The sequence below is a fragment of the Furipterus horrens genome, unplaced genomic scaffold (genome assembly GCF_987537825.1).
Source record: "Furipterus horrens unplaced genomic scaffold, mFurHor1.1.pri manual_scaffold_1, whole genome shotgun sequence".
Classification (NCBI taxonomy): domain Eukaryota; kingdom Metazoa; phylum Chordata; class Mammalia; order Chiroptera; family Furipteridae; genus Furipterus; species Furipterus horrens.
This window is the reverse complement of record NW_028327171.1, coordinates 203,361,778-203,830,836: the sequence shown is the minus strand read 5'-3', so window position 1 is coordinate 203,830,836 and position 469,059 is coordinate 203,361,778. Positions and strand designations below refer to the sequence as shown.

General features: G+C 48.5%; 4 protein-coding genes, 1 non-coding gene and 3 pseudogenes across 17 annotated transcripts; 3 read left to right on the top strand and 5 right to left on the bottom strand.

Moving 5' to 3' along the window:
- The first annotated feature begins 4,525 nt into the window (after nt 1-4,525).
- On the top strand, nt 4,526-8,318 carry LOC150022643 (C-X-C chemokine receptor type 2-like). The gene has a single exon (XM_090268896.1). It carries the CDS (start codon nt 4,555-4,557, stop codon nt 5,629-5,631), a length of 1,077 nt encoding a protein of 358 aa, XP_090125022.1. The 5' UTR covers nt 4,526-4,554; the 3' UTR covers nt 5,632-8,318.
- Nucleotides 8,319-10,933: 2,615 nt separating this feature from the next.
- LOC150022642 (Y-box-binding protein 1 pseudogene) lies at nt 10,934-12,099 on the bottom strand (annotated as a pseudogene).
- A 10,141-nt stretch (nt 12,100-22,240) lies between these two features.
- Nucleotides 22,241-22,649, top strand: LOC150022641 (large ribosomal subunit protein eL32 pseudogene; annotated as a pseudogene).
- Nucleotides 22,650-30,306: 7,657 nt separating this feature from the next.
- CXCR2 (C-X-C motif chemokine receptor 2) lies at nt 30,307-41,996 on the bottom strand. 3 transcript variants are annotated; one of them, XM_090283671.1, is made up of 3 exons: nt 41,905-41,996; nt 41,377-41,460; nt 30,307-32,173 (listed from the first exon to the last, which is right to left on the bottom strand). In XM_090283671.1, the coding sequence occupies exon 3, from the start codon at nt 32,162-32,164 to the stop codon at nt 31,079-31,081; it is 1,086 nt and encodes a 361-aa protein (XP_090139797.1). In that variant the 5' UTR covers nt 32,165-32,173; nt 41,377-41,460; nt 41,905-41,996; the 3' UTR covers nt 30,307-31,078. The 3 variants fall into 3 exon arrangements, with proteins under 3 accessions (XP_090139797.1, XP_090139787.1, XP_090139778.1); XM_090283661.1 differs by lacking the exon at nt 41,905-41,996 and adding an exon at nt 41,545-41,689; XM_090283652.1 differs by lacking the exons at nt 41,377-41,460; nt 41,905-41,996 and adding exons at nt 38,695-38,826; nt 39,639-39,886.
- A 4,446-nt stretch (nt 41,997-46,442) lies between these two features.
- RUFY4 (RUN and FYVE domain containing 4) lies at nt 46,443-63,615 on the bottom strand. The gene is made up of 12 exons (XM_090268872.1): nt 63,496-63,615; nt 62,225-62,379; nt 61,998-62,101; nt 60,648-60,773; nt 60,227-60,333; nt 59,785-59,928; nt 59,262-59,331; nt 57,453-58,103; nt 56,638-56,744; nt 52,905-53,051; nt 47,778-47,888; nt 46,443-47,238 (listed from the first exon to the last, which is right to left on the bottom strand). Exons 2-12 carry the CDS (start codon nt 62,274-62,276, stop codon nt 47,136-47,138), a joined length of 1,722 nt encoding a protein of 573 aa, XP_090124998.1. The 5' UTR covers nt 62,277-62,379; nt 63,496-63,615; the 3' UTR covers nt 46,443-47,135.
- A 1,190-nt stretch (nt 63,616-64,805) lies between these two features.
- On the top strand, nt 64,806-280,419 carry TNS1 (tensin 1). Of its 11 annotated transcripts, XM_090283637.1 has the most exons (36): nt 64,806-64,961; nt 107,735-107,849; nt 119,503-119,540; nt 173,237-173,278; nt 185,693-185,734; nt 186,525-186,575; nt 192,329-192,378; nt 194,488-194,668; nt 196,878-196,928; nt 198,035-198,157; nt 198,578-198,642; nt 200,242-200,325; nt 203,897-204,009; nt 204,409-204,469; nt 204,699-204,774; nt 205,382-205,511; nt 207,044-207,109; nt 208,200-208,316; nt 235,516-237,120; nt 243,222-243,305; nt 248,365-248,561; nt 249,510-249,585; nt 252,969-253,061; nt 253,639-253,662; nt 254,170-254,208; nt 260,698-260,896; nt 264,234-265,375; nt 268,057-268,143; nt 268,867-268,998; nt 269,359-269,451; nt 270,166-270,243; nt 272,053-272,124; nt 272,383-272,551; nt 273,233-273,301; nt 273,749-273,781; nt 276,738-280,419. In XM_090283637.1, exons 1-36 carry the CDS (start codon nt 64,806-64,808, stop codon nt 276,880-276,882), a joined length of 5,898 nt encoding a protein of 1,965 aa, XP_090139763.1. In that variant the 3' UTR covers nt 276,883-280,419. The 11 variants fall into 11 exon arrangements, with proteins under 11 accessions (XP_090139763.1, XP_090139678.1, XP_090139713.1 ...); XM_090283552.1 differs by lacking the exons at nt 64,806-64,961; nt 107,735-107,849; nt 119,503-119,540; ... (1 more) ...; nt 185,693-185,734; nt 186,525-186,575 and adding an exon at nt 187,508-187,661; XM_090283620.1 differs by lacking the exons at nt 64,806-64,961; nt 107,735-107,849; nt 119,503-119,540; ... (1 more) ...; nt 185,693-185,734; nt 186,525-186,575 and adding an exon at nt 191,099-191,161.
- On the bottom strand, nt 146,666-146,795 carry LOC150022638 (small nucleolar RNA SNORA19). The gene has a single exon (XR_016513703.1). It is a non-coding gene; the product is annotated as a small nucleolar RNA SNORA19 (small nucleolar RNA).
- Nucleotides 280,420-355,286: 74,867 nt separating the features above from the next.
- Nucleotides 355,287-357,334, bottom strand: LOC150022636 (potassium-transporting ATPase alpha chain 2 pseudogene; annotated as a pseudogene).
- Between the last annotated feature and the right edge of the window lie 111,725 nt (nt 357,335-469,059).

The window sequence follows — 469,059 nt, the reverse complement described above, 5'->3', positions numbered from 1 at the left end:
CTCATGTGACTCAAAAGCACAGAGAGAAGATGACTTCTGATAATTGTTTGTTCAGGACTCTGGCTCTGTTTCCCCATGATGCTTTCAGCTCTGCCTTCCTCTTTTATCCTCAGACTGGTTTGTCATTTATGGTGGTAAAATGGTATCCAGCAGCAACAAGATTACATCCTTGCTTTTCCTATTGTCATTATACAACCAACCTGAACTTGGCTCTGAGTGGATCATCTTATGTCATATGCTTGTCCTTGAACCTGTCATGTGGTGGTGCAGATAATCCCTGGGGGTGGGGTGAATCCTCTTCACCCCCTCCCTTGCCTCCACTTTTGGTCTTGCATAGAAGCTGCCATTTAAAAGATATCTTTCTTAAAGATTTTATTTATTTATTTTTAGAGAGAGGGGAAGGGAGGTAGAAAGAGGGGGAGAGAAACATTGATTGATTACCTCTCGCATGCCCCCAACTGGGGGTGTGGGCTGGCCCCAGTTTGCAGGATGACACCCCACCCAGTGAGTCACACCAGCCAGGCTGAAGCTGCTGTTTTTAAAACAGAGTGCCAAGAAGAGTCCTCCTGTTGGGGAAAAGCCTCAAAATTCTAAATTCAGGATCAATTCCGAAGAACTGACATGTAGCCTTATTCAAATTCACAAGAGCTTTAACTGGAGAAACTTACATACACAGGCAAAATAGTTGCTTGCTCCCAGCGGTGGGGGCTGGGGGAAAATATCCACACCCCTCCCAGGACAGGGTCTCTCTCTCTCTTTTTTTTCAGGGTCTCTTTTTTAAATAGGGGATTAATAGTAAAACCATATGGTGGATAGTCACATAGACCATCAGAAAGGACAAGGCATTTCTAAGTTAGCAGATAACACCAGGCAGTTATCCACACTCTGCACATTTATTAACTTCTTTCCTGGAGGCATTCCGGCTTCTGCTAGTCAGCCAAGCCTGAGGCTGCAGAGACTTAAACAGTCACAGAAGATTAAACAGAGTCCAACATTTCCCAGATGCCTTTACTGCTGGAACCATATCGCATCTCTGACTTCCCCTACACCCGGGGTCCCCGACTGGGGACCACACAGCAGGAGGTAAGCGGCGGGCCAGCAAGAGAAGCTTCATCTGTATTTACAGCCACTCCCCATCGCTCACATTACCGCCTGAGCTCCTCCAGTTTCTGGTGCCAAAAATGTTGGGGACTGCTGCCCCACACTCCCACATTCTGCCAGCAGATTGGCATTCACGCTGCCCAAGGCATGACAATCTTTGTGGCACTGGACGTTCTGCACAGAGTGAAAAAATGCTTTCCATTAGGAACATTATAGATCCATTTGTGAGGGAGCATTAGGAAGTGGGAAGTGAGGTATGGAAGACAGTTTGGGCGGGCGGACCGACTTGCTGGAACATTTTCAAGTGGGTAAAACATTATCCCGTGCTCATGTGTATGAGACTTTCCCCCTCCTCAGTGAAATGCTCTTTCCTACCATGAAGGGAAAGATTCTTTTCAACTCTTGACCTCCAGATTGTTGTCATCCCACTGGAGGCCTAAGCTACTGCTGCTTCTCCTCAGAGGGGCTGCTTCCCCTTTACTATTGAGGCTTGAGGGTGGACCAGACCCTTCCTCATACCTCAGTCATTAGTGTAAACAGACTGGAATGCTGAACCCACTTGACTGAGGGCCTAGGAAAAGCATGAGGGAATTATACACAAGAGGGGCTTAAATATAGATACTAGTTATGTTGCTCTCGCCCTGGTCTTTCTCAGTGGGTCCCTTGCAAGGACTGCCATTGCAGTGACTCCTGTCACCTTGTGGCAGACACTCTCTTTTGCTGTGGCTGCACCTGGCAGTTCATTCACTACCTGCAGCATTTCGCAGTCCAGGCCCCAGACAGTCTGTTTTCTCCTCTGTCCAGTCATTAGTTTCTGTCTCAGGAGCTACCTTTTCCCTGGATGATTAATAGAAAGAATGTTCATTCCCTTCGGGGACTTTCCATCTTCAAGTCCCTTCTAGTCTAGGCATCAGATCACAATAGTCCCACAGCAGTAAAAGCAAAGCATGGGTAGCCCCAGGCAATGGTCTCCTACACCTCCCGCTACTGTTTATAAATGATAACAGAATGCAGGAGAGCATGACTTAGTTTAAAAAATATGCTTGCCAGGGGAAGAACTGTAGGCACCAGTGGCAGGATAAAATTGGCATTAACAAGTATGAGCATAATTTGCACTCAAACAGATTGGCTCTGAATTTAAACAATAGAGGATGAGCCCTGACTGGTGTGGCTCATTTGGTTGGGTGGCATCTGGCAAAACGAAAGGTCACAGGTTCAATTCTGATCGGGGCACAAGCCTGGATTGCAGGTTTGGTCCCCGGTCAGGGCATGTATGAGAGGCAACCAATCAGTGTTTCTCTCTCACATTGATGTTTCTCTCCCTCTCTTTCTCCCTCCTTTCCCCTCTCTCTAAAAGTAAATAAATAAAATCTTAAAAAAAAAACACAATAGAAGGTGATTGGACAGACAGACCAGCTTACCTTAGGTGGGACTGTGTGTCTGTAGTGGCAGACACTCTATCATGGTGGTGATCCATGATCCAAAAATCACAGGAGATACATCTAGTGTCATTTATTGCACAACCATTAATTGAGCACTTACTGTTTTCCTGGCAGAGGACCGAAAGCTGACTCTCTAGAAGTCCACAGTCTAGTGGGGAAGGCTGACTGGTAAACGCAGCATTGCAGTACCAGGGTGCATGTTATAATGGAGAAGTGATTGATGTAGCAGAGGGGCAAAGCCAGGGGACAGACATAAGCTACTGGGGCCAGCTGAGGCAGATTCCCAGAGGAGCCATCTTTCAGTGTGGAGAGAGGAGCAGAAGCACGTGCACCCTACCCCTCCATTCACTAGTTGCCCCAGCTCCGATGATCCCCCTGTTGTCCAGCCAGACTCCAGGTGGCTCCTGCTCCCAGCATCAGGGCAATTGTTGGCAGTAGTTGTGCAAACAAAGGAATGGCTGAAAGGGGGATAATTCTCCCTCCAGATCTCCAGCGACATCTCCACCAGCCCCTAGGCCACGCCAAGGTAGTGTACAATATACGTAAAAGTTGTGTTCTTTTTGTGCAAACACAGCCGAAGTACAGTCCTTCATCTTCTTCCCACCAGATGACCCCGAATTCCTCCTAAGTGGAGGACTCCTGCAAGCCTTCCTCTGAAGGGAAGTAGACTCCCTCTGAAGTCTCTACTGTAAAAAGTCAAGTCCTTTCCCCTTTCTTTGTGTCAGGCAAGTTGGAAGGTTTCCAAGGTGGTCTGCTAGGGAATACAAGCAATAAACAAAGGGTAATAAATACTAGAAAAAGAAGAGAGTGAAAATAGTCATTCATAGAGTGGAGAATTCAGATAATTACTTTTAACCCCATTTTCATGCCTGGTACCCCTGTTTGGCCATATGGACCCAGTGAATGTCTGACGGGGCTATGTACCCTCGACTCAGTCTGTTTTCCAGAAGTAGACGTGGGCAGGACTCCAAGAGGAGGCTGTGATGTGGCTTCACTATTTCCCGTTATTCATCAAGTTCCCTCTAACTGTTTCCCTTTATTCATCAAGTTCACGCTAATGGTTAAGTCAGTCTGCTCTCCGAGCTTCAGGCTCTTACAGTTGGTGCCTCAGGTAGGATGCCACCTCTGGTGGCCAGGACTTTCTTTGGGGTGGGGAGATGTGGTTTGACTGTATTTTAGAAAATGCCTCCATTTCTCTGGGACCTGAAGATTTCTGCCCAGTTGGCTTTTTGCTCCCTCCCTTGTGACCATGAGTTCAATTCTGACCTCGTATGTGGCTGGTGGCTGTCATTGGTAACAAGGAGGCTACAGCCTTCTCACCTCCTCCTTTGCAAGGAAGAGGCTTACACCTCCCCAATTTTATGTTTACTGCTTTGCCCCAAGACTTTGTCTTCTGGGAAACTGCAATACTGGCAGGAGAGAATGTACTAAAAGGTGTGGGTCTGAATGAACTTGTAGGAACTCAGGCCTGGAAAGAGCTCAGGGGTCATCTGTTCTGCCTCCCTCAATATTCAGAGGAGAAAACTGAAATCCAGAGAGGTAAAAGGACCTCCCTCAGGGTCACACACCTTATTCATGATAGAATCAGGACTGCATATAAGGTATCCTTATTTCCAGTCTGGGTTTTCAGACTGTTCTCCGACTATTCCAGGGTGTTTGGGGAACCTCCTTAGCAGCTGTCTAGGTAGAGGGATCAGGATGCCTTCCTTCCCCAGCAGGTGAGGTTTATTTGTTTTACATTTTGGGCTTCTGGTAAGATTTTACTTCAACAAAGTGTTTCATAGTTTAAAATGATATTTGAAAACTGCTGAATGTTCTGCAGATACTTAGGAGGTGATTTCGGGGACCAAGATGGGGGCTACTCTCAAAAGCTTACACTTCCTTTGGACAGAGAACTAAACATTTATTGCTTCTTTAGGGAGAAGGCTTGAAATATACTTTAATGCTTCATTGTTATCATTTCTTTTTCTTGGTAGATTTTAAGAAGGTTAAACAGGATCAGGAATAGGACATGAATACAAAATACATGGTGATGGAGGATTACTTCTGGAACTTTGACAATTACAGTAACGACAATTACAGTGACACTTACCCGTCCATTGACCCTGACGCAGTCCCATGCCCACCACAATCTCTGGATACCAACAAGTATGCTTTGGTTGTCATCTATGCCTTGGTCTTCCTGCTGAGCCTGCTGGGAAACTCCCTGGTGATGCTGGTCATCTTACACAGCCGGGTCAGCCGCTCTGTCACTGACGTCTACCTGCTGAACCTGGCCCTGGCCGACCTGCTCTTCGCCCTCACCTTGCCTGTCTGGGCTGCCTCCAAGGTCCAGGGCTGGATCTACGGCACACCCCTGTGCAAGGTGGTCTCGCTCCTGAAGGAACTCAACTTCTACAGTGGTATTCTACTACTGGCCTGTATCAGTGTGGACCGTTACCTGGCCATTGTTCATGCCACACGGACACTGACTCAGAAGCGGCACTGGGTCAAGTTCATATGCTTAGGCATCTGGACCCTATCTCTGATCCTGTCCCTGCCTGTCTTTGTCTTCCGCAAGACTGTCAACCAAGATGATACCAGCCCAACGTGCTACGAGGACCGGGGTGCCAATACAACCAAATTGCGCTTGGTGATGCGGGTCCTGCCCCAGACCTTTGGCTTCCTCGTGCCGCTGCTGGTCATGCTGTTCTGCTATGGATTCACCCTGCGCACACTGTTTCAGGCCCACATGGGGCAGAAGCACCGGGCCATGCGGGTCATCTTTGCTGTCGTGCTCATCTTCCTGCTCTGCTGGCTGCCCTACAACCTGGTTCTGGTGGCAGACACCTTCATGAGGCTCCATGTTATCAAGGAGAGCTGCAATCGCCGGAGCGACATTGATCAGGCCCTGGATGCCACCGAGATTCTGGGATTCCTCCATAGCTGCCTCAATCCCCTCATCTACGTCTTCATTGGCCAGAAGTTCCGCCATCGACTTCTCAGGATCATGGCCACCTATGGCCTGATCAGCAAGGAATTCCTGGCCAGAGAAGGCAAACCTTCCTTTGTTAGCTCTTCTTCAAGGAACACTTCTACTACCCTCTAAGGCCCCCACCCCTGATGCAGCCCCATAGGGCTTCTCCCCTCCCGTCACCACCCAACATTCATATCTACTGGCTATTCACAGCCTCTGTGTCAGGACAGCCCCTCATTGTGGTCACAGGAAGGTGCTGAGGCCACAACCTTACCAGGCCCCATTGTATGGTTGAGAAAGCCCGCCCTGTAGCCTCACCTCTTATGTAATTCCCATGTCGACTGCTAGAGCTCTGTCCATCCTTCCACTGAGCCCATAGCACTTTGTCCTCTGAGACATTTCAAAGACATGCTTTTAAGTGAGTTCAAAAAGTTCCCACCCTTGGGAGCTGTTAGTGGCAAACATTATAGTTGCTTCCCCAACTCTCCCTTTCCTTGCTTGCTAGCAAAGTCTACTTCCCTCGAGAGAGGCCAAAAATGATAGATACTCACTTCCGTGACTCCTTTAAGCTAGGAGTGGCCGTATGTTCCATCTCTGACTATGAAGACTTACAGGCAAGAATGTGCTGGAAAACCAATCTCCTAGGGAAGAAAAAGTCTTGTTTGTAGCGTTTGTCAAGTTCTGTGTTACAAATGCTCCCATCATGGCAATTTCAAGGGCAGTGGTGTTTAGCAATCAGCTCACAAAATTCTAGGAAATGTAATAATCTGCTTTCAGCAAAACATTGCTTAAGAGGAAGTCTGCTCAAGCCAGGGGACTCCTGGGAAACATCCCTGATTAAAAAAGAGAGACACACCATCTTGGATCTTGCATTTGAATATGATTATAGTATATGATATGTGGTATAGTATATGTGAGGCAACATTTTTGTGACTATGAGGCAAAAAGCTTAATACACTTAGGCTGATGGATCCAAAGGATTAAAAAAAAAGAAAACTGAGAATAAAGAGCCCAGATATAAACCTAAGCATACATGGTCAAATGATTTTCAGCAATGGTGCCAAGACTATTCAATGGGGAAAGGATAGTCTTTCAACAAATGATGCTGAGAAAACTAGAAACCCACATTCATAAAAATGAAGTTGATCTTTTACCTTATACCATCTATAAATATTAACCCAAAATGGATTGAAGGCCTAAATGTGAGAGCTAAAATTATTAAACTCTTAGAAGAAAACATAAGGGAAAATCTTTATTTGGTTTGAAGCTGGGGATGGAGTGAGTTTCAGGAATGGGATTTAGCTTAAGGTTGGGATTGCAATCAGAGGTTGAGGCTAGACTCAGAGATGTGGGGTGGTGGTGGGGTGCCAGGGATGGCATAACAGCTTGGGGTAAGATGAAGGGTCAGAGTATAGGGAGAGATCCAAAAGCGGGAAAGGCTGGCAATGATGTGAGTGAGATTTAGGAGGTTCCAGATGGTGTAGGGACCAGCTATGGGGGGAGGCTAAGGAGTAGGACGAATGTGGAGGTGTGGTGAGTCTCAGGGAGGGGTGTTAGAAATAGAGTGAATGGCTGGGATAGGTTAGTGGCTATGACATTAGCCACCACTATTTAGTCCACTTAGTGGCTGGAACAAAAAGTCATCATCTTCTCTGGAGCATTTTCTGAGATGTGGCCCGGAAGGAGGTGCTTCTGCCTGCCCAGCTTGAGACTCTCTAAATAGGTTGGTGAGGAAGGATTTAGGGGCTCAAGTCCTAAGAGATAGATCTGATTAAGGAGAATCCAGGGAGGAAAGCTGGGAACTGGGCTGTGGACCTCATTTTCCTCCCCTCCCCTCCCCTAATCCCTTCCCCATCTCTCCTACTGTGTACCCCAAAGTTCATATTCCTCCACGCCAAAGACAACTTTATCAGGGGCTTCAGTAAGTTAATAAGGATCCAGATTGGGTCTGGGGAAATACAAATGACTAATACATATCTGAAAAAATGCTTGGCCTCATTAGTAACTTGGGATCTGGGAATCAAACAGCAATAAGATAACTTGGAAGTGTTTTAACCGGAGAAGGATGCAGTCAGAACTGTCTTTAAACAAGTGCACCATTGTTCAGTTAGATTTGTTCATGCAGTGTATAATTCTCTGGGTACAGCTCAGTGATTTTGTAAACGATTTGGATTTTGGATCTGTAAGAATGCCAGGATGTTGGTACTGAAATAACATGGTTATTGAAATATCAAAGACTGGTATTTTGATCACTAGAGAGGGTAAGGGTTAGATATCTGGTGAAAGCCAGGGAGAGAGTTCACCTCAGAGAACAGCTAAGTATCCAGGATGGTGCTGACATCAGGGATGGGGTGCATCTTAGAAGAGGAGTGGGGGGTCAGAGATGGCAGAGAGTTAGGGACAGTGTATAGATGTAGCTGTGGACAAAACTAACTTCATCTCTGTGTCCCAGATTTCTCCCATCTTTAAGTTTTAATGTTGTGACCTTTAACCAACCTTACCGCCATTAGCAAACACGATTATCTGGGTTTGTTAAACTTACACAATGTAGCCTTAAGAGTGGGAATGGCATGATAACTGAGATAAATATAAATATTGAAATGGTGATAGTATCTATGGTAAACAATCATTTATCACAAAACCACCAGGAGGTATGATTCCTACGGCATTCTTTGTCCCTTTTTCTTGTCAATCATTAGTACCTAAGTTACACTATATAAAAGTACTGTATTAGGGGTCTCTTTGTAGAGAATAATCTGTGCAGATTGCTGGGTTGTCTGTCTACTCTAACCCTACATTGCTTAAGTAAATTGCTCTATAATAAATTGTTATACTTTAAGAGTTGCCTGCATCATTTTTCAGTCTTAAGATAACTTTTTGTTACAGTGGCCATTAACCTCTGCCTCACCATCAAACAAAGAGGACTGGGGTTAAGGACGGGCTGAACATCAATGATAGGGTTGCTGGGAACGGGGTGGGATATGAATGTATGTTTTGCACAATGCTTGCTGATTTTAAAAACTGAAAATTGGTTTTATAGGCTTGGTTGAACTATTCCAGTCTCCAAGTAATTATATTGAAATATACTGTTTTCCCTTATATTAGCTCCTTTCTGATTAACCTCAGTCCCCTAACCATCCCTTGTCCCCCTATCTGTGGCCCATTCATACTAGCTCCAGCAAAATAATGATAATCTGTATTTTATTCAATAGAAGTTTAGTATCTCTTCTTTCCCAGCAACTTGCATTTAAAAAAAATTATTTATTTACTTTTATTTTTTCTTTCTTCCTTTTTTTCCCCTTCAATCTGTGGTTGCCTCTTGAGCGCCCCCAACTGGGGACCTGGCCTGCAACCCGGGCATGTGCCCTGACTGGGAATCGAACCTGCAACCCTTTGGTTGGCAGGCAGGTGCTCAATCCACTAAGCCACACCAGACAGGGCTTATTTATTTATTTTTAGAGAGAGGGGAAGGGAAGGGAAGGAGAAGGAGAGGGAGAGAAAGATCAATGTGTAAGAGAAACATTGGTTGCCTCTCACATACCCCCACCTGGGGACTCAGCCCGCAACCCAAGCATGTGCCCTGACCAGGAATCAAACTGGTGATCTTTTGGATCACAGGCTGGTGCTCAGTCCACTGAGCCACACCAGCCATGGCAAAGCTTGCATTTGAAGTAGGGTCTTCCAGAGGCTGAAAAATCTCACAGGTGCAGATGAAGTAAAATTACCATCTTCTCTTTGGTCTAAGGGTTTTCCCAAAGATGACCACTAACCAAGAAATTGTAAAGGAATGCAGCCTTTTGCTGTCTCCACACAGATTGGAGGGGCCAAAGTTCTCTTAGTTTGACCCAGAAAGCTACAAGGAGTTAACAGCTGAACTCTCACAACCAATGCGTTTATTCATCCTAGCATTATTTTTAAAAAATTTCATTTTTTAAATTTATCGACTTTTAGAGAGAGAGACACATCAGTTTGTTGTTCCACTTATTTATGCATTCATTGATTGTTACTTGTGTGCGCTCTGACTGGGGATATAACCCATAACCTAGGCGTGTCAGGGCGATGCTCTAACCAACTGAGCTACCCAACCAGGGCCCATACCGGTATCCTGTTTTTAAATTCAAGATCCTTCTTCCAACCTGGACGGTAGAAATGAATTAAAAAATAAACAGAATATGTTAACTCAGACTTTCTAAAATTAGTCTTTCTTTTTTGTCAAAGTATTTCAGGTACCTTGTTTAGTTTTTATAAATATAGCTTATAATAAAAACCAGCAGCATCCCTCCTGCCCCACTCCCTACATGCAAAAACAACAACTTTCAGCTCTCATAGCTGTTTTATCTGATAGTGGTCTACGCGTTTCTAAATATCATGCTTATATTGCTAGCTTTTGATTTCCTCCCACCCCCCAGCCTTCGATACCATCTACTGACTTTCTCTTTTGGCTTCTGAGGATATAACACTCTCCAGACCTTCTCCTGCTTTTACCCCCCTGTCCAGCAAACCTGAGTACTGCCCACCCCCCGCCCCCGCTCCATTCCCCCAGAACATAGATACTATACGTTTTGGTTAAAACAGTATTCAATGTTTTTGTTTATAATAGTTATGTAAAAAATTATTCACAATTTGGTACAATGTTTACATTTCCTTTTTTTGGTACAAGTTTTGTTTAACAATAGAATTTTTCCATTTACTTTTCATTATTTCAGTCCCAAATGTCTTCCTTAGTACATTCAGATTCTTCACATAATTTAAAAATGTTTTTCTTTTCTTGAGACCTCTCTTCTTCATAGTCCTGTTACAATCTGGATAGATTACTCTCCCAGCTCGCCCCCTTTTTTTTGTTCTAAATTGCTTTAACTGTATTTCCAGATACATTTTAAAATTTGCTTGCCAATTTTTACAGAATATCCTACTGAGATTTTGTGTTGGATTATGTTGACCTTGTGGATCAATTTGGATAAAATTAACATCTCAACAATATCTAGTCTTCCAATTAACGAACATAGTTCTTCAATTATTTATATATTTTCTAATTTATCTTGGAAATGTTTTATAGTTTCCAGTACATAGATTTTTTTTTTGTTTTTGTTTTTTACAATTATTTAAGACCTTTATTAACAGGTGCTTGCAGTTTGTTGACTTTTTTGAAAAAATCAAGTTGTAAACTTTTATTACAAATTAAAAATGAGGTTCTTAAAAATCTCAACTTGACCAGATATGAAACAATTTAAAAACCTTTAAAGGTGTATTGAGAAAAACCAGGCTTATTTTTTTAAAGAAACACGTTTGTCATTACCAAAAAGAGACGTCTTTAAATAAAAATAATAAAAACCCCATGCTGCATAGATAATGCAGATAGTTCTAGTCATCTGGTCAACGGGCAAAAAGCAAGCACTTAAGGTCTTCAGCTCCAATCTTTTGTTCATTTCTTATTGCTGGAATTTCATATTCATTTCTTCTTGTTAGATGACTAAACCGGATGATGGTAGAGATGGTAAGCCGGCATTTACTCAGCCCCGCCCTGCTCAGCCTCGGGAGCTGACGAATTCTCAGCTGGTGGATCGGCTGCTTTTGTCTCTTTGCCATCTTGTGGTTTAGGGTTCTCTGGGCGTCTGCGTCGGTAATTGAAGTTGCGGCGTACCGACGTTGAGGTGGCTGCTGACCTTGGGTCTCATCTCCTTGATTTTCTTTATCTTCTTCATTGCCGTCCTCTCTAGGCTGTCTTTGGCGAGGAGGGCCCCTGCGAAATCGTGGTCTGTAGCCCCGATACATATTCTGTCTCACTGGTCTACCTTGTTCTCCCGCACCCTGGTTGTCAGCACCCTCCATCACTTCTCCCTGCACAGGAGGGTTGGAATATTGTGGTCGACGCCCGTAGGGTCTCCGCATGTAGTAAGGTGGTAACCGTCGCCTGCGATAGGGCCGGCGCTGTTGGGCCTGGCCTTCAGGAGCGCTCTCCGATCCCTCCTTCTTTTCCCCACTCTCACTATTCTGGTAATTCTGCTGGTAATTGCGTGGAGGACCCCTGCGACGTGGATAGCGTCTATAATGGTTACGGTCTGCTGCATATTTACTGCCTTGCACTGGAACTCCACCAGGGCCTGTAACATTTGCTGCCTCCGCACCCTTTTCTCCTTCAACAACATCACACTCCACAGTCTCTCCATCTCCTACACTGCGAAGGTACTTCCCGGGGTTATTCTTCTTTATGGCAGTCTGGTGTACGAATACATCTTCCTTGGTGTCATTCCTGTTGATGAAACCATATCCGTTTCTTACATTGAACCATTTTACTGTTCCCAAAACCTTCGTTGCGATGACCTTCTTGTCCCCGCCGGCGGGCGCCGCCGATGTGAGGCCGCCCGGGCCGCCGCTCCCTGCGCCGCTGCCCGTGGTGCCGGGCTTGGTGTCGGCAGCGCTGAGGGTGGGGGCGGCAGGCGGCTGCTGGGTCTCGGCCTCGCTGCTCATGGTTGCGGTGATGGTGACTGGGGCCGGCTGCTGCAGCTGCGGCTCCTCCCGGGGTGTGATGGTAACTAGGCCGGCGGCGGCGGTGGGGCTGCTCAGGGCTCTCTGGGGTCCGCTCTCCGCTCCCGCTACCGATCGAACTCTCCAGTACATAGATTTTGTACCTATGTTGTTAATCCTCCACTTTTTATACAAAATTATTCTGGATATAAAAAACCACACTTTAAAGTCACATTCGGGTTGCTCTATTATCTTTAGTTCCTAAAGTGTAAATTTATCCCTAATTATTTATTTTATGGTTATTTGGATGCTGTTATAAATGGTAATTAAAAATTTTATTTTCCAGTTTTTTTCTCTTACTAGTATATAGACATACAATTGAATTGTCTAGTGTGACCTCGTATTAAGGGACCTTAGTAAATTCAATTATTAGTTCTAGTAGTTTCATTTTTAAAGATTCTTTTGGATTTTATATAGACACAATCAAGACATCTGAGACCAAAGGCAGTTGATTCCTTCCTTTTCTTTATGCCTCTTAATTATTTTTCTTGCCGTATTTCACTGGCTAGGACCTTCAGTACCAGGCTGAATAGAAGTTGTGAGGGTGGACATTCTTACACTGTTCTGATTCTTAGGGGTAAATGATTCAATCTATTAAATATGATGTAAGCTAAAGATTTTTTATAGAAGTGCTTTATCAGGTTAAGAAAGTTCCTTTCATGAATGAGTGTTAAGTCTTCCTCTTTCTTTAAGGGCCTGGGCTCCAGAGCCAGACTACTACTGCTTACAGGCTTTGTGACAAAGGACAGATTACTTAACCTCTTTTTACTACTTTGTAAAATGCGGGTGATAATAATGCTTTACTAATTCCTATGAGGATTAAATTAAATGAGCACCCCCCCACAAGACATTTAAAAGAATGCCTAGCATACAATAGGTACTATATAAATGTTAGCTATCATTCTTTTAATTTATCCCCTTATTTTGCTGGATTACTGGATTTTGCTGAGGAGCTATATATAGGAGATAACATTTTGGAAAACTTGAATTTCTGAAAAAGCCTTTACAGTACTCTCATACTTGATTGGTATTTTGACTGAGTACTGAATTGTAGGTTGGAGTTTACTTTCCTTCAGAATTTTGTAGGCTCTTCTTAATTTCTTCTTGCTTCTAGGGCTGCTGGACTTTTGATGTTATACTAATTCTTGATCTATTGTATGTAACTGAATTTTCTCTTAGAAGCTTTTAGGATATTCTCTTTATCTTTTAAGTTTTAGAATGCATAATAACCTGCCTTTTCTTCTTCTTCTTCTTTCATTCATTTTCCTGGGCACTTGGTGAAGCCTTTTAATCTGGAAACTCTGGTACTGTGAAATTTTCTTGTATTATTTATTTGCTACATTTCTTCCCTTTGTTTTCTCTATTCTCTTTTTCTAGGATTCCTCTTATTTGGGCATTGAATGTCCAAATCGAGTCTCTAATATTCTTATCACTTTCTATTTATTTTTCAATATTTTTATCTTCCCATTTCCATGAAGTTATCCTTAATTTTATCTCCTAGACCTTTAATTGGAATTTAAAATTTCTGTTGTCATATTTTAAATTTCCAATGGGCTTTTTTTCATTCCTTAATATCCCTTTTTATAGCCCCTCTTTCTTGTCTCATGGAGGCAACATTTCCTCTTATCTTTCTGAAGATATTATGATATTTTCTGGAGATTTCTTTAGCTCTCTTCGTTGTCTCTGTTTTTTCTTCTGGTCTGATAACTCAATTACCACTTTATATCTACTTTCTGACTTTCATTAAAAATATCTCTTTTATTTTGTTCTCCCATTTCTTTCTTTTTGTATCGTGTGAAGTTATGCCTTAAACATATGTTGTACCATTTTCAGTGGATTTTGAGAGGGGTCCAAGGTGAAAACATTCTTCCAATCCTCCATTTTTGATACAAAATTATCCTGGATTGAAAAACAAACAAACTTTCTTTAAAGTCACAGATTGCTCTATTATCTTTAGTTCCTAACATGTGAGTTTTCCCATTTGTTATGTCAGCTGGCTATTGATTGTAGGCGTTGTTAGTTCTCTGCAATATTTGATTGTGAGCTCATCTATTGAAAAGTATTTTTTTCATGGGAGTTCTGCATGTGTCCTGGATTAGGAAGGGGCAGTGTCTTGGCTGTCCTTGTTGGGCCCTACTGAGTCACATGGTGCAGAACATTTTTTGTTATTGTCATTGTTATTTCCGGTCCTGGATTTCCACCCCATTCCAAAAGGTGGATTTGGGTCCTCACCACTTGCTACTCAGGCTTGGGATTTTGAACTGCTGCGCAGACAGCCCTCTTTCTCCTTTTTCCCTTATAGTCTAGGGCAGGCAGCTCACTTTTAGGGTCATGTCTCAAAGCTGAAGGTGTTTTTCTATCCCCAGTCAATGGTGGGCCAGCTATTTCCTAGTGCCTGGCTTTTTGCAAAGAATCCCGTTCCAGTTCTCTGTTGTGCATGGGGTCTGTAGACCCACTGGTGTTGCCATCCCCATCCTAGGCCAGTTCTAGTATCCTCTTGAGTTCTTGTGGCCTCAACACCTACTCCGGTAAACATGATAAGTTTACTTTTTAATTCTGGCCCTTAGAAATCTTGATCTCTCATTTTTATCTTTCTCTTTGCTTTTTACCTCAGATATTTATTTAAAAATTAAAAATATATGTTATCTAACATTTTTATGTCTGGTGTGTATGCGTGTTGTTGCTCCCTGTGCCTCCTCAGTCCACCATCAGTATGTCAGTCACAATTCAAATAAAATAAGAACAATTTCCCTTCCTGTTCCTTGTTTCCTTTCCTTAAAGATAAGCACTGTTAAAACTTTCTCCCAGTGAATTTTAAATGTCAACCTGGAGGACACGTTGACCAGATTTCTAGTTAACTGACAGTGTGTCTGTGTATGTTGTATATACATGGATGCATGCATATGTGTGTGTTGGAAGTGGGTGGCCCCATGTTATCTCAGAATGAACACCCCCTTAAATTTATTGGGGCAAAAACATTATACAAGTTTCAAGTGTACAATTCTTTAATACATCATCTGTCTATCGGATTGTGTGCTCATCACCAAAGTCTAGTCTCCCTCCATCACCATCTATTTGACTCCCTTTATTCTCTTCACTGTCCCCCACTCCTGTTCCCATCTGGTAATCTTCATACAGTTAGAAACTCCTTATTTTATCCAGGTTCATATCAATGGTGTGGGAGAAGTAACTTCTAGAAGGTGAGTGGGAAGGTACCTCTGAAGAAATTCAGTCACTTCTGAAATGAGAAGAAATCTTATTGCCCAACAGAAACCTATGAGACCACATCCGTACCTTCCTTGGTTCCTAAATTGTAAACAACAAAGCTGTCTTCCTGAAAGAGCTGGCTTGGCTCCAACTTTGTTGGGGTTGGGGAGGGAGGGAGACTGAGCAAGTAAGCCCTAAGGGCGCTGCAGTGCAGGGCTCCCCTCTTTGCCAGCATCCTTGTATACTCCTCTTGGCTGGGTTCCTGATGATGCTCAGCAGGTACTGTCCCCTGTTCATATTCCCCAAGGCATTTTAGAAAACATATGTTAATAAGACTCACATAACCAGTTAAGTGATTATGTATCAAATGCCTACTATGTCTCCAACCCGTGCTAGACCCTTAGAACAAGAGCAGGTATTATAGAAATGAAACTCAGGGGACCAAGGAAACTTGTGAATTGTGGATATGTGAGGAATTCATGAAATTTCCTGTAGCATCAGGGTGACTGGTACAAAGAGATCTATCTGGGGGTCCCAGTACACCACAAGCTGAATCTGAAGATTTAGAAAAATGCTTCTAATTAAATAAAAGAGAAAGAAAAGAAATCTATGTAACCTTAAATGTTCACTTCAGTTTTCTGAATCTCAGTTTCCTCTTCCACGAAATGAGGTTTCATTAGGCAAGCTCCAGTTCTAAGAGGAGATGCTCTAAATTTAAGAATCAACTAAGATGTACAAATAGGGCTATAGGTCTGTGTGAACTTAATATAAAATTCTATCTTTGCTCAGATCATGATTATTAGTAATTAGGTGCTCTAAAGGAGGCCACTTCTTAGTATGTGCTTTTCAGACAGTTACCGACCAGGTCTAACATGAGGAGTTTCTGAGAGGTCTCCCTCCTTCCCCTCTTTCCTCTCCTTCCTCCCTTCCCACCCTCCAATCCCTTTCTACTTCATCTGTCAGCAGTTTAGTTCTTTGAGGATAAGCAGGACCCTTGGAAAAGGGCCAAATACACTGGAGTGAGGGTAATACTTTTCTTTCAGTCAATCTCCTTTTGAGTCTTGAAGGTCATGCGCAAACTTGCAGGCCACAGTCCAACACATCAGCTTAACCTCTCACTCACAGATGTGCCTGCTGATAATTGGAGACCTACTATGTGCCAGGCACTGTGAAAAGCACTTTTTTACATGAATTATTTCATTTAATGCTCACCAAGACGTTATGATGGGACTTATTCTTCTCCCCATTCTATAGAAGAGGAATATAAGGCCAAGGAGATTAGCACCTTGCCCAAGGTAGCATAGCAACAAGCAAGTGGCAAAGCTGGAGCTTAAATCAAGGACTAGGTACTTTCAGAGTCTGAGCTCTCAACTGCTCATGATATGTGGAGAAGCGCTGAGGTGGTGTAAGAGCCATGGGGACTTTGAGTCAGGCTAGGTCTTGATCTATCCTGACTTGTATGACCTTGAGCAGTCTATCCTGACTTGTATGACCTTGAGCAAGTAACTTCTCGGAAACCTGTTCTCTTTGAAAGGATGATAACATCATAAGTTCTTCAAAGTTCAAGGTAATGTGTGCCAGGCTCTTGGAATTGACTAGGGCCTTGATAAATTTCAGACACTATTATCAGAGCAGAGAGTCTTGGAAAGGTGAGTCAATTGAGGAACTGGCAAGTAACCCCAAATGTCCTAGGTTTAATGGCAATGTTTCCTGAATGACGTCACAGCATCAAGGAGCTAACAGGAGACTTGGGGTACACCACATTCAAAGGCCTCAGAGGTGCTCTGAGGTGAAAAGACAGCTTGGAAATGGGATCAATGGTCTTCCTCAGTGTTTCTGCAACACCCATTTTTTTCTCCTCTTCTTGATCATTTCCATCAGCACACAAGCTCTCATCTTATAATAACCTTCCCTGGATCCCACATCCCCTTCAGTAATGGTCCTATATCTTTGCTCCCCTTTGCAGTTAAGGTCTGAAGCTTATTGCTCAAAGGAAGGGAGATAAGTGCCATTTAGCAGAGTCTCAGCTGGAACCTGACATTGGCCCACTTGGGGGTTCAAGTCAAGGCAAGAGAATGAGAGATCAAGGTCCTCCAGGGAACCAATTCATCCCTACGGGGAAAGAGTAAAGGTCTGACTCAGAGCTGGAGGCAATGGGAGTAGGCACTGTGGTTAAGACCAGCCTGAGTGTTAGGGAGATGGGGCTGGGAGTGAAAAGGAAAAAAGCTGGGAGATTTAGGCAATGCAAGTGACAGACACCTGTTCCATTTCAGGTGGCTGGGCTGGAATCTACAGGGGATGAGGGCCAGCTTGGCAAGACAGCCCAGGAGCTTCAGGGTGGCAGGTGGGAAGAAGAAGGTCCCTGAGAGGTTTCCTGAGGTGTTGAACCCCAGCGTCCTCACTGAGTGTACATATACTGGTTGTAACCAAAGAAGGGGTTCAACAAGAAAAGCAGTGGTCAGATAGCCCTCCCACCAGGAGTGAAGGAGAACGTTAGTTCCCTACTTGACCCACCTCCTCCTCCTGCTTTACTTTTAATATTTTTATTGTATTTTTCCCCATTACCATTTAGTTCCCTTATACCCATCTGCCCCCACAATCACCACACTGTTGACCCTGTCCATGAGTCCTCTCTCCTTCTGAAAGATCTATTTTCTCTGGGCTCCTGTTCTCCACCTGCGTCTTTGCCTTCTTTGCAGTCTCTTTGGAAGGCCCCTCTTCCTCTTTCAGCCCCTTCAATGCTGACATTCTTCTGGACCCTGTTCTCTCCCCTTTTCTGCCCTTTCCCTATTATACACTTGCCCTGGGTAATGTTATCTACTCCTGGGACTTTAATGATCTGCCATCTCTGTGAGAATGATCTCTAAAAGTGTGTGTCTAGCCTATCCATTTTCCCTGGACTTCCAGAGCTAGATTTTCCAATGCACATTGACACACGTACTCATACCCTCACCATAGATCTAAAATTAAAGCTAGTGTTTTCTCCCCCAAACCTGCTTCCTTTTAACCATTTGTTCAAGCTATGGGTTGAAAATTCTTTTTGATTCTTTCTCTTGTTTTCACTGCCTACCAGCCGGTAGCCAAGTACTGTTGGTTTGCCCTTAAAGGTCTCTTAAACTCACCCCCTCCTCTCCACCTTCATTGCCATTACTTTGCCCAGACCCTCACCATTTCTGCTATAACCTCCTAATTAGACTCCTGCTGTGAGCCTCCACCATTTAGGGAGCAATCTGATGGCATTTTTCATCTTCTTAAAGCTCCTAATATCTAATACCTGTGGTATAAATTTCCAACATTTTAGCACAAGACTCAAGGTCTTCTGAAGTTTGGCCTTGTCTGTGGGCCCAGTCCTATCTCATCGCAATATCTGGAATGACCTTATTTTGACCACACTGGATTCCTTTAGTTTCTTCTAATACATCATGTTGTCTGTCTTAGTCTAGATTTCTTTGGTTGTAAATAACAGAAATCTGCTTTAAAGAGGTCAAAGTCTAAAGGGAATTTAGTGGAAGGATCCAGGGGTGGACTCCAACAGTCATGAAATTCCAAGAGGGACTTGGATCAAGAGCAGGAAGGTGGTTTCTTTTTTGGGCTCTCTCTCTTTGTGGGCCACAGATTATTTTTTTAAAAAAAGATTTTATTTATTTATTTTTAGAGAGAGGGAAAATGAGGGAGAGAAACATCAATATGAGAGAGAAACATTGACTGGTTGTATCTTGTAAGTGGCCCAACTGGGGGTCAAACCTGCAACCCAGGCATGTGTCCTAAAGGGAATCGAACTGGTGAGCTTTTGTTATGCAGGATGATGCCCAACCAACTGAGCCACACCGTCAGAGCAATAGCTAGCATTTATTGAGATCTTACCATGCTCTTTACTGGATTTAGTACTTTATATGTATTAACTAACAAACCTAATTCTTAAAACTACCCTATGCAGCTGGTTCTATAATCAGCCCATTTTACAAAGGAGGAAACTGAGGCATAAGAGTTAACCAGAGTTGGGATGTGCATGCAGAGATCTAGCCCCAGGGCCTACACCCTCAACCACTCCGCTAACCCACTTCACTTACTGTTTGGTGTCTTTCTTCCAATACTTATCTGTTAATGGCTGCTATTTAAATTACACCTTGCTTAACCAACATTTTGCAGAGTTTTTCTTTTAACACATTTTTAAATGTTTTTAGGTAAAAAAACCTTTTTGTGACCTATGAAAACCCTGTTTAGAATTTCACTTTCCTCATTTCCTCACTAACATTGGTACAATAAAGTTTTTTTTAACCTTTTCTAATTTGCTGGATAAAAAAATATATCTCAAAGATGAATAAGTCCTAGAGATCTGCTCAACAACATAGTGCCTATAATTAAGAACATGGTATTATGCACTTAGAGTATTTGTGAAGAGGGTAGATCTCATCTTAAGTGTTCTTATAACAAAAAGCAAAATCCAAAAAAAAACAAAAACACAAGGGGACACAGGAAACTATTGGAGGTGATGGGTATGTTTATTATCTCGATTATTGTGATGGTATCATGGACGCATTCATATGTCCAAACTCATCACACTGTATCCATTGAACACCTACGGTTATTTTTGTTAGGTCAGTTACACCTCAACAAAGCTGTTAAAAATGTAAAACAATCAAACACAACCTCTGTATGGTTGTATGGCTTCTTGGCATTAAAATCTCTTGCCCGACGCTCCTGCCATGTCCATGTTCCCCACTAAACCAGCTCCAAATGTTTACCTGCTTCGTGTGATGGATGGGAATACGTGAATAAGTGAAGGAGTAACTTTAGGGCTGCCCTCTGGGTTTCTATTTTTGGGTTTTCTTTCCCCCTGAATTTTTATCTACAGGGACTGGGAGAAAAAGGTCATGGGCACAATCTTACGAGTCCTGCCGTCCATCCTATGGGTCAGTTCAGCAACTTGAGAGGAGGCTGCCTGGTATAGGGATGAGGACAATGAGTGCAGAAACTGGAGACCAGAGTCCAGCACTTCTCTGGGCCTCAAGTCACTTGCCTGTCAAAAGGGGAGATCAGTCTAAAAGTAGATCTTTTGAGCTCTCTTCTACCCAGATCGTCTAGATTTAGGTAAAGCAGTTCAGGGCCACCACTCACAGATGGGCAGGCTTGATACTGTACAGTTTAAGGGAGTACCATTTGCATAGAGTACAATGTGACTAACACACTTATAAGTATATGTCCTAAGCTGAATGACCAGAATTGTTTCTTAAACAGGTTTCTGTGCAACCCTGATTCTGGTCCCTTGAGCCTTTCAGAAGCTCCCTGGGGGTCATGCTCATGCATTTTTGGCCATTGAGTTGGACCCTTGGGCAAGGTGACATTAGGCAGTGGGCAGCAGAAGTGTCCAAGTGTCAGAGGTGTCCGAAGTGCCATAGCCAGCTGTACAGTCTAGTGTATTAAACCCCTTAGCACAATGCCGAACATCTGAGGAAGTCCTCTGGAAATGCCAGTTGGTATGATTACTGTAGTGAAATAAAGACTGCCTCGTGGAAATCAAGAGTTTGACCTAACCTCTGGGGCAGCTTGATATAGACCCAGCTTTGATAGGAAGCTGTTGTTTATGTCTAGGGGAACATGTCTGACACCAGCCTTTGCAAGCCTCTGTTGGGAAATCAGTGGTGTGTCTGTCTTCTCCGGGAAGGTGCCTTGTGCCTGCCTGTGAAGATGCTGGGGGAGGGGCCTTGAGTTCGGATAGTGATCTCTGCTGCTTCCCACTTCCCCTTGCCACCCCAACTTGCGTTCCACCTTGGGCACTTGGACACCTTGGGTCAGGAGTTGGGGGATTCTTAGAGATGAAAGGCATGCCCGTATATGAAGAGAGAGAGGAAATAGAATAGATACCGGTAAGGGAAAGAATCACCCTTACGAACAATGCTAATTCTAAGCGGGCATTTCTCATCTCCAGTTTGTGCCACACCAGTCAGGGCTGGGTCAGTGGTTTTTAAACTTGAGTCTTGATCAGACGCATCTGGGGCTCCAGATTCCCAGGACCCACACTCAGCTATTCAGACTCAGTAGGGGTGGGACCCTCACCTTAATGTAAACTGGAAGCGTGAGTTGGAGACCTTGCATTAATTCTTCCAGATCCACACTCTGACTTTCTCTGCTGTGCCCTATGCTGTAGGATGCTGACCGACGTGGACGGCCTCTGTGGATTCTCCTGTCCTCTGGTTTCTGACTTCAGCCAGTGAGAACCCTGGCAGGAGGTTGGGGGTGGACAGAATCTTCAAATCAGGGCATTTATGTTCCCAGCTCTGTCCCTCACAGTTGCTGAGGTTGGCTCCTGTCAGGCAGCCCTCATCACACAGCTCTCTCTCTGGGCTCCCATAGTGGTTCTCTTATCGTACTCCTTAGGTGTGGCTCCCAACGGTTACTGGCCTTGGGGTACTGCACGGTTGCTCATTACTTTCCCCAACTTTTCCTACATGTTTGTTAAAGGTCCCTTTCTTCAATTATCATGAATTTGATGAAACTCTCTCCTTGCCCAGCTCCAGTATGCTATCTGGTTCCTTCCAGGACCCTGACCCATTTAGGGGAGGTCCATAAAGCTGCATTTTAAGCAAGGAGCTCATCATTCAACATGGAGTACTCTGCCATCTTTGATGCTTCCTAGTTCTTTTTTGGCTCTTTAGTGCTTAACTTATTTGAGACTAAGGTGATGTTTTGCAAAAGAAATTTTACCAGGAAATGAGGTTAAAAAAATATAAAGGCATAGAAATGGGCATAGTGGCAAAGCCCAACCTCCCTTCTCTCAGGACATCTATGTCTGTACTGGCCTCGAAGGCCCTATCCACAAACCATCAGGCCTTAGTTTCCTCATTTTTGGAAAAATGCTGCCCCAACCTAATAGAAACAATGCAAAACTGTACAAATTAATCATGACTGTTACTCTATCCTTCAATTCTTCTCTTTAACAATAACTCCTTTTTTTTCTTTCCCCCTTGGCGCTGCCTATGGAGGTGACAGCCATCTCTTACTTGGCATGATGGCTACCCTCAGACCCCTTGTGAAGCCCAAGATCATCAAAAAGAGGACTAAGAAGTTCATCCGGTACCAGTTGGGCAGATGTGTCAAAATTAAATGTTAACAAGTAGAAACCCAGAGGCATTGACAATAGAGTGTGTAGAAGATTCAAGAGCCAGATCTCTCTCCTCAATGCTGGTTACAGGAGCAACAAGAAAACAAAGTCCATGCTGCCTAGTGGCTTCCTGAAGTTCCTGGTCCACAACGTCAAAAAGTTTGAAGTGCTGCTCATGTGCAGTAAGTCTTACTGTGCTGAGACTGCAGACAACATCTCCTCCAAGAACTGCCAAGCCATTGCGGACAGAGCAGCCCAGCTCGCCATCAGAGTTGCCAACCCCAATGCCAGACTGTGCAGTGGAGAAAATGAATAGACAGCTCATATACACATTGTATTTGTGTTAATAAGACCATAAAATTAGGGACTTCCGGCCAAGATGGAGGCTTAGACGGACACGCTAGGTCTCCCTCTACAACTATACAGGAATACAACTACTTCAAAACAAAGGATAACTAGAAATTCCAGAAAATAAAACTACACGGAAGTCCAACATATGAAGTTATAAACCAACGGTGCCATTTGGGCAGGTAAGAGTTAAAGTGGGCAGTGCTGTTTGCGGTCGCACCCGGAGCGGCGGGCGGCGAGGAGTCCCGGTGGCCAAGCCCCTGGCGGTGCGCGACCCCGGCGAGGAGTCCCGGTGGCCAAGTCCCTGGCGGTGCGCGACCCCGGCGAGGAGTCCCGGTGGCCAAGTCCCTGGCGGTGCGCGACCCCGGCGAGGAGTCCCGGTGGCCAAGTCCCTGGCGGTGCGCGACTCCGGAGCTGGGGAGAGCGGCCGCCGCATCGCCTTGAACAGTGAGGCCCAGGGGGGCGGGAGGACGGATCCCGGTCTCCTAGCTGAATAACTGTGTGAATCCATCTTGGACCCCCGCCCCCACAGAAAGCACCACAGGGCTGCAAAATAGGTCGCGGACAAGCAGGCGCCGGTCGCTAATTTGTGACGCGTACGCAAGCACTGCCCCCACAGCCAGCCCAAGAAAACAAAAAGCATCTGTCAAAATGAGGCAGGCAACTTTAGAAATACCGGTAACACAACTCACCAGGCAGCAGATAGAGAACCTGACAGATGAACAGATAAGAAACCTGTCAGAGGCTCAGTTCTGGGCCATTGTTATCAGGTGGCTTACAGAATTCACAAAAGAGCAGGAAAAAGATATGAAAGAAGCGAAAAACTTTCATAACGAAAGGAACAAAACCGCATACGAGATAGAAGGAAAGGAAATAAAATCCAGAGTTCATTTCAACAAACTGGAATATGGAGAAGGAACAAGCAGTCAACCAATGCAGAGAGAGGAAATGGCAAGCAACAATGAGAGGATCAGAAACCTCTGGGACAGCTATAAAAGGCCCAACATAAGAATCATTGGTTTGCCAGAGAATGAGGAAGATGAACTAGAACTTGAAAAATTGAGTGAAAATATAATAAAGGAGAACTTCCCAGACTTGGGAAAGGGAATAGACCTGCAGGTCCAGGAAGCAAGGAGAGTTCCCAAGAGACTGGACCCAGGGAGAACCACTCCAAGACACATTATAATCAAAATGTCAAAAATTAAAGATAAAGAGAGAATCTTAAAAGCAGCAAGAGAGAAGAAAAGAATTATGTACAAAGGGGTCCCAATTAGACTATCAGCTGACTTCTCAAGGGAAACCCTACAAGCAAGAAGAGACTGGCAAGAAATATTCAAAGTAATGAAAATCCAAAACCTACAACCACGAATACTCTATCCAGCGAAATTGTCATTCAGAATAGAAGGACAGAGAAAGTGTTTCCAGGACAAAATAAAACTGAAAGAGTTCATTAGATCCAAACCACTGTTATATGAGATGTTAAAGGGACTGGTTTAAAAAAAAAAACAAAAACAGAAGCTAGGGAGATGAAACAAAGGCAAACTAAATAGGCAACGAGAGGGAAAGAGGAACTGTGGGTACGGGAAGCATATTGGGGGGAGGTCAACAGGGAGGGGGAATGGGGAAAGGGAGGGAGATGATATAGGAATTGGGGATCAAGGTAGGAGGGAATGGAATAGACGGAGAGAGGTTGGGAGGAACTGTATGCACAACTAATGGACATAATCTAAAAGGGGGGGACAACTGGAGGGAGGGGGGCCACCGGGTGGAGGGGAGCAGAGGGAAGGGAAATTGGCACAAATGTAATAATTTAATCAATAAAACACATTAAATCATTTAAAAAAAAAAAAAAAAAAAAAAAGACCATAAAATTATGCCAACCTCCCTCCCAAACCAATACCTCCTTTTAACAGCTTGCTGTACGTCTTCTCAGATATTTTCCTGAACATCTATAACTCCATATATATTATGTTTATTACACAAATGGATAAACCATTTACTACACATGTTGTTCTACTTTCCTTGTCACTCAACATTATTTCTTGAAGATCTTTCCATGTACATTCCTATAATGACCTGATTCTTTTTTAAGATTCTTTTTTTAACAGCTTTATTGAGGTATGATTTACCTACTATAAAGTCATCTGTTTTAAGTATACCATCTAATGACTTTTAGTAAATTTACAGAATTGTTCAACTATTGTCACAATTCAGATTTAGAATATTTCTCTGGCCCCCAAAGAACCCTTATTCTTTGTTTGTAATCACTCCCTGATTCCACCCCAACCCCAGGTAATCACTCATCTGTTTTCTGACGCCACAGATTTGTCATTTCTGGGCATTTTATGTCAATTGAATCATACAGTATGTGGTCTTCTACTCTGGCTCTTTCCACTTAACATCTGTGTACTGCATGTGTGGGGGCACCTTTGTAGTTTATCTAACCATTTCCCTATTGATGAATATTTAGGTTGTTTCTAAGCTTTGAGTTCTATAAATAATGCTGCTATGATTATTCTGTACACATTTGTCTGCCTATGTGGGTTATTCCCATAGGATGGCTTTCTAGAAGTATGATTCCTGGATCAGAGGGTGTGTGCACCAAAACAGACATGATCAAATTGTCTTCTCTGAAGGACGTACCTATTTACTCTCCTACCAGTAATGGATGATAATTTTGTCTTCTAACCTGATGAATTCTGACCCCAAAACTATAGAATGAAGAAGGCTTCGCTTGATTCCCTGCAATAGTTCCTCGACTGTAGCCATCCCTTCAGTCTTCTGATAATTTTTTTTCATATTTTTTCCTTTAATGATGAAAGTATTTTAAAAAATATTTTTTTTATTTATTTTTAGAGAGAGGAGAAGGGAGGGAGAAAGAGAAACATCAATGTGTGGTTGCCTCTTGCGCACCCCCAGTTGGGGGCCTGGATCGCAACGCAGGAGTGTGCCCTGACCAGGAATCAAACTGGCTTTGGTACACAGGCTGGAGCTCAATCCACTGAGCCACACCAGCCAGGGGCAAAAGCATCTTTATTGTGACTAGTACACACATTGCAGGTTGTGGGAAACTCATGTTTACAGCTTGCAGAACTGATAATACAACAAATCCCAGGTATCTGTGACCTAGGTAAAGAAAGTGAATATTATCAGTACCCTCAAAAGCCCCAATGTTCTCCTCCCTGAAGACAAAAGCCTTAAATGAACATTATCCAAATTTTTGTGGCAACCATTCCTTTTTTTTAGAGCCAGCCTTTATATTTGTGTAAATGGTTTGTTCTGAGTCAATGTATTGTAGTTAAGCTGGAACTCTTTTCCCGCAAACTCCCTTCCTTGCGTAGTTCCACGTTAGCATCGGCCAGAAGAGACATTTATGTGAGATTTGGTAGGCGGAAGAGGAGCTGAAGCTGCATTCTTTTATGCTCTGGAAGGTCCGTGCAAGGCACCAGCCGCTGTTGCATACGGCTGCTTCTCTGCTGGCTCCTCTTGGTGGTGCGGGGCAGCAGAGCCTCCTGTTTCTGAGCCAAGAGTGTGCTCGCCTTTGTGATGTGAGGCCCCAGCTTCTACAGCAGGCCATCCACATGTTGAACTTGGAGGCCGTGAGAGACCAGCACAGGTTTGTCCGTCTTCACAATCCCTGCTTGTCCTATCTCTTCTCCACTTCATGTGCACCTTTCCTTCTCATCTGTCTGCCCTGCCACTTCCAGGGGCCAGCACCAGAAGCAAAGACAGCGGCCTGACGTAAACTATTCAGCCAGCTTCCGCAGCTGTGTACCGTCCGGTCGCTATAGCAACTCCCTCCTCCCCGTGGTCCTGGTTTTCTTACTGGACCCTGTCTGATAGAGCAGGAGTCCTCGATAGAGGATTTAGTTTCGCCTGAACTTTGTGTTGGGCTCTCATTGTCTCTAATTGTCCTGCTTGCCAATCGGGAATAGAATGACCCTATGTGAGCCTGCTCCATGTCTGTGCCCCTGACCTCAGCTGTTCCTTACCTCTATCAGATAATTGAGACCCCAGCAACCCCATCACAGAGGAGTCTTGGCACCAAAGAAGTAAGTAGGCTTACTTCCCCATATGCATCTGTTTGTCTGGTGCCTGAAATGTCACCTTTAGAAAAGCAAAATGTCTAAAAAATGAACTGAACTAGGAATTTTTTTCCAGCTCTGCTGCTATCCAGCCATAAAATTTTGGTCAAGTTGCTTTGCCTGGGCTGCAGTTTCCTCATTTATGTATTGACATGGGTTGCCTAGGGGATTTCTAGGTCTCTCTGACTCTGCTATTGCATGTGGTGATGTGGTGTGGTGCTCCATGTGGGTCCACATGCAAACTTGGGGTACTTTTTCATATCACCCACAAGAGACTGGAGAGTGTTCTGATTTCATGAACAAAGGGAGCCCGTCTTGTAGACACTAGGGAGGGGTTTTGATGGAGGAAGATGTCATAAACTAAGGGGGCAGAGAAAAAAAGACAGATGACCTTAGTGTAAGTAGAGGAACACGCCTCTGGAAGAAAGAGGGGCCTGCTCAGACTGACCAGGAAGATCTAGGCAGAAAGGTGCTGGGCCCTGGCACAGGGGTTCAGGCCTGGAAACATTGGAGGGAAGAAAGAAATCAATGACTCAAAGGCAGGCCCTGGCTTTGCCCTGTCCCAGTGCTGGCTTGATTGGTAGATTTATTTGTGCCAAGTTTGTGAGAGGCAGGGAGGGAGAGGGAGAGGGAGGGAAATATTAACAGAGCTCACTTAAGTGCAACTCTGTCTCTGCCTCATTGTTTCTGGGCTTCTTTTATTCTCTTATTTTCCCCGGAGAGCTAGGTTTCCTTGTTGGAGGCGGAAAGAGGAGAGCCCTGGAACCAGAGCGAAGCTCGATTTGGCCTCCTCCCACTGACAGTCATCTCAGGGAGCTGTCTGGTCTGTCTGCCTTGCCCAGCCAGAACCCCACTGGTCCCTCTGGCAACTTAGGTGTTTGGTAAATACACGTTCCCCTGTCTTTTTCTCCCGCTGAATCAGAAGCTGTTCTGAAGGCTCAGCCAGAGCAGTGTAGTCACGCTTGATCCAGAGCTTAGCACAGTGTCTGGCACAGAATGAGCTCCGAACAAGGGATTATTGTTGTTGAATTAATCCTGTTCGCTGAATGCAAAAGGAAAAGCACTTTGATGAACTAGGAGTGGTAGTTACCTGCTCCCTGTGTGCTCCAGTTCAGAGGTTTGCTCTGCTTGCCCGGAGAGGCCTATTTTCATAGCCATGGTGACTCTCTTCTTGACTTAGTGGTCAGGTAGTTTTTACCGTGAAGGAGAGTAGAACCTGGTAAAAGTCTGGTGACCATAAAGTTTGGCCCTTTTGCTTTTTTATTTCCTTAGCAGACTGCTCAGAGCCAGGGTAAGGCCTTGTCTGGTTTAACTGCTGCTATATCCCAAAACCCTGGGACAGCAGGCACTCAATAACTGCTGAAGGAATGAGTCAAGTCCTTTGTTTGTCTGGGTGACATATTAGAAATCATTTCCCCATTCTGGGGTTCCCTTTTGTCAAACCCTGAATGGTGTGTGTGTGTGTGTGTATGTGTGTTGGGTGGGAAACAGGAGAGTGAAGTGAAACAAAGTGGGAGTTGCTGGTTGAGCTCAGGAAAGCTCTCTGATTTCCTGCTCCCATCCCAATTCAGCTGATGGGGTGGACTTACTAGACCCTCCTGAGTCCCACTCTTGATGTTCTTGACTACTGGTTTGCCCAAGGACAGGAGAAGGTCCAGATGATCCTGGTTCCCATTTCCTTCCATAATAAGTGTTCAGCAGCAGTGAGCTTGGGCTGGGGAGGAGGGAGGTAGAAAGGCCAGCCTCCATCTCTATTTCAGTCCTTTTCTCTAAGTACCCAATACACGGCAAAGGGATTTCTTTATTGCAGCAATTTTCAGCCTTTTTCATCTAATGACACACATAAAGTAATTACTAAAATTCTGTGGCACACCAAGAATATTAAAAACATTATATATTCTGCTGATCTGACAAAAAAAATGGGTATCATTTTGATTCATTCACACCAGAGGACTATTGTTGTTCTGCAGGTTGTCACTTTTGTATTTGACAATCTAAGGGGAAAAAAAGTCAGTGCCCCTGACTAGATAGTCAGGTATTGCATATTTAAAAAATTCTTGCAGGACAGTGGTTGAAAATTGCTGATTTATTGTAAAGACTCCCATTAGAGATCTCTGCTCACCCTTGCCTGGCCTCTCTGTAGCAGTTTAGATGCTCTTTGTTTGTTTGTTTGTTTGTAAGTAATAAATACCCAATTAAAAGTGGTTTGTGCAAAAAAAAGATATGTATTTAATTATCTCACTTAACAGGAAGTTATAGATAGGTCATTCCAGGGTTTGCTTTTTTTGTAGCTAGGTTATTTTTTAAAACAAAACTGTGTTACAAAATTTACCATTTTAGCATTTAATGTACAGTTTAATAGCATTAAGTACATTCACATTGTTGTACAACTATCACCTCTATTTATCTCCAGAATCTTTTCATCATCCCCAGCTGAATTCTTCATCCTTTAAACAATAACCCCTCAGTACCCCCTCTCTCTGCCCCCTAGTACTCACTATTTTACTTTCTGTCTGTTCTAAGTACTTCATGTAAGTGGAATCATACAGTATTTGTGTCTGACTGATTTCTCTTAGCATATTTTCTAGGTGTGTATTCATGTTGTAGCATATATTAGAAATTCATTCTTTTTTAAGAGTGAATAACATTCCATTGTATATATATACCACATTTTGTTTATCCAGTCATCCATTGATGGACATTTGGGTTGTTTCTACCTTTTGGCTATTGCTGGAATAATGCTGCTATGAGTGTTAGTGTACGAATATCCATTTGAGTCTTTGCTTTCAGTCCTTTTGGCTATAACCCAGAATTGGAATTGCTGGATCATATAGTAATTTTAGGTTTAATTTTTTTCAAGGGACCACCATACTGTTTCCCACAGTGGCTGCACAATCTTACATTCTCACCAGCATTGCACAAACATTCCACTGTCTCCATATCCTCACCAACACTTGTTATTTTGTTTGTATGTATTCTTTGGAGGCACATCTGTTCTCTAAATACTTTGCCCATTATTGAATGAGGCCTTTTTTTCCCTGTGTTGAGTTGTAGGAATTCTTTATATATTCTGGATATTAATCCCTTATAAGATATATGATTTGCAAATATTTTCTCCCATTCTGTAGTTTGCCTTTTTACTCTGTTGAGAATGTTCTTTGATGTACAAAAGTTTTTAACTTCGATGAAGACCAATTTATCTATTTTTTCTCTTGTTGCCTGTGTTTTTGGTGTCATATCAAGACATCATTGTCAAATCCAGTATCATGAAGCTTTTATCATTTTGTTTTTTTTCTAAGAGTTATATAATTTCTGTACTTATGATTAGGTCTTCAATCTGTTTTGAGTTAATTTTTGTATATGATATAAGTAAGAGACCAGTTTTATTCTTGTGCTTGCTTAGGTTTATTTCTGGGCTCTTCATTTTTAAGTTCTTTTTATCTCCTGATTCCATCAGTCTAAGTGTGTTAGGTTTTTTGACTCATTGTCACAAAATTGCTGCCTCAGTACCACCTATCATACCATATTCAAATAATCCATATTCAAACACAAGACCCAAGGATGTGGAGTGTCTCTCTCTTTTTAAATCAGGAATATTTCCCAGAGTCCCCTGGCCCCAGCAGGCTTCCTCTTAAGCAGTGTTTTTGCTGAAGCCAGTTTGTACCCGCTTGTGAAAACAGATTATTACATTTTCTAGAATTTTGTGGGCTGGTTGCTAAACACCACTACCCTTGAAATTGCCATGGTGGGAGCATTTATAACACAGAACTTGGCAAATGCTACAAACAGAACCTTTTCCCCCCTAGGATTTGGCCTACCAGCACACGCTTGCCTGTAAGTCTGTAGACGGAACTGGATGATATGGCCACTCCTAGCTTAAAGGAGTCACGGAAGTGAGTATCTATCATTTTTGGCCTCTCTCGAGGGAAGCAGACTTTGCTAGCAAGCAAGGAAACAGAGAGTTGAGGAAGCAACTATGGTGTTTGCCACTAATGGCTTCCAAGGGTGGGAACTTTTTGAACTCACTTAAAAGCATGTCTTTGAAATGTCTCAGAGGACAGAGTGCTATGGGCTCAGTGGAAGAATGGACAGAGCTCTAGCAGTCGACATGGGAATTACATAAGAGGTGAGGCTACAGGGTGGGCTTTCTCAACCATACAATGGGGCCTGGTAAGATTGCGGCCTCAGCACCTTCCTGTGACCACAATGAGGGGCTGTCCTGACACAGAGACTGTGAATAGCCAGTAGATATGAATGTTGGGTGGTGATGGGAGGGGAGAAGCCCTATGGGGCTGCATCAGGGGTGGGGGCCTTAGAGGGTAGTAGAAGTGTTCCTTGAAGAAGAGCTAACAAAGGAAGGTTTGCCTTCCCTGGCCAGGAATTCCTTGCTGATCAGGCCATAGGTGGCCATGATCCTGAGGAGTCCATGGCGAAACTTCTGGCCAATGAAGACGTAGATGAGGGGATTGAGGCAGCTATGGAGGAATCCAAGAATCTCAGTGGCATCCAGGGCCTGATCAATGTCGTTCCGGCGATTGCAGCTCTCCTTGATAACCTGGAGCCTCATGAGGGTGTCTGCCATCACAACCAGGTTGTGGGGCAGCCAGCAGAGCAGGAAGACGAGCACGACAGCAAAGATGACCCGCATGGCCCGGTGCTTCTGCCCCATGTGGGCCTGAAACAGTGTGCGCAGGGTGAGTCCATAGCAGAACAGCATGATCAGCAGCGGCACTAGGAAGCCAAAGGTCTGGGGCAGGACCCGCATCACCAAGCGCAATTTGGTTGTATTGGCACCTATATCCTCATAGCACGTTGGGCTGTAATCACTTATGGAGACAGTCTTGCGGAAGACAAAGACAGGCAGGGACAGGATCAGAGATAGGGTCCAGATGCCTAAGCATATGAACTTGACCCAGTGCCGCTTCTGAGTCAGTGTCCGTGTGGCATGAACAATGGCCAAGTAACGGTCCACACTGATACAGGCCAGTAGTAGAATACCACTGTAGAAGTTGAGTTCCTTCAGGAGCGAGACCACCTTGCACAGGGGTGTGCCATAGATCCAGCCCTGGACCTTGGAGGCAGCCCAGACAGGCAAGGTGAGGGCGAAGAGCAGGTCGGCCAGGGCCAGGTTCAGCAGGTAGACGTCAGTGACAGAGCGGCTGACCCGGCTGTGTAAGATGACCAGCATCACCAGGGAGTTTCCCAGCAGGCTCAGCAGGAAGACCAAGGCATAGATGACAACCAAAGCATACTTGTTGGTATCCAGAGATTGTGGCCGGCATGGGACTGCGTCAGGGTCAATGGATGGGTAAGTGTCACTGTAATTGTCATTACTGTAATTGTCGTAGTACCAGAAATCATCCCCAATGAACATGTGTTTCATATATGAGTCCTCCATATTTGTGGCCTGGTGAAGAGAGATGAATGTTACTGCACAATTGAGTCTCTCCCGATTCCAGCCCTCTGCCTTGGATAGGATTCTTTGCATCAGCTTGTATATTACATGGAAGTAACTTTCACTTCAGGGAATACTAGGGCCTCTAACTCTAAAGTTATGAGGCACATTTAGTGATAAATTGTATATTTCATGAAAAGAATATAGTTCCATTCATAGTCAGAGAGGTTCCTGGCACTTTCCATGACATTGCCATCACTCACATCACTGTGGAAACTTTCCTTTGGGTTATCTCTACCAAACCCGTTGTCTTGGATACCTCAGTGGTGAGCATCCCTGACTGTTGGGGCTGAGTTTCATGTCAGAAACATGAGGTGTTGTTCAGCGCTCAATGTGGGGATTAAGCAGGCAATCCAATTGAGTTGGGCCCTAAAAAAAGATCAAGGCTTGACTAAAGCTGAGAGATTAATTTCTTTGTTTAACTCTCTGTAAGTTATTTTAAAAGAAGTGTTCTTGAAAAACTGAGCAATAGCAACATAGTTTCAGCATGCTCAAGCTAGAAGAAAATTTAATCAGTTAGGATGTCCCAGCATTGTTTTTCAGAAGGCAGAAAGCCTTCTCTGAGAGTATTTGTGTAATTTGAAAAACTATATTGAAAGTCATAAGCAGGTGGTTGACTGATTCTCCAGCTAGGTGGGTGGGAGGATAACAGATTATCTTGGAAGCTCTGGGCAGTCATATGCTGCCATGAAGGAGCCAGGGAAAGCCAAGATGCTTCCAGAATAAGGAGAAGGGAGAGCAGGAACAGAGAAGGCAGGTGGAGACATACTGTCCTTGTTTTGGTGGCTTCCCAGTCCTGGTGGGAACCCTTCTTGTCCTGCCAGTGCACGCCTTCATCCATTCCTGACTGCCCAGCACACCCAGGTCAACCCATTTCTGTTGATTCTGTCCTTGTTATGGGATTAGTAGAGAGCTTGCTTCTGGGGGAAGTTGCAGCCACTCTAAAATACTATCCCAGTTTTCAAAGAGGAAGTAGGCTAAAGTAAACCAGCTACTAAATTAACTTCCTTTTGAACCACAAGGTATGTTGCCATTGTGCCCTTTCTTTATCATAAGGTATGAACATCCTGTGACCCATATGCAAGTCTGTAATTCACCTCCAACACAGTGTTAGAGGAAAATATAAACATACAAACTAAAAGTCTCCAGAATTACTGAGTACTCACTAGGATGCTCATAATACAACGATGGACAATGACAATGTTGAAGAGGATGCGGAGAAATTGGACTCCTCATACCTTGCTGATGGGAATGTAAAATGGTGCAGTTGCTGTGGAAAACAGTGTGGTAGTTGTTCAAAAAGTTAAACATAAAATTAGCAAATGACCCAGCAATTCTGCTCTTAGATATATACCCTAGAGAAATAAAAACATTCACCTACACAAAAGTGTATACGTGAATTTTCATAAGAGCATAATAACCAAAAAGTAGAAACAACTTAACTGTCCATCAGCTAATAAATAGGTAAATAAATTGTGGTATATACATACAATGGAATATTATTCCACCATAAAAAAGAAGTACTGATAAACATTACAACATGAATAAATCTTGGAAACATTATTCTAAGTGAAAAAAGCCGGGCACAAAAGGCTTTATACTATATGATTCCATGTATGTGAAACATCCAGAATAGGTAAATCAGTAGAGACAGAAAGTACATTAGTGGTTGCCAGAGGCTGGGTGGGGGCTGGTGGTGGGGAGCCGACAGAATGTTAATAAGCACAGAATTTCTTTCTGGAATGATAAAAGTGTTCTGGAATTAGATAGTGGTGATGGTTGTATTACTTTGTGCATATACCAAAAATTACTGAGTTGTACACTGTAAACGGGTGACTTTTATGGTGTGTGAGTTATAGCTCAATTTAAAAAGAAAGATTAACCTGCCCTAGCCAGCTGGCTCAGTTGAGCATCATCCCAATACCCCAAGGTTGTGGGTTCAATCCCTGGTCAGGGCACATACAAGAAACAACTGGTGAATGCATAAATACGTGACAACAAAGTGATTCCTCTCTCTTTCTCAAATCAATAAATAAAAAAATTAACTAAAGGTGTATAAAGCCTTGCAAAACCAAATCAAATATTAAAACAACATCATTAACAACAAAACTGCTAAGAAGATTTTTGCTTTAGCAGAAAAAATCTGTTACTGTCAATCATATATGTAGCAAAGAGGAAAGCTGAGTAGTGTCAAGAGAAATTCAAAAAATAATGCCCCTTTCCCCTAAAGTGATGGAATTCTTAGTCTTCACCTTCCTGAGAAGCTATTACTTCCTCCCTGAAGTGATGAGGGCCAGATAAATTGCCTTCTCAGCACATGGAGACTACAGATAGAGCAGATTTGATCAATCTCTGAATGCAGAAAGATGTGATGATAAGGAAGGAGCCCTTTCTGGCCAGGAAGATGGACTGATATTGGGAGAGGCAGATAGTATAGCTAGCTTGGCCAGTGTTGCTGGTAAAACCTGCAAGAAATCACTGATTCTAGTCCTGTCGTCAAGAGCAAGTTTGCTCAAAGGCCCAGGGTTATGCCAACGAACTCATGAGGTCAAGGGTGGCATACCTCTGTGAGCAGATGATCAGAGATGTGCTTAAGGGGACACATGACCTAAAAGACCCACCTTTGAAAGAGGATGTTGATCATTGATGGGTGCAGAGAGCTTGTGCCTGCAGAGAGGAGGACCCCACATCTATGTGCATCAGCTGTGGGAAGATGGGACTGGGGCAGTTGCAGAAACTTCCCTATGAGAAGAGGCAGCAGCAGGAAGACATTCTTCACAGATAAGCCCTCATTCTAGACAATCCAGTGCTGAACTGTGCTGGGACCAAGTTTTAGGTACATGGGTGAGCTCCACTCCCATGCACGTCAGGACAGAAATAGAGAACTCAGAAAAGAGAACCAGGCCACCAGGCCAGGCCAATGACCTCCAGCCACTGGCTGGGATGAGGGTGTCATGGGGGTGGTAGGGAGAATGTTCTGTTGTTTGTTTTTAACCAGTCTGTAGAGTTGTTGATTTGGCAGTTAAAGGGGGACCCTAAGGAAAGGAAGGTAGGAAGGTGACACTCTGAGATCTACTTTGTGACTCACAGGTACATGGTATCCCTTGATTGTTACAAATAGATACGATTAAACTCTAGTTTACCAGTGAGAAGACAGGGCCAGGGAGGCTCAGAAACCATCCTGTGGTCGCAGAGCCTAGAAGTGTTGCAGCCAAAATTTCAACTAGTGTGAATGGGTCCAGAGGTTATTTTCAGTCTGCAAACCTGCTCCTTTAAAAATCACCCCTCTGAGCTTTAGGTTTAGAGGAGGCCATCCCAAGTTCAGGTTTATCTGACACCAGCTCTCTCCACCATGACCCCAAAGTGCTACCTCAATGAAATCAAAATCCCATACCTGAAGTGCACCCATTGGGAAGTCGGTGCCACGTCTGCCCTTGACCCCAAGGTCAGTACCCTGGGTCTGACCCCAAAAAAGTTTGGTGATGACATCATCAAGGCAAAAGGTGATTGGAAGGCTCTGAGAATAACAGTGAAACTGACCATTCAGAACAGGCAAGCTCAGTTTAGGGTGAGACCTCTACCTCTGTCCTTACCATCAAAGCCCTCTAGAAATCACCAAGAGACAGAAGGAAGCCGAAAAACATTAAGCACAATGGAAATATCACTTTTGATGAGATTGTCAACATTGCCTGACAGATATGGCACCGATCTTTAGCTGGAGAGTTCTCTGGAACCATTAAAGAGATCCTGGGGACTTCCGGCCAAGATGGAGGCCTAGACTGACATGCTCTGTCTCCCTCCACAACTAAGAAGGAATACAGCTACTGCAAAACCAGAAATAACCAGAAGTTCCAGAAAATAAGGCTACATTGAAGTCCAACGTATGAAGTTATAAAGAAGTGGTGCTCATCCGGACGGGTAGGAAGGGTGAAGCCGAAGCGGAGAGGTCAAGCTGTGCTGGCAGCAGCGGTGGCTGCAGCGACAGCAGCAGAACAGCGGTAAGCACAGACGCCCATATTTAAAGGGAGGTGAGAAGTGCCTGGGGAGCACCCCTGGCTGCAGACCAGACCCGTCAGCTTGTGTCCAATGCCGGGGAAGGCAGACCCCCATTGCCTTGGACTGTGAGGGCCAGAGGGCCTGGGGACTGAGGAGGTTCCTGTTCTCTCAGCAGAGAGTGAATGGCAGGAATCCATCTTGGACCCCCACCCCCATACAAAGTGGCACAGTGTGGTGAGACGGGTCACCTGGTAGTGACGGGTGCATGGGGTTCTGCCCCTATAGTGTAGGAGGTGTGACAGCCCCCACCCCCCGAAGCAAAGGTAAACACAAAACTGTCAGGATGGCACAGATCATGATAGAGATCCCCGTGTCGCAGCTGACCAGACAGCAAATATCTAATCTAACGAAGCAGCAGATAGAAAATCTTTCTGAGGCACAGTTCAGAGCCTTTGATGATATGAATGATTATAGACCTAATAGCAAATATTAAACAAGACTAGGGAAGGAATGAAGGCTTGTCCTGCTGAAATGAATGAAAACACATGCAAAACTAGTGGTGAGGGGAAGAAAACCAGGGATCAAATCAACAAATCGGAACATAGGGAAGGAACAGTCAACCAGTGCAGAAAGAGGAAACAAAAAGTGAGGAAAATGAGGAGCGGCTCAGAAACCTGTGGGACAGCTAGAAGTGGGCCAACATCTGAATCATAGGGTTGCTAGAAGGTGAAGAAGAAGAACTAGAAATTGAAAAATTATGTAAAAAAATAATGAAGCAGAACTTTCCTAACTTGGGGAAAGAAATAGACTTACTGGTCCAGGAAGCACAGAGAGTTCCAAAAAAACTGGACCCAGGGAGAACCACACCAAGACACATTATAATCAAAATGTCAAAAATTAAGGATAAAGAGAGAATCTTAAAAGCAGCAAGACAGAAGAAGAGAATTACATACAAAGGGGTCCCAATAAGATTATCAGCTGATCTCTCAAAAGAAACTCTGCAGGCAAGAAGGGACTGGCAAGAAATATTCAAAATAATGAAAAGCAAAAACCTACAAGCACGATTACTGTATCCAGTGAAGCTGTCATTCAGAATAGAAGGGCAGAGAAAGTGCTTCCAGGACAAAATAAACTGAAGGAGTTCATCAGATCCAAACCACTGTTATATGAAATGTTAAAGGGACTTGTTTAGGACAAAGAGGATCAAAACTATGGACATTAAAATGAAAACTGTATCACAACAACCAACAACAGAAGCTAGGGAATCAAAACAAAGGCAAACTAAGTAGGCAATGAGAGTGGGAAAAGAATTATAGGCATGGAGAGCATATTGGGGGGAGGTCAGCAAGGAGGGGGAAGGAGGGAAGGGAAGGGAGATGGTACAGGAATTAAGAAGCATAGTAGGAGGGAGAGGAGTAGACAGGAAGATGTTGAGAAGAACTATATGCACAACCAATGGGCATGGACTAAGAGGCGGGGGCAACTGGAGGGAGCAGGGTCACTGGGTGGAGGGGAACAAAGGGAAAAGAAATTGGGACGTCTGTAACAGCATAATCAATAAAGCATATTAAAAAAAAGAGAGAGAGATCCTGGGGACTGCCCAGTCTGTGACCTGCCATGTTGATGACTATTACCCTTATATGTAATAGATGAACATCAGCAGTGGTATGGTGGAATGCCCAGCTGGTTAAGAACTACAACTGAAAAAAAATCACAACTCATATATTAAATATATTTGTAAGCTTAATTTTTGAGATCTCATTAAGTCACTCCCATTGTTTGATGTGTTATGGATTGCTTTCTTGACTATTCCTTAGGTTCAGAAGGAAAGAAACAGCCCTTCCAGGAATGATAAACCAAATTCTCTTCAGCTGGCTGGCCCTTACTGACCAGCCAGTCATGTTCTCAGTGACCCAGCAGGAGATTCCCTCATTTAGCGAAATTGCCAGACCCCTAACGACCCACAGTAGTTCAGAAAAAACATGGATGAGATGATTCTAGTTTATTTCATGAAAATGCTATAGGATTCCAAACATTTAAGGCAGTCTTTTTAACAACAACAACAATAAAAACAACAAAATAGTCATTTTAATACAGTTCCAGTATTTTTTTCTCTCTGTAAATATCATTCACACATATTTGCATTTAATGTATCGGAGGAGGCACTCCACAGTGTCTGTTTCTTTCTCACACCTAATTTTGGCCAAAACGTGGAGATCTTGGCTGAGTTGGGAAGGGAAGCGGGTGGGCATTGAGTTGCCCTGAGTGGCTTTTGGAGAGAGAGATAGGGGAGAGGAGCTGAAGTACTCCCTTTGAAGATAGGAAGGTGTAAAGAGAAAGAATGAAGAGACCTAGGGGTATGAGTGAGACCCACCAAGGGTAGGGAAAGATGCCTGGAATAAATGGAGGCTGCTGTCAAGGGAGACCAAGAACAGGGATATTCTGATGGCGAAAGGGGTGAGTGTCCCGAGACTTACCAGGACTCTGGGCCTTTCACCTGTAGGGCACCTCCAGGAGAGCAGACGTGCCTGACTGCAAGGGCTGCGGTGATGAGAACCCAGTGGAGGAAGTGAGTGGTGGATTAGATTGCTCAATGTTGGGTGGAGTCCCTGAGAATGCAGGATGCTCTTGATAACTTGATTAATTAATTCCCAGGTCAGCTCTTTGATCACTGGACATTTTAGGGACTGGTCGGGGTCATGCTGGGAAAGGACCTGTGGCATTTTCTAGCCAATCTTTCTCTTTCACAGATAAGGAAACAGACCCACACAAAGGAAATGGTTTGCCCAGGACTGCACAGATTTCTTTCATCTTTGCTCTGATCTCAGCAGCCCCTGTCCTGTCTGGTTCACTCCACACTCTAGCTGCCTCCGGCTTCCCGGGGCTTACTATCCAACAGCACTACCTCTCTTGAACATCTCTCACCCCTGAAAGGGGAATAGCTCATTAAGACAAGGGAGATAGAACTTTTAAGCTCCTGGATAGTCTGCTAACTTTCTTTTCTTGGACCTAATGCTTCTGGTCTCCACCCCACCCACCCCAGGAATCCTTACAGCACTACATATTCCTTCTTTATGCCATCCCCCAAATGGGGGCCCCATTCAACCTCTCCTGGTCTTTCACCTCACTCCCAGACATCTGCTTTGACCACGAGACGCTTTTAGGGCATTGCCCTTTTTTCTTGGCTTGTGCCCTTGGCATTGGGTCTGTCGTAGCTACCACCTTTGGAGCCATGACCATCTAATTTGGAAAGAAAGCTTTCAGGTCCAAGTCAGAGTCCCAGCCAAGTCCTATCCCATTTTTGTAAACAGTGTCAAGTGACGAGAGAACATATTTTGTCACTCCTTCCTAAGCCCCCACCTAGCAGCCTCTATCTCTAACCTCTGGCCCAGTGAGTGCTCAGCGCCTGAGGCCAACTTACCTAAACTGCCTGTGGGAAGGGAAGAACCTCTGAGTCCAACTGTTAAGCAAAGTTCTTTGTTACCTCTTTCCTTCTCCTGCTGAAGAAGAATGCACTTTCTCCTGGCCAGGGGATGCTACCACCAAAGGACCCAAGGCCCATTACACACGGAGAGAGACAAATGCAGTGAAGGCTAAGAACTCTGCCCGCTGAGCAGCTCCAGGCAAGTGACCTTTCCTTTCTGCGTCTCAGTTTACTCATCTGTAAAATGAGCCCGAGGGTGAAATGAGAGATTAACCGAAAAGCACTTGAGACACCTAGAAAGCCCAATGTTTTCATTCATTGTCGTGATCGTTATTACTGAACTGGTTTTTCAACGAATAGCATGCTGCCTCTCCCCACATCCCCAAGCAGGAGAAAGCAGTGGATCTGCCTATGAGGGGCTAGCTTCCGGAAAAAGTGCCTTTCAGAATCTGTATGATTTACTCCTCACAACAAAATGCACTTTCTGGATGAGGAAACTAAAACTCTAGGAGTTAAGCAACTTACCTAGAATGACGCAGATGAACTGGGTGTGAAGCAGTTTTAAGACTTTTTTTTTTGTTTTTACCTGACCTCAAATCTTGTATTCTGTTCACTATAATGAGGGGCTGGATATCAGCCTGAGGTTTCTGAACTCTGTTAGCTATTGCTCTGTCCCAGACAACTGAATACAAAAGGTGTAGAAAAGAGAGCCCAGATTTGACATTTCTCATCTGGCCCACTTGATTTCCATTAGGCTGTTTCCTTTCCACTGAGCTCACCACATGCATGTTGATGGTGAGGTGAATAAAGAACCAGCTTCTACTCCTGGTTCTGCTGTTAATGATCAGCTTGGACAAGTCACTGGCCCCTGAGCCTTGATGTGGTTCATTGGAAAAATGAGGCGATTGTGATGCAGCAACTCAAGAGTTGAAAATTTTTAGCTTCTAGTTCTGGTTAATAGGCTTGGTAATTAATGCACGGAGAAAGCTATTATTCCAGGAACTGGAATTTATGACTAGACCTGCCCTGATTCCAGGACACCCACAGCAGTTCAACCTTTGTGCTGTAGGGGGACTGCAAGCCATCAAAATGATATCTGAGCCATTGTGCTCCAGGGAGAGAATGTCCACCACCCAGGACACAGAGAAAGAATCACCGGTCAGCAAATGAAAGGATGTTAGGAAAATTGCCAGACTGCAACTTTTATCGGATTAACGTTTTTCCCTGAATTCCAACCACAATCACCTACTTTTCCCTGAATTCCAAACCTCTTACCTACACTTTCCTTCTCCTTATAAAAAAGGTCGGCTTGAGATGGGATGTAAGACGGTCTTTAGGGTACATAACCCGCCATCTTCTCAGATCACTGGCCATCTATATAAAGCGCCCACAAAGATTCAATCCTTGTCTCTACCAATTGGTTTTCATAGTGACAGGCAGCACGAATGCTGACGTTTCCCGGTTTCACTTGCTCCAGATTTGTACTGTCCAATACGATAGCTACTAGCCATATGCGGCTCGTGGCTATAGCATTGGATAGAGCAGATATAGAATATTTCTGTTATTGCAGAAAGTTCTTTTGCACAGTGCTATCCAGGTGATGAAGACAGTTCTCTTTAGCTCTAAGAGTCCGCAGTTCATCACCTCAGTTGTTAGGGGACTCAGACTGAAATTTCCAAGTCCCTGCCATCAGAAATATGTCCCCAGCAGTTCTAAGACTGAACAGCTCACTTACCTGCTGCTGCTGCTACCGCTGCTGTTGTTATTGAAGTGGCCTCTGATACTTCCCCTGTGACTCAGGACTTGGTAGCAGTCAGGGCTGTTGGACAGGAAAAAAGTGAACCAGACTTTAAAGGGAAACTTCTGAGACAGAGTTGCCAAAGGGGAAATCCAAGAGACCCACCAGGGGAGGTGTTCCCAGAGAGGAGTAATGAGGTCTGTCCTAGGAATCTGACTCTAGGCCAAGGTAATTCGTATCAGCTCTGGCAATTTTCACGTCTTCCTGTCTAATGGCTTCTGGAGGAGACTGCTAGTCTGAAGGTGGAGGTTTTCCTAGTCCATCTCTGTCTCTGAGGGTTTTGAACCCTCACTTCCTTCTTTAAAAGGAAGATGCAGGCAACTCCAGCTCCCAGCTAACAGACTTGGCTAAATTCACGTGTGCACTTTCTTCCTTCCTTCTAGGGTCAGCATGACAAGTGTCTCTCCCTCCTCTTTTTTGGTGAATGCCTGCACCTGACCGTGGGACCCAGTGCCTCTCACATACGTGAGGATCCCGCCTCCTGGCCCTTCGTCCTTCAACCACCTTCTTTCCCTTCAGCCCCTGAGCTTGCTTATGTCCTCTCCTTCCTGTGTTCTAGGTTCCGTTTAGCTACCACTCCCCTATGCCCTCCTTTTTAATAGGCAAACTTCTTGACCAAGCAGCTGTGTCTACTTCACCAGCTCTTGTTCACTGCTCACCCCGCTGCAACTGGTTTCCTTCTTACTGTTCCGCTGAAACAGCTTTTTGCCAGGGTTACCAGTGACCTCTGGTTTACTAAATCCAATAAACCCTTTTCTTAAAACTGCTTTAATGTTATAAAAATACAGTAGGCATATTGTCATGAATACACGTGAAGCAAAAGCCTATAAAATAAAACTTGAAAAATTCCCTTCTATTCCTCTGTCCACTTATACTTGTCTTTCCCCAGACTTCCCGCACATATACACATATGTTTTCTTTCTTTCCTTCCTTAATAAAAATAGACCGTATTTAACTAGTTCTAATTTCAGCACCTTAACAATGTATCATGGACCTACTCCACATCAGTATATAGAGAGCCATCTCACTTTTTAAAAATCGAATTTATTGGGGTGACACTGATTTGTGAAGCCATACAGGTTTCAAGTGTGCAATAAAACATCGTCTGCACACTGACCCGCGTGCCCGTTTCCCCAAGCAAAGTCTCTTTCCGTTTCCATTTTTCCCTGTTTGCCCATCTCCACCCACCCCTCACCCCTCTTTCCCTCTAGCTATTACCACACCGTTGTCAGTGACTATGCATTATGTGTGTATGTTTTTTGGCCAATGCCTTCATCTTCTCTCATCCAGTCCACCCTCACCCCTCCCCTCTGACAGCTGTCAGTCTGTCCCATGTGTCCATGCCTCTGTTTCTATTTTGTTCATCAGTTTATTTTGTTTATTAGATTCCACATATAAATGAGATCATATGGTATTTGTCTTGCTCTGACTGGCTTATTTCACTTTATCTCATTCTTTTTAATTGGTCCATGGTATGTATGTACCATGATTTATTTGATGGTTACCTTATAGACAGACAGTTAGGTTCTTGCTATGAGCTTCTTTGGATGTAGGTCTTTGGAATGTGTCTGAGTGTTCCTGTAGCTTAAGTATAATTTTGTAAGGTCATATCTGCGCATGTTTAAATCTGATAAACAAGACTATAGCACCCTTCAATAAGATTGTGCCAGTTTATTCTACCACCATCAGTTTATGAAAGGACCCGATACCCTCTCTATTCATACTATCCCTTATTTGTCAATTATAGTAAACTATATATTTTCTCCCAGCCTGCTGTATGCTAAAACTTTTATTATGGTGCAATGGTTATGGTCCAAGCTTTACCTTGTTCAGATCTCTGCATCACTTAATCCCACTGACCCCATACTCTTCCCTTTCCTGACCCTCTCTTGGTCTCGTTTGTTGCTTTATTATCAATTCATTGATGAAATCGGATGTTCCCAGGGCTCTGCCTTAGTCCTCTTCTCTACCTGTTCTCCCCAGGCTAGCCCACCTCCTTCCTCGACTTTGATGACCACCCAATTTACCAGGGACTCCCACACCTATAGTTCCCAGCTTCTCTTCTAACTGCTCTCTTAAGCTCAGACTCTTACATGCACTCACCTCGTGAAGTCTCCCCTGAGGTTCCACAGGGGCTGCAAGCTCATGCCTGCCTCTCCTCCAGAATGCCCTGCCATCCATGTGGCATGCCCCCCCCCTTAGCATCTCTTAGCTACCTCCTCCTCACCACCTTCCCCGACAGCATCAGGCAACACTTCATTCTCTCTCGCAGAAGCTACTGCAATCGCCAGCTGATAGCTGTGGATTTCAGAGCTGGGGGCTGTCTGAGTTAGGATCCCAGCGATGGCACTTACTGGTTGTAGACTTTGGGCAAGTTACTGAATCTCATTAGGTCTCAGTTTCATCAACTGTAATGTTATGGGGACAGTGAGGACACCTACTGTCATGTGTAAGGCGCTTAGAACGGTGCTTGGCAGTGTCGGCTGCTGCTGCTGTCACTACCACTGTTCCCCTAAGTGCTCTCGGCCTCACATCTTCCCTCCACTCCGCTGCCAGGGTGATCTCCCTACAGGGTAAATTTGACCATGTTCTTTTCCTCTTACGACCCCTTAAGGATCCCCATTACCCTCAATGTCAGACTCCTGACTTGTGTACCTGGTGCCTGACCCCTGAGTACTTCTCCACTTCATTTCAGGCCACACCCCCTTGAACTCTTAACTTCAGCCACAGGGAACCATGTGCACTTCCCCCAGGAACTGTTCTGGGTCCTCTTCAGGGCCTGGCATGCATTTCCTTCCCCTTGGCATGCTCTTTCCCACCCTCTCAGTCTGGCCAACCCTCCCATTTCCTTTCAAATTCAGCCCAGTGGTCACCTCTATGGACTGCTGCCCGGTGCTTTCTGCACCCCTGGGCTTCCTTTATCGTGCCTAGTTACAGCGTTTTGTAATTATCCGTTTGGCTGTTTCCTATTTTCCACTGTGAGGTTTGTGGAAGCAGGTATTGGGTATATATATAATCTCTGTAACTCCAAGCCAATCAGTGTTTGGCATATCCTAGGCGTATAATACAATTTTCTTGAGCAATGAATGGGTTGACAACATGGGGAAACTGACGTATGTTGGAACACCTGAGTGATCTCTAATTAAAGGAATAATTGCTGCCCAAATTTCCCAGCCTGTGAGCACGACAAAGTCACGTCAATAGCAGAAAGCCAAATTGCACCGGCTCAGACCTGTGTGCTTGCACAGGGCTTCATCCCTCTGGAAAGTGCTCCCCAGGAACCCAGAGGAGTATATTAGGGGCATCTCCCACATGCTTCTCTGAGTGTTGCTGTGCTAGATACGGGCCCTGGAGTCCCCGCTGAAGCTCTCGCACCCTTGCAGTATCACATTCTGGGGCCGTTTTCTGCCGGAGTGTCCCCAAGGTGTAACCAGCTTTTCCAGTGTCTCTGTGGAGCTCTGTGCTCTCCATTGGACTTGGTGGGGACTCTTTGGGGAGTAGTGTTGAGCTGGAAGTTGGTTCCCACCATTGTTCTTCCCCCTCTCCCAGCCAGGGGGACTTCTTCCCCATTCTTGGCTGCTGGCTTCCTTCCGAGGAGTTCTTGTCCAGGGGCACCTTGCTTCCTCTTTGAACGTGGGCTTCTGTTAGGACCCCCCTTCCCTATCAGCTTAACAGGCAGGTCTCAATGCCGTGCTGGAGCTCTGACTGAATATGAGGTCTTCAGCTATGGTAAGAACCCGGACCTAATAAAAGTATCAGCAAGTCTGACCTCCAGAAAGTGACAGCTGCCCTTTAGGGTTAGGGTGATTCTTTTGCCCTGATTGCTCTCGGAGTCCCAGCTCTGCCACCCCCTCCACCCCCGCTCCCTCTATTTCCTCCCCTCAGCCTCCCCCCACCCTGACCATGTTGCTAATTCTGCTAAGGAGAAGTTCTCATCAACTCTCCAGGGCAGGAACTGCTGTTGCAAAACTCTTGCTCCACGAGATGGTAATGGGATGCAACTCTAGGTGGCTCTGACCCCAAGAGGCGGTCCAGAGGCTCCGGTCAGAGCCACAGAGTTGCCCAACCACTGCAGGGGTGTTGGTAGTTAGTTGTGCGAGGCAGGAGGCACGGAACAGCATGTACACCTGCTTGGGGCCACAGAATCTGCCATAGAACCTAGGTAAGGCAGCAAATTGCCTTGTTATAGGGTAGGGCCCATGCTTCTTCAGAAACAGTATTTTCAGAAACACCACAGTTGGGTGCCCAGTGAATGATACAATTTGTGTAAGACTTTTTGGGCACTCAGAGGATATAAACTGGTACCACAGAGCGACGTGAATCCTCATCAACTGTCTTTATTAAAGTCTAGCTGAGTGAACACTGCACAGAGAGTCACCTAGACTCAGGCCCTCTCACTAGCTTCTCACAATTTGAGACCATCAATTCATCATAGTGGTTGAAAGGGATGGATGGAGAGGCCCAAGTTCCATGTCTTTGCGCCCTCTCCTGACCACCAAGCCAGATGCTCTGGGAAGCAACTGGGACTCTCACACGCTGCTGGCAGGAGGGTACAACATCCAATGACTCAGCAGTTTCTTAAACATATACCTGCGACAGGACCTGACCACTTCATTCTTAGGTATTAACCCAAGAGAAATATAGGCATATGTCTACACAAAGATTTGTACACAGATGATTATAGAAAACTGATTTGTGACAGCTTGAAATTAGAAACCACCCAAATGCCACCACACAGGTGAATGTGTGAACCAATTGTGGTATATCCATACAGTGGAACATTACTCAACAGTAAAAAGGAACTATGGGTATGTACAACAACATGGATGAATCTCTATGCTGAGTCAAAGAAGGCAGATGGTATGATTCCATTCATATAAAATTCTATATATGTAATTTATATAAACATATATATGTGTGTATGTGCGTGTGTATGTATATATACATATACATACATACATATATATATATATATATATATACACACACACACACACACAATTCTAGAAAATGCAAACTGGTCTCTACTGACAGGAAGCAGGTAAGTGGTTACTTGGGGATGAGGAAAGGCGAGAGGGAGGGAGGGATTTCCAAGGGCATGGGGAAACTTTGGGGTTGATGAATGTGTTCATTATTTTGAATATGGTGATGGTTTCATGGGTGTAAATTAAAGTTAAAAGTCATCCAATTATACAATTTATGTGAACTGTACTATATGTTAATAGAACCTCAGGAAAGTGGTTAAAAACAAAACAGAACAAAAACAGATCCTGAAGCAGACTCCAGACAGGAAGCTCCTGAGGACCACAAGACAGTGCAGTGTCATGAAGGGTGGCCTGGGTGAGAGGTGGTGTGGAGGAGAAAGTCAGGACCACTGGGTCTTCTTCAGAGTCAAGGACTTTCTGAGCCGAAAAGGACATTAGAGAGGGTGGTGCCTGACTTCCTCATGTTACAGAAAAAGCCTGGAGAGTTGAGGGCTTGGAAAATATCCCCCAGCTCATTGGTGGCAGATAGAGAGCTTGAATGTGTCTCCTGCCTGCCAGCCTGGTTCCTTCCACTCTCCACACCATGGCCTGGCCCTCAAGTGCTGTCTGACTTAAGTCACCTAGTTCTAGAAGGTAGTGCTGGTCAGATTGGAGGTCCTGGGAGGGCTGAGGGGAGGTGGGGAGGGCTGGGCAGTCCTGGGTGGATCTCGATCAGATGACTTGGGCTTCTCCTTTCTGGGCACAGGGTGGGCAGCAGCGTTCTTGCTTCTTGTAATCCACGGAGCAGGCATGGCAAACCAGGCCTCCACACAGCCTGGGAGCAAAGGTGGAAAGAGCGGGGAGCATATGGGTGTGTACGGAGGAGGGGGTCATAGGGTTTGAACATCTTTGAACCTACCTGTCTGTTTCTCATCTCCCAGCAGAACATCCCTGGGTCTGTCCCAGGAGGCCTCCCCTTTCCAAAGGGTGTCCCAATGCCCCACTTCTCTAGGGTCCTCTAATCCCATCTCCTGATGGCCCACTTTTCTTGCTCCTGTTGCTTGTCCTGCCACTGTGTTCCCAGAGGGAGGTGAGGGCAGCAGCTTTCTCTGTATAGGAAATCTCTTCCCAGACAAGAAGCCCATTAATCAGTCTATTCTTGGAAGATTTATACTGTCCCATCTTCCAGACACCATTCCTGTCTGACCTTTCCCCATTGTTCTCATTCATGTCTCTGCTAAGTGCTAGGTAATATGAGTGGCCAGCTTTAAGTAGCCTTTCATAAATATCCAGTTCCTGTGTCTCTCCCTTCCCTAGAGTGGGCAGGGGGCTGCAGTCTGTCCCAGAGGAAGGGTTCTGTATCCTACCCATTACCTGCATGGGTACCGCCGAGACAGCCGGCCAAAGAGCTTACTGCAGCCGATACAGCATCCAGGGGCCACAGAAGAGAGATGCTGGACCTTCTGCCACAAGTTATCCTTCTCTCTGATGGGCAGACGGAGGGGGTGGGGAAGGAGAGAGAACACACAGATAGGAAGACACAGTTGGAAATGACACAGATGGAGAGACAGAGATGAACAGAAAGAGGAACACAAAAACAAAGCATAAGGGAGAGAGAGTGATCGAGGGAGTCACACAGAGGTACAGACACCCACAGAGACAAAAAGAAAGACAGAGAAACAGTGGGGCAGAACAACAGAGGCAGAAATGGGGAAGGAGACAGAAAGGGACAGAGAGAGACAGTCACTCAGAGAGAAAGGAAGTCAGGGAGTTAGGGAGACAGACACACAGAGAAGCAGAGAGGTAAATGCATTTGAGAAAGACACAGGGAGGAAGATGCAGAGACGGACAGGGACAGACAGAGAGGCAGAGACAAATCGAGAGCGAGATGGAAAGATAAAGAGACAGCGATGATGAAAGAGAGAGAGAAAAATAAAGAGACAGCGAGAGACACTCACTGAGAGATCAGTGAGACTAGCCTTTCCGGGAAGACTGGATGGATGGTGACCAGTCCCCCTTGCCCAACGTAACCTTAGCCCACAGTTGAAGAACCTGTTCATAGCCCGCCTCCTCTAAGGTGCGCTCCTGCTGGTAGAGCCCCTGGGGCTTTCTTGCTCCCATAGCATAGAATGCCTGTTATCTTTTATTTGACACTCAGTACAAACTGCCTTGAACTTATGTATGTTTATGCCCCTCTAAAACTTATCTTCACTTTATTTTTTAAAGAATGTGTTAGAAAGGTGGGTTGCTTTAACATTTTGTCAAAATGACATATACCCATGATATAAAAATCGGAATAGTATAGAAGGTTTTAGATCAAAAGGTAATGGGCACTTTCCCATTCTCAGTGGCAAACCACTTCTTGTATCTTTTAGCTTTTTCTCCTGGTGGTACTTCCCTATTTTAGTGTAAGAGACTCTGGGTCCTCGGAATGGATGAAGAAACTACTCAGAAACTCACCATCTGAGGAAGGAAGGGAGGGGTTTTTTTCTGAGGAAAATTGCCCCTGTTTCTTTATTAGCCAAGGTTTTTATCTATTTTCCACATGCGGAGATGCATAAGGAAAACATGCAGCCCTTCCTCAAATGGTAGGGAGTGAAAGGGAAATGCAGATCAATACAGGGTTGAAACGTCCAGGTATTTTACACAAGGTCAAAAACAGTTCCTCTTACTTAATTGTTCTGTTCTTAACATTTTACCGTAGACAAGGATTTGAGGCTATTCAGAGAAAAACAGAGCAGGTTCCCTTTTCCTTAAAAGCCACTTTGTATTTCTACTCTATCTTTAAAATCCCCTGGAGGGTGGGATTCAGAGCAAGCATGAAAGATAAGAAACCTGCTGGTTAAGACCCAAGTTCCTGTTTTTTTGAGCAGTGTCCACACAGCGGTCGTCAAAGTCTTTCAAACCACGCCTGCCTGTCTCCCACATTTAAATAACATGCTCATATCTCTCCTCGATTTGTCAAGAGAGAGCATCTTCTATAGAGCTCCTAACCTTGATGTCAAAGGATGTAGCTTATTTATGGCCATTTCCACTAAGTCCTCCTCCTTCCTCCCAATGTAGTTATATCCCTATTTCTGGTTCCTTTATTGGTTGCTACTGGACTTTTACAGAATATTCTCATACATTTATTTTTCACTCATTCTATTAACTATAGATAGTGTCTTCTGACTGCTATTCTGTAAGACAATGATGCCAGCATCCCTTTTTTTCTTCTACCTCCTAGCTTGTCATCTATTCCTGCAATGTCCACCTGTCACTATGTAAATTTATATGTAACTTAATTAAAGTTAAATAAAATGAAAACTTTAGTTCCTCATTCACACCAATCACATGCGAAGTACTCAACCACTATATGTGACTAGTAGCTACCATACCAGACAGGACAAATATAGAACATTTCCATCTTCATAGAAAGTTCTATTGGATTCTGTTCTATACTTATTATTGTTTAGGTGATAATGTTTATGTTTGTTGTATAATTATAATTGCTTTCTGTGCTTTGGCTTTAGATTGAGTCTAACATTGAAAAAAATCAGTGACTAGTATTTACATTATTAGACAATATGTAAGCATGTTGCTTCAAGCAGAGAGAACTGAGTTCTATAACAGTTCCATCCTTGGAATTTTTTGTTTTTCTAGGACTTTCTAATTGCCTTTTCCAGTATTTTATCTTTTTAATTAAGTTTATTGGGATGGCATTGGTTAATACAATTATACAGGTTTCAAGTGTACAATTCTATGATACATCATCTGCATTCTGCGTTGTGTGTCTTAATCGCCTTTCTTTGCTCCTTGCATGAGTTGCTTTTAACATAGCCTAATTATTTCCACCCATCCCAATTCTTCATCATATCAGGTATTTTATTGATTCTCTTCCTCTCCAGAGACTTTCCTCCTAGGCCCACAATACTTCTGCCCCCACCTGGACTGACTGCTTCCTGGCCTTGCTGCTTGTCATCTTGGGAATTCCTTTTTGTTCTTTCCTGGGCTAGAGCTACTGTCTCCTGTATTCCACATGTTCTCCTTTCTTGGTTTACTTCCTTGTTTTTCTGGGACACATCCTTAATTAGCTTCTTAAGAAAGGCTATGTGGGAGGTGAATTTTCTGTGATCTGTCTGAAAAATATCTTTTCCTTTATCACCTTGACTACTTGCTTCATAGTTTGGCTGGACACAGAATTCTAAGGCAAAACTCAGTTTTTCTCAGAATTTGAACATATTACACCATTGATTCTTAACACTTGTTGTTTTCTACTTTTTTTATAAGTGATCTGTCTTTTAAGATATTCTTCTTATCTTTGTTATTCTGAAATTTCACAATGATGTACCTAGATGTGGGTTTCCCTCCTTTCATTTATTGTGCCGGTCCCTCAGTAAAATCTTTAAATTGAATGTGTCCCTTAGAGCTGGGAATGTCTCTCATATTTGTATCTATCTTTTCCATTTTATTCTCTCTCTCTCTCTCTTTGGAAATCCTGTCATTGGAGAAGATATTGAAACTCTTGGATTGATTCTTATGTCTCTTAATTATTTCACTCATGTCTTCCATCCCTTGTGTTTTTTATTCTACTTTCTGAGAGACTGCCTCATCTTTCTCTTCCAACCCTAGTGAATTTAGAAAATTTTAATTTCTGAGAACACTTATTTTCTTTTGGTGGTCCCTTTCCACAGCATCTTCTTTCTTGGGAGATGGATCTTTCTTTGTTTGTCTCCCCTTTATATTCTAGACTGTCCTCAAACACCTACAAAAATTTGGTTGCCATTTCATGCTTAAGAGGAGGCAATCAATGTGCTGGAGCTCCAAGTAGTGGACAGTGGCTGTTGACTCGTGGCTTCCCTTTAGGAGGGATTGGGCTGGGAGCTATCTGCCACACCAGACTCAAATGCCAGAGCACGTTGCTTTCTTATTTGGGGCATCTATCTTTTTCCATATAAGGACCTTTTAATTATTTGCTTGGGAGATAAGCCCCTCAACTGTTGAATGTTCTGCCGTTGAGGAAGCAGGCAGAAAGCAAGGGGTGCACATTGCTCTTTCTAGTGACTCTTACGAGTAATTTTCCTGGTTTCTGCCTTGCATCTCACTTCTGCCGTATATGTGTTCCTGGTGTATCTGGGCCCTGACGTTCTAACTTGGGCTGCAATCTGGTATCCACTTCTCCATCCATTTCCTGGCTTCTGGAAATTAGCTGAAATCTCTCATCTATGGTTGGCTCCTCCACCTTCCTCTCTGTTGTAAGATTTATTCTTTTACAGTCATTTTAGTGAGATCTGCGGATGGAGAATAGATACTGTGTGATCAGTCTAGCATCTTGATGCAGAAGTCAACCTCCAGGGCCTTCTTTTTCTTTTTTTTGCTTTTTGCTTAGGGTCATATCTTCAAAATGCTTTCTCAAGGGACATTATATTATGTAATTTGGGACCTTGGGATGAATTTCTTTAGCACTAGGAAAAACATTTGTCTCTCTACTCATGACCTGGTATATTTCCTTTGAATGGACAGTGAACTTCAGGTAACTTGCTCTGCTTCCCTTTTTGATTTTGCTGCCAAGATGCTCAGAGCTAAGTTTTAACCCTAACCCTAATTCTAACCCTTTGGGAGTATATATTTTTTGTCTACTATGAAATCTTCTATTTTTCTTTAACAATCATATATCTATATCCATTTATCTATCTTTTTTGTTATCAACCTTAAATTCTTTTGTGAGATACATAACTAATTTTTAATATCTCTCTTCCTCCCACTTGACAGTGCCTTGGAGGAGATCACTCCTTAAGTTTTTTGTTTGTTCTTTTCAGGTTGGTCTCTCCCTTTTCTCATCTTTAATATCACTTGGGTTTTGTGCTAGAGGATTTAGTCTTAGATGATCCTGCCAATTCTAATGGAACCTGAGGGCAATGGTCTTTTATTTCCTGAACTGGGTAAAGGATAACATATCTGTGAATTATCTCCCCACTAGACTGAAGAGCAGAAACCAGGTTTTACATATGTCCTCCATTCCTCAGTGGGCTTTGGAGTTTGGAATTGATCCTGGTGAGCTCAGCCTCTGGAACCTCGGACAGCTGACTGAGGACAAGCCCACAGGCCCAGCAATCTGAGGAAGTCCTGTAGGCAGGCAGGTGTAGGACATGCGGTTATCTCTTGGTTACCCTGTCCTTTCTTCCAATCCTTTCTCAATCCATGGGTTCCTTTCCCTTCTCCTGACTTCAGTAGGTGTGTATGTATCTGGGATTGGGTTAGGGTGGGGGCATGCCTTAGGGTCAGAGGGCTCTATGCAATTTTTATGCTGTGTCCTTGGTGGCCAAGTGAACCTCTCTGATCCTCAGTGTGTAAACTGGGAATAACAGCAGTGGGTGGCTAAAAAAAGGGAAATGAGTTAGTGTATATAAAAGATCCAGAATCCTGGTTGATAGTAGTTAGCAGAGCAGAATTTTCATGCCCCAGCCTCTACTCCCCATACCATTTCCCCTTCTGCACCTCAGCCCTTGGCCCCCCACTTACTGAATCAGTTCCAGCACACGCCTCTTCATGGCATGGACCAGGTCTCGCTGCCCTCTGAGCTCCTCTTCATACACGGTGTCCCTCCTTTCAGCCTCCTGTTGCTTCTGCTCCAGCTCTGCCTGCAGCTGGGCCCTCTCTTCCTGACACCTGGGCGAAAGAGGCAGACTCCATTCTGAGGAGGAAAGCTCAGCTTTTGACTGAGCTAGGCTGGGCCTCTGCTGAGGGAGAGCCCCTGAGGAGGGCTGGTGGTACCCTCTGTAGCTGATGTCCACACCCACACACACACCACAGTATACGTATACTCCTCACACATACATACTCACCATACACCGAATACACTTACAACACAGCATATACACATTCATAGCACATCACACACACCACATGCCACATACACATTCACAACACACCACACACACCCAATACACACTGCACATACAGCACATACCACACACACACCACAGGTGCACAACACTTACCACATACTACATACCACGCAACACACATGAGTATACCATCCACCACATACACTTAATATACACACCACACACCCTCATACCCCACCACATGCACGTTACACACCACACACACTCATGACACACCACACATACTCTATACCACAGACACTTAAAAAACACCACATACACCAACACACTCTCAACACAACACATGCACATCCTACAAATGCCATACCACATACCGAACTGAGCACTGTGCCGACTGACACCTACCTATAGGCTGACTCTTCACCAACGGTTCAGAGAAATGAATACAGGACCTAGGCCTGTGTATTCCTTTAGAGATGAGCCAACATTTCCATTTGTTGTCTTTTTAGAAATATTTCTACTTTAAAACGTAAACTTCTTGAAAGGTATGTTCACAGTCACGGCAGCTCTCTGGGAGAAGGTGGGTGTTTGAGAACCCAGGCTGGATGGGAGCGCCCAGCTAAAAATAATTGTGGTTGTTTGGGGATGGGGGGTGGGGTAAGTCGTGTAGGATCTGGAGTGATTTTTTGGCTTTAAAATATTTTGAAAAATTGTGTTACATTGTCTTTTCAATTAAAAAAAGGAATATTAAGCATATGGCATATTTCACCTTTTGGGCTTGGAACCTCTTCAGCTCTATTCTTGCCTCTTCTTTTTGTCTTTGGTGGCTTCCTAGAAAATTCCAAGAAATCTACTGGACTGTAAAGAAAAAGGTCTCAGCCTCTTACTCCATCAGTTAGAAAGGAGGGTGTCATGACGGCGGTGCATGTCCCATGACCTCTGATGTGTGTGCATGTATGTGCCCACGACCCTGGACCAGAGTGTGTTTGGGGAGAAGAAGAAGCTTGCAAGAGGCTTGACAATGAATTGCATTATTAATTTTTTAAACGCTGCCATGTAGCCTGCTGTGGGGAAGAAAGCTGGGTGGGCCATGACGTCAAGCCAACAACAGAAAGCCACTTGAACTCCAAAAAAGCCAGTCCCTGCGGCCATAAGAAAGAGTGTTTTTGTGCTCAGCTGCTGGATCAGGGCCATGTTTGGACTTCCAATGACCATTCTAGTCTTCAGCTGCCTCATTTCTTAGCTGCTGATTTCATTTTCCTAAAATAATTTACTTGCCCAGTGACCCCAGGGCCTCCGTTGTGGCCAGTGCAGGCCTTAATGTGACCACTGTGGTTAATATGTGTCTTTGAGGTGGGAGGGAATAATATTAAACACCTACTGTGTACCAGCAATAGAGCAATGCCTATGGCTCCCGGTGGAACTTACAGGGTGTTCAGGGCAGTGGTCAAAACAAATGATAGACCAGGAAAATAATTAAGCTAAATATACAATAGAGATAAAGGAGGCCCTGAGACAGCGACTTGAGAGGGCGCTCAGGGACGGATTCTTAAACAAGGTGCCATTGAAGCAGGTACAGCTAGAGAAGGGCACATGCTAAGGTCTCCAAGCTGGAAAGAACTTGGCTTGTTTGAGGAACTGAAAGAAGGCTGGGGAAGCTGGAATACCATGAATGGCAGGGGTAGGAGAGCCGGGAGATGAGGTGGGAGGTAGGCAAGGCCTGTCCTGTCCCCTTGGTGGCCCCAAGAGAAGTGGACTTTCATCTCAGTGCAATGGGAAGACCCTGAAGCATTTAAAGCAGAGGATAACAGACACTCTAGTTCAGGAGGGGACATGGAAAGAATCAAAGTCTAGAGTCAGACATTGAGCTTAGTGCTTTAATAGCCTGTTTCATTTCATTTTTGCAAATTTATGGGACAGGTACTATGATCATCATATTACAGGAAAGAAAATGGAGCTTCAGAGAAGGAGTAACACTTGCCTCAGTTTCCTCACCTACAACAGGAGGGCTCTTAGAGAACCTATTTCATAAGGCTGTTATAAGGAAGCATCTAGAACAGTTACAGGGACGTAGTAAATGCTCAATAAGTGCTAGTTATGACCACACTGATGCCGGGCTCAGCTGAGTGCCTGGAGGGAAGAATCCCTGGGGGCATTTTTATGTTAGTTTCTGGATGCCTGACCTCTCTTGGTGTGTTAAGCAGACCATCAGTAGACTGTCCTATGATTCAGCCTGAATCGCCGCTACTCAGGCTCCTCTGGGGGCTGGGCTGGTGCCCCCAGACCCTGGGGCAGGGCTCAGCCATGTGGGAGAGATAGAGGCAGACAGGCAGGCTGAAGTGCACAGGCTCCAAGGGATGGAGACACAGAAAGACTGAGTCAGACAAAGGAAGACCTTGGCGTGGCAGAGATATTTTAAAAATAAATTGTGAAAGAGGAACTGAGGCACCAAGAGACTGAGGAGGAAACGTAGACCAAACAGTGTGCTCTAAGGGTTAATGAGACGATGGGAAATGAAGATGCCGACTGAGAGATGCTGAGGGGAGAGACAGACAGACTGAAATACAGACACTCGAAATGTTGACTGAGGAGGAGAGTTTCGGCCCACTGGTTCTGGAGTCAGCTGCCAGGGCTGGACCTCAGCTCTTCTTCTCAGGGGGATGTTTGCCAGGCCAGTCCCCAGACTGGGATCTCTGCCCTCCTTCATATTTCCTGTCCCTTCCTCCTCTCCTTCCCTCTGCAGAGCCTCAGGCATAGGCTCTGGAAGACCATGGAGCTGGCCCAGCACCCCAGGTAGCTGCTAATGAAGTAGGAGGGACAACTGGGCAGTTTCTTTGGGCCTTAGTTTCCTCACTTATAAATATAAAATGGGGGTTCTTAGAGAACCTATCTCATAAGGCTGCTGTGATGAAGCACCTAGAACAATGGCAGGGATGTGGTAAATATAGTTATGATTATGATTATCCAGAGGGTGAAAGAGGGTTTGAACAACCAGGAACAGAGGAACAGAGGGAGTGTGGTGGGGCAAGCACTCAGAGTGGATTGCAAAGAGAGAGGAGTGGCCCAGGAGAGGCAGCAGAAAGGGGCCAAGGTGAGTATGGAGGGAAAGGGAGGGAGAAGGGGTGGGTACAGGTCTCTTCTGTTTCTTCTACACAGGAAGGCCACTGACGGAGGGGGTGAGCGAGGGGGAGGGGAAGGGATGGGAGGGGAACGTGGGAGCCCTTGAGAGCAGGAACTGTGGCCTGTATGCCTCAGATTCCCAAATTGTGCCCTGTACTGGGCTCGGTGCACAGGAGGAGCTCAGAAGATGCTTGCTCACTGAATGGCAGTAGGAGCCAGGGAGCACTGCCTACCCCTCCAGCCTCCTGGCTCTCGTGCCCATGGGTGCTGGTGGTTGCCAAGGTTACCTGATGAGCTGCTCCTGCAGTGCCTTCAGCTCCCTCTCCTGCTCTTTCCGCAGCTGCTCCTGGTGCTGGGCCTGCTCCTCAGTCTTCTGGACCCTGTGTCTGAGGCTCTGGGGAGAGGAGGGGAGAAGGAAGGGAAAGAGAGGATGAAGAAGGAGGGCAGAGACCCCAGCCCAGGGAATGACTTGATAAACACCCCCAAGAGACCTCAGGCCATGTGAGACACCCTTGGGTGGAGGGCAGAACTGGGGCCAGCGCTGGGAGCTCTGATGCCTGGCTCTGCCCCTGGGAGAGCCTGGAGGTACCATGTCTTCATTCACTGAGGGGTAGACCTTACAAAGGTCAAGGTCTTGGAAAACTCTGGCTGGGGAGCAGGCTGAAGGAAGGCTTAAAAACAACTTGGGGGGACCTCTAGGAGATGCACCAAAAGCAAGAGCAAATAGGTGAGATCTGCAACAGTAGAATTTACATATTGGCTGGAAACTTGTCCATAATGAGGGCCATGAAACTGAGAACTGGTAACTGCCCTGAAGAACTGTTGGAAAGGGGTCTCAAATGCAAATGGATATAAGGACTAGGCAAGTAGTATCGGTGAATAAAGTGGGCCTGGTGTGAGGCAATAGGTAGAGGTGGGGACTGTGGTGAACTGAAGAACGCATGGCTTTCAAAAGGCATCCTCAAATAATAATAATCTTGTGTGGGCCAATAAATATTGATCTGTGGGTGGGAATGGTCCCCAGGCTACCACTGAAGACCTCCAACTGTGGGCCAGTTCAGACTGGGGAGAACAGACAGGCACAAAGCTCAGCTGCTCTCACCTTGACCACATCCTGCAAGGCCACGTCTGCTTGCTCCTCCATCCTGGTCACACTGGTCATTCCTGTTTGCTCTTGTGGCTTCTCTGTGACAGCGGAGCCTTCCCTTGTTCCCAGGCTCTGAAGGATGCTGCGCTCTCCCAGAATGTTAGGCTCCTTGCACTCTTGTCTGTTCCTTGACACTGTGTCTTCATTTGTCCCTCTGGAGCTGGAGATCAGCGGCCTCTGGACATGACCCCACTCTGCTTCCCCTTCACGAGTCCGCTCTGTTGTACTCGGACCCTCTGCACTCAGCAGAACCCCTCTGCCCTGGCCCTCTACCACTACTACCTCCTTCAGAGCCCGTTTGGCCCCCTCCCCCCGCCCCTGGATGCTGAGTGTTGAGTTCTCTAGGCAGATGCTTGTCCTTGGGGCTCCCATCTCCTGGTCTTGCTGCAGCTCCACCCCCTCTGGTTCCCTCATGCTGTGGGGGGCCCTGAGGCTCCTGGGATCTTCTTTCTTCTCTTCCAAAAAGGGAGTAAGATGCCTGTGTCGCGGGGGTGTGAGGAGTGCAGCCAACTGGTCTCCTCCTGGTGCCTCTCGCAGACAGCTGGCTTGGCTGGTGTGTGGTTCCTCTGGCTGGACTCCTTTGGGGTTGCCATTTACAGCTGAGATCTGCAGAGAAACCCCCAAACCAATTATCCTACCTCTCGGCATCAATTCACCAAGCCGGTGCATGGGAAAGGCCATAGCCTTAATGCAACAGGCTTGCTAAATATGCAAATTCCCAGGCCCTCCCACTGGACATGCTGATTCAGCAGATCTGGGGAGGGCCCAGGAATCTGAATGTTACTACTGGGTGATGTAATCTGAGGCTCCAGCTTTGATCTGGTCAGGGAGGAGCAGCGCTTCTCAATGCCCTTTCCTCCCTCACCTCTAGCCTGTGCCCTTCTCCCTCCTTCACTTCTATCTTCTGCATGGACATGGTTTCCCCTAAGTTCTTCCCATCACTCTCCTCTGATCCTTCCCTGTGAACCTTCCCTGTGAACTTGACTTCTCTGTATTTTCTCAACTGCAAAATGGGGATAATAATACCTGCCTTGTAAGGTTCTGATGAAAGCCTAGACTGACCGACACGCTGCTAATAGTCACTCTTTCAAGAAGCTTTCTCTGGGCCCCACGTTCCCCTGTGCATGTCTGCATCACTACGCTCCACATGTCATGGTGAAATGTGTTCCTTTAGGGTCTGTCTCCTTGAACAGCCCTGGAACTCCTTCAGGTCAGAGACTCAGTCCTCATAGTAGCTGCACCGAGCACCCGGAAGCTGGTGGGGGTGGGGTAAAGTGAGCTCACGGACTGATGATAACTGGCAGCTACCTTGGTCTGTCTCCATGCGTCCTCATAACTGCGAGGCATGATGAATAACTTACCCGAGGACCATGGTTAGTAAGGGGTGGAGCTGGGATTTGAACCAGGTGATCTGGCTCTTCAATCTCTCCCTGAACTGAACTGAGACATTTGCAAATTGTCCAGAAGAGGTTATTTCCCTGGTCTGCTTCCTACAAGCTTCTGGTCACCCTCTCCAGCACCTCCTCCTCCCACGGTCCCCACTGACTCCTGCAGATGGTGTCAGCGGTCCCTTCTTCTTCCTGATATCCCCACCACCTTAGGAATATGAGCCTTCGCTTCTGAGGGCCCCCTGTCCCCAGGTCCACACATTGGCCTCTCTCTGTGCCTGCCCAGTTGGTGCAGGGCTCAGTTACTGCTCAACCTGGGGCTCCCATCCGAGATGGAGAAGAGACTACTCAGAGTGAAGGTCAGGCAGAGCAGCACCTCCTTTGGGGAGTCTTTGTTTTTTCTGCGTCTTCTTCCTTGGGTCCGGCTGGAATTGGAGCAGCGGGACCTGAAAGTGAAAGGGGCAGGGGAACCCTGGGCCTCTCTCCAGATACGGTCTTGGTTCTTGGATGCAGGATATCCTGACTTTCCAACCGCCCATTCATTCTGCCGCCGTGACCACCTTTCTGCCCTCCCACCCTCACGCATGCATCCCCCTCTCCATCCATCCCCGCATCCCACCCTCCATGTATCCTCCCCCTATCCATCCATCCTTCTAACACTCTACCCCAGCCATTCAACAACTCTTTAGAGTGTGTGTTCTTCGCATCATCGTGGGACATCAAGAGATAATGCTGGGAAAACAGCAGGCTAGGGAAGTGGAGATTTAGGGGCTCAGGGAGCATGAAAAGAGGGAGAAATGGGTGGCATAAGAGACCGAGGGCTAGGGGCTAGCTTGGGATGGGCGGCAGCACTGGCAGCAGGTATAAAAAGAGGCTTCCCTTCATGGGTACGCACTCACTCTGAGAACATGGGCCATGCTCCATCCAGGTCGGGCTGTTGCAGGTCCAAGTCGAAGGCCACCCCATTGAGAGTGTAGAGAGAGTCCAGGATGTCCTCCTGGAGTTCAGGGCACACCAGAGGGCTCCGGGGGCCATACCATTCCCTGTGTCCACAGTGATCAGCACCCTTGGCCTTTGACCCCGGAGCTATTGCCACCTCTGATCTCCCTGCTGCTCACCATAATGGGACAATCCCCCAAGCAGGGTCGTGGCCCTTGGAGAGCGAGAGGCCTAAGTATCATGATGATACCAGGACTGGGGTTCTAACCTCCCCTTTGCTTTCTCCCTTGACTTTCCCCTCATCTCTCTCATTTTAGTCCTCCTTGATTTTAAACCACCTTTCACTTGGGAGGGGCAGTGGGCTCAGGTGGTAGGAGTAGCAGCAAGTCCCAGTGGCCCCACCTGGTGAGCTCTGGGCTCAGGAGGCAGAGCTGCAGGCACTCGGCCAGCTGTCCGTGGGCCAGGCAGAAGCGGATGAAGGCACGGCCTTTCCCCAGAGGGGTCTTCAACTGCAGAGTGCACAGGGGACAAAGTGGGGGTGGTGTGAGGATAGGGGGAGCTCAGCCAGCCCAGAGAGGGAAAAGGTGGTTGATGGGACTTGAGGCTCTGGGAGGGAAGGGCATGGCTGGAGGGGTGTTGAGGACAGCACTAATGAGAGTGGAGGACCAGGTGAGGGCATCTATGGTCAGTGGAGCTGGGATGGGTGAGAAAAGGGTCTTGGGAAGGCCTGTGTTCCCTGGCCCCTGAGTGATCCCCATCAAGGGTCTGGTGGCAGGACCCCAACATGCTGGGGCCAGTCTACCTGCCACTTGGCACTGGCTACCTTGTCCTGTGAGTGAACAAAGCGGGCCGGCTCCGTGTTTCCCCGCTGCCGCCACAGGGCAGTACAAACAAAGTCCCAGTAATCCTTCTGAGGCCTCAGGAAGCTCTTCCGCTGTTTCTGGTCAAACTGGGAGCAAGATGAGGGACAGGAATCATAGACAGGTTTCCTCCCAGAACTCACCCTATGTTTCCAGCATGCTGAGCAGATGTGTGGTAGAGGAGAAAGGGCTTATTCAGACAGATCTGGCTTCAGGTCCTGGCCCTGTCCTTACTGGCTGTGTGACCAGGAGCAAGCTGCTTGACCTCTCTGAGCCTTCAGTGTCCTCATTCATTCCAGAAATACTTACTGAGCACTTACTATGTGCCAGGCCTGTTCTAAGTCCAGGGGATACAACAATGAACAAACTGAATAAGTAAAAATACATACTGTATTAGATAGTGCTGGCTGCTAAGGAGAAATAAATAAAGCAGGAAAAAGGAATAGAAGCTTTCTGGTGTGCGTATGCATGTGTGTATGTGGTGTGTATGTGATGGTGTGTGTGTGGTGTGCATGATGTGTGTGTGTTAAGAATTTAGAGTAGAGTGGCTAGAGAATTCCTTAATGAGGAGGTACTATTCAGGTTGAAATCTGAAGGAAATGAGAAAGTGCCATCTAAATTTCTGGGGGAAGAGCCTTCCAGACAGAGGGAATAGTAAGTGCAAAGGCCCTGAGGTGGGTGCATTCCCGGTGTGCTTTAGAGGATCAAGAAGGCCAGTGTGACTGGAGAACAGACTGGCAGGAGAGTCACATATGCACACCACAAACTCCTGCCACACATACACAAACCTCACACACACACCCAACACCCCACCCACACCACAGACACACACACATGCACACTCACACCACACACATGTACACATAAGGAGAAGTAGGAAGGGAGTGGGTGTATAAGTGGGGGATGGGCAGGTCATGAATCACTTCTGGGCGTTAGAATGAGAATTGAGTACGGGGGAGGGGGCATGTAAAGACTTAGCCTGGCACATATGATGACTGGGGCTCTAACCAGCAGCAAGGAGGGCCAGCCCTAGGACATTTGTGCTTCTGAGCAGGGTGGCTGCCCCCGGCCCCTCCCCACCCTGCCCGAGCGCTGCTCACTGCACCTTCTAGGCTGCAATGCCAGCCTCATGAGTGAGGTTAGACATCAGGGAAGCCTTGCTGACTGAGGGGGAGGAAGTGGTTCATGGTAGTAAAGGAATTCCGGGTGGTGGTTCTTCCCTAAGTATCTGGGAAAGCCCTCTTGGTTATCAGGGCCTGGAGAGAAAGGGGGGAGAAGAGGGGAGGGATGGGGAGGAGGGGGCAGAGCCCCACCTGCAGCAGCTGCTCCAGGCAGCCGCAGAGTCTGTGCAGCTCAGCGCTGGCGTCTGTCACCCGATGCCTGCCCCCATAGCCCTGGAGGATGGCAGAGACAGCAGCTGTGAGGAAGATGATGGACATCAGACATCAGGGAGTGAGGCCTCTGAGGGAGAGTCTCCTAAGACCACTCACTTCTTCCCCAGGTCAGTTCCGTTCCAGAAAGTCTCTCCGGACATACTCACCTTTCAGGTCCCCGATGACCTTGAGGGCAGCCCCCTCTTCTGCCATGAACATTTGAAAATAATATGATTCCTTGTGGCTCTGGAAGTTCAGCCCAGGAAGCAGCCTCTGGGTTCAGCTGTCCAGTCCTCTCCTTACACAAAGGAAGAACCAGAGCCTAGAGAGGGAATGTGATGTCTCTATGGTCACAGTGAGTTAACTGGCAGGACCCCCACCCCCCCAGTTCTTTCTTGTAGGCCAGTGTGGGAAGATGAGGGCGTGGCCCCACTTATGGAGCAGTTCCTGGGTGCCTGATATCTCTGTCTCATTCAGTTCCCACAATGACCCTAGGAGGTTATCAACTCCATTTTATACAGGGTGAAGAAGGGGGCGGGATCAGAGAGGGTAACTCTTTTACCCAACGTCACAAAGCTCTGAGTTGTGAAACTAGAATTTGAACTCTCAGCCCTGATTGATGTGAGTGACCTTGTTTGTGCTCATGCCATGAGCATGCTGGGCTGAGGGAATGTCACTTCACTTCCCCATGGGGAGCTTTGCCAGAGCAGTCATCCTCCTTGAGACACATTCTCATCCTTTCCTGGTTCTCAGCTGAGTGGAAAATGTGCATTCTTTGAGGAGAGGGAGGCAGAAGTAAGGCGAAGCCCTGGGGCTGGGACTGGGGTGTGGGGAGCAGGGCACCTGGTTTTAACCCTGCAGCTCTCTCCCAGGTGAATCTTAGCTTGTCCCTTCCCCCAGTGGGTCCTGGGGCTCAGAGAGGAATATTGTGGCCCCTGAGGGCCAGTGGGTTTTTTCCTGAGAGCCTGGAGTGAAGACTGACTGGACTTGGGGTAGGAAATCAGTCCCTGCCTCCCAGGCTGTGGTTGCTGGAACTTGGGGGTAGGTGGGAGTGAAGAAACAATGGGGCACAGACAGAAGAGGGGGGGCAGGAGCAGAAAAACGAAAGTAAGGAGGAAGAGTGGGTGGTGGACAGTGTTCAGGGAACACTGAGCTGGGAGTCAAGGGATCTGGGTCTCCATCCTGCCCCTGTAACTCACCGGGTGACCTTGGGCACATCATTCACCTTTCTTGGGCTTCAGTTCTCCCATATGTAGACCAAGCATTTGAACTTAGGGTCTCTGAAGTCCCTCGCAACCCAGACGGTTTATGAAATCCATGAACACGTATATGCATCTTGTCCTGTCCCTCATATGCATCAAAATTCCTCTGCTCCTCTCTCCTGGCATCATTCCCCTTCTCCAGCCTCCCCCAGACCCAGGAGTCTCTCTCTACTCACCAGAAAGGCCTGGCTGGTTGGGGCACAGAGAGTGGGCACTGCAGCCTGAGCCTGCCACTTGTGCCAGTCCCTGGCAGCCTTCTCAGCCCTTTGCTGCCTGGGAGGTGACTCAGGCCCAGCCCAGCACCCTGGAGGGGAAACGCTGCTCAGCGTGGGAGGAGGAAAAGACTCAGGGCAGAAGTGGCGGAGGCAGGGTCAAGGGCACTAGGGCAGAATGGCTGAGATGAGGATGACTAGTTGTTCAAACAGGGACTCCACCAGGGGCGGGTAACAGCAATTGGTGCTGTTCGTTTCCTTCCCATTCTCATCACGGCCACTTGCTCTTGTTTTTCTTCCTTATTACCACCAGGTGGCACAAAGAGGCTGGGATGCCGCCACATTTGATACTCTTGCCAGTTTTGACTGTCACTTGGTTGGAGTGTGATGCAGGTGGGGAGGGAAGGACAAGAGTCCCACCACGTGTCTCTCCTCTCCTCCCTACGTCAGTCTTCTGAAAGGGTCCCCATGAGTGCCGGTCACCATTGCCATTCTCTCAGTCCTGGTACTTGTCCCTAAAAGGAGGGAAGTGACTATCGGTGAGATGCTGTATCCGGGAACGGGCCAGGTGCGTTGCCCAGGTGAGCAGCGGCCCTTCCACCCTGGATGTGCTCTGTCTCCTTGAGGCTGAGGTCTTTGCACCGCCTGGCCCTCGTTTTTCTTAGCAGGGGTGCCCCAAGGGCTCGTGCTAGGGGCAGAGAACAGAGGAGCGGGCACCTGGGAGGACTACTGTTTCAAAAACCCCAGGAAGCGCACCTGAACCCTGGCGCTCGCCTGGCTCTGCTCTCCTGCGCCGCTCCCAGCCTGTCTCTTCCTCTCTTGGACTTGGTCTCCCGGTGCCGAGACTCTGTCCCCGCTCTCGGTCCCGCGCGTCGCTGTTCCTCTGTCTCTCCCTCTTTATCTATGTCCTTATCCGCTTCCTGTCTCTTCCGTCGCGCCGTCAGTCTCTTTCTCGACACCCTCCCACCCCGCCCCGTACTCAGCGGGTCCGCCGCCCCCGTCCCCGGGACACCGCCGCCGCCCCTCCCCGCGCCCCCCTCCCTCGGGTCTCCCTCTGTCACTGGCTGCTCCGGGCGTCCGTGTCACCGCCCCTCGTCCAGCCCCGCACTCCTCCGCTTCCTGGCGGTGCCGCCAGAGAAGGCTCCGGGAGGGGACGGGCTGGGGGCGTCGCCGCCCCCTCCCGACGTCGGAGGCTCCCTGGGCTGGGGGGCGGGCCAGCTCCCGGGGCGCCCGCGTCCCCGCCCCCCGCCCTGGCCCGCCGGGCGCCAGGCCGGATGGGCTGCACGGTGAGCTTGGTGTGCTGCGAGGCGCTGGAACCCGGGCCCCTCTGTGGCCCCCCGCCCCCGGGGAGTCCTCCGGTCCCAGCGCGGGCCCAGTGCTGGGAGCCCGGGGCTTTGGTCCCCGGTGAGAGCCGGCGGCTCCTGCATCAGGTAGGGCGCTGCCGGGATGAGTGAGGGGATCGGGTTGTGGTCAGAGCCCAGCTCACCTGAGACAGATAAGCAGTCAAGCCAGGAAAGTGCCCCTAAGTGGTCGGGAGGTGGGCAGCAAGGGCAGGCTGCCCCAGGGGCAAAGGTTGGACTAGGACCAGGTTAAGGCACAGAGAGTTAGGTTGAGATCTCACCTGGGTCTCTTGTGCCCTTGGCAGAAGGGTGAGGTAGCACCTGGCCTTAAAAGGACAACTAGTTTAGGTGAGGTTTAGGAGCCATCCAAGAGGGGCAGGGCTGGGCGGGCTAGGGAAAGGCACTGGAAGTGTTAATTGCCCCTGAGCTGGTTCGGGAGTTGACTGTGTGTCTCTCTTGGGAGCTGTGGCTGTTGTCCCTGATCAGGGCTCTGTAGCCAGGAGGGAGGGGGCCTTCTGAGGCAGGGAGAGCTCCACCAGAGCAAGACTGACCTGAGGATGGTAGGGGCAGCTGGACCCTCACTCTTGCATTGTCTACTCTGGGTAAGCCTTGGAGCCTTGCAAGCAGGAGACTGATCCAGAGAGGTGGGGAAAACTGATGTAGGGAGGCATGCGTTCTGGATGAGGCATCTGTCTGGGAAACACCAGGTCTGGTACAGGTGTGGATACTGGGTTCCTCCCAGGAGGAGGAGGAGGAGGAGGAGGAGGAAGAGAAGGAGATATTTGGGGTCCCTAGGGACTGTATAACCTTGCTCCAAGTCTCCTGGCATAATCCCGGTTTCCTCTCTGTTCGAGGCTGTGAAGGCTGCAACCTTTGAAGATTTGCTTGCTGTGCAGGGTTTGGATTATACGTCTCCACTTGGGTACACAGCATTTGGGCTACTCAAAATGTACCTGTGGCTACATCCTACTTCCCTTCTCTTCTTTCACTGGGGCAGCCAGTGAAGCCAGGTGTGCGTGTCCCGAAGTGACCCCTCTGCTCTCACAGTACTGGATGCCCCTCAGGGCATGGTTTGTGGCCTATTCATGGTTATATTCCACAGTGCCAGGCATAGGGTTGTACTTATAAATGGAACTCCCCATCCTTCCTAAGCTTTAGTCTGGGTCATCACCGCGGTGACAGACCATGGTGAGCGACAAGTCTAGGGCTTGGTTGTTGCATATGAACCCTTGCAGTGGCTGTTGGCTCAGGTGTGATTTTGAGGAAAGCCTGAGCCTAGCTTAGGGCCCAGGGGTAGGATGAGGCCTGGGGGTGTTGGCCTGACTTCCCAGACTGCTGCTTCTCAGTCCTGGCACAGGGGCACAGGGCTCATCAAGGGAGGGTGGTGTGGCAGAATCCCTGGACTTTCGGGCCCCTCTAGAGGGCATCCAAGCTCCTCCTCTTCTGGCCCTTCCCTGAACTTTTCATGGGGAAGTGAATTCACAGTCCCCCTCCCTTATCTCTATCTTAGACCCTTCTTGACTTGCCATTCTCTGCAGGTGGGTCTCCCCGAGTCCCTGTCTCCCTCCCTCCTCCACTCCTCATGCAGCCAGCTGTGGTGTAGGTGCCAGGTGGGCCACCTGGGGGACAGACTGTCTGCTGAGATGGAGGAAGGAGCCAGGGCACTGGTGGTGGGTGATTATGGAGAGGGGAGGAGGAGGGGGAGGGGAGTGTGTGACAGCCACAGGGACAGGGGTGGGGACGAGTGTCTGTCTGCATTCGGATGAGCTTGTTTCTGAGCTGCCTCCTGAGAGAGCCTGGCTCTTGCCCATGACTCACTCCTTTCTTTATCCGCAGGGACACACTCCCTGTCCCAGTGCCAGCCTGTGCCCACTGTCTCCTGGCTCTGGATCCAGACCAGGGTGGGGGGCTGTTGCGGTTGCTCTGTTCCTCGCCAGGCTTTCCATTCATATTGCAACTCTCAGGACACTTCAGTGGCCCAGGCTGTCTGTCACCTCACCAGAGGAGGCGTTGTACCAAGTTCTTGTGGTGGATAAACATCTCTTGGGCTCTTAGCCCCCCTTGGAAGTCAGGGCTTAGAAGCTGCTCAGGCATCTGGCTCCCTGCCAGGGCACTCCCACTGACAGCCCTGCCATCAGCATGCCACCATTCCTGCCCCCCACCATCCCCTGCTCCCCCTCACCCCTCCCCTATTCCACAGGCTGAGCTCCTCCCCTTGGGTCACAGGCTGTGCTCAGATCACCTGTCCCTATACCAGCCTCTCCCTTCTTCTCTCCCCTCTGGGCAGCCCCCTCCCTGCCAGGCCATACTACCCTCTTCCCCTTGCATGCTGTCCCCAGGCTTCCCCCTCTGCACAGACCACACTGCCCTCCTTCCTGTTTTGTCCCCTCAGGCCCCATTGCCTACACCACTCCCCTCCCCTGCCCTGAATTTGTGGCCCGATCCTCCTCTTTGCTTGGAGGAGGGCTGTCCCCCTCATCTCCCAGGCCTCTGAGTTCCAGCTGTGGATTATTGGAGCTTGGAGGTGTGGACCTGCACCCTCAGGTGGCCTCCTCAGGGTCCCATGACTGCCTTACATGCTGAGCCGTCCTCTGGCAGCACATGCCAGCCTGCCAGCCTCAGGAGAAGGGAGGGTGGGGCTGGGCATTCTGCCTGAACATTCCCGCCAAACCTTCTCTGACCTGGGCGCCAAGGGGCCTGGAGGGCATCTCCAGGTGCCAGCCTCGCCTCCTCACTCTCTGCCATGTCCAAGTACAAGTGGGTGCTTGTCAGATGGTGGCGGGAGTAGAGGGGAGGAGTCTCCCGGCTGCTTCTGCCTCTTCTCTCCGAAATCCAGTCCCTGGGGTCAGTTCATCTGGCCTCTGCCCAGTAGCCTGGAGACCTGTTGAGTTTAGGAGATCCCCAGGAGGCTGGGTTCTGCAACCTCCCCTGCATGCTTGTTATGGGTCCTACCCACCTGATGGGAGCTCTGGGGTCTAATCTAATGGCCTCTGTTATGGTTGAATTACTTCCTCTTTCTCTCTCTACTTATATATACTTATAGACCCCCCATAGCTGAATAAGATCTTGGTTAGTGGTTTGGAACCTTGTGAGGTCACAGGTCCATTTGAGAATCTGAGGAAAGCTATGGTTGCTCTTGCTAGGGAAATGTGTGTGGATGTGTGCACATGCATGCACAGCCACTGTACAAACACACAATATCACCTGTCCCCTCAAGCCACCCATGGTCTTGATCCATCCAACCCCTTCATGTCACAGTGGAGCACACTGGGGCCCAGAGGAGGGAAATAACTTGTCTAAGGCCACACAACAAGTGAGTGACAGAGCCAGGACCACAAGTCAGGTGTCCTGACTCCAGACATTTGGGAGTTTTGTTTCTAGTGACAACTTTTCTTTTCCCAAAGGCTACCTGTAAGACAGATGGGCCTGGCCATTCACTTAGTCAACAAGCATTTTTTGTTTTTTGAGTTTTTGTGTATTTTTTTAACCTTAGTTTTGAATAGGATTTATTTCATTGTAAGTTTATGTACTTAAGAATTTTAATTTTTGTTGAGATATAATTGACATATAACATTGTATAAGTTTAAGGTGCAGAACATGTCAATTCGATATATTTATATATTGCAATACGATTACCAGAGTGGTGTGAGCTAACACTTTTATCACAACACAGTATCCTTTCTTTTTGTGGTGGGAACAAGTAAGATCTAGTCTCTTAGTCAGCAAGCATTCCTGGGCACCTGCGCTGGGCCAGGCACTGAGCTAGGAACCGGGGTTAGAGCAGGGAAGCAGACAGCCCTGTTCTTGCCTTCAGAGGAGCTGTCAGTCCAGTGGGAGGGAGAAAACAGAGTGCCAACAAGTGATTGCACAAATGAAGACATTATTGGAAACAGTGTTACAGAGGGGAAGTAATAGATGCTGTGGGAGATGTCAGATGGATGGGAATTAGATTGGGAGGTGGAGGAAGTAGCATTTAGGCAAGGAACTGAAGTACAAGTCGAAGTTAGTGAGGACCAGCATTCAGGTGGTGGGAACAGCACACTTGAAGGTCTTGAGATGGCGAACAGCTGGGAGCTCTTATGGAACTTTAGGAAGGCTCCCTCTGGCTGTTCCTGGCTCCTCAGAAGCCCTGACATCCATGTGGTGTGTGCATGGACTGGAAGGGTGAGAGGCAAAGCAGGGAGGCCCAGGGGAGGTGGTCACTGTCATCTGGGTAGTGATGATGTGGGTTTGGGTGAGGGAGGTGGTGTGCTGTGGGGAGGGCTTGGTGCAGGGTGAGGCCAAGACTGATTTGGGGGCAGAATGGACAGGACTTGGAGGTGGAGTGAGAAGGAGGGGGAGAGAGAAGGAAAGCTGAAAGTGATTGCCTACATCTTGCAAAGATGGTAGCTGATGAGGCTTCATCAGGCCTCCTTCCAATTGAGTTTACTGAAATGTTTCATAAATACGGAAAAGTTCATAAACTCAATATATCCATCTTCCCAATTACCCAGCACTCAGTCAAGAAATAGAGCATTGCCCACATCCAGAAGTCCCCCTTCCTGTCCTCTTCCAGTCACTAATTCCCCTCTGAGACTTATTCACTGTCCCTCTTTCTGCCAGCATAGATTTGGCTGTTATATAGAACTGCTTATCAGTGGAGCACCTTGTATTCATTAGTTTGTGCCTGACTTCCCTTTGCCCGACATAATGATTGTGAGTTTCATCCGTACTCTTGTGTGTGGTTGCGGATTCTTCCTTTTTATTGCTGGATAGTGGTCCACCATGTGAAGATATGCAATTTATTTGTCAGTGCTGCCACTGACATTTGGGTTCTTTCCAGTTGGAGGCTATTGCGAGTAGCGCTGCTACGAGCATCTTTGTGTGTGTCTTTGATGGGCCTGTGTTCTCATTTCTGTTGTGTAGATTCATCCCCCTATTTTGATAGGCGTCTCTGGAAGGCCCAAGCATTTCAAGAATCACAGGCAGCTTGAATCACGGAGCGCTTCAGAGATCTTGGCAACAGGGACGAGAGACATCTGGGGAAAGGGAGAAGGGTCTCTAACACCCTAATATTTCCTTTCATAGTGACTTCCCATCTTGCTTGCCCCTCTAATGTGGGGCTCATGCGCAGGAGGGGAATAAGGAAGAAATTCTAGAGGCCAAGTTGGAGTGGGGTGGGTGGGGTCAGCTGACCACCTCTCTCAGCCTTACCTGCTCTCTGGGGGCAGGCCTGGGTCCCTGGTGGGTCAGAAGGGTGTGAGACTGGAGATAGGGCCATGCCCTCTAGTCCTTCTTTTTCCTGGAAGGCAGGAAGCCAGCCGCTGCCTCTTTGTTTGAAGTATGAACTTGCCAAGGGCCCCTGGCAGCAGAGTAAAGTGTGGTGCCAAGGGCAGGCAAGCTAAGGCAGCCCCCGGAGGGGCAGCAGCATGTGAGTGGGAGCAGAGGCTGCCATCTGCAGAGAAACTGAGTGGTGGGGAGCAAAGGTGACCCAGGTGATGCTGAGGTTCCCAGTCCCTTTGCAGACCGACCCAGCTCTGACCCCTAACTTGACTCCTTTCCACTCAGAGACCCCAGCCATGGTCCTTCTGACCAGTCCCTCTATTTTGCAGCCTGCGTAGCTCTAGAGTCTGGAGCAGGATGCTGGGTTTCCAATCCACTCCAGGGAGAGAAGGTGAAGGGGCCTCAGCTTTAGACTTCCTTGCTGGCCAAGGATAAGAGAGTGTTAGGGTGCTTCTGGTGCTAGGTATTCACAAGTCTGTCTCCCCAGTAGATCTGTGAGGCAGTATTTCCAGGACAGAGCCAAGCTTCAGTGAATTTGGTATCCCAGGTACTTAGCAAAGGATATGCAGCATATAGATGCTCAGTCGGGGTTACCCAATGGATGAAGGGACGAGTGATGAGAGTGGGGCAGATAGAGACCTCGGAGGAGGAGCGGGAACACACGTGGAGGCAGGCAAAAGGTGAGGACGATCTCCTGCAGGCCTTGGGCTGAGCCCCACTGGTACCCAGTGGGGGGACACAGGTGTGGGAATGGCAGCTGGAACGAGACAACCTGGGTCAAGCTCAAGCATGGTTGGAGGGCAAATAGGAATGTCTGCAGGGATGGAGGAGGTCAGTTGACAGAGGCCTGTTTCCAGTTGGAGGGGAGTGGGAAGGGAGTTAAGACCCTGGTGATTGGGGCTGGCAGTGGGAAGGGAGATAAGACCCTGGTGATTGGGGCTGGCAGTGGGCAGCAGTCATGAGGGGCCCTGCAGGGTTGTCTTCTGGAGTCAACACAAGCTTTTGCCTCTGCTCCACTCTTCCTGGCATTTCCTGCCAACACCTCTTTTTCGGGAACTTCTGACTGTTTCCATCAAACTGCATTTCACCCCACTCCTCCTGCCACAGCTGAAACCACAGTTGTCAAGAATGGTCCTTAGAGCAGTGGTTCTCAACCTTCCTGATGCCACGACCCTTTAATACAGTTCCTCATGTTGTGGTGACCCCCAACCATAACTAAAGCATAGTGATTAATCATAAAAACAATATGTAATTATACATGTGTTTTCCGATGGTCTTAGGCGACCCCTGTGAAAGGGCTGTTCGATCCCCAAAGGGGTCGTGACCCACAGGTTGAGAACCACTGCCTCAGAGCCTTCTGGCAAAGGGGCCCAGGTGTCCTGTGGGCCCTGGTGTGTGGATGTGTTGATTCTGCTCCTAGTAGAAGCTTCTCGATTCTCATTTGTCTGCTCACCTCTAACCCCATTGACCTTTCTCTCCACCTGTTTCTCCATCCAGCCACCACCTGCTCTTTCATATCCACCCTTCACCCTCGTTTCCATTACCTTTCCTCTCTCCTGCCCACCCTCTGCCATGTCCCCGTGCACACACGCTTGGTTTTTCAGTAAGTCCTCACCCTCTGATGTGACATCCAAACACACCAACCTGAGACAATGTGCTAGAAGGCCTGTACAATCTGTCTTCTGGTTCTAGAGCAGGACTGCTCTGCCTGGAGCAATCTGGAAAGCCTTCCTGGAGGGGCTGATATTTTGAACTGGGTCCTACAGTGTGAGTAGGAGTTCCCTGAGATTGGGGGGAGGCAAGGCCATTTTAGTCAGACCCAGGGATGTGAAAATGTGTGGTCCTAAGGGAGCTGTTGGGTAGGGTGGGAGGGGAGAGGCCTGTCAGAATCCAGAAAAGGTGGGTCCAGATGGGAGAGGCCTTGAATGCCAAGCTAAAGAGTTTGTACTTTCGACTTATGTGGGCCATAGAGAGTCACTGGGAAGGTCAACCCATAGGGAGGAGTCTGCATTTTAAACTGTCCTGGGCACAGGGTGGAGGATGAATGATGGGTGGGTGTGGGGTGACTTGAGCCTACTGCTGGGTCTTTCTCATGTGGCTGGACCAAATGTGTATGTGTGTATGTGTGTGTCTAGGGGTGCCCCCTGGAAGCTGGTTCTCCTTCCCTTGTCCCTGGCTTTACTTCCGCCAACCCCTTCATCCCCTAAATAGCAGTCCCAAGAACTTGGGCCTGGCAGGCCAGGAGTTAAGCCGAGAGCTCACCTGGGGGAGGTGCGCTGGCTCTCTGCCATGTCCCTTTGGCTCAGTTTCACCTGCTGCCCAGCCTAGACATCACTTCCATGGAAGCTGGGCAGGGGACAGGCCTGGCTTTGTTGGGACCCTGAGACCGGGCTATATCTGTTGGCCCTGCCCTGGAAAGGTTGGATGATGGGGAATGGAGGGGGCGGGTCGGGATCAAGATTCCTGGGACCTGGTGCTGGCTGCAGAGGTCCTTGGCTGGCACCTCTGGCACACCCTAGTCACATGCCCGAGGGGGATATATTGGAGGTGGTTGGCCAAGGATGGCAAGAAGTGGGTGGGGTCGGAAAGTGCTCTAGGGCCACGTTCTCCTTCCCCTTCTGCTTATTTGGTCCAATAGCTCAGCCTGTCCCTGCCCCAGGGACGGGAGGTGCTCAAGCTTGTAGGATCAGGATTCTTTGGGGGCCGAAACTGGCTTTCCTTCTGGCCTCCTCTGTGTCTCATTTCCTCCTCGTTCTCTCTTTAAATCTCTCTCATGCTCTATCTCAGTTTCTTTCTGTGAGTCTGTGTTGCCCACTCCTCAGGAGTTTTGAATCCCCTTTCTACCCTCTTTTTTCCCCCAAAAGGTGGGAGGCAGGGATGGGTGGTATCTCTCTTGCAGAGGAGGCAGTGTGCAGTAGTGGTTATGCCAGTAGCCAGGCTTTGCCACTTCAGGGCTGTGCATTGCTGAGCATATTACATAACCTTTCTGTGCCTTGGTATCCTTGGCTTCCCTTAAAAGCACTCAGAACAGTGTGGGGCCTATTGATAGCATTTAATAAAGGGTAGCTATTGTTGCCATTGTTATTGAGTGATTGTATTAGTCTGAGTCCTCTGAGAAACAGGATGGGATTAAATATGTAAAGATTTTATTAGGGAAAATGTCTGAGTGGAAGAAAGGAGCCAGGAAAGGCTGGGGGAGCCTTGAGACTGCGAAGTAAGTGTTACCCCGAGTGAACAGGGGACAAAGGGGACGCGGGTTAGACAGCAGTGCCCCAGCTCTCTGATCAGTCTGAGGAGAGTTCAGCAAAGGGAGGCCATGAGCCAAAATTGGCCGAAAAGTCGGTGTCTCCCAGGACGGGGTCTGCCTTAGAATCACTCAGGCACTTTGCCAATGGCGAGGAGCAGCCTGGGAGGCAGGGCCCCAGCAAACACAGCAATGAATTTGAAAGTGCTCAGCTGGAACCTTTGTCAGTCCTGTTCCCTTCTGCAGGGGGCCTGTGAGGTGCATTCTTGTGGCTGGTGCAGGGCCTTGGGACGTGGAGGAGGAGGACAGGGCCTGCCATCCTGGGGTCTGAGCAGGGTTGAGGGGTGCAGGGGGTGGTGACCCAAGTATCTGGAAGGAGGCAGCAGCCTGGGCCCCAGGCTGTCATGCTCCCTTCCAGGCCAGGTCTCCTCCCTCAGGGCCTGGCTTTAGGCTAGGTCCCGGCTGCTGAGTTCATGTCTTTTGCCCTCTTCCTGATAGATTGGTGGTCTTGCTTGGGGCAGAGGGCGCTGGGCTCTGGCCTCTAGCACTGCTCTCTGTTCCCCTCCTCATCTTTCCTTCCTGCTTGGGGTGCATCAGTGCTGTGGGGCAAACTGAGGCACAAAACACTGGGCTAGTGAGAGTCCAGGGTGGGGGCACTCCCTGCACTCTACTGCTCTCCACTTCCCCCCTGGACAGAGCCATTCACTTCGAAGTTCATCCTGCGGGAGGACAGGCAGCCTCACACCACCTCTGACACTAACCTTGGGTGTTCTCTGGGGCTGGCCAGAGTATGGGGCACGAGTGTGGGGAGCAGAAGCCAAGCTGGGGCACCATTAGGGAAATGAAGTTGGAGCAGAGCAAGTATTTCTGGTCACTGAGCTGAGGCCTCGTGTGGAAGGTCAGACCAGGCCCAACCTGGCCAGACGGTCCCCCCTCCACTGCCCCCATCAGCTCCCCACCACTGTAGGGCAAGCTGACTGCAGTGAGATGTATGAGCCACCCAGACTGGCCTCTTGAACCCCAGTCACTCAATATGCTAAGCAGGGCTAATTTATTCCCTTGTTTCTTAGTGGAATTATAGCAATGCCGCAGGGGGTGAGTGTGGTGGAGGTAATACTGGAGGGGGAGAGGTTCTCTGTGGATCTCCCTCATTCTGCTGCAAGACCCATGGGCTATCTGTCTGACTCAGCACGGCCCCTCCCAGGGCTTCAGCTCAGAGAGGAAGCAGGGACATGGGGACAGGCATCTGGACGAGTCCTTGCTTACTGCGTCCTGGCTGGGTGTCCTGGGCAAACTGGTAGTGTCTCTGAGCCTCAGTTTCCTCATCTGTAAAACGGAGAGAATAGAGCCCACCTCCCAGGCTACTGCGAAGAGCCAGCCTCACGGTATCTGCCAAGCTCTGGGACACCGTGGGCAGGCATCAGCATGAGCTGTTTGCACTCTGTTCTCATTGGCACCTCCTTCCCTTCTTTCGCCACCATCTGCAGTCAGGAGTCCTGAATCCTGAGGTCACCTGGGGATGGATGTTCCGAGAGCTTTGCTCTGAGGTTCAGGGATTGGGGGTGAGGAGTGGGGACAGAGGAGCTTATGGCACCATGACAACAAAATAAGGGAGGATTTATGGTAGAAAATAGGACCCAGGGGTTGAGCTGATGTGGTCATAAATCTGGGCTCTGGCACTGAATAACTTTGTGAGCCTCAGTTTCCTTATTTGGAAATGGGAATGATAGCACCCACCTTGCAAGGTTAGCAAGGGAATTAAGTTGGCTAACATACGTAAAGTTCCTAGCGCACAGTAGGCCCCCAATAAACATCAGTGTCCTTCTCCCCCTGGAAGGGACTTTTGAAGTCATCTGGTTGACACGTCCCTTGCTGGCTTGGCCAAGGGCTTCACTTCTGAGCCCCTCTCAGAAGGCAGGGGTAGGGATCGGGGAGAGCCCTGGGTTGGGGGTCTGTGGCTTGGAAGGTAGGCCAGAGGTCACTTAGCAGTAATGACAGTAAATGTCCTAAAAACAGCCTCACACGATGCTTACAATGGCCCTGATGTGAAGTGATGTGGTGTGAGCAGGCATTGTCACCCTATTTCACAGACGGAAGGGTGACTTGTCCACAGTTTCACCACTGTTAGTGCAGAGTGGGACGTGAGCCAGGTCTGAGGATTCCTCACTCAGTGCACTTGGCCTCTGCCCTGAGTCCTGCCTGCTGTCCTTCCCCTGAGCAGGACAGTGCCCTCCTCTCAACAGTACCACAGAGGAGAGGTTCCTCTGGTTATCAACAGTCCCTTGGGAGCAAGAAGTCATTGCCTCGCTTGACTATTCAGTTCTGCCTGGACCACCCTCCCCCACCCAGGCCTAGCCTTTGGCCCTGAAGGCACCCACCCTTCTAGTCAGAACCGAGGCAGTGTGGGGAATGGATAAGGGACCATATGTGGCAGTCACGCTCTTTGGGGATGGGGTGGGATCAGGCCTATTACCTCCTTGTACAGGCCAAGCACAAAAGTCCAGCTTCCTCTCTCTAAATTACCTCCAGCAGGTTGGCACTTCTGACTGCCTCCTCCAGGAAGCCACTTCTGGCCCTGCCTTTCTCCCGACCATCTGAGCACGAGTCCCATCCCCCAGCCCCTGCTTCCCCTTCCTTCTAGCTCTGCAGGGGCCTCTGTGGCTGTGAGAACAGCCCCCATCTTGCTTCCCAGACCCACTGACTAAGCATTCTAGCTCTGGGGTCTCCCCTCTCCCCTCCCCTCCTCCCTCCATTTATCTCCCCCTCTGGGAGCCAGAGGCCCTTTGTGAAGCTCTTTGTGTGGAGTTGAGCTCCCAAGGCCAGGCAGACGGACAAAGGGACAACCCTCGCCCTTCCCCATTGTCCATCTCTTCCCAGGAGGCAGAGTGTGTGCATGCATGTGTGCATATGTGTGCATGCGTGCATGTGTTCATGTCCCAGCTTGGAGTGCTTTCTATGTAACTTAGGGCAGGGAGAAATCTTGAAGGGATTCAGGGACGCAGAGCAGCCCTGGCACCGGACCTGGTGGGAGAAAGGAGAAAGGGTGCCTTTGATGAGGAGGAAGTAGGGCCTGAGACTATGTGCAGGATGGGAGGTGGAGGTAGAGGGGCAAATCACGGACTCTCTGGCCCCAGGAGTGGGTGTTGTTATCCCTCACCATCTCTACCTTCTGATTCTCTCCATCATTCCATCTCTTTGTTTTTCTCTCTCTTTCCTCTCCCTCCTTTGCCCCTTCCCTCTTTTCTTTTTTAAACAATTAAAAAATATATTTATTTATTTTTAGAGAGAGGGGAGGGGAGGGAGAAAGACAGGGAGAGAAACATTGAGGTGAGAGAGGAACATCAATCAGTTGCCTTCTCGAACACACCCCAACTGGGGACTAAACCCGCAACCCAGGCATGTGCCCCGACAGGGAATCAAACTGATGACCCTTCGCTCTGCAGGACCAAAGCTCAACCAACTGAGTCACACCGGTCAGGGTGTCCCTTCCCTCGTTTTCCATTTCCCTTCTTCATGACCATTCCTTGTCCTCACCCTGTCACCCACCTTCCTTGACACTGCCCCTTTCACTGAGGAGGGACCGGAGAGGCACCTCTCCCTGGCCCTCGATGGCAGTTCCAGGAGGCCCCATCACCCACTGCTGTACCAGTACTCCAGCCTTTTCTTGACTTCTGCTCCCGACTCAGTCCTCCTGGGCCTTGTTCTTTCTGCCTCTCCCTCAGTGCGGGGTCCCTCCTCCCAGGGATGCTATTTCCTAAGCCTCAGCTGTGCTCCCCCTTTGCCTGGGCCAGCTTCATGACCCCACAGTCTAGAATAACACTGAGTGGCTGGCTGCCCACTGGGGCTTGGCTAAAAATAGACCCATGCTTGGTGTGCCTTCAGGGTAGTCTGAGGCTGAAGCGGGGTCCAGCCCACAGGTCCCTCATGGTCTGCTTGGGGGACATATTCTTCAGGGGCCCAGGGGCCTCCCCACCACCCAGCTGTAGCCAGAGGCCCAGTTGGAGGGTCTGGGAGGGACTTTCTGGCGCTGGTGGCTGACGCGTGGGCAGAGAGAGGCGAGCTGAGTGCCAGGATCAACCTAGGATTCCTAGCTGGTAAGTGATGGTTTTGTTGCATGCAGGCTAAGTAAGATAGGAGTTCTCTCCCAGCTCTGCACTTCTTTGGCTTTAGACTCGGAGCAATGACTCAACCTCCTCTAGCATCAGCTTTTCTACTGGGTAAGATGGGACTTTCTGTCTCTTGGGGCTACTGTAAGGCACCTCTCTGCTGAGTCAGTGGTTGACAGGGCTCCGGGGGGATCATCTATAAACCCTCCAACCCCTGGACCCCCTCTGTCTCTTCCTGGCCCCTTGGATCTGTGCCTGTGTCTGGGTCTCTGTTTCCTCTCTGGTCTCCATATTGCACCCACCATGGCCTCCGGGGTCCTAAGGGGAGGAGAGGAGAGCCTGGCCTTCTGCCAGTGAGTGCGGAGTGGGTGAAGGGGCAGGCGTGGGCTGGGTGCCTAGCATGGGCCTCAGGCTGGGCTCCGCGCTTCCAAGTTCGCAAGAGCTTTGTGTATTCTCTGAATTTTCTCTGTCTTCTTTAATCTCCTCCTGTTCTCGCTTCAGGAGAGCCCTTGCCTCTCTGAGCTCTCTGAGAATATTAATACTTGTTTATCTTGAACTTCCCTTCTCCCTACATTCCACCTACTTTCTCTCTTCTGGTCTCTGTTGCTTCTCTGCCTTCAGCTGCCTGGGAGCCCTGGTTTCGGCTTCTATTTCTAGTGGACATGAAAGGGTGGGTTCTTTGCTTGAGGGTGGGAGTGGATCCATGGAGGGTCTGGCTCTAGGTAGTCTGGCTGGACTGGGCATTGAGAAACTGTTCAGTGTCTTTGGGTCTCTCCTCTTGGGCTTGTCAGATCCCAGAGATCTGCACCCCGAGCCGGCTGCAGGAAAAGCGGGGTGGGGGCAGGTACTGGCCTGGCCGCCTTCTACTCAGGAAACACTCACTTAACCCCCCTTTCCTATCAATACTCACGCCCTCAACTGTGCCCATGGCCCCATCCAAGGCCTGCCGTTTCACCCTCTCTGGAAGATAAACCTCCTGTCTTCTGCTGGGGGTCAGGATAGGGTCTGCAAATCTAACCACTTCTTTTTTGCTCTACCAATCTTCCTGATTTAGGTTCACATTCACCCCCACCCCCAAAAGGTATTTGAGCCTTTGGAAGGTTTTGTGCTGAAGACTCTGGCCCCTTCTCAGTTTTTCCTGCAGCCAGCCAAGGGTTCAGCTTTCTAGGGCTCACAGTTCCCATTCAGCCATCTGCTCTCCAGCTCCCAGAATTTTGACACTGTTGTCAGGGGTGATAATCAAAATATTTAACAAGAGCTCCCAGGGACTGAGCTGGGAGGTTGGAGCGTGTCCTGAGGCCCCTTCTGGGCCTTTCAGGTCCAGGGGAGAGAGACTAAAGCGTAGGGAGGGTAGGTGTGCTATAGCTCTTTACCCCCTGGAAAAGCAGTATTTCACTGCCTGGCCACTGCAGTGGTTGTACTGTGCTGAATATCATTCCTAATTTCAACAATAACAACAACCAAATCTTTACTGTTGTTTTAGAGGGGTTTCAAGAGGGAGCAAAAGTCATTGGGCGTGTTCAGTTGGCCAATGTAATTGGAAGTACCCGCTTCATTTCTCTGGGCTCAGGCCTCTCTCACCTGCAGACGAGCAGGACGGGCAGGCAGTGCGGCTGCGGCTGGTGAGGAGGGCTGGAGGATGCAGCCTTTTCGGGGGCCCGCACGCAGGGGCTACTCCACCTCTTCCTCCTACAGCAGTGGTCCGCAACCTTCCTGATGCTGCGACCCTTTAATACAGTTCCACATGTTGTGGTGACCCCCAACCATAAAATTATTTTCATTGCTACTTCATAACTGTAATTTTGCTACTGTTATGAATCGTCATGTAAATATCTGATATGCAGGATGTATTTTCATTGTTACAAATTGAACATAATTAAAGCATAGTGATGAATCACAAACACAATATGTTTATATATGTGTTTTCCAATAGTCTTCGGCGACCCCTGTGAAAGGGTTGTTCGACCCCCAAAATGGTTGCGACCCACAGGTTGAGAACCGCTGTCCTAGATCAACTGTCTTGGGGCTATCCATGGGATGGTGAGATGTGAAGCCAGCTTGAAAACAGCAGGTCAGACAGTAGGAAGCACTTCCCAGCCAGCCAGGGCTGTGAAGCCAGAGAACAGGATGATCTAGGGAGGCTGTGGGGTCTCCCTTCTGGAAGAATATTAAGGCTTGGCTGGACTCAGGTTGACCTGGGCAGAGGGTGCCGGCCCTGTCCTCATGATTGCTGATTAATTGATTCCCCTTTTACCACCTTCCTTCCTCTTTTCATTAACAGAAAGCTGCTCTCCATGGAAGGCAGGGCTCCCCTTCCTTGGGGCTAAGGGACAGAGATATGAGGAGCTCTGGGGGGTCTAGAAAGAGACCCAAGGATGGGAGAGGCCCCATGAGGCCCGTTCCCTGGGGTCCAAAACTGCAGGGAGAGAGGAACGTCCTCCAGGGAGATGAGGGGCTTGAGGAGGAGGGGGGCGGGTATGTGGTTCTTATCTCCATGGCAGCCCCCATACTGACATCTTAGAGTCGAGCTTGACATAGACAAATAATTTTTTGTCAACCGTCATTTGCATATTCTTCTGCACCAGGTTTACATGTCATCTGGGGTCCAAAATGGCCAGAAAGTTCCTTTAGCATCAACTTCTCTCCTTTTGGGAGTACTCAGCTCTACCAGCTTTTATTCTTTTCTGTCCTGTCCTGTGCACCACCCCCCCTCCCCCATCTACAGGATCCCAGGCCTGAACTGTATCCTACAAGACACCCACCTTGTCTTGTGGGGGCATGTATTCATGTGTATGTTGTATACAATTCTCCCTTTCCAGGCCTGCTTTTGCTTCCTTCCTTTGGCCCCTTAAACAAAACATGCTACTCTTCTAACCGATTCCCAATCCTTTCTTACAAACTTTCTGGAACAATAATGGTGTTTTACCAGCCTTTTTAAAAAGAGGGCTCCATTCTGTTTTCCAAGTTGCTTCACAGCTCCCTCTACCCCACCCCATCCTTTGCCTGTGCACCCTTCACTCCATCACCCAACCCCCACCAGAGACAGAAAGCTTAAGGAAGGGGACAGTCTGATGCTGGACTGAATCAGGTCTGGTTGAGGAAGGGGAAGGGGTTTCGGAGGAGTAAGGAATAGGTGTTGAGATGGGAAGTAGTCCTCTACCCAAGGGATCTAAGATGACCACGGATGGTGGGAATAGGCTTTGATTTCTGTAAGGGAATCCATACAGAAGTTGCTGAGCCGAGTGAGGCTGGGGTTTTGGGGACCAGGGGAGCAGGGCTAGCTGATTTTCCTGCTAAGGTGAACAGGGGTTTCTAATGCTGAGGTTTTATGTTGAGTCATAGAAAGGGGAAGACTCAGATTTCACTTCAGGTTCAGAGGAGAGTGGAGAATAGTAGGGTGAAAACAAGGATGTCTCTGGCAGTGTGGTGCCTCACTGGAAGTTCTGCCTGTTGTCTAACTCAAGTACTTTCTGCTTCAGTCCTGACTCATTTCCTCATGTTTGTGTTTAGTGTTGGGTGGAGCTCATAATTCACTGATATGTTTTCTGATTTCTCTGCTGAAGAGACATCCCTCAGTTCCTCTCTCTTCTTGCATTTGAGCCTCTTCTGGGTTCCTGTGCCCCCACTCTACCTTTCCTCTGGCCTGCTTTCAACATCTCCTAACAATGCTGTTTTGGCTTCATCCTGCTGGACTCCTGGCTCCTCTTCCTCGGGTGTCCATTCCCCGGATGGCAGGGTGAACTGTGTGTTCCAGACAGGGTGCTCTTGCCGAGAGTTCTGGCGGGCAGTGTCTGTCTGGTGGGGGAGGGGTGGGCAGTGTGCAGCCAACAGATCCAGAAAGGGTTGGGGGCAGATGAACTTGCTTTTAAGTCACCCCAGGGTGCCCTTCCTGGCACCATGTTCAGAGATATTTGCCCAGCAGCTCCTGAGGGTGCCTTAATGAGTCAGGTCTGGTGCCAGGCGTTTTCACATTTAATTTAATCTGTACGACTAACCCCATGAGGTTAGGATCCTTGTCTCCATCTTACAGAGGAAACAGACTCAGAATAGGAAAATGATTTCTTCAAGGTCACACAGTTGTTGTCAGGGCCAGGATTCGGACCCCAGTCTCTGCTGGCTTTGTCCTGGCTTCGTCTCTGGGAGGTGAGAGTGGGTACAATGGAGGTGACATGTCATACATTTTCTCCCGGTATGCTCTCAGCTGCACTGGGAGGGGAGAAAGGCAAATACAGTACCCATTTCCCAGATGGCACTGGGACTCCCAGAGGGCTGTACCCCGTGCCTAGTCGGAAGTGTTACCTCCTGCCCTGGGGTCTGAGGCCTCACCCCTCATGGCTTCATGGTGGGGCTGGGCGGGGGCTGGGCTGCCCAAGGAAGGCTGCGTCAGAAACTTCCTTCTCTCCGGTCTGCCTGGGGCTGGGCCTGCCTTGCTCTGCCCTGATGCTACCAGATAGAGTGAGAATAGAAAGGGCCAGAAGCCAGGCTCAGGTGGATCACAGAGGGAGTCTGGGACCCTTTGGAGGGGGAACAAGAAGCCACATTGTCCGCAGGCCCCAAGAGAGCCTCTAGCCTTGATTTGAGGGGCTGCAGGAATATTACCCACATCTGATGTAGGGTATGACCAGGGCACATGGAGGTGCCAGCTCTCCTGGCTTCTGGGAAGTGGTGAGGAACTCACATTTAAGGGTCTTGAGGTCCCCAGAAGCTTGTTCTGGGCCTGGCCCCTGGACCAGCTGTGACCTTCTCCTGGTCAGGAATCAAGTTCCCCAAGAGCCTAGGCCCAGATCTAGTTCCTGACCAAAGGGGCTGCCCTTGGGCCCTGGAGGGAGTGTCTGGGAGGGAGTGCTTCTGAAGCTTGGGGATGCAGCCATGCCTCATTTTCCCTGGCTGGTTGGTGGCACCCTGTGCTTTCTCTCTGTCACTTTTTCCTCTCCCCACTACCCAAGGCTAGCCCTTCACTGCCTTTCTCTGGGAGTTGGTCAGAGTCGTCCACTTGCTCCAGCTCCTTGTCCTCCCCCTCCCCCACTATCCTTCTGGTTTGCTTCCTCTTTCTCTCCCTCACACCTGGTTTCTCTCTCTTTCCTCCTGAGTCTTTGGAGGGTCTTGGGCTGAGTGGGAAGCTGGAGAGTCCTGGGGTCCCATTTCTTGAACTCTCTCCCATTTCCTCACTCTGCAGAGACAACAGTCGTGAGTGGGCACAGGAAAGGGCCAATTAGATGACTTGGCTGGAGAGGGGGGAGTGGTGCCAGTGAGTATGATAGAGGGAAAGCTATCTGGTTGAGAATAGGGGCAGGTGGGATCTGCTCATTTGTCTGTATCTGCCTCCCATGGCCTTTGTGTCCCGATGTCTCTAGCTGTCTGCCAGTCACGGTCACTATCTTTGACTTTCTGTGTCATCTTAGTTCCTAGAACTGGGGTTTTTGACCCAGCTCCTCTCTTTCTGAGCCTCCCACACCCAACTGCCCTCTCTGTCCAGTTCAGGGGCAGACCAGTTAGTGGGCTGGTTTCCCAGGAAGGGGAGGGGAATGGGTGAGGGCAGGGGGATCGTAATTGTGCTAGCTAGTTCTGATGCAATTGGGCTTCCCAGAGGGGGCCCTCCCAGGCCCCCGCCCCCTCCTCCTCCTCCCTCCCTCTCCTCCTGCACTCTCCATTCATCTCACTCTCTCTCCCTGTTCCATCAGAATCAATTAGACAGTCCCTGCTTTAATCTCATTGCAGGAGCCTGTGCTCAGACCTAGCAGCCTAGCTCCTGGGTCTGCAGTCTCCCTGCTGGGCCCTGCATTCACCACCTCAGCGGAAGGGGGACCGTCAAGATGACCTCAGGGCCCTTGTTCTTAGTTCTCCACCCTCAGATACTCTCCCTGCCCTGGGAGGGAGCCCAGGCCTCAGGCTTTCCAATGGATCAATACCCACCATCATTCCAGGTCCGTCGCCACCCCTCCCCCATTCAACGTTTGTCATGTCAGCTGCTGGGTGGTGATGGACGTCATTTGGAAAGGGGCCCAGAGGACCCAGGATTTTCAGCCTGCAGAACAGAGAGGGGTGGGGGTGGGGATGGGATGAGAGCTTGAATAATGAGCTGCCAGTGTCTAAGACATTTATTGTACAGCAGAGAGTGACCAAGCTCTCCTTCCCAGGCAAGGCAGGTCAAGAAGAAATGGCTTGGAATTTGAGAGGAGGGATAGGTATCCAGAGGAACTTGCTGTCCGTCAGGGTCAGAGTCCTGGGTTAGTGATGGTGAAGGGGAGAAAGAGAACTTACAGACTCACCTCTTTGGGATACCTGTAAGAGGAGAAACATTTCCTGTCCTTCATCTCCCCACCTCCACTTCTCTCCCTCCTCTCCCCCTCCTTTTGCAAGGTTGTGTGATGGAAAAGCAATGAACCAGGAATGGTATGTGGGGGAGGACTTTGATCCAGTTCTGGCACTGCTGCTTTCTAGCTGTGTGACCCCTGGCAAGCTGCTTTACCTCTCTTGGCCTCAATATCCTCATGCCTCATGTGTACATCACATGTGTTGGGGTGGGGAGCAGGGGAAGGCATTGGGTCTCTTTCAGGTTTAACTGGGACCAGTGCTGGACATTGGGGAGCTCCTTTAGAACAGGGAGATGAGGCCCCTCCTCAGGGTGAGTGGAATAGAGATGCATAAAGACTTCGCCAAGGACCCTGAAAATGATATTTCCTACTGGCCCCCTATTCAGGGTTGTGGAGGGATCCACTGGACATGGAAGCAGGAATGGCCTCCCTTGTTTTCTTTCCTTTTCCTTCTTTCTTTCCTTCCTTCCTTCCTCCCTTCCTTTCTTCCTTCCTTCCTTCCTTCCTTTTTTTATTCATTCAGTCAACCAGCCCATTCACCAAGTAACTCATGTTACTGGACCATGGGCAGAGCACCATGCCTGGTGATGAGGGTGTGATGGTGAGTGACTGACAAGGCCCCCTGGGAGCTGGCACTCTGGTGGCGAAGGGGATGAAACAATGAGGAAGTGAGCAAATCTATCAACAAGAGATTGTGAAGTGCTATGAAGAGATGCACCAGCTGGTGTCACACACAGTCTGGTCTTTAATGGGGTGGTCAGAGGAAGTGAGAACCTAGGAGGTGACATTGGAACCTGCCTAAAATGGGAACCCAGCTCTGCACGGACTCCTGTTCTGTTGCATGGAGGGAAAGTCTGGGGGCTGCGTGCGTGTTCTAGCTATACACTAGCAGGGCCTTTGTATATGGTTGGGTTTAACTCTGCGTGAGACTGATGGAGGTGCTGGGGTCTTGGGGAATCCAACCTGGGACATGAGACTGGAGTGAGAGCCCCCCGGGGGCACAGGAGGCTGTGGCTGGGAGATCGTGAAACTCTAACTCTGGCTGTGAGAAAGCGCCAGGAGAGCCGGCAGGCCTGCCAGAGCTGGCCCCATCAGATGGCAGAGAAAGGCTTGGAAGTCCCCCGGGGAGCGGCCTCTGCGCATCTCTCTCTGGGTGTGAAAGCAGGACCGGAGCCTCCGATCAGATGCCCAAGCCATTCTCCCCTAACAGGAGCTTCCTTTGTCCCCTGAAGACAAAACCAGCCGGGCATGGTGGGCCTGAGGGCCCAGGACAGAGGAGGCTCTGTGCCTACCTGAGCCAGGTGGGCCCTCCTCCTGTGGCCTGTCCCCAGGGGGCTGATGGTTGTGACCTTCTCTCTTGTTTCCCTGACACCTTCGTTGGCTGCCTCTGGGAAGTTTCCTCTTCTTCTTTTTCTCCCGGGAAAAGAGGACCCTCCAGCCCCTACCCAGGGAAAACTTGGGGAGAAAAGCCCAGAGCAGTCCTCTCTCTACGAACATGGCCACCATCCCACCTGGCTCTAGGCTCTGGAATCTCCGCCCTGGCCTGCACTCAGTATCTGGGTCTCTGGGCTGTGTAAACAAGAGTGGGGTGTGGAAAAGAAACTCTTCCTCCTTTAAGCCCTGGCCAGGCCCGCAGCACAGCTGACTTCCAGCCTGGAGTCTAGCTGAGGGGGAGAGGCAGAAGAAGGAAGAGCTGCATTGCATGCGGTGGCAGAGCTAGGAGATAGTCCTGGGGTCCAAGGGAGCCTGGACAAGGCAGAGAGACAGGGAGTCCCAAGAGGGTGGGTTAACCCTCCAGGGATGGTGCTCATCTTTTTAAAAGCTTCACTGGAAAGGAGAGGTGAGGAGCTGGGGGCTATTACTGGGCACCTACATGGGGGCTGGAGAGCGGTTGGGGTCTGATAGGAGGCCCTTTTGATGGACCCTGCCCAGGCTCATCCTGATCCCTCACTCACTCCATGTTTTGGCCTCTAATATGTGGTCCCCTTTTGTCTGAACATCACATCTGGTCCACTCTATGGAGCCTTGCATCTCTCCTTCATGCTTGGGGGCCTAGGGGGAGAGATGGAGGCGTGGGGGGAGACTTCCCGAGCACCTATCAGGTGCCAGATGCAGTTTCTGCTGCTTTGAGTCCTCTGAGGGAGGAAGGGCTTGAGATTGAGAGGCAACCTTTTGAGATGGGACTCCTCCCTACCCCCAGAAAACATACAAGTTTGGGTGAAAGAGGAAGCCAAGGGCACCTTGCGAAAACCTTCCAGCAGGTTCTGGGGATCCTCAGGATTCTGACGTCCTGTAGTGATGAGAACAGAACGGAGGATTTGTAGGACATTCTTCTGTGTCCTCTCAAGGTTGTGCACATGGAGGGCAGCATTACATTGACCTTCAGGAGCTGAGACACCTGGTGTGAAGCTCTGTGGGGAGTGGTGGGGCCACAGGTTGGGCGGGAGAGCTGGGGGGAAGTTCCAGGCAGTGACAGACCTGACTTCATGTCCCCATCAGTTGCTGAGTCTCTTCTTCCTCTCTGGAGGTCCCTGGCTTAAGGACACCTCCTGCTGGGCAGTGGATGGAAATGAAGGGCTCTCTGTCCTTCTGAGCCCTTTCTGTCAGGATCTGCTCATTGGGAAGGGCTGGATCTAGCCATCTGTTTCTTCTTTTCCTTCCCCCATTTCCTCTTTCCTTCTTTCTATGTTTGATGAGGGCCTTTCATGCCCTAAGTGCTGCAAAGACTTTAAGAATCCTCTTAAGAAAGTCACCTTGTCCTGCTCTTCGCCCAGGTCAGGTCACACTCCAGCCAATCCTATCTGAGGAACCTCCTCCTATTTAAAAAAAATCAACAAGTGATCCCTTTCCATTAAACTTCATTCCACGTGCTGTGGATTAAGTCCCATCTTCTCAGCCTCACATCTGAATCCATTTCCTCTGGTGCCAGGACGGGGAAGCTGTGGCGATGGCAAGACACCCTCTTCAGGCCTGGAGTAGACTTCAGCAGTGCCTGGCACTTTGCTGGAGATCATGGGCATGAACAAAGGCAGGGCCTGCTAGGGGTGGGCTCACCTGAGCCACCCACAAACCACAATGTAAGCAATGAGGCTCTAGACTCTAAACTCCATTGCATTTACTTTTCCACTTACCTGATGCATCCTTCCCCCTGCTCTTCCCCTCCATGCACCCCACCCCCACTTTATCCAGAGCCTTCATGGTGTGTGTGTTTGTGTGTGTGTGTGTGTGTGTGTGTGTGTGTGTGAGAGAGAGAGAGAGAGAGAGAGAGAGAGAGAGAGAGAGAGAGAGAGAGAGAAACAGAGAGACAAAGGGAGAGAGAGAGAGAGAGCCACCGTCCTTCAGGGACTGTTAGGGGCCGAGGACCCCAATGTCTGTCATTCCCCTTTCTCTAGCTATGCACTAGCAGAGACCTCTTCCCTTTCCCTTATTGTGTTTCTGCCCAATCTCCCCCAAAGCGCTGTACCGCACTGCATTGCCTCATGGTGGGGAGCTGAAGTGAGGCCAGGGTAGAGCAGGGCTTGGGTCAGGGGTCAGCGAGCTGAGAAATCTCAGCTCCTCGGGCTGCATGTTGGGAAGGAGCCCCTGGGTAGAGACCCTGCGATGCTGTCTTTATTTTCCATTCTCTCTAGAGGAAGGGGTCAGGGAGACAGTGTTGCCAGGAAAAATGACCCTGAGATGGTGCCCAGGGAAGCCCAGGACTGGGAGTGCAGCTGCTGGGGGATGTGGGGGTTGTGGGGGAGGGGTCCCGGCTGATGCTCTGGTTGCCTGTTGCTGCAGAAGAGGCCCTGGCAGCTCCCCCACCCCTTTTCTCTCTGGGCTTGACTGGCTGGCTGCCCTCCCAGTTTCTCTGCAGCAACAGAACCAGGGACAAAGCTCATGGCTGCCTCTCCACCTCTCCGTGGTATGTCTGTGGGTCTCCTGCTTGTCTCTCTCTGTGTCTCTGTTGCTCTCTCCCTCAAGTCAGAGTCCAGCTCCTCCTCCGCACCTCTGTTCTTCCCTCTCCTTAGTTCCAGGGTCACAGCATGGTAACCCTAAACAATATTCCTGAGAGGCCCCATCCTCCGTTCACATCATCTGAACATAGCAGAGGCAAGAAGGGTTCCCACCTCCAGTGGCGGACAAGGGGCAGGACAGAATGGGAACGCTGTCAGTGAGGTGCCGTGAACCTGAGGGGGAGCTAGCTGTGGCTGGAGGTGACCTGTCCTGCTCTCCATTATCCCAGCTGGTTCAGCCTCTGAGGCAGGGTCCCTTCCAACCTGCAGGGTTTTTTTGTGATGCTCAGAACCCCCTAGCTCTGGAAGTTGGCTGGAGAGAGATCCAGGCAGAGGAGTTGGGGTGTGACTGGGGTCAGAGGTTGGCGGTGAGTTGGGACAGCTGGCCCAGGTTGTGTTACAGTGTCCCCAGGTGTACCCCTGGGTCCATGGATGATTTTGTTTTTGTTGTAGAAGCTAGGGACTTCCATTTAGGTTAATCACATTATGCTCTGGGGAGCAATATGGGAATTGGAATGAGATCTGGAGGGACTCCACACACACACACACACACACACACACACACACACACGCACAGTCACTGCAGCTTGGAGCACAATGCTGCTGCCACCGCTGCCCAGGCTCGCAGGGTTGCTGCTGCTGCTGAGCCTTCCCGCAGGTGGATGCCTGGCACCTGGCACCGCCTCTGCCCTGATCCAAACAGCCTCTCCCGTGTGGCTCCTGAGCCTCCGAGCCTCCGAAGTTCCCCGGGTGCCTGTGTCCGCCCCGCAGCCCGCCCGGGGAAGCAGGCAGGCCGGAGGCTGTCACGCTGAGGGGAGGAGAGAGGGAGCAGCAGAGGAAGTCCCCGAGGGTGGAAGCACCTCCCGCGGGGGCTTCCGGGGAGATGGAGGCACTTCGGGGGCGCACTGCTGGGCCCCAGCTGCGCTCCTCCCGCTAGAGGGGGCGGGACACTCAGGCTGCTCCTGCCGGGCTGAGGATCTGGATCACCCGGGGCAGGGCTTTCTTCCATCTCCTCACCCGGGCACCGCGACTCCTCTCCCGGAGCAGCTGGTTTCTCCGTGCCCCAGACCCTTCCCGCCCCAGGCACCCGCCCATCCTCGAGGTCAGCATGACTCGGCTGAGCTGGTGCTTCTCCTGTGTGATCCGCTGGGGCAAGTACCTCTTCTCCTGCCTCCTGCCCCTGCGCTTCTGCCTCCGCAGCCAGGTAAGCCCTGTCTGCCTCACCTGGCACCCGCCCCACCCAGCCCCAGTCGGCACGCCCCTCCCTTGGTCTGCCGACCGTTGTCAGCTTGGCTGTCAACAGTTTGGGGACTCCTGGAGCGCTCCCACGGGTCCACAAGGGGGAGTGGCCGCCCTCTCCCAGCGCACAGCCCTGGCTTGGGGTCAGAAGTCTGAAGGATAACACCAGAGACTGCGGGAGGGTGGTGGAGATTTGCGTACAGGGGAACAGTTTCTGGGGGTTGTTAAGCATCCCTTCCAAGTTACTGTGACACGGGAGCGTGAGTTCCTGGAAATGTCTCTTTTTCCCCCACGGAGGACCCGGCGTGGAGGCTTGGCAGTAACAGTGAGATGGAAATGGGCCTGAGGGGCTGGTGGATGTTAGGAGGGATGTCCCGTCTATTCAGGAGGATGGAGGGACCGGGGAACTAGAGGGGGGAAAACGGGGGCTGGGGCACCAGGGTGGGACAGCCGCTGGGCTAGTTGGGGGGGAGGGTTCGGGTGGGACTTGCAGTGCTGGGCGGTAGGGTGTTCTGGTTGAGCACCTTCCTTTCTGGGATCCTCCCAGAGAAGATCTTTGACAGTGCCTTCAGTGTGTGTGTGTGTGTGTGTGTGTGTGTGTGTGTGTGTGTGTGTGTTGGAGGGGTGGGGTCAGAGGTCGGGGCACAGCTGGCCCAAAGTATAAGGAACTGGAAAAAATGCACAAAACCTTAAACTCTCCCCTGAAGGGCAGAGAGAATCCCCAAGAGCATGACCTCGAGCTCCTAGAGGCCTCCTGGACTGGGGGTCCTGCAACAGGGGCCTGGCTTTCTGATCCCTTTTCCTCTCCTTTGGGGAACCAGAGGGGCCCTTGTTTCATTGGGAGCATTACGAGTACCAGCTGTAGAGCAAGTCTGCCTGGTGTCAAATTTTGGCTCAACCATGTACTAGCTGTGGATCTTGGACAAGTTCCTTAATCTGCCTGTACCTTAGTTTTCTCTGGTGTGGAGTGAGGATTAAAAAAATACCAACCTCCTTGGGTTGTTGTGAGGATGACATGCATTTAAAGTGCTTACCGAAGTGCCTACTTTATAGTAAAGAGTTCAATAAAAATCAATGATATTGTCTTTCTTATTATTGTGCCTTTTCCATGGGGATCATCCTCCCTATAGACCTCAGGAAGGCCAGATCTGGGGTGCTGGGAAGGGAGGGATTTCTCCCAGTCTTCATTCTTCTCACCATGTGGATAAGAAGGACCCTTCCACCCCATAAGAAGCTTGTATGTTAAACTCCTCCTCCCAGGTGATGCTTCTGGGCCTCAGTTCCCCTCTTTGCCACTCCGCAGTGGGGAAAGGTGCCAGCAGGCTTCTGCCCCAGTTGCCCAAGGTGTACTTTGAAATCTTCTAGCCACATGCATCATCCCCCAGGATTGGCTGGGAGGCAGGCACTGCAGCCGTGGACCACAGGGATGCAGCCCCATCCATATTCCAGTGGGCGCTGAGTTCAGATGCTGTGGGGTCCAGGTTTTCAGGTTTGAGACAAGGCAGCCGGGAGTGGGCCATGGCCAGCCAGGCCAAGGGCAGGGGTACCCAGGGCTGCTTAGGAATTCCCCCTCCTCATTTGGAGGGGTAGAGGATGACCTAACCTTCTTGGGGGCCAGGGTTTGAGCTGGGGACTGGGGTTGAGGGACTGGATGAGAAGCTGCAGCTGCCTCCTTCCTGCCTTTGAAGGGCCTGAGTCAGGCAGGAAATTAGAGCTGGGGAAGCGATCAAGATCATGGAGCCGGACTCTGGAAAGGATTTCATAAAAAAATTGTTGGGATTTGGCCCAGACACTTTCTCTACCCAGCGTGCTGGTAGGGTGGAGGTAGGAGAACTGGATGTCAGTGATAGTCCTTCCTGTGTCAACAGGGGAAACGGAGGCTCAGATTGGACCTGGCTGAAAACTCGCCTTACCTCTCAGGGAACATCCACACTGAGGAACAATGACCTCAGTCCGACACTGGTGATGGGCATGGATGGGGGCAAGGGGCAGGGCCTCCCCTACCTACAGGGTGCCTTGGTGGGCTTTAGGGTGAGCGCCCCTTGCTTTGGGCTGATGCTTCATGCCAGGCTTGGTGAGTGGAGCCTGGACGGGACTTCAGCCTCCACTCCTATCTGTACCCTTGTGCAGTGAACATCCTGTGCCGTGGTACATGGAGGCTCTGCTAGGGCTCTGAGCACCCCAGAACTAGAAGGCTGAGTGTACGTGGGGGGAGGGGGCAGAGTGAAGTAACCTGGCTTACCTGAGAGGAGGCTCTCTGGGCAGCAGGATCCAGCCCCAGTCCTCACTCAGGTCCCGGCCCCAGATCTTGTCAGGACTACAGTTTTTCGCATTTTGTTGGCTTTTCTAGGGTTACTAGGGAGCCAGTTGGTCCCATTCTGACCCATGTGGCAGCACTGTCTTTTGTGTCCCTCTGTGTTTTCCCTCCACACCCACACCCTGACCCAAGCCAGACCTGGGCCTGAGCAGCTGACTCCTTCCTGAGGCCACAATGCCAGCAATTGGATAAGGAAAGGGAGGAGAGCTAACACATCACCACCACATGGGACCATAGGTCCTAGGTCTTGGGTGACTGTATTGCTGCAGAAGCAGCAGAAAAATCCTTGGTCCCTGCGAGATGTGGAATCAGGTGCCCTGGGTCAGCTGTGTGACTCGGAGTAAGTTGCTATACCTTTCTGTGCCTCAGTTTCCGCATGGGAGCTGGTAGGAGGCTTACATGCAATGCCACTGTAAGTGTTTGGCTAGCTTTTTTCTTGGGGCAGGGGTCAGAGTGGCAGAGTCTGAGGGGGCAAAAGGGTAGTTGCCGAGGGCTTTGGTGTCGGATTCCTATATCCCATGCTTTTGGTATCTGCACTTGGATGTTGGAGAGGAGTCCTGGCACCAGCCCTGCTCTCCCTTATTTGATGGGAGGCCCCTGGGGCCGGCTGGGACGAAGGCTTTGGTGTGTGCAGCCCAGTGGGAAGGGCCGTGGGGCTGCAGGACTGGATGGACAAAGCTGAGGGTGTGACTGTGGTCTTACAGTGGCTGCCCAGCAGGGCCTTAGGAAAAAATCTAGAGTCACGAGGGAGCCAGTTGGTTTCATCCTGACCCCTGCGGCAGCACTGTCCTTGCTGAACCTCTGTGTGTTCCCTCCTACCTTCATCCTCTGCCCTAGCTGGTCCTGGGCCTGGGCAGCTGACCCCTTCTGGGACTCTTCCTGACCAGCTCTTTGACCTCAGGCAGCCTCGTCTTTGTCATCTGTGAGGTGAGGGGGCTGCATTAGGCAAAACCCTCCCGGTAGGCATGTTTAATTTGGTAGGTAAAATGGTTTAAGAAAAGAAAAAGCCAACGTTTTAAAATTTGCATTTTTCTCATTCTATAGCAAAGATATTATATGATAATATAGATGTGGGACTTCTCTTAAAAGATCTGATGCTGTGGGCTCCTGTGGCTGATGGCGCAGTGGCTGTCCCCGAGGAGTGGGCATACCCTTTAGCTGGGTCTGCCCTCTGCAGGTCCCTAAGGACCCCTTGTCTGCTTCTCTCATTTAACTGCTGTTGGGCCCCTGAAGGCTCTGACTGTGACCCCCCTAGTCAGCCTGACTGTAACTAGTATCTGAGCTTGATTCTGTGACCAGTGGTGACAAAGGAAAGGCTCGATGCCACAATAAGAGATGGGCTAGACAACAGGAAGAACTTTCTGGTGGGCAGGTGTCAAATGATAGGAAAAATGAATGGGAGGGAACTGGCTCTTGGCTTTGGAATTTGTGGCATCACAGAAGGTGGAGCTGGAAGGGATCTTAGAGACCTGCAGCTTGATCATTTTGCAGGTAAGAAAACAGGCCAAGAGAGAGTGGTGCCAAGCTAAGGCTCCTAAGGCCACCCCCTTCATTCCTGCCCTCCTCATTCACCCTTCCCTCTGCCTCAGCTCAGCCGGCCTCTGGGCCCAGGGCCAGCCCCGGAGTCTGCAGTCCTGACTGTTTCTTCAGCTGGCTGCTGAGCCAGGGGATAGAGGGCGGTGGGTGGTGAGTGGGAAGTGCCCTGTGTGCAGAGGGGAGAGTGGAATTAAACACGAACCTGCTGCAGCAATGGCCAGGGCAGTGGGTGGTGTGGCATAGAGTAGTGGTGGGTTCTGAGGCTTTGGGGATATCAGCCCAGAATACCCAGCCAGCTCACCAGCATGTACCCGCTGTCTGCTGTGTGCGAAACCCTGGTTCAGGCAGGGGTGTGTGCCCGGGGATGAGCCTCTGGAGAGTGCAGCCCGAGAGATCTTGGGGGTTGGGGGTAGGAAGTAGAGGGTAGAGGGTCGGGGGAGAGATGGTACTGAAAATGAGTGCATATTACAGGCATGTGCAAAGGTGTGTAGGCTACGTAGGCCCAAGGTCCTTTCAAGGGGGCCAGAGGGGAAGAGAAGGAAGGTTTGGGGAGGGGATAGTAGATGGTAAGAATAGGAAAATGCATTAGGACCTGTTGATTAACAGACTGACCCATTCCTTTTTCAACCATATCAACCTGCTGTATGGCAGGCTCTGGGGATGCAAAACACAGGACATGTCCTTGCCCAAGAAACTCTTTCCATGTATGGGTAGGGGAGGGATCCCCAGGCTGTGAAGGATGAATAATGGGTAATGAGCCTGAAGCAGGGTCATTATATATAGTCAGAGACATCTCAGGTGGCAGAGTTGAACATTCAGCAGGGAAGATAGTGGTTGGGTAGAGGAGGGACTTCCTGACAATGATTAGTTAAGATTCAGGAGAGACCTCCATAGTCTTGGAAAAGAGGGATGGAGGCATTCTGGGGTCAGGATTCCTCTAAGAGGACCCCCAGCACTGGGGTCTCCACTGTCATTTTCACTTCCAGTTGAGAGAACTGGGGAGGGAGCTGACCTGGGAGTTGCAGGGCCCCCTTGGGCTGTGTGGGAGGCCAGAAAAGTTCGTGTCACTGTGACTTGGTCTTCGTTCTTGTTTGCCAGCCTTCCTGGGAAGCTGCAAGGTGGTTTCTCAGAATTCCCACGATAGATGCGGGGAGGAAGCTGGCAGGACTCGGGGGGTGGTGGGCCCGGGGTTCTCAGAGAGGCCACCTGAAAACCACTCCTCCTGGCTTGCCCTATGCTTCTGTGGAACACTGGTCCATTTCAGTGTTGGCTAAACTGTCATTTGAGCCCAGCAGGCTTGGGAGGGAGTGCTGAGGGGCACTGTGATTCTGGCAAGGGAAGCAGGGCAGAACCTTTGGCAGCCCCCTGGCTCTGCAGAAAGACGTGGAGGGATGGGAGAAGAGACCCCGATTCCTCACCCTGTCTCCTTTATCAGAACAAAGACACTTAACTCTGGCACCTGGGCCAGGAAGGACCGGAATGAGAGCCATGCTTCAGTGTCCTCCCGGCTTCTCAGCATGTCACTAAGCAAGAGCGTGCCTGTCCCTTGAGCTGTGCACAGCCTGTATGACCGCAGGTCCCAGCCTTTCCCCAGATGAAGTGTGAATGTTTCCCTCTCATTCTGGGGTTTCCCAGGTAGATTTCTTGGCTGGACTATGGGCTGGGAGCCAGTGCACCTGGCTGGGCAGGCCTACCTGAGTGGAGAGGCCAGTAGCAGAGACCCAACCCTGGGTTTGCACTGTGTGGTGCTGACAGAGAGTGACAAGGGCCTGCTTCTGGGTGAGTGGGGGAGAGAGGCAGGGGATCTATACCCCATTGTACATGTGGCCCAGGGCACGTACAGCACACTCATGTGTCTGTTGGGAGCTCAAACAGAAGGACTTTCTGGCCAAGCTACTCAGTCCAAGAAAACGGTCTCAGAGTGCCTACTCTGGGTGGGGCCCTGTCTTCGGCCTTTTGTGTGTTTATGTGAGTTGGACCGTGTGGCCTGGTGTGTGTGTCTGCAGAAGGGGGTGGGGCTGAGTCCTCTTGCCCTCCCCTGGAAAGCTCCAAAACACAGAGCTGGTGATTCACCAGCCCCACCCCACCCTTACTTGGTCCAGCCTGGCCAGAACTCCAAGGGGAAAGTTTTTTGAGATGTGTGCACGGGGCTCGAGACAATGAAGGCCTGGGCAGGTCTTGCTACAGTTCCCTGCAGGGCTTCCTGGGAACACATTTGGGTTCTGCACCCCTTTCCTTCCCACCCTCTGGACCCCAACTGTTGCCCCTGGGCTAAAGGAGGGGGTAGTTGGGAGGGGAGGACTGGCGGGCAGGGCAGGGGGACACTATGGGGAGAAGTAGGCGGTACAATGGTGGGAGGTGAAAACTGGGCCCCGGGAGGGGGAGACGGGAGGTGGAGGAGGAAGTGGGGAAATGCAAACCAAATGTTGGCCCAGGGTACAGTCAAGAAAAACAGACTCTCGCGGGAGCCTGGAGCGGGGCTCCCTTTAGGAAGGGCAGGAAGGGCTGGGACAGATGTTTGGTGAAAAGAAAGAAAGAAGGAAAAAAAGTGGGAAAAAAATTGGAACGAAATGCACAGCTTGGGGGCTGGGCCATTCTCCTGCAGTCTCAGGCCTGGTTTCTCTTGTGTTAAGGCCCGTAGCCGAGTGTGCAAATGGGTGTGTGTTCCAAAGGCAGGAGGGCCTGTGAGTGTACTTGGAGATGGGACAGTGCCAAGGAACCCCAGGGTACGCAGAGCGTGCTGTCCCGCATCTGTCTGTCCATTCATCAGTGGTTTGGAGTGGAGGGGTCTGCAGTGAAGAGAGTGGACTCCAGGCCTGCCAGCACCGATCAGAAGGCAGGAGAAGCTTTGGGGGCTCACAGGGGTGGTGTGTCTGGGAGTGGGGTGTGCAGGGTCGGGGGGTGGCTTGGTGGTGGTGGGGGCCTGTCTCCAGTAGTTGCCCCTTTGCCCTATCTTCTTCACACCCCCTGCAAAGCAGGGCTTCTGGCCCCTCACCGCCACCAGTGGAGCCTGGGAGGAGGGAGGAGACGGGAGGCTGGGACAAGGGGGTGGAGTGGGGGAGAGGAGGAGGAGAAGGAGGGAGGGTGAGCTGGAGGCAGGCAGGGCCAGAGGCCCACAGATGCTGGCTACGCTGGAGCAGCAGCCTGGGACTCAGAGCTTTCTGCTGCCTGCTCAAGGGACTGAGAGCTCAAGAGGGTCGTTTGCAGACCCCGGATGTGGCCTGAGCTCAGGATCCACCGAAGATGACGTGGATCTGTCTGTCCTGCATGCTCTGGGTAGGTCTGGCTGCTTCAGCTAGGATGTTGCAGCCCCCTTTACCCCCTTATCCTTAGGCTGAGAGGGACTGGTGGTGTAGGTGGGGGCCTCTCTGCCTCTGATGGACTGAAGGACAAACACCCTCGCGCAGACCCTCAGCCTCTGTCCTTCCCCATCAACAGCGCCCAGGCCCTGGTTCTACCGTCAGTACCCCCCACCCCCACCCCCACCCCACTGGCCTCACCCCCAGCTGAGTCCAGGAGCTGTAAGGAGAAGGAAGCCACTGGGAAGTTTGTTTCTTTTTGGAGGCTCCTGCTCCTACCCCCACTTGGACACTGGGGTGAAAGTTCTTCACCCCCTTAGTTGCTCAGCCCTAGAGTTTGAGGAGGGGGCAGTGGTAGAGGCCTGAGGAACAGGGAGATATTGACTTAGAAAATGAAAAAACACCGTGGTGGGGGAGAGTTCTGCCCTGATCCCATCGCTTTTATCCCTTCTAGACCCAATTTCAGCTTCTGCCTGCTGCCATCCCTTCTTCATGCCCTCCGACCTCCCACCCTGGAGGAAGCCATTGCCTCTTCATTTCCCCTTCTTGTTCCCAGATTCAGGGAGGTATGAGTTGAGGCGAGGGTGCCTGAGTGGTGGGCAGGCAGGGTCTGGGGGCCCCATGGTGAGGGTTAAAAGTCTTGAGGCCAGTTTGGGTACAGGGGGGCTGGGAGAGAGTTGACTGCTGCAGGAAGGGTGGGGGCAGGGACTGGAGACCCCTTCCTCAGGGGTCTCCGTGGCTGTCTTGGCAAAGGCATGCACAAGGGTCAGGAGGGCGAGGAAGTCATCCCTGGCCGAGGGTAATGTTGGTCTCTGAGAGCTTGATGGCTGGTCTGGGGGAGGAGGCTTCAGGCCTGGAATCCAGATGTGGCCTTTCCTGCCCCATTCTGTGCTCCCACCAGTCCTCGGGAGAGCCCTTTCTTAGCCCAGGCTGAGGACAGTGGTGGGAGATCACATTTGGGCAGTCAGGTGTGCTTTGGGCAGGGAAGGGAGGGGCGGGGGAAGAGCTGGACTGAGCGGGTTTGAGTGGAGTGTGAGACTCAGGTGTGGCGATGGGTCTGAACCGTAGCTTGAAAGTGCCTGCAGCGTTCTGCGCAGAGGGTGCATCCGTGGTTTGCTGGGCTGGTGTTCCCATCTGTAAGAGGGATCCTTGACCAAGTCCGTCTCTCCAGACCCTTCAGGCTTCCTCCAACAGGCTCTGGAAGGCCTGCGGACTGTGCTGGGGACGGAGGTGCGCAGTGAGGAAGCCCTACAGTGGGTAGGATGGCAGTTAGACTTTCAGGGTGATTGCCGCTGTGGATGCAGAAAGGGCCGCATTGGCTGAGGGGCGGTGGGAGAAGTATTTCACCCTGGGGAGCCTCGTTTTGCCACAGGTGGAATGAGGACAATGAAGGGGCATTGCCGGGAGGTATGCATGAGTGCCCCATGATGTGACTGCCCTCCCTAAGAGCTGGGAGAGGGTGCTGGGGACTCAGGGCAGGCGTGGGTGCTGCCACTTTGAGCTTCTCTAAGCCCCTCCGCTCGCTCTTTTTCCTACCCTCTCTCCTAGGGCCATCGCGGCCCCTTTCCTTCCCCAGCTCTGTGGGACAGCCTAGCGGGGCACTTTTCTTCTGGGGATGGGAAGAGGCTGGAGGGAGTGGGCTGACAGAGGAGTTGTGCCTGGATGCCCATCGCCAGGGTGGGCCAGAGTTTGGGGGAGTGTGGACTGGACATATCTGGGGTACAGTCCTGGCCAGGTCAAGGGTTCTTGTCCTCTCCTCCAGCTGCCCAAGGCAGTTGGACCGGTCACCTTCCTCCCTCCTGGGTGGGCCTTGGTGGGGTGTGTGTTTGTGGCAGGGAGTAAACAGATGGCACCAGTTATGGAAAGGGGGCACGGAGGCCCCTGGAGACTTTGTCAAAGGGCTGTTTCTGCCTGGAGAGGCACCTGGTGGTAGGACGAGAGTGGACTTGGTCACCCAGCAGAGTTAGGCTCAGTCTAGTTCTGTCATGTACCAGATGGGAAGTCTTGGGTAAAACCCTTCTTTTCTTGAATATTTTCTTGAATATTTCTGTAGCACACGGTTTTAACAAGCTCTAGGAATAAAAAGCACATTATTAGCCGAGGCGCGTAGGGATATATTATGCATAACTTGATTTTCTCAGCAATTGCTCGCATTTGCTATTATGTATTCAAGTATGGGTTATTTAGAAAATAATTACATGCCTTTTAATCAAGGCTTTATGGTGTTTGTGCTGATGGAGTCAGAGCTGCAGGCTCTTCCTTCCAGAGGAGCTTGCTCTGGTCTCGGGAACTGGGAACGGGCTTATTCGGGCAGGGCTGAAAGAGCCACAGGACTAAGCATAGCCCTGGCCCTGCCCTGAGTGAACTGTGTGGCCTCAGACTGGTCAGTTGACTTTTCTGGACCTTACAGAAGCTTGGGTGTTATTTTGGGAGGCCACTTCCAGCTGCAGACAATGAAGTGCTCTCTTTCCTGGAGCTGGTGTCCTTTCCAGGGTTAAGCACACATTTTTGTCAGAAGGGTCCACGTGAGACCCCAGACTCCTGGGGTGCAGTTGCTGCCACGTTGACCCCAGTCTGACCCCTTGGCCCTGAACTCACTCTTTCTGGAGTTTTATTTGCCTGTGAGGGCTGTGTCCATCTGGGCCCTCCTGACCATAGTGTGGGGAGCTAGGCTGGGCTGCATGTCACTCACCAGGGTCTGGCATAAAACCCTCCTTTTGCAAAGTTTTACAAAGTGACACTCGAGGCACAAAGTCAGGAAGAAATGGCACACTGTGTTTCAGCAGTGTTCAGAGGAGATAGAGCGTGTTGGCTGAGAGTGGGGTGCCTGGGTGTCATCCTGGCCTTGCCATGTGGTAGCTGTGTGACCTTAGGCAAGTAGTTGACATCTCTGCGCCTCACTTGCCCCACCTTCCTATAGGGATGTTAGGTTTCAAGTGAGCCCATGCACACACGCTTTTAGAAGTGTCTCACACAGTATGAGCTTGAGAAGTGATAGCTTTTAGTATATGATGCACATTTTTTAAGGCTGTACAGTAAATTAGAGTCAGAACCAGGATCCTGGTCTCCTGCTTCTCCACCTAGGGCTGTCCATTCTGGGAATACTTCAGGGCAGAGCATGCTGGGCTGGTGCGAATGGGGTCATGAGAGTGGTCTGAGGGCCCAGGAAAGGCAGGCCTTCTGCAGGCAGCATGCACAGTGGTCCGGCCCAGACTCTTCAGTGAGCCTGCCTCAGCCCAAATCCCGGCTCTGCTACTTTGTAGCTGTGTGTATGTAAAGTTATTTACCCTTTCTGTTCCTTGCCTGTTACAGTTTCATTGGAACCTCTGAGACAGGAAGAGACGATTAGCTCCAGTTTCCAGCCATGGGGAAGGCGACCCCTGCCCAAGGCCACATGGCCGCTGGGTTCCTGGAAAGAGAGAGGGTATGGGCTGGGAGCATTGGAGCTCTGAGCTGAGGGGATTGCTGGGGGACCCAGGGGTACCATTCCTGGGGAAGGACTGTGATAAAGAAACCGTCCAGTCATCGAGCTATCTGCACACCCACCCACGGACTGGTCCCTCCACCTCACAAGTGATTATGGGGTGCCGACCTTCTTCAAGAAGCTTGCAGTTACTGAGCTGATAGTTGGGATGAGATGGATGTTACCGAGAGGGAACCTGTGGGGGCCCTTAAGGGGGGGACCTAATCTGGATTGGGGAAGAGAATAGGTATCAGGAAAGACCTCTTGGAGATGAACTTTAAACTAGACCCAAAGGTGAAAGCTGAGAACTCAAAATCCAAGTGCAGGAAGTGAAAATAACTGAGGATGGATAAGATGGGCTGAGCTGGCCAGAAGATGGCCTTTGGACAGAGGGACACTGATGATATGACTGTCAGGTCTTCTTGCGATGGCCACCGACAGGCAGCAGTTGATGCACTGTGGGAAGTAGCAGCGGTGCAGTGGGTAATGATGTGGGACCCTACCTCAGACAGACCTGGATGTGAACCTTAGCTCCATCCTGCCTTGCCTGTGTGTGTCTGTCCCAGCACAAGTTCCTCAGCCTCATGGCAGGGTATCGTGAGGAGCCAGTGAGGGATCCGTGCCAGCCTCTCACCATGGCGCCCAGCCCATTAATGAGGCTCATACTATCCCCTCTCTGAGACCTCCCACTCCAGGAGATGATTTCACTTTTGGGCACAAAAAGGGACTTGGGACTTGTTGCTCAGAAATGTTGGGACGTGGTTTATGAAAAAGCCAAGGGGGCAGGGTGGAGAGAGACAGCGAGAGCAGGCTGATGGAGAGAGATCCTTCAGCTCAGGAACAGTCACTAGATGGAATCCCGGGCTCCCCGAGTTTCCATGTGCTCCTCTGTCACATGGGGAGGGACTCAGTGCCGCCCTCTGCCCTCTGCCCTCTGCCCTCCCGTGGAGGTCCAGGGCTCCTCAGAGAGACTCAAAGAGCTTTCTCTTCAGTCAGGCGATGCCAGCACCTGGTGTCTGTAGGTAGTGAAGTGGGTGACCTTGTGTTATCTTCCCTGAGGGTAGGTCAGTGGGAGCGGGGTGTCATTACACTGGGGGACAGGTGGCAACAACGCCATTGGATTCGTTCCTTCATACTTGTTTCAGGAGCATGCTATTCTGGGTCACAGGGGACATGGAGCAGAAGTACATGGAGGCAGGCTGCCCCATGGCTAGTCCAGGGTGCACACAGAGAATGACAACACGAAGCACGGGCCACGCTGGCTATGTGTCAGGCGCTGCTTTTCAGGCATCGCCTTCTCTGGTCCTCACAACAGCCATGGGGTATTAGCCCATTGAATAGGTTGGTAAAGTGAGGCAGACAGGGCTTAAGCAACTTGCCCGGGGCCACCTAGCCATGTGCGGGGAGCAGGAGGGAGTCACTTGCATCAAGTGCTGTGGTGGAGCACCAAGAAGGCATCACTGAGGACAGGCAGGGATGCCTGGGGACTCAAAGCCTGAGTCATGAGGAAGTGACCAGACCCGTGCAAACTGAGGGGCATTCTGCAAAACAGCCTGGGCTCTACAAAAACATCAGTGTCATAAAAGAAAAATCAAAAGGTGGAGGCCTCTGGATTAAAGCAGATGAAAGAAACCCAGCAACCGAAGTAATACAGGATCTTGATTGGGTCCCAAGTCCAAAATAAGACCAAAACAAAGACCCAACTATAATGGGTTCTATTGGGGCCAAAGGAGAAATTAGAATATGAACTGAATGCTAGATAATAGTATGGTCCTGGTGTTGAATTTCCTTAAGTGTGATGGTTATATTGGGGTTAGGCAGGGCACAGAGATAGAGAGCTGGCAAAAGTGGTAAAATGTTAACAGTCGGTGACTCTAGCAAAAGGCATATGTGAATTCATCTTTTCAGAAGCTTTTAACGTTTTGAAACAAATAGAAAAAGAAGACAGCGATGGGGATATTGATTCTGGCAGTGGTGGTGGTGAGGGGGTGGTCCTGGGAAGAGCTCCCTGAGGGGATGAGGTTTGGATGAGACCCTGGAGGATACCTAGAAGCTTACAAGCTAAGGGGGTATGGGGGGGTGGGGGGTGGGGAGGAAGGGCATTGTGGGAAGCGGGAACAGCACATCAGAGGCTCAGAGGTGGGTGCAGGTTAGGGAGTTGGGGAGTGAGATGTGGGGATTGACACTTCAAGGTCAGCTGGGTATGGCCCAAGGCTGCTTTCCCTGCTGGCTCCCGGGAATTCGGGGAGGCATGGGAGCATTTTGGGGTGAGCAGTAGTGCCAGTAACCTCAGAGAGCTGTGCTCCATAGAGGCTGCGTAGAGGCTGTGTGGGGAAGAGAGCGGCCCAGCGTCGGCGGGTCCTGGAGGCTGTCGCCGCAGTCCTAGGCAGAACTGACAAGGCCTCCAATAGGGCAAAGGCTATGGGGTTAAAAAGCACAGGAAGGCCAAGAGAATGCTTAGGAAACAAAATTCACAGAGTCTGGCAACTGGTTGGATTGGAGGGTGGAGGGCAGGGAGGGGTTGAGAGTGATTCAGAGTTTTCCACCCCAAGTGACCAAGAACACGGGCAGGACACAGGACATTAGCTGGCTAGGGGATTGTGGGAAGGGGGTGACCGGGTAAGGAACTTTGGTGTGTATGTGAAAGTAATGTGGTGTTTGGGGGTAGCTTGCATTTGAGGTGCTCAGGGGACCCCCAGAGGCCAGCTTACAGCTCCATTGGGAGTACAAGTCTTCTCCATAGAAATAATGGCTGATGCCAACCAGGTCCTGGCGTCCCACCCCAAGGTCATGAGACAGAGACGAGACACGGAGGACTGGAAGGCCAGGAGGCAGGGTGAGGGGCAGAGCTGACCTGCCAGGTCTGTCCTAGGCCTGTGTTTTAATGACTCTTTCACAAGGCTCACTGGCTCACAGATTTCTGGCTTCTTGCCACATCATCCAGGGATCTTCATGTTGGGCACAGGGAGCCTAGTGGGGGCAGGGCCGGTGAAGTTCCTTGGAGAGGATGCAGGATCTCGTGAGCAGAAGGACCAATAGGGTTATCATTGTCTCCACCCCACCCCCAACCAGCTCTGCCCCCAGGGGGCAGGGAGGAACCAACAGCCCTTCCCACCCCAGGGCTGAGGATTCCTGCCAAGGCGGTCCCAGCCAGATGTGCCCCACCCCTCTGGCTGGGATGTGCCTCCTGCGCCAGGCAGGCAGGCAGGCAGGCGGGCGGGCTTGGCTGAGTGAAGGCTGGGAGGGAGAGGTTCCCCCTGAGGGCTAGGAAAGCCCTCTGATGCTGAGTGGGCCTGTCACAGAGCCAGGGCTCTGGACTTAGGGGATGGGGCAGGATCACTTCTGGGTTGAGATCACTTTCCTTGTCCCGGCGCTGGCTCCGGAGGGTGGTGAGCATTGAAGACTACCTGGCAGCTTCTTCTGTGGCAGTGCCATCTCTGTCCCGGCATCTCCCCAAATCCGTTAGGAGTTAATCCAGAAAGAAGGGTCTGGGGAGTGCTTGGCCTTGGGGAGTGCTTGGCCTTGGCGTGGCTGTCTGCTACTTGTCAGGAAAATGGCAGTCATTGGTATAACAAGCAGTGGAGCTCTGCACTTTCTGGGCTCATTCACACCCTCTGCCTATACCTGCAGAGTAGCCCTGGGTGAGGGCAGGATAGGTACCAGACCCCTGTGTTCCTTTTTCATCAAAATTTTACCATTGGACTGTGGGGAAATTCTTCTTCCCCCCTAGAATCCTCACAGCTTCTGCTCGCTGGGCTTTGTTTGGCCTTCAAGGGTCACTTCTGGTGCTCTCTTAGAATGACAGTCCCTTCAGGTATTTGAAGATAAGAGGCTCAATCAGCCTAGATTTTCTCCTCCTACATCCTAGAACCCTGCAGACCTGTGTGGGCGACCCTACCAACAAGATCACCAGCCACCCCTTTTGAAACCCAGGGAAGCGAAAACTGGACATAGTCAAGGTTACAGCCTGGGGCCACTTGCTTGGGGGTGGCCGAGCTGGTCTTTCTGCCACCAGGCTCTCATGGAAGGATAGTATCTCGATAGACATTCAGCTCTCTGTAAGCACCAGCATGTCCTGCCCTCAGCTCCCCCTGTCCCTCCATCTCAGACTGGCCCACTGTTCCCCCTACTCTGTCTACCCCCCTAATTTTCATTTGGGGACTTTGAAGCCTAGAGAAGGCCACTGATGTTCTCAAGGCCATCATCATAGAAAGCAGGTCTCTGGACTCCCATCTTAGTGTCCCCTGAGCCAGAAAGCAGGGTGGGGTGGGATCCAGGGATGGAAGTGTACTGGCCCATCGCCCAGGAGCTACCTATAGAGGCTGTGAGCGAGGCCTGAGAGTGTATCTGAAACCCCATTTCTGCTCTCCAAGCCCATGCAGGGAGAGGTTTTGTAAACTTGGGTTTCATGGGGCTGAGCAGGCCAGCCCAGGGTTCAGGGGAGAAGCCTGGGCGTTCGCTTGTCAGCGTGGAAGGCTCTGCCTGTTCCCCATCTGTTTACTGGGCAGCCAGGACCCTCTTTCGTGAGATTCCACTTCCCCAACTACGCTTTGGGCAGGAGGCCTCTCCCTGGGCTTTGGGGGAAGGGCTAGATTTGGGCTGTAGGCAGAGAGTCTGGGGTATAAGCTGGAATGGGGTGTTCTGCCTGACTCAGTGGGGTGGGAGAGGCAGGCTTGGAAGCGCCAGAATAGGACTGAGACGATGGAGCTTTAGGGCTTCCTGCCTGCCTCCCCAGACAGGCCCTAAATCGAACCCCAAGTCCCCTCCCTGCCCTTCTGCCCACCCTAGGCCTGGGCTGTTGCAGTTGACATTGGGCTGGGCCCCCTAATGGAATGTCTGTGACAGAGGTCATCCCGAAGGCTGCCAGATGGGAACTGAGATGGGAAAAGAGGCGAGGTGAGACCTCAGAATGGCGGGGACTCCCTTGCCCCTCTTTGAGGCATGGGGACATTGAGTGACGGACGTCCAGAGCTGAGCAGTGCCCTACCCCTCACTACCCTCAATCTACCCTTAGAGGAAGCTGGAAGCACCGCTCCTAAAACCCAGCTCTCTGGAATCTCAGAACCCAGGCCCTGCTGCCTGACCTAGCCACAGGGGACACTGCGGGGCTCCCAGCACCCACGCCTGTCTGTGTCACCCTCCACTCTCTCCACCTCTGCCCTGGGCTTTGCCTCTGCTCCCTCCTGCCTCCCACCATCTCTATCTGTCTGCCTGTCTCTTTAAATTTTGAGACACTATCAAAGTTCAGAAAAGTTGCAAATACAATGGGAAGACCGTCTTTTTCCTTGAGCTGTTTGAGAGTTAAGTTGCTGACTTACCTACCACCCCTAAATACTTTCCCGATTTTCCTGCAAGGACTTTCTCCCACCTAACCCAATGCAGCCATCAGAGTCGGGCAATCAACATTGATACGTGACTAACATCTCATCCTCAGACCCCACAGAAGTGTGGCCAGTGATGTCCTTATGGCCAGGGATGCCCTTTACGGTTGAGAACCAGCCAGTATTTGGCTGGCATGTCTCTTCAGGCTCCTTCAGTCTGTAAATCTCCTCGTTCTTGCCTTGACTTTCACGACCTTGTCACTTCTGAAGATTCCAAATCATGTAATTGGTAGACTGTCCCTCAATTTGGGCTGGTCTGATGTTCCCTCCTGATTAGATTCGGCTTATGTCTCTTTGGCAGGAATGTTGCAAAAGTGCTGTTGTGTTCTCTGCCCACAATCTCTGTTCATCCCATTACTGGTGATGTTAACTTTGATCACTTGATTAAAGTGGAGTCTGCCAGTAATTTACAAGTATGACGTGGGGAGGTGCTTGGAGACTTGTAAATACTCTGTTCCTCATCTTTCCATTTATCCAATTATTTCGCATATCGGAATGGGTTCATTTAAGCCATTCCTGTCATTATGTATTTTGATGCTCAGATCTTCCCAGATTTAGCCTTTGGGGGTCCCTTCAAGTTGGCTCCTGTGTCCTTTTGTCTGTCCGCCCCCCTTTGATTCTCGGATTCCCTTTATAGTCTCTGTGAGTTTCTATCTAATCTGCTGCGTTCTCTGTGTGGGCTTGTTGGCGCGTCCTTTGTCTCTGCCTTTATCTTGGTCTCTTCCCCCCTCTCCACGGACTCCCTGTGGCTTTTCTCTGTCTTCTCTGTCTGTCTGTCTCTGTCTCTGTTTACTCTGTCTTTGTCTCTTTTCTTTCTCTCTCTCCCCGTCTCTCTGTGTCCCTCTGTATGTCTGTCTCTGCTTCTCAGCCTCTCTCTCTTTTTGCCTCTTTGTCACTCTGGCTGTCTGTTTTTCTCTCATTTAAAAAAAATACATTTTTCATTTATTTTTAGAGGGAGGGGGAGAGGGAGAGAAAGAAAGAGAGAAACAGCCATGTGTGAGAGATACATCGATGGATTGCCTCTTGAGCGCCCCCAGCTGGGGACCTGGAATGCAACCCAGGCATGTGCCCTGACTGGGTATTGAACCAGAGACCTTTTGGTTTTCAGGCTGGCGCACAATCCACTGAGCCACACCAGCCAGGGCTGTCTTTCTCTCGTTTTGTCTGTTTTTCTCTCTGTGTGTCTCGTGGCTCAGTCTCTTTTCCCCAGGACTCATCACTACAGTGTCTTCAGATAGTCCTGGACATGCTGGGTTTGTGGGAGACTGTCACCCTTCCCCCTTTGAACACACAAGTTGCCCCCTCTAGCCCCTGTCCCAGAGCTAGGAGGCTCTGAGGACAGGGTGCAAGAGGGACGCTGGGAAGAGCAGAACCCTCTCCCTGGCACTGCAGGTTTGCGAGCATGTCTCTGTGTGTGTCCAAGTGCGTACAAATGGTGTCAGGAAGCTCTGTGCCTGGGAGAGGGGGAGGGCGGGAGCTGTTAATCTCTGTGTTCTGCTGGCCCCTGCTGCTGGAGCAGGGAACTGAGCCAGGTTAGTCACCTGAGTGAGGCGCCTTGCAGAGGAATGGTGCCTGTAGGCAGGGACAACTTTCTGGGGAGTCTTCTGAATGGGGGACCTCCCCCCCCCCCGGCTGAGCCTGAGCTGGGGGCTGCAGGTGGGAGGAGGGTGGTTATAAACAGCATAGGTGCAGGGTTTTGCACCTAGAGTGTGTTCCCATGCATTGTTACAAAGGACAGATGATCAGGGCTTGAGGGGTGTGGTGCCCCACCTTGAGATGTCCAGAAGAGAAAACTGAGGCCTGTGGTATTGGAGGGCAGGTGACTGGTCCGGGAGCTCACGGTGGATCAGATACAAAGAAGGCTTGGACTGCCAACCTGCCTCTCATCTCATGTGTGTGGTAGTGTAGTTTTAAATAGGATGTTTAACATATCAAGATTTTCCTAATGCAAAGGATAAAAAATAAAAATAAAGATGGAAGAAGCCTTCTGGGCTGGGTCAGGGGATGGTATTGAGGATGAGAGGAAATCAAGGGACATGGCATTCTGTGCATATGGGTAAAACTGTTAACAGTGGATGGATAAATGAATTGGCTTTATTCACCCAGTGGAATACTACACAGCAAGGAAAAGGAAGGAGCTACTGCTCTGTGCAACCAACCACATGGATGAATCTCACAGAGTAGGGCTGTGTGAAAGAAGCCAGACATAAGAGTATGTACAGTATAATTCCCTTCATATGAAGTTTAAAAACTTGTCAAAATCAGTCTTTGGTGATAGGAGTCACAGTTGTCCTTACCTTGGGGGATACTGACTAGGACTGCCATGAGGGAGCCTTCGGGGGTATGCTTATATGAGGCATAAATATGTAAAATTGTATTGAACAATACACTTGAATGAGTGCACTTTGTTACTGAAGTAAATAAAGAAAGTGACTAAGAAACCATGGAGGGGCCTGTGATCCCTGGATGCTGGGGTCTCCAGTTGTCATCTGGGCCCCAGTACACTGACCCCACCTGGGGGTCTGGGTCCCACCCACAGCTTTCTCTTTCTCTGGAGCCTCCTTCCAGAAATGGGCTTAGGCCTTTCATGCCTGAAGGGGCTCTTGCCTTTTCCCTAATCCTTGCCTGTATCTTCTCCAGACCTCCTAACTCCTTTCCTGGGACCCTAACCTTCTGCTCAGGCCTGATCATTATGCCTTTCCTCCCACAGCCAGAGGATCTGGAGGCCCCCAAGACCCACCACTTCAAGGTGAAGACCTTCAAAAAGGTGAAGCCCTGTGGTATCTGCCGGCAGGTCATCACCCGGGAGGGTTGCACCTGCAAAGGTGAGCAGCCAATGGAGAGCATGTCTTCATGGGACTGGAGATGGCCTGGGGCAGGTCAGGCTGGGACTAGGCTTTCTGGGTGTCTTTAGGGTCCCTATCTGGTGCCTGGTTCTCTTTTGAGGGGCAATGCCGAGCACACTGATGGCAAGCATATGGATGTGTGTGGCTGGCATATGGCAGGTGAGGGGTAGCATGGAAATGGCATGTAGTTTGTGTGTGGATGACCAGTATAACATGTGTGGATGGCATGAAGAAAGTGTGGATGGCATGCAGATGGCCTGAGAATGGCACGTGGAAGACGTATGGATCGTATGTGCCGGCATGTGTAAGGTGTGCTGATAGCATGTGCTGGCATGTGGGAGGTGTGTGGACAGTATGCGTCGGCACGTGAGGTGTGTGGATAGCATGTGTTGGCATGTGTAAGGTGTGGATAGTATGTGTTGGCATGTGGGAGGTATGTGGGTGGCACATGGAGGGCATGTAGATGATACGTAGAGGTCATTTGGTTAGCATTTGGATGGTGTCAGTGCTGTGTGCCTGGCACTAGGAGTGTTACAAAGACACCAAGCTACAGTCTTCCTCCTGTGGCAGCTTATGGATGAGCTTGATGAGTCCTAAGTCAGACTTGGGGAAGGGCCTGCTGGCTGCCAGGCTTTTGCAATCATTGTTTTCACGCGCTCCTAGAATAGCCTGGGGTTTGGCTGTTTGCCAGAGAAGCCGGTGTCTTGTCCCACATCACACAGTGAAATCAGCAGGTGGCTCCTACACCCAATCTCAGTGACTGACACTGTCACTCACCCAGTTGCCCCACCACATGCCTCCCTCTCCTTCACCCCCACCTCCCAGCATTCACCGGCACCCCCCAACACAGCTTGAGTCACTGAGCTTCTCTGCAGCCATTTTGAGCTGCCAGCATTTCTCACTTGGGTGACTGACTGCAGCCTCTTTGCCTCCTGTCCCCTGACCCAGCCTCTCCAATCCACCCTCCGTGCCAGCTTGCAGTGGGACTTGATGTGGATCTAGTTATAGCAGTCCCCTGGTGAAGCCTTGGGAGCCCCCACTACCCTCCAGACAAAGTACAGGCCCCTTCCTGTGGCTGAGGCCTGGCAGGACACCACCCCTTGCCAGCTCTTTAACTCACCTCTCCCTACCCTCAAGTCCAAGCTTAAACCAGCTGCACCTTGCACAGTTCCCGAAATGTCAAGAATGTCAGGTATGCCAAAGGGGCCGGGCTCCTGCTTGCCCTGGAACTTAGCTTCACCTGGACTCTCCCCTTCCTCCCCTTCATGCCACAGTCCTCGTGGAGCTGGGAAGCCAGGCCACAGGGCCTAGTGAACAATAAAGAAACATTTAATGCTAGACGGCTTGTGCGCACGATCTCGTATATTGCTCAGGGCATCTGGAGGGTGCTCGTGTCCTCCTCTTTTACAGATGGGTACACCAAGGCTCAGAGTAAGTGAGTCTCTTGCCAAGGCACACAGCTGGCTGGGTCAGGGTAGGGTTTTTAGGGCTGTGTGCTCTGGAGGAGGGAAGGCTTCTAGACCAGGAGTTTCAGCTGGGTGTTGGAGTGTGGTCTGGGTGGATGGAAGTGTAGGGGTGACTGTGTGTGTGTGTGAACGTGTGTATGGAAGGCATTCCAGGCAAGGCCCGCTATAGCCAAAGGGCAGAGAGAGGTTTATAGTCCTTAAGGAAGAAGGGTTGAGTTTAGGGAGCCAATGGGAATGTCTGTAATACCAAAACCAGCCACATGGTGTCACCCTCCACCTAGGAATTCTGGCTGGGTCAGGTGGCGGTTTAGGGTGGGAGCTGGGAGAAGTCTGGAAGGAACTGCTGAGGACGGAGGTTTTTTTTTTTTATTTTTTATTTTAATTTTGCTTGTACCACCACCCCGCCCCGAGAACCTGCTTAAGTTAGCCCCTGACCCTCCCCCCAGTTCTTTCCTTCCTTCCCCAGTGTGCCTTCCCTTCACTCCAGTGGCCCCCATCGCTGCCCTGAAGGCGGGTGAAGTAGAAGGAAGTCCGAGCACATTCCCTGTGAGACCCTGGGCACGCTGCTGGCCTTATGTTCTGTGATAGTCTGTGGTCCTTGCCCCCCACCACCCCCCGTTGACCTGGCCTGAGGGCTTGGGTTGAGGAGGGAGTTTGACCCCATGTGAATGGAAGGCTCCCAACCGTGAACAGAGATGACCCTGGTTTCACCCTGTTCAGAACCTGGCCCTGCCAGGTGTGAACCAGAGTGGAGGGCAGGTGGCCAGTGGGCTGCCAGGCTGGTTTGGTAGCTCTGGGTGACTTAGTGAGAAGAGGGAAGAAAGCCAGGGCCACCCTGCAGAGGCACCACCAGGTGTCAGGACTGGGCCGGGCAAGGAGCAGGGGTCAGCCCAGCAAGGGGGAGACAGACGACTCCCAGCTTTACAGGTCGCATGTGTGTCCTCAGCAAGAGGGTTGGGGTCACAGGCCTGGGGACAGGGTTGGGGCCACTTGGGCTTAGGTGGGGGAGCTGCTGCAATGGGCCAACTTTCTGCTTTGGAACCAGGAGATTGTGGTGGCATGAGATGGATGGACCCCCTCTCTTAGCCATTGTCCATCTGTCCATCCATCCATCCATCCATCCATCCATCCATCAATCCACCCATCTACCTATCCATCCAGAGCTACCAGGTACGGTTGTTCCCTGGACGAGGGGGCAAATGTGGACTAAAACCCAGGCCACATTTTACTTACCAAGCCCAACCGAAAGGGGTTCCTCTTCCTGTCTTCATGTCATCGTGGGACACAACGTGGGAACTCTCTGAATTAGCAGCCAGGGGTGATGGGTGGGTGGGGTGTGTAGAACATCAAGCCTCTGAATTTACAGTCTCCATGAGGCCTGCAATGTTGAGGGAAACTGCTTTAGGCTGGGGACAGAGAGGACACTTTTTTAGATCTAGAGAGACAGGGACATTTACCCCGCCCCCTCTGGCCACCCTGCTCTATAACCTCAATGGTTCTTCCCCTTCTCACCCTCCTGCATTTTACTGTTTAATGCAATATGGCTGCAAGGAGTGGGGTGTGAGACAGGGGAAGGGAGTCACAGAACCTGAAGCCTAGTCCTGGTAATGGGGACCCAAGGACCAATAAGGCAGGCGAAGAACTAAGGTGGTGAGACATGGGCGTAAGCGTGACAGATATATAGGCGAAGAGGTCACCACATGACCTCAGCCAGTCTCCTACCTCACTGAGCCCTTTTCTTCCCATATACCATGGGGTTAATGATAAACCCTGTCCCGCGCCTTGCAGGGGGCTATTGTGAGGAACACTGAGGTTCTGTGTGTGGCTGTGAATGGTTAGTAGTGTTAGGGACTAAGGCTCCCTGTGAGGGAGACAGAAGTGGATGAGACAATGGCAGGAGAAGCGGCCCAGGGCCACCATTAGTGACCCAGGCTCTATTTCTGGCCTTGCCACTCACAAAGCTGTTGTGACTTCAGGTAAATTACTCCGCTTCTCAGGTCTCAGTTTCCTCATCTGTGGATAAGGGGCTGGACCAAGAATGCTCACTGAGGCCCAGACAGTGAGAAGGCCTGGAAAATTCCCTTGTTGGTGTCTGTGAAGGCTAGCTATCTCCCCCAATGGAGGCTGCTGCCTCACCTCCTGCATGCACATGAGCATCCATCTGATACTGATGACCTGAGCCCCTGTAGGTCGGATGCTGTGCAGGCATTGGGGCCAAGACCCAGGGCCTGACCTGGGAAGACAGACATGCCGCCAAACAGTCACAGAGCATGGTGGCAAAGCTGACACAGAGGTATGGATGAAAGGCCGCTTCTGACTTAGCAGAGATTTTCCTGGTGGGCTTCAGTAGGGAAGGCATATGTAGGGTCGATGTGGACAGGTGTGTAGGAGCTCCTCAATTCAAACAGTGGGTTTCCCATACATCCCTGGAGGCCGTGCTCTAGAGAGTCTAGGGCCTTGCCCAAGGCCCCTGGCCTCCTGCGAGGCTGAAACCCAAGGGAAGAGACCAGAATACCAGCTTAAGAGCCCAAGGACTGACATCCAGACCTAGATGGAGGCCCTGACTTAGACTCCTTCCCTTCTCAATGCCTCTGGTCAGCCTGGAAGGTGGGGGTGGTTTCCGCAAAGTGGGAAGCACCTGAGGAAGACAATCCAACCCTTAATGGCACAAGCCTACTCAGAAGCCCTCACTGGCTAGATTTGGAGAAACTTGGTGTCAGGACCTTTCTCCTGGGTTACTTCACTGGGGACCCCAGATTCTCCTGTGTCTGAGGACCTCCTTGGAGTCATCAGAGGCAGCCTTGCTGTGTGACCCTGGGTGAGATACTTAACCTGTCTGGGCCTGGCTTTTCCATTTCTTTAAATGAGGAGCTGGACTGGAGCAGAGGTTCTAAAGGGAGTTTCAAAGAAGCTGTGAGGTTCTTTGGCACTGCTTTAGAGGCCTGAGTGGGTAGGAATAGGGGGAAATCCAGGGAAAGGCTTATGGGGCTGGGGCCTTGAAACTCCTGCATGCTTCCACCAAAGCAGCTCTGGTTTTAGGAGTTCAATATATCCAGAGGCAGGATGGTGTGGTGGTCTTGCACTTGGCTCGGGCATCCTGGATTAAAACCTCAGCTTTGCCCCTTACTAGTGAGGATTTAGGCAGATTGCTTCACCTCTCTGAGCCTTGATTACCTCGCTTTTAACATGAGACACTCAGCAAACCTCCTTCCCCGGGTAACTGCAGGCATTAAGTGAGGTAATAGACACAACATGCTCAGAACAGAGCCTGGCATATAACAAGCATTAAGTAAATATTAACCAGTATCACTGAGATTCTACACAAGAGTTCATCTGCGTGAGAGTTAGGCTGCAAAAATAAAAGTTTGCAAATGATTGGATCGGATGACCTGAATGTTTCTTCTTGCTCCAATGTCAGAACCACACCATGCCCACACCCCTGAGACTCCTTGTAATAGTCAGGGTTCTCCAGAGAAACAGAACCAATGGGTCGTGTGGATGGCTGGATGGATAGCTGATATTTATGATAAGAAATTGGCTCATGCAACTCTGGAGGCTTGGCAAACCCAAAATCTGCAGGTAGGCCATTAGGCTGGGGATCCAGGGAAGAGTGGCCATTCAAGTCCAAAGGCAGATTGTTAAAAACAGCAACAACAAAACAGTCTGCTGGCAGAATTCTGTCTTGCTTGGGGAGATTAGTCTTGGTTATATACAGGCCCTCAACTGATTGAACAAGGCCCACCTACATATAGAATGTAATAGCTTTACTCAAAGTCTGCTGATTTAAATGCTAATCTTATCCAAAAACAAAACAAAACAAAACAAGAAACCCTTCACAGAAACATCTAGAATAACATTGAACAAATATCTGGTACCACAGCCTAGCCAAGTTGACACATGATATAAACTCATACACACGTCCTGGCCAGGCCGTGAAGGGCAAGGCAGGGCAGGGCAGGGCTGTGAGGTCCTGTGGGCAGGTGGGCAGCCAGGGAAGGAGCTGAGGTGGGCTGGGAGTGTGGGCCTTTATCTCCAGGGTCAGGTGCACAGGGAGGCTCTGTGCTCATTTTCCGACCCGAGGCCAGGAGGAAAAGGCCATTTAGATCCCAACAATGTTGGCTTCCTGTGTTCCCGAGAGGCAGGAAGCCACTCCAGGACAGAGTATGTGAAGCATAGAGGGGCAGAAGCTGACCAAACAGTTGGGGTTGGAGGGGTGAGTTCTCTGCCCAACAGGTTTTCTACGGACCCCTCTCCACTATGGGGCTCTCAGCGCCCTCTCAGGCCACCTGCTGTGCTCTGCTATATGGGGCAGTGTTGACACCCATGGGTGGAGATGGGGCTCCCAAGGCTCCATGGAGCTTTGGTTTGACAGGGTCGCTCTTTGGGGGCTTCATCTTGCAGGGTCACTCTCTTGAGTGGCTACCACCTTCCTTCAGAGCTGGAGGTGGCCATGGTCTACTCAGGTAGGGCTGACCTTGAAATGTGTGTCTAGCGAGGACTCAGCCATCTAAGGGACGCCAGAAGGGGCGATTAGGCTTTCCCTGCCCTTTTGCTTCTACTGGATGAAAAATGGTAGCTTGTCATGCATAGACCAGGGTTTGCTTAGTAGTATTTGGGGTGTTTTCAGAGTTGGAACCTGAGTGTCCCCCTTTCTTGGTTGGAGAGGGGAGGAGGGAGGCAGTGACTGTGATGGAGAGACTGACTGGGGTGAGCACAGGATCGCACAGCTGGAAGAGGGTGTGGAGCCCATCATCTGTTCCAGGGGTGGGAATGCAAGAGCCTGCAGGGGTGATGCAGGCAGATGAGTGTGAGACAGCAGGGCGTGGTGGGGACCCCAGTGATCTGGAGAGCTGCTCTGCCAAAGGCATTCCAACCGAGACGATAAGTCTCTGTGTTTAAACCTTGAGCCAGCTGAAGGAAGACAAGGGTGTAGGTGTAGGTGCCTTTTGAGCGTCTTATTTTCTGAGCTGGAGTCTGAGACCCAGAGACGGGGACGGACTTGCTTCCGGGTCACCCAGCTTCGTGTAGCAGTCAGGACTGGCACCCAGGTCTCCTGACTAGGAGATGGGGGCTCTTCTGTGTGATAACAGTGCTGACAATGAACGTGATGAAGATGCCGCTGCTAACAGCGAACTCCTCTGGGACAAACACACACATTAACTCATGTGATTCTCACAACCACCCTGTGCAGTAGAGGCTATTCTGACCCCCATTGTATAGATGGAGGCTCAGGGTGGTAAAATAGATCACAGAGCAGGTGCGTGACCTGCATCTGAGCTGAGAGCCAGTCTACACAGCCAGTAGGTACGTGGGCAGATGGAGAGCAGGACCAGTGGATGAGTGGATGAAGGATTAATTAGCCTGCTTAGCCCCCCCACCTCTTTACCAGGCTTGAGCATAAGTGGTGTTTGTACCAAAGCACTTGGGAAGCACTGACCGTGGTCCTTACTTGCCCTCTCCCAACAGGGGCTAGAGCTGAATGAAGAGTGGGGCTTACTCCCTCATCGGTCCCTGCTGCATTGCCCCAGAATGTGAGCTCTAGTCTCAGGGGACTGGACTGGAGAGAATCCTTCCAGTTTGAAATGTACTGCATATTTATTGAGTCCCACCTGTATGTCAGACCCTGAACTAGGGGAAGCTGCAAAGTTGAACAGAATCTCTCTTTCTGCCTTAGAGAAGCAGTTGGATGTGAGGGAGAACAAATCATAAAGGATTACTTAGTCCTTCCATGTGCCAAGAGTTTTCCAAGGGGTGTAAGCTGAGGATGATGGGAGCACAGAGGAGGGAGGGACCATTTTTGAATGCCTGACTATCCAGAGAGGGACATTTTGGATGGGGCCTTGAAGGATGTTTATGAGTTCGCCATTCCAGACCTTCTCTTCGCAGGCTTAAAGTTCAGTTGGGGAACTTGGTATGGCAGGAACAGATCTCTTTTGGTGCAGCAGCTAGAGGTGGAGCCAAGACCAGGCGATGTAGGGCCCTACAGGTATGCTGAGGAGCTGAACGGAGGCTTCTAAACGTGGGTGAGATGATCAATTTGAGCTTGAGAATGGTCTGTGACTGTGGATTGAAGGGAGACAGGACTGGTGGAAGGATAATTGGTCTGAACTAGTGCAGGGGCGGTGCGCTGGGGACGAAGGCTGAGATTCAACAGCATCTTTGCAGTTGCTTTCTGGGCCATGATGACTAGCTGGTTGGTAGGGTGAGGAAAGGGAAGAAGGAGCGACAGAAAGGAGCTGCCCGTACCCAGGGAGCAGGGAAGGCTCCACAAGGTGATCTCTGTCCTTAGTTCCCAGCATCCCCTTTTGTCCCCTTGCTTTCTGAGGGATCCTGTGCTCTGGTTTATGCATTAGTTATCCGTATTAGCAACCCCCAAATTTAGCAGTTTAAATAAAATACAAGGTAATTCCCTCATGTGGTTTCTCTGAGTCAGGGGTGCATGAGTGCCTTAGCTGAGGGGTTTGGACTCTGGGTCTCTCATCAAGTTGCAGTCAAGCTGTCAGCTGGGGCTGCAATCACCTGAGGGCCTGGCTGCAGCTGGGGGTCACTTCCAAGGGGGCTCTGTCACGTGCCAACCAAGTTGGCGCTGGCTGGTGGCAGGAGGCCTCAGCTGTCCACCACATAGCCGTCTCCATGTGGCTGCTTGCGTGTCCTCCTGACGTGATAACTGGCTTCCCCCAGAGCAAGTGATCCAAGAGATGAAGGCTGAAGCCCACAATGCCTTTGATGACAGCCTCAGAAGTCACACGTCATCATTTCTGCAATAGCCGACTGGGGACACAAACAGCCCTGTTCATCATGGGAGGGCACTACAGACGGGTGTGCGTACCAGGAGGCGAGACACACTAGGGCTACCTTGGGGGTGGGCTGCCATGGTTTCCCTTTCTGTGACACATCTGAATGTGCAGTATGGCAAGGCCAAGTTTCAGATTGCAACAGGAAAATGCTCTATGAGAGAAGACCTGAGAAAGGTGACTAAGATGTGAAGGTGCCTTCCCTGGAGGGGACCCATGGCAAGAGAGCCTCCTGGGTGTTGGGGACAGGTGCTTCTGAAGGTGTAAAAATCTATCCTCCAGGGCTGGGCCACACCTGCCACTTGAGTTCAGTTTGCTGAGCTTCTGTCTTTTGGGCTGGGGGAGGTCTTTTTTCATTCTCTGCTTGAAGGACAAGTTCTGCATTCCAGCATGCAGAGAGGACTCATCCCATTGTACTGCATTGCCCAATGATTTCTTCATCTGCCCTCCATTCAGGGGCATTTGTTGAGTGTTTGCCCACTGTGTGACAGGCTGGGCTGCCCTGTATGGTCACACAGGCCACTCGATGCCAAAGGCGTCTACAGAAGAGAGCCCTGGAATCAGCCCATGCTTTGGTCACCAAACCATGAACCTGGGTATAAGGCTGGGTCCAAATGGAGAAAAAGCACCTTCTTGCTGTTCCCACAAAGACGCTACTCAGCTGTGTGTCCACATGGCTGGTCTACCTAGAGTGTGGAACTTTTGCTCATTTCCACAAAGATGCTATTTGCTGCTGTGGGCCTGGGACAGACACTGGTCTAGCTACTGGGGATATGGTGTGAATGAGACAGGCATGCTCTTGCCCTCACGAGTCTAGTGTGGGGAGATGTACTATATACATGTGAAAAGGAATGACCCTGAAGGACTTCAGGTTGTGAGCTGTGCTAAGAAATGACCAGGGTGCTGCAGATAAAGAATAATGGGAAACCTACTGTAATTTGGGTGGCCAGGGAAAGCCTCTTTGAGGAGATGACTTTCAGAGGCTTCCAGAAGTAGAAGGATTTGACTTGGTGAACAAGGGAGAGCTGGGCTGAAGGAGAGCAATCCAGGCAGCTAGAACAGTAAGTACAAAGGCCCTGCGGCAGGAAAGAGCTTAGTGCTTTGGGAATTGTCAGAAGCATGCTAGAGGAAGATGGAGTCCTGGCTCCCACTGTGCTCCTAGACTGAGGTTGGGAGGCCCAGAAGGGACACTTTGGGATGCCTTTGTGGTTGAATATGAGATGTTGGGGGGGAGCGTTGTTTCTCAGGAAAAGTGTGGTGGTGGACATGATTAAATGGGGGTGCACATAAACTCCAGGGGAGACTTTCAGTCAGGTCCAACTGAGCCAATATCTAAGCCTCTGCTGTGTACCAGGCACTGTGTGGTGTGAGTGTGTGTGTGTGTGTGAGGGAGGGAGGGAAAGAGAGAGAGAGAGAGAGAGAGAGAGAGAGAGAGAGAGAGAGAGAGAGAGAGGAGGGAAAGAGAGAGAGAGGGAGAGAGAGAGAGAGAGAGAGAGAGAGAGAGAGAGAGAGAGAGAGAGAGAGAGAGAGAGGAGAGAGAGGAATGAAAGAGATCCTTCCCTTGAAGGAGCCCAAGGAGGCGGTGGGAAATGTGTTCTATAGTGGATGAGGCCTTGAGAAGAGAGTCCAGGGCTTATTCTGGAGGGTGTGGGGTTTGATTAGAGGAGGAAGAGAAAAGGCCCCTTAGTTTGGAGGCAGTGACCCAGTGGGGAACCCTCCTGGCTGGGAGGCTGGGAGGCTGGGAGGGCCTTTGGAGCTCAGGCCACAAGGCCTGAAGCTTGGCAAGTCCACATTCCACCAGCAGAAGGGAAGGCGTGGGGGGTGGGGCTGCTGGTGTCAGAGTGGAAACACTGCCTAGAGGGGAGTTGCCACCTGGGATAGTGGGCGTAGGGGGGGAGAGAGAGAGAAGCAGAAAAGCTAGCCAGATGGGCATGACTTGGGTGGCCATGGGTGGGTATGTCCTGACGTGGCCAGGGGTGGAGAAGTCCCTGAGCTGGGCTGGCTGGTGGGGTCGGAAAGCCTGGCTCAGCACTGGCTGAGTCACAGGTCTGAGCTGGGGCCAGAACTAGGTTTGGGGAGAACAAGGTCCCAGGGTAGAGCTAGTGGCCAAGGTTACATCCCAGACTCCATCCAATGTGCCTCCCAGCTTTTCCCAACTCCCTTCCCACAGATAAACCAGAAGTCATCTGTGCCTCAGTCTTTTCTGCGTTCTGCTAAGAATCAGGTTGGCTCAAAACTGGAAAGGGGATTGGGGGGGACTGTGGATCCAAGAGGCCAGGACAGCTGGCTGTGGCCAGGGGCTGTGGCAATCCCAGGTTTGGGGTCAGGGCAGCTCTCCTGTCTCCCCCTCCTCAGTGCCCTCAACCCACCTGCCTCAGTAGGTACTGGGCAGCCAATTAGGCCAAGTCAGTGCAGAAGCTCAGCTCAGGGACTCTTCACCCTATTTCTGGGACCTGGTGGGGAGGGACCACCAAGCCCCTGGGTGGAGAGCCAAGGGTGGGCAGGGCTAGGACATTCCAAGCTGAGGGAACCCCTTGGAAATTTGATTCCAGCTTCTGGTAGTGAGAGGTAGGAGCAAATCCTATGTGTGTATGTATGTGTGTGTGTGTGCATGTTTCAAGTCATGTACGTGAACGCTTCTGAATCTGTGTGAGCATCTGTCCACACGTCTGTGTCCAACTGCACTCTGAGGGTCTGCGATGAAAACTGTGTGTATTGATTCCCTCGCCTCCCTCCAGTCAGAGGTTTCTCCTTGGGCACGGGTGTGCATGTGTGAGGCTCTAAGTGTGTATGGTTATGTGTGCACGTATGGCTGTGTGTATTGGCGTAAGTGGTTATGAGTGTGTGTGTGTGTGTGTGTGTGTACGGGTGTAAAAGTGTATGTGTGTGTGTTCACGGGTCTCCTTCTGCACCATGAATTGGGTCCGTGTGACTCTCGGAGAGTGAGTTGGGATGGTGGTTCCTCTGTGCCCGCTGCCTGCTTCGTATGTGTAAGGGGAGAAGGCCCCTTATTCCTTGGCGCATTTGGCGGCTGGGGCCTGGGTGCGGGCCACCTCAACCGGTGGCAAGAATCCAGCAGGGGACCAGGTCCCCACCCCTCCCCCTGCTCCTCCTACCTTCCCGCGCGCCCGAGGGGCTCTGGTCCTGGGGGCTCAGTGTTTGCCCGGCCAGGGGTCGGCAGTCCCGGGTATTCCCGCCTGCAGGCCCGGGGGAGCTGCGGCAGCTGCCCCTCTCCGCCCCTCCGCCCCCTCCTCCCTGCGTCCCTCCTTCCCTCCCGAGCGCGATTGCGGGCGGGGTGGGAGGAGATTTCGCCGGAGTTTCCATTTCATACCTCGCGGCTAAACTTTCTTTCTGTGTCTCGCCCTCTTGCAGTCTGCAGCTTCTCCTGTCATCGGAAATGCCAAGCCAAGGTAAGGGGCCTCGCGGGCCAGCTGGCCCCGCGGGGGTGGGGGGGTTGCTTAGGGACAGGACGGCTGGGGTCCTGAGATTGCAGCGGGGGCGTCAGTGGGGCGGGGTCGTCCCCTCCTCCTCTCTTTGTTTATGCAAAGCTTTAGGGCCCGAGCGGGCTCAGGTCAAGGTGAAGGCGAGGGCCGAGGGCCTGGGGGTGGCGTCGGGGATCCAGAAGAATCCGGGTGGGGTGCGCAGCGCACAGTCTTGCGGCTACTGGAGGTGGCTGGTGGGGACTGAGCTCCAAGAGAGGGGCCTTTGAAGGTATTTCCCCTAGTTCTCAATGGGGGTAGGGGTGTTGAGGGGGAGGGGATGCATTTCAATTATTCTGCAAGCCACGCAGAGCACTGGTTGGCCCAATTTAGGCAGTTTAGAAAAACTTGGGCTGGGGCCACAACCACTGGACTGGAGGGCAAAGGGGATAGGTAGGGGAAGTGAGGGTGAGGTGGAAAAGGGTCGGAGGTCAGTGTCGCGCTGGTCCTGGAGCCTCTTGAACGATCATCTTCTTCTCTTTATTGGCCAGGTCCCACTCTGTTCCTCAGTTTCCCCATCAGTGTTTCAGAAGGAAATTCTGAAATAATCCATCAGCTCTGGAGGTGGAAATACTTGGCCTTAACCTTTGACATGCAGCCAATCTCTGCCCTGTCCTTGTTACTGCTTATGTCCCCCCTGCCCTCTGATCCCGACCTTTGAGTTCACACTTGCTCTTTCTGAAAGGAGTTCATTGAATGGAAAGCAGGGGGGAGGTGGGGGGGAAGGGGGGTGCTTCAAAAGGGAGCATGAAGCAGCTGAGGTGCAGTATATGGCACATCTCATGCTCTGCCTCTTATGAGCTGGGTGACCTTGGGCGAGTCATGTAACCTCTCTGAGCCCCCTTTTCATCCTCAAGGATACAAGAATAGGAAAAGGCTGTTATGAGGATGAGATGGGATAACATGTGTGCATATCCCAGCACAGTATCTGACACATGCGGTAGGCGCTCAGAAACATAGCCATGGATTATTATCACGTGGGAGCTCCGAGGGCCAAGTGTTACCATGGAGAATGGTGCTGATGGAGCAGGCAGGTCTGCAAGGGAATCTGCTTCTTTCTGGGTGACCTTCTCAGGCAAAGTACACAGCCTTGCTGGGGGCAGCTCCCTACCTGTAAACTCCAGGTTGGTGGGTTCTCCTAGCAGAGCGCCTGGCCCACAGCAGGCACATCTGTACAGTTTCTGCCTTTTCCTCATCTTCCGGCTTTCTGACCCCCTGAGCTTTTTTTTCCTTAAGTGGGGACTGCGTTTCTGCTTCTGTCTCCATCTCCCTCCTTGTTCTCCTCATCCAAGCAGAGTTTTTCCACCCTTTACCCCAGAACCTTCTGGTGTTCTTGCTTCTTCCCAGTTGACTCGCTCCTTACCCCCCTTGCTGCACTGGTTTCTCTTCTTAACAACAAACATTTGTACAGTGCCCTAGGCCTTAGAAAGTACTTCAATGCATTATCTGATTTCATTCTTTTAATTCCTTCGGAGCATAAAAGAGGCGGAACGCTCTGTAGTTTTACAGATAAGGAAACTGAGGCACCCATAGGTTGAATGATTTTCGCAAGGTATTGTGATGTAATTCCTCACTCATCTCTGTCCCTGGGCCTTTACACTTTCTTCTAATTGTCCCAGCAGCCATTTTTGGATTCTCACCTGCCCCTCCCCCCTTGCCTCCCATCTCTTGCAGTGGATACAGTTAGAAAGGATAAGGGGCAGTGAAAGGCCTGAGTAGGGCCAATGAGGTGTCCGAAGACGCCTAGAGGTATGATGGAGTTGGCCTCTTGTTGTACAGTCACGTCCTGTGTGGAGACAGAGGGGTGCTGAAGGTGACTTCTGAAGGGGAGGTAGCCTGCCTAGCAATTCTGACACATGTTGGGGCTCAGGATACACCAGGCTACAGCAGTACTGCTCTGCCCAGGCAAGGCCAGCTGGGAGGGGAAAGGTGGACTGGCAGGGCAGTGGCTGGACAGACAGGTAGGGCTTGTTATAGGATTTTCCTCTATAGGAAATGCGACCCACTGGTGGTGTGAGCCCCACCCCGCTGGCAGGTCTCCCCGTAAACCACAACTCTTACTACTGGCCTGCCTTTTCCTCTTGCTGGGAAAGGCGATGTGAGCCCCAGAGTACACAGCAGAGCTCTGTCCTCTGCATTTTATAACCAGGTCAACTTGGAGGTCCTCTCCTCCATCCCCCTACCTCAATCAAGACAGAACTCATTAAACAAATGTTTCCTGAGCTCTTTTTGTGTGCCAGACACTGTTCTAAGGTGAACAAGACAGATAAGGCCGTCACCCTCATGGGACTGATATTCTCATAGGGAGATAGAGAATAAATAGGCAAGTAAATCATGCGAGGAAATGAATTAAGAGCAGTGGGTTAGAGAGGGATTAGGCTTTGGTGGCCCAGGAAAACTTCCCAGAAGAGATATTGTGTAAGATGACACCCAACTGATGTTACATGATGATCTGAGAGATGAAAAGAACAAGTGCAAAGGCCCTGAGGTGAGATGAGCTTGGCAGGCTTGAAAGAAAACGTGTGGTGGAGAGTAGTGAGCAGTAGAGCGGTTTTGAGTGACATGCTCTGTTGATCTCCCCTTTGAAAAGGCCACTCTGGCCTTGAGCAGGCACTGGGAGATGGGCCAAGAGGCCATCGATGTTGCCCAAGTGAGAGAGGCTGGTGGCTTAGTCCACGGCGCTCTCAGAAAAGACTGTGAGAAGGGGCCAGGTCTGGGATGCATTCTGGGGTAAAGGCCAGAGCCAGGCTGATGGATGGGATGTTGGGTGTGAGAAAGAGAATGGGCTCAAGGATGTCTCCCAGGTTTTTGGCCAGAGTAACTGAGTGCACGTGGTTCCATTTATTGTACTGAGATAGATGAAGTGTGTGAGAAATTTCTAGGAAGAAGGCGCCAGGATTTCGGCTTTGCTTGGTCTCTTATTTCACAGTTCTTCTTCCACACGCTGGAGATTTCTTGCTGAGGTTGGTCCTCTCTTGTCCTCTCAAATTCAGCCTGCCTTGGCCACCCCTCCAGTAAGTGGTTGGTTCTGAATGCCTTCCTATCACCTTCTAGACTGTTCCTACAGCATGAACTCATGGCTTGCAGAGCCGCTATGTTAATTATATGTAGCAATACAATGTAACAAAGTATCCCCAAATTAGTAATTTAAAGCAGCAACAAATGTTTATTATCTCATACAGTTTCTGTGCCTCAGAAATTTGGGAGCAGCTTAGCTGGAGGTTCTGGCCTGGAGTCTTGAGGAGTAATAGTCAAGATGTCAGCTGGCCTGTAGTCATTTGAAGGCCTGATTGGGGCTGGAGCATCCACTTTCAAGGTGGTTTATTCATGTGACTGACAGGTTGGGGCTGGCTCTTGGTGGAAGGTCTCAGCTTTTTGCCACACAGACCTCTCCATACGGCTGCTTGAGTGTCCTTACAACATGGTGGCTGGCTTCAGAGTGGGTGATTCAACAAAGCGCAAGGTGGAAGCCATAATATCTTTTATTTGCTAGCCTGTTATTTCTACAATGTCCTATGGGTTACGCAGGTAATGCCCATTGCATATGGGAGGGGACTATATAAGGATGTAAATACCTGGAGGCAAGAATCAATGGGTGCCCTGTTAGAGACTGTCAGCCACACAGGCCCGGAGAGAGTGCTAGGCTGACCTGGCTCCTGGGAGGCCATGGGGGTGGGATGGGGATCAAGACATATCTGGGCTTGAACTCCACTCCTGCTGCCTTCCAGCTCTGTGAGCTGGGTTACGGAGGATTAAATGCACACCTACATACAGTAGGTACCTTTCTCCTTTTCTGGAATCACAGGTGAAGACTGGAAAGGAGCCCAGATAGTCTGTGCCTAGTTCCTTGCCACTTAGACCTGCTTGAGAGAAAATGCTCAGTGCTAGTAGAAGAGGGGCCTCAGTGCTCAGCTCAGAGTAGATGTTAAATACATGTTTATTTCACAAATAAGGGAAGAGAGATATGTTGCATCCTCAGCTTCTAGAATAGGGCCTGGTCCATAGTAGAGGTTCTAACAAAGGAGTAAAGGAAGGCAATAAAGAAAATTGAGAAAAAAAAGAGGTTTTTATTTAGGGAGAGATGGGTGGGAAGGGGGGACAGATAAGAGCAGGAAAGAGGAGAAACAGCAAAACCACTTTTTAATTCCCTTCCCAAAAGCCCTTCTATGTCCTGACAAAGAGACGCTCCAAACAGTAATTCTAGGGATGTACATTTTCTAGTTGGGTTATAACTCACATGCTTCGAGTACAAAAATTGATCAGTTGGTACATATACATGAACCAGATCAGGATCTAGAACATTTCTAGCGCCCCAGAAGCGGCCTATGTGCTCCCCTTCAGGTCAACATTCCCCAAAGGTGATTGTTATTCTTGCTCGTACCATCAGAGATTAGTTTTGCCTCTTTTTGAATTTCATATAAATTGAATCATACAGAATGTTGACTCTTGCGTCTGGCTTATTTCACTCAACATTATGTCTGGGAGGCTCATCTGTGTTCATGTGGGTAGCAGTGCTTCATTCTTTTTTATTGCTCTGCTGTATTCCCTGTGTTGAATCAACCACAATTTATTTATCCGTTCCACTGTTGATTGCTCTTTGGGTTATTTCCACTTCTGGGCTGTTAGGAACAGACTTGCTCTGACTAGTGAGTCACCTGCGTCTACACAGAAGTGTAATACACACAACATTCCCCATCACCTTCTCAGTTTTGTGAGGTGGGCAGCGCTCAGGGGAACCCCGCTTAATAGGTCCCGATTGAGGTCCCGGGAGGGTAACCACCTTGGCTAAGGACATCTGGGCACAGTGGCCTTCTACACAATCCTGGCACTGCCCTGGGATAAATGGGTGGAGAGCAGCTGAGACAGAGAGAATGAGAGCCTGTGACAGCAACAGAGACCCACGGAAAGGAGGGGCTCGGACAGGCCCTGGAAACTCACCCCAGTTCATGGAAACCCCACTCCCAGCTCTCTTCCAACATCTCTCAAAGGAAGCTCATTCTAAGCCTCCCTTAGTCCCCACCCTTATGTCACACAGGTTCTTCTCTGTCCCCACTTGTTTCTCTCTTCTGTTGGGGATTTAAAATGAATGGCCCAGGATTTGTCTTCCACTTTATGGTAGCACATGCCGTGTGTACATACATAGCAGATTTTCTCCTGTTTGTCTTTTTTCCTCACGCCCCTGCTGTGTGATTCTGCAGTCTCCAGGCACATTTTATTTATGTATGCATTTATTTATTATTTTTAAAGGAGACTTTTAGAGTCATTTTAGAGTTCCAAAAATGTAGAGATAACAGGGAGTAATTGCATGGCCCACACCATTTCCTCTACTCCCCAGACACATTTTTGAGAAACACTTCTTAAATTCCTGATTTGTCCCTTGTTTTGAAATAGCTGACAAGAGCAGTTCCTTTCAGCAAAATTCTCGTCCATCCCAGGTCAGATAAGAGTTAAATGAAAGGATCAGGCAGCTGCTGGGCAGGTCAATCACCCATCCCTGGGCCTCTGGGCAGCTCCTTCTTACCTGTTTGGCTCTCTCCTACCCTCTTCCCTGGCCTAGCACCTCCCTGTCCCAAGTACCAGGTGGGGGAAGGAAGGAGGCTGTAGCAATGACTTGGTCTCCTCCTCTGTACTATAGGGGTTTAAATCCCATTATTTAAGCTTGAAAGAAAAGGAAATCCCATAATTAACCCTCACCTTTCAGTCACATGACACATCACCTTTCCTGCTCTCTCATAAACACACCTGCAGCCTTCTTTCACAGTTGTGTTGGGGGCTTGTTGTATTCTCCTGCTACCTGGAATGGCCGGGTTGGGGGAGGTTCAGGGCCCCAGGACCCATCTATTGCTCTGAGCCCAGCTTTAAGCTCTTTGGCTTTGGAAACAGAATATTGAGTTTAAATCCTGATACACCAGTAACTGACTGTGTGACCTTGGACCTCTCTGAGCCCTAGTTTCCTCGTTTGTAACATAGGGATTATACTAGGACCTATTTTATAGTGTCCTTGTGAGCACTGTGAATGATAACCCAACCAAAATGCGAAGCTCAGAATTAAGTGGTCAAAAAGTTAATGATATTTATTATTTTGTATTCCTCCTGCCTTCTCCTAACTCATTAAAGGTGGGGAGAATCTATGAGACCAGCAAAGCTGGCTGAGGGCCTGGTGTCAAGAACTGGATTCTAGCATATGTTTTACCTCTCTCTCCCCATTTTCAAGGAAGAGTGAGGAGATTATATGCCTTTTGCTTGTTTTCTTGCCTCAGGGTACCTGAAGTCTATGGCAGCATTTGAGACCTGGTGTGTACATTAGAATTGACTTTGTGTCTGGGTCCTACTTCCCAGAGATTCTGATTTAATTGGTTTGGGGCATGACCTGCTCATTGGGATTTTTATTTATTTTTTAATTGGGATTTTTAAAAGTGGTAAGCACTGGTAAGAGTGTCAGATGGTAGAAGCATTCGGAAGACAGTTTGACCATTCTGTAAAACCTAAACATACACTTGCCGTATACCAGCGCTTCCACTTCCAAGTGTCGACTCAGGGATATGGAAATGCGGCCACAAAAAGACTTGTACATAAATAGTGAATAGCTTTATTCACAATAACCCCAAACTAGAGAAACCCAAATATTCCATAACAGGTGGACAAACATACAGATTGTGATATAATGGTCCAGCGGAATACCACTTGACAATTTAAAGGAATGAACTAGTGTTAACAACATCGTGGATGTATCTCAGAAACACTGTGCTGAGCAAAAGAAGCCAGAGCCCCAAGGTGGACTGGATGAGTCCATTTCTATGAAATCCTCCATAAGGCAAAACGATCATGACAAAAAAAGCAGATTAGGAATTTCCTGGAACTATGGTGGTAGGAGGTGGGATGGCAAAAGGATGTAAGGGAGCTATTTTTGGGTGATAGAAAAGGTCTCTGTCTTGATTGTGGTGGTGTTTATGCAGGTTTATACATTCCTCAAACTCTTTGGGCTCTATGCTTAAAAGGCATGCATTTATTGTATGTAAATTATAGCTCAGTAAAGTTGGTTTGAATAAAAGCTTCCCAGGTAGGTCCCCTTTGCAGTCACATTGGAGAACCACTGGTCTTCCGCTTCTGGCGTCCCACCTCTGTCCTTGCGGTCTTGGTCAGCACCGAGTACAGCGCTCAGTGTGTAACAATGCTTTCTGGGCTCAAGGGCCTTTCTTACTTTTTTTTTTGTAGGGGGGTAATAACTTTATTGAGGTATAAATTGCACACCATAAAATTCACCCATTTAAAGCATACAATTCAATGGTTTAATTTGAAAGATTTTATTTATTTACTTTTAGAGAGAGGGGAAGGGAGGGAGGAAGAGAGGGAGAGAAACATGGGAGAGATACATCGATTCGTTGCCTCTTACATGACTCCAAATAGGGACCTGGACCACAACCCGGGCAGGTGCCCTGACTGGGAATCAAACCAGGGACCCTTTGGTTCACAGGCTGGCATTCAATGCACAGAGCCACACTAGCCAGGGCCTTTTTAAAAATTTATTTTATTTTATTTGTTTATTCAAGTCGATGGTTTTTAAAAAGTATATTCTGTGTTATATGATGATCATCAGTCAATATTAGAACATTTTCATTGCCTTGAAGGAAAACCCCATCCACTACAGTTATCACTCCTCAGTCCCTCTGCCCCTTCTCCCACCCCTGCCCCTGCCCTAAACAAGCACTCGTCTACTTTCTGTCTCTACCTATTTCCCTATTCTGGAGATTTCATATAATAATAAAATAATAGAATGTATGGTCTTTATGATTGGCTTCTTTCACTTTCTCTAATGTTTTCAAGGCATATCCTTTTATGGCTGAATAATATCCCATTGCATGAGTATATCACATTTTGTGTATTCATTCATTAGCTGATGGCCATTTGGGTTGTTCCATTTTTTGGTTAATATGGATAATACTGTCATGGATATTCATGGACAAGGTTTTGTGCTGATGTAAGTTTTCACTTCTCTTGGGTATGTACCTCTGGGTGGAATCACTGGGTCATGTGGTAACTCTGTGTTTAACTTTCTGAGGAAATGCCAGACTGTTCCATAGTAGCTTGTATTAGTTTTCTAGGTATGCTGTAACAAAGTACCATAATCTGCCTGATTTAAGATAACAGAAACTTATTCTCTCACAGTTCTGGAGGTCAGAAATCCAAAATTATGGCATGGGCAGGACCCTGCTCCTGAAAACTATAGCAGAGCCTTTCTTTGACTCTTCCTATCTTCTGGGGGTTTGCTGGCAATCCTGGGTGTTTTTGGGGTTACAGATGCATCACTCCAATCCTCTGTCTCCAAATGGTCTTCTCTCTGTGTGTCCTCACTCATCTTTTCTCTGTGTCTGTCTGTCTCTGTGTCCAAATTTTTATAAGGACACCGGGCGCATTGGATTAAAGCCCACCATAATGACCTCATTTTAATTTACCTCTTGATTAACTTGATGAACTTGAAGACCCTACTTCCAAATAAGGTCACATCCTGAGGTACTGGGGATTGGACTTTGACCTATCTTTTTTGGTGGGGGAGACGCAATTCAGCCTATAACATAGCTTTACCATTTTACATAATCACTAGCAGTATATGAAAGTTCTGATTTCTCCATGTCCTCATGAACACTTATCTGACTTTTTGATTACAGTAGTTTCCCTCTATATCGCAGTTCACTTATCGTGGCCTCACTGTATTGCGAGATTTAAAAAATATTATATTTAATTATTTATCGCGGATTTTTTGCTATATCGCGGGATTTTGCGCTACTGTACAGTAAACCTAAAATAAATGTAAGATTCCTACTTCGCGGGTTTTCACCTATCGTGGGGAGATCTAGAATGTAATATCTGCGATAAGTGAGGGATCACTGTATAGCCATCCTAGTGGATATAAAGTGGTATCTTACTGTGGTTTTCATTTGATTTCCCTTATGACTAATAATGTTGAGCATCTTTTCATGTGCTTGTTGATCATTTGCATATATTTTTTGGAGAAATATCTATTCAGAATCTTTGCCCATTTTAAAAATTAGATTGTCTTCTTTATTGAGTTGTAAGAGTTCTTTAAATGTTGAGGATACAAGTCCCTTATTAGATATATGATTTGAGGTCCCTCCAGTCTGTTGGTTGTTTTTTCACTTTGTAGCACAAAAGTTTTAAATTTTGATAGTGAAATTTATCCATTTTTTTCTTTTATGATGTTTGCTGTTGGTGTCATATCTAAGAATCCATTGCCAAAGTCAAGGTCATGAAGATTTGCCTTTATGTTTTCTTCTAAGAGTTTTATAGTTTTGGCTTTTACAATTAGTTCTTCTAGCCATTTTGCATTAATTTGTTATATATGGTATGAGTGAAGGGCCAAAATGTATTCTTTTAGGTGTGCCTATCCAATTGTCCCAAAACCATTTGTTGAAAAGATTATTCTTTCCTCATGGTATGATTTTGGCAACTTCGGCAAAAATGTTGGCCATAGATATAAGAGTTTATCTCTAGACTCTTAATTCTGTTTCACTGATCTATAAGTCTAGCCTATACCAACACCACACTATTTTAATTACTGTTGCTTTGTAGTAAGTTTTGAAATTGGGAAATGTGAACCTTCTAACTTTGTTTTTCTTTTTAAAGATTTTTTGGCTATTCTGTATCCCCTTGAGTTTCCATATGAATTTTAATATCTGCCCATCAATTTCTACAAATCAGCCAGCTAAGATTCTAATGGGGATTAAGGTGAATCTGTAGCTCAACTTGGGAAGTCTTGATATTTTAAAAGTAGCAAGTCTTCTGATCTATGAGCATGGGATGTCTTTCCATTTATTTAGATCTTTAATTTATTTCAATACAATTTTGTAGCTTTCAGAGTACTATAAGTTTTGAACATTTTTGTTAAATTTATTCCTAACTTTTTTTCTGATGTTATTTTAAATGAAATTGTTTTCTTTCTTTTAAAACTGAATACTATTTATTTTTTTAAAAAATTAATTTTTTGTGGGGACTGAAATTGTCTTCTTACTTTCATTTTCAGATTGTTCATTGCCAGCATATAGACATAGATGGATTTTTTGTATTTGATTTATTCTACAACCTTGATAAATTTGTTTATTAGTACTGATAGTTTGTAATGGATTCTTTAGCATTTTCTGTATACAAAATCATATCATCTTTCAATAGAGATAGTTTTACTTCTTCCATTCCAACCTGGATGCCAGCTATTTATTTATTTATTTATTTACTTGTTTATTTATTTCCTAACTGTTTTGGCTGGCCCCACTATACATTATTGACTAGAAGTGGCAAGAGCAGAAATCCATATCTTATTACTGACATTTATTTATTGATGTAAATTGATTTTTTGGTTGTTAAAACAACCTTGCCTTCCTGAGATAAATCCTATTTGGTCATAGTATTAATTCTTCTCATTGTATGTTGCTGGGTTCTGTTTTTTTATTTTGTTGAGGGTTTTTGCTCCTCATTTCATAAGATACATTGGTCTTTGGTTTTGTTTGTCTTGTAATTTATCAATTTGGTTTTGGTATCAAGGTAATACTAGTCTCATAGAATGAGTTGGGAAGTGTTTGCTTCTCTTCCACTTTTTGTAAGAGTTTGTGCAGAATTGATATTGACTCTTGAAATGTTTGGTACAGTTCACAGGTGTAGCCATCTGAGCCTGAGCTTCTCCTTGTGAGGAGTTATTTGATTGCTAATTCAATCTCTGTATGTCCTGTAGGTCTCTTCAGATTTTCTATTTCTTCTTGAGTCAGTTTTGGTAGTTTGTATCTTATTAGGAATTTTTTCTTTTCATCTTAGTTATCTAATTTTGTGGCATACAGTTGTTCATAGTATTCTTTTAAAATTCTTTTGATTTCTGTGAGGGCCTTAATAACACCCCCTCTTTCATTCAGAATCTAGTAGTTTGAGTCTTCTCTCTTTTTTCTCTTGGTCTATATTGCTATAGGTTTGTCAACGCTGTCCACCTTTTCAAAGAACCTGCTTTCTCTCTTCCTCTTACAGGGTTTTGCATTGTAATTGCTTTGTTTACAGCCACTGTTGAGTGTCCTTTGTGTGGTGGCTACTTGATCCTCATCTCATTGAATCCTAGAAAAGCCACACAGATGTCATTGGCCATACTTACTCAGTGGGAAACCGGAGGTGGAACACTGGGCACTAGTCGTGCAGTTAGCAAACAGGGGCCCTGGGGTCCTAGCTCAGGCCTGAGCAGCTGTCTCCCAAGCCTATGGCCTCTCACTACAGCAGGACAGCCCCCTGCTCTACTTTAGGCTCTACTTTCTGCTGCCGTGACTTGTTTTCTGATCTCTAAGGGGAAGAACCATGGTGTCAACCTTCCTTTGCATCACCTGTCAGTGGGCTTCAGCCTCACCTGGTGGGCCCATTAAGCATGTCCCTGCCACCCTCACCTTGGATTCAGCGGATCTGGGCTTGGGCCCAGTCATCTGCATTATAATCTAACACCTCAATGATTCTGAGGCTAGGGTCCCCTGACAACACTTGAGTAACCCGTGTTTGTCCTTGGAAACTCCTCAACTCCACTGTGTACAGGTTCCCAAGAGGACGCTGGTTCCTCCGACCTCTGCATTCTCCTGGCTTTTGCATCCCCACTGCTTCCTCTGGGCTCAGGGGTCAAGGTCTTGGGTGGGAAGCCTTTCTTCTCTGCTTTATAAAAATTTACAAGAAGTTGTAACAACCAGTCTGCCACCCAAGTCTTCGTAAGGTTCTCTCTGAGATAATAGAGTGTAGGACCTTCAGGGGTTAATAAGTAAGCCTGGAGTTTGTCATAGGCAGTCTGTTAGTGTGCACACACACACCCTGCTCCCCATGGGGGCGAGGGAGCAAGGCTGGGGGAGAAAGTGACACTGAGCTGTGACAGTCTTCTCATTTTCCTGGAATGTGGTTCCCAAAAGGTCTCTTATTTTTCAGCATTTCTGACTCTAGGGCTGTGTAAACATCACATGAGGGGGTTTGCTGCATCTGAGAGACCAAGGAGCTGGTGCGGGGGAGGGTGAGAACCACCGATCAGGGAGAGAAGGACAAATAAATGGGAGATAGAGAATTAGAGCCAGAGAGGGAGAAAGGAGAGGGAAATCTGGGGCTCCTGTGAACACAGGACACGTGGTGAATGGTGTGGGAGGGAACAAAGGCCAGCGGTTTCCCACTAAGGGTGTGAGGGATCTGGTGAGGGCTGGAGTCTGTGGTACAAGGAGGTCTGAGGGGTCAGCGTGGATCAGGAGCCCCGTCAGAGGCATGGGAGGGGAAGGAGTGATTCCTGGACCCTTGGCCGTGCCAGCTTCCCTGGCTGCTTTTAGCTTTTAGCTTAGAGGTCTGCAGTGCCTGCTGGCGTTGGCTAAGCAAGGGGAATGAGGGAGAGGTGCGCTCCTCTCTTGTGGGCATGGTGAGTCTGGCAGCTTAGAGTTGCAGCCCCTGCCTCCTGGGCACCTGCCTTTGCCTGAGAGGAGCTGCTGGTCCTGGGGAAGGGCCCTGAGTTGCTGCCCAGAAGCCAGCACTTGCTCCTGCTCAGCTCTCCCTGGGGGCCAAAACTCAGTCTTTACTTCTGAGCCTCCAAGCCACTGACCTGGAATCATTTCCAGAGCCTGAATGTCCTGAGAGGGGGCCTGGGGGAGTTTGAGCCCCTCTGGCCTTGGGCTCAGGTTGCTCTTGACTCTGCCATTGATTGACCTGAGCTATGTTATATCAGACGAGTCATTCAACCTCCAAAATACGGTTTCCTCATTGGTATGAAAATGGTGACATTGATGCCAGTCAATCTTGCAAGGTTGGTGTGAGGATTAGAGAAAAGGTAGGTAAAATCCTGACATGTGAGAGGTTCTTCCTCAATGGGTGATAACTCTTACTCTATGATCTGAAACCCAAGGATAACAAACAACTTAAGTGCCCCAGAAATCCACCAGCCAGCAGGCCTGGCTGGCTCCACAAGAATGACTGTGGTCCACACTCCCTTCCCCTTCCCCCTTATTGATTCTTCCACCTGCAGTCACCTGCTGGCCCCTGTGGTCACCTCCTGGCTCTTTCATCCTCCTCTTTGTCCAGGATCTATGAGGCCCCACTCCCTCTCTCTGAGGCTTCTGGGCCCTGGCTGATGAGTGACTTGGCCAATTGTTCCCCTCCACCCCCCACAGCTGGCAGGCTGGGTGGGATGTTTGCGGGGGGTGGGGGGCCAGTTAGAAGGAGAGGGGTGTGTGTGTGTGTTCTGGGGCACAGTGGAGCACAGAGCAAGTGACAGATTAACCTCCTGGCCTGTTTCCGCTTGCTGGGCTGGAGCACCCAAGCGAGAGTGTCCAGAGGTGTCTGGGTTCAAACTGGGTTCTGTTCAAGGAAGCAGGGGAGGAAGGTCACCTGTAGGTCATACGTGATTGGAGGAGCAGCAGAAAAGCTCCAGTGCCCTCTCCTGCTCTCGGAAAATCACACTGGCTTGATTTCTACCATGAATGCCCACCTGACAAAGATCCTCTATCCTTGCACAGACAGGACCCATTTAATCTAATTCTTACAACAATGCTAAAAGGTAGGTATTAATGTAATCCCCTAGGTCGCAGAGAAGGAAACAGCTGAGAGGGTTGAGCAGTGTGTTCACACAGCCAGGAAGGTGGTGGAAGTGAGACCCAGGAACTGAACCCAGACTCTCGGACATCCCCAAGGGGAGAGTCTGACCTGAAGGTGGTGTGGTGAGAAACCTGAACCAGTGCTCACACTATCTCTGTAAAGAGGCAAGCTGCTTTGCCTCTTTGCAACTAGGGTTTCTATGCCGTAAGAGTCATAAAAACAGTCCTTGCCATGTAAGATTATTGCGAGTAATTAAATGAGTGAATGCATACAAAGTGCTTAGATCAATAGATAAATATTAGCAATTATTATTATCGCTTTTCTGAGAATGGTGTCCCAGGACAGAAACTGTAGTCCGGTTGGGTAGAGGAAGTTCTGCATTACTAAGCCCGCCTGAACCTCCAGGAAAGACAGTTAGAATGGGCCCCGCTGGACTGGGCTGTCTTGAGAGATGATAAGCTCCCAGCTGCCGGGGAAGGAGGTTGGACTGTGGGGGCATTCAAGGTCTGTTTTGTTCTAAGATTTTGGAGCACTTGAGTCAGAACTGAATTTCTAGCCTTCCCCCGCTTTTTATAGCTGAGTGATCTTGGATCGTTTTCTGAAGTGCCCTGATTCTCAATTTTCTCATTTATAAACCTGGCTCATAAAGACCTTCCTGCGGAGTTGTGGTGAGGATTAAATTGTCTTGATATGGAGAGAGTTTCCAGCTCCTGGTGCACAGTAGCCAGAGATTTGTGACAGCTGGGGTGGTGGCAGTGGCATCATGGTTACTGTCATTAGATGCTGAGTCTAGCTGTCCTCCAGGTGATGATCCCAGAGCTGGAATAACTGTGTGTCCTACCTATGTCACCTTTTCCCTCGGCCAGGTCTGTTTGCTAGGCTCCCCGAGTGGTCTGTGTTCTTCCTCTTCTGCTCTTGCAGCCGGAGCAGCCCCTGTCTGATTCCCTGATGCATCTGGGGACCTTCCCACGCTGCATCCCATCCCATGACTTAATTCTTTACCCGACCTTTCGCCCTCATTCCGATCCCTGTTCTGTGTCTTCTTTAGGACTCACTTAAATTTTTTTACTTTGAAATGATTTTAGACTTACAGAGAAAATGGACCCTTTGCTCAAGTTCCCCCAATGTTGACCTCTTACGGAACCATTGCACAATTGCTGAAACCAGGAAATGAATAGTAATCAGATGCTACTAACTAATCCACAGATTTTAGTAGAATTAGGCCAGTGTTTCCATTGCTACCCCTTGGGGATCCAGGATCCAGTTCTGGATCCCACGTTGCATTTAGTCTCATGTCTCCTTAGCTTCCTCCAAGCTGGGACAGTTTCTTAGTTTTGCTTTGTCCCTCGTGGCTTTGGTGCTTCTGAGAGCACTGGTCAGTTCTTTCGTAGGATGTCCCTGAGTTTGGGTTTATTTGATTTTCTATTTCCACCATTCCTTCTACATTTATTAATTGGAATTCTGCTATGTAGAATTGTCTCTTATTCCCCATTTGTTTACTTATTCAATTCTTTTTTTAATGTCAGTATGGAGCTTGGATAGACACTTTATTTTTTAGGTTATAATCCAATGTTACCATTATTTTTCTTGGGTCAGATTGACCCAGTTATTGCTATTGGGAATTTCTTTAAGTTTTTGATCTCTTTGATTTATTCCCTGTTAGGGGTCTCCAGAGAAATAGAACCAATAGGGGACAGGCAAGCTTGAGAGCTGTAGGGCAGGCTGGCAGGCTGGATACACAGGTAAGAGCTGGTGTTGCAGTCTTGAGGCAGAATTTCTACTCCAGGAAACCTCAGTTATTGTGCTCTTCACCTGATTGGATGAGGCCCACCAACGTACTGACGGTAATCTCCTTTATTTAAGGTCAGCTGATTGTAGATATTAACCACATCTATAAAATAGCTTGATGCAATACTTAGACCAGTGTTTTGATTTAGTACTGGGAACTGTAGTCTAGCCAAGTTGACACAGAAAACTAACCATCATACCCACCCATTCTGTGGAAAGCTTTTCACATGTCAATCTGGGTGCGTAGATGGAGAAAACAGGGGTCCCATCAGGCTGGTTTGGGATGAGAGTAGGCCATTCTGGTCCAGGCCTCTTTAGTTTCCAGATCTGACCTTTGATTCCTGCCCTCTGTGAGAGCAAATCCCTCCTTTCACCTGTAAAGTGGGGGAATCATTATGGTTCTGGGGTAAGGGGTGGATTGAGGAATCAGAAGAAGAATTTTAAATGTCTGCCTTGGAAGCCTGAGATGGAACACCCCCTCCACAGGGCTTGGCTTCAGGCACCTACCAGGACTTGCAGCTAGCCTCTGGAGACGCACCTGGGGTACCCTTCCCCTCTAGGAGAGGCAGAGGTGCTGTTAGCTGCAGTTCCTCTCTCTGACCTGATCATTTGGAGGAGGGTAATCAGAGACCGAAGTGGGTTAACCACAGAGGCCAGGCAGGAATTGTGGCCTGTGGGTGCACGTGCCTCGTTTTGTGTGTGTGTGTGTGTGTGTGTGTGTGTGTGTGAGAGAGAGAGAGAGAAATATCCTGAGGTCATGTGGGGAATAACTGGAGATGCAGGGAAACCTTCTGGGACTGACTTTATTCTTTTAATTCCATACAACAGGCCAAAAGATCCCATTGTTTTGCTCACCATTGTCACTCTCTGTCCTAGCTAGCTACCTGCCACAGCCCTGCAGGGGGTCACAGCTGCCCAGCAAGGCTCTCTGATGGGCAGGCTTCCTGAAATTCTTCAGACTGCTGGTGTGGGTGGTGGTGGTGGTGGTGAGAGGCCTGGCTTTCCCAGAACTGGAGCAGGAGATGTGAAAACTAGGGAGTGAAGAGCTTTCGTGCAAGGGGAAAGCCCTAGATATATCTCCAAAGACCTCCCTGCTGAGGCAGCTTGGCCTTCCTCCCACCTCCCTGCCTCTCAGCTGTCCTCCTTCTTTCCATAAGGGGAAACTGAGGCCCAGGGTTGTTCCAGCTTCGGTAGAGGAGTGGGTACCAGATACAATCACTGAGGGTAACTGGATTATTTTCTTAGTCTCATGGAGGACAACCAGGGAGGAAACAGGTTGAAACCACAGCTGGAGGGAGTTGGTTAGTTGTGAGGAGGTGCCTTCTGGCAGTGGGGAGCCAGGAAAGGGGCCCCAGGGGACTGGACTGGGATCTGGAGAAGAGAAGTGGTGTGTGTGGCAAGGGGAGGGCCTAGCCTGCCTGCACTGGTGGCCTGTGAGTCTGTAGGGGGCAGGATAATGAGCGGAGCTGCAAGGACATCTGAGAGTCCCATCCTGCCTCCTGCTAATGAAGGAAAGACAGCACAGGCCAATTGTGCCCCCGTAAGGCCACATCTGTTCTCACGCCACCCTGGAGTCCCCCGCTGTGCAACCAGCCTCTGGGCCGTGACAGGTGGGACTGGTGTCAGTGAGCATCCTTGGGCAGCCTCAGTTTCCTCATCTGTAGATTGGAGATTAAGAAAGTAATCTCTGTCTCGCTGGTTGCTGTGTGGAGCTTTGGAAATGGTGCACATGGTGGGAGGAATGTCCTATTTCTGGCCAGGATATAGATGGGGGGTCTCCTTTGTGTGAAGTTGGCACTCCTGCCCCGCACACACTGGGTGAGTCAGTGGAGGCCTGGCGGTGCCTCTCAAGACCCCTTTCCCGGGGGTGGGTCCCTCCAGCAAAGGGAGTCCTGCTACTGCTCTCTGCAGCTGCTTCTCTCCCTTTCGCTCCCCTCCTCCCGCCTCCCCCACTTACCCACACGTAAGGATGATAAACTCTCCGCCAGCTCTGAATAGGGCCTGACCTCAGCGGCGAGGCATCTCCCCATGCCCCCCACCGCCAGCCACTGGCCCTGCATTCCTGGAGAGGATGAGGCTGGGCTGCTGCCACCCACCCCTCTCGGCCTCCTTTGTCCTGGCTGCTGCCCACCCTGCTGTTGCTTCCTCTGTCCAGTCCCATCAGAGCCTTGACCACCAAAGGGACCCCCTACGGATCTCAGATAGGATAGTTAATAAGTAAATAATAATAAAAGTGGTTACCATTTATTAAGCAGTTAGGTGTCAGGTTCCATGCTAAGCATGTTACATGGGTCATGTCAATGAATTCTGAAAACAGCCCGTAAGGACGTTATTTTATTTTATTTTATTTTTTACTCCATAGCTGAAGTTGTTATTATTATTCCAGTTTTAGCATGGACAGGGAGGAGAGGAGGGTAACCTGAGGCTCAGAGAGGTCAAGCTGCTTGCCCAACCTCACGCAGTTAATGAATGGGTGGATCCAGAACCGCTGTGCTGCTGAAGTCCCAATACCTGCTCTCCACCCCCCACCCCTGCCCCCAGCAGCTTGAAGCTCCCATAACCCTGATCCTCAACACAGGACCATGGGCCTGAAAGAAGATACAAGAATGGGAGGCAGGACTTGTCTTAAGGGTTGGGCCTCCCTAGGACATCTGAGCTGCCAGGAAAGATGGATGGGGATCTCCTGGGTGCTGAGAGCTCAGTAGAGGAAGGTTTATCATTAACAGCCCTCTCCCCATTTCCTAAATCTGGGAAGTTAGAAACCCAGGCCAAGCAGGCAGCTCTCTCCTGGGTGCCGCCCTAACCCCTTGGTCTTCAGGCTGGTTTCAGGCTCTGATGGACAATGAAATATTTCCCCTGTGAACCTTACATTTTGAGAAATTATACTAATTTCTCCATTTTTATTAATCAAACACATTTGACTACCAACTAGAACTTCCAGGAGGCATGGAATAACCTACATTCCTGTACTGAGTTGGTGTACTTCCAGCCCAAAGCTCAGAAGTGTGATGTTTTGAAATGTTGACCGAGGCTCACAGCCTTCCATTTCTACCTTCCAGATTCACTAGTGGTCTAACCTGCATTCAGCTTGCTGCAGTCTTTCCCTTTCTGCCACTTCTGTGTAACAACTGTTCAGGCACCCCAAACCTATTGTGCAGCCCTGGCCCTCCCTGCCTTCTTCTTTTTTCTCTCCCTCCCACACATCGCATCATTTTTGTCTTCCTTTCCAACTCTTCCATTGCCTTATGCTCCTGCTTGGCTGGTGACCTGCCTTGTCTTTGAGGTTCAATTAGCAGGCTTGGGTGTCAGAGACACGTGGGTTCAAATCCTGACTCTGCCCCCCCCCCCCACTGGCCTTGGAGTCTTGAGAAGCCACATACCCTCTTTGAGTTAGGTTCCCCATCCGTAAAATGGGTGCAGTGATGTCTACCTTGGAGGCTGTGGGCAAATGGGAGACTATGGGAGCATAGAGCCTTTGATGAGCAGCTCCAGCTGCTGCACCTCCCCATGATCACCCTTTGTGCCAGCTCTCTGCCCGCTGCAGTCCTGTCCGTCCTCAGTGGCTGATGTCTTAGGGTAGTGGCATGCCTGCACGTGCAGGATGCGGATGAGATTTTGGGCAGAGGGCGCATGACTCTGCAGGGGACTGTGTGTCAGCTTCCATGCAGAGGGTGTCCGGTGAGCTTGCTGGCTTCCCAGATGCTGTCGGGCGTCTTCTCTGTTCTCATTTTACCGTATCCGTCATCACCATCCTACGCTATGACTTCCTTAAAAAAAAAAAAAGACTTGCTTCTCTAACCTTTTACTCATTCTAATGATTGAATTTATGGGCTTAATCTACAATTCTATATTCGTAATTCCTTCCTAAATGCAAAAATAATAAAATTGTTGAGGCATGCTTCCAACTAAAATCATCTTGCATACCACACTCTAGGAAACATGGATAAGATAAGCCCTGCCCCCTCCTACTTTGAGGTGGGCTTAATTCTTTATTATGGGAGATTTAAAACATACAGAAGTAGCAAGAATAGTATACTGAGCTCCTTTGTACCCATCCTACTGCTTCAACAACCATTTATCTTTCCCTCCTTTTTTTGCTGGGGTGTTTTTAAAGCCACTCCCAGACATTGTATTATTTTACTGTAAGTATATATCATTAATAGATAAGGACTTTTAATTTTAACATTACTGTAATACCATTATCACAGTCAACATAATTAATAGTAATTTCTTAAGAGGAGCTAATACGGAGTCTGTGTTCAATTTTCCCTGATTATCTCAAAAAATCTTGTTTCAGTTGTTTTGAATCAAGCAGATGAACTTGGAAACTATGCTCTAGCCTCTCTGTCTACAGTAACCATGTATCTACATATATCATTGCCTCTGTCTTTTCACTAACCTCTGGTGACATGGGATCACTGTTTCCTTAGTTCCTGTCCTTCTGCTTTCCTTCCCTTCTCTCCCTGCGGCACACATTTCCCTCCAGGCTCCCAGCTGCAGCCTCTGTCCAGCCGGCTGTGAAGTCCAGAGTCCAGTAGCCCTCTCATTCCTAGCTTCCCCTCTCTGGCCTTGGGCTGCCCTTGCCATTGCTTGTCCCCAGGAAGGAAGGTGGCTCTGGAAGGAGAGACTGCGGGGAGAGTGGCACTTTGGGGTAAAGTTGGGAGTCAGTGGGGAGCTCATGTGCCTGCCTCCCTTGATGCCTCATCTGATAAATACCATGTCCCTAAGATGCCCATGTAAGGGTGCCTGGCTTGCTCAGAGCAGGGGTGAGCGGGCAGTGCTGGAGGGGCTGGCCCTGGGGTCATGCGGCTCTGAGGAGCGCTGCTGCCTTTCAGGGTGGCTGGCTGGGGGTGGCCAAGGCTTTGTGGGAACATGACCCCTCTTTCAGCTGGGCTCCCCTCTGTGCATCCCCACCCCCCATACCCTTGCACTGTTTGCTTTCATTGCCAGCCAAGGTCCTGCCCTCACTGAGTCTGGACTGTTGGGCTCAAGCTTGGGCCACTTTTCTGATCCTTCCTGATCCTATCTCTTTGGGGCTGAGAAAGTTGTGCCCCAGAGTTCCTGGGGCCTGCTTCCTTCCCTCCTCCCCTGGCTTCCTTCCAGGGCCTCATGCCTCAGCTCCGCGGGCTGGTGCAATTGCCTTCTGGGCAATTGAGGGGAAGGGGGTACTTGGCTCTTCTTCCCAGCTTTCCCTCTGAGATCCTGGGCACCTTAGGGGCAGCCCCAGTCCTTCTCAGGGCCTCCTGTTCTCCTCTGAGAAATGCCCAAAACAGCTCTTGACCTCATTGACTGAGTTGTCTAGAGGGACACCTGAGAGTTAGTTGTGAGTGTGTTTGCGTGTGCATGTGCATGCATGCATGTGTTTGAGTGTGTGTGCGCACAGACTTTAGAACTGTGGCCCAGAATGTGGATTGGGCTCCAAGGTGAGGAAGAGACTGATGTGAAGGCTGCCTGGGATCCCCAAGGTCCAACAACGTTCTAGCTCCTTGCCCCTGCGTACGACCACATCTTCCGTCCCTGCTGCCTCTCACCTTTCCATATCTCAGGTCCCACCTCCATGTCTTTCTGTCTTTGCTTTCTCCTTTCTCTCTGACTCTTCTCTCTGAGTCTGTGTTACCCCCTCCCTTCTTCTGTGCCCCTCAGGACTCTGTATATTTGTGCCTCATTTCCTGAGCCTCAGCCCTTTGTCCTGACCCTGCAGCCCTTTGTCCTGACCCCCTCAGCCCTAACAATGACATAATTGGGTTGTGAAGAGGGCTGGTGAAGTGAGATGCATTCCCTAGCAGGAGGGGCTCCTTCAGCCTCCCACCCCCCCGCCTAGGTTCTGTCTGGGCCTTGTGTGTTTAGCACCTGAGGCTGCATAGGGTGTGTGTTTGCCCAGCCTGGAGGGACTGGAATGCAGGAAGGACAACTTGTACTTTAGCCCACTTCTCAGAGGACCTTCTCTCTTTCCTGTGTGGATGGTTCTGAGGGGAAACTGAGGCACAGCAGGCCTGGGGTCAAGATGCAGAACGGAGGGGAGCGTGGCAGGCTCACGGCCAAGGTGTCTGTACTGGCGGCGCCAGCGTCTGGGGCTCCTGGACGGCGCTGCGGGTGGGTGGAATCCACAGGCGTGAGACACTGAGGCCAGAACGTGCCGAGGATGCTTGGGGCCGCTTATCTCGGGCCAGGAATGCACTGCGGTATTATTAGCCTCTGGCCTTTGGAATAACCACCCGGGTAGCATGGCAGACACCTGTCCAGCTCTGCCTGCCCAGACCACCCGCGGGTGTCTGCACTGATCTCCTGTGGCTGAAGTCCACGCATGTGCCTATATGTGTATGTGTGTGTGTGCATGCATGGGAGTGTGCATGGACCCATGTGTAAATATGTGTTTGGGCATGTACCTGTGTGGGTACAAGTGTGTGTGTGTGTGTGTGGTGTGTGGGTACCTGTGCATGCATGCATGAGTATGTATGCGTAAGTGTGAGAGTGCATGATTGTGTGTGCCCCTGCCTGGGGTGGGGGTGCAGGAAGCCCTGAGGAGGTCTAGGGAGTAGGAAGAAGGAAAGGACTGAGGGGAGGCTGATGGCTCTGTCTGGGCATGACGCGGTGAGAGTCTAGGAGGCTGGATAGGGGAGGAAGGAGGCTGGATGGGAGAGGAAGGAATGGCACACAGATGTGCAGGGCACAAGAGAGGCAGCTGGAGCACTTGGGGTCTGAGCCGCTCCCGTTGGTTGGAACCTCGAAGGCAGAATGGTAAAAGGTCCTGAGGTTAGGTGTCCTGCATCTGAGTCCTGCCTCTGTCATTCACTAGCCTTGTGACCTTGGGCAAGTGGCTTGATCTTTATGAGACTCAGTCTCCTCCTCTGTATGAAGGTGATAATCATCATTGGGAAAAAAATCCCGTGCCTGGAACATCCTAAGAACTGGACGAATGATACCACATCACCATCATCACCATCATCGGCATGATTACGGACCCCTCTGTCTGTCTTGCATCTGGCCTTGGCAGTTCCTCGCTGGCTGGGACCCTCAGGCAGGATGGGCAACCCCTGGCTGATTGGTGATGAGATGGAAGCCCAGAGAGGGCACAAGACAGGCCCAGGGTTACCAGGGAGCCGGGCGTAGCTGTAAGGATCCAGGCCTCTGGGCCCCGGCCCCGACCCCTAGCAGCTCTTGCCACTGTGTTGCACTGTCTTGTTCGTATTCCTGGTAGTGCTTCACCAGGCTAGAGAGGTAAGGAGAGTCTGGCAGCCTTTCTCACTCAGGTCTGCTGCCACAAACAACTCAGGACCTATCCGTTCATTGTGAAGCTTCTTACAGGCCTGGGTTTCTACTCCTTGTCTTAACTGCCCTCCTGTGAGACTTCTGCTTTTGAGCTCCTCGACCCTACCATGAATCCTGGCTCTCCGACAGAGAGCAATGAAGCCCAAGGGGCTCCAAGATCCTTGCTTCCTCACCCGGTTCTGTCCATGAGAGTTGGCCATCTGATTCTGGACTTGGGTCCTCATATCTGCTTGGGCTATCCCAGCTTCACCTTCTGCTCCTGACTCTGGCCAGACAGGACCACTCCTAGGAAGCATTGGGCCCATTTAGAGCCAGACCCCCGCCTAGTCTCTCTCTGCCGCTGCCAGCACATCCCACATCCTTCTCGTCCTCCCTGGAACTGCCTGGTGCCAGATGGCTGCCCCTCTGGCGTAGCAGGCACGGGGCATCGCCAGGAGTATGGAGGAAGGACCAGGCACTTTGGCGCCTGGGCACGATGGGTGGGGGTGAGAAGAGACAGGTGGGATCTGCCAGGATCCCTTATCCTGGGCAATCTGTGCTTGCCCTGGATATCAGCCAGATAAGACTTGTTTTTCATAACCACCACCAATTACCCGGAAGAAAAAGAAGGGGAAAAAAAAAAAAAAAAAAAAAAACAAACCCAAGAACAACAAAAACAACCACCAAAAAAAATTTTTTTTTTTTTTTTGGGTTGGAATCTGCTGTTAATGGCCTATTGGCTGTACATTATTAAGCAGGCAGCTGGAGCTCTGCCAGGGCAGGGTGCTTGAGCCAAGACTCACAGCCTGAACACAGTGTTCCTAGGACAACCATCATTGTGGGGTCCCTAAGGAGAAGTACCCAGAGGAAGGGGCTCTAGCTGTGGCCCCTCGCCCTGCTCATCCTTCCCACCCCAGCCTCTGCTCTGGTCATCTTTCTGAGAGCAGTACTGTGCTGCACTGGAAGCCCAAGCATCCTTTCCCTGGGCCCTGTGGGTCCCTCCCTTTCCAGAGCTGCTCCTTCTGTCCTGGTGGTTAGGGGGACAGGCTCCTGCTTCCCTCCCTGCACGGGTGACGCCAGCACTGGCTCTCCCCGGGGCCAGTGTGATGCGGCGGCCTGAGCACTGGGTTGGGAGCTGGGCACCTGGTTCTAGGATTGATTGCCCTGAGTTCCTTCCTGCGGGGATGTTGGGTCTCCCTTTTGTTCTTCTTAGTCCTCAGTTTCCACACCACTACAAGGAGAGTATTGGGCTGGTCAGCTCTAAATTCTTGTCAGCATTTTGTGAGCCTCAGTGGGGTGGCCTGCAAAGAGCCCAGGGTGATTGTTTCCCAGAGTTTGGACCCCTCCTTGCGCCCTCCCTGGTCCCGTTAGGGAGCCATGTCTAAGCAAGCCCTGTTGGGAGGGACTGGCGACTGGTCCCATTCACCTCTTTGACTGTTCCTACAGAGGCCTTGAAGCTGACCAGGGTAAAGCCCAAAGGCCCAAAGGTGACATCAGTGAGAGAACAACTCGGGGGTTCTGTGACTGCCATCTTGGCGAAGCCAGGGTGACCTTGGTGTGCACAGATACAAGCACAGTATGGGATCCAGGTCATGCCAGGGTGGGCCACTGCCTCCCCCAGGGTCAGGCTGCTGCTGGCACTGCGTGGGCCATGAGGTTGAGAACTGGGTCCTAAGGAACGAACAGTCTCTGAACCTCTGAGAGAGAAGACGACATCACGGATCACCGTGCCGGCTGGGATTCAGTCCCGTCACCGCGGCCTCTTTGCTGTCTTATTATTATTGACTTCGGGCAAGTGACTGCCTCTCACATCGGAGCTTCCTCAATGTACAAAAGCAGGGTTAGAGTGGTAGCTACTCCCAGGGCTGTGGTGAGGAGACAGTGAATGCACTCCCGGGCTTTAGGACAGGGCCTGCCCATCAGCTGTTAGACCCAAGTGCTCCCTCCCTCTGGCATTCGGTTCTTGCCCTTCTTATCTTTCTGTGAACCTCATGTGTTTGTGTTTTTGTATGTTCAGCGTCCCCCTCCTCCTCCTCTGGACCAAGTGCTCCTTGAGGGCAGGCGCTCTGCCTGGCTCTCTCAGGTTCCAGCTGCGGTCCCAGCATGGGGCCTGGCGCACCGCCAGCACTTAAACAGCATGTGTTGAGTGAAGGGGTGAATGAATGAACGAATGAGGGCCAACTGGACAAGGACCAGAACTAGAGACGCAACTGAGCACCTGGAATGTGGAAAGATCCAGAAACTGTGAAACTGCTGAGACTGTCCAGCCCAGGAAGTGAGAGATTGTGAGTGGGGCATGTGTGTGTGTGTGTGAGTGAGAGAGAGAGAGAGAGAACGTGGGGAGGGAGATTTGAATATAGCTTTGCAGGGATTTGCTCTCTGAAGCAGAACCGGGAGCCACAAGATGCAGGGGTCCCCTCAAGGTGGGAGCTGCTGGGTGTGGGAGGAGCTCTGAGGGCCTGGAGTATGCAAGCGGGGCTGGCTGAGCATCTGTCAGGTCCAGGGAGAGCCCTGCTTTGTACAGGATGTTGACTGGCAAGGCCCTGAGGTCCCCGGTGACTGGTGTTGCTGCTTCCGTTAGAGGAGTAGCAGCAATCAGCTGGTGTCTCTGAACTTTAGTTTTCTCATCTGCAAAATGGGATTAATAATGGTCACCACCCATAGGATTGTTAGGGGGATTAAAGTGACCCTGGTGTGCTTTCAGCATAGTGCCTGGCACGTGGAAAGCACTCAGTAAATGTGAGTGCTTATTGAACAGGGCCAGAGAGATACAGAGGAAGGACAGGTGAATGGTGACTCTGGGGTGGGGGTGGGGGTGGCTTCTTTGAAGGAGTAGGATGTTGGGGTGATCACAGAGGGCTGCTCTGTGCCAGACTCTGCACTGAGTGCTCAGAGGTCACACAGCCAGTGAGCGGGGTGGCCAGGCTTCAGCCATGGTAGGCAGTTTCAAAGCCTGGACACTCTTCCCACCACTCCTGGCCTTTGGCAGGATGGAGCTAGGTTTCTGTGATTGCTACACCCTGGGAGGGATAGCACCTCATTTCAAGGTGGAACAAAGTGATTACAGTAGTCCCTCGCTATATTGCGGTTCACTTATCGCGGCCTCACTGTATCGTGGGATTTAAAAAAAAAAATTATACTTAATTATTTATCCCGGAATTTTTCTATATCATGGGGTTTTGTAGCACTGTATACGTATGTTGTTAAAGTTACGTAGGTTTAAGAGTGTAGGATAAATGTAAGGTTCCTACTTCGCCGAGGGATCTGGAACGTAATACCTGTCGTAAGTGAGAGAATACTGTATTATCACTACCTATGGGGGTGGAATCTTAAGTCCTCAGGAGGGAAGTCTCCAGCTCTTTCCCACCTTGAAAGGGCTTTAAAACTGAAAAAAAATATGTATGGGGAGAGGCCGAGGGGTGAAATTTTTGGCAGTCCATTGCCACAAGACACCAGGCAAGGAGAAACAGTCCTAGGGGAACATGGGAGGAAGGAGGTTAGATGTTAAGGAATGGGAATGGAGAGGTGAGGGTGCAGTGAGGGGTTAAGGAAGGGAAGTAGAAACACTGAAGAGTGAGGAGGCAGGAGAAGGGCACACAGTTGGAGAGAAACCCCAGGTTTGGGGGACCTGGGCCAGTGGGTAGCACCAGACCTTGGGCAAGGGTGTCTGTCTGGAGCCAGTCCCCACAGGGCTACTGGGCAGTGGCAAGGGGGTGTTTTTGGGGTGGGAGGCCAGTTGGCCAGTACACAAGCCAGCCTGGGACAGCATGTGTGAGCCAAAAGTTCATCCACTTAGCCCAGCCCCTCGCACCCTCCAGCCTGGCAGCCGGCTTAGCTAAAGACCAGCTCTCACGCTGGGGCCAGCTCACTCCCCACTGCTCAGCGCCACAGGCCTGGCCTTGTCCGGTTGCTGTCCTGTCTTTAGCAGCTGCTCAGCTTCTGGGTGTTTCTGCTTCTTGGACATTCAAAGATAAATAGGAAAGGGTCCCAGGCTTCAAGGAATTCACCAATGAAGGGGCAGAGAGACGGTGGAGTTGTAGGTGGCCGTGCAATTTGCCCTGGCTCGCTTTCCCAAGCAGTTTATCAAGGATTTGATGATACCTGTTTTGTCCTTTCTTTCTTTATTATCTCCCTGTAACCTTCCTTGTGCTTGGATCCCACCAACATTTATTGTCTACTGCTGTCCTCTTCTGGGTGCTCCTTAGTTTGTGGAATACAGAAGAGAAACGTCTCTGATGATGTCTGAGTAGTACGGAGTGAAGTGGAACTCTCAGCCCCTTTGGTCTGGGTTTTGCACCTTTGTTAACGTAACCCAAAGTGCATTTGCCTTTTGGGGGCAGCCATATCCTACTGTGGCTGAACTTAATTTCTGCTTTCACTAAATCTTAGAGCTTTCCCTACACAAACTATTATTTATTTATTTATTTTTTACTTGTCTGAAGGTAACTGGCAACAATGACTAAGATAAGTCATGCTGCTAATTTATCCTCACAGGTTTGTTTAGCACATCAGAAATATTTTTTCTCTTGTCATAAAGAAAAAAGGCAATGAAATGTGCAATATTCTGGTTTTTTTTTAAAGTGACTTTTGAACCTTAATTTGGGACTTGACCCTAAGAGAAATGTTCCTTTATTAATTTCAGCCTGTTTATAAAGTCAGTTTTGCAATTCAATTCATTTCAGCATCTTAGCTGTTCTTCCTACTTTTATTTTCTTTGTGTGCTTAGGAAGCCTCCATTCTTCACCTAAGTTACTTGATAAGTATGTTGGACAAGCCAGGACAGAGGACAGAGCCCTTTGGCAAGTCAGGAAGTTGACATTGATCTATTCATCAACACCCCCTTGGAATCCACTTGGCTTTCTATCTTGTCTTCAAGCATTTCATCACGGATCCTGCCTGCACCTTCCTGAATCCAGATAGCCTAAGTCTGGGGGGCTCCCTGACTGTCCATCTAGAAATCAAATAATATTGGGGTTAGGGTGGTGGACGTGGCTCCGTGAGGGAAGGCTGTGGGCTCTGTGACAAAGACCAGGCTGAAGCCAGTGATCCTTGCTGGGTTGGCCTGAGAGGAATCCAGCCTGGAAACTGAGGCAAGCTCCGAGGAGGAAGGGGCCTCCAACAGGTGTCTGAGAGACGAGCTGTTGGCAGGCTGGGTTCCCATGCTTTTCTGTCCTCTGCCCTCAGATTAGGGTGCCCATCTGAGAGTAGGAGGCTAGAGTGCAGAAGGCCTGGCACTTCTTCCTCCCCGGGGGAGGGTGTGGCAAAGGGCCTGAGGCTGTGCCCATTTCTGCACTTGGAGAGATAATGGAAATGCATGCAAATGAGATGCACATAGGGGACACCGTGGTGAGGAGAGGGTGTCCCTGTTCCAGCCTCAGCCTGGCCTTGAGTGTTAGGGATGACAAACAGAAAGGGAAGTGACCAGTGACCTGGGCTGTGGAGCCCCACCTCAGGAAGGAAGGGAGGGAGAGGGGCTCTGTCTGTGGAGCAACAGGGTAGGGTGCGGCTTCTGGAGTCTGCTATGGGAGACCCCTGGCAAAGGGGGAGGGGTCCCCAAGAGTGACTCTGAGATGAAAGCATCCTAGGGGACAGCCCAAACTCACCTCCAGCTGTGGGAGTGTGTGTGGTGGGGTGATGGTCAGAAAGGAGATGGTGCAACCCAAATGCACAGAGGCTGACCAGATGCCTAGGGTGATCCCCCCAGGGCCTGGTCCCCAGCTTTCTGCATGTTGGGTTCAGCAGGATTCTGAGGTTCAGGGCCTCGTGTCTTGGGATGTGGGCATGTGGCCCTGCCTTCTCTGGAGTGGAGAGGGCCAAGGACACTAGAGTGGGGAGCTCCTGCAGCCCCATCCTAGGAAGATGGGTGTTTGTGGTCAACCCTTAGCTCAGCTCAGAGGGAGCTTCCCCTTAGCTGTGTAAGAACCTGGGAATCTGTCCCCTTGAGAGTGTAGGTCACATGACACGATGCCTTCCAGAGGGAGCCTTGGGACCTAAGGAATTCTCACTCATGTCATGTGGTGACACAGTCTTGAGTTGGAAGATGTAGATTCAAATTCTGTCCCTTTCATCAGCTGCTCTGGAATTTTGGGTAAATCACTCAACTGCTCTGAGCCCACCTCTAAGACTGGAATAAGAATCATAGCCACTTCCCAGGCTTTACTGGGGTCCAGCACAGAAACGCATGTGGGAAAGAATAGGCACTTAAGTACTGATTAAAATGAAATGAAGGAAGAAACGAGAACAGTTCTGGGTCCACCCCCACCCCCCACAGTGGTGGGGCTGAGAGGCCAGGGAAATCTGGATTCAACACTCTTGGGCCCTCTTTCTCTTGACTTTATCTTTGTCCTTTCTCCTCTCTCTGTGTCCCTCTGTCTTCCTTTCTGTCGTGTCCCCTCCTTCCCCAAACAAAGTGCCTAACTCAGCACCTGGCCCCAACACATACAATTCATTTTCCCTGCTTTTCTCAATGGCCTCTCTGTGGCTCCACAGCCACCACCACCACCCCCAGTTCTGTCCCTTTCCTCCTTCTGGGTCCCTGCTTCTGACCCTCTCTTTGTCCCACTCTTGCTCCTCCTGGTGCTCCTGCCCTCTGTTTCTCCAGCTTCTCTCTTCCTTGAACAGGCATCCATTGACTGCTCACTAGATGCCAGGCACTGCCCTGCTCCTGTCTGGGTTCTGCCTGCCTCCCTGCCTCCTAGCAGCCGTCTTCTCCCCCTCTGCCCCCAAAGGCCTCCTGCCCTCCCATCCCCCAGCTCCACTAGGCTCCAACACTCATGTTATTCAGTTTTATGAGAAACCCCCAGGCCTACCCCTGAACGGACCAACCACAACTGGAACCAGATGTGCAGTGCTGCACATGGGGATGGGAGAGAGGGAGGAAGGGAGAGAGGGAGGAGGGGAAGGGGTCTGGGCTGGCTCCAGAGGCAAGGGAGGCGAGGCGGGAGGGGACTGGGGGATGGGAGATGGGAAACCCTGGGAATTCTGAATCTTCATTGGTTAGGAGGAGGAGGCGTGGGGAGGGGAGAGAAAAGGGGCTGAACAGGGTTCAGCACAAAGCAGTTCTCGCTGTGTGTCTGCTTGTGTAAATGATGGTGGGAGAGACAGTGGGGAAAGCCGGTGGTGGATGATCAGCTGTGGGACAGCTCTCGGACATAAAGGGGAAGCTGCTCCTCTTCTTTGAAATCCTCTAGCTCCTTGACTTCCTGTCTGTGTGGTTTCTAGAGACTTGCTGAATTCACGGTTCTGTGCCCAGGTGCTGGGAAAGGGGGTGATGTTGGGATGGGGCATGGAATGTTTTACCACCAAAACCTCCTTGAGAGCAGCTGGAGAAGGGTGTCTCTCAGAGTCCCCCGAATCTGCCGCAAACCTGGGGTGGGTGGGATACACTCAGAACATCATGTGTTTGTCTAATGGTTCCCATGTCTTCCTTAGCATGGCCAGTTTTTCTGCCTGTGATTATATAGCTTTGAAGATAAAAGTCTGCCAACAATGATCTTGGTACAGCCTTGTGAGAAATTAAGCATTAAAAGTGCCCATTTGTTTAATTCTTAACTGATCACCTATCCATCCGTCTCTTCGTTCACTTATTTGGAACATCTTTATTGAGAGTCCATCATGAGTCAAGCTTCTGCTAGGCACTGGACAAACTACGAGAGGGGAGGGAAAAGATAACTAAATCTTTGCTCTGTGGAAGATACAGAAGTGCACCCAACAAGGGTATGTCTTGTCATTAGTATATGAGCAAGAGCCTTGGCTCTTCAGAGGGGAAGGTTATCTACCAACTGGTACCATTGGAGGAGGATCCATGAAGGGTGTGGCTTTTCAGTTGAGCCCTGAACGCTGATGTGGAGAAGAGGGAGCCTTGTGACAAGTAGGCTCAAGAGTCAGAGCTATCCCTGAGGGCTCCGAATGTCCTGCTGTAGAGGTGGGGCGGGATGGGTGGTGGGTTGGGGCAGGGACTATTAGATGTCAATCAGGATGACAGTGGGTGTGGGTTGGAAAGTAGAGATGGGAAGGATGATTCTTCTGCTGTGCCATGACCCTCCAAAACGAAAGGGGCACCTTTCATTTTTATAACAGACTCCCCACCTACCTGTAGAGTAGCCTAGGTGGTTGATATGGAGTCCTCACTTCCGTCCCCTGACTAGGGCTGATCCAAGCCCAACAGCAGACCTTGGTCTGCAGGAGGCATGAGGTTAGGCAGGATAAGGCTATTCGGAGTCACCTTTGCCCCAGAGTTGGGATCAGAGAGGGCTGGGCAGGGAGCCAGCGAGACCTGGGCCAGGTTTCCCGACTTAGTCCAACAGTCTCAGAGGCATGTTATGTGGGGCCTCGGTCCTCCTCTCTCTGGCAATACCCGGCTGCTCACCGATCGAGGCTGCTGTTAAGGCTGGTAGGTTGTGAGATGCTGAAATTTGGGACTCTGGGAACCCAGACTCTTCCCACTTGGGAAGGGATGAGGTCATCTTGCTCTGGAGATGGGAGGTGGGTATACTGACACCTCCATCTTCGCCTTTCCCCCATCAGGTCCTGAGAAGGTGCCCCTCTCCCACCCATCCTCAAGGGTTTCACTGCCACGGATGGGGTTGGGGAACAGCTCTCTAAAATGCTGACCATCTCCCTTGTTACTCTCGTGCCCCCATGTTAGACCCTTCTGGGTCTCCCCTGTCACTTTATTCTTTGGAAGATTGAAGCCTGGGGAATGGTTTGGTTGAATTAATAAAATCGGTGAGTTAGTACTGGAGAAGATGTTGACTGCCTTTGCTCCAATCTCATCGTGCAGCAGGGCACACTGAGGCCCATGGATCAGGCCCCTGGCCTAGGACCTCACACAAAGGTGGCCAGCACTGGGACAAGAAGGGCCTTTCAGTTTCTGAAGGGCTGGGTGGTGAGGAGCTTGGCTTGGGAGTCAACCTGTCAGGTCTAAGCTCTCACTCTATACCATCCTGTGTTGTTTTGGACAAGTCACCTAACTGCTCAAACATCACTTTCTTCAGCTAAAATAGCAGGGTGATTCCAAGATTCAGTGAGAAAGTGTTCAAGAGCCTGGTTTCAATAGGTGTGCAGCAAATGACTTTTCCCTTTCCCTCAAAATAATCTTATCTGCTTCTTCACTTTTATCATTCATTCAGTACTCCAGACTTTTCAGATCTCATCTCCCCCAATATTTTAAGTTATAAAGCCATCTGTACATATAAAAAAGTTGAAAGGAACTTATGGTAAATGCCTTGGGTTCTATAGTGAAAACTTTGGCATATTTGCTCTCTCTCATTTCTCTCTGTCCATCCATCGATTCATTTATTTTTTGATGCGTTCACTGAAAGGAGATTGAAGCATGCATTTAATTAACTAGAGTTCAATTCAAATCACTTTTGCATGTACAGTCACAAATATCCATAAGGAAAAAGCAGATTCAGAAGTGAGATTCTTGGTCACCAGCCACAAAATGAGTGCTCTATAAAAGTTGAGAGTTGCTGTTTTTTATCATCATCATCATCATCATCATCATCATCATCATCTCACCAAACATACTTCCCCACCCATCAGCCCTTTGGCCATTTCAAGGCAGTTGGGTCTCTCCCATGGGATTTTGCCCCCTTTTCCCACCTCTGCCCTGCAAGCTCTTTGGCCCCTCCCTGCGGGTCCCCAGGGAGGCTGCTGGGCCAGTGGCTGATGGACAGGGAGGCTCTACTTCTCGGCATGTCCTGCTTTGGGTGCCTGTGCCCTGCCACTGCCAGCCTGGCCAGAGCTGGGCGTGAGTGCTGCAGGGGTTAAAGGAGGCGGCCGTGGGGCGGGCTGCTGGCCGGCTCCGGGAAGAAGGCGGTGCGTTGCTTGCCCGCCTGCCGCCTGCCGCTGCCGCCCGGGGAAGGGAGCTGGGGGAGCAGCGCCCTCACTCAGTTGCTCCCAGCAGTGGCCCTGGGGCCAGCTCTGCTTCTGTGCCCGCTCCCCGCCTGGCCACAAGGCTCACTCACGCCCTCCTCTCAGCAACCAGCTTCTTGCCAGCTACAGCTGCTGCCCCATCACTAACCTACCACTCTGTCCCGTGAACTCAGATGCCCACCCCACCCAGGGGTTCCTCTGCCGGAAAGGTGAGTGTGGGGTGTGTGGGTGCTGCTGGGCTGTGCTCGCAGATGCTGTCAGGCCATGAATCAGGGCATAAATTAGGGGAGGAGGAGGTTAGCCCTCCTGGTCACATGTCTGTGGGGTAGGCTGACCCCTCAGGCCAACCTGTCAGTGCCTTCTTCAGATGTGTCTGAGGTTTTTGCAGGGATGTCTGGGGTGTGGTTGTCCAGCCTCAGAGAGAGGCACGTTCAAAGGAGTTTTGTTTGCTGGGGAAGTTGCTCGTGTGAGTGGCTGTAGACCCCTGCCAGCAGAAGTGAGTGGGGAGGACACCTCTACCACAGAAAGGGGGAGGTTGGGAGTGTTTAGTCTCTAGCACTCTCTTCCCCACCTGCCTGCCCATCATGGGGCTGCCCTGGTGAAGAGGACCTCGAGAAGAGCAGGCGTTTTCCCTCTTAGTTCTTTCCCTGCTACCCGCTGGAGCTATTACAGGACAGCTTTTTCCCCCTTGGGCTTATCCCTGCTCCCGTCTCTCATCTCCCCAGGGCTGGCCACAGCTGCAAGGGAGAGTCTGGCCGGCCTGGGAAGGTGGGAGTTAAAAGCACTTCTCTCAGCGTGGGTCCACGCTCCTTGCCGTGGGCATAGCCTGGCATGAGTGCCCCCTGCCGCCCTCCCCCAATCTGCTTCTTACTCCTTCCTCACCCCTCTGGGCAGAAATGGCTAATCCAGGTGGTTAATGAACAGACACATACAGCTGCCTTTCACTCCCCTCTCCTTCCTTTCCCCCCACCCCTGACCCTCGGATGCCCTGCCTGCCACCCCTTCCCAAGCTGGAGAATTCATACAGAGCTAATCTCAGTGTCTGTCCCTCAGCTCCCACTTCAGGACCAGGGCCAGGACTGCCTACCCAGTTGTTTTGAGGGTGTCTGTCCACTGTCCTAGAAGAGGAAATTGGGAGGGGAGTGACCGAGGGGTGACTGACTAGGAGAAGCCTGCTGTGCTCCCAAGTTGGGCTCCCTGCAGGGGGTGAATGGGGTTAGAGGACAGGATGGGTGCTTGGTAGTGGGAGGCAGAATGGGCGGTAGTGGGGTGAAGCTAGGAAGGGGAACTGGAGCTAGGGTTCAGAGTCTTTGGGGTACAGGGGCCTTTCTGGAAACCCTAGCACCTGTTCCTTGTGGCAAAGCCAAACTGGGGGGCGGGGAGTGGGCAAGAAGGTCAGGAAGGACACTCTCTTTCCTTGAATCTCTGCTGGGCCCCTTCCTGAAGCTTCCTGGGTGGGGTGGGGACCATTGTGGCTCTGATTTGGACTTAAGTTGCTCCTACCCCTGCCAGCTGGCGGCTACTTCTATCCCCCCCACCCTTGCTTTCCCCCAGAACCTCAGAGCTGAGCCACCCTCGGCCCAACCCCTCTGGCCAAAGGGTGTGGAAGGGAGGACCTGGTCCTGGATCCGGTTGGGAAGCTGGGTGGGAGGGCTTCAAGTGGGACCAGTGCTGGGATCCCACTTGGTGTTGGCCTTGACTCTGCTGCCCACGGAGGGCGGGGGCCTGGGAGGGTCTCAGCTGGTCTAACAGATCTGCCAGTGCTGGGAGCCGGGACTTTGATCTGGAAAAGAGAATTCTTGGGTGGTGGAGGAGGCAACTTGGGAACCTCTGCTTCTAGCCAGGGGGCCTTGAACCCCTTGGCTGTCCTTCCCTATCCCTCATCTCATACTTCTACACTCTTCACTTTCCTCAAAGCCCCAGTTCAGAATCTTCCATGGGGGCTGTGGTGTGAGAATGATAAACACAGAATGCTGGTGGCCAGGTAGAGAGAGTGGGCTGGGGTGCAGCTGAGTTCTGAGGTGGGGTCACCATTTGGTGACCACCTTCTTGTCACTGATGGACTGTGACCGGAACTTTGGCGTCTGGGAGCTCTGTTTCTTCTGAGGTAGGAACAGGGAGCAGAGGGGCAGAATGGGTTTGTGTTTGGTGAAGGAAGCTTGGCATGAGGGTAATGAAGGGCTTTCTAACAAGCGAGAGAATGGGCTGCCTTGTAAGGTAGTGAGCTTCCCGTCTTGGGAGGCAGTTCAGACAGAGGCTGGACAACAGCTTGGAAGGATTCCTGAGCTGGGATGTGGTTAGAAGAGATGAACTTGAAGGTCTCTTGGGGATGCTGAGGTCCTGGGATTCTTGGAGTTGGGAAATTCTCTGACACCCGGAATAAGAGAGCAGGAGGGTGGTAGTCTCTGGCTGGGGGGTAGGGGGTGGGCACAGATGAGGACCTTGCAGGCCAGGGGCATCCCCTCTAGTGTTTGGGGAACAGAGAGCCTGCTCTCTGCCCTCACACCCGTTGCTCAACCACCCACCAGGTCTGCCCCAGCTGCTTCCTGCAAAGATTCTGAGTTTCTTCCGATTCCTCTCTTCCCGCTCTATGCCTCGCCCTGCTGGTTAACTCCATGCGATCTGGAGCAGACCTGTGGGCTCTGTGACACTGGGAAACGGAGGGGTCAGAAGCAACACAGACCTCTACGCCCACCCCTCTGAAGTTAGAACCCATGTCCCCCTTGGAGGGGCTACCTGGGGGCCAGTGTGCCGGGATGGGGGAAGGGAGGGTTGCTTCGAGGTTGGGCAGCTTGCCTGCCCCCTAAGAAGGGGCCTCCCCAGCCTGCCTGGAGATGGTAGGCAGAGCAGGGGTGCCAAGATCCGAGATGTAGAACAACCCAGGGGCAACTCTTACCTAAGCCTCAGTTTCTAAATTTGTAAATAGTGCGGGTTGTCAGGGTGGCTTGAAGTGGTTTGTGTAACTAGCAGCAGGGGGTACGAGCCAAGGCTGTGTTCTCCAGGGCTGCTCAGGAGGAGTGTGGGGGTGCGGTCACCTCACTCCCCCCCACCCCGCCCCGCCTCTCCAGCCCTGTTTGCCAAGGTGAAGAGCTGCAGGGGGAAGGGTGGCGTGGAGGTGCCATTAAAGAGGCACACCAGGCCTCTGGAGGTTTGGGCTTCCCGTGATGGGGTTGTCAGGGTGGGCTCAGGACCCACACTCGGCCTCCTGTCCAGGACTGCTTCTCCCTCCAGCCTTCCTCTGCGGATGCCCCTTTCATCCCTAGTGGAGACTGAAAGAGTGGGGTCTGAGGCCACCCCAGTCAGCCCCCTGCCTCTAATCAGGGCAGCCCCATGCACAGTCCTGGCTTCTTCCAGGGATACAGTCCCTCCCAGTGTCTAACTTCAGTCCCTTGTCTTGAGTCAGGGACTAGGCGGGGCTGCTCTTCCCTCTGGTTGGACAGAAATCCAAAGAGAAATGGCTGGGTGTGAGGGGCAGGGCGAGATGCTGAGTGTGCTCTGGAGCTCAGAGAAGTCAGGGTGGAGCTGGGGCGGTCAGCAACGGCTCTTAGCTCAAGACAGTTCCGGCTTCTTGGCTTATTTGGGGGGCCACATATCTCTTTTACCCCAGGAAGGGAAACTGAAGTCCAGCTGAAGGTTGTCTATTGAAGGAGGCAGAGGAGTCAGGCGGGAAAGCCCTCCCAGTCACTGAACTGTGAAAAAAGCAAATCAGAAATAAGTATGGTGTCGGGAGAGGGACAGAGTGTTTTTGGGAGACTGGAGTCCAGGTTTCTGTCTCTAGCATTGTCCCTCCAAGGCCCTCGCTTTTAAATTTCAAGGTTATTAGGCATGCAGAGGTGTGGGCACCACTGGGCTGGAACGAGGGTAGAGGGGGCGCTGGGGTTGCCAGCTTTGTGGGCTGTGCCCACCTCCCTCGGCGTACCTTCCGTTATGCATGGTCGCACTCGGCCCACCTCCTTCTCCTTCCTCCATTCAAATTGCCTGAAGCACTTTCCCATCACTGAAGGGAGCAGCCCCAGGGCACGTAGCTGGGTCCCTGTTGCCTCTACCCAGTTTGGTGACTTTGGCTATCTTCCTACTTCTCTGCACCTTGGTTTCCCTTGGGAAGGGTGTCTGATCTCTACAGATGGAGCCTGTGTGGGATGGCGGTGGTGTGCCCGAGCCAGGGCTAATCTGGGCTCTGTAATCCCTGCCTTTTTAGGGCTGGAAGCCTGTCGCTCAGGCTGGGTGTTCTGGGAGGCAGGAGCCGTCTTATTCTGGTCCAGAAGGGTGGGATCTTGGGGAGTTGATGGGGACAAGGGGTTCCAGGAGCCCAGAATAGAACTGTATCCTTCCTTTCCTATTGGGGGGGGGTCCCCCATCCTACATCCAGGTCCTCCTTCCTAGGCCTTCTCCAGCAGAGAATATGGGACCCCTCTGTCTTCCTGGTCCTTGCAAGCTTCCTGTGTTTAGCTGGATTACCACCCCCTTGAGGGCAGGCCTGTGCTTTTTGCCTCCCTGGTGATCCTTGCTGTGCTTGGCAGAATGCTGCTTGGTGGGAACTGATTGGCTAAGGAGGGGCAGAGGGGCGAGGGTTTTAGACAGGGCTGGGATGGGGGTAGATTGATTAGAACTGGAAGCAGGTCTGTGTTCACTGAAAAACCTAGAATGAGGCAGGACATGCGACTCCGGAGCCAGACTGCTGGGGCTCAGCTCTGGATGACCACGTCGACTAGCTGTGTGGCCTTGGCAAGTGATTGAACCTCTCTGAGCCTTCATTTCCTCAGCTGTGAAGTGGGATAATCATGGCACCTGCTTCACGTATGGTCGTGAGGCTCAAAGTGTTAGTCTATTTTAAATACTTTGAGCAGTGCCTGGCACATAGTAAGTGCTCAGTAAATGTTAGTAATGGTTATTATTATGGGCGATGATGGTGGTGGTGGTGGTATTCTTCCAGGAGCCCACTGCTGGGTTGACCCTTTTCTCTCTTATCATGGTTGTTTCCATCTGTAAGATGGGAGGATTATGGGACCAGAGCGTGGAGGAGATGGTGGCATCATGTTCCTTCAAGGGGTTCTAATGTCAAAGCCCAGACAAGATTCTCTCTCTCTTTCTCTCTCTCCTTCTCTCCCTCTTTCTCTCTGTCTGTCTCTATGATAAGGGGAAGCAGGGAGCTAAGGGGGCCTCCGGAAGTCTTGTCTGCCCAGGGAGCTGATGCAGATATGTGTTTATGGCAGACTCTGAGAAAGTTGCCATCACTGTAAACAAGATGTATTATTATAAACTAGTCCAAGCTCCCCTTCTTGGATCCCATCCCATCCCTTGATGAAAGTCAGTGGATTGGAGACTCCTAGGCCTGGCAAGGACCTGCCCTGGTCTTTGGGCAGGCTCCTCTTGACCAGGGGCTATACTCATAGGTGTGGCATCTATATTTTAAAGTGGGATCCCCCCCAAACTGCTGTAACTACCCTTTAGGTTTCTCTGACGTCTAATCTGCAGCTCCTTGCTGTAACTTTAGTTCTATTACCTTGTTGGTAGGCGGTAGGAGAGAACCATTCTCAGCCCTTCCTGCAGGCTGTATGGCTGTGAGCGTTGAACCCATGGTAGGGTTCGGCTCCTAGCCACACTCCCTGTCCATCCCAAGCCCCTGATCTCTCTGAGGTCCTCCGCTTCCTCATTAGCAGGGGTCAGCCCTCAATGCTTGCTAAGCTACACTCCATCTAGGCCTGGTTACCACCCAGGGAGGCCGGGCTTGCTCCGGGTCATGTTGGGGTAAGCTCCAATTCCGGACCCCTGGCCCGCCCAGTTGTAGCTGCAAAAGGCATTAAACTTTTTCTTGGAGAAGGAATGGGCTTGGGTTGATGATGATGACAGCTGGCTGAGCCCAGCCCTGTGTTGCTTCCCCTCCTCAGCCCCTGCTCACCTCTGCTCCATTTCTAGGCTATTGCTCATCTAGAGGAGAGGGTTTATAGTTGATCCTTGACCTTGACCAGACCCAAGCAATCCAATGGTGTGTACAACAGCTCTTTATAGGGAGCAGTCAGTCTGTATGGTCAGCATTGGGCTTGGTGCTGGGGTCAGGGTGGAGGGGTGGGCAGGAGGCTTTGAGGGAAGTGTAAGAGAGAGATGTCTGCCCTGGGGTCCCTGTGGCCTAAGTGCGGTGCTCCTGCTGTGTCCCTGGACTCTGGATGAGTCCCTTTTCTCGCTGGGCCTCAGTATCCTTACCTGTCAGACAAAGGTCTGGAGAGGCTCTGGGCTTGAAGTCTGTGAGTCCATCCTTCTCCCTGCAGGAGCCTCCCTTGGTCCCAGGCATTGAACTTCACCTTGGATTGACCTTGCTTCCCTCCTGGCCCTGCCCCCACCTCTGGCAATAGCTGGCAGGAAGTCCTGCTGATTAGGGCCCTAATCACCGGCTGAGACTCCCAGAAACAGCCAAGCTAGTTGAGCAAAGAGGAGCCATCAGGAAAGGCACTGGGAGAAGAAGCCCTTACCCCAGGGGCTAGGAGTTGGACTGTGATTGGGGGGCAGCTCTTTGGACCAGGGCCAATGACTGTGCACCCACTTTGGAGGCTGTCTGGAAGTAGCTGAGTCTGGCTGGGTGCATAAAGCCCCTGATAGTTCACTCAAAAGCCTTTTTAGGCATCAGTGCTATGCCAGGCAAGGTACCAGGGGTATGGGGCTGTGAAAGCCAGGGAGTTGTGGTCTAGTGGGAGAGAAAGGGGAGTAGACAGAGGGTTTCTGCAAAGTACAGAGAGGTGTCAAATAGAAAGCAGTATATGCAAACTGGTGGAGTGGAGAAAGCTTTAGAGAGGAGGTGCCATTTGAGATGGGTTTTGAATGTTGAGAAGGAGTTCTGCAGGAAGGAAAAGGGATGATGACTTCTTCAGGCACTGGGGAAGGCACGTAAATATGGGTAAAACAATGGCTCCAGCTCTGTCTTACAGTCAAACAGGTGTGGGGTTTCCTCCCAAGCTTGCCAGCTGTGTGACCTTGGACCAAGCCTTGGTGTCTGCGTCTGCATAATGGGGTTTGTATTCCACCTCACAGGGTGATGATGGGGATGAAATGAGACGCTGTTTGTGAAGTGCTTAGCTCAGGGCCTGGCACAGGAAGTGGTGTGTGTGGAAAGGGAGGCTTTGGAGAGAGTCTGGAGGCGTAGCTTGGGGTCTGGCCGTGGGGAATTTCCTGGGCCAAGTTAAAGAGGGGAACAGTAGAGAGCTTTAACATAGGAGAAACTTGATGAACTTGTTATTTAGGGAGATTATTTGGACAGTTGGGAATGCTCTTCTGCTCCAGGGAGACCTGGGACCGGCCATAAGCCGAGATTCCTGGAGTCCCCTGTTTGAATTCCTCAGCCCCTGGGGATGGGAAATCCTCTCCAGAGCCACTTCATTTCCCTGGATCAGGAGCCTGAGGAAACACTGAAATGCCCTTCCCGGGAGATCGTGCAGGCCAGAAGAGAGCCCTTCCTGGCAGGGCTTCCCACATGAGACAGGAGTGGACAGACTGCAGCAGGTGGGAGTGGGGGCAGCGTGCATGCAGCTCATATTTCTAAGGAACCAAAAGGCTCCTTTGGGGGCATCTGTCACCATCTGCCGGGCACACAGTAGGCCCTCACTATTTGTTAAATGCATGAATGAACAGGAGTGTCTCGTAGCTGGGTTGGAGGAGCCTGCCGGCTCAGAGACAGTGGGTGCTCAGCCTGACTGTAAATGGCCTGATATCTGCACGGGGCTGCCTGTCCAGAGATAAGAGGAGTGTTGAGTGTCACAAAATCCAGGTACCTGGCCTGTTGCAGGTACTCAGTGAGTGGGGATTTCAGGACCTTTAACTCCCTGGATCAAGGTCCTACCAAGAGGCAGTGTGGTATGGGGGTCAAGGTCATAGACTGCAGCCAGACTGTCTGGGTTTGAATCCTGAGCCCATCTCTTGCAGGCTGTGTGACTGTGGGCAACTTACCTAGGCTGCCTGTGCTTCAGTTTGCTCATTGGTAAAATGTGGGGAACCAGTAGAACCTAGCTCTGCATGCGAGGCATGTTATATGACCCTTGGTTATTCTTACTGTTATTGTTCTTACCATTGTTGGTGCAGGGGGAGAGTGCAGCTGCCAGAGGAGGATGGGGGAGCGCAAGAGGTAGATGATGAAGCTCTTCTGAAGGTGCCTTCTGAGCTGCCTCCGGCACACACACAGCAGCCTGTGCTGTGGCCAGCTGAGCTGAGCTGAGCTGAGCTGAGCGTGGGAGCAGAGGCAGAAGCCAGGCCTGGATTCCAGGCTGGAGCCCTGGGAGAGCAGGGGCCAGCTGTGGGGTGGGAGGTGAAGGGGCGGGGGTGGGTTTGGTGGTGAGGAGAGGTGAGCAGAAAGGAGGCCAGCACCCTCCCAAGTCCCCAGCTGGGACCCCAGGAATCCCTCCCTTCATTTCTTGCCAGAGGGCCTGGCCTTTTAGCTCCAGGGCCTTCAGAAGGCCTGTGGTCCATCTCCGGGTCTCCTGGGCAGACTGCTCCTGATGCCCCTTCTCTGTTAGAAAGTGATTGCTCTGTGCGAACCCCTGTCTGGCTGCACTTCCTTCCCTCCCTTTCCATCTTGCTGTTAGATCTCCTGTCTCCAGTATTGCGGGATTAGTAGCTACTTTGCAACAGGAAGGTGTAAGGGTGGACTTCAGGGGCCTGCCCTGATTCAGGGCAGGAGGAAGGGGCTAGGCAGTGCAGTAGAGAGCCTGGTGGCAGGGGTCAGTCAGCCTGTTTCTCATCGGTCTTTGGCACTGTGTGACCTTGAGCAAATCATTCCCCTCTCTGGGCTTTAGTTTCCTCATTGGTAAGGTGAGTTAGGAGAGCCTTCTCTGTCTTAACCAGTGCTGAATTTCTGCAAGTCCATGGATATTTCTGAACAGAGAGGCTCCTGATCTTGGGACCATTGAAGAAGCCATCTAGCATGGAGGTGGGGGCCCTGGAGGGCCTTTAGGCATCTATTGGGAAGACAGTTGAGATCCTGGGAGGTCCCTTGCAGCCCTGGGATTGCACAGTGACCATTCTTTCACGCAGCCAGCCTGTTTCTTGGAAGAGTTTGGGGTAACAGCTGTCAGGGTTGAGCAGGCCAGACTCTCTGGGTCTCTGTCCCAATTGAGCTGGCAAAATTGAAGCTAGCGGAGCAAGGGAGGGAACCGGGCAGATCGCTGGCTCCCCGTGGCCACTCTCAGGGAACAGAGTGGGAGTAAGTGATGTGCCGGGGGGGGGGGGGGGGTGCAGAATAGAGTGAGTAACAGTTGTGAGTAATGGCTCAGTGTCTCTGCTGGGCAGGTGGCTCCTAGACTGTGCAGAGCTGTCTGGGGCTCCGGAAATGATCCCCAGAGGCCCAGCCACTGAGTCACAGCAGCCTGAGTTACCCTGTCCTTGCCTTCCTTAGAAGCTGGGGGTCTAGGCCCCACGCCCACACCCGCTGCCCCCACAGAGAGTGCCTCACTGAATTAGTCCCTCCCACCAGCGATGCCTCCACACCCACTGGGTCCCACAGAAGCCGTACATTGTGTTCTGAGCACCCAGGTGGCTTGGCCCTATAGGAGTATAGATTTTTAGAGCCTAGCCGTCCTGGGTTTGAGTCGCCGCTCAGCTGCTCATCGCTGAGTGACCCAGAACAACTTACTTGTTCTCGCTGAGTTTCAGTAGCCTCCTATGGAACAAGGGAGTGTTGCCTGTAGTACATATCGCTGAAAGGATTCCGTGTGATACCGTGTCTGAAGTACACAGTACATAGTAAACTGTTTTGCCCCTTCTCGCCACCTCCACCCCTAAAATTCCTGCTGCACGCCTGCATTCCATAATTTTCAGGATGTTTATTCACTATCAGATCCACCCTGTGCTTTGAACACTTGCCATCCCGCGTCTGACACCTGCTACCCAGCTTCCATGAATGTGCGTTACCCATGACCTGCTCTTCCAGAAGGATGGGCAGGGCTCAGATGGCTTTGGTGAATCCAAAGGAAATTTGTCCCTCGCCCAGCCACAGTGGGTGGGCAGGCCCCTGTGAGCAATCTGGGTGAACTTCCAGACTCCAATTCCCCACCTTTGCTGGTTCATGCTGTGCCCTCCCCCGTCTGCCCTTGTGGGTCGCTTTGTCACTTCCCCCCAGGGCTTCCTGAAATCCACTGTGCTCAGGGCCACTCGGACTGCCCCCACCAGTGGGTGTGTTGGCGGTGCTGCTGTGTTCCTGTCTGTGCCGCTCTGCTTGGGGTGGGGCCGTGAGCACCAGGCAGTGACTTTGCATCTGGGCCTGGCAGTGGTCCTGCTGCTGTGTGCTCTGTGTGTGCCTTGGGGCGTCTGAGCCGTGTGTGTGCACCCTGGCAGTGTCTCCAGGTCATTGTGTCTCTGTCTGATGTAAGCTTTCTCTCCTGTCCATTTAATATCTGTCTGTGTTTTCAGAGCCAGATAGAGCCAGGTCTTCCGCTGCCCCTCCCTCCACCCCGCTTCCCTCCAGACCTGGTTTCAGATGCATGCATCTCTGAGGTTCTCTGGGGAACAAGGAAACATTGCGGGGGGGGGGGCGTGGTGGTGGTGCTGGGGGTGGTGGATATGCGTCAAATGGAGACGAACAATGCCGGTGACAGCCAGGCCTCCGCTGGCCCTCAGTGCTGGCTTCGCTTCAAATCTCTGCTGCCTGCTAATTGGGAGAGAGAGGGGGCTTCCTGCAACTGGGCCACAGATGGATTTAAAGGAGCAACATGAGGCTGGGCTGCCCTACCCTGGGGACTGCCTGCTTCCGGGGCTCTTGGTGCAGCCGCTCAGAGCAGATGGGGTTCCAGAACACTGGCCCTTGACTTGCGCTAATTGTGCAGAACGCTCACATTCCCCACGTTGCTGCCATCTGGGGCCCAGGAGTTTTCTACACGAGTGAGCTTTCAGATACTGACGCTGAGGCTGTATCAGGTGCTCAGAAAAAAAAAAAAAGGAGGGATTTTTTTTCGATGGGACTCTTTTTGCTTTGGGTTATGCTATTCCAAGCTCTGACTTATGGTAGTGATGGGGCTGTTGCAATGAACGGCCTGTTCTTATTCCGGTCTTGTTCCTCAGTGTTTTCTTCTCTAAAGTGGGCATAAGAACAGAACCTCTTCACAGGACTGAAGTGAGGATTAGGTGAGTCGAGACCCCTGAGTTGCTTAGCATGGAGCCATATAGTTTGCTGCTCTACAAATGATGACGCTGAGGCCCTGAGAAGGGCAATGGTATCATCTGGCCCAAACGGAAGGGAACTAACGTTTGCTAAGAATGTACTCTGTTCCAGGCATTTTGACCTTAGCCAGCTTTATTTAGTCCTCCAACTACTCCGCACAGTAGGTCTCTGTACCCCCACTTTGCAGGTGAGGAGCCTGAGACTCACGAGGTTCAGTGAGATCTGGGCAGCCGGTCTGCGGCACAGCGGTATTTCAGCCCCTGCCTGACTCCCAGTCCGGGGCTTTTTCTGTCACGCCTCTCACCTTTTGGTTGAAAGCCCGTGGGCTCTCCGTGAGTTTAGGAATCTGCAAGTGAGGACCTACAAACAGAAGGTGGTACAATATTTCAGAACTGGACCTGCTTCCAGATGCCAGATTTTCATTAGATTCAGAGAGCTATGGGGTGACGTGATGAGGCAAAATGGCCTTTAGGGGTTTAGGGAGCAGAAAGGCCCCAAATGGGCCTTGAGGGTGTGCAGTTTCTCCTGGGTCAGATGGGGTTGGGTTTGCTTTTCACCCTGCTCTTCCTTTTGGCCAGCCTGAAATCTTTAAAAAAGAAGGTAGGTAGGCGTCGGGAAGGACGTCCTGATGGTCAGGAGTGTAGGGCAAATGGTGCGGGCAGCTTAGGGAGTCTGAAGAACTAACAGAAATTTAAGGTGGTTCTTCAAGTCCCAGATGTTCTTTTTTATTTTTCCAACATTTTAATATTTCTGAAATTGGAATGCATCTTAAGATCGCAGAGTACATTTTGGGCAGCGTTTTTATCACTCAGAGGCTGTTAGCCAATCGGCGGTGCCCCAGACAAGCAACGATGCCATTTCTGAGATTTGGGAACACGGCCGGGAACACCTGCAGTTTGCAAGGCACCAGCATGTGTGGAAGGGAGAGGCCCGCAGGCCTTATTGTCCTAGCTGGCCTGCAGACTCTGGTCCATTTTAAGAAGGCGAAGGGACCCTCTGATGTCCCTGTGGGGTTGAGTGTGGCCCCCAGTCCTGGAGTTCTCCATCCGGGGCCTGGCTCAGCCCCTCCTCTCCCTCACCCACTACCCCCTCCTCGGCAACTCGTGTGCCCTTTGCCTTCTTGGGTTTCCCCCTGGCGCTTTGATTTTTTTCCCATGCATCCTTCCTGCCTTTCTGTCACAGTACAGCTTAGGGTCAAAGACTTCTGTCCCTTGAGGTTCTCATCTAGAGACAGAAGCCCTCAGTGGGGCACGAGGGGGTGGGGTGGGTGGGCAGTCTCTCCGTCTGGGTGTGATTTCTGGAAAAACAGATGGACTTGAATCCTAGTGAAATAATAGCCCTCCTCACACTTCCATTCCTGCAGTTACTGGGCTCCTTTATAATTCTCCGTTTACAAGCCTGCCTCCTCCACTGGGCTGCAAGTGCCTCTCCAGGGCCAGGCCATTTGAATCCATTTCTGTCTCCCTGGCTGGGAACCTGGTATTAAGGGCCGCCCCCTCACTGTTGTTGCATGAAGACATGGTCTCCTTCCCGTGCCTGTCACCTGTCCCTGCCCTCTGTTCCACTAACCTTGCCCACAGCCCACAGTCCCTTCCTTTCAGGAACTTCCTAGAAGCTGTGTTGTCTGTGCACACAAAGCCACGTCCCCCGACCTCCTGCTTCAGAACGAGCATCCCGTCTCCAGCGGGGAGAAGGGCTGAGGTTTCCCCTGCTCTTTGGATCTCTGGAGAAGGCAGCTCTGGAGTTGATATGTCCAATTACCTGTTCTCTGCCTCCACTTGTACAGCGGAGGCCCTTTTCCTCTGAGTCCTCCAGGCTGGGCCCTGCAGTGCTGTATGGCCGCTCCTTCCTCTTCTTTCATCCCTGGAAGCTCTTGTCTCTGCCCCTAGCCCCAACCTAGAGCCTTTTCACGTCTCTCTTTGGAGGTAGATGCCTATTCCAGGCTGGCCACGTGGCCTCCAGCCCTGCCCCTCGCCCAGTCCTCTCTCACCGACTCTGGTGACATCAGGCTTTTCCAGGGCCCTGGACAGTTGCTTCAGCCTGGCCCTCCAGGCCATGCACAGTGTGGCCATGAATTGCTTCTCTGACCCACTTTCTCCATTTTTCTGTGTGTGCCCTAGGTCCAGCTAACTGTCCCCCTCTCCCCTGCCCGCCCATGTCAAAAGACATGCCCTCCATGAAATTCTTCCTATAGCCCCCAGCTGGGCAGGCTGGTGTGGCCCTGGGCAGAGCTAAGGCTGCAGGTGCCCCCAGAGTGGAACTCTGTCCTATGACCTACTGGTTGTGTGACCTTGGCCTAAGCATGCGGCCTCTTGGAGCCTCATTCCCTTATCTGGGAAGTGTGCTGATAGCCCCTGCCTCAGAGGGTGCACTATGGAATCAAAGTGGGCTTGACACTGCTTTTCTCTGGCTGGACCAAGGGCTCGGAGGCAGAGAGGTGAGGAAGGGAGCTGAAAGGAGAGCCACAGCCAGGTCCCTCAGGGCCACGAGCACCATATTAAGGCATCTGGACTGCATCCCGTGATGCCGTGGAAGGACTGAGGCAGAGAGGGACATGACTGGGTGGGCATTCAAGAAATAGTTCCCTGGCAGCTGAGTGCAGACTTGATAAGAGGGGCAGGACTGGCGGAGGGCGAGGAGACGGGTCATGGAAGGCTGCTGCAATAATCTCTGTGATTAAGGGGTCTGGGGTTCAGGGTGGCTGGGAGAGAGATATTTGCGCAGAGGAATTGTCCAGGCTTGGTGGGGGCCAGCAGAGGGGAAAGAGGAGTCAAGGTTGACATTCTGGTTTCTGGCTTAACAACCTTGGGTCGCCAAAGCTGGGGGAGCAGCGTGGTTGTCAGTGGCCAAGCTGGGGTGTCCAAGAGGAGGCATAGTGGGGGCAGGACTGTGGCTCCAGGAAGTGGACGAAAGTCAAGCCCTGGGCCCAGCGGTGCCTTCTCACCCCTGCTGGTGCTTCCTAGTGGCCCCGCAAACCCCTCCCTTGTCCTGTGTCTATTGCCCGGCCCCTCTCAGACCTCTGGATCACTCTCTGGAGTAGACTTTGGGCTGGGACCTGCCTCTCTCCCTCCCTGCTCAGCTCGAGGTGTCCCTGGGAACAGGCCCCTTCTTGCCTCGAGGAACCCGACGCACTTCCTTTTCTGATCCTGAACAGAACTCTATATAAGGGAAGGAAACAGCCACGCAGGCTGGGGGCAAGCTCTGGTGAGGACAGGCTGCCTCGAAGGGAGGGTGCAGTTCTGGGGCAGAAAGAGAGCCAGGGCACGGGCCACCTCCTCGCCAGGACCCTCTGCCCAGGGCCTGATGTTCAGCCAGGAAGGGCAGTATCTTTTTTTTTTTTTTTTTTTTAAGTATATTTTATTGATTATGTTGTTACAGTAGTCCCAATTTCTCTTCCCTTTGCTCCTCTCTTCCCAGTACTCCTCTTCCCTCCAGCAATCCCACCCCCCTTAGTTCATGTCCATGGGCCATGCATATAAGTTATTTAGAAGGGCAGTGTGTTAGAGCCAGGCTGGGGCTCTGCCCCTGGGGCCCCTGGCCTTGTCCTTGCCCCCTCTACCTCCCCAAGGCCAAGGGCCCTTTGTAGCTGCCTGACTGTTGAGTGCCCTCAGGTCTTGAAGAGGTACACACTCACTCACCTCCCACTTGGTTCCCAAGCCAATCCCTGGTCCCCTTGGCCAGGCTTCCCACCCTGCCTTGGCCTAGCTCACACGGGCTGCTGGGGCCTTCCTCACAGAGCCCACTGGGCTTGTAAAGTGGGTGGCTGTTTCCTCAGCCACCAAGACATGCAAGCTGGGTCCTTCTGGGGTCATTTCATTGTCTGCATTATTCTTGACCACCCAGGTGTAGCCTCATGACTAGGGCTCAGAAGATGACTATGTCCTGGTTATGGCCAGAGGGTGAGCATGCCAAGCTGTGGGTAGGACTGCTCTGTGAAGGGCAGGAAGCAAAGTCAGGGACCACCCACCCTGGGTGTGGGGGACTGGTACCCTCCCATGCCCTGGGTGGGGCTTAGTAGAGGTTGGAGGGGGGATCTGCCCAAATATGTGTTTTGTTGGGGTGGGGATGGAGACCTCTAGGTGTTAGGGTGACTGACAGCTCCTTGTCTCTGGGCTTCGGGCCTCCTCCTCCACACTTTCTCTTCCCCTCTCGTATTGGTGTTCCTGCACATCTGCTTGCCTTAAGTTCCTGCCTTTTACCTCCCACACCCCCCTCCTACTCAAGCACCTCAGTGGTTCCCCAGTGAAGTCTTAACCACATTGCTGGGCATTCAAAGTTGCCCACGGTCCAGCCTGGAAAGAATTTGCTGCCAGTCTTCTTTCTTCATCTCCTTCAATATGGCCTTTGGTGCCCTCTCCTCCTTCCCTTACCCCACTCTGTGTCCCGGCCAAATGGGGCTCCTTGCATGTGCAGTCTTCCTACCTCCATGCCTTGTTCATGTGATGGAGTTCACAATGTGAACTTGGCGGTGCTGGACTGTTCACAGATGAGGGGTGGCTTCCTCCTGTCATCGGGCAATGCAGGCTGGATCTTGAAATGCCCTTTCCCCACCTCTACCTTTCAAACCTTTTCTACATACCTACTGAGTACCAGGCTCTGAGCAAGGCGCCGGGACTTCTCGATGAACATGACCGACGGGCTTTCTGCCCTCATTGGGCTTACAAGGGAGCAGGAGACATGTAGGTAGACAAATGAAAGCGGTGTGCGCTGGAGGCCAGCCTCAGGGGACCCCTCCTCCCTCAAGCCCGCCCAGGACCCCCGAGTGCTCCCTGTGTTCTCACAGCCCCAGCACCTCGGCCGCAAGGTGTGCCTTGTCTGGCCGTGGGGGCAGGTGGCACGCTGGGGAAGTGGGTATTGGAGTCAGGCAGACCCGGGTGGCAGTCCTGGCACTGTGACTTGGTAGCTGTGCTGTCTCAGATCTCACCGGCTGTTGAGGGGACTGCCTGAGCTCCTGAAAGATGAGGAGATGGATAACCTACCTCAGGGGGGTTGTGGGGAGTGAAGGATAATATACCCAGTGCTGGCACCAGTGAGCATGCAAAAAACTTCAGCAGTTACCACACTTCTCCTTCAGCCGTGACTTCTAGTTTTAATTTAATCATCTCTTTAAAGGCCCTGTCACTACATACAGTCATATCCTGAGGTACTGGAGGTTAGGACTCCAACATGTGAATTTTTTTGGGGGGGGGAGGACACATAACTCAGCCCTTAGCATAAGTGAAATAAGCCAGAAACAGAAAGGCAGATATTGTATGCTTCCTCTTGTATGAGGAACCTAGAATAAGCAAATTCATAGAGACAGAAAGTAGATTAGAGGTTGCAGGGGCTGTGGGAGGAGAAGAGAATGGGGAATTTTTGTTTAACGGATGTGGGGTTTCTGTTTGAGATGATGAAAAGTTCTGGATGTTGGTAATGATGATGGTTGTACAGCATTGTGAATGTCCTTAATGCCACTGAATTGTATACTTGAAATGGTTAAAACGGTCAATTTCATGTTATGTACATTTTAATGCGCGCGCGCGCGCGCGCACACACACACACACACACACACACACACGCAAGACGAGGAAGAGCTAGAGGGGAAAAATAATTTTTCATCTCCAGATTGTATGAAATGCTGGATTTAGAGACAAGTTGTTCTAGTTTTGTCTCGGGGCAAGGCTGTCCTGTCTGGTCCCAGGGCCAGGTAGGTGTGGGTGTGGGGAGCCCCCTGGAAGCCTGAGTAAGTTTAGGAGTCTGCGGTTTCTCGGGACCTGAGGATGGGATGGTGACCCAGGTGGAGACCAGGCCCTGCCACGTGCACAGTAGTGAGGTGACAGGGGCGATGCTAGGTGGTGACTGGCGCACTGCTTACTCTGCAAAGAGCGACACGTGGAGGCCTTGGACCAAGACGTCACCTGTGCCTCCCCTCTTGCAGCTGATTGATCAGAGGCAGCTGTCATGATCTGGGAGCCTCCTTTGCTTCATCTGTATGTTGGGAGCAAAGTGACTGACTGTGGGATTGGAGGATGTCAGAGAGATCAGGCATATGGCAGGATTAGCCTCCTGCCCAGTGCACAGTAGGTGCTTAAAAAAATGGCAGTGGGTGTTACTACTGACAATTATAGGTGCCTCTCTTTCGCAGGTCTTGAGTCTCTTTCGTCTTTCCACAGATATTTAGTGTGCACCCACTATGTGCTGGGACTAGCATGACAAACAAGATGTGTTCCCTGCCTTACAACACTTGTTTTCTAGAGGGGGAACAGATTACAGACGGGGAAATAAACACATCTGTAATTACAAATTGTAATTGGGTCTGTGAAGGAAGAGATATATGTGTGTGTGTGCATGTGTATAGGCGTGTAACTTAATGGACTCAGGAGGGCTTCTCTGGGGTGGTGACATCTAAGCCAAAGGCAGAAGGTTGGGAAGAACCCAGCTATACTCACAGCTGGGCTAAGAGCATCTCAGGCAGACTGAACAGCATATGCAGAGGCCCTGAGGAAGAACAGAGCTTGGTGTTCAGGGGACTGAGAGGAGCCCACCCTTATGTGTGGCTTTGGGTCCCAGACAAGGAGGATGGGTGCAGAATGACAGCGGAGAGGAGAGCAGGGTCTGAGCTGTGCAGGGAGCTCCCTGCCTGGGCTGGCTGCTGTCTGGCACTTTAGACCCTCATGTCCTGGGGTGGGGGAGGCGGGGCTCCAAGGATGTGCCCTGTTGTTGGCGTTGTGCCCAGGGACTTACGAAGTTCAGAAAATACTGGTGGGGACTGACGAATGCCAGGCATCGGCCCTCATCTGGGCCTGGTAATGCTCACCTTCCGCTGCACCCCCACCCCTCTGCCTCTCAGTCTCTAGGGCCAGACTGCTCTGCTTCACTGGCCTTGGACAAATCGTTACCCTTTCTGTGTCTTAGCTTCTTCATCTGTCAAATGGGGTAATAACACTATCTACCCCGAACCCTTTTATTAGGATCCACTGAGTCCAAGAAAAGGGCTCACGACAGTAAAGTCGTGTAGCTGCATTCCATCAGCTTTCTGCCATTGTTGTCGCTGTGAATGGCTCTATGGAAATGCGTGTTTACAGGAGAGCCAGCACGGAGGGCAGGGCGGGCAGGAGCGTGTCACTGTCTGCAGCCGACTGCTGGGTTTGCATCCTGGCTTCTCTGTCGGGCAGCGTATTGACTTCTCTGTGCCTGAGCCTCCTCATCCGCAAAATGCGAGGCTCAGGGTTGTTGTGAGAATTGGAGAGTTAGTTTAGGCCAAGTGTGAAGAGCAGTGCCTGGCCCACGGCGAACGGGATGGGAGCATCGCTGTGCTGCTGCTGCTGTTGTGACTAGATTTTTCAGAGTTGGAAGACTGTGCCTCGGGCCTGCTCAGCCCTCAGCGTGTCGGTGGGATGTTGAGGGTATACCACGGAGGAGGCTCACGGGGGCTGACCTGCTGGGCCTGAGCCCCGCTGTCCTGTGCTGCTGCCTCGGGGACGGGCATGGGGGACGGGGCTGGCACCGCGAGCCCCCGCAGACACCCTGGAGTGGCGCCCTTTAGAGAGGGAGGATTCTTGCTTGGGTCCCCACGGGGCAGTGGGAGTGGTCCCTGCTAACACCAGGAGTGTGGGGCCATAGGGCACAGGCCACAGAGTGGCAGGGGGCCCTGGCTCACCCTGGCACATTCCAGGTTCCTAAGAGGGTGGCCAGGGGCCAAGGTTGCCGGAGGGAAGGAGAGAGCCTTTTAAGGAAACATTTCTCTGCTTAAAAAAAAGATCGAGAAAGAGAGAGAGAAGAAACATGGAAACACACAACAACGTTAGAGGGCTGGCCAGCAGGCTGGCTGGAATGCACGGCGGTGGGCGGGGGCGGAGGAGGCTGCTGGGGGCACCCAGCCGCCATGTCTTCTGCCTGGGAGTCCACTGCTGCCCCTCAGATCTAAGTCCTTAGGGAGTGTCTCTGCCTTAGGGGCTGTCTCTGCCTCTGGGGTCCCTTCTTTCCACTGCCTTAGGGTGGTGCTGAGAGAGAGAGTCCCTCCCACTTGTCTCTGAGGACACCTGTCCATTCTGCTGCTGCCTCAAAATGTATTTGTAACCCCCCTCCCTTCCCCAACCCCAGTCCCAGATGAAGAGTGGAGACCCACCCTCGTATAATGAAGTAAGAACTGGAGCAGGACACTCTCTGTGGGTGATAGCAGGGATGTGGAGAGGAGACACTGGGGGTCTGGTCTCATCAGGTGAAACCTACAAGCTTCAGAGTGGGGTTTGGGGCTGTGGAGTGGGAGGAGAGAAGGAGGAGGCCACTGCTAGATGTAGGCCTCTTATCCTGACAGTGCCTGGCAGGGAGGGCAGTGTCCCCCTGGCTGAGACCTTGTCTGGTGGCCAAGGCAGGCAAGGAGCCTTGCAGGCCACAGCCACCTCTGGGACCTTCTGCTCCTGGTCTGTTCTCTAGGCACCCTCCACCCTACCCCTGGCCACTGACCAGCTGTGTGACCTTGGGCAAGTTGCTTGACTTCTCTGAGCTCCCTGCACCTCAACCTTATTGGGTTGTTGAAAGGATTAAATGAGTTACATGGGTAAGGCACTGATAATAATGCCTGTCATATAACGCATATTCAGTAAGTGTTAGCAGTTCTTTTTTTTTTTTTTTTTTTTTTTTTTGGCTTCATATGTGATTCTCCCACCAGTGCCAGAATAATGTTGCGTACAGGCTGACAGACTTTGCTGGAGAAAGGGTGGGCAGCGAGTCTGTAGCATGACTGAGTCAGGACCCAGAGACGCGAACTCCTAGCTGCTCCATCCTTCCAGCATTCAGGGCACCCTGTCATGTGGGTGTTGTCCCCTTCTGGGCTGGTGTGTCAAGTGGGGGGATGCCTTAGGCTGGTCAGATGACAGAGGGGTTAGGTGGAGGGAGGACCTGGCTAAGGGTTTCCTCAGTGAATAGCCAGCCCCAGCCAGGGCTGTGGGCTGTTACCATCACTACCCCTCTGGGGTGGTGGCTGGGGTGGAGGGTTGCCCACTATCCAAGGAGGCAGCCGCCTCCTCTTTGGCCATCCACAGCTTGTGACCAGACACCCTCATGCCCCAGGGAGAGCCTCCCCCTTCGTTCCCTCTGTGGGCCCCCTGCCTGGTGCTCGGGTCAGGAATTGGAGCCAAGATTGAGGTATGAGCTCCAAGAAAAACGTGTCCTAGCTAGAAAAAAGGAACACATTGAGTCTCTGATAAAGGCCCCTGCTAATTGTCAGGGTAGAGGTTTGGCTGCCTGGCCTGGCGGGGGGATGTTATTTTAGGGTAGGGAGTCATTCAACCCTCCCTTCTTCCCCCCTCCCTCTGTCTGGAGGCCCAAGTTGCCACCTGCCCCCCCTCATCAGAGAAGAAGATGAGGATGATGATAAAATAATAGCTCACCCATAGAGGGTGCTTTCAACTCTCCAGGCCCTTTCACATTTATTAGTGACACGCGGCTTTCTTTGGAAGAACTGGCAGGGGCCCTTCACCAACCTGTTTCCCACATGCTTTGGGAAACTGCCAGCTGTCTGCAGCTCTGACCTTTGGGTGAGGTGCCTTGTCATTGGGGAGAACGAAGGAGGTGACGCTTCCTTTTCTAGAGGTCTAAAACACATTAAAAAAAATTTTTTTAAACAAATTTTATCATATTGCAGAAAATTTAGAAAATAGAGCAGAGAAAAAAAAATCCTAATTTTTGTTACCATTTAACCCAGTTATTAAAATTCTGGTGCATTGCCCTTCAGTCTTTTAGCATCTGCATATTTTTTACAGAATCTAGAACGTGATATACATTTCATTTTTGCCTTCTGCTGCCCCCCTCCCCGCTGAGCGACACTGCCTAAGCCTTTTTCCGTGTTGGCGCAGTCTTCCAATGAACTCTCAAACCAGAGAGTGTCTGTGTGAGTTGAGGGAAGGGGTGTCTCACATGGAGGTGGTGGCTGTGGAACGATCTCAGGCTGGTTTTCTGTGCGGATGAAAGATGCTAACCTTGCTTTTCTCTGTTCCTCCCGCAGGTGGCTGCCCCCTGCATTCCTCCAACCAGCCATGAATTGGTGGTGAGTGACAGTCTGCTCCCTGCCCTGCCAGCCCCTCCTCCCCTCTCTCCTTTGCTCCCAGCTGCAGCTTACTTTAGACCCAAGCATGCTGGTAGCCCCCAAGGGTGCTGGGTAATTAAGTAAGGGGAAGGAGGGGGCCTTGTTCTGTGGCTGAAGCTGGACTGGGAGGAAATGAGTCATGAAGTCCCTTCTGATGGGATGCAGGGCCTCCTGTTTCAATCTGGAGAGTCCTTAGAAAAACCCATAAAAGGGCATCTTGCCTGTCTCCAGGCCTGGCCAGGTGCCTGTTGTCTTGGGGCTTATAGGGATGGCATCTCCTCCACCCGCCTGCTTCTGGGTCAGGTACCCTTCGGCTGGAGGCAGGGGGATGGGTGGCATGACCCACAGAGTTCATCTCCCTGGGCAGTTGCTCTCCTTCAGGTGGCCTGCTCCAATTCCAAGCTTTGTGCCTGGCTCTGCTTTTCTGCTCCCTCCCATGTCTTCCACTCCTCCCTCCCTTCCCCAATGGGGCTTCCAGAAAAGCATGGATGGGGGCAGGGGCTCCTGATTGTTCTGGGCTGCGGAGAGCAGTCTGCTTCAGACTGATCCCAGCTGGGCTGGTTTGGAATGCTGGGAGCTTTTCCCGCCTGTCCTGTGGTTGCCTTCCTACCCTTCAGAGGTCCCTCCTGGAGGCTGGAGGGGAGGGGCTCTGGTCTGCGAGCCTGCAGATGTGTGCATGCACGTGTGTGGGGGGTGTGCTGTGGAGGGCCCTGTGCTCACAATTCGACCCACTGGTGCAGAGGGATGAGTGATGACACTGATGTGGGTGGGGGTCTGGGGGAGGTGCAAGGGTGTGCTGGGGCCCAGGCAGCTGCAGGTGTCTGCACACCTGTGCGGTGACCTGCTCAGCCTGGATGCTGGAATCTCAGTTAGGCCACCTGGTCTTCTCTCCAACACCCGTTTGCAGTGTGACAATGGTCCTGTCCTGCCTTCTTTCTGCACATCAGCTTCCCTTTCGGTCAAAGGGATTGGGTTGAACTAGATGCTTGAAAGGCCTTCTCAGTGCTGATAAGTATTCCCTCCATTCAGGGTCCTTAATGGAATGAAATAAAAGTATGTGTAGGTGCTTGTGACTCTTGGACGCCTCCTGGACCCAGAGCAGCGCCACTGCGGGCCCAGGGGTAGGAGGGTGCGGGTGCTGCAGGGATGAGGCCGGAGTGTAGGCCTGGCTGGGAGCTGCCAGTGAGAAATGTCTCTGGGATTTTGGAGGGACACCATGGAGGGCTGGCGGGAGGGATCAGGTGGGGTGAGCGGATGTCTCATCATTCCAACCCCACTGCCACTTTGCTCCTGAGAACACAATGTCCTTGGCTGGTCTAGGATGGCTGGGGGTTGGGGGCGTCTGGGGTTTAGGGATCTCCTGGTAGAAGCCGGATGCCTGGCCGCAGTCTCACGAGCTTTGTTTATGTGAGGAAGGTCAGGGGTTGGGACAAGGCGGACTGGGCTGGCATTCCAGCAGGCAGGATTGCAGTTAGTACCAGGAGGGCCTCCTGCCTGAGCGAGGTCATGGAATCTTCTCATCTCTGCGATGTGCCCCACCTGCGCTGGAGGCGCTGACCTTCTCGAAGTTTGGGTCAGCCACCTGGTGGTGAAGGGGCTGTGATGCCAGATTGTGCTCCCAGAGGTTCCCCCACTTGAGTCAGAACTACCCCTACAACAGTGGTCAAGAGCTGGGGAGTTTGACCCCCTCCCTCTGGGTCCCAGTTCCCTAGTCCTAGGAATGTGACCTTGGACACATTGCTTCAGCTCTCTGGACCTCCGTTTCCTCTCTGCAGATTGGGAGCTAGTAAAAGTACGTACCTTGTTAGGGTAAGAGAATAAAAGGAGCAAATTAACCTGTTTAATTAATATATATTCAGAGCCCTCCAATGGCTGCCCACTTCACTTGGAGTAAAAGTTCAAGGTCCTTCCATTTGGCTTGCACAACCCTACAGGACAGATTTTCTCTCAGACCTCATGTCCTTCAAGAAGCTGTTTCCCTCAGTCTTCTCAAGCCACCTTGCCTTTCTTGCTGGTCTTTGAATATTCCAGGCAGCATGCTACCACAGGGTCTTTGCATGTGCTATTCCCTCTGCCTGAAATGCTTTTCCTGCAGTTGCCTTTAGGGTTCTTTCCTTCCCCAGGTCTTACTCAAGTGTCAGCGTTTTTCCTGCCCCAACGACCCTGTCTCCCATCCCTGCTTTCTTTGCCCTGCCCCCCAGCATCTGGTAAGAGGCTCCACCCACATCAGCATGTAAATTCCATGACCAGGGATTTTTATCTGTTGTGGTCATTGCTGTAACCTCACTGTCTGGCACATAGTAGGTACTTAATACGTGTTTACTGAGTGACTAGAAGACAGGTATTCAGCCGGATGCCTGGAGCAGATGAGTTGCTCAATAAACAGGACTGCTGATGGGTGGCGGGGGTCTGCTGGGGGGCCTGCCTCCAGCTGGGAGCTCTGTGCTGTCCCCAGGGAGTGGGAAAGTGGCCCAGGGGAAATGGGAGAAAGTTTGGCTCCCCCGAGAGCACTCAGCACCTGTTTCCTCACAGTAGGCGAGGCAAATGCTCTGAGCAGGTTCACAAGAGGGAGGAAAGGGCGGGCTGTATTTTTCCTTCCTTTTCCATTCTCTGCCTCCCCTTCAGCCTCTGCAGGGCTGGATTCAAGCCTCCCTGCCCCCTCCCTCTTGCCTCACACTGTCTGTCTGTCTGTCATGCTTTCTTTATGTCCCCAGCTCACCCATTTTGCTTAAATCCTACCCCTGCCCCCCTGCCCAGGGATCAGGACCATATCATCCTTGGGCACAGAATTTTGGCCCAACCTCTGGGCCCTGCCAGCCAAACACATTTTCCAGCCTGTGCCAGGCCAGCCGGGGCAAAGTGGCTTAATCTTCAACCAGTGTTTTCGTCTCTTACTCAACAGATGTTGCCTAAGGCCTTGAGTAGAAGGGTCCTAGGGTCACCTCCCTCCTGTGGGGTCCCCGGGTGGGGGCAGGATGGAGAGGGGAGAGGCCTTGTTTGCCACGGACACACCTGATCCTTGGAAAGAGCTGAAGCAGCTTTTCTCAACTTCTGACAAATAAGCATCAAAAGGAATTTCCCAAGGGCGATAGCCAAATGGAGTGGCCACCCAGGCTGGTTGAATGTGGAGCCTTCTGCACATGCAGCCTGGCACCCAGGGGACCTGGATGACTGAGGGAGAGGACCTGGCCCCATGGAGGGTGCTTAAAATGTCCTTGTGAATCAGGGGTCAGGGTGAGGAGTCTGTAGGAACAGGAGGCGAATGGGGAATGGGAATGCCAGGTTGGTCTCACCTATAGTAGGAATCAGAGCAATAAGGAAAAGTTAACCCTTGTATGGAACTTTCGATTTGCCCCCCTTTGTTTGGCAAGCTTTATAGAAATGAACTCATTTATTCTTCATGATAATGCAGTGAGGGAGGTGCTGTGATTATCCGACATCACTGAGGAAGACCTGAGGTCTAAGACCACAGAGACAGTCAGAGGGGCACCTGGGATTTCAACTCAGCTGTCTGGCACCTGAGAATCCACCCTCGTAGCCACTGAAAATGACAAATGTCACTCTCACTAATGTCACTCTCACTTGTACAGCACCTGGTTTTCAAAGCCCTTCCCCTGACGCTGGGGCCATCGGAGCTCATGGTGCCTCGTGCGCAAGCCTGGGCAGGTGTGAGCCCATCCTGGGTAGGCGGGAGGAGCACGTTGTGCAGAGCTGCAAATGGGCTCAGAAGAGATTGGTGACAGGTTCCCTGTCCCACAGAGTGGGGTTTGGGGCGCCTGGTTCTCCTTTTTCCCCAGGTGCCTCTGGTGCTTGTGCTGATGTCAATACCTGATATTTCAAGAGGCCTGTAGATTTCTTCCGCTGAATGGCACCAGTCACACGTTCACCTACCTAGCTTCTCTGCCAGAGGGTCTGGGATTTAGGGGAGGGTCTGTTTATCCATCCACCTGCCATCCATTCTACCAAAAAGCATTTCCTGAGTGCCTGCATGGTGCCAGGCACTGTTTACGTGCTGGAGCTGTGGGGCTCTTTCCTGCCAGAGCCAGGCCTTCCACAAGGCAGGTGGGCCTGGATCAGGCACGGAGTCACAGAAGTGAGAGGACCTTAGATGCTATCTAGTCAAATCCTCTTTTAAAGACAAGGAAACTGAGGCCCTGAGATTGAAAAGCAAAACAAAGCAACCTAATTATATTTTTGTTGTGGTAAAATACACGTAACATAAAATTTACCATCTTAAACAGTTTTGAAGGCACAGTCAGTGGTATTAAGTCCATTCGTATCATTGTGCAACCGTCACCACCATCTGCCTCCAGAACTCTTCATCTTGTAAAGTGAAAACTCTGCACCTTTTAAACAGTAACTGCCTCTTCTCCTGCCCCTGACAAGCACCGTTCTGGCTCTCAGTACCTCATCTAAGTTGAAATCATACAATATTTGTACCCTTGCGGCTGTCTTATTTCACTTAGCATGATGTCCTCATTGTTCATGTGTGTTGTAACATGTGTCCGGATTTTCTTCCTTTTTAAGGCTGAGTTATATTCCATTGTGTGTATACACCACCTTTTGCTTATCCATTCATCTGTTAGTGGACACTTGGGTTATTTCCACTTTTTAGCTGCTGTGTGTAATACTGTTGTGCAAATCAGTATATAAATATCTCTTTGAGTCTCTACTTTCAGTTCTTTTGGTATATACCCACAAGTAGAATTCTGGATTATATATATGGTAATTCTCTTTTTGGGAGGCGGGGGGGCACCATACTGTTTCCCACAGTGATTATACCATTTTATTCCCACCTAGAGTATACAAAGTTTCTAATTTCTCTACATCTTCACCAAAACTCTTTTTTTTTTTTTTCAAAACTCTTTATTTTATTTTATTTAGGAAAGCCATACTAATGGGTGTGAGGTGGTGGCCCTAAATTTTCAAATGACATTCCCGAGAAGCCCAAGAAGGTCTGGGCGAGAAGGCACCTTGCTGCCTCATGGAAGCCAAGAGGCTGTGAGTTACCTGATCCTGGGAGAGGTGTGGAGCCTCCCAGGCTGGGACTGCCTTCTTGCCCTCCATCTTGGAGAGTGGCTAGTGATCACTTTAGTTAGTTTGAACTCCAGGCCCTCATGAATGTCATCTGAGGGCACTGAGTGGCTCACAGGCATCCATCTTTGGGAGACTCTTGAAAATGGAGCAATGCCAGGAGAGATGAGTCTGAGAGAGCCTTGACTTTCAAAGAGGAGAGCCAACTCTGGGCAGTGCCATCCAAAGAGGATTCCCAGAATGGTGAGTGGGTTGGAAATTCCAGTTTGAGCAGCAGTTAAGAGTGGCTTAGTCCAGAGAGGGAAAATATTGGGGGTGGGGGGAGGTGCAGAATCAGAGTGAGAATGTGTTGAAGGACAAATTGGCTTATTTTCTGTTGCTTTCCAAAGTAGAGCCTAGTTGGTAGAGGTTCTTATAGAGAGAAGGAAGCTTGGGTTAAAGAAAAAGGAGCTGGATAGCTCATTGGTTAGAGTGTTGTCTCAGTAATGCAAGGGTTGCGGGTTCAGTCCTCAGTCAGGACACATGCACAAATCAACCAATGAATGCATAAATAAGTGAAACCACAAATCGATGCTTCTCTCTGTTCTCTCTCTCAAATTAAAAAAAATAAAGGAAAAAAGAAAAGAAAGGAAAAAGCTCTCTAACACCTAAAATGGCCCAACGGGGCAATCTGTGGGAGTCGCTGTCTGTCACTGGAACGCATACATACTCACTGACAACCTGTTAGGGGTAAGGCAGGTGCTGATGGGATGTTCCCTCCCTGGGAAGTCCCTGGGTGGAAGTCCTCAGGACTTGTTGAGGTCCTGCTCTTGGGCTGGACTCTGAAGGACCACGGTCCCTGGAGGTTAGAGCACCCATAGATATGTTGACCACCTGCCCTATGACCCCCGCTAGGAGAGGCCCCAGTCTGGTGAAGGGCTTGTCCTTGGGGAACCATGCTCAGGAGGAAGAGAGAGAGCTATACTGTGGAAACAGTGCTCGATTAGGGGGCTCTGACCAGAGGTGACCTTGGGGTCCAGGGAAGGAAGCCATCAGTTTGTGCTTTGATGGTTGAGGAAGTCTGTCTCCTGTTCCAAGTCCAGTTTAGGATTTGAGGAAATGGAAAAGAGAAGGGAAGGTGAGAGGACCTTTCAGAAGGTGGCAGGGCTGAAACGGAGAAGGGGCAAGTCCTTGGTACATATTACCAAGACTGATGGGGATCACAGCAAATCCAGTGTCCTTGCTCGGGGGGGGAGAGGGCCAGGCAATGTTGTCTTACCTTGGTGCTCTGGCTGGGGTGCTGGGGGGGAACAGCCTGAGTGCCGGAATGGAGGTGGGAATAAGCATGGTGTGTGCGGTGGGCAGCGAGGAGGTGTGAACAGAGGCTGCAGGTAGGGGAGAGAGGGAAAGGCAGTGGAATTCATCCAAGGAGGAAGGGGCCACTTAAGGGAGGAGTCCAAAAGTCATATTGGGGAACTTGAACTTGATGAGCTAAGCACTAAGAGCCAGGATGAGTCCTTGAGTGGGGAAATGACCCAAAGCACGGTTTGAGAGCGGGGAGTCGGCTGCCAGCTGTGGGGTGTGGCTCCGTGGTGAGGGGGCTGCCAGGAGGAGTGCTGGGGAGACCAGGTTTGGCTGGTAGATGCTCAGGGTGGGGTGGGGACCAGAGAGGCCTGGAGGAAGGGCCTGGGAAGCAGATTCCTAGTTCCCTGGCAGACAGGTAGGAGAGCGGCATCCAGTAGGGTAGGTGGCAGGAGGGGATGACAAATATGCCAGCCTGGCTGGAATTGCTTGGGGAGCGTGTGTGAGCCAGTTGGGTGGAGTGCCCGAAGCCTCAGCCAGGAGCTGGGTGCTGGTCCCTCAGGGTGAACTGAGAAGAGCCTGAGGACAGGAGTGGGCTTGCCCAGGCCCCTCCCGCAAGGGTGCAGGGAAAATTAAGCATCACATTTCATTTAATCACATCCAGCCTGTTCTTTTTCTCTGATGGCCCCGGCCTGGCTGGAAGAGGATGTGGTCCCTGGAGCAACTTCACCTAATCACTTGGGGGACCCTGGCTACTGGCTTCCCCTTCCTCTCCCACCCTGGCTGGGCCTGGCCCTGCCTGCTCCATGCCCTCACTCCAGCCCCATGCCCTTATGCCCCCATCAGCTTCCCCTTCCAGGATGGTGGGAAAGAACATGCAGGGAGGGGTGAACACAGGCTTTGAGGTGCAGACCTGAACTCATATGGAGCTGCCCAGCCTCCCCGGAGACTCAGTTTCCTTGTTTGCCAGAAGGGGTTCAGCATGCTCCGTCTGTGGCTGCTGAAGCCACTGCTGTAGTCATTTTTGTTTTTATCTGCTGACGGTCCCCCCCAGACAGTCTGTGGGGTGTGCCGTGTGCCATCCTGGTCACGCCCCCTCTAAGTGCCCAGTAAATGGTGCTGTCCTGCCCCTCTCTTTTGCTTTCAGCCCCCTCCCTTCATCTGCTTAGGGTTCTATTTTTAGAACAAGTGAGCCTGGAATAACTTGCTCTGGGTCCTGGGGCTGAGGACATTCCAGCCCCCACAGCCCTACCCGCCACCGCCCTTCCCCTCCTAACAGGCAGCGCTGCCGGTGACCTCACAGTTCGTCGCCATGGCAGTAGATGTGATGTCACGGGGTCTTTTTGCCCTGAAAACCTGCCCAGATTCCAGGCCTCCCAGGGGACAAGAGTGGGGAGAGCTGGAGGGGTGGAAGAGGGGAGGGTGTGAGGAATTTCTGGACGGAATGTTCCTCTGGAGGCTGAGTCCAGCATTCTGCGCCAGCCCCTCCCCCCAGCCCCAGGCTTGGGCACCTCCCCCCACCCGCTTTGGCCCTCTCTCTTTTCCTTCCTCCAAAACAGCAGCCCACAGATACATTTTTTCCCAGCCCACCCTCCCTGCAGGCCACCAGCATGTCCCACTGTGTGACCCTCCAGGCGGTCATTTCAGCCACCCCAGCCTCTGCAGAAAGGCTCCTGCTGGGGCCCACACAATTGGTGGTGGGTAAATGCAGGCTTGGAGAGGGCATGTATGTCTTTTGGGAAACAAATCGAGAAAAGGATGTGCAGCCTCCCTTATCCACCCTGGGGTTCACAACCACACATTCAGGAAGTTCTCTCTGATGCCTGATCTCAGTCTCTCCTACTGCAGCCCATTCCCTCCTCTTCCTATGGAAGTGTATTGAAGATGTCTCTTCCTCTGGAGGACCCGAGACAATTAGTCTTTAAGTCTCAGAAAGCTTGTTTCCAACAGGAGGGCAGTTGATTTAAGGTGAGGAGGAACTGAATGGAGATGATCTCCAGGGAGAGGAGACGGAGTGAGAAGGGCTGGATGTAAGGAGCAGGGTTCAGATACCAGCCCCCTCACCTACTAGCTGTGTAACCCTCAGCCTTCTCAACTGTAAAATGGGTTAATGCTTACCTTGTGCGCATTGGTTATGAGGATGGCTGTGAGGGTTGGTGATCACGGAAGCAAAGAACCTAATACAATGCCCAAGGCTACATTAACACTTAATGAGGAATTGTTGTTATCACGTTAACATTACGAAAGGCATCTCCAGACCAGGACCAGGGAGACGTAGGCCAGTGAGGCACCCGGGGTGCAAAATTTGAGGAGGGATTGCTCTCAGGATTGTGCGCATGCGCTTGGAGCCTCACCCCAGTCCCTGCCTTGCTCCAGAATCCCGGGTTTGAGATCCTAGAATAGAGTGGCTCTCGAAGAGCAAGACTTGGTTGTCAAGTGGCACCAGGTCCCAATGCTGTCACCTGTTCCTGAGCTGCATTTGAGTTGTCCTGCCTGGAGGCAAGGGGCATTCTGGAAGACCTCTGGTGGGGCTATGGTCCACTGCCCTCAGCTTTGGAAAGCCCGGGTCCATAAGAGCCAGGTTTTGTCCTGGGAGTGGGCAATGGAAGGGGACAGATGGGGACAGTTCCTATCGGGATTCTATCTGCTCCATCCTTCTGCAGCTGAGCCTCAGGAGGAAGGAAGAGAAGAGCCTGCAGGGAAGTGCCCAGCTGACCTGCATGCAGGCTGGGTGGGGACGGGGCTGAGGGGCTGCAAGGTGAGCTCAGCAGTCGGCCTCAAAGACTGGTGCCAACCCCAGTCCTGCCATTAACTTCACCCTGAGGGGCACCTCAGCTTCCTTATCTGTGAATCAGAATGTCTGAAGTCCCTCTCTGAGCTGTTCTGAGGAGTGGTGTATAAGGATGGAGGTGTGTTTGGGGGTTGGGTGTGTCTGTGTGCTGAAGGGGGTCTGTCAGCCATTGGAACTCTGGGGCTGCTCCCTCAGGAGTCCACAGCTCAGGGTGGCCTGTGAGCCTCCCTACAGCATACCCCAGCCTCCCTGCAGGGCCTGGAGCAGGCTTGACCTCAGGGGAGAGCCACCCTCATGTTACCAGTCCCTGGCTTTTTTCATTCCCAGTCCACCCGGAGCTGGCAGTTCCTGGGAAACAGAGAAGCAGCACTTCAATCCCAGGAGGACTGGGGTGGAGGGGAGGGGTGAGGAGCTCAGCATGCATGCTGGGCCGTGTTTGCAAACACGGCAGGAAAAAAGCTGGGTGTTTAGGTCAAGAGGGGTTTTTGGAAATTTTTAGCTCTTCAGAAAGCATCTTGACCAGTAAGTTGAAGGCATCTGATGGCTGGCAAGCGTTCTTCTGTGGCCCGTCTCCAGCTGGCACAGGGAAAGTGGGGGGGGGGGGGCAAGAGGACGGTGCTCAGATGATTGTTGGCAGGAAGGGAAGTTTCTTTTACACTGCTGAGGCCTGTGGTTTCCAATATTGACTCCAACTCCCTGGTCTGCTTCATGCCAGACAGGGGAGGGGTGGGCAGGGGGGTCAAGGTGGGGCAGGGTGGGCCATGGGAGGGCCTGGGCAGTGTGTGGGGTGGAGAGGGTAAATAACTGCCAGCATTTACTGAGCATTTCCTAAGTGCCAGGCCCTGTTCTAAGTGCTTTATGTGCTTCCTCTCATTTGATTCTTACAACATAGATCCAATCCGTCCTGTCGAGGAGCTGCAAGGACGACGTGACCTGCTTGAGGTCACACGGTTAGCAGTAGAGAGAGTCAGGATGTGGCCCTCGCAGTCTGCTGCCAGTGCTGTTAGCTTAGACCGGTGCTTCTTAAAGTGTCACCCCAGACCTGGAAACCTGTTAAAAATGCACCTTCTCCGGTCCCTCTAAAGGTCCACTGGATCAACTGCCTGGGGAGGGCCCAGCACCTGTGTGTCGACAGCCCTCCAGGTGTTTCTGAGACACACTCAAGTTCAAGGCCCCCTGGCTCACCCTCTGCTCTTCGGGAGTCGAGGCCTCCTAGGAGTCTTCACCCAGAGCAGGACAAGGGCTCTTCAGGGCCTGTAATAGCCTGGGGCAGCCACTTTACCTCCAACTTCTCCATCTCACCCCGCTTCGGTCCTTTCTGAGCCACCCTACCTGGGGAGGCTGGGTCAGCAGACTGTGAAGAATGAGGGCTTTGAAGCCGGGAGAGCTGGGTTCCGATCTCAGGTCTGCTCTGTAGCCTCTGCATAGAGACGGTCCCTGCGATCTGCCCTCCAGGATTGTTCCTTCTCCCCCAGGTGGCCAGAAAGGAGGCAGTCCGGCCCAGCCTGAGGTCTCCACAGGAGCCTTACAGAGCCCTGGACTGGAAGAGACAGGTGGGGTCCGAGGGCCAGGATTTCCCGGTGGGCTCATTTGCCCAGTGCCCAAAGCCCTGTGGCTCAGGAGTGGGAGCTCTGGGAGGTGGCTGGGCGAGGATTAGGGCTGGACTGGGAAAGGGTAGAATGTTCATCTTGTCTCCTTAGGAGCCGTCTTCAGATTTCAAGTTAGTGGACCTGGGGCTGGAGCGGCCAACTGATGTACCTTCCCAATTCCTACCCCATTCCTGCACCCTGTCCTTTCTTATCCATCCCCAGCTGCCTTGGCCCTGGAGGTTTCATTCCCTGGAAGGAAGCTCTGCCCTCAGCCACCCATTTTCTAGGCAGCAGGGGTAAAGTCTGGGCCATTTCCAGAAAGAGTGTGGCTGTCTGCAGCTCACCTGGCTTTCTTCCTCCATGTCCGTCTTGGCCCGCTTCTTGCTGGTGCCAGAACCTTTCAGTGGTCATTCTGTCAATTCCTCTGTCTTTAGACACAAAAAGCTCAGCCCTCAGGTCCCGGAGCTGGGGATAGGGCAGGCGTTTCCTATTCAGAGACACTCTGTCTTAACCTGGCCCACGTTCATCTCAGCAGAGGCTTGTTTCACAACCTTGACAGTTGGGCTCATGCCCTTCTGCATGGTTCAAGGACACCTTTTAACCACTTCACTGAGTTGGAAATGGAGCTCTAGAAACTGTGGTCAGGAGGTGGCCTTGGATTGGGAAGCTTCTCTCCTGTTTTAGGGGAGTCCTAAGAGCCCACTTTTAAGGATGCCTTTAGCAGAAAGCACTTCTGTTGGGCCGGGGAAGAGTGGCACCAGGGTGAGAGGCAGGATCAGTCTACAGGTGTTTATCAGTGGCCTGCTCTCCATTAATCACAGTTGCTGGCATTGGGGATATGGCAACTGAATTGGTAAAAATGCTGCTTTGAATTTGTTTCGGAGGCCGGCGGGATAAGAATCACAAATAAAACAAGTCATATGCCTATGATGAGATTATTCATATGTCAATGGTCAGATAAGTGGCACAGACAGAAAGACTTTCTGTAGTTGAAAGGTGGGAGAGAGAGCCCTCCTTGCTGGGGTCTTTAGGGAGGGCTTCATGGAGGAGGAGAGCTTGTAGGGAAAGAGAGGAAGCTGTTCCACAAGAAAAGGGCTGGATATGGGAATCAGTAAGGGAGTCTATTGGTCAGATCTCAACGGAGCCAAGCTTTGAGCATGAAAACAGGTCTGAGGGGGCAGGGCCAATGGTGCGAGATCTTGAAAGGCAGAGTTAGGACTGAAAGGCCTCCCATCCCGGGCTGCTGCGATGTCTTACAAAGGTGGAGTTCAAATCCTGTTGTCCCCATTAGTAGTTGATGACTCTGGGTCACTCATTTAACTTGTGCATATCTGTAAAGTAGGACTCAAAAGTCATAATGGTATCTACCTCCCAGGGTTCTTGTCCTGAGTGGGACAGCATTGATGGAAATTCCTGGCGTGTCAAAACAGTTACTGTTCCTTGCTCCTTATTCTTGCCTGAGTCAGGGACTTGGGTGAGGTGTGTCAGACTGGATGTTTATAGTACCAATAGGATGCTTTTTGTTTTCCAAACTGTGCCCCTCAACTTGGGGACAGCCACGTTACATCTGAGTCTTGCCTCAGGAGGCATTCTGCCCCTCCTGGCCACCAGCCTTGGAGAGAGAGCCAGTCGGGGGCTGTATGTCCTGAGGTCTCACACTGCTTTCCCCTTTGTCTACAGGCTATCAACACCGAAAGTGCACCGAAGAATGTAGAGGACACGGTGAGTGACAGTAGGCGAAGCCTGGTGACAGGGAAGAGCCTGGGGAGGCTGGAAAGTGGAAGATGGATGTGGGGCAAGTGAACAGATATGTTTGGGGACATCCTTCTGGAGTAGATATGGGGAACTTGAGGGAAGTGGTGTGGGCCAGAGTGATGTTGGAGGCTTGGAAATGGATCGCTGGGGAGCTGGGCAAGTGGAGCAGGAGGAGCAGGGGTGGGAGTGGGGAGAGAGAGGGGCCAGTGGTTAAATGTGGGTTTCTTTATTAAATATGTAGAAATTGAGAAAGCCAGGCAGATCTTTCCAGGTAGATCTTTCTGACTCAGCAGAGAGACAATTTCCTCAAGGCTGCATGGAAGAGGAAGAGGAAGAGAAAAAAATCAGTGGGTTCTGTGGTGGGGAAACTGAGGTTAGCAGCAGAGAGGCATCTCTTAGCAATGGCCAGTATTGAATGGATTGGAATGGAAGACTTGGGTTTAAATCCTAATTCCTCCAAGCTCCTGATTATGTGACTGTACACAAGTCACGAGCCTGTCTGTGCCTTAGTTTTCTCATCTGTAAAATGAGAATAATAATATTTCCCACAGTTGTCATGAGACACAGAGAAGAGGGTTTGATTAGCTCTGGGAGAGACCTTTAGTGGACAACGAAATGTTAAACAGTCAAGTCCCCCCCAGGCCCTTCTGCCAACCCCCTCACCCTCAACCCCTGCCAACCCAGCAGGTCCTAGACCTGGTGCCTTTTGATTACTCTTCTTGACTTCCCTCTCTGACTGCCTTGTCTCTATCTCCAGGGAGAAGGAGACTTCCGGAGTAGAAACACTTGGAAAAGTCTTGAGAAAGACGTAAGTATGGGGAGGGGGCAGAGAAGGATGTGGCTGGGCCCCTGGTGCTCCTAGGGAATGGGGGTGGGTGGCTCATGTCTCATATCCGTCTTGCTGGATGGGTGTCCCTCCCTCCTCTCCAGAAGGGCAGGCAGGAATTGTCCAGCTTGGTTGCTGACCTGGGGAGGAGGGGCCGGGATGGTGAGCAGGCCCCTGCTACTTATACACTGGGCCTCAGTTTTGGTCTTGGCCTCCAGCTCAGCTGGGTCCAGAACTCATTTGCCCATCACTTTGCCAGGGTGGGAGTGGGGAGAGGGGTGGGCTCTGTGAGGCCTGGCTGGGTGGTAGGTGAGTAGTCACTAATATAAGGGCAAGGGGAATGGGCAAGCCTGTAGCAAGAGGGACGAAGGGCAGAGATGAAGAGGGACTCTTGAGCCCTTAGAGGGTCATGGGACCTTCGGGGATTGCAGGCTCTGCCTCTTTGGAGAGAGAAGTCTTTGAAAATGGCAGAATTCTTTGTGTGGCTTAAGTGCCATTGATTCAGGAGGAAGCTGGAAGGAGGGCCAGCTGGTCCACCCTGCTCCTCCTGCCATGCATTTTTGGTGGAAGTCAATAAGCACATTCCTTAAATGGAAGGACCCCAAAAGGGGCAGAAGGGGCTCTCCCAGGATCCTGCTTAGCGCAACGTTTATGTTGGGGCTTGTCCTCATACCCCAGGAATAGATGCCCAACAGAGCTGGGCCTTTCTCTTTCTCCACTGCCCTTCTGGGACAGTTTGCCCCTCTCCTGGCCCCTCCATCCTTGTCCGCCCTGATCTGCAGAGGAACAGGGAGTGGTTTTGGCGGTTGGCACAGGGGGAGCTGTTGATGGCATGAGGCCCTATCATCTGACAGCTGCCTGACCCACAGTGGGGAGGGCCCCAGAGGGAGGTGCTGGGGCAGCAGGAGGCAGCTTCTGCAGGCGGCGGCACTTCTGTGGTGAGCCCACCGCCACTGCCACATTGCCCTGGGGCCGCCCTGCATGGCAGAGGCAGAGGTGGAGGCGGAGGCGTCCTCCAGGAGCGGCAGGAGCATGCCTCTCAGATTAGTGGGGAAGGCTCTATTCAAGGTATGGTGGGCCCTGTGGGCATGGAGTACCCATGTTGGGGAGGAGACCTTGTTTCAGTCTGTGATGTTTCTGGGGCTGGGGTGCAGGGGAGAAATTAATTTTTTGTGTACCAACTACTGAGGATTAACTGGCATAATGCACAGAAAGCATATGCTATGTGCTCAATAAATGGTAGCTATTCTTATCTTATGACTGTTATTTTGACTGTGGGCCAGGAGCTGAACTGGGTATTTTTGGATCCTCATGACATCTATAGGGCAGGTGCTGTGACCCCATTTTGTAGATAAGCGCACAGAGGCTTGGAGGGGCTCAATGACTCCTATGCCTTGTTGATTTCTCCCTAGGACCATTGCTTAGATCTGGCGTTACCCAGGACTCACAGCCCTTGGCGGGGAGATAGGGTGATGGTGTGTGAACCAAGACTTTGAGCCAATGGTCTAGAAACTCGTATAAGTTAAGTCCTAGAGCTACTGCTCCCACAACCCCAGCCTGGTTCAGATAGATCCTGCAGTAAGAGAGAGAGAAGTTAGACATCATGAAGAACTTTTTGACACAAGGGTGTGTATGACTTTGGTCCTGGGGAGTGGGTAAGGGCGGTGTCTTGTCTGGATATGGGGGAAAGGACAAGATGAGTTTTGGCTGTAAGTCTAGTGTAAGGAGCGCATGAAAGGCTGAGTAGATTCCAGAATGGCCTGTGTACTTCAAAGAAAGAAAGGAAGCCTAAGGTTTAGGTCCAAGACACCTGTTTGGGGTTGGATGACTTCACGATGATTGAGTCAGTCCCGTGTCCAGCCAGTGGACTCTCCTGCCGTCTGCCCCAGGTGAGGGGACCCATTTTCAAGGCAACACAGTGGAAGCTCTGGGCCTGCTGGTGTGATAATATGCCTGTTTGTTGAGCTGTTTTCCTGAGTCTGGCCCATGGCCCAGGATTCAGGGCAGGAATGGCTGTTTTCCTCTGGTGGTTGGTGTGTGGCAGAGTTTGTGGATGGTGTGCTGTGTCGCACTTTGTTGTGGAAAAATCCAGGCTGGTGGGCAGGAAGCAGAGAGGAAGGGGTGTGGCTGGAGGGGCTGGTTTAAGTGGGGGGGAGGGTGGCCATAGCCCCCAGAGGAGACATAGGAACGGGGATAGGCTCCTGACGTAGGTTCATCACCAAATCTGGCTGCCTGACATGGCCCCTGGTGTTGCTTACAGACCCTCCTCCCAACTGTGTCCCCTGGGAACTGGGGCTCAGGAAACAGCTTTTCTTTTGGTCCAGAGCTGTTGTGTTTGGTCTGTGGACCTCAAAGGAAGGCAGGACTCTTCCCACACAGTGGTTGCTCTGACCAACCCCACCCAACTCCCTGCGTTCCTGCTTCTTGCTTATGGTGGCGAAGAACGTGGATAACAGAGCCTCGGGTCATAGCCCTTGGGTACTCAGGAATGGTGAGGGGTGATCAACAGTGGGGACCAAGGCAAAAAGAATTGGCTGGATCTGCGGTAGGAAAGGCGGCGGTTAGACACCAGGAAGAACTTACGGATAGTAAGAGAAGTAAGACCCTGATTTAGGGAGGCTGTGGAATTTTCTTTGGTGGTGACCTTTCAGCAAAGAAGAGACTACAATAGGGGAGAGTTCTTGGTGCACAGGGAGTTGTATCAAAAGTCCTATTATTGATCTTTGTCCTGGGAGGGGCTGGGAGGAAGTTCAAAACCATGTGAGTCAAGGGCTTTGAGAGCCTCAGTGAGGAAAAGAATGGGAATGACAGGCAGACAGAGAGCTTATTTTTCTTTTCAGAATAAAATCTTTAAAGAGCCCTCTGGTAGTTTTCTCTAAGAGCTCTAAGTGAACAGGGAAATGATGTGAAATCGCATGAGACTGTGCTGGACCCATTTTACAGGTTGCTTAGTAAGACCAAGGGCTTGGTTGACATGTACCTTTCTTCATAGAATATAAACTCCCTGAGGTCAGGGGCTTCTTCTCCTGTGGTCCCTGGTGCCTAGGATGTTGCCTGGTGCCTGGGATGTTGCCCGGCACACAGCCTGCAGCACTCAGTGGAAGTGTCCGGGAGGCGGGAGCATGCACAATGCTGGGTGGCAGGGATGACCGCATCGTGCCACTGTCTCCCGGCCCTCTTGAAAAAGGCCTGCATGATTAGGCATGCTGGAGAATGCCCGTTCCTAGCCTTGTGTGTGAGGTCACCTGTGTTTTTTGTGCATTAGGTTGTGTTTGCTCACATGCCTCTCCTGCCTGCGCCCCCCACCCCCCCCACCCCCCGCCGCCCATTTGTGGTTCTCTGGTCCTCCCTGTGGCTCCGTGTCCACCAAGACTCGGATGTGTCACTCGTGCATGTCTGCTTTCTGCCAGTGAGCGTCACATGCACCCAAACTCTGCAGAAAACAGGAAGCCCTGTCAGTTAGAGGGCAGCACAGTGATTCATCAGGGGATGACCGTCCAGCTGCTCGTCCCCATCCTCTGTGGTGGGGTCTCTGTCCAGGGCAGCTTCCTCCCCTGCTTCCCCTTCTCTGGCCCGTCTGGTGGTGCAGAGCAGGCTTGGACTTTGTCTTCTCACCTCTGGAGGTGGCATGGCCAGACTCCGTTGGGGCCAAGTTTTTATTTATCTTCCCTGGCTTTTTTGGGGTGGGGAGGCTAAGGAATGTGGAGTGTTGTAATGTTGGGAAGTGGGGTGGGGAAACGGGAGCCAGCTCCCCTGTCCCGCTCATCCTTCTCACCCCTGTGCTGTGGAAGCTCCAGGCCCCGCTCGGCCCCCCAGTCCCCTTGGCACGAGCTGTCTCAGTTTCCCATTGTCTCCCTGTGCTCTCTGCACCTGGACCCGTGGTCCTGGCCACACCTCATGCCTTGGCTACAGCTGTGGCTTCCAGTTGTTTGAAGCAGCTGTGGCGGCCTCCTCCAAAAGTGGCTGTGGATCAGCAACAGATGAAACCCGACGGGCTATTTATAGCAAGGTGGCCCTGGGGCCTGGAGCAGGGCCTACGGCCTGGGGAGGCTCAGCGACTCCTCGTCAGGAACCAGTGGAATGGACATAGATGAAGTGTTGGCTTTCTGCGTTCCTCTGGGTGGGTAGTTTTGGAACAGCCTGGCTTGGGGCTTGAAAACCAAACACAACCCTCCTTACCGTTCCCCACCACCACCCCCGCCCCGTGCCTGACTCATGCAAGCCCAAGTCCTCAGGGCCAGGAGAGCTGTGGAGACAGAAACTTTCCGCCCCGACAGCCCCACTTGGCTCTTTCCTCCTTCTGCTGCCCGTGGAGGCTGAGCTGTTCAGAGCTGGGTGGAAGCCCAGGCAGAGGGGACGCTGGGCGCAGCCTCCTCATGGGCGGATGGATGGAGGGTCCTCATCTTAGCGGGGCTGCTGACTGGGCTCAGTGGGGAGCTGGGCCTCCAAGCCCACCCGCTTCCACCTTGTAGGCTCTGTGGGGCCTGGAGAGGGCTGAAGGGGGTTCCGGTTCTTGAGGGCAAGCCCGAAGTCTGAGAGTGAATCCTGCCAGTCGTCAGGACTTGGGGGTGAGTTGCTGTGGCCTCAGTTCCTCCTCTCATTGGCAGAGTGTGATCCCGCCTCCTCCAAGAGGTGGTTGCAACCAGGTGTTTGGGGAAGGCTGGTTTCTGGGAGACCTGGGGATGTTTGGGAAGTGCCAATGGGCTCACAGGGCTCCTCTGGGCCTGGGATTCTAGAAGTTGCATGTCCAGTTCTGCATCGTGCAAGGTGGCTGAAAGGATGGCGGCTGGTGGCAGAGGTGACGCAGGGCTTTGATTTTCTGTAGAGGCGAAGGTAGGATTGTGTCTCTAACTGCCCTTCTAGTTGTACTTGATGTAATACCAGTAGCAACATACATGTGCCTTAGATGCATAATTGCTTTTAACCTTCAGACAACCCCACTTTACAGGTGACATTACAGTGGCTCAGAGTGCTAAGTGATGCGAGGCTGCCCTCACCGGGCACTGTGGGAGTCTGAGCCTGAACTTTCCTCACGGCACCGTCAGGTGCCCCGGGACGTTTTGGACACCAGCATGGGGCCATTTGCCTAGTTTTGTGCAAGTCGACAATCCTGGAAGTGGGAGTGGGTGAGGGGGTAACCTACAATGGGCACAATTTGCTGCCTTCAGCGGCTCTCGGTTGGTACGCCTGATGCCTGGCTGTTCTTGTCTCTAAATGTTTGATTGAATGACTCGGTGCTGCTGCTTGAAAGAGGAGAAGTGTGGGTGACGGTGGCTGGAGGAGAGAGGCTTAGAGCTGGAGAAATGGGTGCCATCGCTCACCTTTCTTCTCTCATGCTTGCAGTCTGCAGTCTCCCCTTGGCCTGACCGTTGCCATGGCCGTGAATCACAATGAAATGAGTTTCCAGCGATTCAGTTTTATTGAGTGTGTGCTCAGTGCGAATGGCACCAGCCCAGGCGTGGTCCATTTCTGAGCACCTGGGCTGTTTTCCTTGTTGGGGGAAAAGAAAACCTGTCTCTTTGGGGGCTCACACGCACGCAGGCACACTCATGTGGAATTAGCATTGATTGCTTTGGGCTTTGGGCTGCTTTGGTGTTGGGGTGTCCGGGTGCCTGGGCTGGAATGTTGGCAGAGAAAGGAGAAGAGAATCTGTGTTTGCCCATGACCCTGACCGTGCCTGTGGACAGCTCTCTGCCTGCCTCCCCATAATGCTGCTTCTCTTTTCTCTTTCCCAGGGCTCCACCAGAGTCACCCCGAGTGTCCAGCCCCATCCCCAGCCTGTCAGGTATGCCTGGCTCTAGGGGACACAGGGTGGGGGAGTGCTGACAGTGAGGTCACTGTGAGAGTTCCTGGCAAGTCAGGCCTCTGGGTTTCCGAGACCGAACTGACAAGTCAGGCCTCTGGGTCTCTGAGACCGAAGTCCTAAAGCCAGTGGTAGGGAGCATGGGCAGACGCGAAAGCCGTAGCCAGAGGGCACAAGAAGAAACCTCTTGGAAGGGGTCACTTCTGAGTTCTAGGTGGAAGCCAGCCTTGAGCTGAATTTTTTAACTACTTGCATAATCTCATGTAGTCCCTGCAACAACCTTACCTGGTAAATATTTCATTCCCACTTGGCAGATGAAGAAACTGAGTTTCAGAGAGATGAGGTGACTTGCTTAAGGTCACATATAGGGGCACTTGGTGCCTTGCTGACACGGAGCCTCTTTTCCCTGTGGCCAGGCTCTCTGGTTCTCTGGCTTGGGCCTTTCCCTCCCTGCCTCACCTTTACCCCTCAGGCTCCAGAGATGAGTGAGAATTTGGCCCCAGAAAGACCGGAGCTAGAGAGGGCCTGCAGGCCTGATGTGCTCTTTAGAAGACCCCCTCCTTCTCTACAGCTGAGAACTGCCTTGAGGTGCACCTTGGGGTGGGTGGATGCTCAGTGCAGTGCTGAGGTTATGAGGTGGTGGCGCTGTTTTGCCTGGGGTAGGTAGGCGGTGACCTGAGGTAGGAAGTGCACCTCCAAAGGATGAGGAAAAGCTGGGGCTCAGAGCTCAAGTTCACACTGTGCTCCTTACTGCAGCCCACTGGCCCTTCCACCACTTCGTCCCTGTCATTGCCACCATGGAGAAGCCTCACATCGCCCCTGGCTCCCCCGTCTTTAAACCCCATATACACACTAGGGCTCAGAGTTAACCCAGGCCTATACTGGGATTCTGCCCCACTTGGCATCCTGGGCTGTCGTCCCCAGTATCGCCCCGTCACTTTGAAATACCCTGGTGGTATTCCTCCTGCTGCCTCTCCAGTCTCAGCTGTATCCCCATGGCAGTGAAAGGTTATCTAAATGAAACATGAGTGTTGGCCATCTCGGATGGAGAGGGGGGAGCCAGACACTAGGCTGCTGAGGGGGTAAGAAGGTGTGGGAGTGGGGAGCACGTGTGGTGCCCCCAGAAGCTACAGGTGGGCTTCAGAATGGAATTCCAGTGTCTCAAGATCCATTTCCCCTTCCCATCAGCACCCCAGTGGGCACCTTGGACCCTCCCCCTGGAAGAAAAGCTGGGTGAGGTATAAATGGGGCCCCCTACCCCCCTCATCCAGTGCCCAGCCCCAGGGGCTCTCCACCTCTCCAGGGAGCTCAGACGGTGCTGGGATGTCTGGGGGCCACCTGCCGCTGCTGCTGCAGCAAAGGCTCTGCACCCTCTGCTTCCTGGGCCCTTAAAAACCAGGGAGGCTACTGCCACGAAGCAGCCCCGGCAGTGGTAGGAGCTGCCAGAGGTGGGGAGAGAACCAGGGAACAAAGGGCAGGAGTTGGCCTGCCTCCGGGCAGGGCTGGAATGTATGCTGAGGTCTGGCTTACCTGGAGCCCGGGGGAGCATGTCACCTGAGCTGCCCCTTTCTCTGAGAGGCCTCCCTACCCACTGCACAGCTCCGGAGCCAGGGGAGGGCAGCAGAAGTCTCAGCCCGGGATGCTGGAGAGCACCCAGCTCAGCCTCCCTTTCCTCTCCTGGAGCTATTCCAGGACCCTTTGAGCCACTTCTGCCAGACCAGGTGGCTGCAGTGTGTCAGGAGGTACAGCTGGACTCCTGGGTGCCTGGCTTTCACTTCTGGGATCAAGGGTGAAGGCAGTGCCCACAGAATCGATGGAAACCTCCAATTGGTGACATCACTGTCTGGTTCTGACATGGTCTCTGAGGTCCTTACCAGATCCTGCCCAGCTCTGTTCTCTCCGGTGCCCCAGGCTGTCCTTGCTGACTACACTGGCCTTGCCGGGAGAAGCCTCTGGTCTTGGCTCTGGGTCAGGGAGCAGCCAAGCTCCCCTGGGTTGGATATGGCAGCCATGCACAGTCTGTAAGGGGTGCAGATGTCTATTCCTGGCCCTAGGGGGCTAGATTCTGATCTAGAACCCCCTCTCTGCTAGTCTCCCCAGAAACATGAGTGTGAGCCAGACCATGGAGGACAGTTGTGAGCTGGACCTGGTATACGTCACAGAGAGGATCATCGCCGTCTCCTTCCCCAGCACAGCCAACGAGGAGAACTTCCGGAGCAACCTCCGTGAGGTGGCCCAGATGCTCAAGTCCAAACACGGAGGCAACTATCTGGTGAGGATGAGCCTCTTGCCTGCTTTTCCAGAACCCCTCTGCCCTTTCTGCTTGCCACCCACTGCTGGTGTCCCAGCCCACCCACTCTGGGCCAGCTCTACCTCCTCTCTTCATTCACGTGCTCTTGGCCCTGGGTGTCTCTCATAGCCGGAACCTTTACTCCCACTCCGGTCCAACTCTGCTATAAGCAGTATCTGCAGCTGGAATGCAGCGTCTGGAACCAAGTTGTGTGTATGCGTGTGTGCCTGTGTGCACATGTATTGTATGCGTGCGTATGTTTTTTGCCCAGATATGCATGTGTGTGCATGCATATGTGTGCCCACATGCGTATGGGTGCATATGTATGTGTGTGCATGTGTGTGTGTCGATCAGGAGGACGGGCCCTGTTCCCACTGCCTCCACATATTTAATCTTCAGAACAGCCCTAGAAATCAGGTTTTGTTAGAGCTCAGAGAGGTGGGGTATCAGCTTAAGTTCACAGTGGCACCTCTGAGAAGTCTCAGGGCAGAGTGGTGGCAGAGTGCATCTTAAGGGACCTTGTGTTGCTAACCCTGGGATTGTACCTGGTCCCGGAGAATCACCTAACAAATGTGGATGAAGTGGCTGCCAGGGGTCTCCTCAATGTCAGAAAGGCCGGCCTGGGGGACTGGGCCAATCCTGGCCCCAGAAGCAGGCTCAGGTCCACTGTACAGGGAAGTGCGTGTGGACTGGACCCATGGCCAGACTGTGCAGCCTTGAGGGACTGCCCTTGGGTGTTCGAGCAGCTGTAGGAGACTGTATTAGGTCTCTGGGGTTGTTGTAATAAATCACCACAGACAAAGGGACTTAGAACAACGGAATTTAATTTTTCCCAGTTCTGGAGGCCAGAAGTCCATATCAAGGTGTTGGCAGGGCCATGTTCCCTCTGAGCCCTGTAGGGGAGCAACCTGCCTTGCCTCTTCCTAGTGGCTGGTGGCTCTGGTATCCTTGGTGACCCTGGGCTTGTAGCTTCATGGCTCCAGTCTCTGCCCCTGTCATCACATGGCCTTTCTTCTGACCTGTGACTCTCTGTGTGTCCTTTCCTCTTCTTATAAGGACACCAGCCATTGGATTTCGGGCCCACCCTTAATCCAGGATGACCTCATCTCTAGATCCTTAACTACTTACATCAGCAAAGGCCCTATTTCCAAATAAGGTCACATTTTGCAGTTCCGGGTGGATGTGAATTTTTGTGGGACACTATTCAACCCACTCCAGACACCCATGCGTCAACTGTGTTGGGTATTATTAAGAGCCTGGCTGTAAACATCAGAAAGTCCTGGGTTTGAATGCAGGTTCTACTCTTACTAGGTAGCTGATCTTGACCACTTAGCCTCCCTGAACCTTAAGTTCCCCATCTTTAAAGTGGGTCTAATACTACCCACCTCTTATGGATGTTGAGAGAATGAAGCCAACTGGTAGATGTAAAGTTCTTAGCATGGGCTGATAGATTCTGGATACTCAAATGGTAGCTATTATTAACATAACGTAGCACATTCCCTTATGGGGCTCACGCGTGGACTAGAAGCCATCTGAAGTCCTTCCTGATTTTGGAAGTCCAGGATTTCATGGGTCTATGCCACCTTCCCACCATCCTATCTATTCCAGACTGTGGGATCCTCTTTTCTACCTGGAGACAATACAGTGGTCTTTGAGTTTCCCAGGCAGTGAGATGGAGGTGGAGACAGGAATTCCAGAGACTGGGGGAGTCTCATGGGATGTGGTTAGGTGTTAGAGAGTGTCTGTTGGGAGAGGGGTGTCGAGGGTCTGAGAGGGTCCACCCAGGATGGTTTGCCCCCTCGGCGGAAAGGTGTCTGACCATAGAGCCATTGCATCTCCATGGGTCCACATGTGGAATGGAAACCAGAGAAGGCCAAATACTTAACATTGAACACCACCAGGTTCCATTCGGTGTGGAAGACTCCCGCCTTGGAGGTGGGGACCCGAGACAGGTTCCATCCCTTCTCACCTTCAGTTCCGGATGTCCTCTCACTGAGGGGAGTGGCTGGGTGTCCATACTTCTCTCTTCCCCACCTCCCTCTCTATCCTCAGGACCTCTAGTTGAGTTCCTGTTGGTCAGCATGCATATCTGATGGGGGTCCCACGTATGCTTGTGTGCGGGTGGGATTTCCAACAGAGGTGAGAGCAGAGTGTGAGCCTTTTCACAGTCTCTTCCTTTCCTTCCTTCTAGCTTTTCAACCTCTCTGAGCGGAGACCTGACATCACAAAGCTCCATGCCAAGGTGAGCCCATGCTGAGTGGGGATGGGGCCCTCCACCTGCCTGGGAGGGAGAGGTAACAGACAAGCCCCCCTCTCCCTGTGGTTCCCACATTGGAGTCTTGGGGGAAAGTGCTGTGACAGTTTGCAAAGCCTATTGCAGTGCCATCTTCTATTTGGAAAATGGAAAAGAATCTATTCATTGTTTCCATAATACAAATCACAGAAAACAAAGCTCAGTACAGTGATTTCCACCCAGGTCTGCCTCCCCTGGGGAGCACATAGAATCTCTGGGGTAGGGCTGGAGCTGTGAGATTTTTAGTTTTATTGAAAGGTATTTGAATTTAAACTGGCTGGAAATGGCTGATGTAGACCTTCATAGTACCAGCTTTCACTTGCTTGTTGGGTGGGCTGTGTGCAGGGTTCTGCGTGGTGCCTGCTTCCGGCTCCTGGATTCTGGTCCCTGTTGCTGTGTGACCCTATGGAACTGACATGCTTCTCTGGGCCTCAGTCTGCACCTCTGAAAGTGGACAGGCCCTTCCAAGCAGAAGTTCTCTTTTACTATAAAGTTCTGGGAGTTTAGAATAAAGTCTTAAGGAACCTGGAGAGCACACTGTTTAGATCTATTCCGTTCCCTTCCGGCTTCTCTGGGCTGGCCTGAAAAGAATCAATGATGTGTGTGGTGAGGGCCTGGAAAAGAGCCACGAACAGCCAGGAGTCCTTTTCTTTGCCCTCTTTTGCCCTGAGCCAGATGTTGGGGTTGTCTGTGGGGCTAGGGTTTGGGGGCAGTACTGGGGGCCCCATCACATTTTGAGGTCATCGTCTTCAGTCCAAACCGTTGTTTTACACACATGAGAATCTGAGTCTGGGACAATGGCCATGACTGGCCAGAGGCCCCACAGAGAGCCAGTGTCAGAACTGAGACTCAGGCACAGGGTCTCTGAGGGTCCTGGCCATTGTCCTTTGCCTCCACACCCCCACCGGCCAGCTGGGCTGATGGACACAGCTGGAACCAAGGCTCAGCCACGGGTGGCCACTGCCCCGCTACTGCCACATGGGGTGTGTGCTGCCCCACTGCCCTGGTTGACTGTCCAGGCTTCTACCACCTCTCACTCCTGGCTTGGGCCACAGGTACTGGAATTTGGCTGGCCTGACCTCCACACCCCGGCCCTGGAGAAGATCTGCAGTGTCTGCAAGGCCATGGACACTTGGCTCAACGCAGACCCCCACAATGTTGTCGTTCTACACAACAAGGTCAGAGCGGAGGCTGCAGCGTGTGTGCGCGTGTGTCTGTGTCCATGCATGTCCGTGCATGAATATATCCTTGGATGAGGGTGTATACCTGCCTGTGTCATTGGATTGTGTGAGTGTACATCTGTGTGTGTTCTCTTTTCTAGGGCATGATAGATTCTGTCCAAGGGGCACTCCCATGGAATGTGGGGTACCAACTTGTGGGGCTGTCAAGGGTAGTGGGTCATCAGCCGTGTTTCTTCCCTTTGAGACTCAGCCCCTACCCTCTTTGCTCCCCTGTCTCCTCTCCCTCCTCCTGTTCTCCCTTAGAACCAGACCCTTCTCCCCAGCCCCTGCCCCCTTTCCTCCAAGGCTTCTGAATGGACTCTGAAGTAGTAGGCTGGCTTTAGAAATAAAGGCTTTTGTGTTTGGGGGCTCTTTCAGGGTAACCGAGGCAGGATAGGAGTTGTCATCGCCGCTTACATGCACTACAGCAACATTTCGGCCAGGTAAGAGGGCCCCTGAACCTCCCATTCTCTGAATCTTGACAGCAGAAACCCCTTCCCTAACCCACCATGACCTGTCCCTTCCTTGGAGCTGGAAGATAAAGACAGAAGGGGTGAGAAGTGCTTAGGATGAGGCAGAGCCCACCAAAGGAAGGTGCCTATCCATATCCCTGGGGCAGGAGCCTATGGACAGAGGGCAGGGGAGAGGGGAGTCCATCACTCCATTGTAGGCCCTGGTGAAGGTAGCCTTGGAAGCCAGGCCCAGCCATGGACACCCCATCTGGTCAGCTTCTTGGGGCCAGTTTTTCTTGCTGAACTGCCTTCTGTTTCCCTGGGTAAGCAGGAGGGGTGTCAGAAAGAAATGCTGGATCAGATCTGGGTCCAATGGAACCACCTAGAAATGATCTCATCTGTCCCCCTGTCTCTGGCCAGCAGGGCCTTTTTCCACTTAGGTGTTTTGGAGCAAGACTAGCAAACAAGCAGTGGATGAGTCCCATTTTGATTTTATTTTGCAGAGAGGCAGAGGACTCCATCCATTCATCTGTTTATTCATTCGACAATGGTTTTTGGCCAGCCATGGCGCTGTTCTAGGTGCTGGGAATACAGCAGTGCGCAAAGCCAGGCCATTGTCCTCACAGATGTGAAATAAATAAACACGTGTATCAGTAATGGCAGGTGATAAGTTCTGGGAAAGAATGGAGACGAGAACATGACAGTGATCAGAGGATGCAGAGACCCAAACTAAGTGGAGGAGGGAGGGACAGGCTGAGTCATGTCAAGTCTGGGAGGGAACTTTGCAGGCAGAGAGAAGAAGGAAGGCCCAAGGCCTGCAGCGGGACTGCAGTGCGAGGGGCTGGCATGTTTTGAGCTGAGTGAGTGCGGGGGTGAGGAGTAGGAAGTGAAGTTGGAAGGTGGCAGAGCCTGGGAGCCCTGTAGGACTTGATAAGGACCGAGGGGTTTATTCTGAGAGTGATGAGAAGTCGTCGGGAGAGTCAAGAAGAGGGGAGCATTGTCATTTGTCCACATTTTTAAATGATCTCTCTGAACGCTCTTGAGGGTAGGGACAATGTGCTGTGGAGGGCTTGCTAGTAGGATGGCAATTCTGCTAGTTTAAGAACTCCATCTTAGCCTAATCTTTGCTTCATGGTGAGCACTTGCTGTGTACTTACTATGTGCCTGCATGTTTCAAGCTCTTCAGAGATATTAGCTCACCATAACAAACTTGGAGAAAGGCAACCAAAACACTCATATCACACACACACACACACACACACACACACACACCCAGAGGAAGGCAACCAACACACTTGTTTCACACACACACACACACGCGCGCACACACCAGGTTCAGAAAGATAAAGCAACCGGCCCCAAGGTGCACTGATGGTAATTAAGTGGTGGTCTAGAGATGGGCTTTCAGGCTGTCTGGCTCCAAACTCGCTGTGCAGCACACAGGATTGGTAGATACTAGGGCTCTCTTCTCCTGAAAACGTCTCAGCACAGGGTGGCTGGAAGACTCCAGGGGTTTGGAGAGCAGGGAGGGGGTGAAGGAACTCTTGGACTTGGATGTTGGCTCCTCTGACCTCAAGTCTTTCCCCCTAGCGCTGACCAAGCTCTGGACCGATTTGCAATGAAGCGGTTCTATGAGGATAAGATTGTACCCATTGGCCAGCCATCTCAGAGAAGGTAGGTTTTGCAGCCCAGTGCATGTGTGTGTGTGTTCCTTATACGCGGTCACTAGCCTTGTGTTCCCTCTGGGGATGGAACAGTGTCCCTAGGTGGGGGTGTAGCAAACATGCATGTTCAGGTGCCAGCCTGGAGGGACCTGAGCTCAGAGAAATGGGTGAGTGTGCCCACAGGTGGGCAGAGCACTTGTGTCCTGAGGTTGGTGCTGGACAGCAGTGGGGGCACTGGTGGGGGACGCACTGGTCTGGGTACAAGAGGATGGATGGTATGAGAAGACAGTGACGTTTTTGGTCCTGGAAGCAGGATTGCTTCAGTGTTTGGATGAATCTGCAGGAAGGAGGCTGAGGTCCCTTCTGCCTGCCCTGAGTAGGTCATACAAGCTCTTGGTAACAGTCACCTTTTACTGGGAAAGCTTTTAAAAACTTTATTGAGGACACTCACCCATGTGGTCTCATTGGAGCCCACAATAGCCCAGGTAAGAAACAGGGCAAGGACTGACTCAGTCATTCATTTGGCAAATTTTAGGCAGTCTGCTATGTTCCAAGTGCTAGAGATATCTAGTTGAATAGGACAAAGTCCTTTGCCCCTAGTGAGCTGATAATCTATTGAAAAGGATGGACATTAAACAAGTTAGTATACAAACAAGACAATTTCAGATAGTGACTAGTCCTAGGAAAGAAAGAGGATAGAGTTCTGCAGAGACAGAGCTGGCGGGAGGGGAATGGGGCTATGTTAATGACCATGCTCAGGGAATACCTCTCAGAGAGGAGGCGAATTTGAGCCCAAAGCTGAATGATGATGAACTACCGCATGGTGATCTAGGGCACCCACATTGTACAGGAGAGAAGCCTGAGCCCATAGGGAAGGGGAGTGACACAACCAGGGTCCACAGAGAGCAGTGGCAGAGACAGAAGGTACTCAGGAACCCGGCCCCTGGCTATGTCAACCGCCATCCTGAGGGCACCTCTGGCTTCAGCTCTAGGATAACATGCTGTTTAGTGATGTCTGATCCACAGGAAGGCACAGGTAGTGTCAAGACCAGGTGGGCCTTGGAAGACTGCAGGTGAGCAGGGGCCAGAATGGTGGAAACCCCAGGCCTAGAGGGGAGAACTAGAGAGTTGGACTCAGAGCTTTTCCCCTATGTGGCCAGATAGGTGAGCCTGTCACACCTGTCTGTGACGTGTCACATTGGGCTACCCACTGGGGCTACTGCAAGGCCTCTTGGGGCTTCTCTTCTGGTGGATGACACCATGGAAATAAGGTGTTGAGGTCATTTCAGAGAAACAGAACATGATGAGCGAGAGAGTAATGGGGGTGGGCACGAGGGGCTTCTCTCTGAGAAGGTGACGTGTGAGGTGAGATCTGAGAGGGAGATGGAAGCATCTGAGTGAAAGTCTGTGGTGGAGAGTCTAGGCAGAGGGGACAGCAAGTATACAGGCCTGGAGGCCACAGTGTCCCACTGAGTTTTTTTCCAGACCTTCAGAGCACTTGGCAAGCAAGACTCCCTCGCTGCACATTCTGGGGCTTCCAAGACTCTCTATGCTTGAGTGTCCCCAACTCACATCACTCTTACCTTGCTTGCCTTTCTAGAAGTGGGCTGGCACCTCTGGGGACTGTTTCTGCAATTGTAGCAGGAAGCCCTAGCAGAAATGAGTGAGTCCTCAGGCAAGCCAGTGTCTTACAATTGGCACAAGACAGCTGGTGGCCAGCCTCAGGTCAGCTGGATCAGAAACCGGATGCTTTATGTGCAGAAAATTCTGGCTAGGCTGTCAGACACAGCAGCTGGGGATCAATGAAAGTGTTCCCAGGGAAGAAGTCTCAGGGAGGGAAGAACTATCGCTCAAGTACCTGCTCCTCAGTCCCTGGCTTGCCTGGCCTTGGTCATGAGTCTGGCTCTTACTCTCAAAGGACAAGGGATACAAATAGAGGAGCATTATGTTACAATGGCACCCTGTGGCTTAGAGAGAGTAGGCAGAATAGTCAGGGCTCTGAAGCTGAAAACCTGGAGAATGGCAATCAGCACTGCCTCTCAGGAACAGGATTATGCAGGGATTCCACAGTGCTCAGTGTGTGTGTGTTTACATTATCTGTGTCTGCCTTGCAGCTTATATCTGCACCCACATCTGCTTATGGGTGGGTAATTCTGTTTGTGCCCAAATGTGAAAGTACAACTGTTGGGTTTACCATGCATTCACTGCCACTTTCCCGCCTTCTTGTCAGTGTCACTGGTGAGGAATGAGGCAGTTGGAGGAGAAGAGGGCAGGGTGAGAGGGAGGGAGGGGCTTGGCCTGCAGCTTTCCCATTCATTGTCACCCCACCTCCGGACTCATTGTCCCTAGCACACAGACACATCCTGTTGGCATGATCAGAAGTTCTGATAAGAACCCGCCATTCCAGGTTTCCGGTTTGAGTAATGGGGCTGGGGGCTGGGCAGGGGCCTGAATAGGAGCTGGCGCTGCCCATCAGATTATCTTGCTTGGGTTGTCCAAGGTGGCCCCACCCCAGCCCAGGGACAGAGGCCCATATGCCTGGAGGTGGGCCAAGGAGTCAAGATATAGGAGGGGACTCTTATCATGGTCATTCGGGTTCTGGTCCCACCCACCTCAAAAGCCCATTTTGGCTCCCTCGGAGTCTCAGCTGCATTCTGATTGGTTCAGCTGACCCAGCTCGCTGTCCTCTGGCCAGTCAGGAAAGAAGGATGCGCTGGCCAATGGCAGAAGGATTGGCCTCTGTTCTGGCAGATGCACTGGACTCAGACTTTTCCCTTTCTCTCCCCATTCACTCTGAGCTCTGTGTGTTCTTGCTGTGAGTCTTTGGGAGGCTAACGACCCTTTCTGAACCTAACTTTTCCTTTCTTGTTTAGAAGTGGTAATAGGTTAATCCTGCCATTCTTCCAGCAAGATCCTTCTTAAAAGAATTGGGAGATGTTGACCCTGAAGCTAGAAGTACTTAGTGGAAGTTAGATATCTTCCTACAGCAAATGAAATGATCTGGAGTGATTTTCCTACACTTTAGCATGATATAAAAAAGTGAAAGCCTATGATTATTATGCTCTTATTATTCTCTGGAATGTCATGTGGCTGGTGGGGCTGTGTGGAGCTGACTCAGGCCTGTGGGTATAAATGTCAGCTTGGTTTGGGTTCGGTATAAGGGTATCAGAGCTGTTGTATTGTCATCAGCCTACTGTGGATAGTAGTGAACGGTTCAAGGGTACCTGTCAGGACTGTGGGAGAGGAATTTTTTGATCCTGCAGGAGATTCCTGGGCTGGGAGTGAGGCAGGAAAGAGATGCTCATGGTGACCACCAGGGGTCGCTGGAGAACCCTAAATTGGGGGTTTGGCTAGACGCAGCTCTCAGTCTAGTGTGCCTGCTTGCCTTTCCTATCTGGGGGCTCCAGGCAGCAAGGGAGGTCTGTGCTGGGCCAAGACCCCAGCCACAGCGAGGCCTGAGGGCATTGGTGCGTGGCTAAGTGGGGCAACCTAGGGTAGTGTTCTGGGGGAAAAGAGAACATGGGATGGCTCTGCTCCAGGGCAGGCCTTCTGGGCTGAAGCTGCCCCTGTCCCTGCTCCAGGTATGTGCATTACTTCAGCGGCCTGCTCTCTGGCACCATCAAAATGAACAACAAACCCTTGTTTCTGCACCATGTGATCATGCACGGCATCCCCAACTTCGAGTCTAAAGGAGGTACTGGCTCCAGCCCTCTGGCTTCCTACCCACTCCTGTTTTCTACCTTTTTCTCTGAAGAGGCAGCCATGGGTGGTAAAAATGTAGGCTTGGACTGGAGTCTCAATGGCACCATTCCCGAGCTTTCTTTAGCCCCAGTCTACTCCTTTGCAAAATGGGTTTGATACTTGCAGTGTATTCTGGCAGATGTTGGATGGGGTGATGTTTTTGTAAACTTAAAATGCCTTTCCAATGAAAAGCTAGTATTTCTTCCCCTTTCTCTTTCCATTGCTCCTTCCTCTTTTTCTCCTTTCCCTTCCTTCCCGCTTCCTTTCTCCCCCACTTCCTTCACTCTCTCGTCTCCCTCTTCCTGCTCCCACTGTTCCTGCTGTCTCAGCTAACACCACCCTTCCCTTACAGGGTGTCGGCCATTTCTCCGCATCTACCAGGCCATGCAACCTGTTTACACGTCTGGCATTTAGTAAGTATTCCACGGGAATAAGAGGCCCAGATGCCACAGCTCCAAGGCTGAGGACCAGGAGCAGGGGTGTGTGTATGGGTTGGGGTGCTTCTTAAATTTCCTCTAGGAGAGGGCTAAGGGGTGAAGTCAGCAAAATTTCCCAGTAAGGGGGACATAAGGGAGAAAATGCACTGGCTACTTCCCCCGTCCCAGCGGCCCCTCTTTCCCTCTGCCCACCTCTCCCCAACAGCAATGTCCAAGGAGACAGCCAGACCAGCATCTGCATCACCATCGAGCCTGGGCTGCTCTTGAAGGGAGACATCTTGGTGAGCTCTGCCACTCTGTGTCTAGCCCCACCTCTTTGCTTATTTTTCTCCCTTCTTTCTTCATGATTTCCTCCTGCCTCTCCAGATAAGACCTCATTCCTGGTGGGCTACCAGCCTTGGGGTTCTGGGCTCTCAGGTCTCTTGCAAGGCCTTCTAACCTCTGACAATCCTTGTTCATCCTCCTGCCTTGGAGTTGGACATCCCTTCTGCTGGGCTTGCCTCTTGTTCTGCAACAGTGTCAGGGAAATATCTCTCAGAGGGAGCTGTTACCTCCTGACTTCTTATTGGTTACAGGGACTCCCTCGATTCTAAATTTAACCCTTCCTTCATCAGTTTAAATTGACTCCTACTTTTTCCATTCCGACCTGTATGCAGGAAATTCTTGAGAGGTAGGTGTGTCCCCATTGGGTAAGATTGGCCTCCAACTCTCTGCTCTTCTAGAAGTTTCCCCACAGAGCTCTGAGATCCTGTTTGGTGTTGGTGATCTCTCTCTCACTGGGTTTGGGGTGAACCTTGGAGGCCTAGTCTTGGGGCTGATGAAGAAGCTCCCCAAGACCTAATTTCCCACCCGTGGGCCCCTGACGGGCTCTGCTCTCCTTCTCGACAGCTGAAGTGCTACCACAAGAAGTTCCGGAGCCCAGCCCGCGATGTCATCTTCCGTGTGCAGTTCCACACCTGCGCCATCCATGACCTGGGTGTTGTCTTTGGGAAGGAGGACCTTGATGATGCCTTCAAAGGTGGGCCCATTGAGTGGAGAGGTAGACCTAGCAAGGGATCATCTATCACAGGGTATAAGAGCAATTATGGGGGGTGGGCATGGCCGCAGTGAAAAGATAACCATTTTCTGAGGGAAGGAGAGGTGTTCAGGGAGGTGTCTCCCTTTTTTCTTTTCTCTGTCCATTTGAGATTTTATCTACTTTACATTCAGAACTGAGACATATCCATATCCATCTGTCCATCCATTCATTCACCCATCCATTCATCTGTCCTTCCATCCACCCACCTACTTACCCACCCACCCATCTAAAGTTATCCATCTATCCATTTATCCACTCATCCATCCAAATCTATCAGTCCATACATTTACCTACCCACTCATTCTTGCATCCATCTATTGATCCATCCACTAACCTACCAATCTACCTACCCATCCAAATCTATGCATCTCTCCATTTGTCCACCCATCCATCTACCCCACTTATCCATCTATTCTTCCATCTACCTATCCATCAATCCATCCATCCATCCGTCCATCTATTCATTTGTCTATCCATCTACCTATCCATCCACCAAGCATCACTTGTATGTCTGTATGTGCCAGGGGTCTGCTAGACCTTGGGGATACAAGGAGAAAGAGGTGAGTCCATCACCTCAGGGAGTTCAGTCTTGTGAGAGAACAAGACATACAACGTGATACTATGAAATGATGCCTGTACTGGTAGAGACCATGCACACGTGTGCTGGTTGCCCCAGGGAGTGGCACCATCCCTGATGTAACTGCACTTGTTATAAGCAGTGTATGGTGATCTGTGTCCAGACTGGGCTCAGACAGAGAGCAGAGAGTGAAGCTGGGGATCAGAGGGGGAGGGGCGTGATCCCCCAGGGTAGTCTGGCTGTGCAGGAGAAGGATACATCCCTGCACTGGAACCAGGAGGGCAGCAGCAGAAGATGCCGTTATAATTATGGAATGGAATAGATGTTATCAATTGTAACAAGGAAAAATAAAGGAAGAGTTGACAGAGTAAAGGTGGGTTTGGTGAGAGATGGGAAAAAGAAAGAGGCATAAATTCCTCCTCCTCCACAGAAAGAGTCAGGACACCATCAAAAATGGGCAGGTCAAGAAGTAGAGGCTTAAATATAGTATTTAAAGTTTTGAAGGTAACCAGTGGAATAAATGATGATGATGATGATAAAAATAATAATACCAGATTTTACAAGAAGGGAGGTGAAAGTAGTATAAATGAGCCAAATTATTCTTCTTCATAGTGGTGAATCAGTGAGGATTTAAAAGAAAAACCGATATATCTAGAAACAATGGCATAAAAGCTGTGGCTATTGTTTAGACTCTTAGAGGTAACTGCTAGTAGAACATGAAATAGAAATGGTTAGAAATGGTTACCTCAGGTAAGTAGGACAGGGGCTGATTATAACTTAATATAATTACCAATGTGTGCATATATATTACTTTAATCTTTTCTAGAAGAAAACGTTTTATGCAATTCTTTTTTGAAACTGATTGCCCAATTTCCTTTTCCTTCTCCTTTTTCAGATGATCGATTTCCAGAATATGGCAAGGTGGAATTTGTATTTTCTTATGGACCAGAGAAAATTCAAGGTATAAGTCTAGTTAGAATCTATTCATCAGCCACTCCCTTCCCTGTATCCTGGCCTGTCCAACCCCACCTTCACCGTTCTCCCACTGATCATCTCTAAAATTATCAAGCTACCTGAGATCAAAAGGCCAGCCTGCAGTAAAAGACCTGGGTATCATAGTGGACCCCCAGCTAAACATGAACCAGTGACTTAATCTCTGGGTAATAAAAATAAAAAAAGCAGACAGAGAGGCGCTGGGTTGGATAAACTGTTCTAGTCCTTTTAGATCATCATCCACTTATATTTAGAGGGCCATGGAGGAGAGAGGGAGTGGCTGAGGGGCCACTCAAAGGTCCTGGATAAATGATAAGTATTTCTGAGAACGGAGGTGATTCAACCTGAAGATGAGAAGACCAGGTTAATAATAGCCTTGAAGCCTTTAGAGTGGTTATATGCGGAGACCAGTTGTTCCCCATCTTAGTTGAGGACAGAATGGGAGGACATGAAGTTAGGTTACAGACAGAGGGACTTTAGATGGATTAAAGAAAGGACTGTCAGGTCAGGAAGGTAATTCACCCCAGAAAGTGTGAGTTGCAGCTTGTGCTGTCTTCGTTCTGGGCTCTCTCTGGATCTGCGAGAGATGTTCTGCCTGGAGTGGAGAGCATCTTAAGTAGGAGGGCAGGGGGATGGCCTGGATGACCTTGTGTCCTCTCAATGTCAAGGCCGTGAGCCCTGCTTCTCCCACATTCCCCCTGACTCCAGGGGCAGGCTCTGGTCTCTCTGCACCGTGCCTGGGTCACAGAAAAGAAAGAGGCAGAACTCATCCAGAGGGTCCCCCAGCTTTCTCTTGGGGGATGGGATCTTCAGTCCTCAGTGCCCTGTCCTGATTTACCCCTATGACCTGGTATGTGCCTTTTCAAGAATGCAGGAAACCAGACCCCTGGGTTCTCCGTCCAACTTAAGCCACTGGGCCCGCCCCGCCAAGGTCGAGAAAATGAGAAGTCCCTTAGGGAGCATCCTTGGGGGATCTTGTTGGCTTCCTCTGTTTTTCCAGCTGCTGATCCCTTTTTTCTTTTTTCTCACTATCATCCTGCCCTTTCCCATCCTGTTAGGCATGGAGCACCTGGAGAATGGGCCGAGTGTGTCAGTGGACTACAACACTTCTGATCCCCTCATCCGCTGGGATTCCTACGACAACTTGAATGGGCATCGTGATGACGGCATGGAGGGTAGGTGGGGCTGGTGGGGCCAGTGGCTTCCTGCCGCTCCCCAAACCACACAGCCCCTGTATCCAGGGCCGCGGGCTCTCTCGTTTGGCGCTAACACCACACTGGGTTCAAAGAGAAGGCAGAGAAGTCTGAGGCACCTCTGAGAGCTCATAGTTCCGTGGGAGACGATAAGGCAAACACGAATGTGTTAAATAATGAAGACAGAGCTAAAAAAAACATACACACATAGCCAAACAGACACACGAGGAGGTACCATTGGTGCCAAATGAGTCCCACAGATTGTGAGTGCTCTGCAGGGGAAGTATTCATGTTAGCTGGAGTGGTCTGGGAGGGATCCTTAGAGGAGGTGTCCTGGAGTGGACCTTGTGGTACCCGCTGCAATGCCAATGCAGCATTTCTTAGATTTCTTTTAAAACCTGCTGCTGCATTTCTCCAGGTTCACTGCCTGAGTTCTCTGGGCTCAAAGCACTAGGAATGTGGACAGAGAATCGAGGGCCTGTGGGCTTTCATCAACAGCCAACGAAAATGTTTGAGAGCTGCAAACAAACAGATAGGCTCCAACATTTGAAAAGAAAGTTACAGAATGGAAATTAATAGACGTTTAGCTGCGAAACCTAACATTATGTCTGATGGTCAACTGCAACTCAGTTCAACTCTTGGGAGCTATATATGGGGTTGTATTTATTTATGTGGTTCATTTGAATATGTGTGATGGGATGCGGGACAGGGCCTCCAAAAGTGAGCAAGCTTGGAGCTCAAGAACTCTTGAGACGCCCTGTTTGGGGTTTGGCCACAGGCTTATTTTCCTGATTTGGTCCCAGGACTGTGGAATGTGGGAGCTGGGAGGAGCCTCAGGACCATCGGCCCACCCCTCCATTAGTTTTCAGTTGGGGTAACTGAGTCCCCCTTGATATATCCCCATGACCCAGGATGCATCCCTTCGAGGACACCAGCACCCAGCCTCTGGGCTTCTCCTTCCAGCTGAAACTGTTCTGGGGTAGACCTGACCTGTCCTGGGGACCCTGGGCCACATGGCAGAGCTGTGTTAGGGAGAACCAGGCATCCTCACCCTGCCTCCCACCTCCTTCTCCAAGGTTGTGGATTTGTGGACTCCACCCTGAACATCTTTTAAGCCTTTTCTTGCATGAAGAGTCTCCCTCTGGCCTTGGAGACACTAGAATGAGTGATACAGGGGGAGGGTGCCGGTTGGGCTAGAATTTAGGGCGTGATGGGAGCATGTTGTTCATGTGTGACATTGCAAAATTGAAGGCTCGTCCTCACACCTACCCTGCCTTCCCCCTGATGTGCGGACACCCCACCAGGACCTTCCCCACCCTTCTGAGGCAGCCCCACAAAGCACTCCTCCCCCTTTCCCCCTCCCCAACCCCATCCCCTTGTACTGAGTGGCCGAGGAAGAGCAGGAGGAGGCAGAGGATGAAACGAATTAGTCCTGAGCTAGCGGTGGCTGCCAGCCTAATTGTTCATCTTCTGGGGATGTTTGCATTTTTAACAAGAACACTTGGCAATTTGAAGGAATTTTCAGTGTCTTTCCATCTCTCCCTGGTGTGGATTCAATGCGATGATAAATATAAAAACATTTGGTAAACTCTAAAGTGCCAGGCAAATAAAAGGTAAAATAATTAAGGGGGAAGAAGGAGTGGCTGTGGAAGGCCAGGGCTTGGGACAAAATGAGGGGCCATGAGGGAAGGAAGGGAGACAGAGAGAACAGTGAGTTGGGGGGAGGGGGAAGGGGAGGCCCTGGACTTCTGTCCTGCCCCCTGGGCTGCCCTCCCTTCTCTTGTGACCTGCTCCCCTAGGCAGGGGATGGAACCAGTGGGACCTTTTGGCCAGTTAAAGGTCAGTTCATCCTGTAGGGACAGAGCAGCTCCTGTCTGGAGTCTGAGAAGCTGACTCTATGCCTGTAAGGTGGGCAGGGAAGGCAGGGAAGGTAGGGGAGGCAGCTGGGTGGTCACCGGGGCAGACCCCACTAGTCCCAGTGTGTGCTCCCTGCTGCTGCTGGGCTGCAACCCCGCCTCCCCACCAGGGACAGGACAGCAAACTGTGAGAAGCCTGGGGCAGGAACAGGAGCATTAGCCCCATCCTGCTCTTCCTCCTGCCTGGGGGATTTCTGGAAGGCTCTAGATCAGCGGTTCTCAACCTGTGGGTCACGACCCCTTTGGGGGTCGAATGACCCTTTCACAGGGGTCACCTAAGACCATCGGAAAACACATATATGATTACATATTGTTTTCGTGATTAATCACTATGCTTTAATTATGTTCAATTTGTAACAATGAAAATACATCCTGCATATCAGATATTTACATTATGATTCGTAACAGTAGCAAAATTACAGTTATGAAGTAGCAGCGAAAATAATTTTATGGTTGGCGGTCACCACAACATGAGGAACTGTATTGAAGGGTCGCGGCATTAGGAAAGTTGAGAACCACTGCTGTAGATTCTGGGGCCCAGACACAAAGCAGTTTCTACCAGCCAATTCTCTAGTCAAGAGAGAGAAGCAGGAGGCCTGTGTCCTCGTGCCTCAGTTTCCCCATGTGCTAACTGGGGTAGGAATATCTAACCCCCAAGATTCTGGGGTGCTTAGGAGATGGCCTAAGCTGGAGCCTGGGAGGGGGTGTGGCCTTTCCCTGGAGTGGCCCCAGGGCTGAGGGCATGGCCTGGGTAGTGATGTGGTGTCCCAGGGGGCTCTGCCTGTTCTCTGGGAGATCCGCGCCCAGGAGAGGCCGGCTGACCCTGAGGTGGTACCTTAGTGCAGCAGGCGAGCGTATGTGCTTCAGAGCCCGCCCGCCTGGGTCCAAAGCCCAGCTCTCTCCTCTTGGGCTGTATGTCTGTGGTCAGATTATTTAGCCTTCCTGTGGTCCTAGTTTCCTCGTCTACAAACTTGGAGCAGTAATAGTATCCATGCCATTGGGTTATTGTACCAATTTTGATGAGAAGCAGTTTAGTACCAGAGTTAGTTAAGAATGCAACCTCTGGAGCTACACTATCTGGGTTCAAATCCTTTGATGAGATGCCATCCTCTTGGGGCCTCAGTTTACTCTGCTGCAACATGGGGATTCAGTGAACCACTTTTGGGGATCAGCAGGTGTGGAGAGGCTGCCTGCTGTGTTTTCTCACGAGTCCCAGACACATCAGTAGTTACTATGGCAGCATCTCAAAGGTCTGCAGACAGGAATAAGGGAGAAGGCCCTTTGGCCTTGGCAGCCAGCGCTGGTTGTGCCACATGCCAGCCATGGTGCCAGTACTTGATAGTCACCACCTCATCTAATGCTCACAGACACCCTGAGAAGTGGGCTCTATTATCACGGCTAGATGAGGGGACTGGGGTACAGAAGTCTGAAGTAACCTGCCCAAGGTTGCCTAGCTAGTTAAGAGAGGATCTGGGTACAAAAACCCAGTGCTAACCACTGAGAAGTCCTGGGTTGCCTGATGTCCCCAGGGGCCTGTTTTGGGTATCTGGTGCTGTGGCAATGCCCGGGTCCCTGCTGAGCTTAGGTGAGTGTCTGCCCGCTTTACCCCCAACTTCTCACTCCTGGACAGACCAGATCACCCTGGTCTTGCCTTTCACAATGCTTAAGAGTGGTGGTATATGCAGTGTAGTACCCTGCAGGCCACGGGGCTGGCCCCGGTACTGGCGGTAGCAGGACTTCAGTGCGGGGCACACCAGAGATGCACACATCCCTTCATGTCTCTTCCCCGCCTCCCCAGAGGGTGAAGGGCTGCTCACTCAGGAATGACTCTAGTGAAGGGCTGGCCTCCCCAAATAGGTAGAGAGTGATGTGTCCAAGGTGAGATGAGGCCATTTCTGGAAGCAGTCTGCCTCTCCTATTTCAGGCCTGCCAGGAGACTGGATAGGAGAGGCCAGGCTAGACCAGTTTCTCTGGAGCCCACCAGGCAGCTCAGAGGGGAGGCGAGGGGCACTGAGCCAGGCACCCTGGAACAGAAATCATCTCTGGCCTGGGCCCCACCTTGCCCCACTCACTGTAGTGAGGAGAGGCCAGTGCTGGGGTCAGAGCTCCAGTTCCTCTGGGAAGCTCTCCAGGTGACCCTGACTTAACCCCCAGGGTCATGACTGCTCTGTGTTTAACCCCTTCCTCGCTGCCTGTATCCTCACCCTCCCCACTCACTCCCAATCGCAGTTTTGGGTGTCTAACATTGTGATGCTTAGTGAATTCTTCCACTCGCCAGGACATCCCTGATTAATATCAGCAGCAAAATGAAGGCAGGAAGAACCATACGGGGCCTTCCGTTCTCTGTAGGCTGAGCTCTCAGGCTGGGGTGGCCCAGGCCTATCATAGAACCCATCAGTGGGGAAACTGAGGCTCGGGAGGGGAAGGGAACTTCCAAAAGGGGAGTGTCCATGTGTGGAACCCACTTTTGCATGATCTCAGCTCTTGCTGTACCAGTGACCACACTGAGGTGTGGCAAGATGTGGGATGTCACCTGGGATCATGAGAGAAATGGAGCTGATATTTGAATCTAGGGGTCTGACTTCACATCCCTTTCCACCTGCCTTAGCGCTCGGCTTGTTCAGCACCTTCATCCCCCTAACTCAGGTGGCTGCCCAACTTCTCAAACCCCTAGATGACAGGGAGCTTGCTGCCACACAGGGTGGTCCATGTCACTTTGGACAGGCCCATGAAATAGAACCAGAAGTAGAGGGAAAAGGGAGAGAGTGTGCCTCTGCCTGGGGGACTGAGGCTGGGGTGACCATGGGTGCTTGGGGACTCACCTGCCTTTAGACCAGAAGGAGGGGGAAGTGAAGAAAGGAGAAGAATGAATGGAAGTCAACAGCAAGAACTTTCTGGCCACTGAAGTTTCCAGGCCTTGGGGCAGGTGACTGAGGGACAGGGAGTGCCTGCCATCTCAGGACTCCTTACATTGGGAGCAGTGTCCTCTGGTGAACCCGATCACCTGGTAGCTTAGGTTGGGCTGCCATAACCAAGTAACACAGAGTGAGTGGCTTAAACAATAGACATTACTTTTTTCATAGTTCTGGAGGCAGGAAATCTACGATCAAGCTGTAGAAAGGGTTGGTTCTTCCAGAGGCCTCTCTCCTTGGCTTATGGTCGGCTGCCTTCTCCCTGTCTCTTCACTGGTCTTCCCATGGTGAGCCTGTGCCTTAATCCTCTCTTACAAGGACACCAGCCAGATTGAATTAGGGCCTACCCATATGACCTCTTTTTAAATTTATTTACCTCTTTAAGGACCCTGTCTCCAAATACAGCCACATTCTGTGGTGCTGGGGTTTAGGACTTCAATGTATGAATTTGGGGGGTGGGAATTCAGCCCATAAACACCTAGGAAGGAGTTTTCTGGGTTTCCCATAGTTAGATGCCTGGGGCCTTGGTCCTGAGTGGGGAGGAGGAGAAGGCCCAAGATGGGTGGAGGGGAGAGCAGTCTGGTCCTCGACCAACCTTCTCTCAGGCTGTCTCTGCCATTCTTCAGTCTGCTCTGGAGCCTGCCAGCTCAGCGCTCTGGCTGACACCACATTTCACAGCCTCCAGAAGCCCCATTAGCTGTTTGGCCTGAGTTCTGAAGCCCCATGCCCAGATCTCAGCTCCCCGTGGGTGGGAGTGGGGCTGTGTTTTTGCCTATGCTGCACAGAGCCGTCTCCAAATTCCTCCGGAGTGTTCTAGGGCAAGCCTTCTCGGAAGCAAGTCCCACACCAAGGGAAGTGGGCTGCCTTCTGCCTCCGAGAAGCCTCAAGGTTGACCAGGCCTGAGTTCCCTTGCTCCTGCCCTTCCCTGACCTCCTTGGACCCTGAGCTGTTCAGAGCTTCTCACAACTTACACAGAGGCCTGGGGAGCTGGGGCCAGTGCTGAGCAGAGCAGTAGATGGCCCGGGGCCAAAAGAAAGCGTGAAAGGAGAACAGGACAAGTTCCTCAGCTTGGCTGAAGATGGCAAGGGGGCTGCTAACCACCCACTTCTGGGTTTCTCCTCCCATGTGACTTCTTTTGTTTCTGTGGGCAGTCCCTCCAGAGCCAGGGGCTGTGACAGGGGGCTTGATTTTGTGCCCAAGCTTCTGAGCCCCCAGAACCTGTGGGGAGAGGCATTCCCTTCTTCAGGGGAGAATATCCTGCTCTGGGGGGCACTGGCCCCCTCCTCAAATTCTTATGCCTATGCTGGGAAAAAGCCTTCTGATAGCAGTCAGGGGTCCCTGGTCTGTGGGCTTGTCCAAGGGTTCTCGGACTTTTAATTTTAATTTTAATTTTTTGAGAGAAAGAAGGAGGGAGAGATACACAGCAAGCAGGCAGAGACTGAGAAGGAGAGAGAAACAGGTGAGATCCATGGAGGGAGAGACAGACAGACCCAGACAAGCATTGGCCTGGGAGGTGGGGATTTGGGTTCTGGGCATCTTTGTAACTCCTTTTCTTTAGATTTTCTTCATTTCTTGTAAAATGAAGGAGTTGGAGTAGTGATTATTTTCATTTCTTTGAGCTTAGTCACTGTTTCCTTCTATGACTTTTGAGGAGCTAAGATGGACCCGCTGAGCTTCCCTCTCAGACCTTCTCAACTCCTGAGTGTGGAGCGAGGCAGCAGCCTAGCTTGGTGGTTGTATCAGCCAGGAGAGGCTTGGTTATGCCAGGTAACAAACAGCCCCAAATTCTCAGTGGCTTAACCCAGAAAAACATATTTCTTGCCCCTGCTGCCTGTCCAGTGTGAGTTGGCAGGGGTCTCTGTGCATCTTAGTTACTCTGGGCTGCTGGTGGCTTCATCTCAGAGATGCTTCCGCCATTGCTGTCTTAGCGGGTGGAGGACATTATGACTCGCATGCTGTTTCCACCTGGATGTGACCCACTTCCTTTGTGCTCATATTGTATTGGCCAAGACAACTCACACATCCAAGCCTTATTTCAAAGGTGTAGGGAAGCTGTGTATGGAAGATGGAGAACTGAAATAATGCTTAACAGACTAACCTCTACTATAGGGGTAAGACTATGGGATTGAGGATCAGAAGGTGTGGTTCCAAGCTCTGTTGTTTATAACTGTGTTCCTTGGTCAAGTCACTTTACCTCTCTGAGACCCAAATGCTTTACCTGTGAAATGGGTAAGACAACAATACCTTCTGTTGTTAAGATTCATTGAGGTAATATATGTAAAATGTGAAGAGTGCCTGGTATGTACTATGCTGGCAATAATTTGTGTCTATTATTATTATTAATTATTATTATTAAAGTGCTAGAGGAGAGAAGATAGAAATGTGATTTTGAATGTATACAAGTCCTCTCTTGTTAAGAAGAAGCCCATATCCCTTGGTCCATTCTACAGATGGCCCTGTTCTGGGAGCCCCACTTGGGAGTCAGGAGATTTGCCTCTGACATCAGCTTGCTGTGTGACCTTGGAAGAGTTCCCCTGTCTGTCTCTACATTTCCATATCAGTGAATTGAGGAGGATGGATTCCAAAGGGGACTTCTAATCTAAAACCCGAACACTGAGGATAATGATGACAAAGACAATGATGAGCCTTGTGTGCCTACCCTGTGCCAGGCTCCAGTGACTATACGTTCTCTTGGTCACCGCTCGCCAAACCCCTATAGGCAGCTGCTGTTTTGTTACTCTTACACTGAACAAGCAGAACTTGCAGGATGTGATTATAGAGCCAGTTCATTTTATCTACCCCTGACCTTTAAATGTATCCTTTGCTTCCAGCTTGCCCCCAAATGATATAAGGGTGAGTCCTGTGCCTTTTCTGGCCACTCTCAGATAATAAAAGATCCTCTGGTCAGTAATAAATGTGCCCAGTGTCAGTGACCTTGGTACTTCATGCAGTTAGTTCTTCCCTCTTGTCAGCTCCTACCTGCTGTCAGCTGTGTGTGTGTGTGTGCTTCAGTAGGTTCTCTCTGTTTTCCTGACTTACAGGAAGAGAGGCAGAGAGGGAAGGGATCAGGACACTCCTGCCTGCCTGGCATCGTTGTGATGTTTCACTGGCCTGCTCTGGGTGGCAATATGATTGCTGTGCTTTTTGCCAGTGGGAGGTTCTGGAGGCGTCCCATGCTGTTTCTGTCTTGCAGCCCTTCTGTGGGTGTTTTTGTAGACACCCCCCACCCCCTTCCAAACCTCCCCAGCCTCTCCCTCAATGTTTCCTTCAGGTGGGTGACTGCAGCTCTGTCAGACATTCGTGACCCTCAGCCCAGGTGTCCCCCTGCTCCCTCCAGCTTCCTCCTGCTGAAGCCCCTTCAGCCCTCCAGGGGGCCCTCTTGGACAGGATCTGAGGCAGCCATGGCGGCTCTCTCTCCCCTTGGTCTATGGGAACCCTTAGGCACTCTGGACCTCAGTAAAGCCTGGGATTGTGGGGGGCAAAGGCAGCCCCTCTCTCTGTTTCCCTGCTTGCCTCTCACCCTGCAGACATTCAGGCCTGAGCCTGGCCCTCTCTCCCATGTTCTCCGTGCTCCAGCCAACTGACATTGAGCTGAACAGACTCCCTGAGATGAGGGAAGAGCCCCTAGCAGGTGGTACTTAGAGCAAAATAACTCTCCCCGCCCAATTCCTCTTAGAGACTCCCACCTCCTGACCCTGTTGCTCCTTTGATATGGATGTGCATGGGGGTAGTGTAGAGCCACAAAACACTTTCCAGCCACCTCTCTCTTTTAAAAAAAAAACAAAAACAAAAAAGCAGCTGATAGCATATATTCTCAATATTATATAATAAGATTATATTATACTGATAAAACTTAATACCATAACTTAACCTGTTTAAAGTGTGCTATTGAACGGGTTTTAGTATATTTAGGGTTGTGCATCCTCACCATGATCTAATTTTAAAACATCCTCATCACCCCTTAAAGAAACCTCTCCTACCTGTTAGTAGTCACTCCCCATTTCTGTCCCCGCCCCCGCCCCAGCCCCAATCTACTTTCCGTAGATTTATCTATTATGGATATTTCATGTAAATGGAACTATAGAGTATATGGCTTTCACTTAGTATAATGTTTCTAGCGTTCATCTTTGTAGCATGTATCAGTACTTCACTTTTATTGTTGAATAACTTCCCATTGCGTGGACATACCATATTTTGTTTGTATATACATCAGTTGATGGATATTTGCATTGTTCACTTTGGGGTTGTTTTAAAGAATGCCACTATGGATATTTTTGTATTACTTTTTGCATTTACTCATGTTTTCATTTTTTCTTGGGTAAATAGCTAGGAGTAGAATTGCTGGGTCATGTGGTAATCCTATGTTTAATTGTTTGAGGAACTGCCAGACTGTTTTCCAAAGTGGCTGCACCGTTTTACATTCCTTCCTCTCAATGTATGAAGATTGCAATTTCTCCACATCCTCACCAACACTTGTAATTTTCTTTGGTATTCTAGACATCCTAGTGGGTGTAAAGTGGTATTTCATTGCGGTTTTGATTTGCATTTCCCTGAGAATTAATGATGTTGAACATCTTTGTTAACTGGCATGTATATATACATACATACATACATATACACACATATATATATGATGTTTTCTTTAGAGAACCGTTTATTCACATCTTTTGTACATTTTTTGAAATTGGGGTTTTGTCTTTTTGTTATTGAGTTATGAGTTCTTTATACAGTCTGGAAATAGGTCCCTTATCAGATATATGATTTGAGAATATTTTCTCCTGTTCTGTGGGTTGTCTTTTCCCTTTCTTGATGTCTGTCACCTCTTTCTGCAAGCCCTAGTTTTGGAATGTGGTGTTCAGTTTCCTGTGGCTTCTGTCACAACTGAGATCCAAATTCTTCCATATTAACTTCAGATTACAGCTACTGTTCCCACTGTATAGTGAGGAAACTGAGGCAGTAACAGAAAGGCTAGAGATCCACACTGCTTTCTTTTATTTTAAATCTTAATCTCAAAGATTATTCATCTATAGCCTGAAATGCTTTAGGCTTCTTGGTCTGATCTTTTTCCAGCCCTGGAACTGGTGGAAAACCTGCCCCATTACACAGAGAGGGAGGCTGGGTTTCAGGTCCCTGGATGGCAGAGCAGCACAAAAGCCCAGGAGTTCTGCCTCCAGCTGCCTTAGCCACCTGCATGGCTCTGTGTCCCTTCATGTCCCCAGGGCCAGAAGGATGAGGGAGAGCAGCGGCCCTTTTGCATTGGGAATGAAGCGGGTAGGCTGTGGGAAGAACAACCCCCATGACATAAATTCATACAGGTGACATTCCTACCTTCCAAACTTTTGGGTATAAGATATGGGAGGAACCAGTAATATAGGGGAGCACAAGATTGCATGTGGGCTCAAATAATTCACACAAAGAATCCAGGGATCCCGGAAGGATTACATCTGCTCCTTGTAACTGAGCAGAGGATGATTTTCTAAGTGCTAGTGCCTAGTCTGGAGTTCAGCACCAAACTGATTTTTGTTGGGAAATCTTAACTTGGCTTGTGGGAAAGGGCAGCCCTTCTGGTCTGTAACTTCAGGGTGGGTAGGTGAGTGGGCTGAGAAATTCAAAGCTGCTATTGAAAGATCTGTCCCTGTTCTAGCACGTCATATAGGACAAAGGGCTTAGACTGCAGCAGGAGGAATGTGAGTTAGCCACCTGGCAGAACTTCCTGACTGTGAGAGGTTGGATCAGCCGTGGCAAGCAGGTTGACTCCTTGTCCTCTTGGCCCCATTGGGCAGATATGTTGAGAATCAAGGGAGATGGATCTCAGTGGGGATGATCTACACAGAGATTGTGACAGAGGCAGGGATCAAATGCCTTCTTGAGGAAGATCTGGGTACTTTCTCCTCCCCCAGGAGGGGAGTCCTCTCCTGAACTCCCGGAACAACCAGAGTATGATTATTCAAATGCAAGGTCGGCCTGACCTTGTGGGTAAGGAAGATGACACCAGTGACCCAGCATCTGCCGGCCACCTGCTTAGCACTGCTCCATGTCTGGTGGGGTGGGGCTTGTCCTGATGCCCTCGAACCCTTAGCTGGCCCTGCTCTGCGAGGCAGCTGGCAGGCTTGGGGAGCAGTGTCTGCCCGTGGAACATTTGGTAAACCAATACCCTCCTGAGTGAATGTGCCTTTGGTCCTCTGTAATCTCTGCCATCAGGTGGAGGTTGGAAGGCCGGAGCCACACTCAGAGCGGACGCAGAGCTCTTGGCCAGTGGCCTGAGCGGCATCGTCTGCCCTTGCCTTGTGCTCAGATATCAGGCTTGAGGCAGGGGAAGAGGAGACTGTGCACTCCTTTCCCCCTCCACCACCTCCCTCTTTCTCACCTGCCAGACCCAGACAAGCGCAAGTTAGCTGGACCCGGCAAGACCCCAAGATACTGACTTCAATCATGTCCAAGAAAAGAAACTCAAGCCTCCATTAATCAAATATGTTTTCTTATCTGACGAAAGCTGCCTTTCACCCATCATTCCCTCCTCCTTCCATTTCGTTTCTCAGCTCACCTACTAGGTGACAGGCACAGTCCTGATGTGTTAGAAGATCATGCCCTGGGGTTGCCTGCAGACAAGGGCGGTGTGTGTGTTGGCGGGGGTGGGGTCGGGGGTGTGTGTAGTGAGATCAAACAGGCAGCACTGCAACCCCCAAAAAGCCGAGGGCCACAGATTCTCAGGAGAGTAGAAGCTTCTTGGGGGGCGGTGATCAGAGGCAGATGGCTTTACAGAGGGGCTGCGTTTGTCCTGAGCCTTGGAGGCAGATGACATTGAAGGCATCAAAGACAATTGTTTTTCAAATCTAAAAGTGATGTAGCAACATTGCTCAAAGTCTAGAGAGTAAGGGGAAAGAAAAGCAATCAAATTGAACTGGCTTCCCTTGCTGGACTGCCCTCCACATACGTGGGGCCTCAAAGGGGAGAACAAGCCAGGAGATTAAGAGAAAAGACAGCACTCAACATCCTGCGGTAGATCTGCCCCCGGAGCCCAGATCTGTGGCTCAGTGGACACAGCTGAGTGGCGGCTGCTCAGGGGGCACACACGACCGGCCCACTGCTTCTCCTCACCTTGGCCTGCACAGACTCTGCCCTGCTACTTGGCTTCCAGCCCCAGGTGGGGCAGGTTGACGCTGCCTCTGCTCTGGTTGGGGGGTCAGGGGAGTGTGCGGTTCACAGCATCCAGCCCTCAGTGGTAAGGGCTGTCTTTCTGGGTAATTTTGGATTGTTCCTTGCTGGACCTGGCCAGGCCCTCGGTATGTCTCACTGCCTTTGGAGGCTGTGCCTGACCCTCTTTCTCCCTGTCCAGGGCAGTTGTCCTGGGCTGGTGCCTAGGTGCTAGCTGAGGTGGTTTGCTCTTTGGCAAAGTTTACCACCTTCACTAATTGTCCTGGCTTCTCAGGCCCACCTCTTCATCAGTCTTCAAGAGACAGCACTGTCCCTGGAGCTTGTGTCCATCTTGCCCACTCTTGCCTGCTTGCTGGTGTGCTTCTCTTCGGACAACAGAGCCCCTCCCACTCGGTCCACTCTTCCAGGCCCTGCTTCCTGTCCAATGGACAGTTCTGAGGCCATTTATGAGAAGAGGTTCCAGTGGGTCTAGGATCTGGGATCTGTGTGCGAACTTCTTCCCCTGCATCATTCAAATGCCAGGGTCCATTTCCATGTGTGAGCCAATCCCTCTGCTCGGTTTTGGGGGCAGAGCCAGGCCAGCTCCCAGGGTCTTTCCAGGGTCTTCACCTCCATGGGTCCTGCCTCCCTGGCTCCAGCCAACAGGGATGGCCAGGCGGTGGGTCATGGTGACTCCAGGAGAGCGAGAATCACGTGATTATAGGCATCACCTTGAATCCACTCTATCGAAGAAGAAGAGAAAAACCCAAATCATCTGTGTTCTTTGGTACATGGCCTAGTCGCTCATTTTTTCAGCAAATACTGACCAAGTGCCTACTATATGTGCAGTCAGTGTTCTAGATGCTGAGGATTTAACAGTGAACAAAGTAAAGATCCTTATCCTTGTCATGATTATGTTCTAGTGGGAGAAGGTAGACAATAAAAAAATTTAAAAGGCATAATAAGTAAATGACAGAGCATGTTAGGGGCAAATACTCTGGGAAAAAAAATTAAGCAGAGCAAGGGTGATTGGAAGTGGGGTCATTGAGTGGTGAGATGAAATTTTTAAAAAAGCTGGTCACTGAGAGGGGAACATATGAACAATAAATTGAAGGAGGTGAGGGAGTCAGCTGAACAAATATCTGAGGAATGGTGTCCTAGGCAGATGGAACCAATCTCAAGTGCCAAAGTCCTTAGTCAGGAGCCCACCTGAGATACTTGGGAAGCAGAAAAGGGGCCAGTGGGATTGTACTGGATGTTATAATAGGAGATGAGGTCAGAAGTATGGGGACCAGATCACTTAGAGTCACGTAGTCATTGTTAGGATTTGGCTTGTACCCTGAACTTTTTCATCTCATGGCACATCACAGAGATCTTTCCGTAATTGCACATAAGAGCCTTCTTTCTTTTGTCAGCTGCATAATATTCCACCATGCATAAGGACAGTTTTTTATTTAACCTGTATTTCAGTTTACTATATTTAAATAGCATGGACATTTAGGCTGTTTCCAATCTTTTGCTATTTTCAAAAGTGCTGCAGTGACTAATTTATACATACACTATTTTCATTTGTGCAAGTCTATCTGTAGGACAAATTTCTAGAAGTGGAATTGCTGAGTGGAAGAATATACGCATATATAATTTTCATAGTGCCAAAGCGGCCTCCATGGGGGTTGTATTAATTGACACTCCCAGCCAGCAATTTGGTTAGGGACCAGGAGGAGAGGCTACCTTCCCCTTCCATGTACACCCTCCTGATGTGAGCTGCTGTTAGATGCCCATTATTTCCTTTACTTCTCATGACTCCTTGAGCTGAATATTCTCATTTCTGTTTCTCAGATGAGGAATCAGGCACTGAGAGGTTAAGTAACCTGCCAATGTTTACACAGCCAGGTAGGTGCAGAGCTGGGATTCTGATGCCACTATGTCTGACCATGGCTTCGTGAGGGCAGAAGTCTAAGGAGCCCTGGCCCCCTGCCCACAAAAGTGGGCATGTGGACCCGGCAGCCTGTAGTGTAAGTCCCCTGAGAATTAGGGGCTGTGTTAAAATGGGCTGCCTGCCAAGCTCTGCCCACTGCTGTGGCTGCCTCTTGGAGATCCTGGCAGGCCAGCAGCAGGGTGGGAAGAGGCCAACCTGAGGGACCTGGAGCCACAGTGGCCCAGCTGTCTGGCTCTGGCCTCCCCTTCTGTCCCTTCCCATCACCTGCCCCAGTGGTGAGACCTGGGAGGTTGTGTTCTAGCTAATTCCGCTCTGGGTGAGGATCTCCTCGCCACCGTCTGGTGGGTCAGCTTGCTCTAGGGATTGGGTTTCAGCATTTCACTGATGAAAATAAATCAGCTTCTTTATTGCCCTGCATGGCCCTCAGAATCTCTGCAGCCTGGTGTGTATTTTCAGACTTCCTGTAAAATCACCGTTTCTGTCCTAGCCCCCAGGGGCTCTGTGGCTGCCTTGGAAATAGCCTCAGACAAGACTGGAGCCTGGAGCCACCCAGGCAGGACCAAGCAGGAGAGGAGAAACAGGTGCACAGAGTCTAGGGGCTCTGGGATCCAGACAGTGCCCGGCTGAGCATCTTCTCGGAGTTGGATCCTTGGGCATCTAGAGCTGGCCAGGAGGTCAGGGATCAGCCAGGTGTGCTCTCCCATTGCACAGAGGAGTAAACTGAGGCCCATCCGGATCACTTCTTATACTCTGGCCCCTTGACTCTGAGTGTACTGTTGTTGCTGCCAGATGACACGTCCTCTAGGTCTGTTTCTTGTGCGGTGGCCCATTAGGGAAATGAAATAGAGTTTCAGAGAGCGGGTTTCAGCTGCTGCGAGAGAGGTGGGGGTCAGACATCCAGGAAAACTGTCTCACCTTTGAGGGATATGAGAAAGAGGAACTGGTGTCAGGACTGGGTTTTCTTGAGGTTGAGAAGGGTCCTTCTACGTCTCTCATTTGTCTCAGTGGGACGAGTGACCGTGGTGGATGATGTTGGAGAACAAGGCAATTCTGGAGGCTCTGACAAGGCCCTGGCAGGTTCTGTGTGCAAAGGGGACTCGGCGTCTGGCCCCAAACTCCCGTTTCTCTTTCCCTCCCTTTCTCTGTTCAGGCATTATTTGCATCCACAGGACCCACATGAAGCACCCTGCCCCAGGTGGCAAACCTGCGGGACTGCCCTCTGTCCCTGTGAGGTTTCCCCAGGCCACGGATGGGGTTCTTTGTTCTGGGAAGGGGCCGTAGAGCTGTCTGCGGGTGGGGGCCAAGAGCTTCTGATGGCCTTTCTCATCTTTGACTCAATCTTTACATCATTGAGTCAATGTCCTGATGCTTGTTGGAGACTTTCACCTTCTGTTGCCTTGATTGCTTAAAAAAAACCAAAACAAAACTGTTAGTAGCAAAGTGTTCTTTGATGTTTGTTTGTCTCCTTCTCAAGGGGCAGTGAGATCAGATTTTGATATGAAAGCTCAAAGCTTCTCAGATCTTCCCTTCTTCCTTCCTCCCCCCCCCCCCCCCCCCGCCATGTCTGTACACCGCCTGAGACTCTTTGAGAGAACCTGGCAGGCGCTCTTCATGTGACACAAGGATAGAAGGAATCCTGGGTGGTGCCCTGGCTCCTGTCTCCTGTCCAGGCTTGTACCGCATGGTGTGTAGCTTCTGTGGGTCAAGAGAGTCACTTCCAGCTTGTTCCTCTGCAGCAGGGACTTCCTACTCTGGCTGACACTGCTCACAGTTGTGAACTTGCATACAATTGCCCAGGAAACCCCCTGAAAATGCCTACATGATCCACCTTGTACTGATGCACACAGATGGACCCATTTGGAGAAGGAAGTAGAGACCCACCCAGATCTGCTGCCCACACCAACACATGCACCTGCTCATGTGTAGAACCTCATAGACCTCCACTCCGTAGCAGTGAGGGGAACTGTAATTATAAAACTACACGGCCAGTTTGGGAACTAGTACTTATGTGTGGTACTTAATGGGGCTGTTTTGGGTTAAGAATGGGGGTCGTGGTGTGAATTGGGAACCAGTTCTGAAACAGTTCCCTATGTGTCTCCAGAAATGCTTTGAGCCCTGGAAGTATTACGATAATGCATGAAATTCCCAGGGGGCCACTTTGATGGGGAAGCGCTCACTTGGATGGTGGGGCCTGGGCCAGTTTTTCTAAACCAGCATTGTGATTTTATCATCACTCTCTACTCCCTTCTTGTTGAATCCTCCAGACTGTCCCCTTTGTCCACCCATTTCTTTCTTGGTTCCTCCTTCCTCCCTGGGAAGCAGAAGGACTTGAGTGTCAGAGTCAGACTGGCAATGTGATCTTGGGCAAACTGCGACCTCTAAGCCTCACTGTGGAAGCAGATGAGAGAATGTGTATTAGAGTTCAGACACATAGTTCACTTGTCTACCCCATTCTGGTGTACTCTCCCTTTCTTCCTGGCTTTCCAAGCCAGCTTGGGCCCCCTCTCCAATCTCCCTCTGATCTTCCCACGTGAGGACTGCCACAAGATGGGGGTCTATGCCCCAGGAGGCAATAAGAGCCTGGAGAGGCAGGAGGAAGGTGAGCAGATACATCCCTGACCCTTGTCCAACTCAGACATCTGCCTGGAAGTTGACAGTTCCCCTCCAGAGTAATCCTTTAGCACCCTGGCTCCTGCCCTACCCTTAGGGAACACGCTTCCAAGGCTGACCCTGTCCACTGCCTTCCAGGAGGGAGTGCAGAGACGCTGGAAGGCCGGGGCCATGTGAGGGGTGCCCAGCCCCTACAGCCCTGAGCTTCCCCTATGCCTCCATCATCTCCCCTGGGCTGGAAGGCAGAGAGGTGATCCTGCACTGGCCCGTGGGCATTCCCATCAGAACACTCCCTGAGCTCCTCCTTCTCCCAAGTGACAGCTTGACACTTGGAAGGCCCAAGCCTTTCTCCTCCTTTTGCTTCTACTTAGAATGATTGGATAGCTGGGTGATTAGAATAGTTTGTCCAAATTGTGTTCTTACAACAGTGCTGCCCGGGGAATGATGGAAGTCCTCCTGCAACCAGTTTGAAGCCTGCCCATTCTTATGGTCTCTGGGAAGTCTTTGACACTGGGCTGGGGGCCCCCCATCTCATTAGTGAAAATACAGTTGAGATAGCTCAGGCACCAGCCTATAGGGCACTGGGTACCATTTTTATTCTTACTCATAGTTTATTTCTTTACTCCCCAAAAGAAACATGCAGAGAGTGGTGCTGGCCATGTGGAGGGGACTGAGATGAGGTGTCTGCTCAGAAGGGGAGAAGTAGGTGGCCCCTACTTTGGCAGCCTCTCCTTCTCAAGCCTGCAGTGCTAGACCTGCCTTTGAAAAGCTGGGCTCCAGGGTGGAGGGTGGGGTGGCCATAGAAGCACTTTGGGGCTGCACACTAACTGGGGCCCTGGCAAGGAGACACACCAGGTGCTAACCTCCCCCCCCCCCCCCAAACACACACACCTGGCTGCAAACCCCAGGCCATCTCACCAGCTCTAGGAGTTGGGTTGGGACATTCAATTAATGTGCAAATAAGTCACAAAAACATGCAAATAAGAGTTGGCACTGGGTATTGTGCTTTCAGTGAGGGACTTTGGCATATTTTAGGGCACCCTAGGATGATGAGGGGACATTGGGTAGATTGTATGGTTTTTGGCTGAGTGACCTGCTTCAGACCTGGGTGGCTGGGCATGATGGTGGACATCACTGATACTCCGAAAAGTTATTCTCTCTGCCATTCATGATTTTCAGATGGGAACAAACTCAATACCAATAGCAGTCAATTGGAGGCATCTCAGATGGCCTGGCAGATCAATATCCTGGGCCAGGTGCCCACTGGCCTTCCCAAAGTCAGGCCTCAAAAATTATCCAGGTTGCTGTGCCAGAATCCAAAGCTCTGTACTAGAATCTCACTTTGGGGCTCCTGTCCCCTTCACTGAGACCTGCCCAGGTGACACTCCAGTCCCTCTATTTAGGCCCGGTGGTCACCTCTGGGAAGTATAGAGCCTTTGTGCCCCGCCCCCTTGCCCCTTTCATAAGCCAAGGAAGTGTCCTGGCTCTTAGACTCTGCCCTGCGGAGGGAAAGGGGGGGAGGAAAAAAAAATTTCCACCTTATTGTTCAGCAGCTGGAAAATTGTTGTCATCTGTTCTGCCTTTCATTTGCTGAGAGTGGAAAAAAAAAATGGAAAAATTTGGGGAAATAAATCTCAGTACCCTCATAGGGACTCTTGCCCTTCACTCTCTCTCCCTTGCCTCCCTGCCACTTTGCTCCCAGTTTTCTCTTCCCACTTCTCTGGGTACCGGGGCTGTGATGGGCTTGGGACTGGGGCTGGGCTGGGCTGGTCTGGGCTGGGGCTGGGGCTGGTCTGAGGCTGTTGCTGGGCCGGGGCTGTCGCTGGGTTAGGACTGAGTTGGGGTTGGAACTGGGTTGAGCTGGGGCTGCAGCTGGGCTGGGGCTGGGGCTGGGGCTGGGGCGGAGTGGCCACTTCGCACTCCATGTGGAGCGTTTGGGAAGCCACTGTGATGTCATTCAAGAGCTGCATAGCTACAGGATGATAAGTGAAGCCCTGGGGACCCAGCTGGCTGAAATTACAGACAGAGTTTTATCCCACTGGCTTCCTACAAGCCAGAGTGAGGCAGAGCTGGGAGGGGGAGAGAGGGAGAGAGAGAGAGAGAGAGGGAGGGAGAGAGAGAGAGCAAGCTCTCCAGCTAGAAGGAGGGAGTGGTGTGTGTACCCGGGCAGGCAGGCTCCTCCCACCACTGACAGTCCCAGTGAGCCTGAGTAGGACACAGACTGAGCTGGAGCTGCAGCCATGTAGGAATTATTTGAAACTTGAGGCACAAGGAACGGAGATCAAATCAGAGCGGTTCTTTCCCCTCCCCTTTCTCCCTCTCTGTCCAGAGGGTAAGTGTCTGTTGGGTGGCTGTTTTGTCTGTGTGTGTCCTTGTGTGGCTCTCAGCTGGATCTGGGGAGAGGGTGGCGGGGCTTTCTGTGCCCTCGGTCCTGGATTTGCCATGGACTGGGGAAAGGCGTGAGGCTGTGCAGGGCTGTGACCCTCTGCACTGCCCCTGGAGGTGGATGTAGTGGACCTGGCCGCCCCTGCCTCCAGAATTTGCTGCCCTTGGACATGTAAGAGCTGCCAACTCAGGTCTGAGCGGTGGCTGAGTTGTTGGGGGGAAGTGTGCTTGAGTAGCCTTATCCTTTTGGGGTAATCGTTCATGGTGGATGAGAATGGGGTGGGCAGAGGGAACGTGGCGGAGGCACGGATACCCCTGAAATGCCCCCAGCGGGATGTTTATTCAGGACAACCCCTCTCCTTCTGTAGATTGAGAGCTTTGTGGCGCCCCCTGGACTGACCATTCCCCTGCCGGCCTCCTGTGGGCTCCCATTCATGGCTTTCTCCCAACTTTGGCACAGCTCACGAGGGCTTGGCTGTCCCCTGGCCAGGGATTTCTGAGTGTCCAGGCGGGTGCCCTGGCCTGGCAGGGATGGACTTCAGTTGTTGTGGGCTTGGAGCTATTTTTACTGTCCTGAGTGTGTCTATGATATCTGGTGCCCGGATAGGCCGAGGCGGGGAGTGGGGGTGTCAGGCTCTGGTTATAGTGCCCGGTGTGGGAGCTGAGGGCTGGGAGGCTGGCCCTGCAAGGTCATGGGTAGTCGTGTGACCTGGACCGGTCACTCACCCTTCAGGCCCTGGTCCCATGGGTCTGAAATAAAGGTCACGATCAGGTTTTCTGCTCCTACTCCTTTTCTCTGGAGAAATTCAAGTAAGATGGTATCTGTGCAAAGTACTGTGGGTCCTTCCTGAGGAGGAGCCTGGGGACACATCCATCACCTACGCTTGACAGAAACCCCATATGTTATATTGTGAGGATCTTGGTCTGCAGCCATATAGTTGGAGAGTCCCCAGCCTGGCCCCCCCCCCCCCCCCCCCCCCGCAGGAGGCTCCTCCAGCCACCTTCACCTTGAAGGCCATTAAGGGGAGAGCACTGAATTTGTAGGCAAGAAGACAAGTCCTTTTGTACCTTTGTGTCAGGTGACTTTGGACGACCCCCCTGAACTTCACTACCCTTCTGTAACATGATGGGTGGGCAGTGGAGGAACTGACTCCTTAAGACCCTTCGGCTCTAAAAATCCCATGGCTTTTTAAAAGCTCTCTTGGCTCCCCTGACTTCCCAGTCCCTCTCAGATCTTAGTTCAGTTGCCCAGAGGGCCCGGAGGTGTCAGTGGGAGGGGCACTAGTTTCCATTTCGATTTCAATGCTGACTTTCTCCATGTTCAAAGCCCACGGGCTGAAATTCAGACTGGGCTTCATTTGGATGTTGGGCCTCATGCCACCTTTCTTTCTTGGCAGAATGGCAGAGCTGGCCAGGGGTGGAGCACTTGTCACCCACCCTCCCTGGGCCCACAAAACCAGGTTTGTGGGTGACACTGGTGAGGTCACTTGTACGAGGGACAGAGCCACATATGGAAACATTGACAGCAGCCCTGAGAAGAATCTTGTACCTCTGTCCACTGTCTGAAAACACAGTGGGTTCTCTCTGAGTGGTGTTAAGCATCAAGAAAGACAGGTGTCTATTTGCCAAGCCTGGACCCATCTGTCCCCACCCATAGGGCCCGAGGCCCATGCTTGTCAGTGTGGAATCTGTTGACACCTCCCGATGTGAACCAAGTTCTTCGGGCTGCACCTGTCCTCTGCCCTCTTTGCTCAGCAGAGGCTATGACTCCTCAGTTCTCTTTCAGAGACTTCTCTTCAACCCCCAATTCTGCTGATCTTCAGCACCCCTGAGGAAGCCCATTCCCATTTAGAGAAGTTTCAGAACTCTCTGCAAGATGTGATGTAGAAAGGGCTACCTCGATCCCCACCTGGCTATGGAGTAGGGAGGTTGGCACGGGTGGTAGCCAGGACTGGGACACAGAGATCTCTGCTGCCATTGCCAGGGTGTCTCAGGAGGAGCCCAGGTCAAACTTGAGCCATAGGGCTGAGGTTCCCCCCACACCATCTCCATCCTCACCTCCTCCTCACATGCACCACCACTGGGCCAGTTAAACCAGGGGGTTGCTCTGGGTTGGACCCCTTCATGAGCTCCTCCAGCTAGAAGGTTTTTCTTCCTGCATGTTCTTTCATTTCTCTCAGATGGAGCCTGACGTTCTTCACAGAAGTCTGGGATGACAGAGAGGGATCCCTAGAAGCAACATGTTGTCTTTTAAATGTGTACATCTTAATTTAAGGTTCATTCTGGGCTGTCCATTACCCCCCTGAAGTTAGGTGCCAAGAATTGTGTTTGTGCTTGTTTTTTAGAGAATTAGTCTAGGCTTTCATTAGCTATCCTGAAAGGTCTTTCGTGTAAGAGAGTTAATGTCTACCAGAGTGGCGTGTGGCTGGGAATTCTGTTGGGGGCTGCCATGGGGTAGGCTCTGGCTCAGCCAGTTTATCAGGACCCCCTACTGTGCCCAGTCTGTGTTGCCACCTACTGTGTAGAGTACCCCTCTCTTATGATATTTTTGGCTGCAGTGTCTCCTTTGCTTTTGGGAAAGGCTTGTGGTCTGCCTTTAACCCCTGATTTTTCACTTCTCTGAGTGTCAGTGGGAGAAGAGTGTCTCAGTGGTTGAAAGGATTGTATAAGTCTTTCTGGGCTGTTTAGTGTAATGCAAGAAGCATTTAGGGAACACCTACTGTGTGCCAGGCACTGCATTCTGCAGGGCCTTCCTGTGTAGCCACGCCGCTTATGCGTTGAACGCCAAAAGGCACTATTCACAGAGACCATGTTGTGAATGGTACCGTCTGGGAACCAGGCACTGGGGAGAGAGAGAGAGAAACAAAGGCCTTTCCTCAAGGAGCACCTGGCTTAGTGGGAAAGGCAAGCATGGACATCAACAATGACCATCCAGTACGTGATCGGTGTTCCAGGAGACGTCCACACAGGGCAATGGGAATGCGGAAGAGGTTTATCTGAGTCTGGAGGGCTGTAGGCCAAGGATGCCTTCCCAGAAGGTTCAAACTGAGCCTGAGGGGGAGATTGGGAGTTGTGGTGGCTGGGGGAGGAAGGCCCTTTGAGAGAGGGAACAGCATGTTGCGCAGAGTAGGAAAGAACATATAAGTAGTAAGAGTAGAGCGGGGTGGTCTTTGGTGTATTGAAGACAGTGAAGATTAGGCTTCAAATAGCAGGAAAGGGTCAGGTGATAAAAGGTCTGGTGTGCCCAGTGGGAAAGGGGAGGGGGGATGTTGGGCTTTACTTTGTGGTGACGAGAGCTGTTGAAATGGAGAGAGGAGGATGTTCCAGGCCCAGGTACTTAGCTCCTGAATCCTATCACTCAGCAAACCTGCAAGTACGCTTTCGAGTCTCTGTGTGGCCAAGCCCTGCATGGTTAAGTGGCTGAGCAAGCTGAGCTGGCCATTTAGATGGAGGTCATCCTTCTGAATGATGGGTGTGTCTGACTGAGGGGTGGGGTGGGAGGGGGTGCCTCCTCTCTGTCTCCTCTCTAGAAGCATATCCCTGTGGCCTCCCTGGTGCTCAGCCCGATCTTTTGGCTCCCATGTTGCCTCTCAACAGCCCCAGCCCTCGCCCCAGCCCGGCACCCTCCGTGGTTGGGTTGGGGGAGAGTCTGTGGCTAAAGTGTTAAGATGGCCAGAACTTGCTCTCCTGGTTGCCTCTTGGCCAAGCCTCAGTCTTTGTCAAAGGTCACTTACCTCCCAGACACATATGGCCTTTGATGTCCCAGTCCCATGTTTAAGGAGCTAGATTCCCTCCCAACCTGCCAGGGCCCCTGTCTACCTCAAATGCCTGTGTCCGGGGTGGGCACAGAGCCTCTTCCTATTGGAGTGCATTGATTTTCCTCCACGATGGCTGGTCATCACTGCTCTGGGTAATGTATTTTAATGAATTGTTATTCTGCTGGATGTGGGCTCAGAGGACTTTTTATCACGAAGGGTCCCATCCTGGGGACCTTAATAAATCAGTCACAGTTCAAAACAGACCTGCTGTTGGACAGGAATGGAATCTCTCCTCACTGAGTCATCGCCAAAGGAGACATCTTTCTTGTAGCCAACCAGCCTGGCACCTTTTATTCTTCGTGGTTGGGTCCTTTGTCCTGATGTCTAAGTAAATGAAATCTTCCTACTTGGCCTTAGTAAGAGAAGCAAGGGTCCTTAACCTCAGAGCTCAAAATGCTGGCCAGATGTTACCCACTACTGTGTTCACCCAAACCCCAAAGAGCGTTAACATGCTGATTCTTGGCCCTACCGCAGACCTATGAGTGAGAATCTGTGGAGGTAAGGCTCCAGAATCTACATTTTTAAACAACCCCCAGAGGAGGTTCTTATGAACATCAAAAGTGCCCTAAATCTATATCATCTTAGCACACATGTTTATTTCTTTCATTCTTCATTAAGTGTATGGGCCGATGCAGCTTTCCTTGCCTGCGCTGTGCTTCTAGCCCCGCTCCCCCACCCCCCGCCCCCACAGTTTACTGGAGGGAGCCCGGGGAGCAGGTCCCCATCCAAGTCAGCTGGGGATTTTCCTCGGCGCTTTCCAAAAGCATGACTCGCACATCTGGACTACGGCCGCCGTGGAATAAGGGCTTCTTGGTGCAGTCAAACTCAGCATCGAGGGTGGGGCCCAGGGCTCCGAGCAGCACTGGGAAGAACCAGGAGACATATGCAGAGAAGACAAGTGGGACCTTGAAAAGATGGTAGACTTCTCAACTTCCCTAGAGAAGTGGGCAGGGAGACTGCCCATGAGGCAGGATGTCCATCCTGGCCAGGGCTTGGGGCCTGGGAGCTCGCCACCCTGGCCTGTCTGTAACTTGTGCTTCCCCTGCAGTTTATTCTCCTAGTCCATTGTCATTCGTGCCAGTACCCAGGGCCCCAACCAGGCAGGGCCCTCCTTCTATCCCCTTACCTGCTTCTACTGTGTGTCCAACTCCCTCTCATCTGTGATGGTTTTTACCCGAACTGGCCAGCCCCTGGAGGCTGTTGGGACTTTGAGACAGATCTGGTAGCCCTCAGCTTTAGAGCCCTCACCCCGTCCAAGCCCCCACTCTTCCTCCCCTATTCTTTCTCACTCTTTCTCCTTGCTCTGCCCGCCTCTCTTTTTTGCCCTTCCTGCCTTGATAGATTGAAACCAACCTTGTGTTCCGGCTTCTTGTGGTCCTGGTAAATAGCTCTTAATGCGGCCATGGTGGATGGGGAGAAGGTGTGGGGGGCAGGGGGCACTTACCTTCATCTCTGATGGGAGGAGCAAGGGTAGGTGCTCCACAGGTCCTGCCAATATGCTAGGGTTACACAGCAGAGCCCTCACAGGGCAGGGCAGACCTGGAACTGGCCTGTCCTTAGTTTCTCCCCTTCATATGCAAAGGAAGACGATCAGTGAAGGCTATAGAACAACCTGGAGCATTCAGCCAGCCCTGGGCAGTCAGGAGCTGTTAGCTCGGCCCTTCTTATGAGGAGAGAAATAGACCTTTCCATTTGTATTAAACAAACAGGATTTAATTACACAATTTACACTTCTTCGATTTTCTTACTAAGACTTAGTGGCATGGCACTTATCATTCCTGATGTTGTTGCTGCAAATAGTAGCCCATCTGGGGGTAAATTACATGGCAGAATCAGTTTCATATTGACATTTTCAAAATCAATGAGGAGCTGGGTCTGGCCAGCAGGGCCAGGATATCAGATAATGGGAATTAGTGTGAATTCTCCCTCTGGCCTCAGGGGTACTTTCTTAGCTCTCCTGTGAAAAGATCTTCTTTTATGCACCCAAGTGAAGTGCTGGATTGGGTCTGCTTTCCCCTGGAAGGAAGTAGTGCTCTCACATTTGCACCCAGGGCTTCCCATTGCATTCTGCATAAGTGTAAATGTGGAGGCATGGAACACCCCCGCACTTTGCAGACCAGGTGACCATGGACTTGGGGGAATTGGGGGTGCAGGGCATGGAGGAGATCCCTGGCCCAGAGGAAGACTCTGGCATCTCATTGTGTGGTTTGCCGAATGGGGCCAAGGCCCAGGAATGGGGCTGCTTCTTCTCCAGGGCCAGCAGTGTTGCAGGTATAGTGAGAAGGAGAGACAGCTCTTCAGATTTCCACTAATTGGTAAGAGGGACCCATCCTTATGGGAACCACCCCAGAAATCTGAGTAGATGTAAGCCTCCTGTCTGTCTTTAGTACTTTTCTCCTCTGGAAAAAGCCAGCTGGGGTCTCTTTTTGTGTAGCAAGGCACTCAGTTCTTTGGAGGGACATGCACGAGGGGCAGGCTCTCTCATCTGACGGTGTTGATCGCTTTAAGGATGCTGACAGATGAGCTGGGAGAGGCAGCCATGCCTGCAGAGGCCTCTTAGCAACCTTCGGGGGTCCCAGCACAAGGTGTAGGCTGTTGGAGATTCAGACCTATCTCTGCCCAAACTCCTTCCCCAGTCAGACGAGCCCATCCCTATGAACCCTGGTCTGCGGCAACACCGGCCAGTGTGGCTTGATTTCTGTAACTGGTTGAGATCCTAAGGCCTCAGGGAAAACTGTGGGCAGAGAGATGGTTCTGAAGAGTTAAGTGAACGGGCACAGCACTCAGCCCTGGGGGTGTGTGTGGACAATGTGCCCTGTTGGGCATATCTGCGTCGCACTTGCTCGGTGACATCACTTGGTTGGCCTGTGGTTTGTGTGTGTGTGTGCCGATCAGGATGTTCCTGTTTTGTGGTTGTCTGATCACTTGTTTTTGGCCATGGGTTTCTGTATGAGTGTTTATTTTTAGAGGCTGCCACTTCTGGCCCAAGGGCTGATCCTTGGGCATGGTGGGAGTCTGTGTTTTCTGAAATGTTTGTGGCTTTCAATTCAAGTATTTATTTTGGGGTATTGCTGCCTTTTATGTGTTCTTTCTATTGCATGTGTGTGTATGTGTGAAGTACGAAAGCCAGTGTGGAATAATAAAAATTATGTGCTCTTTGAAGTACTGATTTCGTAGTTTTGATTTTAGTTTAGTTTTATTTCAGTTGTTTTAAGTTAATTCTGATTTTAAACTCCAGCTTTACCAGGTACTACGTGTCTGCAAATAAATGGTTTCACCTCTCGGAACCTCAGCTTCTCCATCTTTAAAATAGGCATAACACTGCCCAACACATAGGATTAGAAACAATGTATGTGTAAAGCGTGTAGCAAAGTGTTTGGTGAATAATAGGTGTTGACTGCATGTTAAGTATTATTATTATTATTACTATTATTATTATTATTATTTGCATATTTATATCCACAGCATGCTTTCTGACTGGGGGCACCAGAGCATTTGATATGAGTGAATTCTGGGTGTTTGTTTTGGGTGATTAATGGTTGACATGTGAATCTCTGGACATCTTTGTGTTGGGTTTTCTTTGTGTGTGTGTGTGAGAGAGAGAGAGAGAGAGAGAGAGAGAGAGAGAGAGAGAGAGAGATTGTTGGTGTCTGGGCTGGGGTTTGTGCAGCATTTGGGAGGGGCTTTCTTTTCTTGCCAACTGGGGGCCTACCTTGGGGTGAGGGAAGGTGCTTGTGGGGGCTTGTCCATGTGTGTGTGCGTTTGTGTGTTTGTGTACGTGTGTGTCTTGGGCTGGGAGTTGGGCTGCTGATGGCGCAGGGTGTGAAATCACGGAGTTCCTCTGGGCGGGGCGAGTTCTTGGGTCCTGAGTCAGCCCTTTGGCCTCGAGCCACGCAGCGCTCACTTTTTCCTTTCAGAGAAAGTATTGCTCACGGCCCCCCCCACCCCACCCCCCGAGCTGTCTGTAGGCAAAATGACCCAGAGGACACCTCTCCTTGATGAAAACCTCTGCTTTTTGTTCTTGATCCCTAAGATGCTTCCCCTGCTCCTGTCCCTTTCTGGGACCTTCATGGGCCCCAGCAGTCAGAGTGAAAGTGTGTCCCCTTTGACGCAGGGCCTGCTGGCTCTGCTGAAAACCACCTTGCCCCAGAACTTCCAGGTCCTTGGGAAGCTAGCAAGATGCTAGAGGCAGGGCTTGGACTGGGCGTCTTGACCCCCAGGGCTCCTTGCCCAATCCTGGGCTCTACTGCCTGGCCCTGAAGCTGGGTGTTGGGATGGGTTCTGCCCAAAAGCCTGGGGTAAGGGTCCTTTGGTCCTTTCACCTTTCTGTCACCTTAACTCTATCCCAGGGAACTGAGAAGACGCGTTGGGATCCAGGGACTGGAAGCCCTCACTCCTTTCCTCGGGAGATGGAAGATGTCCCCACCTTCCACTGACATCTGCTGTCTGTTGCTCTTTCTCTTGCAGAGGTTGTGGGACACACTCAGGGGCCATTGGACGGGAGCCTGTATGCCAAGGTGAAGAAGAAGGACTCCCTGCACGGCAGCACCGGGGCCGTCAACGCCACACGCCCTGCCCTGTCAGCCACCCCCAACCACGTGGAACACACCCTGTCTGTGAGCAGTGACTCAGGCAACTCCACAGCGTCCACCAAGACAGACAAGACCGATGAGCCTGCCTCCGGCCCCTCCAGTGCCCCGGCTGCTCTGAGTCCCGAGGAGAAGCGCGAGCTGGACCGCCTGCTCAGTGGCTTCGGCTTAGAGCGAGAGAAGCCAGGCACCATGTACCACACTCAGCATCTCCGGTCCCGCCTGGCAGGCGGCCCTGCGGTGCCCTCCTCTGGCCGCCATGTTGTCCCTGCCCAGGTTCATGTCAACGGTGGGGCCTTGGCATCTGAGCGGGAGACAGACATTCTGGATGATGAGCTGCCCAACCAGGATGGGCACAGTGTGGGCAGTATGGGCACACTGTCCTCCCTGGATGGGATCACCAACACCAGTGAGGGAGGCTACCCAGAGGCCCTGTCCCCACTGACCAATGGCCTGGACAAGCCCTACCCCATGGAACCTATGGTCAATGGCGGGGGCTACCCCTACGAGTCTGCCAGCCGCGCGGTGCCTGCCCATGCCGGCCACTCAGCCCCGATGCGGCCCTCCTACTCCGCACAGGAAGGTTTAGCTGGCTACCAGCGGGAGAGCCCCCACCCAGCCTGGCCACAGCCAGTGACCACCTCCCACTATGGCCATGACCCCAGCAGTATGTTTCGCTCTCAGTCCTTTCCGGAAACTGAGTCCCAGCTGCCCCCAGCTCCAGCCCGGGGAGGAAGCAGTCGGGAGGCTGTGCAGAGGGGCCTCAATTCCTGGCAGCAACAGCAGCAGCAGCAGCAGCAGCCACCCCAGAAGCAGCAGCAGCAGCCTCGCCCGCCTCCTCGCCAGCAGGAAAGAGTCCACTTGGAAAGTCTTGGGCCCAGCAGGCCCAGCCCCCAGCCATTGGCAGAGACCCCCATGCCTGGCCTCCCTGAGTTCCCCAGGGCAGCCTCCCAGCAGGAGATCGAGCAGTCCATTGAAACCCTCAACATGCTGATGCTGGATCTGGAGCCTGCGGCAGCTGTCACACCCCTGCACAAGTCCCAGAGTGTCCCCGGGGCCTGGCCTGGGGCTTCCCCGCTCTCCTCCCAGCCTCTTTCCTGTTCCTCCTACCAGTCCCATCCACTGACCCAGTCCAGATCTGGCTACATCCCCAGTGGGCATTCCTTGGGAGCCCCTGAGCTGGCCCCAAGAGCCTTCCTGGAGTCCGCCCCTCCTGGCAGGTCTTACTCACCGTATGATTATCAGCCAAATCCCACTGGGCCCAACCAGAGTTACCATCCAAAGAGCCCAGCCACTCACTCCTCCTTGCCCACCTTCCTTCCAACCACCCCCAGCCCTCCAGGGCCTCAGCAGCCCCCGGCCTCTCTCCCTGGCCTCACCACTCAGCCTCAGCTCCCACCAAAGGAGGTGACTTCAGATCCATCCCGAACTCCAGAGGAGGAGCCCTTGAACCTGGAGGGGCTGGTGGCCCACCGTGTAGCAGGTAAGAAGAGCCTCAGGGATCATCAGTGTTGGGTGCCCCTCCTTACTTCCTCCAGATCTTCTCCCTTTGGTCTTGGTTAGTCTTGCTGGGGGAGGTGCAGGCATAGTCATCATACCTCAGCAGACACAGCGTTGGCCTGGAGGAGAGGCTGGCAGGAGCCCACGCACTAGCCATTCCTTCCTGCACTTATTGTCTGTTAGGCTACAACGCAGACATTGAGATGGAATGAGCAATGTCTTTTAGTTCCTGTCCTCAAGGAGCTTACAGTCTAGTGAGGGGACAGGTAATTCTAACACAATGCAATGTGTGCTACAACACAGTTGGAGACCAAAGCCTCAGAGTCTGGGGAAAGCAAGGCTTACCACCTAGTACAATCAGGGGAAGTTTTCTGGAGGTAGTGACTTTGATGCTGGAGTACATATCTTTTAAGGAGAGAGGAGAGGCTCTCTGCAGCTGCCTGCAGTGCTCTCTGTAGTTAGCCTTCAGTTTCTTGGGAAAGGCATGGAGAAGGCTGGAGGGAGGTCTCTCTGGACTCAGATTCCTTCTAGGGCCTTCCCAGAGGCATAACAAAGCCTGAGAGGGCTCCGAGTGTTCAATCCTGGTGGGTTCTTTCAGGATATATTTTTGTTTTGGGGGAGGCCAAGGTCCCCTTTCTTGTCTAGTTGTCCTGTTAGTCCTTGCTGTAGGACCAGCTTTGTATGGGAAGCAGGCACTGAGAAATAAGCTCCATTTCCTATCAAAACATGGATGGGAGAGAGGAGAGAGAGCGGAGCAACCGAAAGAGCTTATTGGGGAGATGAAGGCAAGAAAGGGCAGACTGTCCAGGACCATGTGGGGAAGGACAGGAAGGGTTTCCTTCCTTCCTATGGGCCCAAACCTATGACTGTTTCATGAGGGCGGCCAAACTGGGTGGGAAAGCCTATGGACTGATTTTGTTGTAGAGGTGAAGTCCAGGCAGGGGTGAACAAAGACGAGCTGGGGAGTGGGGTTTGTGCCCCGTTCCTCAGCTGATAGGGTGGTGAAAGTTCGGGGAGAAGAGGAGTCTGGGCAGCTGACACTGCCCTGCACCCCCTTTTCCTAAATTTAGAGGAAGCTGAGTCACCATGCTAACTGCAAGGAGGGAGGGAGACACCCTTGCTGGGGATGGATGGTGGGTTTGGGGAAGTAGCTGGGTCAGGCCAGCTGGCTATTGGGCTGGGTCCAGGACTGGGGGTGGGGGCATGGACACCCTACTTGTGTACTTCAGAGCAGAGCACAGTCCCTAGCACAACTATCCATATTTGAAATTGGCCATCATGGAAATATCTACACCTTGGAAACTGGTGAATAGGGCTTCACCTCCCCTAGAGAGCTAGTCCAGCAGCACATCATTGCTTTTACCAGAGAGTCAAAACACAGTAGCTCCATGACTCTAGGAGTGAAAGATAGGCTCCATGGAGGAGGTCCAGATGGAGCTAATGTCTTCTGCTTTCTCTCATGGCTGGGCCCCTGAGATAAGGACTCTCCAGCTTCTTTGCCAGCAGGGATGCTTTTCCTCCTGGTTTTGTTGAAGGAAGGAGAGTAGAGTCCTCTCAATATTTTACAAAGTTGGGGTAGTGACACTCTAGCTTAATGAAGGGCAGGATCCAGGGGGCTTTTCTCTGGGGGAGCAGGATGAATTTCCTCCCCTTACAAAACCCTTCCATATTGCCCTCCTGGAGCTTGCTCAAGAGGAAGGCATACCTGAATGGTTCAGGAAGCATGTCTATTCTGTAGTGCATCTCCGCTCAGTCTTTTTACTCCTACTAGCTTCTGAGGTCTTGACTACCAACCTCTATATCCCATAGGCTGCCAAGAAGTCATAGGAAGGGGGTGATAATGTTGGCACATCTCTGCTCCCTTCTCCTCCACCAACTGTGAGTGACTCAGTCGGGAGAAGGGATGAGATGTATAGAAGGGACAGTTATGTTTGGTTTCCAGGGCTGTAAAATGCCTCTTTGGTCCATGCCCTGTAATGAACAGTATTTTTTATGTCAGCATATCCTGCTTACACAACTTTTTTAGTAGCCTCTTTATGATGTCTGCAATGCATGTGTAGATAAAGACACATAGGCAGGATCAGAGTGCAGAACAGTCTAGGAGCCAGGGATGATAAACTTCGAGTTCCACTCCTTTCTGCTCATTCGACTTCTGCAAGAAGCTGGAACATAAGCTTTAACATGAGTAACCCAGGAAGCTCAGATCTGAGGGAGAACCTCTTCGTGGCCATGAACTTGATCTGGTTTCTCCTGGCTTTTCTCCCTTAGGTCTTCATTTTCCTACTTGGCTGTTCTCCATGCTCAGAACTATGTCCCTGGTTCATTCCACTTTGATCCAATAATTCCTTACATTTTATTTCAGCCTAGATCTCAGAGAATATAGAGGTAGTTTTCTTAACTTAATAAAGGGTAGGTATCAGAAACCTGTAGCACATATTATACTTTCTTGTGAAACATTAGAAACATTACTGTTACAGCCAGGGACAAAATAAGAATACCCATTATCATCACTATCATTCAACATTGTATTGGATGTCCTAGCCAGTGCAATAGGACAAGAAAAGGAAATAAGAGTCAGAGTTGGTGAGTCCAATCAAGTTATCTTATGATCCTGATTCTGTGACTGGACTGATCTCAAATGTCTGTAGAGGTAGAGATTTCAATGCATGTTGTAAATAAGATGTGGATCTTATCCTTAAGGAGTCTAGAGTTTAGTAAGGGGAAAAAGGAACTGGAACTTTAAAATGAAGTCATTTGTAATAAGGGAGGCGTGGAGAAAGTTCTGTGGCAGTGAGGAAAAAGGAGATATCACTATCAGCTAGAGAGATTGGAAAAGCTCTGTGTTGAGTATGGGATTTAAACAGAGCCTTGGACAATGGGTAGGATTTTGAAAGTGAATGGGGTCATCGGAGAGAAAGGGTTTATAGTAAAGACAGAAGAGCACAGGAAATGTTTGAAGAATAGAGTCGATTGAGAGCCTGTAGGCTGTGTGAGAGAGTTAAGAACAGTCGCCTAGGCCCTAGCGCTGGTTGGTCATAAATACCAGACTAAGGAGCTTGAATCTTACATAGCGGCAATGTAGGAAGCTGCATTTTGGTCAGGAGGAGAATGCCATGATCAGAGATGTAGTTTAAGAAGATGAACCTGATGGGTCTGGGAAGGAAGGATGCAGAATGGGAGAGACTTAGGAGTTTGTTAGAGAGCTTAGGTATGGGGACTGGGTGAAGATGCTGACCATGGAAAGGAAGAAGATGAGATGGGTGCTAAGGATGCTGTGCTGCTAGTGGGAGTTCACAAATTGTTTGGATGAAGTGGGTGAGGGAGAGGGAGACATCGGAGGTGATTCTGAGGCTCCAGGAACAGAAATAGAATGATGGATCCGTGAATAAGCCAGGAGTTAGGCGGAAGAGCAAGTCTGGTGTAAGATGGAGACCTCAGGGTTAGATACGCTGAGTTTGAGCCTCCAGGTAGATATGTAAGGAAGACAGTTGAATATCCAGAATTTGAGTTTGAAAGAGTAGAAAAAGCTATAGATTTTGGAGCCATCCTCACAAAGGTGATGTGTAAAGCTTTGGGCGTGGGTATCTCTATGTCAGAAGGCATGGAAAGAGAAAAAGGTAGGGTAAAATGACCATCAGGGGAATGGAGACCGTACAGTGGATGGAGAGTGGATGTTCAGGGTGGTGAGAGGAGATGGGGACCGTGGGTCATCGCAGAAGTCAGGATAGTAAAGGGTTTCCAGGAGGAGGAGGAGTGAGGGGGCCAGCAGTGTCACTGTGGAGAGGTCATGAGGAGGAAGGTTGAGAACAAGGCATTGGGCTTGGCAGTTAGGTGGCCCCAGTGATTTTCAAAGGCATAGTTTCAGTAGAGCGCTGGCGATAGGAGCCAGACTAAGGGATTGAGGAGTGAGTGGAGAGGGAGTGCAGACAGCATGTCAACTACTCTTTTGAGTGGTTTCGTGATAAAAGGAGAGAAGGTGGTAACTGAAGAGGTCAGCAAGATATTGAGAACTTTATTTTAGAAATATAGGAATCCTAAAAATGTTTTTAGAGAAGAGAGGTTGAATATGGAGGGTAGAGGGAGAAGGAAAAGATTTAAGAGAGAGAATGAAATTGATAAAATAAGGACTCTAAGACAGTAAAAGGGGACAGGTTTAGGAGTCCAGGTGGATAATTTAGGCTCAATCAGGAGGTGAGGTGAGCTACCTCTTCAGGAAATAATAAAGGATAGATACAGATACAGGGAGATACTGGTGCTAAGGTTTGGGAACTTGAATTGAGAACCCTGTTTTTACATTTTATCATGGCAATAAGAGATGAGATCAAGGCCCATTCAATCTTTAGTTTGATATGAGCCCCTATGCTGTGCTATGTGCTAATCTAGGCTCTGGAAAAATGGTGGTAGACAAAGAATTAAAAATCTTTGCCTTCATGGTACAGTTGGACAATAAATATATAAGCAAATACATATATAATAAGTCAGATGGGTGATAAGTGTCATAGGGAGAAAGCAGTGAAGTGCCAGTGAGGGGTAGAGGGTTGGTGGGTGCTTGCACTTTACATAGGATGGGCAGGGACAGCTTCTCTGAGCAGTGAGGGAATGTACCAGGTGGAACAGCAAGTGCAAAGGCCCTGAGGCAGGAGTATATCTGTAGAGGGTGGTTAGGGGGACACAAAGTCAGAGAGGTAATGGTAATGGGGGCCAGCTTGCATGGGCCTTGTGGGTGATTGCAAAAACTTTGGCTTTGACTCAGTGTGGTGAGAGCGTTTGGAAGGATTTGGGCCAAAGAGTGACCTCATCTAACTTGTTCTAAAAGGATCAGTGTGGCCAGGATAGAAAGAGGAAGGCCAGTTAGGAGGCTGTTGATATTGATCCAGTTGGTATCTATGGTGATGGGAGAAGTACTCAGATTGTAGACATATTTTGAAGGTGGAACCATCAAGATTTATACAGACCAGAAATGGGGTATGAGAGGAAGAAAAGTCATGGTTTTTGACCTGAGCACCTAACAGATGGAGCTGCTTTTTACTGGGATGGGTACCAATGTAGGAGGAGCTTGCTTAGAGGGGATATCAAAAGTGAGATTTTGACCACGTTGTATTTGAGATGACCACGAAACATCCAAGATGCTGGGACATAGGAGTCAGGAGTTTCAGGGAGGAGAGGACAGAGCTTAGAAAGGTGACAGTAGTCTGTGTGGATGTCACGTGAGCACACGCAGAGGAGAGGTCCCAGGTGTGCGTCCTGGAGCCTCCCAGGACGAACCAGCAGAGACACTGGGATGAAGCCGCTTGTGAAATGTGGAGGGAAGCTCAAAGTGCATGGTTCCCAGGAAGCCAGACAAGGTGATATTGGTCACTGCGAGACCCCTGTGTGGGAAGGTGACTTGGAAGTCAGCGAGGGTGAGTAAAGGATGACAGCAGGTCCTTATGGTGCTTCTAGGCACTCATTTTAAGGACTTTTCAGTGTTGCTCAGCAGCTTTGGGCAGGAGCAGAAGTACAGGTGGCTCCCACAGAAGAGGATTTCGATGGTAGGTGTGATGGAAGAGCAGAGGGCTGAGCGAGGCTTGGATGCTAGGGCGCATGCCTCTTGGGCTCAGACGGGCGGGTTCACAGCTGAAGCCAGAGAGAGCCAGGTGATCCTGAGAGGAGAGAGGACCCAAGATGGGGCCATGCTGATGGTGAGGGGCAGGTGACATTTTGGGCAACAGGACTAGAATCTCCCAGTTCCACCCTGGGGTTAGAAATTAGAGGGACATGGTGTTCTGCTGGACAGTGGGAGGTCTCTCCAGCCTTTGGAGAAACAAGAACCTGGACCCACCCTCTCTTCTTGTCTGACAGCCTCCCCGCCTCCCTCCAGTGTGTGGCCAGATCCCCGACTCGACGGCATACCAACTAATCTTGATTTTCTCTTTGTTTTGTTTTGTTTTGTCTTGTTTAATGGCTCGTCCATTGCGTTTTTCATGTGTCCCATGTTCTTCTGTCCCCTGTGCCATGGGTGTGGTGCCTTCCTTGCCTGGTGTCATCCCTTCCCTTCCTGCTTGCCTCCCCTCCCTGCCGGCTCCCCCTGGGTGGTGTGGGCAGCGTACAATGCCAGACTGCAGGGCATTGGGCAAAGCATCTACCGGCACCCTCCTCTCCACCGGCTCCGATCTCCCTCCCTCTCTGGTTGGTTCCTCTCCTTTCCTTCCCTCCTTAATAACTCCTTGGCCCTCAGCTTTTAGTATCTCTCTCCCCCTCCTTCTTCATATGCTGTTTCTTCTCAACTTTTGTCTACTTTCTTCCTCTCTCCTTATTTTGCCATTTCCTCCTCACTCTTCTGTTCTCTTCTTCTCATCTTTCTCATATTCTTTAGCCCGTCTTTCCTTTACTTAGTGCCTGCCTTCCTTCTCCTTTCCCACTTCTCCCTCCTCCCTCCTTCTGCATGAGTGAGTGATCCCACTTCTGCATGGACACAGGCCTGATGCTTCTAGCCTTGGCCTTACCTGCTAGGAACAGGGTCAGGGTAACCAGACTAACTTTCAGATTCCCCGTGGACACACAGGCGTTTGCAGTGAGGGTGGTCAGCGAGGGATCAGGACTGCTCAGCTTTCCGGCCACCCTGGCCAGACCACCTGGGGTGGCGGGCCAGGACCTCAGCGGGAGCCAGGCTGTGCTATGCATAGGTCACTAGGCACAAGGCAAAGAATGGTGCACCAGCTCCTGCTGCTTTGGCCACCCTTGAGGACAGCACCTCCTGGGAATAGAGCCTCCGTGACCTCTTTCTGAATCTCTGATCCCTAGACCCATGGCCGAGAGTCAGAAGCCCTGGATACCATCCTGGGTCTTACTGTGACCACCTCTGTGACTCTGAGCAAGTCTCTTCATTACTCAGAGCTCCATTTCCCAATGCAAAAAATGGAGGGATCATAGCCCTGCCATGTATTTTCCATGGTGGCCTGATGTGGCCCACCATGGTGGACCCTTCATCAAGGACCACGTTGCTCTATTGGAGGGTAATGTAGTTCACTGCATCTACCCTGGTCTCTTGGACAAATGGGTCCCTAGGTTTATAGACCTAGGGACCAAGTCTCCTGATCTTTTCCTTGCTCCTTGGAGCCTGGAGGTGCAGGTCAGGGAGAAGATGGGGCTCAGGCTTGCCCCATGCCATGATCAGTTTTAGGAAAAGGCTTATTAGTGGACGGTGAAGCAGTTGACCCCCAATGGCAATATCTGGTATTTCCTGGACCCTCCTTCTCCCAGTCCATGGATAATGGGGAGATGGCTCTAGCAGAATGCCCCTGTTTGCCTCCTCTCCTCTCCTTCCATCTTTTTCTCGGCCCAGTGGTGGGGAGTGCAGTGTTCAACTGGGCCTGGGGTTTGGGGGCAGTTCTGGGGTGGTGGGCCTGTCCTGAGGGGAGCTGGCATGGCTTGCCCTGGGGCTGCTAGTGTGATCGCCGTGTGGCTTTCTGGTGCCCTGGCCCAGCAGGTGGCCTCCCGGATCCCCTCACTTTCGGAGCCCCAGGCATGCCGTCGGACACCTGCCCTACCACCTGGAGCTGAGGAATTCAGGCTTCTGGAAATTGGAAGGCTGGAAGGAAGAGCTGGGTCTGTGGGGTGGAAACGGCCAGGCTGGGGCTGTAGAGGAGGCCTGTGATGGAGCCTGACACCGTGGCGTTTTTCCACGGAACCCAGGGATGGTCGGGGCTGTGTGTGTGTATTGGTGGTGTTAGGGCTGCAGCCCCCAGAACTGTAGTGTGTGTGTGTGTGCGTGTGTGTGTGTGTTGGGTGTGTATGGGTATATGTGAGTGTGTGTGTGTGAGACTGTGTGAGCAAGTATGTGTGAGTGTGGGTGAGTGTGGGTGAGTGTGTGTGAGTGTGTTAGATGATGTGGATTTAGTGCCTCAGGTCCAGCCTGCTTTAGGGGGGAGCCTTGGAGCCAGTTGCTCCCCCAAACACAACACTGTCTGGGGAGCAGCGTGAGGACCCTGGGGAAATGGGGCTGTTCCGGCAACCTGTTCTTCAGGTCTGGCGGCTTGTGTAGGGACCCTGGGCTGAGGTGACCGCCATCCTGTAGGCGGTGGGGACAGCCCAGTGCCCGCGGTGTGTGAGCGGCTCTCAGAGGACGACAGAGCATGTTATTCTAAAGGACACTTGATTGCCGTGGGGCACCCCCCCCCCCATGCTGCTGGGCTACTTACCAGCTTTGCTGGGAAGGCCCCCCAGAGTCCCTCCACCGCCTGTCCCTCTTCTTCATGAGCTTCCTCTGGCTGTGCTGGGGGAGGGGCTGACTACAGAGCTTCTGAGGGTGACACTGGCCTCCTGCTGTTTCCGTTGGGTGAAGGCTGTGTGTGCACATATGTGTGCACGCATATATGTGTGTGGTGCCTGTGTGCATGTAGGGAGTGCAGCACATAGGGACAGTGGCTCTGGGACAGAGTGTGGGCGAGAGGCCGAGGAAGGCCTGGGGTCCAGTGTGGTGGAGGGGAGGAGGGCAGTGTGGGGAGTAGGCTTATTTTCATTATCGGTCTGTCTCCAGGACGTGAGGGAGGGGTGTTCTCTCCCTGACACTGGCTGTCAGCCTGTGTCCAGCCTGCCCGGCTTGGCTGAGGAACAATGGGGCTCTCTTCTCTCCCCTCCGCCCTGCTTCATCTCCCCTCCCGTAGGGAAAGACAAGAGAGAGGGAACATGGCTCTCCAAGCTCTGAGGGGCAGATCTGGGCCTGCCAAGGGGGACAACAGTGAGACACTGTGTTCAAAGAATGTGAGAGGCCCTGGCTGGTCACTGGTGCCATGGGCGCTCTGCGGGGGAGGGGCTGTCCCATGGGAGTGGAATGCGGGGTCTTCCCCCTTCTGCAGACTGGAGGCTCCCCTGTAGCGCCCCAGCTCTTTGGAGGTCATTCTGGCACTCCCCCTGCCTCTGAACAGAGCCTGCTCCCATGTGTCGGTCTGGTGGCCATGGAGAGACTTGAAGAGGTGAGACAGCTCTCAGGTGTCCTCCGAAGTTGGGAAGTCCCTCTCGCAGCCCAGCCAGCCCCACCTCCAGGCATGGCAGCCATCTGCGGCGCTGAGTGTGGAGGGTGTTCTGCACACACCGGGGAGAATGCGCTTTGTCCCTCTGCGAGATTCAGGGCCTCAAGTAGAAACAGACCCCCTTTCAAGGGTAGACATCAGATCCCATGCAGGGAAACTGGCCACCCCTCACCAAGACACAGGGGTCTGCCAGGAAGAGGCTGTGGGGCTGAGCCAGCCGGAACTCAAAACCAGCCCTAATGCATTTCTATTAACCTTGGGGCTGAACTTAGTTCCAAACCCCAAGAGCCTTTCCCGAATGGGCCTCCTTTGTCACAATTATTATTAGAAAATCAATGGCTATGCCTGTTTTTCTCTAATGTTTTTGCCAGGAATGAAACCAGCAGTAATTGTGGACCAAGCTGCCCAGGAGGGCTGAGGGGAAGGGGGCGTGGTGGGGGAGGGAGACGTGTGACTGAGGGCAGGGGCGCCCACAGGCATGGTGGGAGGTGCAGGCCACTTCTCTGAGGGCTTGGGGCCTGGGCTTGTGCTAGGGTCCCTGTGCGCTGCTCAAGACTTTTCAGAGACGCACCCCTACTTTCATGTGGCCCCTGGCAAGGACGATGCGACTCCCAACTTTCTGTTCTGAACATCAGGGTACTTCAAAGCGAGGAGCTTATTTGCTTTAAGTAAAACTGTTTGTGAGTCTGGTTTACAGTCCCCATTTGGGCTCCTTTCTCTCAGCTGAGATGGCAGGCAGGCTGCCTGTTAATAAATAGCTCCAAGTGGAGACTTGAAACACCGCTGGGTACCTTCTGCATTTGTAAAGGTGCATGCTCATCCGGCTGCTCTCCAGACCTCCAGATGGGGCCTCTAATTATGGGAGACTATGAGCGCATGTCTTGGAGTGTGTGTGTGTGTGTGTGTGTGTGCATGCGCGCGCATGTGTGTGTGCCTGTCCCTAGACTTGGCAGCCGGTAACCTACTATTCATGACAAGTAGGAAGGTTTCCCGGCATGTGCTTCTCATGGCAGCCCTGGTGACTGTGCCGGACGGGAGCTGGGAGGCCGCTGGTGGTGTGCAGATCTCTCTTGGGACCGTCTGAATGAGGGCGATTTGTGCTTGGAGGTACTGGCACCTTCCTGGGGGCCAGCAGAATATGTGTGTGTACATATGCGTGTATGTGTATGTGTCTGTGCATGTGTGCCATGGGACAGTGTTCCCAAGTGTGTTGGCATGAGGCTGGTGTGACCAGGGTATCAGTCCCACGTGACCTTTGGTAAGTCCTAGCATATTCCCTCACCGGACCGGCTCTTGGGTGGTGGTGAAGGCAGGGCTGAGAATCCCCTGGTACAAGATAATTAGGACTAGGAGCCTGCCCTCAAGCTGGGTCTTGGCCTCTGGGACCCTGGGGGTAAGTTTTCTAGGATTCTGGAGCCAGCTCAGCGAGGCAGCGGGTTCCGTGCCTCAGCCCAGCTGTGGGAAGAAATGTGGGAAGGAAGGAGGGTGGGGTTAACAACATCCCCAGGCCTGTGGAATGGAAGGAAGTACAGAAAAGCAGATGGAACACATGATTCCAGCACTTTGCCTGCTGTTCTGCTGGGAGGGGCAGGGTGGGAAGCTGGACCATCTTTGGGGCAAGAAAAGGAGTGGGTTGCTAAGGGCTGGCGTAAGGGAAGTTGGTAAGAGGTTTCAGAGGTGCACTGGATAAAGTGGGGGAACCCCAGAGAAGGGCAGCTATATTGCAGGGGCCAGTTGGGGCTGGGGACTTTATAACAAAACTTAGTCATTTCTTTGTTCCTTCTTGGGAGCACCATTTGCAAGATGATGCATGATTCGCTCTTTCCAAAAGTCCTTCCCCACGGGCCTGATGTTGCTCGTTGGTTGATCAGTCGCCTTGGAGACTGTCTCTCCTCCCTCCACCTTCCGTCATTTGCCTGGAAGCTCTGGCCCTCTGCCTCCAGGCCTTGGAAGGAGTTGACATCTGTTTCTTGTATCAGTCCTTTGTGCTCTGGGCCCCAACCCTGTGCAGAGTAGGAAGGCTAGCCCAACCTCAGCAGGTCCCCCACCCTGCAGAGAAACCCAGAGTGTGGGCAGAGGGCGGCCCGGGGAGGTGCAGAGGGGAGACAGGCCCAGCTCCAGCATGGCCCCTGAGCTTGCACTGTCTTCTCTGGGGGAATTAGGCCCAATGGATCCTTTGTCGGGCCATATGCTCACTGCCCTGCCATTCCTCCCAGGGGTGCAGGCTCGGGAGAAGCAGCCTGCAGAGCCCCCCGCCCCTCTCCGGAGGCGGGCGGCCAGTGATGGACAGTACGAGAACCAGTCTCCAGAACCCTCATCTCCCCGGAGCCCCGGGGTTCGCTCCCCTGTCCAGTGCGTGTCCCCAGAGCTGGCTCTCACCATCGCTCTCAATCCTGGAGGGCGTCCCAAAGAGGTGAGTCCCCGGGCCACATTCTGGGGCCACAGAAGGTAGCAGAGCCTATCTGAATGCAACTGGGTGGCACTGACCTGTCTGTAAACCCTGTAATTTTTCCTCTCTGCATCCTCACCTAGGGCTTTGGCATGTGGAATGTGGAGCTCATTTCCTTCCCTGAGTTGCTTTTATGTCCTCACATCTGCCATTAACATTGAGATTGAGTTCCCTTCTTGACTCCTAAAAAGTGCCCCTGAGCAGGGTGGTAAGGATCCTGGGTATGACATAGGGGGCCACGGTCTGTAAACTTCAAACTGGATATATAGTCTGACAAAGCATTTTTGAGCCTTTTCTAGATGTAAGATTTTCTCCGAAGGTCTAATTTCAGTGCCAAAAATATTTGCATTTCTGAGACATTTCAGTGGTTTGAGGCAGTAGGTCTTAAACTTCAGCATGCATAACAATCACCGGGAGTTTGTTAAAACGTAGATTCCCAAATCCACCTCCAGAGATTCCAGCATGTTAGCTCTGGGATGGGCCCAGGAATCTGCATTCTAAACATGCACTCCAGAACATTCTGATGTGGGTAGTCCATGTCCCACAAAACCCAGGCCGAGTCATTCTTGACACGAATGACTTTTGGACATCTTTTCTCCTCTGTCTGCTGCCAGGACCTGAGTCCCCTGGCCCTGGGCCCTTGTCTTTGGCCCTGTTCTGAAACCATTTCCAAGGCAGGTGCTCCTGAATGCTGCCTATGCCTTACAAATGGCCTTGCAAAATAGCTACTTTCCATTCTCTTGGCTACAAGGAGTTGCTGGGGCCATGAATGGGCAGCATTTGCCTCTGACCTCTGTGTTCACCTGGGCAGGGGTGGGTGGTCAGGCCGGTGAGAGGCTTTGTGGGCTGGTTAGTGGGAAATGCCTTCTTCTCAAAATCATGGCATCAGTGTGCCCCCTTTTCCTCTTGCAGCCCCATCTGCACAGCTACAAGGAGGCCTTCGAGGAGATGGAAGGAACGTCTCCGACTAGCCCGCTGCCCAGTGGGGGTAAGAGCTCCCCTCTAAGCCTGTCTTCCTTGGGTCCCTCAGGCCCCTTTCTCAAACCCCTGCCTGTGTAAGCACCCCGGGTTTGGGGTGGGAGGTGGTGGCAAAGTTGGGCAGAGCCACAGTCTGTCTGTAGTTATCCTATGGCTCATTTCACTTTGCCTTCCACCCTCCACTTCTCCTCTGTTGTCCACACCCCCAAATCTAAGGATGCAGCAGCAAAGTCTAAGGATCCCACTGAGTGACTGTGGGGTCCCTGGGCTCCCGTGGTGTGGAGTTTTCCTAGTTGTTCAGAGCCTTTGCATCCTGTGTACAAAACACCTTCTACCCTAAAGTGACTCTTGGTGACTTGCTTGTGTGTCTCTGAGACACTCCTTGACTTGCTTCTGATGCATCCAGACACCTCCTTTAGTTTCTGTCAAGGAAAGAAAGGCCCAGCATGCTCAGGTTGACAGTCCCCATGTCACCCACCCTTGGCCTTCAGGCAGGAGCATTTAGTCTGTACCCCTAATACACTTACTGGAGAGGCATAGGTATTTCCACCCAACGAGAAGACCCAGATGAGCACAGGAGTGGGACAGTGTTCCTTCTTATGGTAGAAGAGACATGCAGAGGAGCTTGGAGAAGCCGTGAAGGGCCAATATCAGGTGGCGGAGGACTCAGGGTCTCTATGAGAGACCTGGGTCGGCAGAGGAGGGAGAGACTGGTGCTGCTCTGGGATTGGGTTGGCTGGGCCAGGCCCAGACTATCTATGCATTTGCCCCAGTGAGAGGGGAGGAGTGTGAGGAGGAGAACTGGAGCTGGCTGTGCATTCTCCTGGGAGCTGGCTGTTCTGGGGAAGGCAGAATGTGGCACTGGAACCCAGCCTTTGGATTGGCTGCCATGTTGGGCATGCAGGAGGCTGATGTGACTGGAAGCCATGGCTCTCTCTAGAGCTGTGGTGTCCAATGGAAATATAACATGAGCTATGTGTGTTATTCAAAACTTTTAATAGCCACATTAAAAAAAATAACAGGAAACTGGAGAAATTAAATTTAATGATCCTTTTTTAATTTAACCCAAAATATCCAAAATATTATTTCAATAAGTTAGTCAATATAAAAATATTAATGAGATATTTTTCAGTTTTTTAAAAAATGTGGAATAAAATTGGGGAGACTAATTGTAATAATAGGTTTTATTTAACCCCAAAGATCTAAAATATAATTTCAACATGTAACAATATATTGAGATATTTTGTGTTCTTATATCACACCAAATCTTTGACATCCATGTGTGTTACGGCTCTTAGTTAGGAATGGCCACATTGCAGGTTCTCAGTAGCCCTGTGTGGCTGGTGGCTACCACACTGGATAATGCAAGCCCCGGAAAATCTGCTCAAGAGATAGCTCTGTGGCCTTTTACGACTCCATGGAATCTCTCTCCCTAGTCTTATCCTTCACCTTCACACCTACTCTGATTCCCTGTCGGTCCGAACAGCCAAGATGTTGGCTGTCACCCTGTTTGGGACAGAAGCCATGTAGGCTGAGCTTGGGTTGGCTTTTGCTGCTTGTTCCTGCTCCCATTCTTCTCTTTCTTTCCTTGCTCAGCCCTGAGTGCCCTGGGAGATGGGGGGAAAATAAGTCAGAGGTTTCATCCATGCACAGGGCTGGGAGAGAGGACAGAGGCGGAGAAATGTGAGGAATTCTCCCGGAAGCAAAAGCCTTGTCTGGCTTTAGGGCCACCCACTCGTTGGCCTCAGAGAAGGGACAGATCCTGGGAACTGGGGGCAAGAGCAAATAGGGAGCTGGAAATGTGTGAGGGGAACCAAGAGAAACCTCCCACACTTGGGGGCTGTAGAGCCTTTGTGGTCATTCCATGGGCCGTGGCCTCTGAAGCTGGGCTCATTCTTCCATAATTAATTACATTGAAATTCATTTGTGTGACAGACATTAAAAAGTGCTTAATAAGTGCTCATTGCAAGATTTCTGTGTGTGTGTGTGTGTGTGTGTGTGTGTGTGTATAAATGGAGAGGGAGAGACAGACCTAGACCTACCTGGTGCCTGGATATGTGTTTGTAGATGGCTGTCCCCTCTGCTGTATTTGTCTGTTGGGCATCTAAGGACAGTGAGGTGGGTATGCAGGAGTGGGCTACCCACTGGACCCTTGTGATGTCTCACTATTCTCACAGACACCTACGTACACACCTGCATACACAAATAAGTGATATAGGTTACTTGCATTGAGAGGTTGTATTTTTAGTTAGTTTCCTGTAGGTCTCACTGTCTTTTGGGGAAGGGAGTTAGGGCCAGGGAGGGTCCCAGAGCAGCTGTGTCGGGGTCCTGGACAACTGAGGGTCACAGCTAGTCTGTTGAGGCTGTTGGTGTGGGGCAGACAGCCTCGGGCTCTGGTGGATCTGTTTGGCTACGTGTCCTCAGAGCCCAAGGCCCCTGCAGGCTCCTGATGGCCGCGATAGGAGACACAGAGCTCATTTTTTGTACTTCTCCTTGGAGCTGTGTTAGGATATGTGGCAGCTGCCATTGAGAAATCTCGTGACTGGGCATAACAATCTCCCTGTGGATCAGTTCAGAGTTTGGCCTCTTCCTTGGCTGGTGGGACAAAGCGTGACAGCCCTTTCTGACCTTATGTGTTACGTGACACTTCTAACCTGGACAGGTGGCTTGGGAGGGACCTGTGGTTTTTGTAGGGGGTTGGTTCTCTTGCCCAAGGATTGTGGAGACTGAGCTTCTTCCTTTTCTAGAACACTGAGGTTTGCGGGGTATCGAAAGCCCCATGCTGAGAAATTCTCTCTTGCTGGGGTTTGCAAGGGATGAAACCTTTGGCTGCAGGCTGGTCGGGGCTCTCAGGGTGGGCCTGATTCCGCGGGTGCTCCCTTCTTCTGCATCTGCCCTTTACAGGATGTGCCCTCTGGATGCCCCATTTTCTTTTTTCTCCTCTCGGTCCTTCTGAGTGCCTGCTTTAGAAAGACTGTATGTGTTGGGTGGAGGGGGAGAGGAAGAAGGGAGAGGGAATAATAGAGAAGAAAATCAGAGAGAGACAAAAAGACCCCTGCGTGAATGTTGTAAAGCATGGCATGTACAGGGACTGTAGTGAAGAAACTAAAGGATTTTCTCAAGGTTGAGGGGCAGGGCCAGAACAAGAACACCACATCCTGACTCACTTTACTCTTTAAACCACGGAGAAACATGCAGACGGGACAGGGCAGTGGAGCTGCAGCAGCACTCCTGGGCTGGGGCTGGTTCCTCTGTCCCCTCTCCGGAGGCCCACCCCTCCCCAACGAGCCCTCACTTATGGGTACCCTCCCTCCCGCCCCTCCCTCTCCCCTGTACCTCCTCCACATCCCCTGAGATTTACTCGCCATGTCTCCCCTCTTCTGTCCTGCCCAGTGCGCTCCCCTCCAGGTCTGGCCAAGACACCCCTCTCTGCTCTGGGCCTGAAACCGCACAACCCAGCAGATATCCTGTTGCACCCCACGGGCGGTGAGTGACGCTGGCTGGAAGGGAGGCAGTGGGGGAGGCTAGAGGGAAGAGTGGGGGGTCGGAGGACCCCTGTGGACCTGGGCAGAACCCAGAAGTGGTGGGTTCTCCAGACCTTCCTGGAAACAAGATGGCAGCTTGGGTTTGTGCCCAAGCGGAGGTCGGGGGTTGAGGGGCATAGATCCCTTTGCAGCCTTCCTGCCCAGTGACTTATGGGGTCAATGCCACTCTCGGCGTCCTCTGACTTGGGGATTTGGAGGCCTGGCCTCAGCTTTTTTACAGTTGGTCAGCTCTCGGCCAGAAGCCAGGCACCCCTGTGCCCAGTGTTCAGATACTTGTGTGTGCATACACATGCACACACGTGCAGACACGCCCCCACACGCTCATACCCCAGGTTCACACCTCTCACTTCCTCATCACATTTCCAAGCTCCTCTCCTTCCTTGGGGGAAGGAGAAATTGGGGGCTCCTGGGCCCTTAGTGGCCATTTCGAACAGGCTGAGTGCAGAAACTTGTTCCCTAGACTCTGGTTTTAGGGCTAGGCTGGGACTCTGGGGTCCAACTTGGCTTCTTTCCCTTAGTCGCCAGAAGACTGATCCTGCCAGGTAGGAACACAATGGCACGCATGTGTGACCCACACGGACACACGGCCGGGCACAGCCTCCCACTCAGGAGGTGTCTGCATGACCAGGGACACTGACTCACCAGGAGAATAAGGAGGTGGGGGGCTGCCTGTCAGTGGGCCAGCACGCTCCTGCTTGCGACACAGCCCAGGAAAGCCCTGGGGCAGGGACTGTGACAGGGACAGGCACGTCTTGGATTTGGAGCCATGGTGGCTGGGCCTGCAGCTCCTGAGAGCCCGGCCCTCTTTAAACCATGTGCCTGGCCAGCCTGCCTCGCTGCCCTGGCCCCCGGGTCCTGTCACTGAACCTTACCCCTCTCCTGGGGACACTTCTGTGAAGAGTCACCTCTGCTTTCCCACCTCCCTTTTCTCAGCAAATCCTCTCTCAAGAAATAATCTGTTAATTGATCTCTCTTTCCTTTTTGCTCTCTCTCTCCTTTTCATCACCTGCCTCTCTTTCCTCCCCACCTCTCTTCTCATCTTCCCTCAGAGGAGGATGAGGAGAAGGAGGTGGCACAGCTGTCTGAAGGTAAGTACTGGCTTGCCGTGTGGCGTTTCCCGCTGTCTGGGTCGGGGAATGGCTTTTCACATAAAGCATGATCATTGCAGGGGTGGGGGGAGGGTGCAGCTCTCAAGCGACCAGGCACATAGCCTCCTGGTCTCTATCCCCTGGTGCTGATCTGTCACCCTGGAAGCCACCTGAGTCCTGACCGAGGAGTTCATAGTGCAGATTCAGGCATAGCCAGTGTCCAGGGGCAGTGTGATGCCACCTTGCTGACAAAACACCCCTCCTGTCGCTGCTACCCTGGTGGCACCTCTGCCAGCCTGCCTGGGGTGCAGCCCGCCCCTTCAGAGGGCAAGGGGACTCACACAGAGGACAGGGACTCATTATTCCATTTCCTGGGTGTGCTCCACATGCAGAGCCCAAGAGCAGGGGTTCTCAATCTTTGCACTGCTGACATTTGGGCCTGGACAAGTCTCTGGTGTAGGGGCTGCCCTGTGCATTGTCAGATGTTGAGAGGCATCTCTGGTCTCCGCCTGCTACATGCCAGTAGCACCCACCTGCTCATGACAATTGAAATGTCTCCAACATTGCAAAAGTCCCCTGGGGGGTAGTCATCTTCGTCAGAACCACTGTCTTAGAGCTATGAGTTGACCTCTTGAAGCTCTTGCCTAGTTTCTTATCAACACAGATGGTAGGAGGTCTGTTTTTCTGGAATTTCAATGTCTTCGGAAAAGCTACAGACCTATCCCTATGCATGTGGACACCGTGCACATTAATTTTGACAGTTTCAAGGAGTCAGCATGTCTGGGTCTCAGCGTAAGTCCTAATTTAGGTGAACTCCACGTTGGTCACAGGAAAGCAGAACAGAGATGCCATCTGGTTGAAAGACTTTAACTTATTAGGAACAGAGTTCAAATGATGTTTCAGCAGCAGGTGAAACAAAGGGGGCACTGGCCTGGGTGGCCTGGGTGTGGTTTTGTGGCATCCGGTGTGGTTCAGGCCATCTCTCCTAGGAGGGCTTGGATGAGGTGGGTGTCGAAGCCCCTTCCAGCTCTGCCCTGTTATACGCTCTGACTTTCCACCTGGACCCCAGGTCTGTGTGGTTTGGACTTCTCACCTGGATCCTAGGTCTGTGTGGCCTGGTTTCTGAAAGACTCCATCTGGTTTTCTTAAGCCTACTTCCTCTTTCCTTTGTACTTACCGCTTGGATAGTCTGCCCCCAAAGCGGGCATGGGGTGTCCCACTCTGAATCTGCCATCCTCCGGGCAAGATGGCTGGAGCATCCATAATGCTTTGCCCGCATCCAGCCAGAGTTCAGGCAGCCCTAACAGGCTGCCTGGGGGTTGAAGAACAAGGTATCCCCAGCAACTGATCCCAGAACCGGGGGTGAGTGGCAGCTTGCTCCTGGCTGCTGGTTCCCGACAGGGCGGGGAAGCTGGGACAGGAGACTAGAATAAGCTGGGGCCCGGGGCAAGCATTCGTGTGTTTCCGATGCCCACCTACACCCTCCTTGTGGTTGCTGACTTCAACAGACTGGTGGGACCTCAAACGCTCTCCAGTGGGAAGGTCTGAGGTAGATCATCCCACAGGCTGACAGGCCCTGGCTGTTTCCCACATGGGGGTGACACCTCAGAAGAGTGAGCATCCACAGCCAAAGCTGAGACCTGCCCATCATACACACGCACGTCTCTCAGTCTGCAAGGCCCCGAGTCCTCCTACCTGCCTGCATCTGTCCTTCAGCCAGACTTGGAGGGAAGGTTCTTAGGGATCCGCTCTGCCATGCCCATCATTTTCACAGCTGTGATGCTAAGGTCTTGTTTGTGGCGTAAGGGGGGCAGTGCATCTGCCGAAGGTCACAGGGGGCAGCGGGGCTGAGAGTGGAATTATCTCCTGTCTCCTAGACAAGTGGCTAGTTCAAAGCCTCCTCCTGCATCCAGGTATCATGCCCTGGGGTTCCAGCGTGGGGGTTGGAATTGCTGTCGTGGCTTGGGGAATAGGGCGCGTCACGGGCAGGGAGCTAGGCTATGGGCAGCTGGTTGCATTTTCCCTGTTAGACTAAAGCACATTCTTTGCTGACCCTCTGATGCTCTGCTTGCTTTCTCTACTGACACTTTGATGGCAAATTAAAAAAAAAAAAAAAAAATTGCCTGTGAGGAAAAATGGTCCGAGGCAGAATTCCTCAGCCAGGGGAAAAGAAGACTTTAGGGGACTCGGCTCTGTTCGATGCACCATGCTAAATGCTTTATATTAATTTATTCTGTCAGTCATGGATTCATTTGGTCAATACATATTTTGCGTGCCTACTATGTGACAGGCACTGTGCCAGCCTCTGGGGATGCCATGATAAGCAAGTCCATGGTTTCCAATCTCATGGAGCATGAACAGGAGCAAGAATTAAATGATCACTCAGAATTACATGTTGAGATAAGTGCTCTGAAGGGAAAGGATGCAGTTTTATGAGACCTTACAGCAAAGACCCTGACCTTACTATAGAAGTGAGATGTGGGAGTGAGTGACATTAACTTGGTGGAACTGGAATGGGAGGAGAGCATTCCACACAGAGGAAAGGGCATGTGCAAAGGTCCTGGGGTGGGAGTCGACAGCATGTCTTTTTTTTCTTTCTTTCTAGGAACTGCAGAGTCAGTGAGGCCAAGAGCAAGGGGGAAGCTGGAGGCTAGAACAAGGGAACCAAGGGGGAGTGTGGTACAGAGTGAGGTTCAAAAGGCAGGGACAGGACCATATGGGGTCATTGTCTCATCTTGTCTGATAATCACAGAAGCCCTGGGAAGAAGGTGCCAGGAACCCTATTTCACAGATGAGGAGATGATGCTAGGGATGTTAAATGACTTGTTTAGGCCCACACAGTCATCAGGGGCACAGCTGAGATGCTACACTGGATCGGCACGTGGAGGCTGCCCCTTTCCATGTCAGTGCACTGGGCATACCTCTGAACATAAACGGTGACTTCTGTGAACCTGGGTCCTGGGTCCTCTTCTCCACAAAGGAAGGAGAGGAATAAAGCATGTGAGGCCAACATCAAGAATACCTGCCCAGTGATGCAGGGAGGAACAGGAACAGGGATGTTCAGGTTGGGTTCCGCTTGTCCGGAGGACTAGATGGGACCGATCTGACAGAAAGGAAGACATACCAGACTAGAAATGATCCCTCCTTAGATTCTTCCTGCTTTAAGATCCTTGGTGAGGGGTGTACTATGGCATCTGGGATTTCAGAGCAGGCTGTGCCATGTAGATTTACTGAGCCCCTACTAGGTTCCAGGCTCTGTCCTGGGCACTGAAGGTATAAAGATGAGTGAGATAGCCTGGTGAGGACAGAGATGTCAGGAGACCTCCCAGCATGAGGTAGAATGCTGAGCAGGGAGGGGCAGGGTGCAGTGGGAGCTCAGAGGAGGGGCATGTGGCCCAATATGAAAGGTATGGCATTTTGACTTTTGAGCTCTTGGATTGGCACTCGGGGGTCTCTTTACTTCTTCCCTCTCCTCCACCCACATGTTTTCATTTCCTTGGAGTGGGTGGACCCCTTCTCTCCAGTCAAAGAGCCTCTTCTGGGAGGCAGAAAAGGCACATTAGGGTGTGGGTGAAGAGGTGATAGTGCCCCAGCCTGGCAGGCCCAAGACTCTCGGGCCTCCAGCTGCTGTCAGCCACCATCAGCCACTTGGAATGGGTTTGGGCTCCTGGAATGTTCTACATGAAGCACCCTCCCTGGCCCCACCTCTCTCCCCCTGCCCAACCCTGTTGCCTCTGGGTGCAGCTGCTCCAGGATTGGAGGAGAGGAGGGAAACAGCAGGAGAGAGGGTGGAGGGAGGCAGCCGCAGGCCGCTGGGGCATAGACAGGCAGCACACGGGGCTGCTCGTAAACAGCTAATTGGAATCAGCAAGAAAGAATTAGAAGGAACTTTCCCATCTCTTATCACTTGATCCTGGCTGGGCAGGTGGGTATTCTCATTCCCATTTTACAGATGAGGAAACTGAGTCCCAGAAAGGTTGCATAGCCTGTTCCAGGTGCGCCATCGAGCAAGTGAAAGAAGGGGAGCCCACAAGTTGTACATTGTACTGAGGTAGGGGGAGGGAGAGGAATAGACAGGAAAAGGAGGCATTTTCAAAATAACAACCTGAGTCTGAAAACTTGGGAAAACTGAGTTTCTGGCCCAAAAGCTCGGTTTTGAACAGTTCTGGCGATGGACTCGGAAAATCAAATAGCTTCCCAAAGTGCCTCCTGCTCTGGGTTTGTGAGGAGTGGGGACTGAGTGAAGGGGCTTCGCTCATCTCTACCTGGATCAGGAGGATTCGCGAGTAGAAGAAGAGCCTGGACTTCAGAGGTCATCCATGTGGCTTTTAGCTTGACCTTCTGTGGTCAGCAAGAATTTCAGGGAATGAGAAAAATGAGTGTGTGCCTCTTGGGTCTTAATTATGACGCACCTCTCTCTGGGTGGGGCTGGAGGGCAGAGATCACGCATCTGCTCGTTTGTGGGACAGACACGTATCTAGGGTCTGGTGGATGCTAGACACTGCCCGGGGGGTGGGGGGGTGGCTGGATCCCCTGACCAGCTCTGGGTAAGAGAGAAGTGGTGCCAAGCATTATGGGGACCCAGGTGAAGCTGAGAGCCTGGAAGGGTTCAGGAGGTCTTCAGAGAGAGTGACTCCAGGCAGTGGGGGATGGGCTGAAAGGGTGGGCTCTGGCCTGGGGTCTGAACTACCATTTCTGTGGGTGTGAGGCCCCCTTCTGCCAAGGTGGGTTACCTGAGGACATGAGCCAACCCCCCAAGGCATAAAGATGCTGAAACTGTCAGCTCCCCAATTTTCAGGTAGTTGTGACAGAGCCTGTCTGGCCCACCAAGGCTAAGATATTTACTCTCAGGTTCTTTACAAGAAAGCATGCCTTCCCCGGGTCAGGGGATTTCTGTGGCATCTCCTGGTTCCAGTAGTACTTTGGGCACAGAGGGCACAGAAACAGTGCCTTTGGGATGGGTGTGGCCTGGGTCTTCTGTGGGGTGGGTGGGTGGCCTGGGCTGGATGAAGGGGCTCTTGAGGATACCTTGCTGGCCTCTGCCCATGGGGACTCCAGCGTTGGGTGCCGAGTTGGCTCGTTCTGTACCACCTTGCACCCTGTACTTGGAATAGATTGCTCTGAGCTGTCCCTTTGCAGACATCTTGCCCCGCCCCCATCCCCAGTGTCTGCTGTTGGTTGGAGGGAACTCTGTGTGAAAACTAGGACAGGCTGGCAGCCTCTGGCTGGAGCCGTACACAGAAGCCCTGACCTCTGCAAAGGGCCCTGTTCTGAAAGACCACCCCCTCCCTGTGCCCATAGGCCTCTGGGCCTGGGTGCAGGACGTCAGACCTCAAGACCACTTTAGGAGCCATGTCCAAGAGGCTGTACCCTTGACACCATGGTGATTAGGTTCCTTCCAAAGTAAGGTTTTCTTTGGGCCGGGGGGAGGGGCTGTTTGCTGACTCAGTGACCAGCCCGGTCCTGGCCAGCAGACACTCCAGGGGCCTGGCCGGCCCGGCGCTGCACAGGTCCTTCAGTTGCCCCAGGCTGGTTGTGGCAGATGCCCTAATTGCAGGCAGAGTGAGGGCCTGTGTTCAGTCACGTCCCTCCTGAGAGAGACAGGACTGGTGCCAGGTTCGGAGGTGGCAGGATGACGATCCACCCCTCATGATGTCCCTTGAGATGCCCAGGGCACCCTGCCGCTTCTCCCCATTTCCTACTGAGTTCATTTGGGGGCTGGCCTCGGAGGGGGGAGTCGGATGAGCACTGGCCCGGACTCCAGTCATTTCCCTCCCCAGGCCTCAGTATCCTCATCTGTATGATGGCCTTTCTGGCTCCTGTCCCTCCCACCGCCATTCCTCTTAGGATGTTTTGAACACTGAGTGGGGATAATGGTGTCAGTCTCCAGAGGAATGCTAAGTGTGTCAGGCAGGGAGGTGGGTGTGTCTTGGCATCAAGGGGCTGGGCGTGACGCACTGGCGCAGGCCCGCTGCTAGGCCAGCAGGCCTGCTTCTGGGTCCTGGGTGTGGGGCAAAGCTTGTCCAAACCCTGGTGCTATCCTAAGACAGGGGCGAGGCCGGCTGGAACTCTAGGTCCATAGAGAGCCCAGAGTATAGCACTGCCTGGGGGGCTAGGCGGCAGGGCTGTCAAAGCAAAGCAGCTGAAGGGGATGCCAGCTGTGGATGGGCATCCTGGCTCTGGGAGGAACAATTCTGCGATGGCTTGTTTAGAGGCAGAGCTGGGGTCAGTTTCTGGGAAGCTCCTCTGAGCGAGGCCATGGTTAAGGGTTCTGTGGGGTTCCCACAGCTTCTCCAAGATGCTGGGAGGAGGGGTGAACATGGGCAGGCAGGCGCCCCAGAGGTGCCCATCGTGTGCTTGGCTGTCCCCTGGGGGCTGTCCCCTGAGGCTGGACTCTGGAGAGGCAGGCTCCCTGGCAGGTTGGATGGGGTCCACATTTTATCCTATAGATCTGTGCTAACTCAGTCTCTGTCTCCTGGCTCCTTCCAGAGCCCCGGAGCTACGTCGAGTCAGTGGTGCGGACGGCGGTGGCTGGGCCCCGAGCTCAGGACCCTGAGCCCAAGAGCTTTAGCGCCCCAGCCGCCCAGGCCTATGGCCACGACACACCCTTGAGGAACGGGACCCTGGGCAGCTCCTTTGTCTCCCCCAGCCCGCTCTCCACCAGCAGCCCCATCCTCAGCGCTGACAGGTAAGTGGGGAAGAGGAGCACGTGGGGTCGAGGGGTGAAAAGCTACACCTGGGACAGCGTGGGTGAGGCCCCTTGCATCCGCTCAGGGTGTGGACAGGCAGAAATAACATCCAGGTTGCGGTCGCTCGAAAACTAGTTCATCAGAAACCTTGAGAGAGCATCCCCTGAGAGCCACGTCCCGTGGGAGCTATAATCGCCAGGCTGAATTCAATTCCACCATCTAGAACTGCTGGAAGGAGTGGGGGCGGGGGGTACATGGTGGGTATGAAGGTGAACCAGAAGCGCTCCTTCCCCACGTTAAATCTAACAGCAGTAACTGCTATGTAGCAAGTGCTTCTTAAGCGCCAGATACTTTGCTAAATACGTCTGATGGTTATTTTATTTAATCCTCACAGCAGTCTCATGAGGTAAGTACTCTTATCATTCCCACCTCCCAGAAGAGGAAACTGAGGCACAGAGCAGCGAAGTGGCTTGCTCACAGTCCTGCAGCTGAACAGTAGCAGAAGTAGGATTCAGACCGAAGGCACCTGGTTGGGAGCCCATATCTTGGCCTCCTCTCCCCCCGACCTGGGTCACGGTGCCTGTCACAGGATGAGTCAGATGTGCCCAGAGCAGACATATGAGTAAAGTTCTTGGAGCTCAGAGCAAGGGGCTGTGGACCTGGCCAGGGGCACAGGGAGGCTTTCTGGGGGCTGGAGGTGTTTGTGGCGAGGCCAGAAGGTTGCACATGGTGTTGAAAGGTGAGGCAGGAGGAAGAAGGCTTTCTAGAAGGACAGGACAGAGGGCTGGTGGGGCAGTGTTTGGGGGGTGCAGCACTGAGGGCTCACAGCCACAGGTGAAGTGTGTCATTGTGGGGGGCAGGTGAGGAGCGTCTCTCTGGGGTGCGAGGAGAGATGTCTGTGGATGTGTGGCTGTCATCCTGAGTGGGTCAGACAGAGGAAAAGCTGGAACCGGGCAGGGGAGGGCCCTGAAGGGGAGGCCCCCCATATTTGCGGTGCAGGGAGAAGCTGCTGGGCTTGGGGAGGAGGAAGAGGATGTAGGGGAGGGAGCTTGAGATCAGCCCAGGCAGGGCACAGGGTGGCAGGCGTGGGAGAGGAGCTGGCTGCAGCCAGGACCCTCCCCCTGGTGGGGAGACTGCTGCTACCACCCCTTCCCACACTCACTCCCCTCCACATCCTGGGATCCCAGGGCGCTGAAACCACTCCAGCTACCTCTTCACATGTCCACAGGCCCTGGGTGGGCGGGCAGTCCCTCATTGGCCCGATGCAGTGCACCTCCTCCCAGGTCAGGGTGGGTGGCTGGGTCAGCAGAGGCAGTTTTGCCTGAATTCTCGAGTTTTGGCACCTCAAGCCCAGCATGCACCCTCAGTTCACCTTGCCCTCCCTCCCAGACTCCTGATGGGGCAGATGGCTCTGTGCCTGGGAGGTCTGCCTCTGGGCAGAGGGCATGGTCTTCTAAGGAAAGGGGCTCTTCCCCACCTGCCCAGCCACATGGCTGGTGGTCAGAGAGCCTTGACATTGGGACATTGTCACTGTTTCTCACTGACATTCCTCTGGCCGTAGTCTTGGCTCTTTTCAGGGCTTCGGAAGCTAGTGTTTCTCCTCTGGGATTAATCTCATAAGACTCCATTTTGGTGTCCCCCAACCACCCTGCCCCGCTCAGCCTGACGCATCCTCCCATTCCTCAGAATACAGGTTATTTCTGGCAGAAAGTGGCTGTTCCGCTCTGGCCCCTTCTGTGATGTGAGGTCAGCTTTGTCCTGGCCTGGCCCCTGACTTCTCCCTGCCTATGGCTCTTGCCTGCCCCACCCCCCACCTCACATCACCCGAGGGACCCCAGCTTATCCTACCCAGCCTTGAGAATCCCTGCAGGTTCCAGCTCCAGGCTTGGGCCCATCGTCTTATGTAAGAAGCTGCCCCACCCCTCAGGGTTCCTGCTGCAGAGGCTCTCAGCCTACAGCTGCTGCTTAGTTGAGGTCCCTGCCAACCTTTGTCTCCCCTGCCATGTCATCGAGGGATAGAAGTTTGTGTCTGGAAAGAATCAGGGTCATCTAACCCCGCCCCCCTCATTTTTTTCACATGGGAAATCTTGAACAGCAGAATCCAGGTTTCCCAACTCACAGGCCATTGCGTTGTACTTCTCTATGGACTTGGACTTAACTTCAGGGTAGAACCTTTGATTTTGGTTATCCTCCCAGGTACAGTCTCTCTGAACTAAATTTCACCAGTCTAGAATTGGGTTCAACCTCTGAGGTCATCTAATCTAACTTTCCATTGGAGGATATTCCCTTCACAGTATTCAGGTCAAGAGGTCAGTCAGCCTCCGCTTAAATGCTCCTAGTGATGGGAGTCTCATTACTATGCAAGGCAGCTTGCTCCATTAGCGGCCAGATTCGATGGCTGGAAAGCAGACTTTATAATGAGCTGAAATCTTCTATGAGACTTCCTTGTCTTTGCTTTTTGGAGCAACCCAGGACTGAAAGCCCAATTCTAACACTCTCAACATTTAAAGATAATGATGGCACACCTGGGGAAACTGAATCAGGTAGGGATACGGCCAGTAGGAACAGGATCCAGGTGGTTTGAGCCCCTTCTCCAGTGTTCAGTGATACTGGAGTTGGCAAGAGGACAGCTACCTTCAGCTTCTTTTTAGTTTATTGAATTCATTGGGGTGACATTGGTTAATTCTATAGGTTTCAGGTATTCAGGTCTGTAATACATCATCTATATATTATATTGTGTGTCTGCCACTCCAAGAGAAGTCTCCTTCCATCTCCACTTATCCCCCCCTTTACCCTCTTCTACCCTCCTCAACCCCCTTCCCCTCTGGTCATCACCATACTGTTGTCTGTATTTATGAGTTTTTTTTCTTTGCTTAATCCCTTCACCTTTTTCACCCAGCCCCCCAGCCTTCCTTCCCTCTGACAGCTGTCAGTTTGTTCTCTGTATCTATGCCTCTGTTTCTACTTTGTTTATTTTGTTCATTAGATTCAGTCATTTTCAGTTACGATGAAAGAGAGCTCCTCGCTTTGACTTGTGGTTCAGGAGACAGAGCCGTACAGTGGGAAAAGCATGTGCTTTGGAATCAGGCACAGCTGACCTGAAACCCTGGTCTTTTATCAGCCATGTGATCGTGAGCCTGTTGCTTAACCAACCTGAGCCTCAGTTTCTTATTCTGATGGTTCCATGGGGTGATGTAAAACCTTTGATATTCCCGTGCGTGCAAGTGGAACTTATTATTGTTATTAGTAGGGAGAGAAAGATCTGAGTGTTCGCTGAAAGCCTGTTCTTCATTAATACCATCTGCTGACATCTCAATCTGCCCTTTCTCTCTCTAGCACTTCAGTGGGGAGTTTCCCATCAGGGGAGAGCAGTGACCAGGGCCCCCGGACCCCCACCCAGCCTTTGCTGGATTCTGGCTTCCGCTCCGGCAGTCTGGGCCAGCCCAGCCCTTCGGCTCAGAGAAGCTACCAGAGTTCTTCTCCTCTTCCAACCGTGGGCAGCAGCTACAGCAGCCCCGACCACTCACTTCAACAGTTCAGCTCCCCAGAAAGCCAGACGCGGTCTTCGTTCCATGTGGCTGGTGTGCACACGGTACCCGGGAGCCCTCAGGCACGCCACAGGACAGTGGGCACCAACACTCCCCCTAGTCCTGGCTTCGGTCGTCCAGCTGTCAACCCCAGCATGGCTGCCCCCAGCAGCCCCAGTTTGAGCCACCGCCAGGTGATGGGCCCACCAGGAACTGGTTTCCATGGTAACGCAGTCTCTAGCCCCCAGAGCAGTGCAGCGACCACTCCAGGAAGCCCCAGCCTAGGCCGACACGCAGGGGCCCATCAGGTTTCAGGCCTCCATGGCAGTGTGGCCACCACTCCAGGGAGCCCCAGCCGGGGCCAGTACCCTGGGGCCCATCAGGTCTCAGGTCTCCATAGCAACGTGGCCACCACTCCAGGGAGCCCCAGCCTGGGCAGACACCCTGGAGCCCACCAGGGCACCTTGGCCTCCAATCTCCATGGAAACACAATAGCCAGCCCTGGAAGCCCCAGCCTGGGCCGTCACTTCGGAGGGTCTGGATCTGTGGTTCCCGGCAGCCCGAGCTTGGACCGGCATGTGGCCTATGGTGGCTACTCCACCCCCGAGGACAGGAGACCAACGCTGTCCCGGCAGAGCAGTGCCTCCGGCTACCAGGCTCCTTCCACACCATCCTTCCCTGTGTCCCCTGCCTACTACCCGGGCCTGAGCAGCCCCGCCACCTCCCCCTCGCCGGATTCAGCAGCCTTCCGGCAAGGGAGTCCAACACCGGCCTTGCCAGAGAAGTGGAGGATGTCCATGGGAGACCGAGCGGGCAGCCTCCCCAACTATGCCACCATCAACGGGAAGGTGTCCTCCTCGCCTATTACCAGTGGCATGTCCAGTCCCAGCGGGGGCAGCACCGTCTCCTTCTCACACACTCTGCCTGACTTCTCCAAGTACTCCATGCCAGGTGGGCCTCTTCTTCACTCCTGCGCCCCCCGCTGACGGGTGAAGTCCATCAGTTAGGATACCCATCCTGTGCTCTGTTCTGGCATCCTCTGGCAGACAACCGTGGGTAGACCGCTGCCATGTGGGCCTCAGATGCCTTATCTGTATAATGGGAGTTGGAGGCGTCCTCAAAGTAAATGAGCTGTGGCTGTAGTGGCTGTGGATGCTGCTCCTGCTGCCGCTGCTGACAGTGAAAATACTACTGATAGTATTATTGTTATGATTGTCATAGCCACTGTCACTTGTTGAGCATGCGCCATGTGCCGGCCTCTGCGCTAAGTAGTATCATTCATCCGCACAGCCACACACGAGGGAACAGGCTTGGAGGGCTCAGTCATTCGTCTAGGTCAGACAGTTAAATGGCAGAGCCAGGCTGCCGATCCAGGCCCATGCTACCCCAAACTAGTGTTCTTAAAGCATTACTGGAGTTGTTTTATCATGCTTCCCTATCTTGAGGTTGATGGTAATTTAGCATAGCTTTGACAATCTGCCTTCCAAACCTGTACCTCCATTCCTTTGCCAGCCTTTTGTTCTCACCTTTTGATCCCCACTGTGCACACATTAACTAACAGATGTGATATGGGACAAGGCCAAGGGCTGGGCCTTTCTTTGGAGTCTAGTTTCTACCAACCCGGTTTCACTGAGGCCCCTGCAGGTTTACACACTGAATTCTTCACTCATTACCAGAACTTGGCCCCTTTACTTTTACTCAGAGGGCTCATTATCCAAACACGAAGATCAAGGCCTCAGCTGATTTACAGCTTCTCATCCAGACCTGGAACCTGTGTGTGTGCAGAGGGGCCCTGGGTCTCTGAGGCATTCTAGGAAGATTGAGAATGTTTTGGGCAGCCTGGAACAAGCCCCAGTTGCCCAGAGTCTCAGTGTGTCGCTACCAGGCCCTGCCAAGCCAGGACACTTACGGCGACCCTGCACGCCCCTGCTTCCTGCTGCCCACCAGAGACATCTGGTTCCCAGTCCCTCTCCTTGGAGGATGCAAAATTGCTAGTAGTTGGGACATTTCCTGTTTCCCACCATCTCCCTTTCTTAAAATAGCCATTGGAGTCAACACAGGAAGGCACATGTGGCTGCTGCCGCCTCTGACAGCTCGTTAGATAGGCCCAGCATCAGCGGGGCTGCGGCTTCAGAGCAGAGAGAGGCAGCTTGCAGCAGCTGAATGGCCCAGCTGCCGAGCCCAGAGGCCCCCGTCAGTGCACAGCTGAGGGGGAAAGGAGCTGACCTAGCCCTTCACTGTCCTCCAGAGACAGATCCCAGAAGCCTAGCCGAGTTTAAGTGACACGTTGAAATTGACTCAAGTTCTGCTGCTCCCACCTCTCTTAGGAAGGGAGAGGAAACATGTACCATTGGAATATTCCCTTTTTCCTCTTTTTGTTTTCTGTTGTGCCAAAGATGAAGGGAGAGGTTGGAGAGTGAGAGGCACACATCCTAATCCCTAGCCAGGAGGATATGGTATAGCTGGCACTGAACTGGCTGCCGGGTCTTCTCACCTGCGAAGGCCTTCCAGGAGCCATTCAGTTAACCATAGAAAGGCTCACCCTGTGGGCTGGGACAGGTCACTCCCTTCTCTGAGCCTCACTTTCCTCGTTTGTAAAGTTAAGGCATTGGACTAGATACTGTCAGAGGTCCTTCTAGAACCTAATGTTCTATGAAATTATCCTGGGTCTGCAGAGAGTCTGGTGGGGAGGAGGTCTGCGGGAGAAGTGGGTTATGCAACACATAGGAGATTATCTCCTAAGTTCTAGGCCAACCCTTCCCCTATTTGTCTCAGAGCAGGCATGACTTTTTTGCCCTGTGTGATACAGATCTCAGGGTTTCCACGTGGGGAGTGAGGAGGGGGTCGGGGAGAAGTGGAATGAACCGTGTCTTTCTGTCTTGGTCCTCAAGGTTCTTAGGATCAAGGTGGGAGGAAGGGGCTAGAGGTGGGATGTCTGAGCCTGTGAGAGAAGCTGCAGGAAGGGTTTAGTCTGAATCTTCCAGAGAAAGGGGGCGGTGAGGTGAAGTAGGGCTTTCGTCGGCACAGTGACAATGCTGTGCCGGGCTCTTGGACAGGGGAGCAGCTCTGTGACACATGATCAGTGGCGGCAGATGGAAAGGATGACAAAGTTGCTCAAGGTCCCTTTTAGCCATACTGTGATGATGTTTGCGGAGACTGACTTTCTGTTTAGTACCTAGGACAGCATAGCAAAGCAGCACAAACTTGGTGGCTGAAGACAGCAGAATTGATTCTTTCACAGTAGTGGAGGCCGGGAGTCCAAAATCAAGGCGTTGTTGGTTCCTGCCGGAGGCTCTGAGGGATAGTCTATTCCAGGCCTTTCTCCTAGTCTCTCGTTGGGAGTGCATGGTGTCCCTTGGCTGTAGACACATCTCTCCAGTCTTTGCCTCCAAGTTCACATGGCCCTCCCCCCTTGTGTCTCCGTCTCTTCCCCTCCTCTTGTAAGGACACCGGCCATATTGAATTGGGGCCCATTCTAATCCTGCATGACCTTATTTTCATTTGATTATATCTGCAAAGACCCTATTTCCAAATAAGGTCACATTCACGGGTACCGGGGGTTAGAACCCCCATATTTCTTTTGGGAGAGGGACATAATTTAACCCGTAACACTTTTTTTCCTTCTCCTTTAGACAATAGCCCTGAGACTCGGGCTAAAGTGAAATTTGTCCAGGACACTTCCAAATATTGGTACAAGCCTGAGATCTCCAGAGAGCAGGGTGAGTGCTGGGGGGTCCTGGGGTCTATTGGAGGTTACAGTTGGCTGCTAGTAACCACGAGGCCTCCCTCGGCAAAAAGTTTAAGTAGACTCCTTCCTTAAGCAGGACGTGGCGGTCACAGAGAGAGGGGGCTGGGATCAAGGTCAGGCAGGAAGAGCAGTCCCCATGGTGAAGTGTGGGGGAACAATGGCTGTAGATGCGCCTTTCAAGGATCCTTAAAATCAGCAAAGTCTTGGTTTCCTGGGCACAGTGAGAGGCTGGCCAAGATAATAGGAAAACTTTAGCTCCCCATCTGTATGATGTGGGAGATTTTTGTACATTTTCCAGACAAACAAAGTTGGGATTATGGGGATGGAGATGGGACGACTTCAGGCCCCCAGGGAAAGTCTGTGTGGAGACAGGACAGGGTGTTGGTGACTCTGGCCCCTGGGTCACATCTGGACTACTGTGTTTGTGGCCACTTTTGTGTTGCAGTGGCTGAGTTGAGTAGTTGCAATAGAGACTACATGACCTGCAAAGCCTGAAATATTTATGTCTGGCTATTTACAGAAAAAGTTTGCCAACTGGAGTACAGAAGGACCCTTAAGAGTGTTGAAATTCTCACTTTAAAGAATCTCTCATCACCTAAGAGAGAATGAGGTTCAGGAGGCCTGAGAGACTTCAGGGAAGCCAGTGCCATTGATTTCTTATTTCCTCTTCTCTCCTCCTCTGCTCCCAAAACAGCCATCGCCCTCCTCAAGGACCAGGAGCCAGGGGCCTTCATCATCCGTGACAGTCACTCCTTCCGAGGAGCCTACGGGCTGGCCATGAAGGTGTCTTCTCCCCCTCCGACCATCATGCAGCAGAATAAAAAAGGTAACACTGTCTCTTTGAACTGTGCCTCAGGACTAGGTGATTGCTGAAGCGCCAGAAGGACCTGGGGGCTTGGCAGGTTTCTAATACTCATAGGAGCTGGTTCCTGCTAATTAGACTCTTGGTTATGGTTGGGGGTCAGAGAATAGGGAAGCTGGATTATTGGGATTCTGTGATTGCATTTCCTGGAGGGGAAGGGAGAGTTGTGATCTATCCATTCCAGGGTTCTGGCCTTATTGTCTCTGTGACCCTCTGTCCCATCAAAGCCCTGCAAGCTGCAGAAGTTATGAAGCGGTGGTGGGAGGTGGTGGGTGAACACCACGAGAAATGACCAAACCTTATTTCTTTTATTTTTCATCCCAGGGGACATGACCCATGAGCTGGTGAGACATTTCCTGATAGAGACCGGCCCGAGGGGAGTCAAGCTCAAGGGGTGCCCCAATGAGCCAAACTTCGGTGAGATGTCCCCCCACCTCTCTCTCCACAGTTGACCTGCAGAGTCTCAGGCCTGTTCCAGGCTCCCCTGCCTCAGGTTCTGCCAGTTTCCCTGGTCATAGATGCAGCAGAGAGATGAACTGTGGCTTCCCTTTCTCTATACTGTGGCCCCTTCACTCTGCCAAATTCTCTTCTGTATTTGTCCTACCCCACTGAGACTTGTTATCATTGTAATTTGATTAACAGCCATAACAACAGCTTCCTTTATTGACTACTTCTATGTGAAAGTCACTGTCTAGGTCCTTTATATTACATCTGCTCTCATGACAATCCTGCATGGCAGGTGCCATTGTCTTATTACAGATGAGGAAGTGAAGGCTCATAGAAGTTAGGTTTATCCAAGAACACATAGCTAATAAGTGACTGAGCTGGGATTTGAACCCACTGTCCTGAGAGAGTGCCAGCAGCTGGATGGGGCTTGGAGAGATGTTGGGAGTAATTTTCTATAAAGGAAAGCTGTCATGGTAACCTATGACTGCTAGGGTGAACCTTTGGAATCTGCGTCCTTGGGTCTTGCTAACAAAGAGGGAGTGAATTTTCACTTTTGTTGGTGGGATGTAGGAGAATAATGAAGAAGCTGAACACTATGGCTAGCAGGGAGCGGTGGGGTGGAGTCTTCAGTGCCCCAGCCCACTTCCAGTAAAGCTGCCCCTGACATGCTGTCTCTCCCTGCAGGATCTCTCTCTGCCCTGGTCTACCAGCACTCCATCACCCCATTGGCTCTGCCCTGCAAGCTGGTCATTCCAAACCGAGGTAGGACCCCAACACTCCTTCCTCTCCAAGTGTGCCCTTGAATTGGCCTCCTTCATATCTTAGCCTTGCCAGTGTTCCAGACCTTGAGCCAGGGTTGGAGGATATGGGTCATTTTGCCAATCTGGGGAAACTTGAAACCACTCTTTTTAAAACTTTTTTGTCTTTAAAAAAAAGGAAAAGTTTATTAAAAAGCGTAACTCCAGGAACAAACATAAATGGCTTGCTGGATTGTTCTGGAAAATTCTCTGGAGGCTCAAAGAAGTTCAGATTGAATTCTCAGAATAAGCCTCATCCCAGAAAAGGCGCTAGAAGTAGGAGACAGTCATGGGGAGGACCATGTCCAGAGGATGAGATGGATGTTGGTGGGCAGACCTGAGGGACGGGGGAGGGGAAGGCAGATTTAGGTCATGGGGGCATCCACAACGAGAGGTTAGTCTGAACCGAGAGGAGAGAGCACACGGGAGGGATCTCTTAGAGGAGAGATGGCTGGGCTCTGCAGGGTGTGGGAAGGGAAGGAGATCGTCCGATGTCCCTTGAGTTCTAGTGTAAGTGGCTGACATGATGGTCCCTGACTGAGGGGACATTGGGCTGATAGGGAAGAGCAAGCCCTGTTTTGATTGTGGGAAGTTTGAATGGAACCCAAGAGCCGTGGGAGGTAGAGGATGAGAACCTGGATGAGACACTGTGGGGACAAAGATTTCAGCTTCTCTCAGAGAGGTGTCCCAGCCTTGGAGGATGGCAGATGGACCCCAAAGCTCTTCACAGCATAGCTTCTATTACATCACAGGTAGCTATTCTCCAGCCCCCAAGTACACAGGGCCCACACTGGGGAATATGCTTGACCCTGAACTTGAGATCTAGAAACTGGGAGGTGAGGTACCTTCTCCCTACCTTCTCTGCTCAGTAATAGGATATTCAGAAGTGCCCCTGGGACTTTCTCCTCTCTTGAAACTTCTGGAGTTTTGCCCACACAGAAACCCCCAATATTATTTGATAGTTTCTATGTATCCAATTCAATTCATTGAATTATTAATGATAATTGACCGCCATTATTAGCTTAAAAGTTCAAATACACCTTAAATAGTATTATTAACCATATAATTTAGATACTAATTAAGTTATGTTTCTACAGAATTTACCAAAGCAATTCAGCAATGATAAAACTGATATTTACATTGTATGAACTAGTAGTTCTCAAAGTATGATTGCCAGACCAGCAGCATCGGCACCTCTGGGAACTTGTTAAAAATGTAAATATTCTCCAGCCCACCCGATCAGGATTTCTGGGGTGGGGCCCAGCAATCTGTGTTTAAAAAATCCTGCACATCAAAGTCTGAAGAATGCTGGTGTCAACGATACTCAATTCTTTTTAGTATTGAAATTATGATTGTGCTCCACGAACGGTTTAGTGAGTGAGGGCATTTATTGATCTGCACAGACATCAATGCAGAAGAACAGCACCAACTACCACTTGAAGGTGTGCTTTGTGCCAAGCACTGGACTAACACTGTACACGGGGCATCTCAGAAACCCAATGCAATGCTTCTTTCACCATCATTTCCCTTTTATTTGGAGCATGTGCTGGGCTGAGGGTCTGAACCCAGCTCTGTTGGACTCCAGAGCTCTCAGCCAGTGAGCAATTATTGAACATTCCGACTGGACACACATGTACTGACTGCCAGGGCCTGATATGAAAAGCAGTATCCATTGCACAAAGTATTTGCAGAGCTCACTTTCGGCCCAGCCAGACATGGGCTTCTTTCCAGTTCTAGAGTTTTAATTACTAGCTGAATGAAATTTTTGTCTCAGACCCCACAGATGAATCGAAAGCTAGCTCGGGCCCTGCCAACTCAGCCACTGACCTGCTGAAGCAAGGGGCAGGTGAGTGGCTACTCCAGACCAGATCTCTGCCCTGTGCCCTTCCCTTCTTTCTGCCCCGTCCCCTCCTGAAGGTGCAGGCTGGATATCACTCTCAGGCCCAGATGTCTGTGGGTGGGTACACCACATTTTTGGGTGCAGATGCTTTGGCCTGAGGATGGCCTGAAATTTTGTGCTGCCTTCTTCCTTGAAGAGAGGATCTAGGGACCCTCCCCACCCATTCCAGCCCCCATGACTTCTCCTTGGGTGGGTTTCTTCCAGCCTGCAACGTGCTCTTCGTCAACTCTGTGGACATGGAGTCACTCACTGGGCCACAGGCCATCTCCAAAGCCATTTCCGAGACACTGGCTGCTGACCCCACACCAGCGGCCACCATCGTTCACTTCAAAGTATCTGCCCAGGGAATTACACTGACTGACAACCAGAGAAAGTAAGACTCTTCTGCTCACTTCTGTGTGGGGTTCCCTCCTGTGACCCATCTGTCCTTCCAGTGACCCACCCACTTACCAATTGATTCATCCCTTGTACCCATCTATCTCCCATCCATCCTCCATCTGCCTGGCCACCCAACCACCCATCCATCCATCAATCCATCCATCCTCTTGCTCACCCACTCACCAGTTGGTTCATCCATCTGCATCCATTCATCCCCCATCTATCTTCCCTCCATTTATTCCTTCACCCATTTATGTCTCCACTTATCAACCCATCCATCTACCCACTTTCCATCTTTCTACAGACATGCCTGCATTGGGTACATAGCTGCAAATGCAACTGATATGAGTACCTGCTTTCTAGAGCAGAATCCTTCCTCTCATGTTCTCTCTAATGTGTTCCCCCCACCCCTTTCCTTCCTGCTCCAGGGTCTCCCCACTTCTCTGTCTTCATTGCCAGTGTCTTCCTTCTTTTCCTAACCTCTAGCCTTTGAGAGGCGTTTCTATGACACATCTGCCTGTTCCCATGCGATGCTTACATCCCCAGTGTGGGTAGCTCAGGCTGTCTTGGTCACAAGGGAGAGGCCGTGTTGACCTATGACAGCCACAGATGACGGGAAGGTGGCCTGACTTGTCACTTCATCACTCATTCTGTTTATCCCATGTCTGTGCCACAGGCTCTTCTTCAGACGACACTACCCTCTCAATACCGTCACCTTCTGTGACCTGGATCCACAGGAGAGAAAGTGAGTCTCTTGTAGACAACTTCCCCCTCAGCCAGGTCTAGAACACTGAAGTCTGTGTGTGTGTGCATGTGCGCGCATGCGTGTGTGCACGTGTATGTACATGTGCGTGTGTTTATATTTGGTTCAACTTGAAGATCTGCCTGTGTCAGTGGGAGCATAATTGTGCAGGGCATCTTTCTGAGTTTTTCCCACGATAAGTTTGGAGACCCTCCCAGGGGCTCCAATGCCCGCTTTCACCACCTCTGTCACGCCCCTGACCCTGAATCTGCGTCTCCTCTCCAGCTTGGGGAAAGCTCCTTGGGAGGCAGGCCACAGTTCTCTGTATCCGAATGCTCCCAACTCCTAATGAGGCCCCCCCGCCTTCCCCCAGAGGGTCTGGGCGTGCACAGGGCTGAGCTCTGGGGAGAAGGGGGAGTGGTTCACGCAGTGCTGTCTCTCTCTTCACAGGTGGATGAAGACAGAGGGAGGTGCCCCCGCTAAGTAAGTGTGGCTTCTCCCCTGACTCCAACTGGTTGGTCTCTCTCTGTGCTCTTTGGGGTGGGGTGGGGAGAGCAGGGGCAGGCTGAGAATCCAGCCTGGGGATGGGGGGAGTCACAGGGCAGCAAGGGTCACTCAGCCTTGGAGAAAAACTTGACCAGGCATCCAGGACTTGGCCTTCTGACTCGTCTTGTCACTCCCCTCCCCCCAGGACTAGACCAGCAGGGATCTGGGAGTGGACAGGAAACTGAGAGTTCATTTGAGGCGATGGCAGTGGGGCGAGGATTGTTTAAATAGTCTTTTTTTGCCCCAGGTCTGGTCTCCTTGGTTCTCATTTTTGCTCTTTTGGTGGACTTCTGTCCATACCGTGGCTGGGCTCGAGGTCATTTAACGTGGAAGCCCAGGGGGTCTGAATTCTGGGGTGGCCCTGGGACCTTGAGGTCAATGCTTCCATCCATTCAGCATTTCCTGAGTGCCTCTGAGGAACTTAGCCCTGGGGGGATTCAGACTGACCAGGAGGCCGACTGACCCCAGGAGGCCTGATGCTGGCGAAAGGGATAGGACAAATGTATAAAAACACGCTGCAGCGGTTTTCACACTGTGTTCCAAGGAACCCTAGGGTCCTCAGGTCGCAGCTGAGCTCTGAAGAGGGAGGAAAAACCCTGTTACAATCTGCAGCTATGTATCGGTAGGAATGAGGGTTTTCTAACTATCACAAAGCACAAGGTATCGGAATAACGTGGCTCCGGAAGCTGACATGGACTGCCATTGTGGTCTGTAAGTCCTCATTTTTCTCACTGACTGACCTTATAATGGTAAATGTTATGTTGTTGAATTGATACATTAGAACCATTGTACTGCTGTCACCTTTATCTATTTGGACTTCATATAAAATTGCTTTAGAAAAAGAAAATTTTCACTTCAAAAAAATTTAAAACCATCTCCCGGGTATAGCTCATCATGTCTGTGGCTGTCAGAAAGGAGAGCACGTGGCACAGACTAGGCAGGGACAGATTCCGAAAGGTCTGGGGAAAGAACTTAAAGTTAAAAATGGGTCTTCAAAGACAGGTACAAGTTGAACAGGTAGAAATGGGTGTGGGGGTGGGAGAGAGGCCTTTTCTAGGGGACGGAGAGGCATGGCCACTGGTGTGCAAGCTTCCTGAGGGTAGGATTTTGTCTGTGCATGGGAAGGGCTGATAAATATTTGTCCCACGCAGATATGAGAGGATGAGGCAGGGAGGAGAAGCGTGAGGCCGAGTCACAGTCAGGGAAGAATGGAGCTGACCAGCAGCTAGTTGGCGGGATGAACAGCGGGGTGTCCAGAGGGGCAGTGTGGGACAGATCTCAACTTGCCCCAGGTCACACGAAGAGTTAGCAGCCAGCTGGGAGGAGGACCCAGGTGTCCAGCCATCCCAAAGCTTGTTTCACATTGGCCTCAGCCTCCTCCTGGGCTCACAGGGGTCAGTAGGGTCTCCGTGTCCCTGCCACCAATCCAGAGGCCAGGGCTTTGTGTTTGAAGATGCTCCTGCTCACTGGTCATTGGACCCTGTGAGGGGGAGAGGGGTCAGGGACAAAAGTGGGCTGGTCCCAGGCCTGAAAAGCGTTCTCACTCGGGAACGGGTTTTGTATTGAGCTTCCAGGTGACCTGGCCTTGCTGAATGGGGCACAGGCGTAGGGCTAGGGTGAGGCACAGAGACGCCCGAGGCCCCGAGTTTAAGGAGGTCCTAGATGTCAGGTCCTTGCAAGTGCTCCTCCCTGCCCATGGGGGCAGAGGTTTCTTGCTTGGATCTACTTCCCTAGGCAGAGGAAGGCATTGGCTGCTGCTGACCCTGGAGGTCTTGGAGCTGAAATAAACCTCAGGGGAGGGAGGCAGGGGACTCTCCATCCCGGCAGAGCCTGGCAGCCAGGGTTGGTGTACCATCTTCCCACTCCTCAGAGCCGCTCCCTCCCAGGGCCCTGAGCAGACAAGCAGCTGCCCCGCACCAAGCAGCCCAGCAGGCCTGGAAAGGGGACTTGAGGGCTGGCCATGGACCCAGGCTTTTCCATTTCTTGGGCAGACCATCACCCCAGACCTCTGGCCCAGTGGTTCCCAGCCCCTGAAGTAGCTGTAGTGTGTGTGTACACCCATGCATGTGCGCTGTTGCAAGCTGGACCCAACTTTTCTAATTTTAGCTGCTGTGGTCCAGCCCTAGGGAGAGGGGTTTCCATCGGAATCTCCAGCTGTCCCGATTTCTCCATCTCGCTCTAATTAGCAACGTGCTGGCTGGGAGGGGACCTGAGCTCACATTCTGTTTTCTGCTCTCGTATTTTTAACTCGTGTTTTGCACAGAGAGAATGCCAGCTCCGTCCAGTCTGGGTGCAGAAAGTGGGGGTTGGGAGAACAGGTGTGGGGTCTCCCTCCCCTTCCCATTCTCTGGAGCCCAAGAGAAATGTGGGTTGTGTGTGGTGGAGGGAGGGTAGCGACCTCTGTCCTTCTGCCTCCCGGACCTCCTCCTGGTGTGTGAGCAGGTCCAGCCCTTTGACAGATAGACAGCATTTTATTCTGTGCTCTATGGGTCGGGTGTCAGAACAGTTGGGGAGGGGTGGGGCTGAGATGGACTGGGAGAAGCTCAGCCAGAATGTCCCCATTTTATTTTTGGTCTCATTTCCACCTCTTACTGCCCAGTCTTGTCAATAGCCTGCAGCAACTCCTCCCTGCTGCTTCTCCCCTCTCCTCAAAAGTGGAATGTCTGCCTACCCTAAAACAAGTGACTGCCATCTCTAGTGTCAACTTGACTTTCTTGTCAGTGGAAGAGAGTATTCTCTTTTATGTTCCCTGCCTCCCCTCCCCCAATCCCCTTGCCTAGGAGATGTGGAGGGATGGGGGAGAGAGGTCCACGTGAAGATAAGTTTGCTCACCTGGGTGGCTTCCCAAGGCCTGCCCTCCTCTCACACTTGTCACCCTCTCCTGCCCCTGCAGGCTCTTCGGCTTTGTGGCCCGGAAGCAGGGCAGCACCACGGACAACGCCTGCCACCTCTTTGCTGAGCTTGACCCCAACCAGCCTGCCTCTGCCATTGTCAACTTTGTCTCCAAGGTCATGCTGAGTGCCGGCCAGAAGAGATGAACTCACCCCATGCCTGGGCCAGGGCAGTGGGATGGGACATGGGGGGAGGGGACCCATGAATCCTGACCACCTTTGAATCCAGGAGGAGGACTTTGGGCCAATTTTGGAGAAGGAGAGAAGAAAGTGCGACGTGGGGAGAGGGAAGTGAATTGTGGAGGGGAAGGGGAGAGAGGGAGAGAAGGAAAGAAAAGGATGGAGGAGGAGAACTCGATTCATTTGGGTAGATGGATACTGTGCAACCCTCAAAGCCTTCAAAACTGACCAGGTCCACCTGACTCTCCCCACCCCCCACCCCCCTCCAGAGGATGGAGCTCCTCAAAGGAGGCAGAACTGACCTCCTTGGGAATCCATACTTTGGGGGGGAAAGGAAAAGTGTCTCTCTAGCCCAACTGCTTTGCAACGAGAAATCAAGTTGAGAGAATCTTTTTCCGGCCACCTCTAGGGTACATTGCCAAACTAAAAAAAGCCAGCAGGGGACATCAAGTGGCAGAACTTTTGCTTTTGGAAGCATCTCAGACCTGGGGCACCTAAGGGCTCTTTGCTCTGTCTCTGGTGTGTAGTTTGCGTGGGTCGATATATGGGGTTTATATGTCGGCACCCACATCCTCACATGCTGATTTATATTTGCCTCTCAGCTAGAATTACAAACAGGTGTATACTTGTTCATGGTCCATGTGTTTGCACACGTGTGCATACTATCCAAAGAATAAGGTTAGAGTTGGGGTGACACAGCCTCAGGGAGGGGACATCAGCCTTCTTCCCTGGGAGCACCCAGGAGTATGGGTAACAGACTGTGTCTTGGTCCCTGCATCTGCACTCTGGGGGCCTCGGGTGCTGCCAGCCCCTTTCCTTGACCAAGAACCCAGCAGGAGTGGGACCGGCCACCCTGCGGCATTACCCCTGTTCTGCCGCCCCCACGAGGCAAGACCATTGGTTTGAGGAGGTGGAGACGCGAGTTTCCATAGCCCCGGGGAAGACATCCATCAGCTGCGGATGCTATTGACCTCTGAGTTGTATGGCCCAGCAGTGAAGTGGGCAGGTGGCCGCCCCCCAGCTCCCAGCCCTCAGCCCATTCTCGGGTTCTGCTCCCACACCAGCCTTATCTCAGTCTTGCTTATCTGCATGATGTCTTTCTGGGTGCTGGGGATTGAGCCTTCCTGTTCTGCCCTGCGTCGTTCTATCCTGCAGGGCCCCTGTGTTGGGCTCATCCTGGGGAACCCGCTTCCAAGAGCCCCCTGCTCAGCACGGCCTGGGGGAGACGCCCGTATTCCTTGTTCTCCCTTCTGCGAGCGTTTGGGCTCTGACTTTTGCTGGGCTGTCCAGGGTGACTTAGCAGAGCTCTAGGGGCTGCTACCTGTGTACCACGTGGCCTATGTACAATACCGGAGCCTTACTGTCCCTCCTTCTGCCTTGGTTTCCCCAGCGGAGCCACGCTGCCCGTGAGCAGAGGGCAGAAGGCATGCATTTAGGCCGAAGGGCCTAGAGTCCACCTGGGCAATTGGGAAACCCCCAACCTCCACCCAAGGACTCTAAGCTGGAATGGAAAATTCATCAGGACTCCATTCTTGAGGGGCTTCTTAAGCCTCGGGGGGTCCCCTAGAGAGAGGCATTGTACTGATATATAAATATATATAATATATATGTGAGACATACTGACAGAATCTGTAAGCTAATAAAATATAAGAAAAGGTTAAAAAAAAAAGACTAGGTAAATTGACAAGAAGTATTTATTGTTTTCCCATATTGCTTTATTGCCTCCCTGGGCATAATCCAATTCCCATCCCTCCTCCTACTTGTAAGTGAAACCTGAAATGTAGGGGCCTTTATCCTTGGAGCAATCAGGGGTCTCCTTGCCCTGGCCTTGGCCTTCCCTGAACTTTGTCTGGGGCTCAGCGGGGAGGGTGCGCATATTCCATCCATTCGGCCCCCCTGTTTTCTGGCAAGTACAGGCCTCGGCCATGAGGTCCCGAGATGAGCCCACTCACCACAGTTCAAGCGAGCGTGGGAGCCAGTGGGGGACATGGGTGAGTGCGTGGGTGTGGGTGATGTGTGCGTCTTTTGTATTTTTTTCTCCTCCAAGAAGCTGCATCTGTGTGGACATACTGTTTCAGGGAGTTGGAAAGAAGAGTGTCTCAAGAAGGTGGGGAATAGCCCCCCGCTTCCCAAAGGTTGAAACCTTGTGCTTGGTGACAAAGGTTCCTCCCAAGTGCTCTTCCTTCTGAGGCCTTCAGGCCAGATCCTGGGATTTCCCTCTCCTCATTCCCCACTGGCCCCAGCTCCCTTCCCAGATAGAAGATATTCTACTTCTTCCTTTGTAAATATCTGAATCTCCCCCTGGACAGCCCAGGGATGCTCTTCTCCCGGTCTGGTCATCCTCTCCACGCTGAGGCCGACTGGAGTGGCAGATCATCGGGCAGACCTGGGCCCAGGGTCTGCCTTCTCACGAGCTTTCCCACTGCCCACCACTGCTCACCTCCCAGGCATGGCCAGCCCACTGCACTCAGGCCTGAGCTGAGTGTGACCCCACGAGCAGGACCCAGGGAGCGCCGGGAAGCTGATCAACTCACACCCCGGTGTCCCTCTGGAGGGTGTTGGTTTCCTAGAGTTTGGCCTTTCCAGAAGAATGATGGGAAAGGGCACCCCAGTCTCCACAGTGGCCCCCCCTTTGGGTCAGACACTGGTTGGGAAGACACTAGTCCTCCCATCTCACAGGTTAGGCTTGTGCACCCATGTGCACGTGTGCACACACACACATACTCACACACACAGCACTGCAGTGTATTCTTGCCAAAGATGTCCTTTAAAAGAAAGCACTTTTAATAATTTTTGTTATTATCATGTAAATGTTTATCCTTTTCTCTCTCCCCCCTCCCTCAACACAGTTGCTGTTGTTTATTGTTGAATCTGTTTGTCAGCCAGGAGAGTGCTGTCTGGTCTTGAAAATAGGCTGAGGAGTTGAGGGTGGTAGAGGGTTGGGGAGGGACATGATCAGTTGGTGACTCAGCTAAGTGGCCCCAAGGCTGGCACGGCAATACAGCAGGAGGATGGGCCCAGTGACAGCCGTGTGGCTTGTCCCAGGTGGAACAAAAGGAGAAGGCTGGGCATGGGAACAATGGAGAGGTGACCCCAGAGGGGAAATAGGGAGGAAGTGAGCTGTCTGATCAACCTCCAAGGGTGACTGGAGGCCCCTACCCTGAGGTCACAGTGGCCTGGCTCCCTTATCTAACTAGCCAGGTGTTTGAGGGACAGACTTATCATGTCCTAGGTTTGGGAAAGGCCTTTTGACCTTGGTCCTCTTGGAAGCCTTTCCTGCAGCAGTGCCCAAAGCTTGTGGACTTTCAGGATTCCTTCTTCACTGGGGTTTGAGGAGTCCCTGGGTGTGTCAGAAACTGGCAGGACAAGGAATCTGTTGGCTGTGTAACCATATGCAGAAGCAGCTGGCTGGACAACATGATCCTTCCATAAAGGGGCTGCCAGGAGGGAGAGGAATAGGATGGGCATGAGCAAAGAAAGACTGGGCAGACTCCTCCTGTGATGCAGGGGTATGAAGGAGTCTGGAGGTGGAACAACACCTATGCCCCAGAGGTGCACCACCGCCCTGCCTCCTGGGTCCTTCTCCCCTTCTTTGTGTTTTCCCAGCTGGGGAGATCAAGTGGGCCAATGCCCTGTCCAGAGGTGGCTTCCTGTTCCTGCATCTCCCCACACTTGGGGTCCTTGCAAAGGTCAGAGGCAGAGCCCTGGAGCCACTCTTCACCCAGGTCCAGGTCCCAGAATCCCGAGACTAGAGTCCCCTGGCCGGTGGTAACACAGGACGTGTGTGCGCGTGTGTGTGCAAGTGTGGGCGTCTGTGTGTGTGTATTTTGCTTGTCTCTCTAGGGAACTTAGGGGTTGGGTTGGAGGAGGGGGGCAAGAGGAGGACGTGAAGTTCAATATCATCCAGCATGGAAGGAATTGGGAGGCGAGGCCTGTAGGGCACTGGCTGGTGGAATCTCAGCGTTGGCCATGGGGGGAGTATCTGCTGTCCTCTGATGCTCGAAATGTTGGAGGACCCCTGTTTATTTCCCACACTGGGCTCTTCCTAGAAGCTAAGTAATTGTAGACGGATGTCCCAAGTTTGTGTTCTAATCAGTGTGAAGCAGTCTGAGACTCTCCTGTGTCCACGTTTGGGTGGTGTGCGTCTGTGAGGAGTACGTCTGTGTCTGCATGCTGTGTTTCCCCCCTCCTGTCCTCCCTCTGCCATGTCATTCAAAACCAATGTAAGATGTTCCTACTGCCCCACCCCACCCCACCCTGCCTCCCAGGCCCTCTGCGGGAAAAACAGAATAACCCAGCATCCTCCCGTCCCCTGACTGTATTTATATAGGTGGAAATATACTTTCTGTTTTGTATCATTGTGCCTATAACCTCTGCCGCCTTGTATAAACCCTGATGTATGCTACTCATCCTGGATATGAATGTATTGTACACTGATGCTGTCCCACTCCTGTACAGCTGCTTTGTTTCTTTGCGATCCATTGTATGGCTTTATAAATGATAAAGTGAAAGAAAAACTGTGCTGTTGTCTAGGTGTGTTGTTTGGAAAGGGGTTGGCCAGGTGTCTGGAGGGCAAGACACGGCCCCACGCCAGCTCTGGCTACACGGCTTCAGGGCTTCTCTGCTGGACCGCTCATCCCGGATCCTCCCAGCGGCTTCCTGCCATCCCGGTCTTGTTCTCATTACTGTGAGTGTTTCATCTGGACTCTTTCTGCTAGAATAGAAACTCAACTCAAATTGGCTTAAGAAAATAAAAGAGGAATTTATTGGCCCACGTGACCAAGATGTCCAGACACAGCTGGACCCAGGGGCTCCGGTGGGAAGATCAGGAATTCGTCTCCATCACTTGACTCTGAGCTGGCTTCGTTCGCAGGCAAGTTCCATCCTGGCAGGCCCGGGTGAATTCTTTGCAATTCAGAAAGTTGGGAGTGGTACCTACTGAGGTGTGCCTAGCATAGCACAGGAGATCTAAGATACTCACATGACACAGCTCTAGTTCCCCATCGAGCTCACAGTGTAGCCGGGAGGGAGGGCTGGACGGCCGATCTGAGCGCGTGTGTGCTGAGACCCCTGCGCAGTAGCGCAGGGGAAACGGCGGGCAGCCTCCTCACACTGGTCTCAGGACGCCTTTACACTCCAAAATTACTGAGCTTGTGTTCACATGGGTGCTCTCTTTCCATACTTACCCCATTATAAATCGAAACTGAGAACGTTTAAAAAAATGTTTACCAATTCACTTTCATAGCAATATTAAACTCACTACATGTTAGCAGAAATAGAAATTTTATGAAATGGGTTATTTTCTAAAACAAAAAGGATTGGGTGAGAAGAGGAACACTGTCTTGCCTTTTTGAAAAGCCTCGCTCATGCCTGGTTTAACAGAAGACAGCTGAGTTCTTCTGTTGGCTTCTGCATTCACTTGGTTGGGATATCACTGTACACATGAGAAAATGAGAGTGAAGAGAACAAACAAGAGCTTAGTATTATTAAGAAAATGGTTTTGACCTCACACAATCCCTTCAAGGGTCTCTGGGACCCCTGAGTCCCCAGGCTGTACTCTGAGAACTGCTGTAAGGGTTACAAAGGCAAGGATGCACCGTCCCTGCCTGCGGTAGAGGAGGACCATGTGTTGCATACCTACTAGGTGCTAGGCATTGTCCCATGTCATCTCCCTAATATACGAATGAGGTAAGTGGCATTAGACCCAAGTGACAAATAAGGAAACTGAGGTTGTGAGAAGTCCCATGGCTTCTGATGGGCAGAGCTGGTGTTTGTCCCTACTGGTGACAGCTGGCATAGGGCAGACCTGCTAAGACTTCGCCGAGCATGTATGTGTGTTTTCTCGTGCACATAAACCCAGTGAGATAAGGGCTGTCCTTGTCCTCATTTTACAGAGAAAGAAACTGGTTCTGAGATTGCTCAGAATCACAAAGCTGGTGAGTAAGTGGCAGAGCTGGGCCATGAACCCAGGCAAGCTGACTATCTCACGCCTTTTCCTCTGCTCTCCGGGTTTACTTGAGAAGACCCTGAAGTGTGGTGGGCAGACAGGGTTGTCAGGGAGCTGGGCAGTTGGGCGGCCTTCCAGGGGAGTGGACCAGGGCTGCCGCTGTGTGATGGCGAGGCCACTCTCTGATACCACCCAGCTGTGCAGTGATGTCGCTACCCAGGCTGTGCCTGGCGCAGGTGCTGAGAGGGACAGATGAGGTGGACAGGCTACTGTCTGGGAGCTAGGCTGATCCAGCCTGACTTTGAGGGTACTAAATAGTGCGGCAGAGTCGGGGTACTGACCTAGGCCTCATCTTGGGGCCTGTGCTGCTGATGGGTACTGGAATCTCTGCAGCCTGGGGCTGGCTGGGGCCGGGGAGGGGCGAGGCGTGGCCCTGGCGAGCAGGATCTCTGGCTGAAGCAGGTGTGCGGGGTGTGAGCAGAGACCAGCCTCAGAAAGAGGCAGGGACATTGGCTGAGGGCAGGAAGGGCAGAAGAATGAGGTGAGGGGCTGGAGGTGAGGAGTCTCGCTAGGTCTCAAACTTGGCTGGAAAGTACTGAAGCCAGTCCCACCCAAGTTTCCAAGAGAATCAATCTGAGGTCGAGCTGGGCACTGGGATTTTTCATCTCTCCCCAGAGGATTCTGTGGGCACCCAGGGCCCAGAATGACTGGAAAGACTTTCTTCCAATTGAATCTTCCACGGTCGTGTGTGTGCAGGGACACAGCCCACACACACAGGTCACAGGCTGGGAGGAGAAGTGCCCTTTGCACTCACTTGGGTGTCCCCACAGTCAGCTTGTCCCATCACCCCTCTTTTGGGAGTGGGAGAATGCTGTCTTCTCCCCTCAGGACCGGAGTCAAAATGTCCCTCCTCCTGTAACCGTGCAGCGTTCAGCCCCACCCTTCACAAGGGCAGAGCTCTTTGAGGAAGGAGGAGCTGTCACGGTCTCTAGGGGACATGTCACTTGGAGCCTGTAGACAGATGATGGTGGGAAGGGAAGGGCCTGGAAAACCAGCTCCAGGGGCTCTGAAATTTCTCCTCATGGATATTAAATTCTTCCTTTTTTAATTTTTAGATTTTATTTATTTTTTAGAGAGAGGGGAAAGGAGGGAGAATGGGAGGGCGAGAAACATTGATTTGAGAGAGAAACAGTCAGTTGTCTCTTGTATGCACCCTGATCAGGGACTGAACCCACAACCCAGACATGTGCCCTGACCGGATCTAACCGGCACTCTTTCAGTTTGTGGGACTATGCCCAGCCCACAGAGCCACACCAGTCAGGGCTCTCCTTCCTTTTTTTTTTTTTTTTTTTTTTAATAAAGAACTGGCTTTTCCTCATGAGTTGGTGAAAATGACTGTGTATTAGTCCCAGCAGTTTCTAAGCAGTCTAAAATATGGAAAGTCTGGTTTAAAAAACACTGACAGCAGGTGTCAGACCAAATGCACCAGTGTATTTGTGTGCATGTGTGTGCGTGTGTGCACAAGACAGTGGGCTGTGCTGTGTCTCCTGGAGGGCATCTCCTTTCTTGCTTCCTTCCTGCCAAGCATTCTGACTGATTCGGTCCCAGGGTACCAGGCCAGCAGTGGGGCAGGGCTGCTCCAGTGAGCTGACCTGGGCTGCACTAATTAGCCCAGTGCCACCAGCAGAGGAGGGGAGGGAACACCCCAGCAGTTCTGCAGATCGGACCTCCTGGGAGGCCTGGTGCACACAGGACATGGGGCATGGCCACACTGCACTTGGTGGCAAAGGGCCAGTGGGATGGAGCCTCAAGGACCCTGGGAGATCTGTTTGGAGAAGAGGAGGTGAGCAAGGATGGGATGCTAGCTGTTTGATATCCTGTGGCCTCTTGGGGACTAGAGCCAGAGCTCTCGGGGCTGCACACTGTAACGGGTGAAGGCTGTAGGGAGATTAGAGGCGAGAGGAGCTGTTGCTAATGGAAAGGGATGCTTTGGGAGGACTGAGCTCCCTGTCTCTGCAGGTGTTGGGGGAAAAGCCCTTTCTAGCCTCCATTCTGGGTGTAGCCTCAGGCACAGCCTAGGAGAGCCCCCCTTTTCCCACCTGAGCCCAGAGTGCAGATGTGCCTGGACCCTGCGACCGACTGGACATCAGTCTCCTCAAGTGTGGCCTGCCTTGGAGCGTGCTGGCCTGAGAACCAGGCTTGGCTGGGTTTGGTTCTGACTTTGCTGGGACCTCGGGAAAGCTTATTCCCTTTCTGGTCCCAGTCATTATCTGTAAAGTGGGATAATCCCTACCCCTGAGGGTTGGTGTGAGGATGGAGAATACACAGCACCCAGGATGGCCCTCAAGGACACACACTTCCTTTCCTTTGCTGGGGCCTCTTGCCTCCTCTGCACCGTTTCCTCGGGCCTCTGGGGAGACTTGGCAGCAGAAAGGACTTGGAGCTGAAAGCCTCCCGAATGATATTGATCTCGCTGGCTCCTGACTCCAGACCACAACGCCTGGGGTTGGTGGTACAGCCGCCTCCAGGGCTCCAGCTTTTATGGGGTTTAGAGATCATCTCTGGCCATCAAGACAGGATGTCCGGGGTCTGCGCCCCTCCTCTCAGTATGCTCCATTCCCCAACTCCCGGTGGGTCTTAGGAAACCTCTCATTCCTGGGTCGGGTCCTGGGAAACTAGGGGGTGTCTATAAGGTCACCAGCCCCCTGTCATCTCCCTGCCCCATATCCTGCATGAGCAGGTCCTGACCTGGCAGCACACGGCCCCTCCTTCAGGGAACCCAGTCTGGTTGGGGACATTAGAAGCAGGGGCCATACGGGGCAGAAGTCCTTGAGGAAGGAAGGACACCACCAGGGAGAGATGGAAAACTCTTCAGCTAGTGGAGACCTTGAAGCCGCCTTGGGTAAGTCAATCAGTCAATTCACCGGTTATGCCCTGAGCACGCACTATGTGCAGGCGCTGGACTAGGCACTGAGCGATGGTGGCGTGTTTGTGTCCGGCAGCATTCCAGGCCTAATGGCAGCGGGGAAGGGAGAGTGGGGAAAACATACGAGGAATCAGCAAATATATGCATACAAGGTGATGATTGCCCTGGAGGTGAGCAAAGCAGCAAGAGTTTGTAAATGGTCTGCGGAAAGCAGGGAAGGTGTTCCTTCCAGATGTTAGGGTCCAAAGAGTGAACAGAAGTGAATTGGGCAGAGGAGGGAGAAAAGCTGTTTCAGGCAAAGGAGAGAGCATGTGTCAAGGTCCAGGGGAATGGAGGGCAGGGTGTGTACCTCCCCTGGGTGGCATGTTTTACAGTTGTCATTTGACATTCATTTGAAGGCCAAGTGGAACAGTGGTTAAGTGTATGGGCTATTGGGTCAGACTGCTTGGGTTGAAATTTTGGCTCTATCTTGCTAGCTGTGTGAACCTGGGCATGGTGCTTGACTTTGTTCTGTTTCTGTTTCCACATCTTGTAAACGTGGGATGGTCATAGTGAGACTGAACTCAGGGGTTGTTGTAGGAATCGAGTCTATGCCTGTAAAAATGGCTTGGGGCAGCCCCTGGCAAACAGTAAATACTCAATAAATGTTAGCTACATTTATTACTTATCTGATCTTTTCCTCCTCCCTCACTAGACTATAAAGTCTCCAAGAGCAAGGACCCAGGTCTATATCTGATGCCCTAGCACAGTGTCTGGCATGTTTGTGGAAGGAGTGAGGTAACTGCAAGGTCAGCGTAGCCAAAGGATGCCCCGGGTGGGGGTGGGGTGGGGTTGGGCTGCAGAGAGTGGGTGAGTTAGGCAGGGATGTTTTGGTCATGTGGCAGGTTTGGTGTTTGTTGTAAGGAAAGTGGCATTTTTTGAAGGTTCTTAATCAAGGGGCGTGGGATCATGTTGGCATTTTGCAAAGATGGCTGGGCTGTCTATTTCCATCCCCATTAAACTCAAAGTATCTGTTAGATGTTGTATATTAGGTATTTTATTAAATGCTATCTCATTTATCTGACCCTGGCAAATAGGTATACAGCAGAGGAAACTAAAGCTGAGGAAGATTAAATAGTTTCCCTAAGATTAAGTGGTTGGAAAATACTACAGAAATGGACTTCAGACCTGTTTAGCTCTGTATCATTTAGGATCCTGGTTCAATTTTCATAACAAAGATTCCAAATTATCAAACCCCTCAATGTGATAGGAATTCACTTCTCACTCAGATAAAGGCTTTAGCTTGCATTACAGCTCTTTCCACGAAGTTGTTCAGGACCCCTGGGTCCTTCAGGTTTTTTTTGTTCTGCCATCCTCAGTATGTGGTCCATTGTGCTTGCGCCAGCTCCTGCCACCGAAACTGCATTCCAGTCAGCTGGAAGCCAGAAAAGAGGAAGAGGAAGCATGCCTTTCTCTTTCAGGACACAATACACTGTGTACATTTTACAGGATCAGGCAGAAGTAGGCTTACAGTTGTGAGTACACAGAACACAGTTTATTCTGGTGTTATTATTTATTAATTATCGAATTATTTTCCATACTAACAACTATAAACCTAGTTTTGCCCCAGCCTGTATTGCAGAAACCATTACATGGCCTCAGCTAACTGCTGGGAGATGTTACTTTTGTGCTCTGCAGCGAGGAACACAGTCATACTTCCGGGGACTATTCCTAGAGGAAGAAGGGGAGAGTGACGTGGGAGTACCTGCTGGTTTCTGACTCACGCTCCAATGCCAGCAGGAAGGAGAGCTCCTTTGCAGCTCCAGAAGCAGGAGGCGAGGGCCTACTGTATGCTTCCTTCTGGCGCTACACTCAGAGGATGCTGAGTGCAGGACTGGGAAAGCTCAACCATTGGTTACACAGGGGGCCATGGAAGGAGAAGAGTCGAGAAGGACTTGTGCACATTGACAGCATGCTGAGCTGAGAAATGCTGGTTTGAGCAGCAGATGGAGAGCTGGGGCTTGGGCATGTTGAGAGAAGGAGCTGGGGGACTTGCGCGTGGAAATGTTCGCTTGGCGATTAGAAGTGAAGGGCTGGGCTCGGGATGAAGATTCAGGAGTTACAGTGGCTACCACATGGGGTAGCTGCACAGCCTGATGGTTGCCCTCTTTCATGGGAAGGACTTGACATATAGGCGTGGCCCCCAGTGGCCATGTCTGTGTGTTGAGGTACCTGACCACTTCATTCCTGTTATATAGCAGGCTGGCCCAGGGCCCAGTATTTGACTCAGGTCAGGAAAGTCCAAGCTCTCCCCTGCACTGGAGAAAGGGGAAAACAAAGGGTCTGGGGTCTGGGGTGGCTGGCTGCATGGGCTTCTCAACGTTATCGCCATAGATGTGACAAGACACAGGAGAAGGATGGTCTCGTGTCTCAGTACAGAGGACAGGGACTGGGGCAGTGGGGCAGAGGTCCCTGTGTGGCCCAGAAACTGCAGAGAATAGCCTACCTCACAGGGCCACACGGACTGGATGATGGATATCTCAGGGGTGACCCTTGGGGTCAGAAGACTTGAGGTCCAGATGGGTCTGCCTCAGTGTCTTGGCACCACCAAAGCTCCAAGGAATGGACACAACTTCCAGTTTCTCGGTACTTCAGTGGAGGGGCGTATGTGGCGTAGACTATAAGTTGAGTCACAGAAAGCTTGTGCTTTTGTGGGTTCAGATTCATCTTGGTCTAAAGGCGCTGTGGAGTGAGGAGGGTCATGGGACTAGGGGAACATAGGTGTGTAGTGGGGAACGGGGTAGAGGAAGAGGGTCCTGTGGAGCAGACAGTGTTCTCAGAAAGGAAGGAGGGGAACCTGGAAGGACCAGTGTCTTAGCAAGTGCAGTAACAGCTCTGAGAAGGAGGAAATGGCTGGACAGCAGTTCAGACCCCTCTTTAGAATCCAGTCAAATGAACTCTGGGGGGAAAGTCATTGAATTTGACCTTGAGGAGGGAACAGGAAGTGGAGAGAGACAGCACATGTGGACAGCTCTTTCAAAACCTGACTGCTGCCCATCCCAGCTTCTTTTCCTGAGCTTTTCCCTGTTTCCAGGTGGTCACATTGGCCTGTGTTTCCCCTGCATGAAACGGGGACGGAGAAGGAAGAGACCAGGGAAGAAGGGGATTTGTCCTGGAAATCTGAAGCCCCCTTGGGGTGCCCTCCCAGAAGGAGCGACACTGAACCTCGATCTCTCCTGCGGCAGTATCAGCAGGTGTCAGCTGGGGAAGGGAGCAGCCTTCTCTGAATGACACCCCTTCAGAGGACTCAAATCAGCCGAACTCTATCCCAGGTGGAGATAAGAGAGGTGAAAATCAGGTAAGAGCGCAGCAGCCGCAGCCTTTGTGAGCACAGGTGTTCCCTTACAGCCTCTCGCCGCTTCCTCTTCTCCACTTCCTGCTACAGCGGCTCACGGCTCACGGCTCACGGCCCAGCCTCTGACAACCCAAATACGGGACAGGCGTTCAGGAGACTGGCTGGCTGATAAACAAGACAGGCAGGAGCAGGCACCCGAGATGCTGCCAGTCCTTCACCTGCTGGGTGTTTGGGACCTGCGGGGGGCTGCCCAGGGGAGGTGATGCCCATCTCTCGTTTAGCTCCTCCACCTTTCCCTGACCAGCTGCCCTTCCTCTCTTCCTTTCCTGGCTTTTTTGCCCGCAGTTCCCATCACTGCTCTTTTTCTGTCTCCCAGGCAGCATCCCAGTCCCCACCCAGGAGAGTCACCTGTTGACAGGCTGCAGTTGATGACAGTGGTGCCTTCATGGAGGATGGAGCCCAGGGAAACTTCCCTTTGCAGGGACCTCGAAGAGAAGGAGGGACCTAGGGTGGGATGGTGGTGGCGGTGGGAGAGAGCTCAGGAAGGACTTCGGACCGAGCTGGGGAGCTGGGGTTCGGTGATCTGTGGTTTTCTACGCCAGCCTTACGTCCTCACCAGGGATGGCTTCCCAGGGCAAGCACTGGCCTATGGCTCCCTCTAGTGGCCATTAGTGGGCACTGCAGGCACTTGCGCCTCCTGGAAGAGGTCATAGTGGGCAGCTGGCTGAGCCAACCCCCACGAGCCTGAGAGTCACAGTTAATAGTGAGCTGGAATCTGAGAGTAATTGGCACTTAGAGGCAGGCTGTTTATTAAAAGCTGCAGGGGAGTGGCGGGACAGAGACCTAACGGCCTCTGTTCTCATCATCAATCAACCCTCTTGGATTGGAGCTGGTCCTGAGTTCCTCAATGACCTGCAGGTGGCCCGTGGTGGCAGCAGTGGGTGAGGTATTGGGCCCAGGGTGTGGCTCAGTGAAAGGGGGCACTGGACAAGCAGCTGGGATATTTGGGCACATGAGGGGCTAACCAAGAGAATTCCCCTCTCAAACCCTCAGGGCCCCCTTCTTTAGCATGGGCCTCTGGGGCAGATGACGTCCTGGGTGCTTTTTTGCAGCCTTTTACAGCCTATTCCGTGTTCTTGCTCCTTGGGTCTGCAAGGCCAACCTGTCTACCCCCTGCAGCAGGCCTGCTGTTTACCTTCTCTGCAAGCCAGCAGGGCAGGCGAGTGTCCCTCTGACAGTGCCAATGGCCCTTTAGAAGGACCGGGCGCTCTGGAAGTTCTATGCTGCTCACCTTTGTGCTTCCCCCTTCACATTCTCAGAGGCTCCCGCCCTACTGAGATGGGAAACAGCTGCTTCCGGCCTGGGGCTCCGGGTCTGAGAACCAGGAATGCCGGCATCTGTCCTCTTGGGCTTGCTTAGTTGACTTCCCTTTTCTTGCAAGTCAGTGACCCCCATGAAGAGAGTGAGAATGAACATCCATGTTTCTCTTGAGGACTCTCAGGCCTCTGATCTCACCAAACTGCCCCCTGGTCTTTATGAAAGAGAATCTGCATCTGAGTGAAAATAAAAGTAAATCAGTGACTAGACCTCTTTTCCCTGAAGAGGAGTCAGGGTGGGTGTGTCTGCACTGATAAACCAGCTGGAAAACAAAGGCAAGAAAGCAGTCTCCTTTCATTGCATGCAGAACATGGAGTCAGAGCGCATGGTGGGAGAAATAGTCTTCAAGACCTTTGGATCTGGGCCTCAGGCTCCCAGGCCAGCTATTTGACCTCTTTGTGCCTCAGTTAACTTTGTCTATAAAATGGAATAATAATAACTTCCTGACAAAGTTTTGTGAATGTTAGTGATTTTATATGTAGGCTGTCTAGCCTGCTGCTTGTGTGGGTTATCGGGAGGAAAGTAACATTTATTGACCACCTGCGATGTGCCAGGCCTTGTGTGAGATGCATAAGATCTCATTTACAATAAACTCAATGAGGTCATTATTATTCCCATTTTACAGATAAACAAACCAAGCCTCAAGGAAGGTGGCAGTTCAGTTCATAAGAGCTGGCATAAAGGATTGGGCCCCACGTCTACCTGCTTCTAGAGACTGTGGGCTTGTTTAGAAAGGTATAGGCAGGGTGGAGGCATGAACCTGAGGAGCGTAGGCTCCTGGGAAAGCAGAAGTTTTCTGTGAGATCAGAGGAGAGCCAGACAAGAGGGAGAGAGGTTGCAGGCACAGGCCTTGGAGAGGAGACGCAGGGCTCCTGAGACCTGGGGACCATCTCTTCTCACCGTGCTGTTTGAAGGCAAGGCAGCTGAGCTCAGAGAGGGGAAGGGGCTTTCCCCAGGCCACTTGACCTCTTAGAGCCTGGCTGGTCCAAAGATCCAAGGGCAGAAAATTCTAGAATAGTCATCAAGAGGCTGACAAGGCCCAGCATGGTCTCCATGATGCCTTTGGGAAGAATCCAGGGCCTGGCCACAGGTGGCAGGACCACAGGGGCAACAGGGACTCCCTTGAAGAGAGGGTGGCGGTGGGAAGCTTGAAGGTCTTGAAGGTGCATATGGGGGCCTTCTGCCCAGACCAGAGCTGAGAGAGAGCTCCGAGGCAGCACTGCAGGGACGGGTCACCTCCCCTGACCCTGGACGGGCTGGGACGCTCCTGGGCTCAGTAGGAGAGAACTCACTGCAAGGGAATGTTGGGAAAGAGGGAAGAAGCCACAGAAACATGGTGTAGAGTCTGTGTCATCCAGGCGTCCCACTGTGGCCAGTGAGACCAGTCACCTGGTCCAGAATCCCCTGCCACCTTCCTACCTCTTTGGGCAGAGGCTCCTTTTCTTTTCAGGAGGAGGCTGTAAGCTAAGGCAGCCGTCCGTCTCGAGAGACGATGGTGTAGCTTCTTAAGAGTCTATCTGCACCGCCAAGAATGGTTGTGTAGTCCGACTCGGGAGTGACACGGTATCTGTCTCCTCCCGTGTTGAATCGACATCTTGCGATGATGCTGGAGTGTCCTCTCCAGTGAAGCTGAAGCTACAGAGCCTCGAGAGACGATGGTGTAGCTTCTTAAGAGTCTATCTGCACCGCCGAGAATGGCTGTGCAGTCCGACTCAGGAGTGACACGGTATCTGTCTCCTCCCGTGTTGAATCGACATCTTGCGATGACGCTGGAGTGTCCTCTCCAGTGAAGCTGAAGCTACAGAGCCTGGGCAGGGTGATATGGAGGGTCTGCTGTTGCCCATGCAGCAGACCCCCCCTCTCTTCGCAGCTGAAGGATCCAAGGGAAAGACGGAGTCAATACAGCTTGGCTTCAGGTGCGCCGCAGGAGTTGCCGGTGTTGACTACAATGTCAAACCGCCTTAGGGACTCCGGCTCCGGATTTTCTGTCGGGGTTTACTCCCTTAGCCTTTCCCCTGAAGAGGTATGCCGCAAGGCAGCGGAGGTTTTTTTGGAGTCAGAGTTTTCCTTCTCTGATGTGCCCTGACTGGAAGATCGAACCAGCGACACTTAGCTTGCAGGCCGACGCTCAATCCACTGAGCCAAACCAGCTAGGGAGAAGGCTGTAGGGGCACTGGAAAGGGGATGTCGCCCTCTTGTGGCCATATGGCAGTACTGCGAAGCCGAGTCAGGAAGACCAGAGGAAATGCCCCATACAGCCGTGTGTCCCAGTTGATGAAACACTTTTGAGTTCCTCCTATGTGTCTGGCTCCTTTGTGAGCGATGTCCAGGAGCAGGGTACATGGGAGACAGAGCAGCATGTTTCAGGGTTCACTACGGTGGGTGCGGTTTGCTCCGAGGTCCTTTGGTGCTCTGAGGGTCCAAGCACACGACCATAGCGGCAATGGCAGGGACTAGAAGAACAAAAGGGTGTGTACTGAGCTCCTAGCATGAGCCAGGCCCCGGGCTAGCCACCGAGGATGCAGAGATGAGTCGGACCTTGCCTATGCCCCCCTCTCCCCCGCCCCCAACTATGCAGGACACAGACAAGAGACCAGGTGCCCACGATGCATTCATCTCCATGGCAGAGGAACACAGTGTCAGGGGCATCGTTATTTCTCCTTGGATGGGTTTCTGAGCAATACCCTGGCCTCTCTCCTCATCACTCCCAGCTTTTTCATGTCAGGAGGAGAGGATCATTGAGTTGGAGCGGCTGGGAGGAGAAATGAAGTCAGCAGTCCAGCGCCTTCTGCTTGCTATCCGCTCCCTTGGAGCCAGCAGGTTCTCAGGACATTTGCATTCCAGTCCCCTCTCTGCCAGGTGGCCAGGGGCCTGTCCTGTGCAGGGGGCTGTGAGTATTCAGCTGTGTTTGTCCCTTGGATGGGAAGGCTCATTTGGAGTGATGTAGGAGCAAGTTCTGGTGGCCGCAGATCTAAAGTCACATTCTCCAATCAGCTCTATCACTAATCTTTTGACTTATATCTTTTGGTCAATCTCTCAATTGTTTTTGAACTCAGGTGTGGAAAGAGCATGGTACTTATTGATCCTCCAAAGCCCTAGAATGGTGGTGGCTCTCAACCAGGGGTGGTTTTGCCTGCCCAGATGACACTTGTCCCAACTGAGGGGAAAGATGCTCCCGGCATCTAGTGGGTCCGGGAACACATCTAGGCCAGGAATGCTGAAAACATCCTAGAATATACAAGCTGTCTCCTTAACGACAAGAATTATCCAACCCCAAGTGTCAACAGTGCTGAGGATAAGCCCTGACCTAAAGCGTGGGGTGTTAAGAGAAAAGGGAAATGCCTAATTCAGCCTCGCGGAGGGTGAGGTGGCGGGGAGGTTGTTCAAAGGGGGAATTTAAAGGAGGGTTCTGGAAGGAGGTGATCTCTGACTTGGGTTTCAAAGTGGAAGGTGGAGATTTCCATGCAGATAAAGAATATGAAGTAAGACATGTGAAAGAATACCTGGGTAGAGGGAACAGGGTGTGCAAAGGCATGGAGGATGGGGGGGCCATCCTGCAGCTGGATGAGTATGTCTTCGGCAGGCCCTGTAAACAGGGGGATTAGGCAGAAGAGGTGGGCGGGGCCAAGCTTAAAGGGCCTTGAGTGCCATGCTGGGGAGTATGCTTTTATCAAGTAAAGAAAAACATAAAATACATTCAGCTAAGTGCACAAAACACCAGTAGACATGTCGAGTTCAATGAATTATCAATGATATGGTGTTGTTTCCATTTTTTGGCTATTATGAATTAAGCTCCACAGACATTTTTTTGTACATGTCTCATGGTGTTCATGCTTTTAAATTTTTCTGGTGGGTGTATAGACCTAGTGATAGTGTGGCAGGGTCGTGGAGTATGCTTATGTTTGACTGTAGTTGATATTGACAAATCATTTCTGAAAATTCTAGTAGATATCCACACTTTTGCCAATTATGCAAAAGAATTCCTATTGCTCTCCTCATTCACCAACACTTAATACTGGCAGTGTCTTAAATACTGGCAGTGTCTTAAATTTTAGCTCTTCTGGAGTATGTGGAATGGCAGACATTTTGTTATTATTATTTTTTACATAGGGTTTATTGGTATATAATTTACATGTAGTAAAGCTCACTATTTTAGGTCTATAGGCCTATAAATTTTCACCAATGTATATATTATGTATACAAATACATAATATTTTCATCATCCTCAAAGTCCTCTTGCTCCTTTTATAGACAATCTTCTGTCACCTCTGATCCCTGGCAACCACAAATCTGTTTTCTCTCTTTTTAATTTTCCCAGGATGTCATGTAAATGTAATCATAAAGTATGTGGCCTTTTGAGTTTGGTTCCTTTCACTAGCATATGTTTTTGAGATTCATTGACTTGCTGCGTGGACAAGAGATGGGTAACTTCAAAATCAAGATGGAAACTATAGGAAAAACCAAAAGGAAAGGCTAGGAATAGAAAACTCTGTAACAGAAATAATAAATGCTTTTGAAGGGCTCCTCTCTCATCTCCCTCTTTTTTTCTGTGTCATCATTTTCAGCATAAATGGTTGGCTAACCCAGGGGAATGACACGAATAGGAAAGAATGTGACAGGTTTTTTGTGTTTCTTAGAACAACATTGTCTTTTTCTGAGTTCAACGCAAGTTCTGTTTCCAATGCAAAGCATGGTTTCTCAGCATAGATGTAACATGCTTACCTTCTATGGTTATGCATATACATCTTTTTCCATTAATTTAATTTCAGCCTATTCCTGTATTTATATTTCAAGTGTGTGAGGTCATGTTGTTTTCAAAGTTTATTTTTTAAAGTTTATTCTTCTGTCCTTCTGTTTAAATGTTTAGGCAATGTCTCGGTCTAGTCAGGCTGCTATAGCAAAATATCACAGACCGAGTGGCATATAAATGACAGAAATTTAGTTCTCACAGTCGTGAAGGCCCATAAGTTCAAGAACAAGGCAGCAGCATGGCTGTGTTATAGTGAGGGCCCTTTTCTTGGTTCATGGACAGTCCTCACATGGTGGAAGGGACAGGGAGCTCTGTGGGGTCTCTCTTACAGGAAGGAACATGCGTTGCATTTATAAGGGCTTCATCCTCATGACCTAATCACCTCCCAAAGGTCTCACCTTCTGATACCATTTCATCAAACATTAGGATTTCAACACACGAATTTGGGGTGGGGCATAAACATTCAGACCATAGAAGACCATTAAGATTTGATGTAATTATTGATATATTTGGACTTAGGTCTATTATTTTTAAAATTTGTTTTAGGTTTATCTCACCTTTTATTTTCCCCTTTGTTCTTCCTTTTCTGCTTCCTTCTGGATGGCTTGAGCATTTTTTGGAATTCATTTTAATTTTTTTATTAATTTTTTTTTACTTATACTGTTTTGATTTTTTTTTTTGTCGTTGCTATAAGGATACATCCTTAACTTTTCTGTCATTTAAGATTACAATTGTACCACTTCACATAAAATATAGGAATCTTGCAACTGTATATATCAATTTACAATTGCACATACTTCTATGTTACATTTCTCTATATTATATCCACAGTCATTGTAAGCCCCACAAGACAATTTCATAATTCTCCCTATATATTTGAAATTTATTCATATATATTTACTCAAATAGTCACAATTTCTGATGTTCTCCATTCATTCCTAAACATATAAGTTTTTCTTTGATGTCTTGTTAGCCAGAAGAACTTACCTTAGCATTTCTTGTAATGCAGGTCTTTTGTCAATAAAATCTGTTGCTTTTATCTGAAACTGTATTTTGCTTTCAATTTTGAAATTTCTTTTCACTGGATATAGAATTCTGGGTTGATAGTATTTTATTTTAGTACTTTAATGGTGGCGTTTCCTAGTTTCTGACCTCCATGATATCTGAGAATTTTTGCTCGCATTGTTGTCCAAATGAAAATGTAGTATTTTACTTTTCTCTAGCTCCTTGCAAGATTTTCTCTTTTTGGTAATGATGTAACCAAAAACAGTTTTATTTGAATTTATCTTGTTGGGTGTTTGCTCTGCTTCTTAAATCTACATATTCCTGTTTTTCACCAAATCTGGGGAATTTTCAAACGTTAAAAAAAAAAAAAGTTTCTCTGCTCTATTCTTTCTGTCTTTCCCTTTGGGAATTCTAGCACTATATGTTAGACCTTTTGAAATTGTTCTATGCGACACTACTCTTTTTTTTTTTTTTTTTTTTCTATTCCCCTTCTCTTCTTCTTCAGATTGGCAGATTTCCTCAAGTTCACTGATCTTTTCTTCTGTTGTCTCTATACTCTAATTAAGCCCATCAAGTGAATTTTCTATTTCAGATAGAACATAGTTTTGATTGATTTAATTATTTTTATTTCTCTGCTAAAATTTCTGTTTCTTTTTAAAATTTATTTTGTGATGATTTTCATATACCTAGTTGAGCCAAGATATAACAACAACTTTAAAGCCCTTATCTGATAATTTCAACATCTGGTCTCTCTCAGGATCGACTTCCAGTTGGTCTTTTTCCTTGAGAATGGGTCACGTTTTTCTGGTTCTTTGTATGTCAACTAACTTTCACAGCTAGTAGCTGTGTCATACCACTCTTTCTTGGAGATGGGTCTTTGAGACGGATGCCTCAGCAATCAAAAGCTTCATGTTAGGCACTTACACTACATTTCAATGTTTCAACCTGCCACTCAGTGGTAGATGCTACTTTTTATGCGGTCGTCTTAGAAGTGGCGATTTCTGCAAGGAGCTCTGGCTTCCTTTACTACAGAATGGCATTTAGAAACCGTTGCATATGCTCATTGTTGTTGGGGTGTTGCTATTCCCAAGCCTTCTCAGTGGAGGTAGGAAGTATATGTATATATGTAGTCAGAGTAATTAAATGAAGAGGCCATAAAACATAGGGGGCTTTAATGCCTTATTAAACTATGTAAGCAAACCAGAACTTAAGCCAGGGTCAATGCACTGGACTCTGAGACAATGAAACTTAAAAACAACCAATCACAAACAGCCAATTAGACTTTCCCAAATAAGGCTATTATAGCCAATCAAGGAGTTGACTTGCTTCACGTCTGCATCTGCTCTGTAAAAACCTTTTCCCAGCTCCAGCCAGTGGTGTGTTCATGAGCATTTTCAGTTTGGTGCTGCCCAATCTGAATTGTTGTACGCGCAAATAAAGTATTGAAAATTGTAATGTGTCTCAGTTAATCTTTTAACAAATATTCAAACAAACAAACAAAAATATGTGTACATCTATGCATTTATGCACTCACACATGCATATTCAAACATGGTATCTATATTTATATCTATATTTATTTTTATATCTCTATATAATGAAAGCTGAGTTTATATCACTATCTCTAACTCCACAGAGTTTATTCTTGTTTCCTCTTTATATATTTCTACTCCCGTCTCTGATAGTGAGAAACTGGGCTCCCATCGTCCTCAGTATGTTCCCTATTTGAGCCATTTCTCTCGGTGACCAACCTCTATCCCTGCTGCTAGGCAACTCCCACCCCTCTGTCCAGATACCCTCCTCACCTTACATGGAACATACTTATACTGAAAAATTACTCACTGTTTATTCAAAATTCCAGTTTAACTGGCATCCTACATTTTTAGTTGCTTAATCTGATAGCCCTCCTGAAGGGATAACCCAGCTTGAGTGCTCCTGCAGGGTCAGCTGGTCAGGGCCTTCAGGTAACTGTGCCAAAGCCCAGCTCTCCTCCCTCCCCCATCCCAACTGCACTCCTCCCCCGGCTCCCTCAACCGCACTGGTGTTGATGACTAGAACACTCCCCAGTAAAGTTCCTGTTTGCTCATCTCCACCTTGAACTCAGCCTCCTGGGGAACTGACCTGCAGCACAGTCTGTTTTATTTTCCCCCCAGTCCTAAGGCCCCTGATCTACACTGATGGAAGTCCAGTTCCCAGAGCAGCCTGGCCCCAGCACCTGGGCTTTATTTCAGGAGGCTCTGATAAGAAAGAACTCAGATGCCAGGCCTGCAGGTCTTGAGATGACTCTGATGCCCACAAGGGGGCAGTCTTTACCCACATGTGAACAGAACAAGAGGCCAGGGAGGGTGAGGGGTAGGCTCAAGGAGAGGGTGAGGGGTGTGTACGTGCAGGAGGGCACGTTTGGCCGTGCAAGCCAGAGCTAGAGCCTGCAGGGCCTGTGTGCGTGCACATTTGCGTGTGCCCTGGTATGTTCTCTGTGCCTGACCCTGGGCAAGTCGCTCCTGTCATCTGGATCTCACTTTTCCTATCTGTCCAAAGAAGGGGTCTTTCCATTCTGACAGTCTGTGTTCCTTTGTTGCTCAGCAGCACTGGGTCACCTCTTCAGAAATCTCTCTGCTTATTTAAAAAAATGAAGGATTCCAGGCCATTGATTTGAGGCAGGTGCCTGGGTGGAGAGGCGAGAAAGAGGAATGGAGAAGTTTTGTTTTCTGTTCTTCAAAGAATTGTTTTAATTGACTTAAAAAAATAATCCGTATTTTCATTTATATAGAAGTTTTATTTGAAAATAATATGAGTTTGTAAGTCCCATGCAAAGGCTCTAATGTCCTGGGATGCTGCTTCTCAACTCATTTGCAGGAATCTGGTCCCACCGCTAATTCTCAGAACTGTTGGGTCTTTCCAAACAAGGGCCCATCATCTAGGGGAGAAGGAAGAGCTGAGAGCTCAGGCATCAACCTTCCTGACACTCTCTGGTCACTTCGCTGCTGCCTCTCAGAATGTCATCTGTAAAATGGGAATAGTTATAATGATGTAACATGGTGTTGTTACTCTTGTTATTAAATACTGGTTGAGTGTTCTGGTCTCTGTTCTGTTCTACTTTGTCTCGGTGACCTTGAACTTCTCCCTGTAGGACTTTTGCTTCCTTATCATCAATGGGGAGTGACAGTGCTAATTTTGTGCTGTTGTGAGAAATAGGGAGGATGTTTGTGAAGCCACCCAGTGCCAAGTAGCTCCAAGTTCCTTCCCTGATCCAGCACTGCTTCCCTATCGAAGCTTACTCTGCTGGTCACCCTGACCTCCATGAGGTCACAGTGTGATAAATCAACTAATCCCTTCCCAGGCCATCTGTGCTTAGGGGACAGCACGAGAGTTGGCAGTCGGGAAGGCCCCACGCAAGGACTGACCAGTTTCTGGAGGACTTTCTGTCATTACTGAAGCATCGTCACAGGCCTTACTGCTCCTCTGCCCAGGGCGGGTGGGTAGGGGGTAGGGGGTAGGAGGGGTGGACATGTCATGGCCCCTGGAAGTTATCTCTTTGGAGGCGGGGCCATGTCACCCACTGTTCTCTCTGTATTTCCCTTGCACTGCCCCCAGCTCCCATGTGGACAGCCTGCTCCTTTGGGAGCCTCTGCTTCCGGAGACTGGTGCTGCAGGGTGGAGAGCAGGAATTGCTTACAGATACCAGTCTTCCTGGCCTTCCCCCCTCCCCCCCCTCCTGGAAGCTTGAGTTCTTTAAGCAAGCACTCTGGGGGAAGAGTCCCTGAAGCTCCTTTCCCTGGCAGTGCCCATGGCAGGCAGGACCTCCAAGTGGGCTGCCTCCTGTGTTTGCGACAGGGTTCCTCTGGCACTCGTTGGCCCAGAAACAGAAGAGCTCCTGGCATCCTGGGGACCGTGTGGCCTTGGACCAGAGGTCGCAGAAGTAACCAGTGGGGACAGATGATCAGTAACCACGCGTGTTCCCCTTCCCAGGATGCTGGTGAGAGGGGTGTTGGGCGGGTGGAGGGGGTGTCTCAATGACCGAGACTGACTTCTCTGCCTCCATGTGGGACGGGGCCTCGGAGACAGCTTTAACTTGGTTCGAAGACATTTTTAGACATGACATTTCTTGCACACCTGAAATTGTGGCGATGATTTAGAATTGCTGTTTCTGAATTTCCTGTAGCTCCCCTATAGAGCGTTGACCAGAGCCAATGCTACGGGAGCCCTTCTTCTCGGCCATGAGCCAATCGCAGTCTTGCCACTGCTCACAGCCAGACTCAGTGGGCGAGGCAAGGAGAATGCAGGGCCTGATCTCTAGACTGCAGGTCCCTTGAGATCGTAGGTCTTCTTGGCAAAGGTTTGCTGGAATGAATGACCTCAATAATAGCCACCATTTATTGAGTGCTTACCACCTGCTGGGCCTGCTTTGAAGCTCTTTGCGTCTTTCATCTCCTTAGTCCTTGCTACAGCCCCGTAAGGTTGGCATTATAGTGTTTCCATTTTTCAGGTGAGAAAACAGGCTTGGAGAGGTGGTTCATCACCCAAAGTAAAGAATCAAGCGGGTGGCAGAGCCAGCATAGGCACCCAGGGGGCCAGACTCCGGCACCTCTGTTAAAGAACTTAGAGCAAGTACGTAGTTGGCTGATTGAGCAAATAACTAAGCACTGGAATAATAAATCAGTCTAATCAGGGAATGGCAAGGCAGGCTGAGTTTACTTTCTGTCTTGGACACTTTTCTTCAGTGTCTAAGACTGGGTGGGTTCTAAGGCGAGCAGGGGGAGCTGGGCTCAGAGTCAGGAGTGCTGGTGCCTTTTCTACCCAGGATGGACAGAAATGTTCTTTTTTTCTTTTTCTTTCTCCAAGGCCGTTTTGTTAAGGCAGAAAATCCCTGAGGAGTGAAGTCACATTTTCCAGGCCCCCGAAAGCTCCGAAGAGCTGAGGAATATTATTGTAACCAGAGGAGGCTGGGGACAAAGGAAGCTTATAATTTTGTAAACAGAGGCTTGGGAGAGGCCTGCCTGCGATGGCTTTCCAGGGGGAGGGAGACGGGGAGAGGCAGAATTTGGAAAAACCGGAGCTGGGACAATTGCAGGACTGGTCAGTGCTGAGGCCTGGCACCCAGGCAGAGACCCCCCGGAGGACGGGTCATGGAGGAGGGGTGCCCTGAATCCCTCCTGCCTTCTCTTCCAGTCATTGCTCCCTGGCACCCCTTGGTGAGTTCTGCTAAACTCCAATTTGGCTTGCTGATGAACCAAGATCGCTGGACTTGGGGTTGAGGGCCAAGGGTCCCAGTGCTGGCTCTTTCAGTTTGCTCATCTGCAAAATAGGGTGGCGAAGGATCTGCCACTGGGTCTTCCCGCAGCTGGTGATGGGACCAAACTTCTCTCTCGCCTGCCCGAAGTTCTCACCATGCCCCCAGGCATCGGGCCAGACCACGAAGGCTGTGTGTCTGCCAGTGGTACTGTCATTTTCCTGGGGACTCTAGAGGCCTCCCTTTGCCTCACATCAGAAGGATGGTAAGAGCCAATATTGAGAGCCATGTGTTCAGTGACTTCCTGTGCACCTTCTTTAATGCACACAGCAACTTACAAGGAAGGTACAATGATTATCATTTTCCTTTTACAATATTAGGAACAGTAAGACACAGAGAAGGGAAGGGTGAAGTCCAGTGCTGTTCAGACATCTGTCTGCAGAGCCCACATATGTCACCACTGTGTGGCTCTGCTCTGCTCCTTTTGGCCCAGAGCCTCCCAAATGTTGGGTTTGAACCTGGGACACTTGTTGTGAAACATTTGTTAATGTCCTGGGACACAGCTTTAGAGACTGTGGACAGGAGTACCTCTGAGACCACCTAGGTGCTTGCCTCACTGTGAGAGGTCTATGAAATCAGAAAGAGAATGAGAGAGAAGGAGAGGCAGAGCACCACCGTTAGTAAGGAGACCCAGCTGAGATAAGCTTTGTAAAGAGAACAAGAAGGTGACATGGGTCGGGGCTCTCAGACCTGGGGCAGGCTGGAGCCCCCAAGTTGAGGATGACAGTGCCCCTGCCCAGTGAGAGAGGAAACCCCACAGAGGAAACAGGTAAGTCCTTATCTCCCTCTCAATGCCAACGTGGCGCAGGTGAGGAGGAAGACCAAGCAGGAGCTTGGGAAGACTGACCCCGAATATGCTCCCTGCCCTTCACTGGCTTGTTTCCCCAAACCACGCATGTGACCCTTGACCCAGACTTCAGCACAGACCAGCTGCTACAGAGGCTTGCAGCTCTGGGGCAGGCTGATGGGAGCCCCGATAGTCGAACTTTTCTTTTCATCTTTGGATTTGCACCCACATCCTGGTCCAGGTAATTTCTTCAAAAGGGCTTTTTTGGGGGGTCTTGTCTTCATATCTGTGCAGACTTCATGAGAGCCACATGCTGAGCAAGAGGAGGCAGCAGTCACCTGCTCGGATCTAACATGAGAGGTGCTGAAACAGCCACCTGTCCCCAAACTTTTCTCCTACACAGGCTGTCCCAGAGCGTGACCACCAGGATAAGATCAGAGAATGTTCAGGTCTGGAGAGTTGGAAGAGCCTAACCTTCCACCTGAAGCCCAGTGTCTCCAGTTGGGGGAAAAGAGAGCTGACCTCAGGCGGCAATGTGCTGGCTACATTTGTCCCACTTCACAGAGTGGCCCCCTGCAAGTTCCCTCTTGGAGTCAGACTACCTGGTTCTAAATCCTGGCTCTGCCACTTCATATCTGAAAAACCTGTGCCTCAGTTTCCTTTTCTATAAAATGAGGTTAATGAGAGTGCCTTACCCAAAGGGTTGGAGATAAAGAACAGAAACCCTGCGTGGAAACCAACATCACCTGAAGTTAACTGTCTTTTTCACTCCTCTGCACTGTAGGAACTTTTCTTAATTAAAAAAAAATTGACATTATTACAGATGTCCCCCATTCTGCCACCCCCTTTCCCCCTTCCACCCAACTCCCCCCCCACCCCCACGCAGGCCTTCACTACATTGTTGTCTGTGTCCGTGGGTTATGCATACAGGCATATATGTCTTTTGACTTATCTCTTCCAGTTCCCCACCTCCCTCTCTCTGAGATCCATCAGTCTGTTCCACATATCTGTGCCTCTGGTGTTATTTGTTTGTCAGTTTATTTGTTCATCAGATTTCATATATAAGTGAGATCATGTGATATTTGTTGTTCTCTGACTGGCTTACTTCACTTAGCATGAAATCTCCAGGTCCATCCATGCACACCGTAGGATCTTCAGAGCCTTTGGTACCCTGTGGGCAACGGGGAGCTCCAAGAGGGTTGGGACAGTGGCAGCATTTCTCAGGATTACTTGTCCAGAGAAACCTCTTTCCATGGAGTTTCTAAAGGGATTAGAGTTTCTTCAGTCATATTCTGGGAAACATTGCTAACCCAAACCCCTCATTTTTATAGCTGAAGAGACGCAGCGGCCCCCTCACCCAGTCACTGGGGACCGGCTGGGGCTCATGATCAGCGAGTGTCCACTTCAGCTGGGAGGGCAGGTGAAACCTGGCCCCAGGAGTGTGCCAATGGCATTCGGTTGTGCTCCCAGGAGCCTCAGCAGCCAGGCTCTCTCTGGGGTATCCTGAACGACCTGCGAGGCATAAGGGTGTGCTCCCTCGTAACAATGGCCTTAGGGATGCAGGGATGGGGGCCCTGCACCCACGCTCAAAGATGGGTTGATGGCAGTTGGTGAAAGTGATTATTAGGGTGTACAGAGAGGACCCTGAGGGGCCTAGCTTGTCAGCTCTGACTTCTAGGACCTGGGGGTGCTGGGTGAGGCAGCAGGGGGCGAGACGGCATACATCAGAGATGTATGATCCTCGGGCATCATCGGGCCCAGAGGTTTGCATTAGCTGTGCAGCCTTCCCTTAAGTGAAAGCTAAAATGGAACCCCACTGGATGAACAAAAAAGATAAAAGGAAGTGTTCTGGTTGAAATATGTGTGGGGTGGCATAAAGAATGCTGATCCTGTCCCGCCCCTCCCTGTTGCAGACGAAGGAGCTCATTTCGAGCCATGTCCCTGGATCCCTTCTACTTGCCTGTACTCTTTGTGTAATGACTCCTGTTCTGAGAGGTGCCACAGGGGCCTGTCTGCTAGGGGCTGGGGCAGCTGAGGCTCAAGACCTAAGCTATACGGGCAAAAGCGAAGGGCTGGCTGGACCCTCTCTCCTCCTGAGCTGGTCCTCACTCCTTCCTAGCACTTCCTGCTGAGGGGAGAACCGACAGGACTCCCAGAGTCATGTTCCATCCCTGCCCCACCCACCCCCTGGCTGGGATGTGGAAGCTGGGATCTCTTCCTCCTCAGCCTGGATGGTAACCTCTTTGGCACTGATCTACAGGAAAGATGATGTCTACTCACTGGTCCCTCTTAAATCCCTCTCTGCCTCCTTGAGAAGTGCCTGCAATGCCTCAGCCACCACCGTTTCAGTTGGGACTTCTTAACACCTTTACCCACTGCCCTTCAACTCTGAGCCTTATTGGGTTTCCAAGGTCAGTGGGATCATCACAAACTCATTGCCCCCCCTTTCTCCTCTCAGTATATCTGGTCTCCTAAAGCCACTGTTCTTTCCTTCGCTTCTTTTTCTGGGTCACTCTGGATAATGGCTCTGAGCTGGTTTGTGTAAGAATCAACCCAAGCTCTTTCATTCCAAACTGTTCTAACCAGGGAAGGAGAAACTTGGTGAGGGGAGATGTGACCATCCTGCAGTCTTTCTTTGACAGGGTTCAAGTTTGCAACCCCTGGGCCAGAGGTCCATTTAAATTTCTGTAGCAGCCCCTTTGTGTCTTGTGAATGACAGGGAGAACCACACTTATCTGCTTAGTCTGTCCTCTCCTTCCACATGCAGCCCCTGCAGAGGTTGGCTAGTGCTAATAATGGTCCACAACTAGGTCTGGAGGGCCCCAGGCATAGTGCAGGAGCCTAAGGAAGTCCAGGCTGTGGTGAGGTTGGCCCCAGCCACCCAATCACCTGGGCCCTGACATCTGGCTGGTTGCTTGGCCTATGAGGGCGAACAACTCTCTTTTTGAGTGTGTGCATGGGGGAAAAGAGAGAAGTGTGAAATTTCTTATTGCCTATGCCAGGGTCCTATGATCTTGAGGGATCAGCCCGTATCTGAGAGGGAAAAAAGTGTGGGAGGGAAGAGTCCATGGCACGTGGCATTATGGTATCTGTCATTGCTGGTCCCAACCCTTGTCCTGACCTCAGCCCTTAGGACTCATCAGGCTGCCCAGGGAGTTGGGGCTGCCAAAGTCCATACCTGGCCCAGGTTGCGTATGTACGTGTAGGAGAGTGCGTGTGTAGGCCTGCTCCTGTGAAAAGGCCAGGCTTTTGTCCCGTGGAGCCTACAGGCAGCAGGACATACACAGTCCTGTTTACTGTCCTGTATGTCCTTTCCAGAGCCTATGCCAGCAGCTTGTGGAGGCTGTGGGCTTTTCACTGGAAAGCCAGAGGAAGGCTGGGTCCAGGAAAGTTGATTTTTGTCTCCCAAGATGCTTGCATGGGCCCTAGGCCAGCTCTGTTGAGGGCTGGCGAAGGACTGGGAAATGCTTGCTCCCCTGTCATTGAGGATTCCAGCAGCTGCCTTTGGGGAGGAGAAAGTCTCCTCCAGGGCAGCACAGGCTAGCCATGCTGATGAGACAAAATAGAAGGGGGATGGGTTAGCGCGGGGTGGGGGTGGGGGCAGACAGATGTTCCTCTGGGTAAAAGCACTTACTGGGGACTCTGACCCAGGAAGAGGAGGAGGTGCCTAGAAGGGGGGAGGAAAAGTGATTGAGACATTGGAAGAGCCCCAGGGGGCACTATTGTCCTTCCCCTGAAGGGAAAACCATGGGAAGCAATAGCTACAACAGGAGGCGAGCTTCAAAGAAGACAATAACGGACTTGATTCTTTGGGATTCAAGATGGCGGCCCAGAAAGGTTGACTGCACTTGGTAAGTGGAGAGGCCTCGCGATCAGGCGGACAGAATGCTCTCTTTGCACTTTGGCTCTGGCTCTCCTGGGCTGCAAACCCTAAGAGGTCAGGCCTTCCCATCTGTTTGATCACTGCTTTAAGCCTAGTGCACCAAGTAAAGGCAGGAACAGATTATGTCCTTAATATAAAATTTTATTAAATGAATAAATAATTTGAGTACAGGAATATAAAGAAAGGAACATTATATCTTAGAGAAAGAGCTAGAAGTCCCTTCCAAGTTTACTCTGGGACCTAGAAATGTTTGATGAGGGGTATTTTGCTGAATATTTTCACTCCTCCCTCTGTATGGAACAAACTGAGGGAGACCTTTTATAAATGAGGAAAAAAGCAAAGAGAAAACTGAAGGTAGACTGTTCTGGAGGGTGGTTCAGGCTGAAACACAAGTGATAGAAGGTCATGGTCTGGGTGAGTGGATAGGGCACCAGGCTAGGGAGTCAGGTGTCACCCCAGGAACCTACCTCCTGGGGCTCTGAGCAGGTGACCTTCAGAAGATCAGGAGGTCCAGGGATGTCTGCCAGCTGACAGCAGGGCCTGGAGCAAGAGCCAGAATGAGAGTGAGACAGGGTCTGGGCTGCTGGGGCTTGTTTCAAAGCAGGGTGTTAAGACGGGCTCAGGACAGGCCCCAGGCAGGAGGGAGACCAGCAGGCAGAGCTGGGAAGGGGCTGATGGCTTGAAGGGCACTGGAAACTGTCCTGGGCAAGGGAAAAAGGGGCTCAAACTCCTTTTCTGTCTTGGCTTTCTGCTAAGATTCATTCTAGGACTTGGGACAATGAGTTGCAAGTGGGGTAAGGTGATTCTAGTGCTGGGAACAGGAGAGCCTCAGACATCAGAAACCCAGACAGGGTCCTAACAGGACGTACACCAGCAGCAGGCATGGGGGTAAAGAGAGCCAAAATAAAGACATGCACATGTGGACAGGAAGGGCTGAAGAGGGCAACTGGGGAGGTCCTGGACAAAACAGGGTCTTTGTGTGAACCTCACGTGGGAAGCGGCCTCTCTCCTCTCTCTGGGCCAGACTTGGATTTTTGCATCCAGCTTGGAACCATGGCACAATCTTTCCAAGGAGGAGCAGCAGCCTTTTCTGTGTGACAGGGTGTCACCAGCATCGGAGATGGCTGGGGAAAGAGGCGAAAGAAGTAACTTGGAGATCATTGCAGAAGCTGAGCTTGAGTACTGGCCTGAGTCACTACGTATGGGGAAGAAGCAGGCAGGAGTCAGAGTATTTTCTCAGATTAATAAAAGGGCTTTTCCCACGGCCATAATCAGGCTGGTCACCAATCTAGGCGGTGGTCTCTTTGTGCCACCCTGTGCTGCCTCTTGAAGTGCCTGGGTGGACGAGCTGGATGAGGAAGGCATCCCTGAGATGCGGCTCAAGTTGAGCGAAGAAGGAAACTGAAGGGAGAGTGAATGTGACTTCTGATCCCTGTTTCCGGGAGGGCAGTTGAGGAGAAGGCCAGGGGTTTGGACTGCCAGGAACTCTAGCCTCGAGGAAGCCTGGCAAATGTGAGCCTTTCCCAGGCATGCAAGGAGGCCATGGAGAAAACCCACCCATCACTTCCTCAGAGGTGTGGAGAGCCGCAGCCAGTCCTGGGGTGAGGCAGGCAGCCCCCTTTCCAGTGTTCCCAGGGGGGCCCAGTATCCATTTATGCTTATCCAGCTGTGAGGGGTGGTCCAGCTAGGAGGGGAACCTGATGAGTCAGCACCTTCAGGGTGGGTGAGGAAGGATGAGTGAGCGGTGGAGGGCGGGTACTGTTCTGTCGGCCAGTCCCTGGGTCTTGGAACCCTTGCTGTGAGCACCTGAAGGAATATTCCAGTTACTGGTTTCATAAACAGTTTCTAAAGACCAACCCGGTGCCAGGCACTGGCTCAGGAGCTGTGGAAGCAGTGGGGAGGAAAGGCAGGTGTGGTCTCTGTGCCGAGTGAAGTGTCCCCCAGGAGACAGAGAGATCGATTGAGTCGCCCCAGACTGTCGTGTGTGTGCTGAGGAAATTAGGAGGTCAGAGAGGGTTTCCTTGGACAAGAGCGCTCGAGGGGAGCCTAGGAGGTGGGTGAAGGTGGAGTGAGGGAGGACGGGGGCGCGGCGTGGCAGAGCCCCTGCGGTGAGCGGGAGAGTGGTGTGTTTGAGGGCGGGCTGAGAAGCAGAAAGGGGGGACCTCACCCGAGAGGAGGCCGTTGCTGTGTGCAAGGGTCATGCTGGCCAGAGTAGGCTTCTTCTCCATACGCAAAGCGACAGGAAGCTGTTTTAAGCAGTGGCAGTGGAGGGTGGGTGTTGCATGTGATCAAAAGTGCATTTTGCAAAGCTCTGTTGGCCGCTCTGTAGGAGCTGGGTGTTAGGAGGTGAGCGTGAGAGGACCTGGTGCTGGATTAGCTACGAGGGGGTGTTAACGTAGAAGGGGAGGGGCCCCCGGGCTCCGGCTGTGCTTCTGCGCATCAGTTGCTCTAACAGGCACCAGTGGAATGAGATTGGGTTTGGGGGAGATGTTCATACGATTGGTCTTGGGCAGTGCCCTGGTTTTAAAATAGGCCCTGGTTTCAAAATTCTCTGCTATTCTTTTTTTCAACAGGTGGTGCTTAGACGCGCTGCGTCTCCCTCCACAACTAAGAAGGAACACAACTACCTCAATGCTAGAAACAATCAGAAGTTCCAGAAAATCAAACTGCATGGAAGTCCAGCAAATGAAGATTTAAAGAAGAAATACTCATCCAACTGAACACAACAAGGATGCCAGCCTGTTAAACCAAGCACATTGTGGTCCGCGGACAGCCAACTGCCCTGGAGTCTGCACGATCCTTCCCCATGTGGGAAGGCCACCCTCCCCTCCAGAGCCCCACTCGTATTAGGGATTTCTGGACCCAAGGGTAGGTAGGATGATGACCATGTCCAGCTTGAAGCAGCTAGAGGAGCTCGAGACCTTCGCACATTATCCTTTATAAGATTATAAAGGGTCTTAAGTCTGAGAGGGGGGATTGTTATTTTTTATTGTTATAAAAAATTAATTAACTAATTAATTAATTATTTTTTAAAAAGAATAATATGGGAAAGGGTGAAGCCAGAGAACTTGTATGCACGACCCATGGTCATGAACTGGGGGTGGTGGGATTGCTGGGGGAGGGGTGTGCTGGGAAGAGGGGAGCATAGGGGAAAAAATTGGAACTATTGTAACAATATATTCAGTAAAATATACTTAAAAAAAAATAAGTGGAGCTTGATGCCCCTCCCCATCATTGTGGGCTAAATTTAGTAATTTGTTTCTGATAACTAGCATACAGTGATGATGAAGATGTATGACTTCCAAGGCTGGGTTGTAATGAGCATCATGGCTTCCACCTTGTTCCTCTCCCTTGGGTCATTCACTATGGGGGAAGTCACTGCCACGCTGTGAAACATCTATGTGGTGAGGAACGGAGGCCTCCAGCCGACAGCTACATGAGTGGGCCCTCTTGGAAGTGGATCCTGAAGCCCCAGTCAAGCCTTCAGATGACCACAGCCACAGCTGACATCCTGATTCTTACCACGTGAGAGACCTTGAGCCAGAACCAGCCGGCTACAGTGCTCCTGGATTCCTGACTCTCAGAAACTGCAAGATAACGAGCATTCGTTGTTTCTAAGCCACTCCATTTTGAGGTACTTCATTATGCAGCAGAAGGTTACTAAAACAGACAGCCAAGGGAAGGTGTTGGGTAGGCATTTGTTGTGGCTTGGAATTAAAATTTGGGAGTCAACAGCAGTTTAATGGTCACTGAGCATTTAGGGAGATGTAACAAGAGAGAAGAGGCCCAGGTCAGGCTTCAAGAAGTTCTACCCCTTAAGTGTCCCCGTGGGGCAAGATGAAGTGGGTTTCAGACTTTTCTGCATTGTTGTTGGTCCTTTGGTGGGGACTCAGGGTATGCATGGAGGTTCGATGAGCACCTAGCTCTGTTAGGTCGCTGGGTGGGTTCATTTGGAATGGCCCAGCTTTCTTTGTTTTTACGTTAGCATTTAGAGTAAGATTTATTTGGGGAAGAGCAAGGATCTGATTCTAACATAATACAAACTATTATATTAATCTGGTACAATCTGTAATTTTATAGAAGAGGAAACTGAGGCTCAGGGAAGTCTAGTGTCCTTGCCATGGAGCTCTGTTGTCTCTAGCACCTTCCACTGGGACCTGAGCTAGAGGGTTGGGAGATATGCAGAGGACAGAATCAGGTCCCCATTCTTGGCATTCTGCCCCCTAACCAGTCACAACCTGGGACGACACCCATCCATGGGCCTATGTGATGTTTTCTTTGGGAAGGAGGCAGGAGACATGGGCTCATTCCGGGTTCTGCTGGGCATCTGTAAAGAGGGAATGAGGATTCATCCCTCCTCCTCAGGCTGCTGTGAGGGTCCAATGAAGTAGGAGAAGCCAGAGGGCTTGTCACCAGTAACGTGCTATATGTATGGAGCAGGCTGGTCATTGCTGGCTGGGGAAATACAAACTTCTAGTCTGACCCAGGCAGAATGGGGGTCCTGGAAATTCCCACATGATATGGATCTTCTGCTAGAGCAAATCCAGGCCAGCTGCTCAAATGCTGGAGCCACCAAACTATGAATAACACAGGACCCCTGCCAGTCAGGATGTTCTTCCTGGGGCTGATTTGCAGAGCAAATGGAGTCTTAGCTGTTCCAAGTTCTCTTGGCTCTCAAGTAACTATGCTCCAGGCTCTCAAACCCTTACCCCCAATTATGTAAACCTTCCCCCCAATTGTCTCTAACATGGACTAGTATGGGATGTTAGCAATCAATGGTGTACCCATTGTTTTATGGGGGGGCTGAGCCAGCCTAGGAAAGGGAATCAACTTGTCCACCACTATACTGTTCTCTACTCACCCATTTCCTCTTTCATGGTTTCTTTGGAGTGATGCTTGTGATCTGCAACGCCTGTCTTCCCAACCAATGCCACCCCAGGTAACCATCCTTCCTTGGCCCTTGGCCAATCTCCAGTCTGTTCTACCAGTCTATGGCCACATGACTACTGCTTGCACCTGTATCCTGCCTGCACACCATTGGATGGCTAACTCCCACAATGCACCCGGCCTCAGACCTGGGCTGGAGCTTATGGCATGTGGTTCCATGTTCTTTCCCTGTTGCTGGAAAACCCCCTTCTGTGTGAGACATGCAACCCTTCAGTCCTCTGAGGGTGACAAGGAGTTCTTAGAAGAGGAGCCAGCAGGCCCCTGGGTCCGGGCACCTCACCGCCATGCCTGGCTCTCTCCCACACCCCATTCCTTCCCATCCCTCCCTGATGCTCCAGCTCCCTAAAGCCTCCAGGCTGTTTCTGAGGTTTGGAAGCAGGAGAGAGTTTCCTCCCCCTACCCTATATTTTCTTCTCCCACTTCTCTTTGCTTGAAACCATTTGTAAGCGAAAAACCATTTGGGGTGTTGTGCTTATTTTTTCCTAGTTCCACGGGAAATTACTCAGAATGTATAAGTATGTGTTTTCCTTAGAAAATAGATTCCTTTACATTTTGGCTTTGTGGTTTCCAAGATGAGCAGGACCCACAGAAATGCAGGCTGCCAAGAGGGCTCCTCATCTAGAAGTTCTCTGGGCCTCAGAATTACACCATTCTCCTCTGGGGACCAGCCCCCCCCCCCCAGTCCCCTTTTGGGCCCCTCAGAGTCTCAAGCCCTACAAGACCGGGTGGGCCAGCCATCTCTCTACCAGATTCTCCCCGCTCTCTCAACTGCAATTCTGATAGGCTTCTTGCCTGAAAGACTTTGGTCAGTGTCCTCTGGGGCCAGCGAGGGGCCCTGTAGACTCTTTGGCACCCTGTCCTCCACATCAGATCAGGCCTGGCAAGACCCCTAGGAAGCCCAGCTCAGAGCTTTCAGTGATACCTCTGAAAGAAAGGGGCAGGGTGATGATGAACTGGCCAGTTTCACAGGACAAAGGCCAGAGACTCTGCACCCAGGCCCCACAGGAAGGAGGCCAGTGCTGACCTGCCAGGGCACCATGTACTTGCCTGTGATGTGGCAGCTGATGCCCCACCTGGGGGGTAAATTGCAGGTTGGAGCCAGCATGGTGCCAGATCTCATGGGCTGGATGTGCAGAAACCGCGATGCCCCTCTCATTGCCTCCTAATTTCTCCCTTCTGTTTCCACTTGCTCTGCTTCCTGCTAAATTCCCTCCTCAGGCTAAAAGTTTCCATCTCTGGGTTTGGCCCCAGAGTGAAATTCTTTGGACACATTCGGCTGCGTTCATTTAGCTATTATTGAGTGGGAGAAGGTGGGTGTGGGACACAATCTGGGTTCTGCTTATTTTTGATACTTCAAATGTGAGGGCCGTAGAGACCCAGAACTTTTTCCTTGGCTGCCTGGGGACTCAGTGGGGGTGACAGAGGAAAGTGACATAATGGAAATAGCCTAGGCGAGTGGGGGTGGGGTGGTGCCCGCTGGATTCCAGGCCTGGCTAGAATGAGTCCCACCCTGCTGCCCGCTGGGCAAGGTGCTTTATTTCTCCAAATCTACGTGCTGATTTCTAAAGCTGGATCTTTTGAATAACCCATTTCTAAGGTTCTTTGTACACAGCCCTGATGTTGGCTGATCGATGCTTTAATCTCATAATTATTTTTGAGTTCTGCTTGCCTCCAAATGTGGGTGGCTAGCTACCAGAAGGTTCTAGCTTCTGCAGGCGTCGGTGCAGCCCCATCAGCCTCCAAATCATAATCAACCATGTGGCTGGACCACAAACATCTCAGGCTTGGCCTGATGGAAATCAGGCAGCTGGCCTGGAAGGGATGAGCCTTGTTCTGCCCACCCTTCCTCTCCCATTTGTTTGGTTTTCCTTGTGTTCCGCATCAGAGATGAGCTGGTTGGGAGGAGGGTATGAAACTTAGAGCCTGGATCCGCTCATGTTGCTTGGTTTGGGAAATTTAAAACAAAGCATTTGGTTGATTTAAGTCCAATAAAGTCATATTTTAGAAAGACAGGTTGTTGGTCTGAAATTAACTGGTATTTTTCACCCTAACATAAAAAGGTAAAAAAACAAACAAACAAACAAAAAATCAGCCGTGACTTTTTAAAAAGTTTGAAAACTGGTCTCTGTGAATTAAATTCCTACCATGAGGGTCTTTTGTTGGTCGGAGCTCGGAGGTGCAAGTCATATGAGTGGGGAGTGGCAAGAAAGAAAGAAGGGGACAAAGGCCAATGTGGCACTTTTGGATCACCAGAAAGTTCTGTGGCTTTGACATAATTTCTGAGACATATTTGTGAACTGTCTAAAGTGCACAGGGAGAGAAAAAATGGCTGAGACCTTAAAAGTATGCAGGTCCCCTGGTGTCCCTGGGAGTTCTTAGTAGTTTTGCCTGGAGGCAGAGGGATGAATGCAATGACCTCTGGAGGGCATGCTGATGCAGGCAGGGAGATGAACCAACCTGTCTCGCGGAGGATACAAGATTGCGACCTTCTACCCCCCAGCTCGCTGGAGTGGAGACCTTTACAAGTTGTCTTTCCCTGGGCCATGGTGGTCCTTAGTGCTTTCCTTCTCTTCTCTTTCCTCTCCAATTCTGGATGGGCATCTTTTTAGATTGTTCCAGAGACCCTCACTCAGTTCTTTCTATGCCTTTGGAAGGCCCTACTGGCTTACAAGGCCACGCCCACTCCCAGTGCACTTCAAGCTCTACGGGCTGCCAGGAACAAAGTCCAGAAGACCGCCCGCCACTGTGCCAACACCTATTGGCTAAACCTGTGCAGAAGCATCCAGGAAGCCGCCGATATAGGCAACGCACGAGGAATGTATGAGGGTATCAAGAAGGCAACAGGCCCAATCCCCTCCAAGATCGCCCCCCTTAAGTCCAAGACAGGTGAGGTCATCACTGACCAGGAACAGCAAATGCGGCGGTGGACCGAGCACTACCTCGAGCTGTACGCAACGAGGAACACCGTAACAGACACTGCTCTTAACGCCATCCCAGACCTACCAGTCATGGAGGAGCTAGACACCCCACCTACTGCGGCAGAGCTCGGCAAAGCCATCGACTGCCTCGCTTGCGGGAAAGCACCAGGAAGCGACGGAATCCCTCCAGAAATCCTAAAGAGCGGGAAACCAGTCCTGCTACAGCCGCTCCACCATCTACTCTGTCTCTGCTGGAAGGAGAGTTACATCCCCCAGGATATGAGAGACGCCAACATTATCACCATGTACAAGAACAAAGGAGACCGCAGCGACTGCAACAACTACCGGAGCATCTCTCTCCTCAGCGTCATCGGCAAAGTATTCGCCCGGGTCGCTCTTGCCCGCCTGCAGACCCTTGCTTCCCGCGTCTACCCAGAGTCCCAGTGTGGCTTCAGAGCTGGCCGATCAACAGTAGACATGATCTTCTCCCTACGCCAGCTGCAGGAGAAGTGTCACGAGCAGCATAAACCACTCTACCTCACCTTTATCGACCTCACGAAGGCGTTTGATCTGGTCAGTCGAAGCGGACTCTTCAGCTTGCTACGGAAGATTGGCTGTCCACCACATCTGCTTGCTGTGGTCATGTCCTTTCACGACAACATGCACAGCACGGTGTCCTACAACGGCGCAACCTCTGAGGCCTTCCCAGTCAGCAGCGGAGTAAAGCAGGGCTGCGTCCTCGCGCCTACGCTGTTCGGAATCTTCTTCTCCATGCTCCTCCAATACGCCTTTAAGGACTGCAGCGAGGGTGTCTTCATTCACACCAGATCCGATGGCAAGCTCTACAACCTGGCCCGTCTACGAGCCAAGACCAAAGTCAAAGAGGTGCTCATCCGTGAGATGCTCTTCGCCGCCAACGCAGCCTTGACATCACACTCCGAAGACGGACTCCAGCAGTTAGTCACTTGCCTTTCCCACGCATGCAAGGAGTTCGGACTAGCCATCAGCCTGACGAAGACGAACGTTATGGCTCAAGGCACGGGGACTCCCCCATGCATCACCATCGACGGATACACCCTGGAGGTTGTCAACGACTTCACTTACCTCGGGTCCACCATCTCAAGCTCTCTGTCAGTTGACTTGGAGGTCAACCGGAGAATCGCCAGGGCAGCCACAGTTATGGCCAAACTGAACCGGCGAGTGTGGAACAATTCCAGCCTCACTGAGAAAACCAGACTGCGCATCTACCAAGCCTGCGTACTCAGCACTCTCCTCTATGGCAGCGAGACGTGGACCACCTACGCAAGGCACGAAAGGAAACTCAACAGCTTCCACATGAGGTGCCTGCGACGTGTCCTGCATGTCGCCTGGCAGGATAAGGTCCCCAACATCGAGGTGCTGAAGTGAGCCAACATGAGCAGTTTGCATGCAGTTCTTAGTGAGAGACGCCTCAGGTGGCTCGGCCATGTCAAAAGAATGGATGCAGGCCGTATTCCCAAAGACCTCCTCTACGGCGAGCTAGCAGAAGGCCAGAGGATGACAGGGCGCCCAAAACTGCGGTTCAAAGACATCTGCAAAAAGGACATGACACAATGCTCCATCAATCTCAACACATGGGAAGTTCAAGCAGACGACCGCCTAGCCTGGAGGCTCGCGGTCAGGCAAGGTACGTCACGCGTGGAGGCTGCGCGCAACGAGGAGGCGGTCCAGAAAAGATCGAGGCGGAAGCAGCGTCAACAGCAGCAACAACAGCCATCTGCCTTCACCTGTAACAAGTGCGGCAGGGATTGTCACTCCCGAGTCGGACTGCACAGCCATTCTCGGCGGTGCAGATAGACTCTCAAGAAGCTACGCCATCGTCTCTCGAGACGGACGGCTGCTGACGGATGGACGGTTGCTGATTTGGGCAGGCCTAAAATACTGTGTTCTAGTGGCTCCCTTCCTCCATAGAAAAAATATATTTTTAAAAGAGTTTATTAATTTATTTTCAGAGAGAGGGAAAGGGAGGGAGAAAGAGAGGGAGAGAAACATCGATGTGAGGGAGAAACGTCAATCGGTCGCCTCCTGCATGGCCCCAGTTGGGGACTGAAACTGCAACCCAGGCATGTACCCTGACTGGGAATCAAACTGTTGACCTTTGTGTTTGCAGGATGGTGCTCAACTCACTGAGCATCCCAGTCAGGGCCGAAAAATATTAAACATTTTATGTTAAGACTACATTGGTATAAAGAAATATACAATTCACGCTGAATTCATGATTATATATTCATTTCTATTATACTGATTTTTAGTGAAACTAAACCAAACACATTTCTGAGGGCCTCGCAAATAGCGTGGGCCTCAGGCACAGAGTCTAACGCAGAAGTGGGCCTGCTGCTGTCAGTAGCGGTGGCCCTGACAGTCGTGTCTGTAGCTCCAGGGCTCTGCGAGCTCCCCTGGGCCCAGCTGCCCCTGCTGTCTGTCACCTGATGTGGAGCCAAACCCCACTCTTCCAACCACTGGCTCCAAGGTTCCGGAAAACCAGGACCGCATCTGCCCTCTTCCCTCACCCTCTTCCCCATCTCTCGAAAGTCTTCCAAGCCTTGAAGAGAACCACATCCAAGGAGGGTGACCTCTCTGGGCCCTTCTGAAGTCCCTTTCGTCCTCCTTCCCTCTCCCTGCACAAGTTCTTTGACTTCATCTCCCTCTCTGCCTGCTTTGGAAATGGCTAGCCCAATGGCAGTGACCTTGGCAATTCACTCCACTCCCCAGGAAACTCTTTTTCCCTCTGCCAGGGGAAGGTGGCAGCTCAAACTCAGGGAGGGCTCTGCTGGGGCGAGTCCTGAGGAAGTGGGTTTGCTGCTCTGGGATTTGGGCGCTCCAGTCCTAGCCCCTTTTGTAGGCTTGTGCCCTGAAGTAGCACCCCCAGAGCCCAGCGTGGCCACCCCTGAAGCCTAGGTGTATACCTACTAGTGAGGTGGTTTGGTCCAGTCGTGGGAGAAACCTCGGCAGAGGCCTGCACAGGTACCCAGAATGAGTTCAGAAGGAAGTGCTGAGCTTTAGGGCTGGCTCATTTCCTTTGCCCCCTTAAACCTTGCCCTGTGGAGAACATCAAGGCCAGGAAAAGAGCAGATTGGGGCCTTTAGGAATGGTCCAGGGTGGGGGCCCCTCTTGTCTGGCTTTGAGGGCGGTGCTGTCCCCATCTTCCACTGGGATGCTCACAGCCTGGCACATGTATTGATGTACTGACTCATCTTATAAGGAGTTTGTTCCTGTCTTAAAAGAAATGAGCTGCTCTTAGGGCATGAGACAGTGGTGGCCCTTAGTGATGCCTGACTCCCACGTATTGGAAATGAGCAGAACCGTTTATTAAAACCATTTATGAGTAAACTGAACTCTTAAAAAGCAAGTAAAAAAAAGAGGCGAATTCCTCAGTATGATGAGGTAGCTTTTCCCTGACACTGATGCAGTCGGAAAATGTTGATAATTTCATAATTAGAGCTTGAGTAAGGCATGGCTTGGTGTATACTCACGGGAGTCCGAACCTACAGGCGATGAACGTCTCCCAAGGTTCACCTGAACTCTTCTTACTCTCTAAATTGAAAAAAACTCCCGAGTGCTGATTGGTAAAAGCTGTTGCTTTTAAACCCATAATCGAATTCTTTGAATCAGGGGCATCCTTTGGCTTGTCATTCTAAGACTCCCATTGCCCGTCTGAAATTTAATTCTCTCTGCACCTTCCTCCCATATGAGAGTGCAATGGAGAGCATAGCAAATGTAGCGTCGGGCTCTTTTTCTCCAGAAGAATTGCTTTCTCATCTCCTAAACCAATGAAGGCAACCGTAATTACTGAGTACCAGACATGTGCCAGGCACCTGGTTGGCACTTGCAATGCAATGATGAATCAGACAAGGGTGGTCCTGGCTCTTGTGATGTTTACAAAACTTTTTTTTTTTTTTCTTTTTAAAGAGTAAGAAAACCCTCAGTCTCCTGACAAATCACTGTTGCTTTCAATCTAAATACAATGAAGCTTCTTTTTAGTAGCCAACTTTCCTTTTAGCTTGGGGAAACTTGGTGTGAAAGTTTCTCAGAGACATCTGTCTGGAAGGAGGAATGTCCCCAGGACCAAAGCCCTTAAGTAATTGAGAGACTGAGAGTGTCTGTAAATCTGTACGGTGGGTTTGGCCACCAACTCAGTTACAGCTGGAAAAAAGTCATTTACTTTCTTTGAGATTCAGTTTTCTAACCTGTCCTGGAGGGCAGCTGACCTAGGCGATTCTCAGTCTCCACTTTGACCCTGTCAATCGAGGTCAAGTTGTCAAAGAGACAGTAAGCAGTGTTGTACGCATGGGTCCTCAGTGACGTCACCTTGATGCTCGTCTTGAACTGTCTTGCACCGGCGATAGTGTGGCCTCTCCGTCAGCTGTCTTTGTCTGATCAGTGTCTTCTATCGTCCTTGAATGCCTTTGGAAACTGCAGACAGTATGGATCCCAGCTGCTGACGGCCCCTGGGACTTCCCAGACTGCTCTGGCTGAAGCACTTGACCTAAGACTTTCTTGATGATGACCACTTGTTCTTGCACCTGTTTTAGCACTTGTCATGCCATGGTGATCAATCCATCTCCCACCAGATTGATCCATTTATGGCACAACTACTTATGGAGAGCCTGGTAGTGCCAGGCATTATTTTGGCCACAGTAGGGAATCTAACAAGCCCCTAACTGCATGGAGCTCACATTCCAATGGGGAAGGAGAACGGGGAGAAATATGCACACATTCATGCATGCATGCACACAATTTGATGTCAGTATGTGGGGAATATTAAAGGTGGTTAAGAGGATAGAGTGTGAAGCAGAGGCGTTATTTTGTCTCAGGTTATCAGGGAGGCCTTTCTGAGGACATGACTTACAGCAGAGATCTGAAAGAAGTGACCGCATGGGCCAAGGTGGTTATCTGGAGGATGAGTGGTTCATGGACAGGGAACAGCAGAAGCAAAGGCCCTGAGGTGTGGCATGCTGGCTGGGCTTTAGGGACAGCAAAATGACCAGTGTGACTGAGACTGGGGGAAGTGAAGGGGAGAATGGCAGGAGGCCTAGAGGTCAGATCTTTGTAGGGGCTTTTGTTTGAAGCCTTCGGGATGTTTGAAGACTGGGACAAAACAAATAGGATCTGATAGAGCAGGCTGAAGAGGTGCAGAGAGAAAAGCAGGGAGGCACGTTAGGTGATGAGTATGGGAGACCAGTGGGGAGATGATGACGGCTTGGTCAGGGTGGCAGAGGTGAGAAGTGCTTGCGTTCAGGATGTGCGGGTGTGGGCACAGACCATGTATCAGTCACCTGCAATGGTATCTGGCACAGAGCGGGTGCTTAGAAAAGGGAAAGAATGAGAGAAAGAGAACTTTTGCATAGCTCCAGAGAGCTCACCTTTTAGCCTCTCTCTGTACTTCCCATGCTTCTTTTATTTGCTCTTGATGTGTATATAATAGACACAATGTCGGTTCCTCCTCTTGATCAACTTGGCAGTTCCTACCTCTAAACCTATCGTTCTGTCTCTGTAGGACCCTTTCCTTCTTGGTCCAGGGCTTCCTTCTTTCAGGATCTGTCCCTTCGCCCCATCACCGAGTGTCTGTATCACTTCAGATTGGCTGGCCTTTCCTCTCTTGTAGGCTTGTTTTAGGAGACCCTCACCTGTTGTAGCCACAGCTCAGTTACTGCTAGTGGTCCCCTCCCTGGGATGAGTTCTGAATCTGACCTGACCTGATCCACAGAGGCCCTCTTTCCTCCATTCTGGGGAGAACAGGTGAGAGGAGGGGCCCAGCAGACAGGGTTTTCTCTCTTCTCCCTCTCATAGGATGTTCTCAGGCCCAGCAAAGACGCCTAGGTTGTGTTAAGCTACCCTATGTCAATGTGAGGCTTTCGTGAATCTGTGGATAACTTGGAAACACACTTTCTTTTCTTCCCTGCCTTGCTTTTCTTTTCCTGCACTCTCATTGCCTTGAGATCGTACTCCTGATAGGCTTGATCATTTAAGGGGTGTCTTAGGGCTCATTTTCTTTGGTGCCCCCCAACATGTGATTGTAGTGGGCTCTGTCAACTGGTTCCTGACCCTTGGTTGTGGAGGTGGGCACATGTCCCCAACCAGGCCAATGAAAGTTCTTATCCAATGTCTTTAATTGGGACCGAAGGAACTGCAGTCATTGCCTCTGGTGTTAATATAATGATGCGAGTCTGAGAGCTGTTGGAGGCCATCCCAAAGGCATGGGGAGGAAACCTACTGGGGCAGGGAAGGTGGCCTGCATTGGGAATCAGAGATGAGCAATGAGAGAATTCTGGATGCAATCGCTTTCGAGACTCAGCTGCGTCCCGGCCCATAGTTTGGTTTCCTCCTGTGAGGCAATGCTTTCCTGTTCTTTCCTGGCTGGTTGAATTGGATTTCTGTCATTTGCTGTATCAGTCAGGGTCCAGACAGAAAACAGAAACCACTCTGTGTAGTTCACATAGAGAGAGTTGAACACAGGGGATTAGTTACACAGAGATGGGAGAGGAAGTTCCAAAGACGCTGGTCTGGAGGGATAAGATGGGGATATTACTGGCAACCAGTCTGGGCCACCTGGCAGAAGCTGAAACCATGGGAAGCCCCTGTGGAGGCAACTTATAGCCATGGGGTAGAAGCTGCCATTGCTGGAGATGCTGCCCAAGCACCCAAAGCAGAGAGAGAGGGCAAAGGTAGCAGGGTCTCCCCCTTTCATCTCCCTCAGTCTTCTCTCATGCCTCTCGTGTCAAAGCTGTTTCCAGGCCAGGGATGCAAGGGAACTTGGGAACTGTAGCTTCTGCAATGTAGTGCAGAGCAGAGAGGGCATGGGGGTGGGGGCACACAGGCAAATGACCAACACGCTGGGGTCAATGAGTCACTTTATTCCACTGCATCTGCTTTTGACTGTGAACCCCGGAGGGCCAAGAATCCTATAGAGGCCTGGCTGTGTAGCTCAGCTGGTTGGAGTGTCACCCTGCACACAGAAAAGTTTCAAGTTAGATCCCTGGTCAGGGCACCTACCTAGGTTGTGAGTTTGATCCCCAGTCTGGGCATGTACGGGAGGCAACCTATCACATCAATGTTTCTCTCTCTCTCTCTCTCTCTCTCTCTCTCTCTCTTTCTCTCCCTCCCTGACCCATCCCATCTCTCTCTAATCTCAATAAATATATCCTTAGGTGAGGATTTAAAAAAAAAAAAAAAAGAATCCTGTAGAGCACGGTGCCACACCCCAAAAGTTCCTCACTGAGGACTTGTAATGGAAGCAATTACATTGGCCATCGCCGAGAACTCCTGCTCCCTGGGACGAATGAACTGATTCTTTCCCCATGTGTAGCGATGCCTTAACACCGCATGGGGAACCCACCTGCAGTTGAGTTTATTATGCAGCAACTCAGCTGAGCCACAGAGAGAACCAGGTATAACCTCAGAATTTTCATAGCCAGTAATCTCCTTCCAGAACAGCTACAGTTATAAGAACTTACTGACTTCCATCTCAGAGACTGAGCTGTGCTTGGTGCATCTGGAAGTTCTCTTTAGTGTCCTGTCTAAATGCCTTGCCCTGGAACATCAGATCACCCTTGGGAGACTTGGGATGTGATTGACCCTGACATCTAGGAGGTAATTCAGTATTTTGAAAAAAGGGAAATTATTTTTGAATTTGAACTGAGTGTAGGCTTAGTGAATGCTGATGATGTGGCAAAGGAGGAGCAGGGGTGGGGGTCATGTGAGGGATTTTCAGACTCCCGAGTGACCGGAATGACTAACTGGAGGTTGTCCAGGCAGTGGGGTTTGAGGTCCGGTTGTGCTCAGCAAAGAGGTTCCTGGGAACCTAATGGGGACAATTTGGGGTTTTGCAGATCATGTGAACTGAGTTTGCTTCACATATGTTAGAGGGCATGCAGTTCTCTATACATCTATATTTTAAAGTAAATAAAGGCTCTCTGAGCAAACCACAAGATCTTGGATGTGCTTGGTTTCCAGTTCCGAAGCCTCTGTGTTCTGGCTTTACAGGGGCCTGTGGTGACCGCTCCAGCCTGGGAGTCCGGGTTGCCGGGTCAGCTGCTGGCTCCTGCCGATAATTCCCTGCAACTGTGGTGGACAGGCAGCCCGCTGTGCCCGGGTTCCGGTTTTGCGTTTCTACGAAACAGGCGGAGGAGCAGGGTCATTGAGTGTCATGAGAAGAGATGAGATTTTAGCCCAGTGTTATGGGTTGGATCATGTGTCCCCCAATTTCATATGTTGAAGCCCTAATCCCCAGTATTTCAGAATATGACCTTCTTTGGAAATAGGATCTTTACAGAGGTAATGTAGTGAAAGTGAGGTCATTAGGGTGGGTACTAATGCAATATAACTTGTATTCTTATACAAAGGGGAAGTTTGGATTCAGAGATGCACATAGGGAGAAGATGGTGTGAGGGCCACCTGCAAGCCATCAGGAGCATCCTGGACCTGACTGGGAAGGGCCATCTGCCAGGGAGGATGGTCAGATGATGTGGACCAGTGGGAGAGGGAGGCCGTCACCATTTCCTCTCCAGAGATCTGGATGGGAAAGGGGTCACAGTCTCTGAGGTTTGACTGAAGGGCAGGTATACTTGGAGACAGAGCTCACTGATGAAATGTCTTCCAGGGTCCTTGAAGACTAGTTCCCAAATCTGGGTACCTCAGATTACCTGGAGAGCTTTGCAGGTTTTTATCCCCTTTTATGTTAATGAAAATGCAAAATAGAGAACACCCTCAGACCTACAGGTATTACTTAGATGAAATAGCACAGATAGAATTAGAAGCACTTGTACTACTTATTTTCAGCTTGGGAACTTTAAAAATCATAGCCTTTCCAGCCCTACATCAGACTACTAAAGCAAAATCACCAGGTGGGGCCTGAGACTATTTCACCAGTTCTCCAGGTGGTTCTGTGCACCTGGAGGAACAGGGAGCACCAATGAATGGAGCCAAAAAACTACTGGGGTTATGTTCTAAGAGCCTTCAGCCTCTGTCTAGGACCCAGCTCCACACACCGCGTTGTCAGGCATGATGGCACTAGTCTGTGGAGACGCGGTGGAACATGGGGCAATGGGGACTGAAGGATGCTCAGCAATCCGGGGCTGCTGGTGGCCAGAAGCTGGGTGAGCATTTGTGGAGAAGAGGAGCCAGAGTGGGAGAGAGGTCAGGGGCAATACCTCCCAGTGGGAAAAAACTGGAGGATGCCTTTTTATGAGGATCTGGTGAAATGAGAATCAGCCATCTCTCACAGGTTTCTAAGATGAGCTTCTCTTCCTGTTAGATAGTAATGGCTAAACTTCTTTCCCATCCATTCTATTTTCAGTCCTTCTCCTCCTTTCCTACTTATATATTCATAGACAAGTCACCTTGAACCCCGATTTTCACCCCTCAAAAGTGGAGCTAATACTCTATCACTTACTCTATGTGAAAGCGTGGTTATGAGATTCAGATGAACTGACATGCATGCCAGCGGTTTGAAACCATAAAGGGTTCAATACTACCTGTCTTTCTCTGTCAATCTAGATCAAGTATCATCTGTGTCACACCACCCTGGACCCCACCCTTCTCTGCTGGGCCAGAAATAATCACATTACATTTCTTTCCTCTCTCAAGGATCCCATCACAATCTCTTTTAAATTGTAATTATTTGCTTTCACATCTGTTTTGCTCACCAGACTGTGAGCCCATAAGGACAGGATAAACATTGCGTTCAGGATTGCATCTCCATGCCTGCCACATGCTAGACGATTGGCAGATGTGTTCTGCATTAATGAATGAGAACTGTAGACAGAGCAGGGCATTGCTCAGTGGCCAGAACAGCAGAGCCATAGCTGGGGTGGGTCCAGGCATGGATGGAGACGACAGGAGGAGCACAGGTTTTTGCGTTGAAGCTGACCCCACAGGAGGCCCTGCTTCCAGTTGGGCTTCACCCAGTGCCATGGTTTCCCCTGCTTCAGCCAGCTTCCCGCCAGCACCTCCTGCTTTCCAGTCCACTGGGACTCCAGGGAAGCGGGCTTGACTTGTGTGTCCCTTTCGGAAGGCAAACATGTAATTTCAGGTCATGCGCAGTGCCTTTTGGAAGGAAGCTCAGGTTTCTCTAAGTGGAAACAGCGTGCTCTGAACGTAATTATGGGCTGGGAGGCATGTTCTGGAGCGAGACCCAGCACTTATAAGCAAAGGTTACCCTTCCTGCCTGGTGGTGATGGGACAACTCGTGGAGGACACAATCAGTGCCAGCTGACCCCCATGGTATCCCAGAAGAGCCTCCACGGTGCCCAATAGAGAAATATCAGCCAGGAGTCTGGCCCCAGGTTTCCAGGGGACTCTCGAAGACCACACTTTTCCACATTAAGACCTCAGAAAGGGAATATGACAGGCCCATCATTAGGGACAGTGGGACCTTGCACAATCACAGCCCTGTTGGTTTCTGTATCACGAGGAGGTTGAGCGAGATGGCCTCTGACCAATGGTGTGCTGACAGAAGTTGAACACCAGCTCTCTGGGAAAAAAAAGCCCTGATCGGTAGCGTCTGCTTATTTCTGTAGTGTCAATATTGCCACCATGGCAGATCTCAAGCCATGATGTTATGTTGTTGGATGCATACTTGGGAAGAAATGTCGTATTGACTGTTGAGAGCTGGTATGAGCTCTAAGAGCCAGCCCAGTACACCACTGCTTCTAACTCTGGCACCCAGAAAGTTCTACTGCTGTTATCCAGCTGAATGATATCCAACATTTATCTCCTGTGTGCCTGTACAGGTACATCCAGGGCTGGCTACATAATTTGTGGGCCCCAGTGCAAAATGAAAATGCTGGCCTCTTGTTCAAACAGCAAGAAAATATGCTATTAAGGCTACTAAAACATAAAGCTTTTTTCTTGCCTCCATGGTCTTCCAAGGTGTTTTTTAACTTGCTATTTAATGTAGTTTGAAGTAAATACATTTTTAAATCGAGTTATTAGCATGACTTTTACTGTTATACTGTACAATGCCAGTTTTGGGCGGAAGTGCATTTAACAGTACAGGACCTGAAATGACACAATTGTATTTCATAACTCACCTGTGAACAGTGGAAACTCACAAAATGAACTTTTAATTTTACTTCTTGAGGTGTGCACATTCCACCAGCTCTCTCTGCCTTCAGCTTATGGAGGAGAAGGAAAGGCTAAAAGGAAAGAGATCTGCAAATGGCTCTATCTTCCCCTTGCCTTGATTGTTCATGCTTCCTAGAAGCCATTTCCTTCTCTCTGTGTTCAAAGCCAAGTTCTCGTTTGAATGGAAGACGCAGCTTGTCACCTCAGTTCTTGATGTATACACTCACCTCGTATTTGCTTTGAGTTGCTCAACCGCCATGTGCTAGGAATCCACGGGGATTCTGTGCTCATAGGGATGGCAAATGCTATACGCAAGTGGGGGGGGCAAAGAATGGTGGGCAAATGTCCTGTCCATACGTGCTGAGCTCACACGCGCACCCTAGTGTTCCACTGGGCTCCACTTACAAAATACAAACATACAATTATTAAGAATTTCAAGACTGTTTGACAGTAGAACTTCAAACCGAACTTGGGGCCCGTTTGAGCTCAGAGGCCCCATGTGCTTGCACAGGTTGCATGCTCAGGAATTGGACTTGCATGTATCACTGCTGGGCCCGGGTCCCAGATTTCCTGGTGAGATTCTGAGGCAGTGTGGAGTGGGAGTGAGAGCAGAAATCCCTATCTTCCAACCACCTCGTGTTTCTTCTGCGGCACCTCCATTTGAGAAGCACAGCTGCAAAGACAGTAAACTTTGACAGGAGGAAGAGACCGCAGGCCTAGCAGACAGCTAGGGTGTAATAAATATTTGTTAAGTAAGTGAATGTGTAAATGCATTAAAGGAAGAAAGAAAATTTGAGAAGCCCGGTGTCACTGGAGAGAGGTGTTAGGGAGAGATGAAGTGTGAAGTTCAGTCAAGTTCTGTGTACTCCATCCCTTCCCACTTTTTAAATGAATTCCCAGCGCTTGTCCCAGAGCTGGGAGCAGAGGGGTACAGCTGAACGACTGAGGCATGAGAGCGGTCCCCCGGGGCCCAGTGACTCATGGTAAGTTGAAGGCAGAGGCGGATGAGATGTCAGAGTTCTGTCCTAGTTGAGTGGCTCTGAAGTCCCTCTCAGGTTCTGCGTGAGATTTTTGCATACAAATCCAGCCAGCCTCTATTGGGGAACTCCCAGAGTAGGGGAGGGCATCATGGAAAACCTCAGAGAGTCAGGATAGAACAGGGTTTGAGAAGGGGGTCCACATTTCAGCGCTGGCTCCTCTTCAAGGTCTTCATTGAAGTGCTCCCAGCCACCTCCATCACCTGATCCTGTGTCTCACCAGGGAAAGTCAGTAGCTAAATCCCCATGGAGTTGGCTGCCTGGGGCACAGAAATGCCACCCGGGTCAAATGCCTGCTCCCTACCCTCCAGCTGGAAGGCTCCACTCCCTTCTTGGAACTCCCAGAGCCTTTGATCTGTGCTTCTGCCTCTAAGCCAACCTTGTGACTTGGGCAGTGTTTGTTCTGGTAAGTAGGGCCTGAATGATTTATCTCCCTGCACCTTTCAATACTCCCACCCCAAGTGCTTATTTAGCACTGAGCTGCTGGGTCTTGCTTGCTATACACATTGGTAGAATGAAGACAGGAAAGTCTGTGTCCTGTGCTTCTAACACAAGGTGGGTGAGCTGCTGAGCTTGTGGGGCTCTCCCTACGGCAGGGTGGCATTGCGGCGCAGCACCCACACACGTCCATGGGTGATGTGGCAAGGAGGCCAGGCGTAATCCTCAGCAGGTCAGCTGTTTTCTGAGCTGTGCTGAAAGAGGCTTGTTAAAGGCACATCTTGTTCCCAGTGGCTCTCCAGATGGGAAGGGACCCAGTCTCCACAAAGAGTAGAGACCACAGGGACGGGGCCCATGATGAAACTGGAGCTACTTGGGGGAGGAGGGTGGGAGTGCTGCCATGTAACCAGCTGAGTCCAGTTTCATCATCTGTCAAATGAGAACAATAATTAGACAACAGAAGAAGGCTGTAGAGAATCTGGTGGCCTCCCATGTCCACTTTTAGCATCCACATGCTCTGTTCTAGCTCCCTTGGCCTCAGGTCTCCTGGGTTCTCATTCTCCCTGCTACCCCACAGAGACCCATCCAGCAAACCTCCAGCAGGCCGGAATCTCTCCTTTCTTTACTTTGGTCTCCAAGCAGAACCACAATAATAACAGCAACGGATATTCAGTGGGCACTTACTGTGTGCCCTGCACTTTACTAAGCTCTTTTTGTGCCTTAAGCTGTTTAATCTTCATGGCAACCTACTGAGGCGGGTATTTCTATTATTGCCATTGTCTAAATGAGGAAACAGGCTCAGAGAGGTAAAGTAATTTGCATGAGGCTGCACAGCTAGGAAGCAAGAGCTGAGTCTGAAAATAGGTTTATCTAACATTAGGGTTGGTGGTCTTGGCCACCGCATTTCACCAGCTCCCAGAATTACTTCCCATCTCAAATTCTGGAGCTGTAGATCTCTGTTGGTGTCTGACTGGTTGGTTTTAAAGCTGTTCAGAGATAAGGGGTCTGACACTTCTGTCTTTGGCATTTTAACTGAGTTTTTGGGCTTGTGACCTTACTGTAGGGGAGAGAGCTGGGGTGCTGGAGTTACACCCCCAGGGCTCTTGCTGTTAGATGAGCCCTCATTCTCCCTATTTTCTCTTTCAAGAAGCCCGACCCATCTTTGCCTCCCATCTCTGAGACCTCAGTCCCTCGCAGCAGGTCTGGAGGTGGTAGAAGGTAGGTGGTGTGCTGTTTTCCCTGATCTTGGGGTCCCAGTACAGTTGCTTTCTATTTCAACTGCTTGTTGCCTCTGGGGACAGAGTCAAGTTGGACAAAAATCATCACTTTGGCTTCCAGACCCATGGAATCTTCTAGCTGCTTTGGTACAGGTTCAAATCTTCTTCCAGCTGCTGAGTGGGTAAAGGCAGGGGGTCAGTGCCTGCGGCTGGTAAGGCTTGGGATGTTTGGGGTTTGGGGCTCCCATGGATGACCTCACAGAACAGCTCCCTCTGACCCCAGAGAGCAGGTGAAACTAATGGCCTCTGTAAGGCACTGGCTGGAGATGGTATTTCCTTCCCCTTGATTTGTTGGGCGGCCATGTGGACAGACATGTAAACCCTTAGCTTGCAGCTCCGTATGGGGACTAGCTGTGTCAGATTGAGCAGATCTCTTCATGGTTTCCTCATCTGTAAGAAGAGGATAATGTGTTTGGTCTCCTTACTCTCAGTGGGGGGTGGGGGGTGGGGAGGGCTGTTAAAAATCCATGTGAGGTAAACACATGCCTGATGAGTGGGAAATGATTTAAATATAAATGAACATAAAGGAAGTAGCCATTGGCTATAGGGTCATAAATTAGACTCCAAAGTGGTCACCTGAGGGCTTCTTCCCAGAGGAAAAGGCAGTTTAATAGAAATATATTTAAAAAATAATTATTAAGTTATCAGTAAACTTTGGTAAGATCATGTTGTAGAGCAGTGAAGAACAAATGACCCACTTATGTATCATATTTGGCCTGTAGTATATTTGTGCTTCTATTTTAAAGGATAAACATTTATTTTTTTAGCTGAAGTAAGGTATTATGCCTTGATAAAAGGCGAACACTTATATGGATTATGCAAAATAGAGTTGATGCAGCTCTGGTCCTTGGCAGAAATTCACATATATTCTCATTTCCTCATGGATATCATTTAAATGATCTTGGAGTAAATGTACTGTCATCTGGCTCCTGTGAAAGCATGTGGACAGGGAATGAATGAACTTTGGGGCCACTGTGGGTCTGGCTTGTGGCCAACAGTGTCCCCAAGGATGTCCAAGTGAGGAACCCTTTGCTCTTTGTAACCACTTCTTTTTCTTTTGTTTTTATTTTACGTACTTTTTATTTATTGACTTTATTGGGGTGACATTGGTTAATAAAATTATATAGGTTTCAGGTGTACAATTCTACAGCATCCCCAGTCTCCTTCCTTCACCATTTATCCCCCCTTTACCCTCTTCTTCCTCCTCCCACTCCCCTTTCTCTCTGGTAATTACCATTGTATTGTCTGTGTCTCTGAGTATTTTTTTTTCTCCTTGATCCCTTCACCTTTTTTACCCAGCCCCTAAACTCCTCTCCCCTCTGTTCTCTGTGTCGATGAGTCTGTTTTTATTTTGTTAGTTTATTTTGTTCATTAGATTCCACATATAAGTGAGATAATACGGTATTTGTTTTTCTCTGACTAGCTTATTTCACTTAGCATAATACTCTCCAGATTCCATGGAGTTGTAAAGAGTAAGATTTCCTTTTTTTTTTCTCAATATTTAATTTTTGTGAATGATGGCCACAGATCACATGACAGACCATATTTGGAATAAAAACCAAACTTGTTTGGTAATTTGTTTTAACATGATGAGTAGAGGCCGAAATCTTTAAAAAAATTTTTTTTTAATTGTTTATTCTATTACAGTTGTCCCACTTTTTTTCCCTTTGCCCCCCTCCACTCAGCCCCCCACAGCCCACAGTCAATCCCTTCTCCGTTGTCCATGTCCATGCGTCATTCATACATGTTCTTCGACTAGTCCCTTCCCTTTCCTTCCACCATTCCCCCCACTCCCCTAGTTGTTTCTATGTCTCTGGTTCTATTTTTCTCATTAGTTTATTTTGTTCCTTAGAGTCCAGTTATAAGTGAGGTCACATGGTATGTGTCTTCTGTCAGCTGGCTTATTTCAGTTAGCATGATAGTCTCCAGTTCCACCCATGCTGTCACAGAAGGTAGGATTTCCTTCTTTATTTCTGCTGTGTAGTATTCCATTGTGTAAATGTACCACAGGTTTTTAATCCACTCATCTACTGATGTGCATTTGGGCTGTTGTAAATAGCACTTCTATGAACATAGGGGTGCATAAGTTCTTTTGAACTGAGGTTACAGGATTCTTAGGGTGTATTCCCATCAAAGGAATCACTGGATCATAATGATACAGAGAGATCTGATCAGATCACTGGGGAGGAGAAAGAGGGGCCTTAGGAGGAGGTTGCTTGAGGCAATGGTACACAGCCTAGGATGGGATTGGCTGAGGAGCTGAATGCCTCCAGAGTGCATGGAATTATGGGCAAGAATACTTGAAATAAAAGGAGGGCTCTCAGGCAGGCTCTTTCTGGCTTCTTCCTCAAGGATGCTTGGATGATTGTGCTGCAGCTACCGGTGTTTCCCAACAAAAAGTATTTTGGATGGGAAGGAACTCCAGGTGCAACCTAGGATCAGGCTGGCCTGGCAGAGGGTGGCAGGGTTATTCTTCTTTGGGTGTCTAGAGGGGATGGGCTGTGAGGCAGAAGACTGCCAGTCTTCTAAAGTTGTGTAGCTTTTATATCTTATATTGTTTTAGTTTGTAAACTAACCATACAGAAATGAGATAATTAAAAACTAACAAGGGGAATAAAAGGAGAACTCTGGTGTTAAGAGTTTAGCCTTAATTGATAGACTTAAGTGATTAATGCACGTGGAAAGCTGTTATTCCAAAATCATGAAGCTTTTGAATAAAGCCTCTTTTCCTTTATCACCAAAACTTTGCCTTTGGAATTTTGCCTAGAGGGTGGCAGTGGGCTTCAGGACCCCAATTGCTGTTTGGTAACAATAAGGCAGTTCTATTTTTAATTTTTTAAAGGAAACTCCATACTGTTTTCCACAGTGGCTGCACCAGTCTGCATTCCCACCAACAGTGCACTAGGGTTCCCTTTTCTCCACATCCTCGCCAGCACTTATAGTTTATTGATTTATTAATGTTGCCATTCTGACAGGTGTGAGGTGATAGCCCATCGTGATTTTAATTTGCATCTCTCCGATGGCTGGTGATGGTAAGCATTTTTTCATATGCCTATGGGCCATCTTGGAGAAGTGTCTGTTCAGGTCCTTTGCCAATTTTTAATTGGATTGTTTGTCATCCTGGTGTTGAGTCATATGAGTTCTTTATATATTTTGGAGATCAAACCCTTGTCTGAAGTATCGTTGGCAAATATGCTCTCCTATACAGTTGGTTCCCTTTTCATTGTGATGATGGTTGCTTTAGCCATGAAGACACTTTTAAATTAGATGTAGTCCCATTTGTTTATTTATTTTTCCTTTATTTCCCTTGCCCTAGGAGATATAGCAGCAAATATATTGCTACATGGAACATCTGAAATTTTACTGTCTGTGTTTTCCACTAGGGCGTTTATGGTGTCATGACTTATATTTAAGTCTTTTGTTTATTTTGAGTTTATTCTGGTGTATGGTGTAAACTGGTGGTCTAGTTTCATTTTTTTGCGTGTACCAGTCCAGTTCTCCCAACACCATTTATTGAAGAGACTGGTTTTACTCTATTGTATGCTTATGCCCACTTTGTTGAATATTAATTGACCATAGAGACCTGGGTTTATTTCTGGGCTCTCTATTCTGTTCCATTAATCTATGTGTCTGTTCTTATGCCAGTACCAGACTGTATTGATTACAGTGGCCTTGCAGTGTAGTTTAATATCAGGTATTGTGATTCATTCAACTTTGTTTTTCATTCTCAGGATTGTTGAGGCTCTTTGGGGTCATTTTTGATTCCTTATAGATTTTTGGAATATTTGTTCTAGATCTGTGAAGTATTCCATTGGTATTTTAATAGAAATTGCATTGAATCTATAGGTTGCTTTGGGTAGTATGCACATTTTAATGATGTTAGTTCTTCCAATCCATGAACATGGTATATGCTTCCATGTATTTGTATCTTCCTCAATTTCTTTCTTCAGTGTTTTATAGTTTTCTGAGTACAGGTCTTTTATATCCTTGGTTAAATTTATTCCTAGGTACTTATTTTTTTTTATCTACTCATCTATTGATGGACACTGGGCTACTTCCAAATCTTGGCTATTATAAATAATACTGTAATGAAATAAGGGTCCATATATTCTTTTGAAGTAGTGTCTCAGGATTCTTTGAATGTACAAAGTCAGCCCAGAAAGTATCCAGTGATGCACTATGAAAAATAGAGACATTTGGTGAAGAAGATACAAGATACAAGAAACATTTTACATAGGACAATGATGTCTACTTTGAGTTTCCTTCAAAGTAGGCACCTTGGGACCTTACACAGTTTCCCCAGCATCTTTCACTATTCAAAACACTTTGCAAAATCCTTTTCTGGAATAGCCATCAGCTGCCATGTTGTGCACGTATGTTTCTATAGGTTAGTTTAAATTTCTTAGAATTTTACATATATGCAGTAATTCATTATGTGTACTCTTTTTGTCTAGATTCTTTCACTCAGCATACTTATTTTGGGATTCATATGTGTTGTAATGCATGTCACTAGTTCATTCCTTGTAATTGCTGTGTAGTGTGACATTGTATGAATATATCACAGTTAACCCATTCATTCACGCATTGAAGGACTGTTTCAAGTTTTTGGCTATTACAAACAAAGCTGCTATGAGAATTTATGTGCAAGTCTTTGGATGGGTATATGCTTTTGTTCCCTTTGGGTAAATACTCAAGAATAGAATGGCTGGATTGTATTATAGGTATTTGTTTACTTTTTAAAGAAACAGCCAGTAGCACTTTATGAAAATTTCAGTTTTCCCACATCCTCACCAACACTTGCAATGGTTAATCATCTTAATTTTATCCTTTCTCATAGTTGTTTAGTGTTTTATAAGGGATACTGAGGCATGATAAAAAATTTAAGAATTTATTTGAACAAAAATTAGTCTGAATTGAGCAGCACCAAATTGGAAATGGTTAGAAGTGCTATTAACAGGAGCTTCGGGAAAGACTTTATATTATAGAGAAAGGCGGAAATGAAGTAAGGAAATAATTGTTGGCTGTAGCTCAAAGGCTGGTGGGCTGTTTGTGATTGTCCTTAGGTTTTAATTTTATAACCTTGAGGCACTTATGGGATTAGGTTTTGGTTTACTTTCATAGGCCACCATGCTTTAGAGCCGCCTCATTCTAATGGCCTCATTGTTTAATTAACTTAACATGTGATATGTCATTGTGGTTTTAATTTGTACTTTTTTATCGACTAATGATGTTGAACTTCTTTTTCATGTGTTTGTCACCCATGTATCTTCTTTGGGGGAAGTGTCTTTGAATCGTTTGTCTTGTATTTTTGTGTTTTTCATTTTCTTATTATTGCGTTTTTAGAGCTCTCCATATAAATCTGTATTGAAATCCTTTATTAGCTATATGATTTGCAAGTATTTTCTCTATGTATAAGGCTTATCTTTTTCTTTTGATTTTGAAGAGCAGGTGTTTTAAATTTTATGAAGTTCAGTTTATCAGTTTATTCTTTTACCACTTGCACTTTTGGAATTGCCTTTAGGAAGTCATAAAATTTTTTCCTACATTTTATGTATGTATATGGTTTTATAGTTTTTACATTTAGGTCTATAATTCGTTTTAAGTTAATTTTTTTATGTGTTGAGAGGTGCTATTTCTGGTGTTCTTCATTCCTTTGTGAGATTCATTTTCCATCTGGCTTCATTTCCTTCTACCTGATGGATTTTCTTTAACATTTTTTTCTTGTGTGAATCTGCTGGTGATGGATTTTTCAGCTTTTTATGCCTGAAAACATCTTTATTTCACCCTTTTTAAAGGAAGATTTTCCCTAGGTATTGAATTCCAGTTTTCTCTTCCAATACTTTAGAGATGTCATTCTACTGCCTTCTCACTTGAACTATTTTGGATGAAACATCTGCTCATATTTTGAACTTTGTTCCTTGGTTTATAATGTGTCCTTTTCTCTGACTGCTTTTAAGTTCATCTTTTCATTACTGGTTTTGAGCAATTTAATTTTGTGGTGTGATTTTTTGTTCATATTTGTTTTGCTTGACATTCATTGAGCTTCCTGGATTTGTAGGTATATAGTTTTTATTAAATTTGAAATAATTTTAGCTAGTATTTCTTAAAATACTTTTGTCCTACCCCACCCTTAATTTTATGACTTCAATTACGTATATATTATTAGGTTGCTTGAAGTCGTCCCATAGCTCACTGATGCTCTATTCATTTTTTAAAAAATTTCTTCTCTCTTGGTGTCCTTTTGGATAATTTCATAGTTCTTATTGCTCTGTCTTCAAGTTCATTAATCTTTTCTTCTGCAAAACCTGATTTCTCATTATTCTAATGAGTTTTTTATTTTTAAATCTCAGATATTGTAGTTTTCACCTTTAGAAGTCTGATTTAGTTTTTTCAAACATATTGCATGTTTCTACTGACTTTTTTTTATCATATAGAAACCAGCTACAATAACTGTTTCAATTTCATTTATTGCTAATTCTAACATCTGTGTCAGTTCCAGCTTGGTTTTGATAGATGGGTCTTCTCATTATGGGTAGTATTTTCCTGTTCTTTTGAATGAGTGGTGATTTTTGGTTGGATGCTATCTTAGCTGGATTTAGAAGTCACCTCCAATCATTACTTCATTGGAGTCTCTGAACCAAATCAGATATAGGAATCTGGTAGTTGGAATGTTGAGTCCAGTCTTTGGATGTGTTTTGTTTGTGCACAGTGTTTTAAGAATGATCTTAGATGTTTCTGAAATTTAAAATTAAGAGATCTCATGCAAAATCATGGATTTCTTTAATTTATTTTTTTAAGAGCAGGATATCTTGCAGTGTGGCTGCCATTCCCACTGGGAACAAACAGCTGTAAAGTGGCAGCCCTGTTTAGATGGATGAGAGATTTCTACAGCCCCTAACTACATCCCCAACTGTAGGCATTTTAGTTTGAGTATCTGTTGTCTAAGATCAGTTTTTGAGAAGCAGCCACTGAGACAAGTATCGCTGTACAAGTGATATGTTAATAAAGGGCTCCCAGGAGAAACTCCAGTGGGAGAAGCATGCAGGACAAAGGAGGGGCAGGAGTCCAGCAAGTTTGGAATTTCAGGTAAAGACACACAAAGGAGAACTTCACTCGCATCCTGCCAGGGAATGAGGGAATGAGAATTGAGCCTCAGAGTCTGCCTCAACTAAAGATCAGGGACCTAGATGTTCCTACTTCCTCACCATTTAGTCAGATAGTTCCCCCCACACTTGGCAAGGTGGGAAAAATGGGAAGGGCCATAGGGCTGACACCTGCATTGTCAGTTCCATGCTCTCCCATTTGTGCCAAGGAGGCTGTGCAGGGGCCACCGGGGAGCCTTCAGGGGTCCTGGCTGGGTTGAAGGACCAGAGAGGATGCTGTGCCCATGGGATTAAAACCATGAAAGTTTGAAACTTGCATCCTGATGATGCCACAGCTTCCTCATCTCCAATACTTGATTGGTGGGAAGAGCAATTGAGATCACTAGTGGAGGTTCATTTTATAGACAAGGAAGCTTGGGTGCAATGTGGGGAGGGGACTTACCCAAGGACTACTATCTCCTCTTGTTGGACAGCCTTGCTATGTCACCTGCCAAATTTCCTTACTTTGAGGAGACATCATCCAGAATGAGTATGATGCAGTCACCAGGAATCCCTAGGAGGGGAACCTAGTGGCCTCTCATTCATTTATTCACTCATGCCTCATTCATTGTTTGAGTAAGTGAAATCAGTTCTTAGGAGGAAATCAGGCAGTATGGTCTTGTTCCAAATTCCTTCAGATGCTGCAGCTGGAGGATTCAAACCCAGGGTCTTCAATCTGCCCGAAGAGAAACACTTCTGTGCCTTAGCTATGACCTGGGTGCCCTGAATTTGGACACTCACAGCCTTTCCTCTGACTTACTGGGCATCTCTGCAACTACTTTCTGTCTCTGGATCTTCACTTTCCTTCATGTGAGCTGAAGCCATGCAGGTAGGAAACAAGAGGCTGGGTACTGGCTATCACAGGTGCTTAGGAGGGTGTGAACAGAGGGAAATAAAGAAATAAGGCAGCCTTTTGTTAGGTCACCCCAACCTCCCCAAAGCCTTGGAGATAAATGTAAATAATATCCTCCATTTTGGGACTCAGCTCTGAGAATGGGCTGCTCGGGGGCCACAGGGAGATGCTGGAGGTAGGAGGGGCAGGCAGGAGAAATAGAAGGTGCAGTTGTGGGGGCAGGGTGGGGGCTGATGCTCTCTTCATGGTCCAGCTTTAAGCCTGCTGCTGTGAGCTAAGAACTGGAGGAGAGGCAAATAGGAGAGGAAGGGAGAAGAGAGAAGGGAGGAAGCAAGAAAGAGAGGGAAAGAGAGGAAGAGGAGCAGGAGGGAGAGAAAGAAAGAGTCACAAAGGGAAAACAAATCAGGAGACAGAACAGAGAGAAAGCATGAGAAAAGAGGAAAGAGATAAAGAGAAAGCCTGTGTATGGGGGTTGGGAGGGGGGGAATGCTGCGGAGGGGGTGCCCTGGTTTGGAAATTCTAGGGGTGTCGCAATTCTGGAGTGCGGTGAAATCACCTCCAGGTCTCAAGAAGCTAACGGCAGGCCCACGCCAGGCCATAATAACAGCCTCTCAGTAGCTCTAACCTGCTCTGGCCTCTCAAATCCCAGGAACCCTAAATTCACACAGGCACAAAATGTAGCCCTGCTTCAGCTTGCACAGCCTAATAGCTACTGTTGTGTTTGCACTGCACCCACAAGCATCACGGGCAATTAAGAAAGTCGTCCATGGCCATTGTGGGCTGCCATTTACGGGCTGGAGGCTGGAGCCCTCTGATGAGACACGAATGAGCAGGGGGAGGAGTGTTGTTTCCCAGGAGAGGGACTCCTGCCATTAATTGGCAGATCCCAAAGGGGAGCAAACAAAGGACCCCGTGGGCTCACCGAAAGGGAGGAGATGAGGCTGACAGAGAGCCTTGTTTTGCAAAGGGCATGTGCACACACAGAAGCACATCTTCTCCCAGGCTGGCGTGGACTTACATGTACACACATGCAATCCTACCTTGAGCACAGACCTGAAGATACATTGGGGTGAAATATGTGTGGAGCATGAACACACTTGTAGGCATGTGCACACATGGATAGCAACTTCATGCTCATGCTGGCCAAACAAGTGCACACCCACAGGCATTTGTACCAAGTTAATGTGTTGCAGGTATATTTATTTATGAAAATGCCCACTCACACATTGGCAGGTACTCTTACACATACAAATGTTTGTTCATATGCACATGGATAAAGGCATGGATAAAAGTCTCATACATACATGTGTGCATTGCATGCACAGACACCCATACATACACACACATTCTAATCTTTAATCCAAAATCCAAATGCAAGACAGTTCTGAAGACCTTTGAAATAAGGGACTGAGACTTGTCCAGTGGAAGAAAAAAAAAAAGAGTTGGAAGAGAGCTGCCCTTTCCTTGTTCTGCTTTGAGTCATGGCCAATGTCATTTAGGGGGTTGGAATATAATTGTTGGTAGGCGGCATCTTTCCAGGACCCTGCCACCAGCCACTTGACCCTGTTGCCATTGAGGCCATGCTGATCACTTTTAGGCTTTTAGGGTAGGAAATTTCAAACTATTCTTAATGCCATGAAAATAGAGCTCACACTCCTCACTTCCCCGAAGTGTGTCCTCTTCCCCAGCCTTCTCAGAGTCGGGGACTGGACTGAATGAGTGGAGGGTTATGTGCTGTGACTTGGCGATTTTGATTTTCTCATTTTTGAAACAGGGTTTAGAAGTGTTTTCATCCTTTTCTGAGGTTTGGTTTTTTTTGTTCCTCTCTGCCCCCCTTACCCCTATTTCCCACACTGTCATTAGGGAAGGAAAATTGGAGACCATGTCCGTTTTGAGAAGATCTCCCAGAATAATTGTGCCGTGACACGCGGGGAGCGCAAATGAAAAACAGGAAGCCAAGCTGCAAGGCTTTGCTTGAACCTGGCAAATTCGCAGCAAAGTTTTCAGCCAGAAAATCCACAGATGGCAGCCTTTTCCCACAACACCACTTCCCTCCACGTCTGGTTAAGAATAGGGGCTGTCATTGGCCTGAACTGTCTCCTGTGATGGGTATGGTGAGCTTCCCTGTTAGACCCCAAGACCAAGTTCAGTGCATTTGTTGTTGGCTCCGTGTGGCGAATTCTGGAAGCCAGCAGCTTCTGACCACCCTCCCACTGCTTTCGCCCCTGGAGCAAGGGCTCCGCTGGAAATGAGCCAAGGACGTTTGCTTTGGAGGCTTTTGGCAGTTTAGATTTGGGTCAGAAGTGGCTTTAAGAAGCCTAATTGACTTCAGTATTTTCACTGTATTTTAGCACCCTTCCCATCTCAGTCTTTTGATTTGTCTTAATTGGCAATAAAATGTGCTGGGAATATAGGAATATTTGTGTGCTGGGGCTGTCAGAATCCCAAGTGAGGTGATGTGATGGTACCAAAAAATGCAGACACCACCTGCAAAAGAGCTTCTTCTGTAGCTCCTGGGGCTGGCACTGGGTGGGAAAGAAGTGGTCATGAACGCCTTGGGTGTGGGTTCCCTCTAAGGAGGGGCTAGTTTGTGTGACTTCCCCAAGAGCCATTCTGGTGCTTAGAGGCAATGATAAATAGCTATTTCAGTATTTCGAGGGCTGTCTCCTGAACTAAGAATCAGGATTATTCTGGATAGCTCTAGAGAGTGGTTATGGGGTATATCACTTTACCTTTTTCTTCAAAATAAGGCACCCCAAAACTGAGTGATTTAAAACAGCAACCACTTATTTAAGCTCATAATTCTGAGGACATGCAATTTGGGTTAGGCTCTGCAGGGTGGTTCTGCTGGTCTGAGCCAGCTGGGCTGATCTGGGCTGGGGCTTCCTGCTGCATCTACTGTAAACTGGCAGTTTAGCTATGGCCTGGCGGGTCTAGGATGGCCCAAGCCGGGATGACGCATGTCTCTTCATGTGTTTGCTCCTTCTCAGCAGGCTACCTCATCTTGTTCTCATGGTAGTGATGGGGTTTCATGAAGTCTAGGCTCCATGGTGATGTGATATCTATCACTTTAGCTGCATTCTATTGGCTAAAGTAAGTTATTAAATCAGTCCTGCAAAGTCATGTGCAAAAGGTGTGGAAACAAGGAGGAGTGAACGATGCTGGCCATTTTTGCAGTCTATTACTTGGGGGACAGATTTTTGACTTGATATTCAGAAGTGCATTCTAATGAGCTGGACAGACAGATTTGTCTGCCATGGTCCTGATCTCGAGGAAGGAATACTTCTCAGGTGATTGGAATGGGACTACCTGGCCTCCAAAAACCCTTCCGATTCCAAGTATTTATTTACTAGGAACTTATTTGCAACAACCTAGAGTAGAAAATTTTTATACTTGAAATCAGGGGAACTGGAATCCCTGACAGCCCCATGTAGACCATGTTCCCTTAATGCACCACCCTGCCCCCCTCCCCTCACCAATGCTGGTCAGATTCCTCTCTTTCCTTTTCACCCATTACTACACCCTCCAGTCCCAGCCGCCTGCCTGGGCTTTGTTTGGTTGGGGGTAGGAAGCAGAAGAGACTGGATAAAGCATGACCCCCAAAACAAAGGTTGCTGGGATCCACATTTGCATTATGGTTTTTAAAGAATGATGTGTGTCGGGAAGGAAAAAAGAAAGAGCTTGTGCATAGTTTTCAAAGAAATGCACACATGCAGAGAGTGGAAAATAAAAGGAGCCAACAACGCAACCCGAAGTTGGTTTTAAAGGAGGGAGATGTAAATTTGCTCCGGAGTTGGAGCCAGGACAGGAAGTGGGCTTGGCCTGCACGCGGGACATATGCTGCATGGAAAACCACCCTGCGCCTGGGCTCCCTGTCTTCCTAATTCCCTTCAGCCTCCAGCCCCTCCTGACCCTGGGAACAATGCAGCTCTGTGCCGAACGGTTTCCAGCCTGAGCTGCCGAGACTGTGCCTTTTGTGATGGCCTGGGAGAGGAAGAATGGAGGAGCTGGTTTGGGCGTCTGGGTGTGTGAATCACTCACGTCACATGGCCGGGCCGGCTGCAGCAGCTCCCCAGGTCCACACAAGGCCACATGGGGAGTGTGGCCTGAGCCCATGCCTGGAGGCTGGTCAGCCAGCTGCAGGTTGTCCTGCTCTGAACCATACAGAATGGAGCAGGGGTGGGGGAAGGTCTGTACAGAGAGGGCCATTGAGTTCTCTCTCACAGTGCCATGATACCGGCGTGGATGTCTTCCTCCTAATTCCAGGCCCATTGTGGAATCTGTGTCTGATGTCCCTGAGATTCACAGAATCTCTGCTTTGTCCCTGAAACCTGCAGGGCCCTGGTTCATCCCTTGATTCAGGCAGGCCATGACTCTCTCAGCTCAAGGGGCTTTCCCCAAGGACTTGAATATGCCCAGAGTATGGAGAAACCACACTATTCTGGAGTGTACAGTGAGCTGGCAGGGGCTGAGAGCTACTCTCTTTTCTAGAACCTCCTAAATCCTGATTTCAGAGTTAGAAATGCTAAGGCCTGCCTGTAGGCTTCCCTGAGGGCAGGTTGGAGAGTGTTAGGCATGAAAGCAGGAGGAAGATTTGGGTGAGGCAGAAGAGATTCCTAAGGGTGAGGGCCCTCCCCTGTCCCTGCTTCAGCTTGGAGAGGGTTTGCACTGTGTGGAGACAGGAGCATGCATCCCAAGACACTGGGCCCACTGAATTAAATTGGGTGACCCAGCCCAGCCTAGGTGTCTTCTCCCTGGTGCCCTGCAGAGGGCAGTGTGGTACTGTGGGCAGGACTCGGCTGCATCATCAACTTTTTCTTTCCACTCCACTGCCTTCTTAATCTTTTTGAACCAAAGCTGCTTAGACACAACCCAAACACTGCGTGACTAGCGTGGATTTAGCCTGGTGCTCTGGGCCCCTTTGCTGATAGAAGCACCCCAGCCTTGTATCTGCTCGGAGAACATGCTTGACTCTCCCCTCTGCCAGTTTCCCTGTCCCTACTCCAAGCCTTAGGGACAAAAGCTTAAAGGTGGCTGTGCTGACAAGCAGAATTTGGCTGCATATGTAGAGCCTTACAGTTTTCAAGAGGCGTTCTCATCTACTTATGACAGATCTCAGAGGTGGTGGTGGTGGTGGTGGGGGTGCTCCATTTTATGAAAGAGAAATGAGTCCCAAGAGAGGTGAAGTGATAGGACAGGGTGGTCCAGTTGGTCAGAGGCTAAAGTGGGGGACTCTGGTCTTCTAACCCTTGGTCCAGCGCTCATCTGGGATGCACCTGAGATTCAACCAACACTCCCCACTCCACAATGGACCTTTCCCTCTTTGTGATTGTATTTCCTCCCAAGTAACAAGTGAGAAGATGCCTCTGTCCTCTCCTAGATTCTTGTACTGCTCCCTGCTCAACTTACAGTCTTGGGTAAGTGACCTACCCTTTCTGGGATGTGCTTTCTCCATCAGGAAAATGAGCGTGTCTGTCAGATGATCTTTAAGATGGCTTAGAATCTTGACTTTCCACAGTTCCATGTTTGGGCTGTGTCCTCAATTACAAGTTAGCAGATAAAATCGAAGGATAGAATCTTGAAGAGTGGCACGGCAGAGATACTATGTGAATTTGAATTACAAGCCTGGTCAAACTCTTTACATTTCAACTGGTTGTTTCCATGCAGTGGATGCAACCTTTGCCTGCCAAGGCTCAGGTGAGTAAGCTAAAACCACACGGGGCATCCCTTATGCTGATGAGTGGCACAGACAATGGCACCAGTGAACATGGGTGACAGTCAGCAACTGTGTCTAATGGAGTTCCACACTCAGATGCTCACTGTCAGATGCTGGGGGAGGTAGTACGTTCCTACAGGGGTCTCACTCTTTCTGCTCAGTCTCTCTGGCAGCCATTGAGAGCCGCAGCAGTTTGGAAGTGGCCCGACTCTGTTTCTGTGGCTGTCTCTGGAGATCTGCTTTATTGCCAAGAGGTGGCATGAGACATAGGGGGCAAACTCTCCAAGGCATACTGAGGGTCACACCTATGAGATATACCTGGAGTATGTGGTATGGGGAGGAGTGGACAGACAGAGCAATGGAGATAGAGCCTGAAAGTCAGGATTTAAAAATCACATCACCAACCTCCATTACTTGAAGACTAAGTCAATCAGGTTATACTAGCAATACTCCCGTTTTATAGATGAAGAAATTGAGGCCCAGAGAGGCTGAATAACTTGTCCAAGGTCACATAACTCATAAGAGGTAGAGTTAGGATTGCAAAGCACACATTCTTAATCACTCCTGGTTTGTGAGTATCTCTCTGGGATTGGGTTATTTTCCTGCTCTCTGGACCAGAAATTAGGACACACCATCTTGAAAGTATGAATGAGTTTGTGAGAACCTGAGGAAGAAGATCTGCTACCTATTATCTATCTACCTATTTATCTATTATCTATCATCTATCAGTCTCTCATCAAGCAAAAAGTATAAAAAGGCCTGAAACTGGTTATGATTTCTACATTCATATTCTCACTTGTTCTTCTAATAGCCCTGCAGAATAGGAAGGGCTAGTATCCCTGAGGTAAGGGGGCTGAGGCCTGGTTGAAGGTCAGTGGCTTGTTCAAGGCCCCACAGCTGGTTGGTGACTGGCCTGGGATAAGAACCCAAATCTCCTGACTCCTGGTCATTGTGTCCTCCTGACCACAACTAGGCCCCTGAGAAGAGAGTGCTGACTTGGCCACTGGGACCAGGGATGCTAGTCTGGCCTCTGGGTACTTTTAGTTCCTGGGAGTTCTGTGCATATCTGTACCTTGAGGATCGGCTCTGCCTTCTGCCAGGAATTGCCCAGGGGGCTCACACACAAGATTTCATTCTAAATGCAGGTTCAGGTAGGAGGTTTTGAGGGATTTATCCTCTGCTTAAGTCAGGTGTGGGAAGGCATGAGCTTTGTACAAAAACCACACCATGACTCAAGTGGAAATGCAGAGCTTTGTTCTTCAAATCAGAGTTGCCCACCAAGCCATGGCTGCAGCCCCACTGTCTTGGGGCAGACGTGCCTCTCGGGCATTTGTGGTCAGGGCCTGTACCAGAGTGTGAGCTTGTGTGTATGGTGATGATGATGGCAGATATGGGTATGTGGGATAAAGGAGGCTCTGAGAAGCTTCCCAGAGTTGGGGATTCAGGATGATTCAAGCACGTTAGGTAGCAGGAAGCTGGAGGACTGCTCTGCTATGTGGGATGGTCTGAGAAAGAACTAGAAGGCTGGAGAATAGAGTTGTATGGCATTTGGTTTTGTGGGACTAAGTAGAGGTGGTATCTTACGGTCCTTTAAAAGAAATTCAAGAAGGTGGAGGAGGCCAGGAGATGGAGTGCTTTAAAGCTCCATCAGTAGAAGCTTTAATGTAGATTGAAACAGGCTTTGGCTAATGGCAGGGAGTTCAGCAAAGTATGAGAAGAGTGGGATAAAAGGGAGGTGGATGGGATGATAGAATTCTACTGGTTTTTGCTTATGAGAGCTCACCCACCCCAGAGAACATATTAAGATGGCTTATTTGTTTAATTTTTTCATGGCTTTGATGTCTCAGACAGCAGCCCTCAAACCAGCATACCAGACTCAACTCAGCCTCTACAAATACTTAGCACCAGATGATTTGTGTCTTGAGGTCACACCCCCTCTAAGCCCTGCTGCCCAGGAACAGGAGCACTCAGAAGTACTGGAGAAGTCCCTCTGGGTGTGAGCACCACGGGAATTATCAGAGAGGGTCCCAATTGGTGCGGCAGGATCAGGTTAAGCTTCTGGCAAAGATCAGGTCTGGTTTTCTTACCCTCAGCAACATCTGGTGGCCATGACCTTCTCATAGCCTCCTGGAGGAAAGCTATTATGGAAAGAAGACCAAATGATTGGTGTCTTGCATTAGCATCTCATATCCCTGCATGAGCTCCATGATTTCTAAGCAACTCATTCTATGTCAGATGGGCCTGGGGTGGACTTTTTCAGGGAGAATCAGATTGGGTGTTACTTATTTAGATTTACCTTGTCTAAAAGGGATTGATTTCTTAACACCTCTCAGAAGTCCTGTAAGCATTGGAGTCTATTCCCCTATGAAGGGAATACCCCTCTCTTGTGCCCAGAACTTGAAAGGAACTTCAGGTATCATCACCTCACTGTTCTTTTCTTTCTTTTCTGGTACAACAAGCAGTTTTGCCCCCTTTGGGCTCTTGTTTGAAAATTCACTCAACTATACTAGAAGTGAGTAGTGTTACTTCAAATCCTGCCAGGTGGTGATAGTGTAAAGGGCATGAAATCGGAATTAGAGGACCCAGATTCAAGTTCTGGCTTAATCACAGCTCTGGTCTGACCGTCATTTTATTCATCTCTAGGGTGGAGAAAATAATAAAATCTACCTCAGTGTTTGTTGTGAGAATTAAAAGAGGTTATGCATATCTCGTCTCGGCAGCCGTCCGTCTCGAGAGACGATGGTGTAGCTTCTTAAGAGTCTATCTGCACCGCCGAGAATGGCTGTGCAGTCCGACTTGGGAGTGACACGGTATCTGTCTCCTCCCGCGTTGAATCGACATCTTGCGATGACGCTGGAGTGTCCTCTCCAGTGAAGCTGAAGCTACAGAGCCTGGGCAGGGTGATATGGAGGGTCTGCTGTTGCCCATGCAGCAGACCCCCCCTCTCTTCGCAGCTGAAGGGTCCAAGGGAAAGACGGAGTCAATACAGCTTGGCTTCAGGTGTGCCGCAGGAGTTGCTGGTGTTGACTACAACGTCAAACCGCCTTAGGGACTCCGGCTCCGGATTTTCTGTCGGGGTTTACTCCCTTAGCCTTTCCCCTGAAGAGGTATGCCGCAAGGCAGCGGAGGTTTTTTGGAGTCAGAGTTTTCCTTCTCTGATGTGCCCTGACTGGAAGATCGAACCAGCGACACTTAGCTCGTAGGCCGACGCTCAATCCACTGAGCTATGCATATACAATGTAAATAAAAAGGACATCAGTTCTTTCACTTGGGTCCCAACAAGTCTTTAGTATTTTGGGGTTGGGAGTCGAGTTGTGTTGTTAACCAATGGAAGGGCCAGGGTCTCATATTGGGTGAGAACAAAGCACAGTTCCATCCCTCTGAGAATCTCTAACATTTCTCTTGGGTGGTCTTTTTCTTCAGACTCAGCAAATACAACTCTGTTTATATCCACACCATCTGTAAGCTGAATATATACATCACTTGAGTGGGGTACATCAACTTAAAAATGGATGTCACAGGACTAACCAGGTCCTCCATGTTGGATGATACAGAAAGAGTTCTTGGTCCCAGGTGATAACTGGCAAAGGCACCTTCCAACAACTCCTTTTCTTCCCTTGGGGGCATTTTTGTTTTTTTCCATGTTATTTCCTATTCTTGCTCATTTACCCAAATGGACTCTATCTTGTTTCCTTCCTAGTCTATTTTTTCCATTAACTGACAATAACTACGTTTGACTTATCTCACAAACAAAACCAAAATGAAAAGGAATTCTCATGATACTCCTATCCAAGCAAATGGAAGTAGTTATCACTAAACTTGCATATAGTTAATAAAGAATGACAGTACTCATAATAATGAGAGTTTGGGGAACAGACACTCATGACTTGGTGGATATGTAATTTGATGGAACCCTACTGGAAGGCAAATTGGCAATGAATAAAAAGCTAATAAAACATATGTTACTTTCACATCTAGAAATATATCCTAAGGAAATGAGAAGGCAAATCTATGTAGTTGCATATGCAAGATGGGGAGCTTATTACAGTGTTGTTTCTAGTATCAAAAATTGGAACCAGTCAGTCGTCAGTCGGCAGCCGTCCGTCTCAAGAGACGATGGTGTAGCTTCTTAAGAGTCTATCTGCACCGCCGAGAATGGTTGTGCAGTCCGACTCGGGAGTGACACGGTATCTGTCTCCTCCCGTGTGTTGAATCGACATCTTGCGATGATGCTGGAGTGTCCTCTCCAGTGAAGCTGAAGCTACAGAGCCTGGGCAGGGTGATATGGAGGGTCTGCTGTTGCCCATGCAGCAGACCCCCCCTCTCTTCGCAGCTGAAGGGTCCAAGGGAAAGACGGAGTCAATACAGCTTGGCTTCAGGTGCGCCGCAGGAGTTGCCGGTGTTGACTGCAACGTCAAACCGCCTTAGGGACTCTGGCTCCGGATTTTCTGTCGGGGTTTACTCCCTTAGCCTTTCCCCTGAAGAGGTATGCCGCAAGGCAGCGGAGGTTTTTTGGAGTCAGAGTTTTCCTTCTCTGATGTGCCCTGACTGGAAGATCGAACCAGCGACACTTAGCTCGCAGGCCGACGCTCAATCCACTGAGCCAAACCAGCCAGTTGGAACCAGTAAATATTAAATAATATAGGGATTTGTTGAATATATTATGGAATACCCATATGATAATATACTACATAGCCGTTTAACATGGTGATCAGGATTAGATGTTATTGATAGAATTGAGAGGGAAAAGAATTACACAATATGTGTATTCTATTTTTTTATAAAACAAAGCATTAATAAATGCATAGAAAAAAATCTGAAATGTATGCACATCTTATTGGAGGGAAAATAAATTGAGGGGTTTTGTAAAAACATTTCTATTTAATTAAATTTTTATTTTTCTTACAAAAATAGGTATTGCTTCTTTAATAAAGAAATCATATTTTAAACAGAGTCAAGACCATTAACACAGACTTAATAAGTGCCCAGCTGACATTTCCATAAGAATCTCAGTCTTTATCTTTCTCTTTAGTCTAGATTTGCTTCCCAGGATACTAGAGACATAAAATACAAATAATTAGTTCCTAAGCAATGGTATTGATTAATTGTGTGCTGAATTACTAACTTGCCAATGATATTATTTTCTATTATTTTTTGTTGACTGCATTTCTACTCCATTGGGGCTGAAGGAAAGCTGAAGAGGTGCTCTTAGTCCTGTTTTAATTGTTGCCTGACTGTCCTCTCCAGCTGCAGCTTTGGAGAGGACACCAGCACTGGAACCCATCGAGGAGGCAGCTGTATGCATCTCAATTAGTCTGGCTGGAAGGGACCACTCTTGAAAAGTGATGGAAGGGCAGAAGCTCATGCCCCTTCTCTGACGCCCAGCCAGCCCTGCCCCCCTGGCTCTACTTCCCTTGGCTCCTTTTGAGTCCCATTTCTGGAACACTTTTCGAATTGGGTTTGGGTCATCTGTAGCTTAGTTTTCTCTCCCAAAGGGAGTTTTACTTGTCTATGAGAAATGAGTTGGCATGCAGAACGTGGAGCTGTGAGTGAAGGCTCCAGGCCTAGGATGCGGCGTTCTGATTTCTGGCTTGGTTAGGCATGTTTTCCAGAGCCAGCAGGGTTATCTTGTTGAAACAGGAAGTTGCACTAGTGTGGGGTTTCCGGGCTGGTGTGAGAATGGAACCTGTTCTCTGGCTAGAAATCTAAGGAAAATTACACTGGAAAAAGTTAAATGGATGCACTTTCCCAGAAGGTAGTACCTTCAACTATCCTGGCTCTAGGAAGCAGAGAACATCCACTACTGACTCCACAGCATGACTGTAGGTCTTGCTTTCTTCTTCCCTCTTCCTCTCCTCCTTCCATTCAGTCTGTTCACAAACCTGCTCTCCACTTGCTCTGTCCTTGATCGTCTTCCTCAGCATTGTAGTCTCAACACCTAAAACGATTCTTGCCCCGAGGGAGGAGTAGATAGACTTGGCCTTGGGAAAGAGAGACATAGAAGGCAACATGGAAAATAGAGAAAAAACCCTGCCTTTGGATCAGACAGGTCCAGGTTTGCTTCGTTAACAGCCTAGCTTTTCTTTTTTACTTACAGTGTAACTTTGGACAAATAGCTATTGCATAGTTGGAGCCTTAGTGGCTGCAAGTGACAGAATCCCAACTTAAACTGCCTAAGGGAACACCAAAGAGAATATACGGGATCATGTTTTTGTGAATGATAACATGAGGTATCAGGCATTTGATTGGAGAGGATCAACACTCTTATTAGCCTGCTTTGTTTTTTTTTTTTAAATTTAAATTTTAATTTTTGGTGGGTTGGTCCAAAAGACATCTTCAGTGGTTTGATAGCTTGTCCACTACACGACTCCCATATTTTGGTCTTCTTTTGAGTATCCCCCACCCTGCATTCTGCTATCTTCTGTCACCTCCCTTCCATCTTGAGACTATCAAGAGATCTCAGAGGACCTGATCCCCTTGACACTGATCCTACAGCCATGGGACACAGAGATGGCATTCCTTGAGACCTGTTTAAACTCTTCCTACCATCTTGCCTTTTTCTTCCATTCTTTTTTCCGTCAACGTGTGCTATTCTAACTGGGCCAGCTCCCAGTAACATGACAGAGAGCTGGGTTTGATTCTTAATGTGACAATTGGAAATAGAGATGGAGTAGAGCGTTAGGGAAGAGGAAGGTAGCTGATTTAAGAGAAGCAGCCCATCCTACTGGGCAGTTTCCTGGCTGCGTGGTATCTGAGGCTGGGTCTAGACACAGCTCTGTCTCCCATCCCAATTCTTACAGCAGGAACAAAGTGACCTGGGCCTTGTCTCTCCAACCCCCCTATGCAGGTAGTTTCTGCCAGGTTTTGTAATGTGAGAGCCACTCTGGAGGCCGAGGCCTTCATGCTTAGCTGCAAGTTGTTGAGATGCCGTTTCCAATCTTTTTAGCAAGTGGATTGGCTTCCAGGTTGACAGCCTTGGAAACCAGACTCCTCTGTTTGTCCCATAAACAGGTATTGCCTGTGAGCTGCAAGTGGAGGCAGAACACAGTGTCCAAGGCCAACTCCTGACTTACTATGATTTGTGGTGGGTGTGGGAGGATGAGGGAACATTTGGAGAACCCAGAGAAATGATGTCTATAACCAAAAATTAATAATGAGTATGAAAAATCAGCCACTTGAATAAACTTTCCCCTTAATAAGATATTTCTAAAGTTAAGTAGCTGAAAAGTGACATCCAAACAATTGCAGCTCTAGCTCATCCATCACTCTGAGGTTGCTGTCCAAGGGTGTAGTTGATGATAAGCGAAGAAGAACCTCTTTATGCCCCTATTCAGGCCATAAGTAATAGAGACAGGAAAACCTGAGCTCTAATCCCACCTTCTCAGTCATACATCTGAGCATTTGGTAAAACTGGTGCTAGAATTTCAACTGGATTGTCTTCTTTAATCCTTATAGCAAGAAGAACGATAATGACAACAAATGTAGCAATGGTTTATTAAATGCCTACTATGTGCCAGATGCTTTTATGTATAACCTTTAATTCCTAAAATAATCTTGTAAAGGAGGTGATATTATTCTCATGTTATAGATGAAGGGTCTGAACACAATGAGTCTGGGAGAAAATGTCACTTGCACAAATTTGCATGACTCAGAAATGTTGGGATCCAGCTGGCATGTTCTCTATTCAAGTCAAGTGTTTTCTCCTCCATGGTGTTCTGGGAAGACTCTTGTTCTCCCATCCTTCTCCAGATCTAAGATAGGTCAAGACCAGATCATCCATGTCTTGGTTCCTTCACCATGCAGTTCTTGGCTGGGACCCACTGTGTTGGTCTACTACATGGCTGGGAGAGGGAACGAATGAATTTGTCTCCCAAACCTAGGAAAGGTGAGGGGGTTTGGGATGAGAGTTGACAAGGGAGGAAGTAAGGGTGGAGATGGGAGCTGAGAAGTGAGCTGTGTTGGTGTTGAGAACTGTTTATAGATGTTTCTCATGAAAGGCGAAGGCCACGTTCACTTTGTCATTCCTGTGTTCTTGGAATGACAAAGGCCTCATCTAGGGAAATCTCTTTAGAAACAAATTGATAGGTATAAAATGTTTCTGATTTCTTGGGCAAAGACTGAGTACCAAAGCCTAGACAGATCTACCCACACTATTTTGGTTGTAAGACAAGAGCATTTCAGAACTGCTCTGTTGACCTTTTACCTCAAAACCGGAGGTCCTAGTGTCCCCAAAGCATTTGAGGGACATCTCCACCCACAGGCCCAGTGTTGCTGGGAGGAGTCAAGGAGACTCAGAAGATATAGAAGTATGAGGCCGTTCATCAGAAAGACATCCTGGGCCAGTTTAGAGACAGAGATGGGCAACAGTTCCAAACCTGGAGTTTGGGGCCAGCTTCTCCACAAAGAGACAAACTTCTCAATGCTTGCTGAAGGGTCACTTCTTCTGGGTCACCACAGCCCCCATCTAACTCCCATTTAGCTCTCTGATCTGCCCCTGCTCCTGCTTTTCTCACGCCTGTTCTGCATTCTGCTCTGTGCCTCGTGCTATTCCCCAGCCCCAGACTTCTCATTGTACTGGCATGAGATAGCCACAGTTTACTTAAATAGTGGTGATAGAGGGAATCAATTCAGGGACAGTACTAATGCTCCCCAGAACATGGACTCTACCAGGCACTGTACCTGGTAGGTAATGTGTTACCCACATTAACTAATCCCCTGCAGAGAGTGTCCATTTTTCCAAGATTCAGAGAGGTTAGGTGACTTGTTCAGGATCACACAGCTGGTAACAGAGTCAGAATCCAGATTCAGGCCTGTCAGACTCTAGAATTCATGGCCATGAAGACAAAGTAAAAGTGGTCTTTCTGGTTATAAATACCAACATCACTGCTTAGCCATTCCTATTCTCAGTGTGCTCTGCAGTGATCCCAGAGGGGAAGCAAAAGCATGGAAATGTTGAGTGAAATATCTACAGTCCCAAACAGGTCAACAGATGAACCTGAAACAGTATGTGGGTGGTCTGTTAATTTATTACTTCTTTGCAAAAACTGCCAAGAGATCCAACTGATTGCATGAAAAATACTGACTCAGGGAAACACATCAGTCAGACTGATAAAGATGTCAAACATCAGGACGAATGTTTGTGTAGTGAGCCAAGTGGTAAAAAATGTGGGTGGGGGGTGTCTCAGAACACTGCTGGGGTGACATTTATTTCACAGAATCACAGAATCCAGAGTTGGAAGGTGATATTGTCTAGCCCTTTACTGCATCCCTGACAAGCAGTTACCCAGCCTGGACACCCCCAGGGACAGGAAGCGCACATTTCCAGGGGCTGCAAATTCTGCTTCTGGACATATTCTGTATGGTGGATCAACAGAAGTAGAATGTCAATATTCTCAGCCTGAGATCCCGTGAGTGTTAACGAGGTCACCATAAAAATCAGACACAGTGGGAATGCTAGAGGGTCTAGCCACTTTGGAAGATGGTTTGGTCATTTCTTGTGAAGTTAAGTATATGCTTATCATACAGTCCAGTAATCCCCTCCTAAGTATTTTCCCAGCAACAACAAACGTCCACACTAATAGTGGTGCAAATGCTTCATTCGTAATCATCAAAAACTGGAAAAATCCAAACATCAACAACCGTCCATCAACCGGTGGATAGATAAACAAACTGTAGCGTACGCACACCTGATAAGTGCAACATCATGGATAAACCTTAAATGCCTCATCTAAGGCTACATATGTAATGATTTTATTTATTCAGTATATGACATTCTGAAAGGCAACAACTATAACACACACACACAGGGACAAAACAAAGTGTTGGGTTCTGGGAAAAGGACGAAGGGACGTATTGACTCCAAGGGAGTAGGAGAAAATGTTTTGGGATGATGGACATGTTCTGTATCTTGATTGTGGTAGTGATTTTGCAACTGTATGTGCTTAAATTTATTAAATTGTATGCACAAAAAGTGTAAGAAAATTACACGTCCATAAATCTGACTTCAGAAGAAAAAAGATGAAGACACACAATTTAATAGTTGGATGGCCACTGTGTGCCTAGCTGAAAATGTGTGGTCCTCATGGTAATGCAATATCTGCAAGGGCTGCTTCATGCGGGCATCTGAATCAGGTCAGCCACTTCCGGCAGTTGGCTGCCACTCTCTGGGCCAGTACCTCTGATGTTCCTGCAGCTCTGTCCCAGGCCCAGTCTCTGAAGCTGCACTTGGCCTGTAGCCTGTATGAAGGCCTTTTTACCTCGGACCACTGGTGGCCTCCCTGCTGCTCCAAGTTACTTGACAGTAATTTTTTTTTTTTCTGCCAAAACAGAAATAAAGGGTTTCCTTTTCTTGGTGAACTACTTTCCCTGTGGTTCTCTCTGAAGCTTGCTTGGGTCCTTAGGTATCATGGCTCTTTTAATGTTTACACAGGCTCTTTCCTCTCTATGCACATGTCACCAAGGTGCCTGGGACTGGCTGGAGTAGATCAAAGCAGGGCCACCACCTTGCTATATCCCGAGAACTTCCACTCTCGCCCTCAAGACTCCCAGACCCTGGTGCAATGCCTAGCACTCCAGTGTTTTTCTGCCTCCATTGCAGATTTTCCTTTTCTTCTCTCTTTGAAATTTAGCTTCTCTTATCACATTCTACCGGCACATCCTAAATTCACTATGTCTGTTTCTATTGTCTGAACCACAAGTTCAATCATGGTTCGAGTTCTTTCTCCAGGACATTCTAACACACCAAGCAAGTCTGCTGTAAGTAAAATTTGGGGTTGAGAAGCTTGGGGGGGAGTGTGTAACTTCAGCTGTTTGAAATACTTCAATTGCAGTGTTGGTCTAAAACTCTCTTTTACATAATGAGGATGTTTTTTGTCTTCTAGCAGCTTCTATTGTACCCATTCCTCTCCTCTGCCACCAAACTGGGTACATCTAATGCCTCTTCTCTGTGGCAGAACCTCAGCAGCTTGAGACCAATGATGATGTCTTTCTGGAAACTTTTATCCAGGTTGTCTTTCCAAGAATGGCATGTCTGCTGGGGAGACTGCATCTGGAGGCCTGGATTGAGATGTGGACACTGCATGTAAAAAGTATACAGGAAAAAGGGAGAAAGGGCATAGGAAAAAGAGAAGGGAACCAGCAGAGAGTCCCATACTAACGACATTGCAGCCCCAGAACAGGGACAACCCTGGACCCACCTCATACTGTGAACCTGCTTTTTCTTTCTATGCAGAAGCATCTAGAGAAACAACCTGGTCTTGCCATGTCATTTGAACAAAATAATCTCTTCCCATCAGGGAATCTGGAGTAAAATGATACAGTTCAACAAAGTTCTCCATAGAGTTATTGCTATGTTTTTGAATACATTATTTCTATTTATTTTTTTATCCCCAAAGTGGATTTGGCATCTCCCAGGAGTATCAGCTTGGGTTGGATTCTGTGTCAAGGCCCAGATAGAGGAAAAGTCCTGGTTTTAATGGAAGAAACACCCCAGACACATGGGCGAAAGACCCAAAAACTAAAACAAGAAAGTGTAATGTACCCACCCCTCCTCAAAGCACATGGAAGTTGGCACTATGTGGAATTCTGGTTCTCAATCAAGGTAGAAACATAAGCCAGACATTGGCAGGTCCATGGACCAACTCCCTACATTTCTGGAATTGTCTCATTGAGAATTGGAAAGACATTGTATCAACCAGAATTCCTTTTAGTCTTTACCACACAGGCTGCCTCTTCTGTCGGGCACTGGACAAGACCCACTGCATTCTGAGCATAGATGGAGACCCCCTTTCCTTCCTCTCCAGAGCTCTTTTTTTGGGGGGAAGGGCCCTGTATTTATTTGAAAGAAACATCTTGAATCCCTATGGATGGAGAGTTACACCAAAGGGTATGTTTAAGTAACAAATACGCCTTTGGACCTGCTATGTGTTGGACAAGGAGGGGAATCTGTGTTGTTCCTAAAAGGATAAATAGAGAAAAAACAAAACAAAACAAAGTGAGGGACCATCCAAGAGATGAAAGTGACTTTGGGGGGTGATTCTGACTCTTGAAAGGCTTAATATAAGTTATTAAAATCACCAAATGGCTGGCAGGAATAAACTTAGCAGAGAGTGTGCTAGAGGAGGGACTGAATATTGTGCCTAAACTTGAGTGGTTGAAGCCAGAGACTGGCAAGGAGGCAGGAACTGAAGGTCTGAGCCTGATCTGTTGCCTCCTTATGTCTTTCTCCCATTGGACTTGAACTCCTTCCTCTGGGGCTGCATCTTTGCATTTCCAGTGCCTAGCATACTGTCTGAAACATAGAGGGCCCTCAATCCGTGGTGTTCAAAGAAAGGAAGGATGGAAAGCCAGACAGTGAAATCGTCTAAGTTTTCAAGTAATAAAGGGTAAAAGATAAATGAGAATGTCCCAGAAATGTCAAAGTGCCAAAGTACCAAACTGATTTCTTATAAAGTCTTCTTATAAAGCAAAATGGAATAAGTTAAACTTTTCTTTAAACAATGTTTCCCTTATCTTGACACTGTCTCTTCTTTAAGTCTGGCCCAGATGCACCTGCTCCTTGGAGTCTTCTCTCTGCTCCTAATTGGGCATCATGGTACATGATCCAGAATCATAGAAAATTAGAATTAAGAAATAATGTCAGAAGTCACTGATTGATATTCCTGGTCCTTTCTTATATCACTTAACACTTTCTAGCTTAGTATTTTTGTTTTGTAAAATGTCTTTTACTTTAAAATGAGGTCTCTCCGGGCCTGTCAACATAGATGTGTGTTTCACACATGAATAAATCTAAGTAAAAGGCATGAAATATGATTGACATAAATGTCCATCTGGAAAATTCTGTGCAAATGTTTTCAAGAAATAGATATTATTATTTCAAACTGCAATGGTTTCCTGGTAAATGAAAGACTCCTTTGTTTAGTTGAACCCCTTGCGTTAGGATATGCAAAGGTGACTTAGAGCTCAGTTTTGGAGCAGGATTTGAAAGAAGCCAATTTGGCCTTCTAGTGGTGGTGGTGGGGGGAAGGACAGTCTGAGAGGGAGGAGAAGAGAGATGGGAGGAGGTAGTGAAAAAATGGGGTGAGCGGGGATATGAACAGAGAAAGCACGTCATGGCAATGTCAGAGTCAAAGTGGTGGATGTTCATGTTGTAATAATGTAATCCTGCCCCCACCTCTATTTACTGCAAACCTGGGGCTGAATTTTTGAGGAAAGTGGCCAGTTCCCCCAGAAATATGCAGAAATCTTGAGGAGAGCATTGGATCTTCAATAAGCTATAGAACAGAGGTTTGGAGAATAGTGCCTAGAACTTAAAAGCAGGAATACCCAGCAGATATTTGGGTTACACAAGACTATCTAATGCCATGGAAACCTATGTGAATACAAATACCTTTTTCTTTCCTACACCATCATCTTGAAATTAACATATTTTAGAACAGGAGATGAAGATAGGCATAAAAGCCATAACAAGTCAAATCTCACCTGTAAAGTATAAAAACTCAATCAAATGCCTTTTATTATAGGATTTTTGTCTTTCTCATGTATACATTTTGATGATGTCATTTTTTGCTCAAGAGATCTGAAAATCATCACCAATGGGAAGTTGGGAGACTTGAGAAAAAAATGGTCTTAGCAATATATTGTATCAACAGCTTCCATGGTAAAGTATGATAAAAAGTTTTCGCACATCTTTATACACCCAAAGAAGAATGGCATATGGCATATCCACAAACCAATCCTGAGCCAGGAACACGGTATAATTCATGTCTGTGATACTTTCAGAGCCACAGAATAGAATGAATGTTATGAGAAGCTGTGATGCAGTCCCTACCCAGATGGCTTTATTTCAAAAAAGATCTTGCTGGAAAATGAAATTGCTCCTGGTCCTTCTCATGATCAGATATGTTATTTAATAGTTCATAATGTCAATAAGAGCAAATATGTGGCCTCTTCATTCTAGGCATTTCTTCTACTATGTTGTCCATTTTTGTCTATAGCTGTCTTCTTAGTCATTCATTCTGTCCTTTTCCCATTTTCCCAAAAGGTTAATTAGAGTGCTGGGTCTAAATCCCCTCTGTGCATACATAGTGACATAAACAGCAAAAGCCCCCATGGCTTGCATGAGGCTACTGTGCAGTCAGGTGTATGTTGCAAGTGGCTTGGTCACCAGTCTGTCCATCTTCTCAAGGTGAGGCTTCTGGTATATAATGTCACTTTCAGCTTCCTCATTACATAAAACAGAGAAGGAATTATATCTGTGCCCAGGTTGATGAACAAGATCCAGGGTAGGGTGAGCCCAACAATAATGTAGGTCAAAAAGTAACAAATGTTCCAGATCAGAATGTAAGCAATAATCTTCTTTAGGTTGTCAATTATTATGTGGCTGTCCTCCACCCAGTGACTATAGATGCAAATGTGTCATTGCCATTCAGTAAGACTGTGTGGCTTGCATTTTTGGCTGCATAAGAACCTATTACTCCTATGGCAACCCCAATACGAGCCTTCTTTAGAGCTGGGGAATCGTTACTTCCATGCTCTGTCACAGCACCATCTGCATCCTGCCTCTCAGAGCCCACCACAATGCTTAGCTTCTTCTGGGAAGACATCTGAGCAAGAATGATTTCTGACTGGTTGGTTAAGAGCTCATTCAGATGCTCCTGACTTGTGTCCTTCAGTTCCATGCTGATCACCACAGTGGCTTTAGCAGACTATTTGTGAACTTGCTCCACAGTAGTATTGAGACATTTTTAAATGTCTTCTTCTGCCTCACTGTTGGCTGACATGAGACCTGTAGTCTTGGCAATACCTTTGGTTGTGAAGGGATGATCTCCTGTAAACATAACAATGTTGACCCCAGCACTCTAGCACAGTAGACTGAAGGAGATCGATCACCGATGAGAGCTCATGAAACAAAAGCTGGAACTGAGGAAGGTCATGGTATCTGTCCAATGAGTAGGTTTCTGGAAACTCAATTGCTGGCAAGTAGAATGACAGCTCCTGCAGACCACCTAGCTCCATGCACAGTGGGTGGAAGGTCTTAGCTGTGCTGTTGTCCAGGTGCTTGCTCTCGGACATTGATAATGATGGTGCCGCACTTCCCTAAGGTCTTCTCATGGGCCCTTTCATCATCACAAGGAAGCATTTGTCATTGGGGTCATCCATTTCATGTATGGGGGGTTGAAACTTGTTGGTAAAATCAAAAGGGATTTCAAGCGCTTTGCAGTTTCATTTCCTAATTTTTCTCACATCACCCAAAATGACCTCTAAGAATTTCCAAGGGCATTTCCTATGGGATCTCCAACCACAACTTCTTTGCTGATGGGAACACTTGTTTGAACTCAACTTCTTGGTTATATGGTGTCATTATCTTAAATAAGGAGGCCCAGATTCCAGAGTTGCAGGCTGAGAGTCATTGGTTTTTCTGTTCTTCATGTGTGTCAGCCATGTATGTCTGATTGTCAAGCCACGGATGGGTCCTGTTGTGAGTCCAAGTGTCAGTCTTGTCACGTGGACTGACTGACAGTCTTCATTGCTTCCAGGCTCCTCACCCAGCTGTTGTTCCTGGCCATCCATTTTTTCTGTCACTAATACACTGAGAGTGAGGATGACCTGGAGGCCCTCAGGTACATGGGCCACAGTGATGCCACTGAGGGAGATAATAGAGTCCAGGACGTACTTCATGGATACTGTCATGGTGAAAAGAAGGCTGGTGAAGCAGCCACTCCTACCACAAAACAAACAAGTCCTCAGTCTCAAGGGCAGTGGATGTCTTTTTATTTCCTATTCCCGAAGCCAGTGAGTTAATCTGACCAGTGATAGCATCATTGCTTGTGTTGGTGACCATGCTAGTTGCTGTGCTTTTTAAATAAATTGTAGGAGAGAAGCCATAGTTGTTTGCTTTTTAAATAGGTTGTAGGAGAGAAGCCAGTGTCCTTGGTTTCAAGGGCATTTCCATGAATAAAATCACAGAAGCACAGTTGGGACTTAGTGAGAGATAAATGATCTCCCCTACCTCCCTGAGAAGCCAGCCACATGATACCTATAGGAATTTGGTCTTCTTTTTTAAACTACCACTATGTTCCTGGCCTTTAACTACTCTGTAGGGATTGTAATGTCTTTTGCATCTCAGATGACAAGAGTTTGGAGAGGAATAACTTACTGAATCTGACTGATGTTGGTGCTTTTCACCTGTTGGTAATAAACAAAGATTGCCACAACCAGAGCATGCACAGCACTTAAATACATACTGTCTAGGGATGCAGACTTATTACTGGAATACTGAATCCAAAATGTAATCTTGCCCAGGACAGACTGAAGGCTGAAGAATCCCTGCATCAACGGGTGAGGAACTTTGCCCTACCTGATGTGGCTCAGTGCGTTGGGCTCTGGCCTGTGGACTGAAAGGTCACTGGTTGGATTTCCAGTAGAAGCACATGCCTGAGTTGTGGGCCAGGTTCCCGGTTGAGGCTGTACAGAAGGCAGTGATCGATGTTTCTGTCTCACATTGATGTTTCTCTTCCTCTCTTTCTCCCTCCCCCTCTCTCTAAAAAAATAAAATCAACCAAATTAAAAAAACTGTTGAGGAACTTGATAATTTCCGGCATTCCTTTGAGGGACCTGAGGGTCTGGTGTTGTCTTGAGTCAAGAGTTGTGTGACTCTCATGCTGGAGAGACTTGTCTATCATTTGGACCATAATTCTACTCCAGTTCCTTATTGCTCAGTTTCTCATCATCCAGGTTAATTCTTTCTTATTTCTCTTTCCAGTGATTCTTTATGGGTTTCAAGCAGTTGTTTTTCAGGCCTCTATATTTCTGCTAACTACTTCCTTTGGGTATTTTCTGTCTTTATTTCCACTGAGCTGTGGAGAGTGAATTTTTTTGGCATTGTGTTACTCATGATGCTAATGACATGCATGCAGGTGGAATGAGATTGGTCACAGGGTCCTGGACCATAGGAGGGCAGAGTTCCAAGATGTAGGCCATAGTAAGGACTAGGGGCCATGGGTCCAGCTGTGGGAGCTTGAGGGAGGGGAGCTGAAGGGTCAGTCTCAGTCCAGATCCGTTGCTGCTGTTTGGCAGCCCAGTGAGTTCAGTGCCTGCTCCTGGTTTTCTGTCTTATTTCTGTTCATTTTTCTGATCTACTTTACCAGAGTGAAAGCCTCCAAAGGACAAAGCCTGTGTTTGTTTTATCACCATATTTTCATCATGTGGAAATACAAAATAATATTTGTTGAATGGCTAAATGATCTCACAATTTGGGGCCTGTGTGTTTGTGGCCACCACTTGGCAAAGTAATGTAGCCATTGACTGGAAGCAATGAAGCTCGGATGAATGGGATTCATAAGGGGAGGAGCTTGAAACCAGGTCAGCAGTTCTCAGACGGAGCTCCTGGAAATCCCTGCAAGCAATGTGGTACACAAGGCAGTCTCAGCCACAGTTTCTGCATCTATAAAGCCAGGATAAAAACAGCGACAATATTTACCTCTTGCAGTTGTTAAGATTAAATTAGATAATGCATAAAGTGCACTTAGAACTATTCCTAGTACATAGCAAACACTCAAGATTTAGTTATTAATATTAATATTATAAGTAGCCATAATAAAAAAGTAATATCTCATAAAGACTGTAGAGACTGCAGCTCTATTTTATTTATAATTTGTTAACTACCAGCTGCCTATAGCACATGAGGCATTGTGAGGGAGGAAAAATATTTGCCTGATTTAATGTGACTTAGCAATCTAAAGATGGTCAGCCACCAGCATCATCACCACCGTCCCTGCAGACAGGGTGCTCGGTATAGCTCACAATGACTTTTGGTAGTTACTGACTTTGGAAGATTCGTAAAGTGATCTTTCAGCCATTTTCTCAAGAGAAATAAATATACGCTTTGCCCCTTATGGAGCTCTTTGAAGGAAGGGAACATGTCTCATTCATCTTATTGTCTTGAACTTCCAGCACAATGTGTGACACACAGGCAGTGCTAAATATACTTTCTGAATGAATGAATGAATCCTATTCATCGAAGGTATTGGCGTTGGACATTAGTTCAAAATGATTCAGAATCAGTGGTGATTTAGCAGTGATCGAATTAAACCCAAGAGCTTTCTTAGAGACCTTTCCATACCCAGAAGTTCTCATTATGTTATGGTGTATCCTGTAACCAACAACTTTGTCCCCACTGCAACCCACTCCAGATTTGGATATAGCAGCTGCCACCACAGTGAAGGAAGAGTTAACCATTGGACTTGTCTTAATTAAGTCATTCAGTCTGGGCTTTGGAGGGATACAGTCTGATGTAACCCTCATCAACTTCATTAACAATACTATAATCAATTTTAAGCATTGAGCCAATGCAGCTTATCAAGGGACCTTTGCTGCAATGACACCATGGCCTGGCTTGATGCTCTCATCCAGAGTCAAGTGTTGGGTGGGTAGGTTGGCTCTCTCAACAGTCTGCCTGGCTCACTCTGGTAATATGTGTCAGGGCAGCAAGAATGCATTGCCTAAGCTAAGAATGCGTACCAATCTCTGAGAGCTGGAGGAGGGGGAGAGTGGAGGGAGGAAGGTCTCATTGTGATAGTGGAACAAGAGAACAGGTTGTCCAGAAGGACATGTAAACAGTTCCTGGCTCCAGCGTCCCTGCTGTCATCCACAGTTACTCACAGTCAATCTATCTGGTGGATTGTTCTGGGTCAAAGAAAGGGTGGGACCGAACCAGGAGCAGATAACAGAGCACATTCCAGTTCTAGTGTGCATAGGTGTAAAGTTGGCCCTGGAATAAAGTAGGTGTAATGACCCTAAGGAAGGCCCTTACTCTTGATTTAGAAAAAAGTAATTATCCCAGGGACACCTTCAGAGCTCATCTTCTCAAGGAGACACATCCTGAGTGGCTGGTTGAAAGGACAAGTTCTGCCTCCTTTCCATCCTAAGCTTTCCCCAACTAGGCAAAAAACCAAAAAACAAACAAACAAATGGCAACAACCCCTCCCCCCCAAACCCCACCAATAAGCTTGTTCTTGCTCCTTTGTTGGTTGCTAATTAATTTTAAATTTTTTAGTTTAAATTTAACACTAAGAACAGGTTTACCTCACTGAACTGGAATTTGAACTTGGAAGGCAGGGTCCTGGGGCTTTGAAATGTTTTATAGAAAAGGCAATGGCATGTGGAGCTCCTCTGTTACCAAGCACCTTTCCCAGTGGAGGGAACAAAAACCATTTCTCCCGAGTGACTCAACCCACAGGTGACAAAGTGGCTGTGGTCTGGGCCCCTGATGCAGTGGGTGTGATAGTATGAAGAATATGCTATTTTTGCTCAGCCATTCTAGCCTTCTGACATGCCTAGAATACTCCTGTACCAGGCTTTTTCCTGCCCAGACACTTCACTTTCTCAGTCTTTGCATGACTAACTCTTTTTCATGCTTCAGATTCCTGCTCAGGGGCAACTTCTCAGAATGGTTTTCCTTGACTACTTAATCTTTAAAGCAGGTGTTCCAGCTCTACTTCCCCTGATATGCTCTAGCACGACCCTCTACTTTTCTTCTTTATGTCCCTCTTTCCAACTCTAATTGCATTTATGGGTTATTCACTTTCTGTTGTCTTCAGAGTGCGAGCTTGGTGAGAGCAGATCTGTTCTGTTCTCTGCTATATTTTTGCTACACAGGACAGACCTAGCATATTTAAAATATCTGAGTGTTCGGTATCTCGGTAATTTTTGGGAATCTCAATAGACCATGGTCTCATAAAGCTTATGGCCTACGTAAGAAGACAGAAATTTGTCATTGGCACTTGTGACAAGTGCTCTGAGAAAGAGAGAGGACATGGTGTGGGGGGAGAAACAGCCAGACAGGTCTACAGAAGTTAGAGGAGGCTTTCTCCTGGGAAATATAAGAACTGTGACCCAAAGAAAGCAGAAATTAACCAAAGAAAGAGGGAAAGAATTCTGGGCAGAAGGGATAGCCTGTGCAAAGGCCTAGAAGTGGGAAAGAGGATGGCATTGCTGAGACCTGGAAGCTGTTGGGCAGGTATAAGAGGATGAGCAGCAAGGGATGAAGGTGGAGACACAGCAGTAGTTGGAGCACAGCATGGGGAAGCCTTACTAAATTTATTCTGTAGCAAGCGGAGAGTTATAAGTAATCATCAAATGTCGCCAGTTCCAGGTTACTGAGCTGAGGAAGCCACACGCCTGGAAGCTGGACCACCTGTGTTTGTGTGGTTCCCATGAGTCCAGAGGGTAAGGTGGCAACCTGTCAAGTTGGAGGAGAAGGATGGGGGTCACTCAAGGCCAGAGGTCCATGCCAGTCACCAGGCCTTACATGGGCGCTGGATATAGAGTTACAGCTTGGGATGAGTTGGGATTTCTATTGTAATTAGGCATGAGAAAATTGGAAAGGCCATGGAGTTTAGACCAGAATACTTGGAACACATTGTGGAGTGTAGAATAGTTTGTTAAACTCTGCTCCAGGGTAACTGGGTTGTGAGGATTGAGCCCACGGTCTCAGTGCTTTGGATTGAATCTGTCTGTTTGTCCATCTCTCTTTCTGCAGGTGCCAGAGCACTACATGTGAGGATAAACAGCAGCAGGAGCCTGCCTTCTCAGGGGACCCCCACTGCTCTCCTAGAAACGCTCTGGGCCACAACAAGAATTCTAAGCAGGTGGCCTCTTCTTTCACAAAACCTTTGAGTCAGCAAAATACAGCATGATCTATATAGACAGCTCCTAGAGGAGGATGCTGTAATGGGATTTTGTCTGCATAGTTTCAGTATTTGTCAAGGCAGGGGAATCAAATACCAGTTCTGTCCACATGATGCCAACTACCCAGATGGAAAAGAACAATCCATTCATCACCTTGGCCCACTGTCATTACAGAGAGCAGACATTCTCCAGCTCTCATAATCTGTGACAGGTAGTGACTGCATTCATTGTGCTTTCTTTCTCCTAAAACTGCTAGATGGCCAGATATCTTTTCTTTTTTTTTTTTTCAGTGAAAGGGATTCATATTTAGCTTAGGACAAAAGAACTGGGAACCCCACGGGTGGCCCAAGGGATAGCTGGGGAGTCAGTGCAGTTGCAGCCCCCTTTTCACAGACCCTAGGCCCACAGGCCATGCCTTGAGTGCCACATTCCAGAGAGTACCTAATGAATAAATACCCTTGGCAACAAGGCCCTGGATGGTGGAAGTATGGAGACCTGGAGGTGTCCTTAATTTTCAAAAGGGTGGTGAATGTTTGCAGTGCAAATCAAGTGCAGTCACTTCTGTATGTGCCAGAGCACCCATGGGAAGCAATACCAGAGTCACAATGGGGAAAGTGCAGACCTCAGGAGGGAGAGGGGCAGGCCTGGCCCGCTGGCCAGTGCCTCAGACAAACAAAAAAGAAAACACCAAAACCTTAATGCGTGGGTGGAGCATGGGTTGGTCTTCTTTTCCACTGTTCTTGTTCCATCCACAGAATTACTCAATAATTGGATGAAAGGAGTTCTGTAGATGTTATGGATTTGGAATTTTAGAAAAGAAATGTGACAGGACTCCTTGTAAATTTCAGTTTGCGATGTTTGCAGATTATTTTGGGAGGTACTGTAGCCAGTTCCCTCCTGGAGAACTGGCCGGAGGTCAAAGGGCGGAGTGGTAGCAGCTTCAATGTTTGTTGCCCAAATCGGTGTGTGATGTGGGGTGGGACAGGCTGCGTATTTGCAGCCTGAACCGCTGAAGAGCAGAGCTTCACCCTTGTCCAGCCTCCTCTCCAAGCCAGGAGTGGATTCTGGAATAAGAGGTGCTGGTGGACAGGAGCAAAAATTGCAGGACAGAACTTTTCCAATTTAGAGATTAGTTGGGAAGAGACAGGAACTGAACAAAGTCTAGCCTGGAACCACGCAAACAAATACATCTGTGAACAGTAATCCCAAATGCAAATGTCTGAGTGTTAGGGAAAGAGCTGGAGACAATCAGCATTAAGAGAGACCTGGGGCAGGAGGGAGAATTGGAAATGTCTCATACTTGCCCTTGACTTAGCACTGGCTGCCCCAGGGCTGAAGGATGAGGAGGTGTGGGTGGAAGGTGGGGCAGGGCAGCGATTGTTTAGAAGAAGCCAGTACTATTTAGGGCTATAAATAAATACAGCTGCAGGTCATGGGGAAGGGCAGTCAGTGACCTTCTTGTGGACACTGGTGAAACCATAGCTATACAGAATTTAGAGACATTCTGGCGTGACAGATTCTGGCAGAGGTTCAAAGAGGAGAGGGTCTGAAAACCCAGCATGAAGTCAGCTTAGTATCACTACTGAGGTCTTTTCGCTGTGCTATGGGATAGCACCTTAGGATTTGCTGGTGGTTGGCACAGAATAAAAGGGGAAAACTGCAAAAACAAAACAAAACAAAACAGCAAGGCAGAGTAGAGGATAAAAAATGAGAACTAGAAAGATTTTATAGTCCATCTTTATACTTTTTCAAAGTCCAGAAGGGGAGTGGGATAATTTTGGTCTCTAGGGTTTTCTGGGGTTTTATGATGCAGAATGAAATAAGGAAAAAGGCTTATGTTAGGCTCAATATTATCCTCATCGCTTATGGCACTAGCTGGAGTAACATCTTCTTTGGGGCTGTGGAAGAGGTAAAAAGCTAGATACTGGGTAGATACTGGGTAAATATAGAATTAGAGTGAGCATCAGATGGGGTAGTTTTGGAACCTGCTTTGGTAGGTTTCTGGAGCAATCCTGAGTGATCATTCAAGGTTTCATTTTTATTTTTATTTTTATTTATTTTTGGCCTACTGCCCACAGGAAGTCCACAGGTGGAAGGACAATTTGAGGAAGGCATGGTGGAAGAACAGGTTGCCATTGTTGAAAGGAGCAGGGTAAGCTGGTCTCAACCATGAATAGCTTTTGGGGTCTTGACCAAAGAACTGCCTTCTTTGAGATTCTTTCATCTCCCTCTCATATGTCCTGTGGGCCTTCAGAGAGATTTGGAGGCTGGCAGGTGTTCTGTGCGGCAGACCCTGCTAAGAGCACAGCTGCATTAGCTAGGTTGTGAGTCCTGGCTACCTGCACCAAGGGCAGAGCTTGCTGCAGAAGTTCACCGGGGTAGGGTGGAGGTGTGGGAGGGAGTGTGACTATAAGCAAAAATTCTAAGACCTCCTTCCCAGAGATCCTGATTCAGAAATGTAAGTGTGGGGCCTGCAATCAATATCTAAAAAAAAAAGCTTTCCAAATGTATCTGATGTAACAATTGGGGTTGGAAACCTCTGTGTTTCTGGCATCATTGTTCAGTGTTGGGTCATTACCTTCTAGAAGTTTTTGATGTAAAGCAGATAGCGTTGACTTAACATCTGCAGTACTCTCAGATCATTATAAATAATGGCAGTAAATGTTGAACGAATATGTAAGATTTATATATACATTGTGTAGAACTCAAACATGATATAGTTGTGTTGCTGGAATGTCACAATCAATCTAGACAACGATGACGTATGTAGGCATTTAATTGGAATATGTCTTCTCTTTTAGTGTACACGGGTTGACCTTCCTACCACCATGTTCTTGGTTTGCTCAATTTTCAAAGAAGTTTCTTTCAAAGCAGTTTCTGTGGCATAGAGGCATAAGCCCTGTGCAGTGTATAAGGGTTTCTTGGCAAGAAGCAAGACTTCAGAATCCCGTGAGCAATGGGAAATTTCAGGGTTTGTGTGTGTGTTTGTGTGTGCATGCACACCTATGTGACATTTGACAGGTCTCAAAAAGTGTAGCTGCAAATGCCCTTACACCCAGCGTGTAATCTAAGAAATGCAAGTCATTTGGATGGGGCTGCCGTCAATATGCAGTGAAACTCTGAGGCTCTAGTGATGGAATTAAACTGACAGCAAAGAGGCCAACAAGCAGTGGGGGAGAGTGTCTCATCAGTCATGTCCTTTACGTGGGGACGGGATGGATCCATCCACTCAAGAAGGCAGGGAGTGGGGAGCCTTGAGACGCTTCAATCCCTTCTGTGGATTCCCACAGAGAGAATTGATTTTGTCAGCTCCTCAAACAGATTAGCAAGTCAACAGAGCAGCTTCCCCAAAGCTGGAGACAGTCTTTGCCTCTTTGCCGCACACCAGCTGTTTGCTTGATAAGTAGAACAAAGCCCTGGCGAGTGCCGAGAGAGAAGGGTGCGGCCAGTGCCTCTGGCTGACAGCGCATTCAGAGGAGCTAAAAAAACAAGGGCATAAACTCTAAAAATCTTTCAGGTTTCGTTTACTCAGGCAAAAAGGAGTCATGACTACTATAGCAATTAACTGAGTTTGATGAATAGATATAACCGACCTGACAAAATCAGACCTGTACCCCTTTTTTCTTTGGCAATAGACTATGTGGTGTTTACTTTTTTTCTCCACCCCACCCCTCCCCCAATGCGCGTGCGCGCGCGCGCACACACACGCATACCATCTTTTTCTGCCTGTGAAAACTCAATTTTACTTTCTCATCTCATTTATCTGTCTTCCAACTCAGGAGACTACATACATTGAATTTCATTGTTCCCCAATTATTTCATGCAGGGAAATTTTATCTATCTGGAGAACCAGTGCTGTATATTTTCTGCAACTTATTTCTTTTCCTTTTTTTCTTTTTCTCTCCTTCTCTCCCTTTTTCCTTCCCTCTGTTCCTCCCTTTTTCTCTCCCACCATTCATTCATTCACTCATTCATTCATCCCACCCCAGGTCTGCCTAGCTGGTGCTGGTCTGTGTTGAGCCTTTATTTCTTGTTTTATTCAATCACTATCTATCTTTATTAAGTATCTATTATGTACCGCTCACAGGGCCTAGAGATACAGAGATAAAAGCCAGTCTCTTACTCTTCATATTGTTTGTAGCCCAGCAGAGATCTCAGATGCCAGAAAATCAAATTATATGTGCTATTTGTTGAATGTAATTAAATATTTAGTGTTGAAATGTACAACTTTAGAAATAGATATGCTGGAAAGATGTTTCAAAACAGATTTAAACCACTCAAAAGACCAAAATGATGGTGCCAATCAGACAAGGCCAAGGAGGTTTATATGTCTCCGTTCATCTCTCTAAGGCGCTCCTATAAGGCAACCAGCTTTCAGAGGGACTGGCTTCCAAAGTGGCTAGGAGAGGTTTCCTGTACTTCCATGGTAGCTCAGGTGTGGGGAACCCAGGGTGAAGGCAGGTGAAGCCAACCTGGCCACTCAGTTTCAGCCGCATGTTCATCTTAACTCTGGTGAAGATTCTCTATAACTCTCCCAGGGCCTGCATACCGTCTGCATTCCAAAGAGCTTTCCTCGGGCTACCTAGTTTCTCTAACCTTTGAGAATAATTTTCTCTTTCATGGTTTAGAAAAGAGGTAGAATGAGGGCAAAAAGGAAATAGGAGAAATAAAATAAACTATCAATTTAATAATCTCTCAATTGTTAACCCCACAAACTCTTCAGGGGAAATGAACATGATTCAGAGGAGGGGCTGCGTGTTTTAACAAAGGTGGCTTTTCCCATTGAGCGAAGTCCTAGTTTATGGCAGGGTGGCTCAGGTGAGCCTTGTCCATGAAAGTAGATCACTTTGGAATAAATTGTTTAATTTGATCTGGGAATGGAATGTACCTTGTACACCTCCTTTTTCAAGCAACTGACATTTTTACAGCTTATAATTCAGTTTACTTAAGATGAGGACAAACCAGTTCTTGGCATTTCCAGAAAGTCTAGGATGACAAAACTTCCCCTCTCCCCCCTGCCTCCCACAATCTCTCTCATGTTCAAACACACACACACACACACACACACACACACACACACACACACACATTATCTTCATGCACTGCCTTCAATAATTTAGATTCCCCCATAGCCATTGGGTTGTTATTGCATGAAGACTGGCTATGGGATAAAATTAGCTGATTGAGTTCTTGTCTGAAAAAAATGACAAATGTTTTAAATACTCAGGGCTCACATTTGGTCTACATTGAGTCCTGTCCTCCCTGGATAAGTATGTTCACTGTGTAAAGCCGATTTGTGTAAACCCCTCTCATGGCAGAGGTAGAGAAGCCCCTGGGTTCATTACCAACAACAGTGCATGTTAGGTTTTGAGACTTCAGGAACACATTGGACAGGGATGTGCCTAAAAAAAGGGATTGGGGGCCTTATCTCTCAAAATATGAAAAAAGAAGTAATTTTAGAAAATTGGGCCTATAGACATTTTGCCCATTGCATGTAATATAGTCTGAGGAATTCTGTATATCTTTCCAGGCTATGAATTGTTTTTATGTCAAGGATTTTGTTGTATTCTCTGTTTACTAGGGAACCGCCTCCCCACCCCACCACACACACATCAGAAGGAGGAAGTGGGCTTACATGGTAGGAAGAAAGTTCAAGTCAGAAAAAAGGAAAAATGTTCTCTGTCCTGAAGAAGGCATAAAAGCACTAGACAACTGCTAGAAATTTATTCTTGGTTTGGTTGTCTTTGTGTCTGTTTTATGTAGGTTAAATTTGACTATGTCTAATGTCTTCTGTAATTGTGTTATATTGATGTGTCAAAAAATAGGCCATCACCTTGAACTTGAAAATCCATTTTGCAAACATTTGCGTACTTACATTGTGTCAGGCACTGGAAGTAGGTATAGGTAAGACCTCGGGTCTCCTTAGGTGAGTCAAATTGGTGAACTGCCAATAAAAGACCCAAGGTTCAAAGTATGGAACTGCCCTTCCTCTGTCCCAACCAACATGTGGCCATGGGCTTGATCCAGAAAATAACAGGAATATTTTCAAGGATGAAAGGTGTCTAGAAAGCTTTTTTTCTGAAATTCTGGATTAAATTGGTCATCCATATCATCATGATCGTGGTCATTATTGTTATGTTTCATTTGAGCTTCCACTCCAGCCCTCCAAGAAGGTGGCATGCTTTCTACGGGAAGGGAAATTGAGAAAGCCTCACTATTTCCAGGAATTCCATTTGAGCAAGCCGGTCTTGCCACTCTTCATAAAGGTGATGGGGTTAGAAACTCGTCTGGGAAGCCTAGTCAGTAATAAGACTCTTTTAAGATATACGTCACTCCACTATGAAGCCATTGAAATGAGGTGGGGGAAACACTCAAAGGAACAAAATTAATTTATTCTCCAGCCTCTTTGGGTGAATTTCTATGGACTTTGTTGCTGTAGTATCAGTTCTGTGTGTGTGTGTGTGTGTGTGTGTGTGTGAGACAGAGAGAGAGAGAGAGAGAGAGAGAGAGAGAGAGAGAGAGAGAGAGAGAGAGAGAGAGGGTTTAGTGCCATGCTTTGTCTTTCAAAGATAACTGTTTTTCTTAATGTGAATCCCCAAAGAACAGGATTGGAATTATCCCCCAAATATTCTAGTTTCCCTTAATTATGCACTTGACATTTTAGAATCTGCCTAAGTATTTTCAGACTATAAGATGAGATATACTTTATATTACTGGTTTTCTAGACAGGCAGGGTAGTGCTATCTTTGGCTTTTCTCCACCTCCTTTCTGTGCAGAGCAGAAGTGCCCTTGGTGGACAAGTCTTTATTTCTCCAGCCCAGAAGAAGTGGTGGGAACTGGGGGTAAAGCTGGGGGTTGGGCCAAGGGTGGGAGAAATGTTAGTAGATACCCCACCAGTGTTTCCAAGGCCCTCTGCTATTCAGACATAGAGGGAGGTTGCTGCTGGGCAGGAGACTAGCTACCCCCCATGTCATGAGCCCATTTTGACAGACACAAAAGGATATGAGTAAGAGTGGGTGAAGCTTGGTGAACAAAGAATTTTTAGTGAGCTCCTTATCTTTCAGTAAGATGTAATGGACCAGAAAATGCCACCCTTAAGGGAAGATGCCATCAGTATTCAAGGATCATGATTATAGGATCTAAAGACCAGTGAAGCCGAAGCCAAAAAAATGCATTTGGCTTACCCAGCGTTACTCTGGTTGTTAGGGGCTAAAGCAAGACCTCTTGCATTCTGGTCCAGAGCTTCTCCTTCAGCACCACGAGGCTGTGTGTGTGTGTGGAACGTCCTCTCTGCAGATTTTGGGGTGGGGTCATTTTGGTTCTTGGTCTCAATCCTGATCTAGAGAACTTTCACCCCACTTTACTTTTCTCAGCCAGACTCTTGACTCCTTTTCTTCCAGTACTACAGCCATCTGCTCACCCACCTTGACACTCAGGGGAAGGAGGGGGGGGGGGGGAGGAAATCTGTGTGACCCATGGAAAATTTCATTGCAGATAAAACCATTCTAAACCCCTCCCTGCTTTTCCCCACCAGGAATCTGAAAAATCAGTTATTTTGGCCTGTCATCTGTAGTATTTTCACAGCTATGGAGGTGCCCTGGCTCTCAACAGTCTAGCTGGGTCACCATGCCTCAGTCAGATTTTGAAATTTGATACTGTTCCTTAAAATAATTTTTTCTAGGAGTGTGCCATATCAGCTTGCCTTATCTTGCACTCAATTTGTTTTTGGCTCTGATTTTTTTTTTTTATTGGAGTTTGTATTGGCTAACAGACCTGATGGTTTAATTCATTGCCAACTTGATATAAATTGGTTTTGAGTCTTAAGCAGGGCCTGGCCCCAGGTAAAATTGCGAAATTGTTGAAATGTGTTTCTGGCACCCAACCACTTCCTTTTCTAGCCCCCTCTGATCTCGTGTCCTTCCCTTCCCTTCCCTTCCCTGGGTTTGCCTGGTGCTAGCTATTTCTCTTGGAATGTACTTGACAAATGTAACCATTTTATGTGGTTAACCAATTATATTTGTATAATAACAGCATTTCTAAAACAAGTTGTGCATCTTCCTATCCCACTTCTGCTTAGTTGTGTCAGACATCGGTGGTCTCTAAACTTGGTTGATCATATACTATTTGGAGATTTTTATTCCAAATACAGGTTCTTAGGCCTCACCTTGCAACAGAAGGAGGAAGTTCTGGGTTGGAGAGCGGGAATCGGTATTTTTAAACAAGGTTTCTGGGAAATTCTGATTAAAATTAGCCACTGATCTCCAGTTGGAAGATTCCTTCCAACCTTGAGATTCTGTGACCCTGTGATAATATCCTCATCACAGCACTGGGAGGAATCATACTAATAATAGCAGCTAAAAAGCTGTTATTAGCTATAAAGCTAAGCATTTTATATGAATTATCTCAGAGTGAGGACATTTTTAATCTCTCTTCAGCAACAGAGGAACTCAAGGCTCATAAAACCTGGAAGAGAACTGACTAGAGTGTCTTGAAATTCCTGTAACTACCAGAGGCGTAATAAATTCTCCAAATTCTCCACTCTGGGTTCCAGGGTTCTTTGTGGGGCATGGAGATTAGTGAAGGTAATCTCAGTCCATTCAATCTGTAGCCCAGCTGTGAAGTCCTTAGGAATAGGAAACATGCCTTATTGCCTGCCCTCTTCCCTTCCCCAGCACATCCCAAACCACTGTATACTTCAATAATGGCAAGCAGAAGGCCCTCAGTGGGCATTTGTTGAATTGGAATGATCTGTATCACAGTTCTTCAGATTTTTAGCTCAAGGCTTTTCTGCCATCTAGGATTTAATTAACTCAAGGACTCCAAGGTATAAATTGAGAACAGGGCTTAATTTGTTGTATCATGGTAAGATATAACAATCTTACCATACAAATTATAAAGTAAATTATCTCTAATGATAAAATTTCAGGCATCTGGATAGTTAAACTAGTTTTGGGAAAGGTGTAGCTTGTAGGTACACACACACACACACACACACACACACACACACACACCCCTGCTTGTTTTTCAAAAGCTACCAGTGCAATTCAATGAGGAAATGGAGGTCTTTTCAGAAGTGGTACTGCTCAGTGGATTGAGCGTCGGCCTGGGAGCTAAGTGTCGCTGGTTCGATCTTCCAGTCAGGGCACATCAGAGAAGGAAAACTCTGACTCCAAAAAACCTCCGCTGCCTTGCGGCATACCTCTTCAGGGGAAAGGCTAAGGGAGTAAACCCCGACAGAAAATCCGGAGCCGGAGTCCCTAAGGCGGTTCGACGTTGTAGTCAACACCGGCAACTCCTGCGGCGCACCTGAAGCCAAGCTGTATTGACTCCGTCTTTCCCTTGGACCCTTCAGCTGCGAAGAGAGGGGGGGTCTGCTGCATGGGCAACAGCAGACCCTCCATATCACCCTGCCCAGGCTCTGTAGCTTCAGCTTCACTGGAGAGGACACTCCAGCGTCATCGCAAGATGTCGATTCAACACACGGGAGGAGACAGATACCGTGTCACTCCCGAGTCGGACTGCACAGCCATTCTCGGCCGTGCAGATAGACTCTTAAGAAGCTACACCATCGTCTCTCGAGACGGACGGCTGCCGACGGACTGGAGCAACTGAATATCGATATGGGAGATAAAAAAGAAATTCTTGGTCCTTACAAAATACCATACATTGAAGTTAATCTAAAATGGGTCATAGGCTTAAATGTGGAAATTAAAACAATAAAATTGCTAGTAGACAAAATAGGAGAGTACCTTTATAATCTTGGCATAGGCAAAGATTTCTTAGGCAGACCACAAAGTTACTAACTCCCCCAAAATAATAAGTTGGATCTCATCAAACAAAAAGACTGATACATTTCCACTCATCACAAGATATCATTTAAAAAGTAGAAAGGCAAATTATAGCATGGGAGGGATATATTTGCCAAAAAACTAGAGAGAAAAATATTTGCCAAATAACTAGAATCCAGAACATACAAAGAACTCTTATAACTCAGTTATAACAAGACAACCTAATTAAAAAATGTGCACAAAATCAGATAGGAACTTTATAAATAAAAATAGGTAAGTGGCCGATAAGATGCTCAACATTATTAGTCATTGGTAAATGAAGAATAAATTAATAGAGGTATTATTGTACACACATAGAATGACTAAAATGAAATGACTGACAATACAAAGTGTTGGTAAGAGTTTGGAACATATGGAACTCATAGCTACTTGGTGGTATAAAATTCTGCAACCAGTTTGGAAACTGGTTTGGAAATTTTCTAATAAATATTAATACACACCTACTCTACAAAGCAACAATTCCACTCCTAAGCATTCATCCAAGAGAAATAAAAATATATGTCTAAGAAAAACTTGCCCAGGAATGTTCAATAGTAGGTTTGTTATTAAAAATCCCAAACTGGAAACAACCCAGATGTCTCTCACTAACATGGAATACTGTTTAGCAATAAAAAAGTTGCTGATGCAAACAACAACACAGATGATTCTCAGGAGCAATATAACGAGTGAAAGAAGCCAGACGCAAAGACTTTACGTTGGATGATTCTATTTACATGAAGTTAGAGAGCAGCCAAAATGAATCTATAATGATACACATCAGAAATGTGATGATCTCAGAACGGGAAGGAAGACGCTATTGACTGAGCAGGGGCAGGTATAAAATTGTCCCAGTTATCTCCTGTCAGAGACAACCCCCCAAACTTAGTGGTTTCCATATGGCACTGTTACGTAGGTTGAACTTGAGGGACCCACGACGCTTTCCTCACGTATCTGACATTTTGGTGGGGTGAGTTGGAAGGCTGGGCTCACCTGGACTGTTGACTGCAGCCTGTGTGTGGCCTGTCCACCATGATGGCTTCAGGTGGTCAGACTTCTTACCTGATGTTTAGGGCACTGAGTGTGAGTGTTCCAGAGAATAAGACAGAAGCTGCGTTGTCTTCGTTGGTCCAGCCTTGGAGTCTTAAAATGTTACTTCTCTATGCGACTGGTCAAGGCAGTGACCAGTCTGTCTGGATTCAGAAAAAGAGCACAGTGACCCCACATTTCAGGAATGTCAATGAATTTGCAGCCACATTTTAAAAGTTCCTCAGGAACTTTCTGTGGCTGATAAAAATATTCTATATTTTGATCTGGGTGGTGGTTACATGCATGTGAACAACATTATTTAAGATTTGTGCACTTTGTGTAAATTATACTACAATTTAAAACATCTGCAGAGTGCTTTATATACATCACTGTCATTTGTTTTGAACAATCCTATGAGACAACAATTATTATCTCATTTTATAAATATCCAATTTTACTTATTTGCTTGGTCAGTATCAGACAGAATTGGGGTTCAAATTCAAGACTGTCTGATTCTAAAGTGTCATCTCTTTCCACTAGCATCATGTGATAGGGACAAAATAGTTCATTCATTTGTTCATTTTTAAATTAATATTTACTGGGAACCCACTGTATGTTGAGTATTGGACTAAGAACCTGGAATAAAGAGAAAAATAACACATATTCTTGCCTTCAAGTGGCTCATGGTTTATGGGAGGAGACAGATCTGTATATAAATACCAATCTACAATTTAATTAGTTTTATATTATGCTGAACATATTTTTGAACTCCTACATTGGGATCCCATGAAATGCCTTGTGCCCATGCACACAGAAGTGTAGACTATTTCAAATCAGAGTTCGTTCTAGAAACCATATGGCCATAGTAGACTAGAGCATTTATATAGTGCTAATAGGGCCAGAAGAAAGAGGCCTGGAGAGGGACAGCAACGTTGCCCAGGGCCTCCTTAGTGCCTGGCACTGTGCAGCATTTTATATTATTATCTGTCCTCATCCTGAAAACATCCCCAAATTAGTGTTATTTGCCTCATTTCACATACAAAGAAACAGACTAAAAGAGATGAAAGACTTTGCCCAGGTCACGTAGCCAGTGAGCCATGGAATCTGGATCTGATCCTAGACTAGATGTCAGTTTTGGGGAAGGCTTGAAAGGTGTTTGATTTCTTAACTCCTCTCTTGACTTCTGTTGACCTCTTGGAACTGCATGCATAGTGTGCTCCTGCTTCTCTTTACATTTCCCAAACTTGATCTTCCTTCCATTGGTGCCCTGGGGGCAGTTTGTACTTGTTTTGTGAGAGTACTGATTGTGTCAATTTCTTCCCAGCTCCCAGTTCAGTGATAGTCTCATGTTGAGAGCTTGAAATTGGCTATGGCGGGAATGTTCACACCATGGAAATGAGCAAATGCCGCCAAGTCAGGGTGTCATATTTTGGGAGGGGGGGATGATGAGGGACACCAACTTCTTTAGAACACCACTGCTGTATCTCCACAGAATGTCAATGCTTAGTGACAGCTGTACTGTTTTGACTTTGCATTTCAGAAATGAGCTTTATCCGGTTAAATTTGTACATCAATTTAACTTGCTTAGATCTCATTCTCTTAATTTTCTTTTTTGTGCTTTGGATTTTAAACATAATTTGATTTTCCCTTTACTTGCTTATTATTTTTGCTCCCCCCACCCCATTTTAATTGCAGTTGGGATCAATTTGGTCCAGCTTTGAGCTCCATACCTTCTCCTTTGACCTTGTTCCTGGACCCCCCGGTGAACTGGCACCCTCATCCCCCACCCAATCTTGTGACCACATAGAGTTTGCTCTGAGATTTCAGTCCCTGTGACTGCTGTGTGGGAACCCATCTTTCATGCCTTTTTCTTTTTTGGCATTCACGGGCTGCTGGACTTAGTTAGCTTTGACTAACAGGTGTTGATGTGTTGATCTCTTGAAAACAGTCTTTTTTTCTTTGTCAGCTCCCCAATGTGTCTTGCAATTGTCACCAGCCACCCTGAGATATGAGGGCCTTAGTGAGAGATTATGGAGGGTCAGTCCCCTGGAAAGTGTTTGGGCTCCATCAGTCAGCAGTAGGCTTGGAGGCCTGGGGCATGGTGCTGACCTGAGTTTACAGAGAGAGGCCACTGGCCTGACTGCGGGGGCTGGGGGGTACCCTGGGCTATTTCTTTTAGGAGGGGGCGAAGAGTGGATTTTCTAGTTTTTCTGGTCACCTGGATGGATTTACTCATCTCTCCTCTGCTTAGGCTTCCCTGTACCTAAATAAAGATAACTACTGAGGTGTGACCAACCGAGCTCATCCATGGACTGACCCCTGATATTGACAGTCTGATTCTGCCATTCCACCACCTTTATTGAGTGCTTACTGAATGCCAGATGCTTTTCCATGTCCTTCAACAATATTGCCTCATTGAGGTCTGACCATGACTCTGCAGACAAAGCTAAGCCTTAGAGAGATTAAATAACTTTTCACAGTCACATAGCAATTAAATGTGTGAGTCAGAATTTGAACTCAGGATTATCTAGTTTCAGTAAACACAATCTCTTAACCTCTTTGCTATGCTCCCCTGGCTCTCTGGAGGTTATAGCAATTTAACCTTCAGTTAATAACAGCTATCTACTTGCCAGACTTGGGGCTAGGGGTATAGGGATGAATGAGACAGTCCTGCCTTTGAGAGGGTTCTCAGTTTAGTGGATGAGACAGATAGACTTGAACACCAATAGTTCTATTCAAAATGTCAGTAGGAGTTGGGGGAGTTTTTGTGGAATCAAGAAGTGCATGGTTCCCTGTGTTTGGAGAGGGGGTGAACCTGGGGATGCTTCCTGAAGAGGGTTGTCTGAGCAGGGCCTGAAGAGTACAGGATCTACCTCCTTACACTGAGTTCAGAGACTCTGTCTTCATGGAGACAGAATGCTTACAAGCCATCCTTAATCTCAAGGTTCTTCTCCTGTGCCCGCTTCTCAGGGGGTGATGCCAAGGATGTGCCTACATGTGTATGTGTAGGTCTCCTTGTTGTATGGGAAGGATCTGGAGAACAAGGAGAACAGAGAAGAGCAATTGACCAGAGTCCAGAGGCTGGGGCCAGGGACTGATGGACACATCAACATTCAAACCTTTGCAATTAATATGAAGGCTTTTGTTTTTTCGTTAGAGAGAATTTTATAGGAGTTACAAAGTTGAGGTCTTGTACATTTTCGCCTCAGCTTCCCCTTATATAAACATCTTACACAACCATAGTACCATCGTGAAAATATTGAGTTGGTCAAAAAGTATGTATGGTTTTTTTCTGTAAAATAAAACACACATTTTTCATTTTTCACCAATAACTTTATTGATTTGGATATTTTGAGTATGTCAGCTGTCTCCCATATGGTATAATAGTGATTATTCTCAATTAAAGTCTCAATTCGATTGCTATTAACTTCAATTGGTCTACCCGGCTGTGGAGCATTGTCCAGCAAGGAATCTCCAGCAGGAAACTTCGCAAACCACTTGTCACATGTCTGATCAGTCACAGTGCCTTCTCCATACATTGCACAGATGTTTTTAATGCTTTCTAGTTGCATTTTTATCTTTCTTGAATTAATAAAACATAATATGCTGAAAATGTTGTGTATTTTCTTCCATCTTTGATATTAAAATGGCTACACAAAAATTCACCAATTTTGTTAAGTTCTTGTTTAAGTGCACACTGACATGAGTGCTGTCACAGTACACTCTAACAAAATAGTTTCCAATGAAGTTAAAGACAACCAAACGCTAACAGAACCATATTACAGAAAAAACCAAGCAAACTTTTTGGCCAACTCAATAAATCAACATTGGCACAGTGCTATTAACTAAACGATGGACTGAAAACTAGTAACTAATGCCTAAGCCAGAAAGACCCTCATCTCTGAGAGATGACTGACCCTTCCAAAGCTAGAACTGGGGCCCTGGGGCTTGGGACTTCCAGGCACACAGGGAATGGATCTTGTCAGGGTACCTACCATCCTGGTAAACCAGCGGTCTTGGGGGGCTTGGAGTTTCACCCAGAAGCCAGGTATTAGCCCGGTGACAACCCGATGTCCCCTTCAGCTCTCTCCGCCATTTATAATTTGATGAGGGAGCAAATAGTGTCCTCTAGTTCTTAGATACATTGCATGAGAAGCTCCCAGTGTCTAAAAATCAGGATGCTATGAATATTAGGTCATGATAGATTTTAGATTATTAGATCATATTTGACTATACAGGTGTTTGAAGATGCCAAATACTGCATGCAGATGTACACACCTTTAAATTCTCATGTTTTTCTTCTTAATTCCCCTCTTCTCACCTTGCGCTCTACCTGCTGAAGAGTGCCAAGCACTAGACAGGAGTCAGGAGGGCTGTTTGCTCTAAGCTCAATGACCTTGGGCGAATACCTTCACCCCTTCACCTCCTACCTGGAACCTGAGGGACACTGATCTGTATGTAAGATCTTCAAGAGTTCTTCCACTTCTATTGTCTCCCTTCTGTCTGTGTGATTTTCCGTCTCCTTCCCTTCCCTCATTCCACATCCCTTTCATTTCTCTGTCCTTCCCTCTCTCATTTTCTGCTTTTCTCACTCTTTCTTCTCCACATTCTGTTTCTCTGTATTTTCTCTCACCCACCTCACGTTATTTCTTTTTTCTCCCACCTCTTTGACTCCCTCTCTACCTCTTTCTCATTTCTCCTCTTTCTCTTCTTTATCTCCCCCACAATTCCCATCCCTCTACGCAGGTGTAATCTGTGTTATACACAGGGTCTCAGTGGCCCACTGAATGCTTGTGGCAATTATTTCAAGTGAAGGGGGTGGAAAGAGGGAATTAAATCATAGTATTGGCAGCTGGCAAGTTGCTTCAGTTGCAGAAAAATGTCCCCAGCTTCCTCGAATATTGAAACATTGATGAAGAACAGATTTTCTCTGGCAGTGTGAATTCCCCTCTGTCCAAGTTTGGCAGAGGGACTTGCCTGGTTTGATATTATTCTAGGCGTTTCGATGCATTCCCTGTTTAGCAGAATTGGAACGTGTTTTAACCAACCACTGTATTGATGTAACACTATTTTTATTTGTAATGAGGGTGTATTAAAATATATATACATTTCCACCAATTTCTGGCTCTGGGGAGGCCAGGATCTGATGACGTCTAGGCAGGAGGGTCTGGGTTTTTCCACCCTCTCTCTGTAGGGAGAGTTTTGGAATTTAGGCACTCCCCCTTGTCCCCACCCCCTTGTTAGACTTCCTTGATGTTAATAAACATTTTCCTTTCTTTGGTTTCCTCAGTGACATAGAATCAGACACTTCAGTTGGAGGGTCTTCCAGCGGTCATCTGCTCTATGCCCAACACACAGTGACCATGGGCTAGGTTGAGCAGAGCCTGAGTGAGTGGTTAGGGATGATACAAAGAAAAGAAGACTCAAACATATGAAGAAACCATATGGATACAGATATGCAAGTATTTCATTGTGATTCAGTCATGCATAGGGGGTCACAGAAGTGAATGGGTGATGAGAAGGACGAGCACAATGGCCAGTCTGCAATGCTGTGGAAGAAGCTGTGATGGAGGGTAGGGACAGTTTGGTGGCACAGAGCCCTGCGATACTTGAAATGGCCAGAAGCAATGGCTACTGACAGGGACCTTCTCTTTTCTGTAAAAACCTTAGTGCCTTCTGTTGGGGTAGATCCATGCTTTTCCCAGCAGGTAGGCTCCCCACCCCAGTTAAACAATTTGTGTCAGAGCCATGGCAGTTCAGGCCATAGGATTTCAAAGTTGGGATCTTAGAAAGGATAATATAGTCCAGGGATCTAAACCTAAAGCTTTTGAGAATGTCCTGAAAGGAAAAAAAATTGCGTATGTGCCTATTTTTTTTCTGGCGCATGAGGGCAAAAGGGTAGCTTTCATCATTCCTAAAAGAGACTATGATCCAAATAACCTTCAAACTAGTGGTCAAATTGAGTCCCCACATTGAATCTCTGGGGGAGCTGAGGACCAGCAAGATGATGGAGATGGTAGAACATGCCTGGAAATTATAGTGACTTGACGAGCCAGCAGCAGCACTATGTGTCCTGACTGTCAGTTCAGGCTTCTATTGTACATCACCATCTTCCCCGCTAAGTATGGCACTGTTATCTCTTTACATCTCCTCGTCCACATCAGGCAGCAGCAGTGGCTGTCTGCCCCAGACTTCACTCCCTACTTCTGAGAACTGACAGTCTTAGAAAGGTATTTGACTGGGGCTGGTTTCCACTGTGATCTTGTCTAATGCGCAGTGTAGCGGGCTGATAAACAGAAGCTGTAAGATGCGAGGTCAATACTGTGTGATGCAGCCCCATCAATCTCCACTTACTATGCCTAGAACTCATGCTCAGTTTGCTCTAAACCCAATTCACTTTGAAAACCAGGTGGAGGTGGCAAATAACGGACAAGAGGACTCAGCAAAAATTTGATTCAGTCTTTCTGGCTTTGTCACTTCTCACTAGGGACTCTAAGTTCCACCTCCTCTGAACAGGTTTCTATCCTTTGAATGCACCACACTATTCCATGCCTTTGGTGTAAGTGTAAGTGGTTCCTTCCCCTGAAACACTCTTTCTCTGGAAATGCCTTCTTACTCTGTAAGACTTGCCCCAAAGTTTCCCGCACTGTGAAGCTGTTTCTGACACTCCTAGGCAGAGTCGGGTCTCCCTCTTTCTTGTTCATGTACTTGTTATAAAGCCTGTCACAGAGTTTGGTGGGTATTGGTGTAAATATCAATGACCTGGCTGCTTTTTGAACTCCTGGAGAATGGGTACTGTATGTACAGAACACTGAAAGGCAGCGATTCTCACTGGGAACCATTTTGTGCCCTTCCACCTGAGGAGCAGGACTGAGAGCTAGTGACTTCTAGTGGCCAGAAGTCAGAGATGCTGCTAAACCTCCTACAATGCCCAGGACAGCCCCCAGCAACAAAGAATTATTGGGTACAAAATATCAATAGTGCCACTGTTGAGGAACCTGCCATAGGGGATCAATAACCTGTGATCAGATTCTTCAAACAGCTCACACAAATGCGTGAAGGGTTACAGTCTGAGAAGAGCATTAATTGTTTCCTTCTCTTGGATAAGACAAGGAGTGTGGCTTTGAAAACAAATACTTTAAAGAGAGTTTCAAACACTTACTTTGTGTCCTAATAACTTACTGTGAATCTGTCAACCCTTGGAGAAGATGGCATTAAAGGGAGCTTCCAACCCTGATATTCTAGAATTCAGTGCACATCAAACAGACCATGGACAGGCAGGGATAAAGGATACTGGTTCTTTGATTGGAAGACCTCATTTAGGAAGTCTGCATCTTTTTGAAACTCTTGTCATGCTCTCAAAGGCAATAAAGTTCTTTAAATGGGGATTTTTTTTTTTCCATTTGAGAAGTTATTGCAAGATGTGAGACAGACCACAAGTAGAATTTTAGGCACATTCTACCTAATCAGTCATATTCTTGGAACAAACACAGGGTGAACTCTTCTTAATAGTCAGCATATAAAGTAAAGAATTTTCTGTAGCTTCCCGCAAACCATTATTGGCAAAGCATGCTAGTTAGGAAGGGTAAGGCAGGGCCAGTGCCAACATAAGGATTCACTCAGGAGGAGGCCGGAGCTGGGATGCTGGGGAGGGGAGGGGTGTGCAAGTTCATGGCAAGGAAGGGAAGCAGAGGAAAGGATAAAAGAAGGTGATTTGGTGGATCAGGACAATGAGGGAAAGGCAAGGGGCAGGAGAATGGAGTACAGGTGCCACAGGGTGCTTGGCCTGATGGCTGTGAAGAATGGGTTTAATAACACAGTCTTGGGTGAGTTGAGTTATCTGGAGAGAAGAGTTCAAGATCACTGGAAAATGTTACTTTATCTCTAAGAGCAGTGGTCCCCAAACCCAGCTTCTCATCACAATCACCTGAGTCCCTTTAAAAAAATATTCAGATTATAAGGCCTCATCCCTGGAGATCTGGGGTGAAGTCCAAGAATCTTCAGTTCACAGACTTACCCAGGTGATTCTGAAACTCATCCAGGTTGGGGCATCAGTGCCGCAGATGAGAGAACACTGATGAGGTGCTGATGCTCAAGGAGTGGAAGGGATACTGATCATCAGAGTAATTGAACAGATTTGGGACTACTTTAGGTGCCGAAAGGATGCAAGACACAGGGGTCTCTGTCCTTAAGGGTCTGATAAAGTGGTTCAAAAAAGGCAGTGCATGTAAATAAAAGAATTGCCTGTGTCAGCAGTACATGAGGGCCTTGTAAGTGACAATGAGTGATCACAGTGGCTGAGAAGGTCAGAGCATGTTAGAGAAGGGATGAGATAGATGTAAGTCCTAGAATTAAGGGGACAGTTTCATTGGGGATGGTAGACTTAGCTAAAGGCTCGAGGCTGAGAAAGTCAGGGAGACTAGGAGTTGGAGGATATGGGAGGAAATGTGTGACATATCCAGAGTTTGAACAAAGGCTTTGATTTTGGAATCAGGGAGGATGGGGATGGCAAGCAGTCTTTTGGGAAATGTCATGGATGGATGGATGCCAGGTGTTTCTGGGGAGCCTCTCACCCCCACCTTGTGTTAGAGCTGTGCCAGTATCTTTCTCAATGAGAGGCCTGCTCTAGAGGAGGGCATGTGGCTGCAACTCCCCAGACACCTGGCAGTATATCTGCCATTGAGGGCAGTCAGTGGGAGAGTACAGGAGCTCTTGAGGATACAGCTGATGTCCAGGCTGCAGCCATTCCCCACCTGGAGGTGTGATTACATCTGTTCCCTATCTTACAGCCCTGTCTATCTGTCTTTCTCTTCCTCACAAAATAAAACTGATTAGATGATTTTGTTCCTCAAGAATGTTTAATAAGTCCTGTGTGGGGTAATCTTCAAGAATGGCCTTATTAAAAAATTTGCATTTTATTGGGCAGTTATTCTATACCAGATATATCACAAAATGGTTTCAGTTACATTACTATTTTATTTAATCTTAATGTAACATCTTGAGATAATTCCTATATTAGCCAGATCTCTTTATGTATCTATCTACCTAGATTTATTATAAGAAATTGGCTTAAGTGATATGGGCTGGCAACTCCAAAATCTGCAGAGTCAATATGCCAGATCAAGTCCAAAGAACAGGGAGGAGAATTTTTTCTTCCTTGGGGGATGGTCAGCCTTTTGCTCTATTCAGGCCTTTGACTGATTGGATGAGTCCCACCCACATAATGAAGGGCAATCTGGTTTACTCAGTCTACTGTTTAAAGGTTAATCTCCTCTAAAAGCGCCCTCACACAAGCACTCAGATAACATTTGACCAAATATCCGCATACCTTATAGCCCAGTCAAGTTGACACAAATGTTAAATCGTCACAAGTACTATGAGGATCAATATCCTTATTTTAACAATGAGGAAGGGAGGCATAGATGGGTGTTTCATGTGAACAGGGGCACACAATGGTAGGTGGCAGAGCTTGGGTTTCAGCTTGTGTAGACACTGACTGACCTTATGCTCTGGCCGTCTTATCTCCTTCATGGAAGGGACAATGGGAAACTACTGTTAATGTGATTTAGTAGACCAAAGGGGACATCCCTAAAAATGTCCTTACCACCATCTTGCTAGATGTCCGGAGTTCCTTCAGAAAGTGTAATCTTTTACAGGACACCATTGAGCAATCTGCCTTGACTATGGTTCTTCATTTCCCGGGGTCAGAAAGGTGTGTATCTTCCATCAGCTAGCCAATCAGCAAGCTTAATTCTTTCTGATTTATCTAGCACCCCTGTATCCTTACTGGGCTAATGAATGGGAAGCTGAAATAGTTAGTTCTGCTGGAACAAGCTTGATCTTCTGTCCCTGTGTGCCTCTGTGGGGTGTCCTGAACAGTCCAAGAGCAGCAAAAGGATACTGAACTCCTGGAGAAAGTAACAGGCTTCCGAAAAGAACCACATTTCCTTAATATTTCCAGTGGTAGGGACTGCACTACCTCATAAAGTAATCCGTTATATTTTTAGGAACACTGCAGGGACTTTCTTCTCATATTGAATCTGCTTCCCTTATTCTGGAGTAACAGAATAAATAGTCTCTTTCTTACAAGAACACTTTCTAAATATTTGGAAACAGGGATTATATCCCCATGAGACATTTCTTCTCCAGGCTAAATGCTTCTAGTTCCTTCTAACATTCTTTTTGTGATTTGGTTTATAGATCCTTTTTTGGTCTTGTCATCCCCTGGTCTATATCCTCCTTAAAGATTCCCAAATATTCTAGTTCTTGTCTGAGTGATGCATTTAGTTGAGTGGATATACTACCCTCAGTGTATTTTTTTTTTCAGAGCATAAAGTTTTATTTTATTTTTTCAGTTTTCTTTTGTTTTTCTATTATAGTTGTCCCACTTTTCTCCTCATTGCTCCCCCCTCCCCCAGCACTCACCCCTTCTCCCAGAGTCAATCCCCACCCCATTGTCCATGTCCATGGGTTATTTATACTAGTTCCTTGACTAGACCCTCCCCCTTCTTATCCCCCCCCCTTGTCACCGTTAGTCTGTTCCTTGTTTACATGCCTCTGACTCAACTTTTCTTGTTTGTCTGTGCTGTTCACTAGTTTCCTGTATTAAGTGATCCATTGTTTTGGTTATTAGGTATTTATTGAAGTATACAGGTTGCATTAACTTTATTAATAACATTAATTGTTTTATATCAAGTCTGTAGTCAACTTAAATTAGGTCTCACCATGCTATGCTTCTGCACTTGGTTTCTTTGATTTAAAATTTAGAAGTTTATATTAATTAATATCCTTATTACTATACAGTTTTGTTATTTGACCCATATCTCAACCTGACTCTGCCATCTAACATCTTGCTACTGATCTGTGACCAGTGGGGGTCATGGAAGAGAACGTCCTCTTAGTTCACACCTCTGCCCCCGCTGCTCTGCTGGTGGAAGAACTGCAGAGAGTTGGAGCTACCCTGGGGAGTGGAAAATCATGGCTTTTACTAAGGTGGGGTGGGGATCCAGGCCAATATGTGGACAGTGAGCCCCCCAAATGGAAAATGAACCCTATGCTGCATTTTCCTTTCCCATTTTCACTTGTCCCAGGGAACTGAGAACAAGGATGCATGCATCCAGGGTCTAGGGAGAGTGAGATCTGGGTGAAAATGCCTACTGAAAAGGCTCCGATTACTGTTCCAAGCTTTTCTATATACTCTTTGTGCTTTATTTGGGGCTCCGTCTAACTTCTTTCAGGACCTTGGGCCCAGAAGCAGTGAAAGATGTGGTCCTTGCCCACAGGAAGAAGCCTATGATTGTTTTGGGGAAGAAAACGTGCATGTGTGAAACCACAGCAAACTGGCTGGGGATGAAGACAGATTTGTGGTAAATGGCCCAGAGCTCACCACAGCCCACATGGGGGGCCACAGGAGGGTGAGGTAGGAGAGGGATGGATTCACCAAGGAGTGTCCCAGAGGAAGTGGGAATGGAGCTGGGTCCTGAGGGATTTGGAATGTGAAGAAAGTAGGAAAGACTTTATAGGGTAGGGAGGAGCGTGAACATAGTGAGACCTGGGGCTGGGAAACAGGCTGGTTCTTTTCCAGGCAATGGAAAAAAGTTGCCACGAGAAATGCTTTGTAGTAAGGACCTTTCAAAGACCAGTCCCTGGATCTGACCCAGCTTTGCCATTTCTCTTACCATCAGCCCAGTCTAGGCCTTCCTCTCCTTAAGTCCAGATTCTTCATGCCTTTTTTTTGCTGCCCTTCTTGCCTCTATTTTTCTGTACTTTTAACCAAGATACATATTAACTTTTTTTCAAACACTGGTAATGAGCAAGACACAGACACCCATTAATGTGTCCCCAGTTTTTTTTTTTTTTTTTTTTTTTTTTTTTGTGTCCCCAGTTTTAAAAAGTCTGTACCATTGTTCCTGTTGGTTGGTCCCTTCCTGCCAACTTTTGCATCTCTGTTTTTCATTTGGAGTACATGGTAATAATGTTAATAATGAATAATAGTGGTTGACATCTAGAGTGAAATAGCTATGCTAGGTTTTATATATGCTGAGAGTTAAACATGATCATCCAATGATGGAGGTACTGTTATCACCCCCATTTTATAGATGAGAAAACTGAGGCATATAAAGGTTAAATAAATTGCCCAAAGACACACAGATCGTAAGTTGCCTCAAGTACAGACAATCTGACTCCAGTTTCTGTCCTAGTTACACCATTACTTCACCACAGAAAATACCATGTCATGCTCTCCCAGGAGAAGGACTGAAAAAAAAAAAAGGGAAAGTTTTTATTGACACCTCGTATGAGCCGCACTTTGTGCTAAGGCATTGTACATATGTCATCTCAGTTAACCCTTACCCTACCCTGAAAGGCAGAGGTTACTACTCCCATTTTACAAATGAGAGAGAGAGAGAGAGAGAGAGAGAGAGAGAGAGAGAGAGAGAGAGAGAGAGAGAGAGAGATGTAAATGAAGTAGCTGTTGTGGCACAATGGGTAGTCAGATTTAAACCGAAGTCCATCTTTTCCCCAGAGTCCAAGTGCTTCATCACAAATGCAAACCAGCCCCCAAGCAGCTGGTATTAGGAGGGTGAGAAGGAGCCACATGTGAGCAGACAGAGCCTAAGAAAACTGTCCTAATCACGAAAAAGCATAACACTTCAGTCCATTTGACACAGCTGGGCGCAGCTAGAAGATAGCAGTGAGGCAGGATCTGTGGCCAACATGCTGTTGGTTCATGCTTTTGAGAACAAAGAGTCTGGGCTGATCTTCTGTGCTTACGTGCAAAAAATTTGAGAGAGCAGCAGGCATGGCAAGCGCCAGCTACTGCCTGCATAAAAAAGCAGGTGTACACTTTCTACAGTACGGCAAAGGTCTGTCCACTCACAAGGACCTCTTTAGCCTAAGCCACGACCCAGGGGGTGAATGCCACCTGCAGGGTGATCTTTGAATAACCAAGAGATGTGGGAATCCTATTTTAATGATTTTGGAAAATCTGGATGCTCTGTTCCCTTATCGGCCTCTCTTCAGGGTGACGTAGGAAAGCGGCCGGGAAAGAGACAGAGATACTTTCCATTAGCTCCTGAGGTTCCAGGGCAGGGCTTCTCCAATTTTCCTGTGGGTCAGAATCACCCACTAAGGTGTTAAATCAGCTCATTGGAAGAAAATCTTGTTAAAACTGAGATAGCAGGGCCCTACACCCTGAGTCTGACTCATTAAGTTTGGGGTTAGGCCCAAGAATTTACATTTCTAACAAGTCCCCAGGTGCTGCTGCTGCAGCCGGTTTGGGTCCACACACGAGCTCCTCAGGTTGACAGCCCCCTACCCCGCCTCCCTGTCACCTCTTAAACCTCTAGACTTGTATTGAATATACCGAATGTATAATTTGGGGTCCTTGCAAAAAATACCATTCATCTTGGATGGTTCAAACAGGACTTTAACAAAGGGCTGCTTACAGAAGTGTGGGCAGGGTCTTAACAGGGCACCCAAGGGAAGGAGAGGCACCCAGAGACCAGCACCAGCAGGAAGTAGTGACTATCCTAGGGCTGCAGAAACAAGGGAGAAAATAGTGTTTTCAGAGCTTGGTGAGGGCTGGGCTTGTGGGGACTGGGTTGCCTTGAGGGACCGGCATTGTGGAGGGACATTGCCCAAATCCAGCTGGGTGCCAGAGGGCAATGAGTGAAATCATTTCCAGGGGTCCCAGAGCACAGAGCAGAACAAAGAATGAATCTGGGATGGAGTGGGGGCAAATGGAGAATGGCTAGCTCACTGGGGCAAGATGCTGCTCCTCTTCCTCACTGTGCCCCGTCTCTTGACATCGAGCCTTCTTTTTGTAGAAGCTTATAGAGGCCAGCTGGCCCAACAGAGAAGAACAACTGCCTATAATCATCCTCAGCTTCCACTCAATACATTGGGCCCCTGCCCCTGCCTCAGTGGTGTGTAGAGAAACCAGGACTCTGAGAAAGCCTGTTAGCTGACCTAGCTCTCCTTTCCAGCACTCATCCTTATTACAAACTCACCTTGCTATCTCAGATAGGATGGCAATATTCCCACTGGCCTTCCATGGCATCTATATGGCCAGGGAAGATTGCAAAAAAGCTTGCTGCTTCTGTAGCAGCCTTCGCAGGACTCTGAAAGGAGATCTCAGAGGGGTTGCGGGGACAGTGTGGGATGGCGGGTGGGGAAGGGACAGAGTTTCAAGTTATTTCCAAACCAAACCATAAGGAACACACAGTGCTTGGCTTTGGCTCAGAAAGACCTTCCTTTCCATCTATGGAACAATGAAAATGGAATCCCTTAATCCTTAGGAAAGAAAACAAAGAGAGAAGGAGGAAAGGAAGAGGCAGAGGAGAGGTGTGTACATTTGAGGAATGTCTCAAACCTGCCCTGCAAAGGACCATGTTGCTGCTGGCCCTGGCTGGCATGAGTTTGGTGTCTCGATTTACCTTTTTGTGGCTGCCAGGATGTTTTCCTGAGCCACACAGAAAGATCTCTGTGTCAGATAACCCCCACTGTGGTAAGATAATCTGTGAGCATGTTTAGGAAAATGGGCTGATCGGCAGTTGCATAACCTGACATGGAAACCAGTGGGCGGCAGGAAAACGGGGAGACCAAGACAAGGAGGATTGGCCCTTTTCCATGAGTAGGGATGTAGGTGCGTGGGGGTAGGGGTGCTGGGATGGTCTTCTAGGCAAGGAGTGCTTTGGTGAAGTGGTCTAAGCCCTCCCCAGGGGGGATAAAAGAGTCTCTTCTCAGCTAAGCTCTTACTTCTTTTTCTTCTTGAATTGAAAACAAAAAATTAGCATCTCTCAAAGGCTCCTGAGTCTTGGAGAAGAGGCTCCTTATGAATCAGGGTAAGAAAGCTCTGGCTGGAGACCAAGAAATGGACTCCCTATAGTTCGATGGTTCTTTATTCTCCTGAACTCTGTGTAGAGACCTTGGCGTCACCATCTTACTCCATGAACCTTAACTCTGTCCTTGAATTCACCCCTCCACCATTTTAAGCGCTATCCCCTGAATACACAGTCTTTTTTCTTTGACTTTGGTGACACAGGAACACTTGGGAAGAGGACAAGCTTAGGCTGTTCATTTATGCATGTTGTCAATTGTGAAGGGAACAGAAATAATCTCTGACTGGATCCTCTGGGAGAGGAGATGGCTGGTGTGGGAGGAAGCCTAGCAGGGACAGACTTTCTTCCTAGACAGGGGTGAGAGCTTGACCTTTCTTGTGGTTTCCTATAACAGCCACTTGTACTGCCTGCATGGTGCCCCAGAGCTGAGAGACCTGAACTTGTCATCTGCTCTGGGACACCTGATGGAGCAGAAGGAGGGCTGGATGGCAGCTCAGGGATCCTGGGGTGGGGTTCACCTTCTACCACAGTCTAATTTAGGGGAGACTTTCCTTACCTGGGTTGCTAACTTCCCAGAGATATAATAAAGGATTCTAGCTAGTTGGGCTCTGAGATCCTGTTCAGCTTTGACTGACTGAGATTCTATGGCCTGGTTATTGCCTCCACAGTGTTTCGCGTCTTCAGAGATCTCTCTTGGACTCACAGTCATGTCCTAAAGAAGAAAACAAGATTTGAGTATCCACTCTATTTGGGAAATGCATCTTTCTGACACCACTGTGGTAATTATGGAAGCTGGGCCTGGGTACCACACACTATGTCTTCTGGAAAAGCTTGACTACTAATGAGATGGGGTCATTTCCTGGCCCTTGTGCCTTGTGTGTTGTGGCGAATGTTTCCATCCAGAAATTTCATCTTCTCCTGGGAGCTTCCACTTCCATAGTCTTATGCATGAGCCTGACCCAGAGCTAAGTTATCTTGAACCTACCAAGTTGGCTACTTGATGCTGTTTTCTCTATATGCTCAGATCTAAGTCAGGTACTCTGATTAAGGGCAGAGCTAAAGGACTATGGGAGACACGCAAGTGGGTCATGGCTGCAAGAAGACTCAGAGCTGATGAAGGACCACAAAGGCCCTGTCCATGGTGTCTGACAGATCTGGGTCTCAACCATTTACCAGCTCTGTGACCCAAGGTTACTCATTTCATCTCCCTACCCTCAGTTTCCTCATCTGAAAAATGTTTGTCTCCCTTTGATGATAAAATTACACCTGTGGGGGCAGCTAGGAGGATGAAATAAAGACATCTGCTATGCAAAGCATTTCTTGCATGTCCTAGTTCAAATTAGATATTCAATTCATGAGTTTCTTTTTCTCTTCCTTTTTTTAGGGTATATTTTTTATTACAGTTTTTCCCCATTACCATTTAGTCCCCTATACCTCCCTCTTTCCCACAATCACCACACTGTCGTCCATGTCCATGAGTCCTTTCTCCTGTTTGCTCAATCCCTCCATCCTCTACCCCGTCCCTTAGATGTCATCCCGCTCTCTATGAATCTGTCTCTATTTTGCTTATTAGTTCAGTTTGTTCATTAGATCCCACATATGAGTGAAGTCTTATGGTATTTGTCTTTCTATGACTGACTTATTTCACTTAGCATAATGTTCTCTAGGTTCATCCATACTGTTGCAAAGGATAAAACTTTCTTCTTTTTTTACAGCTGAGTAGTATTCCATTGTGTAAATGTCCCATAGTTGTTTTATCCACTCATCTCCAAAGAGGACATACGGTTGATCAATAAACACATGAAAAGATGCTTAACATCACTAATCATCAGAGAAATGCAAATTAAAATCACAATGAGATATCACCTCACACCTGTCAGAATGGCCATCATCAACAAATCGACAAACAATAAATGCTGGCAAGGATGTGGAGAAAGGGGAACCCTTTTGCACCGTTATTGGGAATACAGACTGGTGTCGCCATTGTGCAAAGCAGTACGAAGATACCTCAAACAATTAAAAAATAGATCTGTCTTTTGACCCAGTGATCCCACTTCTGGGAATATATCCCACTAATTCAAAAGAACGTAAGCATCCCTATATTCATTGCAGCATTATTTACAATCACCAAGATATGGCAGCAGTCCTCTTCCTTTTAAATTTCTGGAAGGAAAGTGAAAGGAGGGAGATCCATTCTGGAGAGAGAAGGCCAGAGGTTGATTTGTAAGTGTTCTTAGAGGAAGGCAACTCACACGCATGCACATTATGCCCTGCAGGAAAAAGAGAGCAGCTAAGTCCATCACAGGAAGAAAATAATTGTTGGTAACCATAAACACCCACAGCCTGGGGATGGGTGAGTGGTGGCAAAGATGACCTCTTCTAGTTGTCTTCAGCCAGTGGATGACCAGTCTTGGATGGGTTCCTAGGAGCCTCTTCTCATGCTTGTCTCCTTTTCTCTTCTCTTCCCCACTCCTTGACCCTCTCTGTACCTCTCTGCCCACCTCTCTCGGGTGCTGTGAGGCAGAGGGACCCTTAGGACCTTTGTAAAAGCAGGCTTTGCTAGTTCATGTTTCTTTGAGTGGAGCGATGATCACACAGAAACCTTTCCCTTGCTAATACAGGTGCAGAGAATTCCTAGAGAATTATTATGCCAAAGAAACCTCTTCCGAGTCAGGTAAGGGGTAAGGAATCAAGAAAGTGAGGGACCACTGATCCCCTTTGATGCATTAAAAGATGTTCCAACAGTCTTTTATGACTCTTTGTAGATGCATATCATCAAGTAGTTGGAGGGATTTTGGCTAGATATCAGAAAGAATATTCTAAGAATAAGTGTTAAAACCCTAGATCAGGTGAATCACAAAAATTTTATACTCCCTCCAACCGAATGCATCCTCCAAAAAAAAAAAAACAACAACAACAAAAAAACTTTTAAAAGAGAGAATGGCCTTCCTGAATCAGGGTGATAGGAGAGAGTAGTCCTCAAGGCATTTTTTCTTCTATGGTTTCATAAATTGGTTCAGACATGGCTAGGTCTTATGGGAGCCCATGAGATGGCTTCTCAGGCACTCAGGTGGGGATTTAGTTCCCCCTGAGCCCCATCTTCATGTTTCCCAAACCCCTGCGTCTCGACCCCCTCCACTCATGGGCCCAGACCCAGATTCACAGCATGGGTTCTTCCTCGCCCATGTTCTGCAAAGACCTGCCTTTGTTCTTTTGCCCACTTCCAGCTTTCTCTGAGAACAAAGAGGAAGTCCAGGGACAAATGTCCTCTTGCAAAGTAATTAAGCTCATGGCATGGGGGCCAGTGCTCCCCAGGGCTGGCCAGCGGGGCAGGATTGGAGTCCATAATAGATCTGCCAGGAGGGACTTGCTGGTTCTCACGTCCTTCCATCCCCTAATGGAGGTAACGCTCCCACACGTGGCTGTCCAAGTGGTGACGCTGTGGGACACAGGGGCCTCGGGATGTGTCCTGGGTCATGCTGGCACAGTGCACAAAGCCACAACTTCCTGGCTGATTGGTCACTGGGATGCTGCAAGCTTTCCCCCACGTGGCAGTAGAGGGTGCTTAGGGAAGGGCTTTGTTCCCTCAGAACCTATGAATCAGCTCATAAAAGGGAAGGCCGGGTTGCCAAGGGCATGTGTGGGGGGAGGAGGAAAAGAGAGGAACTGGTTACTCTTTCTGTGGTGGACAGGGGCCAAAAGTTCTCTGCAATAAAAAAAAATTTAAGTTGGAAATGAGCGGGAGGATATTTCAGCATCAGGACCAAACATAGAGAAATAGGCTGGATTGTTTTCCTGTGGATATTCTTTATAAAGCAATAAACTGATGGTTTAGAATCCTGGCTGGAGGTGGGGAAATAATCTCTCATACCTGAGATGACCCAGGGCATAAGACTGTGGCATCTTCTAGAATCTCTGTCACTGGGTAGGAGTATTTCAGAGATGTCTTCTCCATAGAGCACAGCTTGAGCCCACAGAACGGGTCTAGGAGGAAGGCTTTGGCCAACTGAAAGGAAGAATGGTCTTAATAACAAAAGCTGTGCAACAGTGCAAGGGACTTTTAATTAAAGCACTAAACTTCCGGTTGGAGGGAGTATTTAAATCAAGCATAAAAGCCTGGCAACATCTAGAGGGGTTTCCTGCATTGCAGGATGGACTTGATGTTCTTCCAGGCTCCTTGACAGGGCTCAGATACTCCATTTCTTATTCTTCAAGTTGTCTGTAAAAGTTAACAGACTTAGAGCTATAATTCCTTCTGGTGGAAAGAAAGGGTGGCTCCGTTAAGTTAGAGTTTGTTCATTGATTTATTTACTGTTTTTTTTTGAAGACCTACTATGCACTGGGCCTGGACATACGAAGATGAAAATGACACAGTGACTTCGTATTTGGGGAGTTCACAGTGTACTGGGCAGGCAGACATGGAAACAGGTCAGCTGCCACTTTGCATGGTGAGGGCTAAATAGGAGCCCCAAGTAAGAGCTGTGAAGGCAGAGAGGAGGGAAGAAAAAGCAGCTTTCCCTGGGGGATAGGGGAGGGCTTCTCAGGGTGGACAACCTTTCAGCTAGCAGCTTCTCCCAATTCAATTCTATTCCAGTTCAGTCCGTGTAGAGACTTACTGGATGTCTACCATATATAAGGCAAAGAGAATGGATGCAAACATGCCTTTTCTAAGAAGCTCTTCAGGGGCAAGTTCCTATTTGTGCCCTCAGAGCTGTGTGCCTCGGGATGAAGGATACACAGATGAACAAAGCATGGTCTTTCAGGACTGCCCATTCTTCCAACAGGCCCTCTTTCCAGGTTGTGTGTCTCTGGTTCCGGCGTAGAAGCTGTATGAGAGAGAATATATAAATAGGGTCGCCGCTTGAAAGGGGTGTCACAGGGCAGCAGTAGGGAATTTGGTTCTGTGGTTCACCTGTCCTTTCTTGGGGCGGAGGTGGTGTCTGATATGTGGCTGTCCAAGCAACGATATTGTGGACAGAAGGGAAAGCATGCTCTTCTGGGTCCTCATATCTCCAGTTTGAATCAGAGGGGAGGTCTATTGAAAGCAGCAGGAGGTATGACATATTTACGGTTTGCCTCCTGTCTGGGTGTGGAAAGAGGTAGGGACGGCAAGAGCACTGGGTGGAGGAAGACAAAGGCAATTTCTTTTACCCATTTTGCGTTAGTGGTACCATTGAGATGATTGAGGAACTCTGGGAAGCTCTAGGAAGGTGTTCATGTATCAGCCAAAACAACCAGTGTGGTTTCTAACAGAGGTAATGTAACCCAAAAAATTGTTAGTTCAGTTGGGCTGTTGAGATGTCAGGTCATGAAATTCGCCAAAAGAAGTCAGTTTGGCTTCCAAATTAGTTAATGTAATACCAGTTACTGAAACAAACAAAAATTCAAAAATGCGTTATAGCTCAAATACAAGAGAATTTCTTTTTTCTAGCTCTCATAAGCCTGCTATGGGTGTTTCTAATAACTGAGTGACTTTTCTTCCAGGCAATGATTCCAAGTTCCTTCCATTTCATGGCTCTGTAATTTCAGCACATGACATTCAAGTTTGCGTGCTCATTTGTATCAAGCCAGCAGAAAAAGACTAACCATGGAATATGTAAGGTTTTCTTGTGTTAGGCCTAAAAGTGACACTTGTGCCCACATTCCATTGACTAAAACTTAGGTGGACATATCTAACTGCAAGGGAGTCTGGGGAACATCATCCAGTTGTGTAACCCAAAAGAAGAGAAAAAGAGGAAATAAATCACCAGTTTCAGTCATGCATTCAGCAAGCCCTAAATAAGTTAGCCTTTCTTTGCAGACAGGAAGGGGCTGACAAGTACTCAAAGTGATGAAAAGCAGGGACCTACAACCAGGATGACTCTATCCAGCAAAGCTATCACTTAGAATGGAAGGGCAGGTAAGATGCTTCCCAGACAAGGTAAAGCTAAAGGAGTTCATTACCATCATGCCATTATTATAGGAAATGTTAAAGAGACTTATTTAAGAAAAAGAAGATCAAAACCATGAACACTAAAAAGGCAACAGATTTACAACTATCAACAACTGAATCTAAACAACAATAAAAACAAAAACAAAATAAGCAAACAACCAGAACAGGACCAGAACCATAGATACAGAGATCATTTAGAGGGTTATCAGCTGGGAGGGGCAAGGGGGAGAAAGGGAGAAATGGTGCAGGGACTAAGAAGCATAATTGGTAGGAACAGAATAGCCAGGGGGATGTTAAGAATAGTATAGAAAATGGCAAAACCAAAGAACTTATATGCGTGACCTATGGACATGAATTAAGGGGGAGGATTGCTGGAGGGAAGCAGGTACTGGGTAGAGGGAGGCAAAAGGGGGAAAATTGGGACAACCGTAATAGCATAATCAATAAAATATACCTGAAAAACAAATCATATGGAATAAAAATCTGATTTTATTTATTTTTTAAGTAGCTAATTGTCTATCCTTTTCCAGTTATTTGAAATGACATTTTAACCATAATTCCTTCATATACATGATCTATTAGATTTTTATTGCTGTTGTAACAAATTTAGTGGCTTAAAACAACACAAATGTATTATCTTACAATCTCCTAGAGATCAGAGTCTTTGAGTGTTTTATGTGATTAAAATCAAGGCGTTGGCAGGACTGTATTCCTTCTGGAGGGTCAAAGGGAGAATTTCCTTGTTTTTTTCAGTAGCCCACATTCCTTGGCTCCTGGCCCCCTTCTATTTTAAAATCAGCAATGACCATTGAAGTCTTTCTCAGGCTGCATTACTCTGTAGATCATTTTCATAAAAACCTCCTTCCCTGTGATTACATTTGGCCTACCTGAATGATAGGATAATCTCTTCACCTCATTCAAGGTCAGCTGATTAATTACATCTGCAACCTTAATTCTCTGCTGCCATGTGTTATGGTCTGAATTGTGTCTCCCATAATTTGTATGTTGAAGTGCTCATCCCCAGTACCTTAGGATGTGACTATATCTGGAGAAAGGACCTTTGGAGAGGTAAGTAATATTACATGAGGTCATATGGGTGGGCCCTAATCCAATCTGACTGGTGTCTTTATAAGAAAAGAAAATTTGGATGTACAAAGAGACACCAGGAATGCACAGGCACAGAGAAAAAGACAATGTGAAGAGGCAGGTATAAGGTGGCCATCTGCAAGCCAAGGAAAGAGGCCTCAGAGAAAAACAACTCTGCTGGCACCTTGATCTTGAGCTTTCAGTCTCCAAAACTGTGAGAAAATAAATTCGTTGTTTGAGCCACTGGGTCTGTAGTGTTTTGTTATGGTAGCCCTAGCAAATGAACGTACCATCTAACATAACATATTCATAGGCTCCAGAGATTAAGACATCAGTGAGGAGGCATCTTTGGGAGGCCATTATTCTGCCTATTATACATTAGTTGATTTGTAGTTTTTGTGTTCTGCTGAATTTATTTATTTATTCATTCCTGAGCCAAGACCACATCAAAAAAAATTTCTAGAGTGTTATAATTATTTTAAAATGTGGGATAAATTTCCCTTTGTGTTCTTTATTTTTATTTACCCAATATTTTCTTAATTATTCTTATGTACTTGTTTTTCTGTATCAATGTTAGAATTATCTTATCAAGTTTCCTGAACATTATGATTGCATTAAATTTACAGATTAGCTTGGGATAATTGACATCTTTACATGAACACAGTATTTTTTTCATTTAATCAGATCTTCTGTATTTCTTTCTTCATCATGTTCTTCAACATTTCCTGGTAGTAGGCTTTTCAGAGATGCTTTATAATTGTCATTGATATTGGAAACAAGTTTATTCTTTAACAGAAGGAAAAGTGACTTGTCTGAGACCACACAGAATCAGGGAACAGGCTCTAGTTGAATATAGACTTATGATGCCTAACTCATGTGTTCTACCTTTGGCCACATGAAGTTTCTGGGCCTGATTCCATTGTTAGATCCAGGATGCCATGTGTTGTTTTAGGTCAATGCTTATGTGTCCACTAGAGCAGCACTGGGCCAGGTCTGGGAACAGACTGCCTTAGAACCTGAGATGGTTAAGAGGTCATGTAATGGTCCTTCTTATTTTACAAATGAAAGCATCATAGGATAGAGGGTGAGTAAGGAGAAGTTTGAGGAACAAGCAAGGGAGCATCTGTAAAATCACTTACTCATTAACCCTGGCCCATTAAGCAGCCATCACCAGGGAAGAAGGGTGGGCTCATGAAAAGTAATCATAAGTGGAGTTTTTGTTCATAATTCACAAGAAATAAAAATCCAACTCCTGCTCACTGGGGAGCAGTAAATAGGCCCCAGGGTCATTCATTAGGATGACTAGAAAAATTAAGAATGATAAAAGAGAGACGTTAGGTTAATTTGACCATGGAAGAGAATGTGTACTATGGCTGGAGATACTATGGCAAGGGTCCGAGAGTGCAAAGGTGAGTGAGGCAAGTCTCTCAGGTTGCTCAGATCACCTCCCTACATGACCTCAGCTGTGGGAGCAGCATTAGGTAACAGGAATGAGCCTGATCTTCACCGTTTACCTGGACACCCTGGGCCCTTTTCAGTAGCTGCCCAGTTTGGACTCCCTGGCTTCTCACATAGCTTTAGGCAGGGGTCATGGTCCACTGCCTATATTTAGGGGGATTTTCCAGATATCTTTCAGCAGTTGCATTCTCTAGATGGTTGACGTCTAAACAATTCCCAAACCAAGAAAAATTTTTGAGCTCCCAACTTGGTTCCACATTTGAAGGCCTCAATTATACAAACCAGGAAATGGAGGCTTAAGAAGGAAGTTACTTGAGTCAACATTGTTCATTAACTCTAGGAGGCTTAGAAATGGGCCTCTAAGATAGTTCACACATTCAGGTGTGGCCCTTCCCTTGGCCCCTTCAGGCTGATGGCTTAGATTAGGTATCGTTAGAAATTGTAGAGACCAATATGTCAGTGTCGGTAGATGTATGTATGTATGGGAAGGGGATATACAGGGAAAGGAGATAAGTTCCTTCATTTCCTCAGAGGCAGATGGAAGACTGCTGCTTCCTCAATGGCACAGAGGAATGATCAAACAGGAAATTGAGTATTAGATCCATTTGCTCATCCATCCATCCATCCCCCCCATCCATCCTTCCATCCATCCCTCCATCCATCCCTCCATCCATCCTTCCATCCATTTAATATATATATATATATATATATATATATATATATATATATATATATATATATATATGCACTGCATGAGTAGTGTTTGAATGGTATGGAGTTGTGGAAGGCTTTGCTGAGAAATGGGGAGTGAAGGCTAGAGTCAGGAAAGAAGAAGGGAAGATTTCTGGGTGAGTGAGTGGCTAGATGGAAGAAGTGATTCAGGGAGAGTGAGGCAGCACAAAGATAGATCTAAGGGGCACAGCCCAGATGTGGTCCTTTCATATGTTTCACAGGACAGTTTGAATGAACCTCTTTTCTGGTTGGTGGGCTGAGCCAGGTTCTGTTTGTGACTGAAAAGTGGTCAGACAAAAATGAGAAGGACGTAAGAATTGGCTAGATCCTGATAGAACATGACATCTAATGTGATGTGTTCAGTGGACTTATCTGGAGAATAATCAGTTCAACAAATATTTACTGGGTACACTCTCCTTTTTTTCTCTGTCATTTTTTGCCTCCCTCCCAGCCCCAGGGGCCCTGTGCTTTCTGGTAGAAGTGTTAGAGAGAAAAGGGCTGGGGCTGGCTATTGGGACTGTATTATTTTTGCACATTTCTAGCCACTCCAGCAAATTCAGTAATCTGGTATATGGAATGGAATGGGTTTGGGAGTTGAGGAGGGTGCATTGTATATCAAGAGACAGAGGCACAGAGCAGATAGTGCTTTGTTAGGGAATGAGCACCAAGAACCAACTTAGGGGCAGTGGAAAAAGAGACCCCCTGCCCCCATCTTTAATTAAACAGTTGCCTGCACAAGCCTCTGTGTTGCGGGCCCTGCAGAGTACATTGCTGGTCCCTGACTTCCAGAGGATTACAGCAAGGGGTGAAGGAAGGAGCAAGAGATTCAGAGTCACACAGATCTTCTTACCAGCTGTGCAATCTGGGTCCTGCTTGCCGCAAGCTCTCTGAGTCTCAGTTTCTTCAACTGGAAAATGAGGATGAAAATATCACCTGACCCACGGGCGCATTGGAAGGACTAAGTGCAATGTTTGTGAGCATGACTTTGAAGAATGTCAATCAGTGTTTAAAGATTGAATATGGATAATAACAAGAATTTTTTCAATATAATTTCCATTGTCTTTGAACGCAAGCACATTAACCCCCTTTCAAAATCTTCTCAGTGATACATCTGGAATAACTAATGTCCAGGAGAGAAAAGACGGCCTGGGCCCCTCAGTATTTACAAGGAAAGGCTGTGTTTTCAGCCACAAGGTGACCTGAATATATGGATAAGACACCCTTCCTTTTCAAGAATGGGCACAGGTCTTATTTTCAATTTCATGACTCTGTGTTGGTCATTAATATAAAAATAGAATTTAAAATTTAAATTAAATATAAAATTAAAAAATATCATTTATTGTGCTGTAATATCTAGTTGAACTTTTCATGATTTTTTTTGGTGTGGTTTTGTTTGTTTGTTTGCTTTGTTCTGTGAATCAAATGTAGAAAAGTAAAAGACTATTTCCAAATTGTTGGAGTTAGAAGAAAGGGGAGGGGAGGAAACATGGCCCCAAGTTGAACCTAATGTGATTAGGGGCAGAACTCAGTAGCTTCCTGGAAACGCGCTGGCCACCTTTCATTTTACCCTTGTCTGGAGAGAAAGCCTTGCTGCTTGTGGCTTCTGATACTGGTCTTCTTTGCCCTGCACAGATCCTTCTACTTGCTGATCATCAATCCAGAGCTGCGGGATGGGGTCACCACAAGGGCCAAAGCTGAGAGTGTGTCCCATTGTTCACACACAGGGGAACACGGGAGGGGTGGAGGGTCAGCAGGGAGAAGCATTTTTCCTGGCACCAGGTCCTGCTCCTGGGGAATGAAGGATGTGAAAATTTTCTGTTTAGTTTTAGTGTTTCTGTTCAGCAACTGATAATTTCCCCTTCTGTTGAAGACACGGATTCAGTTAATGCTGGGGCTTTTTGCTTGTTAAATTGTTAAAATGCAAAATGACAACCCCTTTGCTGGTAACGGATATTTATTTCAAGTCCTAAATCAATTTCAGTCTCTCGCTCTCTCACCACTTTTCTCCTCCTAGTGCACCCCTCCCTCCCCTTTGGAACTTGGGAAAATCCAATTTCCTTCCTGCCTTAATCTCTTTCCAGCATTTTGCACTGGCTCTGCTCTGCCCACACCTGCTCCTTCCAGCTGTGAGGTTCCTTTTGGTAAAATACTTTGCGTCCTGCCAAGTTGTCGATGGACAAGACCCCCATGGCCACTTCCTGGCTCTCTTAATGAACACAGTTGTTCTGTTCCACCAGGTCCCCAGGAGCTCCCCATTCAATCTATTAGCCAGTGGTGGTTTCCATATTTAGAGTGAGGCCCCTGACCTGAGCCCCCAAGTGCTTGCTCTTGACTGAGGAAAGAATTTGAAACCCAGCACTCCTGGTGCTGATCCTAAGTGCTTTGGGCTTTATAGCCCCAACTCCTGTATCGCAGGAATGTCAGGCTAAGCAGAGAGACTCCAGATCTGCTGTCTTCCCTGCCCTGCGGCTAAACTGTCATTATTAATGACAGCAGTCACCACCCAGAACTCAGGTCGTAAATAATGAGTGTCTTTCAGCAGTCACAAGAATGGCTGCAAACATTCATCATTGACACACCTCTCAAAATAGCCAGGGAAATGAACAGCAGAACGATTATGGCCAATTCCTATTTCCATGTCAATGTTAACAACTTTGTTTTATTTAAAGAGAAAAGTCCAAAGCAGCATGAACTTCAGATGACAGTAATAGATATTCTACCAAAAATGATTTTATAGTTAAATATGTTTGGAAAACTCTTTGTTAAAGAAAAACGTTAGATTTCTTCATAGAAAGATTCCTTTTAAGTATTTAATATACTAATGTGCATTGGGAATCTCCAAGAGAGGTAAGTTGTAGTATCCCAAAGTATTTGACCTTAACTTTATTTCCCCCTTTGGCATGCCATGTGACATCTTGTAGGACATTATTCAGTGGTATGCTGGAAATATTTAACAACTGGTTCTCCTGGAGTGGCAAAGAAGCCCTAATTGTTAATGTGTGCTGATTTCCATGGTGTAAATATTTTCACCATCTGATTTCAAGCTCCCAGCAAAGTGACTGAACACAGAGTTGGGATGAGGTGTCCACAACAAGCCTTCTGTGAGCTGGCACCCCATTTAGGAAACGCAGCTCTTGTGGCATTTTCATGCAACGCCTCTTTCCGTTGAGCACGGGGAAGCGAACCAAGCCAACAGATGAAACTGGTGTTGAACTCCATAGGAAAGCAGGGACAGGATGCGAAAAGAGATCCCCAGGACGTCGTGCTGGATGCTTGCTCACTTCTCTAATCGGTGATCTGGGTGGGCTTTCTTTGCCTGAGACCAGCTCATGATGGATGTCCGATTCTCTGACCAAGTTTCTTAGGCAGATCCATGTTTGCTACAACTCGCCTGGCCTCCTGTCTACCTGATGCACCAGTGTCTGTTCTTTGGAGAGCTCTGGGACCTCCTATTCAGTTGGGGTCAGAACAACCTTCCTGACCAACTTTCCTGCTGATACTGGAGCAACTCCCTTTGACCCTGACCACTGTGCATTGAATACTATTTATATAGGTCATTTGATGACAAAAAGGCAACAAATTAGATTTATATCGCAGCAGCATTTGGTATAGTGGACCGCTTTCTTTTTTCCCCCCTCATCGTTATCTCTTCCTAGATTCCAAGATAACACACACTTTCCTGGTTCTCTCCCTGCCTCTTTGGACACTCCAGCGTTGCTGACTTCCTTCCTTGCTATCTAAAAGCTTGAGTTCTCTTTTTCTCCACATCCTCACCAGCACTTGTTGTTTGTTGATTTGTTTATGATGGCCATTCTGACTGGTGTGAGGTGGTATGCACTGTCAGTGGGAATGCAGACTGGTGCAGCCTCTACGGAAAACAGTATGGAATTTCCTCAGAAAACGAAAAATGGAACTACCTTTTGATCCAGTGATTCCATTGCTAGGATTATACCTAAAGAATCCTGAAACCCCAATTCAAAAGAACTTATGCAACCCTATGTTCATAGCAGCACTATTTTCTATAGCCAAGTGCTAAAAACAGCCTAAGTGCCCATCAGTAGATGAGTGGATCAAAACTGTGGTACATTTACACAATGGAATACTATGCAGCAGAAAGAAAGAAGGAACTCCTACCTTTTGCTACAGCATGGATGGAACTTGAGAGTATTAATGCTAAGTGAAATAAGCCAAGTAGCAAAAGATAAATATCATATGACTTCACCTAATACAGGAAACTAATGAACAAAACAAACAAATGAGCAAAATAGAACCAGAGACATGTAAACAGGGAATAGACAGACAGTGACCAGAGGGGAAGGGAGAGGGGGAGAAGGGGGAAAAGAAGGGGAAGGGTCTAGTCAAGGGACTAATGTGAATGACCCATGGACATGGACAACTAAATGGGAATGAATGAACTGTGGGAGAGGGGGGAGGTGGGTGGAGCAGGGGAAAGCAAAGGGGGAAAAATGGGACCCCTGTAATAAAAAAACAATAAAAAAAAAAGCTTGAGTTCTTTAGTCTTAATTTCTCTTTCCTTCCCTGCCCCTCCCCTCCTTTCTCCTCTTCCTAGATGATCTGATCTATTCTCATGGATTTAAATACCACCATTTTTTTCCTTATGACTCCCAAATTTATAATTGAAACCAGAGTTCTGGATTTATGTAACCAACAGCCTACTTAGCATCTCTATTTACATGTCTCACAAGTTTTTCAACTTTAATTTGTGCAAAAAGAAACTTGATGTTCCCCATAACCTGTTACTCCCTCAGTCTTTCTTATCTCAATAAATAGCGTTTTCTTTATTATAGTTGCCTAAGTATGAAATCTAGGAATCATTTTTGATTCAAGTTTTGTTTTTGTCTTCCAAATCTAGTCTACTCATCTTGAAGGAATAAATTTCACACTACTTTTTTCTTTTATCCTGAGGGCCATTGTCTTATATTACACTCAAGAAGCTCTGAAACACGATTGGACCCATATTCTGCTGATACGATTTACCAAGAAGAAAGACCTAGGAGAGAGGTGTTTCAGGTTAATTACTTTTAGTTAGATTTTCTTTTGATAGTTTCTGCAGATCAAGTTCTCCCTAGTGTCATCCTTGTCTAAAAGATACCAAATGGGCTTCTTCTTGTTCAGTGGATCTGAGTTGACCTGGACTCCCTTCACATTTGTCTTGTATTTAGTCACTGTCCCATGGAGTTTGCCATCCTATACCAAGCCCCACTCCCAATAATAGATGGGAGGTCTAAGGGGACAAGGAACCTTGGGAAAGTCAGATAAATGAGGTAAATCCTTCATGGAATTTTGGTTATTTATTTATTTTATTTATGAGTTTGTGTTCCTAAGCTGCTTTTGATTTCATGGTGATTCTTCTGTATCCCAGTCTTACCTATGGGAAGTAGAGAATTCCAAGGAATTTCTCCCCATTTTTAAGACAGGGATACTGAACTGAGGTTGTGAATGGACAAATTCATATAGAGAGTTCCTATATAGGAAGTGATAGAACCAACTGGTATACCTGGCACTATTTCTAGTAGGTAGAGATATAGACCAAAGCTCAAGATTTTCCAAGAACACTGCTGCGTTGAGGGATGGCCATAAGGAAGGACACATCCGGGTCCCTAGGTCATTATGTTCATACAGTTTAGGGGCCATCCTTAAGAAAAAGAATGCACAATTCCATACAAAACTAAGCATTTAATTAAAAGATCACAACAAATCACAAATTCAAAAATGCTTACCAGATACCGTGAGCATCACAGAATCCAGAAAATAGCATTTACATTTTAATAATTAATTAACAGATCATTTCTATAATCCTTTTTCTACATTGTTGACTGCATATTCTTTTTTAAAAAAGATTTTATTTATTTATTTTTAGAGAGGAGGGAAGGGAGGGAGAAAGAGGAGGGAAATATCAATGTGTGATTGCTTCTCATGTGCCCCCAACTGGGGACCTGGCCCACAACCCAGGCATGCGCCCTGACTGGGAATTGAAACTGCAGCCATTCTGGTTCCCAGGCTGGCGTTCAATTCACTGAGCCACACCAGCCAGGGCTGCATGTTCTTTTATTGCTTTATTATATGTCAGTGATTTGATAATATTTGCTACAATGAGAATACAAAGATAATTTAGCTCTTTTCCTACATTAATTACAATTTCCTTTTTTATTGTTGATCACTTAGTACATTTTCTGTCAATTTTATAACTTTTTATTGATAATGCTTTGTAATTTTTAGTGTTTTTAAATTCTACATTTGGGAACATATCAATCACTTTTCTCTCATGTATGAGCTGTAAGATTTAAGGAATTTCAAGTTTTTTTTTTAGATTAAAAATTTTTTAATTATGGTAAAATACACATAACATAAAATTTACCATCTTAACTATTTTTAAGTGTCCAGTTCAGCAGTGTTAGGCACATTTACATTGTTGTGCAACAAATCTCCAGAACTCTTCAACTTGTGAAAGTGAAACTACATCCATTAAACAACTCCCCTTTTCTCGCCCCCTAGCGACCACCATTCTACTTTGGATTTATATGAATTCAACTACTCTAGATACCTCATATACATGAACTCATACAGTATTTGTCTTTTTGTGACTGGCACGTCCTCAAGGTTCATCCATGTTATAGCTTATGTCAGGATTTTCTTCCTTTTTAAGGCTGAATAATATTTCATTGTATGGATGTAACACATTTTGTTTACCCATTCACCCGTCAATGGACAGTTGAGTTGCCTCCATCTTTTGGCTGTTGTGAATAATGCTATGAACATGGGTGCACAAATATCTCTGAGACCCTGCTTTCAATTCATGTGGGTCTATACCCAGGATGAAATTGCTAAATAACTTTAAAAATTTTGAGGAAACTTACACTATCTTTCATAGTGGCTATACCATTTTGCATTCCTACCAACAGTATATAAGGGTTCCAATTTCTCCACATTTTTGCAAATACTTGTTATTCTGTTTTTGTTTTGTTTTGATCATAGCCAGCCTAATGGGTGGGAGGTGGTATCTCATTGAGGCTTTTATTTGTATTTCTCTAGTGATATGTGATACAGAACATCTTTTCATGTGCCATTGGCCATCTGTATTATCATTTTTGGAGAAATGTCTATTCAAGTTCATTGCCCATTTTTTAATTGTGTTTTCTGTGGTTGTAGATAAAGCTTCTTTGAGCAGTGACTAATTTTAAATGCCCCTTGAACTGATTGCACTTATTTTCCAATTTGCCTTTCATGGTGTTTTTCATGACGTATTAGTGCCAATGGAATTAGCAAGAAATTAAACTCATTTTTCCAATGTATTTATATAGTTTTCTTTTTAAAAAAAAATTGAACACCTAACAGTCCAAAAATCTATTCATTACTCCTACTTAAAATGTTATTAATCTCTTTTAATAAATTACCATTTTGGGGGTGGCTATCAAAAATTTTTCTTTTTGTTACCATTCTCTTATTGATTTTAAAGTAATCTAGATTTCATGCGGAAATCTATGGAAAGTAATTTTATTATATAGTATGTTTACAATTATATATTATTATCAACTGTACTCCTGGTAGTAAGAGACCATTTCCATTTTACGTAGGGACTGATGAGAACTGAATCCTCCACTTACAGTTTCTATGCTTCTGATGATGAAAAAATTTCCCATAAACTAGCTTCTTGCTCCTTATACTTCAAACCTTAATTCTTCTATATTATGGAGATATTTTTAGCTCTAGTGCCATACATGTATGGCATTTAGGCTGTCCTGCCTGGCACTTTTATGCCATGACACTGTGTGAGTGAGTTTGTAGAGTGGGTAGTTGGAACATTTCTGGAACCCATTCCTGCAATGGAACAGCTGGGGCTATAGGAGAAACTGTGAACCACATTGACATATCCCACTAAACCCAAACTAAATGTACCCTAAATCCAACTCTCTTTTAGCTAAATCCCCCAAATATCAACACTACCTGATATTAGATGTGTGACTGAGGGAAGTCAGAATGGAAAGAGACAGTGGTCTAGTCAAGGAACAAGTATCAGTGACTGTGGCCATGGACAATAGGGTGGGGACTGACTGTCGGGGCTGAGGTGGGGGGCAGGGGAGAGCAATGGGGGAAAAATTGGGACAACTGTAATTGAACAACAATAAAATTTAAAAAAGAGAAAGAGACAGTCGTCTTAACTGATTATGGTTAAAATATCCTTCTGCAAATTTGGCAAAAAACAAAAAACAAAACAAAACAAAACAAAAACACCCAAAAAACAACACCCCCCCCCCCTCAAAAAAACCCCAAAACAAGTCCATCATGTAAAACATCTCTAGGACTCTTTCCAGGGCCTTGAAACTGACCTGTACAAATGAGAGGCCCAGAAGCTTTACCTTCATGAGTTTCAGGGGAAATCTGGTCTGGGTGTAGGGTAGGCAAGTTGAGTTCTGTTTTTCAGGCTGGGTAAGATGAGGAATGTGAGGAAAGGCAGTGATCTGGTCAGTCTGGGCTCCCAGTTCAGGACCTAGCATGTTTTGTAACCTTCCTGCCCTTCCTCTGCAATCATACATCACTTGCTCAGTACATTCATTGAATGGCCCATTGTGGCTGAGGAGTATAGATTTCCTGGTAAGATATTAGCAAGCTGTGATATTTTTATTTTACTATCCCCCCATCCTTCACCTCACACAAATGTCCCTTTAATTGCTTCAGCTGACATTCCCCATTCCTAAGGGTCTCTCAGTCCCAACCTCACAGTAAACTCAAGACATCCACACTGTGCTGCCAGACGTGGCAGCTGGAATCCAGACATCACGGCCGACTTGAGCAATTAGCTGAGCTCCCATCCTGGGCTGGCCTCATTAAGGGTGTCCAGATGTCCACTGCTAGAGCTGCCTTCCATCCCTTGAGGCGGGCTGTCTCCCCAGGTGAGGCCAAACTAGTGTCTGTGGGAGGCTTGTCCAAGCTCAGAGAGCCCTTCCTCATGTTCAGGGCTGCTAATTGAAGTTGAGTGGGAATTGCAGAGACACCGGCAATGGCTGGCCAGTCCCCAAGGATCTCTGGTTTCCCACGCGTAAATGCCGTCTGCACAGAGCTCTCCCCATCTGGGGACAAGCTCAGCTGCCAGCGCTCAATCGATTGTGAAGGGTGTTCAGGCACAGTCATTCTGTCCATCCACAGCTTGGCTCCCACCATAACTAAATGGGAACATCTGGGAAAGGGCAGGGCAAGGCTGGGGCAAGGAGAAGGGAGGGTGAGGATTAAACCTGCTCTGTCTCTATGGGAAGATTTTCTCTGGCAATGTGTGCCTCTTCTTTCCCACATGGTGGGAGGTGGGGCAAAGATAATTTCATTCTAGGACAAAGTGACAGCGGGCCCAGCCAGATACTAGCTGTTGTTAGGGCCTCCATCCAATGCATGCCACTGGGGAGATCATTCTCATCATTGTCTATGTGAATGGCGCCCCCTAGAGTTTCGGGTTGCAGGATACGTGTGGCCATAATGCACTAGTCCTTCCAGGACCACGGGGCTTGTCTCAGTTTGGCTGTTCCTGACGAGCAAGCCCTGAGATGAGGAATTGGGCATGAGTTGTTTATTTAGGAGGTGAATGTGAAAATGAGATGGGGAATGGAAGGAAGAAAGCTGTGTTAGTGAGTGGGCTGGGTTCAGAATGACCAACCATCCTATTTACTGGGGACTAAGGGACTCCCTGGGATGTGGGACTTCTAGTGCTAAACTGGGAAAGGCTCAGGAAAACTGGGACAACTTGGTTACCCCAGTTGTGTTAGTAACTAGGTTACTGCTGTAGGTAACTGGATTCAGTCAATTCCATGAGGATCACCTAGGTAGAATTGTCCCACACAGGGGCAAAGAATTGGAGTATTTATCCATTAATTCCAGTCTGTGGTTGGATGCTCCCAAAAGTGTTAATTCTGCGATGTTTCTGGCCTGCATGCCCTGAGACAGCCAAAGAAAGAAAAGAAAAAGAACCCAGAAATGAATATGATGTAGACCCTACCTTTAAACAGGCTGGTGTAACAAGAAGGAAAGCTTAGAGGTAGAGGTACCTCCCCGAGAGGTGCCTTCTCCCATGGATCGTTATTATATGAAGTTCTCAGTTCATCACAAATCTCCACTCCAGTCCCATTCTGCCTCTACCTCCCTACTCCCCTGGGAAGGCTGTCTTCAAGGGAAAGGATAGAGTAGCAGGTGTAGCAGCAGGAGGCAGCTGGTAGCTGAGTGTTGCTGTGCTTCGTGGGCGGAGGAGGCAGGTTTGATCCCTGCACAGGCTGTCCACAGTGGGTTATCCTTCATGATGTCAATCCTGGTTATTCCATAACCTGTGCTCTGCAGAGCCTTGGGGCTGAGGTGGATTGGGAACTGTGGTAGGGAGAATAGTGGTACCACAAAGATGTGTACATCTAATTTCCAGAACCCATGACTATTTTGTGTTACATGATAAAGGGTAATTAAGGCTGCAGATAGAATTAAGGTTGTTAATCAGCTGACCTAAAAATAGGGAGATTAATTTGGGTTATTTAAGTGGGCCCAATGTAATTACAAGAGTCCTTAAAGGTGGGTGAGGGAGGCAGAAGAGGAGAGTCAGAGAGGAAGATGTAACTATGCAAGAAAATAGAAAGAGATGTAATGTTGCTGGCTTTGAAGACGGTGAAAGAGGGCCACACGGAGAGCCTCTAAATGTTTGAAAAAGCAAGGAAAAGGATTTTCCCCTAGAGCCTCCAGAAAGCAACACAACCGCATTGCTACCTTGATTTTAGGTATCAACACAAGTCTCCCTGGCCAACTCTAGCAGCTCTCCAGATGTTTATGAATGAATTAATAAATGAGCCTTTGCCCTGACTTGTACTCTAAGTTGGTGTTTTCTTCCATGGAAATACAAAGGTAAGAGTTGTTAACTCTGACTTATTGGGGAATGCTTTATGGAGCACATGGCAGTTGAGCTGTTTCCTTAGAAAGGCGTACAGCAGATGGGTAGCAGCGGTGGTGGTGGTGGAGGTGTAGTAGGCGAGAAGAATAGCATGGAATCAAAGGCAGAGTGATCAGACTGGTGTGGCTGGGGCACAGATTGCACGGATAGGCTCGATGGGCATTCAGTTTAGGGCTATAGACCGGGTACAGATCATGAAGCACTTTCAATGACATGCCAAGAGTTTAGAATTCATTCTTTGGGCAATAGGAAGCAAAGAAGGGCTTTGGAGGATAAGAAAATACAGGTTTCTGTGGCAGTAGAATGTGTAAGGGTTTTGTGTTGATATTTTGAAGAGTTTTTCCTAAGGTTAATGAGTCTGAGTTACCAATCTCATAGACATTTCAAAATAACTAAGTTGCCTTCTTGGGCATGGTCTTGGTTGGGGACCCTAGAAGAGATCTATGCAGTTTCTGAGTGATTTTCAGGCCTACGAAACTCTAGTTTGTGGTTTTTCCTCTTAGGATTAAGCCTGTGTTGATATTCCTCCTGGAAGAGGCTCTAGGGCTGGATATCTCTACTAAAATCAGACCTTCAGAGGATATTAATTATTGGTCCTATGCAGCCTCTTGGGTCCATGCATAATGAATTGTACCTCAGGTGCGTGCAGTACATAACAAGTTGGTTCAGGAGCATGAGCTCTGTGTTTTTTGTGACATTACCCAAGAGGAATTCACAATATGTTCTAGAGAGTTTCCAGGAAATGTGCTGGGAAACTGTTGAGCAGTTTTGGATTTTCTCACCCTGCATCCCCACTGTGCCTGTGGTACAGGCAGAGAAGGATTCTCCCTGGAAAAGAGGCATCTTGTTCCTGGAAGCTGGGTCACAGCCTCATATCTGAGTCTTCCTTTTATAGGTTCCTGGACTAGCACAGGCTGGGGATCTAGACCTCTGTCTTGCCACACCCTTCCTCCACCTCCGTCCTGCTTCCCGTTGCAGGTGAGGGCTTGGTTGAGAGAGGGCGGTCTGCTGGTTTGTAGGCAGAGTAGAGTCTGAGAGAGCTCAGGTGGGCCAAGGGGTATTTGGGTGGCTCCAGAGAAGAAGGGTGAATGTTGGGGTCACCTGTCCTGGCTCATTAGAAAAAGGTGAGGCAATAGAATCTGTGCCCTGTCTGGATGGTCTTTTAGCATCCCCCAATTTTTCCCAGCTGCTTAATCCTTTTCTTTCTTGGACAATCTTGACAATCAAACATTTGCCAAAGAATTGTAGTGGTGTGGGAGATTTATTAATTTGGACTTTTCCCAGACCCAGGGCATGGGAAGGGAAGTGGCATAACATGATTGCTAGCCCTTCCTCATAGAAATTTGCCCGTTAGCTTTGAAGAGTCACACCTGCTGGGTTCAGAAATATTTAAAAAGATACATGCAGGGAACCTGATGTGTTTGAGAATATACATAGGTTTTGGTTGATGAAATACTTTGGAATATGTTGGTCTGTCCTGTTTTGTGTGCCTTCAAATAATAGATTATAGAGTCCTTGAGTTGTAGAGCTATAAGGCATATTAGCTACAGATGGCCTTGGTCTTCCTTGGCCAGACATTTGGAGTGCGTGAAGCCCTGAGCAGCTGAGCTCCCTCAAAGTGGCACTGTGTCACTGTCAGGTCCACACAATGCTGGGGACTGTGCTGCGAGGACGCTTCATTGGCAGGGAGCATTTTTTCTAGCTGTATTTTTCCAAAAGCCAGAGAGGAGAGGATCATCTGAATGCCAGTTCTGCAGGAGGACAGGAAATAAGAACTGGCGTTGAGAATGACTTTCTGGAACACTTCTCTGTGAGCTATCACTTACCCTGGCCCGGGAGCTCCCTCCATGCTTGGCTTGCTCCCGGAACACCATGTGCCGAGTCTGTGTATCTGGGCTTGGAGAGCTGTCAGAAGACAGGGCAGGGCTTCCAGATCACTGGGATCAGAAGGACTCCTGGGGACCCTGCAGAACTTTTTCAGTAGCTGGGATTTGGGTTGTACTAATGGTACTGACTGTCTTCCCCTGGCCTGACTGGCTAAGGAAGAATTTATATTAAAATATAAAGGTCACAAAGTAGATGCCCTTCCCTCTCTTTGGGTTAGAGTCTTAGGTACCCAGGAGAAGATCTGGTCTGGTTTCCAAGCGACAGTTGAAAGGAGGGGTGTTCTGATCAGTTAGGCAGTGAGGAATTTAGTTCAAAGTTTCTTTTACTTCTCTCCTCCTCTTTGCTCTATATTCCAGTAGTTTTTCCTTATGATTAAAGTGTTAAATCAGGTTTAATTATCTGGCTGTGATGGGAGAATCTAGAACACAGATTGTCTTTCCAATTTCCTCCTAAGAAAGTTACCTCTGTTATTCCTTTTCAGTACTGGATACCCTCTGCCTTCAGAGAGGGGGAAACCAAGTCACAGAGATTTAAAAACAACAACTCCACTCTCCAATTTTCACTCCAGTGCTGCTGTCATTGGATCCCCAGGCTTTAGTGGTACACATGAATGTCTAAGAGATCCAAAGAGAGGCTTTTGTTCAAAATAGCTTGGCTGAGCTGTCTTAGACTTTGCTCTGGGAAAATTAACCCAGGGTTCTTCTAGCGCAGCCACTAGTGCATGCTCTGGCTTTGGGTAAGGAAGTTTACTTCTCTGGGTCTCTGTCTTTTCCTGTGCAAAATGAAGGACCTGGTTTGAGGTGGAGGCAGGGGGAGGGGTGGGTCTCTCTAGACCCTTCCCTTTCTGACATTCCCTGCTCCACACCCTATCCTGGTCCCACCTTGCAGCCTTCTCCCTGCATCCCACTACTGGTCCACAGGCAGGCCTGTGAACATGTGGATTTATGTGGGGCACTGGCTTTCCCCAGCAGTTCATTTCCTTTGCTTATTACCCAGGGATGGGGGTCATTAGTCTGCTTTGCTTACTGAAAACGCTTACTCCCAAATTTTATGTAGTGATGGCAGCTTTAACCCCTAGGACTAAGAGCAGCAAAGTTTCTGGTTGCACTTCATTAATCCTGGAACTGAAAAGTGACTTTAGGGAGCACTGGTTTGTAAGGAAGAGAATAGAATGCTGGGTAGGGGCAGAGACATGTATGGGGATACGCAGGCTGGGAAGGTGAGTTGTGTCTCAGCTTCTTCCTTCTGCTGGGATTTGAATGGTCATGTCAACAGTGGTTATTGGTGGAGGGTGGGTTGGAGGAGCAGCTCTAATATGTGGAAAGGAAGTGGAAAAACCATGAATATAAATCATTCTGTGGATGGAAGAGAAAAGGAAGAAGGAAGTAGGCTTTGTCTAGAATTAGTTCCTGGTGGTTAACCTCAGCCTTTATGAGTTCTATGGGAAGATAGTTGACAGCTAATATTTTCTCAGTGGGGCAGGAGGATAAGACTGACTATCCAGCTGTGGTGTTTTCAACGGGGACCCAAATATTCTGTGACTTGAAGTCTGAAGAGTAGAGAGACTTCTTCTCAGGGGCTGGTACATCTAGAATTTCTGCCACATCTGTACACACAGGATATAGTTATTTGGTGTAGCACCAGTCCTGTGAGATGCTCAGGATAAGAAAAAAGTGTGTCCCAGAAAACTCTGAAAATGCTGCCAAGTCCTCTCTTAGAGAGTAACATTAGAGAATACTACAGTAAAATTCCAAAAATCCTACAGGGTATAAGGAACCATTTAATTTTGTTTAATCTTCAGGAACCCAAGTATATTTGAGAACAGAACTATTTGATTTTTAATATCCCATATAGCCTGTGTTTTATAAACCCTCCTTCGGGAAATGCTACCCCCAGGGTGAATTCTGCCAGTTGAAACTATTGGTCTGAGTCTTCTTTGCTGCCCAAATGCAGACCTTGCTCAGGGTCTATGTGAATGGGGCTTTCTTTCTTTCTTTCTAGATCCTGGCAAAGGCAGTGCACGTATTGTATCATAGTTTTGATAAGTTGACCAAAGGCACTTAAAACTCCAAGTTCAAGGCATAAAATCAAAATAAGTGAAATTGAAAAAAACTGAATATATATAATCCATTGGTGTAGCAGCTAGAGAAGTATACTACTCCACTTCCATCAAGGAGGTATAGAATTTGAAGAGGGGGAAATAGAACAGCTAGTGAGTGGAGGTGAGGGCAGTTTTCCTAAATTAAATCCTCCAGCTGGAGGGAGAGAAACTATAATGGGGGCTGTTTTAGGCCAGATTCTTTAGAACATAGAGCCAGAAGCAAACATGCTAACATTTTTTTTTTTGAGAGTGCAGTATGAAGGCAGCAACAGTGAGGAATAAGAAGGGGCCGAGAAAGAGGATGAGAAGGTCCAAAGTGGTGCATTATGGGGTTGGCCACACCCTTACAAGAAGATAACACAGAGAATCATTTGGGAACATGGAAAATCATGGTAAGAATGTAAAGGATGGTCTTAGAATATATTAGAACAGACCTTTGGAGACTCTACTCCGAAGAGTAGAGAGAAAGGAAGAATTTGCCGCTGGGATCTTTTCCATCATTTGCCTCTCATTATTCAGAGTTCCCCTCTTTAGGCAGCTGCTGGGAAAGGCAGAACCTCCGTGAATGCAGCTGGGTTTGACCTGGGCACTGGACTTGCTGAGGCTACATGGCCGCCACAACAAGCATGCTGGAGGCCACGCGGAAATCTGGCTCCTGCCCCTTGGGAGGTCAAGATGGTTGACAGTTTTAGAAGATGAGGTGGTGTAGCTGTAGCAGCAAAGGCCAAGCAAGCAACAGGTCCAGGGACAGGTCAGGCCAACAAAATATGGAGAGGAAATAAACTGAGTCTGGGACAAGGACAATCTTGAGAAGTAGAAATGGAGATAGTCCCTCTCGAAGGAGAATGCAGTAAGTTGCTTTTTTTCCAATGTCAGACCTTGAGGCATGATGATACAGGATGGACAAGACAGACCAGACAGTCAGAAAGCCAACCTGCCAACCATCCCACAACATCCTCTGGTATTTGGCAGAGGACACTTCCTTTCAATGGAGAATGGACATGAGTCATTTTATACTCTTTCCACAAACACCATTCTCTACCTGGGAGCCATCTCCAGTCTGGACCAGGAGATGGGAGGCTTTAGGTACTAGGAGTTAGTTTTGCCTGTCCTAACATTCAGACTATGACAAGTTCATTTTGGTTCAACTTTGGATCATCTACTCCCAGAGATCCATGCCTCCTTTGTGTGGAAACCCTCCTCTTTGTGGTCTTCAGCCTGACACTTGGCAGGCCTGGCCCAGCTGGGAGGTCATATAGAGTTACATCTTCACAGGGGCTCATCAAGGTTGTTTCCCCCAAACTTCTCAAGTTTTTTTGTGAAAGAAAAACCAAGAGAAAGAAAAAGAAAGGAAAACAACCGACTGCTCCCCTTCTACCACATAACTTGGGCAAGGACTCAGTAGCTGGTGAGTCTGTGGCCTGTTAGGACAGAGCATCCTGTTCTTCTGAAAGGTTTGGCACTGAGTGGGATACTTTTAGAACAATGGGGCAAAATGAGGCTGAACGGGGCTCAGAGGCCTGCAGGTGGGCATGAGGTGTCAGAGTTTGACTGAATTGAACCCTGAGCTCCTTTCCAGTTGCCACTTTCACATTGTAAGCTGCTGTTTGGCTGAAGATGTTTACGTGACTTGCCCAAGGTCATACAGCAGCAGGCAAAGCACTGGATTCAAACTCAAGGGTGCCTAAATCCAAAGTTTGTTTGAATCTTTTCCTTATCTTACAGGCTAATGTCTCTCTTTGAGAATTTCCAACTTGGCAGACAGTGATGACAGGAGGTTTGTGGAGGTCTTAAATCCTCTACAGATTGATAGCATACTACTGTCCCCAGAGGTGAACACTACTGAGTTTAGATAGACTTAGAATATGGGAAATGTCAAGGTTTTCCACATTGCTATCCTTTCTTTGTCCCCCTTAGAGACTGGCCCTCATATGAGCCTAGAAAGTTTTTGGGGTAGTCCTGCTTCTAGGTTAGGGATAGGTATCCTTGTGGTTTAGGAAGTTTCTGAGTTGTACCTGGACCTGGTACCATTTACTACTGTGACTGTGCATTCAGAGATCATTGTGTCCTTCCCCTAGCTTCTGAGCATGAAGATTCTTTCAGGAAGACCACAGTAGAAGAAAATGGTCTTGATTTTGTTTTTTCTGGTTAGTAATTGTGAGATTCATCAAAGTGCCACTTATTAATGCATTTGGATATAAGTAGAACACATGAAAGAATTGCTTTAATTTTGACTTTGCTTTGAAGGACCTTCCAGACAACTTATATTACTGCTATATAGACAGTTTAGGCCATTTTTAGCGTGATCATTATTATGTTTAAAAGAAATAAGGACTTAGAATCAAAGTTCCCTAAAGAATACCCTTACCCTTTAGATATGAAATAATTAATCCAGAAATACCATGTGTGTCCTGTGGTGTTTCTTAGGTGTTGTTTTATTGCAGAGGCAAAGGGCTTACTTTCTCTTTATAAAGATCAATATGACTTCCCTCTGGAAAATTAGAAAAATATTCAACAATAAAATGTTGATGCTGGCAAAGATCTTTGAGAGCATCTAGTTCGGACATAACAAAAACACATATTTTCAAATGTTTCATGAATACCTGGAGCCTCATGAAGAACTTTCAGGGACACCACAAGCATTTATTTTATTCAGATTTTATTCTGAAAAATATAAAAACTATTTCAGAAGCTCTAATAAAAACAACATATATACACCCCATTTCAAGGTATTTGAGAAACTCCAAAAAGTTAACTTGTGTTACCAGGTTGTTAGAGTAATTGTAGTTGCTGTAGGAAGTTATACAATGGATCAAGTATATTAGTAGAATAAAGCCTAAAGTTGGTGCTTCTGAAAGGTGGGCAGCTCTCCTTCAAGCAGAAATGTGGGGATCCAAGCTCCTTCCATTGGTGGCTTTACCATTTTTCACACAGGAGTTCTAAATTTTCTGTGTCCCTCTGCTGAGCAAGCAGAAGGCCAAAAATACGTGGAAGATTAAGTGTCAAAGGTTCTCTGGGGGCTGTGCACATCCATCCACTCACATGCTATTGGCTAGAAATCTGTCACATGGCCACATGTAACTGTGGAGAGATCTGGGAAATGTAGTCCACCAGCTAACCAGCCTCTGCCTTACTAGGTTACTCTTTTAGGCACATACTTGGGAAATCAGACGTGTTTATCTGAGGAGGTATGATTTTTTAAACCATTTATCTGTGTGAGTCTGAATTTTGAGATGTAATCAAATTTAATGGAAAGTATCAGCTCTTATTCATAGTTCTGGATCTGATATTTTTTTATTCATCAAAAGCCTCTTTAGTCTCATTGTTTGTAAAAATATCAAGTAAATATTACACATTTAAACTTAGGAAATATTGCATGCTAATGAAATGCTACTTTTATCTGGTCTATAAAATATAAAATTCAACTGCTAAAAAACCTTGAAAAAATACAGCTCAGGTACTATTTCCTCATTTTATAGGAAATAGAGACTCAGAAAGAATAGTACTTGCCCAAGGTCATACATTGATGAAGAAACAGCTGGTATTTTATTTATTTATTTATTTATTTATTTATTTATTTATTTATTTATTTATATATTTTTATCTTAGGGACCTTTCCAGTTTATTAGATCACAGACTAAGGATCTGTGCATGGTGCCCAGTGAAACCCAAGCTTCCCAATGCTAGAAGAGAGAAGGCTCAACTTGGATTATTTGTATGGGGTCTGCTATCCTCTGTCATCCTCTCGGCGACATTGACAATACAAACAATAATTAAGTCTATCATCAAACATTTTCTAATCATTATTCTTTTTTAAAAAACTATATTTTATTGATTATATTATTATAGTTGTCCTGATTTTTCTCCTTTGACCCCTCCAGCAGCACCACCCCTCAACCCCCTCAGGCAACCCCCACACCTTTGTTCATGTCCATGGATCATGAGTATAAGTTCTTTGGCTACTCCATTTCCTACACTGTACTTTATATCCCCATGGATATTGTATAACTACCTATTTGTACTTCTTAACCCCCTCACCTCTTCACTCATTCCCCTACACCCCTTCCCACCTGGTAACCATCAAAATGCTCTCTGTATCCATGGTTCTGTCTCTGTTCTTGTTTGCTTAATTTGCTTTATAGATTCAATTTTTGATAGATATGAATTATTTGCCATTATTCATAGTTTTGATCTTCTTCTTTTTCTTAAATAAGTCCCTTTAACATTTCATAAAATAAGGTTTGGTGATGATGAACTCCTTTAGTTTTTTACTTGTTTGGGAAGCTCTTTATCTGCCCTTAGATTCTAAATGATAGCTTTGCTGGGTAGAACAATCTTGGCTGTAGGTCCCTGCTTTTCATGACTTTGATTATTTCTTGCCAATCCCTTCTAGCCTGCAAAATTTCTTTTAAGAAATAAGCTGACAGTCTTATGGAAACACCCCTGTAGGTAACTAACTTCTTTTCTCTTGCTGCTTTTAAGATTCTCTCTTTATCTTTAACCTTTGGCATAATGATGTGTCTTGGAGTGGGTCTCTTTGCATCCATTTTGCTTGGGACTCTCTGTGCTTCCTGGACTTGCATGTCTATTTCCTTCACCAAAATAGGAAAGTTTTCATTCATTTTATTTTCTCAAATAGATTTCCAATTTCTTGTTCATCCTCTCCTCCTTCTGGCACCCCTATTATGCAAATGTTGGCCCTCTTGAAGTTCTCTCAGAGACTGCTTATACTATCCTCATATTTTTGGATTATTTTTTTCTTCTTATTTGTTTGTTTGTTTGTTTCCTTATGTTCCAAATCATTGATTTGACTATTGGATTTATCCATTCTACTATTGTTTCACTGTAAATTGTTCTTTATTTCAATTAGTGTATCCTTCATTTCTGACTAAATCTTTTTTATGCTGCTGAGGTCCTCACTAAATTCCTTGAGCATCCTTATAACCAGTGTTTTGAACTCTGCATCTGATAGACTGCTTATCTCCATTTTGTTTAGCTCTTTTTCTGGAGTTTTGATTTGTTCTTTCATTTGGGTTATGTTTCTTTGTCTCCTCATTTTGGCAGCCTCCCTGTGTTTGTTTCCATGTATTAGGTAGAGATGCTTTGACACTGTGTCTTGGTAGTTTTGCCTAATGTAGTGGGTGTCCTGTAGGGTCCAGTGGCACAGCCTCCCCATTACCCAAGCTGGGTACTGGAGGTGAACCCTTTGTGTGGGCTGAGTACACCCTCCTCTTGTAGTTGAGCCTTGGTTGCTGTTGGCATATCAACGGGGGGGGGGGGGTGTTTACCCAGACCAATTCAGCTGCAAGGATTGGCTGTGACCACTTACCACCAAATTCCCACCCTCTGTGGAAGATCAGCTGTGCAGGGGCAGGGTGGTGGTGCCCAGACATGGTCTATAGCTATTCACTGGGAATACTGTCCCTGGGGTTTCCCATGTGGTGCAGGCCAAGGTCTGCCCCCACCTGTGTTTTGCCTGGGACTACCATACATGAGCTATAAAGCAACCTGAGGTGGCTGCTTTGTGCTGGGCTTGGAGATTCCCGGGAGAAGCCATACTGTGGATCCAGGCTGGCTGCTGGTAGTGCCAGGCCTGGGGCTCACCGAGGCCAGAAACAGCTGGTATTTTAAATCAGACTTTCTGGCTCTGAGTCCAGTGCCTTTTCTTCTATTTCAACTTATTCCTGGGCCTTGTGATCTTTTTAACTTCGATGTTTTTCAATCCATTTTCATGTTCTTAGTCTGAAATTGAGAGAACAGCTGAAACTTGAGGGTTGTTAATTTTGTCTTTAAGATTTAATGTCTTGTGTTTCTGGTCAAGCTGCTTCATGAATCAATATTCAAGAAGCATTTATTGAGCATATATGATATGTCACACATTGTGCTGGAAGCAGAGGATGCTGTGGTTTAACAGATACATTTCCACAAGAGTCTGGCAATCTGGCAGAAAAGCTAGGTAATAAATAATGGGGCAAGAGTGTAAATGTATATATTTGCAAGTAGTTGCTATGAAGGAAACAAGCAAGAGACTGAGATGGAGAAAAACTGGGTAAGTGAGTTCTTTCAGATGGAGTGATCAGGGGTCAATGGGTTGCTTGGCCTGTTCCTGGACATACTCCAGTCTTGGCCATGTCATGAGTCATGATCCTGGAAGTAATGGCTTCCTTCCACTCTCAACATTACCAGTGAGATTCTTGGCCTGAGAATGTCGGTTCTTGGTGTTTTACATAGCATAAGCAACATAAAACTGTTGGAGGCTACAAAATGTGCACAGATGTTAAAATAAATACAAATCCTTAAAAGATGAAAGCGAGTCCAGATTTCTCCAAGAACTAAATAAGAAAAGGGTTTCCCTGATGGATAACGAAGTAGCTATCATACATAACATACAAGAGACACATAGGCTTTTTACTTTTTTAAAGGAGTAGGTTGGGAAAATTTTTTATTAAATTATCATTGGCATACTTGTTGCCTTTCTTTTCAGAGTTTTTATGTTTCCCAGCATGTTTCTATGCAGGTGAAAACAAAGACAAAGGTGGCAAGATCAGGTAGGAGATGGGTACTGAAGTGTACACAGACAATGAAGTAAACATAAAAATATGTGTCTGTGTGTGGAGTGGGTGTGGTGTTTGTGCATGCGGTGTGTGTGGTGTACATATGGTGTGCATGCAGGGTATGCTGTGGTGTGTGTATGTGTGATGTATGGAGTTGATCACATGCTGGTCAGCTGATCAAAAGGTCCATAGGCAATGCTGATCAAGAGAGCATAATGCGTGTTAACCGAAGTCTTTCTGAAAGGGTTTGATAGGCTGGCAGTAAGCAGGCGACATCTTAGAATGCCAACATATGGGTTATAAAAGGGACCTTAAGGGGCACCTGGTTTAACCTCCTTATTTCCTATGTGAGAAGATGAGGCCAAGGAAGAGAAATGATGTACTCAGGATTTCACGACACCACAGTGGTTGGAGCCACAGCTAGGACCTCAGTCAGTGTCGCCATTCCCACCCCGGTTCCGAGCCAGGACACCATAGAACCAGAGAAGGGATACTGCCCTAAAAATGGGACTGAGGAGTGAAAGGGAAGAGAAGGCAACAGCGCTGTTGGGGCTCGCCAGCATGAATTCTCATTATTTAAATAACTTTCCTTGCCTAAAATTATTTGTCTCCTAAAATGTGTTACTTATTTCTAACATAAACATCTTAAAAAAAAAACAACTTTAATATGTAGATTTTTATACAAATAATTCTAAACTGTTAAAAACCAGGTAAAATATAAAATATGAAAATAGCAATATTTGTTTTCAAAATTGATTAAATTAGTTGTGTTCTTGCTAAAGGAAAAACAAATATTACAGTTCCAAGGCCAGATTTTGCTCGTTTATTCCAACAAAAAATATGCTAGAAAAAAAAATGCCTTGGCATAGTGATTTGTTTAAAATATAAAGTTATAATTCTGGAAGCAAAGCTGTGCCTTTCACTCTTTGAAAGCCAGAATAATATGGTAATTAGAAAAAGGATGGGGACTAAAATATAGCTCAGTGTGACCATTCACTGTGGTCTTGTGGCTGCAGAGAGCGTGTTATCAGGGGCAAGACTGGGTGACAGAGTACAATTGCTGGTAAACATCTCAAGTTGAAACTGTGAACCTGATGAATCTACATATGGATCCATATTTTATGGGTACAATGATACTTGTACTTATTTTATTTCCTTTCCCATGCCACCCTGCTCCCCAAATACACGAGTAAGTTTGAACAAAGCAACTAAATTCATATATTTTGGGTGAAGACAAGGATTCTAATATAATCATTTTTGTGAGTTTTGAAAAATCTATCATATGTCAACTCTCTCTTTCCTCAGTTCATTCTCTTTGTTCACGTGGGTGAGTTCTAGGTTTATGTTCTTTTGGGGGCACCCCCAGTTGGATATCCATCTTCATGTCCTTGTTCCACAGTAACATCAAAGTCAACATCATGACCGCTTCTTAGGCTGAGTTCTCCAGAAAGCAGAGCCTGAGATACTCAGGGTTCTTCAGAGAAACAAAATCAATAGAAAGTATATTTACGTAGAAGGAGATTTATTTTAGGGAACTGGCTCATGCCATTATGGATACTGGAAAGTCCTAAATCTGCAGAGTGGTCTGTCAAGCTGGACACCCCGAAAGAACTGCTTCCGCAGTTCGAATCTGAAGGCCATTTTTGGGCAGAATTCCCTCTTGCTTGGGAATTTATTCTATTCAGGCCTTCACCTGATTGGATGAGGTCAACCCATACAACAGAAGGTAATGTACTTTACTCAAGGTCCACCAATTTAAATGTTAATATCATCCAAAAACACCCTCCCAGAAACATCCAGAAAAATGTTGCATCACAAACCCAAGCACTGTGGCCCAGCCAAGTTGACACATAAAATTAACCATGCCATGTGTGAATAGTTTATTTGGGTAAATTATCCCAAAGAGGAGTGAGGGTAAAGGAGAATGAAACAGGAAGGAGGGTGATCCAATACAGAGAAGGGTTACCCAGTTGGTCCTGGGCAGCTGGGTGATCTAGCCTGTAGGAACTTCTGAGAAGGGGAAGCATTTGTTCCATCATCTCCATCCTCTTCTGGGTGCCTACTGTGTGGTAATTCTCCTGCACTACACTTGAGTGCTTTGGGGTACCTTCGGGCGTGCAGGCCACTACAGACCAGAGGAACCCTGGTATGAGGAGCTCCAGGGGAAGTGAAGAGGCTGGAGGCAGGGTGGAGCCAGTTCTCATCTGTTCAGATTGGTGGAAACTGCTCAGAACTGGCTGCCGAAGCCTTGGCTGCCATCAGAAATGAGACTAAGAGCTTCTGGATGGTTCTGAAGAGGTGACAGTAGTCTTCTCCCCAACAGCCTTCTTCTCCCCAAACCCCTGTTTTGGGAACAAGGCTACATCTTTCAGCCACCAAGCTTTGGAGTCATTAGACGCCTCCATTTCCCTTATTCCTCATACTTGCTTAAGGCCAGTTTCTACCATTTTTTCTGTCTTTTATATCTCTCATCTTTGTATTCTTTCTCTTCAACCCCAATGTTTTCACCACTGTCCATCAAATCCTCACCTGTTCTTCTCTAGGTTCATGAAATAATATTTTAACAGGTCTCTCTGCCTCCAACCTTTGACACCTTCCAGAGCAATCTCTCTAAAACGTGTATCTGACTATGGAATGTCCCTTGCTTAAAACACCTCAGCAGCTCTGAAGGTTGAAGATGACATTTCTTCCAGCTTCTCTAATTGGCATACAATGCTTTTTATAATCCGACCCCCATTTACCTCTCACTTCATCTCTTGCAACATGGCTCCCCAGATGCTCTGCTCCTCTAGGGAAGGACCCTTAGAGGTTCCTCAGGGCAACATGCTCTGTCATGTTGATGCCTTTGGCCACACCATGCCTGGAATGTTCTCCCTCCTCCCTATGCCTCCCTCCCCAACCCAAGTTTACCTAGTAAACATGTACTCCTCTTTCAAGATGTGGCTCAGGTGTCACCTTTTCCTATGAGATTTTCCTGAGCCATCCAGATGTAAAATGGACTAACTCTGATGGTCTTCCTACATTTTCATGCATCCTTCATTAGGCCCACATTATACTGAATTGCACACACTATTAGAATATCGGTCTTTTTTGAAACAAACAGTAGTTGCCTTGACAGCAGGATTCCTATTCTGGCCATCTCATTGCCATGTACTGCTCAGCCTGGCACAAAATAGATGCTCAGTAGGATAGTTGGTGATGAGGTGCTGAGGTGGCTCAGAGGGGCTATGCTTGAACGAACTGGATGGTGGAAAGACTTCCTACCTGAGACAGTGAGGCAGGAGGCTGGGGAATGATCACATTACATCCTCTGGCGAAGTGGAAGACCAGGTGATGGCCTTGTGCATCTGGATTGTGTTAGGGACAGACCTGGTGCAGAGAAACGGAGATATATTTGCCCCTGTGGAGCCCCTCTCCCTTACAGCCTGAGTCGTAAGTGCAGTTTAAGCAGAAGCTGAGTTCTTAAGGTCTAGCCAGAGAAGGTTGTGTTGGCCTCTCTCCCCAACAGCCAGAGCTTGTAGGTTCTGAGAATTTGTTCCTAATCTCTGCTTACAGGACTCTCAGTGGCTGAAGTCAGCATGAAAGGGGCCTTTGTCTGATATGGGAATGGCTTGGGGGCTAATCTCTCCTTGGAGGCATTTTAATTCACTTTAATGACTCTGCCTCCTGTCAAGCTTTTCTTCGGTGATGGGGGTTTGTTAAAGAGATTTGAAGGAGGAACATGAACCCCCAAATCTAGCCTTCCTCAGAGAGTGCTGTTCCAGGGAACACAGGGTTCTGCTAAATGTATTAGGTTGTTTTGGAGTGCGTGGGGAGGGGGGCAGAGTGGACAGAAGGGAAATTGTATATCTAATAAACATGTGCATGTACAAATACTGCATGTACTTGTACCAAGCACATCCACCAGCCTGCTGTGACCTTCCCCGCCCCTGCTCCTGCTGAACGTGGGGGAGGTGAAGCAGACAAGACAGAATGATGTCATCCTTAGAACACTGTCCTTTTTCTCCCTCTCTTTTTCTTCTCTAGTTTTGTATAAACACAGCTGTTTGTGAGGAATGCTGGCTTGGGAAAACAGAAACCGTCGGCATGAATGACCTTTCCTCCCCACCACGCATCCCTTCCTACTGAATGTGGGAGACTGGAATGCTTTCAGCCCAGCAGGCCCATTGTACTCACATCTGTAAGGCCAGGCCTTCCAGCTTTCTGGTTGGGGCCTGGGGTGACCAGGCACAGGGACTGTGCAAAGCTCTGCAGGCCAGACAGAAGCTCTGGATGCAGGTGACGCCTGAGACCATCTGTGGACGTTTCCTAGAGGGATGTCAAGAGGGGAGAAGGGCTGCTGTCTTAGGCTGGGAGATGCTGGGTAGAGGCTGGAGGGGTGGGGGGTGGGGAATGCAGGCACTCACTGATCTGCCAGCCTTGCTCACATAGCTGCCAGCCTCTGGGAAGCTGAGGGAAACAGAGCAGCATTGGTGGGCTTTGAACCTGGGCTTACAACGAAGCTATTGAAAAGGGACATAGGAGCTGTGCCACACTTGCCACAGTAACCTGTTTCCCTCTTCCAGGGCATTCGTGGTCACAAATGGGGACCTAAAATCTTTTATTCTTTTAAGGAATGAAAAAAATGGGGCAGCTAATGGGAGAAATCAGGCCTGACCTCATGCTGTCCAGCTCCCTTGGAAATCCAGCAACACTGCAGTCCGTAATTTATTGCTGGTGGTTTTCCATTCCCAGATGGTGACCTCTGGACTTCGTAGGTTAGGGTGGTTTTATTCAAGCTACTGAACTTGGCATTTGGGCTTGCTTTCTGGCCCCTTGCCCCAATCCCTATCTACCAAACCTCTCTTAGTGCCCCACTCACTTGCAAAGAAGAAGTAGTGAGGACTCCCCATGCCTCCTATTCCAAGGACTGGGCACCCCAGAACATGGCCCAGAACAGCTGTCATGGGGGAATGAACAGGATTCAGTACTAGAGAAATGGAGGTGGGTGGTGAGCCAGTGGTCTCCTTCAGTCACCTCTTGGGTTTGTACTGGGAGAAAGACAAGCTTTTACCCACTTTTCCATGTTAAGTAAGTAACTTTGAGCCCCTGAGGCAACATTTGGCTCCTGGTTGCCTCTTTTGCCTGCAGTTTGCCAAAGCAAATGGAGATCTGCCTCCTTACACTCACTGGGCACCTGCCACGTCTGCCAGGAGAGCAGCTAGATGCCTAGTATCTGTTCCAGTTTTATTGTCATAACAACACTGTGCTATTAAAGAGTGTTATTTTATAATTAGTGATAAACTGAGGTAAATGTAGTTTAAGACACATCATCCAATGAGTTAGTGATGGAGCTGGGATTCACACCAGTTCAAGTTTCAGTGTCTATACATTCCAGGGATTCAAAAGGAGATGGAAGAGGTAGGAATGACCAGAACAAACTTGGTAGATAGAAAGGGATAAAAATAACACCCCTCACCCCGCTAAGTAGTCCCCTTGCAACCCCAGATCCAACATTATTGAGTTATTCCCTTGAGCTAGGCAAAACTCTGTTTTTGAAAGCAAATATTTCTGGAAGGGGAAGTCATTTAGCCATTAAAATGCCCTATTAAAAAAGAAACAAGCTCTCATTTTCTTTTAAAATGTTGTGCTTTAAATTGTGTTTCTTGTAAAGTAATCCTTAACAGAAATTAGCTTGTATCAGAATAAATGTCTGAGAGGGAGCTCTTAAAGGGGTTGGGAAGTGTACTCTTTGACATTTACTCTTAGAAGCACATTTTAAGTAATTCTTAGAAACTGATAAAATCTGGTAGGAGAAAAGGATTTCTCTTTTTTAAGTAGTAGAATATTGCACCATTCTCATTTGAAAAAAAGATTATATCACTCTAATCACTTAGACTTCTGCTTCAAAGAAGGAAAAAAAAGGCATCTGAAAGAGAGTTTGAAAGCTTCAGATATGATAAGATGAGATGGTATTTGTTAAAGCACTGGGAAAAACCGAGTGTTAAATGAACAGAAGCTATTGTTATTCTTCCTAGAGAGAACCTCCTCAGTGGAGGAAAAGAGTGAGAGAAATAATGTCCCAAGGCAGTATTTCCCAAGAGTTTTCTGCAAATCTATGCATCAGGTTGTCAATAACTGCTACATGAATGCAGAATTTTCTGGAGAGATGCACTTGGAAAACACTGTATTTGACAGTTAAGCATATTTCTTTATGACAGGAGTGATCAGAACTTATAATTGATAATTGTGTGTGGTAATTCTCCTAGAGGGCGGGTAGTATACTTTTTTGACCAATACAGAATTTTTTTGGGGGGGGATGGGGTGGGGTGGGCATTTCATAAGACCAGTATTCTCTGGAACATAGTTTGAGAAACACAGCCTAAAACAATAGTCAATATGCAATATGATATGGCAGTTCACATGATCTGAATTTAAATCCTAACTTCACCACTTAAAAGAGACACAAGCTTGGGCAAGTTATTTAATTTCTCCAGGTCTCAGTTTTTTCCATTTGTAAATAGGAGGAGTAACATTACCAATTTGCTCCGTCATGAGGATGAAATGAAGAACATTTGCCATATAGTAAGAGATCAAAAAATATTAGTCACTGTTGTTCTTGCTATTGATATCTTATCCTGGTCCCTTATGCACATGCTGAGCTCCAGCAGAAAGGGAAAAAAAGTCACCATGCATTTCTGCATCTTTCTTCTTGCCTTTTCCTCCACTTAGAATGCCTTGTGCACCTCAGTCTATGTCAGCCCAAACAATAGCAAGATAAATCTTGAAGCTACTTTCCCCGTTAGAATGTTCTGGATTCTCCTAAATTTTCCTTTCTTAAATCCTCAACTTCTCTCTGTAGGTTTCTTACACTTACAATATTTGGCTTTGTAGTTTTGTCTAATTTATTTTTTTCCTGGAGAAGATGTGTTCTTTACCTTTGGTTTCCTGGTACCAGGTATGGTACCTTTATCAGCTGTAGCTCCACTAATGTTTGGCTGAGTTTTAAATTTCATTGCACTCTACTGAGAGGCAAACACCCATTAGTGAGATTATCCTTAAGTCCTTTTCTGTATAGATATCACCAAACTTTTATAATTAGGCAAAGATTGGTGAAAATGGACCCTAAGCAAGACATAGAGTAGGAGGGGAAACGAGGAATAATAATGAGGATTAAGTATGTATTATGACTGTTAAGTTTCTTTTTCCTTAGAAATTTTCCAATTAAAAATGTTCTATCCCATTTTTCCTATTTATGTCCACCATATGTTGGGGTTTGTGTTTGGTAGTTGTATGGTTAGGGAAAGTAGAAGAAAATCAGAGACAACCACTGCCTATAATCACAATTTTACTAGCATGACTGTAAGTTTCCATAGCTGTTGCCTCTTTTCTTTTATTCATTCAACAAACATTTACTGAGAACCTGTGTGTGCTAAGCACTGGGCTGAGCTGGGGCATAACGATGACTGGGTCAGACCTGCCCTCTTGCCCTCATGAAATTGCGACCTGATGGGGATATAATTGAGTGAATAAAATATGCAATTGCCAATCCTGGTACATAGTAGGCATTTATCAATGTTTATTTAGTGACTGACTAAATAAAAAAATGAAGGCAACTATTGTTCCAGGCCAGTCTGCATTAGGCAGGGCTGCTGTGTTGGGTCACAGCGGCCAGAGGTTCTGTACAGCATCAGGGACTCTGCAGAGACGAAAGGTGAAGCCTAATCCTGGTACTGGCAAGGTGCAGGATTTTCAGAAATTGTGTCTGATGTACAAGTTGGTTCTGCTTCCAGATGGAAGAGAGTATTCCTTCCTAATTATTTTGCCTTAGAATGGCCCACACCTCTTGCAGAGTTCTCATGGCCCTTTGTATGGCCCATGCACCACTGTTAGCAGTTTTGTCATCATTAGTAGGTCTGTCCCCTCACTCTGGGCTTTGTAGGGCCCATCCTAGTGTCCTCTGGCCCTCGACACAGAGCCTGGCACATGGTAGGTACTCAGGACCTGGTTTCTGGGGAAATGAGAAAATGTCCTATAAGATGTCTCTCAATAGAGGCCCAGAAGTTGCCTCCTAACTCCTGTGTCTGAAATCTGAACCCTATCAGCAGCCCCCTTTCCCTGACCCTGACTTGAACTTTAGTCTGCTAAGCTGAAAAGAGAGAAAGGCGCAGGGTGGGAAGAGGAGCAGGCGTTTTTCTTAGCCCCATGGTCATCACCCCCCTCTTGCCCATGCTTTCCAGGGCAGATCAGCAGCCAGGTGGAGCCGGCTGACGTGCACAGCAATCCCTGACAGGAGCAGGAAGGACCGGCGGGAACCTATACAGCCCACAGGGTGTGTGCAGGGTCTGATGACCGCCAGCTGAACTGCTGCGGTCTGGTCTGAAGACACACACAGCTGCTCCGGGGCTGGGAGACCTGGTGGGAGGAAAGCACGTGTGAAAGACGCAACCCCCAGAGCGCCAGCAGAGACTTTACAGGCAGGGTTCGGGTCTGAAGGCCTAGGCTGTCTCTCCAAGTGGGAGGCCTGTGGAAGGGAGCTCCACAGGTCCCTGAGAAGGCTGAGACTGGGGTCAAACATGGAGGGAAGACCAGGGTGGGAAGTCACCCCATCCCATGCTTCCTAGGTGATGGAGAATTGAGGAGGGGGGATGAGAGAGAGAGGGTGAGAGAGAGAGAGAGAGAGAGAGAGAGAGAGAGAGAGAGAGAGAGAGAGAAATGCTGCATTTCTCACATTCCCCACATTCCCTCATCTGTCTGATTCTGGGTAGACCCTGGGAGACAGGTAGAGAACATGGAATAAACACTTGAGGACACTGAGGCCACAGAGAAGCTACCTGGCTCAAATCTTAAATTCCGAAAGTCTTATGAACTCCTTTTTAGGTGATGTTATAAGCAATAATATGTAGTCTGAAGTGACTGAGATGATTCTCTATTCCAACTTCCGTGCTTTTCAGATAAAGCATTTGAATGATGACATATCTTGTCCCAAGGGAATGGAAAAATACTTGGGGGTTGGAGTCCTGGGGGTCAAAGCAAAGTGATTGCCTCCCACATCCTTGGTGAAGAGGAGGAGGTTTGTAAGGGTCTCTCAGGCTCCATCCTCAGATTTTTGTTGGATCTCTTATTCCCTACAAGGTTGCCTTCTGTGTTTACTGTTAGTGATGGGGGAGGAAAGCAAGCGTGCCACTCCCACCTGTTCTCAGAACCTGGCCTGTTTTGTACCTGGTAGACATTCTTGTTGAAGGAGCAGGAGAGACTTGCTGCATCTAGCACCATCTTGGGTCCTGGAATGGATTGCATGGTGTTCTGAGGTCCAAAAAGACTGGCATATAGTGATAACTGGAACCTTCTGCCCACTCTGCAAGGTGTTGCCAAATAGTGCGCTGAAGGCAGGAGGGTGATGCACATCTATCTTAATGAATTTTCTTGTATCTGAGGCTCTGGCTGTCCACAGAGCAAGACCTTATCTGTTCAGGTGCTGGCTTTAGCACCACTAGTTTTTATCCTGTCCCTTACCTCCAAATCTGACCCTGATGTTGGTTGAGAAGATCAGGGGAACAGAGAGAGGCTGAGTAGAAATGAATGAAGTTCTGAAAAGGGACAATGGATTTATTAGGTGGACTATGAAGTATTATCAACATTGTTTTATACATGGGAACTGAGGACTAGAGATCATGCTGGCTGAGTTTCTCAAAGGTTATAAGAAGAGACATGCTAGGTCAACTTTCAGTTCCTGGGGTTTGTTTCAGAGATTCAAAGGAATGTGGACTAGCGTGGAAAGTGGTCTCTCCAGCAGCATGACACATGGGACCCTGAGGTTCTAGGACAGTGAGGTATGGCATTAGAGCTTTCTGTCAACTTCATTTAGGACACAGCATGATTTTAGGGACTTGCCTTCTTCTATATGTATTTTAATTGACTTAGTCCATTGGTTAGGGTGTTTCCAACTACAAGAAGCAGGAAGAGTCTCACACTTGCTTAAGTGATGGAGACATTTAAAATCTCACATAGCCCTGGCTGGTGTGGCTCAGTGGATTGAGTGCTGGCCTGTGAAACAAAAGGGTCGATTCAATTCCCAGTCAGGGCACATGCCTGGGTTGCGAGCCGGGTCACTGGTGGGGGGCGTATGAGAGGCAACCACACATTGATGTTTCTCTCCCTCTCTTTCTCCCCCCCTTCCCCTCTCTCTAAAAAATAATAAGTAAAATCTTTAACAAATGTTTAGAAAATAAAGTAAAATCTCACATAGAAAAAGTCTAGAGGCAGGATGGACTCTAGGCATGACACACTCACCTGGATCCATTTCTTTCCCTTCTAAGGGTTGCTCTTATCTCAGACCATCTTCCCTCATGCTTTCAAGATGGCAGGCCCCAGCTGCTGGGGCAATATGCTTTCTTCTTTCACATACAGGCAGATAGGAAAAGTGTGTAATAAAAATTTTTCCTGGCATGTAAGTTTTCCCCTCCTACCTGATTAGACAGCTTAAGTCATTTCTGGACAAGTAATAGTTGTTAAGGGAATGCCAAGTGGTAATTGGCTTAAATCTGAGTTCTTGAACTTTATAAGCACTGGTCAGGGAGATGGGACTGCGATGATCAGGCCAGTGTGTTCAGCACCCACACCTGAAGACACATGAGATAAGTGAGGAGGGCAGAGACCTGGACAAAACTGGTCTCCTCAAAAGGAAAAAGGGGTGAGAGATGCTGGGTAGATACACAAGTGAGTCCATTATGCATAGCATTTAAGCCTCCCCAGAGACAGTGGCTGATATCCATGGGAAAGATCGATGACTGCAGAGATGGGACCATACGAAATCTACTGATCCTCTCTCCCTGGCCAGAAAAGTTGTGATGAGGTGGCAGGGTTGGTTTTGCTCAACACTTGAAGCATAAGCTATAGCAATTTTTGCAGGAAATGATTGCATGAAGGCATTTTCCTTATAAGGGCGCCATAAAATTGACAGGCTCCTAAGAGCTAGTGGACCTAGTTCAGTAAGGTTAAGCCCCTGGGCCAAGGTCATGCACTGCTGCATGTCAGAGCCTAGACCAGAAATAGGTCTTGTAGCTCGTATTATAGTGCTCTTGCCTTAATCCCGGGGCGATGTCAGTGCGGTGAAAATGACATCAACTCTTTGGTGGTAAAGATATGTGTAAAGAATGCAAATTTTGACCTTGGGCAAGTTTCTTAATTTCTCAAGTCACTGGTTTACTCACTACTCTAATAAAGGGATCTTATTAGAAGAGATTAAAAGTACCTTCCAATTCTAAGAATCTATGAATAACTTTAAATCATGGTTCTCTTCCAAGAACCTGACAATACTTGTTCTATTAGGTCATTTAACTGCAGATTATTTGTTTAAATAGTTTCCCAGGAGTGACCCAGAACATCCTACATAATAAACCAGTTGTTAAATCATAAACAATATGGACAGGATTCATCATTGTTATGGTTCCCAGCTGAACATCCCTGAGGCCTCTGATTACTTGGACATTCTGGCTAATGGAGCATTGTCAGGGATTCCCTATATAGATGACCACTTTTCCAAGAATTAGAAAACAGCAGACTGTAACAGACACTAGATCTGTGATGAAAAAAATTACACTTTTAAAAAATGAAATAGAACTGTGAAGAATCAAAGAACTTTGTGTTCTTCTTTTACCTCCCTTGTTATCTTGGTATTCTTGTTCTCCAACCCACACCTTGTTACCATCAAGTTCTCAGTTTAGATGACTGGTCCCCACTTAACTAGTGGAGGTTGAGAGTGTTATGTTTCCTGGAATATTTGTAGGAAATCTTAAAACCTCCAGACCAAAGAAATACATTCGGCCCTCATATCTGTAGGATTTATACCTGCAGACCCAACAAAATGTGGATTGAAAATATTCAGAAAAAACTGTCACATTTTTACTCATGTGTACTGAACACATACGGACTTTCTTATCATTTTCTAGTCTAAACAAGGTGTAACAATTACTTACATAGCATTTACATTGTGTTAGGTAGTAATAAGTAACACAGAGATAACTTGAAGTATATGGGAGGGTGTGCATTGGTTATATGCAAACAGTACACTATTTTATATATGTGACTTGAGCATCCACAGATTTTGGTATCTGCAGGGGTCCCGCAACCTATCCTATGCAGATACTGAGTGATGACTGTATATAACTAATGATAGCATTTTCAGTCCTGTGATGGTCCAGCATAAGAAATATGGGGACAAGGAAGTCTTCTTAGAGTATCACAAAGCATAGACTCTTTTCTGTTTTCCAGGAGGGATACCCCAAAGTTTCAGACATCCTTCAGAATCTGAGTTAGTGCTATAAGGAAGGCATGCAAGAGAGGAAGAGAAAAAGGTTTCTTGAGTTCAGGGAGTTTATGTTCAGAGTTCTCAGTCCCTTCACAATGGTTTTATGTTTTCCTGATGAAGAGCAGAAAAATACATACTCTTAAGAGGAAGAAAAAAAACCATGCAGAACAGTAGGTAGAGTAAAATTTTTTCTGTATTAGTCAGGATAGTCTAGGTTATTCATTAGTAACAGCAACTCTCAGAAACTGAACATGACCAAGGTTTATTTCTTGCTCACATCATGGTCCAGTGTGGGACAGCTGGTTGTTTGGTGTGACTTTCCTCCAAGTGGGGACCAGGAACCCACACTGCCTTCATTGTATAATTTCATAATCTCAGAATCCTTTGCTTTTAGCCATGGGATGAAACAGAGACATCATGGAGAAGGCATTCCCAGTCATGACTCTTGGACCAGAAGTGACATGTGACTTTTGCTCACACTCCCATTGACCACAACTCAGATAAACGTTCCCAACCTAATTGCAAGGAAATCTTGGAAATATTTTCTTGTCGCATGCCTAGAATTAAGTCACAATGTGGTAAATAGATATCCTGACATGATTTTTGCTGCATCATTTGCTACCTGTATATGTGTCAGTATGAATTTATACAAATAAAAAGAAAGAAGTCTAGACAGAAGTGCTCTAAAGTCACCTCTAAGGAAGGCAGTGGGATTGACAAGGTAAAATAAGATAGGACTAAAGGGGACTTTCAGGATTTAATCCTTTTCTGTATCACATTAAAAATTTTAAGAATGGTGTGTTTATAAATTACCTGTGTTATTTAACAAAAACCTCCTCTCAGTTTCTGCCTTTTAGAAGGATTTTTCTCTAGTCTGCTGGAGGCTAATGTTGGTAACTCAGGTTACTTTATGATCCTCTGTTAGGAGGGCTCACTTTTCTCACACTTAAAAATGGGACACAGAGGTGCCAGGAAGGATGTTTGGATCAGTATGAACCCTTTTTTCTTCCAGCCAGAGACCTAAAGCTTGGAGGGAGAGCCACTTAAGCTATGGCTGGACCCAGACACCCAGCAACAACACTGAGCATCTCTCTCTCTCTCTCTCTCACTTTGCTCTCTTCTGAACTGGCTTCATCCTCTGGGAGGCTCCTCTCTAGGGTGGCAAAATGGACCAAAGTCTCAGCTTAGGTAATGGCAGCTGAGCATCCCCAGTGGCAAGTGTCTTTTTGCAAGATTTTCACCCAGAAACTTTTGTCCTGAGTCTCTTTGGCCTTTCTTGGGCCATGGCCATCACCATGACTTTGATTGGTTGGGTCTGAGTCAAGGAGGTAGGGAGGACAGGGAGTCAGGCATAGGACTCAAACACAGGACTGAGCATGTGCAGAGGGGTGGTTCCCCAGATCCCATTTACAAATTGAAGAAAGGACTATTTATCTCACTGTGACAGGCCAGAGAGGAGGAGAGTTTCTATCAGGAAGGTCTTTCAGAACTTGTATCATAATCACCAGAAGGAAGCCATGTGCTCACATGGGACCAGCCTGCTGTTACAGCTTCTAAGCTGGGGCCTCAGAGAAGGTGGGGGTCCCTCAGGATGGGTGGTGAGGTAGGCTAGCAGTGGCTGCAAGGCCTGGGGAACTGAGCTGCTATGGTGATATCTGTGTGGAATCTAGATTAGGCGGCTTGAGGAAACACTGCTTTGGCTTGAGTCATTTTTTCTTGCAGCTCAGGAAGGTGGAGGAGCACCCAGCAGGAGCCAGGATCTGTAAATCAAGCCGCCATCCGGTGAACTATGTCCTCGCGACATTTTGATGAGGGAGCATGGCGCTGTGGTCATGCTGGCCTCCGGGTCACTATGGGGCTTTGGATGTGCCAATCCCTGCTGTCTGCTTTACCATGGCATATGTTGACCCACGCTGGCTGATAATGCACCCCAGCAGGTCTCCAAGATATCTATAGAGGCTGTTCTTCTTCTGCGCCCTCCCAGTAGCATGCCGCCTGTCTCCTTTGCTACTCATTTCACAGTGCAGGGACCCTGGAATGTCACCCAAGATCCAGATTTGTTCTGTAGATACATAGAGACCTTCTCATAGAGATCTGAGGCCACCCTGACCCCCAGGCATTATGTAGATGAGATGGCAGAGCTGGGAGGAGCTCAGTGACTCTCACCTCCTCCCAAGAGAAGGTAAGAGGATCTATCAGAAACTGTGATCCTGAGTCAAAACCCATGGATGTCACTGGGCAGGAGTCAGAGTGCCAGAGGTGAGGCATTAACTTTATGAAGGTCACATAGTTATTTAGTTAATTTGTTATTTTTGGCAGACTCACCCAGTACGTGGTTCTCTCTTGGTCATTGTTTCTCTCTATTACTTCACCTCCTTGATGGCTTTCTCTGAGTGAAGTGAGAGGCAAGACCCAGAGAAAGACAGGAAGGCAGGAAGAGCATGGGCCTGGGTACTTTGCCCCATTTTTAGGTTAAAAGAGTTTATCACTTCATATTTCTTTATTATTCATAGGTTTGGAATGCCTGAGCCACAGGGTACGTTCAGATTCTCATGTTGTTATATAAAACTCCAGGGGACACTTCTCAGCCTCCTTGAAGGCAATATTGATTCAGTCCGTGGAGGGATGTTTATCATCCAGAGCTATCCCTACGTGAAACAGGCTATCTTGTGAGGTAGTGAGCACCCTGTCAGTGAATGGTTAAGCAGAGGTCAAAGGACTAGTAGACAGGGAAATAGTGTAGGCGGTTCATACAAGACTGAGTTCTAAGGACTCATGGAATTCCATGAGTTTATGACTCAGTGGAATGAAATCCCCCCAGCCTCAAGGCCTATTGGGCTCCATTGCTGTCCTTTCTCTGGTCCTTGTTTGACTCAGACAGCCTGGCTGACATCCAGTAAGGGTGGGCACCAGGCCAGGCCAGACAGGGCCTTGTAGAGTGTGTGAACCTGCTGGGACTTCCTCTCAGGTCCTCATCAGATGTTTGAATTAATCTCCAGGACAATGAGCATTCCTGTGCCCTTCTGAACTGAGTGTATTGTGCCACTTCCCCCACGGTCCACTCCCCCAAATCCACAGAGCTGTTTATTTTATTTTCATCCTCGGAGGAGACACACAGGAGAAAAAGGCTTTGATGTTGTCCTGAGGGCCCTGCAGGGAGCATGCTTCTGAGTGGCAAAGCTGGAGAAAGGCATTTTCATCTCTTTTCTGTTATCTGCCCCATTGGAGTGAACGCTGGGCAGGGAAAGCAGGAGGATGAGGGGTTAGGGGGCAGGCAGGTGCTGAGCTTGTCCTGTGTCTAGATGTCTCTTCCCTGATCTGGAGCGGAGACAAGAATGGACAAAGACATGAGGCCACTGGACAAGAGTGTGTGGAACTGAGTCCCGTGCATCTGTACCTGGGCTGTGCCCGCCTCACACTCTAGGGAGGCTGGTGCCATTGAATGCCAGACTGTTGGGGCTAGCAGTAAGCTTGGAGAGCCATGAGTTTCATGACTTGGTTAGTTAGAGGAAGGCATCGAGGCCTGGAGAGTCCCCAGGAACTGGTGTCAGAGCCTGACCAGGCCTTTGGGTTTCCTGCAGTCTTGGTTTCCTTTAACCATGACAAAATGACGAGATACCCTGCTCTTATGTGGGCTGTGTGAAAAGGATCCCAAAATGTGTGAACTGCAAGAGTCACCCCAAATTATCTGTCTCTCTGGGGAGGAATGCAGTGACTCAGAGTATAGGTGAGGAAATTGAGACTCGAAGAAATATAATCTTCATGAGATGCTCAGGAAGAGGAAGTGACTCACTCCACATAACACAGCATTAAAGGCCGCCTTGGCCAGCTGGGCCATCTGGCTTGATTCCCCTATGCTGACTCGGAAGACAACGTTCCTCAGAGCCCCAGGGCACTGTGCAACATGGCCCTCCCAGTGCCCCTTCCTCATGCTTCCTTTTGGGGAGAACATGTTCATGGGCCTATCTTCCCTGTCACTAGCAAGTCATTGGTAAATTTTCAATTTGTCTCCCTGACTACCGGCTCTCCTATCTTGGAGCCAGTGGAACACCCTGGTGACGAAAATCAGTGGAGACTTCTTGGAGCTGTCACCGAGACCTAGAAAGAACACTTTCTGCCACATCAGAAGGTTTCTGCGACCACATGGCTATAGGCCTCTTAGAATGTGTGCTGTGACCTTTGACATAGGGCAGTCTGGGCAGGCTGGAGTGCACAAAGTGAAACTGTCATCACATTCTGCATTTTATCACTCCAAATGATTGGAAAAAGAGAGTCAGGACACCAAGTCTTCCTATTCTTCCTCTTGTCCCTCCTTAAGAGACAAGAGTGAGAGTCTCAGAGCTGGGAGGGCTCTGGGAAGGGCTGTGCCAACTTCCTGCTAGCCCCTCATGGCCCCGGCACAGTGTCCGGCACAGTTGCGCCCCTTCCTGCAGGCAACACTGAGCCCGCTGTCCCCCTTCTCCTGGGCTCCATTCACCATCTGCTGTCCTCCTGCGCTTGATGTATCTCTCCTTCCAGGTGTGCACTCAAGACCTTGCGAAATAACTCTAGACACAGGGAAGTTGATACCCCATGCCAGCCAGGCAACTCCCTGGCTTTTCCAGGCACCTGTTCCATCACGTCTCCCATGCTCACTGTCCGGAAAGTCTTTGAGCTGCCCAAATGCCATGGGCTGAAGGGATTTCCTCTTTGTAACCACTCAGATGGGCTGCAGCATCCGGGGGCCAATGGAGAGTGGGAGAGAAACCCCAAAGCTGGCTATGGGTCTCGTGACCCGTGTCCGCTTGTCCTTCCTTAAGGATGCTTGCGTTTGTTCCCACTTACAGAATGCTTTCCCACCTACGGTGTCATTCAGCCTTTATTGCTGCAGAGAATGTTGAGCTGGAATTCCTAAAGAGGAGGGGACAACCCAGCGAAGGAACTGAGGTTCACAGAGGGTACGGGACCCAGACAAAGTCACAGAGTCAGTGAGTAGCAGGGTTGGGTCCTAGTCGCTTGACTCTCATCTGGTGACATTTGCTCTATAGACTCTTTTCTCACTTCCTTATACAGTCCTTCTATTTCTAAGGGTCTTTTTCCCCAGTTTTACACCTTCATGGCTGCCCTTGGTTTCCATCCATGTCCCAGCTTCTCCCCTTTTTAAGCCCAACATCCCTGAGTAATATTGACATACCAGTCCACCTCAGCCACAGTATAGACACACACTCCCCACACACATACCACATACCACACAACACACATACTGCACACCAATACACCACCACACTCAAACATGCACACTCTACACATAATCCTCACACCATGCACACCACACTCACACATGTATACCACACGCCATGTACTATACAATACACACTATGTACACACCACACTAAAAACCACATGCACTCACCACATGCACATATACCCCACTACACACTACCACACACATATGCTACACACACATCACACTCACACACAATCCCACACTATGCACATACACCACACATACCATACACACACACACAAACCACGAAGATGGAACACATGAGAGGTCAACAACATTTTGAGAAAGAGAGGGACAAAGAAAAAGACCCATAAGAAGAAAAACAAAGAGAACTGGAGAACAAAGAGCAAGGGGTGAGAGAAGTGGAAAGATGATGGGTGACAGTGCGGGAAGGGAGGAAGATCAGACCTTCGGAGTCAGAAGGCCGGGATACTGAATCTACCTTCGGCACTTACTGGCTGAGTCACTCGAGGAAGTCACTTAACCTCTTGAGCCTTATTTTTCTATCTGTAAAATGGACATTGCTCATGTAATTATTATTCATTAAATGCCACCTTCTAGGTGCCTGGGATAATCAGTGAACAGAATAGTTAAAAAAAAACCCTGCTTCTTGTGTGTGGATGGAGATGGAAAATAAATACAATAATTGTAAACAGAGGATTTAGCATGTTTGTAGATAAATGCTATAGGGTGTTAGTCTGGGTCTTCTGAGAGACAAACACCAAGTCAGGTCAAGATGCGAGGAGTTCCTTAGAGGAAATGCCTGTGTGAGGGAATGTAGGAAGGCTGCCAGACAAGGCTTGGAGGAGCCATCAGACCACCGTGTGAGTCTGACCCTTAGTGAGGAAGAGAGAGAAGGTTGGGTGGAGGCATCTTGGTTTGGCAAGGCCATCAGGGAGTCCTGAAGCCAAAGCTAGACATCAGGAGTCCTCGATTACTCAACCACTGGCTGGGAACAGCCTGCGGAAGGTGTGGTCTCAGCTCTAACGCAGTGATGGGTTTCAAATCTGAGCAGCTGAGATGTTGGCTAACCATGTTGCCTGGAGGGAGAAGTCTGCAGGGTGCATTCTCATAGCTGCTGCATATGAGAAAAGAGTATTTTAAAACACAGAGCATGGTAAGGAAGATGGGGAGTGCTGGTATGTGGACAGATTACAGTTTTCATAGAGTGGTCAGGGTAGGCCTCATGAAGAAGGTGATAGTTGAGCAAAGAGTTGGAGAAGGCGAGGGAGAGCCATTCAGATGTCATTGCCATCACGGTGTGGACATCACCATGCTGTCTGTCCTGCTTGGGAATGCACTTTGTCAATGGTATAGAATCAGCTGACAGAGAAGAAGCTAACAGTAGTCATTTATCCTGGAATCTTGGACTGACATGTCCCCAGGGAAGAGATGCCACCCTCTATCCAAGACTGTGTTGGACCCCTCTCTTGGGGAAGAGAAACCTGGAGGACACCACTCCTATTTGATTTGGGAAATCAAGGCATTCTGTTTTTAGGACAGGACACTCCCAGGAGTCCGGAACGCTCTAAAGGACCAAAACAAATATCTCCCAAGATCCCCAGAGAATGAAGTCTTATTTTCAGCTTAACAATGGGAAATAAAACAAAATCCCTTTTTCTCAGACAACTAGATGAATATGTTATTATCGCTGACAACTGGAGCTAACAATAGCTCTTGATAAGAGATCATTTTTGTCTCTGTAGCATCCTGGTGGACAGAGTGTCATTAGTAAAGTTTAAAGGCAAGAAGAAAGGGGCTGGAAGTCACCAAGTATCTATTCTGTGCCAGGCTCTGTGCCAGTGCAATCATTTATTTGATTTTCATGAAATCTACTTTACAAAAATAGAAAATTCAGGCCCACAGGAATCTACAATTGGGAAGAGGTGGGGATTCAAACCTAGGTTGTGTTTCTGAAGGCCACATGCTTTTCCTCTTGTTTCTTACTATGGTGCTTTACTAATGGCCCATCATATTTCACCATTTCTCATTATACCTCTAACACTGACTTGGACTTTAATTACTTGTTTTAGGGTCTGCCTCTCCTACTCCCTCATCTCTTGTCTACCTACTCTATGCCCCTAAGAGAAGTAGGTGGGCCATACTTGTGTCTGCTTGGCCCACAGCATGTATAAGGGGCCTTGCTGCAGGAGGCTCTCAAGCTGGGTAATGGATGGCCAAGCCACACTCAAACAGCTGTCTGTAGTTTCTAGATGAGAGGTTGGTCATATACTTTTGTATTCTTTGGAGCCAGAGTTCTTAAATAGGACCCCACTCCTATTTGATTTGGGAAAGCAAGTTCAATTTTTATTTCAATACATGTTAGAAAACAGTAAAGGCAATTTAAGTGCCAATTGGGAGTTATGGACTTTAACCCTGACTTGCTGTTGGATCTTGGAAAAGACAAGGACATATTTTAAAAGGAGAGGAGCTTGAAAAAAATTTAAAGCAGGAGCTACACTTTCCAGATGAGGAAACTGAGGGTCTGAGAGCTGAAATCACCCATGTGTTGCTGTGAGTTAGTGGCCAGTTCCATGTCCATTGCTTTTCCCCTGAATGTTCATTTACATGGATTTGATGGAAGTCAAGTCTTCACAATTTCAATTGTTTAAACTGTATGTAAAAAGTTAAATTTGGAGCCAAGCATATACTAAGCTTTGTTTTCAAGAGAAAACTTAAAATCAGTTTCCCCAAGCTTTTGGTTGATAACATAGTTCAGAATCTGATGGGAGGCCATTGAATCCATGGTGAAAATGTCTCAGTCCTGACAGCCAGTTTCTAAAGCATTGAGATAAGTTGTCATTAAGTGTTGCCAGCCTTTTCTTCTCCCGCCCATCACCTCTTCTCCTCTGCGGGGCTGCCCCAATTTACCTCTATCTTTCCTTCCTTCCCCCGCACGGTGACACTCTCTGAAGCACAGGCTGCCAGCCTGCCACTTACTCAAGTCATCTCCTTTCCCCAGAACCTCCCATCTCAGGTCCATATCAGGACCCCAATATTTCTAGAGCTTCATCTAATGCCCTGAATGGCACAGAGCTTGGATTAATATCTTAGTTTTTTATGTATATCTTTTTTTGGTGTTTTATGCTCTGGAATTGCTTTCTGAGATGTGATCTCCCCTTCCTTTGCTGTGCCTCAGTTTCCTCATCTCTAAAATGATATTTGGATTGACTGGTCACTAATAACCTGTTAATGAGCCAATAGCGTTAACACTGAAATCCTGTTTACTCCCCTTGCATCTCATTTTACCTCCTCTCCTCCCCAGACTCAGCTGTCACAAGCATGCAGAGCAATTTCCCATTTCCCAGGAAGTCCTCAAATAAAGTTTATTTTTCAATGGGGGTGGGAGGAGCTGCACTTACTATCTCTTTTTTCAAATAATGACAGAGGAAAAATAACTAAAAAAGAAAAAAAAATGGAAGGAAATCAAAACAAGAAAATCTACTCTTGCAGGAGGAGGTGAGAAGAAAGGTCAGCACCCATTACATTCTGAGGAACCTTCAGCTCCCTGCTTTGGGTTTTTATTTATTAGAGTTTTACCAAAAAATAAATAAGTAGATGAAGAAGAGAAGCTAGATGGTGCTGACAAGTGGGGCTTCGGTGGGAAATCACTCTTGCCCAACAAAGGCTCTGTCTAAAAATACCCTGCCAGGACCTCACCATTTCCATAAACAGATGGACACCATGGGCCTGGCGGAGGGGTGGAGGCAGTGGGAGGAAATTGTTTCTGACAGTGATAACAATCTGGCATCTCCTAGAGCCTCACATCCTGGTTAAATCCAGCCGGCTGCCCAGATCCCCCGCTTGTGCAAATGAGGCGGCAATAAATAAAGTTTTCCTGGCTCCCACCATGGCTGTCCCTTGCAGGGGGCCACAAAACATCTTTCCTGCCCACCGCCATCCCCATGGCATACACGAAGATGAGGCAGATGAGGTGTGGAAGCTGCTGGTGAGGTAGAGGAGATAAAGTGGAGCCACTGGGGAATCCATGGCCACCCCCAGTTCAAGCTGTGGCCCCCAGCAGGTGACATGGACTATATGCCTATACATGTGACTTTCAGGAAGTCTTGTTTATCTTCTTTGGATCTCACTTTCCATATCTGTAAAAAGGGAGAGGCACAATTTCAGAAGCAGTGTGTTCAGTTCTAAGTGATACACTTTAAGGAGGTAATAACCAAGTTGACAGAGGACCAGAGATATGGATGTTCAGTGGGGATCTATCAATATTTGAAAGATTCTCCTATGAGAGAAAGATATGACCTGCTGTTCATAGTACCAGAGGACAGAAAGAGAATTGGGAGGTGAAAGTAAAAATGTACATCATAGCCATGATGTTTTCATTGTCAGAGTTGCCTGGATTGAGTGGGGTCACCAGGAACATGGAATCTCCATGTATGTAGTCTCCAGGTATGTAAGCGTTAGATAGGAGAGTGGACCAGGTGACCTTGACCTCTAATATTCCTGAACTCTTATTATGTGAACTTGCTTTCCTCCTTCATAAAATTTGCCTTCAGGATGGTTGAGGGACTTTAAAGAAAGTTCGCATGATTAAGAGAGGAAAGAAAATCTGTCAGAGAAAGACAAATACCATGTGATTTCACTTACATGTGGAACCTAAGGAACAAAATAAATGAAACAGAAACATTCATAGAATCAGAGAACAGACTGACGATTGCCAGAGGGGAAGGAGGTTGGGGGACTGGGCGAAAAAGATGAAGGGATTGAGAAGTACAGATTGGTAGTTACAGAATAGTCCTGGGGATGTAAAGAACAGCATAAGAAATATAGTCAATAATATTGTAATAACTATGCATGGTGCCAGTTGGATAATGGAGATATCAGGGGGAACACTTTGTAAAGCACATGATTTTCTAACCATTATGCTATACACCTGAATGAAAATGGTAATTGAAAAAAAGAAAGGAAACATGTTGGTAGGAGGACATGGAAAACTGGTTTTAGGTAGGTGAAAATTGAAACCACATGACTTACAGAAGTGGTCACTTTGGTACAGATAAGGTGATGAAGGTGGTGGTTCACTGTTGGGGGTTCAAAGATGTCAGCTGCCTCTTTCCTGAAGCACTTCAAGCAAAAGATAGTAGAGTTGGGCTGGTGGTTACATATATGGGGTAAGACTTCCTGGGCTCAAACCCCACCTCATTCAGTAGCTATGCACCCCTAAACAAGTTACCTAATCTCTCTGAGCCCTCACTTAAAATCTAAAGTAGGAATAATAAATCTTTCCACTTCATAAAATTATTGTGAAGATTAAATGAGATAATGCATATAAAGTTGTGCTGGATAATCCCTGTTTGCCCCTCCAGATTCACTCTCTACCCTTCTCCACTCTGCTTTCTTCCCAGAGTTTATGGATCACATCAATGAGTTCTCATGTCCTCTGGTTTTTAATTGGCCTGGCAACTGAGGAGTCCCAGCAGAAGATCAGAAGGTGAAAGAGAAGTAAGCTGGGGCATTTATTCCCCCAATTTCCTCTCTGAGGGGCCATTGAGGGTCAACTCTGTCCCTAGACTAAAGATCACAGTTCCTGTTAGAGGGTCTTCTCCACACATTCTCTCCAGTATGTTATAACTGCTAACTAGTCTTAACTCTTCAAACCCAAGGGTAATACTGAGGTCCATTGAGGCGAGCCTTAGAGTACTTCACTATTCCTTATTTCTCTACACCCAGCTCATCACCACTTTTCCAATAGCCTTTTTATTAAACCCACTCCAAATGATCTCAATTGAATTGTGTTTTTTGTTTGCCATTGGGACCTGAACTAATACGCTGTGACTCACATATAATACACATTCAATTTATTTATCCCACAAATACAAGTCAAGTACCCAGTGTGACCCAGGGACTGCTCTACCTACTGGAGGTTTGATGGAAAAATGAAACAAAAATTTCTGTCTTCTCACGGAGCGTTCATTCTAGTGGTGACTGTACTGATATTTATAAAGCACTCACTATGTGGCAGGTACTGTTCAAAGAGTTTTATGTGCATTAACTTACAGCCTTTATTACAACTCTGTCAGTGAGAAACTATTCTTATCACTATGTGAGAGAGAGGAAAACCAAGGTTCAGAGAGATTAGATTTAGTTACTTCCCATGCTAGCAAATGCCAGAGCCAAGATTCAAAGAATAAAAGGCAAAATAATTTGAAGAGTAAATGTTAGTTAATAATTAGATAATAGCAATGACAGCTAACATTTATTCAATATTGACTCTGTGGTGATCACTCTACTTGGCCTATAAGGTTTATGCCATTGTTACAACTATTCCCACTTGTAGATAGAGACACTGAGAGAGAAGGTGATACAGATAGTGGTCAAAGGAACCTCTGGGTGCAAGTTGTGCCAAGGACCTGAAAAAGAAAAAAAAAACACTGCCATCTGTGCAACATGACATGATGGTAGTTAGTCACGATCAGAGAGGTTTACCAAGGGTTGTTGGGATTTTATGTCTCTTACTATAAGCTTCTCTGACCATGCTGGCTCTCAGAGCTCATCTGACTTTGCATTCAACCCTTCTTTTAACTGCTCATTTAAACTATGATAAGACAAGGATGTAAGCTATCTCTTAAGGCATTTAATTGATGATTAATATTAGCTTCATATCCCACATCTGCCACCTACTTACAAGTTGAGTGACTTTGGGAAACCTAATTTTTTTGAGCTTCAGTTTTATTACATACAAGATACAGTTACCAACAGTACCTTTCTAACATGATTTTCATAAAGAACAATAAAAAAACATACATAGAGTGCCTAACAGTCATATCAGGTCATAGTTACTTACAAAATATCAGACCTTGTGTTTGTCAGGCTCCCAGAAGGAAAAATATGGTGTCTTAGGTTTCCCCCCTCCCAGAAGTGGACCATGAGACCAGGTTTTGAGAGTAAATAGTTTATTTGGGAGGTGGCCCCAGGGAGCCCTAGTTGGGCGGTGGAGAGGTGAGACAGGGGAAGGAAGCTAATATAGGGGGTGTTGATGAGCAGGTTATCATCATAGGCTGGTGGGGCTTGCATCTACTGGGGGTCTCTGGGGCATGGTGTAGAACACATTTTAGAGCTGTTCTGAAGGTCTAGGAAGTCAGTTGAGTTACTTACCCACTGACTGCCATTCATCATTTGTTCAGGACTGCTCTTGGGGGTATAGGCCACTCATGACCCATGTCAGAGAGAGCACACAGGTACTTTCTGCAAGAAGATGCCAGTGGGAAAGGAACCTACCTATGTGAGCAGAGGACCAGCAGCATCTGCTATAGGTGCCGTACTCCAAAAGGATGACCCAAGAAACTTTAATAAAGAGTCTGCTTATACTACCATTGATAGCTTAAGGAAACCAGGGTATGATGCTGAAGCACTAAGGAGAAAACTTAAGAAGAGGCTAGTCCAAAAAGTGCCTGGGGACTCAGTGAGGAGGTAGCTTTGGGAGAAGGCAGCTTTAAGGAAAGTCCTCCAAAGCACAACTCTGTCCTCAGGTGGTTTATGCGTTCATTCCAGAGACATCATTTTCTAGGGCACAGAGCAAAACACAGGTAGAGATTAGAATTGAGGGAGCAAGTAAAGAAGAACCAACACTGGTCCCTTTTTCTCTTTCTCCTTTGGTTTCGCTAATTATGTCTTTACTCTTATCTCCACAAAGATGTAAGTCTGGGGAGGATACAATTGCATCTCATTTGTGATCTTCTTATTTCTCGCACACTGCCTTGTGCATATTGGAAACCTAAATATTGGTTGGTTGGAGGTAATGGGAGCTGAGAGCTTCTGAAACAAGTGGGTGACTTCTGGGGTAGAGCGTGGTCTTTGATGCCTGAGTAAGCAGTGGGGTTTGAAGTGGTCCTGTCTGGGCTCAGTGAGGTCACCCAAAGAGTCACAAACATCATGTGATGATTTTCTATGGGACTTCCTGCATCTGCATCAGAGTCAAGAGGACTGCTTTCTCCTTGCGCTATAGTTGGAGAGGCGATGGGGTTCCTGGGGGACTCCCCTTAATGAGAGCCAGGACTTCCCTCCCCCATGTCATTATACTGCTGCACATTCCAGCCATGGCTCCACTTCTCCTGTGTTTAATTTCAGTCCACTTACTCCAGCTCTTATTATCATGTGGATTATTATTTATGGAGTGCTGACAGAGGGCTTGGCAACAAGGCAGATAAAGAGATGCGATACGTGCCTTCCAGCTGTTGCGACTACAGCCACCTCCTTCCTTTGTTCTGGAAGATTCTGAAAGACTTCTCCTTGCTCTGGTAGGTCTTGGATGAGAGTGAAGGCAATAGGAGAGTGTGTAGCACTTATAATAGAGTCAATTTGGGAGGTGTAAAAATACAGATCCTGGGGCGCCACTCCAGATCTCCCAAATCAGAGTCTGAGTGTACTTTGAGTTCTGATGTTTAGCACATTTCTCCAGTAGATTCTTGGTTCCCAGGGGAAAGTCTGCTCTAGGAAACCCATTGAGTGGAAAGGAAAGATGAGAAAACAGGCAGGGTATTAACATGGTATCTGCTTTCCAGCACCTGGCAGGCAAGTCACAGAGAGAAGCTAGCAAGAAAGGTTTTGTGATGAAATATTGCCTATCTTTGTTTTAAAACACGGGTAATAGAATATAATATGAGTTAGAAAGCTGTGCTTGATATTGCTTGGTTTTAGACTCCAAACCATTTAAAAGAAAGGGGTGTATGTGAGAGGAGTCTTGGTAATAAAAACTTATAAGTAACTTTTATAAAGCTGATAATAATAACCATAGTTTATTGGGTGGCTATTTGCTTGACATTTTTCTAAGTGTCTTCCAAGCACAGAGCTCATTTAATGCTCACGGCAACCCCTGGAAGTCTACACTAACAGTATCCCACTTTGCAGATGAGAAAACTGAGTCATAGAGAGGCTGAGTAAATTGAAAGCTGGCAAGTGGAGCCAGGATTCAATGCAGGCATTTTGCCCACCTGAACTTACACTATGCTGACCTCTTATGTGATAAAATCAGGCTATGTTTGGTAAACTGTTTTACACTGTTATATGCACTATTCATTGAAGAAATTCAGTTGCCTTCTGTGTTTTAGGCACCCCTATAGTTATTAGAAATATATAGGACCTTGTAATATGGAGTCAAAAGATACCTAACTCAATTGTATTTATTTCTTTATGTTTAAATGCAGATTTGGGGATCTAATTGAAGATGCTCAACTTGCTTAGGTGAGTAGGGGAGGTGTCATCTCAGAGATGACATTGAATCTGATTCTGTGTGCAGAGAAGAGGGAGAAGTGAATTCCAGGGAAAGGAAACTACATATGTAGAAACTGAACAGGGAAAAAATGGGATTCTCCATGAACTGTGGTTGTCTAGTGGGTTGTAACCCAGGGGCTGTGGTGTTCACGGAGTGTGTGTGTAACACAGGAACTGTGAGGTTGAGGGGGTCAAGAGGTGAAGTTGATGCGGTGGGCTTGGAGGCAAACTATGTCTACCTTGAGAGCCAATGAGGGTAGTTGAACTTATTCTGTCGATACTGGGAAGCTACAAGACGGACAGCATAGTTCTAAGAGGGTTGTTGGCAATGGGAAAGAGTTGAGATTAGAGGAAGAAGAGGGCCCAGAAAACCAGCCTTAGGCTGCAAAAGAAAAACCCAGGTGAGACTAATGAGCACCTGAACTCATTACAGTGGAACTGAGGATGGAGAAGAAATGAAACGGGGAGATAGTTACAAAGAGGGACCCATAGTTCTTGGAGAGCAATTTGATACTGGAGACTGATGGAGAGAAAAATACTGGCTGACTCTTGGGTTTTAGGCTTAGAAGATGGAAAAGATGGTAATACTGACATTAAGGTAGAGAACATAGGAGTGAGGGTAGTTTTAGGGGAAGAATAAAGGAGTTGGATCTGTAGCATGATGCCTTCAAAGGGCCAAGAAATTTGAGGAGGGAGCACAGGAGGGAAATCAGGGGTGGCGATAAAGAAACAAAATGTACTTTTGCGTATGGAAAATATGTTGCTAACTGAAGGTTCTACTTGAAATTTTTTGTGGACCCCCTCCCCACTAACAAACTGGAGATTGTTGATTTGTTTATTTGTTTATTTATTTATTTGTTTGTTTATTTATTTATTTATTTATTTATTTATTTATTTATTTATTTAATTTAAAGAACACATTTGTATGCCACTAGCTGAAAGAGGACATATATACCAGGTAAAAACATCACTCATGTCAGATTTTAAACATGCAACGTAAGTTTTTTTTGAAATTGAACTCAACCACCATTTCTGCTGATGCTTTAAACTTCTAACCCTGCTCCTCAAAGTCAATTAGTTACTCCTAGCTTAAAATTTCATCCATTACAGGTTAATCTTTTTGAAGCACAACTCGTTTTTCCATTTTGAGGGTCTTCTCTTGTCCTTTTCTTTGCTGGTAGTATTTGAGCAGGGACGAGTTCCATAGTATCCTGGTGGTCCTGGGATCACTAGGAAAGTTACTCACTCATCTCCTAGTGTGGGAAGATGTATTTTGAAGTGTTAATTTGTGCTTTAATCTGTGGTTCTCCCTCTAGTTTCGGAAAAGAAGTGATTTGTGAGAAGTAGAGTTAATACCTTCATTCACAGACTGTAGAGACAGACTGCTTAGGTTCAACTTCCAGTTCTGCCACTGCCCGGCTGTGTGATTTCAGACATGTTTCTTAGCCTCTTTGTGCCTCACTTTCCTGGTCTGTAAAGTGAAGTAACAATAGGACCTACCACATAACGTTTCTGTAAGAATTAAGTGAGCTAACATATGTAAAATACTTAGAACAGCACTTTGCACTTAAAAAAAGGCCATATGTGTTATGTACTTTTTTAAACATATTTTGAATCTCAGGCTCTTTATTAAAATATGTGAAATCAATTATATTTTTTATGAAAAGCAGAAAGAACTTTTACTTCTTCCACATTTGTATTTGTATCCAAACTCACATAATTGTGCCTACCATGTAACTTCCCTTTTTCAGACAATGTCTTTACAGTAGAAAATGTAACTACACTCCACCCGTTATATATTTTATTAAGTCCTTTTCTTGCAGGATGGAATGTGGAAACGACATTGAAATTGAAGGCACTCTCTGTCTTTTGCAAATGCTTAAAGCCAGCAGGAAATGTTCTCTGTGTCCTAGAGTGAGAGGGAAACAAGAGGGAAGTGAATGTCTTAGAAGGTGGCAAGGCAGATTATAGACATTCCCAGGGTTGGTTGGGGGTGTCCTGGAGGTGCCCTGGAGAGGCAACTGGTCTGGGAAGGAATCGTGGTGTGGGGGCTAGGGAGGCTGGACTCAGGGCACCAGATCCGAAGGGACGTTTCTCCTTGGCATGAAGGACATCACAGCAAGACCCAGGTGGATCCGTCACCATGATTAGAGGGGCTTCTGAGAAACCTCTTATGAGAACAGAATCTCAGTTAGGGACTTGGAATACAGTACAAATGAATCGAAAGAAAATGAACACTGAGACCCCATGCATGTGCAGTTAGTGGGCTCTTTGAACTCCACAGCCAATTTCAGGTAGGGGCATAAAACAGAGGAACACACAAATGTGGCCTGTGTGACTCCTTTTGTTTGTAATGAAAGAGAAATGCTCTTTTCCCTTCCCTCTTTCACCTCCCCTAGCAGAACTAAGAGCAGAGAGTCCCTGGCCACTGAGTGTAACCTGGGCCTCCCCAGAGCAGCATCAGGCAGGAAGATTTAGCCATATTCCCTGCCCCCTCACTTCCCTCAGACCCCTCCCTGAGACCCACTGCCCTTCTGTGCTTCACTTCCTGAACTCATCTTAAATGCTCCCCTGTGCAGCTGTTCCACAGCTGGTGGCCCTCCAGTCACCTCCCACCCCCCATCACTTCCCCGTTGAAGGGGGCTTGGGGAGAGCCGGAAGGCGCTACATCAGTGTATGACACTTCCTCCCCCTGTCCCCTCAGCTGTGCAGCTCAGCTGTGTGTCCTCTGGCACCTACAAAATCAAACACCTGCCTTCCAGATGTTTGCACCTACAGGCCAGCGAAGCTGACTGCAGCAAGCCCCTTAGAACAGAGACAGGTATTTAGCTGATGGCAACATTTAATGGAATTCTTGGCCTGAAAAAGACTCGGAGGGGTCATCTTTTCCATTTCTCTGCCTTTGGAAGGATTAAGCTAAATAACTGAGCCCCTCACGCTCTAACGACATTTAATAGAAGAGTCCACAGCTTCCCTCGGGCTCCTTGTCAGGGGTATTTCTTTATGACTGGCCACATTTCTTTCTAATTTCCAGGGAGAGAGGCTTGTACCAGGCAGAGCTCTTACATAACAATCATTCTTCCTTTCTCCCCCAAGGGAGGAAGGGTGGTGGTGTGGGATGAACACTGTCTTTGGGGTCACACATGCCTGCGTTCAAGTCTAGGCTTGGCCACGTACTAGCTAGGGCCAGCCTTAACCCCCCAAGTTTTAATTCTGTCCTCTTTAAAATTTGGATAGCAACACCTGTCCAGATGAGTCTTGAGAATTAAGTGGATAACGTGTGCACATACCCAGCACTGTCAGAGGCTCAGAATAAGCCCCCAGCAAGTCACACATAACTCTTATTGTTATTATTATGGATAGCCTGTTTCTTAATTCAGGCAACAAAGTAGATGTCCAGGATTAATTACCATCAGCCCATTTATACTGAGTGCTTGTCGATCTAAATGTTATGCAAAACAAAGTAACCCACTAATACCTCTCCTTTAGTACAAACTTTCTTAAATTGTGCTATGGTCTGTCTGCATCAGATTACCTGGGGCATTTGTGAAAATTAAAGAATCCCGTGCCCCAGCACGCCATTGATTCAGCATCTGTTAGGTTGGCCAGGGAATCAGCATTCTGTTAAGCACACCAAATAATTCTCATCATTTTAAAGTTTGAGAGCTACTTCTAGGGTTTCTTAGTAAGATCAGATGGCTCAGAGGTTAATGGAGGTATGTCACCAGGTGTTCCCTTATGTACAGCGCAGGAACTACGCCATAAACCCCTTTGTTCTTCTTAAGAGCTGGCAGTCAGCTGGTGCAACCTTTGTGGAATTGCACAGAATGTTAGCATTTGAAATAATCTCAAAGGTCGCATCATCCAGTCACTCATCAGATACAAGAATCTTTTTTACAGAAACGTAGGGAGTGGGCTGTGCGTTCTTCAGTGGGGTGGGGAAGGTAGGATAAAGGAGCAGGTGCCCAGGAACAGGGAAACAGCAAGAAGGTTTGGCCAAGCAGCTGGCAGGATTTCCAGAAGGCTGCAGAGCCCAGCACTGACTGTGATAAGAAGACACAGAGGAAGGAATAAGGAGGCCTGCAGGGTCCCCGCATGCTCAGCATCCGGAAAGAAACTCAGAAATCTAGTCAATCATTTCAGTGTTTCTGAATGACCCGATGTTGGACCCTGAGGAGGTCAGAATGGAGAATAACGAAAAGAAAATGACAATAGACAGGAAGAGAAGGGAAAACAACAAAAATACCTCAACAAGATACAGGCCAGTGCTGATTATTAGAGAATCCATGTATGTAGCCCTCCTGGATGAAAAACCCTGTTTATAAAAAGAGTAATCCAACATAGATAACTCCCTTCAAGGAGCAGCATGATGTATGGGAAGAATAAAGGAACAAGTTTCAAATTGGATCTTACCACTCAGTAGCTCTGGGAACCTATGAAGGGTCTTAATCTTACTGAGCCTCAGATTTCTCAACTGCAAATGGTGCAAATAATATTATCCTTTTCGTTGCGAGGAAGACAAATTAAATGATGTGTGAAAATATCTAGTATAGAGCTTGTACATGGAAGTATTCAACTGTTGTTACAATTTCCTTCTGAAAGAGGAAACATAAATCCTACTTAACCGCTCAGAGGCAGTGGTATCCAGTTAAGGTTAGTTTTGGTGTTCCAAGGGCAGGGTGGCCTTGAATCTTAAAGACTGGAGCCAGGTGCATGATTGCAATGCTTTATTCAGCTAATAAAAACTCACACAATCGGTAAGCGAGTGCCTTGTTTGTTAGGTCCTTGAAGTTCTCCTTAGAGCTTATCTGGAATTCTTATCAAATAATTTTGAGGCATGCAACATGGAGACAGAAGCAGTAAAACTACCTATCCCCTTGAAGGACAAGTTCAAGTTAGGCAATATTTTGATTATTTCGTATAATTATTCTTACTTTCAATTAGAAAAGTATAGAAAAAAAAAATAAAAATTGCATGTAACTCTTCCACTGAAAAACATTACAGTAAAGGGCTCTGGTTTTAGGTGAAATGGAGTAAGCACACTCTAGCCTGTCTTTCCCACTGTAGTCTAAGTGCCTGACATTAATTTTTGATTGCCAAGGCAGCCATTCAAAGACATCCACCTAGAGTAACTATATTGCCAGGTGTATGACGCTGCGGTCAGCAAAACAACTAGGTAAGAAACCAGGCTGCCTGTACCACGGAGTTTCCCTTTAGAAATCTCCAGATAACCTAGATAAGTGATCCTTTTGGGACCCTGCTTTTCCCTTCCCACACCTTAATTCCTACTCTTAGGTTTTAAATTTACCGATGAAGAGTGATCCAACGAAACCCAAACACCCCAACCTTGACCCTAATAGAGACAGGTCCCAGGTCTTCTCTCTCTCAGACCTGTGAGTAATAAATCTTGTTTTCCAAAATTCTCTGATGTTTATTTCTGATGTGTGACCTATAATCATAATAAGAACTGCAAGGATCGGTCCAACCACAATGTTGGCTCTGGTCAAATGTCTATATAAAGAACTCCTAAAACTCAATAAAATTAAAAATGAACAAACAATTTGAAGAGACAATTTACCAAAGAGGATACACAAATGGAAAGTAAGCACATGATAAGAAGCTCAATATCATTAGTCATTAGGAAAATGTAGAGTAAAACCATGATGAAATACCCTGTACTCCTATTAGAATGGCTAAAACTAGTAAAGGGCAGTCAAGGGTCCAACGTGACTCTGGATGGGGGGTGGCAGGGTGTGTACAGAGGCATATGGTGTAGATGTGATCATAACATAGTGGGCCCAAGGTGCCAGGTTCACAATCTCTGAATTATTCCATGGTATTTGCAGATTCTGATCCATGAAGTCTTACACTGTCCCCACGGCCAACACAGCTTCATTTTGAGATGCCCACTTTCTTCTCTTAGATGGTCCTTAGACCCTTGGGAAGGAGAAGGTATAAGGTACCAAAGCCCCTGCTTCAGAAGATTAAGGGATTTCTGTAGGTCGTTGCCTAAGTAGCATGAGGGAAGTTGGCATTTTTCATAAAGAGGACACCCAGTATGAGAAGATATGGGGCTTTGAGTTTTCTTCTCCTTTCTCCAAGGACAAGAACTTTGGCTATATCACCTGGTTTCCATGCCTGCACTTGCCCTTTTCTACTCCTTTCCTTTTCAGTCCAGTAGCACCTATCCCTGGTTTGCCTTGTAAAGGCATCCGTTCCTAGTTTGTCTGTATAGTCCTGGAGGCATACTCTAGATTCCAAATCCTGGTAGAAGTTGGCATTTTCTCTGTTGATTTCTCGTTATGCTGCACTGGTGTCTCTGAGAACCATCAGAACAATTACTGTACATTCAGTAATTATTCCCTAAGTTAATGTATAGGGAGTCACGGGAAGGAGCTGCATGCAGAATTCATAGCCTGAAGTTATGAAGGAAAGAGTCAAGCAGTGTCTATACAATGCAGTTATTCATTCAAGAAATGTTGATAGAATACCTACTGTATTCCTGGCACAGCTTAAGTTTAGCAAGGGATTATAAATGAGGTTCCGTTCTAGTTTGGAAAGAGACAAAAAGAAGAAAACTGAATAACCATATAGTCAAATGACGAAAAGCATTATAAAAGCAACCAGAGGAGGGTAAGGGAGACTGAGAGTGTCAGGTGCAAAGGAATGAGAGGAGGCTGCCATTTTATAGAGGGCAGTCAGGGAATGTATCTCTGGTTATGTGACATTTGGACAGAGACCTGAAGAAGGTGAGGGAGTGAGCTAAGCAGAAATCTTGGAGATGAGTGTTACAGGGAAATGCAAAAGTAGGTAGAAAGGGTTCTGCCTGAAGTGTTTGTGTCCCAGCAAGGAACAGGCAAGGTCAAGCAGGAAACAGAACTTATCTTAAATGGCTCAAACACAGAGACTAAAGAAAACATTGCTTCAGAAAGTGAGGACTGGATGTTAAAGGAACATCCAGTGGGAAGCTGCTACCATCCCTAAGGCTGAGGACAAGGTGTGGGGGATTTGTCATTGGAACCCCATAGGATATGGGTCAGGAAGAAGAAGGGCTACTTGGTGGGAACTGTGGGTAGGTAAGGGTGCAGTCACAACCCCAGAATTAGGCTAATGCAAGGAAGTGGTGAAGAAAAATGTCCCTGATCTTTCTTCCTTCTGGCCTCTGCTTTCCTACCAGTGCCTTCCATTGGCTGAATCCAACATGCCATGAGGATGCTGTCTTCAAGACTCAGACTCCTAGGGCACAGAGCAGGACAGAGGGCAGAGAATGAATCTGGGGGTTGGAAAGAGACTGTCTAGCCCTGAGAACAAGAGGAAAAATGGGTAATTGGTATGAAGAGAAAGAACAAGTAGCTTCTAGCTCAGAGGTGTTGAGTTCAACTGGCAAACCAGGTCAAACTGAAAACAAATCCCCTTCAGTGTTTCGGTGTACAGTCTGGGCAGGTGGTCTCTCCTGGGGAGGCTGCCTGGTTTGCAGAGGTGAAGTAACCAATTATATGGTCACTAGAACCAGGTTCCTGTCCCATTAAGCTATGTACACTGAGTTGTATCATTGCATTTTGTTACACCATTTTCTATACCCCCTCAATTTTCATATCTTCTCTTATGAATTAGACATAATTTTTCTTCTGCCCAGCTTGATTTCCTACACAAAACTCTTTGAGAAGACTATCATTCAATTCAGTTCAAGAGGTGGCTTGGGATTTATTCTAAAATTTAGACAAACTTGATCATGATGACAGAGGCAACCAATGAACGAATAGATAAGTGAAACAAAAAATCAATGTTAAAAATAAAAGAATAAGATGTTAGAGTTAGGTCAGAAGCATGGAAGGGATGCCTTGCAGAAGTCCCCATCCACCCACAAAGCTAGTGGTTCCAGTTCCCAACCAAGGTCTTGCTTGACACTCCCTCCAAAGGCAACATTTTCTCAAAAGGTGGTGCTGCAGATTAAGGAGAGACTTCCATGTCAGCTGGCTCTCAGCTCTCTGGAGAGTCACTCTGGCAGGTCTTCAGAGATTCTCTGACTCCAGAGCTCATCCTGGGAGTGCCAGCACATTCTGCAGACCTCAGGCAGTCCCTTTCCCTCTGGGTCTGGCGCCCAGTAGGCTGGAGTGGTCGTGGAGGGAAGGGAGTCCCAATAGACTCTGAAGTTTGCAGTGTTTGGTTGTAAGGGAAGGACTGAGGTGGCAACAAGAAAGCAGACAGAGCAGAAAGAGCAAAGCTGGAATGGAACACTCTCCAAGACTTCTCCTACCTCAAAAAATGCAAATGGGTAGTCTTCTGGCAAGGAAAAGTGGATCATGGTGATCATGTCTAGCTAATTGAGAATTTTGGGGTCTTGGGTAGGAATTTTGGTGGTCAACACAATACTCGTGGAGACAACTATTCCCCTTTTAATTTTTGAACATTTGGAAAATTGCAAAAAATGTTTTAATCTTTTTAATATTTGTTTCCTTTGGAAAACCTCTCTTTGTAACAATCCTGTGTGAACGGTTTAGGATATTCTAGAATGGAGATTATCTGCTGAGGTTTGATGAGTTGGGCTAGTGTGTGGTAAGAGTGACTGGAACTTCATTTATACTTGCAACTTACTACAAGAGAAGATAGATGTGCATGGAGAGGAGATGCCGATGGCCCATCTATAAGAAATCCCACATTCAACCATGGGTTTCTTAAGTGGTGGTTTAGAGCTCTCAAAATATATTTTAGTGTGATCGGGTGAAGACAATGAGTTCCCAGTTGGTTTATTCTTTAACAAGAAACTGCTCTTCCACTTTATGCAGTACAAGTGATGCAGTCTTCAGCGGAAGTCTCTCAGTTTCAGTTGCCCATTTGCAGAGTGGGGCCAGTGTTATCACACTGGGTGGTTGTTAGGAATAGATGAGAAAATGGCAACAGAGGGTCCTTAATCAATGTTTATAAAGTAAGAATATGTGCTGATCACGCCCTCTGTCAGGACTTCTCTAGGGAGATGATCGTGGGAAGATACAAGGAAAGAAAGAAGTAATCTTCTTGGAACAAACTCACACTCAATTCTAATTTTCATTTTCTTTTCAAAACAATGAATTAGACATCAAGGCTAAAATGAAAGGAAATAAAAATGACTGGAATCTGTCTTTCTCCGACTGGCTTATTTCAATTAGCATAGTGTTCTCCAGGTCCATCCATACTGTCACAAAAGGTAACATTTTCTTCTTTTTTATGGCTGAATAATATTCCATTGTGTAAATGTCCCACACCATATGATTTCATTCATATGTGGAATCTAGTGAACAAACTAAACTAACAAGTAAAATAGAGACAGACCCATAGGCAGAGAGCAGGCTGACAGCTAAGAGAGGGAGTAGGTTAGGAGGTCGAGGGACTGAGCAAAAAGGAAAAAGGACTCATGGACGTGGACACTGTGTGGTGATTGTGGGTGGAGATGGGTATAAAGGGACTTTGGTAATGGAAAAATACAATTAAAAAATGAAGTAAAGGAAAAACAATCCTACAATTATAAAAAAAATAAAAATGACTGGGAAGACTGATGAAAGAAAATCTACTAGAGAAAATCACAACAAATTCGCTGATGTTAGGGAGGAAGAGTGCTTGTTAGCTTGGCTTCTGCAACTCCAAAAACCTGGAAAAATATCTTTGCTTCAAATTTTTATTTGATTTATGCATTTGTCTTTAAGGCTATTTTTTCATGATCAGTTGGGAGAAGTTGCTGAAGTTGCCCAAATGTGATTTAATACTAAGGGAAGTAGACCAACTTATATGTATTAAATTTTATGCCAGGAACCTGCTAGTAAGAAGCAAGAGGGGAAGCTGATAAGAGTTGCCAAGTGGAGTTCTCTTTCTGTGTGTGTGTGTGTGTGTGTATATATATATACATATATATATAATACACACATATATACACACATCTTATCATTTTAAAATTCTTTACTCTAGAATTTTAGAAACATATACAAAGTTAGAAAGAGGGCAGAGGGCCCCCATATACATAGCTCCAACAATTACCAATTTATGGCCATTCTGGTTTCTTCTATGTCACTTTGCCTTCTTTTCCATTTCATTTGAAGCAATCTCAGATATATCACTTCAGCCCTACATATTTTATATGTATCTATTAAAGACAAGGACTCTTGAAGTGTCTAAATGCCATAATTGCATAAAAAATTAAAATTAAGACAATATAATCACATATACAGTTAGGGTTCAAATTTTCAATTGTTTCACAAGCACATCTTTCTTGTTTAATTAGGATCCCAATTATATCTACACACTTCAGTTGGTTGTGGACAGAATTTTTTTCTAACTTTTTAATTTGAAATAATTAGACACTGACAAACAGTAGCAAAAGTAGTACAGAGAAGTATACCCATCACCCAGCTTTCCCCAAAGATGACATGGTAATTTAACTAGAGTACATTGTTCAAACCAAGAAATTGATATCAGTACAATACTGTTAACTAGACACCAGATCTTACTCAGATTTTAGCACTTTTTTGCGTGCATTATTTTTCTTGCATGTCTTTGTGTATAATTCTATGACATTGCATCCTGTGTGTGGTGCATATAACCACCGCCACTGTCAAGATGTAGAACTATTGTCACAACAAAGGAATTCTCACATGTAGTCACACCCCTTGAAAGTCACACCCTCCCGTGCCTTTCTAACCCCTGGAAATCACTCATTTGTCCTACATTTCCCCAACTTTGTCTTTTGAAGTGTTATATATAAATAGAATCATACAGTATATAACTTTCTGATTTCTATGTAGTTTTAATTGCTTCTTAAGAAATTTTCCATGTGAAAGGAGAATATAGAAACAAGTACATTGGACACCTATATAATTTTATTAACCAATGTCATCCCAGCAAATTCAATAAAAATTTAAAAAGAAAGAAAATAAAATGTGTCTACTTGCCAATTTTAAACAAATAGATATTTATTCATTCAGCACTTATTTGTTTGGGATCTATGATGTGCTGGTAACTCAACGGTGTATACATACAAACTGTTTTCTTGCAATAGTGGCTGTGTTATGTTTGTTGTTTGGTATGGTTGTCAAAGTAGTGCCTACAGATCGTAAAACCATTCATTCTTTCAGGAAGAAAGGTTTTGCCTGGGGTTCAGTCTTTGATCCCTTCTCTCTCCATCCATATCTAGGATCTCCTAGCTCCACTCAGAGGATCAGTCCTATTTCAGGCTTTAGAACGCATTCTCACCTGAAACAAATGATTTGGAAGACTCTCCTGTTCTGTTCACTTCACTTGGACTTTGTGCCTGGTTCTGATAACTGAATCTGTCTTGCGTCCAGGTCAGTTTTCACCCTGTATTCCATTCTTAATAAGTAGATTTTTAGTGTCTGGTCACAGTTTTAGTCATTTGCTTAGTGTCCAAGTGCCTCGGCAGCTATGCTTGTGTTCTTTGCCTATCTAGAGTCCTTATTCTAACCCCAGCCTTGGCAGATGCTGAGACCACACCTGTCCCAGCCAGTCTGGCTGCCAGTCTGGAGATCTTAGTCTCTCCTGTTCCTGAATTTCTGGTCCCCATTGCTTGACCCAAGACTGCCCCTCAAACCTCAGTCCTCATGCCTCTGTGAATTACCATCTCTCTTAGAGCTGTTTCCTGTGCATATCACTTTCTTTCTGCAAAACTGGACATATTTATACATTTCTGGCTGGCTCTCTCCCTATCCATTGAAGGTCCAGTTTACAACTATTGGCTGTCTGGCTTTCCCTGTGCCACATGTCTAGGTCATAACCAACTATGTCCCAAGATATGACATGGTTCTTTCCTTCTTTATAAATGTCTGTCCATGAGCTGAAATGACAACAGAAGGGAACCAGGTTAGATCAGTTTCTTCCTGGGGCATGATGTGTTCCAGAAAAATGTCCAAACATGTGGGTTGGCAGAATGAAAACTGTACTGGGTGTCAAAAGACTGAGATTCTAGTCTTAACCCCATCACCAACTAGCTAGTGACTCTGGAAAGACATCCCTTCTCTGGACCTTCAGTGTATTTTACACATCTACAGAATAAGGGAACTGGTCCCTACATCCCTAGAAATTCCTAATTTCTCCCCTGGCTTTGGTATTCTAGGGTGCTGTGACTTAAACTAGATCATCTAACTGTTTCTAGACTCCACTGCTGTCACCTTAGGCTAAGTCACTATGTATTTTACTGGACTACTGAGACCTTACATTGTCCCCACTGCACACAAAAATTGTTGATACCACAAATCTGAACATGTTATCCCACTTAAAACTTTTCAGTGCCTAAACCTCTCCCTAACCTTCACCTCTGCTTTTGACCTCATGGTAAAATCTAAATTTTTAATGTGGCCTTTCATGCTCTGTCCCTGCTTCTCTCCTTCACCTCCACTTAGGGCACTGAATGCTGCATATGCCACATTATGCATTTCAGTCCCTCTGACCTTGCCTCAGGTCCAGATAGGCCCTGCTGGCCCACTGTAATTCATTGCTTAAATGCCTGTCTTCTCCATAGGGACCGTGTCTCTTATGCCCACTGCCATGCTTGTCCCATGTCAACAGTACATGACACAGTTGGTATTTATTAAGGAATGAATGAGTTGTATTGATTGGGGTATCTCCCAACAAATTAATGGTGGTTTTATTTAAAAGTTTCATAAACCCAAGTTTACTAGCTTAATTTTTTAAAAAGTGGAGAATATATTGGGAGATGTAACAGAAAGCCTATGAATGGTATGGGTTTCAGTCACATGTAGATCCAGGGATTCTAGCAAAGGGTCACCATTCCTTTCATTTCTGCTCACCACAATGACCTTTATTCTTGCCTCCAAGAGATAGATTTCCCCTCTTTCAATTGTTCCAGGATTCACATCCCTCCTATTCCTTTTCTTCAAAGGTAAAGGCCTTCTCCTTCAGCTTCAAACAAAACCTGATGAGGGGATTCCTTCTCATCTGGTTTGAATCATACATTCACATCTGGAACTGCCACTTTGAGCAGGGAGACGTGATCCTATAATTGACCCTGTCTGAGCCAATGCTCACCCCTGTGACTAGGAGGAGAGTGGACAAATACAGGGGCATCATAGTGTAGGGTTTGGAGAACAAAATCTAAACCTGGATCTCCTGGGTTAAAATTCCAGCTCTGCCACTTAGTGAGTGACTTTCAGCAAGTTCCTGAACTTCCTTGTTTCAGCTCCTCATCTGTATAGTGGAGATGGTAATAGTACTTGTCTCACAGGATTATCATGAAGGTTAAATGAGTTAATATATGTAAGCACATAGAACAGTGTAGAGAACATGGTAAGCACCAGGAAAGTATTTGTAAAATAAAATAAGTAACCAAATAATGCAATGGGGGAACTGTCTTTCAAAGAAATAACCACTTTATTCATATTGAGTAAATATCTGCTATGCAGTAGACACTGCTCATAGCTAATGGGGAGAAGACAGACAAAATTTCTTTCTGTATCATATTCCAAGTTACTATATGCTGGAAATAGAAGGGATAGTCTGCATCCTTGAAGAATCTGCCTTCCAAAGAAGTAAACTAGGTGTTATAGGACTGGAAGGAAACTAAGATGCTCACCTAGGGACTAAGATCTTTAAATGTGGCATCAAGGTCCATGGACCCTCACCAGCTGCCCTGACCAGGACAGAGCCCCAGACTGAAAAGATGGTCCCATGCACCTATATTTGGCTATGGCAAGTGTAAGAAACAGGGACCATTTGGAACACCCCTACTGTTCCATGGTCCTGTAGGGAAGCTCCTGTGTTGATCTAGAATCTGAGGCAAGGGACTACTGAGCCACTATATGCTGTACAGGCAACATCTCATTCATTCTAACATGTACCCAGGGACAAAGATAATGAAGAAATTTTTGACTGAATATAGAGGTTGGAGTAAGGGCTCACAGAGGAAGTACTTGTCCTTTCTCAAGAGGCTATTATTGCTAAAACTAGGAGACCCCTTGCTTTGTATTTCTCCTATTTATCCGTCTTCCTTTGCCTTGAGTGCTATTCTTTGGGGACATCTTGCTTTTCCTACTAGAGTGTCTTTTTGACACCAAGCATGGTCCCTGGCTCATGTCAGATGCCTAAAAAATAAAACCATTTTATGTATGTATGCATTATATGTACTTTTAAATGAACTTTTAATTTTAAGTATAGTTTTAGATGTACAGAACGGTAACAAAGCTAGTACAGAGAATTGCTGTATACCCCACAGTTTCCCCTAATGTTGACATCTTGTATTATTATGTTACATACATATGTCACAACTAATGAATAACTCTTGATACATTGTTATTAACTAAACTCCACAGTTTATTCAGATTGTATTAGTTTTTTTTTTCTTAAGGTCATTTTTATGTTCCATTCAGTGTATCACATAACATTTAATCATGTCTCATTAGGCTCTTCTTGGTTGGGACGGTTTCTCAGACTTTCCTTGTTTTTGATGACCTTGACAATGTGGAGGTGTACCAGTCAGATATTTTGTAGAATGCTCCTCCATTTAAGTTTGGCTTATATTTTTGTTATTTTGCCATGCACTGGAGTTATGGATTTTTGAGAGGAAGACTACACAGGTGAAGTACCATTCTCAACACATCTTATCAAGAGTAGATGCTATAAACTTGCTGACCTCGATCACTTGGTTAGGTAGGTTTTTCCACTATAAAGTTACTTTTTAATTCCCCCCCTTTCCAAGCTGAAAGCAAGCCATTAAGTACACTCTACACTTAAGGGGTAGGGAGTCATATTCCCTTCCTTCATAGGATAGTAGTTACATAAATATTTGACATTCTTCTGCACGGGAAATGTATCTCCTCTCTCCTATTTGTTTGTTTGTTTGTTTATTTATTTATTTATTTATTCAATTGTTTATTTATGTTGATACTTATCTTATTCTTTGGGTTATATAATTCAATACTATGTTATTTATTTTGTTTTGCTCAAAGTGTTCCAGCTTTGCCATTGGAAGTTATTTTAGTTGACTCCTATGTCTTTTTTTTTTTAATTTTTAAATTTTTTTAGCTTTTGGTTTTTCTTTTTTCTTTCTTTTTTTTTTTTAAATTTTATTTTTTGGTTATTCAATTACAGTTGTCCCATTTTTCCCCCTTTGCTCCCCCCCACCCTTCCCACCCCTTCTCCCACAATCATATCCCTCCCCTTGTCCATGTGCATGAGTCTTTTATACACGTTCCTTGACTAAACTCTTTCCTTACTTATCCCCCTTCTCTCCCTCCCCCCTCCCCCCTATTAACTGTTATTCTGCTCCTTGTTCTATTTAGTCCCATTGTTTTGTTTCTTCCGCATTTACTTACTTTCTGGCCCTACAAGGCACTCCAGATTCATCTTCTGTTTTCCCTGCCCCAGGGCTAGGATCAGCCATTCTATAGATCCCTGGTTCCTGTTGTCATATAATAGTATTAGAACCCCAAATCTGGGTGTGTTTGCTGCTATTAGAGGGTCATTGCTTCTACGCCCTCTTAGCAGTCAGAACAAGGGAATATATATGTGTATACTAACCCATGTAAACATATATTTATAATTATTTTTATATATATCCGTCCCAATCTATGTTAAGCTAAACATAAGTTTATACTGATATCTCTGACTGATCGAGTACTACATGGTTCATTGTAGCTTTACCCTCTTTCTTATATGAAATTTTCTATGCCAACAGTGAGAACCCTGACTCCCACTAAATGATATTTATTCACCTATTTGTTCAATTCTGGAACATGTTTACAGCAGTTGCAGAATTGTTACCGTGCACTGCCATGAGAAACAACTCTACCAATTAGAGTACAGTACAGTGCTTATGTATTGTTCTGTTATACGTATTTTAATATCAACAGATTATTTTTCTCCAAAGAATTACTCCACCCAATGCTAGACAGTTAATGGTTCTTTCTTAAAAATATTGTCTCAACATACTATACTTAATGTCACTGAACTATACACCTAAAAATGAAAATGTTAAATGTTATGCTATGTATATTTTACTACAATATAAAAATATTGTTTCTACAGATGGGCACTAAGCTGTCTCCAGCACTTGGCTATTGTAAACAGTGCTGCTAAGAACATAGGGGTGAATAAGTTCTTTTGAATTGGGGTTTCAGGATTCTTTGAGTATAATCCTAGCAGTGGAATTGCTGGTTCAAAAGGCAGTTCCATTTTTTATTTTTTGAGGAATTTCCATACTGTTTTCCATAGTGGCTGCACCAGTCTGCATTCCCACCAACAGTGCAGTAGGGTTCCCGTTTCTCCGCATCCTTGCCAGCACTTGTTGTTTGTTGATTTGTTGATGATGGCCATTCTGACTGGTGTGAGGTGGTATCTCATTGTGGTTTTTATTTGCATCTCTCTGATGGCCAATGATGTTGAGCATCCTTTCATATGCCTTTGTCCCTCTGTATGTCCTCCTTGGAGAAGTGTTTGTTCAGGTCCTTTACTCATTTTTTAATTGGGCTGTCTGTCTTCTTGGAGTTGAGACATGTAAGTTCTTTATATATTTTGGATATCAATCCCTTGTCTGAGGTGTCATTGGCACATATTTTTCCCATATGGTTGGTTCCCTTTTCATCTTGCTGATGTTTTCTTTTGCTGAGCAGGAACTCTTTAGTTTGATGTAGTCCCATTTGTTTATTCTTTCCTTTATTTCCCTTTCCTTAGGAGATATGTCAGTGAAAATATTGCTATGTAGGATATCTGAAATTTTCTTGCAATGTTTTCCTCTAGGACTTTTATGGTGTCACATCTTACATTTAAATCTTTGATCCATCTTGAGTTTATTCTGGTGTGTGGTGTAAGTTGGTGGTCTAGTTTCATTTTTTTGCACGCCCCTGTCCAGTTCTCCCAGCACCATTTGTTAAAGAGGCTCTTTTCACTCCATTTGATGTTCCTTCTCCCTTTGTCAAATATTAGTTGATCATATAGATCTGGGTTTATTTCTGGGCTCCCTGTTCTGTTCCATTGATCTATATGTCTGTTCTTATGCCAGTACCAGGCTGTTTTTATTATATTGGCTTTGTATTATAGTTTGAAGTCAGGTATTGTGATTCCTTCCACTGTGTTCTTTTGTCTCAAGATTACTGTGGCTATTCGGGGTCTTTTTTGGTTCCATATAAATTTTTGGAGTATTCGCTCTAGGTCTGTGAAATATGTCACTGCTGTTTTAACAGAGATTGCATTGAATCTGTAAATTGCTTTGGGTAGTATGGACATTTTAATGATGTTGATTCTTCCCATCCATGAACATGGTACATGCTTCCATTTATTTGTATCTTTCTTAATTTCTTTCTTCAGTGTTATGTAGTTTTCCAAGTACAGGTGTTTTATCTCTTTGGTTAAGTTTATTCCTAGGTACTTTATTTTTCTTGTTGTTATAGTAAATGGGATTTTATTCTAGTTTCTATCTCTGATATTTTATTGTTGGGGTACAGAAATGCCTTCAGTTTCTGAATATTGACTTGGTACCCTGCTGTTTTGCCAAATTCACTTACTATGTCGAGTAATTTTTAGTGGAGTCTGTAGGATTTTCTATGTACACTGTCATGTCATCTGCAAATACTGGCAGTTTTACTTCCTGTTTTCCAATTTGGATGCTTTTTATTTCTTTTTCTTGTCTGATTGTTGTGGCTAGAATTTTCAACACTATGTTGAATAGGAGTGGAGAGAGTGGACATCCTTGTCTTATTCCTGATCTCAGGGGGAATGCTTTCAGTTTTTGTCCATTGAGTGTGATATTGGCTTCAAGTTTCTCATATATATGGCCATTATTATGTTGAGGTATGCTAAATGCTCATCTGTAGATGAGTGAATTATAAAACTATGGTACATTTACACAATGGAATACTATGCAGCAGAAAGAAAGAAGGAACTCCTGCCATTTGCAACAACATGAATGGAACTAGAGAGAATTATGCTTAATGAAATAATCCAAGCAATGAAAGAAAAATACCATATGATATCACCTGATTTAGGAGACTAAGGAAAAACACAAACAAATGAACAAAATTGAACAAGGAACAGAATAACAGTTATCAGGAGGGAGGGAGGAAAGAGAGAAGGGGATAAGTAGGGGAAGGGTGTAGTAAAAGAACTAGTATAAATGACCCATGGACATGGACAATGGGTTGAGGAATGACTGTGGGAGAAGGGGTGGGTTGGGTGGGGGGAAGTAATGGAAGGAAAATGGGACAACTATAATAGGAAAACAATAAAAAAAGAGGTAATAAAATATAGAATCTGTCTAGAGAGAGATTCTGCATTGATTTTCAATTAGCTTAACAAAACAGGCTAAACACAATTAGTCACAATAACTTTTTCAACTTCAATCATTATTTATCAAACTACTTTGGGGATCATTTCTACTTTTATAGTTGGAATAAATAAACATGGCATAAAACACACACACACACAGAGACACACACATACACACAAATATTGTTTCACTTTTCTCCATATATCCCAAATGAACTCGTTTCCAAACCTGGATGATTATTAAAATCAAGGTCTTCGTGGTATGAACCAACAATCTGTATTTTTGACAAGTTCCTCAGGTAACTGGCAGCCACTGTACTAATGGACTTTTTCTTTTAAGAAGAGAAAATACGCAACCGGGAGATCCTGGGAACTGATACCTCCAGATGCATTTCCATCATTGTGTCTGATGGAGGGGTCCTCTGAGACCTGTCAGCAGTGCCAACTGTCCCCTCTGGGTGAGGAGGAGAGCTGTGGCCTTCTCTGTAGTCTGAACGAGGACCTCAAACAAGCCTTACTCCTCCTCATGGTCAGCCCAGCCCTCCTGCAGGCCTGGCTCAGCTGCTCCGGCTCTGAGCTGCCTGGGTGTCTCCCTCAAAGGCTGTGCTGAGTTGCAAAAACTTTAGAGCTCTGCCTCCCCAAGCTTCGGCATGATCTAAGCATGTCAGAGTTGCCACATGAAAGAAACTTGCTTGTTTCTCAGAGCAGGTTGCCAATTGGATAACCAAGTGTCACCTCCCAGCTCATAATAAAACCCCTATTAAACTCTTTATTATATTTCTCAGTCAGCAGAGTGGGCTTGCCTTGGACCAAGAACTGCTGAAGGAGGTTCCAACATGTGTCTCCAGCCTCTTGCCTTCGGCTGTCTTCTCTGACACCTTGGAGGACAGTAGCCTGGCAGTGAGGGGGACTTTGGATTTCGGAGCCTTACCTGGCCTGTGTAATTAGATGCTCTGGCTAGACCCTACCTCATGGGTGAGTCATCAGGGGAGAGTACAGTCACTAGGCACTGGGTACCCTTGAAACTGTGCACCAATCCATTTCCTTGGGTGAGAGCTTTTGTCTATAAGGAAAAGCATGTGGAGACACAGGCAACTGTCTGAGTAATTTCGGGTCCTCTCCTAATCACTTTCACCTACAGCATATGATATGGTGGAACTTCATTTTTGCCCATACAAACTGATGAATTATCCTTCTTTTATATGCCATGTTGTGTTTTTGAGTGTAGGGTCGGTAAAGAAAGGACTGTAATGTAAACAGCTGACACTTCACAGATGTGAGAGTATGAAGACAGTTGGGGACAAACCGGTGTGTTCTCACCTCTCTCAAAGGTCAAGCCAGCTATTATAGGGCACTTGGTGAGGGATAACGGGGTTGGTCAGAGGACAGGTTAGCCACTCATTGTCTCAAGGGTCTTGGGAAAGCCATGCAACCTCTTTCATGTTTTCTTTCTTTGAAAAAAAAAAATGGAGTTAGAAAGATTGATGTCTAAATCAAGTAAGAAAATGACAATGAAAGTATTTTATAAACTGTGACTGTGAGGTCAATCAATATATTATCGATTAGACTGGATTAGATAGAAGACAGTATCCCTCCATTCTCTCTGGTGTGCTCTGCACTTGGCCCTGATCTTTTCCTGTCCTATGCAATTGCTCTGAAAAGCCTTTCTTATTCACTGCTAATGGGGAAAAAAATGCCTTTACACTCCTTCCCTTCCACTATCTTTAGAATTATATCTCAATCTAAAGCTATGCCCCTCTTCCTATCTTCTTCATAATTCTACCTTATTAGCTACTTCTCCCCAGAATTTATTCCTACGCCATTCTGTTGAAGCTGTCTTCTCATGAGCTCCATTTGGATGTTCTTGCTCTGCCTTTGCCCCAGCCCCACAGAATGACTTGGCCCATTGACTTTCCCCCAGAACAGCTTGTGGCAGAGCCCATATTCCACCTTGACTGTAACCATGACCATTTTAGCCCACAATGCAACCCTCCCCTCTGAAGTGTAGCTCTCATACCACACTGTTGTTTTGTGCTGTTCACATGTCTTAGCAATGTCTCTCTGACAGAACTGGATGGTCCAGCTGTCTAACACAGTGTGAGACCTATAGCACTTGCTCCATAAAAAATGTGATGGTTGGGCTGCAATGCCACAAGCTATAGGGTTCCGACCTCTTCCACATTCTTTGGCACAAGATCTTTAAGGCCACTTGAATTTCCCAGTTTTCCTTGGTAATTTAACACCATGATGTAGACCGGGAGAATTCTACCCCTAACTGCCCTTCTTGCTTCCTCCAGCCTCTCAGCTCACCTCTGGCATATTGAGAGAAGTTGTTTTCACCTCTCTCCTCTTTTTGCTTCTTGGTCTGAGTTCAGCAACTTTTCATGCAGTTGCTGGTGTTCAGTGTGGTAGGAAGAAGTCAGGACCTAGTGGCTTGGGCATCTAGAAGACTCTCAGTGGTGTCTGAGCAGAAGGACTGGGGGATATTTATTTAGGAATCATTCACATGGATTATCACTATAACTTCACATTCATGGACTGTGTGATTCTAGAAATCAGTGAAAGCAATGAAATCCTGGCAATGACTGGGATAAAAATGTAGGAAGCCTCCGAACCAAGACTAGTGCTTTCCCCCTTCTCTGGGATGTGATATCTGAAATCACCCTTTACACAGGAGAGTAAATGGGGTTCCATAGTCAGATTTATTATTTCCAATTTTATCTCTGCCACTGCACAGCTGTGGGGTTTGAGGATGTTTGTGTGACCTCTCTACTATCATCCTCTCACTTCCTTCTGATGGATGTTAGTAGTATTTATTTCGAGAGGTTAACTAAGCTTAACTATGTTAGCTCACACAGTAAAAGTGTTAGTATTATTACTATTACTGAATAACTGGGCCTTTTATTACTTTACAAACAAGCCCACACTCTTAAAAGTACTTCTTTATCCCTGCTTCTGCCTTGGGCTATTTCTCAAATTCTCTCCTTCCCTCCTTGGCCAAGTTTTTGGAATTGTGTACCTCAACATCTCCATTTGTTTTTATCCTCCAAATCCTCACCCTTATAACTTGGCTTCCATTTTCATCATTCTTGGAGGCTTTATCTTTTAACATATTTGATAACACTCCAGTCTCAAATGCATCAGAGGACTTTGAAGCCTCTTTCTCTTTGTAGAATTTGGCATTGTTGAAAGCCTTCTCTTGAAGTTCTCCTCTTCCTTGTCATTCCTTGACTTAATTTAAATATACTCTAGCTGTTTTTCTTAGTTCTTCTTTGGCTTCTCTTTTTTTGACCAAATCCTTTGAGTCAGCTATTGACACTCTAAGTGTGCTCTCTCTAGCCCTTTGATTCCTTCTTGATCCAGCACTTCTTGATCCCTTCTCTCTCTGTGGACATTTCACACCTAGTGCTTGAAGTCAGTTCACTGCACAGATGGGTCTATGATGTCCAACTCTACATAGCATCAACACATGTTGAACAGGGAACACAATTTAGTTAATGCAGGTGTTTCTAGCCACCTTTCTACTCAGTGAATAGGTAATGAAAACTGGTTTTCTTGGGTTTCTCCTATAACAGACCCCAAAACACAAGTCTCCTGTGTTTTTGGTGCTCAGATGGCCCCGCCACCTCTGTAAGAATTAATGGCCCTACTAGTCTTACAGCATGACTTAATCTCAGTTTCAAATGTGGTATCTCCTTAAGGGACTTGAAAGGGTCATTTTGCCTCTACTCAACATTTACCTTAAGTGCTGCCTTCAGAACCTAACCTCTGTATAAGCTGTATTGAAAGTATCTCCAGTACAGACTTCTGACCCTTTTCTTGTCTTTTTTCCTGGGCTCCAGACCCTTATATCTAACCATGGAAGGTTCAACTTGTCTAAGAATAATTTTATCTCCAGTTGACTCTCCCACTTGAATTCTCTCTGTATTCTTTATTGGAACATCCTGGAAACAATATAATCTTTTTAACTTCAATGCTTTTTTACTGTTCAGGATACTGGTGATTTCTCTTGATAATAGTTTTCCAAGAAGTCTCCTCCCTCACCCTCAGTCCCTCCACCCTTCCATCCTTGTTTCTTACCCAGGCCAGGAAGTGGAAAGAGAAGAACTAATCCCACCACACCCTTTCTCAGAAAACACTTCTTGACTACATCAAATATGGACCGAAGCACAAAACCATCAACTCCTTCCTTGAACATAAGTCCACTTTCCTGTTGCCAAAGCTTAGCTTGCAATGTTCACTCAACCTGGAGTACATTTTCCTCTTTTCTGAATATCAAAATCTTTCATAGTATCAGGACACAATTCAGATGGCAACTCCTCTGTAAAACTTTCTCTGATTCCTTAGGGACAGGATCAATGACTCCTGCCTGGGTTTATGCTGCATTTTGTTTATATTTGTGTGATGACGTAGCACAGACTGGCTAGTGATCACTGTGTAAGAGGCCATCTTCCTTACTAGGTGGACTGTAGGGCCCCATGTTTCCAGTGCCTTAGTCATTTTTGAGTTCCTGTCTTCCTTCTACGTACCCCGCCCCCGGGGTCCAGCTCAGTGGTTTGCATAGAGAGAGTTTCCATAAATAATTGCTGTTGAAAGGAATTTATGTTGGGTGTTGTTGGATGCAAAGCTTTTCACGGGGCAGGTGTGGTTCCTTTGAAAAGAACTTTGAGATCTCATCCTGTCCTAAGGTGGCCAGGCTTTGGGGAGAGGAGATCCTAACTTTGTGTGACTAGTGTTTGCCACCCCCACTGCAGGCTCACATTTCCTTTTGCAGTTCATTGCCCAGGAGTAACTGGATCCACAGCCCACACCCTCTGAACCCAAGACTCTTAAGGGCTTGGATAAATACTGACTAATAGCTAGCATAGAGAAGTTGTGTAAGATGCCCAGCGTCACACAGCAAATCATCAGGGAGGAATAGACCAGCCCTATGATTCTCTCCAGGCTTATAACAAATGTCATGAATGCTTCCAGATGCATGTATTCATTCTTCTAATGGTCACTTTCTCTGCTCTGCCTGTCCCCCACTGTGCTTCTGAGGATATAATAGCAGCTAAGAAGAACAAAACCTAATGTTTTAAGAAGTCTGATTTCCACAAACGATTAATTCTCAGGTCATCTTCATTCAGCTTCGTAGGAGTCTGCTACCTTTCAGTTCTTCCTCCTTGTTTTTTGTTTCTGGCTCCCCTTGTCCTGCCCACCACCGAACCATTGGTATTCTTGGAGTCATTCTTCTTGCTCCTTTATCCACTTCTATGACTTGAGTTTGATTTTCCATGTTGAGAACTCCCATGTCTCTGACCCTGGTTC

What these genes read in the sequence shown, in the direction of transcription:
- LOC150022643 (XM_090268896.1), top strand. Translation starts at nt 4,555, where the DNA reads ATGAATACAAAATACATGGTGATGGAGGATTACTTCTGGAACTTTGAC.
- CXCR2 (XM_090283671.1), bottom strand. Translation starts at nt 32,164, where the DNA reads ATGGAGGACTCATATATGAAACACATGTTCATTGGGGATGATTTCTGG.
- RUFY4 (XM_090268872.1), bottom strand. Translation starts at nt 62,276, where the DNA reads ATGTTCATGGCAGAAGAGGGGGCTGCCCTCAAGGTCATCGGGGACCTG. An exon ending in TTGTTCACTCACAGGACAAG is followed by an intron (nt 60,334 to 60,647) that starts GTAGCCAGTGCC and finishes TGCACTCTGCAG; the next exon opens with TTGAAGACCCCTCTGGGGAA. An exon ending in CTGCAGGAGCAGCTCATCAG is followed by an intron (nt 53,052 to 56,637) that starts GTAACCTTGGCA and finishes TCTTTCGCCCAG; the next exon opens with GTGTCAGGAAGAGAGGGCCC.
- TNS1 (XM_090283637.1), top strand. Translation starts at nt 64,806, where the DNA reads ATGGGCTGCACGGTGAGCTTGGTGTGCTGCGAGGCGCTGGAACCCGGG. An exon ending in TCTTGAAGGGAGACATCTTG is followed by an intron (nt 204,775 to 205,381) that starts GTGAGCTCTGCC and finishes CCTTCTCGACAG; the next exon opens with CTGAAGTGCTACCACAAGAA. An exon ending in TCGTGATGACGGCATGGAGG is followed by an intron (nt 208,317 to 235,515) that starts GTAGGTGGGGCT and finishes TTTCTCTTGCAG; the next exon opens with AGGTTGTGGGACACACTCAG.